Source organism: Podarcis filfolensis (assembly GCF_964270895.1).
Source record: "Podarcis filfolensis genome assembly, chromosome: 3".
Classification (NCBI taxonomy): Eukaryota; Metazoa; Chordata; class Lepidosauria; order Squamata; family Lacertidae; genus Podarcis; species Podarcis filfolensis.
This window is the reverse complement of record NC_139606.1, coordinates 33957066-34423704: the sequence shown is the minus strand read 5'-3', so window position 1 is coordinate 34423704 and position 466639 is coordinate 33957066. Positions and strand designations below refer to the sequence as shown.

Sequence of the window (466639 nt, the reverse complement as noted above, 5' to 3'; positions counted from 1 at the left end):
ACCTCTCCTCATTAAAGGGTTTGGGACCAGGTTATCTTAAAGATTGCCTGCATCCATAGCAGGTTCGCAATACCCTAAGATCTACGTTGAAGACCCAGTTGAGGTGTCCACGAGGAAACCTATTAGGCTGCTGTTCCAAAAAATGGGGTTTTCTCTGCAGTTGCCTCTCCTGCTTATGCAGTTCAGTCATAGGAAAAGTTATGCAGAGGCTCTCTCTGATCTCAAACAAATTTTGAAGGCACATATTTGGAGTTTTAATTGTGATGCTGGATACTGCGAGCAATTTGCCCAGGGCTGGTTTTAGTAAGCTTTGACTTACTAAAATGGAATTTAAATGGAATGGTGTTTTTATTGTCATGTTAATTCTTTTGATGTGTTTTATTTATACACTGCTTGGTGAGGCAATTGTCCTAAAAAGTGATAGAGGAGTCTCTTAAATGAATGAATGAATATCCTCATAACAACAACATTGTAAGGAGCCTTGTGGCAGAAGTGGAAAACTAAAGGCTATGGGTTTATTTGCTGCCCTATAGTTAATGTGTCATTGAATAAGTCTTTAAGGTTCCTCAAACTTCCATATTTTTGCTCCTATTGACAAACTACTGTCTTTCTGGAAACTTAATTCAGTGCCATCATTTTTGTGACATGCGTGGATATTTGTGTACTTAACAAGCTTTAGGCAAAATGGAAACCAGTAAAGGAAGACTTGTATCCACTACAGGACATTTTAAAACATATAAAGTATGGGGAAAATCCCCCCCCCCACTTATGAATCTTCCCCACCCTATGATTTCAACAAGTGCCCTTTTAATACTAATTGGCTATTGTTTTACATTTAGTGAAATAATAATAATAATAATAAAAAACACGAAGATTGAGACCCTGTTCCAGTTCTTTGCTAGACGGTGCCATTTAGGATTTTTCATCCTCTTTTAAGGAAACCTGTGCCTGTGTAACTCCTTGACTAGACTTGTTTCTGTAAGGAGATTCATTTAAGTTTTCAAGCTCTTCTCTGCAGACTGGGCTGAGGAGAAGGGCAGACAAAGAAGGTGTTTTCCCCCTTTCTTTCTGGGTTTTGGAAGCCATCTTGACTAACAGCTGCAGGACTGGAGTACAGGCCCAGCCCGGCCTACCTCATTATTTTAAAGAATGAACCCTACCCACTCCAAGTTGTAGTTATGGTATATTGGGGTCTTTCAAATCCACAAGGAGGAAGGAGCATATTAAAAAACAAACACCTGTGAGCCTTTGTAATTAGAATTTCTATACTATAATAGAAGAGTGAGTCAGGCTGCCCTGCTGAGAATCTTCCTTGGCCATCTTGCCTTTTAGGGTAGAAAGATTGGAGACAAATGTGTGAGGGAAGGGATCATGTGCAGCCCCTTCAACATATAAATGGAGCAAAATAAAAATGTGGCTGTAAGTAGCATTGAATCCCTGTCAGAGGAAAATGTGGGGGTTAATAATAATAATAATAAATAAAAATACCTGAGAGAATTATCTGAGAGTAAATCCTATTGAAATCAGTAGGACTTGCTACTGAGTAAAAATGCTTAGGATTGCAGTGTAAGGCTGTGTAGTCTTTACCCAGTTCCCTGGGAGTAAGCTTCGTTGAATACAACAGGACTTAAGTCTGAATAGACACGTAAAGGCTTGTGGCGTAAGGCTCAATTTACAATAAAGGAATAAACACACCACATGTTTCCTAAAATAAATTGCTAGCTGCTGGAGTATTGCAATTAAAGAATTTAAAGTGGATTGGTTGCATTTCCCTTCAGCATTATTGGAAGGGCTTGGTATGTCAGCTTCACTTCCTTCATTTGGTGCAGGTATTTTATTTTCAGTGTAAACAGGACTCCATCTTTGTACCTATACACAGAGAAAGAGACAGACAGAGGAATGGTTCCTGTTTCCAAAAAGGACTGAAGGAGGAGGGGTCTGATTTCTCCACCACTTTTAATTGTTCTATGAGACGTGGAGGGGAGGAAAAACGAAAACCGGGACATTCTGGGATCAAATTAGAAACCAGGGTGCCTGCTGTAATTCTGGACTGTCCCTCGAAAATCAGGACACTTGGAAGGTATGTTCTTCCCACATTAGGCCCCTAATACATTGTGAGGAACTTTAGGGTGAGATGTAGTGAGTAATCCAAAGTAATCTAGTGGGGTTTATGACTGAGTTGGCCATAGTTTGACTCTTATCCTGTACTTCAGATTGACTTTCAGTTAAAAAAAACCCTCACAGATATTATAGCTAGAAAGACATGAATCTTGGGGAGTCAATGCCAGGCAGTACTGAGCTAAACGGAGTAATTACCTGGTTCCATTTAAGGTAGTGGCTTCAGTATTAGGTAGTTTCATATAGTCATATTTTAACTTAAAACCATTGTATGTATGTAAGTTCCAGTTATTCCAATGCATCACGGCCATAAGTTGAATTGCTGAAACAATTGTCACATCAATGTGGATTGTAGAAAAGCAATATAAAAGCGTTTGTTTGTTTGAAAAAACTGCCTATTCCAGAACAGCTCTTTACTGAGGTATATGGAAATTGTTTCATAGATTCATGGCTTCTAGTCTTTTGCTATTTTTTTACAAAGTAAATAACTGGGTTGGCATTGCTTGCTGGACTATGTAATTTACTTCTAATTGTCAGAAAGCTTTGCTTTTGTAACAGACTGTACCTCTGATGGAAAAATACAAAAAGCAATGAATGATAGGTTTTGAAAATTCAGTTCACCAAGTCATGTTTGGTGAAATTGGAAGATCATAAGACACAGCTGGACCCAAGGGCTTCACTAGAGATTATCAATTATTCTTTCTAGGATAGTTATGCATGCATACTGAAAGAAAATAATGAACTGGTGTAGTTATGGAGCAATGGATATGTCCTCTCTTTTTTTGCTGTCCTTTAATTTCACAGACTAAACATGCTCAGATTACTTTCTCTCCATGTTGAGAAAAACATCAGCCAACAGTGTATGTGGAAAACCACACATGTATAATCATTATCTGTGTCATGAACACTGTCCAGTAAAGCAACACATAACCATACTTCAATTTGCAATTTGCTTCAGAGGCAAGAATAAAATCCTGCTTGTTGTGGGAATGTGTTGCTATTTTTCAACTGCTAGGGATTAAAGTTCAGTTTTTGTTACACTTGAAATACAGTACGTACTCAAAAATATTTTTGACCTTAATACAGTGGTATCTTGGGTTAAGTACTTAATTCGTTCCGGAGGTCCGTTCTTAACCTGAAACTGTTCTTAACCTGAAGCACCACTTTAGCTAATGGGGCCTCCTGCTGCTGCCGCGCCGCCGGAGAACGATTTCTGTTCTCATCCTGAAGCAAAGTTCTTAACCTGAAGCACTATTTCTGGGTTAGTGGAGTCTGTAACCTGAAGCCTCTGTAACCTGAAGCGTACGTAACCCGAGGTACCACTGTACATTAAAATGTTAAAATGCAAATTCTGCATCCCTACTTTTCTGGATGGTGTCATTATCTAGGTTAGTCCTTAGGTGGCCCTGCACTTAATTTTGCTACTCTGTTCTTGTTGAGGACAAAGTTCCTGCCTAACTTGTATTCACTCTTAAATTTCCCATGACACCACCCACAGAAAGGTGTGCTTGTGCCTTCAACAATGTAGGTAAATCCCAGAAATGCTTGAATCACGCCACTTTATGTCATAGAGACACTCTGAGGATTTAGATTCCTCCACTGAAGATTGCCAACAGCTCCTTGTTGTTGCTGTCACCATTGTTCTGTTGGCAGATTTGCTCTGTTTTGGCTTCTTTTAAACAGCCTGAGAACATAGACTCAAGAAATACAGACTCAAAATTTCTTTTCCAGCCTTTTAATAGCATTTTAGTTTAATATCTATAGTAAATTGCAGAATTAATTTAAAAATAGCATAAGCAAATAACCACATGTAACTAATGATAATAATAATAGTAATGGAAAGAATTAATTAGTAAATAAAAAGGAAGAGAAGAGAAAGCGAGAACAAAAATACATTTAAGTATTTATTGTTCATTTAAATAGTCCAATCCAATATTTAACAAACATATACAAGATTTAATATGGTCTTTTATGTTATTACAACAATAAACGCCTTCCATTTCCCATAAATAATTCACTATTAAATTGCCTGCCTTCCCTCACCCTGATTATATTAATTTAACCGTACTTCCTACTTTTCACATTCTCATAATCCATCTATGTGGCTGCCAACAACTGAGTTTTCATTTCTATATCCCCTGGCAATTCCAAATCATTTATATTTTCTAAAGATGCCTAAGGCTAGGTAAGTTACGGAACAATCTTCCTCAAAGAGGCATTCAAGACAAAATCAGTGATGTTTTAGGTCAGATAAGGGGAACTTGTGGCTCTATATACTCTTGAACTAGAGGTTTCATACACCCTGACCACTGGCCATGCTTGCAGATATGTACAGTGGTATCTCGGGTTAAGAACTTAATTTGTTCTGGAGGTCCATTCTTAATCTAAAACTGTTCTTAAGCTGAGGTACCACTTTAGCTAATGGGGCCTCCCGCTGCTGCCGCGCGATTTCTGTTCTCATCCTGAAGCAAAGTTCTTAACCCGAGGTACTATTTCTGTGCTAGCGGAGTCAGTAACCTGAAGCATCTGTAACCTGAAGTGTCTGTAACCCGAGGTACCACTGTAAACCTGTCCTTAAAATCATTTCCAAGTTAGCTTCATCATCCCCTGGTCTATTCCACTCACACATTTTTGGCAGTGACTTTGGTAGTTGAGGACCAGACAACCATGTTGCACCTTCACTTTATGTGAGGTAGAGCTTCTACACAAAAGCCAGTTCACCTCTGAGTAACCAGTTGCTGTTGGAGGGCTGTCTCCTTCATGCCCTGTGTGTGGACTTCTAGGAGCATCTGGCATTCCCTGTGTTGGACTAAACAGCTGGTTTCTTCTAATAATCTCTGTGTTGAAAAAGAGGACTGAAATAATGTGGAAAGGACTTCAGTGTGATCAAGCATTAGTGTGATGATTTGGAGAGGGGACATGGCCTAGGGAGTTCCCACTGGCCAGATAGGGTGGCTGGAGGACCACATATAGCCCCTTGACTTGAGATTTCCTACTTGTGGTCTAGAAGACCACTGTCTGCTGTAAGAGGAAGAGAATAGGCAAAATTGCTATTCATTTTCATACTTGTGCAAGTGCACCCATGTGGAATGTGGTCACAGAAGCAGATGTGAATTGCTCATCTGTAAAGCTGAGCAATTTTCTTCTGTCTTGCACCAGAGCAATACACATTCATGCAAGCACTCATTACTGCTCTCCTTCCTTCCTTGTTCCAGGGTAAAGTTCCAGTTTGTAGACTCTAATAACCCTTTTGGAATTTTATTTTTAAACCCAATATTGTACATAAATATGCTTCTGTGCTATATAAACAAAAGTTTTTTGTCTGCTAGAAATGGGAATGTAAATACGTATCTTGAAATCCAGTTGACATCTGCTTGCTTGCCCACAAATGACTATGACCTGACCTTATCCTAGAAAGAGTCATAGCCATGTGCACATAATGTGCTGGGTGGAGATCTGGTGACTCCTCATCTTGTTGCTAGTTTTCTGGGCTTCTCAGAGGAGTAGATAAAAGTGTTCTGAGCACTAAAAGAACACAACTGATAAACCAGAAAACAGTTTTATAACTTGCTCTTAATTCAGCTTTCAGAGCACTGAAGCTTAATTACATTTTAGGGCAATTCATCACATTTTCACAGTGAAATCCTATACATGTTTGCTGAGAAACAAACCTCTATGTTGATTGGGATTACTCCCAGGTAAAAGTGCATCAGATAGCAGATCCCACACCCCAAACCAAAATCCCATTCATTTATGTCCTTTCTTAATACTATTGTGTTTTTAATTGTATTTTCCTTCCCACCATAGCAATTTACACTTTACAGGCATTATTCCATCAATCCGCACCCTATTTAGAACCTAAAGGTATATTGTCCTTTATTTGTGTTAGCAACAACAACAAAAGAATAAACATCTAGAAAATTATTTTTCACTTAAAATATATATAAATATCACACATACATACACACAGAACATTAAATGGACTACAGCAGACTCTAGAGTGTCTGAAATTGTTTTTGTTGCATGTTTGTTTAGCTTGCACTTTGTCCAGCATGCTTATTAATAATCTGCAAGGAGCCACAATTTGATATATTTAGTTGGTTGTCTATATTATGGGGGGGGGCTACCTTCTTCATCTGTTAGGATTTCACACCTGCATAGCACACACTTCATACAATCAAGGAAATACCAGTGTTTCTGTTCCTTCTATACAAGTAGCTTTCCCGCCTTTATGGAGATAAAGTGAAGAAGGAGTTTAATTTTTAAAGCATGCAACCCAATGAAGGGTGCATCACTTGTGACGCTTTATTTGTGATCACTGCTGCACTTGACTGATGGCAACTTCCACTTTAGATTTATACATAATACTACATTTAAAAGGACTTGTAACCTTGTGATGACTAGAGTTAGCATGATATATATTCACTTTGATTTGAAGCCATAGAAGACATGTGATGCTTCCTGGCAATATTAGATTTGATTTCTATATGATATGACACACCCATGAGCAGTTGAGGTGAAACCTTAATTCTATTCAACCTCATAACAAAAGAGCTTGATTTGAGCCTTCACTCCAATGCTTACGGACCTTTTGGAATATGCAAAATACATAATGTTATGAGAATCAACTTGATGTACTCTCTCCTTTCATTTTATGTATCAAGTGAATCCTTAATACAGTGCTTGTTAAAGTATCCCTGGCCCACTGCACACACCAATTAAAACCCAACCATTAAATAGTCTATCTGCAATAAAATCCCCCATGTCGAATCAATTGCCAACCAGTTTTTGAGTTTCTAAAAAGATTAGCCAGGAGAAATTGGTGTAGACACTCAACACCTAAGTCTCTTTGGTTCAGAATCTTGTACTCAGCCTGTTTGGAAAAAAAAAGTTCAGCGGAAGGCAGTGCTTAATTACCAAGGAACATGCAGTGATAATAGTATGCTATGCAAACTGCAACAACCTCTCTGTGCTTCTGGACAGAAGTCAAGAACCTACATGGCTGCTCTATGGGTGTTTGTATGGTGCCAATGAACCTGCTGCTTGTGCGGAGGCTGAGGTGAAAAGCAGTGCTGGCAATGGGACAGCAATGCTTCTGAAGGCTTAGAACAGCTTTTGCTCTCTCTCTCTCTCTCTCTCTCTCTTTGCCAGATTGAAGACGTGGAATAAAATGGATGCAAAATCAAGGACGTGGAATAAAATGGAAGCAAAATCAAGGATGTGGAATGAAACGGGTACACGCCTTTCTTTCCTTCTTATGTGTTTCCCATTATGAATGACTTTGGCTTTCCCCTCACTTCTATTGGTGCTCCGTTCCCTGTAATCTATTGTGACAAACCACTGGCCCTTAGGATAATACCTACCTGTCTTATGGCATCTTCCCTAGTGAGTGATTTAAAAGGAATGAAAGGATGGAACAAAATGTCTGAGATGCAGAAAAAGGACAAGCTGGGAAGCATTGCCTGTCAAGCCAGCCCATCCTTCACACATACACAGATAGGAATGGAAACTGACCAAAGAGCACCTGAAGGGTTTCTGTATCTCTATATTGGATTATGTTCTTTTCCAAAACAAATAAGAGATGGATTTCTTATAACATCATAAAAAGGAAAAAAACCTCTGTGCACATGAGGGCCTTGCAGATCATGTTTTTTATGAAACTTCTGCAAAATAGGTGTTTTACACTATCACTTTCTGTCATAGATTAGTGTTTTATTTCAATAGATTAGTTGTGTGTGTGTGTGTGTGTGTGTGTGTGTGTGTGTGTGTGTATATGTGTGTTTAATGTATCTTAGCTACAAGTTTTGTTGTATACTGCTTTGAGAGTTATTTGATTAAGGATCAGAGTCAAAAAGTGCACTACAACCACAGAACCACCTTAGGGACGTATTACCTTGGCTTAATGTGATCTACCTATGTGTTTCCAGTCTCAAACTTGATACGTTGCTTTAAAACCTTAAAAGGCTTGAGACCTGGATATGTGAGACACTACCTCTCCCCCATCCCACCCATATGTACTCTCCTTGGCACTCCATTCACCATCAGGTGTTGCTTCAGGTGCCTCTGCCAAAAGAAGCGCAACAGACAGACCCTTTGTGGGAGTGGCCTCTGTATTGCAGTACTTGAATGCCCTGTAGCTATAAACAGCACGCAAAAAACTTTTCTTTTTAGCTAACCTAGTTGATGAGCTGGTGCAGTTATTGCCTGGCGCTTTTAATTTTCTGGTTCCACACTCTTGATTGCTGAATCCTTGTCAATTGTTTGTATTTGTTGATTTTATATGTACCGGTAAGTTGGTTCAAATTTTGTTTTATACAATGTATTTTTTTTTAACCTATGGATAGTTAGCCACTCTGGAGTGTCCTCAGACAAGCATGGTGCGGGTATACAATTTTAAAATAAATACATGCCTTAGTCGTCGTTGTTTTTTGTTTTATGTTAGCTTTAATGTAAATAAGTTGCTTTGAGTTACGTTTTGGGTGGCGGGGATCCATGAAAACCTAGTAAGTTAACCCAGTAAGTTTAATAAATAAGAAAACACAATCCACTTTTTAAAACAGGGAGGAGGGGGAACCCCAGGCCAAACACAGACCTCCATTCTTCTCTATCAGGCATTCATAACTCTCCCCAGGCCACACTCCTTGCCCTCATGCCATACCCCTCACTGCCCCTACTTTGCACCTTCCTTGGATTTTTGTGCCTGGCTAGAATATGTCATTGAACTCTTAAAATGTGCCTTTCATGCCCAGATAGAAGTTATATGGGGTGTGTGCATGTACAAACATACTGTACAAACATACTGTCCAAAAGTAAAATTCATATTAATTGCTGTGCTCAATTTTGCAGCTGGCCCCACCCACCACAGCCATTTACCTTCATTCTCTGACATACACGTTTTAGTTGACACAACTCATCATTCCAAAGATTTAGTATAAATACCAATTGTATAGAGGCAAATCTTTTACAACTTCTTCCAATATAATCAAAGATGGGAGAGAAAGAGAACCGGAAGTTACTTGATCCTGCAATATATTGCAGCAAAGCACTGCAGGAAGGCAGGGTACAGGAGGCACACATAATCTGCCTCACCTTGAAGTAATGGCAATTGTATTACCCATCTCAGAGGGATATGCACACATTCACAGAGAGTGACTGCAGTATGCTGCGGTGTTCAGAAACCTTTTATTTGTCACATCATGCAATGTACCCTTAATGTATCTTCAGAAACCAAGCCATAAATCCACAATGTGAGATATACCAGTGACCATTTATAATACAATCCTGCTGCAACATACTAGGTGAAAAGCCGAGTTGTGTAAAATGCTAGGTGACTAAACAGCACTATTCTGTACACGTCTACTCAGAAGCAGGTGCAACGGAATTCAAAGGGGCTTACCTGCAGGTAAGTGTAGGAGTAAGATTGCTAAGGCTGCAAACTTAAATACACTTATAAAGGAGTGAACCCTACTGAACATAGTGGACCTCAATTCTGTGTAAAAGTGCACTGAATTGTATCAAATGCTACAAGTCTCCCCCCCCCCCACCAACAAACTTGCAATGAACTTCCACTGAGCAATGTGACATGTAACTTCTCCATAAATGTGCACAGGAACAGGGTGCAATGCAGGCACCACCAACAAGAAGTAAGAGTTATTTAACTCTAGCATTTTAATCCAAATGTACTTGACTGCTATTGTATGTAATACTGTTTCCTAATCTACTTTGATATGGAGTTATGTGCTATAAATATGTACTGTCTGCAGCATAAACACACTTTGTATTTGCTCTGTCCCTATCAGATAAAAAAATGAAACTGGGGTTGCACAGCAGGTTTTATTATTCCTAAGGATTTACAAATAGATGTTTCCCTATGTATATGTGGCCACGAAGTCAGTAAAAAACCCAACAACCCTGATTATCAAACCACAAAGTAGGGATCAAATGGACAAAAAATATAAAGTAAATATTTCTGCGTTGCATTTTCTTGTCAGCAAGGATACGGCAAAATCTGTAATATCTAAAATATATTTGCTGTTGAGAAACTATCAGGAAAGCATAATTGCATCATAAATATTCCATCACATATGACCCATTCAAGGGTGGTGGCAGCTGCTAGTAGATTCAGGAAGTTGCAATTCACTACAGGATGATAGTGTAGGAGCCAAGATAAAGCGTAACATGTCTGATGTTGCTGCAGCAACAAGGGAGAACTAGGAACTTCCCCTGTCAGTATTTAAAATTGCCTAAATATTAATATAACGGATCTTTATCAAGCATGCTGTGTGTGTCACTATGTGGAAATACTGTAACATAAATGGGTCCTGCAACAAAATGTTGCAGCTTTAAATTCTGCTGTTCCATTCCATTCCTCCTTTCTATGTTCTTCCCCCTTTCTGATAGTATTTCAAGGCCAATGAGCATGCTTAATCCTCATTGGGCTGTTGCAGTGTTCCCTCCCTCTCTGAGTGTGTGCTTCCCCCCTAAATGGTGTTTGTTTTTTCTTGGTTTTTTTGCACTTCTGCAGATCTTGGGAGTTCCTTCAAGACTGTTAGCAACTCCTTGAGCATGGATGGTGCTCTTTCGACTACATAAGCAGTAGCACTCCACACCTGAACCTCAGAAACAGGAGGAACGATTCTTTGCTAGGGACACCTATAAAGGCTCTTTTGCACCCAGAGCTTTTTGACAGGAAGCTGCAAGCTGAGCCTGAAGCCAAAAGAAAGTGTCTGACAAACACTTTGCTCATGATGTGCCATAACCCAAATCACCTCTTCACGAAACTGGGTCTTAAATGGTATGTCCTGCTTTTGAGCTGTAAAAGCAGGCTTGCAGGCCAAAATCCTGTTAACTGGGACGATCACGAAGAGCCATTATATAAGGAAGAGCCATTCCTTAATAGACTGACAGCTTGGTGCCCTTGCAAGGGAAGCAAGCCCCTCTGATCATAGTGGGGCTTACGCGAGACTGCACTGCCAAATCCACAAATAGGCTCAAGCATATAGGCACTGCGTTTTTAATGGCACACGCCTACCCAGAAGCACGTTCCCTTCAACTCAATTTATCCTCGGAATTCTGGAAGGATCACAGGCTAAAAATCAGCTCGACTTCCAAATGCATCCTAAGAGAAGAGACGCCTGCCTGCCTGCCTCTCCACACGTGCAACGTTTAGAGCCCGGGGGAGCAAAAAAGCATGACGTTCATTTGCCAAATCACTGAACTTGAAGGGAGGAAATGTCCACCTGGTTCTTCCCCTGCCTGACTTTCCGCTTGCCCTTGCTTCCCAGCTCCTCGCCGCCGTTGCCTCCTTTTCAGAAGCTGCAAGATCTGCAAGGGGGGGGGGAGGGAATCGCCTCTCTTAATCCTCGAGGAAGTGAACAGCAGCAAACCGGGGAGGGCAGCGGATCAGGATGACTGCGACGACGTGCCTGCCCAGCTCAGCCTCTCTCGCCAAGTCTGCTCGCTCGCCTGCTGCGGTGGATGATGCCTTCCTCTCAGGACCCAGCAGTGATCCTCTTCTCCAGCAGCAAGGCTGCCTCTCCCCTTGCTCGCACCTTAAAGCAGCCATTTTTCACTCTGCAGCAGCCTGTGATGTCATCAACCCCCGGGCAGCCAAGTTCTGCCCCCCCCAGCACCGCAACACTCCCCCCACAAATCCCCCTCACTCGTGAACAGCCAGTAGTAACAGCAGCAGCAGGAGGAGCGGCGGTGGCGGCAGCAAACTTTAGGAATCGCCCCTTTCTTTCTCTCCTCCCTCCCCTTCTGCAAATCGGTTTCCTGATGGGCAGCGGCAGCAGCAGCCATCTATCCTCCGCCTCAACAGCGTTTTTGCTACAGGGCATGGCTGAGATGCAAGAGCTGGAGGCGCACAGCAGCAATACCGGGCTGCAAAATCAGCTCCGGAGGGGTGCCCTCTCCCTGTCTCCAGGCAGGACTGCAGCTTAGGTGTTGCTGCTGCTGCTGCTGCTGCTGATCCATCTGCACTTGCTCTCTCCCTCTCTCTCTCTCTCCCCCTCTCCCTCACGCGTGGAAGGAAAAAAAAAGCAAAGCAAAGCCAGAGGAAAAAAATCCCCTGCTGTGTGAGCTGCTGCTGCTGTTGCTGCCGCCTTCTTGTCTGCTGAGTCATGGATTGAGGGTCCCTCTCTCCTCGCGGAAATCACTGACACGTCTCAGAACTGGGTCTGCTGCAGCCATTGAGGAGCCCTGATTCCGGGGCCACAAGGACCAAGCCAGGCTAATGCTCCTCCTCCTCCTGCTCCAGCCGTCTACATAGGCAAGCTTGCCCTTTGCAGCGTTTTCTCGCCAAGGCTCCTGTCCTTCCTCCAGGCTCATTCGTCCTCAGCAGCTTTTCCTCAACAACACTCCCCCCACCTCAAATTCTCCCTGGAAAAGAAAGCAACCCCTCAACATACTCTTGAACCATGATCGCCGCCGCTTTTTTAGTTCTGCTGAGACCTTACAGCATCCAATGTGCCCTCTTCTTGCTCCTTCTGCTGCTGGGCACCGTCGCCACGATTTTATTCTTCTGCTGGCACCGCAAGCTCCAGAAAGGGAGGCATCCGATCAAATCGGTCTTTTCCGGGCGCTCAAGGAGCCGAGGTAAGAGACGCAGTGCCTGGCTGGCTGGCAGCCTTTTGCCAAAGGGGGATGGAGGAATCCAGCTTCTTCAAAGGGAAGGAGGGAGCGTGGGGAGGGAAAGGGAATCCCCCGTCGCCTGCCCAAGCTGTGATAGTTAACGACTTGCTGCTAATGGGAGAGCTCGCCCACTCTCCGGATCTCCCCGGATTATTTGGGGGGAAAGGGCTTTTAAGAGACTGCGGCAGCCTAGTCTCCACCCCATCCCTTAACGAGATCATAAGATGCTGGGTGGGAACCCCTCTCGCTGCTCAAGTACGTTAGAACTTTCCCATCCAACTTCTAGAGAGGAGGAGGGAGAATTAAGATATACATGATGGCTGCTCAGCAACAGAGACTTCACATCATTTCAGTGGTGACTGTAGGGATGAAGATTAGCAAGAATAGGAACACTGAGCAGGCAGACGTGTACAAGAACTTAAATTACTTTGAAGTGCAGACAGATGCAGTTCTGCCTTTTTTAAAAACAACAACACACAATTCTCCTTTTCATTTCCAGATGCTGCAATGAGAAGCCACCACTTTCGCTCCGAGGTAATTTACTTAGCACGCAATCTAAAGGTCAGAACAAGTTTTGTTACCAAAATATAAATCACTGAATAACTGTCTATATATGAGCACTTGCCGCTTTAAAATAAAAGTTTTGCAATGTTTTGTATTCATTGAACATACCATTTCACTTAAATGGTTGCATAGCCTAATGCTGTTTTCTTGTTAACTAATACAGTATATTGATTCTTTCAGTACCTGTGCTTTATATTAGAAGATAATTCAATAAATGCAGCTATTAATAGTAGCAACATGGAGGCAAAAGGGTTGGCATCAGATCCATGCCCAAATCAGCTTTTGCTTGTTTCATCATCAGCCATTAGCTATATATTGCCACCCTACAGTTTTGAGTTTCAAACTTCATGTGAAAACTCAAGTAAAAGGAGCACTGAAAATGTTTAAGGAACTAGTACTGTTTGTAGGAAAGAGGATTGGTAGCCTTTCAATTTATGGCTGCCATCATGCCAAAATTATAGAGGGTCTCGAAGCTTTCAATGACCACTTGATTTCAGAAAGTTTTTTTTTTCTTTTGCTAAGGAGGAGCAAGGAATGGAGACAATTCCACAGTCTGTCTCCTTTGTTCATTTTCTGTTAATACTTTTTGCATTAAAAATAAAATAAAAAACCTTAATCAGTCAGGCATTCCTGGCTTCCTGCTACAGATTTAAGGAAGCAGAGCACATCTAATCTTCTCACAACCTCTCAAGGTTATTTGGTGCTTCTGGCACTTAATAATTCTTTTTTCCCAGTGATTTCTTTTTCTTTTTGCATTTGTACATTTAAGAACATCCTTTCAAAGCAATCTGCTGGGGGATCCTATTCTAGAGAGACCTTTCCTTTGTAGAACTGCCCCTTTCTTATACAAGAATGTTCAAGGACAATTGATTCTCTATTAAAATTGCCTCCAAATCCCGCTGGAAAATTAAAACATTTATCAAGTAACTTTTCCCCTCTGTGTAAAGATTTGCATATCTAAAGCTAAATCTGGAGATTTGAGTCGGGGCTTCATTTAACATTTTCAGTTCAATTATTAATAGTTAAATAACAACTCATTTCTTTCATGCAGCCCAGTCCTAGGCATGTTTACTCAGAAATAAATTCCAATGCATTCTTACTTCCTGGTAAATGCACTAGCCTCACAGCCTGTGGTAATAAGCACATTAACCCTCTGTTTTAAATGGGATTTAGTCCCATTCAAGCGTGGCTACACTTTCAGCCTTACCTTCTTAACGTACCATCTTAGCCACACTTCCTTGGGAGCAAGGTCTGTTGGAGTTATGCCTGAGTAAACATACATAGGATTGGGCTGCACAGGATCAGTCTACTAAAAGTTAAGCACAAATCCCATTCATTTCAGTGGTAGAGCTAAGCAACTGAGGGAATTTTCCCCATTGAATTCAATGGGACTGAAATGTGTTTTGACTGGCTGGGTCTTAGTACCAGCAATTTGATGTAGTCCTATTGATCACTAATAAGTGATGTGAAACGTTCAGAGGTGCTGGACTGCGCTGACCTTAATGCTCCCAAGCCACCCACCTGCAGGACAGCCCACCCATGAGACATGAGACAATGTGAGACAACTGCTTCAGGTGGCAAGATCCACAGGGGCAGCAGATCCAGCCTCCAAGGAATGCAACAGGTGTGGTGTGCTCCTTGGAGGCCAGATCTGCCGCCTCCTGGGAATCAGTTGGCGAATAGGAAAGGCTGGTGCTCTCCTCCCGCCCATGTTCCCAATGTAGATCTTCATCCCCTTCCCCCTTGTCCCTGTTGTAGATCTTCACTCACCCCTTCTCCCCGGGTGGTGGGGTGGGTGGCACCATTTTGTCCTTTGCCTCAGGCACTTGGGCTGGCCCCACCCACCTGCCAGGAAGCTAGCTTGTTTCCTCTACCCCTCCTCACAAGCCACTTCTGGAGAGGCAACGTCTAATCTGCGAATTTCCAGAGGACATCTTGCCCTGCTTTGCTAAACCTTACATTTCCATATGTAATTTGTTGTATGTAGAGGATACGGTTCTATGCACAGCGACTTATAACTAAGCCCTCATAGAACTCAGTGACTTACTTTTGCTTAAATTTTTATAGCAAGGGCTTTTTTTCCCCAGCCCAGGGGTCCCATTCCCTTCTGGATGACCTTCTATGGGCAGAACAGCAAATTTTTACCTTTATACAGGTAGGCTGGATTCCACACACACTCAGAACCGCCCCCCTTATATTCTCCATCCAGGCAAGCAAGGGGCATTATCAGAGTTCAAGGACCCATTCCAGCCAGGAGAAAACAGTGGGCGTGTGAAGCAGGACCAGTGAGGGGTGTGGCTTGGGGAGCATTCTGGGGGCCTGATGGAGAGGTCAGGAGGGCCGCATTCACCCTGAGGTTCCCCACTCATGTTTCAGAATTGTACTGCTAGGGATACGCTAACAAAAGGATGTGGTAACTTATGGCATTGCTAATTTATATTATTAAATCAAAAGTCAGGCTGATTCTGCCTTATCTCAAATTAACTGACTTGGAACACAGAGGCTTCCACATTGTCACTTCTAAGGAGTGGGTTTATTTAATGTTTAATTGCTTTACTTTAAAGTGTGCATAATATTATTTTCCTACATTGAAAGTCCTTGAATAATTGAGCAGCTTAAAAAAAAAAAACCTTTCAACAAAAAAGCACATTCAATTTTTACTAATCCTGCCACCACCTTCTTTATTCAAAATTAATAATTTTGCAATCACACACAGATATTCTATATCCGTACGTCAGTTTTTCTGCTGCTCTATTGTTTAGCTGTAGCATAGTCTGCATTTTTATATTTTATTGTCAAGTGTTGGTTTTTATTGGCGATTATAAGCTGGTTTGCGTGGGAAGTTCCTCAAAAAAGCAGAGTATCTAGGAAACAACATGGTGGTTTTGAGCATTAACTATTAATCATTTGAATTGTATCATGTATCACATGCATATATTGAATGGATCCTCATCTCCAAAGAATAATGATCAATATTACAAAACTACTGGCAAATGTTGAATGATGGGTGTTTTGTTATAATAAGAAAATCAGTATTACAGTCCAAAGTCCATTCCTTTCACTGGAATAAGTGAACTGGGCACCACACCCTTTATGACCTCATAGGTTATGATGTCACCTGGAGGCCACAATTTTGAAATTACGAACTCCTTCCCCTTCCCCCTCAGCTGTGGCACTGCTGGCACCAGGAGGCAGCAGAACATGATGGAAAATCTATTTTAGTGAGGCATGGGTTAAGATGTTGGATCTCCAGGCCTTCCTTGCTTATCCAAGTGGCTTTTTAAGGAAATCTAGTTGCTGGCCAGGACCATAATGTGTGTTCTGGCTCTTACAGCCAAATAACCACAGTCAGAATTGTACTCTGCATGATGTTTGATGTACTGGAGCTACTTGTGAGTGAGCCAGTTAGCGCTGGTTTCTTTTTTAGTGGAATTTACTTCCAGATAAATTTGCTTGGGGTTTCTGCTTTAGTCTATAGTTTCCAAATATCAGGTATTACAAGATCTGGTAATTTCAGTGGGATGTGGTCTTTTTAGAAGGACAGGGCAACAGCCATGACTTTCTTTGATGTCTAGTTATGATTTTCCTTAAACTTATAAGCTAAACTTTGAAACTGCTGCAGCAGCACAATTCTCAGGAAAGGTAAGCTGCTTGAAGATTGCAGCCTTAGGCTATAATGCTGCACACAGGGCTGCTCAAATCCCATTGACTTCAGTGGGATTTAAAAGCAGTCGAATTGTGTATGGGAGGGCAGCTGTAGGCGGTTGGGAGTACAAGTCCCATTGACTTTCAATGAGACTTAGCTTCCTAAGTGCCTTGGGAAATAGATTTTTCAAAGGAAAGAATTGCAAATGAGGCCAACTCCCCCTCCTCCAGCTTTTACAATGGTTGAAATGTATGCATCTGTGTAAACATAATTAGAACTCAATAACCAGCGCAAAATTCTGAGGCTCCCTGTGGAGGTAAGAGTTGCCCGTGATGCTGGTTTGAACATGGATGCAGCAGAGCACATACTGCTGTTTAACCACACACACATGTACAGTGAAGTGATTAAACATCCCCTAGCACCATATATCATACCACGGAGTATTCAAGATGACATCAAGAAGATGGCACTCATCGATCCAAGGTTGCATGGAGGTGTGCTTGTCTTGAATTGACTATGAGGAGCAAACGAAATGGCTAAGGGAAGCCAGTAAAAGGCCTCTAGGTCATTTATAGCCTGCCATGGTTTTCTATTGTACAACTCTGGCTCTCAGTCAATTAAACCTGTTGAATGCAGTCAATGATTAGGGGTGTGCACAGACCCCCTATCCACCCTGTGGCCCAGATTGGGTAGATTTCATCCTGTGATGTCCTAATCCAGTAGCGTGGGTAGCTGGGCACGGTGGGGGAGGTCCGCACCAGGAGGGAGGGCATAGGGCACCATAGGTGTCTGTAGGGGCGGCATGAGACTCTGCAGTGCAGCACACTGGCTGTTGTGTGCTGGGGGTTGTAATTCTGGGCAGCAGGAGTGCTTGTGGTCAGCAAGGTGGTTCCTGGGCATTTCGGGTGCTGCGGGAGGGGGCAGAGCTTAAATCGGTAGCTGCCCTAAACAAAGCTCAACAACTTTGGTCCAACTTTGGGGGTTGGTAAGCCTGAATCCATCCCCAAGGTACTTTTAAAATCCAATTTTAACACATTGGGGTTTGAAAAGGGCCAGGGAGTTGTACTAGTACTCTGCAGGATTGGACCCTGCCAGCTGTTAAGTGGAAGGAACCAATCCTGTTGAGTTCTGGTCACTGCTCCATTGCTAGTGGTTTCCCTGCACACGAAGGAAAACACTTGTGAAGGAGGAGGACCCAGCACACTGCAGAGGCTAAGATTCTCCTGCCTACCAAGTGGTTAGCAGGAGGGTTTGATCCTGTGAGGTACTGTTTCACAAGTGGCGTTTCTGCAAGAAAGCCCCTTACAAAGCAGCACCTACACCTACAAGATTGATGTGGAGTGCAGGCATTGATCTTGTGGGGCAGGTGTTGGGCCTACCTCCTCTTGGGAAGAGGCACCCACCAGTTGGGTAGGACTTGACCCTTTTCCTGTGGTTTTCCCACCTTGCCCTCTTCTCCTTTCTGTCCCGCCCCCTGACAGCCACAGATCGCTCTGGGCCTATCCAACCTGACTTGCAGTGGTTTGTGCCTGTCCCTACCTGACTCACCCGAAGTCCTCCTAATGTGTCTGATTTGGCTTGGGGTTTTGGCCTCGGCTGAATCTGGTGCACAGCTCTGACAACGATAAGGTGTGGAGGGCAACCAGAGATCTGGTATCACAAACCTTGAGCACATTGTATGACTGCATATGCATTATCCTAACTTAATCAGAGTCTGCTCTGTTAAAGTCAGCAATCCATGGACTCAAACAGCAGCAGGACAAAGAAGCTTGTGTGCAAATTTATTCTTCAGACAAGGTCCTGGCACTGCTGACTTTATCAGTGTCCATGATACTGCTTATCCTATATCTAATCATTAGTACAATGTAGCACAATGCAAACACAATTCATCAAACTAAATTGGCCAATGTTTGATTACCACCAAAGCCCCTATATATACTGGGACTAAATTCAAATGGTCTTCTATGTTACACAATTAGCAAAATGATGCAATCAGTAGGTCTTAGCCATGAGCCTGGGAACATCAGAGTTGGTTTGGGTGCATGGTTTAGTGCCTGAGCTTTAAAACAGTAAGTAACAAGTGGAGCCTGAAACAAAATATTGAAGTGCAGAGTGTTCCTGTTCAGGATTTCCATTCCCCTTCCTTCACAACAGACACTTTCAATCAAGCATTCAGTGGCCTCTCATCACACTCATTCCTCACTGAGCTGTTTTGGGGTTCCACCTCCTGCAAGAGTAGTTAAACCCTCCCTTAATGGGTGGGTATGAATTGGGTGGAGGTGTCCTTCTGCTCAGCTCTGCTGGCTAAGCATCACTCTGCTGCCATGGCCCCTCAGCTAGGTGAGTGTGCCATTGATGGGATGCCCACTGACAACAGGCAACAGGGCCCCCAAAATGGGGAATTCTGGAGGCGAGGAGGGGCTGAACAGGTCTGGTCCTATTGCTGTCAAGCAACAGCATCAGTCCTGATCACGCCCCCACCAAACCTCTGCTATTACTGCCTGGCCCTACCACTCTGCAAAGGCTCGCTGGCTGAATCTGGGTTGAGTCCCAAGTGTTATTTTTCCAAAAATATTTTTTGTACCTCTGTAAACTTTGTGGTTCTCCCAAAGCCTGTTGATGCCTTCTTCTTGTGCATTGATAATGCCATTTTGAAGAACTAATTTCACTGTGGATGTATAGTATGATGGTGGTGGTGATATTATCACCATCATTAGTGAGAACCACCATAATTTCTATGATCTTATGTTGTATGTCTTTCCCCAAGGAGAAGTCAGAACCAGATCCCCTACCTTTGGCTTGGAGGGAAAACAGTTTCCATGCAGGCTTGAGCCACAGCACCTCCCCTTTTAGAAATTAGGATTTGGGTGTGAATTCACGTAACATACACTTGAAAAGGATTATAAGGAAGTTGTGTTATAAATTAAGTATTAGTATTCTTAAAGTGACTGCCCTACAAATATATATTACCTATTTGAATTGCTTTAATCTGCTACTTTGGAAGTTACTTGATTATATCCATAGTGAAAAACTCTTCTGGAGCTGCTATCCTCTTTGGGAACCAAAGTAACTTCTAAAGTGTGATCCTAGTTCATCACTAGACAGCCATTAATCTCTCAGTGAACATGTGGGGTGATGACGTGCGAAAAACAGGCTTTTTACCAAACTCAGATCAAGCCATAGATGATCTGATCCTACATTCCGTGCAAAACTGCCAATACATTTCAACTGGATTTATTATTCAAAGGGAAAGAAGTGTTAGTGTTGTAGCCTAAAACATTTTGTACCATATAGCAGTGCCCAAGATGAGTTATTCGTGGCAATCGACCTGGTTCAGCTGTCACTTAAGGGCTTTTTGATTTAGCAGAATTGCTAGTGACAGGATTTTGCTCCCTGCGTAATGGAACCAAATTTGTATTTGTTATTATCCTGGTTGCAGGGAGATGACTGCGCATATTTAGTTTTATCCTGAAGAAATTCATTTGGGTAGCATTTGCTTTTCACAGACTTTACATCTGCTGCTTAGCCTGCTGAAAAGTTACTGTCACTACAGGAGATGACATTTATGTATTCAGTTGTCATGTAGATAAGATGCTTATGCATGTCTGGTGCAAAAAATAGGTCACCCAGGGAAGCAAACGGAAATAAAAAAAATCCTATTGGTAATGTCGATAACAGAAAACTCCAACTGCTGAATGTTTAGCTCAGTATAGTCTTCCCCACAACCTCGTCATTTTTGACAAACATTTCCTTCTTGCCTCGTACAAAAAAGCCATCTTCCGTGTGTGACCCATTATCACAGTCAACCCACTTTCTGCTTAACAGGACAACCAGCTAAAAATATCATTCTTGTTGCCACTATAGAATGATAATGAATAGCCTTGAAAGTCTTCTGCTATAATTCAGTAGAAGAATCCCAGGGTTATTTATAAGCTGCTGAGTGTACGACTAACTCAGATGAAAAGGAAAATCAGAAAAGCCTCTAAGCTGAATTTATAGTTCTGTGTCTGATTTGGATAAAGTGCGTTCAAGGAGAGACACAGACAAATGCAAGCTTCTGTCTATTCAAAGGATTTATTTTTTTCAGTAGATGGAATCAATTGTATTTGGACAATTTCTGCCTTAGGGTGTTGGAAATGCATTCCATTAAGCATGGAAGGTTCAACGAACAAGGTCAAGGGGGAAAATGTTTTTGAATATGAAAATAAAAGGTTTCCCTGCAATAATTAGAATAAATCCTGCTGTAGGTAGGAATTAATGTGTAATATAGAGAAGTACTGTACTCCAGTGCCACATAAAGTTTTATCTCTTATGATGGACATAATTTCAGCCAGTGATGCTGTGTAAATGGCTAGCAAGATACCAGGGTGGGGTGGGGTGGGGGGAATTTGTGAACTTGGAGATGTTTCTGGACTTTTAACACCCAGCCACTTTGACCAATGGTCAGGGGTGATGTAAGCTGTTGTCCAGCAGTATCTAGAGGTTCACAGGTTCCCCATCCTGACACATGGATTAACTTTAAAATACAAGAAATAATTGTTTTGTCAATTGCTCATTCACTTTAGCTCTTATGGTAGATGTGATTGGAAATGGCTAGCAAGGGAGAGAGTGAGAGAGATAGTTAGAAACAAATAAAAAGAGAGATGGAAATAGTAATGGACTGATAGATAGAAATGTATAAAAATATATATGAGATAGAGAACTAGATAGATGTAGAGAAAGTGTGTTCCTTACATTACAAAAACTTTTCACTAGGAACTTATCCTGCATTGAAGACCCGTCAGGCAATCTGATAAGCAGTTGGTGGGAACATGCACAAAATTGCGCAGAGAATGGTGCTTCTTTCTCCCAATTGAAGCAAAATTGGGGGGGGGGTCCCTTTTATAGCTCTGCAAGCTTATATGCAATGATGATATAGGCTTAGTGTATCTTTTGTGAACAAAGATTGCCTGCCTCTGCAGATAGGGGAGTTCACTTTTTGTGCAGATGGCATAATCCAGAAACTTGACACAAATGTTTTAAGGATCTGTGAACTGAAGGGGAGTAATGATTCAAATGCTAACTAAACGCCTTCTATGCTACAGGAACTGCCTAAAACTAACACAACAGACAGATAACCCCCCCCCCCCCGCAAATTGTGCCTCTGTCTTGGTTTATCACTCCAGCACAGTCTCTATTTACACACAGCAGTTATCTTCACAACTACTGTCTGGATAAAGGCGGAAAATATTAAACAAAGCTGGCCTCCCTTGGCAATGATTGAGCAGGGGACAGAAAAAAAATTCAAACAGATGATTGTTGGAGATCTGGTATAGTAGAGTGAGCAAGGCTGCAATCCTATATCTCCCCCCACCCCAAATATTATCCCCTCAACAACTCTGTGAGGTAAAGTAGAGAGTTAGGTCCTGACTGAAGGTCATCCAGTGGGCTTCCTGGATAAGAAGGAATTGGAATTTGGGTCTTCTTAATCCTAATCTGAAGGGATGCGGGTGGCACTGTGAGTTAAACCACAGAGCCTAGTACTTGCTGATCAGAAGGTTGGCGGTTCGAATCCCCGCGACGGTCCCTGCTCCTGCCAACCTAGCAGTTTGAAAGCATGTCAGAGTGCAAGTAGATAAATAGGTACCGCTCCGGCAGGAAGGTAAACGGTGTTCCCATGCGCTGCTCTGGTTCACCAGAAGCGGCTTAGTCATGCTGGCCACATGACCTGGAAGCTGTACGCCGGCTCCCTCGGCCAATAAAGCGAGATGAGCACCGCAACCCCAGAGTCGGCCATGACTGGACCTAATGGTCAGGGGTCCCTTTACCTTTACTGCCTTAACGTGAGTAAACTTACTTTTTGTTGACTATGAATAGGATTGTGGTGTTTTTATTCTTTTAAGAGGGATTCAAGGGAGTTTACTAGGAATGTGCAATTCAATCTGAGGCAGATTGAACTGCATAATAGTAAGCGGTTCTAACGAGCCTGCAACCAGCTTTCTACTGTGTGTGAGAAGGGGAATGTAACTCTGCCACATAAGGAACTTGCTAGCGCAAGTTAGGAAGGATATTAATAAACAATATATCCTCTCCTGCCACCCTGAACATTCCCACATGAAGGGGTGTGCCTATCTCATAAACTCTCTCTCTCTTACACACACATACATACAGGAGACATGCACAAACCTCTCTGTGCACTATAGTGCTATGTTTTAAGTTTATTTTTCTCCCTTTTTTGCCGCCATTGCATAAATCAGTGCAGCTGGGTGGGGGGAGAACAGTCTTGCTAAGGGTCCTGACTAGGCTGCCTCTGCCATATAGCAATCTTAATGTTCTTCCAGGAGCAACCAATGCCAACTTCAAGAGAAAGGGAAAGCAAAGATTCAGCATTTCATAACGAAAGATGGTTGAGGTTCAGATATAACCCGCTAGGGGATATACGCTCTTCCAGTGCCCATTAGCCAAGGCCAAAGCATCAGTGACATAATGCATTAATTGAACGATGATTCAACATTGTTTCCCCATTAGTGCTCTGCTCTCAGAGGATTTCACTGTGAGGACGTCAGGGTCACAAGGTCTGATGAGAAAACCATTTTGAAGGAGGTACGCTGCTTCCCAGCACTGTACTATATTGTAGCTGTCTGAATGGACAGGATATCAACAATCAATGCAGCACCTAAAGAAGATTAACACTATTGGGTATTAGTTCTGTTTTGTAGATTGGTTTTCCTTTGACTCGGCATGCAACAATGCATCATAAATACGGCTATGGCTATGGCCCCCATAAGAGTAGAATAGTGCCATGTCTCAGGAGAACAGTGTTCTATTAGTAAAAGAGTACTAGATTATTATTAGTAAAGGTAAAGGGACCCCTGACCATTAGGTCCAGTTGTGGCCGACTCTGGGGTTGCGGCGCTCATCTCGCTTTATTGGCCAAGGGAGCTGGCGTACAGCTTCCGGGTTATGTGGCCAGCATGACTAAGCCGCTTCTGGCGAACCAGAGCAGCGCACGGAAACGCCGTTTACCTTCCCGCTGAAGCGGTACCTATTTTCGAACTGCTAGGTGGGCAGGAGCTGGGACAGAGCAACGGGAGCTCACCCCGTTGTGGGGATTCGAACCGCCGACCTTCTGATCGGCAAGTCCTAGGCTCTGTGGTTTAACCCACAGCGCCACCCCATTAAGGCAGTACGCAGTATCAGTCCTGAAGGCAGGCTTAAAGACAAATAGCAACATGTGGATTTACCCCATGTGGGGGGCAATCCCTGTGTTGCTGTTGACTGCAAGCCAACAGAGCAGTCTTAGCTGGAAGCAGATGAAAGGAGAAAGGGGGGGAAGGGAGGGAGTGCTGCGTGACCCGTCCTTTTGTTACCTGGACAGGTAAAGTCATGCCCACCTCTGGTCACATGCAAGGGGAAGGATGCTCCAGGCCAGGAGGAACAGGAGGTTTCGACTGGCTGAAGTTGGACCAAAAATTCCCTTGAATGTCCACTCTAGCATTACAAGGAATGTTGTACTTGTCTGCTACCTGTGGATCACATCCCACACTTTATAGCCGCAGTCACCACTGGCATGAGGTCCCAGGAGGATGTGGTCCTCGGACTTTGGTTCACTACTTCTGCCGTATGATGTTGCATTAAGCAGTCTGCATCAAGGAGGAGGAGGTTTTTCATACAGAGCAGTGGTGGGAAACCTTTGGCCCTCCAGATGTTGCACAATTCCCATCATCCCAACCACTGGCCATTCAGCAACATCTGGAGAGCCAAAGCCAGTCACAGAGTGAGCATACAGTCTGTTCTAGCACCTCAAGACTCTATTGTCCCCATTCTTATCTCATTTGGCTATAAGTGGAAGCAGAGGCTTAATTAAAATGGATTGGGAATGCCAGTTATATTTGCTGAATTTAGTATAGGGCAGGGTTAGGATGTGATTAACTGTGGAACCAAAGGGCTAACCTTTGTGCAGGAGGAGCTAACCCCGTTGCAACAGCACTGTGCTGGGAGAACCTGCTGTTGCCACAGTCTTCTATTACAGCTATTAAAGTCACAGAATCCCCAGCCTGAGGAAGGCTGAGCTATGGAACTCCTTGCCACAAGGAAAACACTGTAGCACAGAATTTAGCAACTAGAGATGGGTTGGAGGTCAGCAGAAAACGTTATCAGGAATTTCCAAGTAATTATGCCAAACTCTGCCTCCATCTGCCACCATTTTGTGACTAGAAGGCCTCAGTCACTTTTAGCTGTCTCAAATGTTTAGTGCTTCCTGCACTCCTTTGCAGGTATATTCTCCAGTAATGTATGTATACTCAGTAGTGAAAACTTTGTTAATGAATTTTTAAAAGTGTTAATCAGACGTTAATATTACAAATCCTCAAAATGGGAGACAGCCACAATCCTTGCTTAAACAGCCACTCAGACAACCTTAACTTTGGCCTATAATACGAGCTATAAAAAAAGGTAACTCTTCAGATATTATCAAGGTTGTCAAAAGCATGTTTTAGATGTAATCTAACTTAATTAATTGAGATGAGCCCCTCAGGTCGGAAGGTGTCCAACATGCTACTGGGGAAGAGCGGAGGACAAGTACAAGTAGATCCAGAGCTGATGAAGCGGCTGGGCCAAAGCTGAAAGGACGCTCAGTTGTGGATATGCATGGAAGCGAAAGGAAAGTCCAATGCTGTAAAGAAAAATATTGCATAGGAACCTGAAATGTAAGAACCATGAACCTGGGTAAGTTGGGTATGGTCAAAAATGAGTTGGCAAGAATAAATATTGACATCCTGGGCATCAGTGAACTAAAATGGACGGAAATGGGAGAATTCAGTTCGGATGACTATCATATCTACTACTGCGGGCAAGAAACCCGTAAAAGAAATGGAGTGGCCCTCATAGTCAACAAAAGAGTGGCAAAAGCTGTACTGGGATGCAATCTCAAAAATGATAGAATGATCTCGATACGAATCCAAGGCAGACCTTTTAACATCACAGTAATCCAAGTTTATGCACCAACTACTGGTGCTGAAGAAACTGAAATTGACCAATTCTATGAAGACTTACAAGACCTTATAGAAGTGACACCAAAGAAGGATGTTCTTCTCATTATAGGGGATTGGAATGCTAAAGCAGGGAATCAAGAGATAAAAGGAACAACTGGCAAGTTTGGCCTTGGAGATCAAAACGAAGCAGGGCAAAGGCTAATAGAGTTCTGCCAAGAGAACAAGCTGGTCATCACAAACACGCTTTTCCAACAACACAAGAGACGACTCTACACATGGACATCACCAGATGGGCAACATCGAAATCAGATTGATTATATTCTCTGCAGCCAAAGATGGAGAAGCTCTATACAGTCAGCAAAAACCATACCTGGAGCTGACTGTGGCTCAGATCATCAGCTTCTTATAGCAAAATTCAAGCTTAAACTGAAGAAAGTAGGAAAAACCACTGGGCCGGTAAGATACAATCTAAGTCAAATCCCTTATGAATACACAGTGGAAGTGAGGAACAGGTTTAAGGATTTAGATTCGGTGGACAGAGTGCCTGAAGAACTATGGGTGGAGGCTCGCAGCATTATACAGGAGGCAGCAACGAAAACCATCCCAATGAAAAAGAAATGCAGGAAAGCAAAGTGGCTGTCCAACAAGGCCTTACAAATAGCGGGGGAAAGAAGGCAAGCAAAATGCGAGGGAGATAGTGAAAGATACAGGAAATTGAATGCAGATTTCCAAAAAATAGCAAGGAGAGACAAGAAAGCCTTCTTAAACGAGCAATGCAAAGAAATAGAGGAAAACAACAGAATGGGAAGAACCAGAGATCTGTTCAAGAAAATTGGAGATATGAAAGGAACATTTCGTACAAAGATTACCGTAATAAAGGACAAAAGTGGTAAGGACCTAACAGAAGCAGAAGACATCAAGAAGAGGTGGCAAGAATACACAGAGGAACTATACCAGAAAGACATGGATGTCTCGTACACCCCAGGTAGTGTGGTTGCTGACCTTGAGCCAGACATCCTGGAGAGTGAAGTCAAATGGGCCTTAGAAAGCACTGCAAATAACAAGGCCAGTGGAAGTGATGGTATTCCAGCTGTACTATTTAAAATTTTAAAAGATGATGCTGTTAAGGTACTACATTCAATATGCCAGCAAGTTTGGAAAACTCAGCAGTGGCCAGAGGATTGGAGGAGATCAGTCTACATCCCAATCCCAAAGAAGGGCAGTGCCAAAGAATGCTCCAACTACCGCACAATTGCACTCATTTCACACACTAGCAAGGTTATGCTTAAAATTCTACAAGGAAGGCTCAAGCAGTATGTGGACCGAGAACTCCCAGAAGTGCAAGCTGGATTTAGAAGAGGCAGAGGAACCAGAGACCAAATTGCAAACATGCGCTGGATTATGGAGAAAGCTAGAGAGTTCCAGAAAGACATCTACTTCTGCTTCATTGACTATGTAAAAGCCTTTGACTGTGTCGACCACAGCAAACTATGGCAAGTTCTTAAAGAAATGGGAGTGCCTGATCACCTCATCTGTCTCCTGAGAAATCTCTATGTGGGACAAGAAGCTACAGTTAGAACTGGATATGGAACAACTGATTGGTTCAAAATTGGGAAAGGAGTACGACAAGGCTGTATATTGTCTCCCTGCTTATTTAACTTATATGCAGAATTCATCATGCGAAAGGCTGGGCTGGATGAATCCGAAGCTGGAATTAAGATAGCCGGAAGAAATATCAACAACCTCAGATATGCAGATGATACAACCTTGATGGTAGAAAGTGAGGAGGAATTAAAGAACCTTTTATTGAGGGTGAAAGAGGAGAGCACAAAATATGGTCTGAAGCTCAACATCAAAAAAACGAAGATCATGGCCACTGGTCCCATCACCTCCTGGCAAATAGAAGGTGAAGAAATGGAGGCAGTAAGAGATTTTACTTTCTTGGGCTCCATGATCACTGCAGATGGTGACAGCAGTCACGAAATTAAAACACGCCTGCTTCTTGGGAGAAAAGCAATGACAAACCTAGACAGCATCCTAAAAAGTAGAGACATCACCTTGCCAACAAAGGTCCGTATAGTAAAAGCTATGGTTTTCCCAGTAGTGATGTATGGAAGTGAGAGCTGGACCATAAAGAAGGCTGATCGCCGAAGAATTGATGCTTTTGAATTATGGGGCTGGAGGAGACTCTTGAGAGTCCCATGGACTGCAAGAAGATCAAACCTATCCATTCTTAAGGAAATCAGCCCTGAGTGCTCACTGGAAGGACAGATCGTGAAGTTGAGGCTCCAATACTTTGGTCACCTCATGAGAAGAGAAGACTCCCTGGAAAAGACCCTGATGTTGGGAAAGATGGAGGGCACAAGGAGAAGGGGACGACAGAGGATGAGATGGTTGGATGGTATTCTCGAAGCTACCAGCATGAGTCTGTCCAAACTGCGGGAGGCAGTGGAGGACAGAAGTGCCTGGCGTGCTCTGGTCCATGGGGTCACGAAGAGTCGGACACAACTAAACGACTAAACAACAACAACAACAAACTTAATTTTGTAGAAAAGTTGTCTTTTTATTAAAGTGTTACGTCTGATAGTTTTAGGATTAGCCAAACTTTGCATTTATGGAAAAAATGAAGCATTGTTATTTTGCTGTCCATAAAGTTTGGGCTTTGGTTCTTTAATTATTTTAATAGCAATTCTGTAATAATTCAAATAGTCTTTTAGTAGTCAGTAAATGAAGGCCCGTGCAATTTGTGTACTATATATAAATATGCATAGGCATTGTCAATAACTTTTTAAAAAAGAAACAATGAACTATTGTGTCTTCCAAAATTGTGTTCAAAACAATAGAAAAATTGTTGCAATGCTTAGATTCATATGCAACTTTTAGCACCTAGACTGGGTAATCTGAGGTAGAGTCGAAAAATAAAAATATTATGTTAGAGGAACAGGCTATACAATAACTGGTAACTTGCTACTATTTTTTATTTTGCTTCTTTTGGAAGAAATAGAATAATATATTTGGAAAGAAAAATGTGTGCATGAGAGAAACAAAAGACATAGTGCCTGTTCTCTGTCTGTTGGTCAGAAATAATTCATGTGGAGAATACCAGTTTTAGAGAATATTAAGTTAGACATTTCCCCCCTATGCTGCCTTTTGAAAAAAAAGGCATTTCAAAAATATTTCCTTTTCCTTTGATTCACTCACAGTGTGGGGACTTGGGACTAGGTTTACTTGCAAGTGGTATCATTTGTGCAAACAATACACTTCGCTTACCTTATCTACATGACTGAATTTCCCCGGGGAACCTGTGGAGATATAGTTCTCTGGTGGGCGAGCTAGAAATTTCTAACAAATTATTTTCACCACCCTCACTAAACCACAATTCCCAGGATTGTTTGGCAGACACCATGACAGGTAAACTAGTATAAAACTAATAGGTGTTTATTATAATGTAATCTTACATTACATTATAATGTTTTGCTAGTTCATATATTTAGAATCTTCTCAGCTGTAGTTTCTGTCCATGGGACTCTTCCCATATAAAGCTGTAAGAGGTTTGCTTACTTCTGGATATTTGTGATTGCTGAGTTTCTAGTTGGCAGATGCTGTGCCTAATACAGTACTCCTTTTGCTTGATGGTGGTCCTTTTGGAGACAAAACAGCACCATTCCTGCAGAAGAGAGAGGTATCAGCAGGTTTGGGGAGCCCCAAGGTTTGTAGAAGTAAAAAAAGAAAAAAAGTTTAGAAATAAGAGCTGGGCATAATGTCATTTATGTATGTATTCAATACATGTCCACCTTTTAAAAAATCCCTGGGTACACATCCTAGAGAAATGTGCTGTCCACACCTATGACCAACATACCTCTGTTTCTGACTAGAATGACTTGTGGGGGAACAAATTGGCTGTACCGAAACCTCATTTTTGTTTTCAAAATGCAGGGATATTCTAGAGTAGAGTAACATGACTCAGCATGCTTTAGAAAAACCGAAAGGGTGGCATCAGAACTCTTCATGTTGAAAAACCATAACAAAGTAAGGCAGCTTTGGGTTGGAAGTAGACCATTTAAACTAAACTATATTAGCAAGCGTTCTGCAGAATTATTTGGACCCTGTATTGACTTTAAATGTAACTTTTACCACCTAGGCTTATACCTTGCTGAAGCCAGTGACTGAAATAATGCATGATCCTCAAATTTAAATTATTCTGTGTTAAGGTAACATTAATTCAGTTTAAAGAGGCTGGGATTCTTTCAGACAGCTAAATCAAACTCCACTTCCTAAAGCTTGAGGCAGTATAGATATGCACTGTAGTTTTTGAAAATCAAAACTTAGAGAAATTAGTAATAATTTCCAGTCTTGCAGCCAGCCCATAAAATCTCTAGTTGCAGCCTAATTTGTTTAGAAGCAGTCCTCACGATATTTCTAAAATGGAGAAAAGGTTGTGTTGGAAAAGATACTGGCTGTATAGTTAAGATGGAAATACACTGGCATCTGGCACTATGATAATCTCATACTCAAATTCTCAAGGATGGAATGTGTATTTTCTTGAACTGAGCCAGAAACTAAGATCAGTTTTGTTTCCATATAAATAGCAGGTGGAAACATGAGTGTAGCCAAGGGGGCAGCTCCCCCTAAATAAGTAAAAATCAATACAAATCAATACAAATCTGAGGTTCTGCCCCCCAAAAACAAAAGCCTGCGCCCTAACAAAAATCCTGGCTACGCCCATGGATGGAAATGTTAGAAATTTAGCTTTATACTGATGTTAGTTTGGGCCTTGGTTATAGATGTTGCTTTTAATATGTAAATAGGTATTTTTAAAATAGAAGCATAAAGATTGGTGTCCCTATTTTACACTCTTGCAGTGCAATCCTATACATGATTACTCAGAAATAAGTCCCATTGTGCTTAGCGATACTTACTCCTGGATAAGGATGCCTAGGATTGAAGCCTTAGGTTCATGGTAGGGGCTTTCATGAGCCCAGTGTGATTCTTTTTCTTGGAACAGCTGATCCTTGTTCCACATGGCAACTACTTTGGTACCTGGTCTCAGGTTCAAAGCAGTTTGCTATGTAGCATGGGAGCAAGGGAGCTGAGCTGCTGTTCAAAGGTTCAAAGAATTAGTTTAATTGGATCCTGTCATAATTTTATGTGAATTTTTGGTACATTGCAGCAGAATGCAAACACAGCATTTTTCAGATGTAGAATTTGCTTCCAGGGAAATTTCTCTTTTGTGGGTACTTGCACAGCTTCATGTTCTGCATTTTATTCAGTTGAATCAAGCATCACGTATCTCTTGCTATTTCAGGCTGTGGTTTAAGTAGTTTGTGTTGTGCAAGAGAAAATCCCTTACAGGAGGTCAGAGCTTCCTTTTGATGTTTCCTAGTGCCAAAGAGGCAAATTTTTGCTCAGCTTAAAAAGCAACTTGTCCTTTCAGTAGTTGGAGTACTAAAAACATGTTTTTCAAAAAGCTCTTTCTGCGCAGATAGGTCTCCTATGCATGTATATATGACTTAAGGGTGTTTCAAGACATCTGCTTTTCCCAGCTACAGTAGTGCTTTTGCAGGTAACTGACATTCTGATATGCAAGTATTCACATGCTGGATGACAGCTGTGCCAACCCCTGGGTGGATTACTGCTAATCAAAAAGTTACTAGCTGGATCAGCACCCATGTCAGGGGACAGCAACCATTGTACTAAAGCTCCTCTGTGTGGTTTTTCCCGTTTTGCTTCCGGGTTTGTGGCTACTGCTGTGGGGAGATCTGACATATGATACCTCAAGGCTACACCCTACAGATTGTTGTACCACCTATGCTACACTGATTACAGGCACTAATTATGGATAATTATGTACAGGCATCTCTGCGTAAATTAATGGTTTTGCAGCACAGGTTGATAAAGAAATAAGCTCCACAGAGGTTAAGGCAACCTTCTGCCAGGCAAGTGTGTTTAGGACTGCAGCCATAATTCTGCATATCTTAAATTTTTACTATTTAGGGTTCTGCAGTACAAGCTGCAACTGGTGAGAAAGGTATCCTATGTTGTTGAGTACATGGCACATATTGCTGTTCTACTTGCCTATAACAAGCCCTAACCATCCTTGCTGCTGTAAATCACCAACATAATGTGATGGTTTTAGAGAAACAATGCCAGTGTAATTGTTCTTAGGATATGACAGCTCTTTCCCCCTCTTCAGACATATACATGCACACCCAAATCATCTTGCATTAAAAAATATTGTTATTATTTATTGCACTTATTAGTTTCTTTTTTAAAAAAAGTAACTCAAAGTGATTTACAAAATAGTACAAATATTAGAATCAGTATAAAGCTAAAACAAAATAAAAACATGAAAAACAGGCAGATCTATCACATTCTACCCATAGAAAGAGGCCACAGATATCTAAAATTCTTCAAATGAAGGGCCAAAATCCTGGGCAAAAAGAAATGTTCTTGCCTGGTGTCTACAAGTAAATAGTGAAGATACCAGGCATGCTTCTCTGGGGACAGCATTCTATATGTGGGTTGCTACCACTGAAAAGGTCTGTTCTCATGTCGCTACCCTTAGGGCCTCCCTCAGAGGGGATATACAGAGAAGGGCCTCAGATACCAAATTCAGGGTCTAGGTTGCTTCATGTGAGGAGAGGCAGTCCTTGAGAGATGGGAGTCCTGAGCCACAAATGCTCATAGGCTTCATCAAGAGTGTTGGCATATTAGCTTTGATGGCTGCTGCTGTCCTAACTCAGCGGCTGCTAGACAACATTGAGCAGCCTGCTGTACTAGCGTTTGGATCCTGTGTTTTTCTGATGCAATTACAGGCCATTTCTATGTCTGCATCATCTCAAACCTATTGCTGAAGCCATCGTTTTCCATTCAGGCAGAAAATTCACTACACAAATGAGTCAGGGCATAAACATTTAGGATCCAATATACTGTACCGAGTTAGCTGGGAGTAAACCCCATTAAACTGAATGGGACTTAGGTTTGTGTAAACATGTACAGAGTTGTCCTGTAAGTAGGCTAAAGTCAATTGCATTATGCTGTTAGCTTGCTTCATCCTCATGTGTACTACTCACTTGAAACCAGGACCTTATTCCTTGTAGCACATCATAATCCTATCCAATTGTGAAGTCATAAGTAGAAGATTATGACTTTGAGTGAAGAGCAAGAGTCAGCATTAGAAGCAGATGAAGTCTTAAAGCTACAACAGTCTTACCTGTTGTCATATATTTTTGGTCCACTAAGAAATGGGAAGTCCACACCTGTATAATTTTCTGTGTTACAGTATTTAAGCACAGTACTTTGCCAGTTATTTTCTGAGGGACATCCATTCATTTTTAAAAATGAAAATAGTAAATTGTTAGCCTGGAAACTTGGAGGCTAAATTATTCCTTAAAGATACATCCACACACTTAAATCCCTCTTTGGCACGTATCTCTAAGCACTTTGAGAGCTGCTTAACTTCTTACAGATGCTCTGTCTGATGTTCTATCTCAGGGGTAGGGAACCTCAGGTCCAAATGCCAAATATGGCCATCTACCCCCTCTAGCCCTTCTTTGCACCCTGAGTGAGTGTTTTTGCCTGGCTGGAATAATGCCTTTTGCTTGTCTGGATGTAGGATATAGAGGGGTGTCTGAGTATACTCAGGCTCAACTACTCAGTAGTGACAAGGTATAATTTATATTTGTTGCTGTGCTCATTTTTGCCTACCTACGGCATGTGGCTTTGGAAGGTTGTCTAGAAAGGAATGTTTACTTTTCTTTCCCATTAGGAATTTCCTTACTAACATTCATCCGAGTGAAATGATGCTTAAAAATAAATCAATTACAGTCCTACCTTGGTTGTCAAACGCCTTGGTACTTGTCTGTTTTGGCTCCTGAATGCCGCAAAGTGTTCCAGTTAGCGAACGTTCTTTGGAAGCCGAACGCCCAATGTGGCTTCCATGGCTTCCGATTGAGTGCAGGAAGCTCCTGCAGCCAGTCGGAAGCCGTGCCTTGGTTTTCAGACGTTTTTGGAAGTCAGGTGGACTTCCGGAAAGGATTCTGTTTGACAACCAAAGTACGACTGTACAGGAAAAGAAACAGCATGAAAAGGGGGAAATGAAGGGTTTAATGAGAATACTTGTTAGTAATTTGCCAATATTTAAAATGCTGATAGAACCAATAGTTCTAGCTTGTATAAATAATATTTCTGTGACATCGAAGAGCGAAAGAAGCACCACACACCTTATTAACATACATTCGTGTTTTTTCCGACAGGGTTTTAGACCAAGTCCCCGCCACATTAGAAGACGTGTCGTGCCTCGCCTTGAAGAAACGCAGCCCCTGGTAGAAGTGCATCAGCTGAGTGAGCAGGAAACATCGGTTAAGAAAAGGAAGATCAAGAAAAGCAGCAGAGTCCAGCCAGAATTCTACCATTCTGTTCAAGTCACACCAACTCGAAAGCCAGTAAGTTTTCTTTCTGTTCTCAGTGCAGTGATCTTCAAAATACATTGTCTAGACTGCAATTAGCCTGGATCTGTCAGATTTAGGCAGTGCGGGAATAAGAAGCCCTAAACCTGATAGCATCTCAGGTCGGATCCTCTCCCCACTAACATGCAGTCTTGGAACCCTACAGCTAAGTCCCTGTGGCAGCAGAGTAGGTCAATGAAAAAGGGGAGGCATCAGTGAGGTGCTTTCCAGGATAAACAGGTGCCCCCAGTCCCCTGTATAAAAGCCAGGCTGCCAATATGTGCATGTACGGACATAGGAAGCTGCCTTATATTGAGTCAGACGGTCAGTCCACCTAGCTCTACACTTGCTGAGGGAAGGCAAACCAAAAAAGAGGAGGCATTTTCCAAGAATGATAAAAGTGAAAATAAAACAAAGAGGTCCGGGGGTTTTTTTTAGCTCAGCTCTAGACATTACACTGCACTGGATTAGCAGTTTAGTTTCATTTTCAAATTGAGATTATCAATTCAAAATAAAAAAAGATAAACTCTCGAGAAAGAAAGGATGTTTTTATGAAGGCTTGTAAAGAGCCACTCACCTCCTTACCTGCTGTGAATAGGATCTGCTAGACTAGTTAAGTCTCTTGTTCCCCACAGTGGCAAGCCAGCTAGATGCTCTATTTTGTTTCTTATCCATTTTTCAATATCCCTTTAAAAAATTCTGTTCTCATCCCACTGGCCTCTGCTGGGGATAAAGAAACCCTGACCTTGCGTGGAAAGAACTATTGATTAGCTACCCCTGATTGCCAGCACAAGGAGCAAAGTAAACTGAGATGTCGAATGAAGGGTCTAACAATATGAAATCTGCGCAAATAGCTTTCATGCGCTATAGACAAGGGTCAGCTGAGTCACTCCAGTGCCGCACAGCTTGTGACTGAAGGGGCACAACAGTGAAATGAAACAGGCAGGTGGTAATCTTATTGTGTACGTCAGTGCTTTTTAGTCATCCTTCCTTGACACTTTACGTAAAACGTGCTGTTAAGACCTGGTTTATGAGAGTAGGGTCCTTGGACGTTGTCAAATGCCTCAAATTATATTTTTGTGTGTGGGACTGCTGTGGCAACCACCAATTTTTTTTAATATCGTAAACTCCTTTAAGTTGTGCCAGAATCTTGCTTCCTAAATTCCATGTGTCAAAACCTCGTTTCCTGAAGGCCACACATTGTGCATGTGGTATAAGAAATATATAAAAAAAGCTTGAGATTCAGTCTGAATTTTCATTCCTTTTATTTTAATTTAGTACTCCTTTTTTTGGGGGGGGGGTAGTTTTTAAAAATGTAGGATTTAGAAACTCCTTTACTTTATAACACCTATATGGAGACCAACATCTAGCTAAATTTGCTGTTTTACAAGAACAAATCAGTTATCCCTTGTCTCCCCACCACACACCTATCCTTATAGCAACATTTATGTAGATTGCAATCCAAACCCCTTTTGCACTAGGTTGTGGAGGGGGGAGTTGGACTGGGTGGCGATGTCCTTTCACCCAGCCCTCTCAGCCACTGCCAGCAAAGAGCTCTCCATTCTGTCTGCAGAATGTGTGTGCAGGTTGTGAAATATCTGCAGGTGGTAGTGCTCCTGTTGTGATCAGGCCATGATCTTCTGGTGGCTCCCAGAAGAGTTTAGATTTGATATCCCGCTTTATCACTACTCGAAGGAGTCTCAAAGCGGCTAACACTCTCCTTTCCCTTCCTCCCCCACAACAAACACTCTGTGAGGTGAGTGGGACTGAGAGACTTCAGAGAAGTGTGACTAGCCCAAGGTCACCCAGCAGCTGCATGTGGAGGAGTGGGGAAGCGAACCCGGTTCACCAGGTTACAAGTCTACCACTCTTAACCACTACACCACACACCAGACCACCAGTTGAAGACCAGTGGTGTGCCGGATTGACTGTTGGTCTGACTTTATATAAGGGAACTCCCTCTGTTCCTCCATGAGTAGCAGATACTTTCCAGTAGTGTAGGAACAAGAGAGTACAAAAATCAAATATCAGCTAAGTGCCTACTGTTATTATGATTCTTCATCACATACTCAACAAGTCTTTGTCTCATAAACGCAAAAAGCTTGGAGCTCAGTCACAGATGTTTCCCTTTCCTGCATAACTCCTTGAAGTAATGGGTGGATAGTATAATATTCTATTATGTCACGTAAACTGTTTCTATCAAAACAGGAAGAGGAGCCCTTTATATTTAGTCACTATATACAGTAACCATGCGTATAAACGATTTTACAGACAAAAATACTCTAGGGCCTAATTGTTGGAAATGTTCTTTCTCAGTGTTGAACTTTGAACTACTATTATTCAACAAATAGAAATGCTTTCAGGACTAATTTCATATTTTGTAACAATTTTTCACCACAATTGTAAAATTGGTGGTGGTGGGGAAATCAAGATTAAAGCAGTTTTCAGGAAAGTCTTTAGCATGTACTTTGGAGTATTAAGTAATGAAAATGATGTTACTAAAAAACAGTAAATGATAAATAAATTTTGCTTCCTGAAACATTCAATTATAGAACCCCACCTAATAAATATTTATTTTTAGGAGAATGGAGAATAACTGGGGAAACTCAATTTATTTGTTTCCCTCCTGTATTCAAAATAAGAGGTTATGAGAAGGTTTGCTTCATATACAGTTAGGAAGACACTTTCAGATATCTCTCTCTTTCTTTATACTTGGAAATATCACTGATGTAGACATTAGATTACTTATTAACTTCTGAAAACCTGGCTGATCCCTGAACTTCTTTCTTTCTGAAAGCAAACTAGCTCAACTTAGTAACAAAACAGGAAAACAAATAACAGTGATTCCACTGGAAATCAGTGGTTGTCATGCTACCTGGCTTTTGTCTTCTGGGTTTCTGGGGGTTTTCCTGTTGTTATTCTGTCTCTCACAGCTACAATAAACCTACCATTACAATTATGGACTGGTCATTTCTTCGTCAGAGAGCAAACAGGCAAATTTAGCAGGGGATCAAATACTCCCCCCCCCCCACTGTATTTAAATGTAAGGGACATTCAGTGATAGTTATTAAAAATATAACATGAGAGATACTACACTTACTTCCTTAACTGGGGTGCTAACTCTTTTTAGATGAAGAATTATGGAATGAGCTGGACCAGCTATTTGCATAACGATCCAATAAATAAATATTCAATTAAAAGTATATTATGCAGACATGACTCTGGGCTTCTGTAGCTTAACAGCTGTTTTACTATAGTCTTTTATTTCTCTGTTCAGCTTTCTAGCCACCAGAGGATGTTGTTTGTACTAAAGAATAAATAGCTGAGGTCAGATATATCCAGTAGAGGGAAGTGGTACACCAGCTACTGCAATATACTATCAGTTCTGTTCATTCCTGGATTTCTTTAATCTTTTCATGTATTCCTCTTGTCTGAATGATTTATTGCTGAGTCTGAAAATAAGCCCCGTGGTGCCATGATCAAAGCTGTGATGCTATCTTTATTTTGCCTTGAAATGATGAAAATGTACAATATTATGATTAGGGAATGGAAATGAATATTTAAGATTAGTATAGGAAATAAGTGACATTTACAGCTGAGCCCTTAAAATCCTAAACCTAATACACAAACACACATACATGCGTGCCAAAACTCCGCTGAAAATGTTTAATAAATTTGACAACGAAATAGAAAGGAATATGCAGAGGGAAAGAACTACAAAAAGAAAACATCTACACAATGTCTACCAAGATGATAAGGTATTTTATTTTAACAATCCATATAATTAAAAAAAGGATAGTGGAACTATATACAGTACAATAGTCTTAATAGTCTATAAATACCAGGAATATTTATAAAAATACAAATTTGTTACTATCATTATTATAGCATTAATAGCTTCGAAAAATAATATGGATCCTCCCATGCTGTGGTTTCTCCCACCATGTTTTCTATTTCATTTCAGAGGAAAAGGTTATTGGTAGAGGCTCTCCAGTTTGTTTTTAGGAACATCAAACTAAATCTATTAATGGGTTTCTATGGAGCCATCTCAATATAACTTGCCTTTCCCCTCCCTTCCCTAGAGGTTGTTTGGCAGACAAGTTCCTTTAGTTTCCTTGCATATGAGCCAGGAGAGGAAATTCCTAAGTCATCTAATTCCTATGTTACATTTTGAATACTGAAACCCCATGCAAGATGGCCCAATAGTATCACAGAATAAAGCATAAATTCCATTTATTTCTTGTACGGCATTTAATGACTACTAAGACTATTACTACTACTTCTGATTTATTTTTTTAATTTTAAGTGTGGGAGACACACCTGTGGCCGTCAATATGTTGTTGGACCACATCTACTGTCATCTCTGACTTGGCAATGCTAGCTGGGGCTGTTGGGAACGGAACTGGAGTCCAATATCATCTAGAGGGTCACTGGTTCCTCACTCAATATTACAAATTTCTACAGCCCATGATGCAGTCATAACAGATTATAAATGCAGCTTACTAAATTTAAAACAATAAAATCCCATAAAGCCGCTGATGAAACTAATTTAAAAAAAGAGAGAGTAACTTTGTTCATCAAACGCCTGGCCAAGCAAAACTGTCATAAATTGACCTCTAATGTGTGGGTGTCGAACAAATATTTCTAGATTGCATGTTCTGTTTTGTGATTAGGGCATGATTATGGAAAAAGGCCTTAGCTCTAGTTTTCAGCCACCGAACATTTGAAAGCAGATCTTCTGAAGACAATAATAATAATTTTATTATTTATATCCCACCCATCTGGCTGGGTTTTCCCAGCCACTCTGGGCGGCTTCCGGTACCTTTTAAACATAATAAAACGTCAAACATTAAAACTACCTGATACAGGGCTGCCTTCAGATGTCTTCTAAAAGTTGTGTAGTTCTTTATCTCCTTGACATCTGATGGGGAGGGTGTTCCACAGGGAGGACACCACTGCCAAGAAGGCCCTCTGCCTGGTTCCCTATAACTTCACTTCTTACAGTGAAGTGTTCTTACAGTGAAGTGTTCTTACTCTCCAAGTGTCCCTGTTTTCCCGGGACATCCCTGATTTAGTGGAGCTGTCCTGGTTTCTGATTCGATCTCAAAATGTCCTGCTTTTCCTTAGGATGTCCCTATTTTCATTGGAGAAATGTTGGAGGGTATGGAGTTATTTGACTCCTGAGCTGTCTGAAGGCAATCCTATATATGGAAGGGTTGCTTTTTTAAAATGTTTAATGTCTTATGATGTTTATATATATTTGTTGGAAGCTGCCCAGAGTGGCTGGAACAACCCAGTAAGATGTGTGGGGTATAAATTGCAAAATCATCATTATGGAATGTGATGTCCCTATTTTCATCAGAGAAATATTGGAGGGCATGCAGTAAGGGAACCACCAGAAGACCCTAGGAGGAAGACCTCAGTGTTTGGGTTGAACAATGGGGGTGGAGATGCTCCTTCATGTATACTGGGCTGAGGGCCTTTAGGGTTTTAAAGATCAGTACCAACACTCAGAAACGTACTGGAAGCCAATGTAGGTCTTTCAGGACCAGTGTTATATGGTCTCGGCAGCCACTCCCAGTCACCAGTCTAGCTGCTTCATTCTGGATTAGTTGTAGTTTCCAAGTCACCTTCAAAGGTAGCCCCACGTAGAGCGTGTTGCATGTAGATTAGTCCAAGCAGGAGATAACCAGAGCATGCACCACTCAGGTGAGATAGTCTGCAGGCAAGTATGGCCTCATCTGGCATACCAGATGGACCTGGTAGACTGCATCCTAGCACACAGAATTGACCTGTGCCTCCATGGACAGCTGTGAGTCCAAAATGACTCCCAGGCTGCGCACCTGGTCCTTCAGGGGCACAGTTACACATTCAGGAACAGGGGGTCCCCCCACATGCTCACCCCACCCCCAGTCCCCCCAAAACAGTACTTCTGTCTCATTAGGATTAAACCTCAATTCATTAGTCACCAACCATCCTCCAACCGCCTCCAGACACTCACACAGGACATTCACTGCCTTCACTGGTTCTGATTTAAATGAAAGGTAGAGCTAGGTATAATACGAGAGAAGGTGAACCTGTATGGTAAATATTGTTTTAGCCCTTTTAATTGGCTTTACTGTACTGTATAATTTCTGTTGTGGCTTCCTATTAGGTCATCATTTTATGATGATGTCAGGGTAAGCCATCATGCTGCAAAAGCTGTTTGAAAGGGGAAATACATAGATGTGATAGACATTTTCTAGCCATTTAAGAAATGGCTGCAATTTAGAGAATTTATATTGCAAACCATACTGGGAAGAACAACACAGGGTCAGTAATCATACATCTCAAGCTTGGTACTTCTAAGATGACACAGCAGCTGCCGCCAAGATGACACAGCACAGGGGACCTGGAAGTAGCCTCTCTTTGATCGGCATATGTAGGCATTGTTTGCTGATCAGGTGACAAACACATATCAGCGCCTCACAGTCACTTGTTTTGAAACTGATCCCCAAATAAAAAAATTCAGTTTGTCTCTCAACCTTGTGTTTCAAGAGGGCTGAGGAGGCCAGTATATCTCTCCCCCCCCCCCATTTCCCCAGTTCTTTGTGCCTGCACTGCATCATTTCTTGTTTACATTCCTGGCTGGCTGGTTTGGAGCCCATGGGCAGCTGCTGCTACCTGCTCTATGGCGACTGGAAAGTCTCTCGTCCAGCCTTTAAGGACAGTGTGTTTACTGAAGCGGCCTCTCGCCCAGTGAGCTTGTGCAACCCGCCCTTTGTGCTTTCCCTTGAGGAAAAAAGCAAATCTACATTTCCTGTCTCCCAAAGTCAGCGCGCTTTAGGAAGCCGGGAGCCCTCCAAACTAAACTGGGGAGCTCCGGAAAGAAGTTGATCCACCACACAAGGAAGGAAGAAGGAAAAAGAAAGAGAGACTTACCAGGGCGTGGTTTCAGGAATATGAGCGCAACAGCAAAGCCCCAGCATCCTGGGCTTGCGTTGGGGGTTGAATTTTCCTCACCCCACATTAATGATTGAACTAGCAGCCTAGGGGTGGTACATCTTTTCTTTTGCCGGGTGGGGGAGCCAAATGCTATTGATTTGTAGCCGGGAAGCGTGCTCTTTTTTTCAAAATCCATCTCTTCCCTGCTCCCCCCTCCTTTCTGGCTTTATTGTTGGGCAACTCCAGAGGAGCATTGTAAGCTGGTTGCCAGAACGCCAGGCCACTCATCTCCCTGCCTAAATCTTCCCACATATGGGTTTTCACTAAGCCACCTCTCCAGATCTACCTGTGTATTGCCGCTGTCTGTGAGATTTAAATACACGAGCAGCAATATAGACAACAATGGTGAGCAATCTATTCATTCGTGTATTAAAAATATAGATGTATCGACTGATCGGTGGGGTGGGAGGGAGGGAGGGTTCAGTTCCGTCTATTTCTGACTGATTTTCCTAGAGGGCGATCTAAACAGCAAAAGGATGTATTGCTTTATTTTGAGAGCAAAAATTGATTCTCTAGTCTCAGGTTTTTATTTTGCTTTTAATCTTCTTTCCCCCACCCTTCTCTAGAGCTCAGGAAACGCTTCCTACAGATGCTCCATGTCATCCTCTGCGGATTTTTCAGACGACGATGATTTCAGCCAGAAATCTGGTTCCCTGTCCCCGGCTCCGGGTGACACCCTGCCTTGGAACCTACCTAAACACGAGAGATCCAAGAGGAAAATTCAAGGAGGCTCTGTGTTGGATCCAGCTGAGAGAGCTGTGCTCAGAATCGCCGGTAAGACCAGGATGGAAATACATGGGAGATGGAGGGGGGGGGAGAGGGAAGGAGGGGGGGGAGAGAGAGACTTGCATAGTACAGTAACTGTGCTCACGTGTCCATATTATTGTGGGTTTATTTGTGCATTACAGAGAGTATAAACTGAGAGCTTTGTTTATTGCTTCTGTTATTTGCGTTTTTAAAAGCACACACACGAAACTCATGGTCCTCCATGCTGTATTTTCTAGTGTTGGTAGTGACTAAGCTATTTGGCCTTGTATTTTTTTCTGGCTGGGTGGATTACTGCATGTGTATGGAAGAAAATGCAGCTGTAATATGTGCAGGTGCGGGTGTTAAAATTGCATTGGAGGGTTGCGTAAGAGTGAAGAATATGACCATTTTGTATGGAGTGTGTAGCATAGCAAGGCTGCTGGTGAGATACAGGAACTTGAAGCATGCTTTAGGAAGGGAACCATCCTCTGTACCCAGCAGTAAATGCAGACTTACTTCTGAGTAAACTTACAGAGGGCTGGTTTACAGAGTGCTTTGTTTGTTTGTTTTTATAATGGGTGGGTTTGCTTGAAAGTTGCTGAACTGATGTGGGATCACCAGAAGTCGGGTTTCTCTGACTGGTCTTGTTGTGTTTGACGCTAGCAGGGGTCACCGGGCTCCTGAATAATATAGGAGAGGCCCTGCTGGATGCTCTGTATAAGACAGAAGAGCATTTGATCTTCATTGGTTTTGAAATAGGTCAGGGAGTTTGCTTGGCCAACCCGGCTGCAAATTGAGAAGGAAGAGTAATATGATCCGGGAGAGAAAACGCGGTGCTTGTTGTGTCCGTGTTATTCGTAAAACCTCTCACAGGAATGAAAGCACGCAGCTCGTGCATGCAGATACAGAGCAGTTGTTTTGCAAAAACAAATCTACTTTGCAGCACTCGCTAAAGGGGTGCGCTGGGAAAAGCCTGGTGGAAGGGGCCACTTCAGACTGACTATTTTATTTATCAGAAAAGGGGGGGGGGACCGGGCTCACACCAATGTGGAAGCCCCACCCGGGAAGTTCTGCTGTCAAATCCCGAGATTTATGGGTGGCCTGAGACTGTCTGTGGCGTGAACAAAATGCACTTTGCACATGCACACGCGTCCTCCCACAGTCTAGGGCTGAGCTTTGGGAAACGCTTCCGGTGCTTGCCACGATGACTGGACGAAGCCGGCGGGGACGCGGTGGCGCTTTTTGGAGCCCTCCCTCCTCGCTACTCCTGTCTTGGCGATCGCGGGAGCCGGGTTTTCGCCCGAGTTGTGCGCCTCTGCTGTTTGTGTTCGTGCGTGTTTGGTGCCTGGTTGCAGCTGGCGCTAAGGGAATCGCCGCAAGATACAGAGCGAATCCTATTCCCATAGCAATCGAGCCGAACCCTTCCCCATTAGAATCATAGCATCATAGAGTTGGAAGAGACCACAAGGGCCATCGAGTCCAAGGGCCATTAGATTCTCAGTAACACCGTGCGGGGCGCAGAGGGTATGATGGTTCAGAATGACAACGGGGAGCAGAACCCGAGACCGGCCGCGCCACGCGCCCCGGGTCGGAAGTGATTGCGCCGTTTCCTCCCGTTCAGCTCCCCCCCTTTTTTTTGCTGCATGTCGCCTGTTTTGGTGTTGGGTGAGACGGGGTGGGGGCATGGAAAAGCCCCACTTGCTTCATCTCTAAGACACTACTCAGAGAGAGAGGGAGGGTGTGGGGCGAGGCAGGAAGGACCCATCCCGGTCTGCTGCGAGGCCGGAATGAAAAGGCTGGGTCGGCGAGCAAGCGGAGCGGGGAACAAAACACACACATACATCTATACATGCCTGGCGCGCACGCGCAGCGATGGCTGCCGGCGGCAACAAAAACAGGGTGACCAGCGGCGACACCTGCAGCAACGGAGCGCCGCCCCTTGGCCTCTCGCCACCCCCCAGCTCTGGCGCAGTTGACTCTTGTTGCCCTTCGCCAGGCAGCCGAAAGCGCGCCCAAGGGGAGGAGGAATGGGGCACCGGTGGTGGCCACGCCATTCCTGCTGAGGAGCCTTCTTTCTGGGATGGGGAGGAATAGGGGGAGCGGTGGGGCTTTGCGTCGCCGCCACCCCCGGCCCTTCCTTGGGAAGCCAAGAGCTATTCCTAGCGGCAATGGCAACGTGCAATGCGCGTCTGCAGAGCGGGAGGGAGAGGGCGGCGCTGTGAGTGGGGAGGAGGAGGAGGAGGCTCTCCTCTCGCAGGTGATCCCGCTGCTGCAATGAGGCTGTCTGGGCTCGGAAAGCGCCGACTGGCCGGCGATGTGGGCGAAAGCCCCTTGAGACAGAACCGCGGCCAAGCCAGCCCCCTTGCTTTATTGTGCAGACAAAGCCGAGCAGGGAGTGGGGAGCGCAGCCAGGGAAGGCTATTCAGGAAGGTCACCAGACCAAGTGTTGGGGCGGAAGCCTCTCCTCCAACAAGGAGACAACCTCCAGAGCGGGAGCAGCCGCGTTGTAAGGGCCCGTTGTTGCTGCAGAAGCAGCAACAACAAAGGGACTTGTGGCACCTTGAAAAGTCAGATTTCGTGGGCTGAAAGCCCGGTCCAGAAGGGGAACAGAGAGTACTGTACCTCCTTCCCACTCCCCTCCTTCCAATGAAGTTGTAGCCTTTGAAAATGAGAGAGGGGGCGCGATTTCGAAAGCGCGGCCTGTCTAAAATGTGTGGGGCAGTTTATTGGGGATGGGGGAGAAGAAGAAGGGTAAATGGTGAAGGGGCTACTTTACAAAAGCTCCCCCCCCCCAGCCAAGAACCTGGAGCCAAATACTTGAAGCGCATGGAGAGAGGGAGCAACGCAGGTTAATAAAGCTCACCAACACAGCCACGAGTTAGCTGGGAACCGCTAGCTTGCAGCCCTGCATAACACGATGAAGCCGGGTCGATAGCGATTGTAGTATTTCCACTCCAGACCAGCAGAAACTCTCGAAACATAAGTATCGCAGCGAAGGGCTGGAGCTGATTTCAGTAGTGATTTCTGATAGGACTTACTATAAAGGGGGACTTCAAAGGGAGAGCTCCGCAAAGCCCCTTACTTTTTAAAAGGTTAAATCGATCTTGCACACACTGACTTGACAGCAAGCCCCATTGAACTCAATGGCACTTACTTCTGAGTAGGCACGCGTATGGTGGCACTGTGATTTCCCCCGCCCCCAGGAAAAGAGTGTGTTCCCGGCAGTTGAGGTAGACAAACGATTTACAGCGCAACTCTACGCGTCGTTTGCTCAGAAATGCAATGCTCCCGGTTGGCTCGCTCTCCGTTGGGGTGCATAGGATTGCCTGAAAAAAGCAGGAGGGAAGGAGGCGAAAAGGTCCCGCGACTGAAAGGAGAATTTGGGAAGCGGGTGGGCGCGAAGACCCAGGAGCCCGTCCTAAGGGAGGGGAGGAAAGAAAAGCAGCCGGCGCCGGCGGTCACCTCCAGGGCCGGGTCTGTGGCATCCATGCCTCTCCTCCTTCCTCCGGTTCTCTTTCTCCGGCTGCTAGCTGGGAGCGCAGAGATTTGCTGCTAATGAAATCCGAGAGGGAGGAAGCCCTTTCTATTGGAGGGATACACGTGCTCCCACACCGCTCGGGGAGGGGGCATGGGCGTTTCCTCGGACAGCTTGCACGGCAACAGCCCCCTCCCTCCCTCCAGCCTTTTTGTGCCGCTCCCCAAGGCTGCCTCGCTGCCCGGCTCCTTGGAGGGAACTGATCAAGGCAGTGTCAAAAACTTCAACCATGGCTGGTTATCTCTCCCCTGCTGCTCACTTCTATACGGAGGAACAGGAGTACCTGCAGGCTTATGAAGATGTGCTGGAGAGATACAAAGGTACAGTGAAGCTTAAGTTGTGCCCCGGGGTAACCCAGGAGAGGGATTTACCGGTTGCAGTGCTGATGATCTGGAGCTTTGCCTTAAAATAGCTACTGGTGGCTGCGGTGGAACAGGTGGCAGAATCAGGTCCCTAAGACGTTTGGCTATTCAAGCCCATTAAATAGGGCTGTTAAAAGACAGTATGCTAACAGGGGAGGGTATAGGAACGCATTGAAGTCCGTTGTATGGGGGGGGCACTTATCCTGAAGCAAGGCTTTCTTTCTCTCCCTCCCTCCCCTTAAAGCGCTTTCCTCCCTGGGTGTGAGAATGCTGCTGATACCTCAATGAGATTACTGTATTCTAAGACCCTGCTGCCTGATGTTTTTGTGTAGGGCAAGATGTTTCACTCTTCATTTTGCAGCATAGGGCTGCATTCTGGATCGCTAAGAAACGACAGCAAAATATGGCTTGGAATATTTTGTTTCAAATAGCAGCTCAAAAATAAAGACACATCAAAACATTTCGTTTGCAGTATATATCTGTGCTGAGAATTCCATCCTGTTACGTCTCTCTGTCAACTGCTGTTAGGAGGATGACTTTGCATCTAGGCTAGGAGAACAGTGAGGCCTTTTCCTCTATTTACTCAATGGAGACAGAAGTTTCTAGCCTCCATAAAATCCCAGTGGCTTCCTGTATCACATTAAAAATAAGTTTTATTATTATCTTATCGTGGGTGATATGGAAATGTACCTAAATCAGATTAGGCATCCATTTGGAATAAGGATTTCTTCATAGTAATGACTACAGCAGTTAGTAACTATTGAATGTATTCGTAGCCATAGCTTGGTTTTTTACTGTGAAATCCAACATTTTGGCCGCTAAATATATGTTGCGTGTTTGCCACTTACTGTTGTTTGAGGAACAAGAGGATGTTATGAATTAGTGTTGGTCTTATTTGCATAATTATTTGATTTAAATATTTGAAGTGATAACATGTCCCAGATTTGACAAGGATTTAGCTGATCTGTACCTGTTTTTAATGGGGATGACATAGTTACAGTCCTTTTTATTTAATAATCTCATTCATTTTCACCTTTGGCATTACAGAAAAATACCTTGCAATGTGATCTTGCACATTCTGTCTTATCCAGTTATTGTAGCTTGCACTGAATTTGCCTTGCTTATAATTTATGTATCATTAAAAGGAATTTAATGATTCTTTTGTGTCAATAGCCAATTGCATAAGTGCAGCTATGGAGCATGTGCAATGTCCAGCAGTTAAAAAGCATTAGGCAACTATTAGCTGAGAACTGGTAGGCTGCCTTAAAGATGCTTATAGAAAGGAAGAAGAGCAATTCTATTGTTGTGGCACTTCTTTACAAGTACTTTTAAAATAAAATTATTGGCTATTTTTAAGACTGCTGGGATGAAGCTTTAAATCAAACCCGCTCTGCATTACCTACTTCTTCTAAACTTACACTACTACGCTTGCTTATTTTTTAAGGTTTCCTTCCAACTCCAACCAATTTTCAGTAATGCCCAAATTCATAGAAATACTCCATGCCTGACCTCTTTTCAGTTATTCTAATTTTTCTAGGTTTATGTTTTTAGGACCTGTGTTGACAGGATTGACACCCTGTGTAGTCTAACCATGTTCATTTGCATGTTTACTCAGAAGTAAGGATTCATTGTTTTCAATGAGACCTATTGCCAGATAAATTTGTATAGGATTCCAGTCTTGGTTGTGTAATCATAGTCCTATTGAAATGTGGAGTAGCCTTTAAACCCCCCAGTCTTGGAAAGCTTGAAACTGAGACTTGAACATACGCCAAGACACCATAGTGGACACAAGCTCTTGGCACATATCCACTACATGTCTAGAAATGCACCTTTTTTCTTCATGTTTACTATGAGAAACATTGCTGGAGCTTGTTGGTCCTGATGCAGCTGTAGTCATAGCAAACCAGTCACGCTATAACCCTGCTTTGCTGACCCTAAATACACATTATAATTAATATCAAAAGGCACATCCAACCAGTTCAATAGGAACTGGGTGAGTATTACAGTGTAGTTGGTTATATGTACCCAAATGCACAGTCACACTGGATTTGGTGGTCTGGGCTCCAGATGTCCACTTGCACTGGGTCCAACCTAGTGTACCCAGTCTGTACACTGTGAAGTTGCTCTTAGATTTGAAAATTACCTGCTTTTATTTATCTGGATGTGCTCTGAAGGTGTTGCGAGGTCCAAGGGGTACTTGGACTAGGTGCATTAAGTCTGAAATGTGAAATACAACAGAAGTTTTATGGTTATAGCATTGGAAAGAACAAGAAGTATCTAATCCAAATCTCAGTATATCACATTCAGTTTCTTTTTCCTTATGCCTGGCCTGCATAGCTCTTCAATTACTTTATTTGAGGACTTCTGAAGTATTATATCCAGTTGCTGGGAAAAGAAACAAGCTTTTGGATTTGTCGCAGAGTATGGAAAAACTGGCAAATTCATTGCAGAATAATATGTCCTTAAGCCAGTTAAGCTTTCCCATCAGAATATCAGTAGTATGACTTCACTACAGTGGCTTATGCTGATGACTTGTTTATGGGAGCTGATCTAATCTGAAAAGAATGACTACAATATATGCGGGGAATAGGGAGTGACATTTTGCATAGCTAGGGAATAAAGCCACGCTTGTGCTAACTTTCCTCATCAAATATTATATGCAGCTTCTGCATTGCAAGATGTAATCAGTTTTCTAAATTCCAACATTTCCCCCTTGGTTACAAAACACTCTTGGTTATTATCAGGGTGCCAAGTTATCTATGGCCCAGCTGTTGAATACTGTAACTAGCAGAGTCAGCTGTAGAAAATTCATTGCCGGTCTTGTGGGTGGGAATCACATGATGCTATGTATGATTAGTAGATCACAAGTGTTTTATTTAAAAACTTGTATATTAAAAAAGTATAAATTAGATCAATATTTTACCAAGGCAGGCAAATAAGATTTTGGATCAGCAACTTAGTTTAAGAGGCATCGACTATGTGCAAACACATGCCTGTTAAGCATATCTCTAGCTGTGACCATAAATAAAGAAATGGCAACTGCTCAGCAAATATGAGAGCACAGAAGAGTTGTGAGCTACTGGAGAAGAGAGATGTGTTCTAATTTGTGCATAAGACTGAGCTATTTGTTTTTGATTATTGTCTTGATCCTTTTGAAACTTCCATACACAGAAAATTTCTAAAGCTCTCAAATGCACTAACTCAGCTGATACAGAAATAATTATGAATGCAACCACTTATTCATGGATGAAAATTGCTTCTTTGTTGTTGTTTTTGCTCCTTCAGAAATGATCCACTGAGCTGCTTTCTGTGCGATGAAATGTCTTTTATATTATAAATCTGTGACTTTAAATTTGTTTGTGATCTAACATGAAAGTCACTGGCCAAGACTATACATACTTTGTGGTGTTCAACAAAGTCTTACTCAAAGTAAACTTATTGAAATTAATGGACTTAGCTTTGTCATGTTCATTGATTTCAGATAATACTCTTAAGTAAAACTTAGCTGAATACCAGCCAACACAATGTAACAAAATAATGTTGGAATACATTTCACTTAGTATCCCATTGATCTCAGCTAATAGAAGACCGTTGGCAAATCCTATTTGGGAAGTATACTCCTGTGAAAATGAGTATACATGCATTTTTTAAAAGAACAAATATAATGCATTTGCTGTACCCAATTCCCATTCATACTGTCTTACTATATATACACCTTACTATATGCACACCATCAGAGTAGTTTTTGTGTGCGTGAAATACATGGTACTGTCGTACGTTGGCTCTCGAATGCCTTGGTGTGCTCGTACGTTTCGGCTCCCAAAAGCCGCAAACCCGGAAGTGTTCCAGTTTGCAAACTTTCTTTGGAAGCCGAATGTCCTACGCGGCTTCCGATTGAGTGCAGGAAGCTCCTGCAGCCAATTGGAAGCTGCGCCTTGGTTTTCGAACGCTTTTGGAAGTTGAACGGACTTCCAGAATGGATTCCATTTGAGAACCAAGGTACAACTGTATAGGTAAACTGTATCAACCCACATGCCCCAATGTTGTTATTTTTACTTGTAACTTACCACTTTCATGTGCATTCCCAGGAAGTAAACCATAGAAAGAAGCTACACTTGCTTGCTAATGGTGCCTGTGAATGAGCTAGGTAAAGACCTTTTAAATGAATCTCTTGAAATCCTGACTCATGGAGTTTGACAGGCCATTTATTCACTTTTCTGCACTCTATTCTGCCAGTAGCATACAAGCCTTTCTGCTCTAGAGTTTTTGTTGGGTGCTTTAACTTGCTAACTGTTAGAATGTTTGTGAGAAAGTTCCATGACATCACAACCTCTCAACCAATGGCTATTTTTGTGCAAATACATGTATTCTGTCCTTGAATTTGACACGACATTGACATCCATGGTCTGAAATGTGTTTATGATCTTAGTCTTAGCTACTGTGTCATTTCAATCATAATAACATTTTTTTAGATAATGGGAAAAGTGTAATTGGCAGTGCAGATTTTTCTGGTTTATTGGTTATTTCCCCCCAAATTGCTTTATAAATGGTACTGCTCACAGACTAGCAAATGTTAGTTGTGACAAAACTGCATTTCATTGTTTTAGGTGGGACAGCAGGTCACAGCTGACTTCTGCTGAATCACTGCGCTTTTCAGCTCTATTTTATTCCTCACAGGTGGTTAACTTGAATTCTAATAAAGGGACACTCAGAATTAATTCAGTGACTAGAAATATCCTAACCTCTTAAATTCATTTTATTTTAATAATAATAATAAAGCAAAACATCTGGTTAAAAATTTAATGCATAAATTATACATTGGTCTGCAAGCTTTAATATTAATTGTCACAACATAGTGACTAAAACTTTAATTGCTGGATTTATCCTCCATTAGTACCTGGAGTTTTCAAAGAAGCAGAGGTTCCTAAAGCCTTTCATGCTTTTTAAGTATTATATTGATGTACAAGTTAAAGATAGCTGTTCCTTCCAATGAACAATTTTTGCTTACTCAAGTATATGTTCTTTTAAGTACCCTTAGAAGACATTGTCCCCCTCCTTCATGGATCTAAAGATGGTTGATATTTTGCACTAGGTAGATGTAGTTCCATATAATAAATAAATTTGGCAAGCCCTGGGTTCAAATTATAGCTCAGCTGCGACTGCTTGATCCCTCAACTCCACATCTCCATTTGCAGTAACAGCATGATCATATTGGCCTCTCTTATATGGTTGTTATGCGGATTACTCAGATGCTTTTCCATTGCTTTGAGTGTTAGGAAAAGCACTGCATATGTAATTATTTGAATAATGATTTTTAAGTCAATCCTAATTGTACTGATTTTAAATGTGTATTGTGCAGTGAACCATAGTATTTAATTGAAATGCATACCTTTCTGGCTTATATAGATTAAAAGTGACATAAATACTGATCATTAAGATAGCTATTTGATCTCCCACTTCCAAATTATTTCTCATTACTTAAACGGTTTGTTAAAATTTACTATAAGGGTAACACTAGGTTGTTGTTGTTGTTGTTTACTCATGTCTGACTCTTCGTGACCCCGTGGACCAGAACACGCCAGGCACTCCTGTCTTCCACTGCCTCCCGCAGTTTGGTCAAACTCATGCTGGTAGCTTCGAGAACACTGTCTAACCATCTCTGTTGGACATCCCTGTTGTCCCCTTCTCCTTGTGCCCTCCATCTTTCCCAACATCAGGATCTTTTCCAGGGAGTCTTCTCTTCTCATGAGGTGGCCAAAGTATTGGAGTCTCAGCTTCAGGATCTGTCCTTCCAGTGAGCACTCAGGGCTGATTTCCTTAAGAATGGATAGGTTTACCTATCACTGATTTGGACATGCGCCCGTATCTAAAATGCCAGCAGCCAGGTTAAATTTGTGCATAGTTACAATGCCAAGTGAGGCAGGAAAAAGCAGTCTCATGCTATCTTCCGTATAGCTTAGCCACAGCCCAAAGAGTGCAGAAGTGTATCTTGTATGTCCCTTTTCATCCCCCCTGCCAAAATAGATATGTTCTTAAAGTCACAGAATCACAAGGCATTAGAGACCGAAAAGAACAAGTTCAGAAAGCCCGTCATTCTTTTGCCAAAGCTGGATTTCATTCCATAATTGTTATGTAATTAATGTAATATAAAACATTGTTTACATTAGTTTTATGATGAGCCAGAAAAGGACAGCTTTTGGACATCACTTTTCAGTCAGTACTACTGAAAGAAAAAGCTGGTAACTGGTGCCACCTCTCACGACAGTGACAGGTACGATGACACGTCTTAAACATGATTTCAACCTTGCAATGTGCCGTTTCCCTGGCGAAAGTAGCAGTTGCACTGTTACCGATAAGCTGTGTTCAGCTGGAACTCTGTACATGTTGTGATACTCTTTAGCTTTCGAAAATGGAAAAAAAATGAATTAATTGGGCATTTACTTATTTATTTATTCATTAGCACACCACTTAAAATTAATTCCAATCTTCCTTAGTATTAAGGCTGCCTACTTTCTCCACCTATCAAGGAATCTGTGTGCTTCACCTAGCCATGTAGATAGACCTGGGTAACATTGTAGCTCTGGAAATACAAAAGCTATCTGCTATTGTCATCTTTCCTCTTTCAAATTGGTCTTGGTACAACCAGATTGCTGCATAGCAACCAATCTTTCGTGGCATTTTCTGATAATTTCTGTTGGCTTAATAAAAGAATTACCTTAATAATGGATTTTGTCTCCAACCCATCTAACTGGCTGCGCCTGCTTCCCACTGTGTAGTCAAGAACATACATCCTACTTACCCTGCATGTTTTGGCCCTACCCAAAAGTAAATAGGCAGTACATGTGTAGGACCAGGCTGTGGAGTTTCCTGGTTGCCGTATTTGCAGCCAGGGTGGAATTTGCCCACAGACACATTGGGCTGGTTTGTAGGTTTTGCCTATCTCACAGCAATTGTCACAACTTGCTGGCAGTAAAAGGCATTGGGTTGGATCCTTAGTGTAGTCAGATGGGGTAGGGAGGAGCCTTACCCACCCCTCCAGATGAAAGTATCAGGGTACCCCAATAAAGAGGTCCAAGGGAAGGGATTCTGTCCATATCCCCAGATGGGAGCTAACAGGCATAGAACTCCCCAGGTGGTGTCCTAGAGGGGTCATCTGTATTTGATGTGCGTCATGTGGGGATCCTTAACCCAGGGTTGACCCTTATGAAATACATCAGCCAGCAATCGGCCAGGTTGATTCAAAATACATACCCAATGCCTATGCCAAAACCTACTGACAGCTGTAATAAAAAATGTGGCCATTTTGAGCCCAGAGTGTTGTCATGTCATTTATTGTTTCCTGTGCCCTTATCCCAGCGACCTCAGGCTCAGTGTTACTGAGTCTGCAAAATGAGTGCAACGTTTGCTACAGCTTGCTCTTGTAATGCTAAAGCATAATTGTTATTATGCAAAAAAATCTGCCTATTATCCCTGCACTATACAGTGGTACCTCTGGATGCAAACGGGATCCGTTCCGGAGCCCCGTTTGCATCCAGAAGCGAAAACAACTCACGTCTGCGGGTCACGATTCGCCGCTTCTGCGCATGCGCATGACATCATTTTGACCGTCTGCACAAGCAGCGAAACGCAGAAGTAAAGCGCTCCGTTACTTCTGGGTCGCCGCAGTGCGCAACCCAAAAATACTTATCCTGAAGCTACTTCAACCCGAGGTATGACTGTATTGGAACGATCAGTTTCTAGTTTGCCTAACTTTCAGTCTTTAATGAAGAACTATAGGATTAAGTAACCGCTTAGAAATAAAATGTTACATTGAAAGTTAAAAATGTGCATCATGATTCAGCTAGAATTAAGCACTTAACTTAATTGTAGTTAAGACCAATTGAAATCAATGGGAGAATGAAGAATGTGTTTAACCCTCTTCCCTTAAATCAATGGGACATAAAAAGGCTTAACTTTCTCATAAAGCAGTTATTCAAGTTTGCTTAAAGCAAGACCTGTGCCTATAATACCTTTAATGTACTTGGAGCTAAGTGTGCTTTTAAGAACTGCTGTTCAGAAGAACATTCTGTAAATGTCAGATACGAATGCAGCCTTATTGCATGCCTTAAATATTTCTTGAAAGACAACGCCTTGATTTTCTGACATTCAAGTAAATATTCCATGTGATGAATTATCACAATCAAATTTCAAAAGGATAATAATACTTGTGCATTTTAAAGTAAGTTAAAATATTTAAGAAGTGATTTTAAAGTGTCCTCACTCTGCATTTTCATGCTGTCAAATGCGATATAGTGTTGCTGTTGTACAAGTAAAATTAAGTATGTAAACTTAATACGCATAAAGTTTTGGGATACCAATATCGCTGAGGTTGGATTGTGGCATACCATGTACAATATCTGCACCCAAGAATCCTTTCAGACTTGATCCAGTCCAATGATGCATAGTGAATAATCTTCTAGGATAAGGGCTCCTCCCTTCTTGAATGAGCTCTCATCTTGGAGAGCTTAATATTAAGCTTTTTAAATTAATAAACACCAGATCTGTAGTGGGTGATGTTGTTACAATCAAAATGGGCTTGATTCAGTGAATACTTGCAAGCCAAGTGAGCATGCACAGATGCCTTGTCTTCTTGAGATTTATTCCAGTGTGCAACACAGCTCTCGGTTTGCAAAGAGATGCATGCATGGACTGAATCTGCTCATAGATATTTTGCTGCTTGAAACAAGAGGTTGAGGTACATGTCTGGAACTGGATTTACACATGGGTTATAAAACCCTTCTGCCATTTGCAGCAGCAAACTTAGCAGCAGGACAATAATCCCTGCTATATCTGTTTATACTTCATTAGTATGCTTCCAGGAAAAGTGAATTTCTCATTACTGAGGTACTTTAAAGTGCAAAAAAACTGTAAGTAGAACTATGATCTGGAACATAATCTTAAATGTGGATTGGACTGCACAAGATATTCATGGAACATGGACAAAACTGCTGATTCAAATGTACAGTGAGTCAAAACAAGCAAGCCTAGACCTTGAGACCTACATCTCAAGTTTCACATATCAGTGCATTACATGGGACAGAAGCTTCTTTGCTCTGAGTTGAACTAGCAGTACAGTACTGAGTTATCTGTGGGTTCCAACATTTTTTACCACTTGGAACTAAAATTAGTAGTGTTCTGCTTCCCTCTCTATCAGGAGCCGGCAGAAGTGTGTGTGGCAGGGTGTGTGTGTGTGGTTTTATGGTATACAAAATTGAAACTCGTACACAAATGACTAAAGGAATGAAAGCATTGTGTATCCATTATTATTACTGACAATAATTTATATAGCCCCACAAAGTGCAAGAAAATAATGTATAGAACTACAATAGAAGTGAGGACACTTCCATTACCTTTGCTCTGTTCTGCACTGTCATCATAGCCCCTCGTGATGATCACTCTGTAGAGTAAAAATAGCTAAAATGATGACAAATGCCCATAGCAGACACAGCCCTGAGAATAATAATCCACCCCGCAAAGATCTCCTGTGACAATCGTAGCGAAACAAATGTTAGATGGGTCTATTTTCAGGCAGAGCACCCACAGACTTCAGTGATGGTAACCGCAAGATAGGACTGCAGGATTAGTGTTCAGATTCTTCTGTTGTTAAACAATTTCATACGGGAGATAAAGCGATTCACCATGCTAAAATTTAGAAAGCTTAGTACAGCTTCATCTGTCTGAAGATACTTGGTGGGATTAGAGATGAGAATTCATTGTTTGGGGGTGCAGGGACACACGCACGCACAGAGGGAAAATATTAAAAAAGTTTTTCTCATTTCCCACAGCCACTCACTAATATTTGATTATGGCACATTGTAATTTAGGGGAAATACTGGAAAAACCACCGCCACTGCCCTCACATAAAATATATTTGGTGTCAAAATGATAGTGTTCTCCTTTCACCACATCCACCCAAATTGAGAGGTTTTCCTCTTTTAAAAAAAGTTTCTTTTGTTTCAGTTTGTTAAAATGCAGTTTATAATCTGTTTCTAAGCCCACATTGTTCCTTTTATGTTTACCACAATGTCAGTAATTTCTATTTTCATATTTCATTCCCCCTACTATACTTGTCAAATAGTAAAGACATGATTGGGTACTGTAGAGTGCAGCAGTATGCACTCTGTCTCTAATGGGTATATTTTGTAATTTTTTGTTTGTACTAAACATTTTATTTTTTATTTTTTGTTCAGTTTGGTATTCTTATGAAATAAAAAAGGATTTTTTTTAAAGGTGGGAAACTTGTTGCATTAATAAGTCACAGAGTACTGCATATATTCCAATGGCCAAATGCCTGGCATCATGCAAACCCATGGCATCATAGTGTTATGTGAGAACCAGACCACTGAGAGACTGTGCATTATATGTACACTGAACCCACTGACCTGGTTGTTCAGATTTTGGAGTCAGTTCAAGGTTCAGGAACTTGCTTTCTGCCATACCCCACTGCTTTGTCCCCTTTCCCTGCACTAGCCCCTTTCCTGGGTTTCTTGCCTAGCTTTGACCAGAATGGACATTTTTTTAGGGAGGGTGAGAACCCTTAGGTAGACTCAACACAGCTTTCATTGCAGCAGAATACAATCATGGATGCAAGATGTTTCTGGTATAAATTGTGACATTCGAACTCACACTCCACATGCCCTTTTGCAGTGTCGCTTGTGATGATCACCAGTTGGGTTTTGCTTGAGGCATCTAAGGATACAGCCTCCCATTTGGCAATTTCAAGGGAGTGTATGGTTGTTTTATCATGAATCATAAAGACCTTGAGGGTCTCCATTGCCAAGACAACTGCAGCGGATGGGTGGAATCAATAGATCGCATTCAAACGCTCCCTAAATGCCCAATGCCTAGAAGCAGCTCCCTTTCGTGCATCAGTCACTTCAGATGGAGTTGAGGCTGGCTGGGAGAATTAGATCTGTTGCTGAAATCTCCGTCAGATGAGCATAGATAGCAATCCCTTTCAATTAAGATGTAGACTTCCAACACCGATTTGTTGGCTTTGAAGGCAGGAAATATTTTTTTGTATTGGCAATGAGCTACTCTTGCAAGTGAAATAAAACTGCAACCCTGAAGGCCCTGGATTAGGGATGCTAAATCCTACCTTATTGCCTTTGTGATAGGCAGTAAATCGTTGCTATAAAGCTGTCAAGTAGCACATTTAAGTTGATCAGGACAAAACAGGGGCATTTGGCTATTTCTGCTTCCCCACAGCATCACGTCTATCCATCTCTTGCCTCATCTGTACTTTTGCCATCTGAGCTCATGTAGAAGCTTTGGCTATTGACCCCTGCTTTTGCCTGGCTTGCTTGTATGTATTTCTAGTGCGCCTCTACATTCCAATGCTTTGTTTGCATTGACGTTAGATTCTTGGCAGCCTCAAGCATAGTGATTCTGAAATATTCCATTCCAACCTGGCCCTTGCATCAAGTCAGAGGTGTTGGCATGCTGTCTTGATTTTGTGATGGTTTAAGTGCAAAGGGAGAGGACTGAAGCCAGTTGCAATGTTCTAGTGTGGTAGCCTCACACATGCGAATAATGTTTCCGCATTGCTAGCTGTGGCAGGAAAAAGAGCCCCCACAGCCTCGCATGCCACAGCAGATAGTGGGAGTCCTGTGTGCATGCTGCGTTCTGGATCACAGGGACTGTGGGATTGCAATTCAGCTGAATAGTTAATAGTTACTTTATGTATTGAGACCCTCTTCATGCATTTTTAAAGACTACATTAGCATGTTGAAACAATGCGTAGCTTATGTTTTGACATTTAGAGTGTGAAGCTGTGGTTTTGTTTTGTTTTTTTAAAAATAGTAACCATGTAATGCCCAAGGGTGCATACGAAATGCATTTTTTTTAAAGTAGGGAGTAGCTCTCTTTATCTCTCCTTGTTTTTTATATTGATTTGCTGTCAAAATCCAGATGTGAGATTTACAAGAAAAGCAGTAGGATTCAGCTGTCTGGATTTGGTGGAATTATTATTAAAAATGCTACTATAGTGTAAGCTTTAGAGACAGACATGCCTGGTTTTGTGCATTGTATTTAAAACATTTGGGTGGAGGGGTAGACTCCCTTCTTGCAAACTAAATTCTGCATAAATCCACAACAACCTCTTTCCTCTCTTTTCTGTGAACTGGAGTGACCAGTTGGCCATTTAACTCAGTATTGTTGTTGACAATGAAATCCTGGAAAGCCATTTTGAATCAGAGGGGTCATTTGGGACAGGGGACATTCCCAGCTCTAACAGGACATGCTAAGGAATGAACCTGGAGCCTTTTTGCATGCAGAACAAGTGAGGAGACTTAAGATGGTATAATTACACCAGAATATAACTGATCCTTCCTTGGTGAAATTAAACAATGTAGGAATCAATCTTAAAATCTGCAGGCTTTCTGACTCTATACTGTACATTGACACTGGTGGATAATTTAATACTGTTGCTTTGGACAGTTGAATGTCTAGTCCCATTTGCATCTGGAAAGTAGTGACTTGCCCAGAATGACTTTCACTCACCCATTAATCTTAGTATGGCCCTAAAATATGGAATAGGACAGATGGAATAGCACAGCATGAACAGGGTCCACATGGGTCTCCAGGCAGACAGTTGTAAGGCTGCTTGTGTGTTTTTTCTCTCATGAGTTGTAAAAACAGCTCCAACAAGCAGAGCATGGATACGCTTTCTACACTCCTGTCCTTTTTCCTAACTCAGGACCTTTTCAGTCTTTATAATCTCCATAGAATCAACACTTGTTGGCGGCAGGGGGGATTGGAATTGAGGTAGCAGTCTCCATCCTTAATCTGCACACTTTGATCAGCTCTGTAGTCACAGAGCCTGCGTGTATTTAAGTTGTATATGCATAGGGTTGTACCCAGTGAAGCTGTCACATTCATGCAAGGACTTCAGTTTCCACAATGGAATTTCCTCTCACCTTGCCTTGTAAACCCACCACACACCCCAGATTTGCTCTGGAAGGTTGAGGGAAACTCCAGAGCAGATTTGGGGTGTGTTCATGGGGAAAGAAAGAAGGAAACTTCAGCTGCACAAGTGAAAGTTCATATATGAACAGGACGACTTGGTTTGCTACAACTCATAGGCCCTTAAGGAAGCTCATCATAGTAACAGTGAGCGTTAAGGAAGAAATTGAAGTACGAGAAAAAGGTAGTACTGTAACTATATTAGCACATTCTCCTGCCTGCTCTTCAATGCTCAGTGTATATATTTGCAAATAAACATATGATAAGAGCACCATAAACATCCACTTTTTCCTCCAAAAGAACCTGGAGCTGTAAATAGATACAATCTTTCTCAAATTTCCTACCAATCAGAAAAGTTGGGAGCATGAATTGATGCATTCACTAAATTCATCTAGCTCAAATCATACTCCTTATACATAACCCAAAATTTTTAAAGTTGGCTATAGTCCTCTGGCTCTTACGATTGCCATCATCTTTCCTGTCAGAGGTCCTTCTGTGCTAGGTAAAAATTTGAACCCAGGAGACTTTTAACAAACGCAGCTTATTCTAGCATGGATCTGCAGTGGCAGAAAAAGGTGCATCTATTTAACACACCTATTGTACTTTGCAACATATACTTGTCAACAATCTAAAATGATTTATTGTTCCCCATACTGGACTGCAGAACCTCTTTTAGGTTAACTGGCTACTTTAACCAGGCTAGGAGGGCGTTAGCATGACTGTTGAATTCGTTCACCTGGTCAGAGAGGCTTGGAACAATAGCATGCAGGATGAGAAAGAAGTTGGTCCCTGGCCGTTCATAGAATTGTTAAGCAAAACATCTTCCCAAGATGAGTCAGCTCTTCCAAAGTCAACAACATCAAGAACTGCTGCAGTAGCGGGAAAAGCTCTTTAAATAATAGGAGGCCAGAAATCTGAAGTTGATACAAGAGCACTTAAGCAAAGAGCAGTTGAATAAATGAAGTCTGTAGGTAACTGCAGCTCTTGGATCCACTTGGAAGCTCAAGGAGAGGTAGCAATTTGCAAGTAATAAGGAAGTGCTAATTGCTAAAAGCACTGCCTCTGTAGCATTAGAACTGTTATAGACCTATCCCTCTAATTAAAAAGGATATTTCCCAGTTGTGTTCTACTTTGTATTCAGTAGGCCTTCCAGCCCTGTGCTCTTGCTCTGAAGCCCTTAACTAGGAGAAGTACTGATGGAAAGGCCTGTGTTGTTTGTGAAATTATTCAGAATGCAGAAGAAATGTATAATTAATTTTGTTAACATCAGAGACGGGCAACCCATGGCCCTCCAGAAATTGTTAGACTCTGGCTCCCATCAGCACCAGCCAGCATGGATGATAGTCAGGGATGATGGGAATTGTAGTTCAACAGCACTTGGAGGACCACAGGTTCTCCATCCCTGACTTACATTGTATTTCCTTTCCAACAATGGGACCTTGCTGTTCCATTATTTACACAGAAACTCTGTGGGTGCCTCTGTTCCTCAAGGGTTCCTCAAGGAAGGCCACCAGGTCTTTCAATCATATGATATCAACATTATCCTTTATAAAATGCATTTGATTAGCATAATTGCTTATAACTTTTTCGGGGCAGTGGTTGCTTTTAGGATTTTGGTATTTAGTATTTGCTTTAGATGCGTTTTATGTTAATAAGCTGCCACAAGAGTTTGATTCCAAGCCAAAATGTGGGGGGTATAAATTACGCTAATGAAATAATAGATTGCCATGCAAGATCAAATAACGGGTCCACGCAGTCCAACATTCTGTCACTCATGTTCATGATCCAAGCTGATGAAAAAGGCACGATGAATATATAGTTGTCTCCGCCTGTTAGTCATTAGTACAGGGTAATTAAAGGTAGAGGGACCCGTGACAGTTAAGGCCAGTCGCGGACGACTCTGGGGTTGCAGCGCTCATCTCGCTTTACTGGCCGAGGGAGCCGGTGTTTGTCTGCAGACAGTTTTTCTAGGTCATGTGGCCAGCATGACTAAGCTGCTTCTGGCGAAACCAGAGCAGCACACGGAAACGCCGTTTACCTTCCTGCCGGAGCGGTACCTATTTATCTACTTGCACTTTGACGTGCTTTCGAACTGCTAGGTTGGCAGGAGCAGGGACCGAGCAACGGGAGCTCACTGCTTTGTGGGGATTTGAACCGCTGACCTTCTGATCAGCAAGCCCAAGGAGCTCAGTGGTTTAGACCACAGCAACACCCGCGTCCTAGACAGGGTAATTAGAAACCTTTTAACCAGTGATGTTGAGTTGGAGGATTTTCCGAAAATGTTTCTGCTACTCTAAAGCAATAGAGAGTAGATTTATCATGTTTATTTGATTTACATTTAGTAAACAAAACGTATCATGGTTGTTGTTGCTTTACCTGTTATATAAGCATCTATAACATTTCCCCAATAAATAGCTGAACTGAAATATTTGGCTAAAGTGAAAAAACAATAAGAACAACATCCACTTGGGGTGGCTAAATGTTTTATACTCAAACAAATACAAAGCTTTATGTGGAAGTTATTTTATTGGGAATGCTTATATGATTGTTTTAAGACCTGTTTGTTCAGTAGTATACTCTTTCCTTACACTATTTAAATTAAAGAGGGAATGAAGGCACTGAAAACTGTTAGCATACTAATGTGTTGGAAGTGTTTTTGCTTCCTAAGTCATATGAAAAAAGGTAATTCCAGTTTTGCTAGATTTAACTAGCACTTGTCTTTATTCAGTTTCCAGTTTCCAAATTTGTACTGCATTGTTTTAATCCATTGGAAGTTACTAATTAGTTTTATAAAAGAATGCATTTTGAAAAATGGACACTGAAATTTTCTGTTGCACATCACTGGGTCGTATCCAAGGGAGGCATAAAATGATTCTTTTAGCAAAAGTCAGGGCACCAGTTTTTTGCCAATCCTTCGTAACTACTGAAATTCTGTGTGCTGCGGAAGGCCCTCGCTTGTGATCCTCTAAAGCAGGGAGCTTAAGTGAGTAAGAAGGATAAGTGGGAACTAGGTGCAAGTGGAAGTGCTTGCTTCTAAGGCAGGGGTCAGCAAACTTTTTCAGCTGGGGGCCGGTCCACTGTCCCTCAGACCTTGTGAGGGGCCCCGTACTATATTGGGGGAGGGGGATGAACGAATTCCTATGCCCCACAAATAACCCAGAGATGCATTTTAAATAGAAGCACACATTCTACTCATGTAAACACACCAGGCAGGCCCCACAAATAACCCAGAGATGCATTTTAAATAAAAGGACACATTCTACTCATGTAAAAACACGCTGATTCCCAGGCCGTCCACGGGCCGGATTTAGAAGGTGATTGGGCTCCTGGGCTCCTGGGCCTTAGTTTGCCTACCCATGTTCTAAGGCAAAGCCACCACTGAACACAACCCACTGTGTTCAACTTGTAATCCTGGAAGCCCTCATCATCAATATTTAAACATTTCCCAGCTGTTGTAGTGCGGGCATTGAGACAAATGATGTCAATCTGCCATATGCTGGTTATTAGTAAAAATTAGCGACAATGGGAACTGCAAGGATTCCTGAAGCATCTAATGGACATTGAAATAAAATATGTCTGACATTTCACATTTCCATTTGAATTATGCATGTATTAACAACAACTATAGTTCTGATGAGAGGGGAAAGGGTCAATGCGCTGTTAAAACATTGATAAAGTTAGTATATATACTAAATTTCTATTCAACCCTTCTTCCCAGGGAGGCAACCAGCCAAGTGGCAAAGCAACGCAATTAACAATAACAAGAAAACTTTGAAAACATTTTTAAAAATAAAAAAAAATTAAAATCATTAAATGTTACTGCATTATTTTTTTTGCCTCTGCTCTTTTGTCTTTAAAGATATGAAGCTTTGCTCATCACTTCACCTTCATGCCAGAAAAGCTTCACGTGCTGCATTTCTGTGCATTAGATATTGCTGTACCTTGGGCATCTGTCAGGGGCTGTGGAACAAAATCCTCAAAATACGTAAATAAAATAGCAATAATGCATTTGCTGTATAGTTTGATTATGCACCAACAAGCATTTGAGGCAGAAGCAACTGAATGAATGTTGCAAGCTGTGAACGTATCATGTGTCAGTTGTTGGATTGCTTTACATCTGATGCAGAAGCTGCTTGAGGAGTCAGTGGACAGCAAGTGTGAGAGAAGTAACTGCTCGCAGTTTGGGTCTAATGACATGTAGCTTATATATGGTAACTCTTTATGGTAGTAACTTAATTTGGGACACAGAAGTTGACATTATCCAGCTATGTACCCCCAACAGCCATTTTAAATGTACATCACAAGTGTTCCATAAGGTAAGCTCTACAGTTAATTTGGGCATATTTGTTAAATGAGAGGTAACAGAGTAACTAGATAAAATAAAGCACACATATCCAGTCATAACAAGGAGCTTGGGAAACACAAGAAATGACTTGGTTTTCTTCCTTAATCTTAGCATCTTTGGACTTGATTAAGTGACACTTGAAGCAGTAGAATAAGATGTGTGAAAGAGCACGGATGAAATTTGTTTGAGTGAATGATATAGTGGTACCTCGGGTTAAGTACTTAATTCGTTCCGGAGGTCCGTTCTTAACCTGAAACTGTTCTTAACCTGAAGCACCACTTTAGCTAACGGGGCCTCCTATTGCCGCCGGAGCACGATTTCTGTTCTCATCCTGAAGCAAAGTTCTTAACCTAAAGCACTATTTCTGGGTTAGCAGAGTCTGTAACCTGAAGCATATGTAACCTGAAGCGTATGTAACCTGAGGTACCACTGTAGTTCTAAATAGATGCAGTGCTACACTTTTGGAAGATATATACAGTGGTACCTTGGTTTACAACCATAATCTGTTCTGGAGGTCCAGTTGTAAACCAAAACAGGTTGTAACCCAAGGTGCACTTTTGCCAATGGGGCCTCCCCCCCCAAAAAAAGGGGGGGTTGTAATCCAAAAAAGGGCACGCACTTCCGGGTTTAACGTGGTTGTAATCCAAAACAGTTGCAAAGCATGGAAGCAGAGGTTCAAAAGAGAAGAATGCATGTTAGATGGTTAGTAAAACAGATGCGAATGAAAAACGTGATGCATTACACCTGAGCTTAGAGTGCCATGCCTCAGGAAAGGAAGACAGACCATATTTGAGTAAGTTTCATATTAGGGTTTACAGAGAGGATTAATTAGGGTTTAATCAGGGTTTACAGAGACCCTGTGCTTGCTCCTGTTCCTTTCCCTGTGTTCAGCATTATGTGGTGGTTGTCAATCAGTGTTTACAATAAATGAGTAAAGCAGCCAGTGTTACTTGCCTAGTCTGCTGCTGTGCCTTCAATAGCAACTTGCTCTGTAGATAATGTTGGACAGTGTTCTCAAAGCTACAAACATGAGTCTGACCAAACTGCGGGAGGCAGTGGAAGACAGGAGTGCCTGGCGTGCTCTGGTCCATGGGGTCACGAAGAGTCGGACACGACTAAACGACTAAACAACAACAACTGTAGATAATAGGAGATGGTAGTTCATGCTGTGAGTAGTTTCTGATATCTGAAAAGCGTGCTGCTGTTAAAGGAGATGCCGGCTAGGGTGTGTGTTTCTAGTTCTTTGGTAATTCTGGAACTCTAGATCACCCTGAAACTTAGTTGGATGCTGGAAATTTTAGTTGTACAGATGAGGGGATTCGAATAAGCATAACATTTCCCCCCTCCTTTCTGTACACCAAGCTGCACTGCTGAAATCCCCTTTACCACACAGAATGGAACTGTCTCTCTTAATTTGCTTTGAGCAACACTATACTGTATTACTCACCGGCTCTCACCAGTTTAAGGGCTGGTGAAAATCTTAGCATCTCTCCAGTTGTGATGCCTTGGAAAGAAAGGGAGCAGAATGTATTTGGAGCAAATGGTATCATGTGCTACTTAATAGTATTTAGCTCACAGGATGGTGGTCATGGAACAGTAGAATAGATAGAGACCAGATGTCTACACAATTCATCACCCCAGATTCAGGAATCTAAAGAGTCGGACTCCAGAGACGGGATGATAAATTTAGAGCTGAAGAAGTAGCAGATGTCCATTAAGCATCTAGTTATTTATTACAGAAATATTGTATATAAGAGGAAGCAAATGGTCGTCATCATCATTGGAACACCTGGCCTCTGCTCTTGAAACCTCAGAAAATGATCTTTTGGATCTTCTTCCAAATGGGAACTAGTCAGTAGTTTCCATTTTCTCATTTGCTTTTATAGTTGCTGTTTAATTGTCCATCGTCTTTCCACAGCCTGCTTCAAACGCCTTCATTTTTTCCTTAGATTAGGTTTCTGGCAGATGCTCCTATAGGTTGTCAGGCAGTCAGCCAGGATGCACACAAAAGTGTTATTATTTCAGGTCCCCCCCCCCCCGTTTTCACTTTGCTATTTGGAAAGTTAGAAAAGAGGTATAAATATTTCTGGCTACGTCAGATTCTCTCCTTTGGAACATATCCCATCCTCCTGAATTAGGTTTCCCATTCTCATCATTATATAGTATCATCCATTTTAGTTCCTTATAAACAACCTCTCCTCAGTAAGTCAGATATTCACTGCTATTAGCCATGTACCCATGGAACGCCATGTGAAGGATAGCAGATAAGAGGTAGCCCTTCTTACCGGGTACTTCTCCCTTTTTTTGTTTGTGTGTGGATGCCCCCGATGCATATGCATTCTCCCTAGCGTATTTACACTCATTTACACTGCCATGGACCATGTAATGTGCTTTGCCTGTACTTTACACAGTGCTGCTTTTGCACAAGCAGTTAGAATTTAGACATGCTAAATCCCCCGATTTAGTAGAAGGTGAGGCGGCCACAGCCTTCCCATTTTATTTGCCCTGGGGGTCCAGTCTTCCCATCTTCCACCTTGCTGTACTGTAGTTAGAATTGTCAATAGAACAAAAGAAACCAGATGGGCTGGAGGTTTGCTGTGTGGCTTTGGGGCTATTTAGGGATGTAGGAAGTGGTCTTCTGTTGAGTGAGGGCCATCAGTGCTGCATGCTCAGCATTGCCTTTGCTGACTAGCAGTTGCTCTCTTGGGTGTTAGGCAGGAGTCTTTCTCAGCCCTACCTGCAGATGTTCGGATTGCATCTGGACCTTTTGCATGTAGAGCATGTTCTCCCCCCCTCTCCCACAACACACAGAGAGAGGCCAGTTCCCTATTTTTGTTAAAGCGAGAAGTAGGAAACAATAAATAAATAACAAGCAAACAAACAAGCAAACAAATCTGCTTTTCACACTTCAGCAGACCTCCAAAAAATAAATAAATGCTGAACCTCAACCTCAGCTCCAACTCGATATCAGAATTTTAATTTTATTTATATAGTTAGCTACCCTATCTTTAGCGAGCAGAAGAACTGCAGGTTGCAGCCCTGCAGCAATGGCTGGTTTTTTATTTCCACAATTTGCTCCGGAAGCATTTACAACAATATGGTGTTGTTGTTGTTTTAAAAAAATCATGCAAATTGTCGTGCGTGTGCAAAATATAAGGACAATAGACTGCCTGGTATCGTTTAACAGACTTCTTCAGCCTGTTCTCTAGCAGTGATGGCTGGGGGTAATGGGAGTTGTAGTCCAAAATATCTGGGGGCCATCCAGTTGAGGTAGGCTGATTTAAGATAATCCAGTAAAAGAGCAAAAATAAAATAAAATGGGGAAACTGCAGGGGGTTTTGAAAATGGTCTGCCATGGGAGACTACAGTGTGAGTGACATTGCTCAGACACTTGCTCATGGTTTCTGACTTGCTAAACTGCAGTAGACCTTTTAGCACCCTGTCATGTGTAATTTAAGATGACGCTCAGTCAGCAGTCAAGCAAGCAAGCAAGCAAGCAAGCAGTAATGTGGCCTGTACTTGGCTCCAGTTCGAGCTGGTAGCTGGCATTCATTTTTTAAACATATTATTACTATTATTATAAGCAGTTCAATTAAAAGTTGTCAGCAGCATCTCTCACACTGTTTATATATCTGAAGTGTCTGCTTGACAGTGACAGGCACCCCAATGAATAAACTCCCTTTTGGAATTCTGGAGAAATGAAAGAAGCAAACGGTCAGACTCTGTTTTGTGTAAAATTAGAAGCCAAATATTTACTTAAATATTGCCTATAAAAATGTTGCTGAAAGACTGCAGTGCTAGACTGTGTTAGATTGCACCAAGTTACTGGCAGAACAACCACAGAGGCATTACTGGCAGCATTGAAGATGCAACACATCACTTAATAGACACTGAGTGCCTGATTGTCATCATATTTTTAAGTTGGGTATGGCCTTGCTTGCTTCCTGTAAAGCCATTGCAAGCAGGAGCTGATTCTTGTTTGTGCATGTATGTGTAGATGTATCTCATGAGAGAGAAGGCTGGAGCAGGGGGAGAAGTTGAAGAAATGACAAATACCACACCCCGAGTCACCTCCACTTAAGCCTTAACAAACCTTCAGGTTTCTAACTGTGACACATGCAGCACAGTCCTAAGCATATCAACTCACGAGTAAGCCCCACTCAGTACATTGGAGATTATTCTCTGCTTAGTTTGTTTAGGATTGCAGCCCTATGTGTAGTTTTGACACCAATCAGTTATGTCAGAGCTCTTGCATTAGGGATCAGCAACTGGACACCTTAAGAGTAAGCCAAGCTTCCTGAAAAGCACCAAATAGCTCCTCCTACCTCACTTCCACCCCAGGGAGGCATGAGGAGAGAATGGTGGCAGTAGGACTTAATCTGGTAGTTCACAGGAGTTGGTAGCAGGTAAGCATCCCACCATTCTCAAAGGGACCTTCTTGATGGCTGACCCAGAGCTATGTACCTTTTAAAGGCACCATTAAATGGAGGATGCAAGGTACTTTGTTTTAACCTTACTTTGCTACTGTAGGAGCCCAGTTGGTTGCTGATCTCCTCAGCGCACAATCCTATACATGTATACTCAGAAACCCTGTTTTTTGATACCTGTCCCTAGCAGATCACTGCCTTTTGGGGGATAGTTAAAGTCCATTGATTTCAATGGGTGTATTTTGAATGCAACCCAATATTATTTATTAGTAGTCTTACACAGAAAGTTCCGATGTGATATACAACACTAATGTAAAACAAAATTTACAACACATCAAAATACAAACAAATGAAATATGTTTTATTTTTATTTTATTTTATTTTATTTTATGATGTGGCTAACTTCACTGTACAATCCCAGTATCAAATACTGATATAAAGCTCTTGTGTTTTCTTTATTCATATACAGCAAGCTTCTCTCATTGGGGGTGGGGAAGCATTTTGATGTTCAGAATCTAGGTCTAGGACGTACTGTGGGGAAAAAAAGCAGTCTTACGAGGAGCAGTGAACAGGCAGACCAAAAAAAAATAAAAATAAGGGCATAGGGAGAGAAGTAAAATGTATGTCTTGAGCATTGCAAAAAGAAAAAAAGATATTGGGATTACGCTGAGAAATAGTTATTTTGTTCAAATAACTCTGTGGCTAGAGACGTAGCTGCTGGGAAATAAACATCATATACTTGATAAGAGGAACAAGAAGTAAGCACACTCAGCAGAGTACTGTATTGTAGTGTACTCCCGTTGACTTCAACACTTGTTCTGGGACTAAAGATGCCTCCACTGTAGCTTTCCACCAGAGGTGCTCATACTATAGCTTTTCCAGCTGGCAATATGAAAAAAATTACATTAATTCATGCTTCATTACAAAGCAGGGCTGGGGACTCTGTTGTCCTCCATATGGGACTGCAGCTCCCATAATCCCTGAGCATTGGACATACCAACAGAGAATGATGGGAGTTTGAGTCCAGCATCATCTGGAGGGGCACATGTTCCGCTGCTCTGCTTCAAGGGGTGGTTGAGATATGGATTAGCAAGTCTGTGCCCAGGCACAGAAGTATGGGGCAGTTGGCGGTGTGTGTGGCAGGAATATAGACATGATTCCTGTTTTTGTTTTTTCTTTGAACTAAGTTGTTCTACATTTTATACCTGATGAAGACATGTCTGTGCGGATATGGTTTTCAAGGAGCTTCCATATGGCAATTACAATGTGCAGACTGGCCCTGGAGCATTTTAAAATCAACCCAGGGAAGCTGCTTGCAGGTAGGAATGAGCTCATCTAGTATTCTTGGAAGATGTCCTAGGTTTAAATTGATGCAAGACGGAAAAGTCATGGCATCTGGAAATTCATATACAGCTTATTACAACAGGTCCCATCTCTGGTAGCTGATTTATGCTCCATCTATGGTGTAGTAATGAAAGTCCTATAGAATCAATAGCCATTTTCATTATTGCTCTATTTTTAACAACTGCAGATGCAGTGTGCAACATTATCTTCCAATCTCAGTACTGTGGTGCTCAGTAGTAGGATGGGAAGATAAAGCCCCCTGCCTGTTCTTTAGAGATAAAGCTCTCTGCTTGCTCTTTTAGAGAGGTATCTCTCCATCTCAGTGCTGTGGTGTCTGACCCCATGCAGTTGTGGGAGGAGGACCGGAAACATAAACTTAAAGCTATTGGTGGAAGTCACCCAGAAACAGCTTTCCCTAGCCTGGTGCTCTCCAAATGTTTTTGACTACAACTGGTGAGGCAGGTATCACTACCATTCTACAGGGGATAAATGAATGCATATGGATACGTTGGTACAAATTTTGATGCCTACCTGTGAAATAATGTGTTTGTTTCTAAAGATCAGAAAAGGTTGCCTAATAGCTCTGTGGTGAAGCTGGGATTTGAGTATCCTAAGTCCCAAACAATTACTCCATCCCTAAGGTCACACAGCTGGCTATATCTTACAATATACTATCAGCTTTATGTTATCACATGGATATGCAAGTATGGATTTTTATAGTTGCCTATGAAATCTTGTCCTCCATCTCTTCCCATCACAATGAAAGAGTTCGGAGGAGGAGATAGTAATGAGCACACTTACTCTGGAATGTCTGGGGGTTGTTAGCTGGACATTCCTGCTGAATTTTGGATCTGGCTTGGCTTCCTGTATTAAGAGATCCAGGGTTGTTTGACCTTCAAGACTATGGTATAAAAACTATTCTCTTAATTCTAGGCTTTTTCCCAAAGGGATACGGGCAGCTTATATTTGAGTAAATGCTAAAGTATACACCATAGTGAACTCTTCTTTCTCGTTATCCTTGCTGTGTTCAATTTTGGAATTGTTTCAGTATTCACCTGGAGTGGTGTTTGATGTTGTTGTTTGCAAAACTCTTCCTGAATTCCATCTTAAGATATTATAAACTGCAGACCTTATGAGCAACTGCACTACTCTCAGTCTCGCCCTTTTCCATCCTTCCTTTGAATTTTGTTTAACATCCTGCATGATTAAGAGTTCTGGAGAACTCAAATGCTTTCTCACTATTTTTTGACTTAAAAATACCTAAAAATGCATAAAACTGGTATTGTACCACTTTGGGTTCTGGATTGTTATTAATGAATGACCATATTTGTTAATGGAAACCTGCAAATTATCTATCTATCTATCGTCTATCATCATCATCTACTACTACTACTACTACTACTACTACTACTACTACTACACACACACACAAACTTTTTCAGAGGTGACTGGTATGAGCAACAATACACATAATGCAATACAAATAATGAGCCCTCATATCTACATCCAGTGATATTAGGAGTAAGCTACCATCCTTACTCCCCCAGACACAGAAGTCAATTCCCAAGCAAGGAGATCACTTTTCTGAATTGCCCTGAAAGCCGGAACATTTTTAGGTTTTAACTGATTTGTGATTTTATTGTTTTGATCTCACTGTATTTTGTTTTTTTTTTTTAATAGTATTTTTTATTGCGTTTCTTTCCAAATTTTGTACATTGCAAGCAAATGAGGAGTTTACAAGAAACCATTTTTTTTTTTTTTTTTTTTATAACAAACCAATAAAAATCAAAACAAAAATAAATCCCAACTTGGACTTCCCCACCCCTTCCGATTCTGCGTTCTTTATATTAACCTTGTCAGCAATTTATTACCTTATGTCCTACCTTATTGTAACTTTTACATGTTATGTATCTAAATTCAATATATTATATCACAATTTTTATACCTTTAAAATAAACGTAACATGTTCAATTCATATTATCTCCTTTTCTCTTTTATCACTTGATTTACTATTTACTTAATCATGATTGCTAAAGCGTATCCTTTCCAAATCATGCACAATCTTAAGATTCATACAGTTTATAATACTTTTGCAAGTAGTCTTTAAACTTTTTCCAGTCCGCCTCAATTGTTTCTACATCCAAATCTCGGATTCTGCCGGTCAGTTCAGCTATCTCCATGTAGTCCATCAACTGCGTCTGCCATTCCTCCAGCGTGGGTAAATCTTGTGTCTTCCAGTTCTTTGCAATGAGTATTCTTGCTGCTGTACTAGCATACATAAACAAAGCTCTGTCCTTCTTTAACACTTTCTGGTCCACCATGCCCAACAGGAAGGCCTCTGGTTTCTTGGGAAAGGTATACCTAAATACCTTTTTCAACTCATTATAAATCATTTCCCAGAAAGCCTTAACCTTTGGGCATGTCCACCAGAGGTGAAAGAAAGTCCCCTCTGCTTCCTTACACTTCCAACATTTATTGTCAGACAGGTGATGTATCTTAGCTAACTTGACTGGGGTCATGTACCACCGGTATATCATTTTCATAATGTTTTCCTTCAAGGCAGTACTTGCCGTGAATTTCATTCCGGTGTTCCATAACCTTTCCCAGTCTTCAAACATAATGTTGTGTCCAACATCCTGTGCCCATTTAATCATAGCAGATTTAACTGTCTCATCCTGTAAATTCCACATAAGCAGCAAGTTATACATTCTAGATAACAGCTTTGTCTTTGGTTCTAACAATTCTGTCTCTAGTTTCGACTTTTCCACCTGGAAACCAACTTTTTTATCCATTTTGAAAACCTCTTGAATTTGAGCATAATGTAGCCAATCTCGCACCTTATTTTTTAGTTTATCCTGGCTCTGCAACTTCCAATTGTCTCCAATTTTTTCAGTTAGTTCCCAATATTTCGGCCAGTAGGCCTCCATATTGGGTCTTTTTCGGGCCTTGGCCTCCACTGGTGATAACCACCTCGGAGTTTTACTCTCTAGTAAGTCTTTATATTTCATCCAGACTGCAAAAATTGCTTTTCTGACAATGTGGCTTTTAAACAATTTATGTGCTTTAACCTTGTCGTACCATAAGTATGCGTGCCAACCAAAAGCATTATTAAAACCTTCCAGATCTAGGACATCAGTGTTTTCCAACAAGAACCAATCTTTCAACCAGCAGAAGGCTGCAGCTTCATAGTACAACCTCAGGTCCGGCAGGGCAAACCCCCCTCTTTCTTTTGAATCTGTTAATATTTTGAACTTTATTCGGGGCTTTTTGCCCTGCCAGATAAATCTAGATATATCCTTCTGCCATTTTCCAAAGCAATCCACTCTGTCCACGATCTGTAAGGTTTGAAACAAAAATAACATTTTCGGCAACACATTCATTTTTATAGCTGCGATTCTTCCCAACAAGGAAAGTTTCAATCTTGACCAAATTTCTAAATCCTTTTTAACTTCCAACCAACATTTCTCATAATTATCCTTAAATAAATTCAAATTTTTGGAGGACAAATAGATCCCAAGGTATTTCACTTTTTTAACCACATTCAGCTCTGTTTCTCTCTGAAACCCCTCTATTTCTGTAATTGTTAAATTTTTGGTCAGAACCTTAGTTTTTTGTTTATTCAACCTAAATCCCGCCACCCGACCAAATTCAGATATAAGTTCAAGAACTTTTTTTGTACTGGATTCTGGCTCCTGCAGTGTCAAAACTAGGTCATCTGCAAAAGCTTTCAGTTTATATTGTTTCACTCCGACCTCTATCCCTTGTACCAACCGGTCCTCTCTGATCATATTCAGTAGCACCTCCAGGACTGAAATAAATAACAGAGGGGATAGAGGGCACCCTTGTCGTGTCCCTTTTTCAATTTTAAATTCCTCCGTCACCACATTGTTCACTATTAATTTAGCTTTTTGTTCTGAATAGATTGCATGTAATCCATTCTCAAACCCCCGTCCTACTCCCATCCCTTCCAAGTTCTTCTTCATAAACATCCAAGATATGTTGTCAAAAGCTTTCTCCGCATCAATAAAAATTAACACCGCCCTTGTGTTCCTGTTAGTCTGCAAAAGTTCTAAAATGTCAATGATGTTTCTAGTGTTCTCATATAAATGTCTACCAGGGAGAAAGCCTGCTTGGTCTTTATGAATTACTTCATTTAAAACTTTTTTAAGTCTATTTGCCAAAATGTCTGCAAATATTTTGTAATCCACATTTAGGAGTGAGATAGGACGGTAGTTTTTAAGCTGAGTCTTTTCAGATTCTGACTTAGGTATCAATGTGATGAAGGCTTCTTTCCACGTTTCTGGTGCCCTCTTCCCATCCATGATCTGGTTGCATACCTCCAACAAAGGTTGTATCAAATAATCCTTCAGAACCTTATAATATTTGGAGGTAAGCCCATCCGGGCCTGGAGATTTGCCTAGTTGCATGTTCTGAATGGCACCTTCAATTTCCTGTGAGGTTATTGTAGAGTTCAAGATTGATCTTTTATCTTGAGTTATTTTTGATAGTCCATTTATCTTTAAAAATTGATCTATCTCTGATTCTTTCTGGGGCCCCTGTGCATACAGTTCTTTGAAGTATCTGTGGAAACACTTCCTAATTTCTTCTGGTTTCTGTACTATCCTTCCATCAATCTCTAGATTTGTTATCGTATTTAGCTTTTGTCTTTTTTTCAGCTGCCAAGCTAGCAGCTTTCCACATTTATTTGCTGATTCAAAGGATCTTTGCTTCATCTGTTTTATTTTCCATTCAATCTCCTGATTGATCAATTTTGAGTATTCTGCTTGGTGGAATTTAATTTCTCTCAGCACCTCCTTGGACTTTGGTTTGGTTCTCAGTTTTTTCTCTCCTTGGTGTATTTTCTCCAGTATTTTGTCCTTCTTTCCTTTCCAGAGTTTTTTCTTAATTATATTCTGTTGTATCAGAAACCCTCTCATAACAGCTTTGCTTGCATCCCAAATCGTTCTTTTTTCAACTGTAGTATTCAGATTTATCTCAAAATAATCCTTTAATGTTTTTTGGGCCTTTTTCACAATCTCTTGATCTCTTAGTAGTGTGTCATTCATTCTCCATCTGAAGGAACCGGGTTGAGTTAATCTAAGTTCTATTTTCAAGGCGTTGTGGTCGGAGCATGTTTTTGGGCAGATTTCCACCTTTTTAGTCTTAGGTGCCAGCCCCCTGGAAGTCCAGATTTGGTCGATCCTTGACCAGGACAGGTGGGCCTCAGAGAAAAAAGTTCCTTCTTTACCTAGGGGGTTCTTTGTCCTCCATATGTCGATCAAATCCAGATTGTCAGTCAATTCGAAAAAAGTTTTAGGCAGTCTGCCGTCTGATGTTAAGTTCTGGTTGTAAGACTTATCCATATGTGTAGACACCACTCCATTCATATCTCCCATCATTATGATGTTAGCATAATCCAGATAGTCCAGCAGCGTCTCATGCAGCTTCTTGAAAAATTCTAATTTCCCGTCATTTGGGGCATAAATTCCTAATATCAATATTTTTTCTCCTTGGGTTTGAATTTCAATTGCCAAAATTCTTCCTTGTTCATCCTTAAATAAAAATTTAGGTGTCAGGCTCTCCTTGGCATAAATCACCACTCCTCTTTTCTTTACTTTGTCAGACGAAATAAATTCTTGGCCTAGTCTTTTATTAACCAAAACCTTCCTGTGGAGCCTGGTCACATGGGTTTCTTGTAAGCAAATAATGTCCAATTGTTCTTTCTTCAATATGTGAAATAACCTCCTTCTTTTCTCCGGGGAATTTCCGCCATTTATATTCCAACTGAGTAGCCGCAGAGACATCCTGAACTATTCTGCCACACCTAGAGCGGTGTGTCTTCTTTCTCCTCTGGTTCCGAAGGTGCAGGTGTTGCTCCACCTGGGTTGAGTATAGGCCAATTAGCTGCTGCTTCTTTTTGGAGATCTTCTCCGTGGTCGTGCAGGAACTTTTGTAGGTCCTCTGGTGATCTTATTTTAACCTTCTTCTGTTTGTAAGTAAATGATAGCCCTTGTGGGAACTCCCACCTATAAGGAATTGTGTTGAGTCTCAGCAACTTAGCCAATTCTGAATAGGTGGCTCTCAAGTCCAATAACTGTTTAGGAATATCTCGGTAAATTTCCACCCTTTTCTCTTGTATCACAATTGAGTTTTTGAAATGTAGGCCTAGTATTTTGTCTCTCTCTTCCCTTGATCTCAAAGCTATTAAGCAGTCTCTGGACCTGTCTTTTCTTACTAATCTTCCCAACCGAAAAGCCGATACAATTTTGAAATCACTTTCTTCTTTTAAGTCCCAGAACTTTGTAAACTCTGTTGTCAAAAGTCCAATCAGATCTTCTTGTTCAATTTCTGGGACTGCCCTTAGCCTGAGGTTGGTCTCGCGATTTTTCAATTCCACCAACGAGAGATAGGTTTGTTGGTCCCCTTTCTGTTTATGGAGAGGCTTGACTTCCGCTTTAACTTCCTCGACTTCTTTTTTAGCTGATGTTGCAATTTGAGCGGCTTCCCCTGCCAGTTTACGATTCTCTTCTGTTGCTCCTTGCAATTTTTCAATTGCTAGGTTATGTTGGGAAACCTGATCTGTCAATTTCTGGATCGAGGATGTTGCTTGATCAATTTTTATTGATTGGTTATCAATTTTTTGATTTATTGCTGACAATTGTTCCAAAACTTGTTTCAGTATTCCCTCAGCTCCTCCTGCTGCCATATCTTCCTCTTCAGATCTTTCAGGCTTTTCGGTTTCTACTTTTTGTGTCGCAAGCACAGCTGGAACTGATAATCTACGTCCCTGAGTTAAAGTTGTTTGCAAAAGCTGTGCTTGCTTTTTTGCTTTCTCTTTCTCCTTAGCTTCTTTAGCTTTGGCTGCTCTTGTCTTTCCTGTGCCACTCATCAGTCAATGTTCAAGGTCAAATGTTGTAGTCCCATGGGAAAGGCAAGCCCAAAATTAAAAACAGTCTATTGAGAGAAGATAAACAGAAAAACTTTTCCCAGGCCTCTATATTCCCAATGTCCTCTAGGGGGAGTGCCACCAAAGTTTTAGTAAGAAGAAGATAACTTTTCCGCCATTAAAGTCCCTTTGTTCCAACTTTAAAAACAATTTTAAAGGCAAATTGGTTCCAGCACACTAAGAAAAAAGTCCTGCAGGGCACTTTTAAACATGTAACAAAGTTCCAGCAAGGTGCCTGCAATTGTATCCACTTCAGCTAAGTAAGCTCAAAATTACACTCTCCAGTTACAAAAGTATCTGGAAGTTTGCAACAGTTCCGCAGTTTAAACAACTTTACCCGGCCACCCGGGAATTTGGGGTTAGAATCTTCCCTTGCCCCTTGGGGGACCGCTCCAGGTCAAATTTATGCTGTATTTATTCTTTAAAAGGAAAATTCAAGTGTGCACGAAAGTCCCAGTTTAAAGCTTTAAAGCTTCCCTGTTCACAGCGCTTTCCGCTCTTTAGACCGTCTGCTTTGATCTTGAAGGCAGTGCCGGAAGACGGACTTCCTCTTTCTCGTCTCCCGTTTTTAGCCAAATTTTCCAAATTAATTTGTAGGATCTTGGGTCCTTACTCACGGGTTTGATGTTTCAGCCCGATGTTTCTTGGAAGAAAGGTCAGCGCTCATCCGTGACAGCCGCGCGGCTTCGCCTCCGCAGAAAGAGCGATGAACCCACAGCACCGCTCCCCCTCCTTCACTCCGGAGCCCCTTACGGGGTTCCTTTTGTGATTTCGGGGTCGCTCCAGGTGCCCGCCGGGTCCCACGGCCACGGACTCACTCTGCCCGTGGTTTATCTTGATGGGTTGCCGCTGCGCCGTCGCGAACAACCCTTTTCTGCGGTGCCCCTCTTCAGAGCTCGAAGAGGTCCGCCATCACGGTTTCGCGCCGCCTCCGGAAGTCCTGATCTCACTGTATTTTGGATTATTTTATTGTAAGCCATTTTGATTATGAGATTTTAATAGAAAAACCAGGTGTAATTATAAATTAAACTTGTGTGGAAATGTGTTTCCAGATACTTTGATCATCCCTCTCTCAGATTATCAGTATTGTTTGAGACCATCACTGTCATACAGTAAGTCCCCAGAAATAAATGAATGTGGAAAACATTGGGCTTACTTCAATAGTTTAATTAGGTTTCAGACTGAAAAATAGCATGCATTTATTCCCATCTCCAATGATGTACTTTTTGAATATTTTTACACATTACCTAATTTTATTTGGTTGCAATTGGAGCATTAATATTAGCTTTTAGTATTAAGTAGCAGACGTGATTGCTGTTTAAGGCTCACATAAGTAGACTTCATGCAGCTGTTATGTGTGGGATTTGGGGAGACGATATCCATCACATCATCAGGGACCACATGTCCCAGAAAACCAGGAATACCCGAGTGTAATAAACAGTACAAATATACGTCCTTGACTGCAAAGCTACTTGTAGTTGCTTAGATTCCTTCAGGCTCTTTTGGGAGATGCTAAGTTTTTCGTACTGGTAGCTGGTTGAGTCCTGTCTCATGAGTTTTGCGAGAGTGTCAACAAGCATATACATAGAGATGATGTGGTTGACGTACTGTGCTTTTGACAAAGTATCTCACCAAAGACTCCTGAGCAATCTTAGCAGTCAAGGAATAAGAGAACTCTTACGGACCACAAATTGTTGTATGTTGCAGAAAGCAAAGGGTAGAAATAAATGGACAGTTCTCTGAATGGAGAGATCATAGATCATAGTATGATGTAGAAAGTGAAGTCCTCTAAGGACCAGTTTTGGGACCTGTGCTTTTCAACTTACTGATAAACGATCTTGAGCTTGAGATGTCCCAAGTTTGCTGATGATACTAAATTGTTTCGGGTCATTAACAGAAAAAGTGATTGTGAAGAGCTCTGAAAGGACCTCTCCAAACTTAGTGAATGGGTGGTGAGATGGAAAAAGCAATTCAGTGTAAGCAAGTGTAAAGTGATGCATGTCAGGGCAAAACAATCTTAATTTCACATACACACACTCATGCGTTCTGAACTGGTGGTGACTGAACAGGAGTGAGACCTGGGGGTCATAGCAGAGATAGCATGCTGAAGATGTCAACCCAGTTTGTGGCAGCTGTGGGAAAAGGCAGATTCCATACTAGGGATCGTTAGGAAAGGAATTGAAAATAAAACTGCCAGCATCATAATGCCATTATACAACTCTATGGAGCAAACTGCATTTGGAATACTGTATACAGTTCTGGTTGCTGCATCACAGAAAGAATATTGTAGAGTTGGAAAAGATTGAGAAAAGGGCAACCAAAATGATCAAGGGAATGGAGAAAGGTTGCAGTATTTGGGATTTTTTTAGTGTAGAGAAAAGGTGAGCAAGAAATGAAATGATAGAAGTTTATAAAATTATGCATGGAGAAAGTGGATAGGGAAAAGTGTCCCGTCCCCCCCATAATACTAAAACACGTGGACATCCAATGAAGCTGAAGGTTGGAAGATCCAGGACAGAAAAATGAAAGTGCTTCTTCACGCAGTGTATAGTTAAACTACCTCTCACAGGTAGTGATGGCCACCAACATAGATGGCTTTAAAAGAGGATTAAACAAATTCAAGGAGGAGAGGGTGGTTGAAGGCCACAACATTTGGATGCAGTAATGCTTCTGAAAACCACATGAAAGAAAACACAGGACGGGAGAGCGCTCTTGTGCTCAAACCCTGCTTGTAAGTTTCCTGCATGCATCTGGTTGACAACATGCAGAAATCAAGATAGGGCTGTGCCATTTTCTGTGATTGCCCCATGTTTTCTGCTTTGTGTAGCTCTACCCTAATAGGGATGCAGGTGGCGCTGTGGGTTAAACCACAGAGCCTAGGACTTGCTGATCAGAAGGTTGGCGGTTCGAATCCCCGCGACGGGGTGAGCTCCCGTTGCTCGGTCCCTGCTTCTGCCAACCTAGCAGTTCGAAAGCACGTCAAAGTGCAAGTAGATAAATAGGTACCGCTCCGGCGGGAAGGTAAATGGCGTTTTCGTGTGCTGCTCTGGTTCACCAGAAGTAGCTTAGTCATGCTGGCCACATGACCCGGAGCCGGCTCCCTCGGCCAATAAAGTGAGGTGAGCGCTGCAACCCCAGAGTAGGCCACGACTGGACTTAATGGTTAGGGGTCCCTTTACCTTTACCTTTACCCTGATAGTTCTAGGTTTGACCTACAAGTTAGGTAAATAACAGTGAAAAATTATTACAATAAATATACATGGTGTAAATTAATATGAACCCAAGCATATTTAAGCAGTGATATTGAATACTATTTGTTAGAATGCCATATAAAATTTGAATGTTAAATCCACAGGGTTGATAAATACTTGCACTAGCTAAATAAGAATAATATTTGTTTCTGTTGTGCTAAGGAAGAATTTTTAAAATGTGTTTTGTAAACAGAATCAGTGTTGGATTACCATGGATTATTCAACTAATGAAAATTCCTTTAGGCTGTAGCCTAACGTTAATCCCATTCCCACTGGAATTCCATGGGCAGTTTGCCATGCTTTCAGTGGAAGTATGACCTGTGTTTATCAAAGTTTTTCTTAAGTCCACATAAGTGACTCTGTCAGTTCAATGTGGCAGTGCACTTGTATTTGCGTCAGCTAAAAATATACTCTTTGCTTGGACAGGGATTCATTTTAAAAAAAAGAAAAGAAGAAAAGTTGGCAGCCATGCCTCTAGTAATCAATCCCTGTGCCTGAAATAGATTACTTGCTTGATGTGAGCGAATCTGAACCTGTGACTTTTAGTCTGTCTCCATCACAGTCTCTACGTGCTGTTGAGGCATGGTTTAGAAGGGCCATGTTTCATATTCACACAACAGATTAATGATTGTGGTGTATTCTTATATAGACTAGGGCCTGCTCTGTCAAGACGCATGAAGTGCTACCTGCAGTTGGCATGCCATGTACACACCCAAATACAGTGGCAGGGTGTGTGTGTAAACAGTGTGGCCCAAAGGCCATGCAATGAAACCTACAGAACTAGGTCTGTGATACTTCTATGCAAAGCCAAAATGTACACAGTATCAGTAACTGGTGATGTGCCAATTTAATACCTGGAGCAGGAAAGAAGCCCATGATCCTGCTTAAATTTAAAATGAAGAGAATCAAACTTGCTGATAAATTATAAATTGGCAGTTCAGCACTGCAGCTTCTGCTTAAGGTTGGTGTTTTTTCCTTTTTTAATTTTTAAGTATAGTGATATGGAGGTCAGCTGGAGGAGAGTGTCCTTAGAGATTGAAATGTTATCTCAATGGGATCTGAATGTTGCCGGTTTTTAAAACCAGATATTCCTGCACCGATTTATTCTCTTGCTTGGAGACTGATTGCTTTGTCCTATATAGGGCATTGTTGGCCACTGAAGACACTTTGGCAGGTGACTAAGGTTGGAATCCTAAATGGACTTCCTCGGGCGTTAGTCCCACCATACTCACTGAGACATAATTCTGAGTATAAATGTATATAGGAGTCTTCTGAAAAACCCTGATAGTAGCTTGATGTACAAAAATCAGCAGCTGAGATAGCATGGAGATAAAATAATCACTAGCTGATGTTTGTATAAAGAATGGTAAAAGATGCAGCAGCGTTGAGTAGTTCAGAAGTTCGCAATCCTACAATTCACACACTTTTTGAAATCATGTTATTGTCAGCCACACGTCACCATATCTAAAATTTGACTCAAGGCTGCTTTGTTTTGAACACTAGAAATTTTATTTATGGAAGCTTTAGATATTTGAAATGCATAACATTCATATTTTCTTACTATAAATTTACTGTGGCAGAACAATTCATATTTTACAATAAAATGAATGTAAATATTTTATTTCCTTCGCCTTCCCCATAATGGTTTAAGTTTTAAGTTTGTGGAAATGGAAGATTATTATAAGTAGTTTATGCCCCTACTGAAACGTTAAAATATTAACATATGCCTTGCTTATATTATTAGTTCTTCTGAAACAACAATAAAATCCATTTGTCAGATCGGTTGTATAATCAAAGCACGAAGACAAGGTCAATATATCTGAAAGAAGGGAAGAAAATTGACATTTAGGAGCACTTGTTTGCTTTTTCTTTTGGGGATAACTGACTGATCAAGTAATGGCAAAAAATGGAAAGAGAGGGTTGTACACTCGTTGCTCCACTAAAAAAGAATGGAAAACGCCCAGACAAACACAAATGACACCCACACTACAACTCCAAACCCCAGCAGCATAGTTGTTTTTGGGTATGTGCAGAACTGTATTGAGTTCTCAGTTTGAGCACACAGTGACCTGAGTGTGACCTAAAAAAGCCCCAGAAGAGTTATCCTGGGACTTGTTGCCTGCACAAACAAGTGGCATTGATTTACAGGGGTAGCAACTAAACTGGGTGTCACTGATTCTGTAAGCAGGACCCGCTCAGTTATAGCCAATTTAGAAAGTTGACTCAATGACATACCCTAGGTAATACAATAGGTCTTAATAATGTGGAACATGTCCCACTGAGTTAAAGCCAGTTTAGAAAGTAGAATCAAGGGCATATGTTAGGGAAGACAGTAGGTCCTAATAGTATGGGTTTTTAATAGTAAAGGCTCCTTAACAGCAGTTCTGGTACCCTTTACTTGTGTTTGGTAAACAAAGCTAAATAATGCTAAGGGTGCCTAATATGTGTTTACAATTGTCATCCATTCATTGTCACTAATGAACATACGAAATTCTTCCATGAAAGATGAAATAGAAAAAAATTCTGCCCCATATGACTGATGGTGACACAATTCATTCACTTGTCTCCACTCATCAAATCTAGATAGTATTTAGTGCTATTTTCCATGTGTCTAGAAAACAAAAATTGTAACCCTGTTAACACAGAGCATCACAGGAGTTTTGTGTTGTAATTTCACATGATGAAATTTGGAGTGGTATCCTGGCATATAGTTATTCCTCCCAGTTAAAATTTAGTGCAAATCTTTGCATAGCTGTCTCAGTTCTGTATTCTACTGTCCTCTGATCATCAGAAAAGTAAGAGGACTCAGTGTGGTTTCCGGTTATAGGCCAGCATCCAGCACTGATTTAGATACTGATGGAAATAAATAAGCTTAAGTATGACTAACATTGTGTTGGATCAAGACAGTAATGCTTCTTAGAGCACAATATAGCCTAAGTTAGCTTCCTGAGGTCCCATTTATTTATGTTTTGTCGGCAGACACCATAGTTGTGTAGGACAAGAATACTTTCAGTGTGAACCAAAATAAATTAAATCCAAAGATTTAACATGGTTTTAGGCTGTAGCAGTTTCCGTCTGTATGTGCTCTTTGTATCAGTTTGACATCCAGAAAGTCCTTTTGTTTATTTTTCTACATTTCTTTGTTGCTGAGCAGAATCTTTTGATTGTTCTTCTTCCAACTTCACCAACAAAGGATGACAGTGTGTTTGTTGGATATTAGTGAAAAAGGAATAATAAAATGTGTGTTTGTGGTGTAAACATCAGCTGATGTGTTTCTATGTCCAGTGACTGGGACTTTTGACTTAATTAACTATTGGTTTGTTTAACTACTCCCTTAGGAGTAGTTAAACTTGCCTTTTTGCATATTGGCATATAGGAGACCAGGCAAAGAAAAATTATTGACTTACTGATTCATTATAAATACAGAGTGGTAGTATTATGGTCTTTTCACTCAGTGTTATTTACTTGAAATATTTGACTACTTAGATATATTGTATTTATGTATTTCCTTTCTTCTGTCATGGAACAAAAAGATGGGATATGTGGGATAACTAGCTTCATATAACCAATAACCTTAAGTCTAATTAGTGGTGCAGCAATAAAATTGCTAGCACATTTCTAAAGCTAAGCAGGGTCCACTATGGTTTCAGATTGGATGGGGAGCCATGTGTTGAGATTCCTGCATTGCAGGGAGTTGGGCTAGACCTTCAGGGTCCCTTCCAATCAACTCTATGATTCTATGAAGGGGTTAATGCCATAGAGTAAGCTGTGCTGCCAGACCTAGGCTTGAGAGACTTACCTTGAGAGGAAGGTAATCAAGGCCATTGTTCACCTTCAGTCTACCAGAGAAGCTCAACATGTGACAAGGTTCTGAGTGGGTTGCTGCAGCTTAGACCACATGGCTCTAACAAGCCTTTCTTGTGTTCCTTTACCAATAATTTAGAAACTTTCACCACTGTAACTAAGCCAAGTTTTACTGCCTGTACTTTCTGACTGATGTATGGAAAAGCACACATACCTTTAGTATTTTTTTCCTGGAAAGATAGTCATTTCAAACACCAAGCAAGCCAACAAAAGGCCCTTAGTGATGTTCAAGGAGAATGTGGCAAACTTAACAGTGAGAGCATCTACATTTGTACATTGAACCATATCTCCATTTTCCATCTTATGAGATTCAACATCCTTTGTAATGAATTGGCAAGAAGATAGGGATGCAGCTGGAAAGATTCTGTGCTCAGAGAATCACATGTGGGGAGACCCACACATGCACACAGAAAGTTTCAAAGAGCTATAATTTGGCTGCAAACAACTGTTGCGGTTTTTAATCAGAAAGTTGTTGAATCACTTGATGTCTCTCTTGTGCGGTAAGAACCAGATCTAACAAGCTGAGATATTCAATTGAAAATAAGAGGATTGCTTTCCGACTCTTGTTTTCAAAGCCCCTGTGTTCCTCTGATATTTACACTTCTCTGACTCCTTCTAGTCCATGGCTGCCGCAAGCCTTTGGTAACAGGAGGGAAGAGAGCAGATCTGATTGTATCAAGGAAAGAAGGATGTGAACAAATACAAGAGGATGCCATTGAGGGTTATTGCACTTGAGGAATTTTGTTTAGAGAATATTGTAGTCATATAACAGTTATGTAGGAGGAGGAGCCAGTGTCAGAAGTTCATTACAGGAATTTAAAGCTGAAAAACTATCAATCGGTTGTTTTAAAATAACTTACCAAATACCCCTACAGTCTATTTTATGGCACTTGTTAGACCTCTATTAACACATTCTCTAGGCATTGCACATTAGGTTTAAATATATATACACAATAAAAATGCACAACAAGGCATAAAATCCAAGTAGACATAATCATCATCTCAGGTGTTTCCACCATTAATATACTGTGTAAAGATCATTTAGGGCAGAGATAAAACGGCTTTTACTATTTCAGCACAATTAGTATTTATTTGCCTAAAACTACAAAGAAGGCAATTAAAGCAAAGCTGCAGATATTCCCCATTATGGTTGGTGTGGGAGTTGTCATCCTCACAAATTTATTTCTAAAAAAAAAAAAAAAAAGTTTTTCCAATGTTGCCAGTGGATACAAAAGATCTTTTTAGTCGTGGGCCTTTTATTCACTACAGAAGCCTAATCTCGTTGATCCCGAGAAACCTACCTACACATTAAACAATTGTTTTGATGTAATGCCTCTGCAGGACAGGACAGTAATATGGTTTATGATAACTATGCTGCTTAGTCATTGGTAAAATCTGTTCCAAGTAATCTTTAGCATTTCCAAGAAATGAAAGAGAGACAAGTTGCCAGATAGCCGCCCCTAATTCCTATTTATCCTATGTTTCTTTCTCTTCCCTGTTATGATACCAATTTATCCTAATTTTATTTACCCCTCATCATGTAGCTTCTCGTAAGTCTTAAAGCTTTAAGATATTTACTTTGTAGAACACCACTTTTGGCAGTAATGTCTGGCTCATACAGGTGAACTTGCAGCTTATTTTCACTATGTAGACTCTTCTGTAAGCAGTAGCCAGAACAATTTCAGTCACTATCGTAGCATTATTTTCACCCATTTCATTATCCAAAATGTCTACTGGGAGTTATATTCCCATACACAAGGAGGGGTGTGTGAAGAAAATAAGTGTCTTGTTCACATGTGAATTGTCTCTCTAGAAAAAATAAGTGTTATATTACTAACAGGCAATAGTCTAGAGCATGATAATAGATTCACGTGGTACAAATCCATTCCTTTTGCACTACTGACAATATATAGGATGCTTCACTCTATAGAGATGCAAATTTGTACAGAACCCTTCAGTACTTGCCACTTCTGTATTTCAGTGCTGAATTGATCCATGGGATTGTGGAGCCATTGACAGAGGCAAATCAGTTACATCTGCCAAAAATAAGTAAGAATTGTAAAATAACTAAGTGGTTAGATATGTTGTCTTGCAAAGTAAGCCGTCAGAACTTTCATGGCTGCACTTGCTTTGCCAGAAGCTACTGAATGCAGTCATTATGCTCCAGAAAGGAAGAAGAGAATGCAGACCCTAAATAAAAGATTGCTGCAAGGCTAAGACCTCTAGTGATTTTCTGCAGCTGTTTCATTCCAGTTGATCTCATTGAAAGGTCCAACAAAAGGAAGGGCAGCAGAATAGAGAACATAATATAGAATGATTCAACCAGAACCTTTTTTTTTCTTTTTCTTTCAGCCTACACATTCTCCTTGAATTCTGTTTTCTAAGCACTGCACCTAAACCCCAGTGGGTGGACAGCAAGCTTTCATTCACCCACTCTTTTAAAATACTGCTCAAACTTCAAGAGAAACAACTTGTTTGGTTTGAGAGGCTGGTATATGGATTGCGGTTTAACATTCGTCTTATCTTATCGCTAGGGTTGCAGTTCCTGATCTTGAGAAGCACAATAGTACTGCCTTTCTCCTTCTTTCAGATGCAGTGATTTGGCAGTCCATACACTTCCTTCGTTTGTTGTGGTACATAACAAACACATATTACAACAGGCCTCACATATTACAACAGGTTGCAGAGGCAGGTGGATTCTTGTTGCATGGTAGTATGAAGCCAGACCATTTCTGGGTTTTGTCATGGAAATTTTAAAGGAAATGTTGAATTTGGGTGTGGTAATCTCTTTTCTCTTCTAATGAAATTTTCTGAAAAGGGCTACAAGGCACAGAAAATGTTCATTGTTATGGTGGTCAGGGTGTATGTAGTCTGTAGTACAATTCTGTGCAGTATGCATGCAAATACACATTGCTCCCCCTCCTTGCATTCCCAGTGTACAATCTGGAGATGTACCCTTGCCTTCTGAACACCTTGATGCAGCAAAGATATGGAAGCCTTAGCTTCTTTGACTTGTTCCTCCCCAGACCCCATCACTGACCCATTGGTGATGTTATCACCTAGCCTTGGGTGGAAGCGTTGTAGCTCATGCATAAGGTTGCAGATTCAAACTCTGGCATCTTTAGGTAGTTCAGCATTTGGAAGTGCCCTGTGACTATGGTGATCCTTCCTGTTTGCCCTACCTGCTGTGAACCATATGCCTCTATGTTCTTACAGCTGGTAGAAGACGTGAAACATTGGAAGCTGTCAATGACAGGGTATACTGAACAGGAATGTGAAGCTGTGCCTCCTTATCTCCAGTTGCACTAGAGAATTTAAAGGAACAGTGGTGATCTCTCTCTCTCTGGGTAACCTGGCAAGTCAAACATGCCTCTCCACCTGTAGTTTGGTCAGTGAGGGTCTGGGGTGAAGGGCAGGTTTTTCTCAAGCACAACAGCTCTCTGAAGCACTGTGCTCTAATTTCTTTCCTAAGAGCAAATTGCAACCATTCACTTAATTGAGAGCCAGTAAAGAGTTCCAGTAAGAATCGCTATGCTCAGGTGATCCCGAATACTGATACTTAAGCTTACTCATCTCTTACTCATTTTTGTTCATGCCAAGAGTGTATTGGGACCTGTTCTTTATATATGCTGGTTAACTCCATGCAGTCGGAAAGCAAGGAGACATCCTGTTGCATACACAGAAGTCTGTTGTGTGAGCAGGGATACAGCCTCAATATGGAATTTAATAATTTTGCTTGATGTGCAGCTTTTGTTGGCAGAAAAGAGGAAACTCATTATTGAGGTGCTTTCAAAACAAAGCTTCTCCATGGGGAAATGGCAGGGGAAGGGGAAATGCTTGGTTCTCCTGTAAAATATGGATGTAGAAGTTAAGCTTTTGGCAATCAGTCCTTTCGTTTCAATTAGCTTTAAACAGCCTAACTGTAGACTTCACCCCTTGAAACCCTGTAGACAGTCTCAAATATTAGAACAGTGAATATAGCATGACCGCCCTTCTCTATGCGACTGTTCAGAATAATGCCGGAAGAAACTTTTTAAAACACAGCTGTAGAGAGGGCTGGTGCCCACTTAGTAGCGGAGAAAATACATGCCTGAAATACCTTTCTTGGAAGAGCATATGCCGGCTCCTGGCATTTGCCAAATAAGCCCTGTTTATGTTGGTAGCAGTTGACTCTGGTGCTTGAGTTGAGGTTAGGCTGTAATTTGAGTGGAGCCCATATGTTTAAATAGAAAGGGTAGATATTTGTGGTTTTTGTTACTTTAGTTAGTCTTTCTACTTCCCAGTGAATGTTCTTAATCCAGTGCACACTTTTAATGTTACATCAGCTGTCATTTTAGACATTTCGCAAATCAGAGTAATCTGTGACCTAGTTGCTTTTTTCTTTCTTATTCGACCAGACTACGCTTTCTGTCATCATTGTCTATTTGTCATGCTGGTTGGGGCTGATGGGACTTGTATTCCAAGCAATCTGAAGGGCACCAGGTTGTGGAAGTCTGATAAAGATGTTGAGCAGGAGAAAAGGCTACAGTGCGCCCTATGACTTATAATAGGGAAGGTGTTAGAATGATTAGGAAAAATCACCCACCCCTACATTTTAGAACTACCAGAACTGAGGCCTGGTCTTCCCATGAAGCAAATGAGATGGTAGAATGGAGAGCATCAGAATCTCACATTTTTAATACTTACTTTTAGCACTCTGCTAAAAAGAAAGCCAACACAACAGTTAAGGGGGTGGGCTGGAACTTTTCTCCACGATTAGCTAGTTTTCTGCTGACAACTTTTCACTTTTCTTTTGGGGACGAGAGAGAAATCAAAAGTAATATGCTCTCCCTGTACTCCAAAGTGCTACAGTCTTTCATACCACCTCAGTCGGTTGCATGTATAGTTTTAGCTTGAGTGAAATCACTTAAAGGAGGGGCAGTGAATGTCCATTGAAAGATATAATGGGCATATGTCTGCTGAGGATAAAAACCAGTATTAGTATGTTGGGTCTATATTACACATTAGGTTGGAAACAAGGAAAATATGACAATCCTAGCTGGTAGTCTGCACATTCCCCCACCCTTTTAATTAGGTAGGGCAAATCTTTCAGTATGACTGTAATGAGGATATACCAGAAAAAGTACCCAGTCTATATAAAGATAAAACTAAAAATTGTACCTCTTGCAACAGTTGTGTTTTGAAATACAATGTAAAAGACCATTATCTGGCTGGCTGTAGCAGGCATGTGATTGCTAATGTTTACTTAAAAAGGGGAGTTCCTACTTTTTTCCCTTCTATCAGAAGGAGCCATTCTGTCAGCAAAGGTATTTCGTTTTCTACACACACACACACACACACACACACACACGGAAAAACTAGTTTATAGCCTGAAGTTGAAGAGTTTAAGAAAATTGACAGCACCTCACTCCCCTGGAATGATGGGACAGCCCCCTAGATGTAAGCAGGAATGGAATACAAAATTGGTGGAACTAATGTGCTGTACGGGTTAGTACAAACTGTGCCATGTTTTATGTTTGTTTTACCAGTTTTGCTTTGGAAAGAAAATGTGCAAAAGTAGTCTTTGAATTGCAAACATATTTTGCTTTCTTGTAGATTAGTTCAGTTATCCGAGGTGTTGTGTTTTTTTTTTTTTTTTTACTTTGTTTTCCAGAGCTTCTGGTTTGAAAGACTTGCTGTAAAAGGCTCTGAACTTCAGTCCTGTTGTTTGTGAATGTGCTGGACACTGTCAAAGTTATATGTTTACAACTTGGTTTTTATGTGTCTACATCTGACTTTACTCCCTTTTACTGCTTGTAATCATAGTAAATTTGTGAAGCGTTAATGCATGGTTACCTTCCAAGTTCCAGTATTCTCCCAAAGTAAGGATATTATATATCATGAGATCCAGTCTTTTTGCATTCTGGCAATATTTTCTGGTAGGGCTTTAGTTGGAATTATGGTGGTAAGTAGACATTTGGTTAACAGAGCAATCCTTTACATGCATACACGGAAGTAAGTCCCACTGTGTTCAGTGAAGCTTCCTCTAAATAAGTGTGTGCCTAGGATTTACAGCCCAAAGTGTCCTAGCATGCTCCAAAGACCCAAAATAACGTCTTTGGCTGGTATCCAACATTATTTAATAAATAAAAAATGCTGCAGTGTTTTGTTTTGTTTGTTATTGTGTTTTGTATTTCTATGTTGTTATATTGTAAGACGCCTGGTGATCCTTGGATGAAGGGTGGTATATAATTTAAACAAAAAAACTGTAAAACTTCAAGTCCATTTATTTCTGTGAATCTGTTCTGTGACTATCACAATTAGCTTTTTACTGTTGTCATGGCAGTGCTGTTCTAAGTATAACACAATTGCAGTAAGAGGCTTACAGGAGTGGGTGCTAGGAGCCGGTCATCAATAACTCAAAAAGAATTCAGTGAAATTAACTCTTTATTCAGAGAAGCAAGACAGCTCAGGAGGCCAGGCCTAGAGAGCACATCAACTCTTCCTGGTAGAACTTGACCCTATGAGGCAGTTGTAAAGACCGAAGGTCCCCGCTTTCCCTCAGCTCCCTAAGTCTCCTCCTCCCCTGGTTCCTTCCCAAGCAATCTGAGACTCTGTTGTCTTGCCTGTCTTTGCTCCACTCTCTTCATACCCCTTCTGGTTCTGGAAGACCAAATGGGAGGGGAGCTAGTCACAGCAGGAAGGGGAAACACCCTGGCTTCTTCACCCATCTCTGCCAAGGCCTCTCCAGCCTCCGCTTCTGCCTCTGATTCTGGACCACTCTCTGCCACAGAAGCTTCCTGCTCACTAAGCCCTGTTAGCTCTTCAGCTTCTGATACCTTCCTCTTCTCCCTCTGACCACTCATTGTTGTCCCACTACCAATCCCCTGGCTCTGGTCCTTCTTCCCTTGGGGGTTCCCCAGCTGGTGCCTCCTATCACTCATCTGCATCTAGCAAGTTCAAGACGGAGGCATATTTTAAAACTGAAATTGGAATAAATGGCATAAGCTGGAAGAATCAAAGTTCATTTTTACAGCAAATGTTAATATGACCTCTAATATCAAAAACATTTGAGGACTGGGTGAAAATGGCCCTTCTTTTATCTTTTCTTTGTTTGAGGGTAGTGTAATGGGAAGATTTTTTTTACAGACTTTTCTCCAGTGTGAAGTTGATGAAATTCTCCAACAAAATATTGAGAAAGGGACTTAATATTAGAAATGCTAGCAGCACGGGCTCTTTCCACTTGCTTTTGGTTTTTGCTGCAGTAGCAAGCAACAATGGTGGCAATATAGCAGACTTCCTTTGTGGGCAGCCTAGCCGCCAATTTTTATCCACCACAATGACCCATACATTGCATAATTCCAGGGCCAAGTGGAGGAGGGGAATAGCTGCTTCTACCAGATAATAATAGTACCACTACTGAGAATGTTTGCAGATATTCTGTTAAAAAACCCCACCTTTTTCCCCTGGAGGAGTTTCAAAAATAAAAATTCAGTACCTGATTTTCACAGGCATTTCAGCTCTGTTCTAAAAAATGCTTTTGCTTTCCCTTCGTTCTTGAGTTATTCTGCCATCCTGCGCATTGCCTTTCCCAGCACAGCAGTGCTTGCTTACGTTGTGAAATAGAGTACATGAGGAATAATTGATACATGTGTTGCGATCATCTTAATTAAAATGTAAAAAACCTACTCCTTTGCTTCTTTGTCTTTGTTATGTCCAGAGAGACATTGCATACCTTAAAGGTTAGCATCAATTAAGTCTTACTCTGTTAGCAAATCCAGGAAAGGGGGAGTCAGCAGATGAGGCAACTCCCACTTGTCCCTCTCCCTTTGTCCTCCCAGAGTCCACTCCAGCTCTGAAATCCTGCTTGTTACAGCAAGCTGAAGGAGGAAGATAATAGGATTTAGAAGGGCAGGAGGTTACGACCGCCTCCTCTCCCAATTGATCAGCAGGTTTTAAAGAAGAGGGGGAATCTTTGGGTTACAGCCTGACAGCCCTACTGGAGATGTTGATTGGTTTCCAAAGTTGCATAGAATTAAAATTCACAGAACTGCTCCGTATTTTAGGGATATGTGGAGGTGTGTTATGGCTGTCTGTTCTGGCAACTGATCCCATTCACTTTGGAGCTGTATTCTTCCACTTTCAATTCCAGGACACACCTTTAGCCCAAACATTTGTTTAGGGACCCGCTTTCTTTTCTTAACCATATACAGTGGTACCTCAGGTTAAGTACTTAATTCGTTCCGGAGGTCTGTACTTAACCTGAAACTGCTCTTAACCTGAAGCACCACTTTAGCTAATGGGACCTCCTGCTGCTGCCATGCCACTGGAGCACGATTTCTGTTCTCACCCTGAAGCAAAGTTCTTAACCTGAAGCACTATTTCTGGGTTAGTGGAGTCTGTAACCTGAAGCGTATGTAACCCGAGGTACCACTGTAGTTGTTTTTCAGTAATTCTGCTGTTGTGACCCACCTGAGATCAGGCTGTGACCTGGTAGTGGGTCCCAACCCACCAACTGAAAGCCAGTGTTTTAGAGGGAGGGGGCAGCAAGAGCTGCAAGTGGACCCGAGTGCTGAAACTGTCCAGAAAAGTAACCTTCTGGTGTCCTGTAAGCACCTAAAGAAAGAGTGGACACTGCTTAACAGACAGCAAGTAGGAAAAAGCAGTATGGAAGAATAAAGTGAGCTTGGGACCAGGTGTGAAATTTGGACCGGTGAAAATTAGCAGCTTAGAGAGTTTTGTGCACTTGTGTTTGTGGTATAATGTCCTAAGCTTTTGACAGGAGCTGGGTGGATGGAGACTATCATTGCAATATTTCATTTGTGTTTAATTGGGCTGAGAAGCAAAGTTGTAGTCAGAGTTCAATTTCTGATCTCCTAAGCCACAAGGGATGCGGGTGGCGCTGTGGGTAAAACCTCAGTGCCTAGGACTTGTCGATCGTATGGTCGGCGGTTCAAATCCCCGCAGCGGGGTGAGCTCCCGTCGTTCGGTCCCAGCTCCTGCCCACCTAGCAGTTCGAAAGCACTCCTAAGTGCAAATAGATAAATAGGTACCGCTTTATAGCGGGAAGGTAAACGGCGTTTCCGTGTGCTGCGCTGGTGCTGGCTCGCCAGAGCAGCTTCGTCACGCTGGCCACCTGACCCGGAAGTGTCTCCGGACAGCGCTGGCCCCCGGCCTCTTAAGTGAGATGGGCGCACAACCCTAGAGTCGGACACGACTGGCCCGTACGGGCAGGGGTACCTTTACCTTTAAGCCACAAGTAGCCTCAGGAGAGGTTACCTTAAGTGAAGGTGACCCACCCTGTTCCCTACGTGAACGTGCACATTTTGTTCCTTAGCAGAGGTCCTGCTTTGTGTCTGTTCACCCTCTGTTGGTTTGTTAGATGGGTATGTGAGATTGGACTTTTAAAAGAATTATGCATTTTTTCATTTTTGAAACATGGACATGCATATCAGACAAATCCACCCCCCCCCCCCGAACTGCACAACAAATGGCAATATAAAATATTGACTCTTTTCTAATGTCCTCTTTTTTCAGATTATAAGTCCTCACCATAATGTTCCATGGGCATATGACAGTAGATGCAACCAATTAGTCCTGCTAATATATGCAAAAAAGCAATACCAGCCTTCACTAATAGTCTTTTTCCTTTTTTTGACCGCAGTCTCCCATACTTCTCCCAACAGGCGTGTTCCATTCAGTCGCCGCACCTCATCTGTAGGGCACCAAGGCGGATTACCAAGCCCGTTTCAGCATATGGCTAAGACCATTTTGTTGATGGTTGCAAGCTGGCAGTGTTGCAAAAGTATCTCAACAATGTTTTTTTGGGGAGGCGGGAAGTTTGGGTCTTTTTATTATTTTTGTATTTTACTGTTTATGTTGTTTGCCGCCTTGAGCATCCGAAGTGATAGAAAAGGATAGACATTATTTTAATAATATACAAATCAGGGATAGCCACTGTGGTACTCTTCAGATGTTGTTAAACTACAGGCCGCATCATCTCTAACCATTGACTGTGCTAACTTAGGGTTGATGGGATTTGGAGTCCAACAATATCTTGAATGTAGCACGTTGACAAGCCCTGAAATAAATAATCTGGAATGTGTATTTGTTGGCATCCTTCTCTGTAGAAAACAGTGCCCCTCCCTACTTTCTGAGCCAGTGTGGTGTAGTGATTAAGAGCGGTGGACTCGTAATCTGGGGAAGCGGGTTCGCGTCTCCGCTCCTCCACATGCAGCTGCTGGGTGACCTTGGGCCAGTCACACTTCTTTGAAGTCTCTCAGCCCCGCTCACCTCACAGAGTGTTTGTTGTGGGGGAGGAAGGGAAAGGAGAATGTTAGCCGCTTTGAGACTCCTTCGGGTAGTGATAAAGTGGGATATCAAATCCAAACTTCTCATCCTCCTCTTCTTCTTCTTCTTCTTCTTCTTCTTCTTAATCAACTGTTTTTTTATTAAAAAAATCTGTTTAAATTAGTTTTCAGCATTTTTGGTTCTTAATTTCACCTCCTCTCTCCTGTTCGACTTTGTAAGTGGCTCTCTTATAGTTTGTTGTAACAGATGTTTCAAACCAGCGTGCGATGATTAATTGAATCATCACCTTATCTTTTCAAGTAGTGTGAAATTTTTTAACATAACACTCCCAGACCTTAGTAAGTACTATTTTTAGAATTAATGCAATCTTTTTTTTTCCCTCCTCAGATGAGCGGGACAAAGTACAAAAGAAAACATTCACAAAATGGATAAACCAGCACCTTATGAAGGTCAGTTCACAAGCATGCTTAATGGGATCATAATATCTGTGTAGCTGCGTAGCAATCCTGTGAGTGTAAACTTGGCATGGTTTTCCACTGAATATCCTATAGACATTTCCTTTGTTTGTTTGTTTGTTTTTCTTTAAATGATAGAACAGTCATGCTTTGTGTCTGCAACTATTTGTTGGTGCTAATGGATGAACGGTCTTAATCCATAGCGGTCCAATCCTAAGCATGTTTACTTGGAAGCAAATCCCACTGATTTCGTTAGTAGGATTTACCTCTTCATAAGTATTTTTAGGTTTCCAGACCTAAGTGTGTGAATACAGTGGTACCTTGGTTTAAGAACAGCCCAATTTATGAACAACTTGGATTAAGACCGCTGCAAACCCAGGAGTAGGTGTTTTGGTTTGTGAACTTTGCCTTGGAATAAGAACATGTTCTGCTTCCTGTTGTGTGTGTTCCATTTGTAAATTGAGTCCCCCGCTGCTATGGGAAAGCATGCCTTGGTTTAAAAACGCTTTGGTTTAAGAACCGACTTCCAGAATGGATTAAGTTTGTAAACCTCTGGTTATGAACTTGATCAGTTCCGGAGGTCTGTTTGTAACCCGAAACCGCTCATAACATGAAGCACGCTTTTGCTAATTGATGGCTGCCGTGCTGCCGGAGCGCAACTTCCGCTCGCATCCCGGGGCAAAGTTTGCAACAAGGGGCATCTACTTCCAGGTTAGCGGAGAGTGTAACCCGAAGCATTTGTAAGGGGAGCGGTACGCAACACGAGGTACCACTGTATGAGATACGTTGTAGGTGATTTGTTTTAACATCAGAGAAGAAGAGAACTGTTTCATTTGAAGCACTCTCTGGGGCTACCATGCCTCCTTATTGGGGCTACTGTTTATACGAAGACTCTGCATCTAAAGATTCCTTTTTCGGGGCCGTGACAGTGTGAGGTAGTCAAAGGGAAGAGTAAGTGAGGGAGAAGAAGAGATATCGCCACCTGAATGCTCCTCCAGTGCTGATGTCTTAGCCTTAGACTGCATTGAGCAGTGCAGTAGACACCATGTGTGGTGACAGCTTATTATGTTCCTTAAATCTGAATTGTGATTCTTCAAGCAAAACGTGCTCATAGGTTTTTAGGCAGCTGTTGCAATGGCTGCAGTGGTTTGCCTGGCCTTTGCTAACACAAAGCTTACTCTTGTGTGTGGATAAGTGCCTCCTTTGTTTCTGGAGGGTACTGCTCCACACTACGGGGCAGGAAGGGTGTTAGAGCAATACGGTTCAGACAGTGCACATTATTCACATATATATTATTTGTCCACTTTTCCCCTGCTTACTTGGCTGGGGTACTCTGCCCTGGAACCCCCAGCTGTTGGAGCAGAGTGTGGGTTGATATTAGATGTTTCTGCCTGAATTCCTGAGGCACAGTAATTGGTAGGGTTCTCCGAAGACCCTAGTACAAACAGTGTAAGCAGTGTATGCAGGGTCTTCACTTTATAATAGGAGAACAAGACAGTGATGAGGGTGGGGGGTGGAGCAACAGCAAGCACAGAGTAAGAATTAGATAAAGCCAAACATACTTTTCTGTATCGATGCATTGTAGCACGCTAACATATTTTTAGGAAACAAAAAACACAACCTTAACAGTTCAATGTTATACATGCCTACTCAGAAGTAAGTCATACTCGGTTCATTGGGACTTATTCCTAGGTACCGTATATACTTGTGTATAAGCTGACTTTTTCGGCACATTTTTTATGCTGAAAAAGCCCCGCTGGGCTTATATTCAAGTGAGGGTATAAGAGGCTGTTGTCAGCGGAGGAGGAGGAAGGAGCAGCCCGAAAGCTTGTTCTTCCTCTGCCCCTGCCGTCACCAGCCTCTGCCTCTCGGCAACACCCTAGGTAGGCAGGGGGATGGGAGGGGCTGAGGGGGGGGGAGAGAAACCCCCTCTGCCGTGTGCGCATGCGTGCACACACACACACACACACACACTCCGGCCCACCAGGAGGTTTGTGGTGTAGTTAACCGGCTTATACTCAAGTCAATAAGTTTTCCCAGTTTTTTGGGTAAAATTAGGTGCCTCAGCTTATATTCGGGTCGGCTTATACTCGAGTATATACAGTAAGTATGTAGATGATTGCAACATAATAGCATGGTCCCAAGTGTCCACTGAGAATTAAGTCCTGTTGATTTCACTGGGGAGGTAAGATTGCAGCCCAAGTGTGCTTGCATTAGAGAGCAATGATCTCTGGAAGGATTCCATTCACGTTTTATGGTTTCTAGAGGTGAAATAGTATTCCATGCCCCAAAACTGTGGGTCAGTGAGTAAAGCAGAAAACCATATCATTAGCCCCCTTGGTAGTATTCAAATTAATGATGTTAAAGTAAATTAATTATTCCTCCGGATTAATAACTTAGCAGGGTAATATTGTTAATATATTAATTCATTCTCTTTGGTATGGATTGTTTGCAATTAACACTTGATTAGCATAAACTTTGATTAATATTTTATTATTTGTCCTTGCAAGGTATTAACATGCAGGGTTATTTTACCAGCTAAAACCAGCTGAAGGCTTTAAAATTAATTGATACATTATTCAGCAAGCTGTTTCTTCTTATCTGTACAATATTGCTGTATGCAGATTAGGGTTTGAAAAAACGTTGGCTTGTTCCCCGCTTCAATTGTGAACTGTGCCATTTATCCCGAGGGGAGTGGTTGGATCTTATACTAGCCCACATGCAGAAAATTGTAGAGATTGGCCAGTATTTATTATGCCACATACAGTGCCCCCCCATTATTTCCCCTCATTTATAATTTGTGGTTACAGTTGTGACTTTTTGTATATGAGGACAAAAAAGGTGTCCAAGTAAACAAACCACCAATTTTTTTATTTGTATAGAAGTTTTGATCTTTAATAATGCTTGCTCTAACAGTAATATGTAGCAGCAATCATGAAAGTACAGCTTCCATAAAGAGATAATGAGTTCTGTGTTGTTGTTTTTTAAAAAAACCCAACCCAAAAATACTGTTGAGCTTTTTAAAATCAAATTTGAAGCCTTCTCTGTCCACTTTTAAGCAGAAATAATGTTACAGATTGCCCATGCAATATGTAGCTTAGACCTCAAAGCAGTCTATGGTTACACACTGACAGAAATGTACAGTGATACCAAAGTTAATGCTAACTGCTGAAGGAAGAGGGAGGTGCTGATGAGCCCATGAAGCCCTCCCAATCTCCTCACTATTGCTGCATCACACAGTGTTACCTCTGAATTGGGTCATTGATCCCATATTTCAGTACAGAGTTTAAGGCTTTTTTGGGGCTATTTTGAGCCTTGTCATCCAGAGATGAATCAGTACAGATGCCCAAACTACCATGAAGTAAGCTCTCTTACCATGCAGTAGATTACTTACCAGTTTCATTCTGTCATGTTATAAGAAATATTTTTACCACTCCTCATGAGGTTAAAACTGACATGCAGCGCTCATGGATGTGCTGCACAAATATATGAGGGTTATTTCTCAACCTGGCATCCCCCCTTCCTTCCATTGCATTCTGTCGCAGGATCTCACCCAAGGTCCAAGGAGGTAAAGAAATCCACATCCAGTTATAAAATCCGTCTCTTTATGGTTCTGCTTCCTGAGTCTTCCAAGGGAAAACCTGTCCTCCATTGCTATTTCCGCAGTACTCAGCTTGGGGTTCAAGGCCAGTATTTATATCTGATTCTCTCTTGGCTGTGGATTTTATCCAACTCAGTCATATCCAGTGTAAAAAGGTAAAGGAACCCCTGACCATTAGGTCCAGTCGCAGATGACTCTGGGGTTGCAGCGCTTATCTCGCTTTACTGGCCGAGGAAGCCGGCGTACAGCTTCCAGGTCATGTGGCCAGCATGACTAAGCTGCTTCTGGCGAACCAGAGCAGCGCACGGGAACGCCATTTACCTTCCTGCCAGAGCGGTACCTATTTATCTACTTGCACTTTGACATGCTTTCGAACTGCTAGGTTGGCAGGAGCTGGGACCGAGCAACAGGAGCTCACCCCATTGCAGGGATTCGAACCGCCAACCTTCTGATCGGCAAGTCCTAGGCTGCTCTGTGGTTTAACCCACAGCACCACCCGCGTCCCTCATATCCAGTGTAGACCTACTGAAATAAAGGGACTTAAAGTTAGTCATGACCCAGTGTGATTCTATGGCCATCTGGGGTGTACTAACGCCGACCAGAGAAACATCAAACCCAACCCACAGTCTCACACAGTTATTGGCATTTTAAAAGGCTCTCTCGGTTTTGGTTGTTGCAAATGTTATTTCAGAAGTGAGAAGAAGTGTACTTCTTCAGCACTTCTGTAGTCCTTTAAAAGAGGGTAAGGGAAAAGCTGGGCCTTTCCCTCAAAACAATCCCCCACATCATAAAAAAAAAGTTTTATCTTCCTGAAGCAAAGTGCACCTTCCTGTGTTTTGAAAAATAAATAAATTAAATAAAAGCGGGGTGGGGGGCACACACCAGCAGCTTTTCCCTACACCAAAATCCTCCCCTATACTCTGAGGCTTCCATCTCCATTAATTTGATTGTAAGCTGTATTCCTTCTAGGAGGCTTGGTACAGAGAGTAGAAATGACACTTGGGGGCCCTTTTTGACTTAGCTATTTTATGTTTCTAGGATTCCTTTAATCAGTGCGCTCTTTTCTGTGGCGAGGTTTTTGGTTGTTGTTTTTTAAAAACCTGTTCCAATCTTAATTATTGTGTGTGCCTGAAGCCAGAATAAAACATGAAAGCCTTTTTAATGTGCATTCTGGATTTATTTATTTATCTACTCATTTCTAGCATTTTGGAATAAGACCGTTTCAGTGCAGTAAAATCAGTTCCACAAGCCTGCCTTTGAACCTGATGATGGTATCACATTCCCTACAGTTGCTGATGTCTTCAGCTATTCAGTACGCTAATTATGCATGACTAAGGGAATTGGGGGGCATTTATGAAATATACAGGCAGTTAAGTCACACATCTGTGCTGGCTAGAAATTACTATTATTGGTTGAAATGAGGTTGTATGCACTGTATATAACATGATTATGATTCTGTTAAATAAAATATTTAATAAAATATCCTTGGAGATGGGAGTGAATGTAAGCCCATGGTTATTTAATAATTAGGCAGCAATGGAACTACTCCATCTCATCTACAGAAAGGAATAGGAATGCATGAGACTTTGGACTATTGTGCCAGAATATGTACAAAAGAAATAAACAGCGCTGTCAGCATGCTTGGAAATAATGCAGATGATTTTGCACTTAATGTGTCACCTGGGGGATGTAGTACAAAACACGAAAAGGTCTGTGCTGCAAACTCAGATGTATGGTGATAAACACCACATAATTCCTTCACGGATACTTTATATGGCATGACAGAAGAGTGTTTGTGGTGGTTGAGGAGGGGGGAAAGGGAGTGTTACTGGAAGTGACAAACCCAAGTAAACAAGTGAAATGGAATTATAATTTCAGACAGCACAGTGAAAGGTTTTAGAGGTCAGTAAGAAGGAAGAGCATTGAACTGTCAGCACTAACTATGATCTGGGTGATATGCAAATGCCAAATAAGTTTTATTCGGGAACTTTTGTTGAAAGGTGGTTTAAAATATATTGTTGTTGAAAGATCCTTACAATCGGGAACTTTCTACTACAATGTAATCTCAAAGCAACTGAATTTGTAGGAATTATTTAGAGAACATCTTTGAGGTAGCAATAGATATTATTAACTTAAACCAGGGGCTAAAGTCCTACATATGATGGACAGAATTTAATCTTGCCACTGGGCAGCTTCTTCTTCTTCTTCTTCTTCCTCCTCTGTGATCACTTGTAGCCAAGTAGGATTGTCTTTCATGAACAGGGTCTTAACAGTGAGTTTGTAAGTGACTGTGGAGGCCAATTCTGGATCCACACGACCTTCCACTGTGAGGGCATAGGTTTCCGTGCGGGAATTGATCAAGGTGAAGGTTTGCCAAATGTGCCCTCCTCTTAGCACGTTTCTCCCTTTCGTCCTGAGTTGGAGCGTCTTCAAAGTCCATGACACCTTCATGGGGAGATTCCCATCTGCAACACAGGACAAACAGGCCTTTGTGGGGTGGGAGGTCTGTGTGTAGCTCCTCTATTCTCATATAGACATTCCTCTCTGCACAGTGCTGGTTGCCATTTTTTTCTACTCTGGAAGAAGTTGACAAGAAAAAGAAAAAGAAAGTGAATAGATTTTAAAAGATACTGTGAAAAAAGAACTGCCTCATTGTGTTCAGCTTCCCAACTTTTCTGCCTCTTTTGTTGAGAAACAGAATTGATGCCTGTTTTAGCACCTAACTGCTTTTGACAAGAAGACTGAACAAGAGTGAGGGAATAGCGCCATCTGCACAAAGGTCCTTGTATCATGTAGCTGCTATTACATGGACTAACAATGTAATACTTGGGGAACCATGCACCGTTTGGGTATGTTGCCATAGGAGTCGCTTAGCAGCTTAACTCAGATGCAAATTTTCTTTGGGGTAGGAGGAGTCAGAAAGATTTACCTTGCAAACAAGAAGACAAATCTGAATAAAAATATGCAATGTTTTAAAATGCAGCAGCATCCCTCCAAGAGGCAACATATATTGAGAGTTTCAGAAAGGATCAAAGGAAACACTGCCAAGACAGGGAGGACATGGCCATGTGCCCTCCTGCTGTGGCTTGTGCTTGCCTCGGGTCTTAGATAGCAACAGAACACAGCAGGGACCTCAGATGTGGTATCACTCAATTAAAATGGAAGCTAAAAGGTGCTTTGGGAAGCCTTTCATGTGTATAGGCACACACCAGCTGGAGCTACAAGTTAGTATTTATCTGGCAACCAGAAGGATATGTTATAGAAAGAAGAAAACAGGGGAGGAGTTGCTGTGTTTTCCTTATCATGTGCGATCCCTCTCCTCCTATGGGTATATATTAATAATGCACTCAGGCTCTCTTTTCCATTTCCAGTGCTTACTGACAATCAAAGTCCGGAAAATGTTGACACCCCACATTATAAAATCTGTGAAAGAGAAGAGAGGGACAGTCCTCATTCCTATAAGAGGGAACTCTATGGCTTTCCAGATGTTGGAAGCAGTGGTCCAGTGGTCAGGGATGATGGATTTGGAGTCCAGCAACATCTGGAGCAACACAGCTTCTATGCTATAGGGACACTTCTTACTCCTCAACAGAATTTTATCTAGTGACAGAATAGATGTAAAAGATTTTCATACTCCTTCAGCATAACTTCTGTAAAGGCAGAGCCACTTACAGTCAGTTGAGAAAGGATATTATCCTGATTGGCGCTATAGAAATAATAATTAGAATCCTGCTGATAACTGGTGCATAAGATGTATGCATGTACATGCTTACATGCATTCATATATGTAAACCGATCATATAAGCACTTTCTATTTTAGGGAGACTTTTCTAAATGGCTTTGCCTTTTGGGGCGCTCTGCATGTTGACCATGGAATTCCTTGACATTGCAAAGGGTTCTGGGGTGTGTTCTTGGTTTGTGCATTACCAGCTTTACCATTGAGGAATTCCTGAGAACTCCTGAGGTATACCAGGGATCTCCAATGAATACTGCTTATAAGCCAGCAATTCAAGCCATTGCTTTCCTGGAAATAGGAGATGGGGCAGGCTAGGCAATCATTATCTCTCCGAGGAGCCGCCAACAGACCTCTCCAGTACTCGGCCCAGGTCTCTTGGACCAGTTTTGGTCTTCACACAAATGCCTGAGGATGAAGGAAATGTATACAGCACCTGCATCAACCGCATTCAGATGTTTCTTCTTTTTTTAGAAATCTCAGTTATGCTGTGGTCAGCTCAAGTGTCATTGAAACTGGCCAAGGCAGAAGAATAGTGAGGTCAGTGAACAGACAGAAGCATGCCAGGAGCCATATAAGCACATGGGCAGGCAGAGTCTATATTTACAGTGTGCAAAGTGGACATTGGGAGCAAGATTATTTAGAGGTGAACAATATAGGAATGATGGCATTCCGGGTGGGGGTGTTGCTTTGTTTTTCAATTGGTATATCACACTAAATCCAGATTATTTTTTATAAAATGTTGTGTAGGGTAAACTAGGTGTGAAGTATTTGAAACAAATACAGTGGTACCTCGGGTTAAGAACTTAATTCATTCTGGAGGTCCGTTCTTAACCTGAAACTGTTCTTAACCTGAGGTACCACTTTATCTAATGGGGCCTCCTGCTGCTGCCACGCAATTTCTGTTCTCATGCTGAAGCAAAGTTCTTAACCCAAGGTACTATTTCTGGGTTAGCAGAGTCTGTAACCTGAAGCATCTGTAACCTGAAGCATCTGTAACCCGAGGTACCACTGTAGTATGGTGTGGTGGTTAAAGTGTTTGGTTAGGTCCTAGGACACCAGAGTTAAAATCCCCACTTAGCCGTGAAGTTCACTGGGTTACCTTGGGTTGTTGTTGTTGTTGTTGTTGTTGTTGTTGTTGTTGTTGTTACTACTACTGCCTTGGGCCAGGCACCCTCTGTCAGCCTAGCCTACATCATAGAGTCATTGAGATGAAACAGTGGAGAGAGGCGCAGAGAAACATGTATTCCACCACGAGCTCCTTGTAGAAAAGATGGTAAAGGTAAAGGGATCCCTGACCATTAGGTCCAGTCACAGACGACTCTGGGCTTGCGGCGCTCATCTTGCTTTATTGGCCGAGGGAGCCGGCGTACAGCTTCCGGGTCATGTGGCCAGCATGACTAAGCCGCTGCAGGCAAACCAGAGCAGCGCACGGAAATGCCGTTTACCTTCCTGCTGGAGTGGTACCTATTTATCTACTTGCACTTTGATGTGCTTTTGAACTGCTAGGTTGGCAGGAGCAGGGACCGAGCAATGGGAGCTCACCCCGTCCCGGGGATTCGAACCGCCGACCTTCTGATCGGCAAGTCCTAGGCTCTGTGGTTTAACCCACAGCGCCACCTGTGTCAGAAAAGATGGTATATAAATGTAATTGATCAATCTACATCTAATTTACTCGGTGGAAAAGATGGGTGGGGAAGGGAGAAGAAACACCCCCCAGTATGCTCAAAAACTATATTTCTTGCTTAGTGAACTCACCCAATTCTGTGAATTGCCATTATTGTATTATGTACCATTTTAGCTGGTTAAATGCTTCTGCTTTAATCTTGGCAAACACTCTTTTTGCCTTTCCTCCAGTTATGGAATTAAATGACAGTCTCTCTCTTCTCCCCTTCCCCAAGGCTGGCTGGCATTCTTGTTCCAGCTAAGCTGCCAAGCCTCCCACACCCAGCTGTGCTATGAATGTTGCCCAAGTCTGCCTGCCTGAGGCAGCACATAGCTTAGTTCCCAGATTCTCACAGTAAATCGTGGAGGATCTAACAAATTCCCGCAGCCTGCCCTGGAGATCCCAGGGATTTCACTGGCAGCTTAGTTGCCAAGCTTGCTTTGCCTTCCAGTTCAAATCAGTATGCATGCTGAGCCTGAAACGAAACGTTAAGAAGCAGCAATCAAGTATTTTTGCACATATGTGTCCAATAGGCATTAGCATATGAATACGCATTATCGATTTAGTCGCCTTTAAAACCAAATTATTCATCTGTATTTGGGTGGCAAGAAAACTTCTGTTCACATTTTGGAAAACTTGAAGAGAAAACCAAGAGAGGAATTTATCTGAAGTATGAGAGAAAGCAAAGGATTGCCAATCTTTTCTTGCCCAGGAAATTGCCAGAGAGGAAAGCCACAGAGGGGGTGAGGCATCATTAATTGCGAGGGGAAGACCCACATTCCAAATATGCAAATATGCTTTGACTTTACTCATTTGCAAATGGGCAAAGTGTACTTGGTATATTTTGGCTCTTTTCCCCCAGCCCTTTAGCTCCATTTCTAGCACACACACCTTTTCTGTTGTGTAGCCTACCCACTTTTAGATTTGATAGATTTGTCCTTGACATCTCAGTTTGAAAGTGAGTGCATGCTGAGTGGGCTTTTCATTTTGTGGTTTTGACATCCAACATGAATGGGCCTCAGGGAGGTCACAGAACCTGGGCAGCTGCTAGGGCCAACTTCCTGGGGCCTGACTTTACTGTGATTGGTCTTTCCTGGTGGTCTTTCTGTTTTCAGTGGTCTGGATCATCCATGGCAGTGTGTGGGGCTGCAAACAGGCTTGTGACCTGATGTGGGGTTGTGTAGAGGGAGCAGTTTTACAAACTGGTCCCTCCTCCACATAGGTCTATAACATGGGTACACAAACTAAGGCCCGGGGGCTGGATCCGGCCCAGTCGCCTTCTCAATCCGGCCCACGGATGGTCTGGGAATCAGCGTGCTTTTACATGAGTAGAATGTGTGCTTTTATTTAAAATGCATCTATAGGTTAATTGTGGGGCATAGGAATTCGTTCATTATTATTTTTCAAAATATAGTCCGGCCCCCCACAAGGTCTGAGGGACAGTGGACCGGCCCCCTGCTGAAAAAGTTTGCTGACCCCTGGTCTATAATGTATACTGCTTCTTTGATTTGCACACTTGATATGCCCCCTCCCCCTTTTAGCTGTCTGCCGAGAGCCTGGACTAGACTGGCACTTGTCTTTGGGTATTGATTATTTAAAAAAACAGCTCCTATTGATAAACATCTTTGTTACTTTGGCCTTCAATTATTGCTTGGTGTGTAGCATCTAAAACATCATCTTTTCACAACCCTCTTTGAATTCTGACAATTTAGAAGCCAAAAGACACACTTGGAGAATACTGCTAAGACTTTTATATCAACCCCCCCCCCCCGCATCACATAGTTACCTGAACAAATAAACAGCTCCAACTCCAAACTGTAAACTATTAGGGCAATTAGACAAACAATTCCAAACTATACTTGATAATGCTTCAGTATGCACAGTATAATTATCTGGAAAATAAGATTGCTTTGTAGGAAATTATCAATATTGGTAGCTGTTTGGTTTGGGTGGATAGATACTGCATATTCATTAGGTTATTATCAGGAGTAATCATTATTCAATGAGATTCAAATTGCCAAGGGGTTGTCACAGTTAATTTAAGATATCCCACTCCTCATTTTTTTTAGTAAAAAAATGCAAATAGAAAACATATTTTAGCTTGCTGGCTTATAATAAATTGGTTTTAAATGTTATTCACAACATTTTAATTCAACATAATCTGTAACTCTAAGCCCAATCTGCAGTTTCCCCAACCAATAGTACTTATGCTTTGTCTGGATTAAATTTCAGTGTGTTTTCCTTTTCACAGTCTCCAGATAATGGTTCAGGGTTTCCACTGCATCCTTAGGATCAGATGAAAATGAGAGAGAGAGAGATTGATGGGTGGTATCAGTATACAGACGACCCCTTGGCTCCAAAATATAGATGACCCCAGCCAAAACTGCCTCTGTCAGTTAACCTACGCAGCAAACATAGACAGCATGCCAGCTCTGTGATGCTCCTTCATTCCCTTTTAATTTAACACAGGTATTTTGGGGGGCAGTTCCTTTGAAACACAGCTTCTCCAGGAGCCCACAATAAACGTAAAAAGAAGGACAAGAAATTAAATAATACTAATTTGCATTTACTGTAAGAGCCCGGTGGTTGAGGGAGCTGTAGAAATTATTGTCAGGGGTAATTAGGGAGCTTGTTCTGATTTATTATCAACACAATCATAATGTACTTCTGATACTATTATTCCCTGTTAAAATGCTAACTCGGTTTGTAACATCGTTTACAACCTCACATAATCATTAAAAGAACACACCTTTGTGCAGAGGTGGTGTGCTTCCAAGCTGTCTTGGGAGATGGTTCGCGCTCTCTATTTTTGGAAACGCACACTTGAGAATCTCCCCTTCCATTCCAAATATGCAGTACAAAACCACATCTTGGCAGATTTGAGCAGCTGCTTTGGAGGGTCCTCCCTACTTTCAACATACATATATCTATTAATGTGCACACATTTTAATAATTAAGGCATTTGCTGGCAGATGTCCCCTTTTAATGGGAATATGCAGTGAGTAGCAATTTAGGCAATTTTTTAAATATACGTTTCCACACCACCTACGAAGTATAGAGCTATTTATTTTAGATACCACAAATCAGAATATTCAGAGCTACTGTTTATATAATAATCATTATTCAACCAGATTCATATATGGGTTTCACTTCTGCGGTACACTGGTTACTGATGCATGTTGCGTTAAATGGACCGTGTGTGTTGGATGATTTACAGGGCCATGTTTCAAGGATGTGGTTCCCACTGAATTAGACCAGCCTTCCCCCAACCAGTGTCCTCCAGATGTTTTAGACTTCAGTTTCCATCAGCCCTGGTCAACATGGCCATTTTGGGCATTATATACAGTTCTTTTGTTTCTTAAAAAATGTTTAGAGGTACTCTCATTTTCCTACTCATATTGAAATACTGCTCCTCAATGAGGGCAAACTTAGATTCAAAAAATGTTTAGGGGTATGCGCACCTCTGCGTCCCCCCAGAAAAAAGCATTGATTTTATCTCTCTCTCTCTCTCTCTCTCTCTCTCTCTCTCTCTCTCTCTCTCTGTATGTGTGTTTTGTTTTCTCCCATAGCCTTTCATTTTCTTACTCTTAAAGTCTTTGTTGAATAAATTGCCAGATTATGGGGGGTGATGGGGAGATACAGTAGTGCCTAGGGCTAAGAACTTAATTCGTTCTGGAGGTCCGTTCTTAACCTGAAACTATTCTTAACCTAAGGTACCACTTTAGCTAATGGGGCCTCCCGCCGCCGCTGCGTGATTTCTGTTCTCATCTTGTAACCCTAGGTACCACTGTACTTCTGCTAACTCCCCCCCCCCCCCCCGTGGACTGGGGTTGATCTCACTAAGCATTTATGCACTCTGCTGAACAGCCTTATTAATTTATCACTCTCAGGGCCAGTGCAAGATATACTGCTGGCTGAAACAAAGCCACCATCACATCCCCGTGCATCACCCACATGCACTGACCTCCTCCTCTTCTTCCTTCTCTTCCTCTTCCTGCGCACGTGTGCTGAGATTCTCCATGTAACAATGCCTCATTTTGAGGAAGGAGCCCCTGAAACACAGGTCCCTTCTAGAGTGAGACATTGCAGTTGAGGCTACAGAGCTACTTTGCCATACTGGCAACAGATGCATTTTGAAGTTGGAGAGTAGTAATTAGGCTTTTAGATTTTAAAGTTTCACAATTTGCTCCAGTTAAACTTTGAACTCGTTTGGTGAGGCAAAACAAAAAGGCGCTCTTCAAGGTTGCCTTACCCAGAATGCCTTGCTCCAAGACAAGGCCATTTCTCAGAGCAAAGCATCATGGCATGAGTGCCACCATAGAGCCCAGTGGGAGTGCTGCTGACCTCATTGCTGCAGTGACAAAGCAGTGGCAGAAGCCCCAGTGTGGGAAATAGCAGTGGATTGCCAGGATTAGGGTTCAGAAATTCTCTGCCCTTCCCATTGCAGCACCTGAGACAGAGGTGGCTAAGCCTGAGGCTGCAATCTTTGATGTATTCTTATCAGGGCATAAGCCCTATTTAACTCGATGGAACTTGCTTTGAAGTAAATATGCATAGGTTTCGGCTGCACCTCTGCTTGAAAGAAACAGCATCTTAACTTCTGTATTTCATTTTTCTCCTTTAGGTCCGCAAGCATGTGAATGACCTCTATGAAGACCTGAGAGATGGACATAACTTGATTTCTCTTTTAGAAGTTCTTTCAGGAGACACCCTGGTAAGCTTTCAAATCTTTTTCAACAGCCTTAGGCCTCAATGCGGTTGCAGATTCAACTGACCTTTGCTGTTGGGGTTTCTCTCTTAATTCATTGTTTGCATAACTGGGGGAACTCAGAGCAAGTTTCAGAACTGCCTACTGAACAGTTCTGAATAGCTTAGCAATATTGTTTGCTATTGTAAGACTTCTTATTATGCCCTTTTCTTTTCTATCTTCACATTTAATAAAAGTAATCTGGCAAATGTTGGATGCTAAATATTATTTCTCATTTTTATACTGCAATCTGCAAGTAATAATGGGGGCGGAAGGTTCCCACCTGTAATTGTCTAACACTTCCTTCTGGTGTCATTATTTCCTTTTGTCGTGAGCATTACTTCCCTTGCTCGGCACTTGTTCCCTTCATTATATTCTTCTGTTCATATTCTACTCTTCATTTGTGGTCTGTCTTTGCTGTCCTGTCTCCTGTCTGTTATGTTCATTAGCCAAGGGAGCGAGATTTTTTGAAGACCTTACGGTTGGTGAGTTCAACAGAAGCATGCGCGTATGAACAGCATGAGGATGAGGAGGATGAGGATAAGGGGGTAGGTGCCGACCCCCATAACTCTACTAATGTAGTATTTGAAGAGTGGTGACTGCTAACTTGGAAGTAACTTGTTAGTTTGGTGCTGTGCAGTAGTTTTATTAGAAAGAATTGATTGGGAAACTGGAATTGTGGGGAATGTGTCTAATGTAGAATAATACTGGCAGTGCTAATGATTTTGGGCAATCCATCAGGACCCTCTGAAATGACTGCAAAAGTTAACAGAAAGCCTTTTGCTGCTGCTGGCGGATTTTCCTTTTTTATCAGTCCGACTCAAAATGGCAGCAATTTAACGTATTTTGTTTCTTTCCTTGCAGCGATAATCATTTATGCTACAACTATGCAGCTAAACGCTCTTACAGAGGCTCGAACGATGCCACACATTTAGTGAAGCAATTCATAATTGTGTATGGCAACGTGGTTGTGTTACATGACTGGCAACCTGATCTGCAGCCCTTTGAAGCTGGAACAATAAATGTTCCATGTCCCAAGGAGCTTTCAATAAAATTGTTAGTAGTTGGGGAGACAACCAATAGAAGGGGAGGAAACAAAGAGAGCGAAATACATCAAGGGGGGAATGTGATCAAATGCAATTAGTCCAGAGGAGTTCAGTTGGTTTTGTGGATTGCTTAACTCATTGGCTGAATATGTAATAACTTTTCCCAAATAGATGTAGTATAGAAATAGCTGAAAGATAGCTAAATGATGCTTCACTAAGTAAATATGTTCCCTTTTCACAGGATTTATTTTTTATAGCAGCAAAAGCTGAGGTAGCATTTTTAATGATGCCTTTTGTCTTCCAGATGCGAAATAATCTACTTATAAACAGTACGGCAATGCACTAAGTATTGATTTGTCCCAAAGTGGTTGCGTCATTTTTACAAGAAACTGGCTTTTTAAAAATTATTATACCAAAGTCAAGGTCCTTTTGAGATCACTTCTGTTCCTAGATGCACAGATATGTGTTGCCCATGTTCCATACCTATGAAACCATTGGGTATATACCAAGGGTCCGGGAAAAAAAATCTCAAAACCACCCTGGCTTTATTATGCGTTAAGATATTACAAAGGAAATATCTTTGTTCTTTCACTTTCTGAAAAGCTTAGATTTATTTATTTGGCTATTTTATATTCTGCATTCAAACCATTTCCCAAATTCTGTGTGTGTGTGTGTGTGTGTGTGTGTGTGCGCGCGTTCCATTCATTAGCACTTAAGGCTGCAATCCTACGCTTACCTGAGGCTAAGTCGCATTGAACTCAGCGAAGTTTAATTCTCATACTTTAAAAAGGCACATTTGGGCAGCATCCTTGAAGAAACTACTCCAGAATAGCTTGTTGTAAGGAATGCTGCCTTTGGCAGTGCTTCACTTTCTACGTCCCCAGGATGAATACTTTTGGATAGCACCACATAATGCCAACCACATAATGATTTGGTTGATAGGCTTGGATGCTGAGTTTTCTTCTGCTGATGAGAGTGTCTTATGAACAGAATTCTATTCATTGGATGATCCTGGCAGCAGAACAGACGGGGCTGGGTGGGGGCAACAGTTACTGATCCCTCACCTGCAACTCCTTGTGTACCCTGATACTCCAGAGTAGTGGGAGGGAGGGAGGGCTGCAGGGGGAGGGGGTATTGGTGAAAACTTGCCAGTGGAATTTCCCACTTGATTGAAAACCTTCGATTCGCAAAAGGGATACGTAGGCTCCAAGCCACAGGAATCAATGGAGTTATGCACGCTTGTGCCTTACAGATGTTACGGCTCTCCAGCTACAATGCTCAGTTAATGTAAAGTCCAGAACATGAGCGATATAATGTCATTTCAGTTGGTTTATGCCTTCTGCTGGGCAGCCAGGTCTCAAACTCTTTACTATGCCAGTGGTGCAGGAGTTCCTTTTTAATGCTGCTGCTTCTGGAAGTAGAGGTAAAATCACTATGGGGAGGAACTGTGAGCTTTTCCCATGTGGCCCAGGGTATCTCTCATTATGTGAGAACAAACTGCATTGAAGCAGCTTCTGCACTTCTGGTATAACATGAGCACCAAGTCCATGAAAATTTGCAATTGTGTAGTTGCCTTCCACCAGTGCCATGACGGCACTGAAATTTGGGGGCTTGGGCAAATCTAGGGCCTGCCTCAGCACTTGGTATCATTGGGCAGTTGCCAGGGTCCATTGCTGATGCCTTTAACACTCCTTCCCTTTAAACATTTTTAAGAGGAGCACCACATGTCTGGGTGTATTCATTTTCATTTCCCACAATGCCCTTCTAAAACACCTTTACGTGGGAAGTTAAAACGGCACCTTAACCCATATGTCCATGCTCCTTGGAGCACTGCTTGGCATGCAGTTGCTGCCTGTCACCCCCAGATTTGCCCCAGAGCAGCTCCCAAGAGAAGGGCATCCCCCACAAAGTAAATTTTTGCTTAGGGGCTCCTCAAGCCTGGATCTGCCCCAGATTCAAGCCCTAGGCAGACCCGTAACAGCAGTGAAATGCAAGCTTCACTGCAACTCTCTGACTAAACATGCACCATCAGCAGTAGTGGACAGCATGGTGGAACTCTATGAGTTATGTGACCTCTGGTTGTTTGCCTCACTGCTGCTTGCTGGGAGGTGGATGAGTAGGGGCAGGTGGTGGCAAGGATGGCATAGAGCATGGTACATTTTCACTGTGCCAATCTTGCCTCACTCCTCTCTGCTTCCCTACTATGCTGTCCACTACTGACTACAAACAAGAGACTCCCTAGAGATGAGGGTTGCTGTTGGCTTATCATTGGTCTTCCGTCTTTTTTTCCTTTTTGCTTGGTTTTATCAACAGCGTATGTGTGTCTCCAGACCATTTACTGGGCTGTGGCTTATGGGGGAATGGCTCTCAATACCCAGAGCCATAGGACAGAGCCCAAAGCTCCATGAAAAGAAGGACTGATTGGTTCTTGGTCTTTCTGAAAGCCCATGAGAAGCAAATAGCTGGTCCTCTTGGGCTGTGGGTATTGGGGAGCAACTGCCAGTGCTCAGTAGCAGGGAGAGGAGCTTGTTATTGCCTTGGGTAGAAAGCAGCTTGAGGGCTCTTGCAGTCATATATGCAGATAAGTCCTTGTTTTCTCTGCTGAGGAAATACTCATTGCTGAGCTGTAGATGTTGCTGTGGTGTAGCATGCTTCAGTCCATTACTGCAAAGGTTTGTGGAAAATCTAAAGTCAGGAAGAAGGGCATTATATTTTTTTGGATTATACAGTCACATAAATGTTTACTTTCCTCCACCCCATAGCTGTTCCTTGATAGCTAGCGAATGATGCCTTTTCTGGTGTAATTCTTCCTCTTTGTGATTTTACACTAACTGCTTGCCTTATGCCATATTATCATCAATCTGCTATATATAATTTGTTTTCCTTGGTAACTTGTGTATCTTTATCCATGCATGTTGCGTTTTGTAAGCATTTATAAGGAATTGGTTGTAATTTTCTGAAATAACCCTTGAAATTCTACTGGAAAAGAGAAAAAAGGATGGGGATCATTTTTAAAGAACTTACTCCAGTGTGTACTTGCTGCTAATATAGATAGTATGCAGATTGTATACCTTTCTTGAAAAATTGATATGCTTTTCTAGTTCTGATGCAACTTTTTTTTGCATGAATATTTCCTAAAAACGGACCCTGTGGACCACTTCACACATCATGTATGTTTTAAGTTGTACACCTAAAAATGCAAAATGTGAATGTGGCAAAACCTGTGTTCACAGATCAAACTGGTACACTTGTCAGCTGCATTGGATCAAATTCTGCATAATGTGTGAAATGATTCTTAGGCTTTACTCTGTACGTTACGTAGAGGAAAAATAAATAATAGGATGCATTGCAAATAAAATACATGGTATATTCTACTGGTGCTTAGTAAAATGCACTCTTTTAACCAAGAACGTGCCCCTTGCTACATTCCTGGTGCATCCTAGCAAGCACTACTGTTCCTTTAAACTCCATTCATTTCAGTGATGTCATAGCAGAAGCATTTGGACAATTGCTCACAAAAGGGTGTGATCCAGAGATGTATGTTACAGTTGAAATCACTTGCTATATTCTGATACTAGCCTTTAGGGCTAGCTTTTATCCCTCCAGTTATTGCTGGGCTCCCAACTCCCATCAGCCTGAGCCAGTGCATCAAGTGGTCTGGGATGATAGGAGTTGCAGTACAGCACAGCAACAACTGGAAGTTAGTCACTCATGTTCTAAAACCTTGTCAAAGAACACTGGTGAGAATGTGGATGGTGGGGTCATCTGGATCCTAATTTGTGCTTTTTAACAGCTGATAGAAGGCATGACTCCAGCCCAAGTGAAGCATTGTTAAGGACCATTGATTTCCATGGGAAAGAAGTTTAACTCTCCTGTTGTCATTAAGGGGCCTTTACAGTGCTTCACTTCAGCTAAACTGTGCCCAAAAGTAGATTACACCTGCTCCACAAGGTAAGTTTTACGGTAGCATTGTGATGTTATCTTCTAAATAAATAACCCTCCACATGCATCCCGCAACATCCCCAAGTATGCCCCATAGGGTTGGGTGATCAGATTTAGAGGGATGCAATGAAGAAGGGGTTAGAATGTTCAATTGTGCAAGTGGAAATCCTTGTGCTGATGAGATGTTCACATATGGGTACTACAGTACAGCCTACTGTGTTGTGTCCAAATGAACAAAAAGAGACCACAGGGGTGAAGACAGGGCCTCTTTAACATTTAAAGCAGTGTGGTTTTCTCCAGAGTCATTAGGTTTTAAATAAACTTTTTCACATACCCCCCTAATATTCTGATGTGAATGTTTTAGAACTTTTTTAAAATGTCGATCATTCTAAAGGAGCATTAATTTGCCTTCTAAGACACATTTGTTGTATAGAAAGCCTCACAGTCTTCATTTTCTGTTTTTAGCCCAGAGAGAAAGGTCGGATGCGTTTTCACAGACTGCAGAATGTACAAATTGCACTTGATTATTTGAAAAGACGGCAGGTAAGATACCACAATTAACTAACCTAGTTAAAAGTTAGAAAGGTGGGATAGCTCAGTCGGTAGAGCATGAGGCTATTAATCTCAGCGTAGTGGGTTTGTGCCTCATGTTGGGTAAAAAGATTCCTGCATTGCAGGGGGTTGGACTAGATTACCCTTGTGGGCCCTTTCTATGGAAACATACTAATTATTGACAAAGGAAAAATTACAGTTTGTATTTTTATGCTGTTTGTTGATTAAAAAAAAGAAGATTTCTTAGCCATGTTATTTGGACTGAACCAGAGAAGTGGGGTTGATTGATACACTCATTGGCAGATCCTAAGAAATAGAAGAGTATATATCTTTAAAAAAAATAAATCTCATGAACTACAGTATTCATCTCTCCAAGTCAACAGATACACTCACCTGGCTTTCCAATTTTGCCCCCTTTGCCGAAGCACAAGAGAATCAAAGCTGCTAATGTTCCTGAATTGCATGTCCCCGGGGGGGGGGGGTGGGGAGAGAGAAAGTATATCAGTACACCAGCATTCTGATTGATTTAGCATACTTGTGCCCATCAGATCTCGAGGCAGAAAGATGAGACATGTCCATGCATCGTTCCCAGTGGATTGCACCATTTGTGCTAGAACACAGCCTACAGACGAGTCTTGCTATGTATTCATTTCATCCACATCTTTCCCCATTGCAACCCATCACTACCTGTGCTCTGGCAGCTCTGATGGGGACCGATGAAGGTCAAAACCAGATGGAATAAGTGGGCCAGCAATAGGGACTGCTTCCAGTAATAGAAACAGTTATGACCTGGGCCCTGCATTTGTGATATAGAAGATTTAAGCAGCTGCATTCTTACGTGTTAGGGCTACATCTAGGGAGGCTTGAGGAATTCATTATTGGCAAAATAATGTGAGCTGACCTGATTGGCATCTCCCAAACTAATGTGTGCATCAGAATGGAGTTGTTGCTTTGATTTTTCATTGTAAGTTTTATTCTGCGGCTCTCAGCTCAAAAAATGCACCAAAAATGTAAATAAAAAACATATTTTAAAATAAATTACTTCTATGAATCTGTAGTTTGTGAAAAAATAATATTTAATGTTTCAGTGAATTTTCATGCAGTATTTTTTAAAATCTGCAAATTAATGTAGAATTGGGATAGAATGGATTTATGAATGAATACATGCATTAATTGACACAGGCTGGCTATAAACTGATCCATCAACCCCTAGCTAGCATCTGATCTTATTTTGGCTGCAAAAAATTGGATACACAATTTGTTGGTTACCTGCTCCAAATGTGCTTTTTCCTCTGGTTCTGCTGCTGCCACTCTGCTATGAATCTTAGAACAGTCGTGAGGAACCTGTAGCCCTCCAGATGTTACTGAACTTCAACTCTAATAAGCCCCAACAGTCTTAGCTCATGGGCAGGGATGATGGGCGTTGTAGCAACATCTGGAGGACCAAAGGTTCCTCAAACCTACCCTAGAAACTTTGGCTTCAGCTTGTGATTTCTCTAGAGCAAGATAAACCACGAGCCAGGGTTTGATGTACTACTAAGCCAAACCATGGCTTAACTCAAGCATCCCCAAACTTGGCCCTCCAGCTGTTTTGGGACTACAATTCCCATCATCCCTGACCACTGGTCCTGTTAGCTAGGGATGATGGGAGTTGTAGTCCCAAAACACCTGGAGGGCCGAGTATGGGGATGCCTGAGGCTTAACTCATAACAGTACAGCAGCAGCAGGACTGGAGGAGGAGCGAAGAGGCCACCGTCTTCTTTCCAGGAACCCACATGTTTGTGCTAAGTAATTGTTTGGCTTTTAAAAATTTACTTAAATCGTATCCATACCTTTATAGACCTATTAATTTCTAGGGATCTTTGAGGGTTTTCTCTTCTCTTCATTTCATGTACTGCAGCCTCCCTCCACTTTTCTTTAGGTAGAAAACCCCATAGCAAAATATATTGCGCCATTTTGTTAGAAAAGAACAACTTCTTTTACATCTTGGAGATTTATAATTAGGCTTTCCATCTTGCTTAATTGCTTTAAGTGTAGAGTATATTTCTTGTGAAATGTAGTTTTAATAATATGAACAGGTCGGAAAACAACAGGACACTTGAGTTTAATTGGCTGCTAAACAATATCCCCAAATACGTTTTTATCAGGATAAGCACCACATACCTCTCTTTAATCAGAGCATTCTTATTCCAACTTAATAAGCAAATAATTGTGTGACAGCAGCATTATAATAGGGCTCCCATATTGCATAAATTAGGAGATATAGAAGTCGCAAATACAACTGAAGTTTATTCCAAAGCTGCAGGACTATTATATTGTTAAATAGTCAGTGTGTGTGCTGCTTTTTGAATAGTTGAAGAGCTGTTAGGATAATAAAAATATTACTGCTGGTGCTGGTGCTACTAATGTAAATATTAATGCAATTTGCTTTCTTTTGTTTTAATTGGCCAGGCTCTCCCTTACAGGCTTTTTTATGCAGCTAAACTCTTCCCAGTATAGAGGAAGTAGCTGTAGCCCAGGAAAGCCTAATGTGATGTGATCCTGGACAGAATCCAAGATCCTCCATGTTTTCTCTTTGCTATTTCCCCATGCTTTTGTGTTAGGAAGACTCTCCATTCCTTCTTAGCCATCTAAGCTTCAACAGAAATTGGCAGAAGAGTGTTTCCTCCTGTACTCAGCCACAGAGAGGCAATCTTTGCTTTGCCTGAAAAGCATCAAGAGGAGAAACCAAAATTGGAAATGCAGCCCACTGTGTTTATTATTAAAGTTATTGAGAATGCAAGTATTCTTTATTGCGATCACGCAGAAGAGTCAGAAGGATTGTTTTCATCTCCAGTTGTTTAACTATCTACTAGCAGTAACAACAACTATGTTCTGCCTCCACAGCAAAGGTTTCTGGAAACCTTAGGAAGCAAGTGTGCTCTTGCACTCAAGTCCTGCTTGCCTGTTTTCCATCTGGTTGGCCCCTATGAAAACAGAATGTGGGACTAGATGGGCCCTAGATCTGATCCAGCAGGCTCATTCTATGTTCTTACAGTTTTTTTCCTCCTCTCTGACAGGTGAAACTGGTGAACATTAGGAACGATGACATTACGGACGGGAATCCCAAATTGACTTTGGGATTGATATGGACCATAATTTTGCACTTTCAGGTAAGATGACTAGTCAGTTTCAGTGCACTTCCAATTTGAAACTCCACCCCTGCCGGCCCTTGTCAGATGTGATTGGATAGGGGTGCTGGCAGCATTTAAATGGGTGCAATTCCGTGGGTGCTACTACTGTTGTCTCCTTCAGTAACTTACCTTGAAGCCCCAGGAGGAAACAGGCAGTAGTGGGGTCTATTCCCTAGGAGACCAGAGCTTTCCAAACTCTGTGTCACGGCATGTTAGTGTGTCAGTTGCAGTGTGCAGGCGTGTCGCACGAATGCTCCCCACACTACTCCCAGGGTTGAAAAGGGGTTAGTAAGTTTAACTCTGTTTGCTAGTAACCAAATTACTGTGTCATGATATGATGCATGTCTAAAAAGTGTGTCACCAACATGAAAAGTTTGGAAAGCTCTGCGCTAGGCTAGGCATAGGCAAACTTGGCCCTCGAGATGTTTTGGGACTACAACTCCCATGATCCCTAGCTAACAGGACCAGTGGTCAGGGATGATGGGAATTGTAGTCCCCCCAAAATTTGGAGGGCCAAGTTTGCCTATGTCTGCCCTAGATCCTTCTGGAGCACCCTTCCCCATTGTGGATGTCATTTCCATCATGTGCTTGAAAATTTAATGTCTCTGTTTTCAGTTCACAGTGTCCTTTCTACAGGTCAGTTGCATTTGCTGTAAGACATTGCTATCATAGGCCATTCATTTTATTTGTATGCCGCTTTCCCATACAAATCATGTTTAAAGCAGTTTGCGACAAAGGAAGCAATATACCGTATTTTTCCATGTATAAGACACCCCCGTGTATAAGACGCCCCCTATTTTTTGGGACTCAAAATCAAAAAAATGCACTATGCACTATCTGTGTATAAGACGACCCCTTATTTTAAACTTCAAAAATTTAGGAAAAAATACGGTATTTCAAAATCAAACAGTGCAAAAAGAATTTCCTAAGAATGTAGCAAAACTACATAGTAGCAACTATAACAACATATAAAAAAGCAACATTTCAGAACTATAAATATAACAAATAACAATATAATATAACAACATAACAATAACAAAAATAACAAGGGAGCTTTACAGTTTCACCTTCGTCCTAGAAACACCCCAAAGAAAGTCCCTCTCCTGTACCTGCTTCTTGTGATCGTTGAAAGGATATACTCACCACAGTAAATTATTTGTGTTGTCAAAACATAGAACCCTCCACAAATTCTATGCAATAGAATGAGAGATCGCTACCCTCTCTCTCCCCTCCCCTCCCTTTCCCTCCAACTGCATAATGTCTATGAAGAACACTATGAGTTGAAAGTGGAGGCGTTATTACTTTTTTGTCAAACAATATTTTTAAAAAATAAAAATCAATAATAAAAAGAAACTTTTTAAAAAAGAATAGAATGTGCTGGAATATTGGGTATTTATCAAGTTGAACTCTGTTGATTACAAAGTTTGTTTAATTTGGCAACTCATCTCCTATAAGGAAGTGAAATAAGATTTTTTTGAATGGCTGTGAAGTGTTTCTTTGAAAACCCTGAAGCCATTTCAGCTAGAGCTCTTGTACTTAAGCCAATAAAGTCCTGTCCAGCTTTATTTCATGCAGTTTATTTTAAGCAGTTTGTCTTACATCTAGTTATTCTGTCTTTATTTATTTTAATACCTTCTACAACATATTACAAGTGTGCTCAGCAGTTGTTGTTGTTTATGAAGAGCTGTTATTTCTTGTTGTAAATGTTGAGTGTGTTAGTTATGGTTGATCACGCTAGATGGCACTAGAATTATGGCACTGACTGTACTTAAAGAATTTATGTCATGTATTCTTCTGGTTCTTACGGTATGCAACACTGGTATTGTTGTTTCTCGACTTCAATGCCTGAGAGTTGCATTTTGTTTGTAAATTCTGTGGCCCATGTGATTCTTAACCACCATTTACCATAAATACCATGTCGTTAGGAATTGTGGTGCAGAATTTTAAATGTTATCTGCCATTTAAGAATAGGCAGAGCATTTAAAGCTATGCTGTTCGCATTTATTTGTACTTCGATTTAGAAATTTCAAAAGCAGTACCTAGTTGGAGAACTTACATATATTCCTGATTACCAAATCTAAGCAGGAATAGTTAAATGTGCAAATAGTGAAAGGTTTATGGAACAGAAATCGGTATGAAGCACATGAATTTATCCTAAGCAATTGTTCCTATATCATTGCTGCTTTTGGGGACCAGTTGGATTTTAATTGATGATTCTAATTCTCACCTGGATTCCACTCACTCATGAGCAGGTTATGAATTCTTTTACTATCAGTAAGACAACTTGTGTGTGTTTTCAGCATGCTAGCAAAGCCACTAAGGTACCTCCTTCCTAGTTACAGTTGCTTATGATTGAAAAACAGTGTTACTATGCATGAGCTCATTCAAATATTGCATGAGAGTTAAGTAGTACTTTTGCTTTCAATGATGCTTCTCTGATAATGTATATATGGACTTTTGGATGTCACACACCCTAAATGACCTTTGGAATCTGAAAGCCTCATTTAATTACAACAGATTGAATTGTGTTTCTGCTTTCCCTGCAGTATTAGAACCTTCTCTTGTATTATTGATGTTTTAAATCCAAATTCAGCATTCCCCAACCTGATCTCCTCCACATGCTTGAACTACAACTCCCACAATCCTTGACCATGTGGCCATGCAGGCTGGGGCTGATGGGAGTTTTAGGTCAAGGCATCTACAGGGCATCAGACTGGAGAAAGCTGTCCTAGGCTATAGGATCTCTTCTGAAGGGAGGCAAGGCCCATTTGGCTCCCTCAGTTTTTGTGGCAAAAACCTGTGAGGTGACAAAAACATAACAAACAACCCCCACACCCTTTGTTTCAGCAAGCATTTGGCTTTATATAAACTGGAATTAGTTTTTTTGGGTTTTTTTAGGCTGTCATGTTCATTTTATTTTATTTTTTCTTTTGTTTACTTATTTTGTTATGAACCAAAATGGAGTTAAAACTGGTTGTTGTTGTTTTTTTAATGTATGTAGGTATTTGCCCTAAGTTGAAGAAGCTACATCTGCAGAGCAATTAATAATAATAATAACAGAATAGTGAATTAGGATAAACATTATTTTGATCCATTATCTACTCATGTTGTATGTGGTGAAACATAACCCTGTTTTTCCCCTCCTTTCCAAATCACCATAATACGCAGTTATTTATTTATTGCAGAAGTCACTAACAAAATATCGAGGGGTTTTTGTTTTTTGATCCAGGCCCACATCACAACAGTTAAGGTGTAGCTTTATCCACACAACCACTAACATCACAAAACTAAGTTCATGCTGTAATGTGGGGTACTCAAACCTTCTTTTGAGCACAAAGTCCACTACAAATTTCATTTAGTTGCTTCTGAGAAGCAATGTGTCTTTTCAAGGGTAGCCCTTCTGTTTATTTCCCCAAGAGAGCATGTGTACAAGCTACCACATGCTCGAGATGTAAATATTTCATCTCAGTAAAATGTTCTTGGAGCCCCCCTGCAGTGGAGAGAGACATTTTTCACCTGTAAATGCTTGATGCTGCGGGAATTAATCCCTTAAAGCAGAACTGGCTGGCTTTTCTGCACATTAAGTGAGTTGTTTTATCTTGGGAATACAAAAGATGTTGAGACTGGGAAAGGGGTACCTCACCATTAGTGCAGCAGGACTCTTGAAAGCTTATTCTCTTGTTAGAGCCTGCTACTGGCTGTGTAGCAGCATGTGGTTGGGCAGAAACATCTTCCTCTGAAGCATACCTCTGGACTGTCTCCAGACATTGAAACCTTTCTCCAACTTTTAATCTGCTCATGATTTAAAACCGGCAGGCAAGAGGTCAATGACTGATCCTCTCGGAGATCTAAACACGGAGTTATTTAATGTCTGCAATTGAATCCGTAGCTATAGGAGGTAAACACTTACCCTTTTCTTTGTGGTTCCTATTAGATATATTATGGACTGTCATTTGTAATAAGAGAGCTTTTAAAGGCCATGTTCTCTTTTTTATATTTATCCATTAAAAAAAATTGATTACTTTGTCTGATATGCCCCCCTCGTTGTGGATAAAATGTTCACACTTGGTCTTTTCAGCTGAATTTCACAGCCAGGTTAAGATTGGGTTAACTGCATGTGCAGCAGTTAATGAAAGTACATACCTGGCAAGCAGCTCCATCCCATCAATGCTTCAGCTGCTGCAGCACACGCAGGAGCTTGTGATAAAAAACGACTATAGCAAATTCCTGTGTGAGCCAAATGTTCTAGGAAGCCAGTGTGGTGTATTGTCAGACCAGGACCTGGGAGATGAGGGTTAAAATCCCCACTCAGTCATGAAGTTCACTGGGTGACCTTGGGCCAGTCACATCCTCTTAACCTATCAAGGTTATTGTAGGGATTAACTAAGGAGGGGAAGGGTGAACCAGGTACTCCTTGGAGAAAAAGGTGGGATATAAATGCAAAAAATAAGCTCTTCTGCTTACCTGCTTAAGAAAGTGCGTAGTGTGTGGGGTCTGCCATAGTATTAAATCTTTTCCCGCTTCCCTTGTGGAATGATTGCAAAATGATGTAATGGCACACCGTAGGAGATAACTGAGTGTTTCTGGCAGACTTGTCTTTACCGCATCATGATGTCACCTCGCATTAATGATTTTAGATGGAATAGCAGACGTGCCCAGGAAGGCCTCAAGCCAGCGTTTGTTCTGGGCCTTCACTTTTCCCCTGAGGTGGACTGATTAAAATGACACAGGCTAGGTGATGGTGAAACTTGGAAGCCTTCTTCCTTACATGATAGTGGGAAATCGCATTTCATGGTACAAAATACTGGTAGCATGGAGAGAGACTTGCTCAGAGAACACACTTAAGTTATAAGGCAAGACATGGGGCAAGTGAGAGTTACACCTGGCACTGAGTGCCTGGCCATGATTGGCTCACCACAGGAAGAAAGCAGTCATGCAGCAAACTTTAAGTAGCACCTGGGGTACCATGTTTGTTTGCCCTAAGGAGCTGTGGAGACCTTTGACTCTGCAGAAGTTACTGAGCTACAAGTGCTATCAGCTCCGGCAAGATGACCAATGGCCAGAGATGGTGGGAGTTTTAGTTCAGCAACATCTGGAGGACTAAAGGTACCTCATACCTGAACTAAAGGTACTGTGGCCAATGCCACATTGCTACCTCTAGCTTTTCCTGCCTGTATCTGTGGCAAATTAACTTGACCAAAAAATCCACAGTGAGCATGGCTTGTGGTTTGGAACACCACTGTTCAGTCCAAAGAGGAGGACATTGTGGTGTAAGCCCCAAATCAGATGGCTAGCAATGGCCACTCAGGATTCACGTGGGATTCCATATAGGGACTTGTTTGCTGCAACAATGTGTGGCACATCTTAATTCCTGCTGCCGATAATTAAGGCTGCGGTTCTGACCCCACTTATCTTAGAGAAAGCCCCATTGAATTCAGTAGGTCTTACTTCTGAGTAGGCATGGTTAGGGTTGCTTTGTAATTCTAGGTAGAATTGTAAAAAAACATAAATATATAGACTCATTGGAGGAGAGAAAACAAAAACTTTCCTGCTGAAACCAAAGAAGCTTATAAGATTATACCCTAGTACCAAGTAATCCCCAGTTTGCAAGAATTTTATTCCTAGCTTTCTACATAAATTCACCCATTGTGTTTTCGTTTTCTTTGCTCTTCCTGGTATTCAAAGATCTCCAGCTAAATAGCAATTTATGGGACATGTTGCTCTCACTTGCAGGTGCTTGGACCATGGTCAATTTTTTAAGTCTATTAATTTCTGGTATTTTCTTAGTAGTTAGTTAGTCTGGAGCATTGACCTGGAAAGAATAATCTTATATTTTCCTGTGTATTATTCGTAACCAGATTTTTAAAAACTGACTTCGAAAGGAACATATTTCTTGCCTTGTTGGTGTTGACTCTGTATCTGTAGTGTTGGTTTAGGGCTTTGTTTTATTGTATTACTTTCTCTTTCAGTTGTCAGGCATATAAAGTCACATCTGCACGAGGCTTTTCTGTTTCTGATAGATGCTATGTCATCAGAGCAAAAAGGCCATCAGCATTACAGTTTAATGCTGAGGCAGTGATGTTTGCTTAAGAGGATTGGTGTCCAGAAATAAGCCTCAGTGTCTAATCAGACACAGGCCCGGCCTGGGCACAATGCCACAACATTTATTGCGTATGCATTTCTCATAAGCAAAATGGCTACGTCCTGAGGACCGGGAGTTCAGCCTGAAAGATATTAGGGATATAAGCTGGAGGTTTTAGCTCAATCTGAAAATGATTTTTGCTCATGTAAACTTAGTAAAATTACAGAGTCTGTGTGGCTTTGATACACTCTGAGCCAGATGGGGAATGTCTGTGGATGTGTGAGGGCTGACAAAGACGAACCGTGTTTGAATCCAGCCAGAGCTCCCTTAAGTCCTGCAAAACATTCCCCTGGAAGAAAATACTTCAGGAGGAAATCAAGAAGGAAACAAGCTGAAGATGAGAGAGAGCCAGAGAAGATTAAGGAAAATGAGGGGAAAATTCAATTCAAAGCAAATCGTTCTAAAGAGACAGCAACAGCAACTCATCCCAGGGAGCTGGCAATTCATGAGTCCGTTATACAGAAGGCTCTGCTGGACAGAACTGATCTGACTGTGAGTACCGATGTTAACACTGATCTTGTTAAAGCAAAACTGGTGTGTGGGGCGAGCTGTGATTCAAGCAGTGGGAATGGTGCTTGTGCTAAAGGCAGAAAAGCTAGTAAGTCTGAAGAAAAAGAGAGACTGTTAACTGAAGATCTGGAAAAGTGTCCCAAAAAGCGCAAGCCCAGTTGCAGCACACAGGACAAGAAATCTTCTCACAACGAGATCCAAGGAGAATTAACATTCCAGAAAAACAGGGGAGTAAATTTTGAAAAGGAATCTGGCTCAAATTGTGTGTTAAACAAGCAGAGTGAAGAAAATGCACCATTCAAGGCTCTTTCTGGAATCGCTGGTGATTCCCCCAAATGGGAAAACGGTTACAATCGACATCCGGCTAAACTTCAAAATCAAACCCACCTGCAGCAAGGATTTCCAAAATCCGTGTCTCTGCCTCTTTCAGAGGAAAATGAAGCTCATAGCATTTTACCGAACAGGAGCAAGGTAAATATACCGTAACGCTAGAATAGTACACAGTTTTCCAAGAAAAAAAAATTAAAATCTTTGAGCAATATTTGATTTTTACATGCTGAGTATTTTATAACTACTTCAATAACTGTTGCTGAACGCCTGCTGGTTTTGAGGTTAGCTGCTCTTGCATTGAAAAATAACTTTAAAAATAAAATAAAAAACACAGACCCCCCACAAGTGAATGATTTTTCAGAAGAGTTAATTTTAAAATGTTTGTACCCGTTGGAGCTAGCATGTGTTTCAGTTAATTTTTGCCATCCAGTTTGTCTACTGGATATAACATTTTGAGTAAGGCGCCAAATAAGTTGCAACATATGGCCATTCTCTAGTGTGTATCCACAGACTATGTTGCTGTCATCATTTCCATAAAGCTAGCCCTAGCGATAGTGATAATGGGCAGGGCTTGCTATTGTAAGTAGGCGGGATCTAAGAGGTACATTCAATGCATGGCTCAGATATCTAAGGTGGGAACTTGCCACTTTCTACATTACTGTGCTTCTTGCTTCCTCATGGAATGCTGTGTTAAGCATACAACATGCAACCATTCAATTGTATATGATTTGAATGAGTGAAATGCCCCCTGTTCTTGAACTGAGAAACAAGCTGTCTCTGTTGCTGATTAATGTACACACTGATGTATACATATTTTTTTTGTAAGCTACAGTCTACCTAAACCCATTATTAATAATTATTATTTTCTGTTTCGTTTTTCAAAATCACTAGGACCTATGTATTCATAAAGGCATAAATCTTTGTTAATTTAAAATGAGAGATGTTTAGCCACATAAGGTGTCTGGTTCATTTAGTTTGGTTTGTGAAATCCTCTACCTACATCTATATTACTCTTTGGCTTCCATGTTGCCTTGGATTTTTGATCCATGATCCATTCCCCACTCCTCCAAATTTCACTTGGATATCAATTTCTCCCTTGCTCATACTGTATAACTTTTCCTTTACCAAGATCATGGATCTCTCCCCATCCCCAGCTTGCCCCCTTTTCCCCCTTGACACTTTTCATTTTCAGCTCCTTTTCTCCTCCTTCCCTAACTCTGGTTCCTTCATTTCTCTTACACCTTCATCCTTAGATCCTGGCACCTTAGCCCACTGCTGGTGCTGTCCTCTTTTTGGAATCTACCTTGCCCTTGGCAAGAGCCGCTCACGCGGTGGGGCGGAACCACAGCAATAGCCTCCCGAATGTGGTGTTGCTGCCACATACTGGGTGGGGGGGACGACAAGATCGCAGTGAGTTTGGGAATGTGTGGACACATTGGTGGAGCTCATGGCTTTTGGGCCTCCTGACTCAGTTCCACTGTTTGCTCCCATTCAGCTTTCTGAAGCTCTGATTCTTTCTTTGCTGAAAGCTCATGGACCCACTTAACTTGCTGGGTGTTCCCGCTCTTTGAAAAGGCTTTTGTCTTATTATTTTTGTAGGAGAACTGATCTTAGCAAACATGATCTTGCTTTATTTATTTATTAAATAGAAGAACTGCTCAATTTGCAGCTGTCCCGAGTCCTCTGATATAGAAAACTCTACCTCTTAGTCCCAGGCATTTGTGACTGGGCCATAATACCGTAATTCAGTGGTCTGGTTCACACATAAGCTGTGATTTGTTTAGCAAATCTTAAATTATTCCAAGTAGTCCCACAGATAATTACACAAACCATGGCTTGTTTCTCTGAAGTTTGTTTAGTTCCCCAGCTCCTTTTGTCTCATGCCTTTGTAGTTTGCTGAGTGTTCAGTACCATAGTGAAGAAAGGGTGCTGGGTTTGCATGTAACACCAAGCCATAGTTAAAACAACCCAAGGATAATAAGCCAGCAACAAACCATGGCTTCAAATCATGGTTTGTTGGCAGTAAACAAGCCATAGTTAAGCCAGTGGGAAAAGTTTATACATAACACTAAGCCATGGTTTAATAAGCTATAGTTTAGTTAGCCATGGCTTAGTATTGTGTGTGAAGTGGCAAGGGGAATGCATTGTGTACAGTGGTACCTCTAGTTACGAATTTAATTCGTTCCGGAGGTCCGTTCTTAACCCGAAACTGTTCTTAACTAGAGGCGTGCTTTTGCTAATGGTGCCTCTTGCTGCCGCTGCGCCGCCAGCACACGGTTTCCGTTCTCATCCTGAGGCAAAGTTCTCAACTCAAGGTAACTCGAGGAGTTTGTAACCTGAAGCGTTTGTAACCTGAGGCGTTTGTAACTTGAGGTACCACTGTACATTGATCAGAAGCATGCAGAGCTTCACCAGGCATGAACCATTAGCATTGTCAGCAGGTTCCAGTTGGAGCTGAACCCTGGCTCAAATTCTAGCTAGGGTTTGCAGTAGCAACCAGTGCCTCTTTTATAACATCCAGGTTGGTTCTCATACATTTATTGCCCGGCTTAACCTATATGCAGACTATCTCTGAGTGATTGTACAATCACGTCAGCTTCTGTTATCAGCATACACAGCACTTTATTGCAAATGTGGAAAGGGTGTCTCTGTTTGCCCTCCTGCCTCAGAATACATAATCCAGGGCAGAGTATAAAATTGGCTAATTATTGCTATTGATATAAGGTGTAAGATGTGGCACTTCTGAAGAGAGTCCTTCACGCAAACCTTTGGGTTGTATGCGCTAGCCTCATGATCACAAATATAGTCACATGCACTCTAGATTTCCATGTGAAAAGTCTGATTACTTGAAGTAGCTTATAAGGCTTTATACTATTACAGACAAGCTGGTTTCCTTTTCAATTTGCTGTCAGGCCAAGCTGCTGAGTACGTTAGGCGTCTGGTAATCTGAATGAATAAAGAATGAGGCAAAAAAGAAAGAAAAAAGGATCACACCAACAGCAGAATTAATTTACCATTTTATTATTACTTTTGAATTTAAGGCGTTGGAGAGGGGAGGGATTTAGCTCAGGCAGTACTATTCATCAGACCAAAAGTAGGGACTTTGTTTTTTTTTTAAAAAAGGTTATAGTATGATTAACCAATGTCTGTTAAATACTTGGTGAACAGATTTGCTTCCCTCTTTTCCCTTCCACTGTGAATTTTGTTCTGGTGTCAGGGATCAGAAAGGAATGAAAAAATACATGCCCAATTTTTCTCTTCTCCACATACCTCCAAGCTTGGCCTGGAGCTGCAGGACTAGAGCAAAGAAATAAGATGGAAGAGGGAACGGGTCATGGCTTCCCTCAACCTGGTGTAGTGTGGGTCTTCCCCCATTTTGCATCTGCTCTGTTGCCTCGCTGAGGTAGAAAACCTGTGTCTGGCTGCTTGGGCTTCACAGGGTTACATGTTTCTTTTTCCAGCAAGAAGAGAAAAGAAATTCTCAGGTGTCAGGAAGAAGACTGGGGTAGAAATGTTTCCCCGGAGGTCTATGTGTAGAAAAGGGGGTGTGTGTGCGCGCGCGCGCAACCCAGAAGCAGGTTTCCTCAGGATTTTTAGGGCTCACTTCACTGTCTGAGGATTGGGCCCTCCTGCCAACTCTCAAAAGTGGACACGGATTTGCATAACATGTCCGTGTGCTTTGTGTCATATGCAAATCCGTGTCCACTTTTGCAGGCTAAGGGCCCATTAATAAATCTGTAGCCACACAGGTAATAAAATGTTTCACTTTTGGTTTCAAGGGAAATAACATGTTCACTGAAGAGCTCCTGATCCTGCAGCACGATCCTATGCATATTTATTTACTCAGAGGTTAAATTCCTCTGTGTTCAATAGGGATGGCTCCTGGATCAGTGTATATAGAATTGCAGCCCTAAAGTTTGAGAAATATGATTTTGCTGTATACTTTTTGGTTCTTTTCAGTAATCTTCTCACTTCAATTCTATATAAAGAGAATGAACTTATGCTGATTACTGAATCTCTATGTGATAATTACTTATTAGTGAGTTGCAAGGGATTACCTGCTTTAAAGCTATGAATAGCAATTATTCGTTTTAATGAGTTAACAATAGTTATTTTGTTTTTCTAAATGTAGTGACTTGCATCTAGCTTTTGAAATTATCATTTTTATCTTAAATGTGCCCATTAATATAAACAAGTAATTCTTTGAATTTTGGTTTTCTGATCCTGAAAGTTTCTAACACAGCATTTCCAATTCATGATATTTCATTATTCACACCACTCCCTGTCTTCCACTTTCATTTGAGCTGCATTGTAAGGTTGTCAGACAGACAGACTCAGGCAATGCTCCTAGGCACTCTGTAGCATCTCAAGCTGCACTGAGTGATAAGTTGTTCAGACAAATTGCTGAGGAGCCAGGCTAGAGACAACAGCTATAATTTGAGGCCAGGTGGGAGCTTATCGATGCCTCATGTCATCTGATCCTGCTTGCCATCTGCAGAGGTGACACTTTAGGGAAGCAGAGATTAGGCTGGCAGTTTTCCTCTGCCTGCAAAGTGCCTTGATGGTGTTAGGGAATAAAATGTCTGAGCCTGCCTTCATTGTCGCCCAGTCTGAGACCCCAACACCACACAGAATTTCTGGTGGGCCATTTACATTTATCCGATTTTCTTCTCAATATGTTGCTAAAACTGTGGAGATAGGAGCTGAAGGAAAGTTGGGGCTCTAGAGTTGTCAGATTAAAAAAAAATGCCCCTTAGTTTTTTCCTTGAACCAGGATTTTATTTTATTTTTAAGTCATTTTCTTGACCATATCAATACTTCTGCAAATGGTGTTTTGCGATATGTAGGTATATAAGCGAGAACAATTGTAACTCACATACTCATTTCAGATCTTCAGCTGAGCTGAAAACAAGAGCGTTTAGCAACTGCAGTTTAAAATAGGACTTTGTTCTTGGTTTTGTATCCTAGCTGGTACATGCCATTTGCATGAGTCATCATGGATATAACTGACACTTGGAGATTGTTCTGCTGCCTGCAAATAGTCACTTATGGGAAATGGAATCTGAAGTGCTGTTTCCGATATACACAGTTGTTGAAACTGTGGGCTAAAGGTCTAGAGTCCACTTGGAATCTCCTGTGCTGTAAAAATTACTCTGCACTTCCTTCCATGCTTGAAATAGTCCATAACATTTTAAGTGGGGTGCGGGGGGGGGGGGGAGCATAATTTAAAGAAAATAAAGAAAAATTAACAGAAGAAAATTTAGGGTGATTCTCCTCCCCACCAAAATGCACACCTGGCCCTTCTGGTTGACACCAGCATTTTAATAAACTCTCCCAAATAACATGGCACATGTTTTATTTGCTGTATATGATGGGTCTGGATATTTTGTCATGCATAGAAACTGAGACGACTAGGAAAGATACTTGGCATAATTGCCCTTAAATGTACCAGAACAAAGTAGCTCCTTAAGGGAGAGAGATCATGTCAACACTCCTCTAATTTGGGGAGTTGGGATTGATGTTTCAGTTTCCAGTGGTTCACGTGGCTGATAGGGCCAGGCATGAGACCAGCATAGGCCTTGCAGTCTGCATAGCCTTTGAATGGGGCCTTGCTATAGGAGTGTGAAAAACTGGCTTCCAGACCTACAGCCAGGTCCAAATGTGCTGTTCCTGACAGTTCTTCTGTGTACTGTGCACTTCAAAATACAATTTGTGAGGGGAAGCAGGGAGTGGGGGAAGGCATTTCTCATGAACAAGCAGCCATCTAATTTAAATTTTCTATGCATTTGTAAAGACAACACATCAGAGAGAAGGTGCTTATGCTACCCCCCCATCTGTTGGCCTTCCACTTACTGAAATACTTTGATGTGCTTTCATTTTCAAACAAGCAATCCCCACGTGCATTATTTGCACTCAGCTGTGCATCTGAGTATCACTGGTTCCAGATTTCCAGCCATCTAGAAATTAATGGGATTTTTCCAGCTGCCCTCTGAAGATTCAGTGAAAACCTTGATGGTGGCACTGGCCGATTCTAGTTTCTTAAACAGAAGACTTCAAGAAAATTGCTACCTAAGCTTGATCAGCCATTTCCTTTTCCCTTATTGATGAAGTTGTCACTATTTCTACTCCCATTGCCTCATACAGGATCCCTTGCTGAGTGCGTCCCTTGTTATCTTCTTCAGTTGGCCATCCATTGTTTGCTATTATGCTCTGTTTCGTTTCTCTTCATTGCCCTCTTTTAAATTTAGGATCCTTGGAGAAGGATTTTATTGTGCCCCCCACCACTCTGTAATGTCCTGTACATCCTGTGTGGAGGCGTCAGACTCGGTTCCGTGCACTCGTGATGGGAGAGGCCACCCAGGGACATGCTTGAATTAGTGGAGCTGGGATTCATGCCAAGTTATCCGTGCCACTTTGGGACTTTGCCCAAAAGAGCCAGGGCTGTGATTAAGCTCCCTACCCCCCACCCCACCCCATAATAATGATGGACCATAATGAGATGGGGTGGGGGAGGGTTTGAGGCGCTACTGATATTTGATGACATTCTTAATAGTGATCTTAATCTATTTTAATTTGGCTGTTTTTATTTTATTTTGATACAGATTTCTGACATCCATGTTACTGGAGAGTCAGAGGACATGTCTGCTAAAGAGAGATTGCTCCTGTGGACACAGCAGACAACTGAGGGTTATGCTGGTATTCGTTGTGAAAATTTCACTACCTGCTGGCGAGATGGGAAATTATTTAATGCCATCATTCATAAATACAGGTAAGCACACACTTTGTAAAGAGTGCTTATGGAAATAACCTGAGTAAAAAATAAGACCGTATGTATTAAGGGCCCTATCTCTTACAATATGTGTCCTGCTGCTTTCTGTTGGTTGGATTCCTACAGTTTTTTGACTGCTTGCTTCAGAGCTGATTGGACGATGCTGTTCCTTCTAAACCAGGGATGGTCAGCTTCTTAAGCATTGAGAGGAGGCGTACCTTAGGCTCAGACTGCCTGGTAAATCAGACTTCCTGGGCCTTGATATAGTTGTCCAAGCTGCTGTCAAAAAGAGCACTCATGTAGCTTTATAATAGCCAAGGAATAGATACAAGATTTCGTTTCTGTAGGGACTGCAGGAAAACAACAAGATAATATGGCATTGGGCACAGAAGTTTATTTCTCGAAAAACTCAGTTTTTACTTTTAAAACTTTCTGCCATTTGAAGATACGCTTGAATATGCTTGTTACTATAAATATCTGCTGAAATCTTGGAATCCAGAAAACAGTCTGAGAGTATGGTCCATAGGTAAAGGGACACCTGACCATTAGGTCCAGTCGTGGCCGACTCTGGGGTTGCGGCGCTCATCTCGCTTTATTGGCCGACGGAGCCGGCATACAGCTTCCGGGTCATGTGGCCAGCATGACTAAGCCGCTTCTGGCGAACCAGAGCAGCGCACAGAAACGCCGTTTACCTTCCCGCCGGAGTGGTACCTATTTATCTACTTGCACTTTGATGTGCTTTCGAACTGCTAGGTTGGCAGGAGCAGGGACCGAGCAATGGGAGCTCACCCCGTTGCAGGGATTCGAACCGCCGACCCTTGATCGGCAAGTCCTAGGCTCTGTGATTTAACTCACAGCGCCACCATAGCTGGGTACAATGGGGCATATGTGCCTTGGAAAGTTCCTTGCCACTCCTGATCTAGTAAAGCCAAGGCAAATTATGTGAAATGAAAAATCATTTATGAAGAGAAATTATGCAATACGCTTTCTCTGATCAGAGATTTTGTTTTTCTCAGCACAGAATTTGGGTTGCCTAGATGCGCTCTCTCTTTCTATATATATGAGAGAGACAGGAATAACACACAGCTTATGGGAAAAGAACATTCCCTTGCAGCGCTGAACTTAGTTGCTGTTTCCTCATCAGATGACAGGATCTAACAGAGATCATGTTCCCAGAAGAGAGAAATTTTAAGATACCGGTAGTCTGCCCAGCATGAGGAACTGAATGAGTATGTTGCTATCATGTGTAGAAGGAGCAGGATAGGTTAAAGGTGTCAGCTTGTGTGGATGCCTATGTTACTTCCTGTCTGTCTCTTGTAAGCACGGCAGTGGAACATAGTGGTTTGGAGAACTGCAAGACTTCCATACTCTGCTGCTCCAGAAACAGGACACTTAATTATAGATGGATTTGAACTACAGTGGTACCTTGGGTTACATATGCTTCAGGTTACATACACTTCAGGTTACAGACTCCACTAACCTAGAAATAGTGCTTCAGGTTAAGAACTTTGCTTCAGGATAAGAACAGAAATCGTGCTCCGGCGGCAGCAGGAGGCCCCATTAGCTAAAGTGGTGCTTCAGGTTAAGAACAGTTTCAGGTTAAGTACGGACCTCCGGAATGAATTAAGTACTTAACCCGAGGTACCACTGTATATACTATGATAAACAGCTACATTTGGGTTACATAAGTATTAAATGAAATATACGTTGGACCCAGCAATGTTGGAACTGGGTTGCCAACAATGGGAAGTCACCACGAGGAAAAGAGTTGAGGTTGCTTGGGGATGTTTATGCCTTCTCAATCAATCCGGCCCACGGATGGTCCGGGAATCAGCATGTTTTTACATGAGTAGAATGTGTCCCTTTATTTAAAATGCATCTCTGGGTTATTTGTGGGGCATAGAAATTGGTTCATTATTTTTTTCAAAATATAGTCCGGCCCACCACATGGTCTGAGCGACTGTGGACTGGCTCACGGTTGAAAAAGGTGCTGATCCCTGTGTTAGAACCAGGGGTGTGAAGCAGGGAGAGTGAAGCAGGGAGACTCTAGCTATACTTCGAGAGACTGAGAGAGGTGTCTTACCCTGTGTGACATGTGATGAACTCCAAGTCCCCGAGTTCTGTAGTTCTTGGCAGGTTTTCCTTCTTCAAAGGAGCTACAAGATGTGGCAGCCAACTGGAACAAGTGTCATAGTAATTAGGGGCATTGAGATCTATCTCTGGGATAGTGGGACACAGTGGTGCTGTTACACTTTGCAGCCCTAGAATAGCCATGTGTAAATGTGTTAGGCCTCTGGTTCCCAGAGTCCAACAGACAATAGGCTCCAGAGACAGATCTTTCAGCCCCTCCTTGTTTTCATGTATAATGCATTACTTAGCCTTTTTGCCGTGTTGGGGAGGAAGCTGCATGTAATAGACAGCAGCATTCCAAGTCAGTGAATCAGGGAGGTTTGCTTTGGGAGTGGAATTCGAAAAAGTAGTGTGAGAATGAGAGAAAAGGACAAAGATGGAGAGGCTTCTCAGTTGTTTATAGACCTGCGAGTGTTTTTGTTGTTCACATGTTATAAGGATTATTGACTAATAAAATAATAGTTCTTTATTGTGTAATTCTTCAACAACATTGTACAACAAGAATTGTGCCTGCCTGTTCCATGTGTCTGAAGTAGAACAGCTCTCTGAATATCTTTTTGGGGTCTTCATGACATATGCTTCTCAAGAAGATCTGGGAGAGTGTTTGTTTTTTGTTGCTTTCTTTCCACTAACTGCACATAGGAATAAATAATCTGTATTTGCTTTCTAAGTGCTGTCTATTTGCTTTCTAAGTGCTGTCTCCCTCTTGTGTTAGCTCATGCTCATTTCACCACCCCAGGTAACTGAGCAGTTGCCTTGTGATGGAGATTCACATGGATCTCAAACAGCCATGCCTATAACCTACATTAAGGCAGGGCAAACACATCAGAAGGTGAGTGAGAAGGTCACAGTGAGAGACATAAACCAGCAGAGAGAGGGAAGAGATGGGGAGAGGCAAGGCTAGGGAGGGCACAACGCAAGTAAATGCATATTTAGACTTCATTTAAATTGTGCATGGGCACTAAGGAGTCCTTGTGCAGCAGAGGTCAAGATGTTTTGTGTACATTGCAAAGGGTCCTTTGTCTTGTTCAATCAACATGCATTTCCCCACTTTATTTTCCTACTGCTCACTCATTTCATACAATCTGGTGAATGCCAATAAATTGGATTATCTGGTAGCAGCCAGGAGGACAGAAACTTGGGGAGGAGGTGTGCATAGGAAAATCATTCCTATAACACATTAGTGAAGAGCGCACCTGGACTATTGTGTACTGTTCTTGGCACAACATTATAGGAAGGATATTGAAAAGGTTGGGAATTATTACCCAGAAGGGCAAATAAATGGTAAAGATATTTACTGGCTGCATCTCTGAACAGATGCTAGGATAGGTTTACTATTACATTAGAAAGGGAATGTTAAGAGCCCAATTCAGTGCCTTTTGAAAGTGCTGGGAAGGCTTCCTTTGACTTGAATGGGCTATTTAAAAGCTTTAGCGGTCTGGGGAGGTGTGGAACAGTAGCCCTCCCTACAAAGAACAGGAAGAGAAGCCAACAAAAGGCCACATGCAGAAGCAGAAATTTAGCCCTGCAGATGATTTCATGCAGCAGACACAGCCATGTGAGCTGCCAGATGTTTACAAATGTGGCAGAAGAACAGGAAAAGAATTCTAGGTGGGGAAAGTTTTCAAAAGTCTGAACCCTCCTTCAAGGCAAACCAGTCATACGCAGCGGAGCTTTGGTTTGGAACTTCTGTTTCATGCCAGGCTGCAGGACAAATGCTGGCACACGCCGTACCGTAGTGATGTTAAAACATGTTGCAGGCGATCAGGATCTAACTTGAGTACATTCCTTGAGGATAGGAGAAGCGATGATGCCAACATCTGCCACAACTTGTTGACTGCCTCCAGCTACAAATCAGAAAGAAACAAAACATTACTAAGTGTCAAGCCTTGGATTGCTATGAGATACGTTTGAAAGGAAGACAAAAGATTTTTTATTTTATTTTTTTGCAATTCTAGTTTCTGCTTGCCATTTTCTAAAGAATAGCTTACCATTGCCTTATCTTTTGAAGGGAAAATAAAAGCTCTACTAAGAGGGGGGAGAAGGAAGGAATGTGGTAAGCCTCATTTTATTGAATAGAGACATTTTGTGAGGACCCTACATGTCTTGGCTACAATGGAGCCCTCAATACGAAGGATTTTCAGACTGAGAAAGGGAACTAAGCTTCCAGGTTGAGTCGAATGTCTTTAATTTACTATACAGGCATACCTTTTCATAGTGGATCTTAACACTAAGTCGCTTTATATATTTACACTTTAAAAAATGGAGCATAAGCCAGCAATCGCTACGCATGTTTAACTTCGGTTGGATCATGCCGCATTTCAGAATGCTAAGGTGTCTGCAACTTTATTGTGCAGGCCGTTTCATTCTAATGTTTCTTAGGCTTAAGCACAAGCAAAATATTATATTAGGGTGGCCTGTGCCATGCCTCTGATTCTTTCAGATCTTATTAAGCTAGGTTCATTTAGTACTTTGAAGAGGGATTAGGGTGCATTGCCTTGCCAAAGTGGCAGCTCTTTCCTTCTGGTGCTGCATTGTGGAATTTTGGGAAGATGCCCACTTCACTTTAGATGGAGAACATTTTGAGACATCCCCTTTTCTTAAAGCGCAGTAGCTGTATAGCTCAGATACCTGTTGGAAGTTGTTTTTTTCCAAAAAAAAAAATTGATTTTCCAAAAAAATTTTTTAACAAACAAATAAACAAACATAAATCTCAACCATATTTAAACCAAACTTAGTAACATTGTTAAATGACTTCCTCGTATCCCCCTGGTTGAATTTCAGTCGATATCATTCTAACGGTTTTCCAAAACCAATATTCTTATAAAATTAACTTAATCACTTAAGATCTTTCTTTCTTTCAAATTCCGCATTAAACATATTAATTCATCATATTACCTATTTCAGTCCTAAGCCTGTTTTTTGTAAACATCTCCAATTAATTTAACTTAACATATTTAACTAAATAGTCTTTAAATTTCGTCCATTCTTCCTGGTACTCCTCCTCCTTCTGGTTGCGGACTCTTCCAGTCAGATTGGCCAGCTCCAAAAAATCCATCATTTTCATCTGCCAATACCTGTTGGAAGTTATTAATTAATTTTACTTCTCCACAAATGTTAATTTATTCATTCATCCCTAGCTGGGGACAAGGCTTAGAAGGAATAAATCCTGGTGGTTACATTCCTTCAGTTCCAATGTTACTTAAAAAAAAAAAGTTCATTCAGCTCTTTGATTGCATGACTCCCTTTTTCTTAGCATGGGAAAGCTGTGCTATATTTCCTTTTCAAGGCAGTCATTGCCTAATTGTCCAAGTGGTTTTTTAACTTCACAGTGATAAAATACTGTGCCCATCAGGGCAAAAATTTGAATTTGAAGTATGCTGAGATTTCTTTACTACCATCTTAAGCAAACTTACTTTGTCACCATCTTCCATCCCTTATGTTGCTGTATGTGTGAACAGTTGGTGAGAGATCTAAACTGGGGGTTAGAATTTTGAGAGGACTTTGTTGATAAGATTTTTCATTACTTATTTACTTACTCTGAGTAAATATACCCTGCCAATCAATCAAATGATTCTCAATGTGAATTACAGTACAAACAGCAGGTTGTAATAATACAAAAACAAACCCAAAACTGTTTCTTTACACACATACAGAGAGAGAGAGCGCGCGCAGCAGTAGCATCAGTCCTTAGTCCTTTGGCCTATATAGCTTTGCTAGAGCATGGGACGCGGGTGGCGATGTGGGTTAAACCACAGAGCCTAGGACTTGCCGATCAGAAGGTCGGCGGTTCGAATCCCTGCGACGGGGTGAGCTCCTGTTGCTCGGTCCCAGCTCCTGCCAACCTAGCAGTTCGAAAGCACATCAAAGTGCAAGTAGATAAATAGGTACCGCTCCGGCGGGAAGGCAAACGGCATTTCCATGCACTGCTCTGGTTCACCACAAGCGGCTTAGTCATGCTGGCCACATGACCTGGAAGCTGTACGCCGGCTCCCTTGGCCAATAAAGTGAGATGAGCACGCAACCCCAGAGTCAGGTCCCTTTACCTTTACCTTAGACCATAGTCTTCCTTTGGTTCTGCAGCCCCAGAGCAACAGGCAGGGAGGGAGAAGCTGCTCCTTTCTCTGCTGGATGGATGGGGCCAGGTTGGCCTTGCACTTGCTGCAGTGTTATTTCTACAAGGCTATGGATGCAGCCTCCCAGTGGCCCTTAGTTTCCAAGCAGGTAGTAGAGGCTGGAATGTGCTTCCCATTCAACTCTGCTTCCAAGGCAACGTGGATGGATTATATGGATGGAATTCTTTATCACGCTCTTCCAGTTATTCTCTCTGAGCAAGCATTTGAGCTTGCCAAATGGAACATTCCTCTCTCTTCTCTCCCCTTGTGTTTTTCTAGGGATTATTCTGCCTCCACTGTGCACGCCCCTGCCAATTTGGGGGGAGAGGAGGGGGAAAGCCCCATTGTTCAAGTGGAAGTCCTTGCACAGGGCTTCTGTTGATGGGGCTCATTAGGTGAATCCTGTACCTAAAAATATTTTCTAGAGAACGGATTAGCTGGATCTTTCCCGTTGTGTTTAGTGAATGTGAAGATATGAAGGAGAAAGTCCTTCTGCTAGATCCGGGGTCGGCAAGGCTTACCGGGAATAGGCTGGATCACTCCTGCGGAGATCCTCCGTGGGCCGGGCTGGCGCAGCGCGACGCCGGAAATCGCATCTGTGCGTCTGTGGAACTGGAAATCTCTTCTGCGCATGCCCAGATGCCAAAAATCGCGCCTGCGCAGAAGCGATTTTCGGTATATTGGCATGCACAGAAGCGATTTCCAGCGCCACAGACTTGCGCAGCTGCAATTTCCGGCATCTGGGCATGTGCAGAAGCAATTTCTGGAGCCATGGAAAAGAGGCACTGCGCTGCGCCACGCTGGTTTAGCGCAGCGCGCGGGGACTCACCAAGCAGGTGGCTCGGTTTGGGGGCGGCTCGTGGGCTGGTTAAACAGTCTCCGTGGGCCCCTTCCGGTCCATGGGCCGCAGGTTGGGGACCCCTGTGCTAGATGGAGGAAGAAGCCACCACTGCTGTGAAATAATAGCTAAGAGTGCGAATGAAGGGTCTGAAATTTATTCTGTTCAAATCTTCTTGTTTATCAGTAGGCTAGCTGACTTCAGGCAGGCCAAAGTTTGCTCAGCTCCACCCACAACCCCAGTCTGCATTATGGCAATGATCAAGCAGGCCTAACTTACAGTTAATGTTTAAAGGGTTACTGAGGAAATGTATGCACTTGGCTTTGAACAATTGAAATGCACTCTTATTTCCTCATGAATGAGGTATAGTCACTAATAAGGCTAAAGGTGGGTTGTGGAAGTGAGGTAATACGTCAAAATGCAAAGGTGCACACCAAATTGAGCTAAACTTGCATCTAAAGCATTTAATATGTCAACCTGACTTTTGCATAATTTATTTCATTTTAGACTGAATATGGTCTAATGGAATCACAACAGTTTCTGTAAGTGAAGCCTCTTCAATGAGAAGGTGTGACAGGCGTTGTCTAGATCAGAAATCTTTCCATTCCTTCTTCAGTCACGTGCATTATTTTTAATGAGCAGCACATGTCCTGGCATGGTCTATGATGGCTTTTAGCAATTCCCTCGTGCAGAGAAATGTATGGCTGTCTCACGCACCTGTCCATTATTATCCTTTATGAGTATGGAGGCTAGGAATTTTTCATATGTGCATGCATTACCTAATTACAGCAATTAAAAAAAACAAACAAGATTATACTTGGGTGTTCACTTAATTTTACACTTCCAGCCCTGGCTCCTCTTCTGATAGATAGTAATACTCACAGAATATGAGACCTACCTTTATGTGGACTAAGAAATATCACCATACCATTTGTTTTTCTTCAGTCAAAGATTAATCACACAGCATTCTAAGCACAGCATTAAACCTGCTTCTCGGGAGATTAAAACTGTTTTGGCTAATTGCCTGTCCCGAAAACGCTTGTGCATATTTACTGCTTAAAGGCAGCTTCTTCTTCTTCTTTAACTGAATAGCATCAGTCATGCATTGTTGCTCATGTGTTTATTGTACCAATTCCTTGGATCTAACTGTTGGCAAGCAAATGTGAGGCCAATTCATATGGCTGTATGAATTGGCCTTTATTTTTGCCTGCTTGGTAGTCATGCCCAAGTGCTGGATAAGGTTATTATGTCATCATAATCACCCTGATCAGGTATCATAATCCCATGGTTACAATTAGAGTTGTTGTATACATTTGGTTTGAAAAATACTGTGGGGCCAGGAAGTGGAGCAGAGTATAACCTAGAGAAGTCTAGCAGTTTGGGGTAGAGAAGATGGAATCGCGAAGGTACGTTGTAGAGCATTTTCTGGGTGAATCTGGCAAGTGATAGGATTGAGTCTGACAGAATCTAGGGCAGGTATGGGGAATATGTGGCAATCCAGTTGTTGTACTCCCAAATCCCACCGCCCCCCCCCAGCATGGCCAGTGTTCAAGGATTACAGGAATATTATACAACAGCATCTAGAGGGCCACAGGTTCCCCAAATCCAATCTTGAGTTTACTCGCTTTTCAAGAATTAATTAATAGTGACCTGCAGCAGCATAATTTTACTGTTAAGGTGGTTTGTTATGCCCCTTAAACCCTCCATTTAAGCAATTAAGACATACTTTGTGGGGTGCACTGTTTTGAAGTGCTGCTTCTGAATATTCTGGACTATATGCCTGCAAATCTGTGATGGTGAAACTTTAGTTCAGAGCTTTCTAAACTTTTCATGTTGGTGTTGCACTTTTTAGACATGCATCACTTTGCGAAATGGTAATTCAGTTTTACTAGCAAACCGGAGGCTAAACTAACCCCTTATAGGAGATAAGGACACACATCGTGTGACACACCTACACACTGCAGCCAACACAATAATGCGTCGTGACTCACAGTTTGGAAAGCTCTGCTTTAATGGAAGTTATAAGAAGATAAGAGGAGCCATAGCCACACCATCCTGCTTCCTACAGTGGCCAACAAAACACACCTGGGAAGGTCAAAGCATAGCTTGAAGACAATAACCTCTGTTGCTCACCAGCAATTGGTTTTCTGTAGCCCACTGCCTAAGAACTTGGGAGCTCCTTATAGCCATCATGGCTAGCATTTCCTTCAAAAACCATCTAAGCTTGTGGCCACTACCACATATTGGTAAATTCAATACATCAGATATGTCTTGTGTGAAGAAATACTTTATTTTTTCCCCCATCCTACAACTGCTGCCCATAAGTTTCATTTGTTGAAGTGGCAGAAAAACTTATTTCTATATGGTAGTATGAATTATCCCCCCTTTTTGGTCTCTGACTGTCACGTCCAAGCATCCACCAAGTGTGAGATGAGGTCATAATCACCCTGCCCAGATACCATAATCCCATAAGCACAACTAGGGTTGTTAACCAAAAAATAGTTTGATACCAGCAGGTGGAACCAGGGCAGAACCTGAAGAAGTTTAGCTGTTTGAGGTAGACACAGAATGGAATCAGTAAGGTAAAGTGTACAGCCAAGGGCATTGTCTGGGTGGAATCATTGTCTGGTTATGAGGTTGATGGTTTTTTCTAGCAGCTAGTACAGGTTACCTGGTAGAAAATAATGGTCGCAGCAATAAAATACCAGCTGGTTTGCAAACCCATTCGCAACCCTAATTTAAACAGGTTGGGTTGCTTGAGAATATTCTGGGGTTATATGCCAGCAAATCCGTGATGGTCAAACTCTGTAAACATCCCCAGCTTTTTTCTGCTGTGGTTGTCCTGTGTTTGCTGTGAATTTGTCCTTAGATTTGTGATCCAGCAGTTAATCTATTGTAATTATCCCTTATTTTTGATGTGAATTTGGGTTTGTATATGCACAGAAGGTGTACCTTTCTTTCTGAACAACTCCCTCTTACAGTGCTTTATTGTAAGCGGCTTATTAAATTTGAGGGAGTTTAGAAGTAGCACCCAGGTTTGGGAGAAGCTGCACTTCAGGGTGGGGGAATGAAAAACATGAGAATTTTCTAGCCTGGTTTGCACATCATAACAAGGCAAACCACAGTTTACCGAAACTGTACAAAAATAGGTTACTCCTAGAGAAGAACTTGCAGTTGCATTGCTTTTCCTTTTAGCTTGGTGCAGCACAGCAGCTGAGGCATGTTTTCCGATCCCAGACAAGAGTTAAGCTTTTCTCTTCCTTAACCACAAGACCAGAAGAAACATGTTATATATTTATAGAAACAGGGCCTTAAGTTTGCTTGCTTATGTGCATAAGAAATTTTGTGCATCCTTTGCACAGCAACCTCTAGCTTGGTTCTGCCGCAAGACCATAGTTTTATTTTATTCTTAGATGTGTTGCAGTTTTTACAGCCTTTCCCCCCTCCTTTGTAGCACATTCTAAGCAAAATCTTGTAAGAACAAAATATATTTAGGCAGCACCACTGATTTGTGCAGCTCTGTTCTCTGGTGTCTGTCTTAAAGTTGCATTATATCCTCTGTTTTTGTGCCTGGATCTTCTATAGCTCATGCATACAAACTTCTGTACATTGAAATGTTGTTGGCCAGTTTCATTTCCATCCCCTTCTGCTCCATTAGATTCCACTACGGAAGGCCTCCCAAACATCAGGGGTGGCTTTTTGGAGTGGGGAGAACAAGGGTGATTATGGAAAGCAGCCTAAAAAATCTCGGAGAATATCTGAAAGAGTTTTCTGTGCTCCCCATCATAATTAAATTAATTAACACATTATCTCCATGTTGTTTAGACGTCTGACAGAAGAAGGTCCTTTTCAGAAGTAAAAATGAAAAAAACACACCATGTACTTGGAAAGTGAGCAGTTTATTTTGGGTGTGGCACATGTAGTGCTGGGAATTTTTCAAATGAATTATTCTCTCTCTTTCTGAGTTATTTGAGTGTTTCCTTCGGTGGCAAATACCCAGCTTCTCTGAAATCCCTTCCATAGAATGACTCACAGTGTTATGACTAAAGGCTGGGTCATTTATCCCTTGAGGCACACTGTTGAGTATAATATTCCTATTGTATGCATGATGTCACAATTTGAAAGATTTTAGAATTTGCACAAGGTAGCATTTTTCTGTGAATGTTGAACATGGGGATATATATACATACACATACGTACTCAGGCTTGGTGCAGACATAGTGCCAGTGATAGCTTGGTTTCAATCTCTTGTTTAAGAACTATGTTAAAAGCTGGTTGGCAAAACATTTTTGAGAATTGCTTTTTTAAAAACTTTTTTTTAATTCAAAATTAAAACAAAACATATCATCCTTATTCCCCCCCCCCCATTTTTCCTCCCTCCCCGTCCCTCCCCCCACAAAACCCACCCCCCGACTTCCTCAGCTCCAGTCTTTGATTTCTCTAAAAATGCTGTTTTCTGCATGTTACACAGTTGTATAGATCCTCAAACTATTTAGCTGATTATTATCAATAAAAAGTTTGTGAATGTTTATTCAAAGCCAGCCAAGGAGTCCACTTCACTTTGCTGCGTCTTCAAATACTTTGTAAAGGGTTCCCATTCATCTTTAAAGTCACAGTTATCCTTGTCCCGTAGCTTGTATGTCACTTTTGCCAGTTCTGCATAGTCCATCAATTTTTCTTGCCATGATTCTTTAGTTGGGGTTTCTTCAGTCTTCCATCTTTGTGCTATTAAAACTCTTGCGGCCGTTGTCGTGTACATGAAGCTGTTTTTCAGCTTTTTTGGCAGATCTTTCCCTACAATCCCTAACAAAAATGCTTCAGGTTTTTAACATTTTTGAGAATTGCTTTAACCAACTTTTACTGAGAGTGGTTACCTCTGGTGTATATGGAATGCTGCACCATGAGTAAGAAATATTAGTTTGAAATCGGTGACACAAGTACTTACAGTACCTTTGCAGTTAATAGCATTATTTTGTTGTGAAGAAAATCCAATCTTGCCCCCTCTTGGATGAAAATTTTGTTAGCTGCCCGTTTTCAGCCAGAAAATCGTTGCTTCTGTTTTGTTGTTTTTTCTTTTCCCATGAACAGGCAAGGCTTGCATAACAACTTGCCCTTTCTTGTCCTGAAAAGTCAGCAGCTGAACAGGCATCATTTTGTGTTTTTCATCTCACGTTTTGCTTCATTACTATCGGCATGTGTGAAATGTCGTGGATTTCAGCAAAATGAAAACAGCAGACATCTGCTTTCAGATATAAATGTTGTTTTTCCAATTCACTTAGTATATGCTATGATGTGAAATCCTCCTTAATCTTTCCTCTGCATTACTGTGACAAAATATTAGTGCTTTTCAAGTTCAGTCTTCTAACAATTCTTTGTAGTTCTTTATGTGCATATTAAATCTGTAGAAAACGTTATTGTTTTTCCTTTTCAGTTGAAGGAATTAATTTCACTTTAAATTCAAATGGGTGAGAGGGCTCTGTTGCAATAACTTTAGACTGAAGTCATGGGGAATAGCTTATTGATATTAAAGTCCTGAGTTTTTGTTTTGCTTGAGATCCCTCTTCTGTTTTAAGGAATTGGAATAGGTCTTCTACACAAAGGGAAACTTGCCGAAACGTAAACCCAAAATTGGGGAGCGAAATAAATTCAGGTTTACTCTGTGAATGATTTCAATGGATCCTAGAATTTGTATCTCATTAATTCTGTTAGCAGGGAAATGAATAAGTCCTTTTGTCCCCTGTTGTTCCCTGAAATTACCACTGGTTACTTACCTCTTTTTATGTTCACTTCTCTTTCTTAACATCAACTCCTTAATTTTGCCGCTTAAAACGTAATTGTATATAATATCATCTACACTGGTGCGCCATCTCTTAGGTAATGATTGAATTATGGGTCACATTTTCATTCAGACAGAGTACTGCTTTGCAGGGTCTACTAGGTGCTCACTAGAGACACTATACATCCTTAGGTTTTTCTTAATTTCCTGGCTGCTGATATGCTACTTATACCACTGGGGGTGGGCTTTGCTGAGTCAGTCTAGCCAGACATCAGTCTTTAAAGAATTTAAAGCCTTATAGTGCTATTGATGGAGTAACTGATTGAGAGGTGGTATTGATGGACCTTGCCAATATTGAGACATTCAGACAGTATGTGGACCTCTAGAAGAGATGTTCCTCTAATCGTGAATGTTAAAAAGAGACTGTGTGAAGACCAGACAATGTAAGATCTAAGGAATAATTTAACTCTTGGTGCAGCGTTATACAGACCTCGTGGAAGTAAGGTGCTGGACTAGATGGGTCATTGGCATGATCCAGCAGCCTTCTCTTATTATGAAGGGCAGTTAGCCCAACCCTTTACAGGATCTCAACACATTTAACTCCCTTTCATTTCATAAAATATCCCCATGAGATTTGCCCTATCCCTAGCAGAGAGATGAGACTGCACAGTTAGGGTTTAGAAAAGAACTGAAATGACTCTGACCAAGGTATCCACTATTTTTCGCAAATAATTTGATTTGAGGGAAAATTCCTTCCTGAAGCTGAATATTGAAACAGGTTGCATCCCAGGTATGGAGGAAAATCCCCTCTTCTAACTCAACGAAAGAGTCGTATCCTTCATAAATGCATCCACTGAAATTAATGAAGATCTCACCTACCACAATATTTTCCAAAATCAAACTTAAATGTTTATTTTGTCTTGCAGGCCGGACCTGATAGACATGAATACCGTTGCTGTTCAAAGCAACCTTGCAAATTTAGAGCATGCTTTTTTTGTAGCAGAAAAACTTGGTGTTGCCAGACTTCTGGACCCCGAAGGTGAGTTTGTGAATGGGATCCTTAGTAGATCGTAGCATCAGACTGCATTGGAATTGTAACGCTCTAATGTATGTATGGTGGACATTAGCTGTGTCATGTCTTGTTTTAGATGTTGATGTCTCCTCGCCTGATGAGAAGTCAGTAATCACTTATGTGTCATCACTTTATGATGCATTTCCCAAAGTACCAGAAGGTGGTGAAGGCATCAGTGCACATGTAAGTAAAATATTAGCAATTACAAACTACATTCACATACAAAACAAGCTTGTCATGGAGAAGGGTTTATTTCACTGGCAATTGTAAAGAAAAGAGGATATTATCTGATTGTTGGGATTTGGACATTCAAACCTGGCTTGGTAATATGTGAGTAGTCTGTGCAGCTGATTATACAATTGTGTCACCTTTTATCAGCCATGTGCCTCCATCAGCAGTCTGACCACCACATTCTGCACCAGCTGGAGCTCCAAAACCAGGCTCAGGGGAAGCCCTACATAGAGTCCATTGCAGCAATCCTGCCCTAAGTTTACCAAGTACATAGACTACATTGGTCTGACTATCCCAGTCTAGGAACCACCATAACTGGTGGATGTGATTAAGCTAAGGTGGTGCAGTGGGTCAGTGCATCTGGCTGTTAATCAGAAGGTTGGTGGTTTGAGCCTACCCAGGGACAGCTGTGGGCAGGATTCCTGCATCGCAAGGAGTTGGAATAGCTGACCTTTTGGTAAAAGGCACACCTAGTCACATGGGACACTTGTGTCTCTAGTGATAGAGATCTATCCAGGAGGACCTATTCACTTTCTCCTTTAGAGGGAGTGTGACTCTGTCCAGAACGAGCATGTTGTCCCATCTCTTAGACATGAGACCTACACACCCAAAGCACAGTTTATTGACCCCATAACATAGGTGCCAGCTCATGATACATGGTTGGTAGGGGCATGAAATGAATAGAAGCAAAGGAGAAATTACGGCTGGGCCTAAACATCGTATTCAGTGCAGCGATGGGGAGGAGATGGATATACAGATAAGGGAGATATGAAGAACTGGGGGTTGTGGGACCAAGAGCTAAAGAAGCATATGGCTGATGTAGAATCTGAATACTAAGAGTAGCATAGAAAGTGGATTGTGCTAGGTTTGAATTGTGGGCTTCTTCCATCACTGCAGCATTACAACCAGGGAACTCAGTAGGAGCACGAAGGGCCAAGAGAGAGAGATGGCTATAGGACTCACTATCCTGTTCTGAGTTGGCGTAGCGGCCCATCAGATCTGTTGCTGTAGGCTTCCAGTGCTACAAAATGCTTTGATAGAACTTTATTCCTACTTACTTACTAGGATGTTGAAGTCAAGTGGGTTGAATACCAGAATATGGTGAACTACCTCATCCAGTGGATCAGGCACCATGCCACGATGATGACTGACAGAGCGTTTCCAAACAATCCTGTGGAACTCAAGGTAATGTTTACATTATCAAGATACAGAATAAAGTGCATTCTGTATTAATTCTTTTAGAGGGATCACCTACCTATTTAGAGGATGATTTACAAACTCCTATACAAATTAGCAACAGCCTACTCATATTCCCTTGTGTGCCACTGCTGGAGCACATAATATTGGGCTCAAAAATTCTCAACTCTTTCCCTCAGATGCAGCCTGTCTCCTGTCCAGCTACAGCACTGATTCTTAGTCCAACCTCACTTATAGCTAGGAAACAATCCATCAATTCAGAAGAAAAGCATTGGTAGGGCTTTCCTGGGAGTGTGGGTGGTAGTGCAAGTTGCATAATTGAATGCTTCCCAGAATAAAAACATTCTGTTGATGGGAAGCTAGCATGTCAGAGAGAAGGCTAAGCCTTCTATTGGTCATGTTAGTTTTATTAATTAAATGCATATATCCCCCTTCCTCCCAGAGGAGCTCAAATAAAGTTTACCATAAACCATAAATCTGACCTTGTAGATTTTGACCCTCAATCACCCCATGCAGGTAAAAAGCTCACCAGGTCTTAGCTAGTTACACATTGTGCCTTTTTGGCTCCTAGAAATTTGGGAAGAAGACGCAGTCCTGCTTGTACAGCTTCCATGTCAGTATTGAGTAGCACTGGGGATTCCCCTGGCTTGGAGGCACTGGGATGAATTTTTAACTGAGGCTGCACAAACCATTGCCCTATCTAACTCATAGTTTGGGGTCTGGACTGTCAAGTCACATGCCGAAGAAAGAAATTGAACAGAATTCTGTGCCAGCTGCTGTGCTCGGAATAGTCAGTATTACATTTGAATTTAAGGCATGGGATGCCAAGTCAAGGTTTAATTCTCCTCTTCCCAATGTAAATCTAAGAAGGGGTTTGGTTAGAATAGTGAGTAAACCCACACAAACTGGTTCCACACTTATGGGCATGAAAAGATTTTCAAAAGCTTCAGTAGACCAGCAATTCTGACATGACAGCAATGCTTGTTTGTTTTTCTTTAGGCACTTTATAACCAATATTTACAATTTAAAGAAACAGAAATTCCACCAAAGGAGATAGAGAAATCAAAAATCAAACACCTATATAAATTACTGGAGGTAAGCCATTTTTTTTTTAATGGATTTTCGAATGCTGGTCTTGTTTCCTTTTATCTTGGCTTTATGTAATCATTCCTTGTTTTGAAGGTTTGGATAGAATTTGGGCGTATCAAGCTTCCTCAAGGTTACCACCCCAATGACATAGAGAAAGAGTGGGGGAAGCTAATTATTGCTATGTTGGAAAGAGAAAAAACACTTCGACCAGAAGTTGAAAGGTATGTTGGTATTTTTGTTTTACAAGCTTGCTTCTCTGCCTGCTCGTTTGAAAATGGCCAGTGTGATATTTTGCGAAATGGACAAGGGCACTTTTATTAGAATACTTAAAATCAACTTTAGGTACATTGGCAAGTTAGAATCTGATTTGATAGGCTCAACCATTTATTATAAGAAATCCATCCAAACCTAAGCTTAATTTTATTACTAGGGTCTGCACCCCTGCTTGCTCTGCTTGCCAGCCCCCCTGCCACTTCCCCCCACATTAATTTCCCAATCCACACAGCTGCTAAGCTTACTATTCACCTTCCCAACCCCATTTCTGAAGCCACTTCTTTCTTCTGTTCTGCAGTCCCTCTTTGCTCTCCTGTTTTCACCTTTGCTCCCATGCCCATGTCTTCTCTCACCCTTTTGTGCAAGCCCCCTTGCACACAAGGTACCCCTGTGATAATCTCTTGCATGTCCTCTTCCCACAAATTACTGCTAAGCACCCTTTCCACCTTCCGGCCAACTATGAAGCCACTGTCCTCTCCTGCTCTGCAGATTCTTTCATGCCCCTGTTTACCTCTTTGCCCCATTCCAATGCCTCCTACTCCTTTCTTTCTTTTTTTTTGCAGCCCCTTGTGCATTCCCATTTTCACCTTCACTCTGTTTTTTTCTTCCACCCTCCTTCCATTTTTCAGTGCTTCTTTGCGCACAGATCACCCCCCCCCCCAACATAGCCGTGCCTTCTCTGAACTCCTGTTTTGTAGCCCCTTTGCACATACCCACACCACTTTCACCTTCGCCTTCTTTTTCCTCCATCCTTTTTTCAACTCTCACTTGCACACAGACCACCTCTCTTTCCGTGTCTCTTTCTCTCCTATACGGCAGCCCCTTTTGCACACACAACCCATCATGATATATGTTACTGTATCTTTAAGATGAGTAGATTAATAAGAGCAATCCTATCAACTATTGAGATCAGGTGCCTTCACTGTACTCTTTTCGGCGCCTGCTGAAAACATGGTTGTTTAGACAAGCTTACCCAGATGCTTAGAAAGCTGAGGTAATTTAATCTGTTTTAGTTTTTTGTATGTTTTAAAGTTTGGGTGTGAGTTTTGATTTTCTTGTTTTATATTATTGTAAACGGTTTTGAGGCTTTTCACAATCGAGCAGTGTATACATTTTATGAAATTAAATAAATTAATTAACTTGTTTCGTTAGGCAGCCTTTTTCAGCCTTAGGTCTCTAGACATTGTTGGACTACAACTCCCATCATTCCTAACCACCATGAGCAGTGTTCAGGGATTATGGTTGTTGTAGTTCAAGAACATCTGAGGACCAAAAGTTGAGAAAGGCTGAGTTAGGGGATGCTAAGTTCAGTTGGTGGGTGTCGTACATATATGTGTGTTTTCTGGAAATAAAAAGCACTTCTTAATTACTGCACTGAATCCGGAACTTCATGTTAAAGATAACATGGTTGCAGGAGTGAAATGCATGACAGTGAGATTGCGCTTTGTAATATTTGACAGTTCCGCATCCTTCCTATCTGTCTGTCTGTCTATCTATCTATCTATCTATCTATCTATCTATCTATCTCTATCTATCTATCTATCTATCTATCTATCTATCTATCTATCATCTATCTGTCACATGAGGCAATGGAGGAATGGAAGTGGGAGAAGGTTGAAAGTTCATTTCCCCCCCTTTCAGTAACCTTCTCGCTCTATTCTAACAACCATAGAGGTTTGAGTGAAGTGGTTGTGGAGAGACACTGAGATGACAGTTGTGGATTTAAACCAGGCATAGGCAAATTCGGCCCTCCAGATGTTTTGAGACTACAGTTCCCATCATCTCTGACCACTGGTCCTGTTAGCTAGGGATGATGGGAGGTGTAGTCCCAAAACAGCTGGAGGGCTGAGTTTGCCTATGCCTGATTTAAACTATGGTAGAGGTTTAAGTAAAGCAAGCTTTTGTAGTAGGAGCCAAGCAGGGCTTTGCTCACGAGGATTTGCTGTGCAAGAGGTGAAAGCAACATGGGAATAAAAGAACTAAGCCCTTCCCATCTCTTTTCAGTTGCAGCTTTCATCCTCCACTTGCTTTACAGAGGTTTCAGTGGTGATGGAGGGAAGAAGGACTTGTACTTAAGAAAGATGAGGCTGTGTATTAAGAGAACTGTAGTTGCCTTAGTGTGTGGGAGAGGAGAAAATGCCAGTCCCTAAGAGTAGGAATCTAGTCTTATAAATGATGGAGCATGCGCATGTATGCTCTACTTGCTAAGTCAATTTCAATATAAAGTGGGCTTCCCAAATGATCAATTGCTTCCCATTGTTCATATAAGCAGTTTGGGATCCCATTTTCCAAATGTTTTTTTGTTATGATAAAGCCCTTTCATGGTGACTTGAACACAGTTGTTTTCACATTATATAAATATTAGGTCTTTTTCACAAATCTTCTTGACCTCACAAAAGTGGTGCTGAAGTCAATAGATAGGGAGCTGACATGTCACAGGATCATATAGCAATAAGTTCGTAGTATACTTTAATGCAGGCATGGATCACAGGCACCCATGCACCCAGAGTTAACACGTGTAGTTACATGCTGTTCAGCAGTCAGTATGATTTTTCCCCGCCAAGCATGCAAGGGCCAAATAGCAAGCCAGCACAGTCTTTTAAGGAAAAGCTCAACTTGTTTATAGCTTCAAGCAGCAATGGCGTGATATGGGTGGGGTTTTATAGAACATGAAATGATTGAATAATAGGAGTAAGAATGAAGCTCTCTACCTTTTAGAGAAGATAGTGTGCAGGCATCATCCTTGAGGAAGATCCCAGCTGCTCATTTACCATTTGAAACATGAATAAGAATTGAGATTTTCTGTGAGCTGAAAGCTAAAGAATGCCATTGGATTTCATTTTTGACATTAACATGACTACTGATTGCCAGGAGGAGGTAAAATACATATACCAACTTTGGCAAACATTCTGAATTACACACACACACAACCCATAGTGATGAAGCAGTCCAAATAATTGATTCACTGTCACATTTTAAACCACGGTATCTCCATTAAATTCAACAAAGTGGCATCAATATGGCAAGGCAGACACTAATTTTCCTATTTAGAAGATAATGATTAATCGTAATATTTTGACCTGATTTTTTAAAATTAATAAATGCATGTTGTATGTACTTAAAGTGAACAAACCACACATACTTAATTTTAGTTCTTTCCAGCGGGGGCTATGTATAGTTTTAAGAGGGACATGGCTAGAGCATAAGTTTAATACTGTTTATAGCAAATGTCTAGACTGCTGTGTATGGGGCCAATGGATGTTTTGGGAGCAGTATTTCTGAAGCAAAGTGGGTATGGACCTGGATGAGAAACTACTGAAAAACCTATGCTAAGTGTAGGGAGACTAAAGGTTGTGAAACTGTTGAAGGGGAGTTCCCTCCCCACTCCTCAAATCGTTTAGTTTGTTGAAATTGGATGAGACTTACATAAAATATTTGGCATCCCTCTTTCCGAGTGAACACCCTAATCATTCTGATTAGTCCATACTTGCACAGGCAATTCAAGCTACAGAAGCCAAGCCCACATTGGCATATATAGCTGAAGGCGAAGTCTTCTGAAGAGGAATGAGAATGTTACTTGCAGGGCTTTGAATATGCATGCTGAGACCTATTTAAGGATGCAGAGCTTGGTTTTTGTCCTTAAAGCCATCTAGTCCCTGGAAGCTGTATGTTTTTGCAGGCATTTTGTCTTCTCGACTTTTTAAATGACCAGCGGGATAGCTTTCTGGCTGTAAAAAAATGAATGCGAACAGTTACGGCTACCACAGCAGTGACTCTGTATTTAGTAACAGCACTAGCACCCGGACCAGCATTGATTCCAATGAAAACTTCTTGTCTGTTAACTGTGGTCCAACCCTTGTTAATTCTTGTATAAGCTTTGGCAATGGTCCCAAGGAAGGAACCAGGTAAGTGCTGGTATTATTCTGCAGAATGTGGTGCGTTTTTATCTGGTAGCAGAATCGAGATGTTAATGGCCAGCCCCATGTGATTTGTCTTAACTTCTGACTTCTTTTAGGTTAGAAATGCTGCAGCAGATTGCAAACAGAATTCAGCGAGACAGCCTGGGCTGCGAAGACAAACTAATGCTTGCTCGAAATGCTGTGCAATCAGTAAGTGTATTTGGATAGCTAGTTTCTTGTCTCTTTATCTGTATAAAAAAGCCCCAGCATAGACCACTGGATAAAGGGGTGGAGTTGAAGCTGCAAAATCTGGATTAAAATTCTTGCACAGACATGTACTTCCTGGGTGACCAGTACCAAATCACCATCTGTTGGCTTGATGTCTTCTGTTTGTATAACTGGAATTACCACAGTGTCTCTTGGAATTATGAGGACAAGAAGAATACCTCTTTGTTGGTTGGCAGGGGCTAGAACATACTGGGATATCCTAGAAAAGCATGCAAATTATTTCCTCAGTCGTGTAAAATGGAGGTGGAAGCTGATGTTAATAAGTGGCAGACAAAATGGACAGGCTTAAAGAATGTTAAATGTTTTAAATTCATACACTTGTTGGATTCCAAGGTGGTTTGTTTTTAGGGTGGAGAATGTATGTTCACAGCCTCACTTGAGAATAGGATCTGTTTCCACCCTGCAAATACTAAGGGTGGAGACAATTCTTAGAAAGAAGACAGGTGCTATAATTTTGCAAGCAAGGTTTGTGAAAATGATTAAAAGTGCATGTATGCTTTTAGGCAATATTCTCCAAGTCCAAGGTTTTAGAGGGGTCGGTCTGTAAATCCAGGAGTTCTCTGTTCCTTACAGTATCCAAGAATTGGATGGTGTGTTTTTTATAGAGTTTGTAAGAATGTGGTCGTCTGCATGGAAATGTCATGCGGCAGGTTAATCAAGCTTGTGGTTGTGGTGGAGGACTACTTACAATTTCTAGAACGGGTGCAAAGGTTATGTCCCTAACAATGCTGCCTATGGCTTAGACCCTAGTATTTTACTTGAAGATATGAAAAAGGAACTCCACAACCCTGTCATGATATAATTTTATTCAGCTACCACCTTGCAGTTAAAGACATCTACCTCTTGATAGCCAAGTTATAATACCATTTAAAAGCCACCAGCAAATCTCCTATCACTCCTTTCCTCCAGCCTCCAAACCTACAAAATGCTATCAGTCCTTTGTTACATTATTGTGACTCCAACCATTGCATCAGCTGTAGTTATCTTAGGGCAAATGCCATCAGCAAAAACAGACTGTCTGGCGAACCTGTTCAGTAAAAAAGAATATTGCCTGCAAGTCTTTGCAATGTCGTATGTTAGAAAGGTGTGTAGCCAGGCAACTACACATTTGTAACCATTTTTGAAAGCACTTCAGCCATAACAAAGAGAAAGCTTAATCAACCTTTTGGAAGGCATTTTAATGTAGAAAGTTGCAACCACTCAGAATGGGAAATTTTTCCAACAGAAGAGAAGTCTGATCCAGGGACACTTGAAGTCTTGCACTTTGCTGTAAATTCTCTCGATTCACATCATTCTTTAAGACTATCACCTTATTTTCCAATGACTGACTTGAAATCTAGTGGTGTTAACTGATGAAAGCAAAAGCTAAAATGTTTAATATTTTAAGTGTCACAATCTTCACACACACACACAGCGCGCAATGGGTTAAGGAAGTGGCAGGTTATGGGTTTTTACACATGAACGTTGGTTTAGCTGTCTATATATCATTGTCACCTTATTTTGCTACACACACTGGACAAAGCATGCTGTTTTATGTATATATAAAAATGTGGATTGGTATCCAAAAAAACCCAAGTATCTGGGAGGTATCTGACTGTCATACTCAGATTAGATCCATTGAAACAATGGACTAACTTAAGTCTGCTGATCTTAATGAGTTTATTCTGAATATGATTTAGTTGGTCATCACCGTGATAATGTGACTTTCACCTTGGGTTTATCTTACCATGTATGTTAATCCACAGATAAACATTGTAAAGCATGTCTGAATAAACTATTGTAACTATTATAATTTTCAGAATATGATAATGGTACAAAATATTCCTTGTATATTATATAAAGTTTCTTCTCCAGTTAAATGCATGATTAAATCAATTTGTATTTTTAACACAGGATGCAAAGCGATTAGAATCAGGTCTGCAGTTCCAGAATGAAGCTGAGATTGCAGGTTATCTACTTGAATGTGAGAATCTGCTGCGTCAACAAGTCTTGGATGCCCAGATTCTTATTGATGGAAAATATTATCAGGCAGATCAGCTGGTCCAGAGGTTTGTGCATTTATGTTATGTAGAAATATGAGCTTATGTGAATATATGCTTAAGAATTTATTCTCTAGCCCATGAAAGCCCCTTTTCTTTCTTTTTTTAATGCAGAGTAAGCTGTGTAGACAGATGACAATACTTAGTTGTAACAAGCTCTACCCTCACCTGAGTTATATATTTTTCTTTTCTTTTACTAGTTTATTTTGGGGTTTTTTTCCTTTTCAGAATTGAAAATTAATGAGATGATGCTATTATGCTATTGATAAATTAAATAACATGTAAAAAGAAAGAAATCGGAGCATTCATCTTACTTCCTATCAGTAGCTATGCAAAAGCATAATGAAGGCTGCAGCTGGTAATATCTGCAATTTTAACAGAAATACACTAAAAGTAAAAGGATGCCCACATACACCAGAAATTTCAGTCTCCCAGATGTAACTAAAATTGTCCTGAACTAGATAACTTAAATGGCATGGCAACATGGCAAAACCTTTTTCCTCTGTAGATTGTGGCTTGGCTGCCTGGACGGCTTATTGGATTTTGCAAGCATCTCTGACATGTAGTGAATGTCTAAGCTTTATTTTCATTTTAGCTTAACTGTAGCTTGCCATGTTGTCCAAGCTGAACTGCAGCTAAGCTTAAATCCAGCTAGTGGAAACAAGCCAATTTCAAACCACACATATTTTTTTTCCTAACCATAGTTAAGATTAACCACAGTTTGGTCACACACTAAACTGCAGTTAATCCAAAACTGGAAGTGGAAGCTTCCAGTCTGCTATTCATGACCAAGCTGGAAAGAAGAGAGAAAAGGGAGAGTGCATAAGCCCAGGGGGAGACTAGCCTTGTTGTCGTGGAACAGCAGCCCATGGTTTAGCATTATGTTTCAATATAGCCATAGTATGCAACTTCTTAGTACACTAGCATGATCTCCTATATCCTATATCCTTGGCTATATTTATACAGTGCTGATGCTTTGAGATATTGCCAGTTGTTCTCCCCACACCCCACATTAATATCTATGCACATAAATGATTGTCAAACACAGGCATTTAAGTATCTGTCTCTTTAAAGTGGTGTAGTGGTTAAGAACGGTAGACTTGTAATCTGGTGAACCGGGTTCACGTCTCCGCTCCTCCACATGCAGCTGCTGGGTGACCTTGGGCCAGTCACACTTCTCTGAAGTCTCTCAGCCCCACTCACCTCACAGAGTGTTTGTTGTGGGAGAGGAAGGGAAAGGAGAATGTTAGTCGCTTTGAGACTCCTTCGGGTAGTGATAAAGCGGGATATCAAATCCAAACTCCTCCTCCTCCTCTTCTTCTTCTTCCTGCTAATGCACAGAAAAACTTTTCCAAAGCTGAATTTTCTCTGAATTTGTCCCATTGAGCTCAATGTGATCGAGCAAGTTTTCACACTTCTTTGGTCCATCTGCTCCCACGGATACATTCATATGAAAAAATGTATTGTAGAAACTGCATTCCCCAAAGATACAGCCCATGAGTTGAGGCGAGGCAGTTGCAGATCAGGTGGCAGATCTGGGGCCTGAGGAGTGCGCTGTGCCCCTACCTCCGCCACTGCCACGCCCCTACGGCTGGTGCGTGCTGCTGCAGTGGCTGTCTTTCCTGCTGCTGTTTGTTAAGGTTGCTGTGAAGTAGGTGCACTTAGAGCAAAGGGCCTAACGTGGCAACAATGGCAGCAGTGTAGGGCATGCCCAGCAGTGGGGTGTGTGGCAGCAGTGTGGTATGCCCATGGAGGAAGAGGAGGGGGCATGGCATGCCCGTGGCAGAGGAGGTTGAGGGGCGGTGGTTGTTTGTTTGGGGTTTTTTTTTTTTACCTCAAGCACCAATACCTCCTGGGTCAGCCCTGACACCCACAGCTTCTCTGGGAAGAGTGTTGCTACTGTTATAGACTGAGCACTTTCCATCTTGAGTGTGGAAATCACTACTGATTGAGGAGGATCCATAAAGAATCCAGTGCACAACAGATATTCTTTTTGTGCCAAGTTTACAGAGATGCTTGGGAAGCATCACACAGAGACAAAATGGATCCCTTCAATTTTCTCTTACCTTATAATAGTTGTGTTTGGGGCTACAGTTGTTACAACAGTACTGTATATTACTTTAATCCTTACATTCTATTCTTAAAGAGGAGGATGAGTTTGATCCTGTCTCTTGCCTTTCCCAGAGGCATTACTTTTCATTATGATGGCTTTATTATGCACAGACACACACTATTACTTGGCACATTACCATCTAGCTCCATTTCACTTTAAAATTCCTAATATATCTATCAGTTTATCACCAAGGTTTACTGGAATGTGTGGATTGAACTCTTAATAAACAACCCCCTCCTTTTTTATTTTACACAAAATACAAGATAGTTTCATTATTTTTTGTTTTTGAAATGATGGGAATTCATGAAAATCCCAAGACGATATCCAGATCTTTTCACTTCTACAGTAAATGCTTTTCTGGTTTTTGAAACAGGGTTGCAAAACTGCGAGATGACCTTATGGCCTTAAGAGCAGAGTGCTCCTCAATATACAGCAAGGGGAGGACACTGACTACAGAACAGACCAAGATGATGATATCAGGAATAACACAAAGCTTAAACTCAGGATTTGCACCAAACTTCAGCCCCAGCTTAAACTCTGGACTGAGCCAGGGCTTATCACCCTCCTTGACATCATCGAGTCTAACATCAGGTTTATCATCGGGTCTTTCTTCAAGAATGACTCCAGCCATCACCCCAGCATACACCCCAGGTTTCCCACCACGGTTAATTCAAAGCTACATAACAGGAGTTGACACGGGTGCACTGCAAACACTCAAATTGATGCAGATCCGAAAACCTCTGATGAAATCGGCATTTATCGATCAGAATTTAACAGAGGAGGAAGTCAACATGAAGTTTGTTCAGGATCTTCTCAGATGGGTAGATGAAATGCAGGTAACATCTTTACATGTACATTTTTTTAAAAAAAATTCGGTCTGTGCCTGATCATTTTCCTCACCCGCTTGAGGGCTCGACTTTAATTTTCAACTTCTGCTTTCAAGGTGCAACTTGATCGAGCTGAATGGGGTTCGGATTTGCCAAGCGTTGAAAGCCATTTAGAAAATCACAAGAATGTCCACAAAGCTATTGAAGAATTTGAGTCAAGCCTTAAAGAAGCAAAAATCAGTGAGGTACAGCTTTTTTGGGGAGGAGTGTTGTGGTTATATTAAGTGTGCAGGGATTTTGTATATTAAGCAGCATATAAAAATTAGGAATATACCCCACACATACACATGTGTGCAATGTGCTTCATATATATATATATATATATATATATATATATACACACACACACACACACACACACACACACATACATACACACTTTGAACCAATTTGTTCTTTACAGATCCAGATGACTGCTCCCCTTAAACTCAGCTATGCAGACAAATTGCACAAACTGGAGAGCCAATATGCAAAACTCTTGGTAAGATTGCAGTCCCACCTTTTATTTGGATGCCACTTTGATGACAAAAAGGTTTAAAGTAAAAAAAAAATGGATTTCTTTTACTATCTTTTTCAAGAACACCTCAAGAAATCAGGAAAGACACCTTGATACCCTTCACAATTTTGTATCTCGCGCTACCAGAGAACTCATATGGTTGAATGAGAAAGAAGAGGAGGAGGTTGCATATGACTGGAGTGAGAGAAATACAAATATAGCACGGAAAAGGGACTACCATGCAGTAAGCATTGTTAAAATAGTCAAAAATAAGTATTGAATGTGACCCCCCCTTTTTTTTTTTTTGCTCCTGGCTTCTATAGCTAATTGTCTTTTTATTTGGAAGGAACTGATGAGAGAACTTGATCAGAAGGAAGAAATTATCAAATCTGTTCAGGAAATAGCAGAACAATTGTTATTTGAAAACCACCCTGCAAGGCTAACTATTGAGGTAGGTTGTTAAGCATAACTTAGGAATAGAAACAGAGTCTCTCAAGGCTGTTTTTATGGGCTGTTGAAACAGAATATAGACTTGTTTTCTGGGTGCAGTCTGTAGTCCCCATGCTTCATTTCCAGAAAATGTTCAGTAAAGTAAGACTATTTGATTTCACAGTCAGGCTCTACATAGACATGTCATAAACCCACTGCCCAACTGTACAGCGGGGAGAGGGTTATTGGTTGCTTGGCTTTCCTCTTGTTTTTGATCATGTATTTTGAAATTTTATATTGAAGGGTGGTATACTGTGCAGCATTAATAATAATAATAATACTGGAAAAATGAGAAGTTGACAGAAACTGAAACAGACAGATTCATCAATCCCTACGTGCATTTGTTGCAGTGTATTGTAGTTCACAAAAGCTTATGTCAGAACAAATGTGTTTATCTTTAAAGTGCAACAGCATACACTTAATTTTGACATGACATGACAATGACATGAAATAAATGGGACCACAATAATATGTAGCATTTGTGGAGGGCTGCTATTCCAAGGGCTGGCCAGCCAGACATTCTTGCTAGTTCCAGTGTCCAGCCAGCCTACCCTACCCTGTTGCAAGATACTCCATTTCTTTCCATTCCTATCCTTCTCCTCCTTGGCCCCATCCCAGATTTCTGTTGTTAATGCTTTTGTCTATCAGATGCTCAGCCTTAGACACTTTACTGAGAGCTATGTTACATCAGTTCCCATCAATATTCCAGTGAGGCTGAGTTTTGTAACCTGTGACAGGGCAGTGGTTCTGTGTTTTCATTTGACAGGGAACTTCTGGGCCTTTCTTACGTGCAAAGGTTTCATTGCTTCCATTTAAGGTGTGAAGTTGAGGCACTTGCTGTTGCTCATAAACTCCAGATATTGTTTGGACATTGAATTTATTTCAGACTGGCATCATGTCGTGTGCCTACACTGTGTGACTTGATTCTAGTCCAAAATGCATCTAATGTCCAAACAACACCTGGAAATTTATGAGTGCTTCTGTTTTGGTTTTAAAATGCATGCTAACTGCCACAGGTGCCTTCAGACTTCCAAATGTGATCATGCGGTTGTCAGTTAGGAAACTAGGTTGTGTACAAAGCAGATAGTCATGCAGGGTTTGTGCTCTGAAGCAAGAAGGCTTTTATGCAAGAAGATAAGCTCTATGATATTTCCAGGCTATTAAGCAGTACTGTTGGGGCTGATGTTGGAGGGGGTGTTTCTATGTAAATTAATACTAGATATATCCTATTGGTATCTCCTAAAAAGTTTGTATTTATAGACTAATTCAGACTGCATTCAGATGTCACAATGCACCATTATTTATCTAGAGAAGGAACTAGCTGGAACAAATCTTGGACCCACACACTTCCTCTTCCACCTCTGGTGCAGCTGTGAGGAGATTGGAAACTTTCTCTTTTGATTAACCACAGTTTAATCTGATGTCTGAGCCCTAGATGGAAGTTAACTTTTAACTATGGTTTGATGAAATAAGGTAGCTTGATGACTCCATGGTTTGTGCTCGACTTGTTTTAAACAAGCCATAGAAAAGGTTAGCTCCAGGTGGAACGACAAGCTGCAAGTAATCAAAAAAAGAAGCGAAAGCTTTCAGAAACCTTCTTGCAGGTGCAGCGGGGGGGGGGGGGGGAGCATGTGAGTCTGAGTCTTTACTGTGGCTTGTTTTCATAATGATAGAACAGATCAATTTCACTATCTGTAGGGTATTTAGCAAATTGAGTTGAAATTCGTCTTCTAACAGAGAACAAGGCACCCACTGGTTTCCATGGGAGATGCTTGAGGAGAATTCTAAATCTACAGTATTTAGAGCAGCCTCTGCTGGCCAACAATATTACTGTTCTACCATAGCAGGGATAGAGCAAATACTGCATTCAAGAAATTCAAGTTATAAATGACAGTTATTTTAATAAGTAAATTGTTCAGAGAGTTTTATTGCTTTTTGTAGAGAACTTGATATTTTGAGAGGCTGGTGTGATTTCTTTTCCTACTGTTATAACAAGTCGAAGGCATTTGAGTAGGAAAATTGGTCAGGGCAGGGGCTTCAATTCCTCAAATCTCCCCCCTTCCTCATTTGAATTGCTTCTGTTGCACAGCGAAACATGACTTGTTTCCTCTGCTTGTATCCCTAAGGCCTACCGAGCTGCAATGCAAACACAGTGGAGCTGGATTTTGCAGCTTTGCCAATGTGTTGAACAGCATCTGAGAGAAAACACTGCATATTTTGAGGTACGTAACACATGGGTATTATTGTAGAGTAACCACAGATTTAACTCTTAACAGCAGCAAGAAGAAAAGGATTTTTAAATGCTTTTTTATGCCAAATAATATCATACTGACCCTGCAATAAATCTAAACCAGAATTTTCACATTTCACAGGACTTCCTATTTTACTGCTGCAGATGTCTGTAAAAAGTGCTGTGTTGTTTTTATTATGAGTTTTGTTGCATATTTTTTCAGAGTGGATGTGAACTAAAGGGATTAAGCTACTTTTTTTCACACCAATATTTTCATGTGGTTCAAATGGGCCAAGAAATTGAGTAACCTTTCCCACTTGATTTTAGAAGCAATTATTATTTTGCTGCATGTTCTGAATTCAAACAATACAAACCACACCACAATCATCAATGAGGAAAAACATCTGTGAGTGGCGGGAGAGGGACAGGAAGGGGAAGAAGAAACTTACCCAGGTTGCGCTGGAAAGAAAGTCCCTGTACAGGAATTATTATTTTTCCCAACTGCAAAGAAGTAATGCATGTTCAGATCATTAAAAGGGTACCCAGTTAACTTCATAAGTATCTAGGCATTGTAGAGTGTTGTAAGCAGCAAGTTTGAAGGCAGAGAGAGTTGTTAACTTTGCAGCCCAGTGGGTAAAGAGGACTGGTGGTTTTATCCCCTTTGGTACTGGAGACCCTGGGGTGAACGGGCTCATTTAGTTTTCTAATTGATTTTAGAAACTTATGTCTCCTTTATCTAATAAGAAAGTATACCACACTCTTGGATTATCAGCCTGGGCTTCAGACTGCTGTACTGACTACTCGCTTGAGGACAGAGCTTGCAATGGTGTGTTTTTTAAATCAAAAGGTGTTTTTTTCATTCTAGTTTTTCAATGACGCCAAAGAGGCCATAGATTACTTGAAGAATTTAAGAGATGCTGTTCATCGAAAATACAGCTGTGATAGGTCCAGCAGTATTCATAAACTGGAAGATCTGATCCAAGAGTCGATGGTAGGTATCATCCATACATACTCAGCTAAAGCCATTTGTGCTCTGCTAGCAGAGTACTAAAGGTAGACAGTGAACCCAAAAGTAAAGGAAGTCTCATCACAAATTGTTCTTTCTTAAGGGGAACTAATCTTATCACCATTGTTTTCACAATTCTAGCTTCAAAAATAATAATTCAAGAAGCTCATTATCTTAAACAATGTCAGTGAAATATATGGATGAGATGTTTCTCATAATTCCTGATGACCATTTTTGGCAGTATTCTGTACATTTCTGTTTCCACCACTGAAGAAGAGCAGTAATTGCAGCTCTTGACTGATTTGGGGCTTTTGGACAACCTATAGACTGGCTTTTAGTGTCAACAGATTGCACAGTGGCCACAAGCCAGTAAACTGATTAGGACATGCCCAGATATAGAAACTATCCTGTTCTTTTTATTATTATTATTAGCCACTGGCTAACAGCCAGGGAACATCTTCAGCTTGCAGAGCATGAAGTTACATAAAATAAAAATGTAATCCTCTTCACAAACAGAATCTTAGGTCAGGGACATGAATTTTTACCACTGTTTCTCAATGTGATTGGTAAGCAGTGCACAGGAATTAAGCTCTGCCCCTCATAGCCCTTACTATTGAAAATGGGACATAAATGGCTGCCCCCAACTATTTCGTGGTGAATTACACAAATGGACCATCGCCGTCTAGGGCTGTTGACCTAATAAACAGTGGTGGTTAGAGAGTACTAATAGCACCATAGATACCATTCTGGTTTATGTGAACAATGTTTGTAAGATACCACAAACAGCAGAAAATATATTTTAAGTTTCAAAGAAGAACACATTTAATTTGCAGCTGCTTCTAATGTTTCCCCTCCTCTTGTTTTCTTTATAAATTGGCTTTTAGGAAGAGAAAGAACAGCTCCTGCAGTACAAGAACACAGTGGCTGGCCTTGTGGGGAGAGCAAAGACAATAGTTCAGCTGAAGCCGAGGAATCCAGATAATCCACTGAAAACATCCATCCCAATCAAAGCCATCTGTGACTACAGACAAATTGAGGTTGGAACCTTAGATTTCTTCAAATCAATTATGGGCAGTTAATGAAGACAGTTAATGGCATGTTCTTGGAATTCTCTTCCCTATCAAATGAAACAAGTCCCTGCCTTCCCAATTGGGGCTTAAGTTGTTGGGTCCTGCCCACCCCCCAATTTTGCTCCCCTGTCACTTTCCTAGTGGCACATGTTCAAGGGAGTGTGCTGTAAGAACAATATAAGAATATTACGCTGATTCAGATTTTCTGATCTTTCTGTTGAAAACCAGATAACCATTTACAGAGATGATGAATGTGTACTGGCAAGCAACTCCCATCGGGCAAAATGGAAAGTGATTAGTCCAAGCGGTAATGAGGCCATGGTTCCCTCCGTCTGTTTTACTGTTCCTCCACCCAACAAAGAAGCAATAGACACTGCAAACAGGTAAGCGCTGGCATAGCGTGCACACAACATGGAAATCCTTATTGATCTTATTTGCCTTCCAGGAGCTTTTCTATGCACAGCGTACAGGAAATTTATAACATGTACCCTTTTGACTGCCACTTGACAAATCATTAATTTAGACTCTGTCATTCCCCACCCCCTCTTTGTGCATTTCAGAATTGAACAGCAATATCAGAATGTCCTGGCCCTGTGGCATGAATCACATGTAAACATGAAGAGCGTGGTCTCCTGGCACTATTTGACAAATGAAATTGAAACTGTTCGAGCCAGTAATGTTGCCTCGGTAAGTTCTGTGCCTGTTCCAGCACTCATAACAAAACATACCTAGCCTAATATTCCATGATTCGGAAGCAGTTATCTATAGTGGCTAAAGCTGAGTGAAGCCACACACAGTTCCCGAATATTTGGTTCTGTAATGTGCCGTATTCCTGTATTATATCTGTGCAACAACAGTTTGCTGCTTGCATCCAGAAGCTACAACCTCCCTTTATATCAGGCTAGGCTAAGATTGTGGGAAGCTCCATGTTTTCCATAGTAGGCATCATTGCTGAAGGTATGTCAGTGTTGTATTGGTGTTTCTTATACTAAGCGCTTAAAATGTGCATATGTCAATTTCTGTAAACACCCAGCACATGTTGTCTGGTCTCATTGGAGTGTCCAGGACATTTATGTGGGTTTTTAACTTGTATGTATTTGAAAGTTGCTGTATGCATTTCATTGAAATGAGTCATCGCAATTGACTTTTCTTCTGGTTACTAAAGAGCAATTCCTCTACAGACATCTTCCAATGTGCTGCCCTCACAGAGTAACATGTGTATTACCTTTTTGGAACATTAAGATACTGCCTTAAGAAACTGACAGAACAGTATGTGGTTTATAAAATGGCACCCAACATTAGAAAGACTTTAATTACCCCTCCTGATTTTTAATGTTTCCTAGATAAAGACACTCTTGCCAGGTGAACACCAGCAGGTTTTAAGCAACTTGCAGTCCCGCTTTGATGACTTCCTTGAAGACAGCCAGGAGTCCAAAGCCTTTTCAGTTGCTGACATTGCTCAGCTGGAAAGGGAGGTGAATGTGTGCAAGCAGTACTACCAAGAGCTCCTTAAGTCTGCAGAGAGAGGTAAATATAGCACATCAACTGTGCAGAAGTCTCCCATACAAGATGCTTATGGTATTGACTACCCTTTCAATGTTACATATGTGAACTATACTGCTGTGGCTCTTTCACAGCGGTGCTCATTTCAGAAGCAGAGAGGGAAATAGATACCAGTGGAAGGCGTGAGTTGGGAAAGTCCAAAGGCCCATTCTTTTTTACAGTGTCAAATGGAAAAAATGAGCAGCTTGCATGAGTATTTGTTATTTTTTCTACAGTTGCTGCTGCAGTGTTGTCAAAACAGACACACACTTTGGCATGTATGCTTTCGGCATGAATATGTAGTAAAAAGGTAAAGGGACCCCTGACCATTAGGTCCAGTCATGACTGACTCTGGGGTTGCGGTGCTCATCTCGCTTTATTGGCCGAGGGAGCCGGCATACAGCGGCATGACTAAGCCACTTCTTGCAAACCAGAGCAGCGCACGGAAACACCGTTTACCTTCCCGCCGGAGCGGTACCTATTTATCTACTTGCACTTTGGCGTGCTTTCGAACTGCTAGGTTGGCAGGAGCAGGGACCGAGCAATGAGAGCTCACCCCGTCGCGGGGATTCGAACCGCCGACCTTCTGATCGGCAAGTCCTAGGCTCTGTGGTTTAACCCACAGCACGTAAGCAATTACATAGGTCTAACAGTGAGCACTCAGAGCCAGTTCAGACATTAAGATGTTGCTTTTCAAATAGCAGAAGAGGAAGTGCGATTTCTGTGACCCGCGTCCCACATGGTATAGGTCAGCTGACTGTAACTCTCTATACTTGTTTTGTGTCTGTTTGAAATCACTGAGCTGTCATTAACACAGATGCTCCTAAGAAAATCACTTAGGAAACGGGAAGGAAAAAGAAGAGCTGATCTCCCCATGACTCCCCTTCTGTTTGTTTTGTTGTTCATAACACACAGAACTGATTCAGATATTGAAATGTTATATTGCAGATAAAAGAACTTGTGCCCCTGCATAATTGCTGAAAATGTAATATGCATTTTACTGGCACACAATCTGAGATCTCAATTGGGTTCCTAAAATGAGCTGGTAATAATTTGTGTGAGTAAATAGAACAATTATTTTGGCAGGTTGCACAATAAGAGGAAGAACATCTGTTACTGTTACACACAAATGTACAAGGAACATATTTTCCCTCTCAAAATAAAATACCAGGAGTATCATACCACATCACTTACATTTGTTTACTTACTCTCCTTAAAAAATAAATAAATCTGCAAGTATGCCATAAATGCACCCTATATCCTTTGGAAAAGCAGTAAGAGTATCTGTTTAAAAAAAGTCTTTGAAGTTCTTCCTTGCTGTTGTAAATATTCCATCTGCCTTTTGAAAATATATGATATCACTGAGCTTTAAATGCTTCCATAAAGCTGAATAGATGTATTATATTATGCATTCAGGCTGATGCTGATATAGAAAGGGATGCAATAACAGATGAAAGCTGATTAAAGTAAATATATAAGTACGGAGCAGAGATATACTGTGCTCGACTGTGTATCTGGAGAAAATGATAAGGGACTCATTTCTATAGATTTAATACCATCTTATTATGAAATCATCTCTGGACGAACCATAAACAATCCAATTAATCACTGTGCATACACAAATGGGATGATAATACCTATGACTAAAGTGATGTGCATATTAGTTTTTGGGGGGATGCCCATATTAAGACATGATGATGATGATACATGGCAAGCAAGAAGTTGATTTTGTGTCCTGCTGTTACGATGTTTGCATTTCTCCACTTGAGAAGATGCTCAAGGTGACCCCAATTTGTGAACTTCCACATCTCCCCTTGGGGAGAAAATCTATTTGAAATGGGGGGGGGGGGTTGCTAGATTTGTTTATGCTTGTTATTTCAAATGTACAGAGGTACCTTTGAAATATGATTGGCTGGGGAAATTGTGGGTCTAAATTAACAGCAATCTGAAAATTTTCAAATGCATTCAAACTTGTTACTAAAATAGATCTTTTTGTGTGGTAAAGAACATTCTTTACTGGCTTTTGACCAATTTGAATGGTGAAACTCCACAGAGTGGGCAATATTCTGCCTGTATAAAATTTATATTATTTTATGGAAAGGTGGTTTTTATATTATTTATTTATTTATTGAATTTATATACTAACCTACACCTGCAGGTCTCAGTATAAGTGGAGTGTAAGTTTCAGTTTCTGCATATTTTAATAGTTGTAGCAAACATATTAGCTTTTAAAAAAAGAGAGATGGAGAACCATGGAAACAAGAATTTGAAGACATGCTTCCTCTTCTCCCTACATTGTTAGCATATCCCTTTCTCTTCTGGACCACTTCCCATTAAAGTTAATTGCACATTTCCTTTAGATGAAGCAGAGACACTGCAGAAAAGGTTATAGCACTGTGACTTTAGAATATCTGTTGTGTGGTGGCAGAAGAATATTAAATATACTTGGTTTTACTTGCATTCTTCCATTTCCTTCCAACAGAGGAGCATGAAGAATCCATTTACAACCTATACATCTCAGAAGTTCGAAACATGAGACTTCGTTTGGAGAATTGTGAAGATCGTTTGATTAGGCAGATTCGAACCCCACTGGAGAGAGATGACTTACATGAAAGTGTATTTCGGATCTCTGAACAAGAGGTGAGTCTTCTGAGCTGCTCTGTGGGCTCTCCAAAGCTCAGGAAATGTAACAGTCGTGTAATGATGAGCTCATAAAGAGCTTATTCAGAAGGGACCGCTACAATTATTTGCATGGCTGCATCTACAAATTAAAACGAGTAATGTGCACTTGTAGAGCTAATTAAAGTGAAGTAAACATTTGAGCCACCAGTTGGTTTTGGGGCAGTCTGTTTACAAATGCCTTCATTTTGGAATTCCCAGACTGAGCAGGTGAGCTTTACTGGTTCTTTGAAGATAAAAGTGAGCAAGGATCTTATCAAATAAGTCTTTTGGTTTTTGTGTGGCAGTGGTTACGACTTTTGAGTTCTAGCTTGGATTAACTAGTTTTGCTTTTACTGGCTTGAACCCTAGTTAGTTCTCAACAAATGGAAGGGCAAACAAACAATTGAAGGACACAACCACCCTACACTAAGAATAGGCAATAGAATGAAAGAATGATATCCCCATCTCTCTCCCCACCTCCCATTTCCACCAGCAGCAAGATGTCTATGACAAAAATGTCTCTCACCAAACGTAAATGAACTGTGAAAAAGACAAAGAATTGAAAGTGGAGACAATAGATGCACCGTTCACTGTTTATCTGTTTGCTTTGTAACACAAAAACCCCAATAAAAAGTAATTTAGAAAAATGGAAGGGCTCATTTCAATTTCAGAAGCATAACTGTCAACTTTTCCCTTTTCTTGTAAGGAATCCTATTTGGAATAAGGGAATTTCCCTTGAAAAACGGGAAACGTTGACAGCTATGTTCAGAAGGAACTGAGATTCAGTGGAGGTTCCCCACAGGGGTACAAAGGCAGGGCAGTTTTTTGTGATTTCCTCTTTCCCCTGTAGCCTGTCATGCTGCTCCAAAGGGTCCTATAACCCTTTGCTCATATTATCTTCTATAGTATTAGTGTCTCTTGACCTAAGGATGCTTATAATGATTGAGAACTGCTCCTTGCTATAGGGGGGTAAAACATTTCATCTTTGGTTCTGTAGAAATTGAAGAAGGATCTGGATCGACTCAAGGAGGACTTGGAAACAATCACAGACAAATGCGATGATTTTTTCAGTCAAGCTGCTGGTTCGCCCTCAGTTCCTACTCTGCGGTCGGAGCTTAACCTTGTAATTCAAAATATGAATCAGGTTTACTCCATGTCTTCCATTTACATAGAAAAGTAAGTAAGCCATCAAGTCATTCACATTTTGTAACACTTTTTCATCATCATCATCATTTGATAGGATGATGTAGCATGTGCTTGGAGGGGAAGCTAAGTATATTCACAGTTTTGAATATTTTGTTGAATTGAATAATAGATACAGAATTTCATATGGCCACCTTGAAAGTGTTTATAAAGTTGAAAGGCCAGAAATAAATTTGCACAAACAAACAAATAGAAGAATGATCTTAGTCGTATAGTCTTCATATACTAAAACAAGTTTTAAAACTTTAGAACTATTTGGAAATTATGAATGACAAATGATCCCTTTTGTTTCAGGTTAAAAACTATAAATTTGGTGCTGAAAAACACTCAAGGAGCTGAAGCACTGGTAAAACTCTATGAGACTAAACTATGTGAGGAAGAACCATTAACTGCCGACAAGAGCAATATTGAGAACCTTATGGCTACGTTGAAGGTATTCTTATGATGTACAGAAAAATAATAATGAGAAATAGGTGTGCTTTTAAGTAATATATATATCCTATGGTTTTCAGAAACTGGTATTCAGAAGCATTACTGTCTCTGACCTTGGAGACAGAGCATAGCCATCAATAGGCTTCTCTTCCATGAATTTGTCTAAACTTCCTGTATCCAAGTTGGTGGCCCTCATTGCTTCCTGTGGGAGCAAATTTGATAGTTTAACAAAGTAGTACTTTAGAAGAAGTACTTTATTTTATCTGTCTTGAATCACCTGCCTTCTGTTTGGCCTTTAGAAGAATGAAAATGAAGTAACATGAGTGGCATTGAGATGTGGCCAGTTGACTGGTCAAATATTGAGAATTAGGAATGTATGTTGATTATTATGTCATTTCCCAGTAACACTTAGCTAAGAGCTGAGCTGTATATTACACCATCTTGTGAAAAGAAGACTTCTGGTTTAGAATCCTGAGGTTTTCCTCTCATCCCTATAGGGCAGGGATTAGGAACCTGTCCTCCTCCAGATGTTGCTGGACTCTAACTCTCATCAGCCTCAGCCAGCATGGCCAATAGTCAAGGATGATGGGTGTTGTAGTCCAACAACATTTGGAGGTTTTCCATCCATGTTATAGGCAACAAAAGATGGAGGATCCTGAAACAGTCACTGGTCCCTTTCCTTCCCATATGGTTCTTCAGAAAAGAAAAACACAGCCAAATTATACGAGGAAAGAATGCAGCCTTTTCCCTTCCTTCTTATGCAGCTAATTTTCCTTAACTGCTTAGAAGTGGAAGACCAGGGAAGATTAGCCACATGAGGGATAAACTTAGGTATGCCTATAATTAGCAAAGTATTCCTCTTCATTATAGTTACAGAAGCAGTAACGGTACAAATACAAAACCATTTTTTATAGCATTTCACTGAAAATTTGGGTGCTTTGTTTGTTTCCTGCATGGATACCCTATTACTAATTAGTAATATGATGCATTAGTTAGTAATGATAGTAATGCATATTGATTTGAAACAGCAGCATTAGGATCTGTATTGAGATGTCACATGTTTTGTGTACCAGCAATGGAGATCAGAGGTTGATGTAAAAAGAGAAGTATTCCATGCTCTAGAAGACGAACTCCAGAAAGCTAAAGCAATTAGTGATCAGATGTTTAAAACACACAAGGAACGTGATCTCGACTTTGACTGGCACAAAGAGAAAGCAGATCAGCTGACTGAGAGATGGCAGAATGTTCATTCTCAGATTGAGAACAGGTTAGTACTCCTACTTTCTTTTCAGAAACTTCAGAGTGAAACCTTTCTTTTGGTGCGTGTGGGGTTACCTTATGCTGGTCTTGGAGTTTTGGCAGAGTGTCTGTTAATTTTAGGTGTTTTCAGGTAATTTCCTTCAGGAAGTCTCAACCATCATGTATAGCATAACTGAGGAGAGAAAGAAATAAAGAAGATAAAACTTCTCTGGTTTGGTCATGCCCATTTTGACAGGAGGGCAGGTGCTGCTTTCTTGAGACTTCTTCCAAAACAGCTCCCATAACATATATATGAAGGAACACTGAGCAGTGAATATGGTTCCTTCATGCACACGCAAGGCCGTCCCTAGGGAAGTGTGTGGAGCCGGACAAATCTTACTGTTTGGGCTCCTTGTTGCCTTCACCCCCCGCCTGGCCCAGTAGTGGCCGTGGCTCCTCTTCAGTCTCCCTGTGGAGAGTCGCCATTTAATATGTGGAGAAACCAGCTGCTGATTCACCAAGCATGTGGAAGTGTTCCTGTTTTACACTGAATTCCACCATTGTACAAATCCATCCAACTGCTACCAGTGCATTGACAGTAAACTTACACATTGCATATGAAAAAAACCCTCAGTAAATACATTTCTCTGCATCTCCTCCTAAGGCTTACTTTTTGTTGTTTTGCAGCTGCTGTTAGTAGCAACAGTCTCTCCCCTCCCCCCCCCGCTTGATTTTTTTCCTTTCTTTTGCTGCTTTTTTAGTATTGGCATTGGGATTCTTTGCCTCCACCTCCCTGCTTTTCTAAGAGCGAAGGAGATGGAGAGCTTTGCCTGGTGGGCAAGAGGCTGCAGGGCCAACTAGGCCCATGGCTGTCACCTCTGTGCGGACCCCTCAGTGGCCCTGCCAGGCACATGTTACTGCTGCGATGTGGAAAGAAGCCACAGGGAAGCAACTTCCGCACTGTGGCTTCTGCAAGATACATACTGCACGTCTGTGATTCCCTTGGTTCAATCCTTGCTATCTTCAGGAAAGCATGCCTGTCTTAGAAGCACTGTGTGGGTAGTCTTCTGTCCTGACAGTTTAAGGTACCCTTATTTATGGCAAATGAGAATGCTCCTGCGTGCTTGTGAGATAAACATGAAGCAAATGCTGCGTATCTCGGACAGCTTAATTGACTGTGCTGGCAGTTCACCATCAACACTTAGGCACTCTGAGCGCAAGAGGTAACAGATTTTGTGTCGACTGCCGCTTGTAACTGTAAACAGACTGTTCCCTACAAATGTTCACCCTCCTGTTTTTTTAATATATATATATATATATATATATATATATATATATATATATATAAATAAATAACCCTGGCTAGTTATCAGTATAATTTTTCTTCAGCTGTATAAAACTTAGCCATTTTAACTATTGCCCAAATTATTTACTAATTGCTACTCACAGAACAAGAGGGGCCATAGAGAGGTATGGAGATGTGGGTTCTACTACCCCACAGCCTCAGCCAGCCCAGGCCAAGCCAGAAGGTTGGTGAAGGAGTGTGTGGTTTTGCTTTTTTTTATTCTTCCTGTTGCACCAGTATCAGGCTGGCCCAGGCTGGGGAAATGGACTGAGGTAGGACTGAGCAGGTCCATGGCCCCAGCTCTCAAAATGCTCTGTTTCAGTGCCTTAACTGGGTACTGCTGTTGGGAGCACTGATGGCAACAGTATTTCCACTGCCTCAGTTTCCATAGTTTCAGCTTTCTGTGGGGGTGTCCCAAGTGGTAGACAACAGTGGACAGGGGAATCCCTTCAATCTTAACCCCCTCCAGCACCACAGGTCAGTTTTTAGGATTGCAGTTATCGTAATTACCACATAATGTTTCGCTTTCCTTCTTCTCTTTCTGCCTCAAGCTTGAAAACTGCAGGAAAAAAGTATTATTATTATTATTATTATTATTATTATTATTATTATTATTCCTGTAGATTGCAAGGCCCTTTTCTATAAAGACTTTTGTAATAGACTAGGTACCTGTTTTTCCCTAACAACCATGGATTTATTCAGCATATGAAGAACTGGGAATTTATTCTAAAGTGAGTCTTTTCTCCACATTCTAATCCTGAAGTTTTGCAACTGAGGAATATTGTTGCAGGACATGGAACGTGACTGCTCCGTTTTTCCTTTTGTTTTTTAAGCTTCTGCTGAATTCTACATAACTTCCCTCTAGTGGTCACCCTGAGTAGCTTTTTATGTCTAAAATACACTGGTACATGTAAGCATCCTTGTCTGAATCTGGAGGTTATCGTGGCAGGGGATTCACTTATTTTTCAGTGCCTGGCATTTGAAATGAGGAACTTGTAGATAGAGACAGAGAGAGACAAAGCCCTTTGAAATAAGGAACACAGGGAGAGACATCTGGCTTCCTATAAAGATGAAGGGATGTTTGATAGAGAGATAGAAGGTTGCCTGGAGCTTTATGAACCCAGGAATGTATGTTCTTTGGCATGTATTCCTCAGAACTAATACATTTCTTGATAACTGTGAGCTCCTCAAAAAAGGCATGGAAATTAAAAAGAACTCAGAGAGTTTTTTTTATGAAATTGGCAAAGCCTTTTCTGAAGGTTTGCAGTAGAAATCCTGAGAAAAGGAATTCTAGCCGAATGATGGCTTCTGACAGCCAGCTGTTTATGAAGTGGTGTAGCCTAGCGCTGAGCTACAAACCAGGAATTTCTAATTTCACCTTTGCCCTGAACTTACTGTGTAGCCTTAGGCAATCTCTGTTCTGTTTCAGACTTAGCACCCACCCCAAAGATCTTTATTATGCGGGGAATAATAATACTGACTTGCCCATACAAGGTTATTGTAAGGTTGCTGGTGGTGATGATGGTTAGTTCTTTATTGTCATTGCTACTAGTTTGTTCTTCCTCACTGAAACAGCTTGCTTTTCACTCAACCAGGTTGCGTGACTTAGAAGCTATCAATAAATCCCTAAAGTACTACAGGGATACATATGGTGCACTGGATAACTGGATCAAGCAAGTCGAAGAAACTCAGCAGAGATTCCAGGAAAACCCACCTCAGAACAGTAAAGCTCTGGCCAAACAGCTAAACCAGCAAAAGGTAAAAGCTTGATCGATTGATTTAATTTGTTTATATGCCACCTTTCTGTAGTGAGCTGATAAAAAATATCCACTTACAACATGCAGGTTTTTTTCTAGGGCTTAGATGTAAAGAATTAATGACTAAGCTAAAGACAGCCAGTTTCAGTTCAGCTAATAAGAAATTTCCCCTTTTAAGCAGTGTACTGGATATACCTCTGTATCTTACATTATTAATAATCTAGTATGTTTCTGCATATGTTGGTTGAGGGGCAATGTCCCCCCCCTTCCATTTTTCTTGTAGAGCCAAAGGTAATTTATAAAGCAGACCACAGGGAAACAGCCTTTCATGCTAAGTTTTTATACATAAACACAACTTTCACGTTTTCAGTCTAGTATGTTTTAAAAAACAAGTAGAACACCAGCCTTTAGGATGGGGAAAGTTGCATAGGTTGATACTGTTACATACTAAAATTCTCTTGTTTATTTTACAGATGCTAGTGTCGGAAATAGAGACGAAACAAAACAAGCTAGATGAATGCCAGAAGCACTCAGAGCAGTATTCAGCTGCAGTAAAGGTAAAACTATAACTTCTGTGCACAGTCATTATTCTTTTTTAATTCTTTGTGGAAATGTGAGCATTGCTCAGCATCCAGAATGACGACAGTGATGCTGCTGTTCCTGCACCTGGAAGTCTGGGTATGGAAATGTGGAAGCTGCCGTGTCTTCTGAGAGATACACTTTACACATTGCTTCACATGTTGCTGTTACTGCCACAGCTGCTGCTCCAATCCACATTGTTAGGCTGCATTGTGTCAGTGGGCGCTGGCAGCAGTAGTGGGCTAGGGTGGCGGCTCTCAGCTGACCTCTAGCATAGGGAATCCGGTGCTCCTTCCAGTGCATTTGCAAAATGCTGACCTTGCTGCCACCTCACCTCACCTTGCCCCTCTACCTTGTAGTGGCGTTGTGGTCTAAACCACTGAGCCTCTTAGGCTTGCCGATCAGAAGGTCGGCGGTTCAAATCCCTGTGACGGGGTGGGCTCCCATTGCTCTGTTCCAGCTCCTGCCAACCTAGCAGTTCGAAAGCATGCCAGTGCAAGTAGATAAATATGTACCTCTGCGGTGGGAAGGTAAAAGGCATTTCTGTGCACTCTAGTTTCCATCACAGTGTTCCATTGCGCCAGAAGCAGTTTAGTCATGCCAGCCACATGACCTGGAAAAGCTGTCTCTGGACACACACCAGCTCCCTCGGCCTGAAAGTGAGATGAATGCTGCACCCCATAGTTGCCTTTGACTGGACTTAGCCATCCTGGGGTCCTTTACCTTTTTTATCTTAAACTGCAGCAGCACCACGGACCAGAGGTCAGGTGAACAGTGCCACCCCACCATCCATCCTCTCCTGTGCTGCAAGGTGTAGTCTGTAATCAGACAATCCAACCTACCCACTTGAGTGGCAGCTTTACCTGTCACCAAAGCAACAGAGAAAAGCCAAGAGAAATCTCCTGTAGTCCTGTTCAGCTGTGTGCAGGCATTCTTCCTATCTCTACCTCTGTTTCCAGAGTGACAGGTTTTGTATGGAAAACCATCAATGAAACCTGCCAGTTGAGCTGAGGGAAGTTGCTGTTTCCCAGTCCAGTTGTAATGTGAGTTCCATAGCAGCTGCATTGTCTTCTTTTACACTCCAGCTTCACTGCCCTAATGTCACAGGATATCCAGGGTATCTTCTGGTGACTGTCAGCTGACAGGAGGTAATCTTCCCTCCCGATACCTTGCATCCCCTCCCCCTCAAAATCTGTTCTGGAAGGTTTTCCCCACCTTCCAACTGTCCAAAACTAGAGGGGGATCTAGAACTGTCCAGATCGTATGCTATTGGGGGATTGCCTAAAATTGCCTCCTTCCCAGTTTTCCTGACAGATTCCCTTCTGTCAGCAGACCAGTCACCATTGGATATCACCCATAGTCTTTAGTACTCAGATGAATTTATGCAGCACTTGAGAGACTCCTAGTATGGAACAAGTAGCTTACAGGTTTACCTATTTCCATTTATTTTCTGCAGGACTACGAGTTGCAAACGATGACATACAGAGCCATGGTTGACTCCCAGCAAAAATCTCCAGTGAAACGCCGAAGAATGCAGAGCTCCTCTGATTTCATTATCCAAGAGGTAGTTGGATGTGCCTTAATGTATAATGCTTTATAATGGCCCACATTCCACTTCTGCATTGTGAAAGCTTTTGAGCTACATTCATGAAATACTTTCAATCTAAATATACAAAGCTAGTAATTGATCATGTTACACCCTGCTGCTTCATTTTGGGTGCAGCTAGTCTGGCTACAGCTACTATATCCAGTCAGAGAGCCCAATGTGGCAAACATTAGTCATCTGACGTTGCCAGGGTTACATAGATTAGTTTACCACATTATTCCAGGGTACAGTTTCACCACTTTCCATATCATCAGCTTCAGTGTAATGTGCAAATGTACAGTGGACTGTGGCCAGTGCCCGTGATTCAGAAGAGAGGTGGTTGCTCAGAGGTAGAGTACATGATTTGCATGAAGAAGGTTCGCGGTTCAACTACTGGCATCTCTAGCAAGAGGAATCACAGGTTGCATGACAAGGAACATCTGGTGGATGATACCTTGGAGAGCTTTTACACATCAGCATAGATAGTACCAAACTGGATGGAACAGTTGGTCTGATTTGGTATAAGGTAGATTAATGTGTCCAAAAGAGTTAATGAGGATTTGTAAACGAAAACCCCAAAATCACTGCAATTTAGAAGTTCAGTGTAGGTAGGGAGTTCTTTAGAGTTAAAGGATCTAAAGAACTTAGATTAAAATGTGGATACTGGTGACCATAGGGTAAAAGTACAACAAACTGACGTTTGGAACCTATCCCTGGCTGTGATTGAAATGAGCCTGCGAAGAGACATTTCTTTGTTCCAGAGTTTGCAAGCTCACCCATCAGCAAGATAGAGATTAAGTGCAATCGAGACTGAATATAATCACAGACTCTGTGAATGATAGCCGGAATACAAAGAGTTACAGAATGATTTATGAAAGATTATGTTCCTGTATATGTCTGTAACCCTCATGTCTTTTCGGGACCCTGAAGCATCCTTTTCTAATATAACATATTGAATGATGCCTCTGCTTCATACAGAAAAATGTGTTGGGATTCATTGCATTCAATAATTCATAAAATAAATGATTTAAGGCGTGAGGGGTTAGGAGGTTAATCCCATGATGAATTTGGTCCTTCATCTTTCATTCTTAAGAGCACCTCCACACCTGCTACCCCCAAAGCAGACAGAAGTCAACTCCTCTCAACACTCTGTTTGTTACACTGATTCTTCTAAGAATCTGTTGGACTCAGGGTAATATTTCTAATGTGTTTTGTATATTATGATTTAGAAAGACGCAGTTCATTTTTATTTCAGAAATCATCTTGTAACCTTATTTGTTCTATATAAAAGTAAATAAATTTAAGACACTCCATTTCAGCATTAATCAGTACCGTTCCTCTGTTTCATTACAGTTTATGGACTTACGAACACGCTACACAGCTTTGGTGACCTTGATGACTCAGTATATAAAGTTTGCTGGTGACTCTCTCAAAAGGCTGGAGGAGGAAGAGGTAACTCAGCAGATAACTTTCAAAGGGATGGTAAAACCACTAAGACAGCTATACTTTTTTAAGTATAAGGATAGATGATGTGAACTCCTTACGTACTCTCTAGATATAAAATGAAGGTTGACATCACGTATCTAGTGAACACCAAGACTGACCTGAAATTATCCGCTCTCATTGTCCTTACTATTTTTACTACTTTAGTTTGCTAAAATTCTATTGCAGGATTGGTTCTATATGAGAATTTCCCTAAGGTACTGAGAAACTTGTAAAATACCTTTATATTTATTGGCTTATAAGCTCTCTCACACTGCCGTGCTTTCAACTTAGCAGCTGGATTTGATAGTAGTCTAAGTAGTGATGACAGGATGGACAGGGTTGGGAAGTATGGCAAAGGGAGGCATCTGCATGCAAGCAAAGATATCTCAATAGCTCCTGTGATGTATAGTATTGAACAAGGCCAATTCAGAAAAGAGTTTTCTATTCAGTCTGCAAATAAAAATGGCAGGCAGACAAAGCTGCCAGTGGAGGCAGTGCATGTTGCTGTTGAAAGGGAGGAGAAATTTAAATGGTCTGTTTCACTGAAGGAGAGAGCAAGAGTACATGGGAAAACTAATTCTGAGCCTGTGATGAGAATAAAGAATAGAAGTCTGAAGGCAGGGCATTATCCTATGGGAATCAGCCCAATTCAACAACCCACTTGCCTTTCAGAAAGGTTGCACCCTGAGAACCTGAATAAAGACTTTGAAAAATATTCTCACAGTGTACTGATAAAGGTGGAAGAGAATATTCAAACAGGTGAATTGTTAGCCATTGTTGCAAAACTGCCCTAAGCAATTTAAAACCAAGGAAGGAATCAGTAAGACAATGCAGCAACAATTAAGACACGTGTCCTTCTGAGAGGTGAATACTACTAATACATTACATAATATGTCTCTAGATAGCAGCAATTTTAGAACAGCTACCCCACAAGAAAGACTGTACAAATTCCAAAGAAAATAAATGTTGAAGGCCAAGGAAGCACAACTTGTTTCTGTGCTGTTTCAAAGGTTTACACAGTAGAAAACACAGTTATACAGCATAGTCTAAAAGTGTATGAACTAAATTGTGGTATGATGCAAAGCAACATCAACCAAAATATGAATTCAGTATTGTTATGTTATTCAAATAAATAGTGATGTAGTGCTGGCCAGTTCCCAAAGCAAAATAATTTTGAGGAAGGGTAATTTGGACATGAACCAAGAAAGGAAAAATTTGAAGATACCCTTTCTTGCAATCTTCAAATGCTGAGAGTTTGACACAGAATGTTGTCTGTGCTTTGACCACTCTATTCACTGGTGTTCACAAAGAAAATGTAGAGATGGAAGTGGATATGTTTTTTTAAAAAAGGAAGGATTTTTTCTAGCTGAGTCAGTGCTGCATAAAGATGTACATGACCATTCAAAGCTACTCGAAGAAGACAAAAATCATAAACTGAGAGAGGATGTCAGGGGAACAAAGTATGGAAACACAGGAAACGAACAGCCAGTTTTTGAATCGAGAATGTGCAGAGAAAGCATAGGCCAAAAGGAAGAAATAAAAAAGAAAGAGGTACATAGTTGTATTGAAAATCAGAGGCAATCATAACGAATATAATAGTATTATAGAAATAAATACTTCAAAATCATTCCTAATCATCACTTGAAACTTAAATATGTCTTTGTGTGGTGCGAAAATTGATTTAAAACTGATTCAATGGAGTTGCAATATTTAAACAAACTGCTAAGCTGTTGATTTGCATAATCATTCCTTTTATTCATTTATGTAGCAACATCAGCTACAGAAACCTCCCAGCTGACAACTTGTTTTGCTGATCAGGATTAGTGGGCGGGGAGATAATTAAATTATTACATTTTAATGATCTTTAGCATTGGCGTTTCCAAGTATCTTGTGGTTTGTGTTATATAGCAGTAGATGTCGCATTTATTGGTGTAATGGGACATCTACTGGAAAATAAAATCTCATTTAACAGCAATAGTTAGAAAGAATTAAATTCAATCCAGAAGGAAATAAAGCTGCCTTTGCATTAGTATGTCTTGGTGAGTTAATGATACTGTAATGTTGTGCTAGTCTTTTGTTAAAAGAAAGAGCATTATGTTCAGAGCCTAAATAACTATTGTTGAAGGACATGGCTAATTAAATGTGGTTTCTTGCTAATTGTATCATGTTTTACACTAAAACGCTCTCCTCTTCTTATTCAACTAACCATCAAATGATGAAGTGCTTTTTTCTTGCATGGTGTGTTTTGCTGAGAAGTTGCTCTGTAGCTTTTAAGCAAGGACTCATGCAAGTGAGCTTCTGGGCATCACCTTCAACCTATGAAACAACTCTTATCCTGAAAGCAAAGGGATTCTTCTTGAGGACTTCAGCTGGTGGATTCCTTCATTTCCTTCTTTACTCTAACTAACGGTCCCTTTCTGATGGTGACAGTGGTGGTGGGAATCCCTCAGTCTGTGCTGCTGACATGCTGTAGTTGAAGTTTGTAAGTATTTGCAACTGTGCATTTTAACATTACAACATTACCTAACGTTTTAAAAGAATGGATTTCAATGTTTCTTGTTGCCTTATTTTTTTTTGGCAGATCCTGAAGAATAAGGAGGCACTAGTACGTGGTGAATATTCTGATCTGGAGCAGCAGCAAAAAGAAGTAATGAGTGAGAACAGAAAACTTATGGAGAGGATAAACGAGCTTGAGGAGATGTTGGATGAGTTGAGGAAACAGAAGTTCCAGTTGGAAGTAGAACTTCCCAAAGCAAAGGCCGATGCAGAGAAAGAAATGAAGAAGCAGCAGACAAAAATGGAGGAGATTTCTCTCCAGAAAGCCAAGGCTGAGCAAGAAGCAAAGCGCTATCGCATGGAACTAGAGGATGCTCTTAAAGAGAAAGAAGATGCAGAGCAGGAATTGGAGCGTGTGAAGCAGCTCGCTTTGAAGACTGAGGCTCAGAGAAGTATGGTTGAAGAAAAGTTCAGAGCTTTCAGAATGCAGCTAGAGGAAACTGCTGTGGCTAGAGATACTCTTGAAGATAAGTTAAGAAGGAAGGACACCAATCTTCAAGATTTAGAGCAGCAAAAGAAAGCACTGATGGAGGAGCTGAGGAAGAAGACTGCTGAAGAAGAGAAACTTGTGAAACTCATTAAGGAAATGGAACAAGACATGGAGTTTCAAGGTAGTCTGGTGAAAAGCAAGTGCAGAGAAAAGGAAATAACTGAAGTCAGAAGGCAAATTACTATAATAGGACAAGAAACTCTGTTGCCAACAGGTTCAGACATTTTCAGAGAAAAGCAAGAACTGAAAAACATTGAGGAATTCCAGCAACTGGTGGATGAGCTAACATTTGCCAACAAAAAGTCCGAGAAAACCATCAAAGACCTAAAATACGAACTGTGTGAACTTGAACTGCAGAATGCATCTGCTGAAGAAAAGGCTCGCTTACTAAAAGAAAAACTGGATGATGCCAATAATTCTCTCAGGCGCCTTAAAGTAGAGCTGGATCAGAAAGAGCTGGTAGAGCAAGGATACTTGGAGCAGCTGAAGGAGCTTGACAGGCAGCTGCAGAAAACCACAGGCAAAGCTGAAGAGGTAATGCAAGAAGCCATGGATCTGAAGAAAATAAATATGAAGTATCAAGAAGAGCTGAGGTCACTTCAGAAGGAAAAGGCACTGTTAAAGATGGAGCTGGAGGAGTTGGCTAGGACACACACACACACTGGGATTACTATTCAGCAATTGCATTCCCAAATCACTTCTCTTCAGCAAGAAAAAATGGCAGCTGAACAGAGAACTGTTTCATGCAGAGGGGAAACAACCAGCCTACAAGAACAGTTAAAAAAAATGCAGGAACAATTCCTTCAAAAGACAAGAGAAGAAAAAGAAAACCAGCTGAAGATTCAAAGACTGAAAGATGATTTAGCAGATAGCAATCACTTAGTGGAAAAGTTAAAACAGAAGGTTGAGGAGCTTTCTAGATGGAACAGCGAGACCAAAATAATGATGACTGAAGTCCGGACCGATTCAGAGAAGATAATTCTTGAAAGACAAATTATTGACAGAAAAAATGATGAATTAAAAGCCCTGGCTGAAGGTTTCAAAGAGCAACTACGTATCACAAACGAACAACTGCACAAACAGATAATACTTGAGCAGGAGCACTTGGATCACATCAAGAGATTAGAAGATGAGCTAATAAAAGCAAAAGAATTAGCCGGTGAATTTAAGCAGAAATGTGACAGGGACAATGCTTATAACATGAATGCAGAGATGGAAATAAGAAACCTACGTACTCAGATGAGTACATTCACTATGGAAATGAAGATGAACGAGCAGAAGGTCCAGCAGCAGCAGTCCCATATTCATGAGCTCAATAGCAAGATGAAGAAGCTGCAAGATGACTTGCATCAGAAGACCTTGGAGGAACAAATGGCGCGCCAAAATGTGGCTTTACTTCAGGAAGAATCAATTGCGTTCAAGCATTCTGCAGAAGAGTTTAGGAAGAAATTTGAAAAACTCTTGGAAACTCACAACATAGCGGAAAATGACATATCTGGTATCAGGATGGAATGCATCACCCTGCAGCAAGAAAACCACATGGCTCAAGACAACATTCGAATGTATAAACTTCAAATTGAAGACCTGCAAGACAGACTTCAGAAATCCCGTGAGCAGCTTCAGCAAGGCAAGCATGCAGAAATGGAGTATGTGCAGAAATACCGCAAAATGGAAGAAGAGTTGCAAATGCAGAGGCGGACAGTAGAGAACTTGAAGCACCAAATAGACCTGCAGAAAAGAGATCACGGCAATCAGCTGCGTTGGTTTCAGAATGAGATCAACAAAAGGAACATCCAGTTAGACTTTGGGTGGAAGGGAAATGGGTTTAGTTACTTGGGAGACACCTCCCCAAGAGATTTTGAACATGTTAACCTCTGTACGACCACATCTCCTTTATTAAGAAGGAGACACCTAAGTGGCTCAAGTTGCAAATCTGAACCGCTGGTTGCACAGAAGTTGCAAACAGTTGCCACTGATTCATTGCAACGAGAGAAGCCATTCCAGTTGTCCGGAGTAACCCACCAACTGGAAAATGGAATAAGTCAACAGTCCTATGCCGAATATGTTTCCCAGACAAGCACAGAGTTTGAGATAACGGTTGATAAGAGCAACCCTATCACAAGAATTTCAGAAATAGATAAATTGAGAGACGGCAAACTCCTCAGTTCCAGGCTTGAAGAGAGTTATGAAGTGGGCTTAGGGAAGCGCCTGCATCCATTGGAGGTACATGGCACATTTGATGGCGTTTGATATTGCTTGGGTGTTGTTGTTACAACTTTCTGTTCTCCTGTAATCTTCATTGCTTTTCTGTTCTATTTCTATGTTTTCATCTTATCTGATATCGAACACTTTCTTACATCTGGCACGCATCAATCCGCATTATAACCCCAAGACATTTGTGCAGATGCAGAAGTTGCTTGCATGTGTGGAAGCAAAAAGTTCACCCACCAACACCCACCAAAAGGTTCCCCATTTGTTTAAAAGAGGGGGCCCTACATACCGAAGAGCACACTTTTCTGCAAAATGGTGTTTGCCAGATAAAAGCAGCAGGCAGAATGATGTGTCTTTACACCATTCTCTGCCCACAGTTGTCCCCACACCCTATGATTTCAACAAGACATGAGGTGGAGGCAAAAAGTGCACTTCTAACCTTAATAGCTCCCCATCCAACTGCCGAATGATTTTTTGTGGCCTACAGAAGTCCAAGATCTCTCTTAAGTATTATACTGCACATACAACAGGCCTGGCTTCCTAGAATGAAGAAAGAAATTCACAAATCCAAGTTGTTCACATCCGCATTAGATTTTTTAAAGTGGTACTTGGAGCAAAAAGGTGCAGTCTCTCATTTCGCCCAAAGGAGTGACCCTGTTCAGGGTTCTCTCAGCAGTTCCCTCCAAACTGGCCATTCCACTCTTCCCACGCTGTGTTTTGTTTTTCTTTTCCAGCTGCACTCTGTATTCCATAGCTACTGAGCATGCTCTGAGGATTGTCTCCTTTGAGGGTTTGTTTGGTTTTGCCCCCTTAGGTTTTAATATATAGTGCTTCTGTGAATCTTGGGGATTTCCTGCCTTCATTCACCACCTGAGTTTGCAATTAGAAGGCTGATGATATTGCTAAGAGATAGTTTCTCTTTTTACACTTTGCTGTCATTCCATCCCACTTTCCTTCTCAAACCAAATTCCATATTGCCAGGGTTAATAAAGTTTGCTGATTCTTAGTGTTTGCTGTTCATATTCTGCATCTCTCCCCCTCTCCCTGTTTATGGGCTAGATTAATAACTTGATGCTATTTTCTAAGTACAGTATCCTTCATTATGTCAAACAATTCCTATTTACAGAATCTCCAAAATGAAGATTTATCAAAGATCAGTGCCATCTTAGAGGAAAAGCAAGCCAAGGAGGTTGCTCTGATCCCCTCTGAATATGATAATATCAAATTTCAAGGTCTCCGGCATGATGTAACTGCCAAGCAGTTGATTGAAGTTAAACTTCTAGACCTGAGCACAGCTGAACAGCTTCATTCAGGAAAGAAGGCCATTGCTGAGGTTCAAAAAAATCTTGAGAATTTTTTGACTAAGCCTACTGCAATAGCTGGGTTGTATATTGAATCTAGTAAAGGGAAGGTCTCATTTGCTTCTGCAGCTAAGCAGAGAATAATTGAAAAAGCATCTGTGTTAGCACTGCTTGAAGCCCAGGCCGCCACTGGTTTTATCATTGACCCCACAGCAGGTCAGAAATACTCTGTTGATGATTCAGTTGCCAAGGGACTTGTGGATCATGAATACAAAAGCAGGCTTCTTGAGGCAGAAAAGGCAGTTTTAGGATATCTATTTTCTGGGAAAAAGCTGTCTGTTTATCAAGCAATTGAAACCAGAATCCTTGAAAGGCAGAAAGGCAAAAGTTTTATTGAAGCTCAGATAGCAAGTGGAGGTATTATTGACCCTGTGAGAAGTGTCCGTGTGCGTCCTGAAGTTGCGGTCCAGCTGGGCTTGCTGAACAACACCGTTCTGAAATTTATATATGAACATTCCAGTAATAAAAAAGTCTTCCAGAATCCAAATAATAGGCAAGCCATGTATTATAATGATTTGCTGAAGCTGTGTTTACTTGATATCGGAAGCAAATGCTTCCTGCTCCCTGTTGGGGAGAGAAAAATAACCACTCCGTCTGCAGAAAAAATTCATAAAATATCTGTGGTAGATATTACAACTGGAGCAGAAATGACCTCCTACGAGGCTTATAAAAAGTCCCTGATAGACAAAAGTACCTACCTCCAGCTGTCAGGGCAAGAATTTCAGTGGAAAGAATCCACATGCTTTGATCACCATGGAAATTCTTACCTTGTGCTGACAGATCTAAAAACTAGAATGCAGTTCAACATTGACGAGGCATTAGCTGATGGCAAAGTTGATAGAATGCTAGTCAGTCAATACAAGGAAGGGCAAATCACAGCCAGCGAGCTTGCGGATGTTTTGTTGAGCAATTCTAAACCGCGCACAGATGCCAACAGCCCCATTGCTGGTGTCTGGCTGCCCGAGACAAATGAGAGAATGCCTCTTCTGAAAGCTGCTCGCAAAAACCTAGTGGAGAGAACCACAGCGCTGAGGTGCCTTGAAGCACAAGCAAGCACGGGAGGTATAATTGATCCCTTTACTGGGAAGAAATATAGTGTGGCAGAGGCCTTGCAAAGGGAGCTGATTGATGAGGCGTCTGCTAAGCACGTCCAGCAGTGTGAACTGGTCTTTACTGGGATTATTCACCCTGTAACAAAGAGTGTTCTGTCAGCTGTTGAAGCAATGAATACAAATGTCCTAGAGAAAGAAATGGGCATTCGCTGCCTAGAGTATCAACATCTGACTGGTGGATTGATAGATCCCAAGTCTCATTGCAGATTATCGATGGAAGAAGCTATTAAAAGGGGCATTATTGATGCCGTCACTGCTACAAAGATGAAAAATGACAAATTCTACTTAAAAGGTATTACGTGTCCCAAGACAAAGAAGAAATTGACGTATAAAGAAGCCCTTGATAATGCAGTTTTTGACTGCCACACAGGGCTACGATTGCTAGAAGCAGCTGAGCTCATTTCCTCAGGAATTTCTAGTCTGTATTTTTCCTCACAGTCATAATTTAACAATGGAAGTTATTAAATTGGCCTGCAGTAATTTAAACCATCTGGCTCATGGAAATGATTCCCTATGATTTAATTGGGTTGTAAAATAGGGTTACTGGCTGATTTCTAAGCAGAACAAAGCATTTTGAGTTTGCTTATGTATAGTTTTCAGCATACAGTAGATTTAACATTGCTCCATGCTTGTAATTATGATGCACAATTTGATAAGAGTTAAGCACTTCTATGCCCCATTGGTTTTGGTGGAAGATTTTAGCTAATGCTTTACTTCTCCTTGAAATCATTAGGACCTGTACTTAAAACTATCCCTGAATTGTTCCTCTATGTTGTATAAATGGTATTAGCAGCTTGCTAACTGGGATCATTGTGGTAGCAATGTGTTGCAGAGTTGTTGTTTTTGCCATTCCAGCTGCTCTTGGGAAATTTTCAGAAGTGAAACAATATGCCCTGTTGCATTTATATCAGTGTATGATGCAATACCATCCTGCAAAATCAAAAAAATTCTAGAGTTGGAAGGGACCACAAGTGTCATCTAACCAACCCCCTGCAATGCAGGAATATTTTGCCCAACGTGGGGCTCAAACCCATGACCCACCGACTGCGCTATCTCCATTGATTCAGCCAAAGTTAAATAGGGAACTAAGTATGTAAACCCTCCCATTGAAGTCAATGGCACTTGAATATTTGTGTGCAACTTAATATGCAAAGATTCATTCATGATTATCATAAATAGATTTGACAGGATGCTTGCTTGCAGGTGCAAAGTTTACTGTGGTGTGGGTTCTGTCATAAAGACTGGATATTCTTCTAACGGCATGTTTACGTGGAAGCAAGCCTCTCTGTGCTTGGTGGCGTTTACTCCCTTGTAACAGCACAGTGCTCCCCATGTCTACTCAGAAGAAAGTCCTGTTGAATTTAATGGCTTGTAGTCCTTAAGTGGGGTTAGTATTGCAGCCCAAGTTACGTGGGGATAAGATTCTGAGTGACACTGAAAATTTCAGAGAAAATGATAGACTTCTGTTACATGATTATTATTTTTCTGGTTTTCCTCCTACTCCATGATTCTTTACATTTAAAAAAACCACCATATTAAACTTAAACCTGAAATCGGCAATAAAGTTGGCTACAAAATTAGTAATTTTCCTCCTCAGGAGAAACATGTAAGATGCTATGTTAATTGCACAGGATTTAAGTATATTATTGAATTTCATTGTCTTCTTCAGCAGCATGATTATCTAGAACTGGGTGTACATCTAATGCAAAGGCTGCGATTTAGAGTGTTTTCCTTTGCAAACCCTTGCTTAGATTTGGCTTGTGCAGTGGTGGCTGGGAGGTTTCTGTAATGTGAGTTCCATCATCTATGTATATGAATGTGTTTATATGTATCATAATGGCTATCTTAGTTTTTTCAGATGTTTTGAATTAATTACTTCAATTACTTTTTTATTATTGTATACCTTTTTTTTAAAAAAAAAAGCATGCATAAGAATGACTGTGGTAATGGGGATAAAAAAGAAAGTAAAAAATAAAGCTCATTATCTGGCATCTTCCACAATAAAATTTTTGACAGTGTAACTGTTTTTCGGGGTGGCTGTCAGCTTAATATACCTGCAATTTTAAATATATATATATATATATTTGCAATGCACATTGTTCATCAGAAGTCAGTGGAAGAGGAGAAGAAAGAACACGTCGAAAAAGCTGGGGACTTACTGAAATGGGTTTCAAACATCACCAAGAGCCTCGGCAAAGGCGGAGGAGAAAAGTCTGAAAAAGCAGATTCTCCTAAGAAACAGGTATTAAAACACTGCTTGAGAGTAGATGGTACCAGGTGCATGGCACAGTGTTGTTTTGTCTTGTTCCTTACATCCTTTAAAGTGCCAAATGTGTCACAAGAACATTTCATTGTATTCAGCTTATGTTTTACTCAAAGAAAACTCATTGAACTTCCTGGACCTAAGTTAGTCACGCCTATTGATATCAATGGTTCTGCTCTGAGTAGGGCTGGCATTGGATACAACCTTTACTTTAAAGTGCTTTACTTTAATGTGCTTAAGAACAAATATAATTTACATACTAGTGTTTTTATTTAAATTCACCAGACTACATAACTGATACATGGGTGTTTTTTCCTGAAAGGCTACATTCAAGACAAAAAGGAGAAACAGTGTTTGGACAATAATATTCCCTACTTATGATGGGAAATGATAATACCTTCATGCCTTTCCCACCACGTGTTCCTGGCTAGTCCTCTGGATGTTAATATGGGGGTGTAATGTTTTTTATAAGTTACAGGAGTTGTCAACCTTTGAGGCCCATTCAGAATTCATAGAGTGTGTACTATGGGTATGATCCATTTGGTTTTTTAATCTCTTCCAGGTCAGCACATGCTAACCCCCCCCCTTAAGTTCTTTTACATGGGTTCTAGGTAAAAGTTTGTCTGGTGGAATTTGCATGAGTTTTCATGGGATGCCCACAAAAACCTATCAGATTAAAGTTTACAGTAATAGACTATATTAAAAATCACAAATCTGGCGTTTGCTAATATCACAGAAATCTGGATCCAAAGCACTGCTCTTCATATATTTTCGCAGTTTTTACAGAGGATCACAGCAAAACTATCAGAGTAGACGAAGAGGTGGCACACGATTTAGTGATGGTTTTGCAGGGATCTCCAGTCGGCGGCCACAAAGCTCTGTTGTTCGCATCCATCGCAAATGGCACCAGATCCATGATTTTCATGGTTTAGTCAGTGGCAACAGGTGTGACATGTGATTTGATGGTGGTTAGGTAGGAGAAATTTAAAAACAGTTTGGAAGGGATCGTTCCCTCACTTCCTGATTCCTGTAGCCTCCCCACTTTTCCCCACTGGCCACTTCCATTTTCTTTCTTTGTCATCCCCGTTTCCCGCCTAATCAGGGGCTGAATTGAGCCTGTAGAACTAACAGAGGAAATGGGGAAGAGAATGACTCTTCTTGTTTCCTCCTTCAACTCCATTGATGTTTCAAGAGGGAACCTCATGATGAAGGGGGCAGTGAGACAGGGTGTGTATCAGACTCTTCATGGGCACAAGGGGGCATTCTCAAGGCCACCACTACCTTGGAAACTCCAGGGACCTCAGAAAACCCAATGATTATAGGCCCAAATCACATTGCTTTCCCCAATTTATTAGGGAGTATCAATCACACAATTTAAGTTTATTATATTTTACCCTACACACACACACACACACACACACACACCCCATTTCCAAATGTTACACTGTATTCAAATAAGGGGTGGAGGTGGGGGGGATATTGGAGGCTGAGTAGAACCTGAAATCTCACATCCGCCAAGCGTGTAAGAGTAACTCCCGAATCAAACCCTTGAAATCTGCAGTCAGTCCTGTACCAGCAAGTAATTTGAAGAACTTAAATGATACAATATTTTACTGGTCCCATTGCATGATGCCGAGAAACTCTTCAGTCTTTCATACTTGTGTTGTGCCTAATATAACTGGAAATGCATGTGTCCACATGCACATTAAACACATGGAGAAAATGCTACACATGACATTACTCAGCGTAGTTTGTCCTTGAGTGCAAGCTGCTACTTCCAAAAAATGCCAGGACAATCGATGGCCAATCTAGATCTGGAACCCTGGCTGTGGGTGGAGTTTAACCTGTTGCCCCTGCTATGTTCCTGATCTTGGGGGCCCCCAGTATGTGGAATTTGCAGTGGGGGAAAAGATCTCCCATTGTTACGGACAGATGTCCCCCCCTCTGCAAATTGTAGACATGTGGTGAGATCCAAATCAGGGTCCCAGCATGAGGCAAAGGGTTAAAGACTGCCCCTCCCCACCTCCCCACAGTCCCATTCTGAATTGGGCTTCCTGTCCTAGCAATTTGTGAAAGAAAAAGCTTGGAGACAAGTACTAACAGCCTGGAAAATTGACACGTATCTTTTGGTGCATTTAATTGTATGATTTCCAGAGAAAATTAGCACCAAACAACAAAACACTTTTATATTTTCATTAGAAAAGCCCTTGCTTGCAGCTTTTTATAGATACAAAAAAGCCACTTACTGAAATCCACCTCATCGTCATAACGTACAGTGACCAAGAAGCAGTTTTTTAAACCCCTGGGTTTGCATTCCCTCTTAACCATTAGGTTAAAATGGGCCACCTGTATCACACGGCAATCTTTTTCTTTCTCTCTAGTTCCTGTAAATTGTGGCTTACCCAGTATGCTAAATAGCATTTGTAAGGGGGGTACCTTGATTATCTGTATCCATCGTAGTATAGAGTAGCTCCAAGGTGCAGAGATTGTGTGCACCAGCAGAACATTTTCACGTAACTTCTGTGAGCAATTATTGGGTGGTGCTCACAATGAGTGAGACTTCCTTCTTCTGATACTCAGAACAATTTTGGAACTATTACAACAAGGTGGCTGTTGCATTTTAATTTAGTATATGAAAGCATGGTTCCATGCCCATGTATCCATATACTATGTACCCCATGTAGCGCTTTCAAAAAAGAAATCTGAAATAGACTAGACCAGAATTGATCTGATTAGTTTCACTTCTGTCAGTTCTATGGAATAAGAGAAAGCAGGGATATACTTAAGAGTTGGGAACCCTCATGGTTGAAAAGTGGGGTGTGTGTGTGTATAAGGCTCATCCACATTTTCAGCTCTGGTTAGAGTTGGCAAGCTATAACTTTTATCCTTGATTTATGGAGAGTTGCATTTAATATTGTTTGAGAACTCCTGGTTTGGAAATACTTGAGAATAAAAGATCAGTATCCTGGGTAACTATACCATTCACACAAAATCCACAAAGGAAGTTAAGTGAGGTAGCTGATTTAACTTATTAAAATACTGAAAACGATAGCTTTGAAATTGCATAGACATCTTTGGTTGCAAGACATCCTGTGAGGGAGTAATATCAGAGCATTTGACTTCACGCATCAAGGCTGTTCTTAATCTGGTAGTTGATTATTTACAAACTGTCTAAAACAACTTGGGGAGCATTTGGTCCTCCCATATGTTCCTGAACTACAACCTCCACTATCCCTGGCCATTAACCATTCCTACTGGAGCTGATGGGAGTTGTAGTTCAGCAACATCTGGTCGGAAACAAAGACCAGAACAGTTTAGACAAAAGTTTTGAAAAAGGTCACCTAACAAATGTTTTTAGTAGTGGGTGTCCGTATTTATACCTAAAATTAATTAGGGTTCTCGTGTTCCTAGTAATCTATAAACACAACCTTAGTGTTTCATAACCAAGCATGTATTTATGGCTCATTAATAAGGGACAAGTTGGCTAAAAATGGATTTGCAATATAGGCTATTGCTGTTACATTGGGTTGTACCTGATGCTGCTGTCGCACATGCTCAAAGGACTTCCCTTCGTACAATAAGCTATTTTGTGTTTTTATCTTGTATTTTCATACTGTAAACTGCCCTGAGATCTGTGGATGAAGGGTGGTATACAAAAGAATAGTCTTGCCACCCCCTCTCTCCTGCAACTCCCTGTGCACCCTCAAAATCTGTTTCAGAGGGTTGGGGGACCATGCAAGGTGAGGAAAGGGAAGTCTCCTTGCACAAGCAGAACACTGTTCATACATCGCTGGATACCACCCATTATGCCCTTGATAATGTTCCTGAAATGCTCACTCCTTTCTCATCTTTTTGCTTAATCTTTTATGTACATTTCTTACCCCCACCCCTTTTTAATTTTATTTCTAGAATGGAGTTGTGAACATATTTTGCTCCTTTTTTCAGATATCTTCTGACGAACTGTTAACCAAGAAAGAACAGATATCAGAAGCTTTGCAAACAACACAGACGTTTTTAGCGAAACATGGTGATAAGTAGGTTCATTGGGATTATTGCATTTTAAAATTAGTCGTGCCCTTTCAGAATTTGTGTTGAGGACGAGTTTCAGCCATTCCATATATAAAATCAGTGTGCAGGCAGCAGATATCCTCTAGCTTCAGGAGTTCTTATATGAAATCTGAAACAGTGGGGTATGGGTGGGTACTGCCCCTTCTACCTTATAAATGGCACCTTACTTAATTCAACTAAAGCAGTTTGCATTAATTAATGATGGTACTAATAACTGCACAGCTTGTTACCAGTGTATCCCTGGGAATAACTGCCCATATGACCCGCCACCACTGCCAAGTTATCATCTTACAAAGCAAACCTTGTCTCCAGGTCTGCTGGAACATGTCTTCATAGCATGACGTTGAATTCCACCCTATATGTTTATTACTTGAGAGAACAACTAATGTTTAGAAATTGCTAACACTTCCATCCACATCTTCTATTCCCCCTCCCAAAAGAATGACAGATGAAGAGAAAAGTGAAATGGAAAACCATGTGAGGTCCCTGCAAGAAGGTTATAAACTGTTGTCCAATGAAGATTTGAAGCAGTTGCAGCAGGAACAAGATGCAGATAATGAAAACGTGGATGAAAAGGTAGTCAAGAGTTTGAGTTATGTTGCTGGCTATAGCATATATGCTTTTCTGAATCTGATCCATTGCATGGTTTTGGAATTCTGTATGAATACTAAAAACGAAAACAAAAATCTGCACCGAATTGTGTGTGTCACACAAACAAAATCAGAACTAAATCAATTACAGCTTTCGATCGGTTTGTGGAATTAGAATTATAGCTGAATGTCTATAAATGGACAAGTGGAAAATTGTATAGGAACAGGCTTTTATACCTTGTGTCTTGCATGAACTAAGAGCATAGAATCATACATCACTTAACCCTTCTTTTTAAAAGCCATACTTTGAATTCTGTCAAACGTCTGTACTTCAGAAACATGACACCACGTGGAAGTTCCATAGCCTCTCTACTCTTCTATATGCTCTCCGATAAGTATTTCAGGAAGTATGCCATATTTCCGAAGTTCATTAAATTTCAACTGGGTACATTGTTTGGAGTTTATAGTCACATTAACTGTGAGATAATACTTTAAGATCTATTACATTTGACACTGCCTTTGGAAGGCATTACAAAATGCCCGAGAGTATATGCAAAGGAAGACTATTCTGCACATACTTCTTAAATGTTGTTCGTAATGGATGACTTGTAATACAACACAGTTGCAGTGCATTTAAGTAGCTACAATACTGGATCCTTATGTGTTTGGGTGTCTATGTAAAAGTGCTGTATGCTGTAAACATGAATAGCACGTGTGTTTTTGTACCACATACTGTTTTCTCAATATATGCTAACTTCTCACAAAGCACATAGATAGCATGACAGTTTGCCTTTCAGGTACGCGTCTTTTTTGCTCACTATGCGATCATCTACTATTTTATCTTCCACTAACCCTCTTGATGTATGCAGAGCATAGGCTTTTGGTTTACCGATGCATGTTGTGTTTCAATCTTTTATCACACCGTGTGCTGTTGAATCACTGACATCACTTCTGCATTGAACTGCTAACATTCACAGTTTGGGTGGAACTCTGGTAAGTAAGTGACTTTATATTGTACATATATCATATTAAAATTCAAAGTATTAATCATTTACCATTCATAAAATGCTGACAATTCATATTTTTATACTCACTTTTAGGAGGATAAAGTCATAGCTGGCATTATTGATCAAACAACTGGAGAGATGTTTTCAGTCTTGCAGTCAATTTATAAAGGCCTCATTGACTATGACACTGGAATTCAGTTGCTTCAGAGCCAGCTCATTTTATCAGATATAATTTCACCAGCCCTGGGAAGAAGTTTTGACCTTGAAGAAGCCAAAGCCCATGAACTTGTCGATGACCAAGCTGTATTGCAACTACAAGGTTTACAGAATGCTAAAATGGTCATTTCAGAACTGCAATCAGCAGCACTCCCAGTTGTAGCTGCTTTGGAACAGGGTTTAATTTCAGAACCTCTTGCTATTAAAATTCTTGAGATTCAGCTTTCCAGAGGACACCTAATGATACCAGCCACGGGAGAACAGCTGACTTTGCACAGAGCTTTTCAGAAGAATCTGATCTCTGCAGCATTATACACTAAACTCCTGGAAAGACGTGACATGAGCAAAGACCTTATTGACCCCAACACTGCAGAGAAGATAACCCTTGAGGAATTGCTTGAAAGAACTGTAGTACATAGAGAAACAGGCTTGAGGCTCTTGCCTGTGACCCCTCAAGAAAGAGGCAAAATAACACTAAAATGTGGAAGGAAGATAACTATTCTGAGAGCAGCTCATGAAGGACTCATAGAGAGGGAGACCATGTTCAGGCTCTTAGGTGCCCAGCTGCTTTCTGGCGGCATAATTCATCCTGATACAGGACACAGAATGACTGTTGAAGAAGCAATGAGAGAAGGGGTTATTGACCAGGATGCTGCTTGTGCTATTTTGACTCATCAGCTTCAGACAGGTGGGATCTTGTGTCCAAATTCATCAAAACGTTTGTCTGTAGATGAAGCAGTGCAGTGCAACCTGATCTCTTCTAGTAGTGCCTTGCTGGTACTACAGGCACAACGAGGCTTCATTGGACTCATCTGGCCACATAGCGGGGAAATATTTCCTGTATCTACATCTTTGCATCAAGGCATGATCACTAATGAGCAGGCCTGCAAAATTCTAAAGGGGCGGCAAAAAATAGCAGCACTCTATATTCCAGAAACTTGTGAAGTGATCAGCCTAGATGATGCAGCCCAGCAGGGAGTCATAGAAAGCAACACTTCATCAATTTTGAATAGTGTTACCCTACCTGATGAAATGCCTAATGTGGAAGATATACCATTGCCTTTGAAAAAAGCAGCAAGATGGCTCTCGTCTTGTGAACTCCAGGCATCCAACCAACATGCTGATGGAAAGGATGTAAACACTTCTGACACCAGTGAGCCCATACCTTGCCACTCGGAACAAACTCAAAAGCTATTCATGTCTTACCTAATGACAAATAGTTGTATGGATGGAAACACCGGTCAGAGGCTTTTGTTGCATTGTGGTGACTTAAATGAAACAGTCAGCCTGTTAATGGGTAGCAGTCATTCTGAAAATAATACAAATGAGACTGAGGGGCAATTGTGTTTAAACACAAAAGCACAACATACTGAGCAACAGCCTAAAGGGGCAATGTTTAGTGATATCACTAGCAATGTTTCAGAACATGATACAAGTATTCAAAATATGTCCAGCAGCAATAAGAGGGAGGCATTTTGTAAAGATCACCAGAATGACATAGTCTCAGGGAGAAATGCTTTTCATATTGTGGCTCGTGCTTCAGAGCAGTCAGAATGTGTCACGAATACATCTGGAAAGGAAATCAATCAAGGTCAAAATCTTGAAAAAGAAAATGCACTTGGAAGTTTACTGAATCTTCCAGAACAAATGCCAGTGGAAGTGTATGAAAATTTAACTGACCAAGCAAATGCTGAAAATGGTGAAATGAAAACATCTCTTTCAAACTGTTCACAAGGACACCTTCCTCCAATAGTAAATGAAGATAATATTTGCATAGTAGAGGGGGAGAACATTAAGGGGAGTGAAAATGACTCCCCAGGCATCTTCAATAGTGTTTTGGATGCAAATTATTCTTCAGCTATTAAGAAAGATGAGAAAGCTCAAGCAAGCACTAACGTTTCACATCTCATGGACAACAGCCTGCAAAAATGCATGCCTCAGGTTTTGCAGATTGAAGAAGGCATTATGCTAATGAAGAACACTGAGGTGAAAGATGAGGTAAAAGATGACTTTCAGGATAGTTTATACACTGGTATAGAACCTGACCAAAAATGTTTAAATGAACGCACTAAGAAAGAATTAGAGACTTGTAATGAGAGTGGAGTATTGCAAGCGGAAACGAATGTCACCCCAGTATTGCATAACAATGATGATAGGAATGGCAAGTTGCCATTAGAAGACCACTTCATAATGCATGGTGCATGTCTTCATATGAATGATAGGCCACCACGAGAAGACGTTACAAATAGCTGTGGCAATTCACAATTGGAAGACCATGCTAATAAATTTGCTGGCTGTCTATTGGAAAACTACACCAGCATGCAAGATGCATTACCATTGGAAACTAGAGTGCATACACATGACAGTCAGTTACTGGAAGATTGCACCAATAACTATAGCATGTCAGTCCTAGAAAATACTTCTAATGGTGATTCACTCCTGGAAGACAGCGTAAATTTGATCCATGGATTATTACAGGAAGAACAGACTGAAAGTGGGCAACCTGTAGAAAATCAGATGACTATCAGTGATGGAGAACAACCCATAGATAAGGCTACTATACGTAGTGTTTCTTTGCTTGATGACCATTCCAATTCTGATGGCATTGCACTGTTGGAATATCATGCTGAAGATAAATATATTGGACCAATTCAGAGAAACGGTGCTATTACTCATGCTGGATGTCCACTCAAGGATTCCATTGATACAAATGCTGGGCTCCCCGTAGAAATCACTACTGACGCTCTTGATGGATCATCCATTAAAATCAATACTGATAGTGAGTCCACATCACCTCTGGAAGTCAGTGCTAGTATGAAGCATGATGAGCCACCTGCGAATGACAGCAAGTCAACATTTGAATGTGGCTCGCTAGTTCTGGAAGGCAATAGCAGCAAGCAATCTGAGCTGTTGCCTAAAAGAGAACATAGTACTCAGTCAGAAGATCCTTGTGATCCAACTCAACATAAAGATCGCAGTGAAGCCTATGATGCTCCGCAAATTGATCATAACAATGGTACAGTTTGTAGCTCAGACAGAATAAACAAAGGTGACTCCTCTGTTGTTAAAGAAGATGCTACTCCAGAGCTCGTCCACAGTGCAGTAGCCATCAATGGAGTAGCAGATAAGCTGCAAGAAAAAGCAAAATCTTCCACGGGCAACCTAAGTAAGGAAGAAGAATGCATTCTGTGCTTTAGTGAAACAAGTGACTCTGATACACTTGAAATTATAAATATGGCAGCCTTCAATGCAAGGCTATTAGGCACAATTATAGAAGACAAGGCAGAAAGCAGTAGAGATACAGAAAATAATGGTCAGAAAAAAGAAAGGGAAGAAAGTAAAGAGATTGACAGCTCCCTGGAAAAGTTGGATGAAGCTAAAATGCAAAGAGGTGAGCACAAGGGCATTAAAACGAAAGAAGATGACTCTGAGAGTGAACATGAAAGCATATGTATGGATAATGACAGTGATGATGATGGCAGTGGCAATAGTGATGATAATGGCAGTAGCGATAATGGTGACAGTGACAGTGGGGATGATTTTGAAGGTTATGATTATGTGGATTTTGATTATGATACTTATGAGGAGACAGATTATGAAGATGAAGAGGTATTGGAAATGCATTACTCTCAGTGCCATGATAAAAACATTGGGGTCCAGGTGTCTGCACTTTCAGAGGCAACAGGAAACAATGGTTTACAGTGCCCTGAAAGCTACAGTGCTGATAAATATCAAAATTTAGCTGATATTGTTAAAGAAAACATTCAGGACCTACCATGTAAAAGTAAAGAGGGAAGCCAGCAAGAAACAGAACAGGCTTCTGACCCTTTCATGCAAGACAACCTTGCATTACAGAACTGTCAAACCTCCCAATTAAGCATAAGCAATGGTGCAACATCAGAAGACGCAATTGGAACAGAAAATATTAGTGCCAAGTCTGATATACCTTCTCAAAGAAACTTACATGCTGAACACAGGGAAGCTAAAATTCTTGATGATATATCAATGCCATGTTTGAATTGTGAGAAAAGACAAGAAGTAGATAATGGAAAACAAGCATCTACCAGTATGCCACATAGTCAAGTAGAAATTGGTGCTCTGAAACAAAATAAAAATGGAGTGTGCATTCTGAAGGAAGATCATATCCAGGAATCAAGTGGAAGCCTTAAGGAGCCTTATTCATCAGTTATTAAAAATGGTTATGAAATTACTGCCTCATATGATGAAAAAATAAGTATTGATCACACTTCAAATAAACCCACATTGGTTACAGACTCCAATGACATTGCTAAAGATGAATCAGTGATCTATGTAGAGGGGTTTGACCTCTCTACTTATTTAAAGCAAAGTGCGAAAGATATAATGGCCAAGGATATCTTAGCAATGAGAGAGAATGGTTCATCTTGCCTAAAGGAAGGTGAAAGAGACAGTGAAGAGAATAGAGAGGAGCTTGTGGTATCAGGAAGTGGAAACTGCGAGGGAAAACAGCACCTAAAAGAATTGTACCCCAAACAACAGCTGTTTCCTGCATCAGTTGTATCAGAACCTACAAGAGATAAAGTTAGTAAAGAGGCTAGTGCTCATTCCAAGGTGTATCATGATGAAAGTTACAAATGTGACTTCAACAATATGGAGCGTGTTGAAGCTATCGGAAAAGTAGGGAGCAAGGCTGGTGAAACAGCTTCTGGAGAAGATACATGTGTAATTGGATCTTCTTCTAGTACTTTAGACACCAGAGATGATAGCCAGAACAGCTCTGAGCAGAAAGCACATGAAGCAGTGGTCACTCAAAACAGTAGTGTGGGGAAGCCTGCGGAAGATGACATTCTAGACCATGAGCCTACTTTCTCTCAAAATGGCATCCAGATAAAAATGCAACAATCACTAAAAGATGTGATGCTTTCTAATTCTGCCCCAGTCAATGATCAGGAGGTTGTTTTTTCTGAAGTGCCTCCTACATTACCTGAAAGCTTAACAAAAATACTTAAAGGAAAAATAAAAGATGTTTACTGCAAGCAGGAAGAGGAACCTTTAAGTTATATTGGCACAAAAGCGTTAATGCAAAATTTACTTAAAATGGTTGATAGCACACACTGGGAAAACGAGGACTCTACCAAATCTGCTGTCCAACATACAAGTGAGGATACTAGAAGTGCCTCAATGGCTGCTTCGTTGTGCATACATGCAAACGAACCTACTTCTACCCCACCTATTTGGCTTGATAATAGAAGTCCTGATCTCCTCCTTGATATACTGAAACAAGACCATTGCAGTCAAAGAAATGAGAGCACCCGTGAGACAATGGACATGAAGGCCCAGACAGAAAGAGAGCAGGAGAAAAACGCTTCTCAGCATGGCCATGCCTTTCCCATCTCAAGAGAAACTACAAGTTCATCAGAATTAAAAGCAGAAACTGCTGGAGAGAGTACTGAAACATGCAGTAAGGCTCTTGGTTTGAAAGGATACCCTCAGCCTGAGAAGCCATACCAGCAACCAAAAAGCTTCTCTGAAACCTTGGAAACAGAGGAATCTGGACCAAGACCTGATTCAAAGAGCATGGTGAGTAGCAACTTACAATTTTTGTCTTAAGCAAAGACACATAAAACAAATGAAAAACGTCTTTGGTTCATTTTGGTGCTTGTGCTTGTTAGCATAATCAAAACTTGGCACCTATATTACCAGTATGCATTGAATCGCCTATCGCAAGGAATTGAATGTCCCCTGGTTAACATCGTAGTAGAATCACAGATGAACATTTAAATTTAATCTCCAGGCATTTTTAAAAACAACAACACACACCATCCTTTTTGTTTTTAAAAGTGATTTTCTGCTACTGTGTTGATAAGTTCTAGTTACACTAAAATGACAATAATATTTTCAGAAGCAATGCTCTTGGTACTTGGAGAATATGAGGAGACATTTGACAGTGGTTCAAGATATGAAATTTCTCTTCGATGACCTGCAGCCCATCAGTAATGACCTGGAAGACCTAAAAATACAACTTGAGCAGTTAGAGGTAAGCTTCTTATCTGTACATAGAAAGCGAGGTTAAATAGTGAGGTCAGATGTCATTATTACTAAGTCTCTTTATATGCTGATCTTCCATGCAAAATAATATATTCAAAGTAGCTCATAAGACCCTTAAAACACAAGTCATCAGAATAAGAGTATAATTAAATATGTATTATCTTTCATAAATATGCTAAATCTACTTGACAAATCATAAAAAATATACTTAACATTAGCCAGTGATCATCACCCCACATTTCTCTCACCCAAAGGCACAGAAATGTGCACCCATTTGTCATCTAATACAAATCAATGGAACAGCACACTCTTGAGTCCTTTCCCCACAGATCCCATTTACAGGCCCGGGCTACACATTACACACTCTCCATGGGTGATTCCCTCTCTATAGTGCATGCATTTTGTAGTCCATTCCTGCTAATTCGGAGGAGGAAGAGAGAAGAGAGCATGATGAGCCTGGCCACAATGTCTAAAGTTAAGGTATCCCTGGATAGATGGATGCTGAGATGAAGGAAAGGGGTGGTGCAGCAGTGGTTGGAGGAAGAGCTATTGCCATAGTATAGAAAATGATATGAGCAGTGTGGCAGGTGAGTGGGGAATGAGAGATAGCAAAATAAAGAGATGTGTATCTTGGAGTCTAGGGTTAATTTATCTCATTTGTGTGGCCATTTCCCAAGCTTCCCAGGGCAATTTTAGGTGGGGTGACCCCATTTTATTCTTGCATCAGCCCTGTGAGGTGGCTAGTGACTTGTTGAGTGCCCATGGACATCATAACTGGGTGGGGATTTCAGGTCTCCCAGCCATCTCTAGGACTAATGGTACTTCTCCCTAAAATGCAACGGGTTTTTTTTCTGTCTTGCACGCAGTGCTACTAATTTTAGGCAAGACCTTAATGCACCTCATCTGTATTTATTTATTTTTTTGTAGTCATTTGAATCAGGGCTTGCTGGCTTTGCTGTTACTCTGCGAAAAGATATGAAGTTAGCAGAAGAGTTTCTAAAATTTCAGCATAAGGATGTTCCCAGAGCACAGCTTGTGGATCTAAAAGAAAGCTATGAATGTTTGGAGAAGGATTTCTTTGGGGTCTGTGAAATGTCTTCAAATCGAGCAAAGCAAATAGTCTTGGCAGTAGACTCTGAAATGGTAGGTTCATAGCCCACATCTATTTTACTTCTATAGATTTTTAACCTATCCAACTCCAAACTTAGATTTAGTTCAACCATTTTAAACAAAACCAAGTGTAAAATGCAAATAAGTATTGTAAAATGGTTTTGCATACGTGGTGACAAATTTATTGCCTGATACTAGCTAGCTGGAACCCATGCTCTAAAAGTTTGTTCACAATGAATGATCACTTGCAGCACAATCCTGTGCGTGCCTCTGTGTTCATTGGGGCTTATTTGTAGGAAAGTGTGTGTAGGATTGCAGATACCTTCTGAATCACAGTGAATACAAAAACTTGTGTATCCTTTGATTACTTGAACATCAAATGATGATGTGCATGTGTGATTCAGTGATCATAGATCAGCACCGCATACAAGAGCTTTCTCAAACAATTCATTTTAATGTTTTCATGTTCAGTTGTGTAACATCCATTGATTGTGGTGGTGGTGGTAGTAGTAGACTTATAACCCACCCTGCACTAAATGGTCTCAGAGCATGTTACAAAAATACCAACTTAAATTGATAAGCAAGTGTACATGAACTTCTTCTTAGTCTCATTATTTAGTGAGTTTTGAAAGAAAAGGAGTTCCATTATTGTGAAATGGTAACTGGGATTGAAGAAGTGTGCATGCACACGAAAGCTCATACCAAGAACTAACTTAGTTGGTCTTTAAGGTGCTACTGGAAGGAAAAAATTTTTTTTGTTTTGGGATTGGAAAGAATGTGCTCTCTCCTAAAGAATTTTTATTAGATAAGTGATATAAACCCTTTTGCCCATTGTTGAAGTGTCAGAATTAAATAGACGTTGCGTATGCAAATGATATCGTCAGCAAAGTGTTCTTGTAGATCTAAAATATGCCACATGTATCGTGGAAAAAGTATCCTTATTTTTCCAATTATGTCAGTAGCTTTGTTTCACTGTCAGCTAACTGAAATCTTTTGGTTTGGTTTTCATTTTAGTTTGGTTTAGGTCTGTTGTCGGATAAATATCTTATTTGAACTTCTTTTCCAGGCTAAACTTTCAGTGCTTCATCAGAAACATCTAGTCAAGCTTCAGGAGTTTACAGGTTGGATTGAGGAGAAGAGTGGAATAATGAATAATCTCAAAGTGGATACATGTGATATAGAAGATGTGAAGCAAAGGTTTCAGTTACTCAAGGCATGTATCACTTGGTGCCTAATCTGTCAGTGACTGTTAACTTCTAGATATGATGTTTTGTAGGTGATCTCCACTCTGATTCAGTACTAGTTACTGATAACCTACATGTTCAAAAGTAGTGATAGTTTGGGTGATTATTGTTAGTTCGGATAGGCAGTCAGGTTTTGTGCAAGTAACACTCCTATAGTTTTAACAGAATGGTTACAGAAGTTCTAAATCTCAGTAGTAGAAAGTAATTCTTCCTTGAGGTTGGTGCTAGGCTCAACATCAGAAAATGCTGTCAGTAAGTTTATGATTTAACTCATTATCAGTCACATATTTTGCATATATGTCCAGACCAAGACTATAGCAAACACAGTCTCAGTGTAATTCTCTTCAGTGCAATGATTCAAAAATAAATGGTGGTGTCAGCAGAAAACTTGAACAACAACTTCTGCTGACACAATGGGTTTTCCTCCTCTCCTCCCCAACATTACACTTAAAATTATGTAGATCTGATGTTGCGAGTCAATGAATTTGAGGAAGGCTCAACAAACCTAAACGTCTAGTAGTATTCTTTAATAGACTGGATTATGAACTGATAGAGTGAATTCCATATCAGATATTTGAATGATTTAAAAAAATCAGTGAGTGAGCTTAACCTTTTATCAAATGATAGGGCAGGCTTCCTCAATCTGGTGGCTTCTAGATTATTTGTAACAATTCCTACTGGCCCATAACCATGCTGACTGAGGCTTATGGAAGCTGCATGCCAAAACATCTTGAGAGTACCAGGTTGGGAAAAGCTGTTACAGGGTTTTTTATACTATTTTTATTACTTAATTTGCAGGACTTGGAAAAAGAGTTTGAATGTACAAAAATGCAGTTGGAATCCACAGCACTTGATATTCAGTTCTTCATTTCTGAGCATGCCCAAGATCTTTCCCCAAACCAGAGCAAGCAGCTCTTGAGGCTCTTGAATACCACACAGAAGCGCTTCCAGGAAATGCAAGAGACAATAAGATCCCAAGTCGACCATTTTGAAACTCTCTTACAGACAGAACAAGTTCTTGTTGACCAGAAGGTTTGCTTCTGTGTGTGATTGTGTGCTTAGCATGACACTGAACCCAAGTGGAGACGTGACAAAATGTTGAAGTGCAGAAATTGTACTCTAGCTGGGGTCGAAAGCAAAAGAATACAGTGTGCCTATCCTTCAGAATTCTAAAGCCACATGATAAATGTTTGAGGGAACCAGTTGCGTGCTTCCTTCAACAGCAAGTTTTGTTTCAACAGCAATATATAGAAATGATAAAATGCTTTACCCAACAGTGGGTAATGATTTGACTTTGACTTTAAAGCTGAGTCATAAATAAACTAATAAAGCTGAGGCAGCAGACCTAGGACTTCACATTAGACTTTGGGTATCTGTTGAAGAAGAGTGCTTTGTCATCTAGTTCAGGAATCTAACCAGCTCCCTGTCCCAGGAAGCAACAATGGATGCTTCTGTGATTTGGGGAAATCACTCTGCGACTTGCGTGCTGCCCTTTTGTAGGTGAAATAGCCACAGGTGCTTGTTCTGCATCTTGAGGGCCTTCTAAGAGGTCTGATCACTCTAGCACAGGTGTGGGGACCTTCGGCCTCCAGATATTGATGAATAATAATAATAATAAAAAATTTTATTTATATCCCGCCCTCCCCAGCCAAAGCCGGGCTCAGGGCGGCTAACAACAATCAAATAATCAAACAATCAAATAATCCAACATTCTAAAAACATTTCATTATAAAAATTAATTAAAATCAAATTAATGGCAACCGTTAAGCAAAATTCTGTGCAGGTTGCCAGAACTAAAACTGCTGGAGTCCAGCAACATCTGGAGGGCCAAAGGTTCCCCACATCTGCTCTAGTGTATGGAAGGTAATGTACTCAAGAGCATTGGGAATTTGTCAGCAGTAGGGCTAACGGAAAAAGAAGAAGCAGAGTTCTACAGTAAGAGCTGTTTGACAGTGGAACAAATGCCCTTGAGAGGTTGTGGACTCTCCTTCCTTGGAGGTTTTTAAACAGAGGTTCGATGGCTATCTGTCCTGGACACTTTAGTTGAGATTCCTGCATTGCAGGGGGTAGGACTAGATGACCCTTGTGGTCCCTTCCAAACTCTATGATTTTATTAGTCTGCAAGCACCGAACAAGATTAACTTTGAAGGACAATTTCTTTTTTAATCAGCTGAGGAAGAAGGGAGAGTCTTCAGGCCAGTAAATGCAGGATTTAAAAAATATACTTAATAGGGGTGAAAGTGCCGTTAAGAACAAATGAGTGCCATTGCATGTCTGCTTCTGTATTGCTTAAAACACAATAGCATTTTATATGCAGGTAATATTACATGTACCAACTGATCTAACACATGGTTTTCGACTAACCTTTGTTTTGCCATCCCCTTTTCAGAATTAATACCTGTCTGTTACAGGTTTCAAGCCATTCAGAGATTTGGATTTTCACACGCATAATGCATGGCCAGACTTCTGCTGGGCGGTTCCATCCAAAACCTGGTCTCTTTACTTACAGCATTTGTGAGGTTTATCTCATACCTTCTATATTCAGCTTCTTTAAACTGTGTGCAGCTGCTATCATGTTTACAGCATACTCTCAGAAATAGTGTCTGGTGAAAGCTTTGAAATTTGGTTGTTTGAACATTAACCTCTATGAGAGCCTCTGAGCATTTCTATTCAGGTTTCTTCTTATTCTAAATTAGGACTTGGCAGACCAGCACCAGGATTTCACAGAAAAATTACAGGATATATGCGACCTTCTCACACAGACGGAAAACCAGCTGATCGGCCACAAAGAAGCACTTGCTATTGAAGATACCAAGGCAGAATTGCAGCAATACCAGATCAAACAGGAGGTACAATGCTTGACTAATTGGCAGCAGCAGAGCCAGGCTGCAATCCTTACAAATCACATTGGAGTTACTTGTAAATATTTCTGAGTAAATTGCGCTTGGGAGCATTTTGCAAGCCCTGTAAATATATTTTGGACTAGCTGTTTGCACCTCACCCGAAGTCCAGTTGAGTTTATAGTGTGAAAGTTGGTAGGTCATCAATGAGGTGCTAGCAATATCCCTTGTGTACCCTTCCAGCAGTGCCCCTTACGTAGCCTGCACAAACATCTTGGAATGGCTCTCAGGAATGTGGGGTAAAATGAATCCACTGAACAGCAATGCGGTAGAAGAGGAGAGCTAAAATCATCCCTAGTTTAGAGGTTTGTTAGTATGCTTATGCAAAATTGTTAGATATCGCCCTTCATTTCTTCAATTCCAAAGCAGTATAAATGAGTTAAAATCACCAAAACAAACAAAAAAATGTTACTGCAAAAACCCTACAATTTTATTTATTCGTTTTTATTTATTTAACAAGATTTCTATACCACCTTATCAGCAAAAATCTCCTAAGTGGCTCACAAAAAAACATTAATTAAAACATACTGACGAAATCAAACTTTAAAAACAAATTGACACCAAATTTATCAAAATACAGCCAGCGGCTTTAAAACAGGTATTCTTCATGGATTGTTTTTTTTTTTAAAAAAAACCTTTGTGTTTGTTTCTATATATTTTATTAACTTCTTTAAGTGAATCCTTTTTGGAGCGGAAGGATGTGAAACAGTTTTGGGGTATTAAAAAAAGAATACTTAAAAAACATAAACAAGTAGTTCCAGTCAATATTCTCAGCCTCTGTAAAGAAGTAGCTCTTTGCGTTTGGCTTCCAATTGCTCCAATTCATGCAGTTTTTTGTTTATGCCAGTAAACGGTTCAGGCGAATGTTCACTGCTTAAGTGATACAAGGAGCTAAGTCAGTTGATTCATTTAGTTAGTTACTTATTTATTTGGATTTATTTATTTATTTATTTGCCCTCTCAGTTAAACAACCATCACGGCAAGCTTGCAAGTGATTGAAATAACAACTCCTTACACAACCCATCAGCTTCATGTCCCTTGGATGGAGTCAGAGTGTGCTTCCTTTCTGACCTGAAGTTCCTGGATAATTAGCAGTTGGAGCCAAGTGTTCTTTCTTGCAGGGAGAGGGAGAAGCAAATGTCCCACAGCTTCCCCATTTCAGGCTTTTGCATAATGTCAGGGTGGACTTCCCTTGTGGTGGTGTCCCTTCTGTGGCGGGGGACAGGGGGAGAGAGAGGCAGGAAATGAAGCCTTCCAGAAGCCCTTTGTTCTTTAGTCAGTGGCAAAGGCCAGAGTGTGTTTACCTTGACTTCCCAGGGCATCTTGTGATGACGTGAGCCATGCAGTTAGCTGTAATGCATGTGTCAATTTGACCGGTCCATTAGATTTCTAAAACATGCAGAGAATTGTGTATACAGTGGTACCTCGGGTTACATACGCTTCAGGTTACAGACTCTGCTAACCCAGAAATAGTACCTCAGGTTAAGAACTTTGCTTCAGGATAAGAACAGAAATCGTGCTCCGGCAGCGTGGCGGCAGCAGGAGGCCCCATTAGCTAAAGTGGTGCTTCAGGTTAAGAACAGTTTCAGGTTAAGAATGGATCTCCGGAACGAATTAAATACTTAACCCGAGGTACCACTGTATTAGCTTTTTGGTGTGCAAGACGTTAGTAAACAAAATTATTTTTGAATAATTCCAAAAGGTTAAACTTGCTAGCTTGTGCTGTGGTGGCAGGGCCATCTAGTATGCTTGGCTGCTGGAGGCAAAGGACAAAATAGCAAACATAAACACACACACACACACCATTCCATGTACAGATGCCAACCAGGTTAGCAGTTGAATCTTACTTCAACTGTGCCAGTGAGATGGCATTCTCCTATTAGAGGTTACCGCTCACACACTTGCACTGTGCTTTTCTGCTAGTGTAGTGGCACCTCGGTAAAACGACTTCTTACTGTTTGTAGCAGAGTTTTCCCCGGAGGCAGAGGACAAGAACAGGAGTCATACTCAAATTCACAGTCAAGAGCTTTTTATTGCTTGACTGGTTGCACAAGCATTTCTGTTACTATTATATACAAGCTATTTACATTCTTTCTTTATCTCTCCAGTACGGTGTAATCTCAGTCCAATAATTAACAATCCTCACACAGCAAAACTCACAGTATCAGCAGCACACATTGTCTTACGTCCAACCTTGTTGTCAGCTTGCGTGCTGACAGTGTGTGTGTGTGTGTGTGCACGCGCTTTTGTCGTGCTGAAATTACAGTCTGCAACTTCCTCCCTTTATTTGCACCTCCAGTTGACACCAGTCAAGCCTAGAGTGCCACTCCTACACACTAAAGTAAATTCTGGAACCCTCTTTAAAGCTTCCAGGAACTTTTGTATGTTTCTTAAAGAATGTTTTCCTAACATCTCCACCATACCTAAGGTCAGCAGGCTAGCTTGGGGATACAGGGCAGGCCCTGTGGCACATGTTACCTTGTCCTCCCACAGAGGGGGACGCCCGAGTGGCTCAAATGGAATGATATTGTGTAATATGAAAACTCTACCCCCTGCATCTGCTGCTTGAGGCGACTGCCTCACATTGCCTCATGGTAGGGTTGGCCCCCAAGTGGTGTATCAGTTAGCTTCTAATTATCAGGGAAGAAGTTGTGTTTCAGGAAATTCCATGGTTTTTCCAATATAGAGCAGCGGTCTCAATCTCAGTCTTGTAGAAATTTAGCGATTGTTACTCTCTTGTTGCCATTTTCATGAAACGTGAAGGCAAATCCAGCGTGTACCTTAGAAAAGGGGCTTTCGAAGTGAAAAATAAATGGATAACTCTTCCTTCTGATTTTTTTATTGTTGATTCCACCCCCCAGGAGCTACAGAAAGATATGCAAGCAAATACACAGGCACTGGCAGAAATTGTGAAAAATACAGAGATGTTTTTGAAAGAAAATGGAGAAAAGCTGCGGCAAGAAGACAAGACTGCTCTTGAAAAGAAGCTTAATGAAGCCAAGACCAAGTGTTTGCTGCTTAGCCAGAAGGCAGAAGAGTCCAGGAAACAGCTGGATAAAGCCGTGACAACAGCTCTTAAGCAAGAAACAGAAAAGGTTCTTTGACAGCCATTTAATATTTATTTTAAAATGGCTCATTGCTATAATTTTTCCTTGCATGTGAATGCTGACCATCCCAGACAATGTCTGACAATGTTTGTGAATGTCTGAAAACTCAAGGAATTGATTGTCAGTATTATTATTATTATTATTATTATTATTATTATTATTATTATTATTTTACTGTGTGTGTTTAAAATGTAGGGAAATGCATCTATCTATTTTCAGACATTCACCAAATGCATCTGGAATTATCAGTATTCGCTTCCCAAAAGAAAGGAACATACGGAGGATTTCAGTGTAGCACTCAGGAGATAGTTGCTTCAGCATAAACAGTTCTGCTTGCCAGATGTCTCCCCCTGTATTCTGTTCTGAGGGTTCTCCCAACTGCCCCTAGCCATTTTTTTTTTCTTTTTAGGGGGCGGAGTGCAGTGGAGGAAAGTCCCATTGCACTAGCTAAAATCCTTGTGCAGACTTTCACTAATGTGAATGTGGCCGGTAGACATTATCTGGTTCCATAAGTCTTTCCTCCCAAGGGAGGATCCTTTAAACAATAGCCATGACACAGAATAATAATTCATTTTAGTTTTTCCTCATTTTTCCTACGCATGCAGAAGTGCAGGCACACTGCATCATTCTGCATGTGACTAGTAGCAGAAAAAGTCCCAATAATTCCCTCCCCCCCAAAAAAAGTTGTGTTAGTATACCCTTGTTTGTAGTATCATGAATATCGGCATTTGAACTTTTCATGACTGCATAAGATTTGAGCTTGAACTTTAATTGTGCAGGTTGCAGCTAGAGAACAGCTAGAGGAGAGTAAAAGCACAATAGAGAACCTTCTGGACTGGTTGTCAAAGGTCGACAAGGATGCTGAACATGGGGGCAAGAAAGGCAAGCCAGCGATTAAACAGAATGGCAACCATTTCCAAGAAGGAGAGGTGGAAGAGTTGGCTGGAGAAGATGATGAAGTCAATGGCAACTTGATGGAAATCCAACAACAGAATGAAACTCACGTGGATGGACAACTGAAGCCCTCAGAAGATAATCTCAACATGCAATATCAGAAAGCCAAGGTACTACACGTGTATAATACTAATTGCTTTATCAATTCGCGCTTGTCCTGGAAAAGAAATGAGGGTTGATATAAACCCACCCCATGTGGTATGGAGCCAGCCTTACCATCTGTTGTGGTGGCCTTGAAAACGTACAAAGCAAAAGCCTTGTGCAGCCAGGAGACATAATCTGGTCCACCTCCAGATCTCTGCTTTTCATAGCAAGGAATCTCTAGAATGATTTCGTGGGAGGTGATTTCACCACCTCTCACTGCACTACAAGCCTCAGAGCATATTTATTTCCTAGCTCTTATCTAATGAACCAGTAGAGCATTTTCATCTTTATCTTCTGTGTTGAAAGTGCTCAAAGCTGTGGAAAATAAAGGCAGGCCAAAGTGGGAAATATTGACAAGCACACCCAAACAACCCAACCTTAGCACATCTTATATCCACCGGAATGCCAGTGGCCGCACACAGCTCTCTTTAAGCACAAGGTCTCTCTCAAAAGCCTCAGTGTTATGGGTAGCTCCATGCAGGCACATCCGTGCATAAATGGAACTACCCCTAACATGAAGCTATTGAGGAAGCCTTTGTGTGTGTATTGGGATATTTTAATGTAGGTGATTTGTTCTTGCGATTGGGAAGTAGGAATATAGTTGGTTGGTACATCTGCAGCACATAGCATTTTGATTTGTTTAATGTTTCTGAACCACCGTTAAGTACATTTCCTAAGAATCGGACACATTACAGATTACATTGCTAATTATATATGTACATTTTGATTCCCTGCCGCCTTCCCCACCCAGGCTCAGCATGAGAAAATTATTTCCCAGCAGCAAGCTGTCATAATAGCTACACAGTCAACCCAAGCCCTGCTTGAGAAGCAAGGACACCATCTTTCTCCAGAGGAAAAGGAGAAGATTCAAAGGAATATGAAGGAACTGAAGGTGCAGTATGAAACTGCCTTAGCGGAGTCGGAGCAGAAGCTGAAGTTGACCCGCTCTTTGCAGGAGGAGCTTGAGAAGTTTGATGCGGACTATGGCGAGTTTGAAAGCTGGCTCCAGCAGGGAGAGCAAGAACTTGATAACCTGGAGACAGGTGCATCTGACTTTAATGGGATTATCATCAAACTGAAAAGGCAGAAGAGTTTTTCGGAAGATGTCATTTCTCACAAAGGGGACTTGCGGTACATCACCATTTCTGGACAGAGAGTATTGGATGCTGCTAAATCGTGTAATAAAAGAGAAGGTGTCAAATACGACAAGGAAGGTATTGATACTTCTTCAACTTACATTGAGGTACAGAATAAGCTGGATAGTGCAACTGGTCGCTTCAAATCTCTCTACTCTAAGGTAAATTGAGTCTGAATTCATGTGCAATGTGTATCCATGAGATAAACCTTTTAGTTCACCGAATTGTTACATGAAATTAAAAGCAGAGTGCTTTCTGTAGAGGAGAAGCCTGTCTAAGGGTATTTTTTGCTGCATCTCTCTGTATCTTATGTTTTCCCTGTATCAGGCAAAATGTATAACTGAATTGGGGAAGCAGGATTAGGGTTTAGGTTTCTCCCTTTCACTCTTAGTTTGTGTGTTTCTACAGTCTCATGTTCCCACTTTTTGTTGTTACTTCATTTTTATCTTATGATTTCTCCATGAGCTCAGGGTGGGAAGCATAGTCTTCACACACACACCCCCACTCCAGTTTATTCTCACAAGCTGTAAAGTAGGTTAGGCTGTGAGTGAGTGGGACTGGCCCAGGGTCACCCATTGAGCTTCATGGCTAAGCAGGGATTTCAGCCAGATTCTCTCCTGACCTAGCCTGACATTCCCATGCATCACTTGTGAGCATTGCCAAACCAATTTACAGTGGAACCAGATATGATCCTAAAATCACATTCAAAACCTGGATATAATCAGGGTTCTCACAATCAATTTGTGAGCATAACTGCTGTCATGTTAATTAGGCTTAGAAGTATTCCTCATCATCCCTAAACCAAGTTTATATCTGAACCAAATCTTGCAGCACAATTCATTGCATGTTTCTTCAGAAGTAAGTCCCGCTTTGTTTAATGGAACTTGCTCCTTAGTATGTTTGCTTAGGATTGCAGTGTTAATGTTAGTGTACTGGCTTTATTTAATGATATATGGTGGGGGGTGGTGTTATGTGAAATACTAAATTGCCCTATTCTGTATATTTTTCTGTATTGCACAATATTTGATCTTCTCAGGGAATCCCATTTGTTTTCTTACCATTTACTCCGAGGCTTTTAAACGTGTGCTCTGAGACAACTTAGAACTGAATTTGGTCTCTGTAGCTATTTAAACAGCCCTTTTAGTGTGTTAAAAAGAGTGTTTTTAAGTGCCTAAACACATGAATGCAGAAAGTTGGTGGGAGCAGGGACACACACACACACACACACACACACACACACACACACACTCCATCCCCAATGTCCTCAGTTGCTGAGCTTTCCTGTGATGTGCTAAGCATTCTGCAGGTGACTTCCACTCATGTTCACTAGAATCCAAGTAGAACTCTTATAAAGAGTTGAACTCTAATAAAGCAGTGTCCTCAGTTGCGTGGAGGAGTCTTTTCGAGTGCAAGTGAGCAGAAGTAGAAGCCCCTGGCACACTTCCTCTGTGCAACGTGGAAGGCTGGGGACTGCAGTAGTGTGATGTATGTGAGGACATTGGGGAGTGGGGCTTGTGTGTTCACCCCTGTCCACACTTTTAACAGTCCACATGTTCAGGTGAATGTCTGAACACCCCTAAGGCAGCAGTCTGATTGCTTTACTGTGTGCCCAAAGCACAGATCAAAGCTTTCCCTCTCAGGTGACATTCTGTGGTGGTGTAAGCAGAAATCTGGGTGATGCCATAAGATTACCACGTAGCCACAGGTTCAGCCATTGCCACAAGTCAGTGACTACGAAGAGGATCATGGCAATTGTTCCCCAGGCTGTGATAATCTAGAAAATGACCAAATCTTCCGTATGGCTGCCAGACATCAGCAGGCACCACTTTGATTACTGCTTTGCATTGTGCTGGGCTTCATATTTTAGCTAAAACACCACCATTGTACATATGGGGTGATGGAAGAGAGATAAAAACTGAGATACACACTAGCCAACACACAAAAGAAATTTATTCTGGAATTCTTATTTTGTTCATTTAACTCAAACTTCTAAAACCTAGGTCTTCTCAGGATATACAAACTTTCAGGTTATGATTTTGTCTGCAAATCCTACTTGTCTGGCTTTTCAAATTTGACCACTAGATGGAGCCAGTTGCAATAAAAAAACCTCTCACATGAGTGTCAGAAGTTAGAAGTTAGTGAGGAGGGAAATTTAAACAAAAGCCTTGGTTCATGAAACACACTCTAAGCCAAACCTTCGCTTTGCTTGATGCAGTGTGGCAGAAAAAGGGTTTGGTTTAGGGTGTCAAACAAAGCAGGTTTGTGTGCTTTCCATGTTCAGCCGTTACTGGAGCAGTATGAAAAGGCATTGTTATTGCATAAATATCTTGCAGTATGAGCTAAGCAGAGTATTTGAATTACCATTACAAGATGTTTTCAAATCGCCTAAGTCTTTTAGCTAGTAATATTATATACAAATGCTTTAAAGTATATATCCATTCTTGAACACCGTTTTCTCTCTGTGCACTTCTAGTGCAGTATCCTTGGAAATAACCTCAAAGATCTGGTAGATAAATACCAGAATTATGAGGACACCTCATCTGGGCTTCTGACGGGACTTCAAGCCTCTGAAGAAGCTGTGAATAAACAGTTGTCTGAGGCAGTTGCTGTAGATCCAAAAAATCTCCAGAGACAACTGGAAGAAACCAAGGTAAACCAAGTGAAAAAATATATCCAGAGCTGTTGTATTTCAAGAAAAAGCAGTTCATAGAATAAAGGAAGGCCATGTTCCCCTTTGGTGTATGTGTGTTTTGGGGGGGGTACATTAGTTGAACATGTCAGATTTAGAAAAAAATAATGCTGATTGTTACAAGGGAAACCTGGAAGTGTCCTGTCAATGACACTTTTTTGATCATTATCTCTTTGGCTTGTTCATGGGACCCCAAGTGCTTATTGAACGTTGTGGCTATATGTCAGGGGACCCGAACCATTTTGAGCCTGGGCGCACATTTGGAAAGCTAAGGAACAGTTGTGGGCCAAACATCCATCTCACATGGTGGGGCGGGGGGACCCAACACTCACGCTTGGATCTGATCCAACCACCACACAAATAAAACGGACAAAAAGTGTAAGCAATCCCCCCACCCCACCCCACCCCAAAAAACCTCTCAACAAAACAAAACCCAGTAAATTTAGAAAGGACATTGAAAGGGCAAGTGGCCTCATCAGGGACCAACAGTGTCTGTCTAAGAGAACCAGAAGTAGAATCAGGACAGTGTATATGTTTTTTCTCCTTTTTATCCTCACCACACCCCTATAAGGTAGATTATTTTGAGAGATAACGACTCAATATAACCTAGAGAATATCATAGCTTAGCACGGTGCTTTTTTTCTAGACAAAAAGGTGTCAGAGTGGACCTCCCTCAGAAGGCCCACCCCAGAGCCCAAAGAGGATCTCTTTGGACTTGTGGGGGGTGTCTCCTCATGAGCCAGAGGCTTGTTGAGGATGTTTATCGGAGGTGAGTCTTCCTCGCCTCAGCTGAGCAGCTTAATGTGTCCCCGCCCCCACCTCGCTGGCTCTCATGAGCTTTCCCACATGTTAGCTGGCAGAGACTCAGCAAAGCACCTCTGTGCCTCCAGCTCACAAGGAAACCCTCTCCGGAGCATGAAGCGGATGTCTCCTTTTGGGCTCTGGGGAGAGTCTCCTAATGAGCTAGAGGTGCAGCGGGGCTTTGCTGAGGTTGGTCGGGCTCCTCTCTGCACTTCCGGGGCCCAGTTGAGAGGTGCCAGAACAGCGTTCCAGAACGTTCTGACAGAAATGAAATGTCCTAGTTTAGAAGGGATTTGACCACAGTCTCCTCGGTCCAAGCCCAGCACTCCTACTCGGAGTCACTGCATCACCCTGGCAACTGGGGAAAAAAATCACAATTCAAGTACAGTGGTACCTCGGGTTACAAACACTTCGGGTTACAATCACTTTGGGTTACAGACTCCGCTAACCCGGAAGTAGTACCTCAGGTTAAGAACTTTACCTCAGGATGAGAACAGAAATCACGCGGCAGGGGGAGGCCCCATTAGCTAAAGTGGTACCTCAGGTTAAGAACGGTTTCAGGTTAAGAACGGACCTCCAGAACTGATTAAGTTCTTAACCAGAGGTACCACTGTATTTGTGTGGAGGGAGGAAACAACAACAACAACACGGACACTTCTTCATAAGAAGCTTTTTTGTTTTTGTTTTTTAAAAAAAGATAACTGGATTAAGGTAGATGAAACATTCTCTTTATCTGGAGTTCTTTCCTCCAAATCCTCCTGGTTCCCGACAAATGTTATCTCTTGTGACATAAAGCAGAAGTAGCACTATAGGCAGAACAGAGAGGGCTCTCCATCTGCAGCCTGCCCACTTTACCACCCCAAAGGCCGACTGACATCACAGATTGCGTTTTTAATAACAAAACTCTCTTCCCATGGATGGGTAACTGCTTTTATGTGACAGGGAAGCTCTGTTTATGACAGTTGGTTAGGAGAGCCTTTTTTTTTTTTTTAATGAAATGCTTATCACGGTGGTAGCCAAGTTGCAATTTTAATGTATAGCATGAAAAGAATAGTCATTGCGTAAGTCCCACTGTAGTAAGTGGGAGCTATGCAAAAAAAGGGCAGTAAGCAAAATATCTTGGGCTGCAAATTGCGCTTGCCCGTCAAGATAAGAAGTGCCTGTTCTGGATCAGCTCATGGTTTCATTTAGTGTAGCTTTCTATCATCCCGAGTAGCCAACTGGATTCTGCTCAGAAGTTCCCCAGCAGAGCAAGATGTGTATTGTCATCTGTAAGATGTTTAATGGTGTCTGCCAAACCAATCTTACTGTTATTGTGTGCCTGTGTGTACATACACACACAAGTTAGCAAGCAGTAGAATTGAAAAATTGTACATTTTTACAGGTGCTTCAGGGGCAGGTGTCCGGTCACCAGGTTGCTGTAGAGAAACTGAAAAAAGCTGCCGAAGTGCTTTTTGACACCAGGGGAGAGTTACTGCCAGACAAAGATGAAATCCAGAATACCCTGGGTAAGATGAGTAACTGTCTTCTCCATTTCCTTCTTCCATTGCTCATATTTGTAGACTGGAGAAGATACTAAGTGGTGGTTGCCTCCTCGCCTCCTACAACTCAGCTATTTTTACCGTTATTATTTTTTAAGGCAAAGGGCATAATTTACTGAATCAGGCGGAGCAGTTGTTTAGCTCTCAGCCCATAAAAATTAGCAGGACTTAGTAGTGCTCAGGTTTGGCTGGGTCATGTCCCTATAATGTAGCGCCGAACCATACGTGACAGTGACAGGCCCGTGTCTAAATGCAGGTCTTCTCCAGTCGCATGTTACAAATGGGATGAGTGAGCCATTTTCAAGGGCAGAAGGGTGGAGGGGAGATGTGTTGAAGTTGCTTATGTGAGACTCCCAGTAGCCTTCCCGTGAGGCACTGATCAGGTTTCCACCTGCTTAGCTTCAATAGCTTCAGGTGATCCTAGGGCAGCATTGGGGTAGCTGGGCCCTCCAGGTGCTGTCAAATTCCAGCTCCCATCAGTCCCACCCAGTGGTCAGGGATGATGGGCATTGTGTTACAGCAACATTTGGAGGACCACGGGTTCCCCATCTCTGTTTATGAAGCACTTGGGTTTATCAGAACTCAGACCACACGACAAATGGCTTTTGAAACTTGCAGAACTTTCCAAACCCATTAGTGACAAGTCATAGTGTTGGTGTCGGTGGTAGCGTGTCCTGCTGCTCCAAGGCAAAAAGTCACCTTGTGCACATGGAAGCCCCAAAGTTATTGTGGAAAGAAGTTTCAACCTAACTACCGTAGCGCTAATCATATGTAAACATTTATAGTTAAGAAGAGTAGTATCGCTTTCTAGTTCATCACATCTATATTTCTTTATACAAATATTTATTTACCACTATACCATTTTTAAAAAAATCAAATTAGTTTACTCTCTCTCTACACACACACACACACACACACACACACACATTAAAAAGTTAAGATCAGAGGCCATCAACTATCTATTATTCAAAGGCCAGCATAGGCATTAACTGTCCATGTTCAGAATTTGTTTTCCTGTTTCAAGCCGGAAAAGAATTAGGGGAAATGACACACAGTTCAGTGATATTTCTACTTGTAATAATAATCAAATATGCTGAAACAGAGAAACTGTTACCAAGAAGTGCAGAGGTAATGACGGGTTAAACTAAACTTTGGATTCAGGGGTGATCTTGTGGTTTCAGTGAGTTAAAAAGACACACATCCTAAGAGTCTGGAGAAGAGGATATCTGAGCTGATTGAGGTTTCTTTTAAAATTATAACTGTTCTGCCCTAGCAGCCATATGAGATTACTGGAATATGTATAAAGGCCTGCAAAAGAAAGCTGGCTATGCAGACTTAAGCCTTTAATTCCCTGGTTCCAACCGTCAAGTATGCGAAGTCCATCTGTTTAACATCCTGCTGTTACAAGTTAATGTATTAAAATATTGCAATACCTCTTTTCATACTCATGCCTGGCACTGCTTAACCTGCTAAATTTTTGGTGGTTTGTTTTTCAGTGCTCCGTCTGATATTTTTCTAGCTGCTTTTCTAGCTATTTGTGTTTGATATTTGATGAATAAAGAATGTGTAAAAAAAAAGCGGGAAACCCGACACTACAGAATTTCTGGGGAACCCCCCCCCATTTCAGATCCCCTCACCAGCTACACCCGTTCTTCGCTTTGCACCCTTCTTGAGGATAGAAAAGAGTATGGGAGTGTGTGTAGAGACTAGCCTATTGTACAAAGACAAAATTTACATTCATTACTCTGCTTGCTTTTGCCTCTGTTACAGCGCACCACTGGCATGTTGTCCCTGGAAACTTGCCCAGAAAATAATGCTACCCACAGGCTGAAAAGGGTTCCCCATTCCTGCTGTAAAGAATAAAATCCAGGTTGTATTTACCTGGCTTGGAGATGTAGGGTAGTTCTGAGCAACTGATAGAATTGTCCCCTTTATGAGACAGTGATATCAGTTGCTAAAATCAATCAGCAGGAAGAACAGATGAAATCCTTCTTTTGTAGAATATTGCCCTTTGACTTCGGGCCTCAGCAGTCTTTGGGGACATTTGCTTTTTATATAACCTCTTTCTTTTAGATATTTTGCAATTTGCCTTTTTAAAACCTGTGTCAAGCCACCTGAATCGATTAACTGTTCTATCCAACTGTTTTATCCACAAGGCCGTCTTCTGTGGGCATGCACTTCAGGCATAGAAGGAATCACATGTTCCCAGCTCCCTTGTAAAAGGGAATCACGTGTTCCCAACACTTTGTTGTTCTCAGAGTCGAATATGTCTGACTCCAGTCAGCGTACTGATGAAGAATCCATAGTAGGCTCTCAGAAAAAAATAACTTTTATCTATGGGTCCCCTATGCTGTGAATTTTTAAGGTTCAGTTTCTAAGGTACAGTTTCACTTGAGAGAACCTCAAGTAGAAAATTCTGCATCCTTCTGGGGCTACTCTGAGAGCCAAGCATTGTTCGCTACTGTGTGCGGCTTGTGTTAACTGGCCTCTTTCCTATATCGTGTGGTATGCTCCTTGTCACAGCTAGTTATTGGTCATATTGGCTAGCTGTTTGCAAATACTAAATTCTGAAGAATACTCCTTAGGCAAATCTTTAGGTGTGGATTGGGAAAGTGAGTTAGAAGAATTTTTTTGGGAGTGGGGACTGTTCCTTAAGAGGAGAGAGAGTGTGTTATTTCCCATGAGTGTTCCAGAATATGTGGGATACAGGCAGCTACAGGGATTTTTAAAAATAAAGTTGAAAAGGGGGGGGGGACACTCCCACTACTTTGTCTAGTTGCCTATCCTGCTCCAAAACTTAGGGGAAATTTCTCCTGCCTGTTTTCAAAGGGATTATGTTTTCAACTCTCTATCTTGTTCATGGTTGAAATAAGCTTGGCCGAAAACAGCGACCTAGCAATACTTTGAATGTGTGTTTTACATGCAAAGTATTGCTTTGCTGGTATTTTTGGCTAACCTTTCAGCGTTAAGGTTCTTGTAAAATTGACACTTGTGTAGATAAGAGAATATTGTCAGGTGCAGCTTTTCAAACTCCTGCCGCAGTGTGCCAAGGCAAGCTACACTTTACGGATTAACTTCTCTTCTTCCCCAATAACTTGTTTAAGGTACAGGAGCTATCTTTCATGTATTACAAAATTTGAGGTTCAATTCCATCGATTCCAGTCATAGGGGGTTAGGGAGCAGGATTGGCAAACACTTGTGCATGAGACCCCAAAGTGCTGTTTCCAATTGCAGTAAATTATGTTGTGATAGCCCTGGGGTAGTGAACCTATGGCCCTCCAGATGTTGTTCGATTCCAATTTCAGCCCCCCATGGCCAATGGTACCAGGGTGATAGGAATTGTTGTCCAACCACATCTGGGTGGCTATGGGTTCCCCATCCCTTATTTAGCTGGACTATTAGCATAACTCTGCCAAAGGCAGTTGCTTGTATTCTAAAATGGTTATGAACTTATAAACTATCCTTTATCTACTTGTTTCTTTCAGATACTATTGTGGATAAGTATAATCACTTATCCAAAGCAGTGAATGACCGGAATGAGAAACTTCAGATCACTCTGACACGTTCATTAAGCGTCCAGGATGGATTGGATGAAATGCTTGATTGGATGAGTGGTGTTGAGAAGAGTCTTGAGGAGCAAGGTCAAGTGCCTTTGAATTCTTCTGTAATTCAGGATGTCATTAGTAAAAGTATGGTGAGTTAGTTTTTAGCAGAGCAAATTTTCCTACTAATGCCAGGAACTTAAAGCTCAAAGTGGGGGCGGGGGAAATCAAGATACTGAAAATAAGTTTTCATTAATACATTCAGGTATCTGAAGAAAATTCAGTCTTAAAACAGTGTTTCATTAGAGTGCATCTAGACGGTGACTTTCTCTAGTGCGCATAGTGCATTTGTGGGTGAGATGCATGCTAATATTGTATGTTAGTGTGCCAGACAACCTGAAAGTGCATGTCAGCTGTCCCAGTCTCTGTGCAGACTGCTACAAATCCAAATATACTACCAGGGTTGGCACAGGGGGCTGCACAAAACCATTGGTCGTCACTTCTGCAGCTATTGAGTAATGACTACCTTTTCTAAGAGTAGCAATAAACAAATCTGTCTCTTTTAGTTTCTTCTTTTTCCAATCTTAAGTTCTGTTTGCCATATTGCTGCATCAGTTCAAATTTTTTTTAAAGAAGTCATCACAACAATTCATTAGCATTTTTGTGTGCCTTTCTCCTAAATGTACACATAGATGTGTGCAATTTTGCCTGATATACACATTTTTGCAACAATTTTTGCCTGTTATGCAGTTTTGTGTGCTACATTCATTGAATTTTTATAAATATTTCATGCTAATATACACAGTTGTGTATAGATTTTTTTTAGTTTGAGAACTGCATTGGTAAATTTGGAGACGTGCAAAGGATAGCTGTGCTTTTGCTTCACATATTCTTTCATGCTCACCTTTAAATGCAATTCAAATTTCTTCCGCATCTTTATCTTTGGGGTTCTTCCTCATTGCCACTTCTTGTTTGTGGATTCCATTGCTTTAGAAACTGACTACAGGAAGTGCAGTTATTTACATCAGCTTGCAATCACTTCATTCACATAGAGATGCACCCATGAGTATGGCTGTCTTCTCAGACTTATCTATTTATCCCAGGCTCTAGAACAAGACATTGTGGGTCGGCAAAGTAGCCTAAATGCCATGAAAGAAAAGTTGAACAAATTCATGGAAACAACAGACCCATCCACTGCATCCTCTTTACAAGCTAAAATGAACGAACTTTCTCAGCGGTTTTGTGAAGCAAATAATAAACACAGGAAAAAACTTGAAATGTTGGAGGGATTGAAGACCAAAGTGGAGCTGTTTGAGTGCCTCACTGATAAACTCCAGTCATTCTTGGACAAGAAAACTCAGGCTCTCGGCGAGGCTGACATCCCAGGAAAAGACGTTACTGAGATGTCCTTATATGTGCAGGTACTGTAGATTTTTACTTTTGTGAGCCCTACATTGCCCCTTACTGAGCAGTACAATGGCTGGCATAACTATGCCACCCACAATTATAAGAGAACCTGCTGAGTCCAAGGAATAAATTTTGAACACCGTGCAGTGTGTTCAGGTGTGAAGCAATTACTTTCTTGTCCATTTTAAAGGAAACCAACACTGAACTGATGGAGCAGAAAAAAGATCTTGAAAATTTGCAACACCTCATTGAAGAACTCTCTCCTCATGCTCTTCCTGGAGACAGGTCATTAGTGTTAGAAAAAGTAAATGCCTTGTCAAAGAAATTCAAGGAAATGGAAGAGACTATACGAGAAAAGTGAGTATAATAATCAGATTTTAGAATAGTGTGTGCTGGTGGAGGTGGTGGTGGTGGTGATGAAAATAATCAGGGTTGTCAATGAGTAAATAATTTCTGCTGATTATCTGTCTTGTGACTGATTTATTTTTACTTAATTACAATAATTTCCATGTACATATTTCAAACACTTAATTATAGGTGCCTTTTTGAGGTAACTTAGAATTTGATAAATAAAATATTCCACTCAATACTAGAAGTTAATCTTTAATATCCCCCCCCATAGTGCACAGCAGAATCAAAATAGGCTCAGCAAAGAAATGCATGCCTTGAACTTGTAATCTTGCCAATTCATCAGTCAGTCAACCAACCAACTAAAGGGTTACCAATTACACATATTAAATGCTGCAACTATAAAAATGAGAGTTCCAAATAATGTGACGCACAGACCTATAAGATGGCTGTGGTGTGTTTTGCAGTTTCATAAAGTGAAGGAGAAGTTACTGGCTTGTAACAATATTGCAGAATTAAGAAACACTCGTCATGCTAAGCCAAACCATAGCTTTGCATAGATGCACAAGTGTGTGGATTCCTAGAGAAGAGAACCCAACCACCATACTCATTTCTAGTTCTTTTGTTGCTTGCACCATGCTGAGCTGAGCCATAGTTTGGTGCGGCATGTTTTCCAGACCTGGGCTTATTGTTACAGCTCATGGTTTGTCTGGAGAAAACTAAATCATGAGTCCAATTCTAGATGATATGATAAGCAAATATGTGGCTTAGCTCAGCATGGCACAGGGAGGAGTGAAGTGGCTGGGATTTCATCTCCAGGAACTTGTGTGCACCAACCAGACAACAGTAAAAATACAGTAATAATATATAAGGAAATGCCACTAGTTGGGCTGAGATCTAAAGGGCCGGGTGTGGTGGTTTGCATGTACATTGTGACAAGCCCCTATTAGTCCATCAAGACTCTCACTTTGGAGCAGCGTTTGAAATGTGACATGTGGCATGAGGGGCTGTAGTCTGAAAGGAGTGCTTTCAGTCCCAGCTATACATACTGGTTGTTAATATAGCCCATATTATAGTTTTATCTAGAAGAAGGATTTGCCTACATTATCCCGAGAACAAGGAGACTATCTCTCCCATATCCCTTCCTTGTTTTCAATTGTGCAGAGAAGAGGATGTGTCCTCTTGCCAAAAGCAGATGGATGAGTTCAATTTTCATGTAGAATCTTTGAAGAAATGGGTAGATGAGATGACGGAAAGAATTCCAGCTATCCAGCCCTCTTTGAATGTGGAGAATTTAAACAAACATTTGCAGAACACCAAGGTGAGAGACTTCATATCACTTCTGACAATAATTTCATTAATTGGGTTTGTATGTCAGTTGATTTGTCAATTGATTGTGTCCTTTTGGTCTCAAAGAATTAAGTAGGAACGCTGTAGATCTTTTGAATGATATATTTTGTTGGTATTCAACTGGGTTTTACTCAGTGTAGATCCATGAAAATTAATGACTAAGTTAGGTCCGTCATTTCAATAGGTGTACGCCTAGTAAGACTTAGTTGACTACTGCAGACGATGCACTTGCAAGAACTTACCAACACACGTCAAAGCAAAAGACACCTCTGTGTGTGCAAAAGGATGTACGTGTGCAGCTGCACGCATTAGTGAATAGGGAAATTCTTGCAAGTGCGGAGAACTTGGCTTGCAACTAATTGCTAGACTGAGACAGACACCTTTTGTCCCATTTTTTAGCTATGTTTCATCACAAACTATTGCTGTATATGATTCATTTTTATAATAAGAAACTGGGCATGGTTTAAATATGAGTAAAGTACTTGCAGTATTTTGGTACCAGTACAGCTTCCCAGCCCTATTTTTGTTTGAGATTTCTGCTATCTCACTTTTTAAAAAATGTTCACTCCAGTTTTTGGGTCATAAATGAGAAATGGCAGGGCACAGTGGGATATGTGACATGATGAGATAATTTTTTGCCATGTCCAGCCCATCTAGAGTTGAATGCTTTTTGTCACGCTTACAAATATAGTCAGTATTGAAAATAACATCTTGTTCATTTCTTAGCATTTGGAGGAGGAATGGAGTTCGAAGGCACCTGACATTCAGAAAATGATTAGCAGAGGAACAGCATTATGCAACCTAATTAGTGCTGTGACCTCCCCTGCAAGGTCAAGGGGAGTAAAATCAGGTATGTTCAATGGACATTTCTACATATTTAAAAGTACATGTGAATGAAACTAAATAGCTAACACAGAATACACACACACACACACACACACACACATACACATGATGTCTTTATTAGCTCCCTAGATCAATCCTGTGTAGTTGGGGAAACTTTATGCCAGATTGCTTGATAGACATGAATTTTAAGGTACATTAAAGAAAAGCCTGAACCATTGGTACACAGCTTGAACCCATGACCCTGAGATTCAGAGTTTCATGCTGTACTGACTGAGCTATTTCAGTTTAGAAAAATACTTCTCTCTGTCACTCAATAGCATTTTTCTGTCTTCTTCACACAAGGGCCCTATTACTTGATTGTTCTTTCTTCTTGCTTCGAACATAGCTGAATAAGCTTTTAAAGTTATTTTTAACCTCTCTTGCAAACCTGACTTCATTCTGAGCTTTGGCCTGCCTGACCTTCTCCTTGCAACTGTTGGATACTTGTATCTACCCTTCCTTTGTGATTTCTCCTCTCTTCCATTTATAATACATTCCCTTCTTACATCTCAGCTAATCCATCAGCTCCTTATGCAGCCACACCAGTTTCTTTAGCTACCTCCTGCTTTTCTTTCTTGTTGGAATTATTGGCATTTGGGCCTTTAATATTTCACCTATAATAAACTCCCATCTATCTGGGGCTCACTTAGCTTTTGAGTATTTCTGACCATGGGATTTCTCCCAGTAGTTCCTTAAACTTTTAGAAATTGAGCTTCTTAAAGTCCAGAGTGCATCTCTTGACTACACTCAGCTTTCCCTTCTCCTCTGTATCATGAAACCAGGAGGGCATGATCACTTCCTCTCAAGTTTCTGAGTATTTCCACCTTCTTGATCAGTTCCTCCCTGTTGGTGAGGACCGGGTCCAATATAGATGACCCTCTTGTTGCTTCTTCTACCTTTTGGGAAATGAAATCATCAGAGAGCCAATTGTGGGATTTGCTGGATGTTAAATTCTTGGCAGAGTTTGAGTTCCAACAGATATTGGGGTAGTTGAAGTCTCCCATGACTACTATATCTTTCCTTTTTGAATGGTTGATAATCTGCTCTAGGAAGGCTTCATTCAAGTCTTCAGTCCAAGGTCACTGTTGTTCCTTCTCCTACCATTTTTACCCATATAGTCTCATGGATCTCTTCACAAGTGTACACATCTTTTACATGTAATGCTATTTCTCCCCCCTTCCTGTTTGATCTATTCATTTTGAATGAGTCATACCCCTCAATTCCTTCATTGCAGTCTCATTCCACCAGGTTCCGGTAATGCCTATTAGATAATATTTGCCATCCTGTATTCAGAGCTCAAGTTTTTCTTGCTTGTTTCCCGTACTCTGTGCATTTGTATAGAGACAACTGAAACCATGAGTCATTTTTCGGCACACTACTGCCTCTGTCCTCTGTAGAAAGTCACCTGCTACCACCACACTTCTCCCCCTTCTATGGGGAGGAGCATGAATTGTTTTGTACGCTGTACCTTCTACTACCACCTCAGTGTGTTCTGAGGTCTGCAGCCACTGTACTTGCTCCTCTGGCTGAGAATTTTCAAACCTCTTCATCTTATGATGAAAATTCTGCCTCCAGTCCCATTTTAGAGTGTTCCCAGATGCTAGCTTTCCATGCTCCTGACTCAGGTCTCAATGCACAGTTCAGAGTTCAGGCAGTGTGCTGTGAAAACGCAGGTAGCATGAGTACCATATGACCCATGCAGGTTGTGCCACTTCCTGCTAGCTGTATGGGTTATTGGAACAGTGTAGACTGAAAACCTCGGTTTGTGTGCACTTTGGAGATCAGATCCTCTTTTTCAAAAAGAAGTGTAGCTTATCCTCCTAAATTAGAGCAATTTCCATTTTTTAGTATGGACTAATGAATCCAGCAGTAAAGGGCAAGTAACTTCAGAGAAAGTACTGCTCTAATTTAGAAAATTTATATGCTGCTTGTTCAGAAAAATCAAAAATCAAATCATGTGTCTGGAGAGCCTTGCTACAACAGAAAAGTTTTCAGTAGGTATATAAAACAGTATTGTGAAGGAACCTGCTTAATGCCAACAGACAGGGAGTTTCAGAAGACAGGTGCTGCTATGCTAAAGGAATGATTTCTCTTAAATGTCGAATGAACATTGTGTGGCACTTGTAAATGTGAAGGAAGCAAATAGGCACATTTGGGGTAGGGCAATTCTTTAAGTATATTGGTCCCAAGTTGTTAAGCTGCAGTCAGTAATTTTTAGTATTTGTACCAACAGAACTTTGTGTACTTGAAATAATGTTAAGAACTTGCTTACTAAATGTGTTAATCATTTCTTTATTAAGTTCTTTATGAGTGAGTGCAAGTACCCTGGGTTTTGTGCCAATGATAAATGTTTCCCTCATGGGAAATATAGAAAAGTCTCGATATCTTAGTATGTGACCATCTCACTTACTTGGCTGACTTACTTGCTCTCACCATTTCCCAGCTGCCATTAGGCTAGCACTCACTTTCCAGCTGGTGGTGAGGGGTGAATGCTTGGCCTTCTCCAAGGCAACCATTAATTCTACTCCATTAAATAATCATCTTCAGGCTCTCTACTTACATAGACATACAGTAGATTCTACTTAGCGCTCTTATTCCCTTCATAAATAATGGGTACTCATGAAATAGCCTGTGGAACAGCTAAAAGGGGGGCCGGGTTTCTGAAGTTAATTTCACAGTGTGGAAAATCTGTAAACAGAAAACAAAGTTTTACACCAAAATTTAACTTTGGAAACCCTCTCATTCCGCATTTTGTCTGTTCTAAATCAGTGTACCACAAATGTTTTGGGGTCCTTGTTCCACAATGAATGGAATCACAGAACTGCAACTACATGAAATATTGTGAACTGCTGACTTAAGGCACGTTTCATTCAAGATTTTAGACATGGCTACTGATAACAGCTCAGAACAAGTTCTGTTTATACCAATTCAGTTATGCTGGGCACAAATATGTATTATATTTTGCTTTAAAATGTTTAGAACGGGCAATCTGCAATCAGAGAGTGATTGGTCTCCAAATTCCAAGCTGCAAATAATGGATACATGTGCCTTTCACAATTAGTCTGCAGCAGTGGTATTTTATGCTTAGGGCAGCTTCTCACAAAAGGCTTTGTACACAAGTATTTCTGCCAAAGTTATAATGTCATGATGATATTAGCATGTATCTTTATGTTTACAGTTATGACAGCACTTCGGTTGAGCTGATTTGGGACTGATTTTGTAAAAATATCCTAAAAATTTTGTTGTTATGAAGATCCCACTTACAACTAGTCTACTCTTAAACCACTAAGACCAGTGTGACACACATGACAGTCTTAGACCTTGGTTTTACGTTTTTATTGTTGTAAATCTCCCTCTCTCACTCACACACAAATATGCAGTATACAAATATTTTTATAAATAAAAATAAAAGAAAGAATTGGCTTCAACACACTGCTCATCCATTGACTCACTGGGTGCTTTAGGCAAGTCATGCTATGACTGCATTCACATGTCACACTAAACCATAATTTACCATAACATAAATGAGCCTAGGTGAGCCTTGTTCTCACATGCTCCCCTTTCCCCACAGTTTATTGTATTGTCTGGACCTAAACATTTAGCATTGACTATGGGTGATGGTATCTGAACATTACCTCACATGGAGCAAATAGCAGCTTCGATGGGGGTGATTTTCATGGGGGAAATGGCACTGGGGAAAGGGTTAAACCATTACTTCCTAGCACCATGATTCCAGTCACACACACACATCTCCGAGGCTGTTCTTCTAAAATGCAATGGAAGAGCTTTTCACCTGCCTATGCCACATCTAGTTTGGCCCTTAAATTGGTTTGAAAAGGGATCAAATACTTCCATAGTGTCTGAACAATGACAGAAGAATCCAACATTGCACTATGGTGATTGTTCCATCAGGGCAAGCTTGCCAGATGGAATGATCCCTCCTCTCTTCTGCTTACTGTTCCAGGGGTTCTCTTGACCTGCCCTGAGCCAGTTGGGGAACATGTGTGGGGGAGACTCCATAGTACAAATGGAAGTCCTTGCTCGGGGCTTCTGCTGACTGAATTCATTAGTTGAATCCTGCTCTAAATCTCTAATCTCTCTCTTTCAGCTGTAAGTGGAACAGTATTAAATGGTGAAGGTGCAGCTACAGGTACTCAGGGATTCCTAACAAACAAAGGTGACTAACAATGGCTCACTTAATACATAAATCTTATAAGCAAGCATAAGATGTTTATAATTTGTCCCATTTTAATAGAATTTTCTAAGTAACAGTCAAGACCCCCTATTTAGCTGGGGTCTTCTACACTTTGACATATATATGTCTATGTCTATGTCTATGTCTATGTCTATGTCTATGTCTATGCATGCATCCGGTTAATTCAACTTCTGTCTGGTTTCAGTGGGTGAACCAATGATTGTGGTTAATTGAGAGCCAAGACAAGATAAGGAGTTATTTCCTGGCTTTTTAATCCATTAAGAAGTAATCATGAGTAGCAACAGTAGCAAGGTTGTTATCTCTAGCAGGTGGAGTTCACTGTTTTTAAGAAGTGACTTGACTATCAAGTGACCCAAGATAACATATGAATATAAGAAGCTGCTTATACTGGAGAGCCAAAGTAGATGTGACATTGGAGATATGTGGAGTCTCTCACACCATTCATTTGAACTTTACTTCAGCTAAAAGGGAGGAGGGAAGCAACTGGGGCAGCGGGGGGGGGGGTGATGTTCATTGAAAAAGGACAGATTCCCCCTTTCCCACTAACTATTCCAGTCCAATTTGGAGTTCCTCAGCTGCCCTCAAGGGGAAAATATAATCAGAAGACACTCCATGTATCTCCCATTTTGCCTCTACTTTGGCCTTGAGTTAGAACATTGGAACCATCCAAATAGGGGTGGAATTCAGAAAGGCCCCAGACAGACTAACCTCTTATATTATTGTGTTTGGCCTGCCTAGCTGTTATTATCCTGAGCCTCATTCTTGAATCTTTTGCATGTGTTAACAGAAAACAACGGAAATATATATTTAAAATTAACAGGCATGGTTTTTAAGGTGTGTTTTAATAAAAATTAACATGCACACATCGTACTTTAACAGGCTCTGGAATACCTCGGTTTTCCTAAGAAATCAGATGTTGAAATTAGGATGGTGATAACTAGCTGTGTTCCAAAACCCTTAAATTAGAAACCAAAATAATGCTTGTCTTCATGCAGGATTTTCTTTCAGAAGTCCTTATACAATACAGTATTTCTGTACAAAAAAATAAATAAATCCACTGTCATCAGCCTGGTGACTGGTTCATTCTTTCTTAATCTACTAATATTGGGATATCAACTTTGTAGGAAAGAAATGACTATAACCAATTATTCTAGTTATTATTTCATGGAAGGATTAAAAACTTTTAATGTATAATATTTGCATCTTTTCTTGCTGTCATGACTAGAATCAAAATAATAATGTATGTCCACCTCTCTTGCAGAAGTGACCACTGTCCAACACAACATGTCAACTGTAAGCCATAGTTATGATGATTTGGGAGCTGTACTGAAGGAAAAAAGATCAGAACTGGAATCCACTCTTTCAAATATGCAAAACATTCAAAGAGAATCAAATTCAATGATGGAATGGTTACAGAATATGGACACTGCTGCAGCCAAATGGGAAGCAACTCTTATTGACAGTGAGGCTGTTAAAGAGCAAGTCGATCAACACAAGGTAGTTTCTGTCTCCCCCTCTGTTCAAAACTATCAATTAAGCATAATTAATTTTTAAAGTGAGCTCCCTGTTCATATTAATGGACAGGGTCTGTTTAATAATGTATGTAACAGTGCAACCATATATTAGCACTTTGTACTGACGCCTTATGGAAATACCATAAAAAACGTCTTATCAGGCATAGGATCAGAAGTCAGATTGCATACCTGTGATAAAATGTATCAGAGCTGCCTAAACAGATTAAGAGATCATCTCAATGAATCACCGCTTCTGCCAAACACTTTGGTTTTTATGTATTCTCAAGCCTAACATGTTCATTCTTCATAGCTATTTGAAACAGAATTGAAACAGAATGAGAATAAAGTGCAAGAACTGAAGGATAGAGTGACTGAGCTATTGGAGAAGAACCCAGACTCTCCTGAGGCACCGAAATGGAAACAGATGTTGGATAAAATAGGTATGGCAGGTTTTATTTTGCTGTGTAGGACAACGATCTAACATTTGGCAAAACAAACCACAGATTGAATGTCTGTGAGCTTTGGAGAGAAGGATTGCACCTCATCCACATGACATACTAGAAACCTCTTCTGGACATGCTTTTGTTCATACATGACTACTGGCTTGTGAGGTTTGGTCTATCCTATCAGATCTTATATTTTAAAAGGCATTGGCCACAGCCACAGGTCAGGATAAAACAGCTCATGGGAACCGTAAACTATCATCCATGGCTTAACGTTGCGTCCAACCCGGGGATCTTGGTTTGCTTAACTCAAACAAACCACAATTCGAAAGTCAAGCATAAACCTTGGCTTTTCATTGTGGTTTGTTTGGACTGAAACAAACACACCATCCCTGGTTTTTATATAATACTAAGCCAGGGCTTGTGGTTTGTTTCTGCCACTTGCAAAATCAGAATCCCCATCTTGGCATTTGAAAACAAGCCCCACTGTTTGTTTGCCAAAGCTTGTTCTCAGTTTCTTGATTGTGGCCTGTGTGAGCAAACCAAACCAAGACCCCCAGGTTGGGTGTAAAGCTAAGCCCAGGGATCATGGTTTGTTCCTCCCCCTTGTTCTAGTAGAGAAGTACAGCGGAAACCATCTGCATGTCCACAGCAAACCACTGCCATTGTTTATTTGTTTGACTATTTCGTGTGAAATTACTACGATTATCATGCAATTTTACAAATATTCCATTCATTTTTTCACAGATTCCAAATGGAGGGAACTCAGCCAGGTAACAGCTGACAGACAGAAAAAACTGGAAGAGTCATCAAATTACCTGACCCAGTTCCAGGCAACCGAGGCTCAGTTAAAACAGTGGCTGGTAGAAAAAGAATTAATGGTCAGCGTGCTTGGACCACTGTCAATTGATCCAAATATGTTGAACACGCAGAAGCAGCAAGTTCAGGTGAGCATTTGGTCCCACTGCATATTATTTGCAGAAAGATGCCTGTGCTTCCTGGGTTGAAAACGCTGCTATTGTGGCCCCATCACCAATGTGGTTTATCCTTTTTTTTTGGCGGAGTGTAGTTCTGAAAACAAATATGAAGGCACCAAACAACAATCAGTTTTCTAAAAAAAAAAAAAAGGAACTAATAATGTTAATAATGACAAAAAAGGGCTTCTGTGTGGCGAGAGAAGTGCAGCTAGAGGTTAAAGTTTTGAGCAAGGGAAAATGAATGGCAGTGCCTTTCTTCTATGACCCTGTGCATATATAAGCAAGTATCAATCACACGTGAATTACAAAATATTCCACACTCACAACCAGTATAGATATTGGAAAAGAAATATGGGGTCTCACTGTCTTCTTTCCCTCCTAATGCTGTTGCATGGTATGTGATGACACTTGGAAGTGCAGAAGGAGGTGCTTAATCTCTTGCCCACTCACTGATCCTTCCTTCCAAATACTCCCACGTAAGTGTATAATTTCCCCCTTCAGCACACACACTGGCTTCCAAAATCAGGAGTGAGTGATGGCCGATGAGGTAAAAACCACAGTATTTGATTTGTGGTGACTGCTTCATCCACACGTGTCAATGCTCAGGTTGATTCATTTAACACGTGTCTCAAAGCAGGAGACTAGGTCATGCAAATCAGGTGTTTTCCAAGGTGCCTCTTTATCCTTAGTGATAGTATATGCATGGTGGAGTTGATGCAGGGTGCACCTGTTCTTCCACATCATGGGTTGCAGTACTGGATCAGCAGGTTGTCTGAACCAGACGTAAGGGATAAATATGAATATATTAACCTACCTTAAAGCGATACTGGCAGAATGCCTTTTATTTTTACGACCAAGAGCTATTTCATGTACTCATCAGCCCAGGATGCTACACTAGGTAAACGGCTAGTACAGTTTGTGATATCTGTTTTTCCTTACACTTTCCTGAAATTACTTTCTCTCATCAGATTCTGCTCAATGAGTTTGACACTCGAAAACCCCAATATGAGCAGCTGAATACAGCAGGACAAGCGATAATGAAGAGACCAGGTGAACACCCACCTTCTCATGAAATGGTGAAGCAGCAACTGGCTGCTGTGGCGCAGAAATGGGATGGCTTAACCGGACAGCTGAGTGACCGATGCAACCGAATTGATCAAGCCATTGTGAAAAGCACAGAATATCAAAGCTGCCTGAAAAGCCTTTCTGAGAAGCTTAGTGTCTTGGATGATAAACTCAACAGCAGCCTGGCTATAAGTACAGACCCTGATTCTGTGAAGCGGCAACTGGAAGTGGCCAGAGAAGTGAAAGAAGAAATTGAACGGGAAATGCCAAAGAGAAAGGCTGCTCAAGCTCTGTGTGAGGAATTGTCCGCACTGGTGGCAGAAGATTACTTGAAAGCTGAACTAGCTAGGCAATTGGATGGCATCTTAAAACCCTTTCACGATATGGAACAAAAAGCAGGTTCGTTATCATCATCATCATCATTTTTTATTTGTATGCCGCCTTTCCACAGTTAAAAAACCAATGCTCAAGGCGGCTTACAGCATGACAAGATTTACATAATTACAAAAGTCATAAACAATAAATAAACCACATCAAATGAGTTGAGATGATATTGAGGGCCTAGATTCTATGAATGGGTGGGTGAGAATAGCTGCATATTTCTAGACTATGCCAGTTATTTGAATTTTTTAAGATATCAAATGACATGTGATTGACAGTAGATTGTATATGTGTTTACCAGTGAGTGATTCACACATTGTAAATTAATGCTTCTGTGTGAAATTTATGTAGGGAAAATGCATATATTTCTCCAACCTTTGTGTATTTTTCTTGACCGTGCCACAGTTTCAGACAGTCTTAGGGTTCATCCACACTTCTATATGCCCTGCTGCTTTCCCCTGCAGAAATTGGCGGTTTAGTGCTGAAACAGAACAAACAGCAAAACCTGATTGCCATTTGTTCCGTTTAGCACTAAAGGGCGGGTTTTCCAGGGGAAAGTGACAGGGCAAAGCTGCTTGGATCCATGCTTTCCAGGCATGGAAACAGAATTAGCTAGGAAAGCAGAAAACTGCTTGGACCTATGCTTTCTAGGCACAGGACAAGTATGGATGAGCCCTTACTTTGGGGAGGGAGTGTTTCAGACTCAACAAGGGAGTCCCAACAGGAGTTCTGTAAAGTTGCAACAGGACTGGCAGTGATCTTTGGAAGCATTTTATCTCAATGACTGTTGAGGGATTACTTCAAGCTTTACTGTTCATAGTGCATGTCGTTTATGTTTGTGATGTTTATAGTGGCACTAGTGATCATACTATCCTGGTTACCTGATTAGTTCCCCACCCTCAAGAATCCCTTGTTGTCAAGGGATGATTATTATTATCAAGGGGTTATAATTTAGGCTGCAGTACTATTATTTTCCAAGCTGGTGGTCTTCAATAAACTCATCAGCTAACAAGCTCCAATGAAGAATAATGTTTAATAAAACATCTCAAATTGCAATAGGGTGCATTTTCCTATAACATAATGTTTCTCCTTGATTGAAATAACATCAACCAAAATCCTAGTTAGAAGCCACTCAAAATCCTAGTTAGAAGCCAAAATCCTAGTTAGAAGCCTAGTTAGAAGAGAAGACACGGATTTTAAGACCTTCTGTTTGTTTGTTTATTTGTCTTCTGCAGGCAATCACATTGAGCAACTTCAGTCAACTTACGTTAGTTCTCATCAGTTCCAGCAAATGTCTAAGGACTTTCAGGCCTGGTTGGACAAAAAGAAGGAAGAACAGAATCAGCCTTGTCCCATCTCTACCAAGCTGGAGTCTCTGTGGACATTAATTGATGATCAGAAAGAGTTCAAGGCTGCCTTGTCTGACCAGACTGGTTCTTATGAAAAAATCATCACAGAAGGTGAAAGTTTACTCCAAAAGACTCAGGGAGCAGAGAAGGCTGAGCTGCAGGCCCAGCTGAACTTGCTCAGAGGTAACTGGGATGAAATGAACAAGCAAGTTAAAGAAAGGCAAGATAAATTAAATGATTGTTTGGAAAAAGCCCTTAGATACAGAGAGCATGTAGAAAACCTACAACCCTGGATAGCGAAATGCCAAAGCAATACCTCTCAAATAGAAATGAGCATAGATCCTGTTCGGCTAGAGAATTCCATCGCTCAGGTGAAGAGCTGGCAGAAGGACCTAGACAAACACCAAGGGTTGGTGGAACTGTTAAGTAATGCAGCTGAGACATTACTCAGTGCCTGTCAGACAGACAAAGACATTATTGAAGAGGAGAAGACACTGCTGATCCAGAACATGGATATAGTCACAGAACAACTGCATGCTAAGAGAGATGGTCTGGAAAAGATGTCTCAGAGACTGAAAGAGTTTCAAGAGTCATCAAAGGATGTTGAAGAGCAGCTGAAGAATGCCAGAGAACAGCTGGAAACACACGATTCTCTCAAACCCCAGACTTACAGTAACAAACACTTGACAATTATGCAGGCTCAGCAGAAAACACTCCAGGCCGTGAAGGCTCAAGTGGACCTTACAAAAAAGCTGGCCCAAGAACTGGTGGCAGATGCTTCAGATTCATCAGGTGTCTCTGACCTCTTGTTGCAGGCAGAAACGTTAGAAGAAGAATTCAGCACCATCAGTCAGCAGGTTGAAGATAAATGTTCATTCCTGGAGACTAAACTCCAGGGAATTGGCCATTTCCAAAACAGCATCCGAGAGATGTTTTCTCAGTTTGCAGAGTTCGACGATGAATTGGACAGCATGGATTCTGTGGGTAGGGATCTTGTCACACTGCAGTCACAGCGAAAGGATATAAAAACTTTCCTGAAAAAGTTGGAGGAACTCATAACCAGTAATGAAAATGCAAATAATACCTGCAAAATGATGCTAGCAAATGAAGCTGAAGCTTCTCCAGATCTTGCAGGTATAAAACGGGACTTGGAGGCTTTAAATAAGCAGTGCAACAAGTTGCTAGACAGAGCAAAAGCCAGAGATGAACAGATTGAAGGGACTATTAGCCGCGTTGAAGAGTTCTACAGTAAACTAAAGGGGTTTTCTAAACTGCTTGGGGAAGTTGAAGAGCATGAAGAGTCCCAGGGTTCTGTTGGAATGGAAATTGAGACGATAAATCAGCAGCTGAACGTATTTAAGGTAAGAAGGACCTTTCTGAGTTTTTAGAATTCTGTACTGTAAAATGAAAACTAACTGTAGGAATATTGTGACGTGAGCTCCTTGGTAGTCTAGACCCCCAAGGAAAAGTGATTGGGTTGGCCCTCCTTTTTCAGCTTATAGATCATGTGTTATAAGCCAGTCAGTTTCTTAAGAATTGTGTTCAAAGTCATTTTTCATGTTTCCCAACAGAGGGTGCTTTTTGCCTATTTTAAGATGAGTGAGATCTAACATAACATACATTCCACCCAATGCATTCCCGTCTTGAGATCTAAAGCTTTATAAATAAGCAAGTTTTGTTTGTTTGTTTGTTTATGAATTCAAATGCCGCCTCTAATTTCAACGGAGAAACGTAATTGCTGCAAAATAGTTACATCATAACATTTTTATTTGCCTTGTAATGAATAAGACTTGAGTTGTCCAACAGGAAGTGATATCACATGCTCCTTTGGTTTGGGGGTCCTTGGAATTTACAAGTAATTTGAGGGTTGTGGTCTGAAGTTGTATGAAGTGTTCTCAGCTCAGTGTTCTCATGAAGCAATTTAGAAACTGAGAAGATGGTCTTCTCTTTGGTCAAAAGTTATTAGAGAAGCATTCTTAAGTTGTTTTAAAACAGAATGTCCTGCATTTTGCTTTGAAGATCTCCAGCAAAGCTGAGCTTCTTGGGTTTTCCTCTCCTCTCCTTTCCTCTCCCACAGCTGTCATGATTAATGGTAATTTTTAAATGGTCATTTAGTGCAAATACACTAAATCATGCTTCCATTCAAGCATGCAGAAGGGTTGTCAACTGCAGCTTTTGTTATTCAGAGCAAACTTTCCCAAACTTGGATCTCCAGCTATTGTTAAACTACAAATTCTATCATCCCTGACCACCAATCCTGCTAGCTAGAGATGATGGGAATTTTAGTCCAGCAACAGCTAGAGACCAAAATTTGGGAAACACTGCCCTAGAGCTTAACTAACACAGTTCAATTTACTTTAAAAGTTGGGATTCTTTAAGAATCTTTGTATTTCCTTTGCTTCCCATTGTTACTATACTGCCCAGCTGAGGAGGCTCAGTGCTTCTGTGGCAGGAGAGCCTTCTCATGAACAGATTGCTGAATGATGGGATAGAATGAGGGCAGGAGCAGCCCTGAACTTTCCCCACCTCCACACCCATTCAGAATATAGCCATAATCTTTCCCAGAGAGCAAGACAAAGCACAATGAACACAGCCTCCAGCATCCCACGCCCCAGAGGCATTGCACAGGCATGCAGGAAGAAATAGATCCTGCTCTGAGTAGTGTGTTCATATCAAACAATTCCAAATAAAAGACAATGGGGAGAGGAACTGAAGAAGCTGCAATTCAACTGTCTTCTCTGACAGCTGGTGCTTATATATGTATTAGTGGCAGATATTTATTTCATTTACTATGTGCACCATATGAAGAGCCAGCCCTCCTGTGACAGAGTGAAGGTGAGGTCAAGCAGAGTCCTGGGCGAGGTTCAAAAAGGCTGAGATTAGCTTTCATTCCTGGGGGTTGTCCCAAGAGTCATGGCCTGGGATCATGCCAGGCATTATGCAGCCAAGAGGTTTCATCCAAACCTGGTTCCCAGGATCAAGAAAAGTACTGATCAATCAGTCAGGGCAAAACAAAGAAGTGTGGAGGTGAGCTAAGGCAAGGGCAACAGGCCACTGGCTGTGCATTTGTTCTGCTGAAGCATAGTTCTGGTTTCTGTCTTGTAACCCCGGCCCTCATCCAAGAAAGCTGTCTGGCAGAATTTATTTTAATATCCAGTGTGCCTAAGATAAACTCAGTGGCTGAAAGCAAAAGAAACAACCCTGCCTTGGGCACTAGGTGCTAACTTCCATTCCATAATGAACTTTCATCTCCTAAGATGGCACAGAAGGGAAGCACAACACTAGGTCCTCTTGCCTGCTCAACACCAGAATCAGTAGAATAAAGGCATATAAAGGCCTGAGCAAATGAAACATTATTTACCTGGCATACAAAAAATAACAGAAGGAGCCCTTCTGAGCCAAAGATAGGGCTCCCCTGATGAAAAAGCCCTCTTTCAGGTTATCAGACAATAGTACCTGAAGAGATATAACAGTGGGCAGTGGAAGCAACCACTTTTTAAGGTACACTTGCTTCCAAGATGGGTTTTTTAAACTTGAAAGTCATAAAAAGTACTTAAAGGATTGCTTTTTCCTATGTATTTCCTTCAGTGACCAAGCAACGTCAGAGGTCTTGCTTTGCATCTCCCCAACAGCAGATATGCAGTGGGTGAGAACAATGAACAGGGCAATATCAGTTAGGGCACCAGTGCTCTGGACTGCCCTCCCCAGGAAAGCATTTCTGGACCCACCATTGTGTACATTTCACAAGCTCTTTAAGAGCTCTTTTGCAAACCCTTTGACTGAGGGTAGCTGATGGCTCTTAGCAGATATCTCTGCTGCTGTGATGATAGTGGTTGTGCTACTACCATTTGTTTTTCTGTATTGTTTTACTGGCTTTTCTTTTTAAAAAGAAATGTGACAGGCTTTCCTTGCCATATAACAATGCAAGGTATGCCCCAGATAAATATGGGATGAACAGACGTTTGAGAATTTCCTCTGTCTTTCTCCACCACATCCTTGAAAGGGGATCAATGATATCCCTGAGGAGCTGTAGTCTGTGCAATCTACTGGCCTGTTCAGGCTTTCTTTTTGTAATTTGCAGTAAGAATTGGAACAATTCTGTTATGTCTTTGGGTAAAGTTTGTAATTATTACTTCGTTTTATAATGTATATGGAACAGTTAGAACAAGAGACAAAAAATAAAAGGATGAAAAACAAAACTATAAAATAGGAATGTAGAATGAGTTAAAATAACAAAGTAAAGACTTTCAACTTTACCAGATCATCTATAGTTGCAGATTTGCCAGGCATGTGACAAAGGTTGTCTTGAAAATTATGGTGCCGCTGTATATGTCATAAAGCAATGCCAAATCATATCAAAAGTGTAAGATTTTGGGTTGTTTTCTATTGAGTTGCAATTACTATTCATGCTGTCAAGATCATATATAAGACCAGTTCTTTTGACAATATATATTTACATTGGTATCATCAAAAATATTCAGTAGCATTAATTCTGGACAACAAGCAATATTTTCTTTAGTGATATTTATCATTTCTCTCAAAATTAAATTAAATTTTGCACCAACTGACATTCCCGCTATAAATGATAATATGTGCCAAGTTTATTGTTTATTATGTGTTCATCACATGCAACAATGCATTTTGGCAACAGTTGCACACAGAGCTTCACAAATCCCTGTTGTTGGATTACAAAGATTAGTCTATTTCTTTGTCTTTAGCATCCGATTCAGGTTATGTGAGGGCAACTTGAATGGGTTTAATAGCACACTTCTGAAGGTCCTTTCGGAAGGACCTCTCTTTCTTGAAGATGTGCACCTATGTTTGCAAGAAGAAGAAAAATAGAGCTTTGTATTATTATTTCTATGAACCATTCTATGAATGGTTACCCTGAGGGGGACCAATGGCTAAAATGTTTTGATTTGAAAGACAGTTAAATTGATCTTTTAATCTACTCCTTGACGATACCTGATGGGTATTTTTATATGTTTTATTACAAATACTGTGTTTTTTAAATTTCGTTTTCGCTCTCTGATTATTTTTTGGGGGGGTTATTGGGTTGTTCTTGTGTTTATTTTGTTTATGTATTTTGTGTTTTTATATTGTGATTTTATCCTGTTAACCGCCCTGAGACCTGTGGGTATAGGGCGGTATATTAATGAATTAATGAATTAATTATATTATATTATTCCTGATAATCCGTATTATCTATTTTTATATATTTAAATGAGTTTTAAACCACGCTTCATTTACAAATAGGAATATGAAAAGTGGTTCACATTATCCACTTTATCCAGTAATAAGTCAACAGTCAACTACAAAATTGTAGATTTTTCTCACAGTATATACCTTTTGAGATGATGGTGTGGGCTTCTTTCAGACAGTGACCTGGTTTTCATGCCACACTAAGACAAACCATGTCTTAGTGCAAGTGTGCAGCTCCCAGAGAGGAGATAATGGTCATCTTGCTGCTCCTCAGTTGTTTTGCTGCTGCACCAGACTGAGCTAAGCCATGGTTTGACTTAGCCTGTCATCTTAACTTGGGCTTGTGGCATGTCTCTCTCCAGCATAATCATGATCTGTAACCAAGGTGTTTCCTGTGGACGACCACCATTTGAGGCAGACACCTAGCTTTTTGGTCTCCGTTCCTTGTTTTAGCAGTAGGCTACGGTGAGGGGTTGAGGGTACGTGTATTGCTATTGTCCATAACTGCACCATCTCCTTTACTGGCAAATCTCTTGATCCTGGGACAGGCTATCAGAGGGTCTGCACCTGGAGCTTGGCCAAAGAAGCAGACTGGGGATGCTGCTGGTCTATCAACTACCCTGTTGCCCAGCAGCATGCTTGATCAAGCTGGTCAAGGTAGTCTCTGGACTACTTCAATATCCATTAGAGGCTGCCACTGTATTGGCTGAGCTCAAGACTTAAGGCCTTCATTACAACCATGCAGCTCTCTCAAATGGTCATTGGTCCAACACATCATTTAGGAGACACCCTTGATGTAGTCTTTGCCCCAAATGACATGAGGGATGGACTGAGGTTGGGTGTGGAAGTGCACTGCTTTGTCATGGTCTGATCATTACCTAGTATAGTTTAGATTGGTAGCAACAATTTCCTGACTGGGAGCTGCCATTAGAAGTTTTGTGGCCAGGTACCATAAGTATGCTGGTGTCACTCAGCCATAACATCTGAATTAGGAGCAATTTTGCATGCCTTGGAACAGTGCCTGGACCCAGTTTTAGCTTATTGTTGTTTTTACTTGTTTTGAATGTTTTAAATACTTGTTTTTAGTAAAAAAAAATTACTGTTATTGTTACTGGTTTATTCTTTTTGTAAACCGCTTTGAGGTTTTATTATAATCAACGGTATATAAATGTTGTGAAATAAACAAATGGATATACATGACGTGCAAAGCAGACCACTAAGTAATAGTAAAGTAATAAAGTTCAAGTGGTAGTCCCAAGCTCATTGGAGGAAGGGAATAGCAAATTGGAATTGCGACTAGTGACTCTCCTTTGAAATCATTACCAAGAACGATGGTCCATAGGCATATGTTTTTACAATTAACAGTAGTCAGTCCACTTTTAACGAGTATTGCTTTTGGGTAGTTGAGAAGAAGATTGTCTGCTTGTAGTTCTTATATCTTATCTATCGGTATTTACATAGAGAAAAGAGGATTTTGTTTTGTATTCAGAAATCCTACCCAAGAACAAATCTTCCAGTGTTTCCAATCAAAGCTCCATTTTCAGTTACTTACAGTAGCTGGCATATTGTATTTCATGGTGTTTCTCTTTCATTCTCTCACTTTCATTCAGTTTTATTGTATACCTTTGTGCTTTAAAGAAAGTACGCATTGAATGAACGTGGGCAAAAGAAAAATTCAGCAGATGAACTTGCTTTACTTGGGTTACACCATGCCCATTTCCTCACAAAGAGCCAACCAGCTAAGATGATCCTGAAAAACAAAAGCCCTTGTTTAGTTTGTATTTTGCTGAACATTTTAATGAGCTACTTCATTCTAGGGTGGGGTTGTGGGGAAGCAGCGTTCAATCTCTGCCACGTAATTACAATCCTTGAAATGTCTGCAAAATATTTCAGCCATAAACCTGCCACACTCTTTATTTATTCTTTTATTTATTAAAGCACATGGAATTTATGTCAGTTTCTATCACTGAATGGCTCATTAAATCCCCTCCCCCATTTAGACCATTACTAGATGCGGAAAGGGTCGTTTCAGTCTATTTCCAGTGTTCAGATATATGTCAAGAGGTGCCTTCTAATTGCGCTTCATAGGAGATCTGGGCCCGGATGAATATTCCAGTTGATGTGCTTGAACTAATATTTAAATTGGTTTAGGTCAGTGTCGTAGATGGTGGCCTCTTACCTTGTTGATTGAATCAGTGCAATGTGTTAACTCTTCCCTGAAGTATGTGGTTTCTTTTCACAGGCGCCTTCAAAAGTAAAATTATATTTTGTCGCTGCACCAACTTCAATATTTGCATCTGTTTTGCAGCTTAAATATAAAATGAAGAAAGAATAATAATTTACTACCACTACATTAAAGAAAAAACTCGACATACATTTGGGGTGGCTGTCTGCATACAGACCTTATCATTTGTCCAGAGCCCTCTGTGTATTCTAATGCTCACATGGAGCTCCTTTACAGATGGTCTTCCCCATTCATTTAAATGGAAGGAGTAGCTGCGTGTGTCAGTTCAGGTGCTGCCTTGGACATGTACAGTGCCTGTTCAACAAATCCATGCTCAGCTGACTATAAATACATTGTGGGTTGGGAGTGACAGACTTCCTTCAAAGGAGGGTCTTAAGGTTCATTGTCATTCCAGTACTGACCCATTTTGCTGCTTGAAGCAGAGCCCAGATAGTGTCTCCTGCCCCCCATCTAGGGCCACTTCTTTGAAAACACTTGCTGCACTTTATTTGGGAATATCCTTTGTGGCACACAATAAGAGTAGTGAATATGGAGTAGTGAATATGCATGGCAATGGACTGCCAGAAACTTCACTCCTGTCTTCGACTATCCCTTCTTATAGTGCTGCCTTCCCAAGGGAGGGTAACTTTTTCTGCTGTAGTTTTTGTATATGGTTTGTTGTGACTGCAGATGGTGGTGTGAAACATTGTATTTTTAGTGGGACATGATGGTTGTTAGCAATGTGGGCATTTTTATATGTAGATATGCTGGTATATATATGGCAAATAAATTAACAATCCAACAGCTTTTAGAAATGAGCTGCTCTCCTTGCTCTGTCTTATTTTTACTCTTTTTAGTGCTTTAGCTATTTATTTTATTAAAAATGTAATATGCCTTCCATCTGAATAGATCCAGAAACAAATAAGTAAAACTACTCATGCTATTACCTCAATATAGTGTGGTTTTTAGGAGTACTGTATTGGGTGAGATTTTTGAAAAGTTGCAGCACTTCTTTGCATGTTGGGATTTGCAGTTGTCTGAGAGCCAGGAAGTGTAAAAAAAATATCAAGCAAATCCCTTTTCATTGGATTAACTGGATTGTGAATGAAGAATGCATTATGTAGTCATTCAGAGAGACCAATTTGCTGGCTAAATCCTTAATTATAGAATATAATGTACATGTGTTACAAATATAGAGCGAAGGATGCAATCCTATGGAGATTTTTCATGGGGCTTGCTCAGAAGTAAGATCTGGCTGTTAATTAAAATTGATTTATGGTGATGGTGGAAAGTAATTCAATTTGATTGAATTCTTATTATACAGCTGGTTAGTTTAGTTTATAATGCTACATACCATTAAAAGTGACCATCCACTATATTCAGATTCCTGTTAATCTGCATAATTTGTAAGTACTGGATTATTATTTTTGTTATGAAGCAGAATAAGTGCAGTTTGTCAGTGTTTTAGAAGGGTCCTGGGTAGTCTGGTCCATATTTGTATGGTGTCAGGTTACCCGGTTAAGCAATATGTACTAAATTTTTGACATTTTGAACTAATTAGCACCGGTTTTTCCATTCTGCTTGTGAGCCACCACCCACCCACCCTCTTTTCCTCCAGAATTAGAGAGCACAGACTCCGAGATGCAGGAGTGCTGCAGACAGGAACTTGCTCCTTTGTGCACCTCCCCCTGAAAAGGCTCAGCCGCATTCAGAGACAAGACAAACAGTAAAAGTGAAAGATGGCTAAGTAAAGTCATGTGGGGCAGGAAGCGTAAGGGGGAAGAGCTAAGAGGTCAGGCACCTCCTAATGCTCGGTTGGAATAATACTCAGGGAACGAATGCGATAGGAGCAGATGTTGCCTAAAGAATAGCAAAGGGCGTTTCTTTTAAGCTCACTATTGGGAGGGATGCCTGTCAGACCATAAGAAACCAGGGAGAGCCGGAAAGCTTATCAGCTGCGCTGGGCAGGACATGTGAGCGTTTATTGTTGTGAGCTCTTTTTAATGCCTTCTTCGCTACAGCTGCGCTTCAAGACGGAGATGAAAACAGTGACCACGCTCTTTTAGCCACCGTTTATGAAAAAGAAAAAAAAAAGTCCTGCTGAATTTAAACAGAATGTGAATCTGTTGTGCCTTTGTGCCGGAGTGGAGGAAGAAACGCTCTAGTTTCCTGCTGTGTTGCCTTAAAACAGGACAACAACTTTCAAGGAATGTGTTCTGCGAGTGAAACTGGGGGAAAAGTTTCTTTTTCTACTAATTCTGTTCTGTTGCTTTTTTGTATTATTATTTCATTGGTCTGGCTCCTCAGAAAACTGTTGTGTTTCCCATGGAACTTCTGAACGCGCCACAGAGAAGCTTTAAGGAAGCAAGGAATAAACTGCCTTTTGAATCGAGGTTATTTATAGCTGCTGCCAAAAAAGGGGGAGAAAGCTTCTTCTTTTATTATTATTATTATTATTATTATTACAACTCTGGATATACCTTTGTTTTTCCTGAAGCCTTTCTCTGTGCCTTGGTCTCCACAGTCCACAGCTCTTCTGGTTTGTTTTTCTTCAAAAGCGTCCACAACATGGCTTATTTATAAAGGAGATGGAATTCTGCAAGCCATTTAAATGGATTACAGTTAATCTGTCACCTCCTGAATATAGCGTGCTGCCTGCTATAATGCTGATTCATTTTGAAGACTTAATCTGGAGATTTAAGACACACATTTTGACCTAAAAATTGAAATGGAATGCTATGTGGGAAGTTCTGAGTCTTTTGAGCCACTTAAAGATTTTCCTGGGGTTTGGGGGTTTGTACATTTTGTTGGTGTCTTTGTGCATTGAGTTAGTATTTTAAAATATTAAAAGGTGTGGGGTTTTTTTGTTTCCCCTCTCCCCACCCCCTTAAGCTCAAGCACTTTATATTTTAGGGGCAGGGGGAGAAATGTTTTAAATCACAGCCAGGTAAACTTACACAGATGCACTGATTACGACCTTAACCGCCTCATAAATTATTTCCTGTGTTTTAGTATGTAAGCATCTTTCTGCTGAGGGCAAGTTTACTGTACTTTTTAAAAACTGCTTTTCTATTACTTTATTTTAATTTTTACTTTATGTGTGTTGTGTGTCTCCAATAAGATAGCCTAGCAGCAGTGCTAGACCTGTTAATTCCTGCAGAAATGGGGAAGCCGCTGAGCAGGCCAGACTGTTTACGCCAGAATCCTCCTTGTGTAGGAAAAGGTGATGAAGAAGAAGAGGATATAAATATTGAGGACTGTTATGTTCCCCAGAGGTCAATCTATGACACAGTGCGGCTGAATGAACAGATTGACTCAGGTTCTAAAGGCAGCCTCTCCTCCAGACATTTCTCAGATCGGACTTTGCCGTATAGTCATAGAACACTGGACCTTAGTACATTGTGCTCCAATGGTGCCCTCTCCTCTTCTAGTGTCTTTGAACTCAGAGGACGGGAAGCCAATAAGCTAGATGAAAAAATGATCTTTGATGCCCTTAAGCTGAACAGTGACATCATTCGAACAGCTGGCTTGCCCAAAGCAAAGTATCACACAGAAAAGAAAGAACATAGGAGATCCTGGAGGATGCTTGTTCCACCAAATTTTGCAGACTATGCAAATAAAAGTGAGTGTTCACTTGCTGGGACTGTTGATGTGTCCGACTTAGCAGCAACAGGCCAGGTCAAATGTGGGACTAGTTCTCTAACTTCCGAAGAAGACGACTCTGGTCTGTGCAGTCCTCCAGCAGAAAGAGAAGAAAAACAAAATGTGCTAGAAGGGGAACAAACTCAATTTAGGAGCATATCTTCCATAGACGATAATCAGTTTGTAGGTAAATTTGGATCATTTTCTCCTACCATTTCTAGTAGTGAACATCAAATTTCATTGCTGACCTCCAGAAGTGCCCCTACCAGTGGACACTGTCGAGTAAAATTGCAGAATGCTTCACATATAGAGCAAGAACCTTTCTGGAACTATGAGGGCAACCAAGGGGAAGGAGATGGACATTGCAGTCCACTGACATATTTGAAAGAAGACCTCTTAGCACATCCCCAATGGCTCCTGGATGGTGAGAGGGAACATGATTTCACTTTAGACAAAGAGGAAGTGAGGAACAGCGCTGAAGTTAATGAGCCATTAGACACCCAAGACAGGATGATTGAAAAGGACCTCCTGGATATTTCAACTCAGGATATAGATATTTATGATGATGATGCAGCTTTACATGCTAGTGATACGGACTTAGTAAAATATGTGATTTTGCATGAAACTGAGGAAAGTAATATGGCCCATACAAGTGCAATAGAATTGTCCTGTCAGGCTTTAGAGGCTAATAATACCACATGCTGTCAAAAAGCAAATCCAATCAGTGCTGAATTCAGCTTTTGGACTACAGGCATGCAAATAGAACAAACCTTGGATACAGTGTGCAATGGCATGTTGTCTTATAAGGTAATTCCAAACTAAAATGCATTCTTTTCATGCTGCAGGGTGGGTTATTTTTTATTTTATTTTTTTATTATTATTTTTCTTCTGTAATTGCATCATGAATGCTTATGTTTAGATTTTGCTAATCTACCCAAAGAGTTCCTTTAGAATCATTTGCCCAACAAGTTATTAGAAGGCAGAAATTGGCGAGATGGTCACTTCAGTAAATTGATTAAGGGCAGTTTGTGACAGGGTTGATTGCTTCCAGCTGTTTGTTTGCATGGCTATTTATTGTCCAGATGGTGCCTGTTACCCTTTATTTGGAATGCGTCCACTAGGCATTGATGTTCAGCACCCCCTCCTCCCCTCCCCTCAAATTATGTTTCAAGCAGCCAATGCCATTCAAGGGCAGATAGGCCTTCCCTATTCAGATTTAACCAGATTTCAGCTGCAGCCATATACTGTACACACTTTCATGGGAGTAAGGCCCATTAAACCCAATGGGCATGCTTCTTCTGAGTTGACACGTATAGGATTGCACCGTTCATCATAAAGGTATACACAACGATGCTCAGATTGCTGCGGTTTCCAAAGTACACAGATTAAAGGCTTGTTGCACGTACTGAAATTATTTCCTTGCATCTTCATGCCAAAAAGTAGTCCTAAAGTTGTAGGGGATTTTTTTTACAAGGGATCTTGTAACATTTACTGAGCGGTGGATGAAGTAAGGAAGTAGAAAACAGCTTTGTAATAAGCATGGGGAGCTTGTGAAGTCTTTAATTTAATTTTGTTCTTTTTGTTTTTGGTCACTCTGATCTGGTTGTGTCTTGAGTTATTTTAGGACTTGTTGCTAAGCTGTTCTGGCAAACTCTAGCCTCAAGTCCTACTTTTGTGAGTAGGTATGTGTATCTAAACAACAAATCAAGGGGAACAACTCGGTTTGGATTGCTATGGAATTGTCTTAAAAATATATGAACATCTGAAATAGAAGAGAGTTGGATTGAAGGACTGAATTGCTAGTTCCATGGGCCTAAACTGGAGCAGCACTTGTGTTTCTCACACAGCAACCTCAAACACAGGAAGCTTCTTTTGAAAGAGAGGGGAATTTCAAAAGTAGTTTATGGAACCTGGGGTGTGTACATGTGCCTGCCTGTTTGATTGCCAAAGATACTACTGAGCTAACACTTGGGTATGTGTAAATTAGCTTTTGCATCCCAGCCCTTGTTTATTTCTCTAAAGTAAAGAGAACTTGCCCATATTATATATTATTTTGTGGGAAAGGTAAGACCTGTTTGCTGTTTTCAACTACTTGGTTCCTCAGAAATCTGCTTTATAATGCCCCCCCCTAACAAATCTCACAATGTCCTGCAAATAGGTAGTGCTATTGAGTGCAGCAAAAACAGCATTATACGTGTGTGTGTGTGTGTGTGTGTGTGTGTTCCTGGTTGCTACTATGTAACACACCACCGTGTGTGAGGATTATTGCATGTAGTCTCAAACGTGTGTGAGCTGTCCATGTTCGGACTTAAGTTCCTCACTGCCTCTGCAAAACCCCCTTCTCCCGGTTATTTGTGTGGATTTAAGGCCTCGAGGAGAGATGGGCCACACACTGTCCTGTGTGTCAAATGTGCTTGCTGTGTGTTGAAGTGCTGGCTGCTGTTATGACGTAAACCTAGGTGTGAAAATGTGCTGTTTGCAGACTACCCTAGAAAATCTGGGTTTCTTACACAATGTGCATAGCAAGTTTCTTTTTTCCTACTAGTGTTGTGCTTGGCCATTTTGGTGTACAATTTATGTATCCCATCTTGGGGAGGCTTCTTATCATTTTTGTTTTCAATTATGTGAGCATAAAAATTACTTAGGGCTGATATTGAGGTACATCAACTATAAACATGCTTTATATTCAGACTGTTCTAGGAATTTGGGTGTCCTGGGCTACTTGAGTGTCTAGCTCCTAGGTTCTGAGGAATAACTTTAGCCATACTGAGGTACACTTGTAGTATCCCCATAACATTGCTTGTATTAAGGGAATGATGTTACTAATGGCAGCTGAAATAGATATTCAGGATGTGAGTCATATTTGCTAGTAAAGCTATAATAATAAAGCTCAGTACAGTATTGCAGTACAATGGCTTCACAATATTTTGCTGACTATAGTGAAATTGCTGCCAAGGGACAGTGTCTGTAGTAGCAGTAGAAGAAGAAAAAGTAGATTTTTTGGGGGGGGGGGGAGAGGGGAGGGAGTACTTACAAGGTAAGAAGCTTTAAGACCACAGTTTGTATAGCCTGGGTTCATAACCCACCAACAGCATTTGATGCCTGTGGAATATTTTCTGTCACTAGCCTTTGCAAGTTCTCAAATGAACATCACTTAGGTTGGTGGGTTGAGTTAACCTGCATTATGATATCATTGTGTGAAGCATGCTTGAATTTCTTGCCAATGAAGACCACCTGGGAAATAAAGGGACATGGTCCCCACTGTTTTTCAGTATCTTCTAAAACAATATAACCATTACTAGTCTTATCTAGAAGGTGAATGCTGGTGTAGTTCCTTAGTCATATGATCAGCTCATTCTCCCAGGCCATTCCTGAGGTCCAGGCTCACCATGCTATAGTGGCCCCCAAATCGTTGGATAGCGCTTGCATTTCTCCACTGTGCAGTTAGGACTGGGGCAGGTCCCTTCCTGCATGTGCCCAGCATCTCACTGCTCACTTGGTCTGTAGGAGCCACACTGTCCAACACCAGCTCCTCCCATTAGAATTAAGAGCACTGCATCATTTTTAAATGACTATGCAAATCATTATGCACCACAGAAACATATGCTGAGCATATTCAGACGATTGATTAATTTCCTCACCAAACTTTAAGCATTTGCCTTGTCCACCGTTACTACTCGTACTTTCAAACTCTACTATATAGACTCTGGGCACTGTGTATTTGGTCTTTCAGAAAGGGTTTGACAAAGTACTTCACCAAAGACTCCTTAGTAAGCTTAATCATGGAATAAAAGGAGAGGTCCTCCTACTGTTCTGCAACTAATTAAGGAACAGGAAGCAGACAGTAGGAATAAATAGGCAGTTCTCCCAATTAAGAGATCAGCATTGGGACATGGGCTTTTAAACTTGATTATAAATTATAAAAGTTAAAATTAAATAAAAAAGTTAAAATTAAATTAAAGTTAAAATTAAATATAAATTAAAAAACTTGATTATAAATTATAAATTATAAAAAATTATAATTTATAAATTATAAATTATATAGTAGCTGAGGTTGCTGATGGTACCAAGTTGTTCAGGGTGGTTAAAACAAAAAGAGATTGCAAGGAGATCCAAAGTGATCTATCCAAATTGGCTGAATCATACTAGAACCCAGGACCATAGTATGAAGCTAAATGTTGGAAGATTCAGGACAGAACTTAAGAAAGAACTTCTTCATGCAGTGAATAGTTTTAACTTTGACAAAGAAGTAGTGGTGACCATTACTGTGATTGGCTTCAAAAAAGAATTAGACAAATTGATTGAAGATAGAGCTGTCAATGGCTGCTAGCTATGATGGCTATGCTCTCTCTGTTGGAAGAAGTATGCTTCTGTACGCCAGAGTCACAAGTCCTTTTTGCACTCAAGTCCTGCTTTCAAGCTTCCCACAGGCATCTGGTTGGCCACTGTGAGAACAAGATGTTGGTCTAGATGGGCATTTGGCATGATCCATCAGGGCTGTTATGTTTTTATGGGCTACTTGTGTCTGCTGGCCATATGCAAAGGATAACTGTTTGCACAGAGTTGCATGGCCCCAAGAAGAATGGGCTATTGTGAACAGATATCTGAACAATTACTATCCACAATATGTCATCCTCTTCAGTTTGACATAGGTGTCCACAACGTGTACCTTTTGCTTTAAATATTGTTTGAGCATCTATATTAGGAAGATTCAGTATGGAGCACTATGTTTGTCTCTTCCTTTTAAATACAGTGATTGTTTTTTTATGTAATAGCAGTTTCTTAACTCCGGTTTGGGTTAATGTGTATATAATTTACTCTGAGTTGTTTTGTGTTTACAACATTAAGAGCAATTTTACATGTACACTCTGTAGCTAAATACTGTCTTTCAACACTATGTTCACGACATGCTGTGTGATTTTACTACTGATATCTGCTCTGGTCGTTACTTATGCTCAGCATGTTCCAGACTTAATAATCTAAATGTGCCTTTGCCTTTCTTTCTTTTCCTTTTGATCTGAAGGTATTCGAGAAGGAAAAGATTGAACCACTGCAGGTTAAGCAACAGGAGGTAAATTGGTTGGGTCAAGGCCTTATTCAGAGTGCTGCTAAAAATGCTAGTACTGATAACCTTGAGCGTGATCTTGAGGATGTTAACACAAGATGGAAAACTCTCAACAAAAAGGTACGTTAGTTGTATTTGCACTGTTGTTTACCTTTCTAGTCTGCTGTTGTTTTTGTTTTGCTCTTATTTCTGATTTTCACTACAAAGTAGTACTACACATTATTGTAAAGGTAAAGGTAAAGGTACCCCTGCCCGTACGGGCCAGTCTTGACAGACTCTAGGGTTGTGCGCTCATCTCACTCTAGAGGCCGGGAGCCAGCGCTGTCCGCAGACACTTCCGGGTCACGTGGCCAGCGTGACGAAGCTGCTCCGGCGAACCAGCACCAGAGCAGCACACGGAACGCCATTTACCTTCCTGCTAGAAAGCGGTACCTATTTATCTACTTGCACTTAATTGTGCTTTCGAACTGCTAGGTGGGCAGGAGCTGGGACCGAACGATGGGAGCTCACCCCGCCGCGGGGATTCGAACCGCCGACCATGCGATCGGCAAGTCCTAGGCGCTGAGGTTTTACCCACAGCGCCACCCGCGTCCCTGTACACATTATTGTAGTAGACTGCATAATAAAATGCACAAAATCCCCAGTCCAGAACTCCATGTGTGCTCTGGTGCTTATGTAGAGCTCCTACAGAAGCAGACTACCCTTTGTCACATGGGTACCCTGTCATTTTAATGTCCATGGAAAGAAACCTGTAGAAAGTCAAAAGCCTAAAGGAAATAGAGGATTGCAAAACATAATTCATGGTGCTTTCTGTGTCATGCTGATTGAAGCAAAATGCCTACTCAACTGTCTTCAGCCCTGTTTAGGGAAGTTTTTAATAACTGATGTTTTAATGTATTTTTAATCTTTCGTTGGAAGCTGCCCAGAGTGGCTGGGGAAACCCAGCCAGATGGGCGGGGTATAAATAAAAAAGTATATTATATTATATTATATTATATTATATTATATTATATTATATTATATTAATGTCCAAATAAAGATGCGTGCATTCAAGAGGCACATGAAGTACTTAGGCTTCCCTGGGGATTATCCCTAGGCAGGTCTACCTCACACTTTGTTCACCTATGACCTACTGCTACAAAATGTTGTATTGTTCATACCTGTATTAAGACAATTTTAATTATTTGCCGAAGTGCACAGAATGTCACTCAAGTCAGTGAAGAGCTTCATAGTTTAGGAGTTGCTAGCCTTAAATTGTTCTTATTTTCCCTAGGGGTTGTTTGATTGACTGGAAAGATGGAAAGAGGTATTGTGGGAAGAGGATAATATTTACAATGTTTTGTTTTGTTTTGTTTTGTTTGTTAGGTTGCTCAAAGAGCAGCCCAGTTGCAAGAGGCATTGCTCCACTGTGGGAGGTTTCAAGATGCTGTCGAATCTATCCTTAGCTGGCTTATTGACACAGAAGACCTTGTGGCTAATCAGAAGCCTCCATCTGCTGAGTTCAAAGTTGTGAAGGCCCAAATACAGGAACAGAAAGTGAGTGGAAGTTATTTATCTATCTTTAGATTAATTATATTTTCTCTGTCACCTGCTCAGTGGGGTATTTTAAACTGTTTTTAAAGCTGTGTGTTAATGTTGTAACCCACCCGGGGCCTTAGGATGAATAGTGGGTAATTAATAACAGTAATAACATGTGACGGCCTGGATAACAGTGTGGCTGAGTGTGTATTAGACGTGCGCTATAAGACGTGCAGTTGCAAAAGAACCTGAAAAAAAATACCTTTCCATAGTCTCTGTCATCCCATCACTTAGGATGGTTGTCATGGATGCTTCTGTGGGGGATGTGTTTGGCTTTTTTCAGGGGAAGGGCAAATTTTCTCAACCCAATCTGTGAAATTCTCTTTAAAGATTTGCCCTTTGATACTTTCATTTTGGAATTCTCCACTCATTTTAACAGAGGCACCCAGACTGTAGCATATTAGTGGGACAGGATCTGTTAGTCCTGCCTTTTACTTGTATGGCTTGGATTCAGTGGTAGACAGCGGGTTTTCCTGGGGGAAAGTGGCTAGGCAAGCGGAAGTGTGGGATGAGCCCTAAATTGCTTTGGTTCATTCAATGAGAAAAGTGACCAAGAAATATAACAAATAGTTGGTATGTAAATTTATATCCAGCTCTAATTTCACCATGTAACTCAATGGCGTTCCCAGGCAGCCTCCCATCCAGGCACTGATTGCATCCTTTGTCCGGGGAAATGTGGTTTTCTTCACTTCTTTGGGAAATGTGGGGAGCTGGTGCAGACTGGGAGGGACAGAGGCCATGTATAGCACAAACAATCATTTCATTGGACCAGTTTTCTGTATATATTGCAAGGAAAACTCTGGAATATCTGTGCTGGTTCTTGGCATCATTTCATGCACGTGTACATTTCACTGGATGCACATCAAAAACAATTATTTCAAGGATCAAAAGCAATTTGATGTTTGAAAAGACATCACTGATATTGTGAAAAAGGGGCAGGGGGAAGAACATTGTAGAGCTACTCCCTTAAGTTGAAATAAAGTTCAAAATTTTGTCAGGGCTTCAATCCTCCTTCATCATTTTGACAACCCTCCACCCCACCCCTTCTCAGCTAATCTCTTTTTCCCATATATGCCATTCAGTGTGGACTTATATGAGTTGCCTATACATTTGGGTTAGCAAGGGATGAAATCTGTGCCTGGTGTCAGCTTCTGCTCCACCCCTTACTTCCTGACTTCCGTCTCTAGAGTTTTGTAGAATCTGTTTTGATTTAGGGTAACATCTTGGTGTGCCTGTATCTTCAGTTAATAATGTCAAACACCCCTGCTTCAGATTGTTCAACAATTGTTTGTAACACAGTTGCTGATGGATTGTTAGACCCTCGCTTAAAAAGGGGGGGAAGAGAAGGTTCATATTAAATATTGAATTGGCAGTTGTGGAGTAAATACAGCACATCAAACTCTGTAACCAGATCCATAATTACTTTCCTGTTCAAAATAAATGTATGAGCAAGGGAAGAGCAGGTCACAGCATGCACAGCATCAGAGAGAAGTTGTGCTCTCTGAGCAGTCTTAACAAAAGGCAGTAGGAGAGAGAAGGGGGGATTTTTGGCTGAAACATAGAAGGCAACCCTCAGGGAAGAGCACTGCATGAAGCTTAGTGAATCAAGTCCTCAGGTTGTCTGGCCAAAGTGAGTATCCAAAGTTGCAGCTGCGCGCAACATAATAATCTCCAAAATGATCATATGTTTGTACTGAAAATTTGGGACAGAATCCAGAGAATGTTATAACATGTTTGATTCCCTATTAAAATAATTTGGTCTTAGGCGCATCATTAAGCCCTGAATTGTGTTCATCTTATTGAATGCGGCCACAAGTGTTTCGAAAGGTGAGCACTATATAAACAAACAGATATTTCTCTGGATTGCAGTGGATAGTTGCAAACATCACCAGCGTATTGAAAAGATGGGGAGGGTTCTTATGTGAAGTGGAAAATTTCCCATCTTTTCTTTTTCCAAAATGGAAAAGCTTCCTCAAAAGTTCCCAGCACTGTCATGTGTTATAAAATGTCCCACTGTGATTCCCCCCTCTCCCTGCACATGTCAACATCATACCTCATATAAGGCATATATATCTGTAGCCCTTCCAGAGCTTCCAGGATAGCATTGAAAAGAAATCTGAATGAAAACATTTGGAAGGATGCTAGACCTTTACAACCGATGCTAAGATTGGCACAGTTTGCTTACTCTCATAATGAAATTACTTATTTATGCAATTTATGGCACTTGCATTGTAAGACTGCTGGCACCCTCACAATTTCCTGCCATCTCAGAAAACTGTTCCCTTAAGCCTGCCTCTTTTTGCCAGTAAACAAGACCTTGAAGAATCTGCCTCTTAATCTTTTTACAGCCTTGTAGTGAACAGTCATTTCCTGGCAATTTGATTTTTGATTATTTTGTCTCCAGCTTCTCCAGAGATTGCTGGATGACCGCAGACCCACTGTTGAACTAATCAAGCGTGAAGGGGAGAAAATTGCAGAGTCAGCAGAGCCCGCTGATAAAGAGAAGATCTTGAAACAGCTGAGCCTCCTGGATAGCAGATGGGATGCACTGCTTGATAAAGCAGAAACAAGGTACCTGAAATGCTTGCATTCACTTAGGGGTACAGTAAGGTGTACTCCTTGATACAGCATTAGAAACTAATTTGGAGCTATAGCAACATTATCATCCAGTTTCAGATTCGCATTTGAAGCTAAATGAGAAAATGGCTCTGAATATATTTCAAGTTTTATTTTTAGAAATTTCAGTGAAATAATATGGGGAAATCAGTATCACATAATCACCCGTTCTTGTAGTAAAGTGGATGTCTCCCATAATCTTCCAATTATGGGAACTACTTTTAGGTGTAGTTCAGAGATTTTCGAAGTAATTCATTGAACATAATTAAACTGAAGTAGTTCTTTCCAAGCGCTGGTTTTAACTTTTTAGTATTTCATACATCCCTCATCCCACAAAATGTGCTTTGTTTTCACATATTGTAGGAATCGTCAGTTGGAAGGTATCTCAGCTGTAGCACAGCAATTCCATGAAACTTTAGAACCACTGGTTGAGTGGCTAACCATCACTGAAAAGAGGCTTTCAAATTCAGAACCCATTGGAACACAGGCTTCCAAACTACAACAGCAGATTTCTCAACATAAAGTAAGATCTTAATGTGCCTTTCATTGCGGCAATTATTTTGTGATTTGTAAATCAAAAGTGGAGTATTCTCCCCAACACATTTTTTTATTACTTTGTTTATATTCTTCTTTTACCATCAAAGTTATATTCTTTTGGTTGTTCTCATATTTGGTTTTATGGTTTCTTTTGTTTGCTTGTTTTTCTTTTCTTTTTCTTACTACTTTGAAAACTTCATTTAGGCCTTGGAGGAAGACATCGCCACTCGCAACAAAAATTTGCAGCAAGCTATTAATATTGGTCAGGCTTTAAAGGCATTGAGCTCCAAGGAAGACAAGGAAATGGTGCAGGAGAAACTAGATTCTTCAGAAGCCCAATACACTGAGATTCAAGAGAAAAGTGGCAGTAGGGCTCAGCTTCTACAGCAAGCCTATTGCAATGCTCAGATTTTTGGAGAGGATGAAGTTGAATTGATGAATTGGCTGAATGAAGTACATGAGAAACTGAGCAAACTGGCAGTCCAAGACTACAATACTGACTTGCTTGTGAAACAACAAACTGAAATGCTGGTATTTCCATTTATTTTCTGTTGATTTTATTTTACCATTTTAAGCACTATTTCATATTACTTCTCATTTTTTTATTGTTATAGTCATTTAATTCTGTATCCTGATCATTTATTTTTAAGCCTTTATCCTCCCTGCACCCTGCTCCAATTCTCACTCTGAGAGAATAAGTGGCTGCTTATAGACTTTCAGCTTTATAGATTTTAAATGATGACTTCTCTGATGATAAAAGCATTCTGAAATTTTCTAGGCTCTCCAAGAAGAGATTCTGCTCAGAAAGCAAAATGTTGATCAGGCTATACAAAATGGTTTGGAGCTTCTCAAACAAACAACAGGTGAGAAAGCCATGAGGAAATTAATGATTTATGACAACAAAGACAAGTAAAGTAGAAACTTTTGGGGGCTCATTGACTCCTACTGGAACCTTTTTAAAGCTCATTTAAAAAAACCTTTTTTGTTCATAAGTAATGGGATAAGTTTAAAATTATGGGTGCAGTGTCTAATAAAGTTTCACAGTGTAATACTATACCTGTCCGCTCAGAGGTAAGCATGACTGAGCTCAGCAGAGCTTACTCCCAGGTATGTGAAAAGAAAGCAGTAATGAGAGTTGGTGTAGCATAGTGGTTGAGAGCATGAGCTGGGAGTCCTCAGTTCAAATTTAACCACAGCCATGAACTTCCTAGGTGACATTAGGCAAACCATTAACTCAGCCTCAGCCTTCCTGCTGTAATATTCTACTTGTCTACTGTGCAGAGCTATTGGGAAAATTTAGGGCTGATAGGAAATTTCTCAGAAGAGAATTTCTTAACAGATGTTTGAACAGTTGGAGAATTTCACTCTACTGCTGGGTGAAATAGCCTTCCAGATTTCATCCTCTTTGAATTTTGAGCACACACTGGATCCAGTTTTAATATTGTTGTGGGGAGCAATAGACTTGGCCTCTACTCCTTCCCATTCTCCTCTCTTACTCCATTAGTTCCATGTGTCGTTTCTGTCGGGGAGAGGGAAGGCCTTATCCTTTATGGAAATAGCATATAGATCATTTCTTTGCCTCTGGAAATTATTTCTCTTATTCGCATTCCAGGTCTCATCACGAAATGTTGTTCTGCTAGGGACAAGACCCCCAAATTTTGGGGAGTCTTAGGGTTCAGGGATTTGTAAATGAAGTACAGTGGAGGGTGGTAAAGAAGCTTCTTAAAATTTTGAACTTAACACTAAAAGCGACTTGAGACTTTTTTATAGTACAGTATTCAGTTGAAGGGACGCGGGTGGCGCTGTGGGTTAAACCACAGAGCCTAGGACTTGCTGATCAGAAGGTCTGCGGTTCGAATCCCTGCGATGGGGTGAGCTCCCGTTTCTCGGTCCCTGCTCCTGCCAGCCTAGCAGTTTGAAAGCACATCAAAGTGCAAGTAGATAAATAGGTACCGCTCCGGCGGGAAGGTAAACGACGTTTCCATGTGCTGCTCTGGTTCGCCAGAAGCAGCTTAGTCATGCTGGCCACATGACCCGGAAGCTGTATGCCGGCTCCCTCGGCCAATAAAGCGAGATGAGCACCGCAACCCCAGAGTCGGTCACGACTGGACCTAATGGTCAGGGGTGCCTTTACCTTTACCTATTCAGTTGAAACTCTTGAAAACAAGAGTGTGATCACTCACCCCTAACTTGAATATGCATGGTTCTGGAAGAATTTGATTATAGTTTGAATAGTTCCTTATTTTTTGAGTAGCACTTCAGCATTTTAAAGCAGTTTGTAATGTGTGGTATCATGATGCATGTCCATTTGGATCTCAGCCAGTAGATGTAAGGAAGGAGTAAATAGACTGCTTAAACAGCTATATAGAAGAATGTTGTAGTAAATGTTAAAAAAAGAGTGTTTTTTTAAAAAAATGGACTGAGTAATTAGTCTACCTATTGCTGTGAGAGAGGCTGCTTCCCCCACAGTGGACCTAGTACTGTGGGAAAGTTGCATTCCAATTGCACACAGCATGTCTGGCTTGTAGACCAACATCTTCTAAATTTTCCAGTCTCTAACTCCATGAACTCTCCAAGATATACATAGTTTGGGGCTGGGAAGAAGGGAGGGAGGAGAGAAGGAGATGAATTACAGAATTAGAACCTGAATTGTTCACTGAAAGGTAAACATATGGTATAACGAACAGTGCAGTTTCAATTCTGACTTTTACTCTCTGTAGAACGGCAATTGCATGGACATAGCCACTCAAAGAGGAAAATGTTCTTAATTGTAATTAGCGCTGTCAGTTGATTCATTACCTGCCTTATTTTAATGGATTAAATTTAATTACTGTACATACCACAAAATCTCAATATTTGTGTAATTTCATGTATATTGGAGAAAAGACATAGTTGGTTGTTGTTTTGAAGATATAGTCAAATAAAGTTGCCATACGGTGTTAGAAGGAAAGGCCATCCATCTGCTCCTTAGTCTGGAATGCTATCACGTTATTCCCATATTCAGAGAGACCAATTCTGAACTTCAGAGCAGGAAACACCCTGAGCCATGAATAGTGAGCTCTGCCTACCATACTGCCTGTCACCCACTCAGAAGTCATTAGGGCTCCCAGCTTGTACTGATGACTTAATTGGCGTGAGCCAGTGCATAGAACAGGGATAGGGAGTCCAGATGTTGTTGGACTCCCATCTCCCATCAGAGCCGACCAATAATCATGCAAAGATGGGAGTTGTAGTCCAACAACATCTGGATGGCCACAGGTTCCTCGTCCCTGACCTAGAGAATCCTGATTGGCTGAGGCTTGCCCTAGATTTATTTTGGTGGAGCCCAATCTAAAATAAGATGGGGTGGGCTAAAGTTGCATGTGCACAGCGAAGCTTCCATGCTTAGAAGAAAAACTAGCTTAATCAGGATGAAATATTTGTTCTATTTTCACCTGTGGACTTAAACACTAAAAACATCCTGGTTGCTTTAGATGATTTGTGTGTTAAATACCCCTTTCGCATTGCAGGTGATGAAGTTGTCATAATTCAGGATAAATTGGAAGGCATTAAAACAAGGTACAAGGACATAACTAAGCTGAGTTCTGATGTGTCCAAGACTTTAGAACAGGCTCTACAGCTTTCTGGTCAGCTGCAGTCAGCTCATGAGAAACTCTGCACTTGGCTGGATAAAGTTGAGGTGGAATTACAGTCGTACGAAGCGCAGGTCCCCAAAGGTGAAGAGTTAAGTCAAGCGCAAGAAAGACAAAAGGTGAGCGTAAAATGCTGTGTTTGCTTGTGGACAGCGTTCCGGGGGCCACTTTCCAGCAGCAAAGATGGGTGGAGCAACAGGCGTGACACTTCCCTTTGTACAGCTACACAGAAGTTGGGACATTTTTGCATATATTCACACCTCATGCACATCCCTTCACCCTTCATCCGGCTAAGCAAGAAGCATCATCATATTTCAGAGTAGGGGAGGGAGGTGGAGAGAGAGAGATGGGGTATTGTTCTTTTGCACTATCATCTTTTATTAGTTTAGAGGTTTGTGTCAGCATCATGTAGGTAGGTCCTTTATTTATATTGATAGTGTGAGAGGTTAGGGGGTCCCAAGCATGATTGTAACAAAAGCAAATGTAGCCAAGTTGAAAAGAGTGATATTTATAGCTTTGGTTTGCTGCTGTAGCATTTCAACTATGTACTCTTAAACTAAATAAAAAAACTGAAGATGGGAGAAGGAGAAAACCAAAAAAGCCTCATGGGTGGAACCTTTGAGCTGTGCAGATTTTGTTTCTGCGCCAATGTGTTATTTTTAATTTGTTTACCTTAAATATTCCTTTTTAGGCACTGAAAAAAGAAGCAAAAGATAATAAAAGTTTACTGGACACTCTTAACGAAGTCAGCAGTGCTTTGCTTGAACTGGTGCCATGGAGAGCAAGGGAAGGGATAGACAAAATGATCACAGAAGACAACGAACGGTACAGATTAGTGAGCGACACTATAACTCAGAAAGTGGAAGAAATTGATGCTGCCATTTTCAGATCCCAGCAGGTAAAATGACCATAATTCTCATTTCAGTCTATGCATGATAGGGAAAAAATATGTATATTTATCTGTTCTAGGAATACATCCAGGTGTATATCTGGGAATCGGTACCAAAAGAAAAGGCTGCTGTTCATATTATTGGCACATGCATGCTACGTCTTTGCAAGAACTGGGGCCAAACTTGAAAAGAGCTTGGTCATAGTTGTCAGACATGAGTCCTAGACCAAAGCAAATCCAGTCATTGTTGTAGCCATCTGTCTTCTAGTTGACACAGAAATTACAGATCAGTCTCATACTGAGAGGCATTACGAGTGGCATCATGCAGTGATCTCAGTGGGAATTTCAGTACAGAAAGAATTGTAAACTCAAACCCTGTAACTTATTATTTATACCGCTATGTAGGTCATATATCAGCTTGTGTAAATGAATGGTTGAAGTAAAGATGTGTACAGTAGCCAGTGGATGCAGTTTTGCAGGAAATATAAACATTATTTGCAGTTGTGGGCAGCATTAAAATGGGCTTAATATACACATCAGTGTTTTGTTCGAGGGTTTTCTTTTTCTTTTTTAGAGCTTTTAATTTGTTGGCCCTTTAATTTAGTATGACTCAGTTTATATGCCTCTCTTTCAAAACAGAATGTTCAGGCCAAAAGTACCTTCTCTGATTATAAATGTGAGATGACAGCAAATGTTTGTGGCTTGTTTCAAATAGATTAAACAGTGTGATAAAGAATTACTCATGAAAAACATGGAGAAACCTCAGCCCACATAACTTGCTTTTCAGTCATGATTCATAATTAAAGAATAAGATTTGACAGCTTATCCATTAAATTTCACCTTCAGTTGGAAGTGACTCTGTCACCACAAACATGTAAATTATCAACTTTCTCAAGCAGCTTAATAGGATTATTTCTTGTTCAACCAGCATATGTTGAAAGCATCAGACATAATGAAGAATTTTGATGACCTCTCAAGGTCGCATGTGCTCCCACCATCATGAGTGGGTCCAATAAAAGTTATCCACCTTATCAGTTTCTCTACCGCTTTCTTTTAGGAACATGATTCACATTGAAACTTGTTGTGTATATTTATTTGTCCGTTTAAACTAGACCATTCAAGTATTGTGCTTCACGAGCATACCAATTGCTCTACAGTAGACTTCTCTAACTTGGTGCCCTCAATATAATTTGGACTCCAGATCGCAGCAGCCCCAGTCAGTATGGCCAGTGATGGAAACTGTATTTTAAAGCGTTTGGAAAGAACCAGGATGGGGAAGGCTCTCAAAGTTCTCCAAAGCTCTCGAGTTCAGTTGAGAACTGGTCTGGTGAGCCCAGGGGAAGAAACGAAGTTGAGGGTGGAACATTGGCATATGACAGCAGTGCCTAGTGGGATAACAGACCCTGGCTTCCCTTCCCCTGCGCCATCCACATGTTGAAAGGGAAGGTCTGAAATGAGGAGTCTGCTTTGTGTGTAGGCTCTGCCTCTGTCAGAACCCTTTGTGATCAGGGTGCTAATCTAGGTTCATACAGCGGGCTCTCCCTTCTTTAGAACCTTCCCCCAGAGTGTGGAAGTCAGGGTACTGCCAGTAGTATTGTCATGGTGGTGGGAAGCTCAGTGGGCACAAACTTGCTCTCTTCTCCCATGCATGTTCGGAAAATGACATTTGAAAGAAATCCACTAGTGGTCTCTGAAAGGATAAGATTTTCAGGGGGGAAATATGTGTATGCTATAGATACTCATGACTTGCGTTCGCACAACTGAACTGTCAACTTCTACCAAGAAGCAATTCCTATTTTGCTGCCCATTGATTTTAATGCCATTGATCTAGCCTAACTAAAAAATAATCTCTCTATTGAGGCAGGGAAATAATCTTAAAGATGGACAAGAGCAAGAGATGTTTAAAGAAAAGCAAGTATTAATATTACCTTTGATGTTTGTGAGAATTTTGACAGAGAATTCTGGTTGAAGTATAAAGTATAATGTGGCTCTGACATTTCCTGCTTCCTCTTTGTAACACTTCTGAAATAAGCTGATTTTGATATACTCCTCAGTGTCACAGAGAGCCCTAGAATTTAATAAAATAAGAACAAACTGTGTGGTTATTATAAGAAGCTGCATTATATTCAATCACAGCAACGAGCCGCCTAGCCTCACACTCTTAACTACTAGCACTGATTCCAGGATGCTGTGCTGCTGACCTGAAAGTCATTATTCTTCAACAAAATAACTTCAAAGGGAAACTTTAGCCAGCAGCTGCTGAACAAAAATTCATCAGCAAGCTTGAAGCTACTTGTTTCAATTTCATTCAAGGCAAAGTTTTTTTTCTCCTATTTCATTAAATTATCACAGCAAAGGGAGGAAAATTATATCGTTGCATATACCGGTAATTTGTGAATGATCACTGTGTTTATTTCATATACTTTTGAGCTTTGCACAGAGACATCACACTTGCTATTCAAGGATATTTGGCCCACTGCTTACAATCTTTACCTTTCTGACTCTGTATGTGTTTGACCAATGCCAGTGAAGCATGTTGCACTATTCTGCCTTGCCTTACCTGTTCCTTTAAGAATACCCAGATTTCTCTCATCCTCCATCATATCTCTTAAGTGAAGAGGCCACATCTCCTCTTCCAGGTCTAAATGCACAAACTGTGGAAAGCTTATGGTCCAGCAGGGAAGTTAACAGGCACTATCTTGTTGCCATTGACACCTTGATCGCTTCATCCTCTATCCCCTCCCGAAGGTGTTGCAACACACATTCTTAGCTATGTGCAACTCCCTTAGCATTGCAGCTTAAAATACCCACCATTCTAGAACTGGCCTAGAGGCAGCTTTGCAATTGAGGGTTATACTGGTTCTGATATCCAAAATATAAACAGGTTCTCATAAACTTGGGGCTGTGTAAATGTAACCAGTGCAGTCTTACCACTGAGCTATGATCCGGACCTCTGAATCTTATCAAATGTCTTTTCTGAAATATCTTTTCCATTTAAACCCTCTACGTATCCAATTTGAGTTATTTTTTTATTAATTGCTTTTTTATTTTTTCTGTATTTTCTTTAGTTTGATCAAGCAGCCGACACTGAATTAGCCTGGGTTGAGGAAACAGAAAATAAACTGATGTCTCTGGGTGACATTAGGCTTGAACGTGACCAGACCATTGCTCAGCTACAAGTTCAAAAGGTGAACAAATGTGATTCCATCTGTAATGCAATAATTAATGGCCATTACTTTTTCTGCCATGATTTAATTTTCAAACCATTATAGTGCAGGCTTTTGCTCTATGTCCTCATATTCCTAATACCAGAGCATTGTATTATGTAATTAGGCATTTACCATGGAGATTTTGAAACACAAGGATACAATAGAAGAGCTTGTTGCATCTGGGGATGAAATTATGAAGACATGCACGGAAGAGGACAAACAAACCATGAAGGTAATGGAGCATGATTTGCACTTGCTTACCAATAACTTTGAAAATCTGCATGCGTAAGGGATTCCTAAGCCATGTTGCTGGAGCCCACTAAGATTATGTAAGAGGGGCTGAAATGTGCCTTGAAAGCTTAAGCTGCCTCAAGTTGGCTGCATCATGCAGCACGTGGTTTAACTATGGAACTTGCTCCCACAGGAGGCAGTGATGGCCTCTAACTTACATGGCTTTAAAAGAGGATTAGACAAATTCATAAAGCTATCAATGGCTATTAGCCATAATGGCTATGCTCTGCGCAGTTGGAGGCAGTGATGCTTCTGAATACCAGTTACTGGAAACCAGAGGAGGGAAAAGTGCTCTTGTGCTTGAATCTTGCATGCTGGTTTTCCACAGGTCATTGTGAGAACAGGATGGGGGACTAGATGGACCATTGGCCTGATCCAGCAGGTTCTTAAAACTTACTTGAAATGCCTGTTGAAATTTTAAAAGGCCTTCAGTATATACTCAAAATTCAACAGGAAAGAGGGCCTGCCTGATATCAACCATGGGGGAGTTCCATAGAATTGGACCCGGAATGCTGAATCCACAACTCCTTGGGGGAATATGCCTCCCCCAAGCACCTGCCTACTTGCCCCCTAAAGGACTAAAAGATTGCCCACCCTGTTATATAGCAAGACTAGTCACCTGCCACAATGGTAATCTTGTAAATGTCTCCAACCAAAATATAAATGCTGGTGTTTGTTGGTAATTTATTTAATAGAAGAAGCTGGAAGACCTCTTGCTGAAGTATAATACACTCTGTCAAATGAACTCTAAGAGGAACCTGCAGCTAGAAAGAGCTCAGTCTCTAGCCAGTCAGTTCTGGGAGACTTATGAAGAGATTTGGCCATGGCTAACGGAAACACAAACAGTAATATCACAGCTTCCAGCACCAGCTCTTGAATATGAAACCCTAAAGCAACAACAAGAAGAGCACCGGGTAAGTTTGCAGTTGTCTTACAAAATGCTGTTAATTCCAAAGGTCAAAAGAAGTGCAGCCCTCTCTTTAGCATGTCATATTCACCAAACCAACCAATACTTATCAGATTTTACGTATTTTTTACTCTCTGTTAAAAACAACAACCCAAAATTCATTTTATTATGAAACAAACATTTTCTATTTTAATATAAACACAAGTTTGAGATTATTCTCAAGGCAGAGCAATCATTGTGAAAAGTGGATTAGTGAATTAGTGGCCTAACTCTGAACAAATTATTTACATTTTTTTTAAAGGAATGAGAATGTACAACAGTATCCAAAATAGCTGGAATGCAAAGCAAGCTGTGGTGTTCCCTAAGGAAAAAAAAATCAAAAATCCAAAGTTGGGAAACACCTTAATTTGGTCCAGCCAAAGTATCACAATCTTTTGAGTTCTCCAGAACTCTTAGTCAGGATGTTATGTAAAGCAGAGAATGGGGAAAAGGGGGCGGGGGACAGCAACAAACAACAAAAATGGTTGTGGCCACTACGTCTGCATTTAGATTCAGTTTTAAGAGAGATTGCATGCTGGATTGGACTAGGTGCTGCAGACTCAGTCTGTACCCAGGATTTTGGGGAAAGAGGTGATGGCTGACCCCCAATTTTGGAAACATAAAGTCCAGCAGTTACTCAGTTCTGCCTCCAGCCTTAACAAAAGACAGAGGTTCCTGATTAGGCAGAGTGCAGCAATAAAGAGAAACATGGCTGTCTTCATATTAGCAAAGTTGGAGATTAATTATAGAGAGTGTTCTGGGTAGAAAAATCAGCTAAAGCTTCATTGAGTAGTAGTGAAGGCATACTGAATACAACAGAAACTGGAGACAAACAAAAGAATAAGTACCCAGAAGCACCTTCTAAAAGTGAACTTTAAAACTATAACAGTTTGTTCCGTTAAGTTATGCTTTAAATGTGCAACAGTGTGTTGCTTCCATTTTAATGCACAACATTTTCTACGAGTCTCAAAAATATTGGATGATCTTAATATGATTCCTTGACGTAACCTTGGAGGTTTGATTTGCTTGCTTTTGTTACAGCACTCGAGCACTAGCGAGCTATTTATAATCATATTTAAACAATTTGGCATCTTCTGGAATGCCATTACTTAATAAATCATTTAGAGTGCCGGACAACTGGCTGAATACTTTTGACTAGTTATATTGTTTTGCTTCCCAGATTCTGTTCTTTTAAATATCTTGGTTGACTAAAATGCTGTTTTTCTAGTATAAAGGAAACATTATATGCTTAGAGCTGAAAACACAACACTAAGGCTAAATGGATATATCCAGTATGAGTTATACTTTGTCTTAGCATGCAGCTGGGATTGTTTATTTAGACCACCTTGCCAGCTGAACGTGTTGGACGCACAGACAGCTGGAATGTGGCGATGTAAGGGTTAGATACTGATAAGTGTTTTGCTTTGCTATAGCAACTGCGAGAGTTGATTGCTGAACACAAGCCTCATATAGATAAGATGAATAAAACTGGACCTCAGCTTCTGGAGCTGAGCCCGCGAGAAGGTTTTTCAATCCAAGAGAAGTATGTAGCAGCTGATGCCCTTTATAGTCGAATTAAAGAAGATGTCAAAAAGCGAGCTCAGGCACTGGACGAAGCCATTTCTCAGTCTACCCAGGTAACATTATTTATTAGAAGAGCAATTAGATTCCAACTGCAGGATGTTGTTATCTTAAATCAATAGACTTTAGGTACATAGTGGACTTGCCAAGACACTACGTCACCAAATATGTGAATACTCCCATCATTGCACATAAATTTGCTCTTCCTATCTGTTAAAGAATTAAGGGCATTGTATTTTCGTGAATCAAACCTTCCCCGTGTGCCATCAAGTTCCTCGAAGGAAAGGCATGATTAAAAAATGGAAATATTCTTATCCTATTTGGGAATTACAAAATTGTTTTTCCCTGAATAATAAGGCCAGTATCCTACATAATAGTGATTTGTTCATGCATGCACACAATCAAAGAGGCTAATTGGTATCAAGACAGCCCAGGGTTTCTCCTGGTGTCTTTGCCAAAAATAGTGGTGGTGGGACAGTGACTGACTGTTGGTCAGACTTGGCATGAAGCAACTTCCAACTTTCCAAGGTAATGCTACTGCATTATAGTTTTCTGACCCTACCTACTTAGGAGCTAGATGCTTACATTCATACGATGTCTATTAATCACTGCCGCATAATGTTAACAGTAATTAACCAATGCAGTAGGATATTTATTAGATAAAACTTATTAATAATGTGAATTGCTGACATTTTTTAAACGACATAACACATTGTGGCAAAGGATAGGTGAAAGAAAAAATGTGTTATTCCCTCTGTGTTATAAAACCATGTTCAGGAAACTATTAATACATAGTATTAATACATGGTGATGATGAGACAGATAACAATTGGTCTGTACTGTGAAGCTGCCTAGTTCACTAACAAACAGATATGATTTGGACATCTTGATTGGGAAACATAAATTTTGCTTAAACTAAGATCATAAATCTGTTGAGAAAGACAAAAAGTCACAAAAATAGTTAAGGATGCTTTAAGCATGTTCATTCAGCTATAACTGGTTTTTTTCTGGTTTGACCCAATTCCTTTTAAATGTTGCTAATAATCTGTCACTCACCCAGTCTTCTCTCCCTCCTCCCCATTTGTCTGCATAGTTCCATGACAAGATAGATTCGACCACTGAGAGCCTAGAACGCATTGTTGAACGTTTGAGGCAACCGCCTTCCATCTCAGCTGAGGTTGAGAAGATTAAAGAACAGATCGGTGAAAATAAGAACGTGTCTGTCGACCTTGAAAAACTTCAGCCAGTCTATGAAACCCTCAAGCAGCGCGGGGAGGAGATGATTGCCCGTTCAGAAGGCGCTGATAAGGACATATCTGCTAAAGGTAGACTTTAGAATTTTACATTTCAAAATAAATGCATGAACAAGTTTCCACAAGCAGAACTTTATATACCTGCCCATGTATATTTTGCTTCCTAGTGGTTCAGGATAAGTTGGATCAAATGGTCTTTATGTGGGAAGACATCCATACCCTGGCTGAAGAAAGGGAGGCCAAATTGCTTGATGCAATGGAATTAGCAGAGAAGTTCTGGTGTGATCACATGGCTCTCATAGCCACTATTAAGGATACTCAGGATTTTATCAGAGAACTAGAAGGAGCTGGAATTGATCCTTCAGTGGTAAAGCAACAGCAAGAAGCAGCAGAGGTAGGTGAAATGTAACTGTTGGGCTTAGACTACTGTCCTGCTCCCATATATTTCTTAGCAATCATGTATAAGCATGTTAGTGGTTTGGACTATATTGTTATGCTATGTTTAGTGGAAATTCCTTTACAAATCATCATGGCTGGTTCAGATGTAACAGGAAACCATTGTTTCCAGCTATGTGAATGAGCCACACTGAACCACCTCCTCCCGTCTCCAGTGCAAGGTTCTTCACAGCTCATTCACATTGTGGGAACTCCTAATTACCCATTATATATGGACAGGACTAGATATAGAGTCCAGCACCATCTGTGTGGATTTATTTTGCTTCTTTAAGAAACATAAATCCCTGTGTGTAACAAATGCATAACTACAGGTAATCATGGCCTGCATTTTTTTTGCCTTCCTGCACTAGTCGGTAATGCCCTTTTTTCTCTTCAGAGTCTATGCACTGCTAAAAGAAAAGACTTGCATGGGGGAAAATGCATTTGAAGTAATAATGAAAGGTGATGGCTGTGTTCTACCTCCTATGTCAAAGGCAGTTTGCCTCTGAATATCAGCTCCTGGGTATCACAAGTGCTGTTGTGCACAGGTCCTTGTGGGCATCTGGTTGACCACTGTGAGAACATGATGCTAGACTAGATAAGCCTTTGGCCTCAACCCAGCAGGACTCAGCGTTCTTTCTAATGACTATTGTGTCCTTATAAGCCATTTAATGATGATTCAAGCAGTGGGCCGGATTCAGTTAACCCAGTTTGCTTATGGAAGCCAGCACAAGAACTTCTACTAGCTCAATAGAGATTCACCCCTCTTCTCCCCCTTCACCGCAAATCTGCTCTGGAGGGTCAGGGGAACCCCCAGAACAGCATGGAGAGGGAGGAAACGGGAGATAGTTGCATCTGACAAGCAGAAATGCCTTTGCTGATGGAATATTGGCATAGTGTGATGTTGAATTCCACCCATTAAGTGGGGGAAATTCATGCATTAATCACCCTTAAAAGACCATCCGTTCTCACCCAGGTCAATCTCCCTCCCAACTTGGTGTTCAAATGACTGCACAAGTTTGGTCTTTTGGTTTACGTTTCTAATACGCACTCCCCTCCCCAGTATTGCCTGTTGAAGTGAGAGACTTTCCTAAGTCATTTGTGATTTGCTGTGGTAGGATGTGTGTGGGATAAAGTGGAAGAGAGGGAATAAAATAATCTCACTGCCATTGGACATGCCTAAAACAGCTCTGGTTTCCAACCTTTATTCACAAAAGTCATAAACATTCATTACAGGGAAATAATAGCAGCCTGGGACCATGTGACATTGAGACATTGCATTTTTATTTGATAATATTCAGAAGCAAGACCTACTAATTTGTTTAAAAGGAGGCTAGTATTCACCTTATTTTCTTAGCATTATGGTGTAATTTTCCCACACTGTATGGCTACAATGTTAGCTTATTGAATTTGAAAGCTGTTTTTCTAAGCAGGTGGATATGTCAGTCCCTGTAATGTTCTGGATACAGAGGAATTGTTAAGCCCCTGCCACAACAACCATCTGCTCAATGGGTGAAGAAAAACCTACTCTTAAACTCCCTCCTTCATGTTGTCATCTTCTTTATAAATCAATATATTTTTAAAATTTAAGGTCAGCATGGCCTTATGCTATGCTAGTTAAACACTAATGAATAGCAAATAATGTTTGCCACTCTGAATGAATCTTAAATATTAAATTTAATTTATGGAAAGTTTAACATTTTGTTTCTCTTTTTTAGACCATTAAAGAAGAGATAGATGGGTTACAAGAAGACTTAGATGTAGTGGTAAGCCTTGGCTCTGAACTGATAGCAGCATGTGGAGAACCTGACAAACCATTAGTCAACAAGAGCATAGATGAGGTATGAGTCATGTAATTGTTTGGCATTTTATGCCCATATGAAATGGATAGAATAGAAAGGTGTTTCTTTTTTAAAATTGATGTATGGTGCCTAATTTAAATACTTGGCAAACAAACAGGGTTCTTTGGGGAGTCAGAAGTAAAATTCACCACACTGGCTTCTGGTTTGATTTTGAAACCTTCAAGGCACTTTGCAGAACTGAAATAAACCTATGAAGCTTATAGTTTAACTTGCACTATTAAGTGGAACCATCCACATATTTAACTATGGCATGGTAATAAGCCACCCAAAACTTGGGTGGATGGAATCCTGGTCCTTGATAGAGACATATCCACCTAGATTTAGTGATGTTCCTTGCTCTTATTATAGTATTAGGGAAGCTCTTGCATAATTTTTATATTGCAGATACAGAAACCTTAATCTAATGTCATCCTAAGTTTTAATATATAGGTTATAGACATTGCCTTCCAGTTTTTTATTCAACTGAATCTCCATTTAAAATGCAGCTAAATTCTGCTTGGGATGCTTTAAATAAAGCATGGAAAGAACGTGTTGACAAGCTTGAGGAAGCAATGCAAGCGGCTGTTCAGTATCAAGATGGATTGCAGGTAAGGTTATTTTAATCTTTAAAATTTACAAGCATTATCTAATATATTTTTTTCTTTTTTAAGGGTAACGTTTTTAATCAGCCAGAGACCCCTGATTTGATTCTGAATTGTTGGTTCAGAACAATTGAAAATGTTGGTTTTCATTTAACCTCTTAAGCACTTAATGGTTGTATCCTATTATGACCTCATCTTCATCCTCCTGCAAGTTCTTAGATCGTCAACTTCTGAATTTGCTTGGGAACAGCACCCCAATTTTTTCTATTACTATACCAAGTTTGTATGATGAGGAATTCTCAGGCAAAATGCAAGCCTATGTTCTTCTTTCTGGCAACACAAGACAACCTGGTTGTTCGGGCTGGCTTTTGGTGGAATTGGGTATTTTAATTTGATGTTAGTGGATATTCTGTTTGTTTTACTGATCCTGATTTTATAATAGTGTTGCATTCCCCTAAAACAGAGGCTGGGGGAACCTGTGGTCCTCCAGATGTTGTTGAATTTCAGTTCTCATCAGTGCCAGCCCACGCAGCCAACACTCAAGGATTATGAGAACTGTAGTCCCAGCAAACCTGGAGGGCCACAGGTTCTCCATCTCTGCCCTAAAACACAGGGTGAGGCAGCTAAATTTCTAAATGAACAATTAATAAATATGTATATTAGGGCATGAACCATCCAAAGTTAAATGCATGTTATGGGTCATGCAATGTGCTACATTGGAGATGTGTGATTGGATCTCCTAGCATATTCTTCTTCTCCTAAAAGTGTGTGTGTGTGTGTGTGTGTGTGTGAGAGAGAGAGAGAGAGAGAGAGCGAGAGAGCGCCACAGCACAGGGGGCATTTTTAAAATTAAACCCCCTCCCCTTTTTTCTTTCTACCCTGAGCTGCTGTAGAAGGAAAATCATATGGGCACGATACTGACCTATGCATAGGTATTTTTCCTTGTGACTAGTTCATATGTAGGGACAAATCTTGGTTTGCTGTTACGTGTACAAACCAGGGCAATCATCAAACTCACATGTTTTCCCCTCTTCCATTTCCCTCCCCTTTATGCATTGGAGGAACAAATGTAAAGCTTTAGTTGTGGTTTGTAACAAACGGGTTAGCGCAAATTATCAAATGCTGGTTTGGATGCCTCACGTTCTCAGATTTTGATGGAACAGGAAACCATGGTTTGTTACAAACCGGTAATGAAAGCTTCACATTTCTACCACTGCACATGATCCTGAGACTTGCTGCTGGTCATTCACATAATGAAAAACCATAACTTTTTTTGCATATGTTCAAGACCTATATGCCAGTAAATGAGGATGCAGCAGTAGATCAAGAGAACCTCCACTGAAAGAGTTTGGTCACTATGATACATTTAGCTCAGACAAAATGTGAGATGGTGACATTCAAACCAAAAGGGGGGGGCTAAACTTTTTTTGGCAAGGTCCTTTGTAGTTTGGACAAAAGATTCACTTGGTAGATTCTATACATTTTAATTTGCTGGTATGTCATGGTAGTTGACATGAAATTTGTCTCCAATAGAAGCATGTCTATAATTGAATATCTTCACATTTTATGGCTGCTAGCTTCCTAACCATCTATTGATAAGGTTCAGGTTATAGTTCAGGTACACTGGGTGTGTAATAGGAGTGCTAAACTTAGCTGATGATTTTTCAAGTGCATTTTTTAAAAGAAAAGTGGTTAAATAGTGCTAGGAACAGAAATGTTAAAAATAGTTTATCTAAATTTTTAACATCTCTTTTTTTTCCTCACTACTGTACAATATAAGCATTACATGTCTGTTTTTGATCAACAGATCAATTTTAGAAAGATTACTAATTGCTTATTTCAATAAAGATAGCTTTTCCATATCACAAGGTTTGAAGGTCAATTTTATAGCATTTACCTATGTGAGTGTAACTGATCCTATAACCAGGTTTTAATCTGAACATATTCCTATTGATTTGTTGTTGTTGTTGTTGTTAGAATTTATGTACCACCCCATACCTCTGGATCTCAGGGCAGTTCACAGAACAAAATCAAAATATAAAACCACAAAATATATAATCAAAATAAAAACAGCAGCCCAATAACTCCCCCCTCCAAAGAACCACATTTTAAAAGGGCATAGGATGTTAATCAAATCAACCTGGGTGGGGGAGACCAAAGCAGCCCTCTCTGCCTGGCCCTTTGCACTCTCCCCGGGCCACCCACCTTCAACTGCACCCCCTTCCCCCAGGTCACAGTCAACCTTACTTTATACCCACTTTGACTGTTTTTGCCTGGCTGGATTGTGTTCTTGAACTCTGATAGTGCCACTTAGTAACCTGGATGAGAGTATGGAGTGGAGTGTGTAAGTGTGTGTAGAATCAAGCCTGCTATATGAAGGTAAACTGTACATTAGTTGCTTTACCCACTTTGCCTTTGGGCTTGCTCACTATTGTGGACTACAGTCTGGAAAAAGGGTTCCCCATCTCTGCGTTAGAAACTGCATTGCACGTTGGACCGTGGTAAAATGTTAAGAGGCCGGACAACATCGTAACATCATGCCCAATTACTTTTTAGACTCTTTTTTTTATTTAAAAAGACTGTATTTGACCAGAGGGTCCCAGCAACGTGCTTATTTCTATATTTCAGCTTTCATTACTTGGCTTTAATTCCTAACTTAAAAGCCATCAGTTTCTTAGTCTTTATCCTGCATTGTCTCCAGTATGACGCTATGTCCAGAAGACACTTGCAGAAGCAGTGCGCACTCCAAAAAGATGTGGATCTTTCCCACCAAATGGAACTAAGCAGGCTAGTTCCTAGATTTTATTGGGGTAGGAGAGGTGCTCTTTGATATATTGACATGCACATGTATGCATGCTCTTAAATGGAATACCTGCTGCCAAATTGGAGGTGAAGTGTGAACACAACTGCTCAGGCATAGCTGATGCATGATCCCCGGTAGTATTTCACACCTCATTAATGGGGAGTGAAGTGGCCTTTGTTATCCAGTGTTATGAAATGTCCTTGAATGTTATGAAAATCTGGCTCCCTCTGCTGCATTTATACCCATCTTGAGTCATAGATATGGCACTGGAAGAGTGTTTGAATATCACCCTTTGAGCTTCCTCTAAAGACCTTCAGATATCTTGAGAATTTTAATAAATGATTTGACTCATACATTCCAGAAGTATAGCCAGATCACACTATCTGTTACCTCAAAAACAACAAAGAGATTTGTGGCACTTTAAAGACTAACAGTTCAATTCTAGGCATGACCTAATGAAACTTATTCGCAGGTAGGTATTAGAGGATTGCAACAAATACGTGACAATAATTTGGTTAGTTCTTAAGATGCCACAAGATTCTCCGTTGATGCCCCAATTGTAGGTTTTCTGGGGATAAAAATATTTGACAACTCTTACATTCAGAAATGGAGAAGTGTACAAAAAGTTATCACAGTGGAAAAACCCAGCAGAAATTCTTTGAACAGGCAACAACTGTTTTGTGTGGGGGTTATGTTCCTGACCCCCGTGCACATCAGTGGAGTGTGCATAAGCCCACTCTGCCCCATTATGCCTCTGCCCCCCCCTTTCAGGTAATGTCCAGGTTGTGGTGATGCGCATGTTCACAGTTATGCACATATTAGACAAGCATGAAACAGTTGTTGCCTGTAATACAGTTTTATTCAGTAGCAAATATACAGTAATTAGTGGCATTCACAGATCAATTATTATTATGTTGCACCTACTATGAGGCTATGCTATAGCATTACTTGGACTACTGTTTTACCTGATTTTCGTATTCTTATTCAATATGTTTACAGGCCATATTTGACTGGGTGGATATTGCTGGCAGTAAATTAGCTGCGATGTCACCAGTTGGAACAGACCTAGAAACAGTAAAACAACAGACAGAAGAAATGAAGGTATGAAACAGTAACTTCTTATGAATGTACATCTTTCTGTTAGTGTTAGTGTTCCAAATCGCTTTGCATTCAGTCTGTAACAAAAAGTAAATTATTTTCGTATGGGCATGTTGTTTAAAAATCTACAGCCTTTCTGAGTCTGAAAGTAATATGACATCAGTTTCCTCTCCGAGTTAATTGTGGATTTTTTTCCAAAAGCGGTTATTTTTTCATCACTGCATCAATTACTTTTATGACACCCAGCTTCCCTTTTAGAATGTGCACAAGTTCCTGCAAAGCCTGTCATTCTTCATACCATGGATTAGTCCTAAACATTCATAGATCTCTTCATTTCTACTGCAGCCCACTGGACTATAAAGCAAAATCCCCAGCCAACTCTAAAAGCAATATTTGGAATGGAAATATGACTCATTCTTTTCATAATACCTGGATGCTGCTGTGTGCTTTGCACAGGAAGCAGAGATGGTATAGGATATCCTGTTTTAGGGCACAGGATTAGACTGGATGAATCCACTCCAGTCCTGTTTTTGTATGTGAAAAGCAGGGCTTGAATATGTTGGGAAATTAAACAGGAAATTTAACAGCCAATATTTAAGCCCTGTCTCTCAGCAGGGGTTGAAGATTGAAAATTAGGGTTAAGAAATTACTTCTAAAAATGAAAGTGGGGATTAAGAGATCATCAAAACAGGGCAGAGTGGTGATAGTGATGCATCATCTTGACCCAGGGGTATACAGTAACAGGGGCAAGGGGGAAGCCCTTCTACATTTCTCACTTCTGTCTTATTGAATCAGTGTGTATCTTTGGTAAAAGATGTTAGGCTAGATAGGGAATAGGATTTTGTGAATGGGTCACAGCAGGGAGGCTTCAGGGAGTGTTGGCTGGCCGCCCAATGACTTGCAGAGTGTGCTGAGGGCAGAAAGAAGTTATTTATGAAACCTTCTTCCTTGGATCTTCAACAAGCTTTGGGTGTGCAAAGGATTCCTTTCCTCTTCTGTGCCTGGCTCATCTGGTTTTGCATAGCTGTTCTTGGTCTGTGGGTCCCTGTACTTAACAGGTTTAACAGCCTTTTCAATAAGCATGTTTTTAAAGCTCTGAAGAAATGCCTTTTGACAAAAGAGAAAGCATTTGTTAACATCAACCACTGACATTCAAAACTCATGATGTAGAGTTTGTCTTTTTCACAACCAAAATTAATATCAGATGAAAAAAATTCTCCGTTGGGTGGGTTTTCTTCCTCCATGCTTTTTGCAAACACTGTAGGGATATTTTGAATAAGGATGTATTATGGACATGTCCTCATGGCCATCTACCTTGAGCTCCATGCTGCTGTGTGCATTTGGAAACCGGGATATGACCCCTGGAACGGCTGTTGCCATTTCCTCTAAGGCTAGCAACAGAAATTCTGTGTATCCCATAAGTCATGCAGTTGGTGGGGAAACTAATGTTGCTAAAGCCTCGAGCACATTCTCACATTGGTGATTGGTTGCTGAAGTGTCGTTCTTCCACATCTCTGCATTTATTTATAATTACATCTAATTCAGAGATGTAATGATATTAAGAAAATGCATGCCGAGAACTGTGACTCATGTAAAAATGCAAGGGGTAGACTCTTCTGGATTCAGCTAATTTATTTATTACATTGATTAATTACTCCATAACCACAGGAGTGTCAAACAATTAAAAGAATTTAAAGTATAAATCCAATAAAACATGAAATAACACCACCAAAAATTGTAGAAAACAACAGTCATGTCAGAGCAGACTGGGTCAACAGTCAGGTAAATATAACAATGGACAAGAGAGAGCCACAAAATATCATTGTACAGGTAAAGCTATATTCTAACCCTCAATGAATGCAGACATTAATATCTCTCTGTGTGTGCCTGTGCATTGTCGCAGCCAACAAGCTATGTTTTTCACCTTTCTTTCCAATGCCATGCTGCTTACCAAGAGGGGTAGGGTGAATGCAACAAGAGCTCAACATGGTGCAGGAGCAGTGGTGGACCCAGTCTGATGCTCCCACTGCTGTACCCACACCTGTTGCCTTGGCTCTGCTACTGTCCCTCTTGGTAAGCAGCAGCAATGGATGGCATTGGGAAGACAGGAAACAAACACTCAGGTGCAACAGCTGCTACTGCATGCACGTGCGCACACAAACTGATTTTTAAATTTGTTTTAAAACTTCCTGCTTTTGCATGCTGGATGCGTTTTCTTTTCCGGTGCAAGAGTGAAGTGTGCCTTCTGTGTTCATTTGGAGAAAACACATGCCTTGGTTATTGGAAATCCAGGGGCAGAAATATCCGGTGTGACCTATTTGGCAATTTTGAAATAAGGACAGAGCATCCTACTAAGCGCTCTTCTCTGGGTGATATTCATTGTTGACTATTGTCTTCCTTGGTTTCCACAGCAATTTAAGAAAGAAGCCTATCAGCAGCAGATTGAAATGGAAAGGCTGAACCACCAAGCAGAGCTGTTGTTGAAGAAAGTGACAGAGGAGAGTGATAAGCACACCGTACAAGACCCCTTGTCTGAACTTAAGCTGTTGTGGGAAAGTCTGGAGGATAAAATTGTTAGCCGCCAGGTAAATGGAAACTGAAAGGGTAATATTCTGCCTTATGTTGCCATGAAATGCATGTTCTCTGACACTCGTGCTCTGAAATTTCAATAGCAACAGTTTCTACGTGGAAACTCACTTGTGTGTCAAAGTTTATTACGTGAGCTAGGGAAGGTGTTCTCAAAACTGTGGTAATCCATAGCAGGTTGGCATCAAATACTCATATTACTTTTTAACAGTTTTTTTATTTATTATTTTCAGTTAACATATTGCATTATATTTTTAGTGTAGTACAATTTGAATTGATTGGAATGCAAATTGTAATACAGCAAAATACAATACATTGGAAGTAACTTTCTGACAGTAAGAGCTGTTCGACAGTGAAACGGACTCCCTCAGAAGGTGGTGGACTCTCCTTCCTTGGAGGTTTTTAAGCAGAGCTTGGATGGCCCTCTGTCATGGATGCTTTAGCTGAGATTCCTGATTTGCAGGAGGTTGGACTAGATGACCCTTGGGGTGCCTTCCACCTCTACAGTTCTATGAAATACGAAAGCAATAAAAATATCACTTAAAATCATACAGCATCTAGCACGTTACATTACAGTTGCTATAACAGACAGAAAAATCATGGAATGGCCCACCAAGGCCATCAACATTTTTTAGTGGTCATGGGGGGAAAGGGGGTTGGAAACCCTGAGCTTAGGGGATTTTCTGCACTGCTATAGAAATGCAATGCAAACTTTAAATTGGGCTATATTTTAGGGTAGCATGGTTAAAATCTTCCGATCCACAAATTGAGCCACTACAGAAGAGCAATTTGACCCAAGGAGACAGCTGCCACACGGAGCAGTTTCCAATAAGCTTCCGGGCAGCAGATGTTTCCTGCAAATCAGGCTGTTGTTGTTGTAGCTATGAAGCTAGAAGCTGTACACCATAGTTATTTTTATTTATTTCTATGGGTTCACCAAAGTGCATTAGCAAAAAAATATGCTAGTCCCTGCCCCAAGCAGATGGCAGGAGGACATAGTCCAGTGTGTTTAGGGTCAGTGGTTTATTGTAAGTTGCTACACCACAATATTAAATCAGACATATGAGGTACATGGGGAGAGATGGTTGGGTTTCGATGGTGGAGCTCCATTTTCAAATTCTGACCCAAACACGAAGCTCACTGGTTGGTGTTGAGCAACTCTGTCTCATTGACTAACTATCCAAGATCCTTGGATGATAAAATGATGCCTTTTATATTACAGCTCACCCTGGGATGTATTTCTAAAAATAAATAATTGCAAAAGAACTTTAACTTCGTGTCATCTGCCTAGAATTGTTTTCAGATAATGTTGCTGCATTCAAGCGCATTACATAAAATTTAGATGGCATCTCTTATTCCAGGAGCAGTTGGTGACAAGGGGGAGGGGGCGGCGCTTTGCCTTTGGCTCCTGGCAGTGGAGTCTCTGCTGCTCACCAAGAGGGTGCAGGAGAAGGTGGTGGGGAGGTTGAGAGTTGGGTCTACATGTTGGTGGGAGCACTAGATAGACTCCGCTGTTCAACCTGCACAGTGTCAAACTGCTGGCTGCCTCACCTCTCAATAGTTGGAAGCAGCTCCACTGCCAGGAGGCCAAGTGCATGGTGACACACCTCCTCGCTGACTACTCTTGCCGTATTGCAATCATTCATTTGAGGTTTGATGCAACTAAGGACATTTTAAGTCGCTTGCAGCCTTAACATAAAGTACAGTAATAATTCCTTCCATTCTGGTTTTTTTTACAGCATAAGCTGGAAGGCGCTTTGTTGGCCTTGGGGCAGTTCCAACATGCCCTGGATGAGTTGCTCGCATGGCTCACCCATACAGAGGACCTGCTGAATGAACAGAAACCTGTGGGTGGTGACCCCAAGGCTATTGAAATTGAGCTGGCCAAACATCATGTACGTAACTGATAATTCTGAGATCCACTGTTTTAGATATATCTGGATCCTTTTTATGGCAACATTTGCAAAGAGCATTTTTGTACATCACCAAATCATGATTTCAAAGGATGCAAGCCCAAAGATAAATTTGTATTACAAAACATAATTGCTAACATATAGATATTGTTGTTTCCTCCCTTCTTTACATTCCCCAGTCATGATGGTTCAGAACATCTCATTGGTTTAAAAAAACAACGTATTCTTGGCAAAGCATCACATACCTGTCGTGGCTTAATAAATGAATTGCAGGTACAGAAAGGGTTCAGCAAACACTCACTCTTAGGTTCTTCCTGCTCATTTAAGTCTTCCATGCTAGAGAGTACTTCCTCTTTGATCATCAAAAAATTCAGGAACTTGGCAAGCAGTTGCCATTGTCCTAAAAGAGTGGAGGGGAGAAAAAGTGGCACCTGTTTCTGTAATAAAAGTTTGACTTTTTCGAATTGATGGACATTTATTTAAAACAATGAATAATAAATCTTTTTACATGTTCAAATTGTAACACAGAAGTGAGAGTGTATTCAAACATAGTTCTCACTTCACTAAATCACATCATACACAGTAAGTTTCCCTTTCCTGCACTATGAAGACCATTACGGTGATATAATTTCATTTCTCTTACCCCAAATCTGAATGTTACACATAGGATCAATCCACTTAATGATTCCTGCAACAAACATCCATTTCTGCTATTTTCATATGGCAGATTCTCTTTATTTGCCCATTGGCTTAAATACCATTTTCTTCAAACTCCCTAAAATTTTTTCTCTTGATTTGGCAGCCATCCCTGAGATGCAATGTCCATTCTCACAGGATTCAGCATATAGGAAGATTTGGATAGCTTGGCATAACTCCATGAAGAAATTAGCAGAATGTTACATAACACCCCTGAACCCATATACTTTGACCCTTGGGCACTTTGGCCACTTAGCCACCCTTAGAGGTCCTAAATAGGAGGCGCTATCCATGGGGACAGGCAGTTGCACCTCTCTCTTGACTGAACCATAATCCTCAGAGCTTTCATTTTTTTAAATAGCAGGTTTCTATAATGAATAGGTTAATAGGAGGAGCACAACAGGAGATGAAATATGCAGACAGTATTCTACTACATGGGAAGAAATTAGGCTGCTCCCCCACCTTCATTGTTGGCTGCCAGCCAAGATGGCTTTAAAATAGGATTAGGAAAAAATGCATGGAGAAGAGGGCTATCGATTGCTACTAACCATGAACAATATGCCTGCACAATTGGACTCATCAGTGCTTCTGAATACCAGTTGCTGGAAAGCACGGGAGATTGGGAGTGTTCTCGTGCTCAGGTCCTGCTTGTGCATTTCCCAGAAGCATTTGGTTGGCCACTGTGAGAACAGGATGCTGGACTAGATGGGTCCCCCCCCCAAAAAAAAATATTGTGAATGCCCATGCCTCCTAGTTACGTTAATGGGATGCTATCATGTCTGGATTCCCTTTGTATCAACCATTACAGTAATGTTGTAAGAAATACTTTCCTATTAGGAGAGTATAAACAGTTATGGAAGTAAAGAAAAAACGCTAAATTTAGTCATAGCTTCTTTTACAAATAGAGCACACTAAAATATGTAATGATTTTTGGTAGTAAAGATAATGCTGTTAGGTCAGGGATGATTGTAAACTATTAATGATAGTCGCATTCCCTTAGGCAAACTCTGAATCCTGTATGTGCTATACTTAAATACTGCCCGCAGTGTTTTTTGCTGAAATTATTATGTTGCTACTTTAGTACAACTGAGTGAAATTAGCGTTTTTAAAATACTGCGAGGCATGACATGTTTGTAACTTCAGGTGCTGCAAAATGATGTCTTGGCTCACCAGTCCACTGTGGAAACAGTTAAGAAAGCAGGAAATGACCTTATTCAGTCAAGTGCAGTTGAAGAAGCGAGCAATCTGCAAAGCAAGCTGGAACTTCTGAATCAGCGATGGCAAAATGTCTTGGAAAAAACAGAAAAGAGGAAGCTGCAGCTGGACAGTGCTTTGATCCAGGTGTGTATGAGAAACTGAACAAAAGGGAAATAAACTTGCATTGAATTAATATATTTGAGCACATTTCAGCCAATGTTAGGTTCTTTTACAGTCCTACTGATTTCCACAGGAGAATTGGGAACCCAGTTAGTTAGCTTTCTGTCACTGAAATCGTAGGACTCAGAAATGGATAACTTTGGCTGGATTGTGCCCTTGGAGAACTAGCAATAATTTGAAGTATCAAGTTATAGATCATAACTATCACTGAGCCTGAGTTTGTGTGCTTAAGTACCCATTTGTACAGCAGTTTTTCTCTGTGCCTAACAGTACTGTAATTAATATTTGCAGTCGTATTTACTGTATGGATGATTTTAAAAAATGCATTTCCAATTGGAATTATTTGAAATATAAAATATAATTAGCAAACACCCACATCTATATATCTCCATTAAAAGTTTCATACAATTGATGAAATGTTTGTGGGTCCTTCCTTCCTTCCTTACTTCTTTCTTTTACATTTTACCCTGTTTCATTATACGGACAACAATTTGCAGTTTTTACTCCAGAGGATATCTCTGGTTTAGTAGCATTTCTTTTTAGAGTTTTCCCCCCCCTTAAGTCTGATTTCATAGGCTCAACATTTACAACCCCTTAGCTGATGTAGCATGTTAGGTTATTGAAATATGTTCTGAAATGCTGTGGTGATGTATCACTTAGGCCCAAGGTTTCCATGGTGAAGTTGAAGATCTGCAACAATGGCTGACAGAAACGGAGCGTCAGCTTTTGGCATCGAAACCCGTTGGTGGTTTACCAGAGACTGCAAGAGAACAGCTTAATATCCATATGGTAAGGATCTCAATATTGCAGATGGTCCCAATTTGGAAGCTAAACTTTTGTGGCCGTTCGTAGTGAAACATTTGCAAAATGAAATGCCTGTAAGGTTTAATGAGAACACTCTTTTTTTTTTTGGTAATTTACTAATTAGCAAAACTGATTGAGCAGTACATGTGTATGTCTGAACAGTTCTCAGCATTATTTTACGGGGAAGAAAAAGACTTTAAGGGTATTGTTGATGACTCTGTTACTCAGCTATAAAGTTTAGCTGAGTACTAGAGTCATCAAGAATACCCTTAAAGTCTTTTTCTTCCCTGTAAAATAATGCTGAGAACTGCTGACAGTTGAGTTTTTTTCCTTTTCTGTATATCCTCCTCTTTAAACCAGATTGTTTTTGAATTTACTTGCAGTCTCAAATTTGAGAGCTTATTCTATTGTTCCTTAGCTTTTGTTAGAACATTTTTTAAAAAGCTAGCCAATGATTGCAGAACATTCTCCATTTATTATTTCCTGCCTCATCAATACAACTCATGTTACCAGTACACAGAGGCAAAGACTGTACTCTAAGTTACCAGACAGCACAATGGTATTCTTCTTTTCAGTGTCTGAATGAAGTAGTTCAGAGCCAAAACCTCATTAACAGTTGCTTGCCCTCTTGTACTTAGAATATAAGATTAAGTTCTTAACTGCAACTAGGTTCAGATTTAGGTTATCATTCAGTGGTGCTGCAAGCATGTGCAGCATTGCAACCAAGGTCTGGAATGTAAAGAAATGGCACTCACGTGTGGGAGAAAGCTTTTCTACTTCCTTTTTAAATGAAACAGCTTTAAAAATAAAACAGCCAGCCCCAGGCAAACAAGGCACACAAACTGCCTTTCTTTGCACCCGAGCCTTGGTGTATATTTCTTAGAAAAGCTAACTTAGACGATAAGTACATATTTGACGGAGATGCAAATCGTAGCTGGTGGGTTTTTCTGTTAGCAGCTTCACAATCTTCTGTGGTTATGCCTTTGTTTTCGATCAGCTTTGATCACCATGGCCTGGTAAGATGGTTCATTTCACGCAGAAATTTAAGGGCACAGGCCAAAGCTTATGACTGTCTCACACACAAGTAATAAATCAGATTTTACTGGGCTATTTCTTGTGTTCTGAACAGCCCTTGTTTTAGCCTCTCTTTTGAACCTGGAGAGGGAAGGGAGAAGTGGTATATCCATGCCCCTGGAAATAAGTTGTGGGCTGCAGACTGCCCAGGTCTGGAAATGCACAGTGGCACCTCCTTTGTTCAGCTCACATTAACTCCCCAAAATATAGCTAGCATGTTTAAAGTAATATGTGAAGCTTTTAAGGGGGTAACATTTTCGAATAAATGTTTATGCATTAACGATTTGCAATACTTTCCCTCTTTGTTTAGGAACTCTGTGCTGCCTTTGAAGCTAAAGAAGAAACATACAAGTGTCTGATGCAAAAGGGCCTACAGATGCTTGCAAGATGCCTAGAGACTATTGAAACAAATGTTGAGCAGGACATAAATAATCTTAAAGAGAAATGGGAATCGGTGGAAACAAAGCTGAGTGAAAGAAAAGTATGTTGCATATTGAACATGGGGAAATTCTCTGAAATGTGTCTTAATATTAGAATATTGCAAATACAGAATTTTCCTTTTAGTAGGCGCTAGGGATCCATGCAATTAAACCTGTAAATGATGTCACACACCATGATTCATCTGGAAAAGCTGATCAATAAATTACATGGCAGCAGACCAATGTTTGTAAATGAAAACACCTCCTATTGTAGTCTATAGGTCGCAGACCTAAGGAATGAATAAATCCTTTCTAGCCACCCAGTCCATCATCCTGTCAGCTTGGAACTGATGCTTTAATTTTATTGCTGGCATTTGAACATAGCAGTTCTTAAAAGTTTTAAGTGATGAGGCCTCTCTCGTGCCCTCTGGGAGGCGACCTCATATTCCTGGATAAGCATCTTACTCATAGCTATGGGTTTCCATGGGGGTGGACATTCTTTTGTAAAAAAAATAAAAATAAAAAATATTCCAAACATAGATAAACAGTTTACTCTGAGCCAGACTATAAATTACATCTTGAAACAGCTGAAATACAAATGTGTTCATAAGAAACAGAAATGATTAAACAAACAAATGAAGCCATTCTTGGAAAAAAGAGTATTTGCATTCTCATATAATGTAAATTTACAGGATTGTTTCAATTGTATTAGATAGCCTGGGCCAGCAAAACCTTGGGTAGTCAGTACAGTTACGTATGATATTGTAGACAAACCATGTTGACACCCAACACATTATATTCTTCACCTGTATGAGAAAGGGGCCCAGTTCACATTGTATCACTAAACCATTATTTAGCATTGGGGGATAAGTCGCAGCTAGCCTCAAAACTTAAGTTGCAGCTAGACTAGCCTCTAGACACATTAAAGAAGTGTTTCAGTTAAATGCGTTGTAAATTTAAACAGGGGAAACAGGTAGAGAAAAACGGGACTCCACAGCGCCATCTGGTAGGACACTGTTATATCGCATATACAATCTAGCTGAGTCCTTGTTCACTCCCCTCTCCTCTCCGCCCCGAGGGGAAGATCGAAAGCTTCCACTTCCATTTTGGATAAACCACTGTTTAGCACTGCATCTGAACCATAAACTGCATAAACAAGACAGCTTCTTAAACTATGGCTTAATTTTTTTTTCCATTTCGGCAAGCCATAGTTAAGATTAAACACATGAGTTTGGATGCTATGAAAGGCTCTAGTTAATAAATAAATAAAAATGAAACCTCTTGAATTTCTCCTTCTGACTGTGCCATAGTGGGGAGGACAGGAGCTTAACACTCACTCTCATAACATCTGAAACAGCAATAATCTGTACGGTGAAAGAGAGGGGGGTAGCTTCCGTTCTGCACAAAGACTTACCAGCCCCAAAGTTGTCTGAACTAGACCTGCGTTCGGCAAAAAAGGATAGTCTCCATAGTGCAAATTCCCAACTTTATCTTCCTAATCCTTCATGCAATGCAACCGCATATCATCCCCTTTTCATGCAAGCAGAATCAAAGCTGAAATGATGTTCCTGGATTACTGTCTGAATATTTGTAAGGCTCATCATTTAGCACTGAATGGCAGGAATCTGTATGTGGCATTGGATGCTCTTCTGCCTGCTCAGTCCTTGTAGGTTCTCTGTTTTGTCAGTTTCTGCTGAAATATTTTTAGAAATATTTTTCCTTGTGTGTTGTTTAAATATTCAGAGCATACCAGTATTAAACGGGGGGGGGGGGCGGGGTGTAGGCAACAGGACAACAGTGGCCTTCTTCCAAATTACATTCAGACATGATTTGGTTTATTTCTCTATAAAGTTTATATAGTTTCTAGTATAAACTGTCCACTGCTGCTAATTTATGGTGTGTTCTTACAGATCAAACTGGAAGAAGCTCTCAATTTGGCAATGGAGTTCCACAACTCACTGCAGGACTTCATCAACTGGCTTACTCAAGCTGAGCAAACCTTGACAGTAGCTTCTCGGCCAAGTCTTATCTTGGATACTGTCTTATTTCAAATTGATGAACACAAGGTATGTACAGAAACAACAACAGATGTGCAACTTTCTTCTTCCCGTTCCTTGGACCCACAGGCTGGCTGGCTTGTATTAATGTTTAAAGCAAGCCAGCACCATTAAAATCCAAAGACATTTTACAGTTTTTTAAAGTGACATTTTATAGTGTCTCTGACCCATAAAGCAGTGCATAACACCATCACTTCTTAGGTATATATCTGCATCCTAGAAGACTCTGAAGCTTTTCAAATACTATCTTTTTTCTTTCTTTCACAAGGTCTTTGCCAATGAAGTGAATGCCCACCGTGACCAGATTATTGAGCTGGACAAAACTGGAACACATTTGAAATACTTCAGCCAGAAACAGGACGTTGTCCTCATTAAAAATCTGCTGATCAGTGTCCAGAGTAGATGGGAAAAAGTAGTTCAGCGCTTAGTGGAAAGAGGAAGAGCTTTGGATGATGCAAGGAAGCGTGCCAAGCAGGTAATGTGACAAGTCTTCCATAACAATTTGAGCGTAACCTTGCTGTAACTAAACCCATGTTTAAATGAACAGTGTGATGACTTTAAGTCATCTGGAGGAAACTGGAATATTAGATCAACAGGTTTGGCAAGTAGTGGGAACCAGAATGGCTGTTTCTTCAGGCCAGACACCAAAAGTGAAAGTAGAATCTTTACTTTCCAACCAAGCAACAGAGTGGTATATGGATGTAGTGTTCCTGTTTTGCATGGGAAGTTCATCCTTATTTTATTTTTCACAATCATCTTCATTAATCCACCATTTTCTGAAACAAATTGCAACCTCTCTACATGGGTGCTTCTAGCCTTCTCAACATTTTTGTAGTGTCAACTTAGGCTGAGGCTCATTATCAAAGGGATATGACTGTGTAGGGATCATGTCATTTCAGGGTTTTATGTATGTGTAGAGGAGGTGGATGAAAATCAGAGCCCATATTTTGGTGGGACAGAGAGATGGCTACATGAAGCAGGCAACTCAAACTTTTGATTATGTGTGTTAGTTTTTCATGTGGGCTGCAGTTGTCATGTGGGCTATTTTTAAACAAAACAACATCCCATATAAAAAATAAGGAAGTACTGTCTCTGCATGATTGCAATACCCTCAAAACAACACTTTATCATCCCAACAAGATAGTGTGTCTAAGGAAAGAGTGGCAAACCCATGGATCACATGGGACCCATGAGGCTATGTCAGGCAACTTACTTGCCCCCAGAAAATTTGGGACCTCTTCCTCCACTTAATAGCAAAGGTGCCTCTTCTCCTTCTGCTGTGATGCCAGAAGTAGGACACTGAACTCAAGAGACACAGAAGCACTTCCTTCTGTTTCCTGAGCTCCAGGTCCTGCTTTCAATGTTTCCTTGCCAAAAGGAGAAGAGGCACATTGGCAGGGTAACTGGGGGCCTCTTGTTCTCATTCCAGCCCTGGGCTAGGAGGAAAGGATCCCCTCTTCCTAGTCCAGCACTGATGTTGGCAGAAAAACAGTATGCATGTTCTATTGACCTCTAGGTATGTTGTGTGTATGTATAGTGTATGTTTCTACATGTGGGTGCATGGGTGGCAGCATGTTATTTGCGTTTGTGCTGAGAGTATGTGGCCCTTGAAGGGTTCAGCAACCCTCAGAGTGGCCCTCGGGCCAGAAAGGGCCACTCCTGGTCAAGTAGATATGTCACTGTGTCAATAGAGGTTGGGAGTCTTGGATTTTCCCAGCATGGGGCTTGAACCTTATACTCTGCTGACTGAGCAATCCCAGAGAAATTTCAAATAATTTGCATCACTCTAAAAGGGAAATAGTCCTTTGGTCCAACATTTATTTGTGTGAGTCCAGTCTGGATTGCCTGGCTTTTAATATTGTGGGCCTGATTCAACTAAGTTGTTGCACCAGTGGAAGCCAGCACTCTGAGATCTGCCAATGCAACTTGGCTTCCCGTCCTCGCCTACCCTGCACCCTCCCCATTTAAATTAGTAGACATGACTGACTTAGACCCATTAATTTCAGTGCATACACTCTGAGTGAAACCTAACTGAATGCAACCCTTAATATTTTTTCAAAGCTAAATGTGCGTTGAATGTTTTGAATGCATAATCTATGCCTATCAATGTATGTAATTGAAAATCTTGCTTTTCCACAGTTCCATGAAGCCTGGAACAAACTTACTGAATGGCTGGATGATTCAGAAAAGACTCTGGATGCAGAGCTTGAAATTGCAAATGATCCAGACAAAATTAAGATGCAGCTTGCCCAGCATAAGGTGAGTCACTGGTAATGGAATGTAGAGGCTGTCCAATCAGATGGCAGGAAAGCCAGTGAACCAAGCACTGTGTAATTAGCAGGAGGAGGGAGATTTATTGGTCACTAGGTTGGAATGTTTGCCACCATCAAATTCAAACACTGGCAGTTTTCCAGCTTGTAAAATAAATAGAAGCTGGGAGGTTTCTCTGCAGGGTTCCATCTTCTGAAACTACATGTGGAAAGGAAAAGCACAATAGTAAAGAATCATAGGAACAAGATAAAGGGCACTATGCTATTTTTTCCTGTGTGCAATGTTATAGGACAATAGGATCTGCTAGAGTTTAACTACACTCAAGACGGGCTCAGAGATTGTGTGGATCACCATTTGTAACATGTTTTTTTAAACAAAAAACAACCCAGCTTATCTCAAAAAAATAAGCAAAGTACAGTTTGATGGACAAATCCTTAATCGCTTTAGTGAAACAATTCCCCACCACCACTTGGAAATGCATTAGATGCAATGGGACTGTCAACAACACAAATGAACGTTGCAGAAGGAAAAAAGAGAGTTTTTCTGTTAAGGGTCCACAGCTGTCAAGCGCCTTTCCATAAATCTGGTGATGTGCGATGAAAAGTAATCTGTGAACAGGGATTATCTGCTCTGCAAAACTACTTGCATGCTGAAGTTCAAGAATTACTGTTACTTTGGTCTGCCTAGCATTCTCAATATCTTGGTTGTCAATCAAATTTTAGCACCTTACTCTTAAAAAAACAAAACACTCTTTCTTAATGCTTTGTTTGATTTGCACATCCACTGCTAGTTTTGTTGTTGTTGTTGTTGTTGTTGTTGTTGTTCTTTTGCCTTCCACCGTGTTTCTTGTTAGGAGGTTTGATCCTTTTGTAAGAAACCGTTGTTTCCATGTGGCAGCATCTATACTTTCGAACTCCCTGTCTGTCTGCATCAGGCAGGCACCTTTCTGCCATCTCTTAAAACAGGCTTCCTCAAACTCGGCCCTCCCAGATGTTTTTGCCTAAGACTCTGTCTGGATGTAGAGGGTGTTAAAACTTGTCATGACTAGATGAATGGGTAAGATCATTACTATAAATAAAAGATAATGCACAAGTGGATTCATATCAACCAGCAGCTCTGCTTAATTATGACTGCTACTGCCTTTTCTGAACACCAGAAGCTGCTTTATACCAAACTGGATGTGATTTCACACAGATTTCACACAGGAATATTCTACACATGGAGGTGCCAGGAACTGTACCTTCTATATGCAAAGGATGGGTCTTACCACTGAACTACAGACCTCGCCCCTGATCAGATGATAATCACATCAGTATGTGCATTCTGGAAGGATTTTGAGTTGTAAAAGAGCTCAGAATGGTCTATTTCTGGGACTGGATTTTTACACTCAGCTGGCAATTAGTATGTTTAGAAATGGGTCTTTTGTGGGAAAACATTTTTAGAAATATTTTTTTAAAAAAAAGAAATTTGAATTTTCATGTTGTTTTTAAATTCAAAAATGCAGATTAATTCAGAAAAGGGGTGGAATGATTTATGAATGCACATTTGGTAAACTGACACACACTGGAAACATACTGACTTGTCCACCTCTATTAACTTCTCATTCCCCCGATACATGGACAGTCATAAAGTAGCCTCAAAAAATCCTAGCTACTCCTCTTAGCAAATATTTGTATGTTGCATGCCTTTGGTTGCTGCATGTTTTCAATCTTCCTTTTATAAAGTAAACCATTGAGCCATTGTTGAAGGTTTTAATGCTTTTAGTATCTAAGGCTAAAGACCGTAGACTAGGCTCTATTTGATATATGGAATAACTTGGCTTCATTCTTTGGGAGTTTGTCAAATAAGGAGAAATGAAGATTTTAAAAATGAGCTGTCTCGTATTTGTTACATGTTGCCAAAGATTTGAAGGAGTATTCATTGCCTTTTTATCAGTCCCCAACCACCACCAAGCTCTTTGCATGTTATATTTAGAAGTCAGTGAAGAAAGAATGGGCCGTATAGTTTGTCTTAATCCCTTTTTCAAGGAATTTTTTTTTAAAAAAAGAATATTGATATATTTTAAGGCGGGTGGCGCTGTGGGTTAAACCACAGAGCCTAGGACTTGCTGATCAGAAGGTTGGTGGTTCGAATCCCCGCAACGGGGTGAGCTCCCGTTGCTCGGTCCCTGCTGCTGCCAACCTAGCAGTTCGAAAGCACGTCAAAGTGCAAGTAGATAAATAGGTACCGCTCCGGAGGGAAGGTAAACGGCATTTCCGTGTGCTGCTCTGGTTTGCCAGAAGTGGCTTAGTCATGCTGGCCACATGACCCGGAAGCTGTACGCTGGCTCCCTCGGCCAATAAAGCGAGATGAGCACCGCAACCCCAGAGTCGGTCACGACTGGACCTAATGGTAAGGGGTCCCTTTACCTTTACCTTATCCTTCAAAAAATTGCTGGACTACAACACCCATCATCCCTGACTATTCGTCATGTTGGCTGGTGCTATTGGAGGTCCAAATCATATTTAGGTTACCACATCAGCTTACCCCCCCCCCATTTTTAGGTTAATATACACCTCATTACGAGTCAATCTCCATTTACTTTACAGAAGTGACATTGGTAGGATAATTCTTTTTTATTCAATGACTGTAATTGCTTGTGAGTTTCATTCTAGAGAATATTTGTAAATGATATAGCCACCAAAGAATTCACAAAATTGAGTCTTGCGTTTCTACTGACCAACATTTCTTTGGCGGATTCCTTATTTGTGCCTTCTTGCAAAAGCATGATAGATGTACATCTTGATAATCTTAGCACAGCCCTAATCCAGAGAAGATAGCAATACAGAAATAATCAAGCATTTCATTGTTTACATGGGGGGCACTTGCTCTCTGTAGTATTTAGCATTTAATACTTTCTTAAGTAGTGTACTGAATGCAAGATAACCTAAGGTTTGTCATGTTCCTTTTTTAATGGTAAAGAATGGAACAATATTTTCCAGTGTAGCTTATTTATTCTAGTCCATAATCAATAAACCTAAGGTATTGGGTTTCAGATGATTTAACATGGACTTCTACATTGATTTGAATGCTAGCGATTTGGTGTAAATGCTTTGTAGAAGACAGTCCAAACTTGTGCACTATGACTTCAAGCTGAGCACCAATGCCTTGCTACCATTTCTCTTGCATAACTTATTTTAATTGCTCAATTAAAGTCATTTGATTGATAGTCTTATTGATCCCAGGGACACGAGGTATATTCTGGAATAAATGCCAGCGGGTTCTGGAATCTAAATGTCCCGGTGACATTTCATGATATTTCCTTGCTAAATGTAGTTTGTATGAAAATATCATTCATTGTGTTTGGCCCTGTTCACACATCTGATAAATCATAGATAATGATTGACCATGAACATGCCTAGCTGGGCTGTTTATTTCCTCCCTACTAATACACAGAAGACTCAAACCCTGATCCTCGGCTTTGGGATCATGCTTTATTTCACTGTCAACAAGCCATGAGTGCTAAGCCAAAAGCGGAGCTTTGCTAGAAATTGTGGTTTGTTGGAAGAGAAGCAAACCATGATCCCTGGTTCAGAAGTAACACTAAGCCAGGGATCGTAGCTGATTCGTTTCCTCTGTACATGAGATGGGAAGAGTGAAGTGGGCATAATTCATCCATGCATTGTAAGCCATGCTTTATGGCTTACCATGATGTGTGAGTGTGGTCTTTGTCTCCAAACGGCACAAAATAAGTTGTGTAGGTTATGTGTGGTATGTGCTTCATATTGGGTCCCTTTCTTGAACAGGAGTTCCAGAAGGCTCTTGGAGCTAAACATTCTGTGTATGACACCACAAATAGAAGTGGACGTGCTTTGAAAGAAAAAACTTCCCTAGCTGATGACAATCTGAAACTGGATGATATGCTGAGTGAACTCAGAGACAAATGGGATACAGTATGTGGGAAATCTGTAGAAAGGTAAGACAAAAAAGCTTTGCATCTTACTTAAAAGAGGCTCTGTAAAGCAGTAGCTAGGTCACTGTCTCCTTATCATCCCATTTTCCTTTCCCCAGCTGGTCTTCAGTGAATGTCCCTGGTCAGAATAAAATAATGAGAGTCTCACTTTGAGCAGAGGATGTAGGTTCTTGGCTCCACTTCCCCATCCCTTAGAGTGTTTAAGACTGTGTACACATTATTCGCTTAAGATTAAGCTGATTGGGAAGGGGAGAAGGCATCAGAAATGCAGCATTTAATAAGGAATGACAGGCTAGATAAAGGATAGGTGTGGATTATCTCTAGCATCATGTGTACACTGTTTCTCAAACCAGCATTGGAAATGCACTGGATGCAGAGTAAATGGGAGCCAAAATCTCAGAATAAGCCAGCTGCAGAATAGGTATTGGTTTGTTCTTCCAAGGGTGGCTGGAGGCAGAGGAGACCCATTTCATATTCAGCCAAAGTCTCTGGGATAGTTTAGAGCTCCATTTCAGAAGGAAGAGTCCTGTGAAATGGGAAGTGCATGGTCCAACTCCTACACACTTTTCTTTATGTTGTATATTCCTTTAGTCCTAGGTTTGAGCTCAAATCTTGCCTCCTGAATTTATGAACAATATATTCATTTGTCTCCTCCACTTGGTCTTGATAGAGAGGTGTATAAAGCCAGAACATTTTGTTTTGTTCATTGTTACCTCTGAAAACTCCCCCAGCCCAGTTGGAAGAGAGGAAGGGGTGGTGGTAAAACTGGAAGAGCATGTAGCCCCTGGAATAGCGACTGATTGGAGGCAGGGCGAGGGGTCTAGGAAGTAGGAACTAGTAGTTGGCACGATAGAAGCAGAAATGTTGTCACTGTGGAGAGGCTGTAAATGAAGGAAGCTGCAGGAGGTAGGATGAATTCTAAAAGACCTAGATTTATGGTGTTAGAGTCATATTGCTGAGTGCGTGGGCATAGGGTGCCTGTAGATCTGCAATCACTCCCCCCTCCCTTTTTTTCACTGTGTCTGTCTTGTTTTCCCACTTCAGACAAAACAAACTGGAAGAAGCGCTGCTGTTTTCTGGGCAATTTACTGATGCTCTTCAAGCTCTCATAGATTGGCTGTACAAAGTGGAACCGCAGCTGGCCGAAGATCAGCCTGTGCACGGAGACATTGATTTAGTGATGAACTTAATAGATAATCACAAAGTAATGGCCACAAAATTACAGTCATTTTCATATTATTTTGAATCAAGCTGTTCAAAGCATTTTGAGTAAATGCCTGTTGGGTCAATTTGTAACTTTTAAGAAAGATTGATGAGCCCGTTCAATAGGTTAAAAACCTTGGCCTGTGGTATAAAAACTGGCTGGAGAGGGAAAAGAGCTTGCTGACTGCAACGAACAAGATTTATCTGAAACTTGCCTTCAGTGCTAAAGTTGATCTGCTACATTTTTCTTCATGCAGATTTTAATTCAGATTATTAGAACTAAAAACGCTCTTTAAAGTTTCTCAGAAGCAGTGGGTAATAGCATTAGCAGCCTTAGCTTTTTAGTCTGATCCATTTATAGGAGATGCAGAAACTCTGCTGCTCACATGTTCCACCATCTGCAAGGGCTGCCCCTTGTCTTTTAAAGGAAGCAAGAGATTTGTGGGCACATGCTTTTGCACATATAGAACTGCTAAGACAAAAAGAAACTGTCTCAGCAAAATATTGCAGAAGATGTGGAGCCCTGGATCAGAGTGTAGGAGTATAAGAGAGGCAGGGAGAGTGAAGGAGCCCCACGTTATCAAAGCTTGCACTAGTTTTCAGTTCCTTGTGTGCCTAGAGATTCCTAGCGAAAGTTTTAGGGGTTTTCAATATGTTGTTTTCTTTTTTAATTGGCAGTGTTCACGTGATCCCACATTGCATAAGGAAGATATTGTTGACCTAACAGTTTCTTTCGGAATATATGTAGAACTACTGATTTGTAAGAAGTGAGGGGAAAATTCAAATACGGTAGAGTAGCAAGGATTGAATAAAACAAAGCCAGACAGGGGAATGAAAATATTTACGGGACTCACATTACAAAACAAAATAATGTTCAGTTAAGTTTAATTTCTTTAAAAATTAAGTCTATAATAATGAACTTTCTCCATAGTTGTGATAGCTGTGTTACTTTATTATTTGGGGAGATAATAGAAGGAACCATTTATTTCCTTTTCTTAGGCCTTCCAGAAGGAACTGGGGAAAAGGACAGGCAGCGTCCAGGCACTGAAACGCTCTGCTCGTGAACTGATAGAAGGTAGTCGTGATGATTCTTCCTGGGTTAAGGTCCAAATGCAGGAGCTGGGCACTCGGTGGGAGACAGTGTGTGCATTGTCCGTCTCCAAGCAAACACGACTGGAACAAGCCCTCCACCAGGTGAAGAATGAACCAATTACACTTATTTCAATCAGATGCAGCCTATGCATGGGTTGGGAATGCATTCACTGGGTATCATTGCCGCATAGGAAGCGACAAAACAAGGAGGGCCTCATCTGTGCCATGCCTGTGCCACCAGGTTCTGCATAAGTTAAGGAGCCCACGGTGAAGCAATGGATAGATAAGCACAAAACAGCTTATGCAAAAGACATTAAAGTTGAAACAGGAGTCCTGATTACTAATTGCATTTATTTCACCAGGCCATGTCAGTGGAGTGGTGCTCTTGACTAGACTGAATTGCAAATAGCCTGCCCTACAGGAAACCTTTTAAAAAGTTATTGAATCATGAGGAGAAAGATAGGCTGGTGCTACTTTTTTTTTTACTTCATTCTGTTTTTCCTTTGTAGAGGAAGCCTTGTTGTGTGCAGAAGCCTTGCTGCTTTCATATACTAAAAAATATCGGGAAAATAATTTCAAAACAATTCCCAAACTCCTCCAGACACACCTGAGGGAGAATAATGTGGTGGTTATGGGCATTGTCCATTAGGTATCTGCAGTAAGTGCACACACAGATACTGCACTAACTCATGTTGCACCACTTGAAGCTGGAGGCTCAGCCTTTTTCTGACACTTCTTAAAGCACTACCAAAATCTGAAAAACCATTTTGACCAAAGACCATTGCAAGACACACACACACAATGAACATGCGAAGGCTGTAACTGGCAGGGACAACTCTATAGTGATACTGCTTTCAGCTCTTCTATATACAGCCTCAATTAGCTCCCCCCATTCCACAAAGTAATTAACATCATTCACTAGCATGACTCTACCTGATAATTTGTCAGTGTGAAGGCAGGTTGCTCTGAATTCCACTTTCACATATGCTATCAATCATATATTTAAAAGCATGCACAAACAGGCCTATGGGCTTTATTAAATCCTTTTTTAAAAGCATGTGACATTTTTACAGCCATGATATCAGAGTGCTGTATGTCAGATTCCTTAATGGAAAGTTAATGTACCTCCATTGCTGAATGATAAACGATTCCACCAATCTGGGCACAGGTTCATTGTTCATGGGAGGAATCCAACATTGTACTCTTTCAGTCCAGAACCCTTTTACAGCATTCTCTCCCCCCCCCCCACTTTCTTTTCCACTTTCATTTATACAGGCGGAAGAATTCCACTCAGTTGTGCACGTTCTTCTGGAATGGCTGGCTGAGGCTGAACAGGCCCTTCGTTTCCATGGCAATCTCCCAGATGATGAAGAGTCTCTGCGTACTCTAATAGATCAGCATCGGGTGAGTGAGATAATTGAGACAGTGCTGGCTCTTGAGACTAGATTTATGAAAAGGTCGGAATAAAATAAAACTATGACTTATTTGTATCTGGCAATGAAAATTAGTTTCTTTCCTAGAAATAGGGCTCGTGGAAAACTTTTGATGGGTGATTGATAACTCAATCAGCTAAAGCACCTTAAAATCAGTATACTTACTTTAAATGTTTCCTTCCCAAACCATAATAAAATTCTTGATATTCATAGCAACACAGTTATTAAACTGCAGTAGAACCTCTCATACCCCTTGAAGTCTGGCATAGACCATGTCCCAGGCCATCAATCCTCTCTATCACAAGAAGTCAGATTCAGCAGAATTCTTGTAGCAAATTCATTCTCTTCCTATTACTCCCAGTCTTTACATACATACTTTGTAGGCCACTTTCCCAGTGGGTTGAGCCTTCTCTTCCAGAAAAGAAAAAAATGCTAGCAGGAGAGACTTCAGGACAAAGGCATAAGAAGGTGGATAATTGGCTAAATATTTATAGTGCCCGTCATAGAGGTCAGGTGGTAAGAATGAAGCCATTATACCCCTCTGTTGAACAAGGCCTGCAAAATTTATGACCCACCAGGCTAGCACACCACTGGCAGTTCATTTATAGTGCAAGACATGCAGAAGGTGCAGATCATTACTTGTTTACACTAGTCTAGGACAGATCTGCATGCTAAGGGAGATTGTGATTATGGTAAATGAAGTGGAGTAGGGAAATTCGCAGTGAAACAACATCATCATGTCATGTGGTCTGTTTTACTATGTATTTTTGAGATGTGTAGCTGCTGCTTTTGTCTCTTGTAACATGTAGTTCTTCCCATAGTTTTACCACTTTCAGTTGGATTGTCATTCCCCACTCCCAACCCACTTTCTCTCCCCCCACCTTCTTTTCTCTTTTTTTTTGGTAACGGTCTACACTATGAGTCAGGCCATTTGTGCAGCTACTCCTCCAGCTCCACCATTTTCCCCCCCTGGCTAGTCTTTATGTATCTGTTACCATACAATGAGATCATTGAAAGGCTGCCAGACGCAATGGTAATGAAGAAGAGAATATCTTGTTTACTGTCATTCCCTCTGAACAGGCTCCAGATGGTTCTCTTTGGATTTTCTCTCACCAAAGAAAAGGCAAATTCTCTCTCTCTCTCTCTCTCTCTCTCTCTCTCTCTCTCTTTCTCTCTCTCTCTCTTTCCTCACACGCACAGTTCTCTAGGCAAAGCAAGCAATACGTAAACACAGGATAACAACGTACAATAACGGCAGCTAAAATGTAAACCACACTTTAAAAATTTACAAGCTGTAGAAGTTGTGAGTGAAGACGCATTTTAATACAATGTGAAGTTTGGAGTATCTTCAAACATACTTTTATCTAAACCTAAATATATCGCATACTTTAGTTCTGCTGCTTTACCCCTTGTTTTTGTGAAGGAAATGTCTAATAGGAATCTTTTTGTGTAGCAACATTTTAAAATTCTTACCCTACTCTGGTGGGGCTACTTGACTGCCAGTCTATCAAGGAAGGCATTTCAGCCCTTTATTTTATATTGAAAAGCTCAGTTTCACAACCAATTACCCTTTAAAAAAAATTGCACTTGCTTTAATAGAGGTTAGGTCTCCCAGATAATTCAGATTTTACCTCTCCTTGTGGGCTTTGGGGCTGATAGGCACAGTGGGTAAATGCATTAAACTAGGTATGAATGGAAAGACATTTATGCTCTTGCTCTCTCTACCCTAGTCCACCTCCTACACCACTCAAAAGTCTCATAAATCTTTTCTCTTGTAAAAATGTTATATATCCTTAATTCACTTTCTGATTTTCCCTATCAGCATAGGATGACTTAGGGCCTATAACTTACAATGTGGACACTAAAAAAACAACAATAAAATATAGAAGATAGTCTAAAACAACAGCAGAGAACACAGCAGCCAAAATATCCAGGAGGGCTCAAAACCTGATTAAAAGGGGAAAATAATAACTTTGCATATCCCAGCAGAGGAATTTCGGCGGGGCGGGGGAACCATCACAGTAAAGGCTGTATTGTGTTTTGTCACTTTACAAATAGAAGGGCATTTGTGGGAGATCTGAATTCTCAGGCATCTTTGAGATGAGCATTTCAAACAAAATTTTCAAGAAGAGGACTGTTCTTTTGTTATCTGAACCCCAGTGAAAGTGGGCCACAGACGCTTGCATCCCCTATTCCTTATCCACAGGAAGCAGGAAACAAGTGCAGCAGGGAAGTTGGCATTAGTTTGTAACCCAGATAGATAGGTCCTGATTTCTTCCTGGTTCAGGGCGCCATCCTCCCGCATGTGGGGCTTTGTGGAGCAGCAAGGCCACTGCCATATCCGTAAGTCCTGCTACTCAGGGTGACGATACTGGAAGATGCATGGAGGGTAAAGGATGTTCGGGTCCAGTCCAGACCTGATGCTGTCACACAATAGCAGTGAAACTGGCTTGGGATCCAGTGAATCTCAAGTCAGCACAGCCCTGCCCACTCCCTCCATCAGGACCCCCCACTGTCCCTGGATGATTCAGCAGGCAGCAGGAGGCTGTCTCAGCCAGGAGAGCTGAGTGAAGGGACACTTTTGCCTGATCCAACACACAGTCTGGCCTAAAGGAGGTTTAGATAGCTCAGTAGGTTGGTTGCTTCTGCAGTCAACATGTTAGCATCCTGTAGTCCAAGAATTCAGTGAATGGTCCCTAGAAGTCTGCATCAATATATGCTGGCCCAGTTATACAACTGAGCAGAGGTGCTCTGAGTAGAGAGTGTGGTTTGATTAAATAATCAATCCACTGGGTTTCCTGAAACATGTCCAAAAGTAATTAACTTGCTATGACATCTAAGTGGTGCTGTCTCACAAAGTTGTGTGTGTGTGCGTGCGCATAAATATTGCAGTATTGAATTGCAGACTCCAGCATGCATTTTGTCTCTTCAATTAGCCCTTAGTCTACAGTGGATCTTAAAATATTCTTAATAAGTAAATCACTTTCCTCATGCTTTGCTTCTCTTCTTCCTTCCCTGCCACTGGATCAATTCAGATGCCGAGTGATTCAGTGTAGGCATCTGCGCTTTTTGGCTAAACCAGCAAAGTCCAAAATCACTTGGATTTTACCTTTGAACCACTGCCAGCACCTAATTGAAATCACTGTTTTTGCCTTAGGAATTCATGAGAAAACTGGAAGAAAAAAAGGCTGAGCTAACGAAAGCCACAGGTATGGGAGAAGCCATCCTGGCTATCTGCCACCCAGACTCCATCACTACCATCAAGCACTGGATAACAATCATCAGAGCAAGGTTTGAAGAGGTCAGTCCATCTCTAGCAGGTTCTCTCTGGTAATAATAATCAGTCTTTGATAGCTTGGAACACAACTGACAATTAGCAAGGCACTTATATTGTGAGGAAACGATCCAGCTGTCGAGAGCAAAATGTTTAACATACTCATGCTGTCATGTGTAATAGGCTGGTTTTGGCTCTTCCTTTGCAAATGTCTCTTGAGGAAGAAGTAAAACACTTCCCAGATCAGTTCATGTTCAAGATAATCACAATGAATTAGAAGTTAAGCTTTGAAAAAGGGATAGGGAACCTGTGGTTCTACAGACATTGTTGGACTCCAACTCCCATCAGCACCAACCACTATGGTCATTTGTCAAGGATTAAGGAGTACTGTATGATAATTCTCAAAATGTTACCACATACTAAATACCCAATCGTTAAACACAGCAGTGCTTTCCAACACTTCTGTGCTGCTAGAAACCTTTGGATCACAGTAAAAAGGCAGTGACTTTTCTTTTTGTACTTCTCTTCATGGGGTGCAAAGAGTTCCAGCTTCTACTCACAGAGCTCACTAATGTGGTTGCTCAGCAGTCCTTTGATAATTCAGCCAAATTTGTTCATGTGGAAGTAATGGAGCACCCAAAGCCCTGGGTTGTGTGAATGTGAATATCATGCATACTTTTCTTTTCAAGGTGTTAGCATGGGCAAAGCAACATCAGCAGAGATTGGCAGGGGCCCTGGCTGCACTTATTGCTAATCAAGAGCTGTTGGAAGCATTATTGACCTGGTTGCAGTGGGCAGAGACGACACTTAGTGAAAAAGACAAGGAAGTCATTCCTCAGGAGATTGATGATGTTAAGGCACTCATAGCTGAGCATCAGGTAAGAGGGCCGTTGCTATGATTTTGATCAAACTAGTCAGCTTCAACGTACTTATGTGCATATGCATATTTTGGAAGTTCAGGTGGAACAGAGGTTTTTAAATAAACAATTAAAAAACATGCTTTGGCCAAGGGTTCTGGTTCACGTAGCCTTCTGTTTTTATTTATGTTGTTTTATTGTATTGTACAGCATTGTTCTGGTAAAAGGTGAAGAAAGGCAATATTAAGGAAAACTGCTCTGTTCTTGTACACAATAAACCAGTGCACCAATTCACCATGCAATTGATTTCTCCTTTAGAATAAAGAGACAGAACAGCAAAGAAAAAGAAATTGAAAACAATAAATAAGCTGGACTGTAAGATAATACTGTATTGCTTGTGTTCAACTTTACATTCTACAGTATGCCTTAGAATTGTTCTGGGACCACATAGTTCCTTCATAAAGTCAAAGTTGAGTATTTTCCTTGTTGGTAAGCCAGTTAGGAGAACTTTGTCATTACTATTTGGGACATGAGATCAATATCCTTATTGTGGGAGAAACATGCACTTTGGAACACTTGGATGTTGGTGGAAGTGCTTTCTTTTACTCTGAGCATGTAGCTCAAGAAGCCACAGCCCATATTGTTGTTCTCATTCATGTGCTCATGGCAGACAAGGTAGTTGTGTAGGCATTCAGGTGTTAGCAAGGAGATGCTGTATCCAATGTAGATGCTAATCTAGATGTGAGAGAAATCAGCATGTGAAGTAGGAGTTCTGTGCATACATGGGAGATCCCACAGACATCTGGATCAGATCCTTTGTACCCCCAAACAGGGTATGTTGCAAAATATTGTTGTGCATTGTTAGCCAAAGCAACCACCCTTTAATTGCAGACATTCATGGAGGAAATGACCAGAAAACAGCCTGATGTGGATAAGGTTACTAAGACGCATAAAAGGAAAGCAGCTGAATCTGGTCCAATTCATTCTCATATTCCTGTACTGGATAAAGGAAGAGGAGGAAGTAAGTAATGATCTCACATATATGTGGTATCACATATATCATTGTCGTTAGTCATTAACTGATTATTTAAAAGCTGTCAGAATTTAACTTACTATTTCTGATTTGTGAAGTGGACAGGATTGTCTACAGGGTCAGGAACCTGTGGCCCTAAAGCCAAACCTACCTTTCTGTTAGATGCCACCTGGTATCACAGGCATGTTAGGCCTCTCCCTTCTTCCTATAGAAACAGGCATGTATGCTGTGTTACCTTTTGTTTACACTGCCTTGAGAAGCAGAAGTACAGTACATTTTTCTGTATTTTAACAGGAAAGCGTTCCCCAACACCAAGCATGTATCCCTCAGGTGCACAGGCTCAGATTGAAACCAAGAATCCACGGGTGAACCTCTTGGTCAGCAAATGGCAGCAAGTCTGGCTTCTGGCTCTGGAAAGAAGAAGGAAACTTAATGATGCTTTAGACCGATTAGAGGAGGTCAGTAAACAGAACATTTTTTTTGCTATAACTAAGCCTTGGTTCATGTCTTATTGGCCACTCCTCTTCATGTGGTGGAGGACCAGGAAGATACCCTTCCTTTGACAGGCAGAAGTAGCTTATGTGTTGGTCAGTGCATACCAACACCCAGTTATGTGAAATCCCTGCTCGTGCACCATTATTATTCACTTTTATTACAAAGGTAATTCAAAGTGATTTACATTAACTATATTTAAAGCAATTTACATTAATTATGTTAATTACTCCCTTGCTTTTTTGTGATGGAGATATATCACATAAGCAGACATCAGCATGGAGTGCCATTGGTGTTGTGTAGACATAATATTGGGATGTATGCTCCTTCTGCTTTCCCTGTACTCCCTTCAGAACAAATTCACCACTTTCCTTGTTAGAGTTTGCCATGGTTTAGAGTTACTTGAATGGTGATCATAGTGATGATTAAAGATTTGTAAGCCCCCTTCATACTTTAGTTTCAAAAAAAGGGAATGGGGTTTTGGGGAGGGCAAGGGAAAGACTCCTAAGGTTGACTTCCAGTTTGCACATTAACATCTGCTCTGAACTTTAGCATCATGATTATATGTATATCTCACAAGACAGTTCACCTCTTTTTTTCCATTTTCCCTTTTGTCTCAAGCTGAAAGAATTTGCCAACTTTGATTTTGATATTTGGCGGAAGAAGTATATGCGTTGGATGAACCATAAGAAATCTCGAGTCATGGACTTCTTTAGGAGGATAGATAAAGATCAGGATGGAAAGATAACCAGACAGGAATTTATTGATGGGATTCTTTCTTCAAGTAAGTTTTAAAGCAAAGTTCGATCATTTGCATATTAAATTTAATTCCTCAGAGTTTTGGAATGCTAGTAAGTCATCAGTTTCCCGAAAGGTTATTGGTAAGAGTTGTTCATTTTAACTTGAACTGTTATTTTCATCTGCAGAATTTCCTACTAGTCGATTGGAAATGAGTGCAGTAGCGGATATCTTTGACAGAGATGGTGATGGCTATATTGACTACTATGAGTTTGTAGCAGCACTTCATCCGAACAAAGATGCATACAAGCCTCTGACAGATGCTGACAAAATTGAAGATGAGGTGCTCTTCTCCCTTCCCCCCTCCCCCTCCCCGCCCCTAAGCCTCCTTCTTAAAGTATCTTTCTCTGGAGTTGCATGTTGAACTTATACAGTGGTATCTCGGTTTACGAACAGCCCTGTTTATGAACTATTCAGTTTACGAACTCTGCAAAACCAGAAGTAGTGTTCCGGTTTGTGAACTTTACCTCAGTCTACAAACGGAAGCCGAACAGTGGAAGTGCACTGGCAGCGGGAGGCCTCATTAGGGAAAGCGCACCTCAGTTTAAGAACAGATTTGGTTTAAGAACGGACTTCAGGAACAGATTAAGTTCGTAAACCGAGGTACCACTGTAGTCCCATTGTTTTCTTGACCTGATTGCACAATTTACCATAAATGGCAATTAATATAATTTGCTTCTGATTGTCGTTTTGACAGGTGACAAGGCAGGTAGCAAAATGTAAATGCGCAAAGCGATTCCAAGTGGAGCAGATTGGTGATAACAAGTACAGAGTAAGTATAGAAAACAGTCACGTTATCTGTTGGATTTAGACTCCCCTATTCTGCAAACGAGTAATTTAACTAAATTAATAATACAGTGTGAATTTGATGTATTTTCTCTTTTTAAAAAACAACAACAACATCATCATTTTGGACCCTATTGCATTTTTCACCAGCCACAGTGCAAAAAGTGAGATGCTGCTGTTGCGCCACCCTCTTGGCTGCAGGTGCTATCGCTCTCTGGGGTGAGGTGGCAGCAGAGTAGTTGTGGTAGGTGCAGATGCATGTGCCCCTGTGGCCACCACTGCTGTCAACCCAGTGGTCTCCTGCCCTCATCTCTTCTCTGGCCCCCCATCGCATCCCAGCAAGCGGCAGCACCACTGCAGCCAACAGGGTACTGCAGTGGCAGGACCCCACCTCATGCACCACAGCTGTTCTTTAATCACCCCATCTGATCCTTTAGCTTGTGGTTGAAGAAGAAGAAAAGCTACTATTATACCACCGAAGTCACAATAAATCTTTTCTTGCATTGGAATTGTAAATAACTTTCCAAAGGAGCTTGGGTTTTGATGAAACTTCCAAGTAATAGAGCTTAATGCTTGTTACAAATATTCCATGTGTGCACCAAGTTATACCTACAGCTTTCAAGGTTTTATAGTGGAACATTCATTAACTTCTGAATTAGAATTATTATTATTTTTTTCCAACAGAGCAAACAGTTGGGAGTGTATTAGCCTTCCAAACATATTTGAATAAAGTTGTACTCTGTCATCACCATCCTGTCTTTTCTTTTTGTTTGATTTTGATTTCACTGAAGCATGCTTTCCTTTTTCTAGATAGAAAATGTGCCAGAAAAACCAGCAAGTAGATATCAAGGGGGGATCTGCCAAATTGTTGTCCCCTTCTTTCATTTCAATTCAGCAATATCATTTTCCATTGAGAATTTGGTGGAAGGAAATCAGATTATACAGCAAGCAATAGATAGGTGTCATAGGAGTCAGGTCTGACAGCATTAACAGCCCAGACAGCTGATGTTATCAGCACATCTCTAAGTTACATACTAAATTGGAAGATTTAGAATGTGTGTGTGCTGTTAGAGTGTGTTCTAGAGGATTTCCTGTTACACTAATTATGTCTTTCTCCCATTTTCCATCTCTTGTCAGTTCTTCCTGGGAAATCAGGTATAAACAGTGGAATGTGTTATGGAGTTCCTAGTATTCTTTTAATACATCATCATTTCAGCTTGCAGTGGTTTGTCCTCCCCTACCCTTTCACCCTAAGCTAATTCATTGTTGGTCAGCTACGATGCCTCTCTGGAAATGCTTAACTGGTTTCCTTGTTTTGGGAATTGCCTTTTCTGCCTGCTGCTGCCTCATTAATGAGATTACTTTTAAGGGAACCAGATAATAGACTGCATTAATTGGTAGTGCAAATGCCTTTGGGCATTCTTCCTGTGGCTTACACACTGGAATTGCTGTTAAGATTTTACTGTGATTCATATATGGAGTATCCTTTAAATTTCCATGCTGCATTCCACTGTAAGATGATCCAGGACCTTGCATTTTTTAAAGCTTTTGCCAAAAACAAAAAAGGACATTCAATTAGAAATTGAATAGGGAAATTGCATTTCCATAAAAACCATCACTGCAAATTGGGCACCATGCAGACTGCATCCCAGGTAAAGACTGCCTATTTCTGTTTTGTTTCGCGTGCAGTCCATCATTCTTCTTGCTTCTTAGAAGTTAGTACAGTGGAACCTCGGTTGTTGAATGCTTCCGTTGGCATAAGTTTCGGCTTCCGAATGCCGAAAACCTGGAAGTAACTGCTCCGGTTTTCGAACGATTCTCGGAAGCTGAATGTACTACACGGCTTCCATTTTGAGTTTCCCTATTGTATTGAGGGTTCGGTTTTCGGTTTTCGGTTTTCGAACATTTCGGACATCGAACAGTCTTCTGGAACGGATTATGTTCGAAAACCGAGGTTCCGCTGTATCATCCTTTCTTAGAATCTATTCCCTGTGAAACCTAATAGTAAAGGAAGATTATATAGATTTTTAGAATGAGATTACTCAACATTATGCAGTGTAAAAAAATCCCATTTGTGATTTAAAGTTTCACCTACTCTGACATGAGTATAATAAGCTAAATTTTCCTTCTAATGCTATCCATGCTAATACATTATATAATCTTAACTTTTGCCTTTGTTTAGCCCGCTTTGCTCCCAATTCTAAAGCCACTCCCATTTTGCATGATACGATCTTCTTGATTTCCTAGATGACGTAGTGAAGGGGGTTTGTTCTCCTGCTTTCTTCAGGAGTGAGACAGGAAGCACTGGAGGAATGAGACAGGAAGCACTGGAGCTGCAAGTGGCAATGTTGAAGCATTGTGCCGTCTGGAAAATGGGGAGAGAAATGTTCCACTCCCAAATGGGAGTTGGGGGACTGGGGCAGGTTGCTTACTCCTGACCGCAGCAGAGTGACACCTGAGATTAGGGATCATTTGGCACAACAGTAGTAGAAGTTAATTACCTAAATGGGCTCGGGGAAAGAAGAACTGGGGGGTAAAGGGTAAGTGCCCCAAAATATCATAATGGTGACAGATGGGGTTTCCCAAAACAATCTCCCAGGCTTTATTGGCTCAAAGGGAAATCTCCCCAGACTTATTCAGGAGCTGCCATATATAGTGGAGCACATTCCCCCCCCCCCAAAAAAAAGAGGACCATCAGAAAATACAGTTGATGCAGCATAAAATCTTGTGAGTAAAAAAAGAAAGAAAGAAAATATTCAGCCACTAATTACTTTGGGTATTCTCAATTTGTTAACTTTATATGCTTTCCTCTTGTTTGGTTCCCAAAAGTAACATGCCTTTCTCCCTTTGCTTAAGCTGTGTCTCAGTAAGGTACATGAAAAATTAAACTCAGTTACATGATTTGGCTGTAAAACAAGTAGTGCTTACCTTAGCTTCTTTCCAAGGATGAAATCCGGCATTTTATTCTAGTGTGATCTTTGGGAAGAACTCCCCATAGGTACCCACATGAAGAATCTGGTCTTACATATCACAGTAATCCGAGCTAAGAAGTGCTGAATCCCTCTGACTATTTTTTTCTCCCAGGGAACAGGGTGGCTCTGAGATCCTACCTGTAATGGGGGATCAGTTGGAGGTGGACAAGAGATTTGGATGAGTTGGATTGATAATATGGAAGAGTGAGGTCTTTTGCATTGGTTGGGATTTAAAGGTTGTAACCCTGCAGTCTGCTAGTGCACTTTTCAGATTGCACAGTACAGTTAGACATGAGGCAGCCATGGCTTGTCCTGCTGTTTCTCCCCTGGTCCTGTTGTCCTTCCCTTCCTCCACTTGCTGCAATGGTCAGGCCTGCAGGTGTGCTGTGCAGCAGTTTGGGGTGAATCACAATGGCAGGAAAAGAAAAGAGCAGAACACGTTCCTATTACAGTGGGGAATGTAAATGAGGAGAGAAGCAGGTTTGGGATATTTCCCCCTTCCTCCCTGCAGCCAACCCTCCTTTAAATCTGCTACACAGGGTTGGACCCTCCATGGCAGATTTAGTGAGACTGGGGGGGGGGGGGTCTGCAGCGGGGAAGGGGGAAATATCCCAAACCTGTTTCTCTCCTCATTCTGCTGATGGAAACCTTACTGCCAGCTGAGTCAGGTCTCTCAGTTACAGTCTGACAACATTAGCTATGATTCATAGCGTTTTGCAATGGTAGTGTAAGACATCCACTGGAACTATTGGAGACACTTTATGTATTAGTGATTTGATACTAATGTCATGGAAAGAAGATTTGAAATGTGCATATAAAGAGTGAAGGAGAAACTCAGGTGGCCATCCTTATACTACATTTTAGTTCCCTATTGGCCTGGGTCAGATCATTCTATAGCAGCTTATTGAACCTAAGTATGCATGAGCCTTGTTGCCCATACACTCTGTCCTCGCATTGCTCTTCCCTCCTCTCTTCTCTGCATGCTGCAATAATCCTTCAATTAAACATACTTTCCATCTACATCCAAACTGGGAAGCTATGGCTGCAATGTTCAGAACAAGCTAGAATCTTAAACCAGCTTCAGACCATGGTTTAAGATCCTGGGTTGTTCTGAACATTGTTAACCATAGTTTCCCATTTTGGACATAACAGGAAATTATGGTTAATTGAAGACTTATTGGCTTATGGCAGTATTTTAAAGAGGGAAGAGTCTGTGTGCTCTGCCAGAAGGCTCATTCATATCTCAGATTAAGGCTAAACATGTTGCCCCAAATGCAAACATGTGTTTACATTCATGGATTGGGAGAAGCAGGCTTTAAGCCACTTGAATGAGCCTGAAAATTATGCTATAATGGTGCAGAGATTTTCACCATGTGTACTAATATACGAAGCAACAGAGTGTAATGAGTCCTTTAGATCACCAACGAATTTTGCTAAGGCTCCAGAATATTTGGGAGGGGAATCAGTTGTTTTTCTTTCTTTATTTCACATTTCAGTAAGTGATTGTTTACTTGTACATATTAAAGGGCCCTCAGACTTGGTGTGTGGTGTGTGCGCTGTAACATTTGGAAAGAATGTTGTTTGAGCACCCCTTTTCAGGTACTTTCTGCATAACTGGCACATTAATGCTTTAAAACCAAAACCAGTTATAAAACCAATATGGAGAGAGGAAATATGTGTTAAAAGGAAGTATGTCTGGAATGCATGTTACATTCAAAGAGCTATGCTTTCAAACTACTTGCATAAGAACATGTGGACAGGCTATAAGAGACCTAAGGGATTTTGCAGCATTTCCAGATCACTAAATTGAAGGACCAGCATTTATGTACTTCCTAAAACTTTGCTTTTGACAAAGTACAGCAGAAGTACAATTTTGCACACTTGTTCTCCTTAGACCAGTGGTGGCGAACCTATGGCACGCATGCCAGAGTGGGCACTCAGAACCCTCTCTGATAGCATGCGCGCAAGATGGCATGCAGGGCCATTACTGGGGGCTGGCAAAGGGACAGCCGCTCCCCCCCTGCCATTGTGGGTGGGAAACGCTCCCTAAGGTGGTTGGCGGATGTGCAGCTCCCCCCCCCCCCGCCAATGTGGGCAGGAAACGCTCCCTAGAGTGCACACTGCCTGCAGTAGCGTGGGGTAGAGTTGTGTGCTGGCCAACCAGCTCCCCCCCCCCCAAACGCTGCAATTTAAGACAGACAGGGCGCTGGGTAAGGAAGCATGGAGACAGTGGGTTGTGATGGTGTGGGTTTGGATCCGAAGCAGGTTTGGATTTTTATTTTGGCGGGGAGCGACAGCTCGGCTAGCCATCGATTAACAGAAGGGTCTGTCTCTTACCCTTGAGGACAAACAGCAGGCTCGGGCTGTGCTGCTGTTTTCAAGATCCAAGATGCAGAGCGGGGTGAGGGTGGAGAAGGAGCCTGCCCTCCCATGCCAGGGAGGGGAGCGCTACGCTGGGCCACGCTTGTGCAAAGCAAAACACACGGAAGAGGGGGCAGCTTTGCAATGTGCCACATCGGGTTGCTTCTGCCTGGCTTTTGCATAAGCCTGATTTCCCTGCCTTTCCCACCTCCTTTTTTTGAACTCAGAAGGAGGTTGCTCTTTCACCTGTTCTGGAGAGTGCAGACCGGGTGGGGAAGAGGGAGAGCCAGTGAGAGGGTGGGTGAGGTGCAGAAGGAGTGAATGTCATGAAGAGGGGCTGGGAGAAGTGAAGGGGTGGAGGCAAGCTGCTCCTTGAAGACACCTCACAACAGGAGACCTTGCTGCCTGCACGCTGCGAAGCCAATGAGCCTCAGTTCTCCTTCCTGCCCACCCAATCCCCAACCCAACATACCGACTCCAGCTTCCCTGGTGAATGGGCCAGTCACAGGTTTCCCTGAGTCCCACGCTGAGTCCTCTGTCTGTCTCTCTGTTTCCTCTCTGCTTCTCTCTTGTTCTCTGAAGCTCGGGAGAGAAGCGCCAAAGGGGCCATAGAGAGAGAGAGAAACAAACAGACATCTATACACACCCACACACCCACATCCAGGGAAAGTATCCTGAGAGCGCTCTGCCTAACAGCCCGCTTCGCAACACACACAAGTGCTGCGGCTGCTGGGGTGCCAGTAACAAAAAAGAGCAAATTATTATTATTATTATTATTATTATTATTATTATTATTATTATTATTATTTTATTTTATACCCCGTCCACCTGGCTGGGTTTATTTATATTTATTTATTTATTTGTATGTGTGCATGCAGACAATCATTATTATCCCATATTAAATTGCCGTGTTGGCACTTTGCGATAAATAAGTGGGTTTTGGGTTGCAGTTTGGGCACTCAGTCTCTAAAAGGTTCGCCACCACTGCCTTAGACCCTTGGAGGATGCCAGCTCCTGCCCCCACCATGCGAGGGGTTTTTTGTTTGCCCCCCCCCCACTCTAAACTGATATTTGTGTTAGTGAAGCTGCGTATTTGCAACTGAAAATTACCACATCATTAAAGTTGGGGAGACTATCCTTCTGGAAGGAGATGTGAGCTCTAGCATTGGGGAGGGGGAGTCTGCAGCCTTCAAGTTGTTGTTTTTTTAGGGCTTTTTTTTTACAAATATAAAGTATTCACAGAATTGCAGCATTATTACTTTGAGTTCAAAGGATAGTCTTGCTGGTGCTGGCCAGTTATTGGTTTACTTTAAAATGCTGCGTGTTGGGGTAGTATAATGGAGTTCAGCCAGCATCTAACGAAGTAAGAAAAATGAAACTTAAAAGAATAAAATAGACAGTAAAAACATTTACTAGAAAAGTGGAGACAAGCCACTAATGGTTCAATAGCTACCTAATTAATGACACTCAAACCCTTGGCCATCCAATGAGGCTGAATGTTGGAAGATTCAGGGCTGATTAAAGAAAGTTACTTCTTCATGCAACTCATAAACTGTGGAACTTACTCCCACAGGAGGCAGCAATAGTTTATCAACCTAAATGAATTTAAAAGAGGATTGGACAAATTCATGGATGAGAGGGCTGCTTAAGGCTGCTAGCCATGATGGCTGTGTCCTGCCTCCACAGTTGGAGGCACTATTGATTATGAAAACCAGTTGCTGCAAACCACAGGAGGGGAGAGTGCTCTTGTACTTGAATTCTGCTTGTGGGTTTCCCGCAAGCACCTGGTTTGGCCACTGTAAGAGCAGGATGGCCTAGATGGGCCATTGCCCTAATCCATCTTATTCTTACTTTCTTCTCACACTGGCTATAGAAATACACATAATGTGTGGGAGAATGGTCACAAAATGCTAAAAAAATTAGTACCCCTTGAAGAAGGGCATCCCTGAAGAAAGATAACTGGATCCCTATTTGTTACATGATACAACACTTGCCTAGAAAAGCCCTTTAGTGGCTATTCTAAGGGGCAGCTTTCCAGAAGGCAAGAGGGTGAAAAAGAAATTCTGAAATAACAATAAAAGTTTGTTTTTCTGACTTATTCAGTGGTCATCACTGTAATATTTGTTCTGTGGATCAGTGTCCTCATAATGAGTTCTAATCCATATTTCGGTGGAAATATTCTTATCATTTTTGCAAGGAGAGATCAGTGAAGGTTTTAGTATTGAGAGTACAATTCCATGATACACTAGCTTCCTGTATTACATGACTAATTTTTCTCCTTTGAAAAGATCTGAGAAACATCCATGTGGCTCTCAAGAATCAAGGGGGGGGGGCAATCAAACCTAGCAGCATTATACCCTTGTGCTCTGCCTCCCTCCCCTCCCCCACCAATCTCATTGCTACCTTTTGGGTTAATGCAGTTGCATTCAACTTGAAAACTATTATGCATAATGCAAAACTCTTTGGTGATTTTTCTACTAATGATTTAGGAGCTTCTTGTGCGTGGCTAATTTTAACCCTCTTGGCTTGGAGCGCACTGTGCTGTTTAGAACTTGTAGGAAACCTTGAGCTTGATTTCCTGTCTTCCTGCACAGTTTGGTGACTCCCAGCAACTCCGTCTTGTCCGCATTCTGCGGAGCACTGTTATGGTTCGAGTTGGAGGCGGATGGATGGCACTTGATGAGTTCTTAGTGAAAAATGATCCTTGCAGAGGTATGTAGGAAGACTTCTTTACATATGACTATTAAACCCATTAATAGTGTATATACAACTGCTGTCATGGATTAACTAGGGTAGAAGAGGTTAGAAGGATGAAATGTAAACTGTATAAATCCCTGGTTTAGTTAAACACTGATTCACATGCCCTACTTATATACATCTTGCTATTTTTAAGGACTACCTACTGAAGATACTGTAGACCAGAGCTTTCCAAACTCTTTGTCGCGACACGTTAATGTGTTGGCTGCAGTGTGTAGGTGTGTCACACAAACGCTCCCCACGCTCCTCCCAGAGCTGGAAAGGGGTTAGTTTAACCTCTGGTTTGCTAGTAAAACCGAATTACTGTGTCGTGGAATGATGCAAAACTGAATTACTGTCCTGAAATGATGCATGTTTAAAAAGTGTCTCACCAACATGAAAAGTTTGGAAAGCTCTGCTGTATACTCTGGCTATGCATTGCATTCACCATGTGAGAGGTTGACTTGCAAGGAATTTCTTTGGCTCTCTCACACCAACAGAATGAAAAGCTGTCAGGAACACAGAAACCACACATACAGGAAAGGAGGAAGTGCTGGTTTCTCTTTCCTGTCCATTGGTTATCTCCCCTTTTCTCTGTTGTTAGCTAATTTTCCCTCAGAGTTGGGAGGGGGGAAGAGCAGAAACTGTGGTGGGACCACTCTTATGGTGAGTGTAACATGTAGCCTGGCTCATGGTGAACAGCTGAAGGGGAAAATGGCTCACTGGTTTGTGGCCTAGATCTTCCAAGGATTCTAATCTATTGAGCCCAGATTTGTAAGCAGATTTCACTGTAGCATCTTAACAGCCTTATAAGCCTAAAACCTGATTCACAGAAGAGGGTAGCCTGGGTTTAGTTGAAATCATTTCTGGGTCCTAGGTCTGCCTGCTGTGTGTGTTGATAGAATGCAGTAGGCATGGGATTGGTTGGGCTAGGCTCACCAAGAGGTGAAGTGAAGCAATCACTTTGGGGGGGGCAAAATTCCAGAAGTTCAGTGGAAATGGTAAGTAAAATAGTGACTACTTGCTAATCCCAGAGGGAATAATATAAAGGGCATCACCCAGTTTTATGTTGTGAATGTACAAAGGAATGTTAAGATGGGGTGGTGAACGTAGTGTTGTATTTCTCAAAAATGAAAAGTAGCTACAGAAAACATTATTGAGCATATATTAGATTATTTTTCTCTGTAGTTAAAACTGTGAATTCTATACGTAATGCTGCAAGTTCAGACTGAAAAGTAAACGTTGTGGTGGTATACATGCTTCTTTGGGCTATATATTTCTTTTTCCTAATGCTTACTTATCCAGCCACCATTTTATCAGATACAATTGAAACTACAACTTAAAATTCCTTCTGTTTAGTAAAGGATCATATGACTGGATGTTACCTGTCTTGCTTCAATTCTGTTTTAATTATGTTATGCTTGAGTCACATTTTACATTCCTGCTGTACAGGAATAAATGAGATAGTTACACAGCCTACATTGATCCACCTGATTCCATCATCCCATCTCATACTCTACTCTGAAGAATCTTAACAGGACAAAAGTGGAATGTAGCATTCTGACTGAATATAATTGACTCCTATAATAACACATTACATGTGCTATTTTATTCCTACATTGTGAGATGCCTACAATCCACCCATGTTCCACCTAAGTCAGGTGAACAGTACTTGATTTGACATATTTATTGTTGCTGCTTTTAAAAAACAACAACAGCTGGTATCTCCAGCTGATAATCACCAAGCTTCCCGTTACAGGAATTGGGTTCTTCAACACCAGTGTATACAAATATGGAAGATGTGATGGCTGCTACTGTAGTTTATGCCTTTCCCTTCCTCCTCCCGCACAACTACGAGGAAGCATTAACTTCTGTTTTAAATTAACCACAGCTTTTTATCATCCGGATCTGGACAAAATGTGGTTAATCTTAACACTTATTTAAACAAGCCAACTTCAGACCATAGTTTAAGAAGATGACTTGTTTCAATAAACCATAGTTAAGGTTAATTTGGACATCTAGGTTTGGACATCATGCAAAACTGTAGTTGCTTAAAGCGGAAGCAGAAGCTTCTTATCCTTTCTCGCGGCCACACCAGAGGAGGACAAGGCAGGGGAGAAGTAAAGAGCTCACTACAGCTCATCACTAACATAAACCATGGTTTAGCGTTATGTGTAAATTGAGTCAATATGGAGAGATTATTTTTTTCTGAAACAGGTTTTCAGCAAGGATAGTTCATTTGTGATTTTCAGTATTACTGAATATGAGTCTGAATTTTTTTGTTTTCCATTTGTGGGGTACTTCACCCACAAAATCCCTTTCAAAGGACAGCATAATTTCAGAGATAAACCTGTCTCAAAAGGATGGAACGTAAGATTGCATTCTTCATCAAATTTGCCATGGAAACACTAGCTCTTATGTGGAAACTAAATCATATGCAAACCTGTTGGGTGTCTTAATGGTGACTAGGTTTCATTCTATTAAAGCACTGTATGATATGTTGTGTCCTCATTTCATGCAACCTTAAGAAGTATGAAGATAGAACTTCCCTTTTTGAAGATGGCAAAGAAACCACTTGCTTTCTTTTTTTTACCTACATGATGACATTGGGACTGTCTGCAGCTGAGCTTACACCACGAGTGGTTTCTTTTGCTGAAGAAAACTCCATGACCTTGCTTAGGAACACTTTGCGAGAACTTTTAATCACTTAAGATCTGTCCTCGGCCTGCAGCTTTGAATCTTCTTGCATATGCAACTGCTGTAATTGATTTCTTCTCCTGCTAACAATTTTCTTTTAATATGACCCATATCCTGTGTCATTTTTTCTAGTTCATCATCATGGGAGTAAAATGTTACGTTCGGAATCAAACTCTTCAATTACCACTCAGCCTACTATAGGTTGGCAAACCCCTCTCTTTGTCTCTCCTGTTCTTAATGTTCTTTTCCATTTCCTACCCACTCTGCTTTGATATATACAAATATATATTTAACACAACGCTTCACGTTTCACATTTTTTAGCCTTAACACTTATTGCACTGGCTGGTGCTTGAGAGCTTGCTTCTAAATTTCCTTTGACACGCTCGGAAAGAGTGTTTCAAAAGCAATTGCCATTAAGACAGAGAAAACCAAATGCTAACCTGTTTACGCATCTGAACCTTGTGGGAAGTTCTCACCTTTGCCTCTATACCTGCGTTTGTCTGTGCCCAGCATCCCATCACTTCTTTACAGTTTGGGAGTTTCTGTTTGTCATTGCATGTTGCCCAACTGCATTACTATATAGCTTAGAACTAATATGGTTTTTATGCTTTTCTCTCCATGTTTACTCATCGTAGCCAGCATCTGTTTCTGAATCATCCAAACAGTGGTAGCATTAGTCAAATGGGTCTTCAGGTTGAGTCTGTGCATTGGTAACCAAATAGCATGTTGAGCCATTCCATTATCATGCTGATTTATGTTGACAGCAGTTCATCTCTGCTAGCATAAAATGTTAGATGCGCAGTTCATCTTTTGCTAGCGTAAAATGTTAGATGCGCATATTCTGCAAATGAACTTTTTTTGTCTCAAACAAATGCATTACTCACTAATGTGTTTGAATTGTTTGGCCTGTTTGTTTAGCTCTAGCAAAGCCAGCGATATGGACAGGCAGACGGGGAAATAATCAGACTTCTCAATTTCTCTCTTTCGCATCCTCTAGCTAAAGGGAGGACAAACATGGAGCTACGTGAGAAATTCATTTTGGCAGACGGAGCTAGCCAAAGCATGGCTGCCTTCCGACAAAGGGGACGCAGATCACGACCTTCTTCAAGGGGTGCTTCACCCAACAGATCCATGTCTGTGTCAAATCCACCTGCTCAAGGAACTCCAACATCAGCTCTTGCTGCCAGCACACCCAAGGTATGACTGGAGTGGTGCAGATGAAATTTAATGCAGTTAATAAAATCAGACCAAGCTTGCTACAGTTCGCCATAATGCTACCCTATAACAAATAGGGGAGATACTGGTTATTTTATTTTTCAAAGAAAGCTAACAAAAGTTTTTTATCGTTTCCTCCCTTACAATCGCAGCGGTCGTGCAAGCCTGGGAAAAAACATGTAAGCTAATTAGAAAAGTGGAAAAAAACAATAATGAAAAAACCATTAACCCACCATTGCATTTTAAAAAGCACACATACATTCTCTTTTGTATAGAATGCTTGTCAACTGTTCCTGCTTTGTTTTGGTGTCATTTTGTTTTTGACTTTTACTGTGAGATTCAGTATTCATAATCTGAATATTCCTCTCCATGACATTGTTTTCCATCGCCTGTTCTTCACCCTTGTGATTTGCCATTGTTCCATACAGACACCCCATCATTTAACACGCAACTATGGTAAACCATGGTTGATAAACAGCAAAACATCATCTCCCTGTAAACCTCCAGAGTGCTCTGAATATCAAGTGTCATCCACAGAGGTACAGTAATGGATGGATATTCTAGTCTAACATTCACTAAAACTATCCTGTTAGCTAACATTCACTACAGTTCCTTGCCCAGCTATGCTGTACCTTCCTTACATATTAATGCACTCCGTTTGTTTTCAATCTTCTATCCAGCAATTTTACTTTCTCTCTTTTTAAATCTATAAATTGATCAGTCATTTGAGTTTGTTTGGGTCTTGATGAGCATGTCTTTAAATTCTATATAATGATGGTCAAACTAGGAATCAGCTCTGTACATGTGGAGTCTAAGATATTTATAACTGAAATCATCTAGTTTGCTCTAGATAAGCGGTTAGATAAATATGAGATCCTGGTGCATTACCATTCTGCCTAATGAAAAGTTATGTGAAATGCAAGAAGTTTCAGATTCCTGCACTAACATTAAGTCAGTCCAATATTATTTTACCTAATAGTATGCCATTGGTGTTCTGGCTCTGTTTGACCCCATTTATTACTTAGGCCTCTCAGAGCTAAGCACACCAAAATCAATAAACTAAAACACTTTCTATTCCATGCTGAACTATGGCCTGAGTTTAGTTTCAAGCCCATCCCTTCCCAACAGCTCAGAGCAAGAAATGGCATTAAAATAGAAACTATAAATACTATGCTTAGGAAACCTAGATAAAATTGTGAGATTGCATTGCAACTATCCCATATCTGCTTTACTCTGGCCATTAAAAATGAGTGAAAATAAAAATATCTTAGAGTGTATCTGGCTCGGTCCTCCAAGAGAAAGAAGTTCCATATATCTCAAGGAGCCACCAAGAATGTCTCACTTTGTGCCCTCATGGTACAAACACGCATTAAAATTAATTATCTGGTGATTGTGGAACACTGCGTAGGTGGCAGCCACCAGAATATTTAGGATCTGAAGTATCTTTAAGTGCCAATCCTGGGGAAACAACCCAAGCTATAATTTCTCAGTTCTCATAGGGAAATGGTTGTTTGTTTAGAACAAGGGAATATTGAGAACTGAAATACATAAAAGATTGAAAGAGTCTACTATGGATTAAGGAGCCAAAGATTAAATCAGTAGACTGTCTCCTGCTGACATAATACTGCTGTCTTCTCGCATAATACAAAATTAGAGTATGCAGTACATCAATGGTTAGCGCTGAGAAGAATGTGTTATCACTGCTCTTGCTTGTGGCGGCTACCACTTCTGCTACTTTCCCTCCAGCTTTTTCTACAACTAACTTCTGAGATTTTTGTATGGCTTTGCTTACTAGGTAGCGAAACACCTCCTTAGCTATCCTTCCCATAAAATACATTTATTACATGTACAGAATTATTACTCCTAAGTATCCATAGGATTTAAAACACAATACAGAATATGAATTGCTGACAGTTTCTAATATTATGCTTTCTTTTTCTCCATACTTCAGCAGATAGCATAGCCTCAGTGTAAACTTCCTATTTGCATTTAGCTATTACTAGCAAACCAAAGAAGTGTCAGCGCAGCATTTTAATTGTCCTCCCTGGTCAGAATTAATTCCATATTTCCTTGATGACTAAACAGTGATCCTTCAGTCTAGTCACACAGTGGTGCATTTTTCAGAAGCATAGGCATGTTACACATTGTTGCAGAAAAAATAGCAAAATGTCTTGTCATAGAGTAAACTCATGATTTTGTAGTTTAGAGTTGACTTCATCAGATACATGAAGTGTGATCCTAAGTTGGCAGGTATATTACATCTTGACATGTAAATATAAAAAGCCATTCTTTTTGTTTGTTTGTTTGTATGTTCATTTATACAATGTCATCAGTGTACAAAGCACCTTACCAAGTTATGTAAGCAAAACCAGACAGGTTCTTGCTCTCAAGAAGCTTATAAACTAAAAATTGATAACTGGGAAACATTGAGGGAGGGAAGGAAGAGATACAGTGACAGGTAAAGTGCTTTACATACTAGATATTATTACCATTTGGTTCCCTTTCCAACTCATTAACTAAATATTCCTATGTCATCACTTTTTGGAATAGCTTTTTCTTTGCCATGCATGTTCCGAAGAAGGTGATATGGATGGAGTCCTAAATTCAGCTCTTGTTTGTTGCAGAACATAATGGGTTTGTTTCATTCAGTTCTCCTTGTGTCCTACAGGGGACTCCAATACAAGGGAGTAAACTTAGATTGCCAGGATATCTGTCTGGGAAGGGTTTCCATTCTGGAGAAGACAGCAGCCTCATTTCAACAGCAGCTACAAGAGTCAGGGCACATTTTGCAGGTGAGCACTGGAGAGCTTGGAATAAATGTCTCTGGGATGCTAGTACCTAATACAAAGAGTCAAAAGTAGACTACTGCATGTACAAACATTGCATTGGATCTGCTTCTTTGGGAGGTTGAAATGTGGCAGATCCTGCTTTGAATCAAGGCCTTGGTACTGATGAAATTCTGGTTCACTGAAGGTGGGATGTAAAATTGGAACTGCATATTGATATCATGTCTAACTTGTGAGTTTCATGATACCAGAGCAGAAGGAGCTAGAGTGAAAAGTTCCACTTGTGATACAAAGCACTTTAAAAGGGAAATAATTGGCATTGAAAACAGTAGATTGCTTTGACTCATATCCACCAGCTGCACATAACAGAGGGGCTCTGATGTACCCATGTAGGATTGAAACAGGGCATACTTGATGTGCCCAGTGGGTAGCATCCAGAACGTCCCTGCTGAATGTGACGAAAGGACCATCCAGTCCAGCATCATGTTTTCACGATGGCCAATCAGGATGGGAAGCCCACAATCAGGATGTGAGTGTAGCAGCAGCCTCCTTACCAGTGAAACCCAACCACTAGTGTTCAGAGATAGAAGCTGCCATGACCAGTAGCCACAGTTAGCTTTATCTTCTGGTTTGTAATGAAAGAGCAGCACTCACTTGAGTAGACTTCTGGATGCCCATAATGGAGCACCATGAAGCTCTTGATGATGCCAGTACAAAATCAGCCTTCGTTATCCCTGCTCACTCTAATTGCAATGGGTGTATTTCTCCTCCTCATGCAGACACCAGAAAAACACCAAGCAGACCTGGAAGTCGAGCAGGAAGCAAGGCTGGCAGCAGAGCAAGCAGCCGCCGGGGCAGTGACGCATCTGATTTTGACATTTCAGAAATTCAGTCTGTGTGCTCAGATGTATCAGAGACTGTTCATACCCCAATTAGGCCAACACCCCGACCCAATTCTCGCTCAGCATCTGGAAAACCTTCCAAAATTCCAACTCCACAAAGAAAGTCGCCGGCCAGCAAATTAGACAAGTCCTCCAAGAGATAGTGTGGTCGGCTCTGTCAAGACCACCTTTTTCCTGTGCATTAAATATTTAAGTTTTTAAGATGTAAAATATTCTGTAGAAATTATTGTGAAATATTACGAGAGTTGGATTTTTAATTTTGCAGATGGCCTTATTTGTGTATTTGTCTTGTTTATTTTATGTGTATGATTTTTGTCAAATTTTGTTTCGTTTATGCCATATCATATGTGAAAAGGAGAAAGTTTTTTTTCAATGTAACTAACGGTTGTTTGCAGTAATGTGTAGAGAGATCACTAAAAGCAATTACTGAATGTACAATTGTCTTTGCGTCCTAAGTCAACAAGGCCTGTCACTTCATCATTAGATTAACAGTAAAGGATACCTCATAACTTTGTCTTAATACAAATGAAAAAGACAACAGTCAACATTATGCATTTTGAACTAACGCAGTGGACTCGAAGAGGCATGTGGCAGGGATACTAAGAAACAGAAGACACAGTTCATACTGCAGTTAATCAAACATTATCCTACAGAGAATTCACAGAGAGAGTTACTTAAAGAGCACTTGCCAGTACTTCAGTACTCCAATATTTTGCAGCATTTTCTGTGCCATTGCTTTAAAGGCCAGACACCATCTGGAATCTAGAATTATTACACTTGTATCAGAATGCCAGTATAATCTGCATTCACGTCAGCGTGAGGTTTTCTTTTGCTTGAGTGGATGATAGCACTGTATCATTGGACTCATTTTATATCAAAGCAGTTTTGCTTGCAGAAAGAAAAGGAAAAAAAATTATGAAATAAAGCTTGTCCCTTCTCTTTGTTGCTACTGTATTCCTTATATCCCATGGAGGTGTGTGTTCTGTGTCAACTTTACGTCGTACATGATTTGCAAGATTCAGATCATTACTTTCAGAACAACCCTTATTTTTTCCCATTTCTCCATCACATTTCATGCAATCATTGGATTCCTTCAGTATACCAATTTTTGCACGTCATAAGGCACAATACACCATTCATGCCTTCAACAAGAATTCCATACTGTTGACCAGTGAATAAAATAATACTGAGTGAATCAGTGTGGAGAAAGACTAGGAAGAGGTCAGATGAATTGAGGCAGAGCATGGTTTCATTTGCAAGCAGAAAAAATGCACTAGGAAACATCTACATTTCTTCCGTGGAATTCTGGTAATTGTATCTCTTCGAGAGACTACAAATAAAAAATGGTATGTTTCCATGGTTTTGAGGGGAAACTGTGAGAGTTAAGCTCCCATTTCACACACATCCAGTGGTGCAGGAGTGGGTGCAGGTAGAGCAATCCCATACAGTGGTACCTTGGTTCTCAAACTTAATCCATTCTAGAAGTCTGTTCCAAAACCAAGGCGCGCTTTCCCATAGACAGTAATGCAAAACAGATTAATCCATTCCAGACTTTTAAAAACAACCCCTAAAACGGCAATTTAACATGAATTTTACTATCTAACGAGACCTCTGATCCATAAAATGAAAGCAATAATCAATGTACTGTACTATAAAATAAATAAGACAGTATTGTAGATGATAAAAATTAAAATTATTATTTTTTCTTACCTGCACTGATGTTAGTCATTGTTTGGATGGGGGGAGTGCTTTTATCCATTTCCACAGTCACACAGTCGGTAGCTAAACTGGGTTCCACACAGTCACAAAAACAAATTAACCAAAAAAGCCTAAAAATCAAAAAATGCAAAATAAATAGCAAAACCAAAAGCGCCAAACTTAATCCATTCTGGAAGTCCATTTGACTTCCAAAATGTTCAAAAATCAAGGCGCGGCTTCTGATGGGTGCAGGCACCCCGGAAACAATAGCCGACAACCACATAGGACGTTCGGCTTCCAAAAAACATTTGAAAACCAGAACACTTCCAGGTTTTCAGTGTTTGGGAACCAAGGTACTACTGTATTACATGGGTCAGTGTAGTGTTGCAGTTAGAGTCAGACTGGGACCTGGAAGTCCCAGGTTCAGTTCTCTACTCGGCCATGAAGCTAATTGGGAGATCTTGGGCCAATCCGTTTCTCTCAGCCTAGCTTACCAGGTTGTGGTGATAAAATAGGGGAACAGAGAACCATGTGTACCACCCTGGGTTCCTTGGAGGAAACGTCAGAGATATAAATGTATGTGTTTGCTTATTTAACCACATAGGCTGGATCAACAACCGCTGCAAGGAATACAAGGTCAAACAGGATCACAAATGATTTATATTGTGAAGGGGTGAAGAACAGTTCTTGATTATTTTTATTACAGGTTTAAAAAAGATACTTTTACTCCTCAGTATTGACCCACTTTCCCCTCTGCTTTTATTACATTACATATTTCCCTTACACTTATGAAATGACAGAGCCTTATGGACTCCCGCTGCTAAGCATTCCTATAGCACTCTTATTTTTAAAGTGCTTTCAAAATCTTTAAAGATTTAGATTTAAAGTTGGGTTGTAAGTTAGGTTGCTCTTGCTGTAGTTTCCCATTTATACATGGGAGAGTGAGGCTGATTTGCTCAAGATCACACAACCATTATGGCAGAGGGACTTTAACTCAGCCTTTCTGGATCCAAGTTCTTCATCTTGGTCCCAGGAACTCCCAGCAATATTACAGCAGGGCACAGAGAGTATCCAGGTGGTAAAAATTAGGTGTGATCATTCTATATTACACTTAATACCTCTGGGAATATTTGCTTCTAACACCAGAACACAATGCTTTCCTCAGCAGAAATGCCTATTTTTGGTTTTGGATACATTCTCATTATTTTTGTGTGCCTTTTACTTCTTTGGAGCATATGTGTTTAAATTAGAGATTTAATACTCCATTTGGATTTTGCCTAGCAGCAAAATAACAAGCCATACTTGCCACTAAACAGATGGTTACTTGTGGTTCCTGAACTACTGATGAACTTGGTAAGCTTTAAATGGCTTTGTTTTCTTTGTCAAAGTTAGTCTGAGCAGCTGCCCACAATTCCAGTACTGGCAAAGCGTGAGAGGTGCTCATTTGTGAGATACTAATTATTCTTTATTCTAATAATCCTCTGAAGGATTCATAGTTTGACTACAACTTGTGGGTTTGACTAGTTCAATGGATTGGTTTTCGGGGGCCCTTGCAGAAGTACATTTTATGGTGCATTCATTATGATACGTGGTCATTATGTTATCGGAGCAGTCATACACAGTCCCACTTTTGATATTGTTTGCACCTGCAAGGGTTTGGAGGCAGTCACACTTTCCATTTCCAATCAGTGTGTATCCCTTAACTTCCTGCTAAAATCCTGTAACTTTCTCTACCACAGATATTCTGGTTTATTTTTTTGTTGTGCTATAGCTCTTCCAGACAGTAATAACGTGGTAGCATTGGAGCAGCATTGCAGAAGCAAACTAAAGCAGGATAAATTCACCTCTAATGCTCTATTACAGTGCCAAGACCTTGTTGCAGGATAAGCCCACAATAAAATAGTCTACAAGGTCCCTTACTCAGTTCTTACTGAAGCATGCATGGCGGGGCCTATACAGTTTCTTTTTACAATATAGTGGTTTGTGAAATATTGGTGTCACCTTTGCTCATATCGCAGGCAAGGATATGCAACAAAGGGGGGGGGGGAGTACCTCAGTTTGACCTATTTGTATACTGTTCCCATTTAATGTGGAGATCTGAACCACTTAACACATTACAATGTACTGTCATAGAGATCATGTTATTCCAGGCAAATCAGGGAACTTGTATTACGAAAAACACTTGCAGCCCACTTTTGCACATTGCAGTGAAAATGTGCTTTCATATCCAGAGATTTTCTACGTGCCAGTATGATGTTTATAATGAAGCACACATTTGATCTGCTTGCCTTTTTAAAAGTCTCACCCAATCCTCAAGAGCAGCTGCATTAGAACTGAAATTAATGGCTGCCTTTAAGTCAAAAGAAGTTACATCCGCACCACTCAGTCATTCGTTCATTGTGCTAGCTGGTAAGTTTTTCTGTTCTCTTTATTTAAGGTGCTTACATTAACACTGTATCTTTTCAATGTAGTTTGCTTTATTCTAACATGGCAGTCAAAAGAATGCCTCACCAGAGAGAGCCTTTATTTTACAGAGAAACAATGAAGTGCAGTGATAAGAAACTAACTTTCATTAAATGTGACCTTTACAACGCTGGACATTATTTCTGCTTCTAATATTTATTTGACACAGTCCAAGAGTGAAAATGCAAAGCAGTTTCACCAATATGATCCCTAACTATTTCAGAGTGTGGCCTGGCAAATCACCAGAAAACTGTAGGCCTCTGAATGTGGTGCCCTCCTAGTCAGCCTCGGTTTACCTCAGAAATGCTTTGATGATTTTTTGCGCTTCCAGCAAACGACTATAACAAACACAATTCTGTTTTCATGCCTTTCATGGTGGAAATTTGATTTTCATTTGTAATGCCTCATCCTTACGTCTGGCCATTTTCACTAAATCCTGCTGCAGGTTATATGTTGAGAAATGAATGGCAAATAGGGCATTTTGAAATGTCAGCATTTTTTTTTATAATCGTTAAGAAGAGTTCAGGTTTTCTTATTGCATCTTTGATTCTGGCTGAGGCAGAAATAGCCTTTGAAATGAATTTTCAGAGGCTTCTGTGTATTGTCATGAGTAAATGCAAGAAGTAAAGTGACAAGTGAAGAAGCAAAAATAAATATACGTTAATCAAGCCTCTTCAAACCAAAGAGAAGCACTTGTGCAGCCCATACTTCTAAACTGAGGTGATCATGGAATGCGGAGATGACATTGTACTTCCCCCTCTAGCTTTCTCACAAGCCAAAAATTGTGATATTAATGGGAAAACTTTTCTTTAGACTAAATAGCTGTTTGCGTGTCGAGACCCCAAAGCCACCCCTTTCTTTAGACTAAATAACTGTTTATTGCAGCTTTTGAGCAAAACACGATCTATAGAAGGAGTTAAAATAAGGGGGGAAAGGATATATGGGAGATGGGTTAAGGAGTTTTCATCATACAGTAGTACCTCGGGTTAAGAACTTAATTCATTCTGGAGGTCCGTTCTTAACCAGAAACTGTTCTTAACCTGAGGTACCACTTTAGCTAATGGGGTCTCCCGCTGCCGCCGCGCGATTTCTGTTCTTATCCTGAAGCAAAGTTCTTAACCCGAGGTACTACTTCTGGGTTAGCAGAGTCTGTAACCTGAAGCGTCTGTAACCTGAAGCGTCTGTAACCCGAGGTACCACTGTATAAGTTGTTGGAAATATGAATATACCAAACTGTCAGTTGTGATGCATAGAACACAATAGAAGGTGCCCAAATGTTCTCAGTTTTGTACGGAAGGTGATGGCTGCTCCTTCCATTATTAAAGCACCATGCATTTGTCTATCCATCATGCATGCATGACCCAATGGTGAATTTCGAGTAGGGGGAACATAATTCGACCAATTGTAGAGAGCTTGCTAGTACTCAAGACATATTCACACCATACGTTTAAAGCACTCTGACCCCACTTTAAACAGTCATGGCTTCCCCAAAGAATTCTGTGAGCTGTCATTCATTAAGGGTGCTGAGAGTTGCTGGGAGATCCCCCTAGTCCCTTCATAGAGCTACAATTTACAGAGTTTCCATAGAAGAAGTGTGGATTGTTAAACTACTATGGGGAATTGTAGCTCTAAATTAATATCAGGACTTAATCCAAAAGGGGGCTTACAGCTGGGCAGCTCCACATTACGTGGTAAGGGGACCTGATTTCTGTCTCGCATGCTGTCACCTGGGGGTTGGATATAACTATTTGCAGCAGAGCCTCTGTGGTCTCCAGTAAGTCTGGAACACTAGTTTTTTCCTTGATGAGACATACCCTTAGTTCAAAGGAGGCATTCATGGAGAAGAACCACTGATATAAACAGGCTGCTGGCCCTGCTGAGTACAGTAACCCAGTCAGATCTTCCAGGAGCTCTGGCAACATAGATGCTGGCTAGGCAGTCATTTCAAAAGTGCACGTGACGTGTTTTTAAGTTGGGAGAAACTGCCAGTTGTAATTTTTTCTTTTAATGCATGAAATAATTTGAATTCATCCTCCCTATCCAAAGGTTGGTTGAATATCATAACCTGCCAAGGCCTAACACAGAAAGGCTTATTTTAAAATCTGAGCTGTGTCATAAAGTGAGTCTGCTCTGACTCCAGTGATGAGTGCCTGTCCGGTGTATTGAGCGATGCCTGGTGAATCTCAGGAAGAAAGGTGGAGCATGACCTGGGGGCAAAGGGCTGGATGTTTCCCATCTCTGATTTAAATGATCTCCCCCCCCCCCCCCGTTTCTAACATTGCTTAGCATGGCACCCTAATTCAGCCTCCTTTCATGATAATCCAAATGACTGCAGAAATCTATTCCCTCATTGTGCCCTTTAATTATTATTTTTGTGTGTGAGAATAGCTGGTTGCCATTTGGATTGGCCTCACTTTTGTTTGTTGTAAGCTTATGTAAAGAGCCTTTTACTCTTTGTACTAAACTACTTCAAAGAACAGTGGTGCCTTGGTTCTCGAACTTAATCCGTTCCAGGAGTCCATTTGACTCCCGAAACGGTTCGAAAACCAAGACGCGACTTCCGATTGGCTGCAGAAGCTTCCTGCACTCAATTGGAAGCCATGGAAGCTGCTTTGGACATTCGGCTTCTGAAAAACGTTTGCAAACCAGAACATTCACTTCCTGGTTTGTGGTGTTCGGGAGCTGATTTGTTCAGGAGCCAAGCCATTTGAGTACCAAGGTACCACTGTAGTTAACACATAAGCTGTGTACACATTACCGTTTACTGTGGCTCCAGGGCACTCTCACTGCTGATATTTGAAGCCAAGCACGTAAATTAGCCACAGTCCATATCTATCCTGAAGTTTCTTGAGATATATTGCTGTTTATTGCACTTTCCCCCAAACTGGCTTCCATCTGATTTGAAAAGGTAAGCTGCAATAAAGCTGAGCTGTGTGCATTAGAGACACATGTTGTGCATGTACAAATGATAACACATGTGCAGACGACAGCTTAACTGAGCAAGGGTTCGGAGGGGTTGAAGATGTGGAGAAACCAAACAGGTAATGCTCATCAGGGGAAGACATTCCGCTCCCTCCCTGGTGTGTACAACAATGTAAAAATGCAACCTGAAATGCAGTGAGAGGGAAACAACTGTGCTGAGTTTTAAACTGCTAATGTGTACGTAGCCAATGCCATCGTCTATCAACATGCTGTTTTTCAGCATGAAACCTCAGCATGTGTCTGGCTGAAAGTCTAAACATTCAGAACTCTGCTTTTTCCCATCAGAGCTATAAATAGCTGGCACATGAATTTGTTTTATACTTGGCGGTCAGCAGTCTGATGACAGCGAAGGAGAAAAAACCCTCATCAGAACACTGAGCACCAAAGAAATGCAGCCCATTCAAGTCCATTTTTATTTCCTCCTTGATTTTTACAGTTTGTTTTGTTTTTATTGGGTTTGGCCAATCTCTGCTAGAAAAAGAGCAATGCTTAGATGAAGTTCTTCTCATAAACTCGGGAAAAAGTTCAGCAGAAATGACTGAGGTTCCTTTCCAAATTTCATGATGCACAGGAATATATATGGTGGAAGAAAGAAGCTGTGTTGCACAAGCGATAAATCTCATCAGGGTTGCCTGAATAAAAGGACATGACTTTCGGAGGCCCAGAGGGAAAGCTTCTTTTAGGTTCTCCCTATGGGAAAAAAGCTGGAGACACCATCTGCTCACAATGTCATTTGCATAACCATAATTCCCCAGTGTGCACCAGATGGCATTTTGTTAGCCACGTTTGTTTGGACACAATGTTCAATTTTGTTTGGTTAACCTTTAGGGATTTTGACAGTTTTCCCATAGTTAAGGGATTTTGTGCAAAGGTAAGTTACCCCAACCCACAAGGCATTCTGTTGCAAAGTGCTTATGATTGTTTTTCAGGAACCCTGGCTAGCATTTCGACAGTGGAACAGGATTAGAATTAGTTACTTGGTTCATGTTGGATGGACACATTACATTTTTGCAGTATTTGGTCTGGGGTTAAGGTATCTTTCACACCCAAGGTGTCAACTCCCTGTGATGTTAGTGACAGATTCATTGTTCTGACCCAGCCAGTATTTCAGAATGCCCCTGGTTTAGCCACTGATAAGCCTATGCCAGGTCTTATACTAGGCTGGGAAGACAAGGTGGTGTCTAAAATAGGAGCTGGAAATAAGCCCAAACATTGTAAGTCTCTTCAGATCATTATGCATCCAGATTCTTCTTTCCAAGAGAGTCCTAGGCCCTCTGATTACAACACTCACCTCAGAATATCATAGGGAAGTTTAGGGAAGTTTTTAATATCTAATGCTGCATTGTTTTTAATACTTGATTGGGAGCCGCCCAGAGTGGCTGGGGAAACTCAGCCAGATGGGCGGGGTATAAATAATAAATATTATTATTATTATTATTATTATTATTATTATTATTATTATTATTATTATAGCAATGCTTGTTTATTAACTGATCCCCCCTGCTGCTGCAGCCGCTGCCCTTAGCAGGAAAATTATAGACATCTCCATCTTTCAATAATGTCCATTGAGTGAATGGAAGACAAAACTGGGTAAACAGAGCCTTCCAGTGCCTCTACACAAGTCTCAGTTTTGCATGCCAAGACCACATCTAAATTGAGGATGATTTCTAACTTACTCTGGACTAACCTGCCATTGACCAACAGACCAAAGCGCTGACTGACAGGCTCCACTAAATTCTGACTATCAATGGGGAAACCAGAGGGTGGGAGCGCTCAAATATAACTCACCCTCTTTCTACTCTCCACAACACTCTGTCCACCTGTGCAACACCTTCTTTTTCCTGGAAGTAATGGAAGTAATGTCACCATGGAAATAATCGTTCACCAGCACCTGTCTTCCTCTGGACCAAAAACATCATTTCTGTTCTATACAGAACACCCACCTATTGGGGACTAAGTGCACAGAATACAAAAACAAAATCAAATAGGAGAGGAAAAAATGTTGATTCTAACACTGCAGTTAAGGGAATAAACAAACAACAACAAAATGTGCTAAGATCTAAAGTGCTTATAATTTTAAAGGGCTTATATTTAAAGTGCTAATGTATAACATATAAGAGAAAATATTGAGAGAAAGCGGTGAGTGCTAATAGATCTACAATCAAGTTATGATATTTCACCCCATCCTCCTCCCAGCCTAACCTTACCATACAAATCAGCCATCTCCATCTGGCTACCACCCAGGTCAGTACACTTCTTCTACCTGGTTCTCACCGAGGACGTTAATCTCCAGTAAGGTAAAGGTAAAGGTACCCCTGACCATTAGGTCCAGTCGTGACTGACTCTGGGGTTGCGGCACTCATCTCGCTTTACTGTCCGAGGGAACCAGCATACAGCTTCCGGGTCATGTGGCCAGCATGACTAAGCCGCTTCTGGCGAACCAGAGCAGCGCACGGAAACGCCGTTTATCTTCCCGCCAGAGCGGTACCTATTTATCTACTTGCACTTCATGCTTTCGAACTGCTAGGTAGGCAGGAGCAGGGACTGAGAAACGGGAGCTCACCTTGTCGCAGGGATTCGAACAGCCTATGGTGGGACTGTTGTATGTGTACAAAGGTCTGGTTGGTTTTGTGAGTCAGGATGTTGCCGGCCTGGTGTATCATGTGAACCAGTCCACACATGAGGGGAGGAACAGCTGACACTACAGCAAAGAAGATTCTTGTTGTCTGCCATGATGCAATTCCTCTGTTCAGAACAGACATGCTCAATCTGACATCTTGCTTTTCCCTGCCAAGGAAAACATTGGCCTCTCTGAGCCTTGAGTTACAAGGAACAAGTTAGAGGAGCTAAATTAATGGCACCTCCTGTTTTCTCTTCTACTTATTAGAACCACGACAACAAAATATGCAAATAAAGAACATGTTATAGCTGTCTCCATAGCACTGACATAAAGAGACAAAGAGAGAGGAAGATATCTCCCTCTGCCTTCTGCTCCTCTAATTCAGAAATCTAGCATTTAGCACAAGGATGAGAAAAGTCACATCCAAATAAGGTAAGATGGAAAAACTTTGGCACAGCCAGCAACCGAAAGTCTGAAATGTAATGTGGGGTAATCTATAGAAACATGAAGAGAAGTTTGTGCATCAAAGGGAAAAGATATAAATCAGAAGCTTGCTCTGGAACAAACAAACAGAGTTAAATAAGCCAAGGATAATAATAACAAAGGTTCTGGAAAGTCATTTTGGAGAATTAGATGAAAAGCAGAATAGTCAGAAGTAGGGACTTCAGGGCCTTGGTCAGAATTCCAGTATTAGATACAAAGGAGAGCTAGACACCAGATTCATCCAGAAAAGGTGAAAGAAAAGGGTGTGCAGGAATCTAGCTTTCTTTGTACAATCAAATGGCTGGTATACTCTACCTTAGAGCAGTCACTATGTACATTTAAGCGTTTGAACAGAATATATTTTTGAGTTGCCGTTTTTGCTTGTTCATTTACATGTTTGCTTTTATGGCATTTCTATCCCACTTAACCTTATGGTTTAAGGTCAGGAATATTGTAAAAACAAGAACAAATGACACTAAATCAATATTATATAAATATAAAATTAAAATAATCATTAAAATAACTAGTGTTAAAACACTATACAAATGCAAGTGAATTAGAGCCCCAAAGATATGGGCACACACATGGTCATTCCAAGGATGGAGCAGCATTGCAATGAAGGCTCTTTCATGTACTGCCACACACCCCTGTTGGTGGAATCACAAGTAGGACCTCCCCTGCAGAACTTCATGCACAGCATAGGAGGAGATAGATTTCACATGTATAATAATATTGATAGTATGAGGGAAATAAACACAGAGAAGGAATGATTCACATGTGCAGCCAATGATACTCATCTCGTTCCCATTTAATGAGGAGATGCACATAAGTTTGGGACAGATGAATCCATGGATTTGGGTTTCTCTATTTTTCCATAATTCTTCATGAGTTTGAAATATGTTTTTTTTTTTAAAAAAAAGTCCTCATGAACATTCACCAGCATTTAAGGGCAAATTTCCCCTGAGTTCAGCATGATCCTCCACATTGTGTGTCCCAGAGCAACCTCACTCAATGTGAACAAAGCAAAGCTACAATACAGTATTTGCTGCTCCTTTCAGTCCCAGTTTTTATTTTCATTGGCAGCTTTACATGCTTTGCCATGGGAAAGGTTTACACCATTCCTATTCAATAGAAGAAAACCTTACAGATGTCAAGCACTGTTTTGAAATGTATTCAGCTTGTTGCAAGCATTCTGTATGGACCATCCTTCTTTTAACTTTCCCAATGGCCTGTCAGCTGCTCTACAAATGTTTTGCCACTGCCTTATATGATGGTTTTTTAGAAGGAGCATGCATGCTTTCTCTCTAAAGGAATAGCCACACAATACAGGAGTCTCCTGCTCATGTATTGCCTTAGCTGATTCGGGACCATGCATAGACAATCACTTATGGGTGCATATGGGGATGAAAGGCATCTAGTACAATCCACACACAACATCACTGTTTGAATGTGGATGTGAATTCTTATTTGGGCTATTCTAGATGCAAAAAATTGCTGACTGCAGCTACATTTGGTGTTTTGAATATTGCCCATCCAACTAATCCAAATTTTGCATTGAAAAGAATGCTGAATACTCTTATACTGCACAATTCTACTTCTGCTGCCCAGTAGCCTCTCTAACTACTAGATTGCCTGGCTAAATACTTTCTGAGTCTGGTATTTCAGCAGTCATTGCCATGCATTTTCACATATATCTTTGCAGTAATAAGGAATAGGAACTTCATTTTTTTTAAAGGGAAATGAAATTCTTGGGATGCTGAAGCCATTGTGTGTGTGCTGTTTATGTTCCCACTTCCATGTTGAAAATTATTCAGGATACAACAGAGCTTTGAGAATGAAAAGGCAAGGATCATTTTTCTGCTTGAGTAGTATATTTTTTTGTGTCCTGCGAATATGACCTTTTCTTTGTGCAATGGAAGAAACTGATGTAATGGTGCTACATCTAGTACAATGAAGTGCATTGGGATCAGAGCCAGCAGAATATTTCCTTCCAGCGTCTGCTTCTCCAATCAGCTTAATTATGAGCAATTGTTTGGGTTGTTCTGCAAAGAAATATTAGAGAATGGAAAAAAGAAGCATACCTCAAACCATTATTTTGCAACTGATTCATGCTTTGGCAGGAACCACAAAATTTTCTGCTTTACAGCTCTGTGATAGTATCGTTGTGGATCAGCCTTGCCATATAAGCACAAATCCACCCTTTATTTTGACAAGGTTCTAGTCAAGGCATTTGAAAAATGAAGAAATCACATGAGCCATTGGCTGGATTTCTTTACTAATCACAGGCATCCTCATCTCCAAGAGATCCAAGACTTGCTATTGTTAGCACCTCCAACATTCAGCTGCCATGCCCAATTTTAGTGATGATCTTTCCCTCCCTCCTCCTAGACTTTAACAAAAAAATCTCATTAGTGTCTGCCTGGAGAGCAAGCCGCTTGTTGTGAAAAGGAGTTAGAAGAACAGTTGCTGGCATATAGCAATTGCTTACTACTTTTTTGAAACTTGTAGCCTAAATTGAACAAAAGTATTTCCTCCATGCTCTGCATTGTGACTTTTTCTCTACAGGTTTAAGGTAGAGAAGCACATTCTCACCCCATGGAATTGCCAAGGAGTGAATAGGAAAACCTATGAAGATATGTTAACAGCTTGTTTGTTTTAAAGCATTTTTACTGTCTTTTCTCACAATGTCTTGTCCTTCTCACAGATGTTCAAGAAATAAAAAGAACTACATTTGTAACCAATGAACCAAACAATATCTCATATGTGTTCTGAGTTCCAAGAGAGCAATTACACATTTACAGGGTTTCATCATATCTAAGATCACACTGAGGAAAGTATATGTCATAAAGATCTTTCCAAAAGAGACATTACAGCCAGGTATATTGCCAGATATGCCAGACTTGATTTGCAGGTCACCTTGTAAAAGATCCTTTTGACACAAATTCAATTAAGGAATGGCAAATCGCAAAAGACTCTGGTGTTCTTCAGTTGATTTCTCTCTCTCTCTCTCTCTCTCTCTCTCTCTCTCTCTCTCTCTCTCACACACACACACACACACACACACACACACCCCATGACTGCTATGTTGCACAACAAGTGGTCTAAGAACAGATCTTGGTGTGTTTTCTATTGGCTCCCTAGAACAAAATGTGTTAATGACACTATATAAACTGTCAGTTAATAGTCTTAATGATGTACCTTAGGATCCCTCAAATTTCCTCAGATGTTTTGGCTGAAGAGAGCCCACTATTGATTCTGATTTTGTTTTTGGCTGAAAGGACGATAGCCTTTAGGTTCGCATTTTTGGGAGGTTTGCCTTTGGCAAACTGAATTGAAATTATCCCTGGTCCCTGCTTAAGCCCCCTCACAGCAGATTTTCTGCCTTTGGACCTGGTTCAATGAGGTCATTGTGGCCCATTTCAAGGAGAAAAGAAACTTAAAAGTGCCCTTTGTCCCTGGCACTGTATTTTACTGTCGAGGCCTATGTATGCCCACCTGGAACCAAGTCTCATTGAGTTCAATGGTATTTCCTCTCAGGTAAAGTGTTCCTTTGATAGACAAGTCCCCTAGCTGAAATTAAATCTAGCCTTTATATGAGGAAATGCGAGATGAATCATGTGAGAGCCGGAGGCATAGCTGTGCCAGAAGAGGGAAGAAAAAAAAGAGTTTGTAGGCTTTGGCAAAGGACTCTGATAACTGGGTTTGATGCTATATCAAGCCCTAGATAATTGCTAATTGAAAAGTTGCTGGCCATAGAGCTGTTCATATTTTGAGAGTGTATTTTGAAAATAATATGCTGGGAATTGATGAGCAGCTGCACATAAGAGACTTCCACTGCTTAATAAGAAAATATATCCCACTGCAATATTGTGCCAACAAGGCAAGAGTGTTCCTTGCAAAGCTGTCTTGCAAAAGCTCTTAGCTAAAGGCTATTATACAGTTTCATAATCCTTTACTCGGGTGTAGTTATTCCTTGCAATGGGTTGTTCGAGTCACACAGCAGAAAGGCTCCTTGCCCTCTGAATATAGAAACTGGTTGGTGTTTACTCTAAGATTATTCATCTAGAGCCTTTTTTGTTGATGCTTGTGAGAAGGCAAGGGGAAATGTCTCCCCCCACATCCCTGCTCCTCTCAGAACAGAAGAGGCTCCACCTAATGCTGAAAAGAATTAGATTTAAAACCTACTGCCTGGAGCTGCTTTTGAGATGAAGATTTGTGGGCAGTTTGACCTGCCTGCAATTTCTGGGCTTCTATTTGGAGGTTTTGTTGACTTGGTCGTAGACTAAAATAGCAGCTGGCGTACAAATATTTGGCAATTGAGGTCTTCTCTGTTAGAACGCTGGGTTTTGTTCAGACGGCATTCTCCTGTATGTCGGCTGCTTCTAGCGTGCACCAGTAAACCTACAGTTGTTAACTATGAAGGCTGTGACCTATACCTTTTTAAGATGAAATAGCTGAAGCCTGGTGGAGTATGGTAAATGTATTTGGTGCAACTCATGGCATCTCCACTTAAAAGGCTCTCAGGCAGCATAGCTGACAGGGACCTCTGCTTTACTTTGCCAAATCTTTACGTCCTGTGCTTTTAAAGTCACTTCAAACCATGGGTTATGAATCAGACTAGCTTAAACAGACCACAGTTAGCACTTAAGCACAAAGCCTGGTGCCCATGACATGGCAAGCTGACATTAAGGAAAAGGAAAACCAAATCCTTTCAAAATCTTCCTCATGACCATGCAGGAGGATTGCTGAGGTGGAGGGGAAGAGGCATATTCCTGCTTTTGTACATCGGGCTAAACCATGGCTTAGCATGATCTGAAAACATGGCCATAGAAAAGCAGTATATCAGGGCAAAATCAAGGATAGAAACATTTTCCCTTGACACCTATTGCAGGTATTTTATTTTTTGTTTGGGCTCCCAACTGAATCTCACCTACTATGTGAGAGAACCAATTCATATAGTTCTCACTGTTTAGGTACATAGAATTGTAGAATTGTAAAGCTGGAAGGAACCCTCTAGAATGTTTTGTTATATTATGGTATTCCTAGCACATAGTCCATTGAATGAGTACTACTTGGCAAAACCTTACAAACAATTCACACCAAAGAGTCTCTTCTCTTTGTGAGCCCCCCCCCCCAAAGTGCTTTGGTGTTTTCACATTATTTTTTGAGGTGGGTTGCTGTTCTTTTGCTTCCCCAGAAACTTTTCCCATTTGCACGGAGCTCCTCTGTTTCTTTCAATGGCAATTTGAAGTTGAGCAGTGGGGGCTTCATTTCCAAAAACTGGTGGGAACCAAGCATCTGTCTCCCCACTGCATTGCCAAGGGTGAATTTGGTGATGAGAAACAGTTTCAGTGCATAGAATGAACAGGCAGGGCAGGGGGCAATAACGCAAGCATCCTTTAGTTATGCATATTCCATTTATTTAGATTTTTTCCTCCGCTTTACAACTAGCTGAAGTCCTCAAGGCAGCTAATGACATTTATAAAACACAAGAGATGCACCAAGGACTGGGAGCTCAAAAAACAGCCACACTGTTCCTTCCCTCAGGGCAGTTAATGACAGTTGGCCCTGGGTGGGGGGAGGGGTGGGATCAGCCCAGCTGGAGCAGGGCCTAACGATTTTCCACCTTCCCTGACTACTTTATGTCATTACTTTTGTATAATTTCCTACTACATTATGCTTTACTGTCCCCACAGAAATCTGCTGGAAATCCTGTTTCCTGGACAGTAGGAAAAAAACATGTTTGACAAGGAGTCTTTAAAAAAAAAAAAAAAAAAAAGGCTATAAAACATGTGGCAAGCTTTTGGTTGGACCTCATTTCCCTCACTTTAAGAACAAGTGAGATCTAATGGGCGGGGCGGACGACACTGATAGATAAGGATAATGACCTCTGTGGAAATGTGTTCTCTGGGAGCCCATATCCTCCTCTAGAGCCCAGGCTGAAACAACACAAAGGAAATGTACCCTGAGGAGAGGGGTGTTAGCCAAGGACGAGAGTCAAAACCACACATTTATACTGAACATGTAGTTCGGCAGTTGTGTTTTCTTTCAACAGCTGGGGGGAAGGATCAGGGCCACAGAGAGGAGCTTGATCCTTTCCACTCTGCTCTGGTCCCAGTGAAAACTACCCTCCTTGCTGCAATTTGCCTCAGGGGGGAAGCTGACATTGTTCTCTTCTTTTAGGTCTCAGGCTGCCAGGAAGCATGGGGCAAACACTCTTGTCTAACTCCCAACACCAAGGATCAAGTCTTTTCTTCTCTGTATCTGAGGAATAAGGAATCAAAGTCATGCTGTGCCTGCAAGATTGCTCAGCAATGGATATAAACCCCTGCTGAGTGAGCAGCAAGATTTCCTCAAGAGAACATTTTTAAAATTAGCATTTGGATGCTCCTATACCCTGCCACAAATGAAATATTGATGTCATTTATAAAGAATGCCACAAGTCTCACTGCAGAACTATTTGCACAGGAACCATTACAGTTTATAAGGGGAAATCTCTACTTTTATCATTACAACCAGTTTAGGAACACCACAAACCAGAATAAATTGTTCCAATCTGACCGTGTTTGTGTCCTGGCCCTCCCCGTCTGATGGAGAACTTGAACTCACAACCCTATTTCTGCCAAAGGCTTTAATGTGTGGATAAGGCAAGCTACAATTTACAAGGGTAAGCAGGTTTATGACAGACTAAATGCAGGGCTAGGTACGAGCTCAGACGTTGAGCCAACAAGCACCACTCTGCAGTTTACTTTTGAAGGAAGGGTGCCCAGGGTGGGCAGCTGAAGTCCTGAGACTGGACAAAAAAAGGCATCCATTTGAGTGGGTTGGCTATACTAAATTTGATTGCTCTGTGCTGGCATCTCCATGGAGATGGAGGCAGGGTTACTCTCAACCACCTCTCCAGAGGGAGAAGGCTTGTGAGTGACAGGAGGTGGCACAAAAGGCAAACAAAAGGCGTATTTGGAAGGAGAGTGCTGGGACCCTCTTCTGCTAGCTCACTTGAGCCTTCCCTGGGGTCTAACTCTCCACCCTTACCCCCTGCCAGAAGACTGGTTCCCTCCTGAGGGATCAGACACCTCTTGAGACCTGGAATCATCAACCTGCAGCCCACTGGGTCCCTCCCATACAAATTCTTAGAGTTCCTCCTATTCTTTTTCTGTGACACCTCAAAGGAGTTTGAGACTCAAGGGAAAACCAGCTACATTTAAACATGTTGCAATGCCATTAATTTCAATGGGACAGATTTAAGCACACACTTAACATTCCAATATAAATTAATGAGATGGGTTCGGGTTCAATAACACCCCTATTAATGAATCCATTGCCCATTATCCCAATATAGTCTTTCCGCAAATATGTAATACTTTGATGCCCTCTAATGGGCTACTATTAAAAAGCATCCTGGGGGAAAAAATCATCTGACTTTTTTTAAACAAAACAAAACAAAAACCCTGTGGTGTCCAGGCAACTTTCTTTAACAGTGTGCACACATGGAAAAGTTGTTTCACAAGCTCAGCTCTGTCCTCTCCCATGTCGGCAGAAACATGCCTTTGTGTATGTGTAAAAAACAAACTGTTTCTACTTGTGTGTGGGTATGTGTGTAAGCTATGCAGAGTTCTGATTCATCCAGGCAAAGAGGATGCCACTCCAGCCTGCAAGTCTCAGCTCTCAAGCATAAATAATTCTCTTCAAATGTGCATTGCCGTCAAATGGCTGCAGGAAATACTGGTTGTATTAAGATTGTTTTCAAGTGTACATATCTCTGGACCAAGCCGTTATTCTGTTTACCATAGCTTCTGTCAGGGCCGTCTTTATACAGGGGTGCAAGGGGTGCGGGGCACCCTGGCGCCGAATTCTGGGGGGCACCAAATGTATTCTGGGGGGCACCAAAAGTATACCTACTGTATACCAGTCCCTCTTGATCGGCGGCAGTGAAAAACAATGGAATGAAAGTTCCTGCCCCCCTCCTCTGTAGCATCAAATATTGGGGGGCAGCTAAACTAAATTTGGTGGCACTGGGTGGATCTTTGCACCCCAGCGACGCATATGCTAAAGACGGCCCTGGCTTCTGTAGTCCAACTCTTTAAATGTGAATAATCATTGGCCAAGATTTTGACATGTCTTCTAACATTGCTACTGTCTCTGAAATCAAGTAAGAAGAACCCTGTCCTACTTGCAGTGACTGATATTACAGAAATATACTTTCTCTAACAGCATGCCTGGTTCATCAGTCAGGCAGTCAGAAACCAAGTTGCATAAATCAGCAAGCTTTTTCATATGGAGTTCATCCCCAAACTGGTAATCGTTCTTTATTATCTCCATTTCATTCTTCTCTGATTCAGCTGCAGATAACTCTTAATAATAAGACTGAGATCGTATCAAGTTATGTTTGGTCAGAGGTGTTCAGAAGACATTATGTTTTTCTAGACAAAGATACTCGTAATGAAGGGCTTAAGAAAGGCAAAGTGTCATTGGGAATACAGAGGCCTCCTTTCATTGATTATGGGTCAAAGTGGCTGGTGGTGATTGATGAAACAAAGGGGATTGATAAAGCAGTAATGGTAGAAAGTGACATGTGTTGTGGAATGGGACTGTTTTGAACAGGGTTTGCATGGAATAAAAGAGAGTTGTTTATCACATTGCTCCCAGGGATGTCTGGCAGCAGCTACTCTTACATGTGGTGTACTACTGGGGCTTTTCAACTTTTGAACAATGGATGAAAGGGAGATGCCTTCAACTTTTCAGGTATTGAGATCAGATGTTTTCTTCCTGAAAAGTACTTGTGATTAAAGCTGCAAACCCTTAATCCAAAGGGGAGTCTAACAGTTTGAGCTTAGAACCAAACTTTGGGGGGGTGTCTTTAAAAGTTGCCCACAAGGCAGCATATCATCAGTTACTCTGAGGGTCTCCACAAGTTATCAGTGGCTGCCATTTGCAATTCTCTTGCTATTACATACACACACACAAACACACACACACTCCGAACAGTGAAAATGAGCACATTTTATCTCACACAGCATAGGATGCTATCTCTGAGGAACTGCACGAAAATTGCACTGTGCCTGGAGTGCCTTCCCTCCTACCATGGGATTGTTATCTTGGACCTAGTGAGTGCTTATCAGTTCTAACACTCTTTCACTCACAGCCCTTTGCTGTAACAGGGGTTTACTTTGTGGATGAAACTGACATTTTCACACAAGTTTGGGCTCAACATTGACTGCTAGTGTCAAACCATTTCCCAATCAGTTGTGTCCTCATAAAAATTAATCTGCAAATTCACACAAATTTCTCCTAATATCTTCATTTTGATATGCAATTATGCCTTACATAATGCATGTTTGTATGTTATTTTCATTAATATATGCATTTTTTGTACACATTACTTTGCTGGAGAACTGCATTGCATAATTCAGAGAAGTGCACATTTTGAAGAATGCCTACCTAAGTTTCATTTTGCATATGGTTTCAGGAAGGGCAAATGAAGCTGCTTCACCTTTAAATATGAACTGAATTGAATTTCTTCTCCATCCCTAGCACACTTTAGTTCCAAGTTAGCTAGCATAAGACCAATTAATTTGGATCCTTCATATTAATTTACACATCTATTGTTTCATTTACTAGGCTTGCACAATGTTAGGATGGAGCAGGAAGTACTCACAGGGTCATGGAGGATGGCGAGGGGATGGAGGTCAGTGCACAGGAACCAGAGCAGTAGGACCCATCACCAGAGGGGCCCCTGTCTCTACCAACATGGTGGGCTCTGAGGCATAGGGAGCAGCAAGAGTTCTAGGAGGCTGAGGCAGACAAAGGCCCACAGCCCATCTCCCTAGCTGGCCAGGTGGGGCTCGCTAGCTCTGGGAGGAGGGGTGTGATTCCTCAGCTGGAATAGGCTTGAAACAGGTGAGGGTCACATGCCTCATCAAGCCCAGGTGCTGCCATCAGCAGGCAAAGTCCAAAAGGAAAGTAGAGCTCAACTGCCCATATTGATGGACCTTGACTTGATAAGAATGTGCTAGAACCTCTACAGGACTACTTTTGGTTTGATTCTGGACTGTGTTCTGACTGCTGGACTTCAGACTTGATTACTTGAATTGACCCTGGACTTTGTCTCCTGGCCTTTGGACTTTGCTTGCGTGGCTTGACCCCCAGATGTTGGACTTGACATACTAACTTGCTGCTAGGTAGGTCAGGGGTTCTGAACAATTGTTCAACCAGGCTTTTTCAGGGGTGCATTATCATTTAAATAACATTGTACACCTACATGTGTCTACCTGTGACAGTTGGCTCAGACTTTAGGCTTTTGGGCCTATTGCCAGAGAAACATGGCCAAGTCCAGCCTTGCACCATAGCTGTGTTTTACCTATATACCTAGGCAAACAGATGGATTTTGTATCCCTAGAACTACCAAAGAATGCAGAGTTCCACTCCCTTGGACACACAAAAATTGTTTGGCTTTGCCTGAGGTAAACAGCAATGTCAGAGAGAGAGAGTGACTAATTTTATTTTTGGTGTTGTTAAAGTGAGTGGTTGTATCAGAAGCTCTTTAAATTACCTGTTTGCCCATCCTTGTAACAAAGATGTCACATCTGTATGGAAGAAAGAGTTCATGGGGAAGGGATATTGGCAATGCATGGCTCTCAGCAAGGGCTTCCCAGACACTTTATTTGGGAAGCATTTCTTCCAACTGGGGCTGAATTGTAGCACACGTAGAGCAAAAAAGTTTTCTGAATGAGCCTGAACAGTGAACTACCTCAGGCCAGCTGTGGCTCTAATTTATGCCCAGCGCCTATGCAGACATGGTCTGATAGCCCACCTGAATGTTTCTACTGAGCCAGTTCTGCTTTTGCTTCTGCTGGGTATGGTCCCCCTCCCCTATTTTTTGTGGTTTTAAATGTTTGCTACCTTCAAAAGTATTGCTGCTTGAAACATTATCCTTCAATACAAGACCAAATGGAACACTGATTTAAATCATTATGCATCTTGTATTTTCACTGCTGATATATTCTTAAATTTATAATCTCTGCAATATGTCTCCTCTTTAAGAAATTGCTCTATTGACATGTGTGTAAAGAATCAATGTTTCTTATAAAATTTTGCAGTGAGGTTAACTATTGATCTAGGATTAATCCTTAATTAATTTCAAAGACAGCAACAGTAGGAGGTGGAATGACCTATTGAAGCGTGTTTCACTTAGAATTGCCTACTGACTTTTTTTTAATAGAGCAAGTCAAAAACCAGCTCAGTCAGCATATTTATATATACGCTAGCCTGCAGAGTGCTGGATGATAACACTGGGCTGATTAGATGTCTTGATTTTAAGCAACTAATTAGTTTAATTGCACAATGAAATATAAAAGAAACACACTCATATCACAGCATTGTACAAGTATTTACTAAAAAAGTAGCATGAAATAAGGTGCTGCTCTAATACAATGTTTTATTTTAGAGGGTCATCTTAGATTCAGCAACATTTAGTTCATTTAGTTCAACTCCCTGCAATGCTGAAGTACATTTTTAAAAAAGGAAAACCAGAACCTAAGGTGGCAAAAAACCCCACAAAGAAATCACATTCAAATAAGTCCGTGAAATATTGTATCCCTGATTGAGGAGGAGAATGGACTACTAAGGGGGAGAAGGGGAAATGGAATAGAGTATCCTGGAAATGGGCATGGCTCGTTGACTGGAATAAAGGTAAAGGTAAAGGATCCCTGGATGGTTAAGCCCAGTCAAAGGTGACTATGGGGGTGCGGCGCTCATCTCGCTTTCAGGCTGAGGGAGCTGGTGTTTGTCTGCAGACAGCTTTCTGGGTCATGTGGCCAGCATGACTAAACCGCTTCTGGCACAACAGAACACAGTGACAGAAACCAGAGCGCACGGAAACACCATTTATCTTCCTGCCACAGCAGTACTTACTTATCTACATGCAGTGGTGTGCTTTTGAACCGCTAGGTTGGCAGGAGCTGGGACACAGCAACGGGAGCTCACTCCATTGCAGTGATTTGAACTGCCGACCTTCCAATTGCCAAGCCCAAGAGGTTCAGTGGTTTAGACCACAGCACCATATTGAACAGAACATCACACTGCTACATGCAAAGGGGATGACAATGGATATCTTCTCCCAAATGTTGACTTATTGTATCAAATCCCCTAATTGCATGAGGTTTTTAGCCTCTACTCAATCCAACATGCATTGCATTGCATTGTTGTGGAGTTTTGGATTGCAACTACTTTCTCAGTCAAATTAGATCAGACATTGATTGAAAATTATGTTTAATAGTCAACACTTTTTTTAAAAAAAGCACAGATTAATATCAAACTAAATATACATCAATTGTCACTGTTGCTAAGAATTTATGCTGGTATATCAATATTGGCTCAAGGCCCCAGTGTAGAAATCCTGTGATGCTGCTGTGTTGCCCTAATTCATTGTGACTTATGGCAGACTCCACCCTAAACAGCTATGCCACTGACCCAGAAAAGTGTTTCAGAAAACACCATTTAATTCTGATTTATTAGTTAATCTACCACACAAGTTAATCAGTTTCATGTTTTACACTTCAGTGATGCTGTAATTGTGCAAGTCTAGCCTTGTTCCAAACAAGACCAGCAACTTCTGTATCATTACCTGGCATGATAACGAAACAGAACATTTTTAGTATCCATTGTAAGGCAGTAATTATATAGATTTCAAAAATTACCCCCCCTCCCTTTACAAGGATCCTCATAGATCAGGATAGTGGTGGAGAACAAGAATGTATTACTCATTTTTGTTTGTTTCCAAAGTGAGTATTCCCCCTGCCGCTTTTTACTGCTCTGTCCCAAGAGAGAGCTTGTGTGTAACTTGAAATCTCGGAATGTCAGCCATGGCCTCTTGATAGCCTCATTAATCAAGTGCTTGCCACACTTCATCTTGCAGATGTTACAGAGCTGGACTAACACCCTGAATGCCGACTCAGTGACATAGTTTTAATACCTATTCCCTCACTCCCTGTGGTAATCCAGTTTGGAGAAGGGCTCTATGTGACTTCCAAGAAGAAATAATCTACCTTCCTGGGTTATTTTTAGAACCACAGCTTGATTTGGGGAAGTCCCACCAGCCCACCATGCCCCATCTCCTCTTAACCTCTCAGAGGATTCTTTTTGGAAGTTGCATGTGACTTGCAGGGGTGAGGATGAGAAACATGTCTTCCAGGAACGTCCACAAACTAACTGAAATTTGGGTCCACTTGTTGATTAATGGCATCAATACCGACCAGTATTATTAACTATGCATTGAATCTCCTTTTAGGTGCATCTTTTCAGTGTTAAACAATGAAAGTTCCAGTCCTTGTTCCTCTGATGAGTCTCTACAGTGCTTCATTATCTGAAGAAGGTATGTGGATATCCTCTACTGGAGATACATAATCATTGCAAACCAGCTTTTGTCTGCACCAAGTATTTTTTTAACCTGTCCTTTGATGACTTCTTGCTGTGGATCCAGTTTGCATCTGAGCTCCCAAAATTAAAAACAGCTGGCGTTCTTCTTGAGCAGCAACTCGCTTCTGAGACATGTCCTGATGCATAGTGGGGGAATTGAAAGAAAACTAGAGCTTCCATTTAGTTATACAGTGCTCAAAACACATCTCATTCATTAGGCCTGAATACAGGTCAGTGTCATGAGTCAGAATTTTATTTCACTGGGTTTAGAACAGAAGACTAAGGTTCTTGGTCCTCATTGACCCATATAAAAAAAAATCAAGAGCTGGAATTCAAAGTAGGGCTTGCCTGATGGAATGATGACCCCCTCCCTCCTCCTCACATATGTTGTGTTCTGGAGATTTCTCCTGATGCCCGGAGCAAATTGAGGAGAGTGGGGAAAGCCCCATTACAGTAGTGGGTGTCCTGGCGCTGGTTTATGCTAATGCAACTATTTAGTTGAATCTGGTCCAAGGTTTGAAGGCTTCATGGTATGGCTTCAATTAAGTTTCGTAGATTCCTTCTTAAAAAGTCCAGAGTGTCCTGGTCTGGAGTTCTGTGTACTCAGAAGTGCTCAATGTGCATGTAAACCTGCCAGTTAGCTCAGCAGTGTCAGTTCCAACACAGCTTGCTGTATTCACACTCTACATTATTAGGTGCACAGATATACCGGTAACATCCTAAGTGTGCACCTAAAGAAACATTGTGTGGAGAGGCATTTAGGGTGGACTACATATCCTGTCTCTATTGTGTATCTTCAAAGTCCAGCTGCTGCTTTTTCTTTGCAAAAACGGTGGTAGGTAGGAACAGTTCCCAGCAGAGAGCAGCAGATGGGAGGGGCAGGGGTATCAACTTGAATAAAATATTGGGTGGCATGCCAATCAACTTTGGGGGCCTTGGCCCCCTCAAATATTTTATGGGGAGAGTAGAGCCCATAGGAATTAACTCCTATGGGGAAAGGAATCCTTCCACCTTCCCACACCCACCACTCCCTCCTAATTTCCCCATACTAGTAATTTTTCTCTCTCCCCATCACCTGAATCTGTTAACTGGGGCTTGGGAAAATCTTCTGGGAGTGACAGCAAGAGACAGAAGGGAATGGCTGAGGGATAAGGAACCTGTTGCCCTTCAGATCTTGTTGTATTCCAAATCTCATTGGCCCCAGCTAGCAAGGACAATAGTCAGGAGTGATAGGGGCTATATTCTAACGATATCTGAATGGCCAGGGGTTCCCCACCCCTGGATTAAGCACTCTCCTTTCCCCCCACTGCTTCTCCACTGAAAGCTATTCCCTCTACTCCCCTGCTTTGCAAGGGAGAAAGTCTGGGCTTTGAAGAGATGCAGTGGAGGAAGTACATGCTGTTCTGCATTAAACCCACCCAGAAAAGTGAGCAAGAATTTGGTGCTGTGTTTTGGTTTATCCACTCCCTTCCTTCAGGACTCAGCACAACTTGTGCACAAGCTGGGGACCTTACAAGTGCTATATTAGAGGATCTGAAGTTGAGGTGTTATCAACACTTAAAATTATACCAGTTTCAGGGCCTTTTTGTAAAACTGGGATTTCACTGTGGGGCCAGTTGAGTCAAATGAATGGTAATCTTGACTTGGTGCTCAGCCTTTCCTGGCTCACAGCATTGTTTAAATTACCAGTCTTTCCTTGCACTTATGGCTTGAAGTGGCTTTATTTGAGCAAAAGGGAAAGCAGACTAGAACTGGGAGAGGGGGGAATGATAAATGGTGCCCATGTTGTGCACACGTGTGTTCCCTTTACTGCAGTCCAATAAATGTCCTGATAACTTACAACAGAGCCACAGGGTCACACATCTGTTAATTAAAGTTTTCCATCTGCACCATCTGATGATCATTGAGCCTGATCCGTCTCACTCATGCAAAACACCCATCATTTATCAGTAGACTTTTAGTGTGCATGAATACAAAATTCACAATTAATCCATCTATGAGAAGCTTGTCCGCTGTCTGTCTGGGGCTATTAGTTTGCAACTTCATTAATGGAGTCTTCTGTGGATCAACCCATTCACTGCATGGCTGCATTCTACCACAAGTATGAGGATTTTTGGCCTCATCTCCATATATGACAGGAGATAGGTAGGTTTGGATTGCAGCTACAAAATGGGGGGGGGGGGAGTCTCTCTCCCCATCTCCTTTCCCCCTCAAACCCTGGTTTCTGTTTTCCTTTGGCTAGGATTCCAAATACTTTTGCTGGTTAAAGGGATTTGTATTTCTGCCTGGCCTTTTGCCATCATCCCATAGACAATATATATTTGCTCCTACACTTGTTTTTAGTGGCATGGCAGAACAGTAAGGTCTGTATAAATCAGGTGTGAGGTTTCAAAGGAACATGGTGAGAGTTCATCCCTTGCTCCATTGTACTGTTACTGGATAGAGGGGTTGGAGAGAATGGTGTCTGAGGAAAAATGTAGACTGCATAGTTCTAGTTACAGGTAGGTAGCCGTGTTGGTCTGCCATAGTCGAAACAAAATAAAAAATAAAAAAAAAATCCTTCCAGTAGCACCTTAGAGACCAACTAAGTTTGTAATAGGTATGAGCTTTCGTGTGCTACTGGAAGGAATTTTTTATTTTGTTTCAACTGCATAAAAAGGTAAAGGGGACCCCTGACCATTAGGTTCAGTCGTGACCGACGCTGGGGTTGCAGCGCTCATCACGCTTTACTGGCCAAGGGAGCCGGCGTAGAGCTTCTGGGTCATGTGGCCAGCATGACTAAGCCGCTTCTGGCGAACCAGAGCAGCACACAGAAATACCGTTTACCTTCGCACCGGAGTGGTACCTATTTATCTACTTGCACTTTGACGTGCTTTTGAACTGCTAGGTTGGCAGGAGCAGGGACTGAGCAATGGGAGCTCACCCCGTCGCGGGGATTCAAACCGCCGACCTTCTGATCGGCAAGTCCTAGGCTCTGTGGTTTAACCCACAGTGCCACCTGCGTTAACTGCATACACACTTTCCATTTAAAGCACATCCCACCCACCCACCCAAGAGAATCATAGTAATTTACGTACCTCCACAGAGCTACATTTCCCTGGAGCCTTAAACTACAGTTCCTAGGATTCTTTGGGGAAAGTAATGGGCTTTAAATGGATGGCGTGTATGCTTTAAAAGTGTGGGTATGTTTTGAAGATCTACATATGTGTGGGAATGTATATTAATGCCTGCATCTATTACTGGACCACTGTAATTGCTTTTTGTGTTTCTGATACGGTCCATAGTGAACAACTCCAAATAGCATGTACATAATACATTATCCAGCCAATGAATGTCAAACTGGTTGAGTGTTAAAACCTTTACTAATATTCACTGGACTTGGCAAATATAACCCTGGCCAGATACTACACAGTTCAGAGACATACATGTCATGAAAAATTACAGGGTTGCTGCAGAAATTAGCATTCCTGTGCCAAAATCCCGCCCCCCCCATAAAAAGCAGTAATACTTAACTGCCATTAACTTGTGACCTCACTTCACTGTGTGTTTCTTCATACTTGCTCTACATAATAGGCTGCTGATGAAGGGAGAAAGGATTCATATAAGATTATGGACACAGAATCGGGGTTAGTACATTTATAGAGAGGATTTGGAGAACCCAACAGGGGGTGCTGGTTTGGGAGGCAACTCTGTGCTTTCCATAACATGTCGCTTTGCAGTATGAAACATGAATAAAAAGTAATAAAGACCATGTGTGTGTATGTGTGATCCTGAGAGAAAGTCTGCCTTTCAGAGGCAAACCAGTGGTCCGAAGTGGTTAATGTGTACCCTACCTGGAAAGAAATGTTCCCACTTACACAGCCAAGTTACCAAAACATTATACAAATATAACTTGAATGTATTGATAAAGCATTTCTGATAAAGTATATTGATATAACTTGAATGGATTATTGATCATGTTCACATGTCACACTGAAGATGGGTACAAGCAGTCTCTACAAATACACTGTACAAATGGGTTTTTTGTGAGTGTACGCTAGTTGATTTTTTTCTTCAGCTCAGCTATTGCATACACAGGTTACACTGGTACATGGACGGTACACTATTTGTGAACACCCCTTACTTTTAACAAAAGCAAACTTGAGTCTCATTTACCAAACTAACGGTGATTTTCAGAATTTGTACTGTAGTTCCTTTCATCCAGATGGAATTTATTCAGGTGGTATTCCTTCAGAATGTTCCATCATAATTACCTTTAAGATGTCAGCACGTGCGTGCGCGCGCGCGCGCACACACACACACACACACACACACACAACCTATGGCACTGGTGGCAAGTTAATGACTCTGAAGGCGATGCCAAAATAAGCAGAACATAAGAAAACCAGAACATAAGAAAACCCTGGATGCTCTGTATGCCTTGCTTGATAGCAGTCCCATAAGTTCACCAACACTGGCCAGATTTTCAGTGGTTCGTGGCACAAATAGGCTTTTAGTCTGACTGCTGGAGATAATGTGCAGTTATTGATTGTCATGAGATTAGTGCCAGTTCCAGGGAAGGAAGAGGCTGGTGTTTACTGAAATGGATGCTCTTCTCTTGGAGAAAGGTCCATTGATGAATCTGACATTTTGGTAAGTAGGGTTTTTGAGTTCAAGTAATAGTTAATATAATCATCTCTTGGGGGTGGGGAAAAAGCCATCTGGGAAGGCTAGCACACCTTGATAGAGTTTATTGATTTTCTTTTAATCAATTTTCTTAATAGGTTTACAGCTGCAGCTCTTGCTATCTTTGGGAATCCATCCCACATATTATTTATGCTTTGTAAAATGTGGCATAGACAAGCCCATTCCTATGGCATTATTAATTTCCCTAAGTGTTTTATGCTGTGATCTTTCTCAGGAGGGTGTTTCCTGTTCGTTAGCTATCCTTTATGTTACAATCTGTAGCTAAAAGAGAACAGTCTTAGCCCTCGTTATCTTACTGAATTGGAGCCCCCTCTTGTGGTGATAATACAGCTCTAAAAACCTTGATGAGAAATATTTAGGTCTGGCCTGCATAGAATAAGCATGTGGACTGATTAGGGCCCTCTACTGACTGTGGGACAAGAAGCTACGGAACAACTGATTGGTTCAAAATTGGAAAAGGAGTACAACAAGGCTGTACATTGTCTCCCTGTTTATTTAACTTATATGCAGAATTCATCATGCAAAAGGCTGGGCTGGATGAATCCCAAGTCGGAAATATGGTCTGAAGCTCAACATCAAAAAAACTAAGATCATGGCCACTGGGCCCATCACCTCCTGGCAAACAGAAGGGGAAGAAATGGAGGCAGTGAGAGATTTTACTTTCTTGGGCTCCTTGCTCACTGCAGATGGTGACAGCAGTCACGAAATTAAAAGACGCCTGCTTCTTGGGAGAAAAGCAATGACAAACCTAGAAAGCATCTTAAAAAGCAGAGACATCACTTTGCTGCATAGCTGTCAACTTTCAGATTTGAAAATAAGGGATCAGCAGCCTCGAAAATAAGGGATCAGCAGCCTCACCTGTCCCGGGGACAGTCTATGGGATATCTAACAATCCGGGATAGCAGCAGGAAGCAGCGGGAAGCGGCGCTGGAATAAGGGAATTTCCTGCAAAAAAAGGGAAGGTTGACAGCTATGCCTTGCTGACAAAGGTCCGTATAGTTAAAGCTATGATTTTCCCAGTAGTGATATATAAAAGTGAGAGCTGGACCATAAAGAAGGCTGATCACTGAAGAATTGATGCTTTTGAATTATGGTGCTGGAGGAGACTCTTGAGAGTGCCATGGACTGCAAAAAGATCAAACCTATACATTCTTAAGGAAATCAGCCCTGAGTGCTCACTAGAAGGACAGATCCTGAAGCTGAGGCTCCAATTCTTTGGCCACCTCATGAGAAGAGAAGACTCCCTGGAAAAGACCCTGATGTTAGGAAAGATGGAGGGCACAAGGAGAAGGGGACGACAGAGGACAAGATGGTTGGACAGTGTTCTCAAAGCTATGAACATGAGTTTGACCAAGCTGCAGGAGGCAGTGGAAGACGTGCCTTGCATGCTCTGGTCCATGGGTCACGAAGAGTCAGACATGACTAAATGACTAAACAACAATAACAACTGACTGTTTTGTGCTTATTTGGGGACTTTCCAAACATGTATTGTTTGCAGTCTATTCTTGGCTTTTTCTGGGAATATCTGGAGCCCACACTGGACCATCAACAGCAGGGGGTGGGTTGGAGAAAGCCTGAATTGTATTCAGTGCTGCTTTCCCTCTCCTTGGATTCAAAAGCATGTAGTGAGATACTTGCTTATTATTTATTCTCTCTGTTCCCCTCATGCACCCCATATCACCACCAGATATGCTCTGCAGGGTTGGGGGAATACTATAACAGATTTAAGGGATGCACAGGGGGAGGAGAGGGGGAGAATGTTTAATTGCACAAGGAGAATATTTGCCTGAACACTTCATTGAATTCCACCCTTAGAATTAAGGACAGTAAACCATAATTGCTGAAAATAAGCCAAATGCATCTCCTTTCTGGGAAACTGCCCAAAGCAGTATCCAGGAACATCAAGATTACCAAGCAGCTTGAAAAGCCACTGATCATCTTGTCCCCAGGTGGTTGGTGTCAGGTTTCCACCGGCTTATAACCACTTCTTGGATTGACTTGCATCTAGATTCATACCTGGCTCCTCTGTGTGCATGTAGGCTGTGCAGCACCTTCACTGCATCTTGACTAATGCCATTCAAAACAACCATAGTTGCTTCTATCACAAGCTTGTGGAACCTGTGGTCCTTCAGACGCTGCTGAACTATGACATTGACTGTACTTGCTGTGGCTGCTGGAAGAAGTTGGACTTCAACAGCATCTGGAGGACTGCAGATTCCCAACTTCTGTTGCAGCACCTGTTTTATAACTTGTCCTCCTGTCTGCCATGGGAAACAAAGCATGCATCACTTGCTCTTCCACTTTGCCTCATTTCAGCATAACAGGATGTGAACCAGCCAACCTGCAGCTTCAGAGTTATTTTGCTAAATTCATTTGTGGATATATTGTGGGAGAGAGGGACATTAGTACTTATTTAAGCAGTTTCTGAATTATAGGAGGAGGACAATTATAGGAGGACCCCACTTTCTTGGGGTCTTACACATATTTATTATCAACTGTCTCTACCTTAACTCACCCAGAAGCCACATCTCATGATATACTCTTGAAACACTTTAGGTCCCTTCAGACATTACTCATGTGAAAGTGGGGCATGCATAGGATGGGAAGTGGGACTGCTCCTCCTTACAGATATCGTCAGCTGGGAGACCTATTTGTATGTGCTCAACAGTGATCATGTAGTGCCCAAGATGACATGGATGCCTCTGTGTGTGTGTGTGTGTGTGTGTGTGTGTGAGAGAGAGAGAGAGAGAATGTGAGAGAGAGATAGCACGCACTGTACAGATAATTCACAAGAACAAAAAGCAGTATCTGCTAAGCATTTTATTCTTGACCCCAGCCCTAATAAGCATTTATGGAATCCACTAATGGCTCCCACAGCAGCCTAATTGAAATGAAGTGTGTAGCATTGGTGTGTGTGTGTGTGTGTGTGTGTGTTTTACCGACATTGTTATGCAGTTCCAAGATCTCTTAACTTTGTTTTTTTTTAAATGATATTTATTAGAAATTTTCAAAAATTACAGAGAAAGAAAAAAGAAAAAAACCACAAAAATAAAAAAAAAATTCAAAACATACATAACAATACATAAAAAAGAGAGAAAAACATAAAAGCCAATACAACAATAGCAATAAAAACACACATCCAATATTCCATATCTTTATCTTTCATTTACTTGTTTCATCGACCTCCTCACACCTCCCTTTTTGTATTCTAGTTTAGTTATTTATTTCAGCAAATTCTTTCCATCTTTCTCAATTTTTATTGAGTAGTTTGTCTTAACAGTCTAACCTATTAATTAACTCAGCAAAACCTTTCCATCTTTCACTATATTCTGTCATTCAGTGTACCTTAGTTTATTTTAACCTTATCTTACCATAAAGTACCTTAAAGCTTAAAACTTAATATTTGCTTGTACATAATTCCTTATATCATTTCTACTAAAGCCAAATATTTTCATTCCAACATTTTTCCTAATACTCATTAATTTTACACTAATTCCCAAAATAAATTTTTAATAATTTTCTTCCAATCTTCCTCCAGCGTCTCTTCTTCCTGGTCTCGGGTTATGTCAGTCCTTACTGTCCATTCCATCTAGTCCATCAACCTGGCAATCTTATGTCCGAGGCTCTTAAGTCTTTTCCATGTCCCTTCTGCAGATCTTCTTCTTGTTTATACTTGCACTTTACCTTGTCTTTTGTTGATCTCTTTCTTAATTTCTTTCCTTTCTCATTGAGGAGTAGGTCTCGGGGATGTTCCAACTCGAAAATATCTCCGTCTCTCCTCAGCAGATCCGCCCATTCCCCACAGTCCCATTCCCCACAGTCAACAGTGTAGTCCAAAAAGTATTTAAAGGCATGTTTCAAAGCCCCTCCAAACTTAAGGGCCCCCACAACTCCAGACCCCCCCGGCCCACTCCAAATTCAACCTTCAACAACAACAGCTTATGCTCCTGTAGGGCCTCGGGCCTCTCCATTTGTGTTACTTGAGGTTCAACAGCAGCCTCCTCCATTATCTTCTGCGTTTGCACTTGTTCTATCAAAACAGGTTCCTGGGTTGGCTCCTGAATGTTTTCTGTATAAATATTCACTGTTTGTCCAAAATTTTTGACTGCAGCAGTCATCAAATCCATCTTCTCATGCATCTGCTCCAACAAAGCGCTTGTCTTGCAAAAAGCAAGCACCAAAACTTCTTCCAAACACATTTTTATTCAAGGTCACAGTCTGGTCCCACGATCCTAATCTCCACAGCTGTAAAGTCCCCAGATCGACTCCAGCAACAATTTAACAAGCTCCCTCTAGAGGAGACAATTTCTATTTGTATCCATCTTTTGAAGGCAGGTCCAACAAAAGAAAATTACTTTCATTTTTTGGATTTTTTGTTTCTTTTAAATGCAAAAGGCAACATTGGAATCAATTTGTTTCTCTTCTTTAACTATCTGTCAAAAGATGTTCCATTCACAGTCAATGAACTTCACCAAAAATCTCTGTCTCTGACACCCCGTTCCCAGGTTTGAGACGGTGGAAATTTATCTTTCTTTATTCTCTCTCCTGCAGGCTTGAACAGTCAAAATTCCCCCTCTTTACTCCTGCTTCCAAGAGGGGTTTAGATGGTTAAAACAGGAGGAATTTTAAACCTTTATGTACCACTTTCCAGGCTTTAGCTTGCAAAATTTTTGCTTCAGACTGTTTACAAAAGCGGAAGGTGGACTTCCTGTTTAGGACCTTCCCGCTTGAGTGCCAAATTAAAATGTTTCTTAGCCCAATTTTCCGTTCTACTCACGGGTACTTGTTTAGAGTCCAATTGTCCACAGGAAAAAGTCAGCGCTCTCCGGCAACGGCTGTGCGGCTTCACTCTGTAAAAATAGTGGTCGATTCAAAACACCGCGCCGCTCACCCCACGTCGCTTCGGATCCCCGAAAAAGGGGTTTCCTTGCGTGTAGGGGGGGCGCTCCTGGTGTCAGCCGAATCCCACGTTCCCAGGCTTCCTCCGCCTGGGATTTTTAAAGGGTCTCCGCCTTCGCCGCGACGGCAAGACCCGATTTTTGCGGAGCGGGTTCCTCTGGATCAGAGGAATTCCACCATTGCCGATGGCGCTAACCCGGAAGTCCCCCACGATCTCTTAACTTTGAAGAGAACCATGCAAAGCCATTTTAAACTGCCTTCAAACAAAGTACAATGCATCCCTGAGAGACACTTTTTACAGATGTTCTTTGTTCCAAATGCTCCACAGATATGAAAAATCATTCCTCAATATTCTGCTACATCATGTCAGTAGTTAAAATTGTTTTCTGCGCTCACAGTTTCAAAAGAAACTTTGCAGACCGGGGGGGTGGGGGCGGTGGTCATTAAGTCTTAGGTCTGTTTCACCCATTAGGAGACAGCAAGCCTGGGGTTGTCATCATGCATGTACATACTTTCAGCAGGGAGTGGCACCCAATCCCCACTACCTAACAAATGCATGTGTAGGTTAATGCGCATGTTTCAAAAGATGTGTCGAATTCACACTTTATGCTCTACCTTATATCTTAAAATATAATCTTGAAACATACTGGGTACATACCTAAAATGTGTTAACTGTGAAACAGCCCTCAGAGCATATTGACAAGAAGAATGTAAAGTTGCCTTAAATGTATGGAGAGAAAAATTGCACAGCCAGAAATATTTCACTTTGTATGGATTTATTATGGGTTATCCCTTGTCTTATTTTCCAGGGTGAAAAGGCTTCTCTGGAGCAGATAGCTCACATGGTCAGAAAGGCCCATGGGTAATACAGTCAAACCTAGGTTCCCGAATGCTGAAAACCTGGAAGTAACTGCTCTGGGTTTTGAACTATTTTCAGAAGCCAAATGTGCTATGTGGCTTCCTTTTTCAGTTTCCCTATTGTATTGAGGCTTCCACTTTCAGTTTTCAGTTGTCGAATGTTTCGGAAGTCGAACAGTCTTCCGGAATGGATTACATTCAACAACCGAGGTTTGACTGTACTGGCAAAATGTTAATTTTGAAACACTTTCTATAAGCTAAGTATTTGCCATTTCTAACAATTCGTTGAGATGGGTGGGATTGATCAAATTTGTCATAATCTGGCATTCAAGACTTGATTTTACTGCACTACAGCTCCAAACACCCCTGACCGCTGGCCATGCTGGCTGGGGCTCATTTGAGTTGGAGTCCAACAACATTTAGAGGGCCACAGGTTCCCAATCAGTTTTATTTGGGTAGCTGTAAAGTAGAACAGTACCTGAACGACACCTACTCCCATATCAATCTGCTGGAATGTTCACATGGAAGCCTGCCTCTGCGTGCTTCATTTTCTTAGGCGAAGTGGGTGGCTATCAGAGAAGGAACCTTCTCAGCAGTCCCTCACTTGTTGAACCCTTTTCTTTTCTTTATCTGGCACTGAATCTGCTGGCTTTTAGGTCCCAGGTAAAAAACATTTCATTTGTCCAGGCTTTTCATGGCTTCTTGGTGTCTTTTGATGACTCCTGTGGTTTTACTGGTGTTTTAAATCCATGTTGTGCTCTTTTAGTGCACTTTTATTGTTAGCTGGATTTTACTGTTATTAAGTGCAATGTTCTAGGTCTCATAAAGAGACAACCAGAAACCAATGAAATATAGCAAAATGTGTTTATTGAGACGGTTTTATTTTGAATGGCCAATGGCCATAATCGTACCATGCGTGTTTAGTTTAAACTGGCTATTGTCGTTGATACAGAAAAATTCAATAAAACATTTTGGGAGGAATTCAACATCACTTTTCTGATTGTTCTGTCAGAGCAAGCATTTCAGCTTGACAGAGGGAATGATCCCCCTCTCCTCCCCCTGTGTGCTGTTTTGGGGGTTCTCCCCACCCCCCTGCCAATTTTGGGGGTGCAGGGACAGAACGTGGGGAAGAGAGGGGAAAGCACCATTTTGCAGGCAGAAGTCCTTGCGCAGTTCACAAAACCATCTTGCCCATTTATTCTATTTTTTAATGAGCAATTAAGTAGCAAGTATACAGTGGTACCTCAGGTTAAGTACTTAATTTGTTCCCGAGGTCCGTTCTTAACCTGAAACTGTTCTTAACCTGAAGCACCACTTTAGCTAATGGGGCCTTCTGCTGCCACTGCGCCACCACCGCGTGATTTCTGTTCTCATCCTGAGGCAAAGTTCTTAACCCGAGGTAATATTTCTGGGTTAGCGGAGTCTGTAACCTGAAGCGTATGTAACCCGAGGTACCACTGTACTAAGAATCAAAACTTCCTTTTACTGGGCCATATAGGGCTACTTGGATATGCTGGATTTAAGTTATGTGAAAATACTTTTAATGAATGCATTTTAGTTTTGGCTTCAGAATGGAAGACTTAAGGAGAACAAAGGTCTTGTCCACACTTCCACTTATCCTGTGCCCAGAAAACACATGTCTGAATGGTTTTCTGCTTGTCCCATGCTTTCTAGGTCAGACTGGTTTAAGAGGGTACCTGGGATCTAGAGGAACTCCAGGTTTCTTCACAACAGGTTGTTCACTCAGTTCTTTCCTAGTGCTGACTAAAAATCTGTTATAGCTTTGGAAGAGCTAGTCTCATAGGGAGAGGCTGGAGGAGATTGTCACAGAAGAAGAATGTGCCCTGTTTCCTTTTAACGTGAAAATCCTTGTAATACAGTTGCATGCCACTCTTTAACTTGGAAGTAATTTAGCTTCCTGCAACTGCTTGTGGAAATCTGTACATGATTAAAAGGCTTGTAATCCTCTCACTCCCTGTCTCACCCGTGACAAGGGATTTCACATAATGACAACGTGTTCACTAAGGCTTCTCGTGCAGTTACTTATAGCGAACACGTTCAATTAAAGTGCAAGAGTAAGAAGAATTATACTTTAGTTTCAAACAACTTTTTTTTAACCATCCAGAGTCTTATAAGAGAGCTCGAGGGGTGGAAAAACTACAACTTGGTATAATTTTTGACAGCTCTACTGTTTCAAAATACTAACTTGTATTTGACACCATGTAAGCATATTAGGCACAGTCATTTCACTTAACCTTTTCCTGTCCGAAGAACAGCTGCATTTATTTTTCTTGTTCCCTTGTGTCGTGTCTTTCCCCCTCTGTTGATTCTCCCTCTGCAGAATGCTAAATTTTTGAGTTCCTCATGGCAGGAACCTGCTTTTCCTGTATTACTCTGTAAAGCACTATATACATAAACAGTGAATAAAACAAACAAAGCAGATCAGGATAGGTGCAGGGAACCTTGATCCTTTTGTCATCTGAAAGTCACTCTTATGCCACCGCACCCCACTAAGTCCAGAAGCACTGCAGTTAAACAGGCCATTTTGATCTTGAGTGGCAAATTAGCCCCCATTTGTGAGTAATCTACTTATTACCTCTTTGTGATTACAGTGGTACCTCAGGTTACATACGCTTCAGGTTACATACACTTCAGGTTACAGACTCCGCTAACCCAGAAATAGTGCTTCAGGTTAAGAACTTTGCTTCAGGATGAGAACAGAAATCGGGCTCCGGCAGCGCGGCAGCAGCAGGAGGCCCTATTAGCTGAAGTGGTGCTTCAGGTTAAGAACAGTTTCAGGTTAAGTACGGACCTCCGGAACGAATTAAGTACTTAACCTGAGGTACCACTGTATATGGTTTCACTGATTTTTTCCCTAGACAATGCTTGACAACACTAAGTTCGATAACCTTAGCAAGACCTCAGTTCCTTGACGCATTTGCTGAAGCAGCTCATATTTACGTTTATGCTGGGTCAGCCTGACTTCACAGGTAATGCGTAAGCCTCCTTGGTGTGTTCATTGTATGACAGAGGCATCATGTGATTAAAGCAGAGCAAGCAGGCACTACTGGCCCCACCCCCTTGCACACAGCTGGCCCTGCCATGGATGTCTGCAGTGAAGAAGAAGCCTATCCATGAACAGAGGTTTGTGCATGAGCTTTCATTCAGTTTGGGCACTGCACAATCATGCTTAGGCTTTTCCACAGCAGACATCCATGCAAACACATGTGGACATTCAGGGCCAGCTGTGTGCCTTGGTAGAAGATCTCAGCAGCATGGCCATATTCCCTGGCCGCCATTGTGAGATGCCCCCTCCACGTGATTCAAAAGGGAAGGAGCTAGAAGTCAGCTAACAAGGTGAAAGCAGTTAAATAAGGTAAATGTTTTGTGAAGAGCACTTTTCTTCAGGGTACTGTAACAACGTCAAGGAATTCTTAGCTAATTCCATCCTAGAATTTTCAAATGGGAAGAAAAGGATACTGAGATACAGCTCTCCATATGAACTTATCCACTGTGGGGCAGCACAAGATTATAAATGCTGCAAGAGTAGCAGTATTTTCCCTGAGTTTTTCTAAGTATTCCTTCTCCTTCATAACACAGAGACACACCAAAATAGAACCCCTTCATTTGTGTATCTGTGAAAAGCTTATGCAATTAACAGCCCTTGATACTGTGGTAAGTTAGTGTAACACGTGCAAACATTTATCAAGCTATTTCTGAAACTATGCAAGTTTGTCTATTCAATAGGTATGCAAAGTTTTAATTCTCCATTCCTCTTTCCTTTTTCCAAATGGGCACTTGACTGCAGTTCCCACATTATTCATTGCTGCTGTTGAATTTTGTATTATGGGAAGATGCAAAATAATCAATTAGTGTAATTAGTGACCCAATATCAGATGGGCCAAACATGTTTTTGTTATTACTTATCAAAACACAGAAATCTGATGTCGGCTAGTGCTAGCTGGAGTTCTCTCAATCTACAATAAGCACGCACACTTAAACTGAGCTTTAATCATTACCCGCCCCCGCCTTTCCCCCAATGGCATGTTACTGATTAGGAATCTGATATTTGAGACAGTGATTTAGAGGGCAGTGCTCAGCATTGCACCTCAACTTAGACAACCTCTGAAATTCAGCAGCCCCTTCTCCTTGCTATCTTGTTCAAACACCCTAACTCTGAACAGCTTTGTTTACCTGTACAGTGGTACCTCGGGTTACAGACGCTTCAGGATACAGACTCCGCTAACCCAGAAATAGTACCTCGGATTAAGAACTTTGCTTCAGGATGAGAACAGAAATCGTGCGGTGGCAGCGCGGCAGGCCCCTTTAGCTAAAGTGGTACCTCAGGTTAAGAACAGTTTCAGGTTAAGAATGGACCTCCAGAACCGATTGACTTAATTAAGTTCTTAACCCGAGGTACCACTGTAGTGGTATCAGTAGGTAGCCAAGTTTGACTGGCTGTCTGATAACCTAGAAAGAACCACCTTTAAATTAAAAAAAAAGTGCAGAAGTATCAGTGGTTTAGCTCTGCTAATATCGGTGAGCTGTACTGAAAAGGGGAAGCGTTTGGGGGCACTTTTTGTCTTCCCCATAATCTCTTCCTTCCCCTTTTTCCGCTTATGGAATTATCTCCTCCTAAATTTCTCCATGGATGTTTGTTTAGAATTACTAGAAAGCAGCAAGTTGGCATCTGCCGCTAGAAAGGCAACTCTTTTTCTTCCTTTGAAAGCATGCACATTTTAGTCACTCAAAGGAACAAGCATGTCTTTCAGTGAAGTAGGTCTTGTTTTACCTACAGAAGGCTTGGTAGGAGGAAATCCAAAGTCTTTCTGGACATTTGCTGGCAGCACAGAAGTGAGGACAGAGGGGTTTTTTATTATTACTCTTTCCTCCTTGTTGGGAGTAATGAGAAGGAAATAGGAGGGAGAAATTCATGTCTAGAGCTGGCACAACTTCTCCCACAATTTTTTTTTAAAGAAATATTTATTAAAGTTTTCACATTCAATACAAAAAAAAAAAAAACAAAAAAAACGAAAAAAAAGAAAAAACTAAAAACACATGAAATTTACAATTCCATATTTTCAGTACCATATTTCCCTGACTTCCCCTCACCTCCCCTTCTTGTATTCCAGTTCAAATTGTTAGTTCAACAAGCTCCTATCCCCAATTTATAACCTTTTTATATTTAATTCTTTTTTTTTTATAAAAACCAATTTTGACTTATAGACATCAATATTTATACCTCAATACACAAACCTTTTTCTAAAGTCGACCCAAATTCCATTCCACGAATTTCCCAATTTTCATATTAATAACCCAAAAATAAAATAAAATAAAACAGATCATAATTGTACACCCTTTGGATTCTCAAACCCCACCACCCCCTTTTCCGGTTTCGATCCCCAACAAATGTCCATCAGTCTTAATCTTCTATCAGCCTGGAGATCTCACGTCCGAGGCTCTTAATTCTCTCTCAGTTCCTCTCTGCCAGTTTTTTTGATAGTCCTTAATATTAAACTCCAGATCTCGGAGGAGCTCTGTCCCAGTAAGGTCCATATTTCTTCCAGCCAGACCTCCATACTTAAAAGCAGAGTCCAAAAGTCCAATTGTCACAAAAACTCCAGCTTCCACTTTAGTCAGATTTGTAATCCATAGGTCTTCAGGTCTCCACATAAGGAGATCTCTCCACTCTTCAGTCGCCAATTCAAACCAGAATTTCATCATCCAATACTTATTTTCCCTTGTAATCATCCTGTCAGGCCTCTGGTTTGATTTCTTATTTTCCTTTGTTAGCATGATATCAGGCCTCTGGCTCTCCTTTGTCATTTGCAAAATTACAGCTCCTCCTTCCTTCTCCTCAGAAACAACATATGTCTCTTTCTCCACACTTTCAAGATTCTCAGAGTTCTCTTTTTGTCCAGCTGCATGGGCTTCCTGAGTCAAGGCCTTATCAAATTCCGTAATGTTATTTACTGTTAAGTTCAGAATTGTTACATTTGTAGCCAAAACATCAATTTGGCCTTGTAACTTTCCCAGGAGAACAAATACTCTGTCCAGCCCAGCCTGAATTTTCCCTCTTCCAGCCATTCTTGTAGTGTCCCAAATCCCCCTCTAGAGGGATTTTGGTAACTTAGTATTCTTTCCAGTTAGAATCCAAAAGTCAAGTTAATTTGTATCAGTTCTTACTTATTTTCAACGAAATATAACCAAATTGCAACAAATATATCCAGCAGAGACAGCAGAAACAAAGTTCTTTTTTTCCCTTTTTGACAGCTAATTTTGACAGCTGTCAAACTCCTCTATATCTCCTCAACAGGCTCTCTCACGGATCACTCCCGGGTCCGGGGGGGGTGGCACTTCAACTCTCGAAATTAGCTCTTATCCTCCAGTACAATTACTTATACTTGTATCGCCAAATCGTGAAATTAATATCTTTTGTCCACTAAAGAAGAAGAAATTCTCTCGACCTTAGTTAACTAGTCCTTGCTTCTGATTTTTTACAAGGCGGGGAGGCGGACTTCCTGTTTACACCTTCCCCGATCGTGCCAAATTCCAAAGAAAATTTCCTTAAAAAGTCCAATTTCCGTACTACTCACAGGTTGTGACTTTTAGAGTCCGATTGTTCACAGGAAAAAGTCAGCGCCCTCTGACCATGGCTCGCGGCTTCACTCCACAGGAGAAGCAATCGACTCTCAGCACCGCGCCGCTCACCCCATCCCCCGTTCCGAAGCCTTTAAAAAGGCTCCTTCGCAGGTCGGGGGGGGGCGTAAATGGTGCCCGCCGAGTCACCAGGTTCACAGGCTTCCGCGCCTGTGATTTCTAAGGGTCCCCGCATCGCCGCAGCGGCAAGACCCAACTCCTGTAGAGCCGATTCCCTCCGGAGCTCGGACGGAATCCGCCATTAGCCGTTCGCGCTAACCCGGAAGTCCCAACTTCTCCCACAATTGGGGGCATATTGGGTGATTGTAAAGGTACTGGATCCAAGCATTTTCCTGGTTCTCCTCTAACCCCTGTGCAACCACTCTGACCCCACCTTCCTTTGACCCTGTTGATGTTGGAGCTCTGACTTTGGTAGCCCCAGGGCTGTGGAAGTTGCTAAGTTAGGGGTGTGTATGTGTGTGTCCCAATATCGGATCATCTTCTTGCAAATTGGAGCTCTCATGTAAACCTTAGAAAAGATGATATGATGTATTTTACAGCCCTTGGGAGACCCTCTCTTGCATGTTTTCTTTAATTCAGTCTTACGTTTTAGATTATTTTTAATGTGTTATTTGTTTTTTAAATGTTATGCCTGGAGTTCTCCAGTGCTCTAGCAGTAGTTAAAAAAAATAAACAAAACAAATCTGAAATGTATATTTTAAAATTCCAATCTCCTTGAGTTATTTATTTCAAAGTTGCCTATCTGCAGGCATGCACCAGTGTTCTAGCACAGACCCCAATTCTCTGTAAGAAAAGTTTACACTTCGTTTGAACGTTTCAGAATTTAAACACCTTGCTTGAGTGCTGCTATACTCCAGCATTTAACAAAAAAGACTCAAAGGAGTGACCATGTTTTTCTACTGGAATTCCCCCCCCCCCCAATTTTCCATTATTAGCATTCTAAAATTCTTAATTCTTGCTAGAGGACAGCTGGGGCAGAGCCCAGTGTGAAGCTATCCACTTTTCCCTACAATGAACATTGTAAAAAAAATATGTATCATGATGTATCTTGTTCAAAGAGCCAATGCACAGTTGGGATCATCTGTTGTTTTGTTTTTTTAAGTGTCCATTGATAGATTTTAAGACTGATGAACACCCCACAGGTGTTCAGAAATATGATTAAGGTTCCTCTGCCCAATCTTCGAATGAGGGGCTTTTTGTGACATGTGGAATGGTAGTAGGCCACTTTGGGCAGGTGTATAATACTTTCCAGTTCCCTATAACATCTTGGGCTGATCTTGGAAAATGGTGCCTAAAGCTGGCTTTGCTACATATAAAGAGCAGCATGTGTTGGTGGAGTGACTGGCCAAGAAACAAACAAACAAGCCCAAGGGAGTTAATGTGAGCAAAAAATACTAGGGATGGGAAGAATTCCCCTTTATTTTCACAGCTATTTCTCACCTCCCAACACACTGGCCTTGCACTCTGAGAGGTGGTTTCACTTGGCAGAATTCCTATTGGAATTCTCACCCACACTTGGATTAATTGTGAATCAATTAGCATTTAAAAGCTTCTTTTGTTGTTGCCTTAAATGAAAAGTTGAATTCCTAGCAGGAGAAGGATTAACCTTTTCCTTCCCATATCCAGGCATGATGGGGGACAGCAATTATCCCCAGTCTGTACTGTCTCTGTCAAACTTAAGGTTGTGCTAGGCTTACTAAGGCTCAGCTCCTGAACCTGCATTTAGTACCAGAACTTAGCCATGAGATGTAATAAAGAAGGCTGTTTCGGAACATGCTGAAAGTGCCTTTGTTTTCATTAGGGAGAAGTGTAAACAATCTAGAACTTCAGTAGCAACTGTGCTCCCACCATTAATCTATGCCCCCCCACACCAGGCATGTACACCTTGACATCATGGACCAAGCCTCTTCCATTTCCTGGGTTGCAAAAATCTCACAAACCAACACCTTCATGCCTTTTGCTCCTGCTTGGTTCAGGATTGTACCAGTCCAGCTGTTTTGTTCTGAATTGTTTAGAGCTAAAGGAGAGAAACTGAGGTCCATTGGTGGTGGGATGGCAATGAAGGCGGAAAACAGCCCCTCCCCCCTGCCACCAACACCACTGGCCACCACTGGCTTTCCTCTTCCCGGGGTGGACAAGGAAGCAGGTCTTTCTACAGAAGCTTACATTTCCCCCTGCTACGGCTGCTCTTGGCAGTGGCAGGGTAGGGGGCAAAAGTGCAGATCTTTGCTTCCTAGGGCAAAACGTGTAGATTTGACACTGAAGCTGGCTACAGCTCCCATAATCCTTGACCATTGGCCATGCTTTGCAAGAGCTGGTTCTAGTTATAGGCCAAAACATCTGGCATACACCAGGTTGGGAGAAGGCTGTGCTAAACAGTAGCACTCTTTACCTGATTCTTATGCTCCTCTTCTTCTAAGGAGCTCATGGTGGGATATGTGATGATCCACCCTCCCTCCATTTTTAAACCTCATAACCCTGGGTGGATAGGATAAGTTGAGAGATGGGTGATTGACTCAAGGTTACCATGTAGGCTTTGCGGCTGAGTGGCGATTTGAAACTGGATCTTCCCAGTCCTGCTTCAACACTCTAATCACTACACCACACTGCATTTCCTAGCAACAAAATAAAATATAAGAGATAAGCATAAATTTCCCTTTTGTTTGCTTAAGTTTTCATTATGGGAAAAATATTATAGGGCTAAATTAAAAGCAGCAGTTTTCTCTTCTGGAGCAGTAGCACAGTGGTTTGGAACATTACGGACTGAGGGTTCTAATCCTGCTGGGTGGTGCTCCCCCCCCCATGCTCTATGCCCTTTCCACAGTTAACATTTTAATACAATTTAAACTTAATATGTATGTTGCCAAACGTTGTCATTTTCTCCAGATGTTAATTATATTCAATGGAAACATTTGGAGAAAATGTCAAGTTTTGTAGGCAGCAGGATCAAAACGTAGGTTTCTTTGCTTGGCAGAACAACACATAAGCAAATAAGGAGAGGCGGGCTGGATCCGGCCAAGAGCCCAGCTAGTCCCGCCGCCTGTCTCCAGCAGTGACCATAAGTTAATTATGCATCGTGTGTAGAAGTTGTTTATTTTGTCTGCCCTGGAACTACTGCCAGTCAAATTAGTTGGGAGACCCAAAACTCTGGGAGAAGGAGAGAGAATTTATCTTCATCCAATTTCATCACATCATTTGGTGATTTTTACAAGCCTTTATCAGAGCTCTCTCCCAGTGTTATTTCTCCACCCCTGCAATGTCCGAATGCTTTAGCCGTAAGTGGGTAGGGCAGAGATAAGAGAGAAGGCTGCATGGTAGGGAGGAAAAAAGCTTTTAAGGTGGATGGCACTGTGGGTTAAACCACAGAGCCTAGGACTTGCTGATCAGAAGGTCGACGGTTCGAATCCCCGTGATGGGGTGAGCTCCCGTTGCTTGGTCCCAGCTCCTGCCAAGCTAGCAGTTCGAAAGCACGTCAAAGTGCAAGTAGATAAATAGATACTGGACTTCCGGAGGCGGCGCGAAACTGTAATGGCGGTCCTCTTCTAGTCTGAAGAGGGGCTCCGCAGGAAAGGGTCGTTTCGCTGCGGCACAGCGACGACCCATCAAGAAAAACCACGAGCAGAGTGAGCTCGTGGCCGTGGGACTCGGCGGGCACCTGGAGCGACCCCGAAATCGCGAAAGGAACCCCGTAAGGGGCTCCGGAGTGAAAGAGGGGTAGCGGTGCTGTGAGTTCATCGCTCTTTCTGCGGGAGTGAAGCCGCGCAGCTGTTGCAGATGAGCGCCGACCTTTCTTCCTTTAAAGATTCGACTGAAACAACAAACCCGTGAGTAAGGACGTTAAATTCGGCAGTAAATTCTTGAAAAAAATTTTGGCTGTAACCGGGAGACGTTAAAAAGGAAGTCCGCCTCCCGGAGCTGCTTACAAGATCAAAGCAAGGGATCAGAGAAGCGAAAAGCGGCTGAAAAGGGATGTTTTAAAGAGGGACTTTCATGCACTTCCAGAAGTGACTGTTAACGAGAAAAGATAGACTTATTTGTGAGCAATTTTTTAAAAGGAAAATTGGAGCGATCCTCCCCAGTAAGATCATTCAAAGCTAAATTCCAAATCGTCGGGCTGCTGGAGGGGAAACTGTTTAACTGCGGAACTGTTACAAATTGTTACAAACTTTTACAGACGTATGGATACCCTTGAGCTTTTGAGCTTTAACAAGCTGGACTGGATACAAATTGTAGGCACCTTTTTGAAACTTTGTTAAAAGTTTAAAGTACTCTGCAGGACTTGTTTATTACCATTTGGGACTATTGCATTTCTGTTTTTTAACATACAGGGGACTTTAATGGCGGAAAAGTTGCCTTCTTCTTTTTGAAACTTTGGTGGTACTCCCCCTAGAGGATTTTGGGAATATAAGGCCTGGGAACAGCTTTTTATGTTTACTCTCTCTCACTGGATTGTTTTTAAATTGGATCTGTCTTTCCCATGGGACAATAACAATTTGACCTTGAACATTGACTGATGAGTGGTACAGGAAAGACAAGAGCAGCCAAAGCCAAGGAAGCTAAGGAGAAGGAAAAGGAAAAAAAGCAGGCACAGCTTGTACAAACAACTTTGACTCAAGGACGCAGATCATCAGTTCCAGCTGTGCTGGGCGTACAAAAGGCAGAAGCCGAAAAGTCTAAAATTCCAGCAGAGGAAGATATGGCAGCAGGAGCATCTGAGGGAGTTCTGAAACAAATCTTGGAGCAGTTGGCAGCTTTAAATCAAAAGGTTGACAACCAATCATCAAAAATTGACCAAGCTACATCTTCGATCCAGAAATTGACAGATCAGGTTTCCCAGCATACACAAGCAATTGAAAAATTGCAAGGAGCTACACAAGAAAACCGTAATTTGGCTGGGGAAGCTGTTCAAATTGCAACGGCAGCTAGAAAAGAGGTCGAGGAAGTTAGAGGTGAAGTTAAACCTTTGCATAAACAAATTGGTGAACAACAAGCCTACCTCTCGATGGTGGAATTGAAAAATCGTGAGAATAACCTCAGATTAAGAGCAATCCCAGAAATTGAACAAGAAGATTTAATTGGATTTTTGACAACAGAATTTTCAAAATTCTGGGGCATTAAGGAAGAAACTGACTTTAAAATAGTGTCAGCTTTTCGGCTGGGAAGATTGGTAAGGAAGGACAGACCCAGAGATTGTTTGATAATTTTGAGATCAAGGGAAGAGAGAGACAAAATATTAGGCCTACATTTCGCAAATACATTGGTGATACAAGATAAAAGGGTGGAAATTTACCGAGACATCCCAAAACAGTTATTGGACTTGAGAACCACTTATTCAGAACTGGCAAGACTGCTGAGAATCAACACAATTCGTTATAGGTGGGAGTTTCCACAAGGGTTATCATTTACTTACAAGCAGAAGAAGGTAAAGATAAAAACACCAGAGGATTTACAAAAGTTCCTGCACGATCACGGTGAAGATCTCCAAAAAGAAGCAGCAGCACTTTGTCCTCTACCACAAGCTGGGATTCCGCCTGGAGGCGGAGCAGGCCCTACACCCTCGGGACCAGAAGATACACCACTCTAGGTGTAACAAAACAGTACAGGATGTCTCTGCAGCTACTTAGTTGGAATATAAATGGCGGAAATTCTCCGGAAAAAAGAAGGAAAATATTTCACATATTGAAGAAAGAACAATTGGACATTATTTGTTTACAAGAAACCCATGTGACCAGGCTTCACAGAAAAGTCTTAGTTAACAAAAGACTAGGCCAAGAATTTATTTCATCAGACAAGGTTAAGAAAAGAGGCGTGGTGATATATGCCAAGGAGAGCCTGGCACCAAAATTTGTATTTAAAGATGAGCAAGGAAGAATCTTGGCGATTGAAATCCAGACACAAGGAGAAAAAATTTTGATATTAGGAATATATGCGCCAAATGACGGGAAATCAGAATTTTTTAAGAAGCTGCATGAGACTATGTTGGACTATATGGACTACAACAACATCATAATGATGGGAGACATGAATGGAGTGGTATCTACACATATGGATAAGTCTCAAAATCAAAACTTAACATCAGATGGCAGACTGCCTAAAACTTTCTTTGAACTGATTGACAATTTGGATCTGATTGATATATGGAGGACAAAAGACCCCCTAGGTAAAGAAGGAACTTTCTTCTCTGAGGCCCACCTGTCATGGACAAGGATCGACCAAATCTGGACATCTAGAGGGCTGGCACCCAAGACTAGAAAGGTGGAAATCTGCCCAAAAACATGCTCCGACCACAATGCTTTGAAACTAGAACTTAGACTTACCCAAACCGGTTCCTTCAGATGGAGAATGAATGACACCTTATTAAGAGATCAAGAGATTGTGAAAAAGGCCCAAAAAACGTTAAAGGACTATTTTGAAATCAACCTGAACACTACAGTTGAAAAAAGAATGATCTGGGACGCAAGTAAAGCCGTTATGAGAGGGTTTCTGATACAACAAAATACAATCAAGAAAAAGCTCTGGAATGGAAAGAAGGATAAAATATTGGAGAAAATATATCAAGGTGAGAAGAAACTGAGAACCAATCCCAAGTCAAAGGAAGTGCTGAGAGAAATCAAATTCCATCAAGCACAATACTCTAAACTGATAAATCAAGAGATCGAATGGAAAATCAAACAGATGAAGCAAAGATCGTTTGAATCAGCAAACAAATGTGGAAAGCTGCTAGCTTGGCAACTGAAAAAAAGACAAAAGTTAAATACAGTGACAAATCTAGAGATTGAAGGAAGAATGGTTCAGAAACCAGAAGAAATCAGGAAGTGCTTCCACAGATACTTCAAAGAACTTTATGCACAAGGGCCTCAGAAAGAGTTGGAGATAGATCAATTTTTAAGGATAAATGGACTACCAAAAATAACCCAAGATAAAAGATCAATCTTGAATTGTAAAATAACTCAACAGGAAATTGAAGGTGCCATTCAGAATATGCAACTTGGCAAATCTCCAGGCTCGGATGGGCTTACCTCCAAATACTACAAGACTTTGAAGGACTACTTGACACAGCCTTTGATGGAGGTATGCAACCAGATCATGGAGGGGAAGAGGGCACCGGAAACGTGGAAAGAAGCATTCATCACATTGATACCCAAGCTAGAATCTGAAAAGACCCAGCTTAAGAACTACCGTCCCATCTCACTCCTGAATGTGGATTACAAAATATTTGCAGACATTTTAGCAAGCAGACTTAAAAAGGTCTTAAATGAAGTAATTCACAAGGACCAAGCTGGCTTTCTCCCTGGTAGACATTTATATGGAAATACCAGAAACATCATTGACATTTTGGAACTATTGCAAACCAATAGGAACACAAGGGCGGTTTTAATCTTCATTGATGCGGAGAAAGCATTTGATAATATATCTTGGAAGTTTATGAAGAAAAATTTGGAAGGGATGGGAGTGGGACGGGGGTTTGAAAATGGAATAGAAGCAATCTATTCAGAACAGAAAGCTAAATTAATAGTGAACAATGTGGTGACGGAGGAATTTAAAATTGAAAAAGGGACACGACAAGGGTGCCCTCTATCCCCTCTTTTATTCATTTCAGTCCTGGAGGTGCTATTGAACATGATTAGGGAGGACCGGTTGGTACAAGGGATAGAGGTCGGAGTGAAACAATATAAACTGAAAGCTTTTGCAGATGACTTAGTTTTGACATTACAGGAGCCAGAACCCAGTACAAAAAGAGTTTTAGAACTTATTCATGAGTTTGGTCGGGTTGCAGGATTTAAGTTGAACAAACAAAAGACTAAGGTTTTGGCCAAAAACTTGACATCTACAGAAACAGAGGGGTTTCAGAGAGAAACAGAATTAAATGTGGTTAAAAAGGTGAAATACCTAGGGATCTATTTGTCTTCCAAAAATTTGAACTTATTTAAAGACAATTATGAAAAATGTTGGTCGGAAATTAAGAAGGACTTAGAAATTTGGTCAAGATTGAAACTTTCCTTGTTGGGTCGAATAGCAGCTATAAAGATGAATGTATTGCCGAAAATGTTATTTTTGTTTCAGACCCTACAGATCGTGGACAGAGTGGAATGTTTTGGAAAATGGCAGAAGGATATATCTGGGTTTGTCTGGCAGGGCAAAAAGCCTCGAATAAAGTTTAAAATACTAACTGACTCGAAAGAAAGAGGAGGGTTTGCCCTGCCGGACTTGAGGTTATATTATGAATCTGCAGCCTTCTGCTGGTTGAAAGATTGGTTTTTGTTAGAAAACACTGATGTCCTGGATCTGGAAGGGTTTGATAATGCTTTTGGTTGGCATGCATATCTATGGTACGACAAGGTTAAGGTTCATAAACTGTTCAAAAATCATATTGTCAGAAAATCAATTTTTGCAGTCTGGATGAAATATAAGGACTTATTAGAGAGTAAAACCCCGAGGTGGCTATCACCAGTGGAGGCCAAGGCTCGAAAAAGACCCAATATGGAGGCCTATTGGCCGAAATATTGGGAAATAATCGAAAAAATTGGAGACAACTGGAAACTGCAGAGTAAGGATAAACTAAAAAATAAGGTGCGAGATTGGTTACACTATGCTCAAATTCAAGAGGTTTTTAAATTGGATAAAAAAGTTGGTTTCCAAGTGGAAAAATCGAAATTGGAGACAGAATTGTTAGAACCAAAAACTAAGGTATTATCGAGAATGTACAACTTGCTGCTTAAGTGGAATACACAGGATGAGACAGTTAAATCTGCCATGATAAAATGGGCACAGGATGTCGGACATAACATTATGTTTGAAGACTGGGAAAGGTTATGGAACAACGGGATAAAATTCACGGCATGTAGTGCCCTGAAAGAAAATATTATGAAAATGTTATACCGGTGGTACATGACCCCAGTCAAGCTAGCTAAGATATATCACCTGTCTGATAACAAATGTTGGAAATGTAAGGAGGCAGAAGGGACATTTTTTCATCTCTGGTGGACCTGCCCAAAAGTGAAGGCCTTCTGGGAAATGATTTACAATGAACTGAAAAAGGTATTTAAGTATACCTTTCCCAAGAAACCAGAGGCCTTCCTGCTGGGCATGGTAGACCAGAAAGTGTCAAAGAAAGATAGAACTTTGTTTATGTATGCTACCACAGCAGCAAGAATACTCATCGCAAAGAATTGGAAGACACAAGATTTACCCACGTTGGAGGAATGGCAGACGCAGTTGATGGACTATATGGAACTAGCTGAAATGACCGGCAGAATCCGAGATTTGGATGAAGAATCAGTCGAGGCGGATTGGAAAAAATTTAAAGACTATTTGCAAAAATACTATAAGCTGTATGAACTTTAAGACAGTGCATGTTTTTGGAAAGGTTACGCTTTAGCAAATATGATTAAGCAAATGGTAAAATTAATGACAAATGAGAAAAGAAGTCAATGTGAATCAAACATTTTATGTTTATTTTAAAAGGTAACAAAGTTAAGATACAATATACTGAATATGGGTACATAATAATGGAAAGTTCCAACAAGGTTTGAAATAAGGTAACAAATTGCTGATATTGCTACTACAAAGAACGCAGATCTGGAAGGTGTGGGGAAGTCCAATGGTTTTCTTTTTTGTTAAAAAAATCAAAAATTGTTTCTTGTATTTGGGTTTTTCTGTATTGTATTGAATTGTCAAAATTATGAAAAGAAACGTAATAAAAATTATTTAAAAAAAAAAAAAAAAAGATAAATAGATACTGCTTCGGCGGGAAGGTAAATGGCATTTCCGTGCACTGCTCTGGTTCACCAGAAGCGGCTTAGTCATGCTGGCCACATGACCCAGAAGCTGTATGCCGGCTCCCTTGGCCAATAAAGCGAGATGAGCGCCGCAACCCCAGAGTCGTCTGTGACTGGACCTAATGGTCAAGGGTCCCTTTACCTTTACCTTTTGTTTATAGATGAGCATATACACTACATGTATACACTTCTGCACTAAGTGAAGAACGCTTCAAGTCTATATGTGATGCAAACAGCTGCCGCATATGGTTAAATTAGTACCCACAATGCAATCGAACTGTGCAGCTTCCAAAAATGCAGCAGCCTCTGGGTTGTGTGGCAGATTTGATCCAGCAGTGGAATGGGAAAAGGTAGAGTGCTGCTTTCTCCCTGGCTCAGCCTTTCTGTTTACCACGGTTTAAAGAGGAAGCATTTGAATGCAGCCAGACCCAACCCAGTTTCACTGGGGAGATCAATCCAATCCGAGAGAGGAAACTGACCTTTATTTAGATTTGCAGGTCTCTGCCAAGGTTTCCATAAAAGTTTGCCCGAGATGTGGAACTAGTTGTTCCACATGGCTTTATAGGGTCATGGGCTAATGGACAGGATAGCTTTGATTTATTCCCACCAGAAATGTTCCCAAATATTTTTTCCCCCTGGAAAATTTATCAATTTAACAAAGGCATATATTTCTTCAAAATTGTCTCTTCATATTTATTTATTTCTTTTTAAAAATAAAAAAGCAATATAGTGCAGGGGACGCATCCTGCACTATCCCTCTTTTCAGCTCCAGTCTCATTATAACTGCTTATTTTGTGCAGTTATAATTTTATTGTGGAAATCTCCTTTTATCATGGAAATAGCACTGAATCAGACAAAGACCACCAAAAAATTGCTTGGCACACAGCTGGACATGCAAAATTGGTCCTGGAGCATGTGACATGTGACACATACATAGCCTAAAGTTAAGTTCCACTGGGTTCAGTAGGACTTACTCATTAGGATAAGTGTGTTAGAATTGCACTGTTAAGCAAGTTGAAGTCCAGGTCATATGGTCAGGAGAATCAAACTGGTGAAGTGGTAATGTTTTCCCCTAGGCAGAAAACATTGAGGCAGAAGATTAGGTGACTGAATATTTGGATATTCTTCCTAACAGTGGAAGGGATATCTCCCTGCACATAGAAAAATGGAATGTCAGGGAAAAGGCTAGCCTGAACCCCTTCTGCTATTTTTCTGCACACAAGGTGGTTTCCCCCCAAACTCAACCATACAAATTCAACATGCAGCCTGACTGGGTGCTATCAAGGAAAAAATTCACTACTTGATTCTTCTGTTTGTACAAATAGGCACTGAGTTGAGTTGCATGCTAATAGGGGCTTAGCAAACCCTTAGGATCAGTCTGCGGAAGGAGATCAAGTCCTGCAGGGCCCTAGTCTCATGGGACAGAGCATCTGAAGGCAGCCCTGTATAGAGAAGTTTAAATGTTTGATGTTTTACTGTGTGTGATGTCTTAATTTGCTGGAAGCTGCCCATAGTGGCTGGGGCAACCCAGTCAGATAGAAATAATTGATGATGATGATGATGATGATGATGATGATGTGACTGTCCCTATTGCACCATCACAATCATTAAGTAGGGTTGCCATACATCCGGAACTTTGCTGACATTGCTGGTATTCAGCCACCATAAGCAGCGTCTGGGAAAATCTGGACGTATGGCAGCCATGTCAGTAGTGTAAATTTTGGTGATTTTCATTAAAAATAGCTTAGAAACTTTGGAGGGGGGGGAAAGAGCTCAACTCCAGATTTTCACTTTTTGAAATATGGCAAGACATCGGCATAACACCACAAGTTGTGAGATTGTGTTGGTGCTGCAGTCCAGAGAGGCAGAAGCACTTGCATCTAACCAGCAGATGCATTTGCCAGCACAGCAGGTCACAGGATCAGACCATTAGACTAATCTTCTCAATGTTTCTTTAGCAGTAAAGCCATTTTCTCTAAAGTGAAAGGGGATACTCTTCAGGGCAAAGGAAACAATGAGTTCCAAAGGGCCTTAAAAGCCTTTAAATGGATAAATAAAACAAGAGAGAGCCTGGGAACAGTTGTAACATTTCTGGATTCAGGCCATTTGGCTAGTGGTATGTGGAACAGCCTGTTGGATTTAAAAACGATCACATGGTTAGATATTGTTTCTTACTATTACAGTAATTGCACACAAGCTGCAAGTAATAATTGGTGTGGAAAGCCAGTTTTTAGTTAGGAAAGAGTTCTGCAGTGAGAAACGTTTTTGCAGCTACGGTATTTCCCCCTCCTCTTTCCATATACAGCAAGTAAAGACAGTTGAAACCATGTTGTTATTTCAAGAAGTGAAAGAAGACCTCGCCACCACTTTCTTCCAATGGGATTTGTGTCCATGCCATCAGTGAAGGACAGAACAATGGGGCAAATACTGCTCATCATCTGCCCAAACACTGGTGATGAAAGGTCCAGTTTCAATTAAACAGGATAAAAAGGAGCATGTGGATCCACAGACATTCAAAGAGCCAAATTCGAATAGCAGCAATCATTTCCCACTAGAATTCTGGCAATTTTGTGGTTTCTTTATGGCAAGTAACTACCAGGACTGCTATATGTAAGGCCTAGGAAATAAAAAGAAAGTGGCAAAATGTATAAAACAGAACAAAAGAATTGTTGGAGGTGTAAAGAAGGGGAAGGTACATTTTATCATATGTGGTGGGGTTGTAAGATTATTTTAAAAAATTGGGAAATGATCTACAATGAACTAAAAAAAACGTTTAAAATAACATTTGTTAAAAAAACAGAAGTTTTTTTGTTAGGTATTTTAGGACAGGAGTTGTCGAAAGAAAAAAGGACATTATCCATGTATGCTACAATAGCGGCAAGAATCTTAATAGCTCAAAATTGGAAGATTGGAGAAGTACCATTAAAAGCACAATGGCAAGAACAGTTGATGAATTATGCAGAGTTAGCAAAGTTAACAGACAAACTGCGTGAAAAAGACAATAGTGACTTTGAAAAGGAATGGGAATTCTTTAAAATATATTTGCAGAAACAACAGAAAGAAATGGTCTCGAGGGCAGGATTTACGTAAATAAACATTTACAATTTTATTTACAGAGAACAAGAAGTATAACAATGTGATAATGTAATATTGTATATAAACAGCAGAATGTATCTTCTGATGTATTAAACCAGAAATGGTAGTTGAGGGAAGTCAACAGGGAGGGGGGGAAATTGGAAAATGTATGTTTAACAATAATATTGGATATTTGTTTTGAGAAAAGAAAATAAATAAAAAATATGTTTGTTTTTTTAAAAAGGAAATAAAAAGAAAGGAAGGCACTGTCTGCTAGCTAAGCAGCAAGAATATTTCAAAGAACAATTAGAACAATAGGAAAGCAGAATATGTTCCAACACAGAATTACCCATTTGAAAGACTTCATAATAATTATACCTTATAATGCTAATATCATAATGTGGTCCTTTAAGTGTAGCCATGGACATGCTATCTCTCTCATATAGTTATTAGTTCCACTAGCTCTTTGGGTCAAAAAACTCAATATGCTATCATTTGTTTTTGAGTGTCTTTTAACTCTGGCTCAGCAACTTGGCAAATGCATTACTGAGCTGGACAGAGGTTACCAAACTTTGTTTTGGTAATCCTAGGATTCAAGTAGCCTTCTCTAGTTGTTTGCTCCTGAAATGTTGGCCCCCAGGTCCTGCTGCATCCATCATATTGCAGATCTAACTTCTCAGCTCTCCTGTATTCCAACAGTGAAATTTGACAAAGAAATACAGGACAGACAGACAAAAATGTGGCAAAGTTCCAGGTCTCTGATGCCCTTCATACAATGTGGAGCAGGGCCTAATGATTTCATGTAGTATGGTGTGTGTGGATTGTCTTTTTTAATTATGGGAATCCTGAATAATATATTAACACTATCTGTGGTCCTCAAGGATAGCATCAGTGCAGCAGCTTTCAGGCTATTGATTTAGCACTGTACAGTCGTTCTAAACTGGAAATCCAGAATGCATACAGGGGAAAAACTCATTCTTTCAAAACACACAGTTTTGTAGATGGCATGGGCAATGCTGATACCTGGCTATGTATGCAAGGCGATGGTTGGGAGAGCCAAGATGCTTATACAGGACTGGGCCAACCCATTACCATCACTGTTGTGTTTGTGCAGTGCAGCTTTCAAAAGTGCAGAACCTCTGTGTGGATGGTTCAATGAAACCCAAGTAATGGATGCATGTCATTATTTAGCACCCAACTTGGGTTCTTAGCCTTGCCTTGCTCTGTGTTTGTGTTACCGAAATGGATTATAACAAACCGACTAGGTCATCTGCATGCAAATTCTTCCGAAGATTCAATTACTCCGTTGTTTGTAAAGGCAGGTATATGAGATGGTAGTTCGTAGACTTATAGGAAGAATATGCTCTCTCTTGCAAGATACTTACTCCATCCTTGGACTATAGCAGGGATGGGGAACCTCAGGCTCAGGGGCCAAATGTGATCCTTCAGGAATCTCCATACCCATGCTCCTCCCCAAACTTTCTTTCCATTCTGTAAGTCTTTCCCTTCTCCTACCATTTCAGATTGTTTCCCCACAACCTCCCACTCTTTCATGCACCATGTTTTTAGATGCACCCCCTCCTTTTTAAAGAGCACAAAATGTAAAGTGACTGTGACGAATGTGACAGAAAAAAAAATTGTGTTCATAAAGCTGTGTTCATTTAAGAGCTGGGATTGGCTGCTGTTGTATTGAGTGACTATGTCCTAGAAGCCCCATGATGTTGTTTTGTCCTGTGATGTGTGAATCCGAGCTTGGTTTGTCGCTCTGCCATGCAAGGTAACTTTTTAGCTTGAGCTTCATAGGGGCTGCTGCCCCCCAGCTCTTTTGACTATTCACACTGAGTTTCCCCACTGAATTCCCTGCCTGCCTTTTTAAACACCCCTCTTGCAGGTGAGCAGCTATTCACCTTCTCTATCTTTACAAGCTCTGCATCAAATCTTCCATATAAGTGCCTATGAAACCATTTTACTTTAGAGTCATACAGTGTGCGAACCTGTGTCTCATCTTTTTATATCCCCAAGGTTAAAACACCTGGAATTTCCATTTTCCAGATGATTTCTTTTTATATGAATCTTCTACATTCTGCAAACTTAATGGCATTTTTTGTAGATTCTGGACAATGATACCCCCAGTCACTGAATTCCTAATGTTTCTCAAAATCAATTGATTTTCAAAAACTTAATGTGGCATTAAGATGTTGACATATGTGTTTCAATCCTTTATTTTACTCTTACTTGGGACTCAGCACTGTTCAATTCAGTGGGGCTTCTTTCTGAGTAGATATAAAGAGAATTGACTGTTAAAATGTAATTTGCAAATATTGGCAGTCTAAACTTCCCCCTGGCACATCAGTCAGCATGAGATATGATTTGGTTGGCATTGATTCAATCCTTGTATTTGGATCTAAGTACTCTCTCAGATTTCCATTTCGAACACTATCCAGTAAATCCCTAGGATTGAATAATGTGTCTTGAGTAATAAATGCTCATAGAGAAATAACGGAGCTTAGCTTTTGCATGCATCTGCCCTACATCATAAAAAGTTGATGCAGGAAGGAATTTGCCTCAATGTTTATGCTTTGTTTTCTCTTAATGCATATTGCACTGACCTTGGATGAGAATCAGTTTGGATGCTGAACTCTTACTGATGTCGGTGGGATACAGGCAGCCTAAATGTATGCAGGATTGCAGCCACAGAATGCTGGTGTAAAGGGGCCTCTCTAGGACACATGGGCAAACCCTCGTCTCTAGAAAAATGGTTTGAATCCTAGGCTGCGGCATTCAAAAAAGTAGGACCTTCTTGGGGTATAAATGCTATGAACCTCATTTGTGAACACCTTCATTTAGGTCTTCCTGCAGGCTATCAGTACTGGAAATTCCAAAGGTGGCATTTTGGCTTGTCTGCCCATCTGACGGGTGGAATAGGGAGTTCCAGGCTAGAGGAATGCATTACTCTATGAACGGATGCCCCAGAGCTGCTTTAGGTTGGATGTAGGGCAAACAATGTCCTGTCCAACCCCCTTGCCCCAGCACAGCAGACTGGGCCTTTGGATTGCAGACCTGCTCCCTAGAAAGCATGTGTAGAATTGCAGCCTTTATGCACTGTTTTAAATCTGAATCAGACGCCCAGCTTTATTTTTAGATGATAGCAATTTAATTTTACATTACAGCTTCTTCCACAAGTGTTTTCTGTCCAAATACGTTTGGCCATCAACCAAAAGCAGTTGTTGAATCACCAGAAACTTTCCATCTAGCCACAAAACTTTTAACTTAGAGGAAGAAATACAATATTTCCATACCCAAGTAAAATAATTAAATATGATATGTCAACTGGGCTTGCTGAGGCGAATCCTGAACACCGACAAATAAGCCAGTTTAACAAGTATTGTAATCAGATTTTTATTCTTCATTTAAACTGGAGGCCCTCCAATAACATCTGCCTAAGTCCCATCAGCCCAAGATTTATGGGAGTTGCAGTCCAGCAACAGAGGGCCAGAGGTTCCCCATCACTGATTGCATTGGCATGGGCAAAGTTATGTGGAAGTTTCAAGCTTATATCAGTGGAACTAGCATCTATGGGCTAGTTTGGACAATGATCTGGCCAACTGCATGGAATCTCCGCCATCTCTCACCTCTTCCTTAGTGAGTTTACCTGCGCACAGGCATACTTGGGACCCCTTCTGTCATGTCCTTTTTACTGCGCATTCAAGCTAATGTTTGCTTATGATGTTATCAGGATGGTCATACACGATCCGACTTCCAATGCTATTTGCACCTGCAAGTTTTTGGTTGCATACTGCTTCATTTCCAATCAGTGCATATCCTGCAACTTCCTGCTGTTATTCCGTAACTTTTCATAACCCAGATGTGTGTGTGTGTGTGTGTGTGTGTGTGCGCGCGCGCGCGCGCGCCCCCGCTGTTGTTTTTTGGTCCTGCTTTGCGATACGGCCCCTGTGGAAAGCATCAATGTTGTGGAATAATTAGCGAAGCATTGCAGAATAACTAATAAAGCCAATGGCCCCCACCCACCCAGTCAGCAATTTATCTGCATGAACTTCATTCTTCACAAGTGCTCCGTCCGCCCCGCCCCCAGCAGTCTTACCAACATTCTCTCGCATCCTTTTCTCCCTCCCGCCCGGCTACTTTCCTCATATTACAGTTTCTCCACGTGGAGGCGCAGCGTAGATGGCAGAAAAGCCTCCTCCCTCTCCCCCCTCCCTCTAGGGCTCCTTATCTCCCAGGCTCCGCCCCCACCCACCTCCTGCGAAGTTCCAAGCAAGAAAATTTCTGCGTGAAGTTGCAGAGAGGCTCAGCAAGCTGTAGCTATTGGATACGCAAGGGGGCAAAAAGAAAGAAACACGTTATCTGGACTCCCCCCCCCTTTATTTTGGAAGAGAAGGCTCCCACTTGAACTGCTTTCTTTTTGCCTTTGTGCACATAATACATCATTCTTATCTCAGCTTGGATCTGTCAGCAAACTCTTTGCAGTCCGCAGCTGTATCAGCCGCTACTCTGTGCACTCTAAAGCAGGTAGGAGATCCCTTGCAGCCTGGGTTTTTTGCAAGCTGCGAAATTAAAGGTGCCCTTTTATTCATTTGCCTAATCAGTTAAATGTAAATACTGCAAACTGCATGCTAGGGGATTGTTGACGAAGTAGAATAGCAAAGTTTGTCCTTTACAAAAAAGGACAAACATCACATATTTTCCTCCTCTTGGAATCTTGTTTCCTTTCTTTCCTATGTTCTTTTTTTCCCCTTGGATGGGGCATTTATTCCTAAGTAATTGCGCAAATGAGTGAAGCCTCTACTGAATCTGTGCTTTCAGACCGGGAACTGTGTTTGGGTGGGTATGTCAGTGATAACGAGTTTCTTTGAACTCTCTGGTGCCGTGCTTTAGACTAACGAAACGCAGGAATGCAGTAAGAGCGTTCGGTGAAAGCTGAAATTTGGAACACTTTGCGCTTCCACGGATTCTCTGCCATCAGCACCCTCCGCCCCCGGGCAAGCCTTGTTCTAGTCGCTGTGCAACCAGCTCTTGTGCATGTTTCCCAAGACCCTTGTGTTCAGTAAGGCTTTTGCTCAAGTAAGTGTGCAATCCGGTTAGGATTGCATCTCGGTGTCCTACAACCTTGGAGTCCCCAAATGTTGTTGGACTACAACTCCCATCATCCCACGCTATACTATCCAGCATTCGGGGATGATGGGACTCGTAGTGCAACAAACGTCTGGAGACCCAATGCCGAAGATTTCTGGGTAGAGAAGTCACACTCTGCCCCTTGCTTCTTGTTTGTAAAACGTAGGGACTTTACTCAAAAGGCTGTTTTAAAGATGAATGAGTGCAACTTTGCTCAAATCTGAGATATATAAATAGTTACTGTGGACATTTAACTGCATAGCAGTCTACAGGGTGATGGGGAAAGTACCTTTCTGTATTTCAAGGCTGACATCTCGCCTATTATGTGGGGAAATCACTGAAGCCTTAAATGTTCACCTGTTTATCTCCTAACAGAGGGGATACTGAGGCAAAGTTGAAGGGTAGTGTTTAAACAGAGCTGACCAATATGTGTGAAACTTGAAGAACTCTTGGCAATGGTATTCATTTTCAAACAGTGAACACAGTGGGAACACAACGAGTTACTGAAATCCATATATCATGGTGTGTTCTTAATATGAATTTTGTTTGCCAAAATATGAAAATGTTTCCCAGCTCGTTGGCACAAGTGCCTGATTAACACAAACAAGCGGCCACATAGTGATTGCTTGAGGTTTGAAATCCAAACTTTATGGCAACTGATTCACGTGGGAAGCCATTTGTGTGTGGCAGCATGCCAGGTGGATGTTTGCCCTGTGGATTTGGCCATCCCACTGTAGACTGTCAAAAACGATTTGTGGTGGCAAATTGTCAGATCTGTGCAATGTGTGGTTATATAGATTGCTGCACAAATCAGTGTCCATGTGGTTTGGATTTCAAGAGACCTCCCCTGCATTGCTGCATTGCTCAAGTTGATGTATAGACTAACAGGTTTTTGGAAGACCAAAAAAAAGACTTCTGTGTTCCTCTGATCCCAACGATGTAAGGAGAGTTGTTTTCATGGGGGTAAGGAGACCAGATTTGTCTGGATGGCTGATTTATTTATATATTCTAAACTATAATGTAGTCCCTTGATACAGTGCTTGGGTTTTTCTCAGGTACTTTGCAAATGGTAAATATTGCAAGCTGGGAGTAGCTTTCTTCTGAAGATGATTATTGGTTGAGGGAGCAATGGTGGTGGAAGGATCATTGCAGATACAACATGGTAATGGGTGGGGTTTGTGCGGTTGTGGGTATTTTAAACAATTCCCACCCCCATACTATTATATCCAGTCCTATATAGTACTGAAGAATTAGACAAGGGGGAACTGTAAAAACAGTCTGAGTCCTAGGCTATACAGTCAGCTCCCAGTTCCAACCAATCTGAAAAGTGTGTGTGGAGTTGGGGGCAGGTACATTTTCTTCCTGCACTGCCTTGGTGAGCCACTGGGCAGCTCAACGGGCTGCTTCTCTCTCCTCTTATCAAGGCAAAATAGTTCAGTATTTTCAGAAGAGCCCTTCTGGATCAGACCAAAGACCTATCTGGTCCAGCTTCTTGTTTCACACAGTGGTCAGCCAGCCAGATGCTTTGGGGATCTCAAAATCAGGACACAAGTTCCACCCTTATTCTCCATCCACTAGTATTCAGAGGCAAATTAACCTGCGTTAATTTGTCGAAACCCGTTTTAAAGCCATCCAAATTGGCGGATCCACACCTGCTTCACGGATTGGTTGTAAGGGGAAATTGGGAGGGAAAGAACCATGTATGCTACAACTTTGAGCTGCTTAGAGAAGTGGTGGGATATAAATATAATCAATCAATCAAATGAACAAACAGGGAGCTGCTCCACCCCCTGATAATTTTGGTTGTCCTTTTCTGTGCCCTTTCCAGTTCTTATGACGTCTACAGTTGGCAAGCAGATCTGTGCACAGTACTCCACGTGTGGGTGCGCCTTTGTCTCTCTCAGGGTGCCCCCAAACTATGCAGAAACCTCAAACCTTGTCTGTGGATGGTCACATGTTGAATCTTACGAGTTATGTGGGACGCGGGTGGTGCTGTGGTCTAAACCACTGAGCCTCTTGGGCTTGCGGATCAGAAGGTTGGCAGTTCGAATCCGTTCAACAGGGTGAGCTGCTGTTGTTCTTTCCCAGCTCCTGCCAACCTAGCAGTTCGAAAGCACACCAGCACGAGTAGATAAATAGGTACTGCTGCGGCAGGAAGTTAAGTGGTGTTTCCGTGTGCTCTGGCACTCATCATGGTCCTCTGTGCACCAGAAGTGGTTTAGTTATGCTGGTTACATGACCCGGAAAGCTGTCTGTGGACAAATGCTGGCTCCCTTGGCCTGAAAAGCGAGATGAGCACTGCACCCCATAGTTATCTTTGACTGGACTTAACCATCCAGGGTGCTTTACCTTTACCTTACGGGTTATGACCGGGTATCTACTTTACCTTTAAATACAGTAGTAATGATTATTATGCAGTTCAAAAATGCCAGCATTCATAAGGCTATACAAGTTTGGCACCACTGGTGACACCATTCCTCAGAAAAGAGCTGTAATGGCATGCTGGAGAAATGCACATGTATCAATTTATAAAGCCCCTATAGTTGTGCACAAATCACTTTCCCAGAACCGACATCAACACTGGGAGAGCTTTATAAAATGATATACATCAGGGCCTACTGGTGCTGCTGATCCCTGCCCCAGGCAGCTATGAACCATCATTTTAAATTTCCCCTGGTGCCCCACAGTCCCTAACGAAACATTACTCCAGTGCATTGTGAGAATCTTAAATGACAATTTGTAAACGTATGACAGGTAAGCTTGCAGCCAGGTTGGCATTAATGATGTAGGAAGGGGCCCATGGAAGGCATTGAGTTGGGGGCCCCTTCAAATCATGTGCCAGAGTTGTAGAGTGTTGTAGAGTGCTGGAGGATGTACATCTGATGATTATCAGTGTGTTTGTGCTGGAACCAGGGAACTTGGCAAAGAGGAGGAACTGAAGCAGAGGATGAGCTGACATTCTCAACAGAGAGAAAGATCAAAGGAACATAGTGAAATTTGATGGACATGGAGAAAGCCAGGAACTCATTTCTTCTCTCCATCACATACACCAGTCTTTGCCAATCTGGTGCATTCCAGATGTTTTGGACTACATCTTTCATCAGCTCTTCCCAGCTTGGCCAGTTGTCAAGGATGATGGGAGTTGTAGCCTATCCCCTAGTGGTGCTTCCTGCCCTGACCGCTACCAGACTTTAAACCTAGTTCCTAGATCTCAAATATGGTTGTAAAAAATGACTGAAACTCAACCATGGAATGAAAAAAGGTCACTGGATAACTGTGCTGGGTCAACAGCATATTTCTGCACCATCTGGAAAATCCTGGCTCAGGAGTTCCCTTGGCTGCTTGCCTTGCAAAAGTATATGGAATCCTGGCAAACTTGTATGCAGTTTTGTAACATGTAGATTTGGACTGAGCAGGACACTTACGGCTATAGCGTTCAGAGGAAAATTGTATTGGCAGGGTCGGGGCAAGATGACCTAATGGGTTTGTTTCAAAATTGTGCCCTAAGATCTTGGATTGCCAGATGTTTAAAAACAAGAAAGTTACTGAAAGTTTTCAAGCCTGTGTGTAAAACAACCTGCCAACCTAGCAGTTCAAAAGCACATCAAAGTGCAAGTAGATAAATAGGTACCGCTCCGGCGGGAAGGTAAATGGCATTTCCGTGCACTGCTCTGGCTCAGTCATGCTGGCCACATGTACGCCGGCTCCCTCGGCCAGTAAAGTGAGATGAGTGCCGCAACGCCAGAGTTGTTCACGACTGGACCTAATGGTCAGGGGTCCCTTTACCTTTTTTAATATCTATGCTGGGCAAGTGATTCCTGCAATGCAGGGGGTTGGACTAGATGACTCTCATGGTCCCTTCCAACTCTACAATTCGATGCCTCTATGAAATAAAATTCATTGTGGGCTATGGATGAATATTTCATCCTGGAGTTTTTTGGCTTCTGGCGCAGAGTCACTCCCTTATTTACCTTAAAAACCCACACTTAGCCTGGCTATTCCAGGAATTTGAATCCTTGCTTAGATTTTAACACTCGCTGGATCCAGGGTTTAGGCATATAGCCAACATTTCCAAAAACTCTTAACAGTATAGAACAGGGTGGTCCAACTTTTTATACCACGTGGGACGCAATAGTACTTCAACAGGGAACCTGGCGGTTGCCGCGTAGAGTTTTTAAAAAACTGGGCAATGGTGCGCTGCCCGCCCGTGACTCCCGAGCCTTGCCCAATCTCCTGCCCCCTTCCCCCTTTGTTTTGACAGATCACGGGAGGCTCGGGAGTCACGGGTGGGCGGCCGTTGCCCAAGAGGGGAGCAAGGCACATGGTTTCTCTGCCAGGCAAGGTACAAAGCCCTTCTTTTGCACCCTGTAGAAACAAAAATGCATAGTTTTTTTAAAAAACTGGGCAACGGCCACCCGCCCGCAACTCCTGAGCCTCCCCTGATCAGTCAAAACAAAGGGGGAAGGAGATCTGTACCGCCGGACATCCCCGGTTCCCCTTCGGCAGTGGCGGCGGCAGTCAGCAGCCCAGAGCCAGCCTGGTAGCGCAGTTGGCTCTGGCTGGCTTCAGGAGCTGCTCGCTGCCGTGGCGCCCGCCATTTTTCCTCTCCAGAAGTCCCCATATGATGTGTCTTGTGTGCAACACATCATATGGGGACTTCCGGAGAGGAAAAATGGCGGGCGCCACGGCAGCAGGCAGCGAGCAGCTCCTGAAGCCAGCCAGAGCCAACTGCGCTACCAGGCTGGCTCTGAGCTGCTGAGGCTGCCGCTGCCACGTTTTCTGGGGACAGATTTACAAATCTGGGGACTGTTCCCGGGAACTGGGGATGTGTGGTAACCCTAGCAGAGTGGCAGGGGAAACCCAGCCAGATGGGCGGGCTATAAATAATAAATTATTATTATTATTATTATTAGAGTTATTGGTTAATGCAAACTATGTTGTTATTAAATATTGGTTAATATAATATTGGTTAATACAAAGTAAGTTGTGGGTTTTTTTTAATTTGGAATTTCTGTGGGTGGCATCCAATGATGTTTGCCCTGTGATGGAAGGAATCTGCTAATGGAACAAGGGAGAGAATGTGCTATATTGCTTCTAAATATTTTCTAGCTCTACAAATCTGGATCTCATAAATTGGTATATTTTCCTTTGCAGGGGCAGAAATAGCTGAAAGTGGGGGGAGTGGGAAATGGTGTGAAGGAAAAGGGTTAAGTAGTGACCCTCCACCACTTAAGCCACCTTCAAATCTGATGCACCAGCAGCTTCATTGTGTGCTTTAAAAAAAACCCCAAAGAAGGGGGAAAGGGAAATCATGGAACTGGGTGCAATGTTTAGCTTCACTTAGTGAACGTAGAAGACAAAAGAAGGAAAAGTAATAATATAAAGCTGGCCAGGCATGATTTTCTGTAGCTGCATGCAGAGTACCAAATTATAAAGCTTTAGTACTGTAAGATCAAAGACTTCATGAAAAGTCTATTTTGTTTTGGACATCTTACAAGAAACATTCCAATTTGGTTCACAAATAGTATAAAAACGATTGCAGAGCAAATGATGCATAAGAATAGAGTTTCTTAATACCAGGCATCCACATATGTTGCTGTCATGTTGCACATATTTGGCAGTTGATGTTAACTTGTATTTCCTTTGCTCATGACTTCCTTAAAAAAACAGATTGGGAAGAACACCGGCTTCTTATAGGCCTATTATAACACATTTTCCAAGACAGAACAGCCATTTTTTGGTCATGAAATTCTAACTACATTTAACATTCATTTTCATATTCTTAGTTGTGGCTCTCTACTACGCTTACTGCAAAGTGCACGATTCGTAACTATTTGTAAATAGCAATGATGTTTTAGGTTCCACGGAGATACACACAATGAGTTTTGCAATGTACTCTTATGGTTAGACTCAGATGCAAGTCACACTTTCTTGGGTGGGCTTTCTTCCAAGATTGCAGCCTCAATCGCCTGCAGAAAGCAGCCACTGAACATAAATTTACCTTGTCTTAGCAAAGAAAATGTAGACATTGCCATTGATTATATAATCAGAAACTGTTCACCCATCAGTTTCTTGCTGATGTGGGGCACTTGGTGGCAGTCGAAGTGACCATGTACTCATGTTGAAGATGCTTTCCCCAGGAAGTTGGCCAAGCTCTGCAGCCTGTAGCTCTAAGGCAGCATCAGAAATACTACTACTACTACTACTAATTTATTATTTATACCCCGCCCATCCAGCTGGGCTTCCCCAGCCACTCTGGGCGGCTTCCAAAAAAATATTAAAATACTGTTAATACATCAAACATTAAAAGCTTCCCTAAACAGGGCTGCCTTCAGATGTCTTCTAAAAGTCTGGTAGTTGTTGTTCTCTTTGACATCTGGTGGGAGGGCATTCCACAGGGAGGCCGCCACTACCGAGAAGGCCCTCTGCCTGGTTCCCTGTAACTTGGCTTCTCGCAGTGAGGGAACCGCCAGAAGGCTCTCGGTGCTGGACCTCAGTGTCCGGGTAGAACGATGGGGGTGGAGACGCTCCTTCAGATATACTGGACCAAGGCCGTTTAGGGCTTTAAAGGTCAGCACCAACACCATGAATTGTGCTCGGAAACATACTGAGAGCCAATGTAGGTCTTTCAAGACCGGTGTTATGTGGTCTCGGCGGCTGCTCCCAGTCACCAGTCTAGCTGCTGTGTTCTGGATTAGTTGTAGTTTCCGGGTCACCTTCAAAGGTAGCCCCACGTAGCATTCACCACTCTGGCAAGGCAGTCCGCAGGCAGATAGGGTCTCAGCCTGCGTACCAGATGGAGCTAGTAAACAGCTGCCCTGGACACAGATTTGACCTGTGCCTCCATGGACAGCTGTTAGTCCAAAATGCCTCCCAGGCTGCGCACCTGGTCCTTCAGGAGCACAGTTGCCCCATTCAGGACCAGAGAGTCCTCCACACCTGTCCGCCTCCTGTCCCCCCAAAACAGTACTTCTGTCTTGTCAGGATTCAACCTCAATCTGTTAGCCGCCATCCATCCTCCTGCAGTTGCAGAGAATCATGCCTAGAATCAGACCTGAAGGGAAGCAAAAAGCTGTTTGAAAGTTGCAAGATATTTTGGTCTTTTACATAAATTAGTACGGGTTGGCACCATAGATTCCAATGTAATATATGTGCCTCCTGTGGTTTTAATAAGGAACTCCTCCCATTTTTTTCCCTCTCTCAGCAGAATTTAAATGAGCTCCAAAAATGTGTATGAAAATGCACTTGCCACCTTTAGTAATGTCAGATTTCTGGCATGACAAGTGTTCTCTGTTCCTCTCAGGTTTCCAGAACATTGTGTATTCGCAGTCACAAAGCTGTCATTCTAACACTGTAGAAAGTTAGGGATTTACATGAGGAGTCACTGCATCTCTGTACGGGCCCAGAGCCGTGGAGGGGCCAGCTGAGGGCACAGGCACTCCAAGTGGTCCACTAGCAGTCTTCACCTTCAGAACCCCAACTGTATGCATTGGGCCAGCAGGGAGGAACTGCTGCTGTGCCAGCCCCTTCCTTCCACAGACTGAGAGCATCCGTCAAGGCTGTCCCTGGGAGTCCAGCTACTCAAAGGCAGCATGAAACCCATGGGGTAATGCAGCCACCTGGCTCTAATGTGCCGGCCACTCACCCATCTGCACTCCTCCCTTCTAGGTCTCTGGAGTAGTAGCTAGACTTTTAAATGGGAGCATCACAGTTCCTATATGCAGGGCCACCCACCATTGGATTACCTAACATGCAATGTGATAAGCCTTACTTTGTTCTTGAGAGCCTCCATCAGTGTGGCTGAAAGTAGTGACGGCCCCTTTTAGTGAGTAAGCCATTTGAAAGCACAATGCTAACTAGGTCTACTCAGACAGGAGGCTTCAAAGCCCTAAAGTGCAGCAGAGGGTCACTTGTCAGGGAGAAATGGTGACAGGCGCTTAATGCTTCTCTTATTCTTTGGTTGTTTCTTGCAGATTAACCCCTCAACAGCTTTTGAATCCCCCATACTAGCTATACTAGTATGTCAGGCTTCCTCAACCTCAGCCCTCCAGATGTTTTGAGACTACAATTCCCATCATCCCTGATCACTGGTCCTGCTAGCTAGGGATACGAGCCCAATGCTTATCAGATGGCAGGAATGTACTATATGGAAATGTGGCCTTAAATGTTCAGGAGTGAGTTCTAGCCCCATATTCCTTTCTCCAGCTGTCTTTCTGCCATGCACCTCCCATCTTAGTTCTGCTTCTCCTTTCTCTGTTCTGTGGCAACTTCCAACTTTCCAGTATGTAGCAGCTCCCTAAGGTTTGGGGTCTTTCCAATGCTGCTTATATTCCCTTTTCAACTGGAGCTTCCAGGGATTGAACTTGGTACCTTTGTCATGCAAAATATATACTCTGATATTGAGCTTTGCTTCTTCCTCCTCAAAACAAAATGCATACACTTCAATTTTAGTGTGCCTTTGTGTTGAAGGCAGCCATTTCTAAGCATGCCTCTTGCTTAAAACAATGCCCACAGTGTGAAGAAAGTGTATTTTCAGCTCTTTTGAATCTGTGCCCATTCCCTCTCATTGATTAGCATGTTTTATTTTTGTTAGATTAATTTATGAAGGGAGAGCACTGTGGAATCTCACGTTCCTTGACAGAGAGAAAAATAACATCTATGTTCTCTTTTTCATAGGCTGTATGAAATCATGGTTTCCAGGGAAAAGCATTGACTTAACTGGTTGTTAACAGCCAAGATCCTGAGCTTGCAATTCTGGCATGTTACGTAATTCATTCACCCTACAGCGTACATGTTTTTCAGTAAATCAAGCATATCAAGTCAAGGATCTCCTATGTTGTGGTTAAGACTTGCCCCCCCCCCCCGCCCCGCCGGTCCCCTTTCCACCCTCTTAATGACTAATGACTAATTTCATTCTAGCACAATGTAATCTTAAAATGGGTCGACTTTAGCAGGCGGGATCACTTGCCAGAACAAACTGCGTTTAGCAGGACAAACCTTCTGTGTTGCTTCAAACACTAGCGCACAACAAGAACTTCCTCTGTTGTAGACAAGGAGTCTGTGTGTTCAGTGGCCTCGATTGAATCATATCAAAAATAAGCTCTGTCTCGCCAAGAGTTGTTTTTTTTAAAAAAAACAACAACATTTCAATGAATGGTTCCACCAATCCAAAACGTTACTACCAACTCATCCATACACTTTGTCTTATGCAATGGAATGCAGCTATCCCTGAAGATGTATGCAAAACTATGACTTATCAGTACTCCTGTATAAAACCTGAAGCAACACTATGACTATGGTACTAATTGAAGGGGTGCTGGTATGAGTTCTGTTGTTCCAGTATTTGTTCACTCATTGCTATTTTGATTTCTTTTTTTTCTTTTTGCACATCACCATAAATAGATGTATCCCCATGTGCTGGGTGCCAAAATTAGACAGTGCTCTGTGTAAGTGTGTGTGTGTTCCTTATGCTGTAAATATGCATGGGTTTTTATTGTCCAATGAGGTGAACGAAGTTGCTGGCATCAGTCTATCTCAAGAGGCAATGGAGTGTGCCCCTTAGAGTGAAGTCAAACCGCTAGAGAATCACAGCGCCTGCTGTGGCTGCAGAGACCCGTAACTTGTAACTGCTGCCTCCCATGTTGTTTTCGCTGTATTAGCAGCACCAAAGTGAGCTCTCTGTGGCACAAGTCTGGGCATTGTGTATGAAGGTCCTAGGCGGTACATCAGAAATAAGATAATTCTAGATCTGTTTCCTCCTTTCATTTTCTATTGCAGTCATTTTTAGGTTTTTGTGTTTAAGCCAAATGTAATGGCCTGATTGTGAGAGCTGTTCATGTCACAGTGCAACATGAGAAAAGTGTTAAGTTTCTCTTGGGACACAGGCTAATCTAAATGACCTTTAACATGTTTTTGGAAGGCTGGAAAAAGGTTGAGATCATGCTGCTTCGGCATTAAACTTGGGAAGATTATTTAGCAAAAGGACACTAAGGAACTGAAGTACAATACTTTTTAAAGCTCTCGTGAACCATTTGGATACAAAAGGCTCAAGCTGGAAGGAGCAAATTAGACATCATGTGGAAGCCAAGAAGAGACTCTGGTTTTACTACATGTTTCATGGATGTGGGCTCTTTTGAGTTCCATTATTCATAACTGGGGGGAGTTTTCTGTGGTTTCTGTTTTGTTTCAGGGGCGTTTGTATGTTAGGGCAGATTTACCTCAATGTTTTTGCAAGCTCCACATAGTTTTCTTCTGCTGATACTTAGATGCGCACCAGGATTTGGGAGGAGGGCGATTGGATGTCCTATTCTTGGAGGAACTTCTCGCTGTAATGTTTATGCTTCTGTCAGGACAATTTAGTGTAGTGATGTTGCTGAAATTTTAATCAGCTGGTTCAGTCTATGGATTTATCCAGGTCATAATGATCAAGTGTTTTGCAAATTGACTGGCATTCCTCCAGAAGTTTTATCCAGTTTGGAATGTTACATGAGATCTATGCATGCACAGATAGCATTCAGAAGAGCAAGTGCCCCAAAGATAGAAGTTATTTAATATTAAGCCTTTTTCTTGATGACCCTCTTGGGTGGATCATTATGAATTCCATGACCTGACAAAGCAGTCTTTAGTTTGGTGAGTATCTTCTTTAGTGCATTATCTTGATTGCTTCTTGCTGCAAATGTTTGATGTGGTCCCTTCCTTTCCAGATCTAAAACCTCTTATTTTTACTTAAGGGTGTTTGTAGGGGGAGGGGAGTCGAATTTCCAGATAGCTCCCCATGATGGCAGGTGAAACTAAACTATAATTTCTCAGGAACAGTACAATAACGTAGATGCATGCAGCACTATGAATGTATTTGCTAACATTGTACCTGGGACTCTTGAGAGCAAAAACTCAAAAACATATCAGCAGAGAAAGCTCATAAAATACAAAGTTAATTCAGAATTGTTTTGCGGGGAATTTGCCTATCACTTATTTAGGACTGAATCAGTATGTTTCAAATTATCTATGTATAGCTTCTGTGGTAGATTCTTTCAACTACAGTGGTATCTTGGGTTACATACGCTTCAGGTTACAGACTCCGCTAACCCAGAAATAGTACCTTGGGTTAAGAACTTTGCTTCAGGATGAGAACAGAAATCGTGCGGTGGCAGCGCGGCAGGCCCCTTTAGCTAAAGTGGTACCTCAGGTTAAGAACAGTTTCAGGTTAAGAACGGACCTCCGTAACGAATTAAGTTCTTAACCTGAGGTACTACTGTAGTGGTATCAGTAGGTAGCCAAGTTTGACTGGTTGTCTGATAACCTAACTTTAGAAAGAACTACCTTTAGAAAGAACTACCTGTACAGTGCTACCTCTGGTTACGTACTTAATTCGTTCCGGAGGTCCCTTCTTAACCTGAAACTGTTCTTAACCTGAAGCACCACTTTAGCTAATGGGGCCTCCCGCTGCTGCTGCCGCCGTGCGATTTCTGTTCTCATCCTCAACAAAGTTCTTAAAACGAGGTACCATTTCTGGGTTGGTGGAGTCTGTAACCTGAAGCGTATGTAACTTGAGGTACCACTGTATTGTCTTCTGGGAGATGCTTTATCTAGAACTCTCATTTTTAAATAGGCTTCTCGTGTGAGGGATGTCTTAGAATCATAGGGCAAAGCATGGTGGCTGTAAGAACAAATGCAAGAGCAGAGTTCCTCAACAGTCCTCTCTCCGCTGTCACTCCCGTTTTAACTATCAGGAAAACTGGTGTTCTGATAATCATGATGCTGTTGTCATAGGTTTTACTGAGTTAGGCTGCTGTGCTGCTGCAGCCCTTAGTGAATCCCATTCCACACTGACAGCGCGATCATTAGCAAGTTCACTTGGAACAGTCCTATTGAACTCACCGTATTAGCTGTGCTTCAGATTGCAACCTTAGATGGTCTAAACCAGCCTCCCACAAACTGGTGCTGACCATGCATTATGGATTGCAAATCTCCTCAGCCACAGCCAGCATGGCCGATAGTCAAGGATGATGGTTGTTGCAGTTGGGAACATTTAGAAGAAAGCAAAGGAAGAGTGGTCTAAACGACTCCTTGGTTTAGAAGTATATAAATTTTGGTATCATAATTTTCTAAATGGAACATAGGCCCTGGGGTAGGTGGCATTTTAACTCCTCATTCTGTGCTGTTTTTCCTTTGTAACCCACATACCTGCAGTGCTGTTTTCCCCAACAGAGAAAAATAATATAAATACCCCCAGCAAGCCTGTCTTCTTCCTCAGTCAGTCTGCTAATAGCAGCTTATAGGGTTGAGAGTGAACTCAGATATGGGTTTGGGTCAGATTGGATGGTATCCCTCGTCCACTCAAAACTGCAGCAGTCCTGTCAGCTGCTTTAAAGTAAAGAAACAAAATGCTGATCAAGCTTCTCTGGCCTCATGTTTTAAAATGTTACAGGTATAATTTCTTTAGAGTTCTCTCTTGTTACATAAATAGCAGGAACTTGGTTTGAGTGGAAATAAACGCTGCATGTAGGTTTTGTTACTATTCCCTTTCATATAGTCCCAAGTCAGCAGTGAAATATCCAAAAGTTGTTCATAGAGAGAAGTTTTTTAAAAAGTTGGACCATGATGGATTTGATATAATTGTATACAAATGTAACACTACTAGTGAAAATCCAAAATAAATATATGTTGGCTTGTTATCAGAGACTATGTGCAGGATTGGAGCCTAAATGTGCAAGTTAAACAAACAACAAAATGCAGTCCCCTTTGCACGCCCAAACTGGCTAAGGCTATAATCCTGTATGGAGTTTAGGCTGCTTAAATCTCATTAAAGTCTGGGAGTAAAACAATGCAAGTTTGTGTGGAATTGCACGCTAAGGCCTGGTTCAAATAACAATGACCATGGCTTATTGAGAATCTTGCTCTAAGTCCCAGCACTCTTTTATTCACACATTAGCTTTAGCACTTCTATTTTCCTTTGTTTAAATTACCGTACTTTTGAACAACAACAACAAAAATGGGTTAAGGATGCTCAGTGGTGCTGTGGCGGGAGCAGGATGAAGGGCCTGATTCTTGCTCCAGCTCCAGTTTGGCACAGCAATTGGGACTGGAAAGAGCCTGATGTTGGCTGTCTGTAGCTGTGGGACCACCTTGAGATCCTGCAGATCCCAGGACAGTGAAGCCGCACCCTCCCCCTTGGAGCGCCCATTCTGACTAGTGGGCCTCCTATTCACTTTCAAGTTTGATGGCTGGCTGGAAGCCAGTTTGACTGGCAGAGCTGAGCAGGGTGTAAGGGCTGGATTGCTTTGCAAACATTGACTTACAAACTAGGTTATGGAATCAGCACAAGACTGAGATTAAATCACACTTTCCCAGTTTGGACGTAACAGGAAACTTTAAATAAACCATACCACAAGTGCCAAAGCCTGTACATCCGGGGATCTTAGTTGGCCCCAAATATGCAAGTTGAACCCCCACCCCCCCAATTTGGCACATTTTATTTATTTAGAATGTTATTGTTCTGTATAATACCTGTTAAATTCACAGAGGTGTACAGAAACATGAGACTCATGCACACAACACGTTAAAACCAACAAATAAGCATAACAAAATATATGCATGACAAAAACAACAACCCAGGCAGCTAAAAGCAGAATCAAATATCGTTCCCAAAATCATATTCCCAATCTGTAATGTTCGCACAAATAGGAAAAGCTTCACCTGAAAATCTTGTAATGCTGGTGCTAGCCGTGCCACTCTGGGGTGCCAGCACAGAAAAGGCCCCCTCATTTGTAGGGGCATAGTGTACCTCCATTAAAGAGGAGAGTTGGAGCAGAGCCTTAACCATTGTTTACTGTATTTGCACCTTCTGTTTTCCTTCCCTGTGCTCTATAAAACTTTATTTTGCTCACTGTTCTAATAAAACCCTGGCAACCGTTGTACTGGTGTTTGTGAAGCCAAGGGCTTGTTGAAGTTGAGGTTTCCATCTGCTGGATGGCTGTATGTATGTTAATGGCAAATCAATGGCATTCTTTTCATTGTACTTCCCTGGCTGCTCTTTGCAAAGGAAATAGCTATTGGTTTCCATAGACTTGCAGCCCCGAGGATGCTTGCAAATGCCAGACTAGAGCTTGGCATCCTTGAAGCAGGTTCTCAGGTTTTATGCAGCTCTTTGTGAAGTTTCATAACAGGTCACCGGCATGCCACTTGCGCAGCAGTCTCTGTATGGACTGTTATGCCTTTCTGGAAAACCCAGTAGGAATTCATCATAGAGCAGTGTTTCTATAATAAACATTTTAAGGAGGAGGAGGAGCCATAAGCATGCTGCTCCTTGCAAGCAGTTTTGTCCCCTCTTCCATGCAGCTTGAGTGTGCTATCTGGGTATACTTTGGGACTTTGCCAGGGCTGAAGACTCAGTGGGGGAGCCCTAGCACAATACTCTAGTAGACTGAACCCACTGTAGTGAATTTCTGACTCTTATATCCCCAGTGGCAGAGAAGCCATGTGGGCCAGAGATGGTGAACCTGTGGGCCTCCAGAGGTTGCTGAGTTGCACCTCCCATCACACCTGACCATTGGCCATGCTGGCTAGAGCAGATGAGTGTTAGTGACCAAAAACATCTGGAGGGGCCACAGCTGCCCCACCCCTGATGTACACTTTAGTTTCTTACATAAGTGCTGGTTTTGACCCATAAAGCCTTAAATGGCTCAGTACTATAATGCTTGAAGGACTGCCTCTCCCCAGGTAAGCCATCCCAGACCCCCGTTTCTGAGATCCTTCATGTGCCTCCTTCACATGAAGTCTGGAGGTTGGCAACACAAGAATGGGCCTTCTCTATAGTGGCTCCCCATTTGTGGGGTTAATATTCTACATCCTTTTAAATGTGGTTAATATTCTACATCCTTTTAAATGTGCCTGTGGGAGGGGGGGGCGTTATTGTTTTGCTGTTTTGTTTTACTTATTTACTTGTTTTTATCCAACATTTTATTCAGTGAACTGTCCTGAGATCTTATGATGAATGGCTGTATATAAATCTAATAAATAAGTAAAATAAATAATTTTGAACTCTCAGAAATTTTAGTGCTATTCATTTCGCTCAACACCATTAAAGTCATGAAATGCACACAGTAGGACTAGTTAGGCTAGACCCTATAGAAAGCCAAAACAGTTCAGATATGTTGCATCTGTATTTTAATACAATTGTAATAAAGTAACTTTTCTTTTCCCAGTTTATTTTAGGATTTGAAGTGCTGGAAATACTGTATACATGGCAAAGAACATAAAGTTTCTTCAGGCATTTTTAATGTTGTTGCTGCGCGATTACATATCGGCTGAAGATGGTGATGTAAGATCAAGTAAGAATCAACTTTATTTGCTAACCATGGCTGTTTAATAAATTGTGGAGGCTTCTCTAATAGTCCCCATTTTCTCTCCTCCATGAGGTTCCTTCTTTCCTTAAAATAATGTGTAAGCAATTTTTCATTGTAATGTTTCATTTAAAATATTTTAATGCGCTTGATAATATCTTTGGAGATAGATTTATAAATGTACTTTTAGGGACTATATTAAGGTACCATATTTAAGCTACATAGCATGACAGTTCAAAAGTGACAAGTTCAGACTTCTCCCACAGGAAGGTAATGTTGGTTTTGTACAGCTTGGATCAGAGATCTTTACAAACCTAAGGTCCATCTGCATTATATATTTAAAGCAGTATCATACTACTTAAGACAATTGTGGCTTCCCTGAAAGAATCATGAGAAGTATAGTGTGCTATTCCTTTCACAGAGCTACAATTCCCAGAGTTCCCAGGGAATAGGGAGTTTATTGTTAAACCACTCTGGAAGTTGTAGCTCTTGTGTGGGCAATATGATTCTTTGCCGGGGGTGGGGGGAGAGGACCAAGACTGTTAAAAGTGGCTTGATGCAGCTTTAAATGTATAGTGCAAATAAGTCCTTACATCAATTCCCCAGCTTCTCTGGCCACAGAACAATATTACAGTCTTTCCCTGGGTCTGCGGTACTGTTGTATCTTGGTCCTTTTTACACTTGGTCTAGTTTAGACATTATCTTCCCTGTTCAACAGACCACAGTCTGTTGGACTGGGAATGCACAATGTGCCTATGTAATTTCCCTCCCTCCTCTCCTGTCCACATTCCCTCATATACCTGGATAAATCAAGCCTTCCTGTTTGTTTTTTTGTTTGTTTTAAAACTACAGTTTACAGTAACATCTGATCCAGGAAATTGCTTTCTGTGCTCCAAACAAGCCACGTTGTAATTCATGTTGGAAAACCTGGTTTGTGGAGAGTATTTACACCTCGGTTTCTTAGTCTGGACATCATGGCAAACTGAATTGTAACAACCCGGGAAAGCTTTTGGGTGTGTGAAGAGAGGAGGAAAGGGGAGAGAGTATTTGGGCTCATGGCAGGACTATGGCACCTGAATCAAGTCTTTATGTTGTTTTATGTGTAACTTAACCTTTTATTTAAAAGGAGTGTACATCTAAAATGTAAAGAGCAAGTGCACCAAGCAGGTGTTCTAAAATATATGTATCACAAATGGGACCTGCAACAAAATGTTACAGTGCTCAGTGATTCTGTTTTGTGTTCTGGCCAATCAGCTGTTCCCCCTTCCACAATAATCTATTCTTTCCCCTGTAAGTTATTTTCTGCCTTACATGTCACTCGGCAGTCTGTGGCAAATGTGCATGCCCAGTGTTCATTGGACTGTTTTGGGTCCCCCGCTTTTGTTTTCCACCCTAAATAATTTTTTGTATTTCTTCAAATCCTCCAAGCATGCTTATACGTCCTTCTTGTGTTTAGGTAGCACTGTTTTGAGGTCTGGAATTGACCTTGAATGGCCTTGGTGTGTGTGCTTTGTGACAGAGCTAAAGTTTTTTTTTCTTCCCCTGAGCAATATGCAGCCCATTTTTATTTTTATTTTAGCTACCCTCAATGAACTCTAAATCATCTCAGAGGAAATTATATTGAATGATGCTGTGGGGAAGCGATGTGGCAGGCTTGAGGTTATTTAACAGTACATTGAAGCTAAGCTGTACTCTGTTTTATACATTATAACTGGTTGAAGCCAGCAATAAAAATTGTGGAATTCAGGTTCACTAGTAAGTTATCTTCAAGGGATAGGTCTGTATTTCCCTGTACGATTATTTTTCTTTACAGTAGGATTTTTTTATTTACAGTCGATCAAAAGATTTAAACTTCAGACAGACAAAGGTTGATTGATTTAAAAAGATCTATAGACCACCCTTTAATGTAAATATTTCCAAAGTAGCTTACAAGTTTTTTTAAAAATAAGATGTATACGACCAAAGTAAAATAAAAGAATAGTAGATAAAAACATTGCAAAAATGGAGAAGCCTGGAATTTTTTTTTAAAGTGTTTGTTTAGCACCAATGAGATGTCAGAATGGGTACTATGCAAGTCTCCCTGTGGAGAACATTCACAAGCAAGATGCTACCACTAATTAAGCCCCCCCCCCCCGTCACTTGCTTCACCTCATACACAATATGTACCTGAAGAAGGGCGTCCAAATATGACTTTTAGTGCAGGGGGTAGCAAAATCCAGGTACTTTGGACTACATATTCCATTCGCTTCAGCCAGCATGGTCAATGATCAGTGTTGATAGGAGTTGTAGTCCACTCTGCCGCACATTGGCTGCTCTCCAGCAGCTCTTGAGACACCCTCAACATCTAGATGGGAAATGCCTTTGCATGTGAAGAGTGTTTTCCATGGACAGAAGAAAAGCAAGAAAACCCACATAGGTACCAGGCTCTGGATCACTGGCCATGTCTTTTGACTTAATTCAGGTGAAGCAATCAACTAAGTATCTCATGCCAAGTGTTCAGTGTAGTGGGTACAATAACAAATGGAGGCACAGGAAAGATATTTTTAGGATGTGTGTTAATCTGGTGCACTTTTGAATTTAGTTAAATACTGTGTGGTTAGACACAACCAGATGTGGTTAGGTGTGACCATTTATGGATGATGTCTGAGAGCTTGTGGTTTCTCCCCAGTGCATTATGATAACCACAAACCACTCTGCAGAGTTTTGAATGGTTTAAAGCACTCCCTATGTACGATGGAAAAGCAATGCGTACTGCTGTATTTTGTCCTCACTCAAATGACTACCACATCTGTTTGAAAGTTCTTGTTTCTTGATGTATTAACCCAGCAATACATCAGAAAATTGTAACTGTATCTGACAAATTATATAAAGGTAAAGGTAAAGGGACCCCTGACCATTAGGTCCAGTCGTGACCGACTCTGGGGTTGCGGAGCTCATTATATACCAACAATTAGTAAGCAACGAAGGTCTAGTAAAACACGCACACACAAAATCCAACCACCTGAGGCATGGCTTGCAAGCAGAAAATACCTATAGACACAGAAACTTGGAGGTGGGTCCATCATCTGTTTTTAGGCTACTGTTTCTTTCCTATTCCCTGCCAAAATCATTGCAAAAAATAAAAATAAAAATTGGAGCCCAAATCCATTGGAAAATCACTAGATGGAAATGGGAAAATATTAGCCCAATGTACATCTTTCAGAAAGGCTCATAATATTCAGGTGATGAGACCACAAACAGGAAGCACAGGCTCCAGCTCAAAGAAAGCCGGTTTTCCTTAAATTCGGCTGAACCTTTTGTAGTCATATAATACGTAAGGCCTGTTAATTTTGGTGAGAAATGCAGCACAATCCTGTGCATGTTAACTGCACTGGGGCTGTGGGGGAGGCACTTGTTGCCTCTGCCCAGGGTTTCCCACACCACAGCTGCCTGAAGGGCATCTTCTGGGGCTTTAGGAGTGGAGTGCATGTATTCCCTGCCATTTCTGCCCTTTAGCCATGAGCATCTTGTAGGGTGCTTTCAGTGAACTGTCCTTTGGCATCTCCCTGTGTGCGCCATTCTTTAGGGGTATGCGGCTGGTGGCAGCAGCCTGTGCGGATGTTTGATTGTCAGTGGTGCGATCTTGGGTGCAGGGTGTGCTTCACATGTGTTCATCTACCTGGTTGTGCTGTGTTGCACTGTTCCTGCTTGTGACCGTGCAGTCGGTGTGGTGAGCGTGCCTTCCGGTGCGTGGCATGCAGTGCCTGCTGTCCGGCTGCTGTAGTGTCTATAGGGATGCCACGTGCACTCTGTCCCCTGTTTATCTGCATGCCTACACTTGCACTTTTGAGCTGCTCCCCATGAGCTGTCTTTGAGCATTATCGCAGTCCATATACACCTGTTAAGGGCACTTGTGGACTCTCCTCTGTGCACCAAAAAGGTGGCTGCAGATCCCATAGTAATGCTGGCTGAGCTGGCTCTGTGTTTTGCTGGCTCCTTTTCTCTCTGCTGGGCTGGAGCCAGCTCATCTGGTGTTTACCCCTCCCTGGGGCTCCTGAACAGAGTTTGGATCTAGCATACTTCACCAGTTTATTTTAAGACAATGTAATTTATGACAGCTCCCCCTATTTAGGATTTCTCTGCCAACTAGTTGAATTCAGTACCCACTGAAATCAGTGGAGCTTAAGTCATGAATAACTTTCCCCCATTGATTTAAGTGGAACCTAACTTCAATTAACTTTGTTTCGATCCCACCCGATCATGGCATAAATGTTTGCAAAAATATCATGCCCTTGACCCTTGAAGATAGAACACTGAGATTACATTCAATACAGATTACTGAATTTGATTTCTGTTCTTTTCTCTCTCTCCTCTCTCTCCATTTTTAAGGTTGTCGAACTGCCCCAACAGATCTAGTGTTCATATTGGATGGCTCCTGGAGTGTTGGCCCAGAAAACTTTGAAATAGTCAAAAGGTGGCTTGTCAATATTACAAGTAACTTTGACATTGGACCAAAGTTCATTCAAGTTGGAGTAGTTCAGTACAGTGATTATCCTGTGCTTGAAATCCCACTTGGGTCTCATGATTCAAATGAAAACCTCGTCAGAGGAATGGAATACATACAATACTTGGGTGGAAATACAAGAACAGGGAAAGCCATTCAGTTTGCAATCGATCACCTATTTGCCAAATCCGCAAGGTTCCTTACAAAAATCGCAGTGGTACTTACCGACGGAAAGTCACAAGATGACGTCAAAGAAGTGGCAGCCGAAGCAAGAAAAAACAAGATCACTCTGTTTGCCATTGGAGTTGGGTCAGAAACCGAAGAGGATGAACTAAGAGCCATTGCCAACAAGCCCTCGTCAACATATGTGTTCTATGTTGAAGATTATATTGCAATATCCAGAATAAGAGAAGTCATAAAGCAGAAACTCTGTGAAGGTAAATATTAATGCCTTTCTGCAGAGTCATTAATCTCTTTTTCCTTTAAGGAGTATGTTGTGCTGTAGTGGTATGCTGGCCTCACTTATTTTAGTACTTCGGTGTATAGGAAGCTGCCATACCATCAGGCAGGCCATCACTCCCTCTAGCTCAGGGGTGGGGCATCTCTGGCCCTTGGGTGTAATTAGGCCCACCAGACCTCCCCATTTGACTCAGGAGGCCATTTTAGCCAAGCCACGTCCACCAGTTTTATAGCTGTTGTCAGGTAAAGATGCAACTGGGCTGAAAGGAGGTTTGCAGACACTATCAGTTAGTGGCTTGGTGGCATCTATAGAGCCCTTTGCCCATGTGTGAGCAAAACTGAGTCACCTGACATCATTGTGACATCATGTGATCGACGGGGTGGGGGTGATATACTGACCCAACAGCTGGATCCAGTTCCCCACCCCTACTTTCTCTTCACTGACTGCCAGGAGCTCTCCAGGGTTTCAGAAATGGGCCTTTTCTAGGATTTACGTATATCCTCCCACTCAGTGGGAGATGTATGGATGTGCCTGCTGCCCCATTATGTGTACAGGATTATTGATGGTCTGCGAGCTGTCTGTTAAAAATCAGAACCCTGATAGTCTTAGAGAAGACGTTGATGTATGGATCTGATTTTGTTTTGTTTTGTTTTATTTCTGACAAATTAAAGGGCAGATATAATTTAATTAATGCCACTCAGTAGATCTGAACAAGGAACCATTGTGTACAGCAGAAGGACGCACAGGTTTGGTATGAAAGAGAAACGCGTTTGCATGAGAAGTGAGGAAATGAAGCTCACTGCCAAGGCAGACTTTGTAATCATCGCATCTGGCAATTCCCAAGTCTAGACTAGTGGTTAAGAATATGAAACTTTTGCTGGCTGACCTTCCCCAAGACTTTGCAGCAGCCTTAGCGGTGAACTGATGACTATGGGGGGTTATTGGGTTGTTGTTTTTATATTGACTATATTTGTTGTGGTTTTATATATTGATATTGTTATGTGAACCGCCCTGAGACCTCTAGGTTATAGGGCAGTATATAAATTCAATAAATAAAAATACTAAATAAATAATATGGCTCAGCCATTGTGAGTGGAGAGGCCCAAGAGGGACTGGTTACTTGATTGAGTGTTGAAACCACTGGTATGGTCAAAAACTATGGTCTTTGGTTGGTTCAGAAACTGAAAAGGCTGAGATGGGAGCAAGCCCTCATCAACACAACACAATGTTCCTCATCCTAAGCAGAATCTACCTGTGCTTGTGGTAGGGTTGTGTGCCTACTTACCTTGTAATGGGTTTGTTTTAGTCTAGCTTCCCATGCTTTTGTAGTATCATGCATCAGCAGAAAGCAACTGCAGGGCTTGACCTTTTCTGACCCTCCCATTGGAATGACTGAATCAGGGATGAGGAACCTGTGCCTCTCCTGATGTTGTTGGACCACAGCTCCTATCATTCCTGACTATTGGCCATGCAGGCTGGGGCGGATGAGAGTTGGAGTCCAACAACACCCAGAGGCTCATGGGTTTCCCATCCAGTCGTGTTACTGAAAAATCTTTCCCTCCCTCCACGTACTCTCTCTTTGCAGGGAGGTTGTGTGTAGCTACTCTACCACAAAGTTGTTTTTGCAATGTTCCTCAGAACCTTTCACGCCCACCCCTCTTGCTCTTTCCCTATGCTTCAAAAGTTGCTGGCAAAGGATACTTGGGGCTGTTTCAGAGACATTCAAAATATTCCCCACATAATGTGCTGCAGCTATCCCTGGCAATGCAGAGACTGCCCTCTGGGATTTTAAAATAAACTATATGACATAGCTGTGTTTCAGGCTTGATGCGAGATGAAATTTAAGCCCTAGCACTTGAAGTCTGCTCTCTTTTTATGTTTTGAAAAGAGAAGATCCTGGGTAGGATCCAAAGGTTCTGTTCCATTCATGGAAAGAGTCTTCTGTGACTTGAAAGTCGCCTTCGGATCCAGACCCCTGACGTTTAATGTACCCACTGCAATGCATAAGATTTCAGAAGGTTCTCTGAATATTTATTATAATTTTTAAAAATCCTTTAAACAAGTCAGAAACAGTGCTGTTCCTAAAGGTGCTGGCACTTTGCACACTTAACAGAAATAAATCCATGACTGCAATTCTCTCCAGCATTGCCAAAAAGGAACAAGATGAGTCAAGGCAGCTGTTCATCCATGATGGATGCACCGTTTGTTTGTTCTTTTAAGGGTAAACTGAGCCCTTTAAAAGGGTGAAATGAGCCATAGAAAGGGCCCAGCTTGGACTGGGCTGTGGTGGAAAGGGATTAACCTAGTGGTAGCGAAGTGATGCTCTTCAGATGTAGTCCAACTACACTATAACTCCCAGCTCCAGCTAGCATGGCCAATGGAGAGGACATACCATTAACTACCCCTGGGTTAACCCTTTTCCTTAGCTGCTGTTTTCTGATCAGAGTCACTCTCCCAGAACTGCTGTTTGCCTTGTGGGGCAAAATAGATATGTACTGTGTGGCTTCCTTCCCCAGCTCTGATCTGAATTCCACTTTCTAGCTACACTTATCGTAGGAGCATACGCTACAGGAGATCTGATCAAGGCCCTCCTCACCTTTGTATCTAGTTGTGCCTCAGTGTCAACTCTTTAGGTCAGGACTTCTTCTCCACATATTTCCTGCTTCTTCCACTCTTTAAAGAACCATGAATATGGATGGTGCAATCATTTGTTGTTTTACAATGATGATGATGATAATTATAAAGATAATGGTAATAATAACAATTTTATAATATTTCTTTTATTTATGGGTCAGGAACTAACAACCATCAAATCCATGTATGCCTTCTGTTAACCCCCATGTGACTTGCTACTTCCATTGTAATTGAATGTAGAAACTGGATTTGTTTTAAAGGACTTAGTAAGATGAAAATAAAATATCAAGATTCTTAAGTAATAGCAGAACTACATTCTAAACCTTGCAGCTGTGTTCTGATGTCACAGATGTTTAAAAAATGGTTTGCGGTGTACAAACTGTACTGGTGTCTTTATTAATCAGATACCTTATGATTATTTGTACTTTCTGTTTTAAGTAGATGTTTGCTTTCATGTATAATTGTAAGCATTCCATTGTCATTGCCTAATACGTTACTGTACAATGACATATTTGGGAACAGATTATCTGCCCTTAAATTCATGTCTCTCAACAGGAATTGAGATTAAAAACCCATTTCCCCAACCAGTTCCAGAGATATGATTGTTGGTCTTGCTGACTGCTGAACTGTCATTACCATGATGAGAAGGAGTTTGATAATGGCATATATGCAGAAATTTAGGGTGGGGGGCTGGGTTTAGTATTTCCTGGCAGGGGCATGACAAAACTCAGTTCTGAATTCATTCCCAGTTCTCATGTGATTGCTTGCACTCATGGCACCAGTGGCTTCCAGTAGGAACAGCAACTACCATTCTGGAGCTAGTTGTGAAAATGGGTGGCTGGTCAACACACAACGAAAGAGTGGATTGCCTATTTTTGTATCTGAAACAAGACTCATTTTATGCAGTGCTTTGAATGTTTGCATCTTAGCAAAGCATGCTACAAAATCATCATTAGTTCCACATCTTCATTTCTCCATTCCCTAAAGTCTTAACAACAGAGCTTTCACCATAAATTCTGTGTCAGTGCAAAGAAAAGTTGGCACATTCCTACTTTTTAAAATTCCTTTTTAACATTGTACCTTAAGTGCCCAGTATTGTATTTTGTGTTATTTTTTAAGTAGCATTCAGCCAGCTACAATTTTTTTCATATCACATTCTTTTAGAATGAAATTCATTTCCAGTCTGTAGCAGTCTTGGTGAATGCAAAGAAGTCAAAACACAGCTTGTTGAATGCAAGTAGTTTGTAGTTTGCTTGACTCTGGGTCTGGCCCTTGATTTTTTGTAGGGTCTGCAGAATGGGGCTTCAGTGGATTTCTTCAGTGGATAATCCTTACTATACCAGGAGGGACTGTAGAATGAAGGGCAACCAGCACAAAAGGTTAGAATGGATCCTTAGGACAGGAGCAACAGAGAGGAGTTAGTAGTGTCTGGCACAAGGTCTGCCTCTTTTTGGCTTGCCAATAGCTCTAGAAGGGAAAGTGTAAACAGTGGTCTAGTTCAGGTATATTATCAAACCATGGTTTCCTGTTATGAGAGAGAGCTGTGGCAAGCTTTGGCACACCACCCTACATTCTCCTTTCTATCTTCAAGTATGAGCAGAGCAGACTGAAAGCTGTAATTTTTATAGTATTACCTTCAAACTGAGGAATCCAAGTTTGTCAATGAAGCATAGTAAGATTAAACTACAGATTCCTGAATTTGGACATAACAGAAGACTGCAGTTTATTATAAAACAAAAGTGGAAGTTTTTAGTGTCCTCTTCTTGCAGAAAGAGCAGAGAGAGAAGTGCATAAACTTGAGGCTCACCGCAGCTCATAAAGCTAAAGCAAGGTTTGGTGCATTTCAAATTTAATGACGTTGTGTTTCTCAGTCCCTTCACAGCAGCAAAGTATGTCTTTCACCCTCTTAATTTAAATTTTAAAGCAGGTGGCTTTCTGCTTTTAACCTGCACCAGTTTATGTGACAACATGGCAGCATTGTGTAGGATTAGCCTGTTTAATGCTTGCACCCTCCCAGTGCAAGAAGATGAATTCTCCATTTGGCAACGTGTGGCTCACAGATTTTAATCACACCAGCACAAATTGGCCTCCTGCTGAAACAAACTGTTGCACTATCTTGATATCCCTCTACGTTGGTGGCCCCTTGCATGTTCACACAGAACCTCTCTCAGATAGTTGTGGTGCAGGTAGCTGCCCACATGTGTGGCTGCATATATAAAAACATAAAATGCCTTTGAGCATCAAAACTATACAGGGATGGTCAATGACAATTGCAGTCCAAAAGACCTGATATTTCACATAGGAAAAAATATGATCATAGTTCACATTTATGCCAGAGGTGGGAAACTTTAGGTCGAAGGGTTGAATATGAGCCTCCACACCCCTCTGTCTGGTCCACAGGACTCGACCCAAGCCACATCCTCCCAGACCTCCCAGATCTCTCAGGGTGCCCTCCTGTTGTGATTTTAGCTGGCTAGAAATGTCCTCTTGAACTGTGATTCTACATCTTCCTTGCATGGAGAGTGGTATGTATCTGTCTACATCTACTGGTGTCACACCCATCACTGGGGTGCTTCCTAGAAGGTTGAAAATAGGTTTATTATCTCTGATTTATGTAGCACACTAAAGTCAATGGTGAGCTTCTTATTAAGTTTTCCAAAGGATGCTTTGAGCTGGACTCTCAGTTCAAACAACACAATAATTTAATTACAGTACTTGTACACCAGCCTAATGGTATAAAATTGCACCTTATGCTTTCAAAGTTATACGTCGGTTACTACATCCGTGAATTAAACATTGTGTGTATTTTGGTTGCTTTTCAGAATCAGTTTGCCCAACAAGAATTCCTGTGGCATCACGAGATGAAAAAGGATTTGATATACTTCTAGGTTTAGGTGTGAAGAAAAAGGTGAAAAAGAGAATCCAGATTCCATCTACCAATGCGAAAGCTTATGAAGTAACCTCACGTATTGACTTGTCAGAATTGACAAGGTACATGTTTTTTTTTTGTTTTTTAAAAAGTTTATATCATATTAAATTAAAATAAGACTTCCTTATAATGGACTAGATAATTGTTTAAGAATTAGGAATTCAGAGTGTATGTTCTGCTAATTTTTTTAAAAAATTGCTTTCTAGGAATGTCTTTCCAGAAGGCCTTCCTCCATCATATGTGTTCGTATCCACTCAGAGGTTTAAAGTCAGAAAAACATGGGATTTGTGGAGGATTTTAAGCCTGGATGGAAGGCCACAAATAGCTGTTACTGTAAATGGAGAAGACAGAACGCTGTCATTTACTACAACAAGCCTAGTAAATGATACGCAGGTTGTTACTTTTACTGCACCCCGTGTGAAGGTAAAGAAGACATCACTCATGTGTTGATATATCTGTTATCCATATTGTGATTTTGGACGTGAAGTGATCCAGTGTTTCACTGTTCGTTATAACAAAGCATCAGAGATGATTCTCATTTTTTGAAGTTAGTGCTTGAATACGGATCTCTGAGGACAAAACGTTCATTCCTCTTTGTCACGTCTGAACGGCATGCCACATAAAATGTGGCCTGTGTTCCTTTAGAAAACTTAAGAAGTAGACCTAGAAAGCACCTTTTGGTGGCACGTCCCTGCTCATGTTGTACAATGTGATTCCATCGTAGCACTGTTTGGGAAAACCTGTAATCTGAAATGGTGCAGTACTAGCTGTGTCTTTGTCTTTCCCACACAAACCAAATTAAGCAATTAGTGTTTATATATAGATCGATTTATAGATGCCATCTGCAAAGTGTGTGTGTGTGTGTGTGTGTGTGTGTGTGCATGTGTATTACACAAGCAAACACACACAGAGGTTGCTCTTCTGTTTTGTTATTCTATTTTGTTATTCACTTACGGACTCACTGTTAAAACCGTGTTTATGGAAGACAATCTTACTCGGCTATGAGTGATCGCCAAAGATACACCCCTTTCTATGCCTTTGGTATAGGAAAGTATGATAGAAATACAAAAATAGATACGTAATCTCTATAAAGAAGATGGAGATCAATGTTATGCCTAGCTGTCTTCTAGAGAAGCACAAGCTGGACAGATGAAGCTTGGCATGGTTATAACTCACCTACATGTAATAATGGGAAAATCCAAAAAGAATTTTGGGTTTTTTTCCAATCTGATATAATTATTAGGCCATTTCTTTAAGTTGTTATAGTAGATAATGCACTTTAGTGGTTGAGCCCTTAATTCAGACTGGTGGTAGCAAGTTTTGAAACTTGTATTAGTTTATGTCTTTACATTTATGGACATGAATGTTGAATATATATTTACAATTCTCTCCTTTTTTTCTAGATGTTGTTTGATGAAGGCTGGCATCAAATCCGTCTCTTAGTAACAGAAGCAGATGTTACGTTGTATATAGATGACCAAGAAACTGAAATAAAGCCATTGCGTCCTGTTTTAGGGATCTATATCAGCGGAGTAACTCAAATTGGAAAATATTCTGGGAAGGAGGAGACTGTACAGGTATGTATGCTCAGAATACTACATTTGTGGAGTGCAGTTACACCTACCCAATGTTTAGATTTAAGCCTGATCCTAAGCATGATTATTTGGAACAAGTTCAATTAAGTTTAGTGAATAAGGGTGAACAGATGGAAAACAAAAGCAGATGAACATCAACAAACAATAAGCCTGCTGTATGTTTGGTAGCTCAAACCATGGTGTGGATTCTTAACTATGGTTAGCATAAACCATTATTTAGTGAGATGTCAGGACCAAACCAGTATTTGCCTTGAATGTTTTTGAAGAACAGAATACCCAGTGTGAATTGTTTGCACAAGGGGAATATAAGAGTTGTAAGCAGCTGTTTCCCTTTTGCATTCATTGACCTTGGTGTCATTACAGAGGACTTGGTGTACAATAAGTAAATGCATAAACTACCAATGTGTGAGTCTGAGCTGTTTTTAAGGAACTTTCAGCACTTTCTGCCCACGTTTGCATTCTGCTACACAAATATAAGCATAACCTGCCCTTTTACAAGTAATTCCTTAGCTGTTATAAAATGGACTTTAGAATATAAGATATTCCAAGAGATTATGGATGTTATTTCTGATTATGAATGACCTTTATATGTTTGTAACTTGTAAAATAGTGCTGTAAATCAGTATGAGTAAGACAGAATGAGTTATTTCCCCTTGGACCATCTGAGGCTCAAGATACTTGGTTGGAGTGCTCATGAGTATGAATGGAGGGTTCTGTCAATTTCGATTCTATCTGTTTCTCATTTTTCCACTCTTAAATCCAGTTCTCCCCATTTCTGCAGAAATCTGTTGTTTTTAATTAAAAGCATCAAAAATGGGTATCTAATGAGTTCATAATCTTCGTGTTATAGTTTGATGTCCAAAAGTTAAGGATCTACTGTGACCCAGAACAAAATAACCGAGAAACAGCCTGTGAGATCCCTGGATTTGTGAGTATGATAGGATTTATTTATTTTTGGTAAAGCTTGTTTTTCATTTTCATAATAAACAAACAAACCCATATCATAGTGGGGAGGACAGTTCTCCTATTAAGAGTGTTCTCTCTCTCTCTCTCTCTCTCTCTGTCTCTCTCTCAAAGAAAAAAGAAAGAAAGAAAGAACTCTTGTGCTATGATTGTGTTATCTGTCTAGGATTTTTTAATTTTTTTTTTAAACTCTTCTATCTGTCAGTCTTCAAGTTCCTTCAGGACAGAATTTTCCGCAAAATGTGTTTTGGAGAAATTGTGGTTTACCATTAGAGGTTGTTACAGAAGTCTCTCTATGCCAGGGAGACACTGGTAACATGCGACATAGTGTAATTAAAAGGTTCATATTTACACATACCTACAACTATATGGGATGCGGGTGGTACTGTGGGTTAAACCACAGAGCCTAGGGCTTGCCGATCAGAAGGTCAGTGGTTCAAATCCCCTCAACAGGGTGAGCTCCCATATGCTGTGTCCCAGCTCCTGCCAACCTAGCAGTTTAAAAGCATGCAGTGCAAGTAGATAAATAGGTACCTCTCCAGCGGGAAGGTAAATGGTGTTTCTGTGCACTGCTCTGGTTTGCCAGAAGCGGCTTAGTCATGCTGACCACCTGACCCGGAAGCTGTATGCCAGCTCCCTTGGGCAGTAAAGCGAGATGAGCGCCGCAACGCCAGAGTCAGTCACGACTGGACCTAACGATCAGGGGTCCCTTTACCTTTACAACTATATGTGCTTTGATTTTAACAATTTCTGCAGGCTTTCTAAAGTCTTGAACTGATTTTATTTATTTATTTATTCCAGAATGGAGAGGTAGGCAAAAACATGCCTATTCATATGGACTTTAAGGTAGTATTTAGTATCACCCCCCTTGCTTCCTTTGTTAATATATCACCAGGTAAGAGCATGCTGTTTGTCTGGGATAGTGAGGATATTTTTGTAAACATCCCCCCCCCCCAATTTTCAGCTTCTGTGCTCAGTGAATAATATGTGCGACCTTTTTGTGGGGTGTGTGTGTTAAATCATTTTGGACTGAATTTGGCATGCAAATTATATGCTTTCATTCAGAATTAAACTATTTTTTACATGGGTAGTGGCATTTAGTTCTCACATTGTTGAATCTCTCTCATGTAGTCTGCTTTGTCATAGAAGGAATATGCTTAAAATTTAAGAAAATATATGCACTTAGAGAGCTAAACCATGAGCCCAGGTTCAGGTGGCATGCTATTCCAGCAGCAAAATGGTGAGGGAGGAGAAAAGCAGTCACATTCCCCTCTCCAGGAGCCTGAACATTTGCTTGTTCATACTATGGAATAGTTCGGCTTAGCATTACCTGTGAACTGGGCCACTCTCTGGTTTCCTCATCATACATTGGTATCATGAAATCACTGTCAAGCCAACATGGTAGATTTCAGCAGGGATTTCAGGGGTGAAGGACTTTGTGGAGTAGGTTGTTAATAAGCATAAAGTTGGTTTGGTGTGCACGATTGAAAATTGTTTTTGGTTTTTGGTAGTGCATGAATGGACCAAGCGATGTAGGATCTACACCACCTCCTTGTATATGCCCTCCAGGAAAACAAGGACCACCAGGCCCCAAAGTGAGTGGAGCTTTTCATAATGTATAGGTGCTTTCGTTATGTTTAACTCTGTGGCCATAACACAAATTATGATGATAATGCCTTATTTGTATGCCCCCTTCTAGTTTAAAGGCCCAAAGCAAAAATTGCATTTATTATTTATTAGTTTACAGTTTTATATACTGCTTTTCAGGTTGACCTTACAAATCTGTTTACATAAGATCATTACAACAATAAGTGTCAAGTTAAAAAGAAGTTAGAATAGAATGGGAAAGAGAATGGCTGTTTAGAAGAAGCTGTTACTGTTGCTATCAGTTCCTCTTAGCTAGGGGTCAGTTGGTGAGAGTGTATGTACCCTTGACCATTGGCCATGCTGGCTGAGCTTGGTTGGAGCTGGCAGTGGCGTAGCGTGGGGGGTGCAGGGGGGGCCGGCCGCACCGGGCGCAACATCTGGGGGTTAGGGTTAGGGGCGCAAATCCACGGGTTAGGGGGCGCAAATTACTTGCCTTGCCCCGGGTGCTGACAACCCACGCTACGCCACTAGGAGCTGGCATTCTACAACATCTGGAGGGGCAGCTTATTGACTTTCCCTAGAATAAAATTTGTTACAGTTTCTGGAATCTAAGTGTGTATTAGGAGTGGAGGTGGGAGAATACAGTGGTACCTCGGGTTACATACGCTTCAGGGTACAGACTCCGCTAACCCAGAAATAATACCTCGGGTTAAGAACTTTGCTTCAGGATGAGAACAGAATTATGTGATTTAACAAGAATCCCCTCCCCAAATGAGTCAGGAACTAAGGACTTAAGCTGTGGATTTAAGGCTGTGTGGAGATAAACTTTCGAACCAAAGCAATGTTTCAAGATGAAGCTGGAAAGCTAAGAGTTTTGGAATGACGCAGTTAAAAATGCCGTCGCCATTTTGGGAGGCATTGTTGGAGCTCTTGGGTCTGGGAGGAGAAAGAGAGAAATAGAGTTGTTTACATACGTCTCGGTGGGACTTAAGAGGGACAAATGCCAAATTTATGATGGGAAGAGCGATGTTATCTACGAAGGAGATATATGAAACCATCTGGACTTAGTGGAGGAACGGGAAATCCACACAGGATTATTATTTTGCTTATCGGCTTAAGAGACTAACAGAAGAGATCGTAAAGGAAAAATAGAAATTATATGAACAAGATATGATGTGGAAACACCAAGATAAGACTGAATAGAATTATGAATTTTCTTTGGACTGATTGGGACTGATTTGGACATTAACGCAGTAATAAGAAAATGATCTGAATCCCCCTTTGGATCTTGAAGTATGGGTTCCCCCAACAAAATTTAAAAATTTGGCTTTGTAATTTGGAATTTATGTGATGTGATTTAATTTGATGTGATTGGCCAGTTAATAAAAATTATTTTTTTTTTAAAAAAAAAAGAGAACAGAAATTGCGCAGCAGCAGCGGGAGGCCCCATTAGCTAAAGTGGTGCTTCAGGTTAAGAACAGTTTCAGGTTAAGAACAGACCTCTGGAACGAATTAAGTACGTAACCAGAGGTACCACTGTAAAATGAACTGAGGCATGCTTCATTTGGGCCATCGTCAGCTAGACAGAGATCTTAAGTATAGCTTTAAAATGTAATGGGTTATTATACTAATGTTGGATTAGAATGTAGCAATTACCTCGTTATTTGTTTTCTGCATAGTACTAAGACCTAATGCAGCTGCAAAATTAAGGCCAAGCAACTTTGCCCAGGTTTTGGACCACACAGTTGTAGCTGAAGACATGGCCCCTGGCAGATCCCACCATCTTCAGTTTTTCACCCAGTGTTCTCTTGTAATGGATGTTCTGACACTCTCAAATACTCTAGAAGACAATGATCTCAACTCAGCCAACTCCCTGAGTCTCCACTTGAACATCTTCTCTTCAGAACATGCTTATGTAGTTTTGCATGTTATAAAAGTCTGTAACATCTTAAATATGAAGCAGAAGTGCATATCTTGTGAAAACAGAACCACAACCAGTTTGAATGTATTGCGCTGAGAGATTAAGGACTGTATTATAAAGACCAACTGTTGCATGAAATATTTCTGGGCTTCCCTCCAAGTTTTTATGACTTTGAAAGTATAATTTCCTGAAGTGCCAAAATATAGATGAACAGCAAATGGGTGCATTCACTTGCAACCCAAGCACCCCAACTTGGCAACATGCGATCAGGTTCTCTTGTGGCTGAAAGGCCCCTGTGGGAAATATTAGACATGGTGTTAGTCATGTGGGTACAGTTAACATGCAAATGTTTACAAATGTAAATGTCAGCCTCAGGGAGGCTCAAGCTTGCAATTGTCCCGATCAATTCCACCCCCACCCCCAGTTTATATTTACATTAGCAGGGAAGTCTCCATTGGCACCAATGTAAATAGCACCTTCAGGGGTGATTTGTGTTGGGGCCATAATGGGATGGGTTAAACTTCCCCTACCCATATCCTGTGGTCTTTCTGTTGCTTGGGCCCCTCTGCAGTGGTAATTAATAGTTTGAAAAAAATGTGATTAATTTAATCCACACAATTAACATTAGCTACAATTAACATTAGCTTGGCCCTCCATGAATGAACAACAGAGGGAGGTAGGAGGTGGTTGGTTAGGGGTTATTCCTGCCTAAGCTGCACCAGGCAAATGAATGGGCTATTTCATTTTCCAGAAGAAGCATGTGTGGCTGATGTTAGATGAAGTAACCCTTTGGGGAAACACACACATGCACAGAGAAGGCAAGATGGCCACACCAATTCTGCTGTAGATCTATGAGTTGTGAGCTTCACACAAAGCAGAAAATTTGTGCGTCAAAATTTACTATGTCAGAATAGAGTGAGGCAAAACAACCTTTCCTCCCTGCACTATTTATGAGGAGGTTTCAGAAGGAGAAGAGGAAAAAGGACATATTTCCCTTCACACTCTCCAGAAACCTCCCCCATATTTATATATAAACCCTGGAAGGGTTAGGGGGATATGTACTATAATGCTAAACTCTTCTTCTCCATGTTATTTCAGAAGATTTCAGGAGTGGAAAAGATGTATTTTCTATAACTTTCCCAGGGGAAACACCCACTCCTTCCACCTGTGGAAGCAATAAAGAGTTTAGTTTCAAGGCTGACAACTAGCCCTGAACCATGAGCCCTTTACCACTTTATAGGGCAGTGTGTGAAGGTTTCAGAAGAGCTGGGGGGAAGGCACCCACTTCCATCCCTTTGTCCGCATCTGAAACCACCTCCTTCCTTTCAGGAGCCCAATACAAGGCTCCTGTTTAGGTTGATTGAAACTCTGAGTATCATCTGTTAGAGGCGGGGGTATTGTGCAGCATTTAGTTGCTGCAACCTTCTCAGTTCTGTTGTGTTCTAATATGTTTGGTTTCTCCCTAGGGGGATCCTGGACAACCTGGGAATCATGGCTATCCTGGAGAACCTGGTCGAGATGGTAAGCCTGTGAGTACTAAAAACTTAGTCATCTATAGTAATTTTAATGCAAAACTGACATTAGAATTGTATCAGAACATTATTAAGGGTGGCAAATGCTCATTATTAACATCAGGATCACGAGTAAGGGGTGACAGTTGGAATTCCCAGTCAAGGAGGATTCAGGGAAGATCCATACCTTTTATTGAAAAAGCCACAGAAGTAATATGTCAGTGCTACCCTTTCCTTTAAATTTATAATTTACTGGGTTTTTTGTGCAGCAATTTCTAATCTTACAGTCGGGCGTCATAAATTGTTAATTGTTATTGCAGAAGGGGCATAGAATGTCAACATGGATATATAATCCAAGTTTCAGAAACTGAAATGATGGCAAGTTAGGATTAGTTTTGTCTTTTCTTTAAAATAGTTTCAGCCATTAAAAAACAAAAAAAAAATGAGTTCTGGATACTGTGCTCGCTCAGTTCTCATGTGATATCTTCACATCAGCATTACTAGAGCAAGCTGCAGCGAGCCCTCGTTCACATGGCTGATTTTTGTTAAGAAAGAGTAGAAGGAAGAGGAATGCAGCTAATTGCTCACTAGCTAGTCTAATGGCTTCCTCCTTGGGGTAAAACAATATGTAACTGTATCCCACCCAAAGAGAAATAAGAAATGTAATATCTTGTTCCTGTTAGTTCTTGCAAAAATGTGGATGGATGGTTATCATTAGTACTGCGAATAAGTCTGCAGTGCCCATACTCACCCTGGGAATAAGCTTCTCTGCACATAACTTCGGGAATAGACATTTATAGTACTGTGCCGTGAAAGTGTTAGAAAGGAGGCTTTAAAAGGTTCAAATGAGTTCAGTTACTTTACCAGGCAATTAAAGTAAGGGCAAATTAAAATGTTGAAGCAGAAGTTTGGGTCTTTTCCCAAAACCATTCATCTCCTTTTGACTTTGGTAATAATGAATTCAAAGAATTTGGTTTTAATTCTTATGGGCCTTTAGAAGGTTTCCAGAAATCTCAAGAAAATGAGCTCCAAGTTAAGCAACGTGGCCTTTATTATTGTTAATGCCACTTAAGGCATTCGGTTCTTGCCCAGAATGTATGAGGCCTGTGATTTTTTTATTTTTTGCATTTCACATTCTATTTCTGGTAAGGAGTCTTTTGATGGTGGTGGTTGTATATTTGGTTTTCTGTATCAGCTCTGTATGGAAAATCTTAAACAAATCCTTGCTGGAAACTCTGTAAATCTGAGGAACATTGCCAATTACTTGGAGAACTTCATGTTGCACTTTATAAAATGTCCAAATTTCTTATTTTGGTTGCTTAGTTACATTTTGGCCATGTTCGTAGGTATAACAGATGGTTGAGATTATTGTGGTGGTTCCCTTTGGATGCTGACACAATGCTAGTATGAAGAGCAGTAATACCAAAAATACACTTCTTTCCACATACTGGAAGATTATATTAGGGAAGAGTCCAATAATTTCAATAAGCAATACTGGAGCCATGTTCAAAGAGAACTCCTAGTTGCAGAACCTGGGAGCAATTTAAAGAACTCTTTTCATGGGTTCATTTTGAACTCTTCAGATAAATTATAAATCTACCATTTCAACAAAATGCTAAAATGCTCTAGGACAAAAAGAAGAAGCAACTTCTAATGTAGCACAAATTATTTCTTACTGTTTGCAGGAATCCCTTTCTTAGTTAATTATCAAGTAATCCCTTGATAATTATGACCACACAAGCAAGGGTAATTGGAAACAACAACAACAACAAAAAACAAAACAAAACAGAGCATTGTAGCCCTCCACTGTACATGAGTGGAGCTGTGCCAGCTAGCTAACATCTGGCCACGTATACCTGACTAACACATGAGATAGATGATGTGTAGGTAGTATATTATTGAACGGAGGCCATCCTTTGAGTTTTCTTTTCCTTTAGGAGTTAGGCAGGTGGTGACCAGCAAAAGAGCTTTTTTGGTTGTGATACCCTGTACATGAATTCAGTGCACTCTCTAGAGAAACTTGGGTGTTGCCAATTTTGATGTCTTCTCTGTACCATATACTGTAAGAAGAACATTGTCCAGGCTTTCCACAATGCGTTGTATCTGGTTTTCAGTGGTCTCTTGTTGTCCTGGAGAGGTAAGTACCTAATCCTGCAGCTCAGTGCACTAAAATGTGGATTAGCATGACATCCAAATGTGGGCATTGTGAACAATTTCATTGCACTTATGCAAATAGACCTGCACCAAGGGTTTGGACGAGAGGATGGTAAGCCCCTGAATTCCTTTAACAGAATTCCCATGCAGCAGCAGCATTGGAGGGGCAGGCACAGCCAATCCATACCCCTCCACCAACCAATTTAAACCAATGCCTAACCGCCAACCTTACAAGTTGTGACGATTTGCTACGCAGTAGGCAAAAACCAAATGGCACACACTAATCAGCCAAATGGAAAAATTCCTACCAGGCCCCCGCACCAAGACGGACGACCCCATGATAGGCATAGCAAGGTCAAAGCACAAGCCCAAAAGGGAGGGCGGGCGGGCGATCCGGTTCCCACATTGAAAGAGAAAGCAGCTTGCTGTGAACCTTGTTTAAATAGCCTGTTCCCACCCCCAAATTGGCAACATCAATTTTATCCCAGCAACTCAAACAGCCAATCCTTGCCAGGCCCCTCTATCTTATACTGCCTGGCAACTATGGGGTGTCTTGCTAGGCCCCATCCGCAACACGTGCTCTCCTTTAGTGAGAACACGCTTTGCGTGCTGAGGTCCCCCAAAACACCCCTACCCCAATAACTCACACATCACTCATAAATTTTTGTTTAAGGTTTTTGGCATAGTTTTGGCCACAACTTTATTAAACATACAAATTGTGAGTGGTTGCTTAGGCATTGGTTATGACTATCTGTCCCCCCGCCTGGGGACAGAACTGACTTCCGGGCACCACCGAAAGACAGTGTGGAGGAACAAGATCAGGGATAACTGGAGCTGCGACACAGACCCTCAGCTTCTCCCCGCATGCTCCCAGGAGCTTACGCGGCCCGCACCCTGCACCAAGGGTTTGGACGAGAGGATGGTAAGCCCCTGAATTCCTTTAACAGAATTCCCATGCAGCAGCAGCATTGGAGGGGCAGGCACAGCCAATCCATACCCCTCCACCAACCAATTTAAACCAATGCCTAACCGCCACAGAGCCTTAGCTCACCGCCAAACCACTCACAAATGCAACCCTTCCTTCAATCCCAAAGCAACCGTAGCCAACCAGGTGTCGTTCCCTATAGGGGAAAGATGTACCCTAAAGGGGGCAGCAGCCTTGAAGGTAATCACAGGGTGCAAAATCACGGAACCACCTGAAGCAAGGACCTATTTTATTTTACTTTATTATTTATTTTATTTTATTTTATTTTATTTTATTTTATTTTATTTTATTTTATTTTATTTTATTTTCCACTGCCTTATTAACATGCTTTCCGGCTTCTTCGGTGGTAGTTTGCCTAGGCATTGGTTCCCGACTAGCTGCACCTGACCTCAGCAGGGCAGCACTGACGACTGGGCCCCACCATATCGTCAGTACAAGCAAACATTGTGGGGGAGCAATGAATCCCAAAGCAACCGCATCCAGCCAGGTGTTGTACCCCATAGGGGAAAGATGCACCCCATCTGCCCTAAAGAGGGCAACAGCCTTGAAGAAAACAGCAGGGTGCAATATCACAGAGCCACCTAAACCAAGGACCTATTTTATTTTATTTGTTATTTTATTTTATTTACTTTATTTATTTTATTTTATTTTCCACCGCCATATTAACATGCTTTCTGGCCTGCTCGGTGGTAGTTTGTTTAGGCATTGGTTCCCGACTAGCTGCACCTGACCTCAGCAGGGCAGCACTGACGACTGGGCCCCACCATATCGTCAGTACAAGCAAACATCGTTGGGGAGCAATGAACCAGAATCAGACTCAAGCTCACCCCAAATGCTCCCAGGGACTCTTGCGTGGCCCTACCCCTCGAAAGGGGTTGACAAAAGCATGGCAAATCCTTGGATTCCTTTAATGGAATATCTTTGCACATTGGAGGGGACAGGTGCTCCAACCCCCCCTCCAGATCACCTTGAACCAATGCCTTAAACTATTTTGAGTCCAGGGAGAGCTGCCATCAACTCGAACCAAGCCCTCTTGCATGCAGGAATGCAAACTTATGCTGGAGGAAGACGGCAAATCATTCTCGCCTAGCTGTACCACCAGCACTGCGGGAGGACCTGCACAGGTCACACTTGACCGCACCAAAGGAAGGATCTCCTCCCAAAGCATTCCCCATCTGGACATCCAGTATATGTTCACATGGGCAGGAAGACTGAGATGGCGCCCCAGTCCAGACTCGTCAGCGCGCTTGCCAGCCGAGTGTATGCTATGGCCCAAGTGCGCCCAGCTGCTCCTATGAAAAAAGGAAATAACAGACAAGCATCAGCACAGACATCATTGTGACACTTCCTGATATAACCCTTGTCAGCGTCAGACTTCCAATGACCCGTATTCACAATCCTGTCTGCTGACAGGCCCCCAGTGTGCAGCCTTTGCAGCAGCCCTATTCAGAAGGAATGAGGCGTGTTCAGCGGTAGGCAAGCCGCAGGCCGTAATAACTGGTGCACGACGTAAGCACATTGATGCCTGGCTAACAGGAACCCATTTTCATGCACTAGGAGCGGGCCAGCCCCCAGGGGAATGAAAAGCCAAATATTTCTGGTATCCATAACTGGGCAAGGGCCCTCCTCACCTGTAACGGGAAGCCTGATTGTGGCACTCCTGCCCTCTAAGTCTGTTTTAGAGTTCCCAACTCTAATGACAAGCTCCAAAGCAGATAAGGAAAAGTCCTGAAGCAATAAGCCTCCAGACTCTCAGCCCCGTGCTGGCTCCAACAACCATTTCCCCAACCCTCAGTGCACCAAAATGCAATGGAATACTGAAAGGAATCTCGCCTTGATCTTTTACCAGCAGATAAGCTTTAGCTTGTTGCAGATACTGCATAGGTAAAATTGACCGACTTCCTGCCCACTGTCCTATGAGGTCGGAGCCTATTCCAACCTTCCAAGGCCCTGCGCACTACAAACTTTATACAAGGGTCTCTGAAAATTAAAGCTTCAGTATAACAGACATTGCAGCGGACTGAATTCTTATAGTTATAACAGCATGCCCAATCTGCAGCAGGTGGACCAAATACTGCAGGATCTGCTCAGAGGATGGGGGCCAGTTCATCTGAATGGCCAAGGACTGCCAGCTTAAGGCTAAGAAATCCAACCAGGCCTTCCCATAAGAGCTAAAAGCAGAAAGGGAAATGGAAGCTGCTGCTCTCTGTAATTACTAATTGTTATCAAAATGCCACAGGTGGTCTGGAAAAGTCTGGCAGTAGCTGAGTGTCTGGAGCCCAGGATCCGAAGCACTCCATCTGAAAATGGGATAGAGTGTCAGTGACATCATTAGAGGATCCCGTAATCAGGAGAGCAGAAAGCACAATATTAAACCTTAAGCGGCGCAGCTCAAAAGTGTGAGCGGAGGGGCGGAGACTCTGCTGGAGCGTGAGGACTGTTTTGCCAAGACGCTCACCACTACCTGGTTATCAGACCAAAAGCAGATCTGATGTTCACTGAACTCCTCGGGCCACATGTGAACTGCTACTACAATGGGGAAAACTCAAGAAAAGTTAGGTCACATGATTGCCTCACCATACCGGGCTTGAGGCCATGGCTTTGCACACCAGCAGCCCCTGAAATAAAAAACCAAAGGGCAAAGATCCAGCAGCATCAGCATGAACCTGAAAATCCCTGTGCAAGTTCCAGGTATCCTGCCATGGCCAACTACTATTGCATACATTTAGGAATTGCAACCATTGCATGAGATCCCATTGCATGTATGAGAAAGGTAAGGGGACCTCAGGCCGCAGGCAGCCTGGCCTAGTGGAAAGGGAAGGGGCGGCCTGGGGCAACCACTCTGCATGCAAGATTAATTAAGTGACCCAGCAAGATCGGATCTGATGAAGCATCACTTGCTACAGAGGAAGTATTACAAAATAACTTCCTTCAAGGCAGACAGCTTCTCCATAGGCAAGTGGTATGTTTTAGCAAACGATATCCATCTGGATCCCTAAATAAAATGGGAATATGGGCAAAAGGTATTGAGGTATTGCTTGCCAGCTTCCAGCCCCTGCTTGGGCAGGGGGCATCTTGTGCTGCCATCATAATACGTAAATTTACAGGGCCGACGCTGGCCAGAACCCCTAAAGAAGTCCCGACAAAGCTGCTGACGAGCCAGCTTCCTTTTCAGACACACACTCTGTGCAACACAACTACACACTCCATGCAATGCAACTACACACTCCGTTCAATGCAACTACACACTCCGTGCAATGCAAAAACGCACTCTGTGCAATGCAACTACCCTCCGTGCAATGCAACTACACTCCATGCAATGCAACTACACGCTCCGTGCAATGGAACTACAGACTCCGTTCAATGCAACTACACACTCCGTGCAATGCAACTACACACTCCGTGCAATGCAACTACACACTCCGTGCAATGCAATTACACACTCTGTGCACTGCACACCCTCCATTCAATGCAACTACACACTCCGTGCAATGCACACACACTCTGTGCAATGCAAAAAACACACTCTGTGCAATGCAAAAAAGACACTCTGTGCAATGCAACTACACCCTCCGTGCAATGCACACACACTCTGTGCAATGCAACTACACACTCCATGCAATGCGCCCACACCCACACACTCTGTGCAATGCAACAACACACTCTGTGCAATGCAACAACACACTCTGTGCACTGCACACCCTCCATTCAATGCAACTACACACTCTGTGCAATGCACATACACTCTGTGCAATGCAAAAAACACACTCTGTGCAATGCAACTACACCCTCCGTGCAATGCACACACACTCTGTGCAATGCACACACACTCTGTGCAATGCAACTACACACTCCTTGCAATGCGCCCACACCCACACTCCGTGCAATGCAACAACACACTCCGTGCAATGCAACTACACTCTGTGCAATGCACACACACCCTCCATACAATGCACACAACCTCCGTGCAATGCAAATGCAAATCTCTCATGCAATGCAATGCAAATGCAGCCCGTGCAGCGCTGTGCCCTGCAACGCACAGAGCAAACTGCAATGTGGGCACGCAAAGGTGCTTTCTCCCGCTTGCATATTGCAAACGTGGCGCCTGTTACATCCCTCGCAGTGAGGGAACCACCAAAAGACCCTCGACACTGGACCTAAGTGTCCAGGTAGAGCAATGGGGGAGCATGCAGCTGTCCCATATAGGGACCAATCCTGCAACCTAGGCATTACCGGCACTATGCGCTGACCAGCTGAGCTATCCAGGATGATCCCTAAAGACCCAGGACAGCCTCACCCTGACCCCTGTAGAGGTCCAAGGTGATGTCTGAATCATCATCCCTGCTCCTCTTTGCCCTCCTCCTGGATTGCAGCCTTCAAAAATGCTTCCTTCTGGAAGAAGGCACCTGGGGCGTCCACAAGTCATTCCCTGCAGGAGAGGCAAGCTCTTGAGGCATCTGCAAAAGCCCTGTCATAGTCCGCAAAAACTAAACAATGTAAGGAACCGGTGAAACCAATGCTTCATGGACCACATGGGGACACTATTCAGGCCGGAAACGCTTCCAGGCCATCAAATTCTAGGGCAAAGCCCTAGGATCACATGCTAGGCCAGGCATAAATGTTTCCAGTGAAATAGCAGAGTTGAGGTAGCCCACAGCTTGTCCAGTACCCCTGCTTGCCCTTTTAGAGGGAAGCACCCCTTCAAGAAACCCAAAGTTCTTTTATCACAAATGGGCCGAACTACCCAGCAAGAGAATAGCCCAAAAGGAGCAATTTGTTTTGTTTTGTTATAACAATGGCTAAGAGGGGGATATGAACCCTGTCTCCAGGTCCTAGTCCTACTCTTTAGCCACTAACCCACAATGGCTCGTCTCTAAAATGGCAGTCGCCACTATCAGGGCAAAACAAACTTAGTGAAAATAAACTTGTTCAGAAACAGCATAGTTCAAGAGCATATACAGAGTGCTCATAGACATTGGAGGCACAGAGAGCCTCTGCCACCCTGTCTGCCTCAGATATACATTAGCAGCAACTGAGCCTGCAAGCAGGTACATTCTTATAGAGAGGTCAGAGACTTAAAAATTAACTGCTACCTGTAGCAGACTTAGGCTTGGAAGTTATGTGCAGGCCAAATAGGCCTCCCTGCCTCTGCTCTTGAGAATCTTAGTCTCATAGCAATATTAAAGGAACTCAAAATAGTGCTCCCGCCCAAGGCTAGATTAAAATTTGGCCAACAGCGCTGCACACACTCAAATAAAGCCAACCTTCGGGGATACTATAAACGAAAGTGATTCCAGCTAAGCTGGGAACAGCCCTGACTAGCCCCACAATTTACAACAGGAGAAATGGGGGAAACCTTTTTTGCGAAAGAAAGCCCCTAACGGGGACTCTCTCCCTATTGGGAAAGGCAAGCCACAGATACAGGGAGAATCTTCCAACAGGGCAGGGTAAGGGATGGGGTGGGAAATCGAATAGGAAAAAGGGGAATTAAATTATTTAAGGGGCTAAAGAGGATTAAAAGAAGGGGGAAATAAAGAAATGTAACCAGACAATGAGAAGATTGCATCACTGTCCTCCAGACAGTCCAAGTGCTCCATGTGATCCGGTTCCCACATTGAAAGAGAAAGCAGCTTGCTGTGAACCTTGTTTAAATAGCCTGTTCCCACCCCCAAATTGGCAACATCAATTTTATCCCAGCAACTCAAACAGCCAATCCTTGCCAGGCCCCTCTATCTTATACTGCCTGGCAACTATGGGGTGTCTTGCTAGGCCCCATCCGCAACACGTGCTCTCCTTTAGTGAGAACACGCTTTCCTATCTATTTTATGTAGGCTTCTCCTTTTGCAATTGGATTTATCTGGCCACTATACCAGGAAGGAAATGTAATTTTCCACAACAAAACAAGCTGCTTGCAGCAGGTTTGGATTTGTACAACTCCCCTTTTCATTGTGTTACCAAGTTTTTTGTACTTCTCAGGATTGTTGTGTTCTTGATCAAGCAAATATAAGCTATATTTTAGGTTTTATATGATTAATCGTGATCTAACATAATAATAATAATTTATTATTTATACCCCGCCCATCTGGCTGGGTTTCCCCAGCCACTCTGGGCGGCTTCCAATAGAATATTAAAATACAATAACCTATTAAACATTAAAAACTTCCCTAAACAGGGCTGCCTTCAGATGTCTTCTAAAAGTCTGGTAGTTGTTTTTCTCTTTGACATCTGGTGGGAGGGTGTTCCACAGGGCGGGTGCCACTACCAAGAAGGCCCTCTGCCTGGTTCCCTGTAACTTGGCTTCTTGCAGCGAAGGAACCGCCAGAAGGTCCTCAGCACTGGACCTCAGTGTCCAGAAAGAACGATGGGGGTGGAGCCGCTCCTTCAGGTATACATTGCTGTATGCAACTACCTACTTCCATTCAGTCTCTTTCCCCACTCACTAACTGAGAAAAGATACTGCTAACAAAGAATACCATAATTTAATACTGTATCTCAGACGTGATAAGACAGCCTTCTGCTATCAGTGGTGACAGCCTACATTTTTAAAAGAGAAATCCACATCTTTGCTGTAGCATTTGATTCTAGCTTGTGACATATATTCCCAGTACTGATATAAATAATAGCATAATGAACCATGGAGGAAAAATAAATCATTTTTGTAGTCTTGTAATGTGCCAGATATATATATATATATAATCTTCCTCAGATGTCAAGTTGGTCGTTTTCCCAAGTGTAGAAAAGTTTTAGAAAAAATGATAGAAAGTTAGGGTAGTAAGAAATAGTAATGGAAACGTCAGAACACTCGAATATTGCCTTGTTCTACCTAAAGTTAGTGATGACTGAGGTTGCAATCCTTACCTCCTCAACTGCAGGGCTTTGCAGAACCACCACTGCATCCACAGCCCATCTGCTCATGGTGGCCACAGCAGAAGATGATGGTGGCAGGATGATCAAGCTCATCACTGCAATAGCTGCTGGTTGGCATAGCAATGGAGTCTGGACTGAGCCTGATGCTGGCCTGTGATGACTGTGAGACTGGCTGGGGATCCTAGACTGGCTCAGCCCCTCCACACCTTTGAAACACCCCATTTTGGGGCTATCCTCTGAGCTCCACCGGTACAAGTACCACCACTGAGTTTCCTGGTTCTAGTTGGGAGTAACTGCTGAAGTTGAAGTCAAGTTCAAACCTAGATTTCTTAGCTTGTGTTTGATCATGATAGGCTGAAGAGAGTGAAGTCTTCGTTTCACTCTTTCCCAGCCAACTTTCCATATACAAATTTCTGCTTTTGTCAATTTGTTTGCAGTGCAATAATTCCACTGGATCCCTCCCCTGCAACACACACATATTGGAGTGAAATTTGGTACACATGTTTGGGGCCCAGTTCTAATACCATCTTAGTCTCCATACACATTTTTAAAGAGGAGGAAAAAATGCAAAATACTGGACAATGCAATATCTCTTATTTCAAATATGAACATTTAACACAACATAATGCACTAGCTCCCTTGAAGATTAAGAAAGGAACTGGAAAGTTTGTGTTGTGTGTTCAGGTCAGCATTCTGCACGGTAAGAACCTCTTCTCAATCAGCAAATGGTTTAATGGTGGAAGAGCCAAGCAACATCTGAAGTGCAGCCTTTCAAATCCTGTGCTTTGCTAATTTTAAAATCAAATCCCTACAGTCCGGAAAAAAAATATAAATAAAGTTCAGGTAGTTTGTAATTGCACAGAGACGTTTGCTACATAGGTAGAGAAAAAGAGAGCCAGTAGTACTGGTTGTGCGCAAGTTCATGCACAAGATACTGACATCTGCTTATAGAGCGGTACAAGCATAGGCTTGTGTTGCCAGGCTTAGTAGATTGCCACATGCCCACACAGTTATACTTCAGGCTGCAATATTATGTTCACTTACTAGGGTGTAAGTGCCACTGACCTCAGTGCTTTTGAGTAAACATGGTTAGAAGATTGCACTGTTGATTCCACTGATTTCAGTAAACTGGTTTTTTGGGGGGTGTTTTTTTTTTTTAAACAGACCTTTCTATGAGTCAGTCATTACATGTAGGCTGAAATCCTAAACAAACTTAGGCGCAATGAACTCGATGATCCCATGAGTCATGACTCGTAGGCTGTAGTCCCAAGCACACACTGAACTCAGTGGAATTTACTTTTAAGTATTACTATTTTTTGAATAATTGGGGCTGTAAAACACAGATCACTCGTCTGAGTAGATCACATAGCCAGAATAGAAAGGGCTATATGAAAGGACTAAAATGTAGCCAGAAAAATCCCCCTACCCTTAAGCTGTATGATGTTAGATGCCTCTCCTGATGAGGCTTTACAGAAGTTCTAATAAAAGTATACAGGCCATGTGCCATAAAACTTTAAATATGATGGAATATTCCACTGAATTAGAGTCATTTTATTTTCATGCATGCAGACCTAACTTTCCATGGGTAATGTATGCTCAGAGAGACATGTGACTGGCAAACCATGGATGTAATCAGCAGCAATTCCCAATGTGAGAGTCTGTGTGGAGAAGACTGGTGTGGAGGGGAAAATGTATAGTGTGTAAACATGTACTCAGATTTTGGTAATTTGGAACTCAGGACATCACGTGGACTCAACTGTGCATTCCTTTTCTTGTGTACATTGATTTCCCATGTCAGTAGCCAAGAATATAAGCAAAAGCAAAATATATGCTGGATCTCATACCAAAAGTCTGTCTATTCCAGCAGCTTATTTTCCATTGTGGTCAACCATATGTTTTTGGGAAGCCCTCAAAGCAGGTCATTTTTCAGTGTTGTTCCCGAGTAACATGGTGTCCCTGTCCCTGGAATCAGCAGATAGCTGTCACGACCAGTTGCCATTAATAGCCTTAGCCTTAGTGGATTTGTCCCTGTTTAAAGTCATCTGAGTTGGCTGCTGTCACCCACTGTTTGGAAGTGAATGCCATACCTTAACTATGTGCAGTTTGAATCAAGGAAATGGTACTGGAAATGGGGGTAGGACTAAGCAATGAAATCCCAGTCTAACTCCCCCCCCCCACCTAAAAAACCTCCCACAGGAGATTTGATTAGGGAATTGCCTGATATATCTGATTTGGCTCTGTTTCACTGAATTGTGCATAATTATATTACGATTATGACCATTGGTTTTGCAGTGATTGAATGTAGAAATTAAAGTGATTTTTTTTTTAAATGGCAGAAATAGGAAGTACTTATTTTTTTCATCTAATTTTTAAAATATATATATATATATATTATTTTCAAATTTTATAATCACAATAATTCATAAATTCAATGTCTTTCCAATCAAGAACAAAAAACAAACAAACAACGTAGACTTCCCCCCTCCCCTCCCCTGGATTCTAATCTTCTCCCACAAAATTTCTTGCATCTCATTTTATCTCAAAACTCTTTGTTTTTCCCTCTTGTTCATCTTAATTTCCAATTATTAGATTACATAAATGTTATATCAAACCTGCTAACACTTTAATATATTTACAGTGGTCTTTTATAATCTATAAATCTCTTCCATTCCTGCTCAAACTTTTTCTCATGCTGATCTCTGATCTTCGCGGTCATCTTTGCCATTTCGGCATAGTCCATCATCTTAATTATCCATTCTTCTTTTGTTGGTATCTTCTCCTGTTTCCAATTCAGGGCCAGCAACATCCTTGTGGCTGTTGTCGCATACATAAATAACGTTTTTAGGTCCCTAGGTTTTCCAACCCCTGTTAGTCCAAGTAAAAAGCTTTTTAGGGAAAGTTATCTTAAACAACTTTTTCAATTCATTATACTGTATATCATTTCCCAGAAGTCTTTTACTTTTCTACAGGACCACCACATGTGGTAAAAAGTACCTTCCTTTTCCTTACATTTCTAACACACATTAGCTTTTCATCTAAAATTAAGGCTATCTTGAAAGTCATATACTTTAAAGGTCAGGTGTAAATGTTGTAAATAAACTAATTTGCCTTATTTATTTATCAGAATAGTACTGTCAGCATAAAAATATGTTAGGCGTTTCAATATAAATGAGAGTTTCATTGACTGATTGATTGATTGATTGGTCGGTCCTGCTTAGGTTCCTTGCTATAGCAAACCTGTTTCCTATTCCACAGCTTGCTTAAGTATGTCAGATAGAAAGTGTGATATGGTCACTGGAAAAAGAGGACAGTATTTTTGTTTTTAAAAAATACAAAACCAGTATATTCTGTTGCTGCTCTTATATGGAGGAAGCACAGGGGAAATTATTCTTGACATGCCTACTGGAAAATAAGGTATCCAAACTGAAGGGGGAAAATGAGAAGAATTTGTCCTCCGGAAGAGATGTGCACCAACATCCCATATTGCATCCTTTTCTGGAATTTTATTATAATATTTATTCTTCCTTCATAGTGTCCAGTTAAGTGCTGTGCAACTTAAAACTGACCTGGCAGAGCTAGCTTTACTGAGATATCCAGATGCAGACTCTACACGTGAAGCATTGTTGCTGACCTTCTTAAAAGAATATCAAATGTCTCACCTAATAAAGTACTTTTTTTTCTTCTGGTGGTGCCAGCATTTCCTTGAACAAAGAGCTGCAGGATATTGTTACTGACTTTCTGTCCAACAATTTTGTGCTTCTCTCCCTGTTAAGGACCTAAAGAGGAATCTTCTTCACACTGTGTACTTTGTATAAAAGCCAGATACATTAACACCATTTTAAGGCTTAAAAAAACAAACAAAAAAACCCTCATCTTATCTTCATTGTCTTCTGTACATATGGCCCATCTTAGCACACCACTATTGGCTGCGTTTTAGGCTCCCACTTAGATGCTGTCTGAGATAGCCCAAAGAGAATTCCTCAAGTGCCTTATGGAGGCATTCCTTCCACAAATTTTACAAGCAAGGAATTTGTTTAGAGAATGATGGCCCTCTACATCTTCATTAAATTAGTTAGTATTGGGTATGGCTTTCCTACATTTTGTTGCAAGAATTATAGGCATTAACCAGTACCTGGTCTCTGTGGCACCATGTGATCTTTACTTGTACAGGTCAAGCTTGGACAGGTGGTGGTGGTGACCCTTTGTTTTGGTCAGGGGTGGGGTAACTGTGGCTTTTCAGATGCCGCCAGAGTATAACACCCATGATCCCTTACCACTGACCATGCTGGCTGGGACTGATGGAAGTTGGAATTCAAAATCAGGAGTGGCCACAGGCTGCTTTAGGTTGAAAACTGAAAGGGATTACCAGCCATTTTTAAGCTAGATCTTTTCTGTCTTGTCAGACATTTTGGACCACATGGTGAATGGAGCTCTTATGTCTAATGCTTGATCTGTGTGGTTGGCTGTTGTTTGTTTGCTTATTTGTTTAATGTGGACATTTCTGTCACTGGCCTGTTATAACTTATTTTCTTGACAATATTCATCGGTTTCCAAAGGATAGTAGTGAACAACAAACCATTTTCAAAACAGGTTCTGATAGCAGTAGCAAAAACATCAAGACTGCAGTTCTAACCCCACATTTACTTAGGAGTAAGTATATTGAATTCATTGGGACTTGTACGAATATTGATTATTTGAGTAGCCGAAGCCATTACAAGAAATAAAATACAATCAATTAAACAGTTGAAATAATGATTTAAACCAGGCATTCTGCAATGGGACTTGCTTTTGAGGAGAGATAGTTAGGCTTGCACTGCAGGTTTGTACATTCAGTGACCATGAAGCTACTGAAATGCCTTTGGCAAATCCATTAACGCTCCTTATTTCTCTGGAAAAATGAGACCAATAATGCCATATACATACAATTACAAACAGCTGCTGCAAGGATGAATTAAGTATGGATTGTGGCATGTTCTGTATACTAATTAAGATATGAATGAAAATTTGCTACAGATAATTGGTAATAATAAGTTTGGTCACCAAAGAGATATTTGTGGCAGCCTTCTACACCAGTGTTGCCACAGTTTCTACAGTGGGGATGGGCAACTCTTTGAGGTGAGGGGGCCAGAACTGTACACAGTATTCCAAATGCAGTCATGTAATAGACTTGTATGGTATTGTAATATTGGCAGTTTTATTTTCTATTTCCTAATCATCCGTAGCATGGAATTTGCCTTTTTCACAGCTGCTGCCTCATACTGGCTTAACATCTTCATTGAGCTATTTACCACAACAACCCCAAGGTCTTGTTCTTGATCTGTCACCTCCAGTTCAGACTCCATGAATGTAGATGTGAAATTCAGATCCCCCCCCCCCACAACAATCATAGTTTTGCACTGCATTCCATTTGCCATTTTACTACTCATTTACAAAATTTGGAGAGGTCATTTTGAAGCTCTTTGCAATCTCTTTGTATTTTAACAACTGAATGCTTTAGTATTGTCAGCAAGCTTGGCCCACTCAAGTCCTAAGCGCTTAATCCAGTTGCAACGGGTTTTACATCTGAACTGCAGAAGTATTGCTTTTAAAGTACACTTTGGTGTAATGTTTGGGTTTCTCTTCTTAGGGCTACCAAGGAGTAACAGGGACTCCAGGGATTCCAGGATCCCCAGGGATTCAAGTAAGTTCACGGCATCTTTTCATAGTTCTAAAGTGAAGTCCTTATAAAGAGGTTAAATGAATTATAACTATAAATAACATTAGTAATATGTAATTGTTCCTTACTAGGGGCCACGAGGCCTTCCAGGTGTGAAAGGTGAAGCTGGGGCAGATGGGGCAAAGGTAAGCCAAGTTTTGATAGCTGTAGTTTCTGTACATTAACACAACACCTTTATGAAGAACTATATATTTAGAATGTTCCAAAGATGAACTTACAGCTGCCACATTATAACTACTTACATGACTATTCATATATGCCTTTGTGTAGATAATAATACTTCTGGAAGAATTATGCGTTTGCTAAAAAATTATTCTGCATTTCTTTTCAAATCAGTTCCATCTTCCACCCTTGCTTGATTTGCTTTGGTTTTTTCCTATGTTCCAAATTTCCATGGGTTCACAGGATATTCAGCCAATCACACATGGAACTTTCATTACATCTGTATGCTTAGATGTATTTTTGAATGCATTTAATTAGTAAGCAATGTTTCTAAAAGCTTGGCGTACTAAAAAGTTACGATCTTGGTGTGTGAGGCTTCTGGGTGTAGCTGCACTCATGCCAAAGTGGGTGTGATTTTATTGGCTAGATTTCAGCTCTTTTTTATAAACGTAATTCTACATGTGTGGAAAATTCAGATGCTTCAACTTTCTGACATGTCTTTTTCCTGGAAATGTAGCATACTTTTGTGTGACATGGAATCCTTCTAACCATCCTTTTATATAGTTCTTGTTCATCTACAGAAGTATGTAAAAAATCATTGACTGAACCAAATTCCAATGAGCTCTTCAGTGTGCACATAGAGCTCCCAATGATCACATGATTCTCTATAATGTTAAAGGGAACTCAACATGCATAGTGAAGAGGTATACTTGGGAATGTCTCCTAACATTTGGGGCAAATGAGGGAACCCATGAGTGTTTGAGCTCCTTCCTAAATATAGTGCTTCTAGGTGTGCCATGAGCCTTTAAATCAGATGCTGAAATTCTTCATTCCATGTGAGGTAGGCTGCCATTATGATTTAGCTCAATAGCACCTGTAAAATTCATGTCTGAACTGAAACTTGAAGTCAGGTTTCCTGAGTTGAAGCTCATTTCCTTAACCCAATGAGTGGGAGCAACTGTTGGGAGAACTTCTTCCTCAGTGAAGTTTAGTGAAATGATCCCTTCAATTTCTATATCCACAAATGGAAAAGAGGATTTTAAGAGGAGAATTTGCATACATCTCTGGTTGCTACCAGATTCAGGCTGCAATTCTCTACCCACTGAATTCAATGGAGCAAAGGTCCTCTTCTTGCTCAAGGTGTGGTGCCTTTGGGTGGCTTATATTCTTCTGCTCTTTTCCTTATCTTGTCTCATGGTTCCTTTTACCTCCTTTTTCTAGGGTGAACGTGGACTTCCAGGTTTCCCTGGATTGCATGGGATGCCAGCATCTAAGGTTCAAACCAAATGCTTCTTGTAAAAATTGGTAGGATGTTAAAAAGTATCAAGGGATGTTGAAAAGCAAAAAATGGTGCCTAGTAGCTCGTTCAGTGAAAATGTAAATGGTGCAATTACTTCATCCAAGAACTTTTAGCTTCATTTATTTTCAATTAGTGTAGGCAGGCAGCTATACTTACTTAGGATGATAATCTTTTATCTACTCTTTTCCATCACACGGGCCGTGACACGGTGCTAAGCAGACAATTCTCTAGTATACACCCACCCTGACCAAGGAAACTGGCATTCCCATTTAATTTATCTAGATTGTTTTAAACTAATATTGTAATTTAAATAGTTTTAACCTGCTCTGAGACCTTATGTTGCAGGAAAGGTAATAAATTGAAAATAATAATAGATGGCATATGAAAAACTATGGTTGTGAGCACATGCAATGCTACTCTATGGTTTAGTGTCATGTGAATGAGCAACACTGTAGTCTCCTGCCCCTCTTTTCCTTCTTTATAACCAGAAGGAGGATTTAGTGGTGTTTAGATTCACTGGATTAGTGTTAGATTCGAACCAGGGGTTCTGTTTTAAAAAGAACTCTGGTGAGTTTTATAGCACATCAGCTTCAAACCATGGTTTACAAAGCAGTCTTGTTAAACTAACCACACTTCATTTGAAACCGGGACCCTTTGCTGGAACATAATGACAAACTGATGTTCTGTGAAACTGAAGGTAGAGGCTAACAAAGTTGGTTTCCTGGCCACACAGGAAAAAGAGAGAAAAGGGGAGTGCAGGGGCTTGATGTTTTGCTTGGGCTTGTCCACAGAACCATGGTTTAGTGTAACATGTAGATATGTTGCCCAATGTCAGTTCAAAACGTGTCTTTTGCCATATATTCCTCAGATAGTCTTGTACTTTAGTATACTTCTGATAACCTACAACATGCAATTGTTTGAAATTTTGCTTAGGCATTTGTTTGAAATTTAGCTTTTCTATATTCAACTTCCTATAAATTGTTACCAATGGATTTTCATACAGTGAAAGACCATGGGTTTTCATTTCTCCCTGCCATTCAGTTATTTGATTGAGCTGCAGAGCTGCTTCCCCAGCACCAGGCATTGCTGCTGTTTACTGGGGCAGTATAGGGACAGAGTAGGGTTGTGGCAAGGTTGGGGCTGCGTTGAGTGCACCAGCAGCAATGCCAGATTGGTTCTGCTGGTATGCCTGAGCAGCTCTAACCTAGCTGCCACCCTGACCTTATCCCACCAAGCATCATTGATGTTGGTATTTTAGAGGGCAGCTGTGTGGCACCATCCCATCATATAGCCATTCTGACTCCAAGGTGGTGAAGGCAGACTTGCATTCTATAAGGCGGTGGCTTGAACATATATTTGCTGCAGTCTTAGGCAAATGTGTTTCCAGGACAGCAAATGTGTATTCAAACCACATCCATATCACTTAAATTGTTGCCTATAATGTAAGTTGTTTTCTTAAATCAAAATGATTTCTGTATGCACATTTTTTAATCCAGGGTGACAGGGGACCTAAAGGAGACCAAGGGCTACCAGGAATTTATGGGAAAAAGGCAAGTATAAATTTAATATTTAAAATTGTATTGCTGGTAGAAATGCAGGCAAAGTTCCCTGAGCTCAGCGTTGCATACAAGCTTTGGGGTTCAAGAAGGCTTCCAAAGGAGAGCTGAATGTCACTAGCCCCGGCCGCGCCGGCCCTAAATAGGGCAGGCCACACCCCCGCCACCCGATTGGCTGGTTGGGGGGGACGACGCGGCCGGGATTCCCCTGCTCTCGCGGGGGCTGAAACCAGCCCCCATTCACGTGGGGTGGGCGTGAAGCCCGCAACCCCACCTCCTGGGCAGGCCGGAAGTGGCTATGTCACTAGCTCCCAAATTCTTTCCTCCCACCTGCCCTGCCAGCTCTCCTTAACCCCACCGCAGCTAGCCCCACAATCTTCACAACATGTTCCTTCTTTCTGTGCTTTGCACAGGGAGAGGGAAGTTCTGTCCCCCTACCCCAGTGCTCTGGCTACATCTCTTCATGGCTAGCAGGACTTTACATTGGTGTCCTGCTGTGCTGTTATCTGTCCTGGTCTTTGCTTTAGAACAGTGGTTGCAAATGTGGCATCCATCCAAATGCTTAGAAAGTTGAGGTAATTTTAATCTGCTTTAGTGTTTTAACTTTTGTATGTTTTTAAGAATGGTTGTAATTTTTTCTTGCTTTTATTATTGTACCTTTTTGTGGGCCACTTTGAGGTTTTTGGGGTTGTTGTTGTTACAATCAAACAATGTATAAACTTTGTGAAATGAAATGAAATAAACTCCCATCAGCCTCAGCCAACATCACCAATATTTAGGAGTAATAGGAGTCCAGCAGGATTTGGAGGGCGCCATTTTGGCCAGACCTTGGTCTAGAAGACGTTGGCTGAGGCTTTCTTTTCCCCGCTGTGGTTGTGTTCAATGTAGTCCTAATGCTACGGTCCTGTCAGTGCAAGGATTTCTCCCTCTCTCCTTGCTTCACATGCCTGCTAAATCTCTTCCCACAACCATCCAGAGCAGATTTAGGGAGATGTGGGGTGTGTATGGGGAAAGAGGTTGAAAATTCTTTTGTGTTAGGGCTAACTCTTGTACTAGCACAAAAAGTTAATAGAATACCTCCCTGTGCCTTTCAAACAACCTCCCTCTCTGTTACTGTCCTACGCCTGGAGTACTTGTGGCATGTTTAAATCTCTCATTTTCGTGATTGCTCTGGAATTAGCAGGATGATGGTCCTTTCTCTTGTGATGGAGGGCAGAGCGTGCAATGATGTGTTCCTTTCACCTTTTCCCCCTGGTGACTCCCACCTTAGCCTTGGCAGGAGCTTTGTATTCTCCAGTGAAAGGCTGCCATGCCTAAAATCACTCCAGATATTCTATACACCAAACACACCCTACGTGCCATTCAGCTGTAGAGTGTAAGTGCTCCAGGTTTATGAACAATGGGACAATAATCTATCCTGCCATGGTCATGCTAGGAACTGATGAGCTGACTTCCCCTCACTGCATGTGTATGGATGTTGTGTCATGGATTAATCACTCTGGAATTGCCTCAGGTCGTGATGACACACTGGCTTACTTTGCTTAAACAATACAGTTGCCTTTCTTATTGCCTTCTTTTATTCTTTTGACAGGGTGCAAAAGGAGAAAGGGGTACAGCAGGGTTTCCAGGAATGCCTGGGAGGCCTGTAAGTTTCATGTTGTTGCTTTTCCTTTTGACAGTTCTCTCTCATTACATAATGTGAATAATAGCATCTTCACTGTATTGTCACAGGGAAATCCTGGGAGCAGCGGGAAAGACGGCCTACCTGGAAATCCAGGTTTTAAGGTATTTGAAATATTGAATCTATTCAAATGCAATAGGACAAATACCTTGTACTGAGATATTTTTCAGGTGCATATTTTCTCCCAAAAGAGCTCTCGTCAGTCAAACAGGCTTACAGACTAAAAAGACAAGGCAAATAAGGGAAGGGGAGTTAGTGGGAAAAGAGAGAGGAGGGAGGTAAATTTGGCAGTGCTGGAATGCATTTGCTTTTCAAGCAGTCATTCCTATTCGCATTCCCTATAATCATTCATATTCTTCCTCTGCTGGTGTTCTGGTTTGGATAGAAGCAATGCAGCTACCCCAGCGTTTAGTCTTTTGGCCAAAGTCCCCTTCTCTTCACTTCTGCAACCCCAAGGCAATTGGCAGAGGAGAGGATGAAAAGATTTAGCACACATGCCCCATGCAAAGAGCTAGCAAAGATGTCTACCAGGAAAAAAGAAAAGAAGAAAGGAAGCACAGTATTTACTTAGTCCCAGGAGAGGTTGTCTGGGATCTCCCTTGCTAAGGAAAGCCTTAGTGGAGTAGCCTCCCTGGAGTTGGGGAGGAAATTGATTGCAGGCAGGCATGGTTTTTTTCCTAAAGCAGCCTGGTTGTTTCAATGCCTGTAGCCAGACGTTATATTAGAGAAGGGGATAGATGCAAAACATTTGTGAAACTTGCTGGGTCCTGTTAACTCCTGCATGCCCAGCTCATTAGTTCTCTTGAGACAGCTTGCACCCACGAGAGAAAGCAAGTAGAATGATCCTACAGGTTGTATGGGGGGGGAAGGGAGCTTGTATTTATTTGAGGGTGTGTGTGCATGCCTGTGTTTCAGTGGTTACCCTGTTGAAGCTGCAGCCTAACCAAAGAGCAATACAACTCAGGACCAGGTTACTTGAGAGGCTGCCTCATCCCTTGAATACACAGTAGGACACTGTGTTCTGCAGGAGAGCTTCCCCTGCTAGTTCCAAAGAGATCAGAGGCCCCACTGCATAGTAACTCAGAGAATTTTCAGGGTGGCTGTCCCCGTTTCGTGGAACAGCATTCTGGTTAAGATACGACAGGCACTCACTATCTGAACTTTCTGGTCAAGCTTTGACAAGCACCCTCTATTTGCACTTCCTGGAAACAATTGAAGACATTATCGGTGCTGTTTTTAACTATTTTTAAGCTGTTTTTATATTGTATACATTGCCTGAGACGTGGAAGGTAAGGTAAAGGTAAAGGGACCTCTGACCTTTAGGTCCAGTCGTGACCGACTCTGGGGTTGCGGCGCTCATCTCGCTTTATTGGCCAAGGGAGCCGGCGTACAGCTTCCAGGTCATGTGGCCCGCATGACTAAGCTGCTTCTGGCAAACCAGAGCAGCGCACGGAAACACCGTTTACCTTCCCGCCGGAGTGGTACCTATTTATCTACTTGCACTTTGACATGCTTTCGAACTGTTAGGTGGGCAGGAGCAGGGAGCGAGCAATGGGAGCTCACCCCGTCACGGGGATTCGAACTGCCGACCTTCTTATCGGCCAGTCCTAGGCTCTTTGGTTTAACCCACAGTGCCACCCGCATCCCTATGTAGAAGGTAATTAATAACTAATAATAATGAAATGTATGTGAGGAGGAGGACTGAAGTCATATGCATTTACTTGCATTTCATTTATCTTTTAAATGCTGCCATTGGGGCCGCCCCTGTACCAAAGCTTTCTTTGTTGCTGCAGCAGAGGCTCTTGTAGTTACCCCTGTTCCTGTAAACTCAACACATGTACAGTCCTCATAGATCCTTTCTCTTCATGGGTGCTGCTGGTTTGGCTGCATAACCAACAGCACTCAGTAGCTGAAGATGAGAAATAGAGGGAATAGGGAGAATGTATTGGATTGTCATCTGAATGGTTTTTCCTGCTGGTGATGTGGGCTCAGTGCATTCTTTTAAAATTGTGTGTCTTTATGTTTGAAAATCATTACATTCTCGAGTCACTCTTCGATAACGGGAAGATACAGAAAAGGAAGAGTTTGCTGCACATATTCTCATTTTCTTTAAGCTATAAAAGCAGTAGTCTCTTATTTCTGCTGGAGTAAAATGTTGTCAGCTTGCCTTTGAACATCTGCTCTCCATAAAACACCACTTTACTTTGGGCTTTATTGTAATCAAAATCAGAGGATTTTTACAAGCATCTTTGGAGATTTCTGCTGGAGCCTTCCTTATTTTCTTAGAAAAATTCAGAAACAGATTTATTCTTGGAAACAGTAAGAAATACTTTGCTGCACACCAAACCCATCCTTTCTACAATTTGGCCTCTGTGTGGTCACACACATGGGGATCCTCTTCTGTGGAATGATCCAAAATGCAACCCTTCTTTGTGAAATGGGTGAGTTTTTCTCCCCTGTCTCTTTCCATTGATTCTAGAAATTCTGCAAAAAAATAGATTCAGCCAGCCTCACCCTTCTTACAGCAAACAGATCCACATCAGGCATGATTTGCAAATCTCTGAATCATGGTGGCCGAGTTTCAAAGCTATAGCTAAATCAAGCCTGCACAAGATGCTCTCTATAGTTTCCCCATAACTGCTACACTTCTTATGATAACCAGTGCTCTACTTTTATCATGCTGACTCTTTGGTAACTATAGTTAACAAATTACGAACCACGATTGAGATCATGCGCTCCCATTCCACAGCTCCTTCCCATTGCAGAAGGAAGAACGCATCCAGTCCTTAACCACAGCTAAGCAATTAGTCATTCAGCACCAGCGCTAACCATGGTTAAGGCTAGCTAGGATTTCCCCTCACAGTAGTATCTGAAATGCAATTTAAACTGCAGATTTGAATTCTGGGTGAAGGGGAACTGGGCAGCCTTAATGTTGGCACTGACAGTGCTTAACCATGGTTTAAGGGGGAGGAGTGTATTTGCTTTGGGGGTGGGTGAGGGCCGATCACAGCATTTCTGAGACTGGCTCCTGGTTTCTTAATTGTCAGGGAGTCACTGTTAATTTGCACCATCCCTTCTTGTTCAGAGGTGATTCAAGCTGTGGTTGCAAAGGAAGGATCTCACTTTGTAATTCAAGCTGGGGCTACACTTTCCTTAAATTCAATCCACAGTTCAGTGGGATTTGAGCATGGGTCTCCTCAGCCCTTGTCCAACAACCTAACCACTGTACCCCAGTCTCCCTTACAATGGATATCAGTGACTTAAGGGCTCTGCAGTATGAACCATCACAGCTAATGAACCATCACAGCTAGCAGACAGAAAGACAGCCAGGCTTTTAACAGGTTCCCTAAAAAGAAGAGGTTTGGCAGCATTATGCCCAGAGTTAGTTTTACTGACAAGGCTGCCAAGTCGGCCTTTCAAATCAGTTTGTTTAGATTTGAATAAATATGTCGAAGTAGGAGCAAGGCAACCTTCTTCCTTCGTTCTCATGTTCAAAGAAAAATAGTGACTGGTGCAGTCACAATTCCAAAAAATAATGAGGGTTTAGATCTAAAGGACCATGTCTGCTTATGTGTGTTTCTGAAATTTGAGTAAAGCAGCTACTTGGCCTGCATTGGATGCCATTCCCAGAGGATTCTCTGACATTCAGGAGCATCTCTTCAGGGTGGGGAGGATGAGAGGCTGTAGTAGGGAGGAGCTTTAAGATATGACTAGTAGTCTAAAGACACCTCTTTGGATCTCGTGCAATGTCTGCAACTCAGATGAGTGCAGGAGGATAACCTAAACAATGGCTTGGGGTAGTGGGAAGAAATGTCATAGCTATTCATGGTGATGTAATACTTTTCCAGCAGATTTTGCTCATTTCCTCTATATTGGCTGAAGAAAGCACATGTCCTTTTATGAAATAAAGCCCTGCACTGAAAGGCAAACATTTTAACCAGTTAATATTTTGAACTAATTTTAACTGATTGTTTGTCATCAATATTAAGGGAGAAGCTGGACAACCAGGTTCTGCAGGACTAGAAGGAAGACGGGGAGAGCCTGTAAGTCCACCCCAATGTTTTATACTTCAGTAATATTTTGCACTGATGTTTTGTTACAGTTTTGCAGGGGTTCAACATTTTTCTTGGAAATATATGTTTTTAGAGGTCTGGTGTCAAGGAAGTTTGAGTCCAGTTTGCTCTATTATACCAATGAGTAGATCAGGCTTACCTATGAACCAGAACTCCTCAAAATAGTGGCTCACAGGCATACACACATGCTTAGAATCAGGGAACAGTGGGACCTACTTCTGAGTAAATAAACAGCGGTTTGCATTGCATTTCTATGTAGACCTCAGTGTAAGGATCTCACAGTGTGATGAGCAGAGGTGGAAGGGATCTGTCATTTTCGGTTCTCTCCATTTCTCATTTTTCCAATCTTAAATTCAGTTCTCCATATTTTGGTAGCAATTTGCAAAAATACGTATTTTTAAAAATCCCCACCAGCATTTTTGTGTGAATTTATTTTAACAAGCACATTTTTATGCAGTTTTGTATTTTTGCAAGCAATTTCTCCTAATGCAATTCATTTTTTATGCTCTTTTCATTAATATAGGCATCTTTGTGCAATGACTGTATTTCGCTTCTTCTCATATTATTCTGGAAAGTACAAATTCAATAGATTCAGCTTTAAATGTGAACTGAATTGAATCTGCCCCCCCAACCCTAGTGATAAGAGAAAGTGGTTCTCTGAATTCACTTGCTGACATACATAACCAGAGTGCACCTGCGCTTGGGGAAAAAGAAATTCTGAGGCTGCACTTCAAATTAAGATTCTGCCAATGTGAGTGACCTCATAGTTACTAGGATGCATAAACATTGGATGAGCAAGAGAACTGGCACTTGCTTCTTCTGATCAGCAGTCTCTGTGTCCTAGATAATGACTACTAAATATATAAGAAAAAAGTTGAATTAACTGTATTGCCCACTCCTCCTATAATTCAAAATGATACATGTGTTTAAATGTTAGGTTGTTTCAAACACTTAGATTTACAGTTATTCTTGTGAGCGAACATCAGAGAAATTATTATGTAGTTACAGTGGTCTGAAACTAGTGTACAGTGAGGATAAAAATTGGGTCAGTAGAAACATATGATACCTTTCCATGTCCAAAATCTCTGCTAGTAGGAGATGCTTGAGGAACATGCCTGGACCGCTGTCTGCATTTTTGTTCATTGCGCTGACTTCAGCCATGTTTGGTGCCAGGAAAATCAGTGTTTGTATTCCCTATAAACAAACAATGTTATTCTTCTGCCAGTGAAATTTGGAAGCAAATTGTTTAAGTCCTTCTTAAAATTTAGGTCTGTGTTTTATTATCCACTAGTCCCTTTGAGTCTGTAAAAAGGTAGAATATAAATCCGAAAATATAACCAGGTAGGTAAGTTGCCATGTGAATCTCAGATCTTCTTTCTTATATTTGAACTTGCAAAATAACAGATACATTGGAATACAATTTCTAATGTAAGTGGAAACTATAGTTTCTCACTACATGAATGTGCATTCCTCCTCTTGGATACATGCAAGGCGAAGACCAGAGGCTTTCATTTCCACAGTTCTCTGTGACATCTAAAACTGAACTGTGGTTAATGAGAACAAGCCTGGACCTAACTATTGTTTTCCATTATGTCTGAACTGGGCCTGTGATTTGTTCATTATTATTCTTGATGGTAAAAGACTAAATATTTTAGTAATCTGAGAAACAGTGATGTGTGTGATCTGGACAGAAATTTGTGTTCCGGAATATGATGGTAAAGCCCAACAAGCAAGGATATGCATTTGAGTGGGTCACATAGTATATTTTTCAATAAAGCAAACCTCAAAATATATCCAGAGGCAGACTTTGGCATTTTGAGGCCCACGGGATATCCCATGATACATTCAGTTCATTAATCACTTGATCTGCTGAGAGTTTCTCTAGGGAAATATGTTTTGCATATGGTTAGAAATGGACAGATTGTCTATTTCTGATCCATTTCAGTTTCATGTATGTTCACTGATAACTCAATTCCTGTTTTCCCATGAATCGATGAGCTGTTTTTAAAACAACACAAACCCTCACATAATTCCTAATAAAATATCCATTAATTTCAGCTGTTCAGTGTTAGCCAAAGACATTACCGTATTAAGAAAAGACTGATTACTGCTTGTCATTGAGTCTAGCCATCTCATTCAACTGAAGCCAGAATGGGTGCAGCACTTGTTCTGGATTGGGAACCTCATAAATTCTATTTAGAAATGGTGGCAGATGTTAAAAGCAGAGACATCCATCCTTATATTATTCCAGCTGTCCTCAAAAAGTAGGGCTACTCTACATAGATGGCCTAAAAGTAGCAAGTGATGTTTCGCTACCTTGAATTACTGTGAATTCCTTGAGAAAATTGTATCCCATGGTAGCTTTCTAGGATTGATATACCCCTTGGAGTAGTTCTGTAGAGGAGCAACCGGGTATCTCTTTGCATGTTCACTGTAACCCTGTTCATGCATTTTTGCATGGACTTGTGCAGAGAGGCCAATCTCCAACTTCTTTGGTTATGCCCCAACCACCCAGGGTTCCAAATAATGAAGGGAAGTCTAGATGGTATTCAGCTGAATGCACCTAGATTCCCTATTCAAACCTTCCTGCTCTACACATGAATGCATGGGTGGAACCAGCATGCACTGGGTCTCTCAACATGGGTTCAGGCAATAATGCCTGAATAGTGAATCCTTTTTCCTCAGTGAGTGCAGCCTTTAGGGAAGTTAATTCCTTGATATTTGCCCAGACCCAGACTATAGGCTTGATGAGCAGTTGTTGTTTTTTTAAAATTTTAAAGGATGATTGCAACAAATACTTAAACAATCTTAGCTGTGATCATTTGGAATGATTAATGTTTTCATTTTTCAGACAAACTAATCTCATTGATTGTGCTCAGTTATTCTGTTACACTAGGAATGTATTTCGTAATTCTCTTGGCAAGGAATTTGTTTTACAACATATATGTAGCTCTGAACTTCCTATGCACTGGAATAATTTATAGGGAGAGAAAGAAAGGGAGAGAGAGAAAAGGTGCTGTGTCTGGTTTTCAGGAAGCAAATGGAGATGAAAGAGAATATAACTTTTTTACACAATTTTATATTTTAAAAATACGTAATGCATGCTGTGGGTTTCTTTTAAAATCTGGTTTCTTCTCACTTAATTTCCTTTTTGAATGCACTTCTAATTCTATTTGTGATGATCAAGGTTTTACTGTAGTCAAATGTTTTATCCAGCCAGGCATTGCATAATTTTACTTGACTTTCTTCTCTTTACTTTTACGTTCCTAGTTGTTTCCACATGTATAAGATGTTTGAGAATGATGCAGTCTAGCCATAAATGAGGAATAGAAGCCCACTCAGCCAAAGCACTGCATGGTTTCTTTGGAATGGTTTCCAGCTATCTTGTCTCAGCTTTCCGCCTCCTTTGTCTTTTTCCTCAGGCCTACCCTACCTTTACTTGCTCCTTCTCTTGCCTTTTCTGCATCCTTCCTTCAATCTTCTCTCTGGCCTTTCCCATTACTTTAGCTTCTCTTTGTTTTCTCAGTAGTCCTCCTGCTCCAGTGTGGGGTTTAAATTGCAAATGCGTGTATGTGTATGCACACACGCACTGAGGGACGAAGCCTCCACCGAACACTATATGCCTCTCTTTCCCATGCACAAATCTGCTCATAATTGCAGACAGCACAGTGTGGATAATGGTAGCCACATTTAAAGCCATATGGTGGAATTAAAAGCATGTACCTGAGGGTAACTCTTCAGGACTGAATCCAGTGTCTTGTTCCACTCATGAATGGGGCTTTCCTGTCTTCTGCACCATCCACTCTCTGTGAATCTGCTCCGATGTGTCCCCCAATCATCTAAAGCAGATGTTAGGGGGGCTTATAGGGAGGGCATGGGGGTAGGAGAGGAAGAGGAAGTCCAGCAGTGCGAATGGAATTCCATTGGATACAATGCTAAGACTGCTGGGCTATTGGTTGGACTGTGCCCAAGTTTTTTTAATGGCTAATTCTTCCAATGCAGAAGAGAATTGAGTAAGAAAGTTTGAAGAGCAGCAGACTAGACATGTCATCAACAGTAGTGATAGCAGATGAAGGGATTGGTGTTAAGATATAGCTAACAACAAGAGCAGGTATGGTGGTCTGAGTACTAGCCAAGGAAAGATTTTAAGGATATTTATTTTCTCCGAAGACTCTTTAAGTTTTTGAACAGAGATCAGATACATAAAATGGCACGTTTGAGTTTCTATTTAAAAGTAGTGTTTATCCCTGTTGCTCCTGCAGAAAACTTCTGTACAGAGCAAAGAATGATATATTGGAGATGTGGGTCCTGTTGAATAGGGTTAATTCTACAAAGGACTTCCCCAATGGCTATTTTCCCCTTAAGCCAGTGAATCATGAATTATTCCATACAATTTATTCTAACACTCCCAGAGAGTGGCACTTTTCCCATTTGTAGTGCTTCCAAAGATCCTGTTTCCCTTGGTGGTTTAACAATTGCATGAAAAATCTGTTTTGTATTAGCGTTTGATTAGAGACAGGCATTCCTTATCATTTCAGTTAATGCAACCCTTGCAAAATTTGTATTTTTTAATGACACAGATTGAATTTAACAAGTTTTGTGGCAAGGCCTAAAAGATAGGCCTGATCTTTTGATCACCCAGAAATATTACCCTGACAATTAAGGTAATGTCTGCCTTTCCAATCAACCGCATACAGTACATTGGCTGTTAACTTACTTGGGCTATGAATCTGTGTGTTGCATGTAAAGAATTCGTTTAGTGGCTTTCTAAAACAATTCCAGAACTCAAGATGGTTTAAGTGTGAAGCAAACTTTTAAAAGGGGTTTTGAATGCCTTTCTTGAACATCTTCCTTTGGGCCCAAGCCAGCCCTGTCACTTAAAATGAATGCAAGTTAGGAAAGAGAGTAAACTATACCCGGAAAGCAAAGGAAAAACCCAATTTTGCAGGCCCTTCTGGGGTTGAACAGACATTAAGTAGCCTTTGCAGCTGCTGGTAAGTGATATTTGAATAGGAAAACAAGGCTGATGGGAAACTACTTTTATTTTAGCAGCCTCTAAATTGTGCAGGGCATTTCTCAATGTTCCATATATTAATCATTAACTTTACTATGCTTGTTTCGGAGATTCACCGAGATATTCCAGATGTGTCATTTATTGGTGAGTCATAGGAAAGTGGCTGAATTCAGAGAGGCTTGATCCAGATACCTCTCTAACTGGGGCTGCTCTGCCAAAAAAACCTAGGATAAAGCCTAATTCCCATAGGTAATAATAGGCTGCAGCATTTCTTCTGCTCGTTTCAAGGGCTTGCTTCATTCTGCCTTCTTGCCATCTTATTTGCCCTTATCAGAGATAGTCAACTTGGTGCCCTCCAGATGTTGGACTACAATCTGCCACAACCAATGTTGGCAGTGGTTGTAGTTTCCCACCATCTGGAGGGGCGCCATATTGGCTTCAGAACAAATGCCAGATGTGTATCGTTCAAGAACAAGTGACTGAACGCCTTGCTAGTGCCCATGTGAAACTCCCTTCTGGAGATAATCCCCTCTCTAAGGCAACCTTTGTCAGGCCTCCAGTAGAGCTATTTCTCAAATTCCCACAGGCAGCCCATGTGCCACCTGCACGCACAAATCTGTGGATTTAGGACACTGATCAAACACTGATATTAGAAGAGGAACAGGACAAGACATTTCTGACCTGCTCCTAAAATTATTAGGTACCAATAATTTCAACAACTACAATATACATCAATGAGGATCCTTTACTAGGGGTACAGTTGGCACACCAGTCAGTTGACCTGTCAAATATAATCTGGCTGTGGCCACCCACTGTCAATAATTCCACGAAGCCAGGAATACTATGTGTAGGTGGTGGTGGACAAGCTTTGACAAGCATCTCTATGGTGTCATTAGTTAGCAAGGGCAGGAGTGAGACTAGTTTGTGTCCAGGAACTGTGGCTGGTGGTGCTATACCAAGCATGGCAGCATGGCAAAGGTTCTTCTACTGGGGCTTTGCTTTTACCTCAGGCATTTCCACAAACAAGCACAGAAACAGTCACCATTGGAAAGGTCACACCAGCAAGGGCCACCCATACTGTTTTGAATCTGACTTCTATTTATTTAAATAATTGCTATCCGTAGTTTTATTTCTGTTTAAAGTTCTTCTTTAAAATAAACAGTTGTAACTATAGGCTGACCTGGATGTTCCTCAATAAAAGTCAAATAGAGTAGCTGTTGAGTACACTGTTTGTATTTACAGAAACATTTACCTAACATTTTAGTAATTCATTCTGATTTTTTCAAAACTTGGTTTCATCGTTTCACAGTAGCTGCTAATTTGATTTTTTTAAAAATAGCATCAGTATAAAAACTGTTAGTGGTTGAAGTATCTCTGCTTGTTTTGTTCTTGTAATGTTCATGCTTTAAAAATACTGGTTCATTATTTGATAATGGGCCAGTCAAATATCCAATACTACATAGGGATTTATTCATTTAACCTACACAGTTTTAGGTGGGAGGCGGGGTAGGAGGAGGAAAGAGCCCCCTGTTGCAGGATCATGTCCATCACTGGATCTCTCTGCCCATTTTCTCAGTGTCTTTCACAACCCATTTAAGGCTCACCCCACAGTTTGAGAGCTCATGCTACATTTGAAACTTTCATTGTTGATCTTCTTGCCAAATGTTCCATAGTCTGGTTATTCTCCTGCCAGCCTTCTGTGTATCAAGGAAGAGATATTGTGTAACTAGGAAATTTAATTTTGAAGGAAAAAGTAAATGTGTCTGGCCTGTTAATAAAATCCATCCAGATGATGACTGATTCTTCCATCACTTGTTCTTCATACAAATGTTTGTAACAACAGCATCAGCCTTCTTTGCGCATTATCCAAATGGGGATATTGAGGAGGGCAGTGGGAACAAACATGTTGGTTTTGCCCCCTTCCACCTTGCATCTTTGTTAGTTGCTGAATCATGGAAGATACGTAACTATAGGCAGGTGGGGAGCTGGTTGTATCCATGGAAGATCCCTACACATTTTGGAACATTCCACAAACTGGAATTATGAAAGTGGGATGGAGGGGTCAGAGGTATTGTCCCTGGTGATTCTCTTCATGTCTTTACTTCTCCACTTGGATACTTCCTTGAAGTGGGCTACATAGAAGATTCAAAAAGGACAACTTTCTCGGGGTGTGTGTTTGTATGTGTGTGTGTTACCTCACTTTTTGAAGGTGAATTTCACTATTTTGCTGTTGCTGCTGGTGACCCCACATTTATCCTAAACCAGCTTTCAGAATTACAATAATTCCTCAGAAAATTAAAGCTAATGGATGAATGAAAAACACTTGGGTTTAAGCCTATTGGCTATGACCCCACCTAAAAACAAAATAATGTAAGTCACGTTTAATACCATGTTGTGGTGTTCATGGATTACAGGATATTGGGGCAGGATCAGTTTTGGGAGAATGTTGGAACTATGAAAAACCTTGAATTAAGAAAATGAAAAATCTCTGTTGTTGCTCTTTTTGTCGATGTAGTGGTGATTCAGCCAGAAAATACTTATGGATTAATTTACAAAGTGTTGCCTGGGCCTCATTTTTTAGAACATCTCACTTGGGTTTGTTCAGTCTTCACTGGCTACCAGATAATTTGTGAATTCAGTTCATGGCACTGGCTTTTAAATCTAATGCTGTGGTTTGAGTCCAAGCTTTTTTTGAAGGAACTCTTTTTTCCTCATGAGCCTGCCAAGACCCTGCCTGCTCCTTTGACACCAGAAACCTGGCCTCTTAAAATGCAGAACAGGGAATTTTGGGTTGTGGAACCCAGATTGTGGATCTTTTTGCCCAGGAGCAGATGGCATGGTGGAGCTGTGCTGCTCTCCTGACCTCCCTCTGGCACAGTCACTGCTGCATCTGGCAGGAGCACTGAGTTGGCTCAATTGGCAGTTTTGCACTGTGCCAGCCTTGCCATTGCCTCTTCCCTCTGCCTGGTATGCTGCAGTGAATTAGCCAGAGGACAGTCAGATGGGCAGCACAGTTCCGCCCCACTGTCCACTGTTGTCCTTACCTCAGCAGGTCCTGATTGGCTTTTTGAGAGTCTGTTAAGAACTTGTTTTTCATTTTGCCAAGCCTTGGGTTGGTTTAAGATATTCATCCAGTGCTACTGTTAGTTATTTTTAGTTTTTTTTTGGTTTAAAGGTCTGTTTCTGTTTATTATTTTCACATTGTGTTACGTTTTTTTATGAGGTGCTTTGGGGCCCCATGGAGGGCTGAAAGGAAGGATATATTTTGTTGAAAAAAATAATAAATCAAAAATGTACAATGGGGGAGAAATGGAGAGTCCTAGGACCTTCAGTATAACATGCAGATGGGCCTGTTGATGTACTGTTGTTGGTCAAGTTTATTTGTCCTGTATAAGTCATGCTCTCTGTAAGAATAATTGCTGTAGCATTGGTTCTGTGTTTGCTTACTGTACACCCCCCCAATCTTACCACCTCGTTCCTACAACTGATGAAGTGGACTCTAGTCCATGAAAGCTTGTTCCATAATACAATTTGTTAGCCTTTAATGTGCCACATGGCTTTTGTTGGTTTTTTTTTTTTTACTTTTTACTTTTTAGTTTGCTCTGAAGCGCATTTTAGTTTTCTTTTCTTTCCCTGGCAAAGGCAGCTAGACAAAATGTGTTTTCACCTTACTTAGCTCAATTCATGGGCATGAAGCCCAGTTGCTATTGTATTTGGAAGAGTCAACCTCAAGAAATTCTGCACCACGCCGAGATTTCTTAAATTGCTGGAGTTCCCAGCTTCAATTTATATTTTGAACTCATAGTTTCATATAATGCTTTGCAGCATCTCTCTGCAGTAATTGGTTTGTTTGTTTGCTTATATTTAGCCTGCAACATTTCGGGTGGAATTCAGTGTTGCACTGTTCCATTCGTTACACCTGTGCAAACATTCTAGCTTGCCAGACGGAATGAAAGCTCTCCTCCCCTGCACAATGTTCTGGGGGGTGCTCTCAAAAAAGCCAATTGGGGTTTTTTTGGGGGGGACCCAGAAATCCATGCACAGGGCTCCTGCTGATGGGCTGGTTAGGTCAAACATTGCCTTTTGCATTTGGGTCTAGTTTAGAAAGGATAGCCTGTTCAAAGAACCAGTTTGCCATTCCAGATTGAACCTTCATATACATTACTGTGCTTGACATGCTGAAAAGTCCACAACTCAGCACTAGGGTATGTGTATGTTAATCACTCTGGTTTAGTTTCCCATCCATACAACAGACACAGTAGTGACCTACCTGACAGGGTTGTGCGGGTCAACACAATAGAAACTGGGAAATGCTTTGCACATTTGCTCTAGAAACGATTCTCAATACTTGTAGCAATCTATCCATGTTGCCAATATATAACAATAAAGATATCTGAATCCACGCCCCCCCCCGAAAGTTGTGCTGTTGACGGTGTAGATCTTTGCTCATGTTGTTCCGTAGCCAAATGTCAAAACTCTTACTAGTAGCGTCATTCCAATCCTGTTAGGTCTTGCTACTAACTTCTGAATACAGTGCTCCCTCAGTGTGCTTAAAATTACAGACATTTGAAAAGCCTTTTCCCTCAGTGTTTTTATAATCACCACCTAACAGGATAGGCTATGTCCAGGTCACATGATCAACATGTGCCCTTCCAGTACAGGACAGTTATTGGCAAGCAGGTCACGTGACATGTTCACAACAAGCAGGATCAGTTTTGCGTGTTGTCATTTCAAAGGGCTTTGCGGTAATGATGGCAGTTTCCGCTTGTCAGTCAGTCAGTTTTATTGCACATAGCCAAAGGCTGCCGCAATGTACGGTACACAGAATCATTCAACAATTAAAAGAAAATATACTGGATTGATACAAAAAACTTAAAACATTTATATTATCAAGACATTACCTACTCTAAACAGAGCTATAAAAGTACCTTAATATACAGGTTAAGCCATTAAACAATAAAATTTGTGGGCTAAAATTATCACATGGCCGCTAATATATTAAAAAATAATGTTAATTAATACAATGTACAATTATATTCGGAGTTTGGTGATAAAGATAGAATATAGCTTGATGTAGATACGGTCAAATAAATTCATCTCCTTTACAGTTGGTGGCTACCTTGGCTATATAATTTGCTCTAATTTTCCTAGCGGCAGTTGCAAAGAGTGCTACACGCCAGGTCACATACTTATCTGTGTCTGCGAGGAGGAAGATATAAAACAAGCCATGTGACCGGCTCACTTGTGGCCTGATCCAAATTATGGTAGCTGCCATGTGTCCTGGTGGCCATTTGAATGAGTCACTAGAAATACAGTGTGGGGAGATAGTTCAGGGCAATATTGCAAACCAAAAAGAAGCATTATAATCAGGTAGTAGAGACACTGAGTACTTTTCTCAGTATTCCCCTGCCAGTGTTCTTTGGTGTAGGAGGGAAAGGTCACAACCCAACCCCCAGCTACAGTGGGGGTGGGAAATGGGAATAAAAATGAAAATCCTCACAGGAGCAGGACAGGAATAACTGTCTTTTTTTCTCAGAAATTTTCCAAATAGAAAAGTAAAAGATGACTAACCTAGCCACAACCGGAGCTTCAGATAAACCAGCTGTTTTTTAGATATAGATTTTTTAAAAAATATTCTCCTCCAGGCCAGTATTTCACAAAATGAAAAGGAGGTTTCATACAAAAAAAAAAAAAAAAAGGCAGCTTACTGGTAGCAGGCTTTCTGAAACCAAGAAAACAAACAAAATGCCATATTGGTGCAGCAACAATTTTTGCACAGAGATTAAACGTTCATAAAATAAAATCCAATATAGCAATTGATAGAAGTGATATTTAATGCCAAAGGACTGAACCAATTTTAAAGTGGGTAGTATAACTTGATATGTTAGAAGCAGAAGATACAAACTGTTCAGCAAAGTAAAGTCTAGGCAAGAATATTAATACACCTGTAGTTGGTGATGCAGAAATTAGAGATTTCAAATGCTGTATGCTATATGTATTGTCAATCATTCTGGGCTGATTCATATGTATACAGTTCAAGAATCTTGTCAATTCACTGAGTGAGTGTGTACCCTGCCTTCTCATCATAAGGAGCAATGTGCAAAGTTGTCAGGATGCACAAGTTTATGATCAAGTGTGATTTTTCTGCTTGAAAATTGTGATGGACTAAGCAAATTTTGGGGTGCAAACACACACAAATGTATCTTGCACCTCATGTTGCCTCATATGCATGATGGAAGGTGCGTGTTTGCCTGTTTCCATACCCGTATCTATGGGAACCCTGCACAGTAAATGTGTAAGCAGCCCTAAGTGACAACCTTAAATAATGTTGCTTCATTAACTTTCAAAATGTTTTAACTTCTTTTCAAGGGAATGCCTGGGATCCCTGGAGTTCAAGGAATAAAGGGAGAAAAGGTATTCATAAAGATATAAAATTATAATACAGCAATTTTTACACACGCACACACACACACATATATTCTGTGACTGCATAAACTCTTTGGGTGGGGTCCCTGATGCCCCTTTCACTGATGGAAGACATCTGTCAATGGATGGGGAGGGCGAGATCCCTGAAACAGCAGGCAAGGTGTTGGGGGGAGGAGAGATTGTGCTGATATAACAATCTCCTTAGCACTATGCTGAATTCAGCACTATGCTGAATTCTAGCTCTTACCAGGGATGCAGTCTAGTTTATATCCTTTAGTTTTAAAAGGTAATCGTGGGTTGTCACTGGTGTAGATGTAAAATGGGGTATTCTTTGGAATTCATATTACAAATACTGAATTTATTTGAAATTTGTTCTTGCATTTTAGGGTGAAATTGGACCACCAGGACATGAAGGAACTAAAGGATCACAAGGGACACCTGTATGTCTGTGGTATTGTATTTTAACAGTTTTTTTTAAATTAAAAAATAGAATTATGGAATCAGTAATTCCATAAGACTGAATTAAGCAAAGGGACAAATGTACAGTATGGACTTGATAATCAAATCGACTTCGTTGATCATATTATTACTGCAGAAAATACAAACAATATTCAGTTTGTTAAAAAAAAAAAAGTCAAGTGTTACAGTCCATTGAATATAACTGCACTAAATCAAGCCTCAAGAATTAGAAACTTTAGGTCAATACTGTAAGCACACCATTCTGAATTGTATTACATTTACGGTGAGTATTGTGTGTAAATGTCCCCTAAAAAGGGGAAGCTGTCTGGTATCCCAAAGATCCTTCGAAAGGCTTGCGTGTGAGCTTTCAAGAGGACAAATGTCACCCATTTATTTGGGAACTTGAAAGCGATTGTTTCCAGTTTATTAAGCTCTTTTATAACTACGAGGCGCCTCTGTTCTGATCTGGTAATAACTTCCACAAATGATCTCTTTTCCAGAGTGGATGGTATTAATTTTCAGCAGATGCTAGGCCTCATCAGTGTAGTTCAAAACTGATGGCAAGTGGTGCATCTTTCATTTTGTTGGTGGAGATGGTTTTGGAGGAGCTGGAGCTTTAGTCAGCTTTACAACTTGTGAATATGACTTCTGTTTGAATTACTCATACGAGAGACTTAATCAGCTGAAACCTTGATATATATATAATATGGCACTAAGAGATTGCTGTTGCGAGTATTGGAGACAGTGGCCTGGCGCAGACATCTTGCTGGCCACCTCCCAGCCTTGGTCAGCAGATGGAGCTGGGAAGCGTGCTGTGTGTGTGTTTATATGCTCTCTCTTCCGCTTGAAAATCACTCCAAGTCTTCTTTGCTTAGAGTTATATTGTTATGCATTATATTTGCACTGCTCCTAGCTCTCACCGGGGATGCCGTCTACTTTATATCCTTTAGTTTTAAAAGGTAATTGTGGGTTGTCACTGGTGTAGATGTAAGGAGGAGAAAATTCATGAAAGAAGAGGGGCAGGAGCGCAAGCTTGTGAGCTTGTGGCATGCTCCTAATCTCCTCATGTATTTAGGTTGCTAGCATTAACTCTGCACCAAGCCAATAAGGAAGCCAAATGGAGTGTAGGCTCTTGTGTGTGCTCTGGAGCACAAACAGGAACTTTGCATCAGAATGACAAAATTAGTTCACACGTGGATTGGAATTAAATTCTGCTCACAAGTGTGGAAAGCTATGAGAAACAACCTAAGGCTTGCAAATTTATCCATCCATCCATCCATCCATTCATCCTGCAACTCTTTCCATATAACATTGTCCATGCATGTTGCAGCAACTTGCCTGTCAACCTTTATTTTCCTGGAGAAAAATAGGAACAGTTTTCAGTAGTAAATAACGTTGAAGTCATGTATGTAGGCTGTTATGAGTTGGTGGAGGGTGGCAGACCCCTCTAATCTCTGGATCCAACAAAGGTTAAAAGCTAATCAAGACTTCTAATTCTGGGAAATAGCCAAGCTAGCTTCCTGGTGAGGTGATGGGGGATTAAGGGGCTTGGTGCAAGAAGGGAGATGGCTGGGGGCCCTTTCCTCAACAGATGAAGTCAGTTGCAAAATTTAAAGTAGCAGTGATGTGAGCCAGTGGAAAGGCAGTAAACTGGATTAAGAGTCAGAGAGCAATGTTTGATGTCTGTTTGAATCCAAGGCTGTGGCAATGGGAGATGCTGTGAACCCCTCCATCGCAGGCTCAGGTTGTATTAATGCATAAATAAGCCAAATATCATAGAGACACTCTGCCATGCCTTATTCCCAAAGGAAACACAAACCCTGGGTAAGCTGCTGGAAACAATCCCTGGACTCTCACACTGCTTGGAGATTGGGGTAGCATGCAACATAGACCTTACATATCCCACAAGCTTTATATTGTTTTATTATTGTTAGTAATTGCTGTCTGAAAGCTTTGCATTGCCTGTGTTCCAGGTTTAGATCTGCCCTGTGCTGTTTTGTTCCAATATAATTTCTATTTTCCTAATGTCTTAACTGACAGCTATTCTGGTTCCTATAATTTTGTGGGATTCATTTCCTGGAGGATTCATTACTATTTTTATTACCAATTTAATTACCGAACCATTTCATTTAATTACCAGTTTATTCCCATTTTATTCTGTCTCTATTTCCCTTTTAAACATAGATGTACTCTCAATGCATGGAATATTTGAATATTGTGAGTGCCACAAAGGAAAATTGACCAAAATATAGAGTTGGTTTTTCCTTCTATTAGTCACACAGTTTGTTCCAGAAAAGAACAGATGGAAATCCTGTTGACAGTTTATATGTAATACATTAGGGAAATTCAGTAATAAATTATTATTAAGTAACAATTATCCTCATTATGGTTGCCAGTTTCAATAATTTATTGATTTATCTGCCACAATATTGGAAAAGGAAGCAATGATGGCTAAATTATTTTGTTTTTACTCAAGTGGAAGCCTTACATATGAAATCTATTAAGTGATGAAACAACAATTTAATACATTTTATCTTATTTATTAAATTGTTGTTTCATCACTTAAGATTTCATATGTAAGGTTTCCACATACTCTGCAAGTAAAAGGTTTTTAGTAAAGTAGAATTTTCTCTTTAAAAAGTATAGAGAGCTACCTCTTATGACCTTGCAAAACTCACAGGAAGATCCTTATTTCAATTCCTTGTACTTCAGTTGTGTGATAGAAGGCAGAAGTGCTCAACACCTACTTAGCCACTGTCTTGACCCAAAAGGAAAGCAGTGCCCAGCCTGGGGATAACAGAATAAATGATGCAAGGAGGGAACTGCAGCCCAAGATAGCAAGAGGTGGTAAAGCAACACCTAGCTACTTTAAACAAAACTCCTATCTCCAGGGACTGATGAGCTGCACCCAAAGATACTAAAGGAGCTTGCAGATGTAATCTCAGAGCCTCTCTCTATAATCTTTGAGAGGTCCCTGCAGACTGGAGGTGTGCACATATTGTCTCCATCTTTTTTAAAAAAAGTGGGGGGGAGGGGAGAAGATCCAGGTAACTTCAGACCAGTCAGCTTGACATTAATACCAGGAAAGGTTCTGGAACAAATTGAACAATCTGTGAGCATGTGTTACTCAAAAACAAGTCATGTGAGATGAAACTCATTCCCCCCCCCCCCCGATAGAGTTACAAACTTGCTGGATCAGGGGAATGCTGTGGATGTAGTGTATATGATATGCTTGCGACTAAGTGGGTAAAATGTGAGCTGTATGAGGTAACCGTTAGGTGGATTTGTAGATGGTTGACTGACCGAACCCAGAGTGTGCTTACTAATGGTTCCTCATCATCCTGGAAAAAGGGGACAAGTAGGGTGCTGCAGGGTTCTGCCCTGGGCCCATTGTTGTTCATTGTCTTTATAAACAGCTTGAATGAAGGAATTGAGATGATGTGCATCAAATTTGCAAATGACACCAAACTGGGAGGGGGAGAAGATAGAATCGAGATTCAAAATGACCTTAACAGATTGCAGAACTGGGGCCAAACTAACAGAATGAAATACAATAGAGACAAATGTTAGATCCTGCATTTAGGCAGAAAGAACCAGCTGCACAAATATAAGATGAGGGACACCTGGCTTACTAGTTGTACATGTGGAAAAGACCTAGGGGTCTTAGTGGACCACAAGCTTAACACGAGTCAACAGTGTGATGCAGCAGCTAAAAAAGCTAACACTGTTCTAGGGTGCATCAACAGAAGCCAAGTGTTCCAGTCAAGGGAAGCACCTCTCTATTCTTCCTCTACAATTCTATGATTCTATGAAGTATATGCTTAATTCTGCCCCTAAATTTTAAGATCAAGACACAGCTTGCATATCTATTAAGATTTGACTGGGCAGGCTCTCCCTCTGATATTTACTGGAGACTTTTATTTCTGTTTCTTAGGGTCTTCCTGGACCTGAAGGATCATTGGGTTTACCTGGAGGGCCTGGGCCGAAGGTATGCTGTATGCCTCTAGGCTGAATGTTTAATGCCTTGGGATTTTAGCTTTTGCAGACATCAGTTTTAAGAAAGTGAGAGGGAATTAAAACATATAAGGAGCTCTATATGCTGTGTAAGCATATTGAGCTTAGTCTTTGGGAACAAAGTTCTGGAAAACGTGGCAACATCAGTAAATTAATGTGAGAAACGAATGCTTCTTTGGACACTTTATTGTAGCTTACGGTGGAAACAATAGAAAAATCCTTCCCACATTAATTGCATGAAGGGCTCCATGCACAAAAAGTGGTTGCGAGGCTTCACTTCTAGCCATACCCGTGAGGTCACATGACTCCTTGGTGCTGCCTCCTGATGTCCACATATTAATCATGTACAGCCCAGCTGACACAATCTGCACAGGGAAGCTTGTCTGATCAGGGTACCAGCTCCTGGGCCGTCTGTGGTTTTCCCAAATCAGCATCTATGTTCATTTCCATGACCAGTAGCAGTTGGTGGGATGGTTGGCGTACCATTGCTCACCTGGCTTCCCAGTGCTGAGCTTTGCTGCCGGTTACTGAGAGCAGTCGAGAAGAGGTGGCAGGGAGGCAACAGATTGGCTTAAACAATTTGCTTACATTCTTCTGCGCTCCCCATCACCTCAGTTGCTTGTCTCCCTAACTGGCAGTGACACTCGGTGTTGGGAAGCCAGGTGAGCAGCCCCACCTTGCTAGCCACTACTGGCCATGATGACCCAGGAATGATGACATGGCGGAAGATTCTGATGAGAACAAAATTCAGGCTGTTTTCTCAGGGGAAGAACCACCAAGTACATTTTAGAGGTCCTTCTGATCAGAAGACAAAACCCTGCCATCATCCTCTGCTCAGATGATAAATTCTCTGTAGTACTTTTGTCTCCCTAGCCTCATAGTGTCAAGGACTGAAAAATGAGGCAAGGGCCCATTGACCTATAGGCAGTTCCTCCAGGTAGACAGACAGCCTTGTCGACCTATATAAGGCTTCAATTTTGTCTGGCTCCCTGCTGAGGAAGAGAATATTTCAGCCACCAGGTAGCTCTTTGAGCTCTTCAAGATCCTGATATTCTCTGTCCTCTATTTCCCCCTCCTTCCTATTCTTTCTGAAAAGAAAAGTTAATAACTTTTTAAAACAAAAGACTACAAATAATGAATTACCAACACATAAGAGAAATCCCCAGAATTAAAACAAAACAGCTCTATTTACTATTTAGTTGGCTAGTTTAACATGACATTGCCTATATCCCTTGCGAGCCTCAAACTCCCACAGAACTGGATAGTGGGTGGGACTAGGAAACCACATGACTTTGGGTCATGGCATGGGGCTTGCTGACTCTCACAGTATGTGAGCCCCCTTTTATTAATTCATGTGTGAACTTTGGCTATTCATTCTTCATTCTCTCTCACACAAATGTACTCAGTCACACATATTCAAACCACTCGGTTCTCACCATTTTGCTACATTTTTTTGCTGTTGGAGATTTCCAAAAGGACCTAGCTCCACAACCATGTTAAAATGAATTGTGTCACTGTTCAGCCTTATTATATGTGGGGGAAGTAGAACTACTCACAGTTCAGAATTCAAAACCTTCAAATTTCTGCCTAGTTTCAGCCACAGTTTGACAGGTATTTTTTTTCTTGTAAGTTAACTGTTTATGTAGGTGGTTCTCTTCCCAAGTGACTTCAATGATTGCTTCATCAACCTGTCAAAATCATTATATTCACAGGGTGGCAAAGGTGAACAAGGGCCGCAAGGGAAATCAGGAGTGCCAGGTATTAAGGTAAATGTGGCTAAGTTTCAATTTGTAATGATATCATCTTTGTGTTGAGAGCATCAATATAATGTTGTTCCATACGAAAACTCAACTAGTGACTAATAGAAAAATTAACATTCTTGGTCTAAATCACAATATAAGCCTGCCCAGATTAGTTGATGAACTAACTTTCACGTAGTAGTTGGGAACTTGATCCATGGATTACACTATGATTGTGATCCAGTAGCTTATCCTTCCAGGCATGAAAGAGGAGGAGGGGAGAGCACAGGAACCCACGGAATGGTGTAGCTTGTGCTCAAAGCCAGAAACCATGGTTTCCTGCGTTGGTCCATTTCACATTTAACTGTAAGCCAAACAAACAAATGTGTGGGTTGTTGGAGAAAAGATCACCTCTGTTTTGCTCTTCCTCCAGACCTGCTGCTGTTGAGATCAGCCATTGTTTGGTTTAGCATTACATCTCAACCTGACCTCATGGAATGAGACCATCCATGAGCCTTGGTTCAGACATAATATTAAGCCAAACCATAGCTTAGCTCACAAATGGCATGGTAGCAGCGGGAACAGAGGAGTAACAAAGTGGCTGTGATCTTTTCTCCAGCAACCCACATATTTGCTTGCTTGTGCCAATGCATGGTTTGGGTTAGCATTATGTGTGAACTGGGTCTATGTCTTAACAGTCCTTTGTTCTGACATGTATAAACACCTATTCAGTCAATCAACATGGTTGTCTGTGTTGTTGTTTTTTTTAAAAAAAGAAAGATTGCAGAACAGGTTATCTTTACAAATGTGTATTTCCAAACCACTCTTTGCTGAGACATCCCAAATGTGGAGGCTGGAGTTATATACGTAGGGGAGAATAAGAAGACGAAGGAGGTACAGAACCCTTCCTTCGCTCACCAATGGGCAGAGCTGCTCATAACTGGATTATGAAAAATAGTTCAATGTCTTTGTAAAATAGTTCAATGTTTTTCTTAATTTAGATTAGTATTTTCAGTGGCTTAAAAAAAGCTTAACAGCAAAGCAAAATATTGGTGATTTTTCTTTGGTACATATAGGATGGTTAAAGCAATGCATACTTTAATCATTCATTATATAATCTCAGATTTATAGAGCTGTTGTATTATTCAGGGAGAACAAGGGAGACCAGGTACTTCAGGTGAACCAGGCTATCCCGGGATACCTGGCACACGGGGTTTAAAGGTATGTCTGCTGCTGTTTAAAACACTGTGATATATGGAATAACTGCTAAGTGGTTTATGTTTTACAAGCACCCTGATAAGAGTAATGCATGGTAATTACCGTTAACTATGAGAACTAGATAACAATCACCCCCATTCAGGATCACAATTTCTGAGTCTGTTGCCAGTTTCCATGCTTGTTCTGCTAACCTGTATTAATGAAAAATAGACACAATCCTAACTATACCTCTTACTCTCTGGCAATACACTTCCTTAGTTCCTGTCAGTTCTTTCAAAAGAAGATACAAGAAGAATCAAGGACCGGATTATATATGGTTTATAATCAAAGACTGTGAGATACATGCCAATGGGTTAATTCTCACAGTTTATTTTATTATAGATTTATTTCATAAAATTTATACACTGCTTGATTGGGGGGGGGGCTCAAAGCTGTTTACAAAAGGTAAAGCAGTAAAATCAAGGAAAATTTACAACCATAGTTCAAAAGATACAAAATACTAAAACAGATTAAAATTACCTCAACATTCTAAGCATCTGGGTAGACTTGTCTAAACAATAATGATTTTGATTCAAATTAATTTAAGTTTATCTCTGCTAAAGAAATGAAATAGGGACCACAGACAATTAAATTAAAAGTTTTTCTTTATTATATAACAGCTAGTAAAATTAAATGACATATTTAGAAAACATAACTTTTTTGGGGGGGAGGACGATGACAGCATTATGCTTTCCCCCCAATTTTATAAATGATACATGTGTTTTACTATCTACAATATTACTGACATTTTGTGTTTTACTCTTATTCATACTTTTTTAAAAAAATATTGACCGATAGAAATCAGTGCATTAAGAGGACAAGGATCAAAGAGAAGCACAATTGATTATTATTTTATTACAAAGAAACAGATAGAGGGGAAATTACTGACTGAGATTCTAGATGAAAGTTGTCCAGTCTTGGACATTTTGGATTAGTGAGACTTCTAGTGGCCATTATGTGCATGAGATTGCACAGTGCCTTGCCACAAACAGAAACACACTTACATTAAGATTTCTGTTCTCATTTTCTTTCACAGGGATCTTGTGTAGTTGGAAAAAGCCTCTGTGGCTGACAGTTTGATGTTTTGTGACTCTAGTGTAGCTACATATATTATTACTTATATATTATGTATTGCTTTTATTTCACCTATGTGTATAATCACTGTAACTTACATTTCAACAGAAGTTGTTTTTTTCTCTTCTTTTCAGGGAGATAAAGGAAACATTGGGGAAAGAGGCATCCAGGTATAAACTTTTCAACAGTTAAAATAACTTGGAATGCCTGCTTGCTGTAGATAGTTCACTCTATATGGCATTAGTATTTTTAAATGAAAATAATTACTCTTAAAAAAATGTCAGAGCATGGTATGTCCCACAGACCAAGCAGTAGCCAATGTGGTGTCCTCCATATGTTCTTGGATTAAAGCTCCCATCAGCTCCTCAGCTATAATGACCAATAGTGAGGGATGATGGGAGTTGTGCTTCAGCAACATCTGGAGGGCAGCATGTTTGGTACTCCTGCCACAGATCACATCAAGCATGCTGAATTTTCTACAGCATCATGGTGTAGTCATGGTGTTTGAATAAACCTCAATAGTCCAAAACCTCAGTAGTCCAAAGCCTGATCTAAAGGATTAACCATATCAATCTGAAAATGAAAAGTTACAATCTCATTACAGTAATATTTTTTTAACTTAAAAAATGGACGGAGACATAATTCTTTAATAACCCAGCTAGGTTTGGGTTGATTTCTAAAGGAGAAATTAAGCCGCTATTACTCAAAACAAAATTTAGTTCCTAAAGGCAGTTGGGTAAAACAGGCAATTTATCTTCAGCTTCATGGAATATTTGATCATTGTCAAATAGCAGAAGATTGACTGAATGACATGCCAGTTCTTAATTAATGTAATGTTTTGTATGTGGTGCTGCCTTTCAAGGTCAAAATATGTTTGTGTGTGCAGGCGCACGCGCCTACACACACACACAAACATATACAGAGCTATTTTTCTAGGAAAAGAGGTGCCAGAACTCACCATGAACACCTCCCTTGTTCTCTTATGGAGCCTACCTGAGAGGTACCAGAACTGAGTTCATGTGAGTTCCCCCATGAAAAAAGCCACACACATCTTCAGTTTGCAATTGAAACAACTGGTTTTCATCTCTAAAGCACTAAATGGCCTAGTTCCAGGACCTCTGAAGGATGCTTGCCCCAAGATGACTCTGCCTATCTGCTTGATGGCATCAGAGGGTATTTTACCAGTCTTTTCCACCTTTGGCAGTGAGGTCTGTGGGGAAAAGAAAGAGACTTTTTTGTGGTGGTGATACATCTCCTTGGAGATGATAACACCTCCTTGGAGATGTCCAACTAGTGTCTGTTGTAACCTAGTTTAAATGCTCATTCGAACCATGCTATTTCTAATTCTGCTGTTTTGTTTTGTTGTACTTGGGGGCTTTACATTTCTGATGTGTTGGTTGTTGTTTTTCTACAGATAGTGGATGTATTGTATGATTTTGGCTTGTCAGTTGCCAGCTGTTTTGAAGTATTGGGGGAAGGGGCATGTTAATAAATGCAAACAACACACTTTTTCATATAATAATTATTTTGTAATGCCTCTTTTTTAAAGGGTCAGAAGGGAGAAAGTGGCAGATCAGGTACTGCAGGCCAGAAGGTAAAACTTTTTTCCTTTTGAAAAGAATTGACAAAAATTGCCTCATTACTTTCCTTTAGCAAAAGCACCTTCTGAGCAGAGTAATACTAATAGATCTGGAGCCAAACAGGGCACATATCTCTGAAATAGGGTGCCCTTCTTTCCTCTTCCTTTAAAATTACAGAGTGAGTTTGGGGGAAATGTTTTGAGCCCTTAGATAACAGCATCAATAAATATTACATATCACTAGATGCTTGGCTAGCATGAAGCTGTGTTTTGGAGGGTATTTCTCTAGCATATGACATTTTAATACAATATTTATTTTTGATATAGTTTAGCCTTATGTTTGTAGATTTGAAACAGCATAGCAATAACTCAGCATCCGTTTATTAATATCTTCTGAAATTGTGATTCCTAAAGGGCGACACAGGATTAACTGGAGCTGAAGGACAGGTATGTGTTTGTGTTGCTGTTTTATATGCCCTGACATCTGCTCTCCCTGTCTCTTTGACTGCTTCATTTTAGCATACATTTTGTGCTGGCTGTTGGTTTTAATTTCGTTGTTAAAAATACTTTTGAGTGCTGTTTTTTTTTAAAAGCCAATAAAAAAGCAAGATACATGCTTTCAATAAATAATAAATATGTTGCCAGGTCACAACCTCCACTTTTCAGTATTATTATTTGTTATTTACGATGATTTTGAATAGTTTTTGATAATTTATCATTTGTATGCTGTGTAAGTGAATATAATATATCTGAAGGCTGTTTCAGATGGCATAATTCACATGTGCTCTGTGTTTTGCCTTTGTTTAATCTGCCCTCAGAAATATGTTCAAAACAAAAGGGATTTTTAATTTTTTTTATCAACTTAAGGATGTGTAGGGCGAGGAAAGCTTTAACGTTTTATAGAATTCATCAGGTAGAATGGAAAGGGAAAAAATGTTCAGCTATGTGCCAAGCATGCTGGCTTCCAATTGATTGCAGAAAGTTCACATTTAAAAGTAGAGAAACACATTCCTGATAGTGGGACATTGTAGACATAGCAGAAAGTAAGTGAAAAATACTAGATTTCAACAACTTTACTAACAATCCTTGTAGCTGGAAGTTAGTCAGCACCTAACGTTAATGGTGATATCCAACTAAGTCATACTCAGAGTAGATCTATTGAAATCTATGGGGTTAAGTCCATGTTCGTTATTGTCTGTAAGGTTGGAGTTAAGCGCATGTAATGGGGCTGGTGGAAGCTGATTTCCCTTTTCCTTTGCTCACCACAACAGCTTTCCTGGCCTCTGAAAATACTCCACTGAGGGTCAGAGGACCCTCTTGAATGGGTGGTTTGTGCTGCTGGGGATTGGAAAGGGATTCTTCCAATATCAGCTGGAGACACCTTCCGTGACCGGAGCTGCCATTCGTGGCAATTGCCTCCCCCTTTCTTTTAAGTTCACAGCAGCCTTGCAATGTAGACAGCTGAGAGACAGCACCGGACATCTAGGGAATGGCATAGTAGGCTTTAAACTTAGTCTGATGCTGTGTATACTCTTAAATAAATATATCCTGTGCATTATTAAGTTATGGTTTTATTTTCAGATTTTATGGCAATATTTTTTCTTGCAACTTTTTAAATATGCAGGAATCTTTTAACACACAGTTTTGTTTTGTTTTCAAATCAGTAACAATTTTAGCATTTTAAAAAAATGCATCTCTTTTTGTCTTGGCCAAATGGTAAAGGGTCGCTAAGAGAGGTCACAAACAGGATGTTGCTAGCTATTAAAAGCCAAATAAACGCTTCTGAAAAATATACTTTCAGCAAGCTTCTTGGCAAATTCTACAAGCTGTTAGTTTTCATTCACAAGCCTCACAGTAAAAACTCTTCTTTTTGGATATAAATACAGTAGTTCTAAGACTTTTCCACACTGGCAAATGAACAGTAAAGAGGACAAAGACTGTTGGCCAGTACCAGAAAGATAACAGAATCTGTTATTATTACTGTGGTTTTTGTTTCTGCAGAAAGGTTTAAACTGTGTTAAATTTGTTTTGCCCTTTGTTATTTATGGATGCTGCACAGGGGACCAAAACGCTGACAGTCAGAGTATAAATTGCCTCCATAAATAAATAGCACTCATTTTAATAGCGAACACAGATGTTGAGTGCTGACAGGATTGCAAACAAAGTGGGAGACTTTGGATGAATCGGCATGTTCAGAAAAACTTGCAAAAGTACAAGGAAGCTTTTTTCAAAAAAACACACAAAAAAACCCAGAAACAGAAACAAGAGTCTAATGAAGACCCGAGCATGCTCAGTAACAGTGGCATATATGGGGAAACAGAGAATGTGAGGGGTTGGAAGAGTAGAATCGCTTGTTTTCAGGGAATGACCGACTGGAACCCTGAACAGAAGCACTCCTTGTAGAAGGAAGAACATACCAAAACATTTTTTGAATGCAGGCACCACTTGTGTATACATACATTTGCATGGCTTACATCCATTTGATAAACAGTCAGTGCCAAGGGGGCTAAACTAACTAATCTGTAAGGGGCTACACTGGCCTGGTTCTCACATTACTCTTATCTGTGGTTTACTGAACCGCCTTTAACCCAAATTTGCATCTGGGGACCCATATCTTCTTTTTACCATACAATTGTATGGTGGTAGTGCTGCTATTGTCACCCACTTCAGATTAGACTATGACCCTGCAGTGGTCTCGACCTACTAGCTGAAGACCAAAGATTAATTTGAACATCTGAACCTAGCCCAGCAGCTTTGCTGTGGTTTAGTATAGTAGCCATGACAAACCACACTCATAAACGATTATTTGTTTTTGGTTAATAAACCTTGGCTTACATTAACCATGACTTAGCATTGTAAGCAAATTAGTCCATTGTGTACAAGTACCTCTTCCTCAGAGCTTTTTTTAAAAAAGTTCTTAATGTCTCCTAAGATGCTCTTCAAATAACCACCAGGTGTCTTATAAGCAAAAAGTCTGTATAAGGTCTGCCAACCTATTCCTGGCACATCTGTGGCTTTGCATTATTCCATTTGGCTAGAAAATTGAAATGGGGTTATTATACCCAGCTAATAAGATATATTTGAATAATATAAAAGCTATAAAAAGCCATAGCAAAACAAAATACAGAGGTTGGGAATGTTGTAATGATTATAGAATCTAATCCATTGTGACTGAAGTGGCTTTGGCTTTATTTTTAAAAATTGTAGAACTCATTGTAGGTCACAGTCCAGCATAGAAGTTAAGCACATTTTGAGCCTGTGGAAAAACAATGAGCTTAAACACAGGCAACTCACTTTGATGAGGCTTTGTGGCTTTAATTATTCCCCCTTTATTAACATAACTTCATTTAGTAATGTCCCCTGGACACGATTAATTATCTCAGTGGTTTTCCTTTCACAGCACCTGTGCCTCTGGGTTTTAATCTTTCCCAGCTTCCATGACAGGCTAGGTGGTCTCCTGTGGTTACTTTAATTGGCACATCATGAAAAGAGTCCACGGGGATTGTAGAGAAAACAATCCATTTTCTTGTTCTTGCACCATTCAGGAATGTTTAACATTGACTTAGTGTACCCTTCCTCAACCTGGTGCCTTCCAGCTGTTGTTGGGCTCTCAACTCCTATCAGTCACCCCCATTATATCCCATTGGACAGGAATGATGGGAATTGTAGCCCAAAACATCTAGAAGGAACAAGGCTGCGGGAAGCTGGACAAGTATATGAAATGTTTTCATTGGGATTTAGATGTTACTGCATACACAATTAGAGAGAGAAACTTGCTAATAAAAATTTTCCTTTTTTGTTCATGCATATTATAGCATGCATTAAAAAAAAATGAAAACATGCTCACCCTGAGTTGTCAGGTGTTTGCTATTGCAGTTATTACCTTTGATTTCAGAAAGGCGAGAAAGGAGATCCTGGCATGAGTGGCTTCACTGGGCAGAAGGGAGAACCAGGAGTTACTGGTTTGATCGGTCCACCAGGCCCAAGAGGAGGACAAGGAGAGAGGGGATCTCCAGGAACTCCGGGGGCAGATGGAAAACCTGTATGTATGCTGCCTGAGATGACTTTTTTTCATGCTGACCAATTTCTTTTAAAAAACGAGCCCATGTCACCTTTTTAATGCTTCTCTGTTCAATTTAGGGAAGAGGCTTTTCTGAAGAATTTATTCGGCAAGTTTGTGCAGACGTGCTGAGAAGTGAGTCCCCTTATTGATTCACAGTGCTGCACTGTAGTCACCTTGCTGGGATGCGCCTGTGTGAGCTTTAGGAAATTTCCTACAATGGGGTGGAGAATCTTTCTGGCCCAGTGAGCCAGATCTTTATCTCCCTGCATACCACCCTTGGGGGCCAATCTTGACAGGTGCTTGGCACATATCAAAGTTGATCTTGTAGGCGTAAGGGGAGATAGTTGAAAGGGCTTGCTCAGCCCTGTGCACAAGGCTTCTCAAATGCCTGAAACCAGCTGATGAGTGTTTGGGAAGCCCTGCATGCAAAGTTGAGCAAGCTTTTGGCAAGTGCCAAGTGTAGGGGTGGCAAGGTTTTTGCACAGGGTTTAGGAAGCAGGGTTTGGCAGTTCCTGCAAATCTCCTTTTGTTCAAGCCCTGCTTGAAGTCATCATATATGACTTCAGGGATAGAGCAGGTGAGCGTGGCTTGCCTGGAAGAGCCTTGCAGGCCAAGTGGGGAGACCAGGTTGGCCAAATCTGGCCTGTGAACTAGAGGTTCTCCACCCCTGCTCTACAGTGTGCAGAGATTTAAAGGGAATACATGGTGGGGCATGACACAGTCAAAACTAAGGAAATTTAAATATGACTGATCTCAAGGGGTGAACATGTGCATAAATCTCCCACTGTACTAAGTGGAGCTTTTTTAATTACTTGGCATAACAAGATCTCAATTTGACCAAGATACAATAATATTTTCAAACAATTTGATTTGGTTTGGGGTTTGGTTAGCTTTGTGTATTGATGGTGAAGATCCCTTTGGTCTAAGCATTTTTATCTGAATTCCCCTTAGCCCAGTTGCCTACAATACTTCAGAATGGGAGGCTACAACACTGTGATCACTGCCAGTCTCGTGGCCCTTCCCCAGGGCCACCTGGCCCACCAGGCCCACCTGGCCAAGAAGGTCCTCGAGGATTTCCTGGCTTGCCAGGAAATGATGGTGTTCCGGGCCTGACAGGAGCTCCTGGGCGTCACGGATCACGTGGACCAAAAGGTAATTGTCTGTATGCCTCATGAAACAAAATTCTCTTTCCAGCCTAGAGATCTGTACTGAATAGGAATTGAACTGGAGGGTGTGAAAAACTTGAGCTTGCACATTGTCAGTCAGCAGGGGCAACATGCTTAGTCACAGGCAATCCATAGAGCCTCCAGGTTGCATTATCTCTCCATTCTCAATCTGGCTCCTCTTCTTCTCTTATTAAAAAACTCAAAGGGATTGAAGCTGCCTTATACTAAGTCCATCTAACTCAGTGTGGTCTACACTGGTAGGCAGTGGCTCTTTAGGGTTTCAGAAGGAGAATTTTTTGTTACTGCCCACACTTCAATGGAACAAACCATGAAATAAGTCTGTAATACAATTGCTATTCTATGGCTTGATCCTATGTTTGGAAGTATATCTCGCTGTCTCAATGGAGCTGAAGCCCAAAGAAGTATGCATATTTGGAAAGCTACCTGCAGAGGGATTTAGGGCCTTTGAATTATAATCTTCACCATACTGTCTTCACATCAGGCACAATGAACCAGCAAGTTTCTACAGAGCTGCTGCTTTAAACATTCTGATTGTCTGTTTCTTAAGACAGTGTCTTTTACTAAAGACGGGTTCTATTTTAGTGAAGGAATATCTTACCCTCCACCTAACCAACTGCTAAAAGAAATGTAGATTATTTTGTTTGCCCCCTCCCCCAAAATACGTTCCATGAACCAAAAATTGTGGTGAAATGGTTGCACATAGCTCTGCTTACCATTAGTAGGAGGATTACATTAACACTTTAATTTGAAGTGCATGAAGGTTTACATTTCCGAATCCTGTTCCTTTCATGGTTCGATCCTATCATATCCATTAGGATACTAGGAGGAAGGTCTAAATCAAGAGAAATGAAAGTGTTACTATCTTTTAAACTGTCACAGCTTGGGCTTTGTTCGTTAAAACACATGCGTTTGCCCATTTTATTGACAGGTGAATTGATCAAATAAAGAAATAGTGCTTCTGTAACATTGCTTCAGGCATTGTCTGCTGTTGTGTGTGTATTCATTTGAACTGTACAGTTTCATATGTACAGTTTTTCTAGGACATTGGCGGCTCAACTTTTTTTGGCTTAGGGACCACATGAACTCCTCCTGAGGGTCGCATGGCAGCAATGAGTATGGCTGAATGTAGGTGTGACCACACCCCACGCTCCTACTTGAACACATGCACACCCAGCTAGGCAGCCAGTTCTTCATGCTAATCAGCTGAGAAAGAGGGATGTATCATTCCCCTCTATTTATCACATCATGATTTGTATCCCCATCAGGGTGTTGGGCTCTACATACCCCAGCGTTGTGTCTGTTTTAAATATATCTATATGTAATTATTTGTTGCTACTGCCACCAAATTTGGTGGGATCAGGGGAGGAAGGGGAAAAAATGCTTTGGTAGGCTGGATGAGTCCCCAAACTGGGGGTTCTAAGGGAAATTTGGGGACAGATTCATTCTCCCCCTGCCCTGTTAATCTTTATTCCACCTACTTGAGGAATTGGGTGCATATGTTTTAAGCTGGAAAGCCTGGGAAATCTGCCACTTACCCCATGAGAGCTCTTTTCTTCATTAGCCAAGAGAGAGCAATTATGTGGAAAGTATTTTTGATGAAAGCAAAACCACCAGAACCTATATTTTTAATCTGTTTAAAGAGGTACTATAAACGTCTGAACCAAACCAAACCAAACCAAACCATGAACAACCAAAAACAAAACCCAACACCATTAAAACAGCCCAACCCTATCAAGGAACAAATTTTTACATATGTCTACTCAGAAGTAAACCCCAGAGTGCAGTGGGGCTTACTCTGAAGCAAGTAGGTGTAGGGCATGCACCCCCAAACTTGGCCCTCCAGATGTTTTGGGACTATAACTCCCGTCATCCCTAGCTAACAGGACCAGTGGTCAGGGATGATGGGAATTGTAGTCTCAAAACATCTGGAGGGCCGAGTTTGGGGCTGCCTGGTGTAGGGTTACAGCCTGTATATTATATTAGATTCTAGTAGCGGCCTACTTACCTTTTATATGAAATATTCCCCAAGAGTACTGAGATTCTTATGCAGCAATAACAATGTTCTTATTCAGTAGCTGTCATTTTTCTCAAAGTTTTATGTACCAATGTGCTAATTGTGTTCTTAAAACTTGAACCTTCTTCTCCAATGGTCATTACATGAACTGAGTACTTTTTCAGTTATTATTGTTGCCTTTCTTTTCTACTTTTACAGTTTTTAAAATGTAATATATCCATGAACTACTAGATAATTTTAAGCACATCGTTAATTTAAGTATGTGGTCTGAAAACATAAACAGTAATTACAATGTGCAGTGTGGATACAATTTTGTCTGTTTCACATTTCAGAATTTTTATCTGATGATCATCTGTCTTCAGTGCATGTGAAATTTTTCACACCACTTATGATCTTAGCCTCTTTCATCATGATAGTTATTTTATTTATTGTGTTTATATTCTGCTCTATCAGAACTGTTTCCTTCATTTGATCCTTACGACAATCCTGTGAGGCAGGTTATGACTGAGTGTGAGCCCAGGGTCACCCATTGAGCTTCCAGTTGGGATTTTCACTTCAGTCTCCTGAGTCCTAGGGCACAATTATATCATATGTCGCCTCTCTAAATCTGCCTTTCTATCCTTAAAAAAAAGTACCATATACTCCTGATGCATGTTGACACACTTTGTTCCTGAATTAAAATTGGAGGCACACTTGATTTTTACAGGGCCAAAGGATATTTTTATAATGTGAAACTTACCAGCACTCAGAAAAGCCCATCACTGCATTTCTGCAGAAATTACTGATTTTGGCACATCTCTGATTGGCAGGAGGTGACACCAGAACAGTGACTCAGACAGACCTATGGACAGCCTCCTCTGAGGCTGCAGAATTCTGATGCATGTTTGCATGCAAAGTGGTTCAACAGTCAAATCACACCCAATGCAGAAAAGCAGCATAATTTCCCCTTCAGAATCTAATTAGATGGAGGCAGGGTGATAGTGTTCAGTCATGCCAAAATAGGAACTCTGAGCTTATGGGAATTCTCCCCCCCCCCAGTACACCGGTATGTCTTAGTGCACACTTTGGGAACTACTGACAATATGTATTTTATGTCTGGCACTTTACAGGACTACCAGGAAAAAATGGAGCTAAAGGAAGCCAAGGAGTTGGGGTCCCTGGGATGCAAGGACCTCCAGGACCTCCAGGTATTGTTTGGAGAAGCCAGAAAGCTTTGGAGCTAACGTGCTCTAAGATTGCACTTCTTAGCTGACCCTTTCAAAGAGTCACTTACGTTGGCTTTAGTGGGACTTTTCCACAGAAGCAGCCATCAGTACTGCGGCTTGGAATTTAAAAATCAAATCAGTAGATCATCTTAATGCATCTACATAGCTGGTTGTTCCTCAGGGAAAAGCTGGGTGAACAGATGAATTTTAAGTAGGCACCTTAGTACCAGTATCGTAGCTGCCTTCCTGATTATCATTGGGAGGGTAATCCAGGGGGCAGGTGCTGCCACATTAAAGGCCCTGGTCTTAGTGGGCACAAGGCTTGGAAGCTTATGGCACTATGAAAGGTATCCTGCCCGAGGACCAAAGTGACTAGGCTGGAGTAAACAAGCTAAGGTGCTTCCAGAGGTAACTATGTCCCAAGTTGGACAGGTCTCCACATAGAGGCAAAGGTCATCTCATCAAAACCCCTGCAGTGCCTGTTGGCAACCAGTGCTGCTCTTTCAGCACAGGTTTTATGTACTGTCAGTAGGGCAATCCCTTCTTTCTGCAGCATTCTGCACTAGCTACAGTGCCCAGGCTAACCTTAAGGAAAGCTCCACATAAGGTTGCATTGAAGTAATCCAGTAAAAAACCAGTGCCTCAACTACCAAAGTTAAACTATCCCAATTCAGAAACAACCGGAGCTGCCGCAGTGGTCAAAGCTTGCAGAATACACAATGAAGCTACCTGGGCCTCCGGTGACAAAGAGGAAACCAGGAGCATTCCCAAGCTACATATCTGCTCCTCTAGGAGCAGTGTAACCCCATCCAAGGCAGGCAGCTGGTCTATTTATCAGATCTGGGAACTGCTCACAAACATTGTCTTACCAGGATGCCATCTCACTTTATTGATGCACATCAAGTCCACTGCTGCACCTTAGCAGAGCTCCAGTTCTTTTTGCTCAGGGATGACGGACATCAGCTTTCTGGAAGATACCCCTGTGGCACTACTAGGGCTGCCTGGGTGGCACAGACTCCTCTCTTACTGCAACAACCAAGGCACTTTCATGTGTTATTCACGTCAGCGCCTTTAAACCTAAAAAAGTAAATACTTAATCAGGCAGGGTGGATCATGCTAGAAATCTTTAACAAATTGTAATACCTTACCGGCACTAAACACACTCCATGTATATATTTCATATATTGTTAAAGGTCCTGAAGGTCCACCTGGGATAAGTAAAGAAGGATATCGTGGAGAACCTGGGAAGCCAGGTAAAGATGGAGACCATGGAAATCCTGGAAATCCTGGACAAACTGGACCACCTGGCATCTGTGACCCGTCTTTATGCTTTAGTGTAATTGTAGGAAGAGATCCATTTAGAAAAGGACCAAACTATTAATTTGGGATGTGTTAGTGGCAGACTAGACCTGGTGCTTGTCTTCAACAATCTTTCAAGTCTCAGGAAGATGACTGGCAATAATCCTCTTTCCCAGAAACTAAAGTACCTCTGATGTGTAATGTAATATGGTAAAATATTCCATATTAAATTTAAGACTCTAAATATGTGTTGGGCCTATGGGCTGATCAAATAACATGCTCCCCCATCCAGTTAAGCTTAGTTATCACTGTACATTTAAATACAATGAAACCACATAGTTGTCTTTTATTTAAATCCCATTGCTATCAGTCATGACTAGCTTTATCTGGATTGGAGAGTGAATTTTAACTGAATGATACTGTTGAAGTCCATTGGCAACACTGCTGGAAGCCGGATTGGGTCCTCGATGTTTCATGATCAGCTGAATACCACTGTGAAGTATTTTCTATCCAGCCTAAATATGCAGCATCTGAATTTTAATGGAACATGGCTGGTTTTTATTTCGTTTGTCGATTTCATCCATTTGTGTATGTTTCATATTTTTCTGGTTAACGGTTTTCTTTTGAAAAATGTATGAATCCAAGTCTTTTTTTAATAAAAAAACAACAACCCCCATGTTGTCCTCAAAATAACCATGCAACTATCCAATTATACATTTCCATCTACAAGTAAAGAAACCTCCAGAGGCACCTTAAAAAACTTAAAAATGCATTTTTTTTATATAAAAAAGGTTTCTAATTATATTATGGCCAATTTTTTTTATCATACTGTTGCACAACCAAGCTTAACCATATTTAATTTTTTTCAGCTGACTATAGAACTGGGTGTTTTTGCTATGCTCCATAGGACTGCGGTTGTCAAACAAAAGTTTACAAGCTGTGCTTTATGCTTACTACATAACTACAGTGTTCTTTATGCTGCTTCTTTGTACATTTTAAATAAGGCATTTCTGTGTTTATTTTGTAAAACAAGATGCAATCAAGAAGCACTGCTGGCATCCTAATAAATTCAGTTGTACAATTTCTATCCGAAGTTGACGCTATTTTAAGCTTTAACGCAGAAAGTCTTTTATTGCACCTATGCAAAGCTTTATAACTGGCCTTTTGTTGTTGTTGTTTTCTGTCATTAGTAATATGCTTGACATTCAAGGTAAATTTTTTTTAAAGATTTTGTGGTAATAAAAGCAATTTTTCCACTTGTTGAGTTGAGTTTTTATTATTCATTTGAATTATGTTCTACAGAACATTATTCGCCCAACTGCATACCAACAAGATAAAGGCAACAATGTCCAAACTGGACAGCATTCTGCTCACACAAGGCCTGATTCCCCCTGGTAGAAACAACAAACACTGGTAACATTAAAATCACAGACCACGCCCCAGTAGGCGCTACCCTCAGGAGAGGAAGCACAAACTACCCCCTTCATGGTCCTTCAGCCCCATCCTAACCACAAACCAACTAGCTAAAAAGAGTCTCTTCAAAACTACTTTATGGACAATGATGTGGGTGACATACCGCCCCCCCCCCCCCGGGACACAATGAAAGCCATAATCAGATGAGCCTGCATAAAGGAGAGGGCATCCCTTAAAAAAAAAAGCTCCTCAAAAATGGGTAAATTAGAACAACAAATTACAACTATCTCATCAAACTACAAGCAGGAGCCAAAAAGCTACTTAAACTCATAGAACGAAAAAGAAGGGAAATTGACTCTCTAGAACAATGATTAACATCCTATACTCTAAACAACACTTTTACAAATATGGAGGGAAGAACTCCAGTCTATTAGCAAACAGATGCAGGAAAAAATAACTCAAAACAAGAATACATTGCGTCACTAAAAAAAGACCGTAACATAACATTCTCTGCCAAAATAAATAACCTCAGAATTTGCTGAATTTTACTCCAATCTGTACACCTCCCGCAACCCACCTGAACATCCCCACAACAGCATACCCATTTCTCTAGAACAAACTAAAGAAAATCCCCACAACACTGAACAGGTTCACACAGTCCATGCTTAAATCATGGAAGGGAAAAGTAGGCAAATTATCGCTATGGCTATCCCCATCCCCATCCCCACTAACCCCCCTGGCCTATCACCCACTATTCCAACATGCAGCACAAAACCTCCAGATAAAAACCTGGCAAACCAAAGGTCTACACCAGGGGTCACCAAGGTTTATCTTGCCTGGGTCAGATCGGTCCCCAGAGATCCCTCTGTGGGCCGGATCGCGCACCCTCCCCGGTTTTCAGATGCGATTTTCGGCACCACGGAAGCGAGTCCCCATGCTGTGCTGCTTTAGCGCAGTATGTGAGTGGGCAGGTCTGTTCGGGGGCGGCTCGTGGGCCGGTCAAATGACCTATGCGGGCCGCTTCTGGCCCATGGGCCTTAGGTTTCTGACCGCTGGTCTACACTGTCTAAAAGACTGCTACAAAAACAACAAACCCATACCAACACAAGAAACACACAACAAACGGGGGGACACCCAAATACCTTGGCTAACACATCATCAACTACATGCCTTCTTAAACAATCCATCAGTAAAATCAGCAGCCACTAGGCCCTTGACCACCTTTGAAAACCTCCCGACAGTAGAGGGACACAATATACAAAATGCTGCTCCAAAATCCCACAGACCCCCTTGACAAAGCAGGTAGTAAGTCTGCAGAAATACAGAGAAAGGTTGTGTGAAGTGGGGAGAGTCCTTTAAAGAAGATGGGGAGATGATGGGGGGAACTGAAGAAGAGAGGAACCAAAGAGAAAGGGGAGTTGTAGATAAACTGCACATAGCCTAGAAACAGGAGTAGAAATACGCTATGAGCAAGAAAAAGCTGTACAGGCAATGGAAGACTGATTGCTGCAAAGGAGCTGTTCCCATAGAACCAGGGGACCATTTTGCCTGTGGGCTTCAAGTCTGTAATTACAGATTTGTCAAACACTGAAAGTACGATTATTCAGTCCGATTAATATTTTTAAATGGGTTTCTGACAGGTGCTATTTCATACTGATTGAGAATGTTATTGGTGCAGTTAGTTTGGTTAAAAATGCATAATTATTTTTTAAATTTTCATCGTAATTGTTTGCCACTTTGAATGCAAATTTATAGAATATGCAGTGAAGAATCCAGTTGAATCAAGCTCTGGAGCTGTCCAGATATTATGCTTTTCTCAATTCTGTTTCTTAAAATGTAAATCCTACATTTTCAAATGTCAGTGTCTGGATGCGTTTTTCTGACCAGAGAATAAAAGGTACTTGGCATAGATCCTTTGTGCTCCTTCATATGTGATATCCAGCAGATGGCAGCAAAACAAAGCCCTGTGGCACAGATTGTGGTCAGTTGTTCCCAATAATAGCAGTCGGGGGATTTTGGAGAGGAAACTGATACAGGCTCTGATCCAGTTTACGAGCACATACCAGATTGGGGCCTTGCAGCTAACTTGCTCTTTCCCCTCTGAATAGCCTGCCATTTTTAATATAGGTGTGCTAATCATAACAAAAATAGGTTGGTCTTGGTGATCTTATTTGTGTGCAGACGGGCATATCCATTAAACAGAACTGCATGATTGCAAACTTGCAGTAATCAGTCCACGAATAATGAAGCCTATCCTTCTTCTTGCCATACTATCAACCTCACTACACAAAAACACAATGCGAAAGGCCAGTTGTAGCATAATATTGTTGCACAGATATCAGCATTCCATGACGATCACTAAAAACATCACTCAGGCTGTGTAAAACGCAATCCATACGAGCCAATCGCTCAACGAGCCAATACAAACCACAACAAAAAAGACATGCAAAGGAATGTTAACGTTGCAAATTGTAATAGCTTTGTACATGCCAGCTATTTCTTGGCTTTCGTAATGTCTGAGTTGCAACTTAATATGGACTGTTGAACTGACAATTGTAATTGTGGACTAATTACAATTACAAATGTCCTAATAATTACACAGCCTGATCTTTCCACTGCTTAGCAATGTAGGGTTTTCTTTCCTGGCAGAAAGCTCTTCTGCGTAGCAATATCAGTCATTAAGCTTGCTTTCTTCACTGTAGAGTTCATGAGGAATTGGTTTTTCCTGTATTTGGTGGGTAATTGCAAGCCTTCAGGGAGTGTGGTATTGAGTTAGAAGCAGTGACATTTCAATAGAAGAGATGTCCGTTTGCTGACATTTATTTGACTGTTTTAAATGTAAATCATACTGTGGGTAGTAGACCCAATGAAATAAATAAACTAGTAATTTAGGTTGATTGATTTCACTGGCCTGATCTTGAGTATAATTAATGTGGAACACCACTCTTTATGTATAATTTTTCCCTCTGTACTTCTAAAAAGTATTTATTTCATTAAATTTCAAAGCATTTATCTGGAATGCTTCAGCCTGTAATTGCCTTGGATTTTAATATTCTGAAGCAAAACATCCTTTAAAAAGATCAGTACAAAACAAAGAAACACCAAATAACTAAAAGTTCTATTTATGTCCATCATTTCTGGACTCCAAAAGGAACATTCCAATGGCAACCACAGCAAAACCATAAATTCAGAAACAGTATTGTGCTTTTTGCCATTTAGCTTAAACCACATAAATTTTATGCAAAAATAAAGATTTGAATGAAGGTTCAATTTTTATTCATATGTTTGGACCAAAGATTTCTGATATAACCAAAAGCTTATGGTTATTCTACATATCAGGGGCACACAGCAGCCAAAGTTAAGCAGTTTTAGGTGCAATACATTACACATTTACTGGGTAGTAAGTCTCATTGAGAAATCTTGCCTGCAAAACAGCAGAAGAAAGCAATTTTGGTATCTATTCCCTGCTTCACAATAGGCCGCTATGTCCACTAAAAATCTGATCCAAAGGGTTCGGATGGGAGGTGGTGCTGGGGACTTAAGGGGGGAGAAATCAGGGAAAAAATCTTGCCCACCCCTCTTCAAGCACTAGATGCATCTCAAGTAGAACTTAAGCACATTTATTCCCCTTGAAAATAAAATTGGAACATACAAAGTCCAGCCCTGTTCATGGTGAGGATTGAACCTGAGATCTTCTGTAGGCAAAACATGGTCTGTCACTGAGCTGCATTCTTTCCCCAAGGGACTATGTAGAGGAGGAACTGAGATCAAGCTTGAACATTA

At 41.2% G+C, this 466639-nt stretch overlaps 3 protein-coding genes and 2 long non-coding RNA genes across 5 annotated transcripts; 3 read left to right on the top strand and 2 right to left on the bottom strand.

Moving 5' to 3' along the window:
* The first annotated feature begins 7944 nt into the window (after nt 1-7944).
* On the top strand, nt 7945-314382 carry LOC310759029 (dystonin-like). The gene is made up of 102 exons (XM_083605788.1): nt 7945-12714; nt 13250-13284; nt 34188-34376; nt 41930-42137; nt 93864-93925; nt 107556-107645; nt 113132-113209; nt 116278-116370; nt 129976-130142; nt 143928-144040; nt 144150-144256; nt 145370-145489; nt 146501-146596; nt 146684-146811; nt 150879-150972; nt 152944-153098; nt 155576-156038; nt 156146-156274; nt 156493-156570; nt 156668-156829; nt 156932-157036; nt 159201-159296; nt 160170-160295; nt 161195-161347; nt 161609-161763; nt 161941-162067; nt 162724-162907; nt 165405-165562; nt 166581-166759; nt 167081-167219; nt 168292-168485; nt 171398-171560; nt 172033-172116; nt 173595-173702; nt 175077-175175; nt 185046-185468; nt 189147-189235; nt 189710-189845; nt 190960-196641; nt 196964-197098; nt 198037-198252; nt 199286-199432; nt 200262-200495; nt 202160-202312; nt 205225-205458; nt 206250-206534; nt 207320-207865; nt 210178-210354; nt 212579-212702; nt 216221-216429; nt 217381-217698; nt 217875-218041; nt 219197-219353; nt 220109-220232; nt 224376-224444; nt 225745-225980; nt 226308-226437; nt 227188-227387; nt 228386-228881; nt 230099-231573; nt 246304-246465; nt 247711-247881; nt 250328-250494; nt 250903-251062; nt 251281-251607; nt 251855-251939; nt 254586-254827; nt 255400-255606; nt 258666-258785; nt 258931-259038; nt 259793-260011; nt 261477-261680; nt 262718-262949; nt 263045-263271; nt 265031-265153; nt 265660-265761; nt 269558-269659; nt 272068-272241; nt 273982-274137; nt 275995-276192; nt 276889-277017; nt 278417-278587; nt 280436-280591; nt 280851-281057; nt 282722-282841; nt 286639-286808; nt 287850-288009; nt 289008-289202; nt 290376-290504; nt 293691-293834; nt 294497-294685; nt 295556-295685; nt 295992-296155; nt 296811-296973; nt 297116-297270; nt 297685-297759; nt 298911-298928; nt 305701-305818; nt 309538-309737; nt 310184-310294; nt 312424-312547; nt 313321-314382. The coding sequence occupies exons 1-102, from the start codon at nt 12537-12539 to the stop codon at nt 313584-313586; spliced, it is 23757 nt and encodes a 7918-aa protein (XP_083461914.1). The 5' UTR covers nt 7945-12536; the 3' UTR covers nt 313587-314382.
* Nucleotides 180489-184959, top strand: LOC310759683 (desmoplakin-like). Its single transcript, XM_083607287.1, has one exon. The coding sequence runs from the start codon at nt 181568-181570 to the stop codon at nt 183380-183382; it is 1815 nt and encodes a 604-aa protein (XP_083463413.1). The 5' UTR covers nt 180489-181567; the 3' UTR covers nt 183383-184959.
* LOC310759828 lies at nt 236580-240803 on the bottom strand. The gene is made up of 3 exons (XR_014546540.1): nt 240119-240803; nt 237594-237722; nt 236580-237164 (listed from the first exon to the last, which is right to left on the bottom strand). It is a non-coding gene; the product is annotated as an uncharacterized lncRNA (long non-coding RNA).
* A 15075-nt stretch (nt 314383-329457) lies between the features above and the next one.
* On the bottom strand, nt 329458-331651 carry LOC310759898. Its single transcript, XR_014546623.1, has 2 exons — nt 330725-331651; nt 329458-329953 (listed from the first exon to the last, which is right to left on the bottom strand). It is a non-coding gene; the product is annotated as an uncharacterized lncRNA (long non-coding RNA).
* Nucleotides 331652-336977: 5326 nt separating this feature from the next.
* Nucleotides 336978-462696, top strand: COL21A1 (collagen type XXI alpha 1 chain). Its single transcript, XM_083607517.1, has 30 exons — nt 336978-337061; nt 387399-387524; nt 391905-392456; nt 397936-398104; nt 398249-398465; nt 399446-399619; nt 400488-400565; nt 401402-401410; nt 402112-402195; nt 405575-405637; nt 421252-421305; nt 421413-421466; nt 422725-422778; nt 424300-424353; nt 425951-426004; nt 426091-426144; nt 430030-430083; nt 441497-441541; nt 441940-441993; nt 445947-446000; nt 447739-447792; nt 448915-448986; nt 450231-450266; nt 451646-451690; nt 452090-452122; nt 455571-455717; nt 455816-455870; nt 456690-456890; nt 460049-460126; nt 461338-462696. The coding sequence occupies exons 2-30, from the start codon at nt 387437-387439 to the stop codon at nt 461523-461525; spliced, it is 2874 nt and encodes a 957-aa protein (XP_083463643.1). The 5' UTR covers nt 336978-337061; nt 387399-387436; the 3' UTR covers nt 461526-462696.
* Nucleotides 462697-466639: the final 3943 nt, after the last annotated feature.

Excerpts from the sequence above, each read along its gene's own strand:
- LOC310759029 (XM_083605788.1), top strand. The coding sequence starts at position 12,537 with ATGATCGCCGCCGCTTTTTTAGTTCTGCTGAGACCTTACAGCATCCAA. Across the intron at positions 167,220-168,291 it reads ACCTTATGGCTACGTTGAAG|CAATGGAGATCAGAGGTTGA; the intron begins GTATTCTTATGA and ends TTTGTGTACCAG. Across the intron at positions 198,253-199,285 it reads TGGCAGTAGACTCTGAAATG|GCTAAACTTTCAGTGCTTCA; the intron begins GTAGGTTCATAG and ends CTTCTTTTCCAG.
- LOC310759683 (XM_083607287.1), top strand. The coding sequence starts at position 181,568 with ATGTCAAACAATTCCTATTTACAGAATCTCCAAAATGAAGATTTATCA.
- COL21A1 (XM_083607517.1), top strand. The coding sequence starts at position 387,437 with ATGGCAAAGAACATAAAGTTTCTTCAGGCATTTTTAATGTTGTTGCTG. Across the intron at positions 398,105-398,248 it reads GACTTGTCAGAATTGACAAG|GAATGTCTTTCCAGAAGGCC; the intron begins GTACATGTTTTT and ends ATTGCTTTCTAG. Across the intron at positions 398,466-399,445 it reads TTACTGCACCCCGTGTGAAG|ATGTTGTTTGATGAAGGCTG; the intron begins GTAAAGAAGACA and ends CTTTTTTTCTAG.